The sequence below is a fragment of the Episyrphus balteatus genome, chromosome 4 (assembly GCF_945859705.1).
Source record: "Episyrphus balteatus chromosome 4, idEpiBalt1.1, whole genome shotgun sequence".
In the NCBI taxonomy this organism is placed as follows: domain Eukaryota; kingdom Metazoa; phylum Arthropoda; class Insecta; order Diptera; family Syrphidae; genus Episyrphus; species Episyrphus balteatus.
This window is the reverse complement of record NC_079137.1, coordinates 22,539,041-23,115,756: the sequence shown is the minus strand read 5'-3', so window position 1 is coordinate 23,115,756 and position 576,716 is coordinate 22,539,041. Positions and strand designations below refer to the sequence as shown.

At 30.5% G+C, this 576,716-nt stretch overlaps 2 protein-coding genes across 2 annotated transcripts; both read right to left on the bottom strand.

Moving 5' to 3' along the window:
• Window positions 1–165,726: 165,726 nt before the first annotated feature.
• LOC129919157 (1-phosphatidylinositol 4,5-bisphosphate phosphodiesterase) lies at window positions 165,727–526,094 on the bottom strand. The gene is made up of 17 exons (XM_056000005.1): window positions 525,567–526,094; window positions 514,097–514,146; window positions 513,354–513,447; window positions 434,597–434,611; window positions 434,218–434,364; window positions 425,234–425,313; window positions 399,395–399,631; window positions 399,161–399,327; window positions 342,339–342,549; window positions 342,190–342,283; window positions 257,636–257,800; window positions 257,206–257,566; window positions 256,085–257,147; window positions 255,827–256,030; window positions 234,741–234,897; window positions 219,822–219,911; window positions 165,727–166,047 (listed from the first exon to the last, which is right to left on the bottom strand). The coding sequence occupies exons 1-17, from the start codon at window positions 526,092–526,094 to the stop codon at window positions 165,979–165,981; spliced, it is 3,732 nt and encodes a 1,243-aa protein (XP_055855980.1). The 3' UTR covers window positions 165,727–165,978.
• LOC129917675 (uncharacterized) lies at window positions 489,477–498,539 on the bottom strand. The gene has a single exon (XM_055997719.1). The coding sequence runs from the start codon at window positions 497,558–497,560 to the stop codon at window positions 496,658–496,660; it is 903 nt and encodes a 300-aa protein (XP_055853694.1). The 5' UTR covers window positions 497,561–498,539; the 3' UTR covers window positions 489,477–496,657.
• Window positions 526,095–576,716: the final 50,622 nt, after the last annotated feature.

Below are 576,716 nucleotides of genomic sequence, written 5' to 3'. Positions count from 1 at the left end.
AGCTGCAGAACAAAAAAAAAGCTTTAATTTCAGATATTTTTAAAATTTTTTTTTGTATGACAACCTATAATAAATTGTATATCGTTGGAAAGCTTACATCTTCAGCTTTAATTAGATGCCCTAATCATATCTCTAAGTTGCTTAGAAAAAAGAATAAAACATTTTTAATCAATGAGCTGCAGAACAAAAAAAAGCTTTAATTTCAGATATTTTTTTAAATTTTTTTTTGTATGACAACCTATAATAAATTGTATATCGTTGGAAAGCTTACATCTTCAGCTTTAATTAGATGCCCTAATCATATCTCTAAGTTGCTTAGAAAAAAGAATAAAAATTTTTTAATCAATCAGCTGCAGAACAAAAAAAAAAGCTTTAATTTCAGATATTTTTTTTTTTTTTTTTTTTTTGTATGACAACCTATAATAAATTGTATATCGTTGGAAAGCTTACATCTTTAGCTTTAATTAGATGCCCTAATCATATCTCTAAGTTGCTTAGAAAAAAGAATAAAAATTTTTTAATCAATCAGCTGCAGAACAAAAAAAAAAGCTTTAATTTCAGATATTTTTTAAATTTTTTTTTTGTACGACAACCTATAATAAATTGTATATCGTTGGAAAGCTTACATCTTCAGCTTTAACTAGATGCCCTAATCATATCTCTCAGTTGCTTAGAAAAAAGAATAAAAAATTTCTAATCAATGAGCTGCAGAACAAAAAAAAAGCTTTAATTTCAGATATTTTTAAAATTTTTTTTTGTATGACAACCTATAATGAATTGTATATCGTTGGAAAGCTTACATCTTCAGCTTTAATTAGATGTACTAATCATATCTCTAAGTTGCTTAGAAAAAAGAATAAAACATTTTTAATCAATGAGCTGCAGAACAAAAAAAAAAGCTTTAATTTCAGATATTTTTTTCAATTTTTTTTTTGTATGACAACCTATAATAAATTGTATATCGCTGGAAAGCTTACATCTTCAGCTTTAATTAAATGCCCTTATCATATCTCTAATATGCTGGGAAAAAGAATAAAAAATTTTTAATCAATCAGCTGCAGAACAAAAAAAAAAGCTTTAATTTCAGATATTTTTTTCAATTTTTTTTTGTATGACAACCTATAATAAATTGTATATCGTTGGAAAGCTTACATCTTCACCTTTAAATAGATGCCCGAATCATATCTCTAAGTTGCTTAGAAAAAAGAATAAAATTTTTTTAATCAATCAGCTGCAGAACAAAAAAAAAGCTTTAATTTCAGATATTTTTTTAATTTTTTTTTGTATGACAACCTATAATAAATTGTATATCGTTGGAAAGCTTACATCTTCAGCTTTAACTAGATGCCCTAATCATATCTCTCAGTTGCTTAGAAAAAAGAATAAAAAATTTCTAATCAATGAGCTGCAGAACAAAAAAAAAGCTTTAATTTCAGATATTTTTAAAATTTTTTTTTGTATGACAACCTATAATAAATTGTACATCGTTGGAAAGCTTACATCTTCAGCTTTAACTAGATGCCCTAATCATATCTCTAAGTTGCTTAGAAAAAAGAATAAAACATTTTTAATCAATGAGCTGCAGAACAAAAAAAAAAGCTTTAATTTCAGATATTTTTTTCAATTTTTTTTTTGTATGACAACCTATAATAAATTGTATATCGCTGGAAAGCTTACATCTTCAGCTTTAATTAAATGCCCTTATCATATCTCTAATATGCTGGGAAAAAGAATAAAAAATTTTTAATCAATCAGCTGCAGAACAAAAAAAAAAGCTTTAATTTCAGATATTTTTTTCAATTTTTTTTTTGTATGACAACCTATAATAAATTGTATATCGTTGGAAAGCTTACATCTTCACCTTTAAATAGATGCCCGAATCATATCTCTAAGTTGCTTAGAAAAAAGAATAAAATTTTTTTAATCAATCAGCTGCAGAACAAAAAAAAAGCTTTAATTTCAGATATTTTTTTAATTTTTTTTTGTATGACAACCTATAATAAATTGTATATCGTTGGAAAGCTTACATCTTCAGCTTTATTTAGATGCCCTAATCATATCTCTAAGTTGCTTAGAAAAAAGAATAAACATTTTTTAATCAATCAGCTGCAGAACAAAAAAAAAAGCTTTAATTTCAGATATTTTTTTAATTTTTTTTTGTATGACAACCTATAATAAATTGTATATCGTTGGAAAGCTTACATCTTCAGCTTTAACTAGATGCCCTAATCATATCTCTAAGTTGCTTAGAAAAAAGAATAAAAATTTTTTAATCAATCAGCTGCAGAACAAAAAAAAAAAGCTTTAATTTCAGATATTTTTTTCAATTTTTTTTTGTATGACAACCTATAATAAATTGTATATCGTTGGAAAGCTTACATCTTCAGCTTTAATTAGATGCCCTAATCATATCTCTAAGTTGTTTAGCAAAAAGAATAAAAATTTGTAATCAATGAGCTGCAGAACAAAAAAAAGCTTTAATTTCAGATATTTTTTTAAATTTTTTTTTGTATGACAACCTATAATAAATTGTATATCGTTGGAAAGCTTACATCTTCAGCTTTAATTAGATGCCCTAATCATATCTCTAAGTTGCTTAGAAAAAAGAATAAAAATTTTTTAATCAATCAGCTGCAGAACAAAAAAAAAAAGCTTTAATTTCAGATATTTTTTTCAATTTTTTTTTGTATGACAACCTATAATAAATTGTATATCGTTGGAAAGCTTACATCTTCAGCTTTAATTAGATGCCCTAATCATATCTCTAAGTTGTTTAGCAAAAAGAATAAAAATTTTTAATCAATGAGCTGCAGAACAAAAAAAAGCTTTAATTTCAGATATTTTTTTAAATTTTTTTTTGTATGACAACCTATAATAAATTGTATATCGTTGGAAAGCTTACATCTTCAGCTTTAATTAGATGCCCTAATCATATCTCTAAGTTGCTTAGAAAAAAGAATAAAATTTTTTTAATCAATCAGCTGCAGAACAAAAAAAAAGCTTTAATTTCAGATATTGTTTACATTTTTTTTTGTATGACAACCTATAATAAATTGTATATCGTTGGAAAGCTTACATCTTCAGCTTTAATTAGATGCCCTAATCATATCTCTAAGTTGCTTAGAAAAAAGAATAAAACATTTTTAATCAATGAGCTGCAGAACAAAAAAAAGCTTTAATTTCAGATATTTTTTTAAATTTTTTTATGTATGACAACCTATAATAAATTGTATATCGTTGGAAAGCTTACATCTTCAGCTTTAATTAGATGCCCGAATCATATCTTTTAGCTGCTTAGAAAAAAGAATAAAATTTTTTTAATCAATGAGCTGCAGAACAAAAAAAAAGCTTTAATTTCAGATATTTTTTCAATTTTTTTTTTGTATGACAACCTATAATAAATTGTATATCGCTTTAAAGCTTACATCTTCAGCTTTAAATAGATGCCCTAATCATATCTCTAAGTTGCTTAGAAAAAAGAATAAAAAATTTTTAATCAATCAGCTGCAGAACAAAATAAAAGCTTTAATTTCAGATATTTTTTTCAATTTTTTTTTGTATGACAACCTATAATAAATTGTATATCATCGCTGGAAAGCTAACATATTCAGCTTTAATTAGATGCTTTAATCATATCTCTAAGTTGCTAAGAAAAAAGAATAAAAAAATTTTAATCAATGAGCTGCACAACAAAAAAAAAAGCTTTAATTTCAGATATTTTTTTTAATCTTTTTTTTTGTATGACAACCTATAATAAATTGTATATCGTTGGAAAGCTTACATCTTCAGCTTTAATTTAATGCCCTTATCACATCTCTAGGTTGCTTAGAAAAAAGAATGAAAAAATTTTAATCAATGAGCTGCAGAACAAAAAAAAGCTTTAATTTCAGATATTTTTTTCAATTTTTTTGGAAAGCTTACATCTTCAGCTTTAATTAGATTCCCTAATCATGTCTCTAAGTTGCTTTGAAAAAAGGATAAAAAATTTTTAATCAATCAGCTGCAGAAAAAAAAAAAGCTTTAATTTCAGATATTTTTTTAATTTTTTTTTGTTGTATGACAACCTATAATAAATTGTATATCATCGCTGGAAAGCCTACATCTTCAGCTTTAATTAGATGCTTTAATCATATCTCTAAGTTGCTTATTAAAAAGAATAAAAAAAATTTTAATCAATGAGCTGCAGAACAAAAAAAAAAGCTTTAATTTCAGATATTTTTTTAATTTTTTTTTGTACGACAACCTATAATAAATTGTATATCGTTGGAAAGCTTACATCTTCAGTTTTAATAAGATGTCCAAATCATACCTCTAAGTTGCTTAGAAAAAAGAATAAAAATTTTTTAATCAATCAGCTGCAGAACAAAAAAAGAACAAAAAAAAAGCTTTAATTTCAGATATTTTTTTAATTTTTTTTTTGTACGACAACCTATAATAAATTGTATATCGTTTGAAAGCTTACATCTCAAGCTTTAATAAGATGCCCTAATCATATCTCTTAGTTGCTAAGAAAAAAGAATTAAATTTTTTTAATCAATCAGCTGCAGAACAAAAAAAAAAGCTTTAATTTCAGATATTTTTTTAATTTTTTTTTTGTATGACAACCTATAATAAATTGTATATCGTTGGAAAACTTACATCTTCAGCTTTAATTAGATGTACTAATCATATCTCTAAGTTGCTTAGAAAAAAGAATAAAACATTTTTAATCAATGAGCTGCAGAACAAAAAAAAAAGCTTTAATTTCATATATTTTTTTCAATTTTTTTTTGTATGACAACCTATTATAAATTGTATATTGTTGGAAAGCCTACATCTTCAGCTTTAATTAAATGCCCTAATCATATCTCTAAGTTGCTTAGAAAAAAGAATAAAAATTTTTTAATCAATCAGCTGCAGAACAAAAAAAAAGCTTTAATTTCAAATATTTTTTTTCAATTTTTTTTGTATGACAACCTATAATAAATTGTATATCGCTGGAAAGCTTACATCTTCAGCTTTAATTAGATGCTTTAATCATATCTCTAAGTTGCTAAGAAAAAAGAATAAAAAATTTTTAATCAATGAGCTGCAGAACAAAAAAAAAGCTTTAATTTCAGATATTTTTTAAATTTTTTTTTGTATGACAACCTATAATAAATTGTATATCGTTGGAAAGCTCACATCTTCAGCTTTAATTAGATGACCTAATCATATCTCTAAGTTGCTTAAAAAAAAGCATAAAAAATTTTTAATTAATGAGCTGCAGAACAAAAAAAAAGCTTTAATTTCATATATTTTTTTTCAATTTTTTTTTGTATGACAACCTATAATAAATTGTATATAGTTTGAAAGCTTACATCTTCAGCTTTAATAAGATGCCCTAATCATTTCTCTTAGTTGCTTAGAAAAAAGAATAAAAATTTTTTAATCAATCAGCTGCAGAACAAAAAAAAAAAAAGCTTTAATTTCAGATATTTTTTTAATTTTTTTTTTGTATGACAACCTATAATAAATTGTATATCGTTGGAAAACTTACATCTTCAGCTTTAATTAGATGTACTAATCATATCTCTAAGTTGCTTAGAAAAAAGAATAAAACATTTTTAATCAATGAGCTGCAGAACAAAAAAAAAAGCTTTAATTTCATATATTTTTTTCAATTTTTTTTTTGTATGACAACCTATTATAAATTGTATATTGTTGGAAAGCCTACATCTTCAGCTTTAATTAAATGCCCTAATCATATCTCTAAGTTGCTTAGAAAAAAGAATAAAAATTTTTTAATCAATCAGCTGCAGAACAAAAAAAAAGCTTTAATTTCAAATATTTTTTTTCAATTTTTTTTGTATGACAACCTATAATAAATTGTATATCGCTGGAAAGCTTACATCTTCAGCTTTAATTAGATGCTTTAATCATATCTCTAAGTTGCTAAGAAAAAAGAATAAAAAATTTTTAATCATTGAGCTGCAGAACAAAAAAAAAGCTTTAATTTCAGATATTTTTTAAATTTTTTTTTGTATGACAACCTATAATAAATTGTATATCGTTGGAAAGCTCACATCTTCAGCTTTAATTAGATGACCTAATCATATCTCTAAGTTGCTTAAAAAAAAGAATAAAAAATTTTTAATTAATGAGCTGCAGAACAAAAAAAAAAGCTTTAATTTCATATATTTTTTTTCAATTTTTTTTTGTATGACAACCTATAATAAATTGTATATAGTTTGAAAGCTTACATCTTCAGCTTTAATTAGACGCCCTAATCATTTCTCTTAGTTGCTTAGAAAAAAGAATAAAAATTTTTTAATCAATCAGCTGCAGAACAAAAAAAAAAAAAGCTTTAATTTCAGATATTTTTTTAATTTTTTTTTTGTATGACAACCTATAATAAATTGTATATCGTTGGAAAACTTACATCTTCAGCTTTAATTAGATGTACTAATCATATCTCTAAGTTGCTTAGAAAAAAGAATAAAACATTTTTAATCAATGAGCTGCAGAACAAAAAAAAAAGCTTTAATTTCATATATTTTTTTCAATTTTTTTTTTGTATGACAACCTATTATAAATTGTATATTGTTGGAAAGCCTACATCTTCAGCTTTAATTAAATGCCCTAATCATATCTCTAAGTTGCTTAGAAAAAAGAATAAAAATTTTTTAATCAATCAGCTGCAGAACAAAAAAAAAGCTTTAATTTCAAATATTTTTTTTCAATTTTTTTTGTATGACAACCTATAATAAATTGTATATCGCTGGAAAGCTTACATCTTCAGCTTTAATTAGATGCTTTAATCATATCTCTAAGTTGCTAAGAAAAAAGAATACAAAATTTTTAATCATTGAGCTGCAGAACAAAAAAAAAGCTTTAATTTCAGATATTTTTTAAATTTTTTTTTGTATGACAACCTATAATAAATTGTATATCGTTGGAAAGCTCACATCTTCAGCTTTAATTAGATGACCTAATCATATCTCTAAGTTGCTTAAAAAAAAGAATAAAAAATTTTTAATTAATGAGCTGCAGAACAAAAAAAAAGCTTTAATTTCATATATTTTTTTTAAATTTTTTTTTGTATGACAACCTATAATAAATTGTATATAGTTTGAAAGCTTACATCTTCAGCTTTAATTAGATGCCCTAATCATTTCTCTTAGTTGCTTAGAAAAAAGAATAAAAATTTTTGAATCAATCAGCTGCAGAACAAAAAAAAAAAAAAGCTTTAATTTCAGATATTTTTTTAATTTTTTTTTGTATGACAACCTATAATAAATTGTATATCGTTGGAAAGCTTACATGTTCAGTTTTAATTAGATGCCCTAATCATATCTCTTAGTTGCTTAGAAAAAAGAATAAAAATTTTTTAATCAATCAGCTGCAGAACAAAAAAAAAAGCTTTAATTTCAGATATTTTTTTCAATTTTTTTTTTGTATGACAACCTATAATAAATTGTATATCATCGCTGGAAAGCCTACATCTTCAGCTTTAATTAGATGCTTTAATCATATCTCTAAGTTGCTCAGAAAAAAGAATACAAATTTTTTAATCAATGAGCTGCAGAACAAAAAAAAAAAGCTTTAATTTCAGATAATTTTTTAATTTTTTTTTGTACGACAACCTATAATAAATTGTATATCGTTGGAAAGCTTACATTTTCAGTTTTAATAAGATGTCCAAATCATATCTCTAAGTTGCTTAGAAAAAAGAATACAAAATTTTTAATTAATGAGCTGCAGAACAAAAAAAAAGCTTTAATTTCATATATTTATTTTCAATTTTTTTTTGTATGACAACCTATAATAAATTGTATATCGTTGGAAAGCTTACATCTTCAGTTTTAATAAGATGTCCAAATCATATCTCTAAGTTGCTTAGAAAAAAGAATAAAAATTTTTTAATCAATCAGCTGCAGAACAAAAAAAAAAAAGCTTTAATTTCAGATATTTTTTTAATTTTTTTTTTGTACGACAACCTATAATAAATTGTATATCGTTTGAAAGCTTACATATTAAGCTTTAATAAGATGCCCTAATCATATCTCTTAGTTGCTTAAAAAAAAAAAGCTTTAATTTCAGATATTTTTTTAATTTTTTTTTTGTATGACAACCTATTATAAATTGTATATCGCTGGAAAGCTTACATCTTCAGCTTTAATTAGATGCTTTAATCATATCTCTAAGTTGCTTAGAAAAAAGAATACAACATTTTTAATCAATGAGCTGCAGAACAAAAAAAAAAGCTTTAATTTCAGATATTTTTTAAATTTTTTTTTTTATGACAACCTATAATAAATTGTATATCGTTGGAAAGCTCACATCTTCAGCTTTAATTAGATGACCTAATCATATCTCTAAGTTGCTTAGAAAAAAGAATACAAAATTTTTAATTAATGAGCTGCAGAACAAAAAAAAAAGCTTTAATTTCATATATTTATTTTCAATTTTTTTTTGTATGACAACCTATAATAAATTGTATATCGTTGGAAAGCTTACATCTTCAGTTTTAATAAGATGTCCAAATCATATCTTTAAGTTGCTTAGAAAAAAGAATACAAATTTTTTAATCAATCAGCTGCAGAACAAAAAAAAAAGCTTTAATTTCAGATATTTTTTAAATTTTTTTTTGTGTGACAACCTATAATAAATTGTATATCGTTGGAAAGCTCACATCTTCAGCTTTAATTAGATGATCTAATCATATCTCTAAGTTGCTTAGAAAAAAGAATACAAAATTTTTAATTAATGAGCTGCAGAACAAAAAAAAAAAGCTTTAATTTCATATATTTATTTTCAATTTTTTTTTGTATGACAACCTATAATAAATTGTATATCGTTGGAAAGCTTACATCTTCAGCTTTAATTAAATGCTTTAATCATATCTCTCAGTTGCTTAGAAAAAAGGATAAAAATTTTTTAATCAATGAGCTGCAGAACAAAAAAAAAGCTTTAATTTCCGATATTTTTTTCAATTTTTTTTTGTATGACAACCTATAATAAATTGTATATCATCGCTGGAAAGCCTTAATCTTCAGCTTTAATTAGATGCCCTAATCATATCTCTAAGTTGCTTAGAAAAAAGAATACAAAATTTTTAATCAATGAGCTGCAGAACAAAAAAAAAAGCTTTAATTTCAGATATTTTTTAAATTTTTTTTGTATGACAACCTATAATAAATTGTATATCGTTGGAAAGCTCACATCTTCAGCTTTAATTAGATGACCTAATCATATCTCTAAGTTGCTTAGAAAAAAGAATACAAAATTTTTAATTAATGAGCTGCAGAACAAAAAAAAAAGCTTTAATTTCATATATTTATTTTCAATTTTTTTTTGTATGACAACCTATAATAAATTGTATATCGTTGGAAAGCTTACATCTTCAGTTTTAATAAGATGTCCAAATCATATCTCTAAGTTGCTTAGAAAAAAGAATAAAAATTTTTTAATCAATCAGCTGCAGAACAAAAAAAAAAAAAGCTTTAATTTCAGATATTTTTTTAATTTTTTTTTTGTACGACAACCTATAATAAATTGTATATCGTTTGAAAGCTTACATATTAAGCTTTAATAAGATGCCCTAATCATATCTCTTAGTTGCTTAAAAAAAAAAAGCTTTAATTTCAGATATTTTTTTAATTTTTTTTTTGTATGACAACCTATAATAAATTGTATATAAATTGCTTAGAAAAAAGAATACAAAATTTTTAATCAATGAGCTGCAGAACAAAAAAAAAAGCTTTAATTTCATATATTTTTTTTCAATTTTTTTTTGTATGACAACCTATAATAAATTGTATATCGTTGGAAAGCTTACATCTTCAGCTTTAATTAAATGTACTAATCATATCTCTAAGTTGCTTAGAAAAAAGAATAAAACATTTTTAATCAATGAGCTGCAGAACAAAAAAAAAAGCTTTAATTTCATATATTTTTTTCAATTTTTTTTTGTATGGCAACCTATAATAAATTGTATATCGTTGGAAAGCTCACATCTTCAGCTTTAATTAGATGACCTAATCATATCTCTAAGTTGCTTAGAAAAAAGAATACAAAATTTTTAATTAATGAGCTGCAGAACAAAAAAAAAGCTTTAATTTCATATATTTTTTTCAATTTTTTTTTTGTATGACAACCTATAATAAATTGTATATAGTTTGAAAGCTTACATCTTCAGCTTTAATTAGATGCTTTAATCATATCTCTAAGTTGCTTAGAAAAAAGAATACAAAATTTTTAATCAATGAGCTGCAGAACAAAAAAAAAAGCTTTAATTTCATATATTTTTTTTCAATTTTTTTTTGTATGACAACCTATAATAAATTGTATATCGTTGGAAAGCTTACATCTTCAGTTTTAATAAGATATCCAAATCATATCTCTAAGTTGCTTAGAAAAAAGAATAAAAATTTTTTAATCAATCAGCTGCAGAACAAAAAAAGAACAAAAAAAAAAGCTTTAATTTCATATATTTTTTTTCAATTTTTTTTTGTATGACAACCTATAATAAATTGTATATCGTTGGAAAGCTTACATCTTCAGTTTTAATAAGATATCCAAATCATATCTCTAAGTTGCTTAGAAAAAAGAATAAAAAATTTTTAATTAATGAGCTGCAGAACAAAAAAAAAAAGCTTTAATTTCATATATTTTTTTCAATTTTTTTTTTGTATGACAACCTATAATAAATTGTATATAGTTTGAAAGCTTATATCTTCAGCTTTAATTAGATGCCCTAATCATTTCTCTTAGTTGCTTAGAAAAAAGAATAAAAATTTTTTAATCAATTAGCTGCAGAACAAAAAAAAAAAAAGCTTTAATTTCAGATATTTTTTTAATTTTTTTTTTGTACGACAACCTATAATAAATTGTATATCGTTTGAAAGCTTACATATTAAGCTTTAATAAGATATCCTAATCATATCTCTTAGTTGCTTAGAAAAAAGAATAAAATTTTTTTAATCAATCAGCTGCAGAACAAAAAAAAAAGCTTTAATTTCAGATATTTTTTTAATTTTTTTTTTGTATGACAACCTATAATAAATTGTATATCGTTGGAAAGCTTACATCTTCAGCTTTAATTAGATGTACTAATCATATCTCTAAGTTGCTAAGAAAAAAGAATAAAAAATTTTTAATCAATGAGCTGCAGAACAAAAAAAAAAAGCTTTAATTTCAGATATTTTTTTCAATTTTTTTTTTGTATGACAACCTATTATAAATTGTATATTGTTGGAAAGCTTACATCTTCAGCTTTAATTAAATGCCCAAATCATATCTCTAAGTTGCTTAGAAAAAAGAATAAAAATTTTTTAATCAATCAGCTGCAGAACAAAAAAAAAGCTTTAGTTTCAAATATTTGTTTTCAATTTTTTTTGTATAACAACCTATAATAAATTGTATATCGCTGGAAAGCTTACATCTTCAGCTTTAATTAGATGCTTTAATCATATCTCTAAGTTGTTAGAAAAAAGAATAAAAAATTTTTAATCATTGAGCTGCAGAACAAAAAAAAAGCTTTAATTTCAGATATTTTTTAAATTTTTTTTTGTATGACAACCTATAATAAATTGTATATCGTTGGAAAGCTCACATCTTCAGCTTTAATTAGATGACCTTATCATATCTCTAAGTTGCTTAGAAAAAAGAATAAAAAATTTTTAATTAATGAGCTGCAGAACAAAAAAAAAAGCTTTAATTTCATATATTTTTTTCAATTTTTTTTTTGTATGACAACCTATAATAAATTGTATATAGTTTGAAAGCTTACATCTTCAGCTTTAATTAGATGCCCTAATCATTTCTCTTAGTTGCTTAGAAAAAAGAATAAAAATTTTTTAATCAATCAGCTGCAGAACAAAAAAAAAAGCTTTAATTTCAGATATTTTTTTAATTTTTTTTTTGTATGACAACCTATAATAAATTGTATATCATCGCTGGAAGGCCTACATCTTCAGCTTTAATTAGATGCTTTAATCATATCTCTAAGTTGCTCAGAAAAAAGAATAAAAAAATTTTAATCAATGAGCTGCAGAACAAAAAAAAAAGCTTTAATTTCAGATATTTTTTAAATTTTTTTTTGTATGACAACCTATAATAAATTGTATATCGTTAGAAAGCTCACATCTTCAGCTTTAATTAGATGACCTAATCATATTTCTAAGTTGCTTAGAAAAAAGAATAAAAAATTTTTAATCAATGAGCTGCAGAAAAAAAAAAGGTTTAATTTCAGATATTTTTTTCAATTTTTTTTTTTGTATGACAACCTATAATAAATTGTATATCGTTGGAAAGCTTACATCTTCAGCTTTAATTAGATGCTTTAATCATATCTCTAAGTTGTTAGAAAAAAGAATAAAAAATTTTTAATCAATGAGCTGCAGAAAAAAAAAGCTTTAATTTCAGATATTTTTTCAATTTTTTTTTTTATGACAACCTATAATAAATTGTATATCATCGCTGGAAAGCCTACATCTTCAGCTTTAATTAGATGCTTTAATCATATCTCTAAGTTGCTCAGAAAAAAGAATAAAAAAATTTTAATCAATGAGCTGCAGAACAAAAAAAAAAGCTTTAATTTCAGATATTTTTTTAATTTTTTTTTTGTACGACAACCTATAATAAATTGTATATTGCTTACATCTTCAGTTTGAATAAGATATCCAAATCATATCTCTAAGTTGCTTAGAAAAAAGAATAAAAATTTTTTAATCAATCAGCTGCAGAACAAAAAAGAAAAGCTTTAATTTCAGATATTTTTTTAATTTTTTTTTTGTATGACAACCTATAATAAATTGTATATCGTTGGAAAGCTTACATCTTCAGTTTTAATAAGTTGTCCAAATCATATCTCTAAGTTGCTTAGAAAAAAGAATAAAAATTTTTTAATCAATCAGCTGCAGAACAAAAAAAAAAAAGCTTTAATTTCAGATATTTTTTTAATTTTTTTTTTGTACGACAACCTATAATAAATTGTATATCGTTTGAAAGCTTACATATTAAGCTTTAATAAGATGCCCTAATCATATCTCTTAGTTGCTTAGAAAAAAGAATAAAATTTTTTTAATCAATCAGCTGCAGAACAAAAAAAAAAGCTTTAATTTCAGATATTTTTTAAATTTTTTTTTTGTATGACAACCTATAATAAATTGTATATCGTTGGAAAGCTTTCATCTTCAGCTTTAATTAGATGTACTAATCATATCTCTAAGTTGCTTAGAAAAAAGAATAAAAAATTTTTACTCAATGAGCTGCAGAACAAAAAAAAAAGCTTTAATTTCATATATTTTTTTCAATTTTTTTTTTGTATGACAACCTATAATAAATTGTATATCGTTTGAAAGCTTACATATTAAGCTTTAATAAGATGCCCAAATCATATCTCTAAGTTGCTTAGAAAAAAGAATAAAAATTTTTTAATCAATCAGCTGCAGAACAAAAAAAAAGCTTTAATTTCAAATATTTGTTTTCAATTTTTTTTGTATGACAACCTATAATTAATTGTATATCGCTGGAAAGCTTACATCTTCAGCTTTAATTAGATGCTTTAATCATATCTCTAAGTTGTTAGAAAAAAGAATAAAAAATTTTTAATCATTGAGCTGCAGAACAAAAAAAAAAGCTTTAATTTCAGATATTTTTTAAATTTTTTTTTGTATGACAACCTATAATAAATTGTATATCGTTGGAAAGCTCACATCTTCAGCTTTAATTAGATGACCTAATCATATCTCTAAGTTGCTTAGAAAAAAGAATAAAAAATTTTTAATTAATGAGCTGCAGAACAAAAAAAAAAGCTTTAATTTCATATATTTTTTTCAATTTTTTTTTTGTATGACAACCTATAATAAATTGTATATAGTTTGAAAGCTTACATCTTCAGCTTTAATTAGATGCTTTAATCATATCTCTAAGTTGCTTAGAAAAGAGAATACAAAATTTTTAATCAATGAGCTGCAGAACAAAAAAAAAAGCTTTAATTTCATATATTTTTTTTCAATTTTTTTTTGTATGACAACCTATAATAAATTGTATATCGTTGGAAAGCTTACATCTTCAGCTTTAATTAAATGTACTAATCATATCTCTAAGTTGCTTAGAAAAAAGAATAAAACATTTTTAATCAATGAGCTGCAGAACAAAAAAAAAAGCTTTAATTTCATATATTTTTTTCAATTTTTTTTTGCATGACAACCTATTATAAATTGTATATCGCTGGAAAGCTTACATGTTCAGCTTTAATTAGATGCTTTAATCATATCTCTTAGTTGCTTAGAAAAAAGAATACAAAATTTTTAATCAATGAGCTGCAGAACAAAAAAAAAGCTTTAATTTCAGATATTTTTTAAATTTTTTTTTGTATGACAACCTATAATAAATTGTATATCGTTGGAAAGCTCACATCTTCAGCTTTAATTAGATGACCTAATCATATCTCTAAGTTGCTTAGAAAAAAGAATACAAAATTTTTAATTAATGAGCTGCAGAACAAAAAAAAAAGCTTTAATTTCATATATTTATTTTCAATTTTTTTTTGTATGACAACCTATAATAAATTGTATATCGTTGGAAAGCGTACATCTTCAGTTTTAATTAGATGCCCTATTCATATCTCTTAGTTGCTTAGAAAAAAGAATAAAAATTTTTTAATCAATCAGCTGCAGAACAAAAAAAAAAGCTTTAATTTCAGATATTTTTTTATTTTTTTTTTTTTGTATGACAACCTATAATAAATTGTATATCGTTGGAAAGCTTACGTCTTCAGCTTTAAAAAGATGCCCGAATCATATCTCTAAGTTGCTTCGAAAAAAGAATAAAAATTTTTTAATCAATGAGCTGCAGAACAAAAAAAAAAGCTTTAATTTCAGATATTTTTTTAATTTTTTTTTGTATGACAACCTATAATAAATTGTATATCGCCGGAAAGCTTACATCTTCAGCTTTAATTAGATGCTTTAATCATATCTCTAAGTTGCTTAGAAAAAAGAATACAAAATTTTTACTCAATGAGCTGCAGAACAAAAAAAAAAGCTTTAATTTCAGATATTTTTTAAATTTTTTTTTGTATGACAACCTATAATAAATTGTATATCGTTAGAAAGCTCACATCTTCAGCTTTAATTAGATGACCTAATCATATTTCTAAGTTGCTTAGAAAAAAGAATAAAAAATTTTTAATCAATGAGCTGCAGAAAAAAAAAAAGGTTTAATTTCAGATATTTTTTTCAATTTTTTTTTTGTATGACAACCTATAATAAATTGTATATCGTTGGAAAGCTTACATCTTCAGTTTTAATTAGATGCCCTAATCATATCTCTTAGTTGTTTAGAAAAAAGAATAAAAATTTTTTAATCAATCAGCTGCAGAACAAAAAAAAAAGCTTTAATTTCAGATATTTTTTTAATTTTTTGTTTTTTATGACAACCTATAATAAATTGTATATCGCTGGAAAGCTTACATCTTCAGCTTTAATTAGATGCCCTTATAATATCTCTAAGTTACTTAGAAAAAAGAATAAAAAATTTTTAATCAATGAGCTGCAGAACAAAAAAAAAAGCTTTAATTTCAAATATTTTAAATTTTTTTTTTGTATGACAACCTATAATAAATTGTATATCGTTGGAAAGCTTACATCTTCAGCTTTAATTAAATGCCCTAATCATATCTCTTAGTTGCTTAGAAAAAAGAATAAAACATTTTTAATCAATGAGCTGCAGAACAAAAAAAAAAAGGTTTCATTTCATATATTGTTTTCAATTTTTTTTGTATGACAACCTATAATAAATTGTATATCGTTGGAAAGCTTACATCTTCAGCTTTAATTAAATGCCCTAATCATATCTCTAAGTGGCTTAGAAAAAAGAATAAAAATTTTTTAATCAATCAGCTGGAGAACAAAAAAAAAGCTTTAATTTCAGATATTTTTTAATTTTTTTTTTGTACGACAACCTATAATAAATTGTATAAAAAAAACCTTTAATTTCAGATATGTTTTTAATTTTTTGTTGTATGACAACCTATAATAAATTGTATATCGTTGGAAAGCTTACATCTTCAGCTTTAAATAGATGCCCGAATCATATCTCTAAGTTGCTTAGAAAAAAGAATAAAAATTTTTTAATCAATCAGCTGCAGAACAAAAAAAAAAGCTTTAATTTCAGATATTTTTTCAATTTTTTTTTGTATGACAACCTATAATAAATTGTATATCGTTGGAAAGCTTACATCTTCAGCTTTAATTGGATGCCCTAATCATATCTCTTAGTTGCTTTGAAAAAAGAATAAAAAATTTTTCATCAATGAGCTGCAGAACAAAAAAAACCTTTAATTTCAGATATTTTTTCAATTTTTTTTTGTATGACAACCTATAATAAATTGTATATCGTCGGAAAGCTTACATCTTCAGCTTTAATTAGATGCCCTTATCATATCTCTAAGTTGATTAGAAAAAAGAATAAAAAATTTTTAATCAATCAGCTGCAGAACAAAAAAAAGCTTTAATTTCAGATATTTTTTTCAATTTTTTTTTGTATGACAACCTATAATAAATTGTATATCGTTTTAAAGCTTAAATCTTCAGCTTTAATTGGATGCTCTAATCATATCTCTAAGTTGCTTAGAAAAAAGAATAAAAACTTTTTAATCAATGAGCTGCAGAACAAAAAAAAACTTTAATTTCAGTTATTTTTTTCAATTTTTTTTTTTGTGTGACAGCCTATAATAAATTGTATATCGTTGGAAAGCTTACATCTTCAGCTTTAATTAGATGCCCTAATCATATTTCTAAGTTGCTTAGAAAAAAGAATACAAATTTTTTAATCAATCAGCTGCAGAACAAAAAAAAAAGCTTTAATTTCAGATATTTTCTTCATTTTTTTTTTTTGTATGTCAACCTATTATAAATTGTATATCGTTGGAAAGCTTACATCTTCAGCTTTAATTAGGTGCCCTTATCATATCTCTAAGTTGCTTAGAAAAAACAATAAAACGTTTTTAATCAATGAGCTGCAGAACAAAAAAAAGCTTTAATTTCAGATATTTTTTTCAATTTTTTTTTGTATGACAACCTATAATAAATTGTATATCGTTTTAAAGCTTAAATCTTCAGCTTTAATTGGATGCTCTAATCATATCTCTAAGTTGCTTAGAAAAAAGAATAAAAACTTTTTAATCAATGAGCTGCAGAACAAAAAAAAACTTTAATTTCAGTTATTTTTTTCAATTTTTTTTTTTGTGTGACAGCCTATAATAAATTGTATATCGTTGGAAAGCTTACATCTTCAGCTTTAATTAGATGCCCTAATCATATTTCTAAGTTGCTTAGAAAAAAGAATACAAATTTTTTAATCAATCAGCTGCAGAACAAAAAAAAAGCTTTAATTTCAGATATTTTCTTCATTTTTTTTTTTTGTATGTCAACCTATTATAAATTGTATATCGTTGGAAAGCTTACATCTTCAGCTTTAATAAAATGCCCTAATCATATCTCTTAATTGCTTAGAAAAAAGAATAAAAATTTTTTAATCAATGAGCTGCAGAACAAAAAAATGCTTTAATTTCAGATATTTTTTTCAATTTTTTTTTGTATGACAACCTATAATAAATTGTATATCGTTTTAAAGCTTAAATCTTCAGCTTTAATTGGATGCTCTAATCATATCTCTAAGTTGCTTAGAAAAAAGAATAAAAACTTTTTAATCAATGAGCTGCAGAACAAAAAAAAACTTTAATTTCAGTTATTTTTTTCAATTTTTTTTTTTGTGTGACAGCCTATAATAAATTGTATATCGTTGGAAAGCTTACATCTTCAGCTTTAATTAGATGCCCTAATCATATTTCTAAGTTGCTTAGAAAAAAGAATACAAATTTTTTAATCAATCAGCTGCAGAACAAAAAAAAAAGCTTTAATTTCAGATATTTTCTTCATTTTTTTTTTTTGTATGTCAACCTATTATAAATTGTATATCGTTGGAAAGCTTACATCTTCAGCTTTAATTAGGTGCCCTTATCATATCTCTAAGTTGCTTAGAAAAAACAATAAAACGTTTTTAATCAATGAGCTGCAGAACAAAAAAAAGCTTTAATTTCAGATATTTTTTTCAATTTTTTTTTGTATGACAACCTATAATAAATTGTATATCGTTGGAAAGCTTACATCTTCAGCTTTAATTAGATGCCCAAATCATATCTCTAAGTTGCTTAGAAAAAAGAATAAAAAAATTTTAATCAATGAGCTGCAGAACAAAAAAAAGCTTTAATTTCAGATATATTTATCAATTTTTTTTTGTAAGACAACCTATAATAAATTGTATATCGTTGGAAAGCTTAAATCTTCAGCTTTAATTGGATGCCCTAATCATACCTCTAAGTTGCTTAGAAAAAAGAATAAAAAATTTTTAATCAATGAGCTGCAAAACAAAAAAAAAGCTTTAATTTCAGATATTGTTTACAATTTTTTTTTGTATGACAACCTATAATAAATTGTATATCGTTGGAAAGCTTACATCTTCAGCTTTAATTAGATGTACTAATCATATCTCTAAGTTGCATAGAAAAAAGAATACAAATTTTTTAATCAATCAGCTGCAGAACAAAAAAAAAAGCTTTAATTTCAGATATTTTCTTCATTTTTTTTTTTATGACAACCTATAATAAATTGTATATCGTTGGAAAGCTTACATCTTCAGCTTTAATTAAATGCCCTAATCATATCTCTAAGTTGCTTAGAAAAAAAAAATAAAAAATTTTGAATCAATCAGCTGCAGAACAAAAAAAAAAGCTTTAATTTCAGATATTTTTTAAATTTTTTTTTGTATGACAACCTATAATAAATTGTATATCGTTGGAAAGCTTACATCTTCAGCTTTAATAAGATGCCCTAATCATATCTCTACGTGGCTTAGTAAACAGAATAAAGATTATTTAATCAATGAGCTGCAGAACAAAAAAAAAGCTTTAATTTCAGATATTTTTTTAATTTTTTTTTGTATGACAACATATAATAAATTGTATATCGTTGGAAAGCTTACATCGTCAGCTTTAATTAGGTGCCCTAAATATATCTCTAAGTTGCTTAGAAAAAAGAATAAAACATTTTTAATCAATGAGCTGCAGAACAAAAAAAAAGCTTTAATTTCAGATATTTTTTTTCAATTTTTTTTTGTATGACATCCTATAATAAATTGTATATCTTTGGAAAGCTTACATCTTCAGCTTTAATAATAATATCTCTAAGTTGCTTAGAAAAAAGAATAAAAAAAATTTAATCAATGAGCTGCAGAACAAAAAAAAAAGCTTTAATTGCAGATATTTTTTTCAATTTTTTTTTGTTTGACAACCTTTAATAAATTGTATATCTTTGGAAAGCTTACATCTTCAGCTTAAATAATAATATCTCTAAGTTGCTTAGAAAAAAGAATAAAAAAATTTTAATCAATGAGCTGCAGGACAAAAAAAAAAGCTTTAATTGCAGATATTTGTTTCAATTTTTTTTTGTTTGACAACCTTTAATAAATTGTATATCGTTGGAAAGCTTACATCTTCAGCTTTAATTAGGTGCCCTAAATATATCTCTAAGTTGCTCAGAAAAAAGAATAAAACATTTTTAATCAATGAGCTGCAGAACAAAAAAAAAAAGCTTTAATTTCAGATATTTTTTTAATTTTTTTTTTTGTATGACAACCTATAATAAATTGTATATCGTTGGAAAGCTTACACCTTCAGCTTTAATAAGATGACCTAATCATATCTATAAGTTACTTAGAAAAAAGAATAAAAAATTTTTAATCAATGAGCTGCAGAACAAAAAAAAAAGCTTTAGTTTCACTTATTTTTTTCAATTTTTTTTTGTATGACAACCTATAATAAATTGTATATCGTTGGAAAGCTTACATCTTCAGCTTTAATTAAATGCCCTAATTATATCTCTAAGTTGCTTAGAAAAAAGAATAAATTTTTTTTAATCAATGAGCTGCAGAACAAAAAAAAGCTTTAATTTCAGATATTTTTTTAATTTTTTTTTGTATGACAACCTATAATAAATTGTATATCGTTGGAAAGCTGACATCTTCAGCTTTAATTATAAAGAATAAAATTTTTTAATCAATGAGCTGCAGAACAAAAAAAAGCTTTAATTTCAGATATTTTTTGAATTTTTTTTTTTTGTATGACAACCTATAATAAATTGTATATCGTTGGAAAGCTTACATCTTCAGCTTTAATTAAATGCCCTAATCATATCTCTAAGTTGCTTAGAAAAAAGAATAAAAATTTTTTAATCAATCAGCTGGAGAACAAAAAAAAGCTTTAATTTCAGATATTTTTTAATTTTTTTTTTTTGTACGACAACCTATAATAAATTGTATAAAAAAAACCTTTGATTTCAGATATGTTTTCAATTTTTTGTTTTATGACAACCTATAATAAATTGTATATCGTTGGAAAGCTTACATCTTCAGCTCTAATTAAATGCCCTAATCATATCTCTAAGTTGCTTAGAAAAAAAAAATAAAAAAATTTTAATCAATCAGCTGCAGAACAAAAAAAAAGCTTTAATTTCAGATATTTTTTTAATTTTTGTTTTGTACCACAACTTATAATAAATTGTATATCGTTGGAAAGCTTACATCTTCAGCTTTAAATAGATGCCCGAATCATATCTCTAAGTTGCTTAGAAAAAAGAATAAAAATTTTTTAATCAATCAGCTGCAGAACAAAAAAAAAAGCTTTAATTTCAGATATTTTCTTCATTTTTTTTTTTTGTATGTCAACCTATTATAAATTGTATATCGTTGGAAAGCTTAAATCTTCAGCTTTAATTAGGTGCCCTTATCATATCTCTAAGTTGCTTAGAAAAAACAATAAAACGTTTTTAAATAATGAGCTGCAGAACAAAAAAAAGCTTTAATTTCAGATATTTTTTTCAATTTTTTTTTGTATGACAACCTATAATAAATTGTATATCGTTGGAAAGCTTACATCTTCAGCTTTAATTAGATGCTCTAATCATATCCCTAAGTTGCTTAGAAAAAAGAATAAAAATTTTTTAATCAATCAGCTGCAGAACAAAAAAAAAAGCTTTAATTTCAGATATTTTTTCATTTTTTTTTAGTATGACAACCTATAATAAATTGTATATCGTTGGAAAGCTTACATCTTCAGCTTTAATAAAATGCCCTAATCATATCTCTTAATTGCTTAGAAAAAAGAATAAAAATTTTTTAATCAATGAGCTGCAGAACAAAAAAATGCTTCAATTTCAGATATTTTTTTCAATTTTTTTTTGTATGACAACCTATAATAAATTGTATATCGTTGGAAAGCTTAAATCTTCAGCTTTAATTGGATGCTCTAATCATATCTCTAAGTTGCTTAGAAAAAAGAATAAAAACTTTTTAATCAATGAGCTGCAGAACAAAAAAAAAACTTTAATTTCAGTTATTTTTTTCAATTTTTTTTTTTGTGGGACATTGTATAATAAATTGTATATCGTTGGAAAGCTTACATCTTCAGCTTTAATTAGATGCCCTAATCATATCTCTTAGTTGCTTAGAAAAAAGAATACAAATTTTTCAATCAATCAGCTGCAGAACAAAAAAAAAGCTTTAATTTCAGATATTTTCTTCATTTTTTTTTTTTGTATGACAACCTATAATAAATTGTATATCGTTGGAAAGCTTAAATCTTCAGCTTTAATTGGATGCTCTAATCATATCTCTAAGTTGCTTAGAAAAAAGAATAAAAACTTTTTAATCAATGAGCTGCAGAACAAAAAAAAGCTTTAATTTCAGATATTTTTTTAATTTTTTTTTGTATGACAACCTATAATAAATTGTATATCGTTGGAAAGCTTACATCTTCAACTTTAATTAGATGCCCAAATCATATCTCTAAGTTGCTTAGAAAAAAGAATAAAAAAATTTTAATCAATGAGCTGCAGAACAAAAAAAAAGCTTTAATTTCAGATATTTTTATCAATTTTTTTTTGTAAGACAACCTATAATAAATTGTATATCGTTGGAAAGCTTAAATCTTCAGCTTTAATTGGATGCCCTAATCATACCTCTAAGTTGCTTAGGAAAAAGAATAAAAAATTTTTAATCAATGAGCTGCAAAACAAAAAAAAAAGCTTTAATTTCAGATATTGTTTACAATTTTTTTTTGTATGACAACCTATAATAAATTGTATATCGTTGGAAAGCTTACATCTTCAGCTTTAATTAGATGTACGAATCATATCTCTAAGTTGCATAGAAAAAAGAATACAAATTTTTTAATCAATCAGCTGCAGAACAAAAAAAAAAGCTTTAATTTCAGATATTTTTTTAATTTTTTTTTTGTATGACAACCTATAATAAATTGTATATCGTTGGAAAGCTTACATCTTCAACTTTAATTAAATGCCCTAATCATATCTCTAAGTTGCTTAGAAAAAAAAATAAAAAATTTTGAATCAATCAGCTGCAGAACAAAAAAAAAGCTTTAATTTCAGATATTTTTAAAATTTTTTTTTTGTATGACAACCTATAATAAATTGTATATCGTTGGAAAGCTTACATCTTCAGCTTTAATAAGATGCCCTAATCATATCTCTACGTGGCTTAGAAAAAAGAATAAAGATTATTTAATCAATGAGCTGCAGAACAAAAAAAAGCTTTAATTTCAGATATTTTTTTAATTTTTTTTTGTATGACAACCTATAATAAATTGTATATCGTTGGAAAGCTTACATCTTCAGCTTTAATTAGGTGCCCTAAATATATCTCTAAGTTGCTTAGAAAAAAGAATAAAACATTTTTAATCAATGAGCTGCAGAACAAAAAAAAAAAGCTTTAATTTCAGATATTTTTTTAATTTTTTTTTTGTACGACAACCTATAATAAATTGTATATCGTTGGAAAGCTTACATCTTCAGTTTTAATTAGATGCCCTAATCATATCTCTTAGTTTCTTAGAAAAAAGAATAAAACATTTTTAATCAATCAGCTGCAGAACAAAAAAAAAAGCTTTAATTTCAGATATAATTGTAATTCAGATAATTGTATATCGCTGGAAAGCTTACATCTTCAGCTTTAATTAGATGCTTTAATCATATCTCTAAGTTGCTTAGAAGAAAGAATAAAAAAATTTTAATCAATGAGCTGCAGAACAAAAAAAAAAGCTTTAATTTCAGATATTTTTTTTACTTTTTTTTGTACGACAACCTATAATAAATTGTATATCGTTGGAAAGCTTACATCTTCAGTTTTAATTAGATGCCCTAATCATATCTCTTAGTTGTTTAGAAAAAAGAATAAAAATTTTTAATCAATCAGCTGCAGAACAAAAAAAAAGCTTTAATTTCAGATATTTTTTAATTTTTTTTTGTATGACAACCTATAATAAATTGTATATCGTTGAAAAGCTTACATCTTCAGCTTTAATTAGATGCCCTAATCATATCTCTAAGTTGCTTAAAAAAAAAAATAAAAAAATTTTAATCAATGAGCTGCAGAACAAAATAAAAGCTTTAATTTCAGATATTTTTTCAATTTTTTTTTGTATGACAACCTATAATAAATTGTATATCGTTGGAAAGCTTACATCTTCAGCTTTAATTGGGTGCCCTAAATATATCTCTAAGTTGCTTGGAAAAAAGAATAAAACATTTTTAATCAATGAGCTGCAGAACAAAAAAAAAAGCTTTAATTTCAGATATTTTTTTAATTTTTTTTTGTATGACAACCTATAATAAATTGTATATCGTTGGAAAGCTTACACCTTCAGCTTTAATAAGATGACCTAATCATATCTATAAGTTACTTAGAAAAAAGAATAAAAATTTTTAATCAATGAGCTGCAGAACAAAAAAAAAAGCTTTAGTTTCACTTATTTTTTTCAATTTTTTTTTTTGTATGACAACCTATAATAAATTGTATATCGTTGGAAAGCTTACATCTTCAGCTTTAATTAGATGCCCTAATCATATCTCTAAGTTGTTTAGAAAAAAGAATAAATTTATTTTAATCAATGAGCTGCAGAACAAAAAAAAGCTTTAATTTCAGATATTTTTTTAATTTTTTTTTTGTATGACAACCTATAATAAATTCTATATCGTTGGAAAGCTTACATCCTCAGCTTTAATAAGATGCCCTAATCATATCTGTAAGTTGCTTAGAAAAAAGAATAGAAATTTTTTAATCAATCAGCTGCAGAACAAAAAAAAAAGCTTTAATTTCAGATATTTTTTTCATTTTTTTTGTATGACAACCTATAATAAATTGTATATCGTTGGAAAGCTTACATCTTCAGCTTTAATTAGGTGCCCTTATCATATCTCTAAAATGCTTAGAAAAAACAATAAAACGTTTTTAATCAATGAGCTGCAGAACAAAAAAAAGCTTTAATTTCAGATATTTTTTTAATTTTTTTTTGTATGACAACCTATAATAAATTGTATATCGTTGAAAAGCTTACATCTTCAGCTTTAATTAGATGCCCTAATCATATCTCTAAGTTGCTTAAAAAAAAAATAAAAAAATTTTAATCAATGAGCTGCAGAACAAAATAAAAGCTTTAATTTCAGATATTTTTTCAATTTTTTTTTGTATGACAACCTATAATAAATTGTATATCGTTGGAAAGCTTACATCTTCAGCTTTAATTAGATGCCCTAATCATATCTCTAAGTTGGTTAGAAAAAAGAATACAAATTTTTTAATCAATCAGCTGCAGAACAAAAAAAAGCTTTAATTTCAGATATTTTCTTCATTTTTTTTTTGTATGACAACCTATAATAAATTGTATATCGTTGGAAAGCTTACATCTTCAGCTTTAATAAAAAGCCCTTATCATATCTCTAAGTTGCTTAGAAAAAAAAATAAAAAATTTTGAATCAATCAGCTGCAGAACAAAAAAAAAGCTTTAATTTCAGATATTTTTTTAATTTTTTTTTTGTATGACAACCTATAATAAATTGTATATCGTTGGAAAGCTTACATCTTCAGCTTTAATAAGATGCCCTAATCATATCTGTAAGTGGCTTAGAAAAAAGAATAAAAATTATTTAATCAATGAGCTGCAGAACAAAAAAAAAGCTTTAATTTCAGATATTTTTTTAATTTTTTTTTTTATGACAACCTATAATAAATTGTATATCGTTGGAAAGCTTACATCTTCAGCTTTAATTAGATGCCCTAATCATATCTCTTAGTTGTTTAGAAAAAAGAATAAAAATTTTGTAATCAATCAGCTGCAGAACAAAAAAAAAAGCTTTAATTTCAGATATTTTTTTAATTTTTTTTGTACGACAACCTATAATAAATTGTATATCGTTGGAAAGCTTACATCTTCAGTTTTAATTAGATGCCCTAATCATATCTCTTAGTTTCTTAGAAAAAAGAATAAAACATTTTTAATCAATCAGCTGCAGAACAAAAAAAAAAGCTTTAATTTCAGATATAATTGTAATTCAGATAATTGTATATCGCTGGAAAGCTTACATCTTCAGCTTTAATTAGATGCTTTAATCATATCTCTAAGTTGCTTAGAAAAAAGAATAAAAAAATTTTAATCAATGAGCTGCAGAACAAAAAAAAAAGCTTTAATTTCAGATATTTTTTTTACTTTTTTTTGTACGACAACCTATAATAAATTGTATATCGTTGGAAAGCTTACATCTTCAGTTTTAATTAGATGCCCTAATCATATCTCTTAGTTGTTTAGAAAAAAGAATAAAAATTTTTAATCAATCAGCTGCAGAACAAAAAAAAAGCTTTAATTTCAGATATTTTTTAATTTTTTTTTGTACGACAACCTATAATAAATTGTATATCGTTGGAAAGCTTACATCTTCAGTTTTAATAAGATGCCCTAATCATATCTCTTAGTTGCTTAGAAAAAAGAATAAAAATTTTTTAATCAATCAGCTGCAGAACAAAAAAAAAAGCTTTAATTTCAGATATTTTTTTCAATTTTTTTTTGTATGACAACCTATAATAAATTGTATATCGTTGGAAAGCTTACATCTTCAGCTTTAATAAGATGCCCTTATCATATCTCTAAGTTGCTTAGAAAAAAGAATACAAATTTTTTAATTAATCAGCTGCAGAACAAAAAAAAAGCTTTAATTTCAGATATTTTTTTCATTTTTTTTTGTATGACGACCTATAATAAATTGTATATCGTTGGAAAGCTTACATCCTCAGCTTTAATAAGATGAACTAATCATATCTGTAAGTTGCTTAGAAAAAAATTTTTTAATCAATCAGCTGCAGAACAAAAAACAAAGCTTTAATTTCAGATATTTTTTTTGTATGACAACCTATAATAAATTGTATATCGTTGGAAAGCTTACATCTTCAGTTTTAATTAGATGCCCTAATCATATCTCTTAGTTTCTTAGAAAAAAGAATAAAACATTTTTAATCAATCAGCTGCAGAACAAAAAAAAAAAGCTTTAATTTCAGATATAATTGTAATTCAGATAATTGTATATCGCTGGAAAGCTTACATCTTCAGCTTTAATTAGATGCCCTAATCATATCTCTTAGTTGTTTAGAAAAAAGAATAAAAATTTTTAATCAATCAGCTGCAGAACAAAAAAAAAAGCTTTAATTTCAGATATTTTTTTATTTTTTTTTGTACGACAACCTATAATAAATTGTATATCGTTGGAAAGCTTACATCTTCAGTTTTAATTAGATGCCCTAATCATATCTCTTAGTTGCTTAGAAAAAAAAATAAAAATTTTTTAATCAATCAGCTGCAGAACAAAAAAAAAAGCTTTAATTTCAGATATTTTTTTCAATTTTTTTTTGTATGACAACCTATAATAAATTGTATATCGTTGGAAAGCTTACATCTTCAGCTTTAATAAGATGCCCTAATCATATCTCTAAGTGGCTTAGAAAAAAGAATACAAATTTTTTAATCAATCAGCTGCAGAACAAAAAAAAAGCTTTAATTTCAGATATTTTTTTCATTTTTTTTGTATGACGACCTATAATAAATTGTATATCGTTGGAAAGCTTACATCTTCAGCTTTAATTAAATGAACTTATCATATCTCTAAGTTACTTAGAAAAAAAAAATAAAAAATTTTTAATCAATGAGCTGCAGAAAAAAAAAAAAAGCTTTTATTTCAGATATTTTCTTCATTTTTTTTTTTTTATGACAACCTATAATAAATTGTATATCGTTGGAAAGCTTACATCTTCAGTTTTAATTAGATGCCCTAATCATATCTCTTAGTTGTTTAGAAAAAAGAATAAAAATTTTTTAATCAATCAGCTGCAGAACAAAAAAAAAAGCTTTAATTTCAGATATTTTTTTAATTTTTTTTTGTACGACAACCTATAATAAATTGTATATCGTTGGAAAGCTTACATCTTCAGCTTTAATAAGATGCCCTAATCATATCTGTAAGTGGCTTAGAAAAAAGAATAAAAAAATTTTAATCAATGAGCTGCAGAACAAAAAAAAAAGCTTTAATTTCAGATATTTTTAAAATTTTTTTTTGTATGACAACCTATAATAAATTGTATATCGTTGGAAAGCTTACACCTTCAGCTTTAATTTGATGACCTTATCATATCTCTAAGTTACTTAGAAAAAAGAAAAAAAATTTTTAATCAATGAGCTGCAGAACAAAAAAAAAGCTTTAATTTCAGATATTTTTTTTCAATTTTTTTTTTGTATGACAACCTATAATAAATTGTATATCGCTGGAAAGCTTACATATTCAGCTTTAATTAGATGCCCTTATCATATCTCTAAGTCGCTTAGAAAAAAGAATACAAAATTTTTAATCAATGAGCTGCAGAACAAAAAAAAAGCTTTAATTTCATATATTTTTTTTCAATTTTTTTTTGTATGACATCCTATAATAAATTGTATATCTTTGGAAAGCTTACATTTTCAGCTTAAATAATAATATCTCTAAGTTGCTTAGAAAAAAGAATAAAAAAATTTTAATCAATGAGCTGCAGAACAAAAAAAAAAGCTTTAATTGCAGATATTTTTTTAATTTTTTTTTTTGTATGACAACCTATAATAAATTGTATATCGTTGGAAAGCTTACATCTTCAGCTTTAATTAGGTGCCCTAATCATATCTCTTAGTTGCTTAGAAAAAAGAATACAAATTTTTTAATCAATCAGCTACAGAACAAAAAAAAAGCTTTAATTTCAGATATTTTTTTATTGAAGTGAAAACTTCTTTAGTATCGTAGTGATTTGAAACAAGATGAAACGAAAACGCGACACGACTTCAACTTGTTATAACTTTTTTGTTTTAATAGATAGATGAATGAAATTTGTACTGTTGATAGGTAATTAAATAAATTATAATTGTAGAAAATTTTAATAAATTTCATATTCAAAATTCGGAGATAACGGTAAAAAGATGTTCTTTTCCAACACACGTTATATCTTTTGATCTAGTGCACATACAAATTTGATTTAACTTTAATACGCATGCTAATAACATAACCTTTTATTTGATATATCACACATAACGTTATGTGATCTACAAGTTACACAGTCTTATATTGAAAAAATTTTAAAAATACCTCAAAACACCTGTGGAGATCTGTTGGCGATGACCAGCTACCAGTGTAGGAAGTACCGTAATTTCAGTCTGGAAATTAGACATGGTTGACTTTAAAAAATTCAAACTTCTCTTGTAGACATCTTTGGAATAAGATTTATACATCATTATACAAGGTGAAACAATAAGCTTTCACATGGTATAGAATTTTGTATAGGTTGTCAAACAAAAAAATTGATTTAATAGCATGAGAACTTAAAAATAAATGTTTTTTTTTGCTTTTTGGATGAAATTTCATCGAGTTTAAAAAATTCTAGCTCTTTTTGTAGATGTCTCATAGACTTGATCGATATATATATTTTGAGCTAAGACAATAAGCTTTCAGATGATGTAAAAAATTTTATAGGTTTTTGGTAAAAAATGCATTTAATAGCGTGAGAAGATAAAAATACGTGTTTTTTCGCTTTTTTTTTTTGATGGAAATTGATCGAGTTCAAAAAATTCTAGCTCTTTTTGTAGATGTCTCATAGACCTGATCGATATATATATTTTGAGCTAAGACAACAAGCTTTCAGATGGTATAAAATTTAAATTAAATTAAAAATAGGTAGATTTTTTCTATTTTATTTTTTTTTAGCAAGAAAAATTATTTTTTAAGGTTTCACTTCTATCACGTGTTAATTGCACACATGATTTTTTTTTTTTTTTTTTCGTATGACAACCTATAATAAATTGTATATCGTTGGAAAGCTTACATCTTCAGCTTTAATTAAATGCCCTTATCATATCTCTAAGTTGCTTAGAAAAAAGAATAAAAAATTTTTAATCAATGAGCTGCAGAACAAAAAAAAAAGCTTTAATTTCAGATATTTTTAAAATTTTTTTTTGTATGACAAAATATAATAAATTGTACAACAAAAACATGTTATGTCAAAACATTGTATTATTACATTAAGATTTTTTATTACTCTTGTTATATTAATTGTAAAATGAAAACTAAATAAAATCTTTTCTAATCTAAATCTAATAAATTGTATATCGTTAGAAAGCTTACACCTTCAGCTTACACCTTTTTTTGTTTGACAACCTATAATAAATTGTATATCTTTGGAAAGCTTACATCTTCAGCTTTAATTAAATGCCCTAATCATATCTCTAAGTTGCTTAGAAAAAAGAATAAAAAATTTTTAATCAATGAGCTGCAGAACAAAAAAAAAAGCTTTAATTTCAGATATTTTTAAATTTTTTTTTTGTATGACAAAATATAATAAATTGTTTATCGTTAGGAAGCTTACACCTTCAGCTTACACCTTTTTTTTTTGACAACCTATAATAAATTGTATATCGTTGGAAAGCTAACATCTTCAGCTTTAATTAGATGCCCTTATCATATCTCTTAGTTGCTTAGAAAAAAGAATAAAAAATTTTTCATCAATGAGCTGCAGAACAAAAAAAAAAGCTTTAATTTCAGATATTTTTAAAATTTTTTTTTGTATGACAAAATATAATAAATTGTATATCGTTAGAAAGCTTACACCTTCAGCTTACACCTTTTTTTGTTTGACAACCTATAATAAATTGTATATCGTTGGAAAGCTTACGATAAAATTTTTAATCAATGAGCTGCAGAACAAAAATAATCATGTGTGCAATTCACACGTGGTAAAAGTGAAACCTTAAAAAATCATTTTTCTTGCAAAAAAAAAAAAATAGAAAAAATCTACCTATTTTTTTTCTATCACCTTCAAATCCATGTTTTTTATATGACAACCTATATACATTTTATATCATCTGAAAGCTTATTGTCTAAACTCAAAATATATATATCGATCAGGTCTATGAGACATCTACAAAAAGAGCTAGAATTTTTTAAACTCGATCAATTTCCATCAAAAAAAGCGAAAAAAAAGCGAAAAAAACACGTATTTTTGTCTTCTCACGCTATTAAATGCATTTTTTCCCTAACAACCTATAAAAAATTTTTTACCATCTGAAATCTTATTGTCCAAGCTCAAAATATATATATCGATCATGTCTATGAGACATCTACAAAAAGAGATAGAATTTTTTGAACTCGATCAATTTCCATCAAGAAAAGCAAAAAAAACACGTATTTTTATCTTCTCACGCTATTAAATCCATTTTCTTCCCTAACAACCTATAACAACCTACACCATCTGAAAGCTTATTGTCTTAGCTCAAAATATATATATCGATCAAGTCTATGAGCCATCTACAAAAAGAGCTAGAATTTTTTGAACTCGATCAAATTTCATCAAAAAAAGCAAAAAAAAACATTTATTTTTATGTTCTCATGCTATTAATTCAATTTTTTTGTTTAACAACCTATAAAAAATTTTATACCATGTGAAAGCTTATTGTTTCACCTTGTATAATGATATATAAATCTTATTTCAAAGATGTCTACAAGAGAAGTTAGAATTTTTTAAAGTCAACCATGTCGAATTTCCAGACTGAGATTACGGTACTTCCTACACTGGTAGCTGGTCATCGCCAACAGATCTCCACAGGTGTTTTGAGGTATTTTTAAATTTTTTTCAATTTAAGATTGTGTAACTTGTAGAGCACGTAACGTTATGTGTGATATATCAAATAAAAGGTTATGTTATCAGCATGCGTATTAAAGTTAAATCAAATTTGTATGTGCACTAGATCAAAAGATATAACGTGTGTTGGAAAAGAACATCTTTTTACCGTTATATCCGAATTTTGAATATGAAATTAATTGAAATTTTGTACATTTATAATTTATTTAATTACCTATCTACAGTACAAATTTCATTCATCTATCTATTAAAACAAAAAAGTTATAACAAGTTGAAGTCGTGTCGCGTTTTCGTTTCATCTTGTTTCAAATCACTACGATACTAAAGAAGTTTTCACTTCAAAAAATTGAAAAAATATCTGAAATTAAAGGTTTTTTTGAAGTGAAAACTTCTTTAGTATCGTAGTGATTTGAAACAAAATGAAACGAAAACGCGACACGACTTCAACTTGTTATAACTTTTTTGTTTTAATAGATAGATGAATGAAATTTGTACTGTAGATAGGTAATTAAATAATATATTATTGTACAAAATTTCAATTAATTTCATATTCAAAATTCGGAGATAACGGTAAAAAGATGTTCTTTTCGAACACACGTTATATCTTTTGATCTAGTGCACATACAAATTTGATTTAACTTTAATACGCATGCTGCTAACATAACCTTTTATTTGATATATCACACATAACGTTACGTGCTCTACAAGTTACACAATCTTAAATTGAAAAAAATTTTAAAATACCTCAAAACACCTGTGGAGATCTGTTGGCGATGACCAGCTATCAGTGTAGGAAGTACCGTAATCTCAGTCTGGAAATTCGACATGGTTGACTTTAAAAAATTCTAACTCCTCTTGTAGACATCTTTGAAATAAGATTTATATATCATTATACAAGGTGAAACAATAAGCTTTCACATGGTATAAAATTTTTTATAGGTTGTCAAACAAAAAAATTGATTTAAAGCATGAGAACATAAAAATAAATGTTTTTTTTTGCTTTTTAGATGAAATTTCATCGAGTTAAAAAAATTCTAGCTCTTTTTGTAGATGTCTCATACACCTGATCGATATATATATTTTGAGCTAAGACTATAAGCTTTCAGATGGTGTAAAAATTTGTATAGGTTGTTTGGGAAAAAATGGATTTAATAGCGTGAGAAGATAAAAATACGTGTTTTTTTTGCTTTTTTTGATGGAAATTGATCGAGTTCAAAAAATTCTAGCTCTTTTTGTAGATGTCTCATAGAACTGATCGATATATATATTTTGAGCTTAGACAATAAGCTTTCAGATGATATAAGATTTATATAGGTTGTCATATAAAAAACATGGATTTGATGATAGAATAAAAATAGGTAGATTTTTTCTATTTTTTTATTTTTGCAAGAAAAATGATTTTTTAAGGTTTCACTTCTACCACGTGTGAATTGCACACATGATTTTTTGAAGTGAAAACTTCTTTAGTATCGTAGTGATTTGAAACAAGATGAAACGAAAACGCGACACGACTTCAACTTGTTATAACTTTTTTGTTTTAATAGATAGATGAATGAAATTTGTACTGTAGATAGTTAATTAAATAAATTATAATTGTACAAAATTTCAATTAATTTCATATTCAAAATTCGGAGATAACGGTAAAAATATGTTCTTTTCCAACACACGTTATATCTTTTGATCTAGTGCACATACAAATTTGATTTAACTTTAATACGCATGCTGATAACATAACCTTTTATTTGATATATCACACATAACAGTACGTTATCTACAAGTTACACAATCTTAAATTGAAAAAAATTTAAAAATACCTCAAAACACCTGTGGAGATCTGTTGGCGATGACCAGCTACCAGTGTAGGAAGTACCGTAATCGCAGTCTGGAAATTCGACATGGTTGACTTTAAAAAATTCTAACTTCTCTTGTAGACATCTTTGAAATAAGATTTATACATCATTATACAAGGTGAAACAATAAGCTTGCACATGGTATAACATTTTTTATAGGTTGTCAAACAAAAAAATTGATTTAATAGCATGAGAAAATAAAAATAAATGTTTTTTTTTGCTTTTTTTGATGAAATTTCATCGAGTTCAAAAAATTCTAGCTCTTTTTGTAGATGTCTCATAGACCTAATCGATATATATATTTTGAGCTTAGACAATAAGCTTTCAGATGATATACAATTTATCTAGGTTGTCATATAAAAAACATGGATTTGAAGGTGATAAAATAAAAATAGGTAGATTTTTTCTATTTTTTTTTAGCAAGAAAAATGATTTTTTAAGGTTTCACTTCTATCACGTGTGAATTGCACACATGATTTTTTTTTTTTTTTTGTTCTGCAGCTCATTGATGAAAAATTTTTTATTCTTTTTTCTAAGCAACTAAGAGATATGATTAGGGCATCTAATTAAAGCTGAAGATGTAAGCTTTCCAACGATATACAATTTATTATAGGTTGTCATACAAAAAAAAAATTGAAAAAATATCTGAAATTAAAGCTTTTTTTTTTGTTTTGCAGCTCATTGATTAAAAATGTTTTATTCTTTTTTCTAAGCAACTTAGAGATATGATTAGGGCATCCAATTAAAGCTGAAGATTTAAGCTTTCCAACGATATACAATTTATTATAGGTTGTCATACAAAAAAAAATTGATAAAAATATCTGAAATTAAAGCTTTTTTTTTGTTCTGCATCTCATTGATTAAAATTTTTTTATTCTTTTTTCTAAGCAACTTAGAGATATGATTAGGGCATCTAATTAAAGCTGAAGATGTAAGCTTTCCGACGATATACAGTTTATTATAGGTTATCATACAAAAAAAAAAAAAATCATGTGTGCAATTCACACGTGGTAGAAGTGAAACCTTAAAAAATCATTTTTCTTGCAAAAAAAAAAAATAGAAAAAATCTACCTATTTTTATTCTATCACCTTCAAATCCATGTTTTTTATATGACAACCTATATAAATTTTATATCATCTGAAAGCTTATTGTCTAAGCTCAAAATATATATATCGATCAGGTCTATGAGACATCTACAAAAAGAGCTAGAATTTTTTGAACTCGATCAATTTCCATCAAAAAAAGCGAAAAAAAACAAGTATTTTTGTCTTCTCACGCTATCAAATGCATTTTTTCCCTATCAATTTATAAAAAAATTTATACCATCTAAAAGCTTATTGTCTTAGCTCAAAATATATATATCGATCAGATGTATGAGACATCTACAAAAAGAGCTTGAAATTTTTAAACTCGATGAAATTTCATCCAAAAAGCAAAAAAAACATTTATTTTTATGTTCTCATGCTATTAAATCAATTTTTTTGTTTGACAACCTATACAAAATTTTATACCATGTGAAAGCTTATTGTTTCACCTTGTATAATGATGTATAAATCTTATTTCAAAGATGTCTACAAGCGAAGTTAGAATTTTTTAAAGTCAACCATGTCGAATTTCCAGACTGAGATTACGGTACTTCCTACACTGGTAGCTGGTCATAGCCAACAGATCTCCACAGGTGTTTTGAGGTATTTTTAAATTTTTTTCAATTTAAGATTGTGTAACTTGTAGAGCACGTAACGTTATGTGTGATATATCAAATAAAAGGTTATGTTATCAGCATGCGTATTAAAGTTAAATCAAATTTGTATGTGCACTAGATCAAGAGATATAACGTGTGTTGGAAAAGAACATCTTTTTACCGTTATCTCCGAATTTTGAATATGAAAATAATTGAAATTTTGTACAATTATAATTTATTTAATTATCTATCTACAGTACAAATTTCATTCATCTATCTATTCAAACAAAAAAGTTATTACAAGTTGAAGTCGTGTCGCGTTTTCGTTTCATCTTGTTTCAAATCACTACGATACTAAAGAAGTTTTCACTTCAAAAATTGAAACAAATATCTGAAATTAAAGCTGTTTTTTTGAAGTGAAAACTTCTTTAGTATCGTAGTGATTTGAAACAAGATGAAACGAAAACGCGACACGACTTCAACTTGTTATAACTTTTTTGTTTTAATAGATAGATGAATTAGATTTGTATTGTAGATAGGTAATTAAATAAATTATAATTGTACAAAATTTCAATTAATTTCATATTCATAATTCGGAGATAACGGTAAAAAGATGTTCTTTTCCAACACAAGTTATATCTTTTGATCTAGTGCTCATAAAAATTTGATTTAACTTTAATACGCATGCTGATAACATAACCTTTTATTTGATATATCACACATAACGGTACGTGCTCTACAAGTTACACAATCTTAAATTGAAAAAATTGAAACATACCTCAAAACACCTGTGGAGATCTGTTGGTGATGACCAGCTACCAGTGTAGGAAGTACCGTAATCTCAGTCAATCATTATACAAGGTGAAACAATAAGCTTTCACATGGTATAAAATTTTTTATAGGTTGTCAAACAAAAAAATTGATTTAATAGCATGAGAACATAAAAATAAATGTTTTTTTTGCTTTTTGGATGAAATTTCATCGAGTTTAAAAAATTCTAGCTCTTTTTGTAGATGTCGCATACACCTGATCGATATATATATTTTATATATATATATATATCATTTTTCTTGCAAAAATAAAAAAATAGAAAAAATCTACCTATTTTTATTCTATCATCAAATCCATGTTTTTTATATGACAACCTATATAAATCTTATATCATCTGAAAGCTTATTGTCTAAGCTCAAAATATATATATCGATCAGTTCTATGAGACATCTACAAAAAGAGCTAGAATTTTTTGAACTCGATCAATTTCCATCAAAAAAAGCAAAAAAAACACGTATTTTTATCTTCTCACGCTATTAAATCCATTTTTTCCCAAACAACCTATACAAATTTTTACACCATCTGAAAGCTTATAGTCTTAGCTCAAAATATATATATCGATCAGGTGTATGAGACATCTACAAAAAGAGCTAGAATTTTTTTAACTCGATGAAATTTCATCTAAAAAGCAAAAAAAACATTTATTTTTATGTTCTCATGCTTTAAATCAATTTTTTTGTTTGACAACCTATAAAAAATTTTATACCATGTGAAAGCTTATTGTTTCACCTTGTATAATGATGTTCAAATCTTATTTCAAAGATGTCTACAAGAGGAGTTAGAATTTTTTAAAGTCAACCATGTCGAATTTCCAGACTGAGATTACGGTACTTCCTACACTGATAGCTGGTCATCGCCAACAGATCTCCACAGGTGTTTTGAGGTATTTTAAAATTTTTTTCAATTTAAGATTGTGTAACTTGTAGAGCACGTAACGTTATGTGTGATATATCAAATAAAAGGTTATGTTAGCAGCATGCGTATTAAAGTTAAATCAAATTTGTATGTGCACTAGATCAAAAGATATAACGTGTGTTCGAAAAGAACATCTTTTTACCGTTATCTCCGAATTTTGAATATGAAATTAATTGAAATTTTGTACAATAATATATTATTTAATTACCTATCTACAGTACAAATTTCATTCATCTATCTATTAAAACAAAAAAGTTATAACAAGTTGAAGTCGTGTCGCGTTTTCGTTTCATTTTGTTTCAAATCACTACGATACTAAAGAAGTTTTCACTTCAAAAAAACCTTTAATTTCAGATATTTTTTCAATTTTTTGAAGTGAAAACTTCTTTAGTATCGTAGTGATTTGAAACAAGATGAAACGAAAACGCGACACGACTTCAACTTGTTATAACTTTTTTGTTTTAATAGATAGATGAATGAAATTTGTACTGTAGATAGGTAATTAAATAAATTATAAATGTACAAAATTTCAATTAATTTCATATTCAAAATTCGGATATAACGGTAAAAAGATGTTCTTTTCCAACACACGTTATATCTTTTGATCTAGTGCACATACAAATTTGATTTAACTTTAATACGCATGCTGATAACATAACCTTTTATTTGATATATCACACATAACGTTACGTGCTCTACAAGTTACACAATCTTAAATTGAAAAAAATTTAAAAATACCTCAAAACACCTGTGGAGATCTGTTGGCGATGACCAGCTACCAGTGTAGGAAGTACCGTAATCTCAGTCTGGAAATTCGACATGGTTGACTTTAAAAAATTCTAACTTCTCTTGTAGACATCTTTGAAATAAGATTTATATATCATTATACAAGGTGAAACAATAAGCTTTCACATGGTATAAAATTTTTTATAGGTTGTTAAACAAAAAAATTGAATTAATAGCATGAGAACATAAAAATAAATGTTTTTTTTTTGCTTTTTTTGATGAAATTTGATCGAGTTCAAAAAATTCTAGCTCTTTTTGTAGATGGCTCATAGACTTGATCGATATATATATTTTGAGCTAAGACAATAAGCTTTCAGATGGTGTAGGTTGTTATAGGTTGTTAGGGAAGAAAATGGATTTAATAGCGTGAGAAGATAAAAATACGTGTTTTTTTTGCTTTTCTTGATGGAAATTGATCGAGTTCAAAAAATTCTATCTCTTTTTGTAGATGTCTCATAGACATGATCGATATATATATTTTGAGCTTGGACAATAAGATTTCAGATGGTAAAAAATTTTTTATAGGTTGTTAGGGAAAAAATGCATTTAATAGCGTGAGAAGACAAAAATACGTGTTTTTTTCGCTTTTTTTTCGCTTTTTTTGATGGAAATTGATCGAGTTTAAAAAATTCTAGCTCTTTTTGTAGATGTCTCATAGACCTGATCGATATATATATTTTGAGTTTAGACAATAAGCTTTCATGTGATATAAAATTTATATAGGTTGTCATATAAAAAACATGGATTTGAAGGTGATAGAATAAAAATAGGTAGATTTTTTCTATTTTTTTTTTTTTGCAAGAAAAATGATTTTTTAAGGTTTCACTTCTACCACGTGTGAATTGCACACATGATTTTTTTTTTTTTGTATGACAACCTATAATAAATTGTATATCGTTGGAAAGCTTACATCTTCAGCTTTAATTAGATGCCCTTATCATATCTCTAAGTTGATTAGAAAAAAGAATAAAAAATTTTTCATTGAGCTGCAGAACAAAAAAAAAAGCTTTAATTTCAGATATTTTTTTTAATTTTTTTTAATTTTTTTTTGTATGACAACCTATAATAAATTGTATATCGTTGGAAAGCTTACATCTTCAGCTTTAATTAGATGCCCTAATCATATCTCTTAGTTGCTTAGAAAAAAGAATAAAAAATTTTTCATCAATGAGCTGCAGAACAAAAAAAACCTTTAATTTCAGATATTTTTTTCAATTTTTTTTTGTATGACAACCTATAATAAATTGTATATCGTTGGAAAGCTTACATCTTCAGCTTTAATTAGATGCCCTAATCATATCTCTAAGTTGCTTAGAAAAATGAATAAAAAATTTTTCATCAATGATGTGCAGAAAAAAAAAGCTTAAATTTCAGATATTTTTTTCAATTTTTTTTGTATGACAACCTATTATAAATTTTATATCGTTGGAAAGCTTACATCTTCAGCTTTAATTAGATGCCCTAATCATATCTCTAAGTTGGTTAGAAAAAAGAATAAAAATTTTTTAATCAATCAGCTGCAGAACAAAAAAAAGCTTTAATTTCAGATATTTTCTTCATTTTTTTTTTGTATGACAACCTATAATAAATTGTATATCGTTGGAAAGCTTACATCTTCAGCTTTAATTAGATGCCCTTATCATATCTCTAAGTTGATTAGAAAAAAGAATAAAAAATTTTTCATTGAGCTGCAGAACAAAAAAAAAAGCTTTAATTTCAGATATTTTTTTTAATTTTTTTTGTATGACAACCTATAATAAATTGTATATCGTTGGAAAACTTACATCTTCAGCTTTAATTAGATGCCCTTATCATATCTCTAAGTTGATTAGAAAAAAGAATAAAAAATTTTTCATTGAGCTGCAGAACAAAAAAAAAAAGCTTTAATTTCAGATATTTTTTTAATTTTTTTCTGTACGACAACCTATAATAAATTGTATATCGTTGGAAAGCTTACATCTTCAGCTTTAATTAGATGCCCTAATCATATCTCTTAGTTGCTTAGAAAAAAGAATACAAATTTTTTAATCAATCAGCTGCAGAACAAAAAAAAAGCTTTAATTTCAGATATTTTTTTCATTTTTTTTTTGTATGACGACCTATAATAAATTGTATATCGTTAGAAAGCTTACATCCTCAGCTTTAATAAGATGCCCTAATCATATCTGTAAGTTGCTTAGAAAAAAGAATACAAATTTTTTAATCACTCAAGTAGCACACTGGTGTATAAATTGGTGTAAATTCATTAATTTTGGTGTAAAATTGAGAAATTTGAATAAAATGGTGTATATATCAAAAAAGATGGTATAAAAATTATACCATCATCTTTTCTGTGCAAAATTTCAACATTTCTTTTAAGATTCCGTGCAAAAAATACGCCGATATTCAATTGTTTTTAAAATACACCATTATTGGTGCATAAAATTATTCGATTCTCAAATGAACCGAAACGGTATATTTTGTACACTCTCTTCGATGTAGGAAGTACACCCTGTGGGCATAAAATTCACAAGACTACATAAGTGGGAGACGTCATATTTTTCCATGGCTGCCATTTAAATAATGAAGACAGCAATTAATTATTTTACTATAATAGTACTATATCGGCCTAATTATCCCGCATTCTTACTTTATTCGATTCGTTTATATTATAATAAGAGAACGCTTCTAAAAAAATGTAAAAACAACAAAAAAATTATTGTTTTTGAAAAACTGATTTTTAAAATCGAAAAAAAAAAATCATTAATTCATTGAAATTTTTGAGGCGTTCGATTTTTAGACGGGGTAGTATCTAAAATCAGTAGATGGAATTGGTTTCGTTCTTAAATTAGGCACTCAAATTCATATTTAATCATTAGTTAATTGTATTGTGATAGAGAATAATTTATTTTCATTTATTTCATAAGAAATAGTGTACATTTTAATTCATCAAACTATTTAAGGTTAAAAAATAAACTTTGGTTGAAATTATAAATCAGAATAATTTAAATGGTGTATTTTATCCATAGATTTATTGTGTATTTTTCTATTTCAAAGGAATAATTTTTCACCAAAAACCAGTTCATTTTTTATACCACTAGCTCTATTTATATACCAAAATCGGTTTAATTTTTTAACCAGCGGAGTTTATTATATACGAGAAAATGGTATATTTTTTATATTCAAAATGCATATCACGAAAGTGCAAAAAATACTCCAAATATTTTGGTGTATTTTAGACTTTTGTGCTACTTGAGCAATCAGCTGCAGAACAAAAAAAAAAAGCTTTAATTTCAGATATTTTTTTCATTTTTTTTTGTATGACAACCTATAATAAATTGTATATCGTTGGAAAGCTTACATCTTCAGCTTTAATTAGGTGCCCTTATCATATCTCTAAAATGCTTAGAAAAAACAATAAAACGTTTTTAATCAATGAGCTGCAGAACAAAATAAAAGCTTTAATTTCAGATATTTTTTTAATTTTTTTTTGTATGACAACCTATAATAAATTGTATATCGTTGAAAAGCTTACATCTTCAGCTTTAATTAGATGCCCTAATCATATCTCTAAGTTGCTTAAAAAAAATAATAAAAAAATTTTAATCAATGAGCTGCAGAACAAAAAAAAAGCTTTAATTTCAGATATTTTTTCAATTTTTTTTTGTATGACAACCTATAATAAATTGTATATCGTTGGAAAGCTTACATCTTCAGCTTTAATTAGATGCCCTAATCATATCTCTAAGTTGGTTAGAAAAAAGAATACAAATTTTTTAATCAATCAGCTGCAGAACAAAAAAAAGCTTTAATTTCAGATATTTTCTTCATTTTTTTTTTTTTTGTATGACAACCTATAATAAATTGTATATCGTTGGAAAGCTTACATCTTCAGCTTTAATTAGATGCCCTTATCATATCTCTAAGTTGCTTAGAAAAAAAAATATAAAATTTTGAATCAATCAGCTGCAGAACAAAAAAAAAGCTTTAATTTCAGATATTTTTTTAATTTTTTTTTTTATGACAACCTATAATAAATTGTATATCGTTGGAAAGCTTACATCTTCAGCTTTAATTAGATGCCCTAATCATATCTCTTAGTTGTTTAGAAAAAAGAATAAAAATTTTTTAATCAATCAGCTGCAGAACAAAAAAAAAAGCTTTAATTTCAGATATTTTTTTAATTTTTTTTTGTACGACAACCTATAATAAATTGTATATCGTTGGAAAGCTTACATCTTCAGTTTTAATTAGATGCCCTAATCATATCTCTTAGTTTCTTAGAAAAAAGAATAAAACATTTTTAATCAATCAGCTGCAGAACAAAAAAAAAAGCTTTAATTTCAGATATAATTGTAATTCAGATAATTGTATATCGCTGGAAAGCTTACATCTTCAGCTTTAATTAGATGCTTTAATCATATCTCTAAGTTGCTTAGAAGAAAGAATAAAAAAATTTTAATCAATGAGCTGCAGAACAAAAAAAAAAGCTTTAATTTCAGATATTTTTTTCAATTTTTTTTTGTATGACAACCTATAATAAATTGTATATCGTTGGAAAGCTTACATCTTCAGCTTTAATTAAATGAACTTATCATATCTCTTAAATACTTAGAAAAAAAAATAAAAAATTTTTAATCAATGAGCTGCAGAAAAAAAAAAAAAATTATGTGTGCAATTCACACGTGGTAGAAGTGAAACCTTAAAAAATCATTTTTCTTGCAAAAAAAAAATAGAAAAAATCTACCTATTTTTATTCTACCACCTTCAAATCCATGTTTTTTATATAACAACCTATATAAATTTTATATCATCTGAAAGCTTATTGTCTAAGCTCAAAATATATATATCGATCAGGTCTATGAGACATTTACAAAAAGAGCTAGAATTTTTTGAACTCGATCAATTTCCACCAAAAAGAGCAAAAAAAACACGTATTTTTATCTTCTCAAGCTATTTAATCCATTTTTCCCTAACAACCTATACAAATTTTTACACCATCTGAAAGCTTATTGTCTAAGCTCAAAATATATATATCGATCAGGTCTATGAGACATTTACAAAAAGAGCTAGAATTTTGTGAACTCGATGAAATTTCATCCAAAAAGCAAAAAAAAAAACATTTATTTTTATGTTCTCATGCTTTAAATCAATTTTTTTGTTTGACAACCTATACAAAATTTTATACCATGTGAAAGCTTATTGTTTCACCTTGTATAATGATGTATAAATCTTATTTCAAAGATGTCTACAAGAGAAGTTAGAATTTTTTAAAGTCAACCATGTCGAATTTCCAGACTGAGATTACGGTACTTCCTACACTGATAGCTGGTCATCGCCAACAGATCTCCACAGGTGTTTTGAAGCAAGTACCGTTATGTGTGATATATCAAATAAAAGGTTATGTTATCAGCATGCGTATTAAAGTTAAATCAAATTTGTATGTGCACTAGATCGAAAGATATAACGTGTGTTGGAAAAGAACATCTTTTTACCGTTATCTCCGAATTTTGAATATGAAATTAATTGAAATTTTGTACAATAATATATTATTTAATTACCTATCTACAGTACAAATTTCATTCATCTATCTATTAAAACAAAAAAGTTATAACAAGTTGAAGTCGTGTCGCGTTTTCGTTTCATTTTGTTTCAAATCAATACGATACTAAAGAAGTTTTCACTTCAAAAAAGCTTTTATTTCAGATATTTTCTTCATTTTTTTTTTTATGACAACCTATAATAAATTGTATATCGTTGGAAAGCTTACATCTTCAGTTTTAATTAGATGCCCTTATCATATCTCTTAGTTGCTTAGAAAAAAGAATAAAAATTTTTTAATCAATCAGCTGCAGAACAAAAAAAAAAGCTTTAATTTCAGATATTTTTTTCAATTTTTTTTTGTATGACAACCTATAATAAATTGTATATCGTTGGAAAGCTTACATCTTCAGCTTTAATAAGATGCCCTAATCATATCTTTAAGTTGCTTAGAAAAAAGAATACAAATTTTTTAATCAATCAGCTGCAGAACAAAAAAAAAGCTTTAATTTCAAATATTTTTTTCATTTTTTTTTTGTATGACGACCTATAATAAATTGTATATCGTTGGAAAGCTTACATCTTCAGCTTTAATTAAATGAACTTATCATATCTCTTAGTTACTTAGAAAAAAAAATAAAAAATTTTTAATCAATGAGCTGCAGAAAAAAAAAAAAGCTTTTATTTCAGATATTTTCTTCATTTTTTTTTTTTATGACAACCTATAATAAATTGTATATCGTTGGAAAGCTTACATCTTCAGTTTTAATTAGATGCCCTAATCATATCTCTTAGTTGTTTAGAAAAAAGAATAAAAATTTTTTAATCAATCAGCTGCAGAACAAAAAAAAAAGCTTTAATTTCAGATATTTTTTTAATTTTTTTTTGTACGACAACCTATAATAAATTGTATATCGTTGGAAAGCTTACATCTTCAGCTTTAATAAGATGCCCTAATCATATCTGTAAGTGGCTTAGAAAAAAGAATAAAAATTATTTAATCAATGAGTTGCAGAACAAAAAAAAAAGCTTTAATTTCAGATATTTTTTTAATTTTTTTTTTTTATGACAACCTATAATAAATTGTATATCGTTGGAAAGCTTACATCTTAAGCTTTAATTAAATGCCCTAATCATATCTCTTAGTTGCTTAGAAAAAAGAATAAAACATTTTTAATCAATGAGCTGCAGAACAAAAAAAAAAGCTTTAATTTCAGATATTTTTAAAATTTTTTTTTGTATGACAACCTATAATAAATTGTATATCGTTGGAAAGCTTACACCTTCAGCTTTAATTAGATGACCTTATCATATCTCTAAGTTACTTAGAAAAAAGAAAAAAAAATTTTTAATCAATGAGCTGCAGAACAAAAAAAAAGCTTTAATTTCAGATATTTTTTTTCAATTTTTTTTTTGTATGACAACCTATAATAAATTGTATATTGCTGGAAAGCTTACATATTCAGCTTTAATTAGATGCCCTTATCATATCTCTAAGTCGCTTAGAAAAAAGAATACAAAATTTTTAATCAATGAGCTGCAGAACAAAAAAAAAGCTTTAATTTCATATATTTTTTTTCAATTTTTTTTTGTATGACATCCTATAATAAATTGTATATCTTTGGAAAGCTTACATTTTCAGCTTTAATAATAATATCTCTAAGTTGCTTAGAAAAAAGAATAAAAAATTTTAATCAATGAGCTGCAGAACAAAAAAAAAAGCTTTAATTGCAGATATTTTTTTAATTTTTTTTTTGTATGACAACCTATAATAAATTGTATATCGTTGGAAAGCTTACATCTTCAGCTTTAATTAGGTGCCCTAATCATATCTCTTAGTTGCTTAGAAAAAAGAATACAAATTTTTTAATCAATCAGCTACAGAACAAAAAAAAAGCTTTAATTTCAGATATTTTTTTATTTTTTTTTTTCGTATGACAACCTATAATAAATTGTATATCGTTGGAAAGCTTACATCTTCAGCTTTAATTAAATGCCCTAATCATATCTCTAAGTTGCTTAGAAAAAAGAATAAAAAAATTTTAATCAATGAGATGCAGAACAAAAAAAAAAGCTTTAATTTCAGATATTTTTATCAATTTTTTTTGTATGACAACCTATAATAAATTGTATATCGTTGGAAAGCTTAAATCTTCAGCTTTAATTGGATGCCCTTATCATATCTCTAAGTTGCTTAGAAAAAAGAATAAAACATTTTTAATCAATGAGCTGCAAAACAAAAAAAAAAGCTTTAATTTCAGATATTTTTTTCAATTTTTTTTTGTATGACAACCTATAATAAATTGTATATCGTTGGAAAGCTTACATTTTCAGCTTTAATAATAATATCTCTAAGTTGCTTAGAAAAAAGAATAAAAAATTTTTAATCAATGAGCTGCAGAACAAAAAAAAAGCTTTAATTTCATATATTTTTTTTCAATTTTTTTTTGTATGACATCCTATAATAAATTGTATATCTTTGGAAAGCTTACATTTTCAGCTTTAATAATAATATCTCTAAGTTGCTTAGAAAAAAGAATAAAAAATTTTTAATCAATGAGCTGCAGAACAAAAAAAAAAGCTTTAATTTCAGATATTTTTAAAATTTTTTTTGTATGACAAAATATAATAAATTGTATATCGTTGGAAAGCTTACACCTTCAGCTTACACCTTTTTTTGTTTGACAACCTATAATAAATTGTATATCTTTGGAAAGCTTACATCTTCAGCTTAAATAATAATATCTCTAAGTTGCTTAGAAAAAAGAATAAAAAAATTTTAATCAATGAGCTGCAGAACAAAAAAAAAGCTTTAATTTCAGATATTTTTTCAATTTTTTTTTGTATGACAACCTATAATAAATTGTATATCTTTGGAAAGCTTACATCTTCAGCTTTAATTAGATGCCCTTATCATATCTCTTAGTTGCTTAGAAAAAAGAATTTTTCATCAATGAGCTGCAGAACAAAAAAAAGCTTTAATTTCAGGTATTTTTTCAATTTTTTTTTGTATGATAACCTATAATAAACTGTATATCGTCGGAAAGCTTACATCTTCAGCTTTAATTAGATGCCCTAATCATATCTCTAAGTTGCTTAGAAAAAAGAATAAAAAAATTTTAATCAATGAGATGCAGAACAAAAAAAAAAGCTTTAATTTCAGATATTTTTATCAATTTTTTGAAGTGAAAACTTCTTTAGTATCGTAGTGATTTGAAACAAGATGAAACGAAAACGCGACACGACTTCAACTTGTTATAACTTTTTTGTTTTAATAGATAGATGAATGAAATTTGTACTGTAGATAGATAATTAAATAAACTATAAATGTACAATATTTCAATTAATTTCATATTCAAAGTTCTGAGATAACGGTAAAAAGATGTTCTCTTTCTACATTACGTTATATCTTTTGATAAAGTGCACATAAAAACTAGATTTAACTTTAATACGCATGCTGATAACATAACCTTTTATTTGATATATAACACATAACGGTACGTGCTCTAAAAGTTACACAATCTTAAATTGAAAACATTGAAAAATACCTCAAAACACCTGTGGAGATCTGTTGCCTGTTCGACATGGTTGGCTTTAAGAAATTCTTACTTTTTTTGCAGGCATCGCATCGTAGGAATACGATTGAAGCGTCTTTAGAAGAGAAAAAAGATGGATTTTTTTGCTTTTTTGATGAAAACAGATTGGGTTCAAAAAATTCTAGCTCCTTTTGTAGATGTTGTATAGACAAGCCATATAAATATTTTGAACTGAAACATAAGCTTTCAGATGATTTAAAATTCATTATAAGTTGTTATAACAAAAATGGATTTAAAGGTGATAAAAGACAAAAAAGTTATGATTTTTTAAGGTTTCACTTCTACCACGTGTGAATTGCACACATGATTTTTTTTGTATGACAACCTATAATAAATTGTATATCGTTGGAAAGCTTAAATCTTCAGCTTTAATTGGATGCCCTAATCATATCTCTAAGTTGCTTAGAAAAAAGAATAAAACATTTTTAATCAATGAGCTGCAGAACAAAAAAAAAGCTTTAATTTCAGATATTTTTTAAATTTTTTTTTTGTATGACAACCTATAATAAATTGTATATCGTTGGAAAGCTTACATCTTCAGCTTTAATTAGATGCCCTTATCATATCTCTAAGTTGATTAGAAAAAAGAATAAAAAATTTTTCATTGAGCTGCAGAACAAAAAAAAAAGCTTTAATTTCAGATATTTTTTTTAATTTTTTTTTGTATGACAACCTATAATAAATTGTATATCGTTGGAAAGCTTACATCTTCAGCTTTAATTAGATGCCCTAATCATATCTCTAAGTTGCTTAGAAAAAAGAATAAAAAATTTTTCATCAATGATGTGCAGAAAAAAAAAGCTTAAATTTCAGATATTTTTTTCAATTTTTTTTGTATGACAACCTATAATAAATTGTATATCGTTGGAAAGCTAACATCTTCAGCTTTAATTAAATGCTTTAATCATATCTCTAAGTTGCTTAGAAAAAAGAATAAAAATTTTTAATCAATGAGCTGCAGAACAAAACAAAAAGCTTTAATTTCAGATTTTGTTTTCAATTTTTTTTTGTATGACAACCTATAATAAATTGTATATCGTTGGAAAGCTTACATCTTCAGCTTTATCATATCTCTAAGTTGCTTAGAAAAAAGAATATAAAATTTTTAATCAATGAGCTGCAGAACAAAAAAAACAGCTTTAATTTCAGATATTTGTTTCAATTTTTTTTTGTATGATAACCTATAATAAATTGTATATAGTTGGAAAGCTTAAATCTTCAGCTTTAATAATAATATCTCTTAGTTGCTTAGAAAAAAGAATAAAAAATTTGTAATCAATGAGCTGCAGAACAAAAAAAAAGCTTTAATTTCAGATATTTTTTCAATTTTTTTTGTATGACAACCTACAATAAATTGTATATCGTTGGAAAGCTTACATCTTCAGCTTTAATTAAATGCTTTAATCATATCTCTAAGTTGCTTAGAAAAAAGAATAAAAATTTTTAATCAATGAGCTGCAGAACAAAACAAAAAGCTTTAATTTCAGATTTTGTTTTCAATTTTTTTTTGTATGACAACCTATAATAAATTGTATATCGTTGGAAAGCTTACATCTTCAGCTTTATCATATCTCTTAGTTGCTTAGAAAAAAGAATATAAAATTTTTAATCAATGAGCTGCAGAACAAAAAAAACAGCTTTAATTTCAGATATTTGTTTCAATTTTTTTTTGTATGATAACCTATAATAAATTGTATATAGTTGGAAAGCTTAAATCTTCAGCTTTAATAATAATATCTCTTAGTTGCTTAGAAAAAAGAATAAAAAATTTGTAATCAATGAGCTGCAGAACAAAAAAAAAGCTTTAATTTCAGATATTTTTTCAATTTTTTTTGTATGACAACCTAAAATAAATTGTATATCGTTGGAAAGCTTACATCTTCAGCTTTAATTAGATGCCCTAATCATATCTCTAAGTTGCTTAGAAAAAAAAAATAAAAAAAATTTAATCAATGAGCTGCAGAACAAAAAAAAAAGCTTTTATTTCAGATATTTTCTTCATTTTTTTTTTGTATGACAACCTATAATAAATTGTATATCGTTGGAAAGCTTACATCTTCAGCTTTAATTAAATGCCCTAATCATATCTCTAAGTTGCTTAGAAAAAAAAAATAAAAATTTTTGAATCAATCAGCTGCAGAACAAAAAAAAGCTTTAATTTCAGATATTTTTTTAATTTTTTTTTTTTGTATGACAACCTATAATAAATTGTATATCGTTGAAAAGCTTACATCTTCAGCTTTAATAAGATGCCCTAATCATATCTCTAAGTGGCTTAGAAAAAAGAATAAAAAATTTTTATTCAATGAGCTGCAGAACAAAAAAAAAGCTTTAATTTCAGATATTTTTTAAATTTTTTTTTTGTATGACAACCTATAAAAAATTGTATATCGTTGGAAAGCTTACATCTTCAGCTTTAATTAAATGCCCTAATTATATCTCTAAGTTGCTTAGAAAAAAGAATAAAAAATTTTTATTCAATGAGCTGCAGAACAAAAAAAAAGCTTTAATTTCAGATATTTTTTAAATTTTTTTTTTGTATGACAACCTATAATAAATTGTATATCGTTGGAAAGCTTACACCTTCAGCTTTAATTAGATGCCCTAATCATATCTCTAAGTTACTTAGAAAAAAGAATAAAAAATTTTTAATCAATGAGCTGCAGAACAAAAAAAAAAGCTTTAATTTCAGATATTTTTTTCAATTTTTTTTGTATGACAACCTATAATAAATTGTATATCGCTGGAAACAAAAAAAAAAGCTTTAATTTCAGATATTTTTTTCAATTTTTTTTTTGTATGACAACCTATAATAAATTGTATATCTTTGGAAAGCTTACATCTTCAGCTTTAATAATAATATCTCTAAGTTGCTTAGAAAAAAGAATAAAAAATTTTTAATCAATGAGCTGCAGAACAACTTGGAATTTAACCGTCGTCAAGTGCAGTCGCATATTAACTTCTGCTCCGTATAATTAATTTGTATTTACCTCCTTCTGTTTCGCCCCTTAATAATTCAACTCATTCAAGTGCCCTTTAATTGTGTCTTCAATATTAATCATAATAATATCTGACCTACTTCAATTTATTTTTTCTTGCCATATAACCTACCACATTTGTGAATACCTATTGTGCTTATCTCCGCAGTTTCTGTTTGGATTAACCCAACTATATTCGCGAATATTGTGATAATCGACCCCATTTAACGTTTTCGATTACCCCTGCAGTTTTCTTGGCTTTTTAACTGACTTTTCGTTTGTCCCTGACCTACCCATCATAAATATGTCAGCAAAGTGCGGTAACATTAATTGCACTATTTCTTGCAATATAACTGACCTCATTCAATGCAATGGAATCTGCAACTTAAGCTTCCATCCGTTATGCATTGGTTTGAGCAGAACTACCAAATCTCATCTTCCGGAAATTTTGGAAAAGTTTTGTTATTATTGCGAGGATTGCAAATCTCTGTCGCCTGCCCACATCTTGCGGGCAATAAAGTGCAATAATGACCTTCTGCGGTCATTATCAGACTCTTTTTTGGAACTTAAGGCTGAAGTGCGTGGTTACAATAGTAAAGTCAATTCGACTATTGACAATACTTTGGATAACATCAACATTTCTTTGGAAAAGTTGGACAACAATTCCAACTCGAAATCACGTCGTGAGGTTGTTCCTGTCCCCTCTCAACTCAGAGCAGAACTCAATAAAATGTTTGACTTGCTTTCAACAATGGACACTAAAATTGAAACGCATCATCGGTCTAATAAATCTTTTAGTGATGATCTAGACATTTTAAAAAGATTTCTTGCCCAAGGTTCGGATGCAGTGAACTCATTATATAAAGAAATGGGTATACTTAATCACCGCACGGGTGATTTAGTAAATGCAATGGAATGCCTAAAAAATAAATCGGATGGATTTAAAGAGTCGATTGATGGCGTTATGGATGAGCTTCGTTTCCTCTACAACAAGTTCGATAACAATTCGGCCTCGCCAAATAACAAATCCATCCTTGATGAAATACTTGCCATCAACGTTGAACTCAATCCTGTTTTACCTGCACCTCAACCTATCATGCCTGGCACTTCAATCAGTGTCCCTGTTGTCTCTGCACCAACAACTTCGACAATATCACCACCTACAGCTTCTACTTCGGCTGACTCTCGTCATACTGCTCCTTTGAATACAGTTCAATCACACTCATCATCCTCATCATCTGCTCAGCTCCAGGCTTCCGACCATCATTCAACTGATCCTCCAACAGATCCCGTTTCATCAACTTCTGCCTCTTCTCCTAGCCTTTCTGCACCGTGCATGGTATCTAAAATGGAGAAGTACATGATTAAAGGGTTACCCAAATCCACTGACGTCAAATGGCTCTCCAAGTGGTTCTCCTCCCATTTTAAAATTCAAAATGCTCGTTTCAAGAAGATTTTTCAATCCGATAAATATAACACCTCAACTTTCTACGCATTCTTGCCTAAAAAATATGAGTGGATGTTTTTCTCCCCTGGATCCGACGTGACAGAACGAGATGGTGTCGAGTTTCGTCGAATTAAAAATACTGCTCCCGCCCAGAAGGCCCGCGTTTCTTTCAATCGTCCTCTTAGACCTGATCCGAACTGGCATCTTAAACTTTGAAGATATCCTGACTTTAACAATGTTCATCCTTTTCGTTCCCATAACACTTTTAATGCTACCCACAACTTTTCCCTTCCAAACACTACCTCTCAACCAAAGCCTTCAACAATTCCTAATAGACGTGTTTCTTTTGACCTTTCAGATTCTTCTACGAGTAGCTGTCCCAACCCTAAATACTCCGTAAACTCCTCGGTAAAGAACTACCCCAATTTTATTCGATCTCACGTTTTAAACCCAACATCCTCTTCTTCATACTCTACAACCTCCTCATCTTCTTATCCTGCACCCTCTTCTACTTTGAGTCCAACAGCTCATTCTTACTGTCCCCCAATCACTACAACGTCTGGACTTTCTCTCACCCATAACGTTTCACAACAGTACCCCAACTGCTCCGTCTCAAACTCCTCAAGCCTTAATAATCCTCATATATCTTCACCCCCTTTCTTAGATCCTCTTACCCCACCAGTAGCCAAGTTAACAAAACATTTTGTTGACCTTAACGATGATGGTCGTTACGTCCTCTCACGTCTTCGTGATCGTAGAATTTATGCTAACATTCGCCTTTACCTTGCTTACCTACATGACAAACATGACTCCGTTATTGTTGATGGGGTTACTAGAACAAACCTTATAGTTTCCATTCAACAAGAAGGTCTCCCTACCAACCCAGATTTGCTAAGATCAATTTACGTCCGATATCATGAAGAGTACAATCTCACTCCAGCTGATGTTGCAAATGATCTTGCGTCATTCGCCTCTCATGTTAATTCAAATCGGATTTCTCATTTACAAAGAAGTCGGACCAATTTTAATAATTTTTTTCGTCCCTAAACCTCCTCAATCCCAAAATAATCATCCAGAATGTTTGTCTTTATATTATCAAAATGTCAGAGGTCTTCGCACTAAAACCTCATCTGTCTATCTTAATTCTTCAACACTTCCCTATGATATTTTTGCACTCACTGAAACCAATCTTCTACCTAGCATTAACGATAATGAACTTTTCAACCCTGACTTTAATGCTTTTTGAGCTGATGGATCTTTGAGTAATGATCTATCCCTTGGTCGTGGAGTTCTGTTAGCAATTAATAATCGTTTCGACTCATCACTCCTTAAAACTTCTGATTCCCCTTCTTTTGAGTTTGTCTGCGTCAAATCAAAAATTGGCAAATTTAATGTCTACACAGTTTGCTGTTATATCCGGCCTTGCCAGCCTATTGAATCATACCAGCTTGCAGTCGATGCTCTTGACTCTATCTTCGATGTCACCGACTCGTCGGATGTTGTCTTAGTTTTAGGAGACTTCAATTTTCCAAATCTTCAATGGACTCCCTCTGATGATGAATCTTACTTTTTGACTTCAAATGCCACAACAGATAAGGAAATCCTATTCACCGATTGCGTTTCTGACGTAGGACTTTTTCAACTAAGTGGAATTAAAAACAATTTAGGGCGGCAACTCGACCTCGTCTTCTCATCAGATGTAGAGAACTGCATACTTTCTGCAAGCGATCACCTTCTTTCGACCCTAGATTCGTACCACCCTCCTCTATTTCTCACCTTTTCCTATAACTCCTCCCTTACTGTCATTCCATCTGAATTTCCAAATGTCTTAAATTTTCGCAAAGCAAACTTTTCGAAACTTAATGACTTACTACATGCTGCCAACTTTAGTAGTATCCTTGAAAGCCGCGATATTAATACTTCTCTCTCTCAATTCTATTCCATTGTCTTCAATTGTATAAGCCAATCGGTACCAACTGCCCCTCAAAAAAACATTTCCTCTAGTCCTCCGTGGTACAACAATGAACTCAAGTCACTCAGAAATAGAAGAAATAAACTCTGGCGCAAATATCTGCAATCTCGTTCTGGCTTTGACTTCTCGAATTTCCAGTGCTTGAACTTTTTGTTTTCTGAGTTATGTAACTCTCTCTATAATGATTACCTTTTAAAAATTCAATCCAACATACTATCCGATCCTAAAAGCTTCTTCCATTTCATTAACGCTAAAAAGAAATCGGATAGCTACCCTTCTACCCTTGCTTATTTGAACACATGCTCGGATGATCCCAAAATAATAACTAATCTATTTGCGCAATTCTTTAGCCAGTCTTTTTCTAATAATTCCTCACAACCGGACTTAGATTATTTTTCATATTTAGCCACTTGCACTCAAACGTCATTAACTTCCATTGTTATTCCCTCGTCCGTCGTTCTTGAAAAGATAAACAAACTCAAAGTTAAATATACTGGAGGTCCTGATGGTTTACCTTCAATAATTTTAAAAAATTGCTCTGCAAACCTACTACAACCCTTAACTGCTCTTTTTCAGCTCTCTATCTCAAAAGGGATCTTCCCTTCTCTTTGGAAATGTTCCTACATTATCCCGATCCATAAAAAAGGTCCCAAAAAAGAAATCTCTAACTACCGCCCCATAGCTAAACTATCATGCATACCCAAGCTTTTTGAAAGCATAGTCTATGACACAATGCTCTTCCATTGTAAGCAAATTTTCTCCCCTAATCAACACGGTTTTCTAACTGGTAGATCAACTACCACAAACTTAGTTGATTTCGTTTCCAGTTCAATTTGTGAAATGGAGGCTGGCAAAGAAATAGATGTAGTTGCAACTGACCTAAGCAAAGCCTTCGATAAAATCTCACATAACCTTATTCTCTTCAAACTAAAATCACTTGGTTTTCAACCCTCTTTTATTGCATGGATCGAATCATATTTAAATGGACGCCAGTATAATGTCCTTTTTAGAGGTTCAGAATCAATCCCAATCCTTGCAACATCTGGCGTTCCGCAAGGTAGCCATCTCGGCCCTCTGATTTTCATATTAACAATCAATGATGTCGATTGTGTCATAAAAGATTCTTCAATCTCAGTGTACGCTGACGATAAAAAAATATATAGAAGTATCTCCTCCCTTAATGATACCCTCCTTCTTCAACGTGACCTAGACCGATTTTCTACCTGGTGTCAGAAGAACTTCCTTGAGCTTAATGTGAGCAAATGTCAAGCAATAACGTATTCACGTAAACGCTCATCACTTCTCCCTCGTACCTACTTTATTAATAATGAGCCGGTCACACAAGTGGATTCTTTGCGAGATCTCGGAGTAATATGTGATAAGGAACTTAATTTCAGATCCCACATCACTAACTCGATAAATAGAGCAAACTCCGCACTTGGTTTTGTTAAACGTTGGTCCAAAGAATTCTCCGACCCCTATGTCACAAAAACCCTTTATCTAACATTTGTCAGACCTCTTCTCGAATATGCTAGCCAGGTATGGTCCCCATTTTATGCATCTTATTCACTTCGTATAGAAGCCGTCCAACGTAGATTTCTTCGATTTGCTCTGCGTGGTCTTGACTGGCCTGATAGATTTAACCTCCCACCTTATGTTGATCGTTTAAAACTCATAGATTTACAACCCCTTGATATACGCCGTAAAGTTGCTGACATTGTTTTCATCCATCAACTTTTAACTGGTAATATCGATTGCCCTGCTCTTTTGCAAAAAATCTCCCTCTATACTAACCCGAGAAATCTTAGATCTGTTTCTCTTTTTGTTCTTGACTATCACCGTACAAATTATGGATGTAACGAACCAATGAATCGCATGCTACGTACCACTAATAGCGTGGATAACTCTTTTGATTTCCACCACTCCAAACATTCTCTAAAAACCTCTCTCTACAATATTTTCTTAACCCCAGAACCTCCCTAATTTATCTTCCCTAAAATTAATTTAGTTCTTAAGTATTTTTATCATCTAGTTTTAAGTTTTTTTTTTGTAAACAATAGTTGTAAGTTTCTATGCTTGTATGCTTGTATTAAGCTAAATAAATAAATTAAATTAACAAAAAAAATGCTTTAATTTCAGATTTTTTTTTCAATTTTTTTTTTTTTGTATGACAACCTATAATAAATTGTATATCGTTGGAAAGCTTACATCTTCAGCTTTAATTAAATGCCCTTATTATATCTCTAAGTTGCTTAGCAAAAAGAATATAAAATTTTTAATCAATGAGCTGCAGAAAAAAAAACAGCTTTAATTTCAGATATTTGTTTCAATTTTTTTTTGTATGATAACCTATAATAAATTGTATATCGTCGGAAAGCTAACATCTTCAGCTTTAATTAGATGCCCTAATCATATCTCTAAGTTGCTTAGAAAAAAGAATAAAAAAATTTTAATCAATGAGCTGCAGAACAAAAAAAAAAACTTTAATTTCAGATATTTTTATCAATTTTTTTTTGTATGACAACCTATAATAAATTGTATATCGTTGGAAAGCTTAAATCTTCAGCTTTAATTGGATGCCCTTATCATATCTCTAAGTTGATTAGAAAAAAGAATAAAACATTTTTAATCAATGAGCTGCAAAACAAAAAAAAAAGCTTTAATTTCAGATATTTTTTCAATGTTTTTGAAGTGAAAACTTCTTTAGTATCGTAGTGATTTGAAACAAGATGAAACGAAAACGCGACACGACTTCAACTTGTTATAACTTTTTTGTTTTAATAGATAGATAAATGAAATTTGTACTGTAGATAGGTAATTAAATAAATTATAATTGTACAAAATTTCAATTAATTTCATATTCAAAATTCGGAGATAACGGTAAAAAGATGTTCTTTTCCAACACACGTTATATCTTTTGATCTAGTGCACATACAAATTTGATTTATTTTTAATACGCATGCTGATAACATAACCTTTTATTTGATATATCACACATAACGTTACGTGCTCTACAAGTTACACATTCTTAAATTGAAAAAAATTTAAAAATACCTCAAAACACCTGTGGAGATCTGTTGGCGATGACCAGCTACCAGTGTAGGAAGTACCGTAATCTCAGTCTGGAAATTCGACATGGTTGACTTTAAAAAATTCTAAATTCTCTTGTAGACATCTTTGAAATAAGATTTATGCATCATTATACAAGGTGGAACAATAAGCTTTCACATGGTATAAACATTTTTATAGGTTGTCAAACAAAAAAATTGATTTAATAGCATGAGAACATAAAAATAAATGTTGTTAGGGAAAAAAATGGATTTAATAGTGTGAGAAGATAAAAATACGTGTTTTTTCGCGTTTTTTGATGGAAATTGATCGAGTTCAAAAAATTCTAGCTCTTTTTGTAGATGTCTCATAGACTTGATCGATATATATATTTTGAGCTAAGACAATAAGCTTTCAGATGATATAAAATTTATCTAGGTTGTCATATAAAAAACATAGATTTGAAGGTGATAGAATAAAAATAGATAGATTTTTTCTATTTTTTTTTTTTTTTTTTGAAAGAAAAATGATTTTTTAAGGTTTCACTTCTACCACGTGTGAATTGCACACATGATTTTTTTTTGTATGACAACCTATAATAAATTGTATATCGTTGGAAAGCTTACATCTTCAGCTTTAATTAGATGCCCTTATCATATCTCTAAGTTGATTAGAAAAAAGAATAACAAATTTTTCATTGAGCTGCAGAACAAAAAAAAAAGCTTTAATTTCAAATATTTTTTTTAATTTTTTTTTGTATGACAACCTATAATAAATTGTATATCGTTGGAAAGCTTACATTTTCAGCTTTAATTTAATGCCCTAATCACATCTCTAGGTTGCTTAGAAAAAAGAATAAACAATTTTTCATCAATGAGCTGCAGAAAAAAAAAGCTTAAATTTCAGATATTTTTTTCAATTTTTTTTGTATGACAACCTATTATAAATTTTATATCGTTGGAAAGCTTACACCTTCAGCTTTAATTAGATGACCTAATCATATCTCTAAGTTACTTAGGAAAAAGAATAAAAAATTTTTAATCAATGAGCTGCAGAACAAAAAAAAAAGCTTTAATTTCAGATATTTTTTTCAATTTTTTTTGTATGACAACCTATAATAAATTGTATATCGCTGGAAACAAAAAAAAAAGCTTTAATTTCAGATATTTTTTTCAATTTTTTTTTTGTATGACAACCTATAATAAATTGTATATCTTTGGAAAGCTTACACCTTCAGCTTTAATTAGATGACCTAATCATATCTCTAAGTTACTTAGAAAAAAGAATAAAAAATTTTTAATCAATGAGCTGCAGAACAAAAAAAATGCTTTAATTTCAGATTTTTTTTTCAATTTTTTTTTGTATGACAACCTATAATAAATTGTATATCGTTGGAAAGCTTACATCTTCAGCTTTAATTAAATGCCCTTATTATATCTCTAAGTTGCTTAGAAAAAAGAATATAAAATTTTTAATCAATGAGCTGCAGAAAAAAAAAACAGCTTTAATTTCAGATATTTGTTTCAATTTTTTTTTGTATGATAACCTATATTAAATTGTATATCGTCGGAAAGCTTACATCTTCAGCTTTAATTAGATGCCCTAATCATATCTCTAAGTTGCTTAGAAAAAAGATTAAAAAAATTTTAATCAATGAGCTGCAGAACAAAAAAAAAGCTTTAATTTCAGATATTTTTATCAATTTTTTTTTGTATGACAACCTATAATAAATTGTATATCGTTGGAAAGCTTAAATCTTCAGCTTTAATTGGATGCCCTAATCATATCTCTAAGTTGCTTAGAAAAAAGAATAAAACATTTTTAATCAATGAGCTGCAAAACAAAAAAAAAAGCTTTAATTTCAGATATTTTTTCAATGTTTTTTTGTATGACAACCTATAATAAATTGTATATCGTTGGAAAGCTTAAATCTTCAGCTTTAATTGGATGCCCTAATCATATCTCTAAGTTGCTTAGAAAAAAGAATAAAACGTTTTTAATCAATGAGCTGCAAAACAAAAAAAAAAGCTTTAATTTCAGATATTTTTTCAATGTTTTTTTTTATGACAACCTATAATAAATTGTATATCGTTGGAAAGCTTACATCTTCAGCTTTAATTAGATGCCCTAATCATATCTCTAAGTTGATTAGAAAAAAGAATAACAAATTTTTCATTGAGCTGCAGAACAAAAAAAAAAGCTTTAATTTCAAATATTTTTTTTAATTTTTTTTTTGTATGACAACCTATAATAAATTGTATATCGTTGGAAAGCTTACATTTTCAGCTTTAATTTAATGCCCTTATCACATCTCTAGGTTGCTTAGAAAAAAGAATAAAAAATTTTTCATCAATGAGCTGCAGAAAAAAAAAGCTTAAATTTCAGATATTTTTTTAAATTTTTTTTGTATGACAACCTATTATAAATTTTATATCGTTGGAAAGCTAACATCTTCAGCTTTAATTAGATGCCCTAATCATATCTCTAAGTTGCTTAGAAAAAAGAATACAAAATTTTTAATCAATGAGCTGCAGAACAAAAAAAAAGCTTTAATTTCAGATATTTTTTTTAATTTTTTTTTGTATGACAACCTATAATAAATTGTATATCGTTGGAAAGCTTACATCTTCAGCTTTAACTTAATGCCCTTATCACATCTCTAGGTTGCTTCGAAAAAAGAATAAAGCATTTTTAATCAATGAGCTGCAGAACAAAAAAAATCACGTGTGCAATTCACAAGTGGTAGAAGTGAAACCTTAACAAATAATTTTTCTTGAAAAAAAAAAAAAAAATAGAAAAAGTCTACCTATTTTTATTCTATCACCTTCAAATCCATGTTTTTTATATAAAACCTATATAAATTTTATATCATCTGAAAGCTTATTGTCTAAGCTCCAAATATATATATCCATCAGGTATATGAGACATCTACGAAAGAGCTAGAATTTTTTGAACTAGATCAATTTTAATCAAAAAAAGCGAAAAAAACACGTATTTTTATCTTCTCACGCTATTAAATCCATTTTTTTCCCTAACAACCTATACAAATTTTTACACCATCTAAACGCTTATCGCCTTAGCTCAAAATATATATATGGATCAGGTGTATGAGACATCTACAAAAAGAGCTAGAATTTTTTAAACTCGATGAAATTTCATCCAAAAAGCAAAAAAACATTTATGTTTATGTTCTTATGCTATTAAATCAATTTTTTTGTTTGACAACCTATAAAAAATTTTATACCATGTGAAAGCTTATTGTTTCACCTTGTATAATAATGTATAAATCTTATTTCAAAGATCTCTACAAGAGGAGTTAGAATTTTTAAAAGTCAACCATGTCGAATTTCCAGACTGAGATTACGGTACTTCCTACACTGGTAGCTGGTCATCGCCAATAGATCTCCACACTCCACAGGTGTTTTGAGTTATTTTTAAATTTTTTTCAATTTAATATTGTGTAACTTGTAGAGCACATAACGTTATGTGTGATATATCAAATAAAAGGTTATGTTATCAGCATGCGTATTAAAGTTAAATCAAATTTGTATGTGCACTAGATCAAAAGATATAACGTGTGTTGGAAAAGAACATCTTTTTACCGTTATCTCCGAATTTTGAATGTGAAATTAATTGAAATTTTATACAATTATAATTTATTTAATTACCTATCTACAGTACAAATTAAATTCATCTATCTATTAAAACAAAAATGTTATAACAAGTTGAAGTCGTGTCGCGTTTTCGTTTCATCTTGTTTCAAATCACTACGATACTAAAGAAGTTTTCACTTCAAAAAAAAGCTTTAATTTCTGATATTTTTTTCAATTTTTTTTTTGTATGACAACCTATAATAAATTGTATATCGTTTTAAAGCTTACATCTTCAGCTTTAATTGGATGCAATAATCATATTTCTAAGCTGCTTAGAAAAAAGAATAAAACATTTTTAATCAATGAGCTGCAGAACAAAAAAAAAAGCTTTAATTTCAGATATTTTTCCATTTTTTTTTGTATGACAACCTATAATAAATTGTATATCTTTGGAAAGCTTACATCTTCAGTTTTAATAATAATATCTCTAAGTTGCTTAGAAAAAAGAATAAAAAATTTTAATCAATGAGCTGCAGAACAAAAAAAAAAGCTTAAATTTCAGATATTTTTTTCAATTTTTTTTGTATGACAACCTATTATAAATTGTATATCGTTGGAAAGCTTACATCTTCAGCTTTAATAAGATGCCCTTATCATATCTCTAAGTTGCTTAGAAAAAAGAATAAAAATTTTTTAATCAATGAGCTGCAGAACAAAAAAAAAGCTTTAATTTCAGATATTTTTTTCAATTTGTATATCGTTGGAAAGCTTACATCTTTAGCTTAAATTAGATGCCCTAATCATATCTCTAAGTTGCTTAGAAAAAAGAATAAAAAATTTTTAATCAATGAGCTGCAGAACAAAAAAAAATGGTTTAATTTCAGATTTTTTTTTAAATTCTTTTTGTATGACAACCTAGCTTTAATAAATTGTATATCGTTGGAAAGCTTACATCTTCAGATTTTATAAAATGCCCTAATCATATCTCTAAGTTGCTTAGAAAAAAGAATAAAAAATTTTTAATCAATGAGCTGAAGAACAAAAAAAAAGCTTTAATTTCAGATATTTTTTTCTATTTTGTTTGTATGACAACCTATAATAAATTGTATATCGTTGGAAAGCTTACATCTTAAGCTTTAATTAGATGCCCTTATCATATCTCTAAGTGGCTTAGAAAAAAGAATAAAATTTTTTTAATCAATGAGCTGCAGAACAAAAAAAAAAGCTTTAATTTCAGATATTTTTTTCAATTTTTTTTTGGTATGACAACCTATAATAAATTGTATATCTTTGGAAAGCTTACATCTTCAGCTTTAATAATAATATCTCTTAGTTGCTTAGAAGAAAGAGTAAAAAAAATTTAATCAATGAGCTGCAGAACAAAAAAAAAAGCTTTAATTTCAGATATTTTTTTTAATTTTTTTTTGTTTGACAACCTATAATAAATTATATAAATTTATAAATAAATAAAATTAGAAAAAAGAATAAAAATTTTTTAATCAATCAGCTGCAGAACAAAAAAAAAAGCTTTAATTTCAGATATTTTTTTAATTTTTTTTTTTGTATGACAACCTATAATAAATTGTATATCGCTGGAAAGCTTACATCTTCAGCTTTAATAATAATATCTCTTAGTTGCTTAGAAGAAAGAGTAAAAAAAATTTAATCAATGAGCTGCAGAACAAAAAAAAAAGCTTTAATTTCAGATATTTTTTTTAATTTTTTTTTGTTTGACAACCTATAATAAATTATATAAATTTATAAATAAATAAAATTAGAAAAAAAATAAAAATTTTTTAATCAATGAGCTGCAGAACAAAAAAAAAAGCTTTAATTTCAGATATTTTTTTCAATTTTTTTTTGTATGACAACCTATAATAAATTGTATATCGTTGGAAAGCTTACATCTTCAGCTTTAATTAGGTGCTTTAATCATATCTCTAAGTTGCTTAGAAAAAAGAATAAAAAATTTTTAATCAATAAGCTGCAGAACAAAAAAAAAAAGCTTTAATTTCAGATATTTTTTAAATTTTTTTTTGTATGACAACCTATAATAAATTGTATATCGTTGGAAAGCTTACACCTTCAGCTTTAATTAGATGACCTAATCATATCTCTAAGTTACTTAGAAAAAAGAATAACAAATTTTTAATCAATGAGCTGCAGAACAAAAACAAAAAGCTTTAATTTCAGATATTTTTTTAATTTCAGATATTTTTTTAATTTCAGATATTTTTTTAATTTTTTTTTGTACGACAACCTAGAATAAATTGTATATCGTTGGAAAGCTTACATCTTCAGTTTTAATTAGATGCCCTTATCATATCTCTTAGTTGTTTAGAAAAAATAATAATAAAAATTTTTTAATCAATCAGCTGCAGAACAAAAAAAAAAAGCTTTAATTTCAGATATTTTTTTAATTTTTTTTTTTGTATGACAACCTATAATAAATTGTATATCGCTGGAAAGCTTTCATCTTCAGCTTTAATAATAATGTCTGTAAGTTGCTTAGAAAAAAGAATAAAAAAATTTTAATCAATGAGCTGCAGAACAAAAAAAAAACGGCTTTAATTTCAGATATTTGTTTCAATTTTTTTTTGTATGATAACCTATAATAAATTGTATATCGTTGGAAAGCTTACATCTTCAGCTTTAGATGCCCTAATCATATCTCTAAGTTGCTTAGAAAAAAGAATAAACAAATTTTAATCAATGAGCTGCAGAACAAAAAAAAAGCTTTAATTTCAGATATTTTTTTCAATTTTTTTTTGTATGACAACCTATAATAAATTGTATATCGTTGGAAAGCTTACATCTTCAGCTTTAATTATTGGATGCCCTAACCATATCTCTAAGTTGCTTAGAAAAAAGAATAAAACATTTTTAATCAATGAGCTGCAGAAAAAAAAAGCTTTAATTTCAGATATTTTTTCAATTTTTTTTTGTATGACAACCTATAATAAATTGTATATCGTTGGAATGCTTACATCTTCAGCTTTAATTGGATGCTCTAATCATATCTTTAAGTTGATTAGAAAAAAGAATAAAAGATTTTTCATCAATGAGCTGCAGAACAAAAAAAAAGCTTTAATTTCAGATATTTAAAAAATTTTTTTTTTTGTATGACAACCTATAATAAATTGTATATCGTTGGAAAGCTTACATCTTCAGCTTTAATTAGATGCCCTTATCTTATCTCTAAGTTGATTAGAAAAAAGAATAAAAAATTTTTCATTGAGCTGCAGAACAAAAAAAAAAGCTTTAATTTCAGATATTTTTTTCAATTTTTTTTTGTATGACAACCTATAATAAATTGTATATCTTTGGAAAGCTTACATCTTCAGCTTTAATAATAATATCTCTAAGTTGCTTAGAAAAAAGAATAAAAAATTTTTAATCAATGAGCTGCAGAACAAAAAAAAAGCTTTAATTTCAGATATTTTTTTCATTTTTTTTTTTGTATGACAACCTATAATAAATTGTATATCGTTGGAAGGCTTACATCTGCAGCTTTAATTAAATGCCCTTATTATATCTCTAAGTTGCTTAGAAAAAAGAATATAAAATTTTTAATCAATGAGCTGCAGAACAAAAAAAACAGCTTTAATTTCAGATATTTGTTTCAATTTTTTTTTTTGTATGATAACACTGGTCAACAAAATTAAACTTTTTTTTTGTTACAGAAACCAAGGTATACTTTTCTATAGGATTTTGGTGTGCTGAGCTCAAATCCGAAGTCAAAAAAATTCTATCACATCACGTTTTTGAGATAATCCCGTTAAAATATCGAAAATGCCGCTTTTTTACCAGTTTTCGAGATTATTCCTTAGCTTTTGGTTATTTGTTCTAAATAAATTTGTAACAGTTTCTAATAGAACTAAATGTTGTCTTTCTAAATCCGTATAAATCTTTTAAAAATCTCTTATCTTCTTTGAGAAATCTGAAATTGAAATCAACGTGTTTGGTATATCTCATGTTTATTTACTTTTAATAGCGAATATCGAAAAGTTCTTTGCCAATCGCTTTAAAATTTTGACACAACGTTTTATTTAGAATCTTGCAAGTTTTTATATTTGCGAAGGTGGTGAATCGCAGTGAGATACATCAAAGCGTGACCGTGTCAGATACTTATACTAAATAATTACTAGTGAGAAAAATATAATTTTTTTTCTTGTTAAAAACAAGATAAGAACTTACTGGAATGTAAATGAAACGTTGTGTCAAAATTTGAAAGCGATTTGCAAAGAAAATTTCGAGATTTATTATTAAAAGCAAATAAATTTGAGATATACCAAACACGTTGATTTCAATTTTAGATTTCTCAAAGAAGATAAGAGATTTTTAAAAGATTTAAACGGATTTAGAAAGACAACATTTAGTTCTATTAGAAACCGTTATAAATTTATTTAAAACAAATAACCAAAAGCTAAGAAATAATCTCGAAAACTGGTAAAAAAGCAGCATTTTCGATTTTCTAACGGGATTATCTCAAAAACGTGATGTGGTAGAATTGTTCTGACTTCGGATTCGAGCTCAGCACCCAAAAAACCTATAGAAAAGTATATCTTGGTGTCTGTAACAAAAACCTTGTTGACCAGTGTAACCTATAATAAATTGTATATCTTTGGAAAGCTTACATCTTCAGCTTTAATTAGATGCCCTTATCATATCTCTAAGTTGCTTAGAAAAAAGAATAATCAAATATTAATCAATGAGCTGCAGAACAAAAAAAAAAGCTTTAATTTCAGATATTTTTTTAAATTCTTTTTGTATGACAACCTATAATAAATTGTATATCGTTGGAAAGCTTACATCTTCAGCTTTAATTATTGGATGCCCTAATCATATCTCTAAGTTGCTTAGAAAAAAGAATAAAACATTTTTAATCAATGAGCTGCAAAACAAAAAAAAAGCTTTAATTTCAGATATTTTTTCAATTTTTTTTTGTATGACAACCTATAATAAATTGTATATCGTTGGAAAGCTTACATCTTCAGCTTTATTTAAATGCCCTAATCATATCTCTAAGATGCTTAGAAAAAAGAATAAAAAAATTTTAATCAATCAGCTGCAGAACAAAAAAAAAAACTCATGTGTGTAATTCACACGTGGTAGAAGTGAAACCTTAAAAAAATCATTTTTCTTTAAAAAAAAAGACAAAATCTACCTTTTTTTTATTCTATCACCTTTAAATCCATGTTTTTTATATGACAACCTTTAATAAATTTTATATCATCTAAGATTATTTCACCTTTTACATGAACTATCAATCATATTTCTACTATGCCTACAAAAAAAGTAAGATTTTTTTAAATCCAACTATGTCGATATTTCAAACTGAGATAACGGTACTTCCTACACTGGTGGCTGGTCATCGGCAACAGATCTCTACAGGTTCTTTGAGGTATATTTCAATTTTTTCAATTTAAGATTGTGTAACTTGTGGAGCATGTACCGTTATGTGTGATATATCAAATAAAAGGTTATGTTATCAACGTGTATTGGAAAAGAACACCTTTTTACCGTTATCTCAGAATTTTGAATATTAAATTAATTGAAATTTTGTACAATTATAGTTTATTTAATTACCAATCTACAATACAAATTTCATTCATCTATCTATTAAAACAATCTAAAAAAGTTATAACAAGTTGAATGTTCGTGTCGCGTTTTCGTTTCATCTTGTTTCAAATCACCACGATACTAAAGAAGTTTTCACTTCAAAAAGCGAAAAAACACGTAATTTTATCTTCTCACGCTATTAAATGCATTTTTTCCCTAACAACCTATAAAAAATGTTATACCATCTGAAAGCTTATTGTAAGAGCTCAAAATATATATATCGATCAGGTCTATGAGACATCTATAAAAAGAGCTAGAATTTTTTAAACTCGATGAAATTTCATCCAAAAAGCAAAAAAAAAACATTTGTTTTTATGTTCTTATGCTATAAAATCAATTTTTTTGTTTGACAACCTATACAAAATTTTATACCATGTGAAAGCTTATTGTTTCACCTTGTATAATGATGTTCAAATCTTATTTCAAAGATGTCTACAAGAGAAGTTAGAATTTTTTTAAAGTCAACCATGTCGAATTTCTAGACTGAGATTACGGTACTTCCTACACTGGTAGCTGGTCATCGCCAACAGATCTTCACAGGTGTTTTGAGGTATTTTTAAATTTTTTTCAATTTAAGATTGTGTAACTTGTAGAGCACGTAACGTTATGTGTGATATATCAAATAAAAGGTTATGTTATCAGCATGCGTATTAAAGTTAAATCAAATTTGTATGTGCACTAGATCAAAAGATATAACGTGTGTTGGAAAAGAACATCTTTCTACCGTTATCTCCGAATTTTGAATATGAAATTAATTGAAATTTTGTACAATTATAATTTATTTAACTACCTATCTACAGTACAAATTTCATTTGTCTATCTATTAAAACAAAAAAGTTATAACAAGTTGAAGTCGTGTCGCGTTTTCGTTTCATCTTGTTTCAAATCACTACGATACTAAAGAAGTTTTCACTTCAAAAAAGCTTTAATTTCAGATATTTTTTTCAATTTTTTTTTTGTATGACAACCTATAATAAATTGTATATCGCTGGAAAGCTTACATCTTCAGATTTAATTAGATGCTTTAATTATATCTCTAAGTTGCTTAGAAAAAAGAATAAAAAATTTTTAATCAATCAGCTGCAGAACAAAAAAAAAATCATGTGTGCAATTCACACGTGCTAGAAGTGAAACCTTAAAAAATCATTAAAAAAAAAAAAAATTAAACCATTAAAAAGTTTACAAAATTTTCCTAAAGAATAAAGCCATACTAAAATTTTTACAATGCGCAAAAAGTATAAAAATAATTTATTGAAAACAATCATTTTCTTCAAAAAAAGCGAAAAAACACGTAATTTTATCTTCTCACGCTATTAAATGCATTTTTTCCCTAACAACCTCTAAAAAATGTTATACTATCTGAAAGCTTATTGCAAGAGCTCTATATATATATATCGATCAGGTGTATGAGACATCTACAAAAAGAGCTAGAATTTTTTAAACTCGATGAAATTTCATCCAAAAAGCAAAAAAAAAAACATTTATTTTTATGTTCTCATGCTATTAAGTCAATTTTTTTGTTTGACAACCTATAAAAAAATTGTATACCATGTGAAAGCTTATTGTTTCACCTTGTATAATGATGTATAAATCTTATTTCAAAGATGTCTACAAGAGAAGTTAAAATTTTTTAAAGTCAACCATGTCGAATTTCCAGACTGAGATTACGGTACTTCTTACACTGGTAGCTGGTCATCGCCAACAGATCTCCACAGGTGTTTTGGGGTATTTTCAAATTTTTTTCAATTTAAGATTGTGTAACTTGTAGAGCATTTAACGTTATGTGTGATATATCAAATAAAAGGTTATGTTATCAGCATGCGTATTAAAGTTAAATCAAATTTGTATGTGCTCTAGATCAAAAGATACAACGTGTGTTGGAAAAGAACATCTTTTTACCGTTTTCTCCGAATTTGAATATGAAATTAATTGAAATTTTGTACAATTATAATTTATTTAATTACCTATCTACAGTACAAATTTCATTCATCTATCTATTAAAACAAAAAAGTTATAACAAGTTGAAGTCGTGTCGCGTTTTCGTTTCATCTTGTTTCAAATCACTACGATACTAAAGAAGTTTTCACTTCAAAAAAAAATCATGTGTGCAATTCACACGTGGTAGAAGTGAAACCTTAAAAAATCATTTTTCTTGCAAAAAAAAAAAATAGAAAAAAAAAATCTACCTATTTTTATTCTATCACCTTCAAATCCATGTTTTTGAAGTGAGAACTTCTTTAGTATCGTAGTGATTTGAAACAAGATGAAACGAAAACGCGACACGACTTCAACTTGTTATAACTTTTTTGTTTTAATAGATAGATGAATGAAATTTGCACTGTAGATAGGTAATTAAATAAACTATAATTGTACAAAATTTCAATTAATTTCATATTTAAAATTCTGAGATAACGGTACAAAGATGTTCTTTTTCTGCACACGTTATATCTTTCGATCTAGTGCACACACAAATTTGATTTAACTTTAATACGCATGCTGATAACATAACCTTTTATTTGATATATCACACATAACGGTAAATGCTCTACAAGTTACACAATCTTAAATTGAAAAAAATTTAATAATACCTCAAAACACCTGTGGAGATCTGTTTCCGATGACCAGCCACCAGTGTAGGAAGTACCGTTATCTCAGCTTAGTTTGAAATATCGACATGGTTGGATTTAAAAAAATCTTATTTTTTTTGTAGGGATGGTAGAAATATGATTGATACGTCATATAAAAAGTGAAATAAGCTTTCAGATGATAGTTTATCATAGGTTGTCATTTAAAAAAATAGATTTAATGGGAGAAAAAAGATTGATTTTTGTACTTTTTTGATGAAAAAATTGATTGGGTTCAAAAAATTCTAGCTCTTTTTGTAGATGTTGTATAGACATGGTCGATATAAATATTTTGAGCTGAAACAATAAGCTTTTGGGAGATATAAAATGTATTATATTTGGGTGGATTTAAAGGTGATAGAATAAAAAAAGGTAGACTTTTTCGATTTTTTTTGCAAGAAAAATGATTTTTTAAGGTTTCACTTCTACCACGTGTGAATTGCACACATAATTTTTTTTATATGACAACCTATATAAATCTTATATCATCTGAAAGCTAAGCTCAAAATATATATATCGATCAGTTCTATGAGACATCTACAAAAAGAGCTAGAATTTTTTGAACTCGATCAATTTCCATCAAAAAAAGCAAAAAAACACGTATTTTTATCTTCTCACGCTATTAAATCCATTTTTTCCCTAACAACCTATACAAATTTTTACACCATTTAAAAGCTTATTGTCTTAGCTCAAAATATATATATCGATCAGGTGTATGAGACATCTACAAAAAGAGCTAGAATTTTTTAAACTCGATGAAATTTCATCTAAAAAGCAAAAAAAAACATTTATTTTTATGTTCTCATGCTTTAAATCAATTTTTTTGTTTGACAACCTATAAAAAATTTCATACCATGTGAAAGCTTATTGTTTCACCTTGTATAATGATGTATAAATCTTATTTCAAAGATGTCTACAAGAGAAGTTAGAATTTTTTAAAGTCAACCATGTCGAATTTCCAGACTGAGATTACGGTACTTCCTACACTGATAGCTGGTCATCGCCAACAGATCTCCACAGGTGTTTTGAGGTATTTTTAAATTTTTTTCAATTTAAGATTGTGTAACTTGTAGAGCACATAACGTTATGTGTGATAATATATCAAATAAAAGGTTATGTTAGCAGCATACGTATTAAAGTTAAATCAAATTTGTATGTGCACTAGATCAAAAGATATAACGTGTGTTGGAAAAGAACATCTTTTTACCGTTATCTCCGAATTTTGAATATGAAATTAATTGAAATTTTGTACAATAATATTATAATATAATTATTTAATAACCTATCTACAGTACAAATTTCATTCATCTATCTATTAAAACAAAAAAGTTATAACAAGTTGAAGTCGTGTCGCGTTTTCGTTTCATTTTGTTTCAAATCACTACGATACTAAAGAAGTTTTGACTTCAAAAAAGCTGTAGTTTCAGTTATTTTTTTAATTTTTTTTTTTTGTATGACAACCTATAATAAATTGTATATCGTTGGAAATTAAATGCTTTAATCATATCTCTAAGTTGCTTAGAACAAAGAATAAAAAACTTTTAATCAATGAGCTGCAGAACAAAAAAAAAAAGCTTTAATTTCAGATATTTTTTTAAATTTTTTTTGTATGACAACCTATAATAAATTGTATATCGTTGGAAAGCTTACATCTTCAGCTTTTATAAGATACCCTTATCATATCTCTAAGTTGCTTAGAAAAATGAATAAAAATTTTGTAATCAATCAGCTGCAGAACAAAAAAAAAAGCTTTAATTTCAGATATTTTTTTAATTTTTTTTTGTATGACAACCTATAATAAATTGTATATCGTTGGAAAGCTTACATCTTCAGCTTTAATTAGATGCCCTAATCATATCTCTAAGTTGCTTAGAAAAAAGAATAAAAAATTTTTAATCAATGAGCTGCAGAAAAAAGAATAAAAAATTTTTAATCAATGAGCTGCAGAACAAAAAAAAAAGCTTTAATTTCAGATATTTTTTAAATTTTTTTTGTATGACAACCTATAATAAATTGTATATCTTTGGAAAGCTTACATCTTCAGCTTTAATAATAATATCTTCTAAGTTGCTTAGAAAAAAGAATAAAAAAATTTTAATCAATGAGCTGCAGAACAAAAAAAAAAAGCTTTAATTTCAGATATTTTTTTCAATTTTTTTTTGTATGACAACCTATAATAAATTGTATATCTTTGGAAAGCTTACATCTTCAGCTTTAATAATAATATCTCTAAGTTGCTTAGAAAAAGGAATAGAAAATTTTTAATCAATGAGCTGCAGAACAAAAACAAAAAGCTTTAATTTCAGATATTTTTTTCAATTTTTTTTTTGTATGACAACCTATAATAAATTGTATATCGTTGGAAAGCTTACATCTGCAGCTTAAATTAAATGCCCTTATTATATCTCTAAGTTGCTTAGAAAAAAGAATATAAAATTTTTAATCAATGAGCTGCAGAACAAAAAAAAAAGCTTTAATTTCAGATATTTGTTTCAATTTTGAAGTGAAAACTTCTTTAGTATCGTAGTGATTTGAAACAAGATGAAACGAAAACGCGACACGACTTCAACTTGTTATAATTTTTTTGTTTTAATAGATAGATGAATGAAATTTGTACTGTAGATAGGTAATTAAATAAATTATAATTGTACAAAATTTCAATTAATTTCATATTCAAAATTCGGAGATAACTGTAAAAAGATGTTCTTTTCCAACACACGTTACATCTTTTGATCTAGTGCACATACAAATTTGATTTAACTTTAATACGCATGCTGATGTGATAACATAACCTTTTATTTGATATATCACACATAACGGTACGTGCTCTATAAGTTACACAATCTTAAATTGAAAAAATTGAAACATACCTCAAAACACCTGTGGAGATCTGTTGGCGATGACCAGCTACCAGTGTAGGAAGTACCGTAATCTCAGTCTGGAAATTCGACATGGTTGACTTTAAAAAATTCTAACTTCTCTTGTAGACATCTTTGAAATAAGATTTATGCATCATTATACAAGGTGAAACAATAAGCTTTCACATGGTATACATTTTTTTATAGGTTGTCAAACAAAAAAATTGAATTAATAGCATGAGAACATAAAAATAAATGTTTTTCTTGCTTTTTTTGATGAAATTTCATCGAGTTTAAAAAATCTAGCTCTTTTTGTAGATGTCTCATAGACTTGATCGATATATTTATTTTGAGCTAAGACAAACAGCTTTCAGATGGTGTAGGTTGTTAGGGAAGAAAATGGATTTAATAGCGTGAGAAGATAAAAATACGTGTTTTTTCGCATTTCTTGATGGAAATTGATCGAGTTTAAAAATTCTAGCTCTTTTTGTAGATGTCTCATAGATCTGATCGATATATATATTTTGAGCTTAGATAATAAGCTTTCAGATGATATAAAATTTATATAGGTTGTCATATAAAAAACATGGATTTGAAGGTGATAGAATAAAAATAGGTAGATTTTTTCTATTTTTTTTTTTTTTTTTTGCAAGAAAAATGATTTTTTAAGGTTTCACTTCTACCACGTGTGAATTGCACACATGATTTTTTTTTTGTATGATAACCTATAATAAATTGTATATCTTTGGAAAGCTTACATCTTCAGCTTTAATTAGATGCCCTAATCATATCTCTAAGTTGGTTAGAAAAAAGAATAAACAAATTTTAATCAATGAGCTGCAGAACAAAAAAAAAGCTTTAATTTCAGATATTTTTTCAATTTTTTTTTGTATGACAACCTATAATAAATTGTATATCGTTGGAAAGCTTACATCTTCAGCTTTAATTAGATGCTCTAATCATATCTCTAAGTTGCTTAGAAAAAAGAAAAAAAAATTTTTCATCAATGAGCTGCAGAACAAAAAAAAGCTTTAATTTCAGATATTTTTAAAATTTTTTTTTTTTGTATGACAACCTATAATAAATTGTATATCGTTGGAAAGCTTACATCTTCAGCTTTAATTAGATGCCCTTATCTTATCTCTAAGTTGATTAGAAAAAAGAATAAAAAATTTTTCATTGAGCTGCAGAACAAAAAAAAAAGCTTTAATTTCAGATATTTTTTTAAATTTTTTTTTGTATGACAACCTATAATAAATTGTATATCTTTGGAAAGCTTACATCTTCAGCTTTAATAATAATATCTCTAAGTTGCTTAGAAAAAAGAATAAAAAATTTTTAATCAATGAGCTGCAGAACAAAAAAAAAAGCTTTAATTTCAGATATTTTTTTCAATTTTTTTTTGTATGACAACCTATAATAAATTGTATATCGTTTAAAAGCTTACATCTGCAGCTTTAATTAAATGCCCTAATTATATCTCTATGTTGCTTAGAAAAAAGAATATAAAATTTTTAATCAATGAGCTGCAGAACAAAAAAAACAGCTTTAGTTTCAGATATTTGTTTCAATTTTTTTTTTATGATAACCTATAATAAATTGTATATCTTTGGAAAACTTACATCTTCAGCTTTAATAATAATATCTCTAAGTTGCTTAGAAAAAAGAATAACAAAATTTTAATCAATGAGCTGCAGAACAAAAAAAAAAAGCTTTAATTTCAGATATTTTTTTCAATTTTTTTTTTGTATGACAACCTATAATAAATTGTATATCTTTGGAAAGCTTACATTTTAAGCTTTAATAATAATATCTTTTAGTTGCTTAGAAAAAAGAATAAAAAATTTTTAATCAATGAGCTGCAGAACAAAAAAAAAGCTTTAATTTCAGATATTTTTTTCATTTTTTTTTTTGTATGACAACCTATAATAAATTGTATATCGTTGAAAGGCTTACATCTGCAGCTTTAATTAAATGCCCTAATTATATCTCTAAGTTGCTTAGAAAAAAGAATATAAAATTTTTAATCAATGAGCTGCAGAACAAAAAAAACAGCTTTAATTTCAGATATTTGTTTCAATTTTTTTTGTATGATAACCTATAATAAATTGTATATCTTTGGAAAGCTTACATCTTCAGCTTTAATTAGATGCCCTTATCATATCTCTAACTTGCTTAGAAAAAAGAATAAACAAATTTTAATCAATGAGCTGCAGAACAAAAAAAAAAGCTTTAATTTCAGATATTTTTTTCAATTTTTTTTTGTATGACAACCTATAATAAATTGTATATCGTTGGAAAGCTTACATCTTCAGCTTTAATTATTGAATGCCCTAATCATATCTCTAAGTTGCTTAGAAAAAAGAATAAAACATTTTTAATCAATGAGCTGCAGAACAAAAAAAAAAGCTTTAATTTCAGATATTTTTTCAATTTTTTTTTGTATGACAACCTATAATAAATTGTATATCGTTGGAAAGCTTACATCTTCAGCTTTATTTAGATGCCCTTATCATATCTCTAAGTTGCTTAGAAAAAAGAATAAAAAAATTTTAATCAATCAGCTGCAGAACAAAAAAAAAGCTTTAATTTCAGATATTTTTTTCAATTTTTTTTTTGTATGACAACCTATAATAAATTGTATATCGCTGGAAAGCTTACATCTTCAGATTTAATAAGATGCTTTAATTATATCTCTAAGTTGCTTAGAAAAAAGAATAAAAAATTTTTAATCAATGAGCTGCAGAACAAAAAAAAAAGCTTTAATTTCAGATATTTTTTTAAATTTTTTTTTGTATGACAACCTATAATAAATTGTATATCGTTGGAAAGCTTACATGTTCAGCTTTTATTAGATGCCCTTATCATATCTCTAAGTTGCTTAGAAAAATGAATAAAAAATGTTTAATCAATCAGCTGCAGAACAAAAAAAAAAAGCTTTAATTTCAGATATTTTTTTAATTTTTTTTTGTATGACAACCTATAATAAATTTTATATCGCTGGAAAGCTTACATCTTCAGCTTTAATTAGATGCCCTAATCATATCTCTAAGTTGCTTAGAAAAAAAGAATAAAAAATCAACCAGCTGCAGAAGAAAAATCAACCAGCTGCAGAACAAAAAAAAATAGCTTTAGTTTCAGTTATTTTTTTAATTTTTGAAGTGAAAACTTCTTTAGTATCGTAGTGATTTGAAACAAGATGAAACGAAAACGCGACACGACTTCAACTTGTTATAACTTTTTTGTTTTAATAGATAGATGAACGAAATTTGTACTGTAGATAGGTAATTAAATAAATTATAATTGTACAAAATTTCATATTTAAAATTCAGAGATAACGGTAAAAAGATGTTCTTTTCCAACACACGTTATATCTTTTGATCTAGTGCACATACAAATTTGATTTAACTTTAATACGCATGCTGATAACATAACTTTTTATTTGATATAACACACATTACGTTACGTGCTCTACAAGTTACACAATCTTAAATTGAAAAATAACTCAAAACACCTGTGGAGATCTGTTGCCGATGACCAGCCATCAGTGTAGGACCGTTATTTCAGTTTGAAATATCAACATGGTTGGATTTAAAAAAATCTTACTTTTTTTGTAGGCATTGTAGAAATATGATTGAAGCGTCATATAAAAGGGTAAATAATAAGCTTTCAGATAATATTAAATTTACTATAGGTTGTGATTAAAAAAAAATATATTTAATGGTGTTAGAAAAAAGATTGATGTTTTTGTTTTTTTTTTTTTGATGAAAAGTGATTTGGTTTGAAAAAAATAAGCTCTTTTTGTAGATGTTGTATAGACATGGATTATATAAATATTTTAAGCTGAAACAATAAGCTTTCAGATGATATAAAATATATATAGGTTGTCATATAAAAAACATGTATTTAAAGGAGATAGAATAAAAAATAGGTAGATTTTTTCTTTTTTTTTTTTGCAAGAAAAATGTTTTTAAAGGTTTCACTTCTACCACGTGTGAATTGCACACATGACTTTTTTTTTGTTTGACAGCTTATAAAAAATTTTATACCATGTAAAAGCTTATTGTTTCAAATTGTATAATGATGTATAAATCTTATTTCAAAGATGTCTACAAGAGAAGTTAGAATTTTTTAAAGTCAACCATGTCGAATGTCCAGACTGAGATTACGGTACTTCCAACACTGGTAGCTGGTCATCGCCAACAGATCTCCACAGGTGTTTTGAGGTATTTTTAAATTTAAGATTGTGTAACTTTTGCACGTAACGTTATGTGTGATATATCAAATAAAAGGTTATGTTATCAGCATGCGTATTAAAGTTAAATCAAATTTGTATGTGCACTAGATCAAAAGATATAACGTGTGTTGGAAAAGAACATCTTTTTACCGTTATCTCCGAATTTTGAGTATGAAATTATTTGAAATTTTGTACAATTATAATTTATTTAATTACCTATCTACAGTACAAATTTCATTCATCTATCTATTAAAACAAAAAAGTTATAACAAGTTGAAGTCGTGTCGCGTTTTCGTTTCATCTTGTTTCAAATCACTACGATACTAAAGAAGTTTTCACTTCAAAAAGCTTTAATTTCAGATATTTTTTCAATTTTTTTTTGTATGACAACCTATAATAAATTGTATATCGTTGGAAAGCTTACATCTTCAGCTTTAATTAGATGCTCTTATCATATCTCTAAGTTGCTTAGAAAAAAGAAAAAAAAATTTTTCATCAATGAGCTGCAGAACAAAAAAAAAGCTTTAATTTCAGATATTTTTTAAATTTTTTTTTTTTGTATGACAACCTATAATAAATTGTATATCGTTGGAAAGCTTACATCTTCAGCTTTAATTAGATGCCCTAATCATATCTCTTGGTTGCTTAGAAAAAAGAATAAAACATTTTCAATCAATGAGCTGCAAAACAAAAAAAAAAGCTTTAATTTCAGATATTTTTTTCAATTTTTTTTTGTATGACAACTTATAATAAATTGTATATCATTGGAAAGCTAACATCTTCAGCTTTAATAAAATGCACTAATCATATCTCTAAGTTGCTTAGAAAAAAGAATACAAAATGTTTCATCAATGAGCTGCAGAACAAAAAAAAAAAGCTTTAATTTCAGATATTTTTTTCAATTTTTTTTTTGTATGACAACCTATAATAAATTGTATATCGTTGGAAAGCTTACATCTTCAGCTTTAATTAGATGCCCTAATCATATCTCTAAGTTGCTTAGAAAAAAGAATACAAAAATTTTGAATCAATGAGCTGCAGAACAAAAAAAAGCTTTAATTTCAGATATTTTTTTCAATTTTTTTGGTATGACAACTTATAATAAATTGTATATCGCTGGAAAGCTTACATCTTCAGCTTTAATTAAATGTCCTAATCATATCTCTAAGTTGCTTATAAAAAAGAATACAAAATTTTTCATCAATGAGCTGCAGAACAAAAAAAAAGCTTTAATTTCAGATATTTTTTTCAATTTTTTTTTTGTATGACAACCTATAATAAATTGTACATCGTTGGAAAGCTTACATCTTCAGCTTTAATCAGATGCCTTAATCTGTTGTCTAAAAAAAGAATAAAACATTTTTAATCAATGAGCTGCAGAACAAAAAAAAAAGCTTTAATTTCAGATATTTTTTTCAATTTTTTTTTGTATGACAACCTATAATAAATTGTATATCGTTGGAAAGCTTACATCATCAGCTTTAATTAAATGCCCTAATCATATCTCTAAGTTGCTTAGAAAAAAGAATAAAACATTTTTAATCAATGAGCTGCAGAGCAAAAAAAAAGCTTTAATTTCAGATATTTTTTTTAATTTATTTTTGTATGACAACCTATAATAAATTGTATATCGTTGGAAAGCTTACATCTTCAGCTTTAATAAGATGTCATAATTATATCTCTAAGTTGCTTAGACAAAAGAATAAAAAATTTTTAATCAATGAGCTGCAGAACAAAAAAAAAGCTTTAATTTCAGATATTTTTTTCAATTTTTTTTGTATGAACACTTATAATAAATTTTATATCGTTGGAAAGCTTACATCTTCAACTTTAATTAGATGCCCTAATCATATCTCTAAGTTGCTTAGAAAAAAGAATAAAACATTTTTAATCAATGAGCTGCAGAGCAAAAAAAAAGCTTTAATTTCAGATATTTTTTTTAATTTATTTTTGTATGACAACCTATAATAAATTGTATATCGTTGGAAAGCTTACATCTTCAGCTTTAATAAGATGTCATAATTATATCTCTAAGTTGCTTAGACAAAAGAATAAAAAATTTTTAATCAATGAGCTGCAGAACAAAAAAAAAGCATTAATTTCAGATATTTTTTTTAATTTTTTTTTGTATGACCACCTATAATAAATTGTATATCGTTGGAAAGCTTACATCTTCAGCTTTAATTAGGTGCCCTAATCTGTTGTTTAAAAAAAGAATAAAACGTTTTTAATCAATGAGCTGCAGAACAAAAAAAAAGCATTAATTTCAGATATTTTTTTTAATTTTTTTTTGTATGACCACCTATAATAAATTGTATATCGTTGGAAAGCTTACATCATCAGCTTTAATTAAATGCCCTAATCATATCTCTAAGTTGCTTATAAAAAAGAATAAAAAATTTTTAATCAATGAGCTGCAGAACAAAAAAAAAAGCTTTAATTTCAGATATTTTTTTAATTTTTTTTTGTATGACAACCTATAATAAATTGTATATCGTTGGAAAGCTTACATCTTCAGCTTTAATTAGATGCCCTAATCTGTTGTTTAAAAAAAGAATAAAACGTTTTTAATCAATGAGCTGCAGAACAAAAAAAAAGCATTAATTTCAGATATTTTTTTTAATTTTTTTTTGTATGACCACCTATAATAAATTGTATATCGTTGGAAAGCTTACATCATCAGCTTTAATTAAATGCCCTAATCATATCTCTAAGTTGCTTATAAAAAAGAATAAAAAATTTTTAATCAATGAGCTGCAGAACAAAAAAAAAAGCTTTAATTTCAGATATTTTTTTCAATTTTTTTTGTATGAACACTTATAATAAATTGTATATCGTTGGAAAGCTTACATCTTCAGCTTTAATTTAATGCCCTTATCATATCTCTAAGTTGCTTAGAAAAAAGAATAAAATATTTTTAATCAATGAGCTGCAGAACAAAAAAAAAGCTTTAATTTCAGATATTTTTTTCAATTTTTTTTGTATGAACACTTATAATAAATTGTATATCGTTGGAAAGCTTACATCTTCAACTTTAATTAGATGCCCTAATCATATATCTAAGTTGCTTATAAAAAAGAATAAAAAATTTTTAATCAATGAGCTGCAGAACAAAAAAAAAGCATTAATTTCAGATATTTTTTTTAATTTTTTTTTGTATGACCACCTATAATAAATTGTATATCGTTGGAAAGCTTACATCTTCAGCTTTAATTTAATGTCCTTATCATATCTCTAAGTTGCTTAGAAAAAAGAATAAAAAATTTTTAATCAATGAGCTGCAGAACAAAAAAAAAAGCTTTAATTTCAGATATTTTTTTAATTTTTTTTTGTATGACAACCTATAATAAATTGTATATCGTTGGAAAGCTTACATCTTCAGCTTTAATTAGATGCCCTAATCTGTTGTTTAAAAAAAGAATAAAACGTTTTTAATCAATGAGCTGCAGAACAAAAAAAAAGCATTAATTTCAGATATTTTTTTTAATTTTTTTTTGTATGACCACCTATAATAAATTGTATATCGTTGGAAAGCTTACATCATCAGCTTTAATTAAATGCCCTAATCATATCTCTAAGTTGCTTATAAAAAAGAATAAAAAATTTTTAATCAATGAGCTGCAGAACAAAAAAAAAAGCTTTAATTTCAGATATTTTTTTCAATTTTTTTTGTATGAACACTTATAATAAATTGTATATCGTTGGAAAGCTTACATCTTCAGCTTTAATTTAATGCCCTTATCATATCTCTAAGTTGCTTAGAAAAAAGAATAAAATATTTTTAATCAATGAGCTGCAGAACAAAAAAAAAGCTTTAATTTCAGATATTTTTTTCAATTTTTTTTGTATGAACACTTATAATAAATTGTATATCGTTGGAAAGCTTACATCTTCAACTTTAATTAGATGCCCTAATCATATATCTAAGTTGCTTATAAAAAAGAATAAAAAAATTTTAATCAATGAGCTGCAGAACAAAAAAAAAGCATTAATTTCAGATATTTTTTTTAATTTTTTTTTGTATGACCACCTATAATAAATTGTATATCGTTGGAAAGCTTACATCTTCAGCTTTAATTAGATGCCCTAATCTTTTGTTTAAAAAAAGAATAAAACGTTTTTAATCAATGAGCTGCAGAACAAAAAAAAAAGCATTAATTTCAGATATTTTTTTAATTTATTTTTGTATGACAACCTATAATAAATTGTATATCGTTGGAAAGCTTACATCTTCAGCTTTAATAAGATGCCATAATTATATCTCTAAGTTGCTTAGAAAAAAGAATAAAAAATGTTTAATCAATGAGCTGCAGAACAAAAAAAAGCTTTAATTTCAGTTATTTTTTAAATTTTTTTTTGTATGACAACCTATAATAAATTGTATATCGTTGGAAAGCTTACATCTTCAGCTTTAATTTAATGTCCTTATCATATCTCTAAGTTGCTTAGAAAAAAGAATAAAAAATTTTTAATCAATGAGCTGCAGAACAAAAAAAAAGCTTTAATTTCAGATATTTTTTTCAATTTTTTTTGTATGAACACTTATAATAAATTGTATATCGTTGGAAAGCTTACATCTTCAACTTTAATTAGATGCCCTAATCATATCTCTAAGTTGCTTATAAAAAAGAATAAAAAATTTTTAATCAATGAGCTGCAGAACAAAAAAAAAGCATTAATTTCAGATATTTTTTTTTAATTTTTTTTTTATGACCACCTATAATAAATTGTATATCGTTGGAAAGCTTACATCTTCAGCTTTAATTAGATGCCCTAATCTTTTGTTTAAAAAAAGAATAAAACGTTTTTAATCAATGAGCTGCAGAACAAAAAAAAAAGCTTTAATTTCAGATATTTTTTTAATTTATTTTTGTATGACAACCTATAATAAATTGTATATCGTTGGAAAGCTTACATCTTCAGCTTTAATAAGATGCCATAATTATATCTCTAAGTTGCTTAGAAAAAAGAATAAAAAATGTTTAATCAATGAGCTGCAGAACAAAAAAAAGCTTTAATTTCAGTTATTTTTTAAATTTTTTTTTGTATGACAACCTATAATAAATTGTATATCGTTGGAAAGCTTACATCTTCAGCTTTAATTAGATGCCCTAATAATATCTCTAAGTTGCTTAGACAGAAGAATAAAAATTTTTTAATCAACCAGCTGCACTGCTTTAATTAGATGCACTAATCATATCTCTCAATTGCTTAGAAAAAAAAAATAAAATTGTTTAATCAATCAGCTGCAGAACAAAAAAAAAGCTTTAATTTCAGATATTTTTTTCAATTTTTTTTTTGTATGACAACCTATAATAAATTGTATATCGTTGGAAAGCTTACATCTTCAGCTTTAATAAGATGCCCTAATCATATCTCTAAGTTGCTTAGAAAAAATAATAAAAAATTTTTAATCAATCAGCTGCAGAACAAAAAAAAAACTTTAATTTTAGATATTTTTTTCAATTTTTTTTTTTGTATGACAACCTATAATAAATTGTATATCGTTGGAAAGCTTACATCTTCAGCTTTAATAAGATGCACTTATCATATCTCTCAGTTGCTTATAAAAAAGAATAAAAAAATTTGAATCAATGAGCTGCAGAACAAAAAAAAAAAGCTTTAATTTCAGATATTTTTTTCAATTTTTTTTTTTATGACAACCTATAATAAATTGTATATCGTTGGAATGCTTTCATCTTCAGCTTTAATAAGATGCACTTATCATATCTCTCAGTTGCTTAGAAAAAAAAATAAAAAATTTGTAATCAATGAGCTGCTGAACAAAAAAAAAAGCTTTAATTTCAGATATTTTTTAAATTTTTTTTTGTATGACAGCCTATAATAAATTGTATATCGTTGGAAAGCTTACATCTTCAGCTTTACTTAGATGCCCTAATCATATCTCTAAGTTTCTTAGAAAAAAGAATCAAAAATTTTTCATCAATGAGGTGCAGAACAAAAAAAAACTTTAATTTCAGATATTTTTTTCAATTTTTTTTTGTATGACAACCTATAATAAATTGTATATCGTTGGAAAGCTTACATCTTTAGCTTTAATAAGATGCACTTATCATATCTTTCAGTTGCTTAGAAAAAAAAATAAAAAATTTTAATCAATCAGCTGCAGAACAAAAAAAAAAAGCTTTAATTTCATTTATTTTTTTTTAATTTTTTTTTGTATGACCACCTATAATAAATTGTATATCGTTGGAAAGCTTACATCTTCAGCTTTAATTAGATGCCCTAATCTTTTGTTTAAAAAAAGAATAAAACGTTTTTAATCAATGAGCTGCAGAACAAAAAAAAAGCTTTAATTTCAGATATTTTTTTAATTTTTTTTTGTATGACAACCTATAATAAATTGTATATCGTTGGAAAGCTTACATCTTCAGCTTTAATTAGATGCCCTTATCTGTTGTTTAAAAAAAGAATAAAACGTTTTTAATCAATGAGCTGCAGAACAAAAAAAAATCATTAATTTCAGATATTTTTTTTAATTTTTTTTTGTATGACCACCTATAATAAATTGTATATCGTTGGAAAGCTTACATCATCAGCTTTAATTAAATGCCCTAATCATATCTCTAAGTTGCTTATAAAAAAGAATAAAAAATTTTTAATCAATGAGCTGCAGAACAAAAAAAAAGCTTTAATTTCAGATATTGTTTTCAATTTTTTTTTGTATGAACACTTATAATAAATTGTATATCGTTGGAAAGCTTACATCTGCAGCTTTAATTTAATGCCCTTATCATATCTCTAAGTTGCTTAGAAAAAAGAATACAAAATTTTTAATCAATGAGCTGCAGAACAAAAAAAAAGCTTTAATTTCAGATATTTTTTTCAATTTTTTTTGTATGAACACTTATAATAAATTGTATATCGTTGGAAAGCTTACATCTTCAACTTTAATTAGATGCCCTAATCATATCTCTAAGTTGCTTATAAAAAAGAATAAAAAATTTTTAATCAATGAGCTGCAGAACAAAAAAAAAGCATTAATTTCAGATATTTTTTTTAATTTTTTTTTGTATGACCACCTATAATAAATTGTATATCGTTGGAAAGCTTACATCTTCAGCTTTAATTAGATGCCCTAATCTTTTGTTTAAAAAAAGAATAAAACGTTTTTAATCAATGAGCTGCAGAACAAAAAAAAAAGCTTTAATTTCAGATATTTTTTTAATTTATTTTTGTATGACAACCTATAATAAATTGTATATCGTTGGAAAGCTTACATCTTCAGCTTTAATAAGATGCCATAATTATATCTCTAAGTTGCTTAGAAAAAAGAATAAAAAATGTTTAATCAATGAGCTGCAGAACAAAAAAAAGCTTTAATTTCAGTTATTTTTTAAATTTTTTTTTGTATGACAACCTATAATAAATTGTATATCGTTGGAAAGCTTACATCTTCAGCTTTAATTTAATGTCCTTATCATATCTCTAAGTTGCTTAGAAAAAAGAATAAAAAATTTTTAATCAATGAGCTGCAGAACAAAAAAAAAGCTTTAATTTCAGATATTTTTTTCAATTTTTTTTGTATGAACACTTATAATAAATTGTATATCGTTGGAAAGCTTACATCTTCAACTTTAATTAGATGCCCTAATCATATCTCTAAGTTGCTTATAAAAAAGAATAAAAAATTTTTAATCAATGAGCTGCAGAACAAAAAAAAAGCATTAATTTCAGATATTTTTTTTAAATTTTTTTTTTTATGACCACCTATAATAAATTGTATATCGTTGGAAAGCTTACATCTTCAGCTTTAATTAGATGCCCTAATCTTTTGTTTAAAAAAAGAATAAAACGTTTTTAATCAATAAGCTGCAGAACAAAAAAAAAAGCTTTAATTTCAGATATTTTTTTAATTTATTTTTGTATGACAACCTATAATAAATTCTATATCGTTGGAAAGCTTACATCTTCAGCTTTAATAAGATGCCATAATTATATCTCTAAGTTGCTTAGAAAAAAGAATAAAAAATGTTTAATCAATGAGCTGCAGAACAAAAAAAAGCTTTAATTTCAGTTATTTTTTAAATTTTTTTTTGTATGACAACCTATAATAAATTGTATATCGTTGGAAAGCTTACATCTTCAGCTTTAATTAGATGCCCTAATAATATCTCTAAGTTGCTTAGACAGAAGAATAAAAATTTTTTAATCAACCAGCTGCACTGCTTTAATTAGATGCACTAATCATATCTCTCAATTGCTTAGAAAAAAAAATAAAATTTTTTAATCAATCAGCTGCAGAACAAAAAAAAAGCTTTAATTTCAGATATTTTTTTCAATTTTTTTTTTTTGTATGACAACCTATAATAAATTGTATATCGTTGGAAAGCTTACATCTTCAGCTTTAATAAGATGCCCTAATCATATCTCTAAGTTGCTTAGAAAAAATAATAAAAAATTTTTAATCAATCAGCTGCAGAACAAAAAAAAGCTTTAATTTCAGTTATTTTTTAAATTTTTTTTTGTATGACAACCTATAATAAATTGTATATCGTTGGAAAGCTTACATCTTCAGCTTTAATTAGATGCCCTAATAATATCTCTAAGTTGCTTAGACAGAAGAATAAAAATTTTTTAATCAACCAGCTGCACTGCTTTAATTAGATGCACTAATCATATCTCTCAATTGCTTAGAAAAAAAAATAAAATTTTTTAATCAATCAGCTGCAGAACAAAAAAATAAAATCATGTGTGCAATTCACACGTGGTAGAAGTGAAACCTTAAAAATTATTTTTCTTGCATAAAATAAAAATCGAAAAAATTTACCTATTTTTTATTCCATCACCTTTAAATTCATATCTTTTATATGACAACCTAATAAATTAAAAAAAAAATAAATTTTAAATCATCTAAAAGCTTATTATTTCACCTTTTATTTGACTTTTCAATCATGTTTCTACCATGCCTACAAAATAGTAAGAATTTTTTAAAATCAACCATCTCGAAATTCAAAACTGAAATTACGGTACTTCCTACACTGGTAGCTGGTCATCGCCAACAGATCTCCACAGGTGTTTTGAGGTATTTTTCAATTTTTTTCAATTTAAGATTGTGTAACTTGTAGAGCACGTAACGTTATGTGTTATATATTAAATAAAAGGTTATGTTATCAGCATGCGTATTAAAGTTAAAACAAATTTGTATGTGCACTAGATCAAAAGATATAACGTGTGTTGGAAAAGAACATCTTTTTACCGTTATCTCCGAATTTTGAATATGAAATTAATTGAAATTTTGTACAATTATAATTTATTTAATTATCTATCTACAGTACAAATTTCATTCATCTATCTATTAAAACAAAAAAGTTATAACAAGTTGAAGTCGTGTCGCGTTTTCGTTTCATCTTGTTTCAAATCACTACGATACTAAAGAAGTTTTCACTTCAAAAAAAGCTTTAATTTCAGATATTTTTTTCAATTTTTTTTTTTGTATGACAACCTATAATAAATTGTATATCGTTGGAAAGCTTACATCTTCAGCTTTAATAAGATGCACTTATCATATCTCTCAGTTGCTTATAAAAAAGAATAAAAAATTTGTAATCAATGAGCTGCTGAACAAAAAAAAAAGCTTTAATTTCAAATATTTTTTAAATTTTTTTTTGTATGACAGCCTATAATAAATTGTATATCGTTGGAAAGCTTACATCTTCAGCTTTAATTAGATGCCCTAATCTTATCTCTATATTGCTTAGAAAAAAGAATCAAAAATTTTTCATCAATGAGGTGCAGAACAAAAAAAAACTTTAATTTCAGATATTTTTTTCAATTTTTTGAAGTGAAAACTTCTTTAGTATCGTAGTGATTTGAAACAAGATGAAACGAAAACGCGACACGACTTCAACTTGTTATAACTTTTTTGTTTTAATAGATAGATGAATGAAATTTGTACTGTAGATAGGTAATTAAATAAATTATAATTGTACAAAATTTCAATTAATTTCATATTCAAAATTCTCAGATAACGGTAAAAAGATGTTCTTTTGCAACACACGTTATATCTTTTGATCTAGTGCACATACAAATTTGATTTAACTTTAATACGCATGCTGATAACATAACCTTTTATTTGATTTATCACAAATAACGGTACGTGCTCTACAAGTTACACAATCTTTTTTTGCTTTTTTTGATGAAATTTCATCGAGTTTAAAAAATTCTAGCTCTTTTTGTAGATGTCTCATAGACTTGATCGATATATATATTTTGAGCTAAGACAATAAGCTTTCAGATGGTGTAGGTTGTTATAGGTTGTTAGGGAAGAAAATGGATTTAATAGCGTGAGAAGATAAAAATACGTTTTTTTCGCTTTTCTTGATGGAAATTGATCGAGTTCAAAAAATGCTATCTCTTTTTGTAGATATCTCATAGACCTGATCGATATATATATTTTGAGCTTAGACAATAAGCTTTCAGATGATATAAAATTTATATAGGTTGTCATATAAAAAACATGGATTTGAAGGTGATAGAATAAAAATAAGTAGATTTTTTCTATTTTTTTTTTTTTTTTTTCAAGAAAAATGATTTTTTAAGGTTTCACTTCTACCACGTGTGAATTGCACACATGATTTTTTTTTGTATGACAACCTATAATAAATTGTATATCGTTGGAAAGCTTACATCTTTAGCTTTAATAAGATGCACTAATCATATCTTTCAGTTGCTTAGAAAAAAAAATAAAAAATTTTAATCAATCAGCTGCAGAACAAAAAAAAAAGCTTTAATTTCATTTATTTTTTTTTTATTTTTTTTGTATGACAACTTATAATAAATTGTATATCGTTGGAAAGCTTACATCTTCAGCTTTAATAAGATGCCCTTATCACATCTCTCAGTTGCTTAGAAAAAAGAATAAAAATTTTTTCATCAATGAGCTGCAGAACAAAAAAAAAAAGCTTTAATTTCAGATATTTTTTTCAATTTTTTTTTGTATGACAACCTATAAAAAATTGTATATCATTGAAAAGCTTACATCTTTAGCTCTAATTAGATGCCCTAATCTGTTGCTTAAAAAAAGAATAAAACATTTTTAATCAATGAGCTGCAGAACAAAAAAAAAGCTTTAATTTCAGATATTTTTTTCAATTTTTTTTTGTATGACAACTTATAATAAATTGTATATCGTTGGAAAGCTTACATTTTCAGCTTTAAATAGATGCCCTAATCATATCTCTAAGTTGCTTATAAAATAGAATAAAAAATTTTTCATCAATGAGCTGCAGAACAAAAAAAAAAGCTTTAATTTCAGATATTTTTTTCAATTTTTTTTTATGACAATCTATAATAAATTGTATATCGTTGGAAAGCTTACATCTTCAGCTTTAATTAGAAGCCCTCATCATATCTGTAAGTTGCTTAGAAAAAACAATAAAAAATGTTTAATCAATCAGCTGCAGAACAAAAAAAAAGCTTTAATTTCAGATATTTTTTTCAATTATTTTTTGTATAACAACCAATAATAAATTGTATATCGTTGGAAAGCTTACATCTTCAGCTTTAATTAGATGCACCAATCATATCTCTCAGTTGCTTAGAAAAAAAATAAAAAATTTTTAATCAATCAGCTGCAGAACAAAAAAAAAGCTTTAATTTCAGATATTTTTTTCATTTTTTTTTTTGTATGACAACCAATAATAAATTGTATATCGTTGAAAAGCTTACATCTTCAGCTTAAATAAGATGCCCTTATCATATCTCTGAGTTGCTTAGAAAAAAGAATAAAACATTCTTAATTAATGAGCTGCAGAAAAAAAAAAAGCTTTAATTTCAGATATTTTTTTCAATTTTTTTTTGTATGACAACTTATAATAAATTGTATATCGTTGGAAAGCTTACATCTTCAGTTTTAATTAGATGCCCTAATCTGTTGCTTAAAAAAAGAATAAAACTTTTTTAATCAATGAGCTGCAGAACAAAAAAAAAGCTTTAATTTCAGATATTTTTTTCAATTTTTTTTTGTATGACAACCTATAATGAATTGTATATCGTTGGGAAGCTTACATCATCAGCTTTAATTAAATGCCCTAATCATATCTCTCAGTTGCTTAGAAAAAAGAATAAAACATTTTTAATCAATGAGCTGCAGAAAAAAAAAAACCTTTAATTTCAAATATTTTTTTCAATTTTTTTTTGTATGACAACTTATAATAAATTGTATATCGTTGGAAAGCTTACATCTTCAGCTTTAATTAGATGCCCTAATCATATCTCTAAGTTGCTTATAAAAAAGAATAAAAAATTTTTAATCAATGAGCTGCAGAACAAAAAAAAGCTTTAATTTCAGATATTTTTTTCAAATTTTTTTTTGGATGACAACCTATAATAAATTGTATATCGTTGGAAAGCTTACATCTTCAGCTTTAATAAGATGCCCTTATCACATCTCTCAGTTGCTTAGAAAAAAGAATAAAAAATTTTTCATCAATGAGCTGCAGAACAAAAAAAAAAGTTTTAATTTCAGATATTTTTTTCAATTTTTTTTTTGTATGACAACCTATACAAAATTGTATATCATTGAAAAGCTTACATCTTCAGCTTTAATTAGATTCCCTTATCTGTTGCTTAAAAAAAGAATAAAACATTTTTAATCAATGAGCTGCAGAACAAAAAAAAAGCTTTAATATCAGATATTTTTTTCAATTTTTTTTTGTTTGACAACCTATAATGAATTGTATATCGTTGGAAAGCTTACATCATCAGCTTTAATTAAATGTCCTTATCATATCTCTCAGTTGCTTAGAAAAAAGAATAAAACATTCTTAATTAATGAGCTGCAGAAAAAAAAAAAGCTTTAATTTCAGATATTTTTTTCAATTTTTTTTTGTATGACAACTTATAATAAATTGTATATCGTTGGAAAGCTTACATCTTCAGCTTTAATTAGATGCCCTAATCATATCTCTAAGTTGCTTAGAAAAAAGAATAAAATTTTTTTAATCAACCAGCTGCAGAACAAAAACAAAAGCTTTAATTTCAGATATTTTTTAAAATTTTTTTTTGTATGACAACCTATAATAAATTGTATATCGTTGGAAAGCTTACATCTTCAGCTTTAATAAGATGCCTCAATCATATCTCTCAGTTGCTTAGAAAAAAAAAAATAAAAAATTTTTAATCAATGAGCTGCAGAACAAAAAAAAAAGCTTTAATTTCAGTTTTTTTTTCATTTTTTTTTGTATGACAATCTATAATAAATTGTATATAGTTGGAAAGCTTACATCTTCAGCTTTAATTAGATGCCCTAATCATATCTCTAAGTTGCTTAGAAAAAACAATAAAAAATGTTTAATCAATCAGCTGCAGAACAAAAAAAAAGCTTTAATTTCAGATATTTTTTTCAATTATTTTTTGTATAACAACCAATAATAAATTGTATATCGTTGAAAAGCTTACATCTTCAGCTTAAATAAGATGCCCTTATCATATCTCTGAGTTGCTTAGAAAAAAAACAATAAAAAATGTTTAATCAATCAGCTGCAGAACAAAAAAAAAAGCTTTAATTTCAGATATTTTTTTCAATTTTTTTTTTGTATGACTACCTATAAAAAATTGTATATCATTGAAAAGCTTACATCTTCAGTTTTAATTAGATGCCCTAATCTGTTGCTTAAAAAAAGAATAAAACATTTTTAATCAATGAGCTGCAGAACAAAAAAAAAAGCTTTAATTTCAGATATTTTTTTCAATTTTTTTTTGTATGACAACCTATAATGAATTGTATATCGTTGGGAAGCTTACATCATCAGCTTTAATTAAATGCCCTAATCATATCTCTCAGTTGCTTAGAAAAAAGAATAAAACATTTTTAATCAATGAGCTGCAGAAAAAAAAAACCTTTAATTTCAAATATTTTTTTCAATTATTTTTTGTATAACAACCAATAATAAATTGTATATCGTTGGAAAGCTTACATCTTCAGCTTTAATTAGATACACCAATCATATCTCTCAGTTGCTTAGAAAAAAAATAAAAAATTTTTAATCAATCAGCTGCAGAACAAAAAAAAAGCTTTAATTTCAGATATTTTTTTCAATTATTTTTTGTATAACAACCAATAATAAATTGTATATCGTTGAAAAGCTTACATCTTCAGCTTAAATAAGATGCCCTTATCATATCTCTGAGTTGCTTAGAAAAAAAACAATAAAAAATGTTTAATCAATCAGCTGCAGAACAAAAAAAAAAGCTTTAATTTCAGATATTTTTTTCAATTTTTTTTTTGTATGACTACCTATAAAAAATTGTATATCATTGAAAAGCTTACATCTTCAGTTTTAATTAGATGCCCTAATCTGTTGCTTAAAAAAAGAATAAAACATTTTTAATCAATGAGCTGCAGAACAAAAAAAAAAGCTTTAATTTCAGATATTTTTTTCAATTTTTTTTTGTATGACAACCTATAATGAATTGTATATCGTTGGGAAGCTTACATCATCAGCTTTAATTAAATGCCCTAATCATATCTCTCAGTTGCTTAGAAAAAAGAATAAAACATTTTTAATCAATGAGCTGCAGAAAAAAAAAAACCTTTAATTTCAAATATTTTTTTCAATTTTTTTTTGTATGACAACTTATAATAAATTGTATATCGTTGGAAAGCTTACATCTTCAGCTTTAATTAGATGCCCTAATCATATCTCTAAGTTGCTTATAAAAAAGAATAAAAAATTTTTAATCAATGAGCTGCAGAACAAAAAAAAGCTTTAATTTCAGATATTTTTTTCAAATTTTTTTTTGGATGACAACCTATAATAAATTGTATATCGTTGGAAAGCTTACATCTTCAGCTTTAATAAGATGCCCTTATCACATCTCTCAGTTGCTTAGAAAAAAGAATAAAAAATTTTTCATCAATGAGCTGCAGAACAAAAAAAAAAGTTTTAATTTCAGATATTTTTTTCAAATTTTTTTTTGTATGACAACCTATACAAAATTGTATATCATTGAAAAGCTTACATCTTCAGCTTTAATTAGATGCCCTTATCTGTTGCTTAAAAAAAGAATAAAACATTTTTAATCAATGAGCTGCAGAACAAAAAAAAAGCTTTATTTTTTTCAATTTTTTTTTGTTTGACAACCTATAATGAATTGTATATCGTTGGAAAGCTTACATCATCAGCTTTAATTAAATGTCCTTATCATATCTCTCAGTTGCTTAGAAAAAAGAATAAAACATTCTTAATTAATGAGCTGCAGAAAAAAAAAAAAGCTTTAATTTCAGATATTTTTTTCAATTTTTTTTTGTATGACAACTTATAATAAATTGTATATCGTTGGAAAGCTTACATCTTCAGCTTTAATTAGATGCCCTAATCATATCTCTAAGTTGCTTAGAAAAAAGAATAAAATTTTTTTAATCAACCAGCTGCAGAACAAAAACAAAAGCTTTAATTTCAGATATTTTTTAAAATTTTTTTTGTATGACAACCTATAATAAATTGTATATCGTTGGAAAGCTTACATCTTCAGCTTTAATAAGATGCCCTAATCATATCTCTCAGTTGCTTAGAAAAAAAAAATTAAAAATTTTTAATCAATGAGCTGCAGAACAAAAAAAAAGCTTTAATTTCAGTTTTTTTTTCATTTTTTTTTGTATGACAATCTATAATAAATTGTATATAGTTGGAAAGCTTACATCTTCAGCTTTAATTAGATGCCCTAATCATATCTCTAAGTTGCTTAGAAAAAACAATAAAAAATGTTTAATCAATCAGCTGCAGAACAAAAAAAAAGCTTTAATTTCAGATATTTTTTTCAATTATTTTTTGTATAACAACCAATAATAAATTGTATATCGTTGGAAAGCTTACATCTTCAGCTGTAATAAGATGCACCAATCATATCTCTCAGTTGCTTAGAAAAAAAAAATAAAAAATTTTTAATCAATCAGCTGTAGAACAAAAAAAAAAAGCTTTAATTTCATTTATTTTTTTCCTTTTTTTTGTATGACAACTTATAATAAATTGTATATCGTTGGAAAGCTTACATCTTCAGCTTTAATTAGATGCCCTAATCATATCTCTAAGTTGCTTATAAAAAAGAATAAAAAATTTTTCATCAATGAGCTGCAGAACAAAAAAAAAAAAGCTTTAATTTCAGATATTTTTTCAATTTTTTTTTTTTGTATGACAATCTATAATAAATTGTATATCGTTGGAAAGCTTACATCTTCAGCTTTAATAAGATGCCCTTATCACATCTCTCAGTTGCTTAGAAAAAAGAATAAAAAATTTTTCATCAATGAGCTGCAGAACAAAAAAAAAAGTTTTAATTTCAGATATTTTTTTCAATTTTTTTTTGTATGACAACCTATAAGAAATTGTATATCATTGAAAAGCTTACATCTTCAGCTTTAATTACATGCCCTAATCTGTTGCTTAAAAAAAGAATAAAACATTTTTAATCAATGAGCTACAGAACAAAAAAAAACCTTTAATTTCAGATATTTTTTTCAATTTTTTTTTGTTTGACAACCTATAATGAATTGTATATCGTTGGAAAGCTTACATCATCAGCTTTAATTAAATGTCCTTATCATATCTCTCAGTTGCTTAGAAAAAAGAATAAAACATTTTTAATTAATGAGCTGCAGAAAAAACAAAAGCTTTAATTTCAGATATTTTTTTCAATTTTTTTTTGTATGACAACTTATAATAAATTGTGTATCGTTGGAAAGCTTACATCTTCAGCTTTAATTAGATGCCCTAATCATATCTCTAAGTTGCTTATAAAAAAGAATAAAAAAATTTTCATCAATGAGCTGCAGAACAAAAAAAAAAGCTTTAATTTCAGATATATTTTTCAATTTTTTTTTTGTATGACAATCTATAATAAATTGTATATCGTTGGAAAGCTTACATCTTCAGCTTTAATTAAATGCCCTAATCATATCTCTAAGTTGCTTAGAAAAAAACAATAAAAAATGTTTAATCAATCAGCTGCAGAACAAAAAAAAAGCTTTAATTTCAGATATTTTTTTCAATTATTTTTTGTATAACAACCAATAATAAATTGTATATCGTTGGAAAGCTTACATCTTCAGCTTTAATAAGATGCACCAATCATATCTCTCAGTTGCTTAGAAAAAAAAATAAAAAATTTTTAATCAATCAGCTGCAGAATAAAAAAAAAAGCTTTAATTTCAGATATTTTGTTCAATTATTTTTTGTATAACAACCAATAATAAATTGTATATCGTTGAAAAGCTTAATTCTTCAGCTTTAAAAAGATGCCCTTATCATATCTCTGAGTTGCTTAGAAAAAAAAATAAAAAATGTTTAATCAATCAGCTGCAGAACAAAAAAAAAAGCTTTAATTTCAGATATTTTTTTCAATTATTTTTTGTATAACAACCAATAATAAATTGTATATCGTTGGAAAGCTTACATCTTCAGCTGTAATAAGATGCACCAATCATATCTCTCAGTTGCTTAGAAAAAAAAAATAAAAAATTTTTAATCAATCAGCTGCAGAACAAAAAAAAAAGCTTTAATTTCATTTATTTTTTTTTCATTTTTTTTTGTATGACAACTTATAATAAATTGTATATCGTTGGAAAGCTTACATCTTCAGCTTTAATTAGATGCCCTAATCATATCTCTAAGTTGCTTATAAAAAAGAATAAAAAATTTTTCATCAATGAGCTGCAGAACAAAAAAAAAAAAGCTTTAATTTCAGATATTTTTTTCAATTTTTTTTTTGTATGACAATCCATAATAAATTGTATATCGTTGGAAAGCTTACATCTTCAGCTTTAATTAGATGCCCTAATCATATCTCTAAGTTGCTTAGAAAAAACAATAAAAAATGTTTAATCAATCAGCTGCAGAACAAAAAAAAAGCTTTAATTTCAGATATTTTTTTCAATTATTTTTTGTATAACAACCAATAATAAATTGTATATCGTTGGAAAGCTTACATCTTCAGCTTTAATAAGATGCACCAATCATATCTCTCAGTTGCTTAGAAAACAAAATAAAAAATTTTTAATCAATCAGCTGCAGAACAAAAAAAAAAGCTTTAATTTCAGATATTTTGTTCAATTATTTTTTGTATAACAACCAATAATAAATTGTATATCGTTGAAAAGCTTAATTCTTCAGCTTTAAAAAGATGCCCTTATCATATCTCTGAGTTGCTTAGAAAAAAAAATAAAAAATGTTTAATCAATCAGCTGCAGAACAAAAAAAAAAGCTTTAATTTCAGATATTTTTTTCAATTATTTTTTGTATAACAACCAATAACAAATTGTATATCGTTGAAAAGCTTAATTCTTCAGCTTTAAAAAGATGCCCTTATCATATCTCTGAGTTGCTTAGAAAAAAAAATAAAAAATGTTTAATCAATCAGCTGCAGAACAAAAAAAAAAGCTTTAATTTCAGTTTTTTTTCATTTTTTTTTTGTATGACAATCTATAATAAATTGTATATAGTTGGAAAGCTTACATCTTCAGCTTTAATTAGATGCCCTAATCATATCTCTAAGTTGCTTAGAAAAAACAATAAAAAATGTTTAATCAATCAGCTGCAGAACAAAAAAAAAGCTTTAATTTCAGATATTTTTTTCAATTATTTTTTGTATAACAACCAATAATAAATTGTATATCGTTGGAAAGCTTACATCTTCAGCTTTAATAAGATGCACCAATCATATCTCTCAGTTGCTTAGAAAAAAAAATAAAAAATTTTTAATCAATCAGCTGCAGAACAAAAAAAAAAGCTTTAATTTCAGATATTTTGTTCAATTATTTTTTGTATAACAACCAATAATAAATTGTATATCGTTGAAAAGCTTAATTCTTCAGCTTTAAAAAGATGCCCTTATCATATCTCTGAGTTGCTTAGAAAAAAAAATAAAAAATGTTTAATCAATCAGCTGCAGAACAAAAAAAAAAGCTTTAATTTCAGATATTTTTTTCAATTATTTTTTGTATAACAACCAATAATAAATTGTATATCGTTGGAAAGCTTACATCTTCAGCTGTAATAAGATGCACCAATCATATCTCTCAGTTGCTTAGAAAAAAAAATAAAAAATTTTTAATCAATCAGCTGCAGAACAAAAAAAAAAGCTTTAATTTCATTTATTTTTTTTCATTTTTTTTGTATGACAACTTATAATAAATTGTATATCGTTGGAAAGCTTACATCTTCAGCTTTAATTAGATGCCCTAATCATATCTCTAAGTTGCTTATAAAAAAGAATAAAAAATTTTTCATCAATGAGCTGCAGAACAAAAAAAAAAAAGCTTTAATTTCAGATATTTTTTTCAATTTTTTTTTTGTATGACAATCCATAATAAATTGTATATCGTTGGAAAGCTTACATCTTCAGCTTTAATTAGATGCCCTAATCATATCTCTAAGTTGCTTAGAAAAAACAATAAAAAATGTTTAATCAATCAGCTGCAGAACAAAAAAAAAGCTTTAATTTCAGATATTTTTTTCAATTATTTTTTGTATAACAACCAATAATAAATTGTATATCGTTGGAAAGCTTACATCTTCAGCTTTAATAAGATGAACCAATCATATCTCTCAGTTGCTTAGAAAAAAATAAAAAATTTTTAATCAATCAGCTGCAGAACAAAAAAAAAGCTTTAATTTCAGATATTTTTTTCAATTATTTTTTGTATTACAACCAATAATAAATTGTATATCGTTGAAAAGCTTACATCTTCAGCTTTAAAAAGATGCCCTTATCATATCTCTGAGTTGCTTAGAAAAAACAATAAAAAATGTTTAATCAATCAGCTGCAGAACAAAAAAAAAAGCTTTAATTTCAGATATTTTTTTCAATTTTTTTTTGTATGACAACCTATAAAAAATTGTATATCATTGAAAAGCTTACATCTTCAGCTTTAATTAGACGCCCTAATCTGTTGCTTAAAAAAAGAATAAAACATTTTTAATCAATGAGCTGCAGAACAAAAAAAAAGCTTTAATTTCAGATATTTTTTTCATTTTTTTTTTGTATGACAACCTATAATGAATTGTATATCGTTGGAAAGCTTACATCTTCAGCTTTAATTAGATGCCCTAATCATATCACTAAGTTGCTTAGAAAAAAAGAATAAAAATTTTTAATCAATCAGCTGCGGAACAAAAAAAAAAGCTTTAATTTCAGATATTTTTTAAATTTTTTTTGTGTCACAACCTATAATAAATTGTATATCGTTGGAAAGGTTACATCTTCAGCTTTAATTAAATGCCCTAATCATATCTCTAAGTTGCTTTGAAAAAAGAATAAAAAAATGCTTAATCAATGAGCTGCAGAACAAAAAAAAAAGCTTTAATTTCAGATATTTTTTAAAAATTTTTTTTTGTATGACAGCCTATAATAAATTGTATATCGTTGGAAAGCTTACATCTTCAGCTTTAATTAGATGCCCTAATCATATCTCTAAGTTGCTTAGAAAAAAGAATAAAAAAATATTTAATCAATGAGCTGCAGAAAAAAAAAGCTTTAATTTCAGATATTTTTTTCAATTTTTTTGTATGACAACTCATAATAAATTGTATATCGCTGGAAAGCTTACATCATCAGCTTTAATTAAATGCCCTTATCATATCTCTCAGTTGCTTAGAAAAAAGAATAAAACATTTTTAATCAATGAGCTGCAGAAAAAAAAAGCTTTAATTTCAGATATTTTTTTCAATTTTTTTTTGTATGACAACTTATAATAAATTGTATATCGTTGGAAAGCTTACATCTTCAGCTTTAATTAGATGCCCTTATCATATCTCTAAGTTGCTTATAAAAAAGAATAAAAAATTTTTCATCAATGAGCTGCAGAACAAAAAAAAAAGCTTTAATTTCAGATATTTTTTTCAATTTTTTTTTTGTATGACAATCTATAATAAATTGTATATCGTTGGAAAGCTTACATCTTCAGCTTTAATTAGATGCCCTAATCATATCTCTAAGTTGCTTAGAAAAAACAATAAAAAATGTTTAATCAATCAGCTGCAGAACAAAAAAAAAGCTTTAATTTCAGATATTTTTTTAAATTTTTTTTTGTATGACAACCTATATTAAATTGTATATCGTTGGAAAGCTTACATCTTCAGCTTTAATAAGATGCTCTTATCACATCTCTCCGTTGGTTTGAAAAAAGAATACAAAATTTTTCATAAATTGGCTGCAGAACAAAAAAAAAAGCTTTAATTTCAGATATTTTTATCATTTTTTTTTTGTATGACAACCTATAAAAAATTGTATATCATTGAAAAGCTTACATCTTCAGCTTTAATTAGATGCCCTTATCTGTTGCTTAAAAAAAGAATAAAACATTTTTAATCAATGAGCTGCAGAACAAAAAAAAAGCTTTAATTTCAGATATTTTTTTAAATTTTTTTTTGTATGACAACCTATAATGAACTGTATATCGTTGGAAAGCTTACATCATCAGCTTTAATTAAATGCCCTAATCATATCTCTCAGTTGCTTAGAAAAAAGAATAAAACATTTTTAATCAATGAGCTGCAGAAAAAAAAAAGCTTTAATTTCAGATATTTTTTCCAATTTTTTTTTGTATGACTATTTATAATAAATTGTATATCGTTGGAAAGCTTACATCTTCAGCTTTAATTAGATGCCCTAATCATATCTCTAAGTTGCTTATAAAAAAGAATAAAAAATTTTTCATCAATGAGCTGCAGAACAAAAAAAAGCTTTAATTTCAGATATTTTTTTCAATTATTTTTTGTATAACAACCAATAATAAATTGTATATCGTTGGAAAGCTTACATCTTCAGCTGTAATAAGATGCACCAATCATATCTCTAAGTTGCTTAGAAAAAAGAATAAAAAAATATTTAATCAATGAGCTGCAGAAAAAAAAAGCTTTAATTTCAGATATTTTTTTCAATTTTTTTGTATGACAACTCATAATAAATTGTATATCGCTGGAAAGCTTACATCTTCAGCTTTAATTAAATGCCCTAATCATATCTCTTAATTGCATAGAAAAAAGAATAAAAAATTTTTAATCAATGAGCTGCAGAACAAGAAAAAAAAAGCTTTAATTTCAGATATTTTTAAAATTTTTTTTTTTGTATGACAACCTATAATAAATTATATATCGTTGGAAAGCTTACATCTTCAGCTTTAATAAGATGCCTTTATCATATCTCCAAGTTGCTAAGAAAAAAGAATAAAAATTTTTAATCAATCAGCTGCAGAACAAAAAAAAAAAGCTTTAATTTCAGATATTTTTTTAAATTTTTTTTGTATGACAGCCTATAATAAATTGTATATCGTTGGAAAGCTTACATCTTCAGCTTTAATTAGATGCCCTAATCATATCTCTAAGTTGCTTATAAAAAAGAATAAAAAATTTTTCATCAATGAGCTGCAGAACAAAAGAAAAATCTTTAATTTCAGATATTTTTTTCAATTTTTTTTGTATGACAACCTATAATAAATTGTATATCGTTAGAAAGCTTACATCTTCAGCTTTAATTAGATGCCCTAATCATATCTCTCAGTTGCTTAGAAAAAAGAATAAAACATTTTTTAATCAATCAACTGCAGAACAAAAATAAAAGCTTTAATTTCGGATATTTTTTTAAATTTTTTTTGTATGACAACCTATAATAAATTGTATATCGTTGGAAAGCTTACATCTTCAGCTTTAACTAGATGCCCTAATCATATCACTACGTTGCTTAGAAAAAAGAATAAACATTTTTAATCAATCAGCTGCAGAACAAAAAAAAAGCTTTAATTTCAGATATTTTTTTCAATTTTTTCTTGTATGACAACCTATAATAAATTGTATATCGTTGGAAAGCTTACATCTTCAGCTTTAATTAGATGCCCTAATCATATCACTAAGTTGCTTAGAAAAAAAGAATAAAAATTTTTAATCAATCAGCTGCGGAACAAAAAAAAAGCTTTAATTTCAGATATTTTTTAAATTTTTTTGTGTCACAACCTATAATAAATTGTATATCGTTGGAAAGGTTACATCTTCAGCTTTAATTAAATGCCCTAATCATATCTCTAAGTTGCTTTGAAAAAAGAATAAAAAAATGCTTAATCAATGAGCTGCAGAACAAAAAAAAAAGCTTTAATTTCAGATATTTTTTAAAAATTTTTTTTTGTATGACAGCCTATAATAAATTGTATATCGTTGGAAAGCTTACATCTTCAGCTTTAATTAGATGCCCTAATCATATCTCTAAGTTGCTTATAAAAAAGAATAAAAAATTTTTAATCAATGAGCTGCAGAACAAAAAGAAAAGCTTTAATTTCAGATATTTTTTAAAATTTTTTTTTGTATGACAACCTATAATAAATTGTATATCGTTGGAAAGCTTACATCTTTAGCTTTAATTAGATGCCATAATTATATCTCTTAATTGCTTAGAAAAGAGATTAAAAAATTTTTAATCAATCAGCTGCAGAACAAAAAAAAGCTTTAATTTCAGATATTTTTAAAAAATTTTTTTTGTTTGCCATAATTATATCTCTAAGTTGCTTAGAAAAAAGAATAAAAAATTTTTCATCAATGAGCTGCAGAACAAAAAAAAAAGCTTTAATTTCAGATATTTTTTTCAATTTTTTTTTGTATGACAACCTATAATAAATTGTATATCGTTGGAAAGCTTACATCTTCAGCTTTAATTAGATGCGCTAATCATATCTCTCAGTTGCTTAGAAAAAAGAATAACAAATTTTCATCAATGAGCTGCAGAACAAAAAAAAGCTTTAATTTCAGATATTTTTTTCAATTTTTTTTTGTATGACAACTTATAATAAATTGTATATCGTTGGAAAGCTTACATCTTCAGCTTTAATTAGATGCCCTAATCATATCTCCAAGTTGCTTATAAAAAAGAATAAAAAATTTGTAATCAATCACTGCAGAACAAAAAAAAAGCTTTAATCTCAGATATTTTTTTAAATTTTTTTTTGTATGACAACCTATAATAAATTGTATATCGTTAGAAACTAACATCTTCAGCTTTAATTAGATGCCCTAATAATATCTCTAAGTTGCTTAGAAAAAAAGAATAAAACATTTTTAATCAATGAGCTGCAGAACAAAAAATAAGCTTTAATTTCAGATATTTTTTTCAATTTTTTTTTTTGTATGACAACTTATAATAAATTGTATATCGTTGGAAAGTTTACATCTACAGCTTTATATAGATGCCCTAATCATATCTCTCAATTGCATAGAAAAAAGAATAAAAAATTTTGAATCAATGAGCTGCAGAACAAGAAAAAAAAGCTTTAATTTCAGATATTTTTTAAAATTATTTTTTGTATAACAACCAATAATAAATTGTATATCGTTGGAAAGCTTACATCTTCAGCTTTAATAAGATGCACTAATCATATCTCTCAGTTGCTTATAAAAAAGAATACAAATTTTTCATCAATCAGCTGCAGAACAAAAAAAAAGCTTTAATTTCAGATATTTTTTTCAATTTTTTTTTGTATGACAACCTATAATAAATTGTATATCGTTTTCATTATTTTTGGTATGACAACCTATAATAAATTGTATATCGTTAGAAAGAGTTACATCTTCAGCTTTAATTAAATGCCCTTATCACATTTCTTAGAAAAAAGAATAAAAAATTTTTAATCAATCAGCTGCAGAACAAAAAAAAAAGCTTTAATTTCAGATATTTTTTTCAATTTTTTTTTGTATGACAACCTATAATAAATTGTATATCGTTTTCATTATTTTTGGTATGACAACCTATAATAAATTGTATATCGTTGGAAAGCTCAGGTTAGGTATATCTCTAAGTTGCTTAGAAAAAAGAATAAAAATTTTTAATCAATCAGCTGCAGAACAAAAAAAAAGCTTTAATTTCCGATATTTTTTTCAATTTTTTGTTGTATGACAACCTTCAGCTTTAATTAGATGCCCTAATCATATCTCTCAGTTGCTTAGAAAAAAGAATAAAAATTTTTTAATCAATGAGCTGCAGAACAAAAAAAAGCTTTAATTTCAGATATTTTTTTCATTTTTTTTTGTATGACACAGATAGTAAATTCTATATCGCTGGAAAGCTTACATCTTCAGCTTAAATAAGGTTCTTTTATCACACCTCTAAGTTGCTTAGAAAAAAGAATAAAAAAAAATTTAATCAATGAGCTGCAGAAAAAAAAAGCTTTAATTTCAGATATTTTTTTAAATTATTTTTTGTATAACAAATAATAATAAATTGTATATCGTTGGAAAGCTTACATCTTCAGCTTTAATAAGATGCCCTTATCATATCTCTAAGTTGCTTAGAAAAAAGAATAAAAAATTTTTAATCAATCAGCTGCAGAACAAAAAAAAAAAAATTTAATTTCAAATATTTTTAAATTTTTTTTTTGTATGACAACCTATAATAAATTGTATATCGTTGGAAAGCTTACATCTTCAGCTTTAATTAGATGCGCTAATCATATCTCTCAGTTGCTTAGAAAAAAGAATAACAAATTTTCATCAATGAGCTGCAGAACAAAAAAAAGCTTTAATTTCAGATATTTTTTTCATTTTTTTTTTGTATGACACAGATAGTAAATTCTATATCGCTGGAAAGCTTACATCTTCAGCTTTAATAAGATGCCATAATTATATCTCTTAATTGCTTAGAAAAGAGATTAAAAAATTTTTAATCAATCAGCTGCAGAACAAAAAAAAGCTTTAATTTCAGATATTTTTAAAAAAATTTTTTTGTATGACAGCCTATAATAAATTGTATATCGTTGGAAAGCTTACATCTTCAGCTTTAATAAGATGCCATAATCATATCATCTCTAAGTTGCTTAGAAAAAAAGAATACAAAATTTTTAATCAATGAGCTGCAGAACAAAAAATAAGCTATAATTTCAGATATTTTTTTCAATTTTTTTTTGTATGACAACTTATAATAAATTGTATATAGTTGGAAAGTTTACATCTACAGCTTTATATAGATGCCCTTATCATATCTCTAAGTTGCTTAGAAAAAAGAATACAAAATTTTTAATCAATGAGCTGCAGAACAAAAAAAAAAGCTTTAATTTCAGATATTTTTTAATTTTTTTTTTTGTATGACAACCTATAATAAATTGTATATCGTTGGAAAGCTTACATCTTCAGCTTTAATTAGATGCCGTAATCATTCTCTAAAATGCTTAGAAAAAAGAATAAATAATTTTTAATCAATGAGCTTCAGAACAAAAAAAAAGCTTTAATTTCAGATATTTTTTTCAATTTTTTTTTGTATGACAACCTATAATAAATTGTATATCGTTGGAAAGCTTACATCTTCAGCTTTAATTAGATGCCCTAATCATATCTCTAAGTTGCTTAGAAAAAAGAATAAAACATTTTTAATCAATGAGCTGCAGAACAAAAAAAAAGCTTTAATTTCAGATATTTTTTTCAATTTTTTTTTTTTGTATGACAACCTATAATAAATTGTATATCGTTGGAAAGCTTACATCTTCAGCTTTAATAAGATGCCCTTATCAAATCTCTCAGTTGCTTAGAAAAAAGAATAAAAAATTTTTAATCAATGAGCTGCAGAACAAAAAAAAAGCTTTAATTTCAGATATTTTTTTCAATTTTTTTTTGTATGAGAACCTATAATAAATTGTATATCGTTGGAAAGCTTACATCTTCAGCTTTAATTAGATGCCCTAATAATATCTCTAAGTTGCTTAGACAAAAGAATAAAAATTTTTTAATCAATGAACTGCAGAACAAAAATAAAAGCTTTAATTTCGGATATTTTTTTAAATTTTTTTTTGTATGACAACCTATAATAAATTGTATATCGTTGGAAAGCTTACATCTTCAGCTTTAATAAGATGCCCTAATCATATCACTAAGTTGCTCAGAAAAAAGAATAAAAATGTTTAATCAATCAACTGCAGAACAAAAATAAAAGCTTTAATTTCAGATATTTTTTTCAATTTTTTTTTGTATGACAACCTATAACAAATTGTACACCGTTGGAAAGCTTACATCTTCAGCTTTAATAAGATAACCTAATCATATCTCTAAGTTGCTTAGAAAAAAGAATAAAAATTTTTTAATCAATCAGCTGCAGAACAAAAAAAAAAGCTTTAACCATCTACTGCATACGAAGCCAAATATGGTTTTGACTGTTTGTATGCTCTTTTCTCTTCTCTGTCAAAAAAAAGTGGTCAAGATTCAATACGATCCTTTTCTTTGTGTTTCTGAGAACCCATAGAGATAGTTTTTTCGTGTGTCCGACGCAAAATAAAGGTGTATTTTATGATCACAGGTGAGTCGATCAGTCGTGTGCATTGAAATCGAAAGTGTAGAATATTTTCACACTTTAAGTGTTAATTAAAGCGTTTGTTTGGGAAGTAAAGTGGAATTAAAAATTAATTTTTGATCCAGTGTATAATTGTGTATGCTATTAACCAATTTTCATTGAACAAAAATTATTGGCCTGATTTTGGGAGGGTAAAAAGTACGGAAGCCATATTTGGTTTCGTATGCATTAAGGGGTTGTAAATCTACACAATTTGTTAAATTTTTTTGTTGAAAAATTTTGTTTCTTTACATTGTTATTTTGCTTAGAAGCTATGTTTTACTTCAGAAGGGGCTCCCTTCGCTTTTAGAGACATTTTTCTCATGTTAACCCCATTTCCAGCGACGTAACCACAAAAAATTTAGGGGGAGAGGGGCTCACCTATAATATTTTTCAATAATTTTATTACTTTTTAGTTTTTGTAAGATCTGGGAGTTGGTGAAAATGTTGCAGCAAGACTTACTTCGACAGTGGAAAGAATTTGAACCAGAAAAAATATTTATAACGGACAAAAACAAATTGTTTTCTCGGTTCCATGTCTTAAAATGAGCCAAATTTGAATAAACTCTTAACCTTTTGTAATGCAATGTATTTATTTTACTTTATTTTGTTTTTAAATGATAAATATTTATCTTTTGATATTTTAAATTGTATTCTTTACATAATCTGAATATATAAAATTAATAAGATTTCTTACCCCTTAATGCATACGAAGCCAAATTTGGCCTATAAACAATTTTTTTAAACAAATTAATTTAAACAATTTTTTTTAATGAAAACCGTTTTGAAACAACCCAAAGAACCCATGTAAAGCATTTTTTAATTTGTTCGTCCGCTAATATTAATTCATGCAGTAGAGGGTTAATTTCGGATATTTTTTAAAATTTTTTTTTGTATGACAACCTATAATAAATTGTATATCGTTGGAAAGCTTACATGTTCTGCTTTAATTAAATGCCATAATCATATCTCTCAGTTGCTTAGAAAAAAGAATACAAAATTTTTACTCAATGAGCTGCAGAAAAAAAAAAAAAAGCTTTAATTTCAGATATTTTTTTCAATTTTTTTTGTATGACAACCTATAATAAATTGTATATCGTTGGAAAGCTTACATCTTCAGCTTTAATTAGATGCCCTTATCATATCTCTCAGTTGCTTAGAAAAGAATAAAAAAATGAGCTGCAGAACAAAAAAAAAAGCTTTAATTTCAGATATTTTTTTCAATTTTTTTTTATGACAACCTATAATAAATTGTATATCGTTGGAAAGCTTACATGTTCAGCTTTAATTAGATGCCCTAATCATATCTCTAAAATGCTTAGAAAAAAGAATAAATAATTTTTCATCAATGAGCTGCAGAACAAAAAAAAAGCTTTAATTTCAGATATTTTTTTCAATTTTTTTTGTATGACAACCTATAATAAATTGTATATCGTTGGAAAGCTTACATCTTCAGCTTTAATTAAATGCCCTTATCATATCTCTAAGTTGCTTAGAAAAAAGAAAATCAAATTTTTTAATCAATCAGCTGCAGAACAAAAAAAAAAAGCTTTAATTTCGGATATTTTTTAAAATTTTTTTTTGTATGACAACCTATAATAAATTGTATATCGTTGGGAAGCTTACATCTTCAGCTTTAATTAGATGCCCTTATCATATCTCTCAGTTGCTTAGAAAAAAGAATACAAAATTTTTAATCAATCAGCTGCAGAACAAAAAAAAAGCTTTAATTTCAGATATTTTTCAATTTTTTTTTTGTATGACAACCTATAATAAATTGTATATCGTTGGAAAGCTTACATCTTCAGCTTTAATTAGATGCCCTAATCATATCTCTCAGTTGCTTAGAAAAGAATAAAAAAATTTTAATCAATGAGCTGCAGAACAAAAAAAAAAGCTTTAATTTCAGATATTTTTTTCAATTTTTTTTTGTATGACAACCTATAATAAATTGTATATCGTTGGGAAGCTTACATCTTCAGCTTTAATTAGATGCCCTTATCATATCTCTCAGTTGCTTAGAAAAAAGAATACAAAATTTTTAATCAATGAGCTGCAGAACAAAAAAAAAAGCTTTAATTTCAGATATTTTTTTCAATTTTTTTTTTTATGACAACCTATAATAAATTGTATATCGTTGGAAAGCTTACATGTTCAGCTTTAATTAGATGCCCTAATCATATCTCTAAAATGCTTAGAAAAAAGAATAAATAATTTTTCATCAATGAGCTGCAGAACAAAAAAAAAGCTTTAATTTCAGATATTTTTTTCAATTTTTTTTGTATGACAACCTATAATAAATTGTATATCGTTGGAAAGCTTACATCTTCAGCTTTAATTAGATGCCCTAATCATATCTCTCAGTTGCTTAGAAAAGAATAAAAAAATTTTAATCAATGAGCTGCAGAACAAAAAAAAAAGCTTTAATTTCAGATATTTTTTTCAATTTTTTTTTTTATGACAACCTATAATAAATTGTATATCGTTGGAAAGCTTACATGTTCAGCTTTAATTAGATGCCCTAATCATATCTCTAAAATGCTTAGAAAAAAGAATAAATAATTTTTCATCAATGAGCTGCAGAACAAAAAAAAGCTTTAATTTCAGATATTTTTTTCAATTTTTTTTGTATGACAACCTATAATAAATTGTATATCGTTGGAAAGCTTACATCTTCAGCTTTAATTAAATGCCCTTATCATATCTCTAAGTTGCTTAGAAAAAAGAATTCAAATTTTTTAATCAATCAGCTGCAGAACAAAAAAAAAAAGCTTTAATTTCGGATATTTTTTAAAATTTTTTTTTGTATGACAACCTATAATAAATTGTATATCGTTGGGAAGCTTTCATCTTCAGCTTTAATTAGATGCCCTTATCATATCTCTCAGTTGCTTAGAAAAAAGAATACAAAATTTTTAATCAATCAGCTGCAGAACAAAAAAAAAGCTTTAATTTCAGATATTTTTCAATTTTTTTTTTGTATGACAACCTATAATAAATTGTATATCGTTGGAAAGCTTCCATCTTCAGCTTTAATTAGATGCCCTAACCATATCTCCAAGTTGCTTAGAAAAAAGAATAGAAAATTTTTAATCAATCAGCTGCAGAACAAAAAAAAAAGCTTTAATTTCAGATATTTTAAAAAATTTTTTTTTTGTATGTCAGCCAATAATAAATTTTATATCGTTGGAAAGCTTACATCTTCAGCTTTAATTAGATGCCCTAATCATATCTCTAAGTTGCTTATAAAAAAGAATAAAAAATTTTTCATCAATGAGCTGCAGAACAAAAAAAAAAGCTTTAATTTCAGATATTTTTTTCAATTTTTTTTGTGTGACAACCTATAATAAATTGTATATCGTTGAAAAGCTTACATCTTCAGCTTTAATTAGATGTCCTAATCATATCTCTCAGTTGCTTAGAAAAAAGAATAAAAAATTTTTAATCAATGAGCTGCAGAACAAAAAAAAAGCTTTAATTTCAGATATTTTTTTCAATTTTTTTGTATGACAACCTATAATAAAATGTATATCGCTGAAAAGCTTACATGTTCAGCTTTAATTAGATGCCCTAATCATATTTCTCAGTTGCTTAGAAAAAAGAATAAAAAATGTTTTATCAATTAGCTGCAGAACAAAAAAAAAAAGCTTTAATTTCAGATATTTTTTTCATTTTTTTTTTTTATGACAACCTATAGTAAATTGTATATCGCTGGAAAGCTTACATCTTCAGCTTAAATAAGAGTCCCTAATCATATCTCTAAGTTACTTAGAAAAAAGAATAAAAAAAATTTTAATCAATGAGCTGCAGAACAAAAAAAAAAGCTTTAATTTCAGATATTTTTTTAAATTTTTTTTGTATGACAACCTATAATAAATTGTATATCGTTGGAAAGCTTACATCTTCAGCTTTAATAAGATGCCCTAATCATATCTCTCAGTTGCTTAGAAAAAAGAATAAAAAATTTTTAATCAATGAGCTGCAGAACAAAAAAAAAAGCTTTAATTTCGGATATTTTTTTCAATTTTTTTTTGTATGACAACCTATAATAAATTGTATATTACATCTTTAGCTTTAATTAGATGCCCTAATCATATCTCTCAATTGCATAGAAAAAATAATACAAAACTTTTAATCAATGAGCTGCAGAACAAAAAAAAAAGCTTTAATTTCAGATATTTTTTTCAATTTTTTTTTGTATGACAACCTATAATAAATTGTATATCATTGGAAAGCTTACATCTTCAGCTTTAATTAGATGCCCTAATCATATCTCTCAATAACTTAGAAAAAAGAATAAAAATTTTTAATCAATGAGCTGCAGAACAAAAAAAAAAGCTTTAATTTCGGATATTTTAAAAAATTTTTTTTTGTATGACAACCTATAATAAATTGTATATCGTTGGAAAGCTTACATCTTCAGCTTTAATTAGATGCCCTTATCATATCTCTCAGTTGCTTGGAAAAAAGAATACAAAATTTTTAATCAATCAGCTGCAGAACAAAAAAAAAGCTTTAATTTCAGATATTTTTCAATTTTTTTTTTGTATGACAACCTATAATAAATTTGACTGTTAACAGTCGAAATGTTTTATCCTGAACACCGTTGATTTTTATTAAATATGATTTAAAATCATGAAAATATAAAATATATATAAACCAGCATAAAAGTGTTCATATATGCGTTTCGCCCCGATGTAATGGTTGGGCTCATCAGAAGATGACCATTACACCTTGTCTTGACGCATATTTTCCCGAATAAATCGAGATTCCATATAATCCGAGCTGCATAGAGCAACTGCGAATTATATAGTTGCTACAAGTCTTCAAAGAAGATAAATTGTAGCTATTTTTATTGCCTTGCTATGGCATTGGAGAAATATTTGACTGTTAACAGTCGAAATGTTTTATCCTGAACACCGTTGATTTTTATTAAATATGATTTAAAATCATGAAAATATAAAATATATATAAACCAGCATAAAAGTGTTCATATATGCGTTTCGCCCCGATGTAATGGTTGGGCTCATCAGAAGATGACCATTACACCTTGTCTTGACGCATATTTTCCCGAATAAATCGAGATTCCATATAATCCGAGCTGCATAGAGCAACTGCGAATTATATAGTTGCTACAAGTCTTCAAAGAAGATAAATTGTAGCTATTTTTATTGCCTTGCTATGGCATTGGAGAAATATTTGACTGTTAACAGTCGAAATGTTTTATCCTGAACACCGTTGATTTTTATTAAATATGATTTAAAATCATGAAAATATAAAATATATATAAACCAGCATAAAAGTGTTCATATATGCGTTTCGCCCCGATGTAATGGTTGGGCTCATCAGAAGATGACCATTACACCTTGTCTTGACGCATATTTTCCCGAATAAATCGAGATTCCATATAATCCGAGCTGCATAGAGCAACTGCGAATTATATAGTTGCTACAAGTCTTCAAAGAAGATAAATTGTAGCTATTTTTATTGCCTTGCTATGGCATTGGAGAAATATTTGACTGTTAACAGTCGAAATGTTTTATCCTGAACACCGTTGATTTTTATTAAATTTATCTTCTTTGAAGACTTGTAGCAACTATATAATTCGCAGTTGCTCTATGCAGCTCGGATTATATGGAATCTCGATTTATTCGGGAAAATATGCGTCAAGACAAGGTGTAATGGTCATCTTCTGATGAGCCCAACCATTACATCGGGGCGAAACGCATATATGAACACTTTTATGCTGGTTTATATATATTTTATATTTTCATGATTTTAAATCATATTTAATAAAAATCAACGGTGTTCAGGATAAAACATTTCGACTGTTAACAGTCAAATATTTCTCCAATGCCATAGCAAGGCAATAAAAATAGCTACAATTTATCTTCTTTGAAGACTTGTAGCAACTATATAATTCGCAGTTGCTCTATGCAGCTCGGATTATATGGAATCTCGATTTATTCGGGAAAATATGCGTCAAGACAAGGTGTAATGGTCATCTTCTGATGAGCCCAACCATTACATCGGGGCGAAACGCATATATGAACACTTTTATGCTGGTTTATATATATTTTATATTTTCATGATTTTAAATCATATTTAATAAAAATCAACGGTGTTCAGGATAAAACATTTCGACTGTTAACAGTCAAATATTTCTCCAATGCCATAGCAAGGCAATAAAAATAGCTACAATTTATCTTCTTTGAAAACTTGTAGCAACTATATAATTCGCAGTTGCTCTATGCAGCTCGGATTATATGGAATCTCGATTTATTCGGGAAAATATGCGTCAAGACAAGGTGTAATGGTCATCTTCTGATGAGCCCAACCATTACATCGGGGCGAAACGCATATATGAACACTTTTATGCTGGTTTATATATATTTTATATTTTCATGATTTTAAATCATATTTAATAAAAATCAACGGTGTTCAGGATAAAACATTTCGACTGTTAACAGTCAAATATTTCTCCAATGCCATAGCAAGGCAATAAAAATAGCTACAATTTATCTTCTTTGAAGACTTGTAGCAACTATATAATTCGCAGTTGCTCTATGCAGCTCGGATTATATGGAATCTCGATTTATTCGGGAAAATATGCGTCAAGACAAGGTGTAATGGTCATCTTCTGATGAGCCCAACCATTACATCGGGGCGAAACGCATATATGAACACTTTTATGCTGGTTTATATATATTTTATATTTTCATGATTTTAAATCATATTTAATATAATAAATTGTATATCGTTGGAAAGCTTCCATCTTAAGCTTTAATTAGATGCCCTTACCATATCTCCAAGTTGCTTAGAAAAAAGAATAGAAAATTTTTAATCAATCAGCTGCAGAACAAAAAAAAAAGCTTTAATTTCAGATATTTAAAAAAATTTTTTTTTTTGTATGTCAGCCAATAATAAATTTTATATCGTTGGAAAGCTTACATCTTCAGCTTTAATTAGATGCCCTAATCATATCTCTAAGTTGCTTATAAAAAAGAATAAAAAATTTTTCATCAATGAGCTGCAGAACAAAAAAAAAAGCTTTAATTTCAGATATTTTTTTCAATTTTTTTTGTGTGACAACCTATAATAAATTGTATATCGTTGAAAAGCTTACATCTTCAGCTTTAATTAGATGTCCTAATCATATCTCTCAGTTGCTTGGAAAAAAGAATAAAAAATTTTTAATCAATGAGCTGCAGAACAAAAAAAAAGCTTTAATTTCAGATATTTTTTTCAATTTTTTTGTATGACAACTTATAATAAAATGTATATCGCTGAAAAGCTTACATGTTCAGCTTTAATTAGATGCCCTAATCATATTTCTCAGTTGCTTAGAAAAAAGAATAAAAAATGTTTTATCAATGAGCTGCAGAACAAAAAAAAAAAGCTTTAATTTCAGATATTTTTTTAATTTTTTTTTTTATGACAACCTATAGTAAATTGTATATCGCTGGAAAGCTTACATCTTCAGCTTAAATAAGAGTCCCTAATCATATCTCTAAGTTACTTAGAAAAAAGAATAAAAAAAATTTTAATCAATGAGCTGCAGAACAAAAAAAAAAGCTTTAATTTCAGATATTTTTTTAAATTTTTTTTGTATGACAACCTATAATAAATTGTATATCGTTGGAAAGCTTACATCTTCAGCTTTAATAAGATGCCCTAATCATATCTCTCAGTTGCTTAGAAAAAAGAATAAAAAATTTTTAATCAATGAGCTGCAGAACAAAAAAAAAAGCTTTAATTTCGGATATTTTTAAAATTTTTTTTTGTATGACAACCTATAATAAATTGTATATCGTTGGAAAGCTTACATCTTCAGCTTTAATTAGATGCCCTTATCATATCTCTCAGTTGCTTGAAAAAAAGAATACCAAATTTTTAATCAATCAGCTGCAGAACAAAAAAAAAGCTTTAATTTCAGATATTTTTCAATTTTTTTTTTTGTATGACAACCTATAATAAATTGTATATCGTTGGAAAGCTTCCATCTTCAGCTTTAATTAGATGCCCTTACCATATCTCCAAGTTGCTTAGAAAAAAGAATAGAAAATTTTTAATCAATGAGCTGCAGAACAAAAAAAAAAGCTTTAATTTCGGATATTTTTTTCAATTTTTTTTTTGTATGACAACCTATAATAAATTGTATATTACATCTTAGGCTTTAATTAGATGCCCTAATCATATCTCTCAATTGCATAGAAAAAATAATACAAAACTTTTAATCAATGAGCTGCAGAACAAAAAAAAAAGCTTTAATTTCAGATATTTTTTTCAATTTTTTTTTGTATGACAACCTATAATAAATTGTATATCATTGGAAAGCTTACATCTTCAGCTTTAATTAGATGCCCTAATCATATCTCTCAATTACTTAGAAAAAAGAATACAAATTTTTAATCAATGAGCTGCAGAACAAAAAAAAAAGCTTTAATTTCGGATATTTTTAAAATTTTTTTTTGTATGACAACCTATAATAAATTGTATATCGTTGGAAAGCTTACATCTTCAGCTTTAATTAGATGCCCTTATCATATCTCTCAGTTGCTTGAAAAAAAGAATACCAAATTTTTAATCAATCAGCTGCAGAACAAAAAAAAAGCTTTAATTTCAGATATTTTTCAATTTTTTTTTTTGTATGACAACCTATAATAAATTGTATATCGTTGGAAAGCTTCCATCTTCAGCTTTAATTAGATGCCCTTACCATATCTCCAAGTTGCTTAGAAAAAAGAATAGAAAATTTTTAATCAATCAGCTGCAGAACAAAAAAAAAAGCTTTAATTTCAGATATTTTTTAAAATTTTTTTTTTGTATGTCAGCCAATAATAAATTTTATATCGTTGGAAAGCTTACATCTTCAGCTTTAATTAGATGCCCTAATCATATCTCTAAGTTGCTTATAAAAAAGAATAAAAAATTTTTCATCAATGAGCTGCAGAACAAAAAAAAAAGCTTTAATTTCAGATATTTTTTTCAATTTTTTTTTGTGTGACAACCTATAATAAATTGTCTATCGTTGAAAAGCTTACATCTTCAGCTTTAATTAGATGTCCTAATCATATCTCTCAGTTGCTTAGAAAAAAGAATAAAAAATTTTTAATCAATGAGCTGCAGAACAAAAAAAAAGCTTTAATTTCAGATATTTTTTTCAATTTTTTTGTATGACAACTTATAATAAAATGTATATCGCTGAAAAGCTTACATGTTCAGCTTTAATTAGATGCCCTAATCATATTTCTCAGTTGCTTAGAAAAAAGAATAAAAAATGTTTTATCAATGAGCTGCAGAACAAAAAAAAAAAGCTTTAATTTCAGATATTTTTTTCATTTTTTTTTTTTATGACAACCTATAGTAAATTGTATATCGCTGGAAAGCTTACATCTTCAGCTTAAATAAGAGTCCCTTATCATATCTCTAAGTTACTAAGAAAAAAGAATACAAAACTTTTAATCAATGAGCTGCAGAACAAAAAAAAAAGCTTTAATTTCAGATATTTTTTTCAATTTTTTTTTGTATGACAACCTATAATAAATTGTATATCATTGGAAAGCTTACATCTTCAGCTTTAATTAGATGCCCTAATCATATCTCTCAATTACTTAGAAAAAAGAATAAAAATTTTTAATCAATGAGCTGCAGAACAAAAAAAAAAGCTTTAATTTCAGATATTTTTTTCAATTTTTTTTTTGTATGACAACCTATAATAAATTGTACATCGTTGGAAAGCTTACATCTTCAGCTTTAGTAAGATGCACTAATCATATCTCTCAGTTGTTTAGAAGAAAGAATAAAAATTTTTAATCAATCAGCTGGAGAACAAAAAAAAAGCTTTAATTTCAGATATTTTTTTAATTTTTTTTTTGTATGACAACCTATAATAAATTGTATATCGTTGGAAAGCTTACATCTTCAGCTTTAATTAGATGCCCTTATCATATCTCTAAGTTGCTTAGACAAAAGAATAAAAATTTTTTAATCAACCAGCTGCAGAACAAAAAAAAAGCTTTAATTTCAGATATTTAAAATTTTTTTTTTGTATGACAACCTATAATAAATTGTATATCGTTGGAAAGCTTACATTTTCAGCTTTAATTAGATGTCCTAATCATATCTCTAAAATGCTTAGAAAAAAGAATAAATAATTTTTCATCAATGAGCTGCAGAACAAAAAAAAGCTTTAATTTCAGATATTTTTTTCAATTTTTTTTGTATGACAACCTATAATAAATTGTATATCGTTGGAAAGCTTACATCTTCAGCTTTAATTAAATGCCCTTATCATATCTCTAAGTTGCTTAGAAAAAAGAATTCAAATTTTTTAATCAATCAGCTGCAGAACAAAAAAAAAAAGCTTTAATTTCGGATATTTTTTAAAATTTTTTTTTGTATGACAACCTATAATAAATTGTATATCGTTGGGAAGCTTACATCTTCAGCTTTAATTAGATGCCCTTATCATATCTCTCAGTTGCTTAGAAAAAAGAATACAAAATTTTTAATCAATCAGCTGCAGAACAAAAAAAAAGCTTTAATTTCAGATATTTTTCAATTTTTTTTTTTGTATGACAACCTATAATAAATTGTATATCGTTGGAAAGCTTCCATCTTCAGCTTTAATTAGATGCCCTAACCATATCTCCAAGTTGCTTAGAAAAAAGAATAGAAAATTTTTAATCAATCAGCTGCAGAACAAAAAAAAAAAGCTTTAATTTCAGATATTTTAAAAAATTTTTTTTTTGTATGTCAGCCAATAATAAATTTTATATCGTTGGAAAGCTTACATCTTCAGCTTTAATTAGATGCCCTAATCATATCTCTAAGTTGCTTATAAAAAAGAATAAAAAATTTTTCATCAATGAGCTGCAGAACAAAAAAAAAAAGCTTTAATTTCAGATATTTTTTTCAATTTTTTTTGTGTGACAACCTATAATAAATTGTATATCGTTGAAAAGCTTACATCTTCAGCTTTAATTAGATGTCCTAATCATATCTCTCAGTTGCTTGGAAAAAAGAATAAAAAATTTTTAATCAATGAGCTGCAGAACAAAAAAAAAGCTTTAATTTCAGATATTTTTTTCAATTTTTTTGTATGACAACCTATAATAAAATGTATATCGCTGAAAAGCTTACATGTTCAGCTTTAATTAGATGCCCTAATCATATTTCTCAGTTGCTTAGAAAAAAGAATAAAAAATGCTTTATCAATGAGCTGCAGAACAAAAAAAAAAAGCTTTAATTTCAGATATTTTTTTCATTTTTTTTTTTTTATGACAACCTATAGTAAATTGTATATCGCTGGAAAGCTTACATCTTCAGCTTAAATAAGAGTCCCTAATCATATCTCTAAGTTACTTAGAAAAAAGAATAAAAAAAATTTTAATCAATGAGCTGCAGAACAAAAAAAAAAGCTTTAATTTCAGATATTTTTTTAAATTTTTTTTGTATGACAACCTATAATAAATTGTATATCGTTGGAAAGCTTACATCTTCAGCTTTAATAAGATGCCCTAATCATATCTCTCAGTTGCTTAGAAAAAAGAATAAAAAATTTTTAATCAATGAGCTGCAGAACAAAAAAAAAAGCTTTAATTTCGGATATTTTAAAAAATTTTTTTTTGTATGACAACCTATAATAAATTGTATATCGTTGGAAAGCTTACATCTTCAGCTTTAATTAGATGCCCTTATCATATCTCTCAGTTGCTTGGAAAAAAGAATACAAAATTTTTAATCAATCAGCTGCAGAACAAAAAAAAAGCTTTAATTTCAGATATTTTTCAATTTTTTTTTTGTATGACAACCTATAATAAATTGTATATCGTTGGAAAGCTTCCATCTTAAGCTTTAATTAGATGCCCTTACCATATCTCCAAGTTGCTTAGAAAAAAGAATAGAAAATTTTTAATCAATCAGCTGCAGAACAAAAAAAAAAGCTTTAATTTCAGATATTTTAAAAAATTTTTTTTTTGTATGTCAGCCAATAATAAATTTTATATCGTTGGAAAGCTTACATCTTCAGCTTTAATTAGATGCCCTAATCATATCTCTAAGTTGCTTATAAAAAAGAATAAAAAAATTTTCATCAATGAGCTGCAGAACAAAAAAAAAAGCTTTAATTTCAGATATTTTTTTCAATTTTTTTTGTGTGACAACCTATAATAAATTGTATATCGTTGAAAAGCTTACATCTTCAGCTTTAATTAGATGTCCTAATCATATCTCTCAGTTGCTTGGAAAAAAGAATAAAAAATTTTTAATCAATGAGCTGCAGAACAAAAAAAAAGCTTTAATTTCAGATATTTTTTTCAATTTTTTTGTATGACAACTTATAATAAAATGTATATCGCTGAAAAGCTTACATGTTCAGCTTTAATTAGATGCCCTAATCATATTTCTCAGTTGCTTAGAAAAAAGAATAAAAAATGTTTTATCAATGAGCTGCAGAACAAAAAAAAAAAGCTTTAATTTCAGATATTTTTTTCATTTTTTTTTTATGACAACCTATAGTAAATTGTATATCGCTGGAAAGCTTACATCTTCAGCTTAAATAAGAGTCCCTAATCATATCTCTAAGTTACTTAGAAAAAAGAATAAAAAAAATTTTAATCAATGAGCTGCAGAACAAAAAAAAAAGCTTTAATTTCAGATATTTTTTTAAATTTTTTTTGTATGACAACCTATAATAAATTGTATATCGTTGGAAAGCTTACATCTTCAGCTTTAATAAGATGCCCTAATCATATCTCTCAGTTGCTTAGAAAAAAGAATAAAAAATTTTTAATCAATGAGCTGCAGAACAAAAAAAAAAAGCTTTAATTTCGGATATTTTTTTCAATTTTTTTTTTGTATGACAACCTATAATAAATTGTATATTACATCTTAAGCTTTAATTAGATGCCCTAATCATATCTCTCAATTGCATAGAAAAAATAATACAAAACTTTTAATCAATGAGCTGCAGAACAAAAAAAAAAGCTTTAATTTCAGATATTTTTTTCAATTTTTTTTTGTATGACAACCTATAATAAATTGTATATCATTGGAAAGCTTACATCTTCAGCTTTAATTAGATGCCCTAATCATATCTCTCAATTACTTAGAAAAAAGAATACAAATTTTTAATCAATGAGCTGCAGAACAAAAAAAAAAGCTTTAATTTCGGATATTTTAAAAATTTTTTTTTGTATGACAACCTATAATAAATTGTATATCGTTGGAAAGCTTACATCTTCAGCTTTAATTAGATGCCCTTATCATATCTCTCAGTTGCTTGGAAAAAAGAATACAAAATTTTTAATCAATCAGCTGCAGAACAAAAAAAAAGCTTTAATTTCAGATATTTTTCAATTTTTTTTTTGTATGACAACCTATAATAAATTGTATATCGTTGGAAAGCTTCCATCTTCAGCTTTAATTAGATGCCCTTACCATATCTCCAAGTTGCTTAGAAAAAAGAATAGAAAATTTTTAATCAATCAGCTGCAGAACAAAAAAAAAAGCTTTAATTTCAGATATTTTTTAAAATTTTTTTTTTGTATGTCAGCCAATAATAAATTTTATATCGTTGGAAAGCTTACATCTTCAGCTTTAATTAGATGCCCTAATCATATCTCTAAGTTGCTTATAAAAAAGAATAAAAAATTTTTCATCAATGAGCTGCAGAACAAAAAAAAAAGCTTTAATTTCAGATATTTTTTTCAATTTTTTTTTGTGTGACAACCTATAATAAATTGTCTATCGTTGAAAAGCTTACATCTTCAGCTTTAATTAGATGTCCTAATCATATCTCTCAGTTGCTTAGAAAAAAGAATAAAAAATTTTTAATCAATGAGCTGCAGAACAAAAAAAAAGCTTTAATTTCAGATATTTTTTTCAATTTTTTTGTATGACAACTTATAATAAAATGTATATCGCTGAAAAGCTTACATGTTCAGCTTTAATTAGATGCCCTAATCATATTTCTCAGTTGCTTAGAAAAAAGAATAAAAAATGTTTTATCAATGAGCTGCAGAACAAAAAAAAAAAGCTTTAATTTCAGATATTTTTTTCATTTTTTTTTTTATGACAACCTATAGTAAATTGTATATCGCTGGAAAGCTTACATCTTCAGCTTAAATAAGAGTCCCTTATCATATCTCTAAGTTACTAAGAAAAAAGAATACAAAACTTTTAATCAATGAGCTGCAGAACAAAAAAAAAAGCTTTAATTTCAGATATTTTTTTCAATTTTTTTTTGTATGACAACCTATAATAAATTGTATATCATTGGAAAGCTTACATCTTCAGCTTTAATTAGATGCCCTAATCATATCTCTCAATTACTTAGAAAAAAGAATAAAAATTTTTAATCAATGAGCTGCAGAACAAAAAAAAAAGCTTTAATTTCAGATATTTTTTTCAATTTTTTTTTTGTATGACAACCTATAATAAATTGTACATCGTTGGAAAGCTTACATCTTCAGCTTTAGTAAGATGCACTAATCATATCTCTCAGTTGTTTAGAAAAAAGAATAAAAATTTTTAATCAATCAGCTGGAGAACAAAAAAAAAGCTTTAATTTCAGATATTTTTTTAATTTTTTTTTTGTATGACAACCTATAATAAATTGTATATCGTTGGAAAGCTTACATCTTCAGCTTTAATAAGATGCCCTTATCATATCTCTAAGTTGCTTAGACAAAAGAATAAAAATTTTTTAATCAACCAGCTGCAGAACAAAAAAAAAGCTTTAATTTCAGATATTTAAAATTTTTTTTTTTGTATGACAACCTATAATAAATTGTATATCGTTGGAAAGCTTACATTTTCAGCTTTAATTAGATGTCCTAATCATATCTCTTAGTTGCTTAGAAAAAAGATAAAAAATTTTTAATCAATGAGCTGCAGAACAAAAAAAAAAGCTTTAATTTCAGATATTTTTTTAAATTTTTTTTGTATGACAACCTATAATAAATTGTATATCGTTGGAAAGCTTACATCTTCAGCTTTAATAAGATGCCCTAATCATATCTCTCAGTTGCTTAGAAAAAAGAATACAAAATTTTTCATCAATGAGCTGCAGAACAAAAAAAAAAATTAATTTCAGATATTTTTTTTCCATTTTTTTTGTATGAAAACCTATAATAAATTGTATATCGTTGGAAAGCTTACATCTTCAGCTTTAATAAGATGCCCTAATCATATCTCTAAGTTGCTTAGAAAAAAGAATACAAAATTTTTCAGCAATGAGCTGCAGAACAAAAAAAAAGCTTTAATTTCAGATATTTTTTTAATTTTTTTTTTGTATGACAACCTATAATAAATTGTATATCGTTGGAAAGCTTACATCTTCAGCTTTAATTAGATGCCCTTATCATATCTCTAAGTTGCTTAGACAAAAGAATAAAAATTTTTTAATCAACCAGCTGCAGAACAAAAAAAAGCTTTAATTTCAGATATTTTTTTCAATTTTTTGTATGACAACTTATAATAAATTGTATATCGCTGGAAAGCTTACATCTTCAGCTTTAATAAGATGCCCTAATCATATCTCTAAGTTGCTTAGAAAAAAGAATACAAAATTTTTCATCAATGAGCTGCAGAACAAAAAAAAGCTTTAATTTCAGATATTTTTTTCAATTTTTTTTGTATGACAACCCAGTGCCGGTTTAAGCACTACCGGCGCCCCTGGGCAAGATTGCAAGTGGCGCCTCTAAAAAAAATTCATCTAAAAACAATTTTTTTAAATCACGAAAAAAAGCAATAGCAGATTATGTCTTACCTCTCATATACTTGTTAATGCATTTATTAAAAATGTGCTGTGTATTAACTTAAAAAGGTTAACTTAAAAAAAAAAATTAATTATTCACGTCATTTAGGCTCAATTGACAAGACTACCTTTTTTGTTTAAACACATTTAAAGATATGGTACAGTTGGTTTTATTTGAACAATATTTTTTTAAAAACTTTTTCAACTAGGTACATTAATGTCGTTTTCAATTGGAATCACTCAATGATTCACTCATTCTGAAATCCAATAAAAAACTTTGAATCGCTTCCACCCAATTCTAAAATTTAATATCTGTATTGGTGAAAAATCAAATATTTTGTTTTTGTTTTTTCACTAGGAGAGTAAAAAACTTGCAGCACGCTTCTTAATGATTCCAGGCGCTTCCGGACGGCCAATCGAAAACAACATACCTTTATAAGTATAAGGTTTGTTCGTTGTGAGCTCTAGGGCACTCTGGGTCGCTCCGAATTCGTTGTCAAGCGTTTTTTGTAGCTCCTTTTTCAACCAGAGTTATTTCCTCTGTGTTCGATGTTCGCTGATGAAACTAAAGCTCTGAGGTGTTCGATGTAAAATGAAAACCCGAGAAACTCTGATTTTTTTCACAGTTAATTGAAATGCCTTAGAGTGCCCTGGAGGGGGGAACAACGAACAGAACTATTTTTACTTGCTCTATAGGGCAAGTATTGGTTTCGTGTCGAAAAAAAAATTCGAGGTTTTAATCAAAACTAACATTACGATGATGGAGAAGTCCGAAAAAGTGGTTTTCGTCATGACGTCCGTCGGTCTGTGCGTCGGTGCGTCGTCAAAAAAAGCTGTACATGAAGCTGCAGCCTAAACGGGTAGACGGATTTTCTTGAAATTTGGTACAGATGATTTTTTCGTAATTTCCAAGGTTGGTTTTTTTTTGATTTTTAATATCTCGCTTAGAACATATACCTCCCATACAAAGTGTTCGAGGTATTGCAATTTTCTCGAAAACGGCTCTAATGATTTTGATTAAATTTGACCCACGTAATACTGTACGTAAATCTAACAAAACTGCGTTTTTAGGTTTTCTCAAAAAATACGTATAGTGAAAATATGATATTAAATTTTTTTTTTAATCGCCGATTTCGGCTCTTCCCTTGCATCGTTAATGAGTTATTGCAATTTTCTCGAAAACGACTCTAACGATTTTGATTAAATTTAACAAACGTAATGTTGTACGTAAATCTAACATAATTGCGTTTTTATTTTTTCTCAAAAAATACGGATAACGGAAATATGGCTTAAGAAATTATAAAAAAAACTTACATATTTTTGCATTTCTTATGAAATTCCTTAAAAAATCAAATTATAACCAATTCAAAATATTTTTACAAAAAAGCTTTGACATAAAAGGTATGATAACATAAGAGCAAGTACGTGCGGCCCCAGTCGTGCATTTTATTTTATTCTCACACACAAACGTAGTTTTTATGAGAAATGGAGAAGCTGTCAATTTTTGGCATTTCTGGATTTTGGGTTTTCGGGATTTTGTGTTTTTGGGTTTTCGGAATTTAGGGTTTTCTGGATTTTGGGCTTTCTGGATTTTTAATTTCGGGATTCTGTAAGTCTCCCTTCTCTTTCCTTATTCATTATTATAGGGGCACCTTTGCAAAAATTAAATTGGTAGGAGGAATATTAGGATTGCTTTAGTCTTTCAAAAGAAATTGGGGCGCCTTGTTCTTCAAAGATGAACGAAGATTTTGGACACCATTGTCCTTCCGGAAGCCAAATAAATTAACCCAAAATTGGGGGGCGCCTTCATTCTTCAAAAAGTTAAGGACAAACAATACGAGCGCCGTTGAAAATGTAAAATAGAAAAAAATTGGGGCGCCTTTGTGAATGTTAAAAAAAAATAAAACATCGATTGGAAAGACTTCGTTATTTATATAACTTTTGTAAAAGTTCGGGGCGCCTGCGGCGCCCCTCAATTCTCGCGCCCCTGGGCGATGGCCCAGGCTGCCCCCCCCCTAAAACCGGCTCTGTGACAACCTATAATAAATTGTATATCGTTGGAAAGCTTACATCTTCAGCTTTAATAAGATGCCCTTATCATATCTCTAAGTTGCTTAGAAAAAAAAATACAAAATTTTTCAGCAATGAGCTGCAGAACAAAAAAAAAGCTTTAATTTCAGATATTTTTTTTCCATTTTTTTTGTATGAAAACCTATAATAAATTGTATATCATTGGAAAGCTTACATCTTCAGCTTTAATTATATGCCCTTATCATATCTCCAAGTTGCTTAGAAAAAAGAATAAAAAAATTTTCATCAATGAGCTGCAGAACAAAAAAAAAGCTTTAATTTCAGAAATTTTTTTCCATTTTTTTGTATGACAACCTATAATAAATTGTATATCGTTGGAAAGCTTACATCTTCAGCTTTAATAAGATGCCTTAATCATATCTCTAAGTTGCTTAGAAAAACGAATAAAAAATTTGTCAGCAATGAGCTGCAGAACAAAAAAAAAACTTTAATTTCAGATATTTTTTTTCCATTTTTTTTGTATGAAAACCTATAATAAATTGTATATCGTAGGAAAGCTTACATCTTCAGCTTTAATTCGATGTCCTTATCATATCTCTCACCTGCTTAGAAAAAAGAATAAAAAACTTTTCATCAATGAGCTGCAGAACAAAAAAAAAGCTTTAATTTCAGATATTTTTTTTCCATTTTTTTTTTGTATGAAATCCTATAATAAATTGTATTTCGTTGGAAAGTTTACATCTTCAGCTTTAATAAGATGCCCTTATCATATCTCTAAGTTGCTTAGAAAAAAGAATAAAAAAGTTTTCATCAATGAACTGCAGACCAAAAAAAGAAGCTTTAATTTCAGATATTTTTTTTACATTTTTTTTTTGTATGACAACCTATAAAAAATAATTGTATATCGTTGGAAAGCCTACATCTTCAGCTTAAATTGGATGCCCTAATCATATCTCTATGTTGCTTAGAAAAAAGAATAAAAAAATTTTCATCAATGAGCTGCAGAACAAAAAAAAAACTTTATTTTCAGATATTTTTTTTTCCGTTTTTTTTTTTTGTGTGACAACCTATAATAAATTTTATATCGTTGGAAAGCTAACATCGTCAGCTTCTATTAGATGGCCTTATCATATATCTACGTTGCTTCGAAAAAAGAATAAAAAATTTTTCATCAATGAGCTGCAGAACAAAAAAACAGCTTTAATTTCAGATATTTTTTTTTCATATTTTTTGTATCACAACCTATAATAAATTGTATATCGTTGGAAAGCTTACATCCTAAGCTTTAATTAGAAGCCCTAATCATATCTCTACGTTGCTTAGAAAAAAAAAATGAAATAATATCATCAATGAGCTGCAAAACAAAAAAAAAAGCTTTAATTTCAGATATTTTTTTTCCATTTTTTTTTGTATGACAACCTATAATATATAAGCTGCAGAACAAAAAAAAAGCTTTAATTTCAGATATTTGATTTTCTTTTTTTTTTTGTATGGCAACCTATAATAAATTGTATATCGTTGGAAAGCTTACATCGTCAGCTTCTATTAGATGGACTTATCATATATCTACGTTGCTTAGAAAAAAAATAAAACATTTTTTATCATGAAGCTGCAGAACAAAAAAAAAAGCTTTAATTTCAGATATTTTTTTTTCCATTTTTTTTTTTGTATGACAACTTATAATAAATAAGCAGCAGAACAAAAAAAAAGCTTTAATTTCAGATATTTTTTTTTTCTTTTTTTTTTTGTATGGCAACCTATAATAAATTGTATATCGTTGGAAAGCTCACATCTTCAGCTTTAATTGGATGCCCAAATTATATCTCTATGTTGCTTAGAAAAAAGAATAAAAAATTTTTCATCAATGAGCTGCAGAACAAAAAAAAAAGCTTTAATTTCAGATATATTTTTTTCCATTTTTTTGGTATGACAACCTATAATAAATTGTATATCGTTGGAAAGCTTACATCTTCAGCTTTAATTAGATGCCTAATCATATATCTTAGTTGCATAGAAAAAAGAATAAAAAACTTTTCATCAATGAGCGGCAGAACAAAAAAAAAAGCTTTAATTTCAGATATTTTTTTCCATTTTTTTTTTGTATGACATACTATAGTAAATTTTTTATCGTTTGTAAGCTTACATCTTCAGCTTTAATTGGATGCCCAAATTATATCTCTATGTTGCTTAGAAAAAAGAATAAAAAACTTTTTATCAATGAGCTGCAGAACAAAAAAAAAACTTTAATTTCAGATATTTGTTTCCATTTTTTTTTGTATGAAAACCTATAATAAATTTTATATCGTTTGTAAGCTTACATCTTCAGCTTAAATCAGATGAAATTATCATATCTCTAAGTTGCTTAGAAAAAAGAATAAATTTTTCATCAATGAGCTGCAGAACAAAAAAAAAAGCTTTAATTTCAGATATTTTTTTTCCAATTCTTTTTGTATGACAACCTATAATAAATTGTATATCGTTGGAAAGCTTACATCTTCAGCTTTAATTAGATGCCCTTATCATATCTCTACGTTGCTTAGAAATAAGAATAAAAAACTTTTCATCAATGAGCTGCAGAACAAAAAAAAAGCTTTAATTTCAGATATTTTTTTTCCATTTTTTTTTGTATGACAACCTATAATAAATTGTATATCGTTGGAAAGCTTACATCTTCAACTTTAATTAGATGCCCCTATCATATCTCTCAGTTGCTTAGAAAAAAGAGCAAAAAGTTTTCATCAATGAGCTGCAGAACAAAAAAAAAGCTTTAATTTCAGATATTTTTTTTCCATTTTTTTTTTTGTATGACAACCTATAATAAATTGTATATCGTTGGAAAGCTTACATCTTCAGCTTTAATTAGATGTCCTAATCATATCTCTATGTTGCTTAGAAAAAAGAATACAAAATATTTTCATCAATAAGCTGCAGAACAAAAAAAAAGCTTTAATTTCAGATATTTTTTTCCATTTTTTTTTGTATGACAACCTATAATAAATTGTATATCGTTGGAAAGCTTACATCTTCAGCTTTAAGTAAATGCCCTAATAATATCCCTATGTTGCTTAGAAAAAAGAATAAAAAATTTTTCAGCAATGAGCTGCAGAACAAAAAAAAAAGATTTCAATTCAGATATTTTTTTCCATTTTGTGATATGACAACCTATAATAAATTGTATATCGTTAGAAAGCTTACATCTTCAGCTTTAATTGGATGGCCTAATAATATCCCTATGTTGCTTAGAAAAAAGAATAAAACATTTTTCATCACTGAGCTGCAGAACAAAAAAAAAGCTTTCATTTCAGATATTTTGTTTCCATTTTTTTTATATGACAACCTATAATAAATTGTATATCTTTGAAAAGCTTACATCTTTAGCTTTAATTGGATGCCTTTATCATTTCTCTATGTTGCTCAGAAAAAAGAATAAAACATTTTTCATCAATGAGCTGCAGAACAAAAAAAAGCTTTAATTTCAGATATTATTTTTACATTTTTTTTGTATGACAACCTATAATAAAATGTATATCGTTGGAAAGCTTACATCTTCAGCTTAAATTAGATGTCTAATTATATCTCTATGATGATTAGAAAAAAGAATAAAAAATTTTTCATCAATGAGCTGCAGAGCAAAAAAAAGCTTTATTTTCAGATATTTTGTTCCATTTTTTTTGGATGACAACCTATAATAAATTGTATATTGTTGGAAAGCTTACATCTTCAGCTTCAATTGGATGCATTTATTATATCTCTATGTTGCTTAGAAAAAAGAATAAAAAATTTTTCATCAATGAGCTGCAGAAAAAAAAAAAAAAAAGCTTTCATTTCTGGTATTTTTATCCATTTTTTTGGTATGACAACCTATAATAAATTGTATATCGTTGGAAGGCTAACATCTTCAGCTTTCGTTGGATGCAATAATCATATCTCTATGTTGCTTAGAAAAAAGAATAAAAAATTTTTCATCAATGAGTTGCAGCACAAAAAAAAAACTTTCATTTCAGATATTTTTTTCCATTTTTTTATATGACAACCTATAATAAATTGTATATCGTTGGAGAGCTAACATCTTCAGCTTTAATTGGATGCCCTAATTATATTTCTATGATGCTTAGAAAAAAGAATAAAACAATTTTAATCAATGAGCTGCAGAACCAAAAAAAAAGCTTTAATTTCAGATATTTTTTTCCATTTTTTTATAGTAAATTGTATATCTTTGGAAAGCTTACATCTTCAGCTTTAATTGGATGCCCTAATCATATCTCTGAGTTGCTTAGAAAAAAGAATAAAATTTTTTCATCAATGAGCTGCAGAAGAAAAAAAAAGTTTTCATTTCAGATATTTTTTTTTCCAGTTTTTTATGTGACAACCTATAATAAATTGTATATCGTTGGAAAGCTTACATCTTCAGCTTTAATTAGATGCCCTAATAATATCCCTATGTTGCTCAGAAAAAAGAATAAAACATTTTTCATCACTGAGCTGCAAAACAAAAAAAAACTTTCATTTCAGATATTTTGTTTCCATTTTTTTTATATGACAACCTATAATAAATTGTATATCGTTGAAAAGCTAACATCTTTAGCTTTAATTGGATGCCTTTATGATTTCTCTATGTTGCTCAGAAAAAAGAATAAAACATTTTTCATCAATGAGCTGCAGAACAAAAAAAAAGCTTTAATTTCAGATATTTTTTTACATTTTTTTTGTATGGCAACCTATAATAAAATGTATATCGTTGGAAAGCTTACATCTTCAGCTTAAATTAGATGCCCTAATCATATCTCTAAGTTGCTTAGATAAACGAATAAAAAATGTTTCATCAATGAGCTGCAGAACAAAAAAAAAAAGCTTTCATTTCAGATATTATTTTTATATGACAACCTATAATAAATTGTATATTGTTGAAAAGCTTACATCTTCAGCTTTAATTGGATGCCTTTATCATATCTCTATGTTGCTCAGATAAAAGAATAAAACACTTTTCATCAAAGAGCTGCAGAACAAAAAAAAAGCTTTAATTTCAGATATTTTTTTTACATTTTTTTTTGTATGACAACCTATAATAAAATGTATATCGTTGGAAAGCTTACATCTTCAGCTGAAATTAGATGTCTAATTATATCTCTATGATGCTTAGAAAAAAGAATAAAAATTTTTCATCAATGAGCTGCAGAGCAAAAAAAAAGCTTTAATTTCAGATATTTTGTTCCATTTTTTTTTGGATGACAACCTATAATAAATTGTATATTGTTGGAAAGCTTACATCTTCAGCTTCAATTGGATGCATTTATTATATCTCTATGTTGCTAAGAAAAAAGAATAAAAAATTTTTCATCAATGAGCTGCAGAAAAAAAAAAGTTATAATTTCAGATATTTTTTTTCCATTTTTTTTTTGTATGACAACCTATAATAAATTGTATATTGTTGGAAACCTTACATCTTCAGCTTTAATTGGATGTCGTAATTATATCTCTAAGTTTCTTAGAAATAAGAATAACAAATTTTTCATCAATGAGCTGCAGAACAAAAAAAAAAGCTTTCATTTCTGGTATTTTTATCCATTTTTTTTGTATGACAACCTATAATAAATTGTATATCGTTGGAAGGCTAACATCTTCAGCTTTCGTTGGATGCAATAATCATATCTCTATGTTGCTTAGAAAAAAGAATAAAAAATTTTTCATCAATGAGCTGCAGAAGAAAAAAAAAGTTTTCATTTCAGATATTTTTTTTTTCCAGTTTTTTATGTGACAACCTATAATAAATTGTATATCGTTGGAAAGCTTACATCTTCAGCTTTAATTGGATGCCCTTATCTTATATCTATGTTTCTTGTAAAAAAAAAAATTTTCATCATCGAGCTGCAGAACAAGAAAAAAGTTTTCATTTCAGATATTTTTTTTTCCAGTTTTTTATGTGACAACCTATAATAAATTGTATATCGTTGGAAAGCCTATATCTTCAGCTTTAGTTGGATGCCTTTATCATATCTCTAAGTTGCTTATAAAAAAGAATAAAAAAATTTTCATCAATGAGCTGCAGAACAAAAAAAAGCTTTAATTTCAGATATTTTTTTCATTTTTTTTTGTATGACAACCTATAATAAATTGTATATCGTTGGAAGGCTAACATCTTCAGCTTTCGTTGGATGCAATAATCATATCTCTATGTTGCTTAGAAAAAAGAATAAAAAATTTTTCATCAATGAGCTGCAGAAGAAAAAAAAAGTTTTCATTTCAGATATTTTTTTTTCCAGTTTTTTATGTGACAACCTATAATAAATTGTATATCGTTGGAAGGCTAACATCTTCAGCTTTCGTTGGATGCAATAATCATATCTCTATGTTGCTTAGAAAAAAGAATAAAAAAATTTTCATCAATGAGCTGCAGAAGAAAAAAAAAGTTTTCATTTCAGATATTTTTTTTTCCAGTTTTTTATGTGACAACCTATAATAAATTGTATATCGTTGGAAAGCCTATATCTTCAGCTTTAGTTGGATGCCTTTATCATATCTCTAAGTTGCTTATAAAAAAGAATAAAAAATTTTTCATCAATGAGCTGCAGAACAAAAAAAAGCTTTAATTTCAGATATTTTTTTCAAATTTTTTTGTATGACAACCTATAATAAATTGTATATCGTTGGAAAACTTACATCTTCAGCTTTACTAAGATACCCATAATCATATCTCTATGTTGCTTAGAAAAAAGAAAAAAAAGGTTTCATCGATGAGCTGCAGAACAAAAGAAATGTTTTCATTTGAGATGTGTTTTTTTTTCCATTTTTTTACATATATGACAACCTATAATAAATTGTATATCCTTGGAAAGCTTACATCTTCAGCTTTAGTTATATGCACACTTCATATCTCTATGTTGCTTAAAAAAGAAAATCGTCGATGAGCTGCAGAACAAAAAAAAAGTTTTCATTTCAGTTTTTTTCCCATTTTCTTATATGACAACCTATAATTAATTGTGTATCGTTGGAAAGCCTACATCTTAAGCTTTAATTGGATGCCCTTATCATATCTCTATGTTGCTTAGAAAAAGGAAAAAAAAATTTTCATCGATGAGCTGCAGAGCAAAAAAAAAGTTTTCATTTCAGATATTTTTTCCATTTTCTTATATGACAACCTATAATAAATTGTATATCGTTGGAAAGCCTATATCTTCAGCTTTAGTTGGATGCCTTTATCATATCTCTATGTTGCTTAGAAAAAGAAAAATAAAAATTTCATCGATTAGCTGCAGAACAAAAAAAAAGTTTTCATTTCAAATATTTTTTTCCATTTTCTTATATGACAACCTATAATAAATTGTATGTCGCTGGAAAGCTTACATCTTTAGCTTAAGTGGGATGCCTTATTCATATCTCTATGCTGCTTAAAGAGAAAAAAAATTTTCATCGATTAGCTGCAGAACAAAAAAAAGTTTTCATTTCAATATTTTTTTCCATTTTTTTACATGACAACCTATAATAAATTGTATATCGTTGGAAAGCTTACATATTCAGCTTTAATTGGATGCCCTTATCATATCTCTATGTTACTTAGAAAAAAGAAGAAAATTTTCATCGATGAGCTGCAGAACAAAAAAAAGTTTTCATTTCAGATATTTTTTTCCATTTTGTTTATATGTCAATCTATAATAAATTGTATATCGTTGGAAAGCTTACATCTTCACCTCTTATTAAATGCCCTTATCAAATCTCTATTTTACTTAGAAAAAAGAAAAAAAAAACAATAAGGGGAGAGTGGGGCAGTTTTGAACACGGGGCACATTTGAACACTGCATATAAAATTTTAGTATATCAATCTTTTTTAGAAGTATTTCGATATTTGAACACGTCAACACGATATCCATAAATGTCATAGACTTTCCATCGTTATCTCGGCTGACTTTCAGATTTATAGGTGGAAGGTGATTTTTATAGTGGTTTTGCATTATTTCAGTTTTTTAGTTGTAAGAGTTTAAAAAAAAATTAGTACGTGATTTCAAAACGCAATACAGTTTTTGTTAATGGTTACTGAATTTTAAACTAATTGACGGTGAATTTTTGAATGAATATATTAATGTTAAATATTTATTCAACATTTTATGTCGTTGAAACAGTGGGGGCAGTTTTGAACAAGTATAGTGGGGCACTTTTGAATATGTTCAAAACCGCCCCGAGCAGTTTGTATCAATTTTAAGGACACTTGAATGTGTTTTATTTAATAAATCGTAATGTTGTTATAAAAAAAATAATGAAACTAGCATTTGTGGGCAAAATTAAAGAAAAAATGGGAATATGTACAACATAATTGAAGATTTAAAAAAATGCCTGAATTCTTCAAGTTCTCCTAGACTGTTCTCGATGAGAACTCGATTATATACCGCTTAAGCGTTATAGAAATTAAAGTCAAGCTACCTACACCAATTAATGCTCCTGGTACATGAAGAACATCCGCTTTGTTAACATTTGGATTTAATGTCTAGAAATATATCTATACATGTATATTGAAAATAAATCTATTTTACTCTGAGAAGCATAAATGGTATGAATACCATTTTTCTAAGATATATTTTAAATGAATTTTTCTTGGTTTTTGTTTTCTTTTGAACTTATAAATGTGATAAACTGATAACTATAGTTTAAATTTTAATGTTATTTTGTCTGACTTTTTATTATTTGTTGGTTAATTGAATATGATAGGTATAATAATCAATTTGGAGTTTTTGTATGTTCTTATTAAAAAACTAATAAAAAGTTAAGTATTATTTATTCATTACAAAGAAATTAATACTGATGTTCAAAACTGCCCCTTTCATGTTCAAAACTGCCCCATACATGGGGCACTTTTGAACATAAGATCTAATATTGGTTAAAAATTAAAATTAAATATAAATAATATGCTAAAATAACCAGATATAATTTAAAATCGAAGTTCAATATCACTGCTTCATATAAATAAACTTAACAGATCAATAAATCGAATAAATATCTTTCTAGCAGTTGCGAAAGCAAAAAGTGTTCAAAACTGCCCCACTCTCCCCTAATCGATGAGCTGCAGAAAAAAAAAATTTTCATTTCAGATATTTTTGTTTATTTTTTTCATTTTCTTATATATTTGTAAGTTTCAACCGTTTGGCTTGAAACTTTGACGATTATATGAAATTAAGTCCAATTATTCGGATTGAGACACAAGTTGATGTAGTAAAGGAACTAAATATTTAATAACAATTAAATAAAACAAATTAACAAAATTAAACATTATTAAATTACCTAAATCAACAATTATGTCGGCTTTGGGATCTATGACCCAACTTATTAAATAATTTAACAGCAATTGAAATATAATTTAAAATAACAAAATATCAATATTTGAAAAGTAAGTAAACAAGTATTAGATATGAATATCGTAAGTGTTTTAGCAAAGTATTGAAAAGGCAAAGTAATCATAATGGTGATTAAGTTTTTCTGATAGATGGCAACAAACTTACATCCCCCCTTCCCCGAGAGGATTCATCAGGATAAAAAGAGTAGGGAATAATCTTGCTTTTATGAAAAATGTTCAAGTCTTTCTTTTTACTGCCAAGATCTATCTCGTAAATCGAGTTAGATATCTTTCTCTTAATCTTGAAAGGACCTATTCGAACAGGATCTAATTTGTTTCTATTGAGTTTGTTACCATTTTGAATATAAACTAAGTCATTTTCTTCATATTCAATTTCTTTAGAATTCTTATCATAATACTTTTTGTTTATATTATGCGATCTGTTTGCATTTTGTATTGCTACAGATCTATTAAAATCTAAATTTTCCAACGTATTACTATTTAACTCCATTGGGATAATTGAGTCATCCTCACAACAAAAACATACTGTTAAAAAAAGAGCCAAGTTCTTCTATGTTGAAATTATGCTGGCACAAAAAGTACTGAGATGTAAAAGTGTACCAAGTTCTAAAGTTTGGGTTCAAATTCGTATCAATAAAATTTTGATTGCTCTCTTGACAATTTTTCTTTTAATTATCGATTTTTAAAGTTATTTCAAAAATTGCCAAGTAAACAATCAAAATTTTATTGATACGAATTTGAACCCAAACTTTAGAACTTGGTACATTTTTACATCTCAGTACTTTTTATGCCAGCATAATTTCAACATAGAAGAACTTGGCTCTTTTTTTAACAGTATGTTTTTGTTGTGATTTCACTACTTTTTGCAAGGTATGGCCGTAGAATTGAAAATCTCTAAATTTGATGAAAATTCAGTGAAAATGGGGGCGGTTGCCACGCCCCCTGGCTGAAATTCTCAAATTTTAAATTTTTTCCTTTGTGTAAACTACCATCTCTACCATTCTAACAAATTTCAAGATTCTACGATAATCAGAAGTGCTTTATAAAATTTTATGAAAATTCAGCGAAAATGGGCGGTTGATACGCCCCCTGGCTGAAATTCTCAAATTTTAAATTTTTTCCTTTGTATAAACTACCAGCTCTACCGTTCTACCAAATTTCAAGATTCTACGATAATCAGAAGTGCTCTATAATATTTCATGAAAATTCAGCGGAAATGGGCGGATGCCACGCCCCCTAAATTGAAAATCTCAAATTTTCGATTTTTTCCTTTGTATACACCACAAGTCCTATCACCGTGTAAAATTTCAAGTTTCTACGATATCGGGAAGTTCTCCATAATTTTGATGATCTGTCAGTGAGTCAGTGAGTCAGTGAATCAGTGAGTCAGTGAGTCAGTGAATCAGTGAGTCAGTTACGGTTTTTGCTATTTTTGAAGCCCTATATCTCAAAAACTACTCATCGTAGGAGGCTGAAATTTTGTGAGGTGTTTGGTTTTGACCAGCTCAACAAATGTAGCGAGTTTGAAATTCCTAGCATCTTTGGTGTGGAAGTTAGAGGTGGGTCGAAAATGGCCTGAGTTGTTTCCTGTAAATAAGGGTGTAGTGCCAAAGTTGCTAGAGAGCTTGGCTGGGCACTACCGTGCCCCTTGATTGGGAGAGAAACCCGTTGAAGTGTGAATGGTATTGTTATATTCGGAAATACACTGTTCAGCAATCACTGACCAGGACTTAATTTTATTTTCATATATTTTGCAACGAATTCTATTTACTAAAGTTTGGTTGGTTCGCTCATTCTGTCCATTAGAAAATGCACAGTCTACTGCTGTGAAAATCAATTTTATATCTTTATTCTTTAAATAGTTTTTGAACTCCAAAGAATTAATTCCAGGATATTGATCAGTAAAAATCGTCTTAATGTTGCCTTTTTTCTCAATTGTTTTTACCAGATTAATAAAATCTCTCGCTGTTTGTGTTTTCGACGTAGAAATAAATGCGTATCGAGTTAATTGATCTACCATCAAATGTAAATACTTTTTTGGTGATCTATTTCCCGTGAAACCTCCTATTGTGTATTGTATCTAGTGATACTATCTCTAATGGCATGGATGCTGGACCTAATTGTGACAACGGAGCTTTAAAATTACCGAATCTTGTTTTATTCTTAATACATGTTTCACAAGTCCTACAAATGATTTTTATGTGTTTGTGCATATTCTTGAAATAAAAGGTTGGTGAAATTGTTAGTATCATTTGCTTAACACCAATATAACCTTGCGAATCATGTATTTTTTTGAGTAATGAGATGCCGTAGTCCTCTGTTAACCATACTTTCTCTCTTTTATTTAAAGTTTTGTACATAATTTTATTTTTTATTTTACAATATTTATCACATGTTAATTGCTTTTGATTTTCCAATATATTTTGTACTGTTAAGTAATTCACGATTTTTATTTGTGAATTACAACTATCATTTTTTTCGGGTAGGACTGGATTTCTCGAAAGACAATCAGCTTCTGAATTGTTTTTACCCGGATTATATTGAACTTTGCAATCGAATTGTAAGATGAAATTTATGATGTGATTTAATTCTATGTCTTTGCAGTTCTTAATATTTAAATCTCGTAATGGTTCATGATCAGTAAATACTATGAATTTTTGGCCTATTAAATAATATTGCCAGTATAATATAGCTTCTTTTATTGCTTAACATTCAATATATATGGCTCTTTTAGTTTTTTTGAGATTCATTAAGTTTTCGTGAGAAATAAAACACCGGTTTAACAGTTTCGTCTTCTTGAGGTTGTTTCAAAATTGCACCAACACCTTCTAAGCTAGCATCCGTATTAGGGTGGGTCAAAAAAATCGAAAATTTTTTTTTTGATTTGGTACTCCGAAAAATCGATTGCTAGACCCCTCTAGAATATACACACCAAATATGAGCTCTTTATATTAATGGGAAGGTCCTCCGCTTTGCAATTTTCCATTTTTACATCAAGCTTCTACTAAAAAAAAATAATTTTTTTATTAATTGACTTTTTAGCAAATTTCTTTTCATATTCTTGTAGGAAATTGAACGCTCTACAAAAAAGGCCTTGTACACTTTTTTCGTTTATCTAACCGTTGAATAGATATTTGAGGTCCAAAAATCGAGAAAATCTTTAAAAATTCGTTTTTTGTTCTTAATTTTGTAACAAATTGAAAAATTATAATGATCAAACGCGCAAGACATATTCTTGTTGAAAATTGATTGCTCCACAAAAAAGATCTTATTAACTTTTTTCATTAATCTAACCATTCTTAAGATATTCGAGGTCAAAGTTAAAAAAAAATATAAAAACATTTTATATTTTTAAAAAATTTCTAATTCACTGAAACTTCATTATTTTCAAATTAGCAAGATATATTCTTGTAGGGGCTTAAACGTTCTACAAAAAATTCCTTGGAATGAAATTGATTGCTTTAACCGTTTAGAAGATATTCGTATCCAAATCGCAATGCATACGGGTCATAAGAAAACTATTGAAATCAGTGAGCATTGGTTTGGATACGAATATCTTCTAAACGGTTAAAGCAATCAATTTCATTCCAAGGAATTTTTTGTAGAACGTTTAAGCCCCTACAAGAATATATCTTGCTAATTTGAAAATAATGAAGTTTCAGTGAATTAGAAATTTTTTAAAAATATAAAATGTTTTTATATTTTTTTTTAACTTTGACCTCGAATATCTTTAGAATGGTTAGATTAATGAAAAAAGTTAATAAGACCTTTTGTGGAGCAATCAATTTTCAACAAGAATATGTCTTGCGCGTTTGATCATTATAATTTTTCAATTTGTTACAAAATTAAGAACAAAAAACGAATTTTTAAAGATTTTCTCGATTTTTGGACCTCAAATATCTATTCAACGGTTAGATAAACGAAAAAAGTGTACAAGGCCTTTTTTGTAGAGCGTTCAATTTCCTACAAGAATATGAAAAGAAATTTGCTAAAAAGTCAATTAATAAAAAAATTATTTTTTTTTAGTAGAAGCTTGATGTAAAAATGGAAAATTGCAAAGCGGAGGACCTTCCCATTAATATAAAGAGCTCATATTTGGTGTGTATATTCTAGAGGGGTCTAGCAATCGATTTTTCGGAGTACCAATTCAAAAAAAAGAATTTCGATTTTTTTGACCCACCCTAATCCGTATAGATGTATATTGGTTTATTTGGATCAAATATAGCTAAGACAGGCGTTGTACATAAATATTTTTTTTACTTTTTCAAAGCTGTATTTACATTCTTCTGACCATACAAATTTTACATTTTTTCGCAAGAGGTTATGTAAAGGTTCTAGAGTCATTGCAGATCTGGGAATGTATTTTAAATAAAAATTCACTTTACCCAGAAACTGTCTTATATTTTTTTTAGTTTTTGGTTCAGGGAAATCCCTTAAAGATACTAAATTATCATTAATAGGTTTAATACTATTATTTGATATTTGATGTCCTAAATAAGTAACTTCTTTTTATGCAAAACAACATTTGTTTGTATTTAACTTTAAACCTTGTTCTTGTAAAACCTGTAATGTTCTTTTAATGTGTTTTAAATGATAAGAATAGCTATTTGAAAAAATTAATATATCATCTATATAGTTTATAGCAAAAGAATCTAGGTTATTATTTCTTATTATATACTTGATAAAATTCTTTGGAATATAGCAGGAGCTGATTTTAAACCGAAAGGTAAACGTGCCCATTGCCAGTGACCATGGTGTGTCACAAAAGCCGTTTTGTATTTATCTTTAGCGCGCAGAGGTATAGACCAAAAGGCTGAATTAATATCTAGTTTGGAAAAGTAAACACACTTTCCAACACGAACAACAAGATCATCAATTCGAGGGAATGGTTGACCTTCGGGGACAACTATTTTATTAAGCTCACTATAGTCAATACACAACCGTGATTTTTTTGCCCTCTTCCTTCTTATATACTAAAGTAACAGGAGAGGCATATGGACTATATGACTCTTCAATAAGTCCTGCTTTCTTTTCTTTCTTTTTAGAAGATCATTCAAAACATTATCATTGTTTTCAAGCTCTGAAATTAAGCTATGATTGCATTTTAATTCTTCATTCTCGAGAATGGGACTCAAAGTTTGAGTAATTTCTAAATTTTCGTTTTGGCATAATCGAAACTCTTTAATGCAATTCAGCCCGATAATCAAATCTTCTTCAAACAAATCACTTTTCATAATTAAAAATGAAAATTGTTTTTGTATATTTAATATTTTCAAAGAGACAGTTACTTCACCATACACATCTGTGAGACCACTCACTGTTTTTATAGTTTGGATCCCGCTTAAATTGTTAATCAATTGTAATTTCTTAAAAAAATTGTAGTTAATTAATGACACATTTGCTCCAGAATCATAAAGTGCATTGGCAATTTCATTATTGATTAGAACATTAAGCTTTATAAGCGGGATCGTACTCATTTTTTTGATTCTGAGAACTTTATATAAGCTGGTCTTACTTTGTTTCTGCATACACTTTCTGAATGAAATCTATTCGTGTAGCCAACTTTCTCACAGATCTGACATGGTATAAAGCTTCGTTTTTGTCTATTTATCTGTGGCAATAAGGAAAAACAACATAAGTCAGTTTTTACAACTTTTCAGGAGAGCGTTTTGAAAGTTTGGCTTCCCATAAGAAGTCAATGCTAATGTCATTTTTCTTTTACCTGTAATTCATAAGCCGCTTAAGATAAAAATATGAAAAAAATATGGTAGATAGAATCGCTTATTGTGCATCAGATTTTGTGAAAATCTCAATTTCGACATAAGTTGACTTATGTTGTTATTCCTTGTTGCCACAGTTATATCAAATTCATATTTACTTACATGTGTATTATTGTTTGATATTGGATCAAGTTGTCGCAAGCTAGACATTAGATTTATGATCGTTACTATTTCTTTCTTATTTATACGTGATCTTACAAACTTTGGTAAAGCTAAAACAATAAAATTGATCTGAGAACTTATGCTTAGATCTGGATCGACATCAATAAGAAGATTTATCTTTTTTAAAGCAAAATCTAAGAATGGACCATTTAACCAATGAAAAGAATAAGCGTAATCAATTTCACTCCATGATTTCTCTCCAAATGTATTTAGAAAAGATGTCTCCCAATAATCCCAAGGTTTATTCATAGAACAATTTTTGTATAAGGATGAAAACCAGTCTAAAGCAGGTCCTTCCAAGTAAAGTTTTAAAGATTCTGGATATTGTTTTTCATTCAATTTCAATCTCTGACATTCGAGCAAAAACAAATTTAACCATGACTTTGCATTTTGATTTTTACTTGAAAATTTTTCTAGCATCATATTCCTTGAAATAGACCTGATGGGATTTTCAATAGTAGGTAAAGGGGTGTTCGTAGTGGGTTGGGGGGAGAAATAGATTGCCTCTAAATAATAAATCACCAAAGACTACATTACCTTCCTCATCAAAATATGACTTTTGTAATTCTTTTTTTAGTGTAATTGTAATATTTCTGATTTTTCCTCTTGTATTTAGGCTCTTCATTGCTCCCTTTATTATAGACAGTTTCGTCAACTCCGTGTGTTTTTGTATTGGTTGACTTTCAATTGGAAAAGAAAAAATTTCTTCTCGGCCCAAAATTTCAATAGTTTTGACCATTACTGTAGTTTTGTTTTCCCAAGCTTCGGAAGATAAACAGAATTTAACTTTAATATCTTCCATCTTAATTGTTGATTTGTAAGTTTCAACCGTTTGGCTTGAAACTTTGACGATTATATAAAATTAAGTCCAATTATTCGGATTGAGACACAAGTTGATGTAGTAAAGGAACTAAATATTTAATAACAATTAAATAAAACAAATTAACAAAATTAAACATTATTAAATTACAGATCAACAGAGTTCCATCGAAGAGAAAGAGATAGACCAATCAAAATCAAAGAACTACTTTGAAGAATGGCAAATTGAAATAGCGGCAAGAAAACAACTTGAAGTTCTAGTTCAAAGTCTTCAGCTGCAAGTGAAAAAACTCGAAGAGAAAGTTTCCTTACTTGACAAGAAAGATTCAGAGTCCACGCTTCAGTTAAGTCCAAAATATATTGAGCGTGAATATCAAACTGATGAAGAAGAGCTCTTGTTTGAAACGTTAACCAAACGGGAGTCCTGAGATTTGTTTAAGAAATCAGAATAACTCTAAAATCGAAAATAATAAAGAATTGTTTACAGAAACTAAAGAACCGAATAATGTGGTAGCTGCTGTTAAATCAAATTCTCACGCTAAAGGCAGCAAAAAAATTCCACCACCAATTATGATCTCAGGATTTCCAATTTTGAAGATCTTAAGAAAATAATAGAAAAATGTACTAAAAAAGCTTGCAAATACACATCGTACAACAAAGACAACTGGAAAGTCACAGTCGAAGAAGCCGAAGAGTATAGATCAGTCACTGAAGAACTGAGCAAACACCAAATTCAATGGCACTCATATGAGAACAAAGCTACAAGGCCAATAAAAGTAGTAGCCAGAGGTCTTCATTCCTCGTGCTCTCCCGAGGAAGTAGTGGAAGATCTTGTACAAAAAGGCTACCAAGCCCTTGATGCAGTCAATCTATTTAAGAATGAGACAATTAAAAACTCCTCTGGGGAATCGACAACAAGTAAGAGGTTACTACCTTTATTCATGCTAACTGTTGACAGTAAACAAAGTGTCGAGGAGATTTATAAAGTAAGATCAATCTTGGGCATAGCTGTTAAAATTGAACCACTCCGAAAATCTAAAGTTGTTCCGCAGTGCAAACGTTGCCAAGCTTTTGGTCATACCCAAAAATACTGCAACCGCGAGTTTGCTTGTGTAAAGTGCGAAAGAAAACATGCAACTAAAAATTGTCCGATGAGCAAAGATCAGAAAGCCAGTGTCAAATGTCAAACGAGTAGTACACGTGCTTATCTAGCTCCGGCAATTAAATTAATTAAATTTTGTTTTATTGACAATTTATACGAGTTTTTTTCTTTTTAAAGTTCTTAAAACGTTGTAATTAACTGTTTTTATATTAAAAAGTGTTAAAATAAAATAATAAACAATAATAATTTTCATCATGACAATCTCCAATGAAGATCTAGCCAAAATGATTGGAAAGTTGCAACTTTCAATGGACAGTCAAATGATTGGCATAAAACAAGAAATGCGGGACTTTAAATTGCAGATCAATAATAATCTCTCAACATTAAATAAAAAAGTAGATACCTTTTCGAATAAGTTTGATAATGAAATATCCAATCTTAAAAGTGAGGTTAAAAATAAACTTGCCATCAGTGATTACCAAAGTGACTTGCTTGGTCTTAATTATAAAATCAACAAGCTTGAAAATGAAATACGCAAGTGTGATTTGTTTTTGACGGGGATACCTGAAAGTCCCAATGAATCCCTACAAAATATTTTGCATAAAATCTGTGAATACACACAACATTCATTGGTTTCCTTCGATGTCTTTCGTTTAAAACAGAAGCCAGATGGCAAGCGCTAACGTGATCAACAGTCTGCCCCCGTTGTTGTCAAATTGCATTCTCAAGGAGAACGCATTAAATTTCTCAAATGCTTTTTTGCTGCTGCTTAGGTCACACTTGAGAAGATTGGTTTTTCTTCCAATCGTGCTATTGGAGAATTTGAATGTCTCTCTGGCAGTGCACTTGTTATTCGTAAAGCTGCTATGAAGTTAAAAGATGACAAAAAATTGTCATCAGTGCAATCTTTCAATGGAGTTGTGGCCGTCAAAATTAAACCAACCGACCAGTTTATAAAAATTAACCACTTGGATGACTTAAATCGATTGCTCGTTCCTGTTGTTGCTGCTGCTGCTTGTGCCTGATATGATTTTCCTTATTAAAAAAAAAAAAAGCTAAATATAACTTATCTTATTTTTGAATTAAATCCATTTATTTACATTTATTTATTTACATTAACTTTTTATTTAATTTGTTTTTAATTCTCTTAATATTTAAACAATTTTCTTTTAATATTTTCATTATTAATAATTTTTTCTTTAAACTGTATTTATTTTTTTTAAATGAATTCTAAATTAAATATTATTTTTTTCTAAAGGAAATGGATGGTGGTTTTGAAGGCTATTTATTTTCCTTATAAATTCTCATATGAGCGGTAAGAACATAAAGAATTCTATTGGCAGTTCAGCTACTATGGAGGACCTATCTAAGGCAACACTTAATGTCTTGGCATCACGATCGGCTGGATTAAAAATGTGCCATGTTAACGTATGTAGCATTTTAAGCAAAATTGATGAACTGAAAATTATTTTGGCATCGAAATCAGTAGACATAATATGTTTATCTGAAACATGGCTTAACCAAACTATAAATGATAATTTGATTTCAATTGAAGGCTATCGAATTTTTAGATTGGATGGTGTTGGTCGTGCTTGTGGTGTTGTAGTTTATGTTCGTGAATGTGTTCCTGCTAGAGTTTTGGATTTTCTTAATCTTGATGATATCCAATGTCTTCTTGTTGAAATTAATCTTCCATTTGAAAAAGTTCTAGTAAACTGTATCTATAGACATCCTAGTAGGTTTCCTTTCAATGAATTTCAGACTTTTTTGTCTAAGTATATTCCTTGCTACGAGAACATTATTTTATGTGGCGATTTGAATGTCGATATGTCTATTACTAGCAGTTCTTCAGTAAACCTACAAAATGTATTTGATTCGAATGGCATAAGTGTAGTAAGCTACTTGCCAACTCGCATAACATCTCATAGTGCCACATGTGTTGATCTATTTGTTGTCTCTGATTTGTCTAAAGTATTATTTTTTAATTAAATGGTTGGTGTCGCAGATCATGATCTTACTTTTCTTTCATATGATGTTAAAGTAAACTACGACGAAAATAATAATTTTTTTTTCTTTCGCGATTTTAAAAACATTAATGTTGATTAACTTCTTCATGAATGCTCGGGAATTGATATGATGCCTTTAAGATATTCTTCATCAGTGGATTTTAAAGTTGATTTTCTTAATAATATAATCAAGTATTTATATGATAAATATGTTCCCATTAAAAAGAAACGTTCAAATTCAATTTGCCCTTGGATGACAACATATATTCATAATCTTTTATGCGAACGTAATTTTTTGTATAGTGTTTTTAAGCATACTCGTTCCATTTGTGATTGGGAAAGATACAAAGCCTGTAGAAACCTTACAGTTAAAGCTATCAGAGATGCAAAAAAACGTACTTACTTTAATCTTTTCGATGTATCTAAAAACTCAACAAAAATAATTTGGAATAATTTAAGAAAGTTAGGTGCAACCAATACTTCAAATCATTTAACTAATGCTGATCTTGATTTTGCGAACAAACTGAATAATTTTTTTGCCTCACCAGGCCCAGGTCCTTCCTATTCAACTCAAGAATCACAAAGCTATGATGGTTGTTTTCATTTTAACACAGTTTCTCTATCAGACTGCACTATGGCTTTGTGCTCCATTAAGTCTAATGCGTTAGCCTTTGATGAAATCTCTCCTAAATTTATACGTTTGCTACTATCCGTTTTAATGCCATTTGTATGCAATATTTACAATGATTGTATTATGAGATCAAGTTTTCCAAGCGCTTGGAAATTTGCGAAAGTTGTGCCCATTCAAAAAAAGGGTTATGAACAGGATTTGTCAAATTATAGGCCGATAAGCATACTACCTTTCCTTTCGAAAGGTCTGAAAAGCTTTTGTTTGGCCAATTAATCAAGTACCTTGAGTCCTATAATTTACTTTCTCCTTTTCAATCTGGCTTTCGCAAAAAACATAGTTGCTTTACTACAATTTTAAAAGTATCAGACTATATACGAGTTGCAATTGATCAAGACAAGGTTACAATTTTAAATTTATTAGATTTTTCCAATGCCTTTGGCTCAGTCGATCATAGTTTACTCATTCAAAAACTAAGATATAAATTCGATTTTTCTTCAAGTTCTATCGCTTTGTTAAAAAGTTTTTTAGATGATCGCCAACAAGCCTTTTTCGGTTGGGTCTTGTTTTTCTAATCCTCTGTTTTTGGGCCGCGGAATCCCCCAAGGCTCATTATTAGGTCCTGTTCTATTCAGTATGTTCATAAATGACATTGTGGATGTAATAAAATTTCGCTCTTGTCATCTTTATGCAGATGATCTTCAAATCTATTTACCTTTTCATTTAGGACTACTGGAAGATGGAGTCTATAGTATTAATGAGGACTTAAGCAATATATACCAATGGACTTTGAAGAACAACTTAACTATTAATCCTATTAAATATCAGAGCATTATAATTTACAAGAAAAGTTTAAATGAGTCATATTTTCCAAAAATCTGTCTTAATGGGAATATTATTCCTTATAAGTCTACCGTGCTTAATCTAGGTTTCATTTTCAATAAAACTCTTACTTGGAACAGCCATGTAAATAAAGTCATTAGAGATATATACAATTGTCTCAGGCGCTTGTGGAGAGTTTCCTACTTCATACCGCAATGAAGTAGACTAATGTTAGTTAAAACCTTACTTGCACCTAATATCTCATATGGAGTTCCAATTTATGGTGGCATGGACTCAACTAGCAAGCAAAAATTAAATGTTGCCTTCAATGCATGTGTCCGTTTTGTATACTCATTGAGAAAGTATGACCACGTATCCCACCTGTCTAACTGTGTTTTTGGTATGCCTATGATGTCCTTTTTCGTTGTAGAGATTTGTAAGTACACTTTTAACTTGGTACATCTTAAAAAACCACTCTATTTATTCGAAAAGCTTGAATTCTCATCATCACTACGAAGGTCCTTTTTTGTTCTAGCTGCTAGAATTTGGAACGCCTTACCTGCTGATTTTAAAAATATAGAAAATTTGAATAATTTTATCCCTTCCATCACCAATCATCTACGAAACCCTGACATAGCTTTACATTTTCACTCTCTGTTTGTTAATTAATGTTGTAAGTATTATAGCAATAGCAATTTATTTTTTTCTTGAATTACGTTTGTTGCTTTTTTCTTTAATAATATAATATATATATATTTTATATATACCTACATTATTATAATTCTATTGTAAATTGTTAGGCCATAAAAAAGATGTTAGTCTTAAGGCTTTTTTATATAAATAAAATGAATTGAATTGAATTGAAAATGTGTGAACTGCTAGGGTAATCACCCGGCAAGCTATAGAGGCTGCCCAGTTGCAAAAAAATTCCAAGAGTTCAGAAGCAAAAATACATCTGCTAGAGACAAACCCACAAACACAGTAAATACCGATTTAACTGCTGAAAACAATACTAAGAATGAACCGCCTAAAAAAGTAAACCGCCTGTTCAAAGTAAAAGCGATGAAAATAAAGCCCATTCTCAGATTCTAAAAAATGTGCGGAAGAATGAAGAGACTTCCATAAAAGAAATGCTACACCTCATTCTTCAAAGAATTGAATATCAAACAGTTAAGCGAAAAAGTCGCTCTTAAAAAACAATAATGGACAGAACACTTAAAATCGCTACATGGAATGCAAACGGTCTTTTACAACACTTATCCGAATTCAAAATCTTTTTAGATCTAGAACATATAGATATTTGCCTGGTGTCCGAAACTCACTTCTCCAATGGGCAAAGTCTAGATAATGTAATAGAAAACTATTCATGTTACCACGCTCCACATCCAGCTGACAAGGCAAGAGGTGGATCGGCGATTCTTATAAAAGAAAGCTTAAAACATTATGAAGAAACCAAGCTTACTAATGAAAATATGCAAGTAACAACTATTAGTATTGGTATGAAAAAGAAAGAGTTTAAGATAGCAGCTATATACTGCCCACCAAGGCGCTCGCCGACAGAAGATGACTATACAGATCTATTAAATCTTCTTGGGCATAACTTTCTTGTTGGTGGAGACTTCAATGCGTAACACACCCATTGGGGTTCAAGACTTATATCAACAAAAGGCAAAAGACTTTTCCAAGCAGGCCGTAAATACAATTGCGAATTCTATTCCTCCAGGTCGCACGGTTAAAAATTCTGGAGTAATTTTTAATACTTTTTGGGTTACATATAGGTCTACACCAGAAATGTATTAGAATTTAATACAAGACAAATATTAAAATTTTTTAGTTAGTACAAAATGTATTAAAATGTAATATAGTTGTATTAAAAAATAATAGAGTTTATATTAGAATTTAATACCAAATGTATTAAATTTCAATTATTGCATATTAAAATTTAATCTTTTCATATTAATTTCTAATAAGAATTTTATTAAAAGATAATACAAAAATATTTCAATTCAATACCAAATGTATTTAAAGTTAATAATATGTATTCTCTTCCTAAATTCATTACTGAAAATAAATATTAATCATAAATAATATAATAATGGTGATATTATTGTCTCTATTTTATCTGTTTCACAAACTGTGGCATGTAAAATCTTATTGCCGATCAAAATTCATCTGCAATGTATGTATTTTGCTTCGAAAAAACACAAAGCGCTTTCAAATTAGTACAAATTTACAAATATTAATAAAATTTTTTTTTAAAAAAGCTACCTCAAACAATGGATTTTTCAATTTTTTTTTTCCAAACTGACATTGTCATGTTTTGAATATTTGGCGGCCAATGTCAGCTACCGTAAATCTTATTTCTTTTATTTACCGACAAAAAACGCACAAAAACCACGCACACCACTTATTTGTTAACAATTATTCACCATTTTCCGCGAAGAAACACGAGGAAATTTGTTATTTTTTAATTTATAATTTTTTCAAATGACATTTTATTCTATTTTTTAACAAAAACAAATTTCCTGTTTACTGCGATTGAAATATACAAATTAAAGGCCGACCTGACAGATTGGTGCCCATTTTTGACAAACAAATTTAGATAACGTTCGGAATATATTACCTTATTATGTGTACTGTGGCTGCTGACGTTTGATTAAAATTTAATATTCTCGTATTACAATTTAATACCTACTACCTACTTTTTATATTAGTTTTTAATAAATTTGTATTATATTTTAATACAATTATATTAAAATGTAAATACAAAAAAAATGTAATACAGCGGTATTAAAATTCAATACAAGATTAGAATTTAACCCACGGAGATTATTTTCCAAAAATTTTTGTATTACAAGTAGTGAACTTAATACTTAAATATTTAAATTTAATACAAAAAAGATTAAAAATAATTTTAATATTTTGGAAGTATTAAAATGTAATGTTTTTTGTATTGAAAATTGCTTTAATACAAGAGCTGTATTAAAAAATACTCCAGAATTTTTAACCGTGCGCCTACTTACTGGCCTTCCGATACTAACAAAATACCAGACCTTATTGACTTTTTCGTAGCTAAAGGAATCAAACGAAATCACATTAGTGTCGAAGGTAATTATGACTTGTCATCAGATCATACTCCAGTGATTCTATCACTAAGTGAATCGGAAGTAATAGAAAAAAGTAATCCAAAGCTTTTAAATAAGAAAACAAACTGGAGTGATTGTAGAGAAAGGCTTCAAAGTTTTATAAATTTAAGATCTCCCATGGATACAATCGAGCAAATTGACCATGAAGTGGAACAATTTATTGCTGATGTGCAACAGGCCGCTGAAGAAAGTACTCCAACATTTTCTAATAGAAGACAAAATGAAATAAAATATCCTTTAGAGATAAGAGAGTTGATAATAGAGAAAAGAAGAGGTCGAAGAAAATGGCAAAATACTAGATTTCCAGTTGATAAAACAACGTTTAACCGTATAAGCAAGATTCTTAAAAAACAAATTTATAAATTCAAAAATGATTCACTCAGTACATTCCTAAAGAATTTAACGACTGATGCTTCAACCGATTTTTCGCTATGGAAAGCAGCCAAGCGCCTGAAAAGACCGCAGTTACTAAACTCGCCCTTGAAATCTCAAGATGGGAAATGGATCGGTAACCCAAAAGAAAAGGCTAACCTTTTCGCGGAGCATCTTGCGAATGTTTTTAAGCCATACCCAACAAACACTTGAGTTATTTGGATAGAATTCAAAATAGAGCTTTTAAAATGATAGGTGATAGGTCCATTACTGGTACAATCCCACCTCTTGAGCACCGCCGGAATGTATCATGCCTGTCCTTATTTTATAGGCACTTTTTTAAAAAATGTTCTAATGAAATAGCTAGCTGCATTCCTCCCCTTAAACAATTCAACCGTGATACTCGTACTTCAAGGAATGCCCATCAGTTTACACTTGAGCCCAATTTCGGACGTACCGTCAAATACAGAGATTCTTTCTTTAGTCGGACTACGAGAATGTGGAATGCATTACCCGGCTCAGTTTTTCCCTCCCATTTTAGTGTCCAGAACTTTAAAACTAATGTGCATCGATTTCTCCTTATAAACCCCTCCCTCTTTTCCTAACGCTCGCACTGTGTTGATACATATTAAGGGTACCCAAAACCATTTTAGTGCGCGCAGATTATAAAAAAGATAGATGAAAGTGAAATACCAATTGTAAGATTAAAAGAAATAAAAAGTATGTGTTTACATCAACTATCAAATACAAAATCACCAGGTTACGATCTTATTACTGCTCAGGTTATGAAAGAAATGCCTTTGAAAGCCTTCATAAAACTCCAATATATAATAAATGCATGCCTTAAGCAACGGTATGTCCCACACCATTGGAAAATTGCTGAAGTTATTGTCATACCCAAGCAAGGTAAGCCACCTACAGAAGTGACGTCTTACAGACCAATATCGCTTATACCAATTATGGCAAAAGTTTTTGAAAAACTGCTTCTGAAGAGACTTAGCAAAATTATAGAAGAAAGAAGGTTAATCCCAAATCATCAGTTTGGCTTTAGAAATAAACATTCCACGATAGACCAAGTTCATAGAATAACGGATGTAATAGAAAAAGCATTAGAAGAAAAACAAGTATGTTGAGCTATTTTCTTAGATGTTGCTCAAGCCTTTGACAAGGTTTGGCATGAGGGACGTGAGTACAAACTGCAAAGGGATCTTCCCAGACAGTACTATGAAATATTAAAATCGTACATCTCAGACCGATTGTTTAGAGTAAGGTACGATCAAGAATATTCGGAATTGAAGAAAATAGAAGCCGGTGTACCACAAGGAAGTGTCCTAGGTCCTACCCTGTATTTACTATACACAAGGGATATCCCAGTTGGGAATCACACCATAATGGCTACTTTTGCAGATGATACCGCAATTTTGGTACCCGACAAATGTGTCTCTAGGGGAGCAGTAAAGCTGCAATATGCCGTCGACACAGTCAGAGATTGGACCGAAAAATGGCGTATCAAACTCAATGAAACAAAATCTTCACATATAAACTTTACAAATAAAAAGATAAACAATAGTTCAATATTCATTAATAATCATGCTGTACCTTACGCCAATACGGCCAAATACCTTGGAATGACTTTGGATGCAAAGCTAAAGTGGAAAGAGCACATCAAAAAGAAAAGAGAAGAACTAAACTTGAAATATAGAAAAAGGTACTGGTTACTTGGTAACAACTCTGATTTATCAACCCAAAACAAAATAATGCTGTATAATCAAGTACTAAAGCCTGTTTGGACCTATGGTATCCAATTATGGGGCTGTACAAAGAAAACAAATACCGAAGTCATCCAAAAATTCCAAAACAAAGTCCTTCGTGGAATAGTTAATGCACCTTGATACATAAGAAATAGCGATCTACATCGTGACTTACAAATAGAAACGGTTACAGAAGTTGTTAAAAAATACGCTGTATCGCATAATCAGAGACTGCAAAGTCATACCAATTCTGAAATGGTGTCCGTCTTGAATACCAGAAACCATGTTCGGAGATTAAGAAGAACCAAGCCTCGTAAGCTTATGGTCTAAGAAAACATGGGAAAGTATTAAAAGTTTAAACTTCCCCCAAAGTGATTTTACAAAGTTAAGAAAGAAAAATCTGATGTCGATCTTTCAAGATTGGTCCTGATAAAGAGGTGGTTTTAGTGGTTAAGAGTCCCACACTACTTGGTGTCGAATACTTCCAAGTGTCTTTTGAAGATTTCCTCCCGTCAAAAAAAAAAAAAAAAATTTTCTTATATGACAACCTATAATAAATTGTATATCGTTGGAAAGCTTACATCTTCAGCTTTAATTGGATGCCCTTATCATGTCTCTATGTTGCTTAGAAAAAAAAACAAAAAATGTTCATCAATGAGCTGCAGAACAAAAAAAAAGCTTTAATTTCAGATATTTTTTTCCATTTTTTTTTGTATGACAACCTATAATAAATTGTATATCGTTGGAAAGCTTACATCTTCAGCTTTAATTGGATGCCCTATCCATACCGCTATGTTGCTTAGAAAAAAGAAAACAAAATTTTTTCATCGATGAGCTGCAGAACAAAAAAAAGTTTTTATTTCAGATATTTTTTTATATGACAACCTACAATAAATTGTACGACGTAGGAAAGCTTACATCTTCAGCTTTAATTGGATGCCCTTATCATATCTCTATGTTGCTTAAAAAAGAAAAAAAAATGTTCATCGATGAGCTGCAGAACAAAAAAAATGTTTTCATTTCAGATATTTTTTTTTCGTTATTTCAATATGACAACCTATGCAAGAGTACTATAACTAAGGCGGTGAAAAATAATAACGGAATTTTGTAGAACAGTCAAATACAAGCATTTTTACTATGGGAGGAGGGTCTATCTCCCCCGTTTAGGGAGGGGCAATTTACTAAAATATGACGAAAAATAAAAAAAATTATTCAAAAACAACGGCAACACTTACAGTTATAAATGTTATCTTTTTCAAAAGCCAGAATTGCACACTTAATTCTTATTTTAAATCAAAATATTTAAATCAATGGTTTTCGATATAATCGATTTGAAAGTCAAAATTTTTGTAAAAAAAGTTTGAAAAAACACATTGAATACAATTTTTATCATGACTATGACATTAAATATGAATTTAATAGATGAAATAAGCTGCCTTAATTAATTTCTAATCAAATACTGAAAACCATATGCTTCTATGCCTTCTAGTTTTTGAGAAAATTAAAAATAAGAAAATTACCTTTTCAGATCAGATTTTCTTTTTTAGGCTATTTTCGCCAATATTAACAGCTTTTTAACTTTAAAGTATCATTTACAAAATAAAATTTTTTTATTAACAAGTTAATCTGTTAAAAAAGAACAAAATTTGTGGTCTCGAATATATTTAAAATTGTTTAAGTCTCTTCCTTATTGACCGCAAAAAGATTGAAGAAAAATAAAAACACAAACAAATTTTAATTAAGTAGGCCAATTGCCTTCCGAAATGCATTCGGTATTTGAAAAATAAACAATAAAGTGCAACTTAATTAAAATTTGTTTGTGTTTTTATTTTTCTTTAATCTTTTTGCGGTCAATAAGGAAGAGACTTAAACAATTTCAAATATAAAAAATTTAAAGTATCATGCCTGGCCCGCTTTGAGGGCTCTCAAGATTTAAACTCCCTTTTGTATCCTCTGTCCCACTCAGAAAACTTCGTTGCTTCGCTTAGGCCATTAAATTTGTCCCAAAAATCTCGCGATATTTTTAAAGAGAATACTTAAAAATAAATAAAATTGGTAGAAGTATGAAGTTCAAGGCGTATCAAAGTGAGATGCCTAAACGGCCCTGCTTGGGCACAATAGGAATTGGGGTGGGGTCAAGGTTGGGTATGTACAAAGTTTCTTTTGGATTAGAAGAAACTTTTAAATTTTGAAAGAAAACCAATTCTTAAAAATTAATAAAGACGCGGTATAAGTATGCCCCCCTGCTTGGGCACACTATAGGATTTGGGGTGGGGTCAAGGTTGGATATGTACAAAGTTTCTTTTGGATTCAAGAAACTTTTAATTTTTGAAAGAAAACCAATTCTTAAAAATTAATACAGACGCGGTATAAGTATCAAGTTCAAGGCCTTTCAAAGTGAGATGTAGGAGGGCATGCTGCCCTCCTACAAACCCCCCTGCTTGGGCACACTATAGGACTTGGGGTGGGGTCAAGGTTGGGTATGTACAAAGTTTCTTTTGAATTCGAAAAAACTTTTAAATCCTGAAAAAAATTTGCCTGCACCCAAACTCGCACCCACCCCAAATCCTATAATAGTGAGCCCAAGCAGGGGCGTTGCAAGGGGGAATACTGCTTGCAAGCATTATGTTTATGTAAACACGAAAAAAACTTTAAAAAAATACAAATTTGATAAACAGGAAGTTTTTTAATTTTCAATTTTCTCAAAAACTGAAGACATAGAAGCATATGGTTCTCAGAATTTGGTAAGAAATTAATTGAGGCAGTTTATTTCATCGATTAATTTCATATTTAAATTCATAGTCTTGGTAAAAATAGTATTAAATTTGTTATTTTAAACTTCTTTTAGTGGAGTAACTAAAACTCAAAAATTGGCAATATTAGGGAACCCGGCCGAACAGCTTAGATTTTGATGATCTTTTTTTTCAAACGTCGGTGATTAAAAATACTTTAAAGTCTATAGATTAAAAATTGCCGGTGTTGCCGTTTTGATTTTTTAAATTTAATTGAAGATTTTTGTGAACAAAAACAAATTTTTTTCAAAAATTTTTCTTAAATTTCATAAATTAACTGATGCCAAAAGATTGTCTAGGAAATTAAAGGAAAAAAAATATATGGGAGTGAGGGACAATCTTCCATAGTTCAAGCAATAGATGCAATTTTCTTATTAATTGACTTCAAACACAAAAAAAAAATATTTGAACACAACGGCAACACCTACAATATTCAAATATACATTTTTTAAAAGCTAGAAGCTTAGTCATATATGTAAAATTAAAATTAAGTTAATTGAATGAACGGCTTTTGAAAGAATGGTAATTGAACTCAGATTTTTGAAAAAAAAAAAATTATTGAAAAAATTTTAACATGTCGTTTTTTAAACTTGGTCGTAATATAAAATGCATTTATTTTCAAATTTTCTTGGACGCATTTATTATGATTTCAAATTATAAAAGGAAATGTCAATATGTATTACGGTTTATGAAAAAAATTAAAAAGTATTTTATTTTCGAAGAACTTTTTTTAATAAAAGTTTTGAAAAAAAATGTAACTTATTTTTTTTTTAAAGTTCAACATCTAAACATAAAATTATTTTTTATTCATTTAATAACCCTTACTGTTTAAAATTAAATAGCAAAAATTTAAAGTTCCTATTTACCACAGTCTTTGAGAAAATTAATTATGTCAATGCAAAAATTCAGTTTTAATAAAAAAAAAACCATTGAAATTGAAGTAATTTTTTTCAAAAGTGTGATATATTTTACCTTTTTTGCTTCGAAATTCAACTGATAATATTTATGGCCAAAAATTTTTTTTAAATAAATTCATATTTTATTAGAAAAAGTTTGGAAAAAAGTCATTTTAAATTTTTCTAATAACATTTTTTTTTAATTCTGAGTTTGAGGACCATTTTTTCAAAAAGTCTTGATCAAATTGAGTGGATTTAAATTCAAGAGATAAGAATGAGCTTCTGGCTTTTTAAAAATGTATCTTAAAATATTGTAGGTGTTGCCGTTGTTTTCAAAATATTTTTTTTGTGATTGAGGTCAGAATGTTAGAAAATTGCATTTATCGCTTGAACGATGGAAGATTGTCCCTTACTGCCTTTTATATATTTTCTTTAAATTACCTAGAGAATCTTTTGCTATCATTTGTTTTATGAAATTTAAGCAAAAAAAATGGTTTTGTTAAAAAAAATTTAATTTTAATTTTAAAAAATAATACGGCAACACCAGCAATTTTTAATCTATAGACTTTAAAGTATTTTTAATTACCTACGTTTGAAATAAAAAAATCGTCAAAATCAGAGCTGTTCGGCCGGGTTCCCTAATAATTTGCTTTAGTTACTCTACTATTTTCCCCAAATTTTTACTTTGAAGTTGATTATTTCGAGAACATTTAATTGAAATAATTTGATTTGAAAATTAGAACTAAGTGTGCAATTCTGGCTTTTGAAGAAGGTATCATTTATAACTGTAAGTGTTGCCGTTGTTTTTTAATAATTTTTTTATTTTTCGTCATATTTCAGAAAATTGCCCCTCCCGCCTAAACGGGGGGAGACAGACCCCCACTCTCATAGTAAAAAATGATTGTTTTGAACAAAATACCGTTATCAATTCTTGCCGCCTATAATAAATTGTAGATCGTTGGAAAGCTTACATCTTCAGCTTAATTGCATGCCCTAATCATATCTCTATGTTGCTTAGAAAAAAGAAAAAAAATTTTCATCGATGAGCTGCAGAACAAAAAAAAGTTTTTTTCAGATATTTTTTTTCCATTGTTTTATGTGACAACCTATAATAAATTGTATATCGTTGGAAAGCTTACATCTTCAGCTTTAATTGGATGCCCTTATCATTTCTCTATGTTGCTTAAAAAAAGAAAAAAAAAATATCCATCGGTTTTTTCGGTTTCTGATATGAAAAAAGTTTTTTGTTGTATCTTTTGAAAAAATAGTGCAATCAAGAAATAAAAAATTGGGCTATCCTGGGCTAACGTTGGGCAAACGAACCACAGTGCAAAATCAACAATTTTTTACATGACTAAAAAAAAGTTATTTTTTGTTATTTTTGAGGTGAAAACAAAATAATTCCGTTATAATTTTAAACTAAGGGTGGGCTAGCGAAAAAAAATCTTGGGCTATCCTGGGCTAACCTTGGGCAATCGAACCAGACAGATTTGAAAAAAAAACTTGCATTTGGGAGTGCCAGCTTCTCATAGCCTTGTAAGCGCTATTAATTTAACTCCACTAAATAAGCGCATTTCCACACTGTGGGGCGTGGTAACCGCCCATTTTTGCAGACTTTTCAACAAATACTATAGAGCACTTTTGATTATCGTAGAATTTTTAAGCTTGGTAGAATTGTAGTTTATAAAAAAATAAACAGTTTTAATTTAGAATTTAAGCCAGAAGGATTGGTACCATTTTTGCTGAATTTTCATCAAATATTATAGAGAACTTCTGATTATAGTAGAAACTTGAAACTTGGTAGAATGGTAGAGCTGGTAATTTTTATAGAGGAAAAAGTTTAAAATTTGAGAATATCAGACAGAGAGCGTGGCAACTACCCAGGCACGTAGCCAGGGTGGGGGGGCTGAAGCCCCCCCCCCCGAAATGATTTTCAAAATATACAAATTTTAATAATGTTCTTCGTCCTTTTTTATAAAAAGGACTTAAAAGCAATTTCTTTTAATAGGTGTGTTTTTTACTACGACTGGGTTAAATTTTACGAAAAACACAGTCGGGGCTAAGCAATTTACATTTTAAATACAACAAAAACTTAGCCCCTTGGCCTTAGTTAAGCCGAGGGGCTAAGCTGGCCTCAAATTAGCCCCTCGGTTGAGGAATCTTGTATTTAACAAGTGAATTGCTTAGCCCCGACTGCGTTTTTTGTCCAATTCAGCCCAGTCGTAATAAAGAATACATCTTATGTCTAAAACATATAAGTAGGTACTACTACTTTTACCTGTTATTACTACATTAAGGGGTAATAACACCTTGTAAACCACGAAATCGAGCGTCATTTTCATCAGCGTATAAAACAAAGAAGAAATATTATTTTCTTTTGGTGTTTGTTTAGTTTAATTAAGTATATTAATAGGTAACAGAATAGGCTAATATTAAATTTTTTAATGATGTGAAATTTTTTAAATGGCGGTGTAGTTCAGGATGATGGCAAAATCCTGTGCTTCCATCGGGCGACCAACTAACTCCTACAGTTTTGAACCTATCGGGCTGAAATTTTTTGTGAAGCCTAATAATACTATTCCCTAGTGAAGTACGTAGGATTTTTTTGAAATATTAAAATTTAACGATTTTATGGTCTTTTTTTAACGAATTTTGTTTTTTGGAATGAAATAATTTTTTTTCAAACTAATGCCATTTCTTTAAAAATTAATATTTTAAAAAAATCCTACGTACTTCACTAGGGAATAGTATTATTAGGCTTCACAAAAAATTAATATTTATAATATTTCTTCTTTGTTTTTGCATAAGAAGTACAGCTATCGAGTTCATTTTAGATTTATTTTGTTGAAAAATATCTGTTTTTAATATTTGGGAAGTATAAGCCTCGTACATATAATATCCAAGGTTCTGGAGCCACTCAAAAACAAAAATCACCAAAATTACCAGTTTTTTCAAAAATTATTTTTAATTCAAGGATAATTATTACGTAATTTTTTAATATATATTCAAAAATTACTATACTTAAGCTCTAAAATGTCGTTTCAAACAAAAAGATATCTTTAGTAGACGCAAAGCTATAATAACATAAAAATGACCTTCTGAAAAAGTTCGAATGCGGGTAGCGGGGAAACCACGCAACTTAAAATTAAATCATCATGGATTTGCTTCCTTACAGTCTAAGAGAACATCCCTACAAAGTTTGAGCAAAATCTAAAATGAGACGGCAATTCCGATTGACGCTTGCATACGGAATGACAGTTAACGGTCCATAAAAACTGTTGTAATCGAGAGCGGTGAATTTTTTTTTTTTGAACTTTCTTATTTGACCTTTTAGTAATGCAGCCCTATACTCACTTTACAAATGCATCGACTTTCCCTGGATTCTGGATTCTGGATTTGACTCCACTACCTATTTGGTTGAAAACTAAAATTGATGTCAGCTGGAGCTGCTGTAGGGCTTTTGGGAGAGAACAAATTTCAAAGTAGATAGAAATAAGAAAATCAACAAAACAGGTCCGTCAAGATAGCACCCACACCCCCAAATTTCCAAAATCTGAGTATGCAATAATTTGTTGCTAATTTGTTGCTAATTAGTTGCTCTAATCTCGAATTTGTTGCTCCACTCCTTCCCCCTCAAAATTGATGGAAAGGGTGTGGGTGCTATCTTGACGTCAAGATAGCACCCACACCCATTAAAAACCCAACATTTCAAAAAACTGAGTACGCAGTAATTTGTTGCTAATTTGTTGCTAATTAGTTGCTCCAATCTTGAATTTGTTGCTCCAAGATTTGACCATGAAATGCACTTCAACAGTTTTCTCAAAAAAGCAAAATTCCCCAAAATTTAACGCACAGCAACAAAAAAGGTATCAAATTAAAGGGCCTCTCAACACCTTTTCAAAAAGGTCTCATTCAACTTTTAAATCCATCTCCTTCATGTCCAAAATGCATTGTGGAACTTGTGGAACATATCAAAACGTCAAGATAGCACCCACACCAAGAAAAACCTAAAAATTTAAAAAAATAAGTATGCAATAATTTGTTGCTAATTTGTTGCTAATTAGTTGCTCTAATCTTGAATTTGTTGCTCCACCCCTTCCCCCTCAAAATTGATAGAAAGGGTGTGGGTGCTATCTTGACGTCAAGATAGCACCCACACCCCCTTATTTCCAAAATCTGAGTATGCAGGATTTTAGTAATAATTTGTTGCTAATTAGTTGCTCTAATCTAGAATTTGTTGCTCCATGATTTGACCATAAAATCGGCTGCAACAGATGCCTTTTTTTTGGAGACTTTTTATCTATAATTTTTTTCAAAAAACTAAAAATGCCAAATTAAAACATGATTTCATGCTCTGCAAAAAGTAACACACAAATTTTCCATCACTTTCCATTCCAGTATTATAGTCCAAAAACTAGTCAACTCTCGCCCCTAAAAACTATAAAAAACGGTGTGGGTGCTATCTTGACGTCAAGATAGCACCCATACCCCCCTATTTCCAAAATCTGAGTATGCAGGATTTTAGTGATAATTTGTTGCTAATTAGTTGCTCTAATATTGAATTTGTTGCTCCACAATTGGACCTTCAAATCGACTGCAACAGATGGAATATTTTGGAGACTTTTTATCCATACGCTTTTTCAAAAAACTAAAAACGCCAAATTGTAGACAGAATTTGTTGCTCTGCAAAAAGCTATTTTTAAATTTTCTATCACTACCCAATCCTCTCTTACAGAAGAAAAAATTTTGCGATGACGTCATCTATCAAGCTGGGTACGCCACAACGAAAATTTGAAAATTTAAGTACGCAGGAATTTGAAGATATTTTGTTGCTAATTTATTACCCTAATCTAGAATTTGTTGCTCCACGGTTTGACCTTTAAATCGGCTGCAACAGTTGCAATATATAGGTACATATATATAGCTTTATATAGGTATATTTTCAAAAATTAATGCTTTTTAAAAAGCTACATTTCTAATAGTCAAGTATTCTTGCCCTTTCATAAGCCCTTAAAACAAGTACCTACCTATAGGTACGGAAGACGTTAAGTAAAACTCAACAGCAAAAACAAAGTTTATAAAGGTACCTACTACTGCCCATTTAATTTCTCTATATTATATAAGCCGTGTTTCGGTGGTACTCAGTATTTTACTGAGTAAACATTTTCTGCTGTTAACAACAATACACGATTACTTTATTTTATTATTAACAATCCTTTATTGTTAAAGGGTTACAAATGTATAATTTTATAAAAAAAAATTCTCTGTAAACCAACAAACAAAAAACTTTTATTTTTCCTTAGTAATCATTTGTTTCTGTTTCCCGTGCTAAATTTTACTGAGCTAAGTACTGAGTTACCAATAAAACACGGCTAGAGACAGCTTTTCCGTTCCTATTTTACCATTAGGTACCTACCTCAATTTCAAAAATTAATTTGATTTAACGTATAAACATCTACCTACCTTTTTCAAAGATATCTTACAACAACAAACATCTATTATAAAAAAATGTCTCCCATGTCCTAGCCTAGAAGAAACCTAGACATCTCTTGAAAACGATGCCTACCCCCAACATATTTTTGTAATTCTTTTCATCTCTTTTTTATACTTTAAGTATATCACTCTAGTTTTGGAGAGATGCATTTTATTAACTACCACTAAAGCAACCGAAAAACACAACTCAATGCTATTCAACCAATCAGGTTGCGATGCGACTATTTTTTTATAAAAACAAACCAAATACATAAATGTGTTCATAGTTAATAGGAATAATCGAGTGTGTATGCGTTGATTTAAATTTTGACTCCGCCCCCCACAGTCTGCTTTGATGAAAATAATACAAACGCACACCTTGAAATGTTTTTTCTTCAGTCGGTTTCAGACCTCTATGAAGGTATGATGTACGGCCTCTCGCTCGATTTAAAAATTTTATGACTTAGGTACCTACATAATTTATTATAGACACACCAAGGTAAGGTAGGTATGTATGTTTGTAGGGCCTTCCAGTTTATCTGGATTTAAAAGTTTAAAATTTCGAAATAGGTTCGTTATGCAATTTTTTATTTTATGGTACCTATGTCGCTATGGGTCTTATGAAAAATGTTGCATATTTTTAGGGGAACATTTTAAATTCAAAACCACTGAAAACCCGAATTGAAAATTTCTTGAATTTGTTGCTTCACAATTTGAACATTAAATGCACTTCAACACTACAAAAAATCTAAGGTAATTGCCTAAAACGAAAAACTTTAAAATTTAAGAAAATTATGTAAGCAGGTATGCAGGAATTTGTTGATAATTAATTACTCCAACTGATGCATTAGGTATTTTAAAGACTTTTTATCTATACCTACCTAATTTTTTTCAAAAAAACTAAAAATGCCAAATTATAGACATGAATTGAATTGATAGTTAGCACCTTCCTTCTTATGCAATAACTTCATTCCCCTAAGAGTGAAGGCCTCAATCCCACATTACCGAACGTTTTCAAAATTGAAATTGAACTTAAAAATCTTTGGCACCGGGTACAAAGGTGTTAAGTCAGAAAAGGTAATTTTGAGGAAAATGAAATTGAAGTTTCAATTTTTGTTTGTAGGTAAATCTGAATATTATTATTTTGGAAAAGAATGATGCAGAAACATTATCTACAGGGTGTCCCAAAAGTAATGGATCAAACGAAATATGCTGATAGGTCAACTTTAGGACTCTCAGAATTTGGTAACTTGTTCATCCCAAATCCTTACGGTTTTCGATTTAATGCAGTTTTTGTGAAATTTCGAAAAATCCCGACTTTGCAACAGTATTTTGCTTCCTCCGCTCATAATTGATTTTTGTTTTTTACAATTTTTTCACTAAAACATTGCCTAATAATAAGAAATAGTTAATTTATCAAAATATTTTTTATTTCATATGCCATTTTTCTGCAAATTAATTAACAGTTTCATGTTTTATAAAAACTCAATTTCTTTCTTTTATTTCAGAGCAACACCCTGAAAATAATTTGTATGATGTGGCACTGGTTTATTATTTTGAAAACTTGCTGTGTTATTGCAGTTTTCAAAAATGTATAAAAGTTTCCAAAGTTGAAGATAGAACTGAAGATATTACAATTTAAAAGCAACAAAACAGGGCTTTTCAGAGCAAAATAACAAAGAAAAATAAACACATTTTCTCGACTGTTGTTTGTTTATTTCTTTTTGAACAAAAGCCTCGATTTTTGTTTGTTATTTTGCTCTGAAATCGTCTGTTTTTTTGCATTCAAATTAAAATATCTTTCGTTCTAATTTCAACTTTGGAAATTTTTATACATTTTTGCAATAACACAGCAAGTATTCAAAATAATAAACCAGTGCCACATCATACAAATTATTTTCAGGGTGTTGCTCTGAAATAAAAGAAAGAAATTGAGTTTTTATAAAACATGAAACTGTTAATTAATTTGCAGAAAAATGGCATATGAAATAAAAAATATTTTGATAAATTAACTATTTCTTATTATTAGGCAATGTTTTAGTGAAAAAATTGTAAAAAACAAAAATCAATTATGAGCGGAGGAAGCAAAATACTGTTGCAAAGTCGGGATTTTTCGAAATTTCACAAAAACTGCATTAAATCGAAAACCGTAAGGATTTGGGATGAACAAGTTACCAAATTCTGAGAGTCCTAAAGTTGACCTATCAGCATATTTCGTTTGATCCATTACTTTTGGGACACCCTGTAGATAATGTTTCTGCATCATTCTTTTCCAAAATAATAATATTCAGATTTACCTACAAACAAAAATTGAAACTTCAATTTCATTTTCCTCAAAATTACCTTTTCTGACTTAACACCTTTGTACCCGGTGCCAAAGATTTTTAAGTTCAATTTCAATTTTGAAAACGTTCGGTAATGTGGGATTGAGGCCTTCACTCTTAGGGGAATGAAGTTATTGCATAAGAAGGAAGGTGCTAACTATCAATTCAATTCATGTCTATAATTTGGCATTTTTAGTTTTTTTGAAAAAAATTAGGTAGGTATAGATAAAAAGTCTTTAAAATACCTAATGCATCAGTTGGAGTAATTAATTATCAACAAATTCCTGCATACCTGCTCACATAATTTTCTTAAATTTTAAAGTTTTTCGTTTTAGGCAATTACCTTAGATTTTTTGTAGTGTTGAAGTGCATTTAATGTTCAAATTGTGAAGCAACAAATTCAAGAAATTTTCAATTCGGGTTTTCAGTGGTTTTGAATTTAAAATGTTCCCCTAAAAATATGCAACATTTTTCATAAGACCCATAGCGACATAGGTACCATAAAATAAAAAATTGCATAACGAACCTATTTCGAAATTTTAAACTTTTAAATCCAGATAAACTGGAAGGCCCTACAAACATACATACCTACCTTACCTTGGTGTGTCTATAATAAATTATGTAGGTACCTAAGTCATAAAATTTTTAAATCGAGCGACAGGCCGTACATCATACCTTCATAGAGGTCTGAAACCGACTGAAGAAAAAACATTTCAAGGTGTGCGTTTGTATTATTTTCATCAAAGCAGACTGTGGGGGGCGGAGTCAAAATTTAAATCAACGCATACACACTCGATTATTCCTATTAACTATGAACACATTTATGTATTTGGTTTGTTTTTATAAAAAAATAGTCGCATCGCAACCTGATTGGTTGAATAGCATTGAGTTGTGTTTTTCGGTTGCTTTAGTGGTAGTTAATAAAATGCATCTCTCCAAAACTAGAGTGATATACTTAAAGTATAAAAAAGCGATGAAAAGAATTACAAAAAAATGTTGGGGGTAGGCATCGTTTTCAAGAGATGTCTAGGTTTCTTCTAGGCTAGGACATGGGAGACATTTTTTTATAATAGATGTTTGTTGTTGTAAGATATCTTTGAAAAAGGTAGGTAGATGTTTATACGTTAAATCAAATTAATTTTTGAAATTGAGGTAGGTACCTAATGGTAAAATAGGAACGGAAAAGCTGTCTCTAGCCGTGTTTTATTGGTAACTCAGTACTTAGCTCAGTAAAATTTAGCACGGGAAACAGAAACAAATGATTACTAAGGAAAAATAAAAGTTTTTTGTTTGTTGGTTTACAGAGAATTTTTTTTTTATAAAATTATACATTTGTAACCCTTTAACAATAAAGGATTGTTAATAATAAAATAAAGTAATCGTGTATTGTTGTTAACAGCAGAAAATGTTTACTCAGTAAAATACTGAGTACCACCGAAACACGGCTTATATAATATAGAGAAATTAAATGGGCAGTAGTAGGTACCTTTATAAACTTTGTTTTTGCTGTTGAGTTTTACTTAACGTCTTCCGTACCTATAGGTAGGTACTTGTTTTAAGGGCTTATGAAAGGGCAAGAATACTTGACTATTAGAAATGTAGCTTTTTAAAAAGCATTAATTTTTGAAAATATACCTATATAAAGCTATATATATGTACCTATATATTGCAACTGTTGCAGCCGATTTAAAGGTCAAACCGTGGAGCAACAAATTCTAGATTAGGGTAATAAATTAGCAACAAAATATCTTCAAATTCCTGCGTACTTAAATTTTCAAATTTTCGTTGTGGCGTACCCAGCTTGATAGATGACGTCATCGCAAAATTTTTTCTTCTGTAAGAGAGGATTGGGTAGTGATAGAAAATTTAAAAATAGCTTTTTGCAGAGAAACAAATTCTGTCTACAATTTGGCGTTTTTAGTTTTTTGAAAAAGCGTATGGATAAAAAGTCTCCAAAATATTCCATCTGTTGCAGTCGATTTGAAGGTCCAATTGTGGAGCAACAAATTCAATATTAGAGCAACTAATTAGCAACAAATTATCACTAAAATCCTGCATACTCAGATTTTGGAAATAGGGGGGTATGGGTGCTACCTTGACGTCAAGATAGCACCCACACCGTTTTTTATAGTTTTTAGGGGCGAGAGTTGACTAGTTTTTGGACTATAATACTGGAATGGAAAGTGATGGAAAATTTGTGTGTTACTTTTTGCAGAGCATGAAATCATGTTTTTAATTTGGCATTTTTAGTTTTTTGAAAAAAATTATAGATAAAAAGTCTCCAAAAAAATGCATCTGTTGCAGCCGATTTTATGGTCAAATCATGGAGCAACAAATTCTAGATTAGAGCAACTAATTAGCAACAAATTATTACTAAAATCCTGCATACTCAGATTTTGGAAATAAGGGGATGTGGGTGCTATCTTGACGTCAAGATAGCACCCACACCCTTTCTATCAATTTTGAGGGGGAAGGGGTGGAGCAACAAATTCAAGATTAGAGCAACTAATTAGCAACAAATTAGCAACAAATTAGCAACAAATTATTGCATACTTATTTTTTTAAATTTTTAGGTTTTTCTTGGTGTGGGTGCTATCTTGACGTTTTGATATGTTCCACAAGTTCCACAATGCATTTTGGACATGAAGGAGATGGATTTAAAAGTTGAATGAGACCTTTTTGAAAAGGTGTTAAGAGGCCCTTTAATTTGATACCTTTTTTGTTGCTGTGCGTTAAATTTTGGGGAATTTTGCTTTTTTGAGAAAACTGTTGAAGTGCATTTCATGGTCAAATCTTGGAGCAACAAATTCAAGATTGGAGCAACTAATTAGCAACAAATTACTGCGTACTCAGTTTTTTGAAATGTTGGGTTTTTAATGGGTGTGGGTGCTATCTTGACGTCAAGATAGCACCCACACCCTTTCCATCAATTTTGAGGGGGAAGGAGTGGAGCAACAAATTCGAGATTAGAGCAACTAATTAGCAACAAATTAGCAACAAATTATTGCATACTCAGATTTTGGAAATTTAGGGGTGTGGGTGCTATCTTGACGGACCTCAACAAAACTCGTATTTATTTTCAACTTTATGAGCCTATGAAATTTAGTCACGGTAATGATTTGAAATGGTATCCTATTTTAGAAATATAAGTCGATGAATCTGTAAAACTAGTATAGAGCTCCTCTCTTCACAGCTCTCGATTACAACAATTTTTAAAAAATACATAATATGAATGATATGTCATTCGGTATGAAATCGTTCAATCGGAATTGCCGTCTCATTTTAGATTTTGCTCAAACTTTGTAGGGATGTTCTCTAGGACTGTAAGGAAGCAAATCCATGACGATTTAATTTTAAGTTGAGTGGTTTCCCCGCTACCCGCATTTGAACTTTTAGTAAACGTCATTTTCATGTTACTATAGTTTTGCGACTATTGAAGATATCTTTTTGTTTGAAACGGCATTTTAAAGCTTGAAATTATAAATTTTTGAATTAATATTAAAAAATCATGTACCTACTAATTTTACCTGAATTTGAAATTTTGAAAAACTGGTAATTTTGGTTATTTTTCATGGCTTTTGACTCATTGACTGGCTCCAGAACCTTGGCTATTATAGATATGTAGGAGGCTTATACTTACCAAATTTTAAATATAGATATTTTTCAACAAAATAAATCTTAAACCAACTCGAAAGCTGTACTCCTTGTGCAGCAATTTCGAAAATTGTTTATGATTCAGGGTAATACGTAATTTTTTAATATTTATTCAAAAATAACTATTCTTAACCTTTAAAATGCCGTTTCAAACAAAAAGTTATCTTCAATAGACGCAAAACTATAATAATATGAAAATTACTTTTACCAAAATTTCTGGTTTATGAATGTTTTTTATGAATCCATCTTGCCACAATATGCACTTAAAGTATGCGTTTTCAAGTGCATTTTACGTACAGAAGGCAGTATTTATACCGTTTTGAACTTAACCTTTTCGTATTGTGGAAGAAAATTCAATCATATGGTATCGTTTTTTTTTCTGGAATCATCCTTATTCAAGGAAGTGCAGTGTTAGTGCACTTTATTTTGGACTTAGGTGACTAGACTCTGCAAGTATTTCACATCTAATACATCCGAATTTAAGAGCCATCCAAGATGGAAATTATTTTATGTTATCAACACATCCACATAATGGCTGTGGGTTCTTATCTTAGTCCATCATGTCTCATGTGTATTTTGCATTAAAACAAGAAAACAGCATGTCGATTTGTCGATGATGAATCTCATGGAACTAAAACCAAGACAATCGGATTTCCTGAAAATGAGTTTTGCTAAAAAATACACTATTCATAATTTGAAATTAAGAATCGTCATAGCAACTTTCTGGGATGGTTTATGAACAAAAAAATCATGTTGATTATCTACTGTTTTTATTACATTTAGCATGTAGTATGTAGGCAGTCTTTAAATTATAACAAAATTGTTCACAAAATTTTGCACCAAGCCCCCCCCCGAAACGAAATCCTGGCTACGTGCCTGCAACTACCCCATTTTCCCTAAATTTTCATAAAATTTTATTGAACACTTCTGACTATCATAGAATCTTTAAACTTGGTAGAATGGTAGACCTGGTAATTTATACAAAGAAAAAAAAAATAGGGTTGGGGTCAAAATTCTGTTTTTTCAAAATACTGCTTTTCAAAATTCAGCTGTTCATAATTCTGTTATGCAAAATTTTGAAAAAAAATTAAAAATTAAAAAAGGGTTTGGAAAAAGTTGAAAAGCGCGCGCTTTTTCCAAATCCTTTTTTAATTTTTTTCAGAATTTTGTCAAATCCTCATCTCGCAAAATATGCTGCTTATTTGAGATTATTTTTTTTTTTTTTTATAAATCAATTAATTTAAAAATATTGAGAAAAGGTCTTTAAAGCTAAATATCTGCGAAAAATGATTGGTACTTTAAAATTTTTTAATTAATCAAATAAAAATTAATGTTCAAAAAAATTTCTTGAAAAAATAATATTTGAGAAATTTAGCCAAGGAACGTGGTAACCGCCCATTTTTGCTGAATTTTCAACAAATGTTATAGAGCACTTCTGAATATCATAGAATCTTGAAACTTGGAAGAATGGTAGAGCTGGTAGTTTATGAAAAGAAAGAAACTTTTACATCAAAAATTATAGAGCACTTCTGATTATCGTAGAATCTTGAAACTAAGTAGATTGGTAGAGCTGGTAGTTAACAAAGAAAAAAAACTAAGATTTTAGAATTTTAGCCATTGGGCGTGGTAACCGCCCATTTTCGATGAATTTGTATCAAATATTATAGAGCACTTCTTATTATTATCGTAGAAACTTGAAACTTGGTAGAGCTGGTAGTTTCAAAGGCAAAAAATTTAATTTTTGAATTTTATCAAGGGGGCGCTGAATTTTCATCAAATATTATAGAGCACTGCTGCTTACACTGGTTAACAAGGGTTCTGTTGCCGAAACAAAAATATACTTTTCTGAAGGGTTTCGGTGTGCTGAATTCGAATCCAAAGTCAGAAAAAATTGATCAGCTCCCGTTTTTGAAATATTACAGTAAGAAAATGCAAAAAAACGTTTTTTTTGACTACTTCGGATCTTATTCTTTAATATAAGGAAAATTGTAAGAAGATATTTAGTAACGGTTTCTATAAAAACTATTTTCCTTCTTTCAAGAACTTTTTTAATCTTTCCGATATCTTTGTTATTGTCCGAGATATCTTAAAATGAAGAAAGTGGGTTTGGCTTCATATATCATAAAGGAGATAATAGACGTTATAAAATTTATGAAATATGCAAACAACTGAGGATATCTCGAAAGTAAAAAAGATATCGAAAAGATTTAAACAGATTTAAAAAGGTGGAAAATAGTTCTTTTAAAAACCGTTACTAAATATGCACAAACAATTTACCTTATATAAAAGAATAAGGCCCGAAGTACTGCATTTTCTAACGGTAATATTTCAAAAACGGAAGCTGATTAATTTTTTCTGACTACGGATTCGAGTTCAGCACACTGAAAACCTTTAGAAAAGTATTTTTTGTTCCGAAAACCTTCAGAAAAGTATTTTTTTGTTCCGACAACAAAAAAAAGTTTAATTTTGTTAACCAGTGTTATCATAGAATCTTGAAACTTGGTAGAATGGTAGAGCTGGTATTTTAACCAAAGTAAAAAAATTAAATTGGAGAATTTCAGACAGGGGTTACCACCCATTTTCGCTGAATGATCATCAAATATTATAGAGATTTTAGATTCTACAGCAATACCTTGCAAAAAGAAGTGGAATCAAATGCCAGCAAATTATGATGGCACAAAAAGTACTGAGATGTACAAGTGTACCAAGTTCTTAAGTTTGATTTCAAACTTATATCAATAAAATTTGGATTGTTTACTTTTATTCCTCTGTTTCAAAGTTAAACCTATGTACATATATGAAAAAAAAAAAACAATGTTTTCGACATTTAACCATAAAACTTTTTATTCATAAGTACCTACATGGGATTTTTGCGTAGGTACTTTTGACATTTTAGTTTAATGGATTTTTCGATTCTATATACATGCGAATTATTTCTCGGTTTGCACTTTTGTATGTCTTTTTGTCCGAACTATTTTCGTCATAATCCATCAAAAATAATAGTAAACTGAAAATTTTTATTTAAATTCTCTTTAATTTCCTGCAATATAATGCTTACACATACACATTAACAAATTTGTTTGTTTGTTTGTTTGTTTGTTTGTTTAACAACAACGCAGATAACATATTCGTGTGTTTTTTTTTTATAATCAGTAATTTTATACATACATTTTGTTTTTCATAGATAAATAATATGTTTCAAATTGATCTAATTTTCACATTAAGTCAAGTTTTATATTTAACTATTTTTATTTGTATATTTTATATCTAGAATATTTATATCACTTTTATTTTTATTTATAAGCTTTGTTTATTATTTTAGATGTTAAATAATTATATTCACGATTACACATATTTATTTTATTAACGTAACGGACTTACCGCGATTTTTTCTAATTCAAATTAATTGAATATTTATTCCCGACGTTTCGACAAGATTCTACTTGTCGTGGTCACGACAAGTGGAATCTTGTCGAAACGTCTTGAATAAATATTCAATTAATTTGAATTAGAAAAAATCGCGGTAAGTCCGTGGTCACGACAAGTGGAATCTTGTCGAAACGTCGGGAATAAATATTCAATTAATTTGAATTAGAAAAAATCGCGGTAAGTCCGTTACGTTAATAAAATAAATTTGTTTATTATTTTCTTTTTTTAATATTTTGATTAAAACGCAGATGAAAATCCATGAAAGGAATTAAAAAAGTTAGTTTAATTTGTAAGTCAGTAATAAAATTCCACTTTGCAGTAAATTCAAATATTAAATTAAGAAAGTGTAATATTATATTGTTTTATTTCAAAGCGCAAAATAATTCATAAATATTTGATTGCTTTACTTACAAGTTAATCGGTGTGTTTTCTTCTGTATACATTACATAATTTATTTAGACTATATTTTTTACTAAATAAATGTTTACTTGATACAAAAATATGTAATTAAATTAAATATGCTATGCATTTTCTGATAGTTTAATTTTTTAAATAACAAACTTCATTTTGACTTTATATATTTTTAGATTTTAGTACAATTAAATAAGGAGAAAATTCGAGCGTAAATCAAAAATATTATTGACAGTATTTTCTTTGCATTTTATTGCTTCTGGAAATCTAGATCTTAAGATTAAAACTGATGTTTGGTCGAGCAAAAAATATTGACGTTCAAATTTTGTACCTTTATGTGAGCTTTACACTTCCAAGAACCAGCACAAGAAGGTAGAGGGCGAAAAAGTTTCCTAAATTCAGGATTTTGTAGTTTTCTATCATAAGTTCTATGTTGGAAAGATCACAAAATTTTATAAAAAAAAGGCGCTTAATAATTCCGTACTTCCTGAAATAATTTTGTTTTCTGTTGGTCGGAGATAAAAGTGTGTACTCAACAAATATATATATTAAAATTTAAAAGGTTTTGTGTTTTTGGTAACAAAAATCGTGCAGAATCAGAAGTCAGTCCTTGTAAGTTTTGATTTTGCTGACCGTCTATCTTCTTTCGTAAATACTTAAATAATTCGTACCTTGAATTTTAAAGTTCAAGTGACCTCAACTCCAAAGCGTTTTGTTTATTATTTTTGTGATTTTTTCTTCGTTATTAATTCGTACCTTGAACATGAAATGTACATAATTTTCTTTATACATTTTTGACATGTGTTTATCCTCTATGAGGTTATATGGAGGGATCCTTAAATAAGAACTACTGAACATGAAATGTTAAAAATTTGAACGTTTTTTTCAAATACCTATGAATTGAAATAAATAAATTTAATAAAATTGAGACGGGAAATTCAGAATACATCAATTTCTGTTTTTATACCTCAGACTTACACAGACTTATAATAAATATGCAAATAAGATCCTGTTCATAATTTTTATTATGTGAAAATGTTATTTGAGTGTACTATTAAACGAATAAGAAAACAAATCGCAGTTCACATTGATGTATCACATTTATTTAATCAATTACTAGAATGATGTTGCCCAAATAACTGTTGTCACAGAAAGTAGGTATAGGTATACGATATCTTAAGTAATGGTTGGAAATATAAACATTAATACATTTAATTGTATCACTTTTCTTTACAGAAATTAAACTCATGTTTCAATTACAATTTTTATTTATTTTGTATTCTTGTTTAATTTATTAATTTTTATTAATAAATTTATTTATTTTTATTTTAATCTAAGCGAAAAATTCCGACTTTCCTTGAATTTTGTAAGCTTCTTCCTCCATTTTGTACATATCAAGCAGCTGCATCGATATTGATTTTCATTTTAATAATTTTTTCAAAAAAGGTTTTGGGAAAGTTTAAAAAAAGGGGAAATAAGGTTCATCTAACTAACAGTAATGGTTGTCTAAAATGATGTGAACTATCCACTGATCTCTTTAAAACACTGGATAGTGGATTCATATAAAAATGTTGACTCTAATTGAAGCTTTAATAAGCTTCATTTGTAACAAACAAACAAACAAACAAACAAACAAACAAACAAACAAACAAACAAACAAACAAACAAACAAACAAACAAACAAACAAACAAACAAACAAACAAACAAACAAACAAACAAACAAACAAACAAACAAACAAACAAACAAACAAACAAACAAACAAACAAACAAACAAACAAACAAACAAACAAACAAACAAACAAACAAACAAACAAACAAACAAACAAACAAACAAACAAACAAACAAACAAACAAACAAACAAACAAACAAACAAACAAACAAACAAACAAACAAACAAACAAACAAACAAACAAACAAACAAACAAACAAACAAACAAACAAACAAACAAACAAACAAACAAACAAACAAACAAACAAACAAACAAACAAACAAACAAACAAACAAACAAACAAACAAACAAACAAACAAACAAACAAACAAACAAACAAACAAACAAACAAACAAACAAACAAACAAACAAACAAACAAACAAACAAACAAACAAACAAACAAACAAACAAACAAACAAACAAACAAACAAACAAACAAACAAACAAACAAACAAACAAACAAACAAACAAACAAACAAACAAACAAACAAACAAACAAACAAACAAACAAACAAACAAACAAACAAACAAACAAACAAACAAACAAACAAACAAACAAACAAACAAACAAACAAACAAACAAACAAACAAACAAACAAACAAACAAACAAACAAACAAACAAACAAACAAACAAACAAACAAACAAACAAACAAACAAACAAACAAACAAACAAACAAACAAACAAACAAACAAACAAACAAACAACAAACAAACAAACAAACAAACAAACAAACAAACAAACAAACAAACAAACAAACAAACAAACAAACAAACAAACAAACAAACAAACAAACAAACAAACAAACAAACAAACAAACAAACAAACAAACAAACAAACAAACAAACAAACAAACAAACAAACAAACAAACAAACAAACAAACAAACAAACAAACAAACAAACAAACAAACAAACAAACAAACAAACAAACAAACAAACAAACAAACAAACAAACAAACAAACAAACAAACAAACAAACAAACAAACAAACAAACAAACAAACAAACAAACAAACAAACAAACAAACAAACAAACAAACAAACAAACAACAAACAAACAAACAAACAAACAAACAAACAAACAAACAAACAAACAAACAAACAAACAAACAAACAAACAAACAAACAAACAAACAAACAAACAAACAAACAAACAAACAAACAAACAAACAAACAAACAAACAAACAAACAAACAAACAAACAAACAAACAAACAAACAAACAAACAAACAAACAAACAAACAAACAAACAAACAAACAAACAAACAAACAAACAAACAAACAAACAAACAAACAAACAAACAAACAAACAAACAAACAAACAAACAAACAAACAAACAAACAAACAAACAAACAAACAAACAAACAAACAAACAAACAAACAAACAAACAAACAAACAAACAAACAAACAAACAAACAAACAAACAAACAAACAAACAAACAAACAAACAAACAAACAAACAAACAAACAAACAAACAAACAAACAAACAAACAAACAAACAAACAAACAAACAAACAAACAAACAAACAAACAAACAAACAAACAAACAAACAAACAAACAAACAAACAAACAAACAAACAAACAAACAAACAAACAAACAAACAAACAAACAAACAAACAAACAAACAAACAAACAAACAAACAAACAAACAAACAAACAAACAAACAAACAAACAAACAAACAAACAAACAAACAAACAAACAAACAAACAAACAAACAAACAAACAAACAAACAAACAAACAAACAAACAAACAAACAAACAAACAAACAAACAAACAAACAAACAAACAAACAAACAAACAAACAAACAAACAAACAAACAAACAAACAAACAAACAAACAAACAAACAAACAAACAAACAAACAAACAAACAAACAAACAAACAAACAAACAAACAAACAAACAAACAAACAAACAAACAAACAAACAAACAAACAAACAAACAAACAAACAAACAAACAAACAAACAAACAAACAAACAAACAAACAAACAAACAAACAAACAAACAAACAAACAAACAAACAAACAAACAAACAAACAAACAAACAAACAAACAAACAAACAAACAAACAAACAAACAAACAAACAAACAAACAAACAAACAAACAAACAAACAAACAAACAAACAAACAAACAAACAAACAAACAAACAAACAAACAAACAAACAAACAAACAAACAAACAAACAAACAAACAAACAAACAAACAAACAAACAAACAAACAAACAAACAAACAAACAAACAAACAAACAAACAAACAAACAAAAAAACAAACAAACAAACAAACAAACAAACAAACAAACAAACAAACAAACAAACAAACAAACAAACAAACAAACAAACAAACAAACAAACAAACAAACAAACAAACAAACAAACAAACAAACAAACAAACAAACAAACAAACAAACAAACAAACAAACAAACAAACAAACAAACAAACAAACAAACAAACAAACAAACAAACAAACAAACAAACAAACAAACAAACAAACAAACAAACAAACAAACAAACAAACAAACAAACAAACAAACAAACAAACAAACAAACAAACAAACAAACAAACAAACAAACAAACAAACAAACAAACAAACAAACAAACAAACAAACAAACAAACAAACAAACAAACAAACAAACAAACAAACAAACAAACAAACAAACAAACAAACAAACAAACAAACAAACAAACAAACAAACAAACAAACAAACAAACAAACAAACAAACAAACAAACAAACAAACAAACAAACAAACAAACAAACAAACAAACAAACAAACAAACAAACAAACAAACAAACAAACAAACAAACAAACAAACAAACAAACAAACAAACAAACAAACAAACAAACAAACAAACAAACAAACAAACAAACAAACAAACAAACAAACAAACAAACAAACAAACAAACAAACAAACAAACAAACAAACAAACAAACAAACAAACAAACAAACAAACAAACAAACAAACAAACAAACAAACAAACAAACAGACAGACAGACAGACAGACAGACAGACAGACAGACAGACAGACAGACAGACAGACAGACAGACAGACAGACAGACAGACAGACAGACAGACAGACAGACAGACAGACAGACAGACAGACAGACAGACAGACAGACAGACAGACAGACAGACAGACAGACAGACAGACAGACAGACAGACAGACAGACAGACAGACAGACAGACAGACAGACAGACAGACAGACAGACAGACAGACAGACAGACAGACAGACAGACAGACCGACAGACAGACAGACAGACAGACAGACAGACAGACAGACAGACAGACAGACAGACAGACAGACAGACAGACAGACAGACAGACAGACAGACAGACAGACAGACAGACAGACAGACAGACAGACAGACAGACAGACAGACAGACAGACAGACAGACAGACAGACAGACAGACAGACAGACAGACAGACAGACAGACAGACAGACAGACAGACAGACAGACAGACAGACAGACAGACAGACAGACAGACAGACAGACAGACAGACAGACAGACAGACAGACAGACAGACAGACAGACAGACAGACAGACAGACAGACAGACAGACAGACAGACAGACAGACAGACAGACAGACAGACAGACAGACAGACAGACAGACAGACAGACAGACAGACAGACAGACAGACAGACAGACAGACAGACAGACAGACAGACAGACAGACAGACAGACAGACAGACAGACAGACAGACAGACAGACAGACAGACAGACAGACAGACAGACAGACAGACAGACAGACAGACAGACAGACAGACAGACAGACAGACAGACAGACAGACAGACAGACAGACAGACAGACAGACAGACAGACAGACAGACAGACAGACAGACAGACAGACAGACAGACAGACAGACAGACAGACAGACAGACAGACAGACAGACAGACAGACAGACAGACAGACAGACAGACAGACAGACAGACAGACAGACAGACAGACAGACAGACAGACAGACAGACAGACAGACAGACAGACAGACAGACAGACAGACAGACAGACAGACAGACAGACAGACAGACAGACAGACAGACAGACAGACAGACAGACAGACAGACAGACAGACAGACAGACAGACAGACAGACAGACAGACAGACAGACAGACAGACAGACAGACAGACAGACAGACAGACAGACAGACAGACAGACAGACAGACAGACAGACAGACAGACAGACAGACAGACAGACAGACAGACAAACAAACAAACAAACAGACAAACAAACAAACAAACAAACAAACAAACAAACCCACTTCCAACTATCGTATCGAACTGAAACACATGTGTAGAGATCGATTTTTTTTTGTTGAGATTTTTTCCTGGAGATTTGGTCTATACCCAGGTTTGTCTTGGGGATTTTGGCTTTGGAGATTTTCTCTTTGGGATTATGGGTTTTGGTCATTCATCACCAACCCATTTTAGTCTACTTCCAACTATCGTATCGAACTGAAACTTTGAACATATGTGTAGTTCGAATGAAAACACAATATTTTGGTGGTCTGGACCCTGGGGAGGGGCATTATGCGATCGAAACACCCCAAATCAATTTTAGTCTACTTCCAATTATCGTATCGAACTGAAACTTTGTACATACATATACCTATGTAGCTCGGATGACAACACAATATTTTGGTGGTCTGGATCCTGAAAAGAGGAATTGGGGCGTCGAAAAACCCCAAATCAATTTTAGCCTACTTCCAATTATCGTATCGAACTAAAACTTTGTATATATATGAAGTTAAGATGATAATACAATATTTTAGTGGTTCGGACTCTGAGAAGGTGCATTTGGGGGTCGAAACACCCCAAATCAATTTTAGTTTACTTTCAATATTATCTTATCGAACTGAAACCTTGTACATATATGTAGTTCGGATGACAACACAATATTTTAGTAGTCCGGATCTTGGGGAGGGGCTTTAGGGTCTAATACAACCCAAGTCGAATCGATCCTTCTTTCAATCATGATAAGACTTAAAAGTAAAAAATAAAATATATAGTTTAAAAAACTAAAAATACGCATTTATCACGCACTTATTGATTTATTGGAAATAGTTGGATCAAAAAGCTTAGAGCGCTTTGTTCAAATTTTATAAAAGTATACCAACAAAAATGCACTCTACCCTTTTTGATTTAACTATTTGCAATACCTAATTCAATTAAATTATTTTATAGGCGTGACAAAAGCGTATTTTCGTTTGAGAAAAGTGAATACTGCGCGGAGTACCACATCTTTTGTGTTATTTGTCCATGTCTATGGCAAGATCAGTGACTCTGTCTCACTTTTTCTAGGACAGGAGTCAAGAAAACTGTTATAAATTGAATAACATTCACTATCCAGTGTATATTATAGAGATCAGTGTAACTATCGAATGAAAACTATCGACTATAATAATGCTTAGATTTTATTGAACTACAGACGACTTCGCTTAACTGGAAAACTAAAATTGCAGAAAATTTGTTTCACTTAAGCTGAGTTTTCAGCTAAACGAACTTCGTATAACTGAAACTAGTTTTACATAAGCGGAGTTACACAAAAAAAAAGCAAAAACAAATTTATTTAGGTATGTTCGACATGTATTATATATTTCAATTATTTTCAATTATTCATAAGACAATTTTTACATAATGTGTACCTACACGTGCATTTCCCCAGCCCGGACCTATCGCAAAATTAAAAAAAAAGTATGCAAAAGTTTTGTACAAGTTTTGTACAGTTTTGTACAACCAAAGCCGAGTTTTGTACAAGCTTACAACAAAAGTTATAGCCAATTGAAAGTACCGGGCTGTGGAAACGTTTCCCCAGCCCGGACATTTTTCAAAACTAAAAAAAATTTAAAAAAAAGTATGCAAAAGTTTTGTACAAGTTTTGTACAGTTTTGTACAACCAAAGCCGAGTTTTGTACAAGCTTCCAACGAAAGTTATAGCTTATTGAAAGTACCGGGCTGGGGAAACGTTTCCCCAGCCCGGAAATTTTTTAAATTCTATCAAAATTAAAAAAAAAAAATTCTTAAATTATCTACGAGTTTTGTACAGTTTTGTACAACAAAAACCGAGTTTTGTACAAGCTTAGCTTAATAATTAGAGTAGATTTTAGTTTACACTGGGTACATGCGTACCCAACCAGCTATATCCAAAACTAACAAAATTTAAATGCAAATTCCATCTAAGAGTAATGTACAGTTTTGTACAGATAAAATGGTACATCTAATTTAATTGCTGATGTTAATAAAAGTCGATACAAATTCATTCTTAAATAATAACAAAAATCTACATAGTATGTGTCCTTGAAACCTATTTAGAATATTACATACAGTTTTCCCAAAAGTATACTACTAATTCATAACTTATGAATAAATCTCCCTGAGGTATGCAACGCATTTTTTTTAATAAATCTCCCAAAATATGCAAACATTTCCAAGGCGGAAATAACTTCCAAATGTACATATATGCAAGTTATTTAAAATTTTAAAGTTTGAAGTATGTAGTAAGAAACAAGGAGCAGATAAATGAGTCAACTACCATTTTGGTTTTTTTTTTTCAAACAAATAACGTTAAGTGAATTAATAACGTACAAAAATAAGTGAAAGATTCAAACGTGAACATTTTAGGAAGGTTTTTCAGACTGGAAAACATACAAAAAGGATGCAGAAAATTAAGATTTTTGTTTTGAAAATAATTTGTATTTTTTTTTTTACAAAATAGAAAAAAAATATTTTACTTATTGTCCTTTTTCAAACATTTTAGTCAATACATCTTTTGCAAGTCCAAATAAAACTGTATGAACAAAACCGACAGCAAATTCAAATAATTTTTAAATTTAAAAAAAAACCAACTACATATATTTATACACTGAAGGAAAAAACAACTTAAAATCAACGAAAACCACGTTGATTCAACTGTTTTTCGGAATCAAAGTAGAACATCGTTAATTTAAAGGTGATGTTTACCGTTCTAAAACATGTTAAAATCAAAAATGTTTTAACTAGAGCCTACTATTGTAAGGTACACATGCTACACATGTATTTAAATTATTCGTGACGAAGCAGTAGTCCATTGAAATGTTATATTAACCTTCTATTTTGGGTAGGACAAGATTTTTTTGTTTTGATCTGTAGGGGAGGTTAATGTGAGTATACAATCCAGTTTTCGGGGTTGAAAGCCCCCCCATTTGGCCTCCATCTTGGAAAAAGGGATGTAAACTGTTTTTTTTTATCGATATCTTGCGAATCGTAAGTCCCACAAAAAAAGTGTCTGAAGCGATTTTGTAGATAATTTATTTTTCTACAATTGTGATTAAGGTACTTTTTTCTGTAAAATTGAAAATAAAAAAGTTATACTTGAAAATAGATGTACATTTTCAAGAAAAAATTCTTTGAAGGGCCATACCTAGCTTTTTTCTACAACTTTTATTGAAAAAATACTCATGACAGTTCATGATCATTTAATTTCCAACAATTTGCTGTGCTTATTTTGAAGATTTCGTTTATATAAAGCTGATGTAATTGTTTTACAAAAAAAGGTAACAATTTATTTTTGTGCTTTTATGTTTATTTAATTTTTTTTTTTTACTTCAATACAAGCTGATTCAGAAGGATAAGTAAGTTGGGCTAAAACAAGAAAAAAATCATAAAGTATAGGTGGTCCACTCCCTACCGTTTAGTCAGGAGGGCAATTTTCTAAAAACAAATTGTCTAACTTTTGAAAAAAATTTACTAAAAATCAACTGTACACCTATTTTAACGTGTTATATTTTTTTGTAAAGCCAAAATTCTTTTTTTTTAATACTATTTTTAAATAAACCTGTTTCATAGAATAGCTTTTGAAAAAATAATTTTCAAAATAAAAACTTTTACAAAAAATACGAAAAAAATATTTCGAATTTTTCAAAATTTGATATAATTAAGTATTAGTATAGTTTTCAAAATTCAATGCTGTTACCTATATGTTTTTAAACAAAAACAGAAAACCGGATGCAAAAAAGTCTTGTCGTTTTCGAGAAATTAAAAAGAAAACAAAACTACTTTTTTCTAAGAACCCCCATTATAGTTTGTTTTAGCCCAACTTACATATCCTTCTGAATCAGCTTGTATTGAAGTAAAATAAAATTAAATAAACATAAAAGCACAAAAATAAATTGTTACCTTTTTTTGTAAAACAATTACAGCAGCTTTATATAAACAAAATCTTCAAAATAAGCACAGCAAATTGTTGGAAATTAAATGATCTTTAAAAACTGTCATGAGTATTTTTTCAATAAAAGTTGTAGAAAAAAGCTAGGTATGGCCCTTCAAAGAATTTTTTCTTGAAAATGTACATCTATTTTCAAGTATAACTTTTTTATTTTCAATTTTACAGAAAAAAGTACCTTAATCACAATTGTAGAAAAATAAATTATCTACAAAATCGCTTCAGACACTTTTTTTGTGGGACTTACGATTCGCAAGATATCGATAAAAAAAAAACAGTTTACATCCCTTTTTCCAAGATGGAGGCCAAATGGGGGGGCTTTCAACCCCGAAAACTGGATTGTATACTCACATTAACCTCCCCTACAGATCAAAACAAAAAAATCTTGTCCTACCCAAAATGCAAGGTTAATATAACATTTCAATGGACTACTGCTTCGTCACGAATAATTTAAATACATGTGAAGCATGTGTACCTTACAATAGTAGGCTCTAGTTAAAACATTTTTGATTTTAACATGTTTTAGAACGGTAAACACCTTTAAATTAACGATGTTCTACTTTGATTCCGAAAAACAGTTGAATCAACGTGTTTTTCGTTGATTTTAAGTTGTTTTTTCCTTCAGTGTATAAATATATGTAGTTGGTTTTTTTTTAAATTTAAAAATTATTTGAATTTGCTGTCGGTTTTGTTCATACAGTTTTATTTGGACTTGCAAAAGATGTATTGACTAAAATGTTTGAAAAAGGACAATAAGTAAAATATTTTTTTTCTATTTTGTAAAAAAAAAAATACAAATTATTTTCAAAACAAAAATCTTAATTTTCTGCATCCTTTTTGTATGTTTTCCAGTCTGAAAAACCTTCCTAAAATGTTCACGTTTGAATCTTTCACTTATTTTTGTACGTTATTAATTCACTTAACGTTATTTGTTTGAAAAAAAAAACCAAAATGGTAGTTGACTCATTTATCTGCTCCTTGTTTCTTACTACATACTTCAAACTTTAAAATTTTAAATAACTTGCATATATGTACATTTGGAAGTTATTTCCGCCTTGGAAATGTTTCATATTTTGGGAGATTTATTAAAAAAAATGCGTTGCATACCTCAGGGAGATTTATTCATAAGTTATGAATTAGTAGTATACTTTTGGGAAAACTGTATGTAATATTCTAAATAGGTTTCAAGGACACATACTATGTAGATTTTTGTTATTATTTAAGAATGAATTTGTATCGACTTTTATTAACATCAGCAATTAAATTAGATGTACCATTTTATCTGTACAAAACTGTACATTACTCTTAGATTGAATTTGCATTTAAATTTTGTTAGTTTTGGATATAGCTGGTTGGGTACGCATGTACCCAGTGTAAACTAAAATCTACTCTAATTATTAAACTAAGCTTGTACAAAACTCGGTTTTTGTTGTACAAAACTGTACAAAACTCGTAGATAATTTTAGAATTTTTTTTTTTTAAATTTTGATAGAATTTAAAAAATGTCCGGGCTGGGGAAACGTTACCCCAGCCCGGTACTTTCAATAAGCTATAACTTTCGTTGGAAGCTTGTACAAAACTCGGCTTTGGTTGTACAAAACTGTACAAAACTTGTACAAAACTTTTGCATACTTTTTTTTAAATTTTTTTTAGTTTTGAAAAATGTCCGGGCTGGGGAAACGTTTCCACAGCCCGGTACTTTCAATTGGCTATAACTTTTGTTGTAAGCTTGTACAAAACTCGGCTTTGGTTGTACAAAACTGTACAAAACTTGTACAAAACTTTTGCATACTTTTTTTTTTAATTTTGCGATAGGTCCGGGCTGGGGAAATGCACGTTGTACCTACCTTACCTTACCTACCTTAACAACAAAAACAAATAAATAAATTAAAATTATTAAAGATCTTGAAAGTATCCCGACTCATGAAACTCAGTTATGTGGAGCTGAATAGGTGAAAATATTCATTTAAGTCAAGATTGTTTGTTTCAGATAAAAGATGTTTTCAGTTAACCGAAGTTCAATTATCCGAAGTACTTTGCATGGAAAGTATTGAAAAAAGCTCCGTATTAAATTCCTTGTTTCAGTTAACCAATTTTTTCAGTTAAGCGGAGTGCAGTAAAGCAAAGTTAATGTACCTACTCTTTTAATTATTACTTTAAGAAGGTACTTTTTGGGAGCTTATTTTTGTACGAACTATTTGTAGACCAGTGCCAATGATTTTTTGAAAAAAAAAAAAAAAAAACAAATTACAGGCAGACAATGGTTGGTGTGAAAATAAAAAAATAAATTAATTTAAAGGGGAAAATAAATTGGCCACAAAATAATTAGGGGAAAGCGGGTGGGCGAAAGAGTGGGGTGGGTGTCAAAAATCTTGTTTTCTTAATACTACATGCATTAAAGAATCATCTGAGAATTTTTGGAAAGCATTTTAATTTGATATTTCATATAAGGAGAGACGAACATAAAAAATATTTGTTTTGTCCAAAATGTGTGGTTTGGCCGCCATTTGATGAGTTTTTGTGATTTTCTCGGCTAATGTTTATCGTAGAATAGATTTTTAATAGATTTTTTTGTCTTTTTTTTTGTAGAAAAACGCAGTCTTTAATTTTAGTATTAAATAATTTTTTGTTTTGTAATGGAGGTATGTGAATTTTTGGAGTTGATCGTGTGTTCTACATTTTTTTCTGTTCTCATAATAACGTTAGTACAACTCTAAATTTCCTACAATTTGGTATATTAAATTTTCTTGTACGACCAAAACTGTTTTAGTTAAAACCCGACGAATTCAATATGTTGGTTGGCTACAATGATAATACTGGTCAACAAAATTAAACTTTTTTTTGGCACAAGAACCAAATATACTTTTCTGAAGGTTTTTGGGTACTGATTTCGAATCTGAAGTCAGAAAAATTTGATTGAATTCCATTTTCGAAATATTTCCGTTATTCAATTTTAAAGTTCAAGTGACCTGGGCGAAACGCTTTATAAATTTGGAGTTGAGGTCACTTGAACTTTAAAATTGAATTATGTATATTCATTCACTCCACTTAAAATTAAAATAATTTTAATAATTTTTTATTATTTTTGTTATTTTTTCAGAAAAATATATGTTGGTTACTGTGCCAAAAATATTGTTGACCAGTGAACTTAAACTTTAGATTAAATTAAGTTAGTCTTTGGCTTTAAAGCTTAAACTTAAGATATCTCAGGTAATAAAAGAGATATAGGAAAGATTGAACCAATTTTTTTTTAACAAAAAGGCAGTTTTTTAGACACCGATAGAAATTATTCTGAAATAAATTGGTACACATTTCAGCTCAGCTTCAAAAAAAATTAAAATTACACATTACAGCCGGTAACATCAAAAACAAAGGTTTTTTTTTGCATTTTATAACATTTCAATAAAATAAATCTGAAGTTAGGGACAAATTCTGAAATGATAATAATGAATGAGTTTAGTTGACTTCCAAATTTGTAGCGCTATAAATGCCATTCAATTCCTCAAACTTGGATGTTTTCGCCTCAAAAGTTTTTTTGATATTCAAAATTCCGCTAAAATAAGATTGAAGTTAGTGGACGCAAATGGGAAAATTATTATTTTTTGATGCCCAAAATTTTAACTAATTAAATGCTAATTTGTTGCGCAAAAATTGATTTTGTAGCTCCACCCATACATTTTTAAAAAAGCACTTTTTTCTTTTGCCTATTGTAGCTTTTGCAAGCAAGATTTTTGATCCAGACCCCAATTTTTTAGCTCAAACCGTTTTTACCGACTTCCAAAAAGGAGGAGGTATTCAATATTGAATCTCAACTTTTTTTTTACCTTTGCAACCGAACTTTGCCTGAGTGGTTGACCACTTATTGCTGCAGACTGCTTTATGTGCCTGCCTACTGGCAGTGTTGCCGTTGGAAAAAATCAAAAAGGGGCCAAAAAAAGGGTCCCGAGACAAAAAAAGGGGCCAATCATAAAATTTCGTGTAGTAAAAAAAAACTTATATAAACATCACCGAAGACATATCATAAACTTTTAATAATAAAATAAATTAATTAAAAAAAAAAAAAACAAACAAAACAGTTCTTGACAAAGTATGTATATTAGACTGGGCCAAAATAAAAATATTTTTTTTTTTGAAAGTTACTTCGAATCGCAATGCATACTTGTCATACGAAAACTATTGAAATCAGTGGGCATTGGTTTTGATACGAATATCTTCTTAACGGTTAAAGCAATTAATTTGCTGCCAGGGAACTTTTTATAGAACTTTTAAGTCCCTACAAGAAAACATCTTGCTAATTTGAAAATATTGAATTTTCAGTGAATTAGAAAATTTTTAAATTGAAAATTGATTTTTTAATTTTTTCTCGATTTAAATCGTGAATAACTTCTTTAGAACTCAATTTAGGGAAAATTACTACAAGACCTTTTTTGTAGAGAATTAAATTTCCTATAAGAATCTATCGTGGTTTTATTTTTCTATTCAGTTATTTGCTCATCACAAAATTCCAAAGTGAAACAGTCAAATTGAAAAAACACTTCGATTTAAAAAGCTTAATTACTCGAATACGGCTCGTCTGACGAAAATTTTCAATCAGATCTTTTTTGTAGGAAATTTAATTTTATATAAGCAAAAATGAACAAATTTTTTTTTTACTTTGATCGTCTAACAGTTCTGTTGTAAAACATCATATCATGTATAAAAATAAAAAACACCGATGATAGACCTCTTAAAATTTTTTTTAACGGCTCAAATTTTCACCAAATTTTTTTTTCATCATCCTGAACAAGATTTTCGAAGTAACTTTCAGAAAAAAAAATATTTTTTTTTTTTTTGGCCCAGTCTAATGTATATGCAAATACACTTTCGATATTTTGGAATCAGCATTAAAAAATACCTCGAAATCATGTATCATATGTGCATATAATACCATTTTCTTTTATTACTTATTTCGAAAATTTTAATTTCGCTGTTTGAGCCTTAAATCGCGACTTGCGGACATGAGATTTTTCTAGACTTTTGAGGTATGGTATAATATGTCAAAACGAAGGTATTGAGCAAAAAAAAATTTCTATTAGCATTCATTCCGAGGTTGAACCCTTATTTGACAGGATTATTAATGTACTACAGAATAAACAAAATCTTGGCAATCTTCATAATCAACTGCTCCAACTCAATAAGAAAATTGAAGATATTCATGCCTAAGACAGAAGATGCAGTGACTCGTTCCCGGGAATCTACTCGATCCGCAACTGAAACAAATTTAAGTCTGTGAAATCCCCGGGATGAACTGTATTATCGATCCACGAAAACACACTAAACCGCTAACCGACGTACATATGTCATTGTTGACACTTACATAGCCAAATGTCATTCTATCCCTTCCGGACCGGCGCACAGTGTGGGATTTCGCGAATTTAGCGGAACTTAATTCGAAAAATAACTTGTCTTGTTTGATGCCAAAACCGGTTTTTCTAATAGATTGTAGAAAGTGATAACAAAAGTGGGGATCATGAAAAACAAAAAAAAAAAAACAGCATAAAAAACAGCTTTGAAGTTGCAGTTGGCGATTTTTATTCTGTATATTTGGTGGAAAAGATTACTTTGCTCTTAATTTTTTCTCGTGCGTTTGGTGTGTGCTTATGCCTGATTTCCAATATTTCGAGACCACAAGACGAGAGCGAGACGTTTTTTCTAAACGTTTTTGATTTAAAAAAAATCGTTTTAAAATCGTATGGAAATTCACAATACTGCAATTTTTTATTCTATAAAGTAAACAAAAATAAAAAAAATAAACAATATTTTTTGAGAATCGAACTCCGGACTGTGAGATTACGAGGCACTCACCTTATCACCTAGGCTAAGCCGAATTAAAAATCATGAAAACTTTTATCCATATAAGCTGTCTAAAGTTGAGAAAAATCTCGTCTCGCTCTCGTCTCGCAATATTGTGAATGAGGCATTAATAAAAGTTTTGTTTTTTTTTTTATTTTCTTAATATCAAGGTATAATTATATAAGTAATTTTTCATTTCACAGGGTGTTTCACATTTTTGTTTTGGTGATTGAAGTTAAAAAAATGTGTTTTTTTTTCGGTTTTTGTACCTTTGTTAGAGCAAAACTTTAGTTATTCCGGGTTATTCCGCTATTAGACAATATTCAATGCAAAGCTTGATTTATTATCTATTAAGAATCACTTAAATTTGGAACCCCAATTATGTTATAATATATTTATTTTTTTGATTTTTCTAAGTGACTATTTAACAAAAAAAAGATGACCTACCGTCAAAATTGAATAATTTCTTAGGATTGGTTAGCTTTTTTTTATTTTTTTTTTTATAATGAGCGCGCACTAAAGAGATTAATCTATCCTTAATATGATGAACACAGTACGAGCATTAGGAAAATAGGGAGGGGTTTGAAAGGAGATACCGATGTACATTAGTTTTGAAGTCCTGAGTCTTGAAATGGGATGGAAAAACAAAGGCGGGTAATGCGTTCCACATTCGCCTAGTGCGGCTGAAGAAAGAATCACTGTATGTGACGATACGTCCGAAATTGGACTCGAGGGTAAACTCTGATGAGCATTCCTGGAAGCGCGAGTGCTACGGTTGAACTGTTTGAGGGGAGGTTTGCAACTAGCTATTTCTTCTGAGTATTGCTTATAAAAATAACGATAGAACAACGTGAGGCATGAGATGTTACGCCGGTGCTCGAGAGACGTAATTCTATCAGTTATTGATCTATCACCTATCATTTTTATAGCTCTATTTTGTATTCTATCCAAGAAACTCAGAAAAATTTCTTGCATCTTCGGAGGAAACTTAAACATTTCGCAGCGGATTTGGCGTTGTCAAATATGTGTTCATTCCACAGGAGGTGGTTTGTAATGCACATACCGAGAACTGAAAGCTAGTCGGTTTCCTCGATTCAAGTACCACTCATTTAAAGTGGCATGGGAGGAAGGTTTCGCTTTAATGAGAGTAAACAGCATTGTGTTTTTGAAGCATTAAATTCTACGCGATTTTTTAATCCCCATTGAACAATGCTATTAAGATCAGAACTTAATGAGCTAGTCATATTAAGCCGTTCAAGATCCACATCCGAGGAACATGGGCGAGAATCAGGAAACGAATATAAAAAACTGAGGGTACTATCATCACGCAAAACAGTTGAGTGGATTAGAAGTTTCAGACAGGAGATCATTTATAAAACTGAGAAAGAGAGTCGGAGACAAAACGGAGCCCTGGGGCACACCAGCATTTATTTTGTGGGTTTCAGACTTGAATCCATCCAAAACGACTTGTATTGAACGGTTCGAAATGTAATTTCTAATCCAACGAAGAAGAGATTCATCGACGCCAAAAGCACACATTTTCGAAAGAAGAGCTTGATGCCAAACTCTATCAAATGCCTTTGAAATATTAAGTGCAACAATCTTACTTTCTCCAAAACGATGTAAAGATTTGTTCCACTGCTCGGTGAGATAAACTATCAGATCACCAGTGGACCTGTTGCTATGAAAGCCGTACTGCCGGTCATTAAGAAGCTTCGGTTCCTCAAGATATTTCTTGAAAGTTAATCAACGTTTCCATGACCTTATAAAGAAGGGACGTAAGATCGATTGGTCGGTAGTTTGAGGGTGAGGAAGATTCGCCTTTTTTAGGGACAGGCAGTACAAATGTTGTTCTCCATCTACTCGGGAAGAGACCAGTAGAATAGGACAGATGAAAAAGCTTACGCAGTGGTTTTGCCAGCGTGGAAGAACACCTCTTCAGAACGATGGGGGGGATACTATCCGGGCCGGTGGATTTGTGTATGTCAAGATCTTTAAGAACTCTTGCTACTGTACGAGTGCGAAAGAAGATTTGTCCCATGAATCCGTTTACGTGCTCAAGTACTGGCGGAGTCTTGACACTATCAGGCAGTGTTGAGTTGGCAGCGAACTGCCTCGCAAGTAGGTTAGCTTTGTCGACAGAGCTAACAAATGGAGTGTCGTTGAAGACGAGCGTTGGAGCCGACGACGAGGTTGTGTTGCGAATATTTTTTACAAATGACCAAACATTTTTACTACATTATAGTATTTTTTGCCTTAATTCTTGATCATGCGTTGCTGACCGTTCTAGCTTGTTTGAACTTTTTTTGGTTTTCCTCAGTGGGATTGGCTTTATAACAGCGAAAGCTTACCTCTTTAACCCTAATAACCTCTTTGCAGCTTGAATCAAACCATGCATTCTCTTTCGGTTTGATTGTTTTAACCCTATTCGGGATAAAATTTCTCATTCCGGAGAGAATAAAATTTGTTATCATATCTGCACTGGAATCAAATTTACTATCGAAGAATCATAGCGACCAGTTTAAGTTTTTGAAGAATTCGTTGAGTCCCTCCCAGTTGGCTTTCTCGTATTGCCAGACAGTTCTTTTGGGTGCTTTTTCTTTAACTGGGTTTGTTTGACACGAGAAATTCGCAGATATGACACAATGGTCTGACATGCCTAGAGGCGATAATACACTAACTGTGTACTTATCAGGATCAGAGGTAAGAAACAAGTATAGAGTGTTTTCAGCTCGACCATTAACGTCCGATATTCGAGTCGGCTTGTCGACTAGCTGAGTTAGGTGGTTTAACTCAGCAAAGATCTCGGCATACCTTCCTTTGGGTGTTGTCTGGCCAGAAAAGCGAAGCCACGAAGAATTGTGTACATTGAAATCGCCCGTAACAACGATTTCAGTGTCAGGATAAAGGGAAACAATTCTTTGAATGGAGTCATGCAGAGCATCAAGTTCGTTAGAAGTCGAATTACTGTCCAGATTTGGGTTCCGATAAATAAAACATGTATGAATGATGCGCTTATTAACCGAGAATTTAAACCACATGAAATTAAAATTTGTGTTTAGACATGGACCGCATTGTGGCGACGGCGAGACCATGGTGGGAATTGTTCTTTAATAAAATTTGAAAGATTCAAAAAGTACAATTCGATACACTTTTTATTTCACTTTCTATACAATGCTCAAAGACGATTTTTCAACCCTGGCACGAATATATGCATTACACGGCGCGGCTGTTACATAGGGTTTTAGTTAAATTTAATTGGTTAAAAATTTCGGAATTAAATGGTGGGTGACTATTGTTTTTTGTTTTTTTTTTTTTTTTTTTTGTATTAATTATTATTTGTGTTGGTGATGTAAATTAAAACAAACAATTAACAGAGGCTGAGACACAACGAGTAAAACTTTAATTTCACGAGACGAGCTTTCAATGTGTTGCCGATGAGAGGCAGATCGGCACTCATGGCTATGTTATAAATTTAAGATTTTTTTTATTTCACAAGGTGTTTAAAAACAATAGGCTAGTGAATTTCATTTAAAAAAAGTTTTAACAGAAATACAGGGTGTTCAAATCCTAAATTTAGAGCAAGAGAAAAAAAGAACTAAGTAATTTGAAAAATTAAAAGAGAAAATTACCAGGGAATAAAAAAAGATTATATCGGATAAAAGGTGTTTCAGTAATAATAAAAAAAATTTAAATAATTTAAAATTTTTTAATTTTCATAACGTTTACGAAATTAAAACAGGGTTTTCATATTTGCATAAATAAAGTTAATAATCAAGTGTTTTTTATAATTCGTGGCTTAGACAATGTGCTGCTTTCTGAAGATAGAATAAATTTATTTATGGCAACTATAAGAACGCTTTGTTAAAGATTCAGTGAAATATGGGCTAAAATCGGTTAAAACTGTGGAAGCTTGAAGTTCACATACTTTTCCCTACTCATTGAGAATTTAAGACTACTGTAAATAGTCTAAGATGAAATAACTTTCTCATATTATGTTAGCAGAACATCATAAGATAAAACAAAAAAGAATTTGATGAGTCCTGCAAAAAAGGCAATAAACCATTTTTCCAGTTAACCTTTATGTAGTTTCAGAACTCCGTTTATCAAAAAATTGGCTAATTATGCATACAAAATTATTTCTATTTCATTTTCGAATGTAATAGCTATAAATAGTACCAACAAAAATGAATGAAAAGTTTTTTTTTTCTGTGCGAAATTAATTTTTTAAGAGGGTCTATCAAAGTGCCAAAAACGTGTACTTTTAGAGTTCTGTAAATCAAAAATATGTGTAAATATGTTATTAATCGTACTTCTACTCATTATTTTACTTATTTTTTAATAATATTATAAAAAAGAAATGGTAAAGTTTTTTTTTTGTGACCGTACAGTACTTTTTAAAATGAGTCCACGAAAGGGAAACAACTTGTATTTCAGAGCTCTGTTCATACAAAATTTGACAAGATATTTAAATAATTGTTTTAATAGTTCATTATTGATATATTTATAATAAATCTTGCAAAAAAAGAATTCTCAAAAAGTTAAATTTGTAAGAGATATTAATTTAATTCCGCTAAATGAGCGAATTCCCACACTGTGCGGCGGCTTCGGTTATACGAAATCTTGTGAAAGTTACTCTCATTGTCATTTGACAAAGAAACCTGCTATAGTAATAAATTCACTCCAAGAATCTGTTAATAATGCATCACAACAAGAACAATCTATTGATCTTGATGCTTCCAATGAATTTTCAATGTAATTTCTCAACAGTATCTACTAATACTACATCAACAACAACTACTTCTACAAATACTCCTCACCATGAGCAACCTGTCAACGTACATGCTCCTAAGGAATTTGTTACATCAAACGAATGTAATTCCTTAGCATATTGCTGCTGTAAATAACACCTCAACAACTACTCCTCCTTCGATAAATGATTGACCAGTATCCTACAAATATGATTACTTCTTCAGTCCACACTTTTCCTCTTACGGTTTCTACAACCGACAGAAACTTCGTATCATCGCTTGAGTCAGATTTAAAAATAGTTGAAGGACACAAAATTCTTTTTATTTCTAAACTTACTCCATCTACGAACGCTCTTGATGTGAAATTTCATATTAAATCTAAGATTGAAACACTGAATTCTATAGTCGTTGAAAAAATACTCCATCGCAATTATTCTAAATATTCATCGTTTAAAATAAAACTACCAGACTCAGGCTTCTACCTTCTAAGCTCAAGTTCATTTTGGCCTAAGGGAATAGATATGCATGAGTATCAAAATAGAAAGTCTAATTATAATTTTCACCATTTTCAAAATCGATTGACAATGCGCAACCGCAACCAGCTACAAAAACTACAAAAAAAAAACACTTTGATTCAACTATTTTTCAGAATGATTTTGCGTTGAAGAGGAAAATTTTAAAATCAAAGTAGAACATCGTTAGTTTAAAGTAGTTTGCCGTTATAAAACATCTTTAAATCAAAGTTTCAACTTTGAAAAAAAGCATCAATTTATTTAAAAAGAGACAAAATTGGCAGCCGCTGGGGATCGAACCTACAACTCTTATATCTCTAGGCGAATGCTTTACCAACGTGCTATCTCACTGTTGAAAATAAGAGTGATAAAATGCAACAAAAGCTGTAGCCCGAAAAAAATAAAAAACATTCTTACGTTGTTTAAATTTTATTTTAAGGATGTTTCATGTTTGTTGTTTCTACATTAAATTAACTTTGAAAATATTACATTTTACGTTGCGTTTTTTCAGTGTACTGATTTACTACCAGAATGTAAACGGTCTCCGGACAAAGACCAACAAGGTCTATAATAATGTAAATAATATTCCCCATTATGTTCTCATACTTACAGAAACCTGGCTGAATTCATCTATTGCTGACACAGAACTATTTCTTGATTCCAATTTTCAAATTTGTCGTCGTGATCGTCATTATGACCCCAATATAGTTACTGTTGGAGGAGGTTTATTAATCTTGTTTTGTAATCTTGTCGACGATTTTTTGGACACCAATCTCGAAATAATTTGTGTGAAAATATCAACTCCGTCTGGTCATTTAGATCTTAGAATCTATTAATGGCAAAATTGAACCTACAGATGAACTTTTTGTTATTGGCGACTGTAACTTGCCAAATCATGAATGGACTATACCATCTGAACATGAATCGTATCATGCCGTTAATGCGTCGAGCAACAATGAAGTTCTATTCATCTATGGAATGACCTCATTTGGACTCAATCAATTAAGCAATGTTAAAAACAAATTTGGTAAAATCTTGGACCTTGCATACTTTTCTGATCTGAATAATTCAGATGGAACTGCGTTACTTTCTGATATAAAACTCATTGAAGAAGATTGACGTCATCCTGCATTTCTATTTCATTATCTCATTGTAAGAATATGCACGAATTCAATAATAATAATAATAATAATTCAACTTTAAAAAATGTAATTTTCTGAACTCTATCGTTTGTTGGATAATATTAACTGGAATCTGGAATAGTTTATTTTTTGATGTCAGTTTTGATGAAATGGTCTTTGGTTTTTATAAAATTTTATTTGATTGTTTCTTAGAAACCATTTTATTACGCAAAATAAGACATTTTAATAACACCCCACCATGGTTTGATTGACACATTAAAACTCTCAAAAATAAAAGAAACAAGGCTTGGGTGAAGTTGAATCGATCCTGGAGTGTCGAGGCGCAAAATGACTATACTATACTAAGAGATGAATTTATTAACTACTCTAACTTTCTTTATTCGGACTTTATATCTAAAACTGAAGATGATCTTAAATCTAACCCTCGTAATTTCTGGAAATATATAAATTGTAAAAGAAAATCTGATGGTTACCCAACCAATATGTGGTATCAAAATTTAGAAAGTCACTGCCCAGAGGACACAGCAAATATGTTTGCCAAATATTTTCAACGTGCTTTTGAAGTATCTACTTGCGATACCAATAATACTCATGCTGTAGATGAGTTTTAACATCTCAATTCTACTGACTTTACTATTACTGGAGCAACTATTTTAGAGTATATTAAAAAATTAGATGATTGTTTAAGTCCTGGCCCTGATGGTTTTCCCGCTTTTATGTTAAGAAAATGTGCATTATGTACCTATGTCGTATCCGTTATTTTTACTTTTTAATCATTCTATAAATAGCTGTAAATTTCCCACCGTTTTGAAAAATTCATTCCTTATTCCTACTCATAAGAAAGGTAAACAAAATTTGGTTCTAAATTATAGGCCGATAGCTAAACTATCTGCTATACCCAAAATGTTTGAATCTATTGTTTGTGATGTTTTGTCTTAATTTTCCTATGTTTTATGTGACAACCAACATGGCTTTGTTAAAAAAAAGATCTACTATAACAAATTTGTTACAGTTTACTACATACTGAATTGACGCGTTTGAAAAAAAAAAACAACAAGTTGACTGTATTTTCACTGACTTCAGCAAAACAGATTTCTTTTATGGATATCTTCATACCTCAAAGATAGGATATATAGTGTTGTTTTTAAGAGTGAGCGTTTTACTGTTTACTCCAGTGTAGCTCTGGGTAGCCATCTTGGGCCGTTATTATTTGTACTATTTATTAATGATCTTCCGTCTGTCCTAGTAAAATTCTTTGTTTCTTATTTATGCTGATGATGTAAACAAAGAGACCTTCAACGTTTCTGGGAATGGTGCAATATTAATGGCTTACTTTTAAATATTGACAAGTGTAAAACAATGTGTTTTAAAATTTGATTGTCTATAGGTAACTATGCGATTAATTTATCCCCACAAACTTTTTTTTTTCTTTTTTTTGACAGGAGGAAATCTTCAAAAGACACGTGGCAGTATTCGACACCAAGTAGTGTGGGACTCTTAACCACTAAAACCACCACCAGGACCAATCTTGAAGGATCGAAATCAGATTTTTCTTTCTTAACTTTCTACAATCACTTTGGGGGGAGTTTAAACTTTTAATACTTTCCCATGTTTTTTTAGACCATAAGCTCATGAGGCTTGGTTCTTCTTAATCTCCGAACATTGTTTCTTATATTCAAGACGGACTCCATTTCAGAATTAGTATGACTTTGCAGTCTCTGGTTGTGCGATACAGCGTGTTTTTTAACAACTTCTGTTACCATTTCTATTTGTAAGTCACGATGTAGATCGGTGTTTCTTTTCTTATGTACCAAGGTGCATTAACTATTCCACGAAGGACTTTGTTTTGGAATTTTTGGATGATTTCGGTATTTGTTTTCTCTGTACAGCCCCAAAATTGAATTTCATAGGTCCAAACAGGCTTTAATACTTGATTATACAGCATTATTTTGCTTTGGATTGATAAATCAGAGTTGTTACCAAGTAACCAGTACATTTTTCTATATTTCAAGTTTAGTTCTTCTCTTTTCTTTTTGATGTGATCTTTCCACTTTAGCTTTGCATCCAAAGTCATTCTAAGGTGTTTGGCCGTATTGGCGTAAGGTACAGCTTGAGTATTAATGAATATTGGAATATTATTTATCTTTTTATTTGTAAAGTTTATGTGTGAAGATTTTGTTTCATTGAGTTTGATACGCCATTTTTCGGTCCAAGATCTCACTGTGTCGACGGTATTTTGTAGTTTTACTGCTGCCTTAGAGACACATTTCGGGTACCAAAATTGCGGTATCATCTGTAAAAGTAGCCATTATGGTGTGATTACCAACTGAAATATCCCTTGTGTATAGTAAATACAGGGTAGAACCAAGGACACTTTCTTGTGGTACACCGGCTTCTATTTGATTCAATTCCTAGTACTCTTGATCGTACCTTACTCTAAACAATCGGTCTGAGATGTACGATTTTAATATTTCAAAGTACTGCCTGGGAAGACCCTTTGCAGTTTGTACTCAAGTCCCTCATGCCAAACCTTGTCAAAAGCTTGAGCAACATCTAAAAAAATAACGGAACATACTTGTTTTTCTTCTAATGCTTTTTCTATTACATCCGTTATTCTATGAACTTGATCTATCGTGGAATGTTTATTTCTAAAGCCAAACTGATGGTTTGGGATTAACCTTCTTTCTTCTATGATTTTGATAAGTCTCTTCAGAAGCAGTTTTTCAAGAACGGAATAAACTACTACTTGTTTTTTGATAAAAATGATTATTAAAATATTCAAAGTATATGTATAAGATATCTATAATTAATTTTTACTCAACAATTTTTGTTTTTCATCTGTCAACCCATATTATTATAACTGTTGCAAACTTACTACCGAAAATACCTTAAAAGTTATGGTTGAGGAACCAAATTTTCCATCTTTCATCATTAAGAATCAAAACAATACAATGAACAATACATCTTGGAAATGGTGCAAATAGGGTAATTTTTTTTGTTTCTATCTTTGTTTGGATATTCTATAACTTATGGCAAAAATTAAAAAAAAAAACTCATGTTAGTCTATGTTCACCAAAAACAAATGTTTGAATTTTGCATTTTTTTGGACTTTGAAAGCTTACTTTGTAGTTTACGTGGAATAACTAAAGCAAATTATTAGGGAACCCGGCCGATCAGCTCTGATTTTGATGATTTTTTATTAAACGTCTTGTTTTTTAAATTAAAATTAATTTTTTTTTGAAACCATTTTTTGCTTAAATCTGTGGCAACAAGGAATAACAACATAAGTCAACTTATGTCGGACACCTTCGTTACGGCGTTGTAATGAAGATGTGAAAAATCGACATTGATATCGTGCCGGGCGTTAGAAGTTATAGAGGTCAAAAGGTCACGAAAATCAGTTTTTCGCATACATGGGTATATCCCGCGACCTGTTGCTCGCGAGAGCAAGTCGCTCTCGAAATATTGAGACTCTGACACCTTTTCAACCCAACTAACAATTTTTATTCCATAAGGTTAGGATCTTTAATTTCTCGCAGTTATTATCGCTACAGGTCTTGTATTTAGTTTGTGAATCGAAAATTAAAACTTTCGAGGCTAAACTTTCGTTAAACGCTTCCTAGAAACCTAGTCCAAGTGGAATTTAAAAATTTGTACAAGCATTAATGTAAACATAATTATGTTGGTGGAAATGACCTTTTAGTATATGATATTATGTTATGAAACGGGCTTCAGGTCAAATGAAACAAATGTATTATTGTCATGACGTTTCGTTCATGTCTATGAACATCATCAGGTGATGGCAAGGAATCTTTATTAACATTAATAAATAGGTTATAAATTTGTTTACATACATCAAACACAATAGTAAACTTACACTTGTTACATTTATATTGCACTTAAGTAAAAAAAAAACAAAAACAACAAAATCAATAATTAAAAATGAGCTGCATAGAGCAAGTCTCCACTTGACAAAGTAAAATTAACAAGTAACATGTCTAAGGAAATGCAAAATTAAAACAATTACAACAGATAGTTCATATATTAAAAGCTTTTTGTTCCCTTCCCCTCCAATAGGTGTTTGTATTGAGGGCTGACATCTTCCATATCAGTTCGACGGTTCATGGTGTTGTCGGCATTGATGATATGCAAAGTTTCGATGATCATTCTTTTGTTCTCTTGTTCTTCTCGTTGCAATACTTGTACATACACTCTCAAAGTTCGGAGAGTGATTATGTTGTATGCAATGTGATGCCAGTGCTGTCTTCTGCGGTGCGCTACTTTTTATATCGGACTTGTGTCCTGCCAGTCTATTTTTTAATTTTTGTTTTGTGGTTCCAATAAAAAATTTGGTTACATTCTTCGTCAGTGTTGCCGTTACAATTGATTTTGTAAATTAAATCCGAATGTTCCATTTTATCGATTTTTGTTTTTAAATTAGTATATAATTGTGCAGTTGAGTAGTTGGATTTCATTGCTATTTTATATTTCTCTTTATCAAAAAGCTGTGCTTTCTTAAACCTCTCTGTTATTTCTTTTATGTAGGTGAAGGATTTGTATATCTGTTTTTCTTTTTCTTCTTTTGGTGTGTGTTGTTTCTGGTTTTCGTGTTGGTTTATTAAAGTGTTTATAATTTTTTGCGGGAATGCGTTATTTTGTAATATGTTTCGAATTTTATTTTTGTTATTTTTATGGTATTCTAAATCACTTATTGAGAGAACTCTTTTTATGAGATTTTTGGCTGTGTTAAAAATAATTTGTTTTGGATGTTTAGAGTGGAAATTTATAATTCTTCCAGACGAGGTGGGTTTTTGAAACCAATCCATTTTTATATAACTTTTTTCCCTGATGACAACTGTATCGAGGTAAGGCAGTTTGTTGTTGTTTTCTCTCTCAACTGTAAACTGTAGTTTTCTATGAAAACTGTTGAGGCACGTTAGAGTTTCTTCTAGTTTTCCCACTTTTACGATGGCGAAAATGTCATCTACATATTTTGTTATTACCTTGGGCTTGGTTGTCAATTTTTCCAAGCAACTATCTAAAAGATCTTCGAGGATGATGTCTGCGATAATAGGTGAGGCTTGATTTCCCATCGGCATTCCATCTTTTTGTTGGTAGAAACGTACTAATTCTAGAAATTTACCTTTTTTAATATTAGTATGTTCTTTTATTATGTCCCATTTTGCGGCTATCAGTTCTAGTGCTGTTTTTAATGGAATGTTGGTAAATAATGAGATGACATCAAAAGACACTAAAATTTCATCGCTGTCGAGTTTTATTCCGCGTATTTTTGATTTAAACTGGTGGGAATCTTTAACATTGTATTTGGAGTCTGAAGTGAGATTCTTTAAAATGCTTATTAAATATTTTGCCAAGTTGTAGCATGGGACTTTTGTGGATGAGCATATTGGACGAAGAGGAAGGCCTTCCTTGTGAATTTTCGGGAGACCATAAAGGCGAGGGGCCACTGAATTGTATGTTGTCATCATATATTTTTCACGTTGGTCAATTATTCCGGTTTCAAAAAGGTATTTCACGAAGGTGTTATTCGTTTCTTGATTGTTACCGATGTCTTGCTTAAATATTTCTTCAATATGTGTAAATGTATTGTTCACAAAGTTTATCAACATTTATTATTATCTTTTCAAAAAATCAAACACAATTTTTGCTGCAAAATTTTAAATTTATTTATTTCCGCTAAACATAAAAACCTAACCTCTTTATCAAAAAGCATAACAATTATGGTCTCCCGAAAATTCACAAGGAAGGCCTTCCTCTTCGTCCAATATGCTCATCCACAAAAGTCCCATGCTACAACTTGGCAAAATATTTAATAAGCATTTTAAAGAATCTCACTTCAGACTCCAAATACAATGTTAAAGATTCCCACCAGTTTAAATCAAAAATACGCGGAATAAAACTCGACAGCGATGAAATTTTAGTGTCTTTCGATGTCATCTCATTATTTACCAACATTCCATTAAAAACAGCACTAGAACTGATAGCCGCAAAATGGGACATAATAAAAGAACATACTAATATTAAAAAAGGTAAATTTCTAGAATTAGTACGTTTCTACCAACAAAAAGATGGAATGCCGATGGGAAATCCCGCCTCACCTATTATCGCAGACATCATCCTCGAAGATCTTTTAGATAGTTGCTTGGAAAAATTGACAACCAAGCCCAAGGTAATAACAAAATATGTAGATGACATTTTCGCCATCGTAAAAGTGGGAAAACTAGAAGAAACTCTAACGTGCCTCAACAGTTTTCATAGAAAACTACAGTTTACAGTTGAGAGAGAAAACAACAACAAACTGCCTTACCTCGATACAGTTGTCATCAGGGAAAAAAGTTATATAAAAATGGATTGGTTTCAAAACCCACCTCGTCTGGAAGAATTATAAATTTCCACTCTAAACATCCAAAACAAATTATTTTTAACACAGCCAAAAATCTCATAAAAAGAGTTCTCTCAATAAGTGATTTAGAATACCATAAAAATAACAAAAATAAAATTCGAAACATATTAAAAAATAACGCATTCCCGCTAAAAATTATAAACACTTTAATAAACCAACACGAAAACCAGAAACAACACACACCAAAAGAAGAAAAAGAAAAACAGATATACAAATCCTTCACCTACATAAAAGAAATAACAGAGAGGTTTAAGAAAGCACAGCTTTTTGATAAAGAGAAATATAAAATAGCAATGAAATCCAACTACACAACTGCACAATTATATACTAATTTAAAAACAAAAATCGATAAAATGCAACATTCGGATTTTTTTACAAAATCAATTGTAACGGCAACACTGACGAAGAATGTAACCAGATTTATATTGGAACCACAAAACAAAAATTAAAAAATAGACTGGCAGGACACAAGTCCGATATAAAAAGTAGCTCACCGCAGAAGACAGCACTGGCATCACATTGCATACAACATAATCACTCTCCGAACTTTGAGAGTGTACAAGTATTGCAACGAGAAGAACACCAGAACAAAAGAATGATCATCGAAACTTTGCATATCATCAATGCCGACAACACCATGAACCGTCGAACTGATATGGAAGATGTCAGCCCTCAATACAAACACCTATTGGAGGGGAAGGGAACAAAAAGCTTTTAATATATGTACTATCTGTTGTAATTGTTTTAATTTTGCATTTCCTTAGACATGTTACTTGTTAATTTTACTTTGTCAAGTGGAGACTTGCTCATTTTTAATTATTGATTTTGTTTTTTTTTTTTTTTTTTTTTACTTAAGTGCAAATATAAATGTAACAAGTGTAAGTTTACTATTGTGTTTGATGTATGTAAACCAATTTGTAACCTATTTATTAATGTTAATAAAGATTCCTTGCCATCACCTGATGATGTTCATAGACATGAACGAAACGTCGTGACCTGTTTCATTTGACCTGAAGCCCGTTTCATAACATAATATTAATGTAAACATTTCGTTTAAATTTCAGTAAGGCTACATGAAATTCCATTGTAGAAGCACAAGAAATAAAAGCCATTAAATGACTTCCTTTAAATGGCTTTGCCAATGAAATTGTATTAGAACTGCTTACAAAATCCTTATGAATGCTATGTATTTTTTTTTAATCCAGTTCGAAAATTATCAGATTCAAAATCACTTAGGTAGGTATTTAAGTATGGTAGAACTACAAATTATACAATTGCCTTAAATGCATTTATTTTTGTAAATGTATATAACCGAAACTATCTCAATAATATGTAAGCCGTCAAACATAATTTAAAAAAAAAAACATTACGTTAAATTTCAAATTAACCGCAGTTAAACAGTTTTGCCTTTTCAAACAAATATTCGACAAAATAGATGTGTTATTGTTACAACATTTTAATATTTGATCGAAATAAATTGTTGAATTGTTGTTTTTGATTGAAAATAATATAAAATATGATTTATATCACTTTCAAATATAACGATTTATATTTTGTATCTCTGTATAAGAAAAAAAGAAATTCAATTTCAGGCGCATGCGCGAAAAGCTTTTAGTTTTATATTTTTGCCTTATATTTGTAGAAGCCCTTTATACTCCAATAAATGAAGCTAAAAAAAAGGGTCACCGGAAAATTTATCGAAAACAATTCATCGAATTACAATTCATCGAACACAATTGATCGAAAAAACAATTCACCGAACAACAATTCTTCGAATGATAATTCGTCGAATAACAATTCATCGAATAACAATTCATCGAATGGCAATTCATCGAATACAATTGATCGAAAAAACAATTCACCGAACAACAATTCCTCGAATGACAATTCGTCGAATAACAATTCATCGAATGACAAATTCATCGAATAAATTATTAAAAATCATAGATTTCCACCACAATGTCGTGCTATATCTTTTTGTAAAGCTAGTAACTTTTACTCTAATTTTGCTTTTAAATAAAACCGTTTTATTGAATCTTTTTTCCAATTTTTTTTTCAAACACAAAATTTTGAAAAAAAAAATAAAACAAAAATTTCAAACTAATTTTTTTCAAAATTTTATGAAATTATAATCTAATTTTGTTTTTAAAGATACATTTGAGGAAACAAAGAAAACCTGATGCAAAAATGTCTTGTCGTTTCCAAAAAATTAATTAAAAAAAAAAAAACAAAACAACTTTTTTCTAAGAAAACACTTAATTATTTGTTTTACATGGTTGATTTAGTGTTCATTTCCTTTTATTTTACGATGAGCAAATTATTTTATTTTCAGCAAATTCTTCGAATGAAAATTCTTCGAAAGACAATTCCTCGAATTGTCGAATCACAATTCATCGAATGACAAATTCATCGAATAAATTATTAAAAATCATTGTTTGCCACCACAATGGCGTGCCATACCATTTTGTAAAGCTAGTAACTTTCTCTTTTAATATGCATTTAAATAAAAATGTTTTAGGGAATTTAAAAAAAATTTCAAAATTTTTCTAAGTCCTAAATGTGAAAAATTTTTCTAAGTCCTGAAAAAAAATTTCTTAGTACAAAAATATGAAAAAAATTTCTATTTCATATTTCACGACTTAATAAAATTTTTCACATATTAGCACTTACAATAATTTTTTATATTTTGGACTTAGAAATATTTTCAAAAATTTTAGTTTGAAAAAAAAAAATTCTTAAAACATTTTTATTTAAATGCAAAATTAAAGTAAAAGTTACTCGATTTACACAAATATATGGCCATTGAATGAAAATTCTTCGAATAACAGTTCCTCGAATGACAATTGCTCGAATGACAATTCGTCGAAAGCAATTCATCGAATGACAAATTCATCGAATAAATTATTAAAAATCATAGGTTGCCACCACAATGACGTGCTATACCTTTTTGTAAAGCTAGTAACATTCTCCTTCAGTTTACACTTAAATAAAAATGCTTTAGGAAATTTTAAAAAAAATTCAAAATTTGAAAATTTTTCTAAGTCCTAAATGTGAAAATTTTTTCTAAGTCCAAGAATATGAATAATTATTCTAAGTCCAAGAAAAGTACGGGAAAGTAAGAATTTTGCTGGGAAAAAATTCCAAAATGTATTTGGACTCCAGAACTCGAAAGAGTATCAAGATAACAGCCGAAAACCCTCATTTTGCACACTCGGACCTAGAGTCATTTGGCCGCCATTTAGTTTTTTATAAAAGTTTTACTTTTTCACATAACTCACGTATTTTTGAACCTACATAAAAAAAGTGTATGGAAAACTTGAAGATAATTTAATTTCCTACAATACATGTTAAATAACTTTTTTCGATTATCCCTCCGGTTTAAGAGTTAGGGTGGTTTTTTTGAAACACGTCAAAAGGCGATTTTCTTATTTTTGTCATATCTTTTTTTTTTTGAGCTTTTTTTGGTGGCAATCTATGATTTTTAATAATTTATGAATTTTCCATTCGATGAATTGCTTTCGACGAATTGTCATTCGAGCAATTGTCATTCGAGGAACTGTTATTCGAAGAATTTTCATTCAATGGCCATATATTTTTGTAAAGCGAGCAACTTTTACTTTTATTTTGAATTTAAATAAAAATGTTTTAAGAATTTTCAACTAAAAATTTTGAAAATATTTCTAAGTCCAAAAATATAAAAAATTATTTTAAGTGCTAATATGTAAAAAATTTAATTAAGTCGTGAAATATGAAATAGAAATTTTTTTCATATTTTTGGACTAAGAAATTTTTTTTCGGGACTTAGAAAAATTTTTCATATTTCAGGACTTAGAAAAATTTTCACATTTAGGACTTAGAAAAATTTTAAAATTTTGAAATTTTTTTAAATTCCCTAAAACATTTTTATTTAAATGCAAACTAAAAGAGAAAGTTACTAGCTTTACAAAAAAGTATGGCACGTCATTGTGGTGGCAACCAATGATTTTTAGTAATTTATTCGATGAATTTGTCATTCGATGAATTGTGATTCTATAAATTGTTTTCGACGAATTGTCATTCGAGGAATTGTTTTTCGAAGAATTTTCATTCGAAGAATTTGCGGAAAATGCATCCAAACTCATCGTAAAATAAAAGAAAATGAACACTAAATCAACCACGTAAAACAAATAATTAAGTGTTTTCTTAGAAAAAAGTTGTTTTGCTTTTTTTTATTAATTTCTCGAAAACGACAAGACATTTTTGCATCGGGGTTTCTTTGCTTCCTTAAGAACGAATGTTAAAATTTATCTTTGAAAACAAAATTAGCTTTTAATTACATAAAATTTTGAAAAAAATTAGTTTGAAATTTTTGTTTTAGCTTTTTTTTCAAAATTTTGTGTTTGAAAAAAAAATGGAAAAAAGGTTAAATAAAACGGTTTTATTTAAATGCAAAATTAGAGTGAAAGTTACTAGCTTTACAAAAAGATATAGCACGTCATTGTGGTGGCAACCTATGATTTTTAATAATTTATTCGATGAATTCGTCATTCGATGAATTGTCATTCGATAAATTGTTATTCGATGAATTGTTATTCGACGAACTGTCATTCGAGGAATTGTTGTTCGGTGAATTGTTTTTTCGATCAATTGTGTTCGATGAATTGCCATTTGATGAATTGTTATTCGATGAATTGTTATTCGACGAATTGTCATTCGATGAATTGTTGTTCGGTGAATTGTTTTTTCGATCAATTGTGTTCGATGAATTGTAATTCGACGAATTGTTTTCTACGAATTTTCCGCAAATCAAAAAAAAGGTCCGGTAGTTCTAAATTTTTGATATGTTCTTAGGTATGGTTAGTGGATAGAAAAACCCAATTTCCACAACCACGCCCCCTCCGCCCCCTTCAGCATCACCGAAAAACCATAGAAATCTGGCTCTTTTTTCACTTTTATGCCCATAACTTTCTTCTGGTGCATTTTATTGAAAAAAAGTTGTTGGTAGACTTGTAGAAAACATAATTTCCTACAAAAATGTCCTTAGTAGTATTTTTATACAACCAAAAACAACGAAGTTATGAAGCTTCCAAAAACATGTACAATTTCGGATTTTGCAATATTTTCAGTTTCCTGTCACTTAACAGTGCTATAACTCTTTAACAATTGACTTTTACGCAAAAGTCTTCATAATCAATCTTATAGACAATTTAATTACCTAAAATAAATCAAATCAAATAACCGAGTTAGGGCTAAAATAGTAAAAAAGTATTTTTGATAGTTTTCGAAAATTTTTTAACTATCCATTAAATGAAGGATTTGTATCCCATAAAAAGTCGGGTGGTTCTTATTTTATATTTAATCAGGTTTTAATGGTAGATTGAAAAAAAAATTCATAGCCACGCCCCCTCCGCCCCCTTAACCATACTCCAAAAACCAATTCTGCATTTTTCAGTTTTATGAAGTTTCATACATGAGTTGATGAGTTGACAAGTACGATCGAAGGAGGTTCAGCCTTATTGCTATATACAATAGGGTGCTCCTTAGGAATACAAAATTGGGGACGCTCCCTAGAATGGTTCCAAATCAGGAAAAATAAGTCCTAATTTTTTCAAATTTGTATTCCTAACCCTTCCTGACCATATTTCATTAAGAAGTTTATATCAAAAATCCGCCATTTACCCAACACTGGACACAGAATATCGCCCCTGCTATAGTAACTTCTTATCAAAATAGGGGCAGGAAGGGTCAGAGATAAAAATTTGAAAAAAATAGGGTTTTTTTCTCGATTTGGAACCAATCTAGGGAACGTCGCACTCAATTTTCGACAAAGAGTAAAATAAGGACCACCCTAATATACAACTATCAATCGACAGTTGATACAAATTTAATTTTAATATCTTATTACTTAATTAAAAAAAGTTTTGAAAGCAGATAATGGTCCTAGTCGTTATACAGAAATCTAATTACAAAATTCCAGCTGACCAGTTTTCCTATAATTTGGTTTAAAAATCCCAAATTTCAGTATTTATCAAAAATCGATTGACAGTTGTAAATCACAATACGGGTGATTATAAAATTGATAATAGCACAGTCAAATCCTGTTTTCCTAAGAAGTATGGAGAAGGTTAAAAGGTTGAGAGTATTCAAAGCAGCACAGTTTTGGAAGTCATTCGGTCTAATACAGATGAGTACCCATCCTCTATTTTTTGAAACTGTAATACTGAAGAATAAGAGTGGCCCTTTGGATAAATGGAAAAGGAAATGTTTGGCCTTATCCCATGCTGTTATAGCTGCTGCTCGTCCCCGATCCTTCCTTTCCCCCCTTCCTAAGCTTCTCATTGATATGATTAAATCCCTTGGCTTTTCATCAAGTCTCCACGAGGCGCAGCTACTTGAAGTTTCTACTATCATGCAACCACAACCACCCCTGATTCAACTCGAACGTACGGATGCTTTCTTCCAGTTGCGCCAGAATTAGTATCTATACCATAGAGCTTCAAAGATTTTTGAGGAAGACATCGACTTACTTTACCTAGGGCCGATAACGTGTACCTTCGAAAACCTGGGAGGATCAATTTATCTGATGAATTCTCATTTTTCACATTCAATTCTATGGAGAACGTCTTACTCATTCATGCCATAAGTGAATGTGACACCACCTCAAACATCTTTGTTTTCGGAAAAAAACAAATTTTGCCAAATGTTTCAAAAACCCCTCTGCACTTGAAGCTGCAGAGAAGTTAAGGACCCAAATGCCAGAGTTCAGAAAGTATCGGAGGCGGAAGAACATATCTTGTTTATATTATATGGAGAGGACAGTGGTCAATCTCTAAGCTCTCTTCGATATTTCAAATTTATGAGCAGTTCAACAAAACTTAATTTGTGCAAACTACCGCCTACAACAGATGCAGCACACTTTCATTTCCTCCGGACTTATCACCAGATCATGGCGTGGATGGGTATTGAGAAAAATCATCTGGAATGGGGCTGGACGAGAGGATGCCACGTATTGCAGTCCATTAAAACTGTACAAGATCCTGCTCCCCAAAAATTGATGAAAGCTGTGTCATGCAAATACCTATGTGCCTAGATGCATGGGAGCTGGCAGATGCAGGAAAGAGGGACTTAAATGTTCACATTCTGTAAGTTTTGCTGTGGACAATCCTGTCAAAATCGTCCACATGAATTTTTTATGAAGACGACGACGAAGAAGATCAGATATCATCGATCAATTTGAAGAAAAATTCAACGAAGCCAAATTTTCTCATAATTCACCATCTTCAACTCCACCTATTACTCCTATATTTCCCCACCTGCTACCCCTGCCCCTCATACCCCAATTCTTTTACCTGGAATAGAAGTAAGAATAAGAAAGATTTTTGCGTTTGAAATTTTGTTTGCCATGCCAAAAATGAGGCTATAAAACACCATATATTTTCTAATTTTTGATTTTTTATCTATGTAAAATGATGGAAAATCTATTTTTTTGGATTATTCGTAAAAAAAGTTATTTGAAAAAAAAATTTGTCGAAAGACTATTTAAATCATTATTTTCATGGAAAAATTCATCGATTTTTCTTCAATTTTTCTAATATTTTTCGTATTACTTAAATTAAAATGCAGCACTCGGTGGCAACGATTAGATCTTGTATTTCAGGATAAAATATGGAATTTTTCAACAAATCGTTACCGTTAATGTTAAAAGTAAGTTGCACTTTTTACCGTGAGATAGTTAAAGTTTTTAACTTATTCTTTTTTATAATGAAAGTTGGATATTCAAGAGTATTTTTAGTGAGAGAATGAATCCTAAAGGTTTGAACCTTAAGAAAAAAAATATTCATATATATTCTATATCAGGTAAGATCGGAAGGGGGCAAAACACCCATGGGCTAAAAAAATAAATAAAAAATAGATGACCGTTAAAGGAGTCAAAACAGATAAGCGTGACAAACCCCCTTAAGTTAGAGATGGACTGTGACAAATATATTATGTGTTGTGTATGTAAGCTCATATAATGCAGTATGCAGATGGAAGTAATAGTAAATATGTTTTAATTTTAAAACAAATTGAAAGAATTTAAATTAAAATATTGATACCATGCCTGATTTTTTAATTAAATATCTACATCTACATATGTATAATATTCCAGAGTACTAACACATAAAAGGTGTCTACATAAAAATGTTGAGTTTTCGCATACATTTGTACCTTTATAGTTAAAAAATGTAAGAAAAATCGAAGTTTTTTTTCCATAAAATAATGATTTAAATAGTCATTCGACATATTTTTTTTTTAAATAACTTGTCTTACGTATAATACTTCAAAAAAATATATTTTCCATCATTTTACATTGATAAAAAATCAAAAATTAGAAAATATATGGTGTTTTATACCCTCATTTTAGGCATGTGCAAACAAAATTCCAAACGCAAAAATCTTTCTTATTTGACCTAATCCAGAAAAACTAAATACGCCATCGTGTTCAGCATACTCGAATTATCTTTAGTAGACATGAGAGCCCTCTGTCGGTTTTTTGAACTATCACAGTGGGCTTGTTTGGATAAGCGCGATTATGGTGACCATTTTTGGTTTTCTTATTCATTGTTATAAATAAATAAATGAAAAAGTGAATCTTTTTATATCGCTAATTGGTTTAAAATAGTGATATAAAGGAAAACAAGATTTTAATCTTCTCTACTTATTCGAGATAAAATGGACATTTTAGATTTTTAATCTAAGGTAAAAAAAAGCTAATTCTCTATTTGGCAATCAGTATAATATTATTAAGTTTTATTAAATAATTTTTTACAAGAAAACCAAAAGTAATTCCTTTGAAAAAAAACAACAACTGGTCACCATATTCCTTAAGATAGTGCAACTCATCAGGAAATTAAATCGAAGCCCTTAGGAAGCTCTTGTTTCACCTAGTTCAAATTTGAAACTCTTTTAGTATATATGTACGTAAGTAGCTCGATGGGTACGGTACCGGACTATCAATCAGGACGTACGAGGTTCAAATCCCGCAAAATGCGTCAAGTGAGTAAAGAAGTTTTTTCTCAATATAATTGTGTTTGGACATTTAATTTCAGAAGAAAACTTTGACTGGATGGGAAAACAAACAAAAAAATGAAAAAAATAAAAAAAATAAAATTAAAATATAAAAAATTAAAATGAAAAAAAAAAATATTTTTTTCTTTATTCTATTTGGAATATACCTCGTTTAGACTTTCACAAGCCAAGTGAAGTGACAAGTCTGCTCCGAGCTTCTAAATAAAATTAAAAGCCTGTAGCAGTAATACAGATTTTCAAATCTTGAATGTTGCTTGTTTCTATAAGGCATTAAACCCATGTTTTGAGTCTCTCCAATCAACTTGCATATGACTCTTCTAAAGCCTATCAAGCTTCTCGGGTGGGCCAAAAGGGCTTCTCTATGGTCGTATACAAGCAATATTTCTAAAATCGAAACAGCTTCGTTAGACCCTTGTGGAAGTAAAATTGTTAGTTGGGAATGCTGCAATTAAACTAAGCTGACCCCACAACTTTTTTCAGATTTTTTCCCATTGACTGAACTGCTTTACGAAGAATGATTTTAAGCATATTTGCTGCAGTTATGGAAAGTTTTTATAAGATGAAATTGAAATTGGTAGTAGACACTAGTAAAAAATTGTAAAGTGAACGTTATTCATCCACATTTTATGCATATCAAACATAGTACATAGTTTATACTTGTTAATTTTATATTGCTAGTATTTACTGTTTTTTATGCATATGCCATTATCGCAAAACAGACTAACCTAGAATATTTACGTCGGTCGCTCATGTTCCGTGTTTGGACAGTTTAAAAATTTAAAAACCTTTGTTCGTTGAGTCGTTCTGGTGGTTGAGCGCCATGTCAACCCCTCAATACCTTAAGGCTCCGCTCACACTTGTTAAATTTCATTACAAAATGACTCGGATCTGCAAAATTAGTTTTTGCGCAACAAATTAGCATTTAATTAACTAAAATTTTGGCATCAAAAAATAATAATTTTCCTTTTTTCGTCCGCTAACGTTTATCTTATTTTAGCGGAATTTTGATTATCAAAAAAAAAAACTGTTGAGGCTACAAAAACCAAGTTTGTGTAATTGAAAAGAAAAAGGTTGTTTGTTTTTAATCATTTCATATTTTGTGATGAGTTATTTGACCAAGTGATTACTTTTTTAAAGATGTTTGAAAAAATTCCAATTTTTGTTTCATCGGCTGTTTTGGTTGTAATGATGTTTTAATGAAACAAAAATTTCATTAGTGTCCCGACGACGTTTCGATGGTGATTGCCATCTTCTTCAGGGGATTTTTTATTTACAAAATATATAAATTTAACAATTAAAACATTGGAACAGATATGGTGAAACAAAGTGATTGAACATACAACATTTAACAATTATTTGAATTTAATAAAATGGGCACGTTCAGGAAATATTAGGGACTAGATATTTAGGGAACGTCATTTTCTGAACGGAAATCTGAGTAAATTGACTAAATTAGTTTGGATATAATGTTATTGTTAAATTTCGAAATTTAATTGAGATTGCATGAGGCAAACACCAAATTTCAATTGATACTCCAGTCAAAGCGTCGGAAAAAAGGGCCTCACCTTGCGATGAGAGGCACTGTCTGTTTTTATTTCATGGATCGATGGGGGTATATTTAAAAGGCTTAAACCCAATTTCTCACCACCTGATCATTCTTTTTAGCGGAGTTATTCACAAAAATGCATTTTTTGGGATATTTTACTTCTAAGCTAATATCTTTGCTCCAGATTATCGTAGACCAAAAACTAAACATACATTCTCTTCCTTATAATATTTTCTATCGTTATATGTAATTTCATTGTATTTGAGTGAGTAAATATAAAATGGCAGCCATTTAAAGTCAAATTTCTGTTGTTAAAAAACACATTTTTGTCATTATTTCGAAAAAAGCTTATATCGTGATTGACATTTTTCTAACCTATTTTGTAGCCCTGTTCATGTCCTGCATTTTACAGAAAAAATGAGCTCTTTATCACCAAAGATGGTCGAGCTATTGATAAATGAACGCATGCAAAACCGGTGCGAAAACACCCAAAAATATCGTTTTTTGGGAATAACTCGACTTCAGATTGTCCCACGGCAAAAAATAAAGCAATGAATTGTTCGTTACAACATTTTCTATCAATTTAGTGCACAATCTTTTTGTTGAAACAAATAAAAAATAAGTAATATTAAGTCAAAGTCGTTTTTTTGTTTAGCAAACTCTTGCCTTATTATTTTGCAAACGGTGCGAGTATTGGCTAAGAAAATAAAATATTATTGTAGTCCTTTAAATTATCTACAATTCAAAAAAAAATTTAGCTTTCTACGACCCACGGGAGCCGAGCTATTATAATTTTAAGAAAGCATTAATCCGTACGAAAATTCAAAAAAATTTCCCTTGTTTATGATTCGAATACTAGTTCTCAGTGAGAGGGGTTGTTTTCATTGTTTCTTGTTATAAGAGAATTTGTCTTATGTTTTTTCGTTGGTCATTTGGACCTTTTTTAAAAAATTAATTACTCGGCTCGTGTGGGTCGTAGAGAGTTAATTTTTTTTTTAAATTGTAGATAATTCAAAGGACTACAATAATATTTTATTTTCTTAGCCAATACTCGCACCGTTTGCAAAATAATAAGGCAAGAGTTTGCTAAACAAAAAAACGACTTTGACTTAATATTACTTATTTTTTATTTGTTTCAACAAAAAGATTGTGCACTAAATTGATAGAAAATGTTGTAACGAACAATTCATTGCTTTATTTTTTGCCGTGGGACAATCTGAAGTCGAGTTATTCCCAAAAAACGATATTTTTGGGTGTTTTCGCACCGGTTTTGCATGCGTTCATTTATCAATAGCTCGACCATCTTTGGTGATAAAGAGCTCATTTTTTCTGTAAAATGCAGGACATGAACAGGGCTACAAAATAGGTTAGAAAAATGTCAATCACGATATAAGCTTTTTTCGAAATAATGACAAAAATGTGTTTTTTAACAACAGAAATTTGACTTTAAATGGCTGCCATTTTATATTTACTCACTCAAATACAATGAAATTACATATAACGATAGAAAATATTATAAGGAAGAGAATGTATGTTTAGTTTTTGGTCTACGATAATCTGGAGCAAAGATATTAGCTTAGAAGTAAAATATCCCAAAAAATGCATTTTTGTGAATAACTCCGCTAAAAAGAATGATCAGGTGGTGAGAAATTGGGTTTAAGCCTTTTAAATATACCCCCATCGATCCATGAAATAAAAACAGACAGTGCCTCTCATCGCAAGGTCAAATGACGCTTTGACTGGAGTATGACTTTAATAAACAAATAATATTAATCATACCCGATAATGCACTCGTTTTTCCCACAAATAAATTTAATTCTGCTAACGAAATTCTGTAATTAACAATCAGCTGTCATCTTGACAAAAATAAACTTTCCTAAATTTTTAGCGAAAATTTTCTTGTCTAACTGTCCAGTTAGCTTTCAAATTGGAAGGATTTTTTTTGACAGTTGACCAATCAGAGACCGAGAAATTACCTAAATATTTAGTTCCTAACGTTTCTGAACCTGCCCAATTACTTTCTTAAAATGTCATAATATCAAATAATTACTATACAATTTAAATAAGAACAAAGAATTTTTGCTTTTTGAGAGCTTACTCCAATTTCCAAGGTGTGTTCGATATTTTATCGCTGAATGCGCACTAATAAAGTTCTGATACAAGAAATTGTTAACTAATACACTGCGTTACACTCAAAATATACGAGGGAGGAGATATATCACGTTTTGTAGAGCTAATTGCACTGATTACGAAACGTTGTTTAAAAACTCCGTAACAACCCCAAAATCTGGAGTTAGGGGCTAAAAACGGTTTTTTGGGCCATTGAAATGATAGACGCCCCTCCCATAGTAAAAATGATTGTATTGAACTCCTCTACAAAAAACTGTTGCCAAATCCTTTCGCCCAAATTATCGGATTACGTGCCAAAATAACATTTTTGTTCGGTGACTTAACGTTCGAATTTCTGTATACTCGCAATTAAATCCAAAAAAAGGGCTGTATCAAGAATACAAAAGTAAGGAGCACACTTTAATGGGGTTTTCGTTTGGTAAATTTCTATTTTGATCCATAAATTGATTTTTTTCGTTACGAAACGAATACGTTTTCAGATTGATTTTTTTTTGCTATAGTATTGGTGTGTATTTGTGTCTTTGAACCAGACAGCGATCGCAGTTGTCAAATATTGATTCGACCGTTGATTTTTTGTATCCGAAGATGAGCTGGACGAATAATTTAATTTACTTAAAATTACTTCCATTTGAATTCAAAACTATTTTAATTCTTTCTCGAAATCGAAATAAATTATTATCAAACCGAAACAAATTATTTTAAAACAGATGCCAATAATGATGCATAATGGTGTTAGTAAAAGAGGGGTAAATCTGCTGAAAAATCTAGATCTGGGAAATTGATCTAAGATAAAAAAATAAATCATTTTTTTTTGCCAAACGAAGACAAAAATTGTCAAAATCAGTTTTTTGACAGATCTAAATAAAAAATAAATTTATTTTTGTACAAAACGAAAACCCCATAAAATTGTTGTAACTAGGTGTTAAATAAAATCGAAATTAGACTAAAGTAAAAAATACATTTTATACAGATTTTACTTGGTGCAGGTTTTGCCAAGTATCATAAAATCTATGAGTTTTCTGGCAAACTTGTAAATAAATTTTTTGTTCATTATTGTTTTCTTCATAAGAATAACTTTATAAAACACTATCAGCCTCATTTATTAGATTTCATTAAACAGCTCTAAACGGCTGCATAGTTATACAATGCATAAAGTTTTATGTAGTCTTTATGCAACGTTACATAAATTTCTATTTATAAAACATTTTATTAGCCATTATAGTAATGCTAGGTTTGTGTCCAAACAAGTACTAAAAATGGAAATTAGTACCTACTTTTAATCTCCAAATTTCTTATTTTTTGTTTTAGCTGATTTCAAATTGTTCATTTGATTACAAATTTAATCCAAACATAAATTCTTCAATGAAAAAAAAAAGTATACAAATCATTGCTATGTTTTCTTTTTCTGAAAATTATGTGATGTTCAAATGACATTTAAACAAAACATATTCTTAATCAGGCTCTAAACAACCTTAAAAACGCGTTTAGCTTAAACAACCTCTATGAAACGTTGCATAAATTTTATATATAAATAAGAATTTTTTGTTTAAAGACATTATAAGAGTACATAACGCTATGCACTCTCTATGATGAGTTTATAAAATTCATAGAAGAAAATTTATATTTGAGCAATTAAAAAATATATTAACATTTTTTAAATGCAGACACAAAGAATAACATTTTATCTAAAAATCAAGACTAATGAAGTTTCAATAATAAGAACGGAGAAATTAACATTAACATGAGTAAAAGCATACCAAAGTAAGTGTTTTCTTAAATCATCGCCTTTAGAATCAGTTGCGTCAATCAATCCGTTGAAGTTGACGGATGGGACAGAAAGCTTTTTGACAGCTCACTTCAAATTCCAAGGTGTGTTCAATATTTTATCGCTGAATGTGCACTAATATAGTTCTGATGCAAAAAATTGTTAACTAATATCTACGTTCTTTTTTTAATAAAATAAAATGCGATACTAGATTTCATGTAGGTACTTGCTCTTCAGTTAAAAACAATTTTTAATAACAGATTATCAGTGTAGGTTAGGGTTGCCAGGCGTCCGGGTTTTCCCGGACATGTACTCTTTTTTGGCTGTGTGGGGGACGTCCGGGATAGTTTCTATCAATTGTCCGGGATTGTACTCTTTTCTAGCCTTTAAGTATCTCACTACTTGTATGCTACTCCTAATTCATTTAGCCCTAATTTTTCAATCGTCAGTTAGATCATCATAAGAATAAATGTCAATATAAAAAAAACTTTTATTCCTAGGAATAAGCTCTGAGGTTTATCTGACTATTGAAAAATTGGCCCTTATTATTCAAAAAACGAATCGAGTTCATTAAAAGCGAGGCGTTTTTATTTTGGTTTATTATCTGCTCAATTCTGTTTTGTATTCTGTTCCAATATAATCAAAACTCAAAAAATATAGAATATGCCAAAATTTTAAACGATTAAGGAAAATCTAAAGCCACTTGCGGTATAACTACAATGGCCACTTTTTGCAAAAAGTCAAAAAGTGAAAATTTTCAAACTCATTTTGTGACAGTTTTTCCAACCACAAAATTAAAAATAATGATGCAGAAAGCTTATTTTTTGGTAAAAAAAAAAAAAAACAATTTTGTTAGTTTTTTCCTAGAACAAACAGCGCTAAAAAGAAATAAAAATTTTTTACTTTTGTAAATTTCTGACTTTTTCACTTTTTAGGTTATTGTAGTTATGGCTTTAAGTAAGTTGCTAAGTCAAAAAGACCATTTCTTTACTTAGTAACTTACTAAAAATTTTATTTGCATTTAACTAAATCGTTTAAAATTTTGCGCAATTGGTTTTCAATGGAATTTTAAAAAAATTTTTAACTGGAATTGCATTGCAACTTTTGTAGTATTATAGCTCAAATGTTTATTATAATACTATACCGAGAAGGCGAAACTTTGTCTCAGAGTTTTTTTTTTTTTTTTTTTTTTTGTGAAAAAATAAGAAAAAAATGCTACGGGAACAAGGGTTAAAGATGTGATTTTTAGTTAAAAGGATTGTTCGGTTATTTTTTTTATAAAATTATGCATTTTTTTTGTCCTAGTTTTGTACTCTTTTTTTTGTCCTTATTTGTCCGGGAAAGTCCGGGATTTTGCATCTCGATTACTAGTTTCGTCCAAATATATCTGGCAACCCTAGTGTAGGTAAAACTTTGGCAGGGTCGGACTGGCCATATAACCGAGTTGGCGATTGCCACCCGGGCCCTCAGCTATCCCATATAAATATTGATAAGAACATGTACAAAACAAGTACAAATAAAAATTTCAAACATCAAACAGTCTTATGTCCAAGGAAAAGGGGCCCGTTTAACAAGTGCAGGCCATAAATCGGACTATTTGACTATTTTATATTTATAATTATAGGTATATGAATTGAAAAGTTTTGGGGCCCCAGGGGTGTATGTACCTTAGGGTGTCCGTTATTTCCCAAAGTGATGTTTTCGGGGGTGACACCCCCCAGATCGAAAGTTTAGGGCCTAAATAAGGGGAAATTAACAAAAAAAAATTTTTTGGAGGTCATTAACCCCTGCCTCTAAGGTCATACTTTCCCCATACAAATTTGTATGGGAAATTTTTAACTCATAAATAAAATTTTTTTCTCTCGAGTTAAATCATCTATTTTTAAAATGTTTGTTGATTCTGGTTGGAAAATAGTTCCTTTAAAAGATTACATTCAAAATTTCCCGTTAAAAATTTTTTTTATATTTTATTTCGGTTTTTGAAATTATTAACTGTTTTCGTTGTTTTTGCTTTCACCTATCAAATAATTTTAAATGCAGTTTTATTGGTTTTTAATTCTTTTCAAATATTGCATTCAAACATTTGTGTATAAATCAAAAATTTTAATTTTTTTTAATTTTTTTTGAAATTTTTGCCGTTTTTATACGTTTAAATTTATTTTTCTCGAACTACAAAAGATACGTTTACAATATTTTTATTGAATTTTGTTTAAAAATTATTCACCTAAAAAATGACATCAAAAAAGTTGCAAACAAGAAAGGGTAAAGTATTTAATAATATTTATTTAATATAAAAACGGCAAAAATTTCAAATAGAAATTAAAAAAAGGTAAAATTTTTGATTTATACACAAATTTTTGAATGCAATATTTGAAAAGAATTTAAAACCAATAAAACTGCTTTAAAATTATGTGATAAGTGAAAGCAAAAACTACGAAAACAGCTAATAATTTCAAAAACCGAAATAAAATATAAAAAAAATTTTTAACGGGAAATTTTGAATGTAATCTTTTAAAGGAACTATTTTCCAACCAGAATCAACAAACATTTTAAAAATAGTTGATTTAACTCGAGAGAAAAAAAAATTTATGTATGAGTTAAAAATTTCCCATACAAATTTGTATGGGGAAAGTATGACCTAGAGGCACGGGTTAATGACCTCCAAAAAATTTGTTTTTGCTAAATTCCCCTTATTTAGGCCCTAAACTTTCGATCTGACATCAAAATGACATCAAAAAAGTTGCAAACAAGAAAGGGTAAAGTATTTAATAATATTTATTTAATATAAAAACGGCAAAAATTTCAAATAGAAATTTAAAAAAAGTAAAATTTTTAATTTATACACAAATTTTTGAATGCAATATTTGAAAAGAATTAAAAACCAATAAAACTGCATTTAAAATTATATGATAGGTGAAAGCAAAAACTACGAAAACAGCTAATAATTTCAAAAACCGAAATAAAATATAAAAAAAAATTTTAACGGGAAATTTTGAATGTAATCTTTTAAACTATTTTCCAACCAGAATCAACAAACATTTTAAAAATAGTTGGTTTAACTCGAGAGAAAAAAAAAATTATGTATGAGTTAAAAATTTCCCATACAAATTTGTATGGGGAAAGTATGACCTAGAGGCACGGGTTAATGACCTCCAAAAAATTTGTTTTTGCTAAATTCCCCTTTTTAGGCCCTAAACTTTCGATCTGGGGGGTGTCACCCCCGAAAACATCACTTTGGGAAATAACGGACACCCTAATGTACCTATACCTACCCTTAGGATAGTCTGGGCAGTGTCGAAATAAAAAAAAACTATAAACTCAATACAATTCGTCGAAAATCCTGATAAAAAATTAATGCAGGATAATACTAATTAATTTTTTTGTTTATAAGTCATTGTCTATTTGCAGCTACAAGTTCAAAAATTTCAAAATCTTTATACAGATAGTTAAAAATCCCGCGTTTTAATAAATTTTTCAATTTAGTTTGTGAAGAGCTTTCAAATTTTCTTACAATTTTAAATTTTGTCGACTATCTGTTTTTTTTTTAATAGAAATTCTGAATAAGATTTATGTATCAAAAATAAAAAAAATAAACAGAGCTCAACGCATGCCTCTTGGGGCCCTGCTCTCAAACTCTATTTATTTATTTATTTTTAATATTAGAATCGCCAAAAGAAGCACCAAAAATCTTAAAAATTAAATGTTTGTAGTATTTAGTTTTTTTTTAGTTCTATGGATCAAGCAGCGGTGCGGGACCTTTTTATTATTTTGCCACCCGGGCCCCTTTGCCCCAGTTCGACCCTGAACTTTGGCATTATAAAATTGAACTTTACAACAGAATTTAGATATTTAATCATATTATCAAGGGGCACGGTAGTGCCCAGCCAAGTTCTCTAGCAACTTTGGCACTACACCCTTATTTACAGGAAACAACTCAGGCCATTTCCGACCCCCCTCTAACTTCTGACTGACTGACTGACTGACTGACTGACTGACTGACTGACTGACTGACGGACTGACTGACTGACTGACTGACTGACTGACTGACTGACTGACTGACTGACTGACTGACTGACTGACTGACTGACTGACTGACTGACTGACTGACTGACTGACTGACTGACTGACTGACTGACTGACTGACTGACTGACTGACTGACTGACTGACTGACTGACTGACTGACTGACTGACTGACTGACTGACTGACTGACTGACTGACTGACTGACTGACTGACTGACTGACTGACTGACTGACTGACTGACTGACTGACTGACTGACTGACTGACTGACTGACTGACTGACTGACTGACTGACTGACTGACTGACTGACTGACTGACTGACTGACTGACTGACTGACTGACTGACTGACTGACTGACTGACTGACTGACTGACTGACTGACTGACTGACTGACTGACTGACTGACTGACTGACTGACTGACTGACTGACTGACTGACTGACTGACTGACTGACTGACTGACTGACTGACTGACTGACTGACTGACTGACTGACTGACTGACTGACTGACTGACTGACTGACTGACTGACTGACTGACTGACTGACTGACTGACTGACTGACTGACTGACTGACTGACTGACTGACTGACTGACTGACTGACTGACTGACTGACTGACTGACTGACTGACTGACTGACTGACTGACTGACTGACTGACTGACTGACTGACTGACTGACTGACTGACTGACTGACTGACTGACTGACTGACTGACTGACTGACTGACTGACTGACTGACTGACTGACTGACTGACTGACTGACTGACTGACTGACTGACTGACTAACTGACTGACTGACTGACTGACTGACTGACTGACTGACTGACTGACTGACTGACTGACTGACTGACTGACTGACTGACTGACTGACTGACTGACTGACTGACTGACTGACTGACTGACTGACTGACTGACTGACTGACTGACTGACTGACTGACTGACTGACTGACTGACTGACTGACTGACTGACTGACTGACTGACTGACTGACTGACTGACTGACTGACTGACTGACTGACTGACTGACTGACTGACTGACTGACTGACTGACTGACTGACTGACTGACTGACTGACTGACTGACTGACTGACTGACTGACTGACTGACTGACTGACTGACTGACTGACTGACTGACTGACTGACTGACTGACTGACTGACTGACTGACTGACTGATTCACTCACTGACAGATCATCAAAATTATGGAGAACTTCCCGTTATCGTAGAAACTTGAAATTTTACACGGTGAGATTTTGAGATGGCATCCGCCCATTTCCGCTGAATTTTCATCAAATATTATAGAGCACTTCTGATTATCTAAGAATCTTGAAATTTGGTAGAATGGTAGAGTTGGTAGTTTATACAAAGGAAAAAATTTTAAATTTGAGAATTTCAGTCAGGGGGCGTGGCAACCGCCCATTTCCGCTAAATTTTCATCAAATATTATAGAGCACTTCTGATTATCTTAGAATCTTGAAATTTGGTAGAATGGTAGAGTTGGTAGTTTATACAAAGGAAAAAATTTTAAATTTGAGAATTTCAGTCAGGGGGCGTGGCAACCCCCCATTTCAGTCAGGGGGCGTGGCAACCCCCCATTTCCGCTAAATTTTCATCAAATATTATAGAGCACTTCTGATTATCTTAGAATCTTGAAATTTGGTAGAATGGTAGAGTTGGTAGTTTATACAAAGGAAAAAATTTTAAATTTGAGAATTTCAGCCAGGGGGCGTGGCAACCGCCCATTTCCGCTGAATTTTCATCAGATATTATAGAGCACTTCTGATTATCTTAGAATCTTGAAATTTGGTAGAATAGTAGAGTTGGTAGTTTATACAAAGGAAAAAATTTAAAATTTGAGAATTTCAGCCAGGGGGCGTGGCAACCGCCCATTTTCACTGAATTTTCATCAAATATAGAGATTTTCAATTCTACAGCCTTACCTTGCAAAAAGTAGTGAAATCACAACAAAAACATTACTGTTAAAAAAAGAGCCAAGTTCTTCTATGTTGAAATTATGCTGGCACAAAAAGTACTGAGATGTAAAAGTGTACCAAGTTCTAAAGTTTGGGTTCAAATTCGTATCAATAAAATTTTGATTGTTTACTTGGCAATTTTTGAAATAACTTTAAAAATCGGAAATTAAAAGAAAAATTGTCAAGAGAACAATCAAAATTTTATTGATACGAATTTGAACCCAAACTTTAGAACTTGGTACACTTTTACATCTCAGTACTTTTTGTGCCAGCATAATTTCAACATAGGAGAACTTGGCTCTTTTTTAACAGTTATGTTTTTGTTGTGATTAGATATATCATTAAATGTTACTTTTATTACAATTTCTTCACAAATAAACAATTAGAGTTCACAATTCATAAAATCGGAGAAGAAAAGAACACAGTTATTAGTTCTGAAATTCTCCGGTGTGCACTCAGAAACAGAAAATCGAACTGGTATATTGTTGACAACCAATGTCAAAGGATACGACGAATGAAAAAGTAGAAAGTTTGGCTACTTCTTCCGTCGAATCCTTCGGCCTCCGTCCAATCCGTCGCTTATGGGTCACTTCCCATAAGAACGTGTGTATTTTATCGAGCTGTCAGTTTAAAATTTTCAAAGCAAAGGACGCAACGGATTCTATGGGTTGGGCCCTTAAATCTGGTGCGTGCGTTACGTCAAAGTTTTCAACTGACAGCTCGATAAAATACACATGTTCTTATGGGAAGCAGTCCATAAGCGACGGGTCGCACTGAGGCCAACGGAAGCGAAGGAAGAACTAGTTCAACTTTTTACTTTTTAATTCGTCGAATCCTTTGCCATCAGTTGTAAAAAATAGATCAGTTCGATTTTCTGTTTCAGAGGGCACACCGGTGAATTTCAGAATCAAAAACTGTGTTTTTGCCTTCCACTATTTTATGCATTGTGAACTTTCATTGTTCATTTTTGAGGAAATTTTGAGGAACAATTCATAAAATTTAAGAATCAGTTTTCATACAAAAATTTGCTATGGAAAATATTTTTAAGAACGAATACACAGGCTTATGAATAAATTTCTAAACTTTTAACCCCAATTTGAAAGAATATATTCTTAAATTATAGAATATGTTCAGCCTTTTATGAATAAGATTAATTTTTCATTTGCATACATTATATTTTTAGTTGAAATAATTTTTAAAACTGACTTTTTGTCGCTTTTTTTTTTGAAGAAAAAGTTAAAAAATTTAGTTTTAAGATTATATTTGTGAGAAGTTCATATGTTTTGTGTTTTTAAGTATTTTTTCTTGAAACGTATGTATTTTTTCATTAATCGAAAAATAACGAATATTTTACCGTTATCCAGTATTCGAACTTAAGAACTTATTCTTAAGATCTAAGAATCTATTCATACTTTTTAAGTTCGAGATTCATATTTTTCCAAAGTTAATGAATAGATTCATTAAATTTTATGAAAGTATTCATACAATTTATAAAAAAAATCTTACGTTTTTGCTTTTGGGTGTTTAAGTATTTCTTCTCTAAATTGATGTACTCTTTCATTAATCTAGAAAATAATAACTGTAATAACTGAATTTATGCCTTCGAAGGATTTCTCTGACGATTTAATTTAAAATCTGATTTTCAAAGTGGAGAGTCACTGTCGGAACGAGTTATAAAAGTGTGTAAATAAAAGACAATATTTATTTTCCAATCATAATAAACTCTGTTAAACATTTTAAGACAAGTGAACCACAAGACATTTAAAAAGTAAAATTTTGTGTTACTCGTTGTCTTTTTTCTATAAGCTAAGATAAGTACCTAGGTATAAAAACACAAGTTTAAAATTTCTTTCTTTCGTATGTTTAATATATTTTATTTTTTTTTTTTGTTATGCATATCTACATATTTAAAAACTCAAAATTGAATTTAGATATTTTTGTTTAGTAGGCAGTAGGCACGTGAGTAGTCTTCAATTTTAGACCATGTTATTTTCCCAAAAAGCCGAAATATAATAGAACCGTCAATAACACCTACAATAAATTTTGCAACGTAAAAACCTTAAAACGATTCGCAACAGATTCAGTACATCCGAAATTGTCATTGCAAAATAAAGCAAAACATAGAATTTATTAAGTGTTGCATTTAATTTTATTCCTTAAAATATTTAAATTTTGTTATATTATTATCAACATTTCTCAAATTATTCTATATGATCCACCTAAATTTTTTATGTTTTGATTTTTCCCCAACATATTCAATTTTGTATTTTTTTTTTCAGCTCCAGAACTTCTGCCGATTAATAAGGTAAAAGATAATTCTACCTTCTGTTTTGACTTTTTAAACCAAATAGTACATAGTCATTTTTCTAATACAAACTTTTTTCTATCTTTCCAGATGATGCATCCATTAAAAAGTAAAAAAATTAAATTAAAATTAAATTTATAGTGAAAGTGATAAAACATTTTTATAACGTCAAACTTAACCGTTTCTTTTATTTTTAGGGACAGTTTCATTTGTTTGTTTTAGATTTTGGGTTGTGTTCTTTTGCTGTTTGTTTGTAATACAATTTTTTCAGGAAGGAATTAAAGGCTTGGAATGGTAATTTATTATATGCATCTATATAAAAATTAATGCATGAATTTTAATGAAAAGTGTATCACAACAAAAACATTACTGTTAAAAAAAGAGCCAAGTTCTTCTATGTTGAAATTATGCTGGCACAAAAAGTACTGAGATGTAAAAGTGTACCAAGTTCTAAAGTTTGGGTTCAAATTCGTATCAATAAAATTTTGATTGTTCTCTTGACAATTTTTCTTTTAATTACCGATTTTAAAAGTTATTTCAAAAATTGCCAAGTAAACAATCAAAATTTTATTGATACGAATTTGAACCCAAACTTTAGAGCTTTGTACACTTTTACATCTCAGTACTTTTTGTGCCAGCATAATTTCAACATAGATGAACTTGGCTCTTTTTTTTAACAGTAATGTTTTTGTTGTAATTTCACTATTTTTTGCAAGGTATGGCTGTAGAATTGAAAATCTCTATATTTGATGAAAATTCAGAGGAAATGGGCGGTTGCCACGCCCCCTGGCTGAAATTCTCAAATTTTAATTTTTTTCCTTTGTATAAACTACCAGCTCTACCATTCTACCAAATATCTAGATTCTACGATAATCAAAAGTGCTCTATAATATTTGATGAAAATTCAGCGGAAATGGGCGGATGCCACGCCCCCTCAAATTTTCGATTTTTTCCTTTGTTTACACCAGAAGTCCTATCACAATGTAAAATTTCAAGTTTCTACGATATCGGGAAGTTCTCCATAATTTTGATGATCTGTCAGTGAGTCAGTGAATCAGTGAGTCAGTGAGTCAGTTACGGTTTTTGCGATTTTTGAAGCCCTATATCTCAGAAACTACTCATGGTAGGAGGCTGAAATTTTGTGAGGTGTTTGGTTTTGACGAGCTCAACAAATGTAGCGAGTGGAAGTTAGAGGGTGGTCGAAAATGGCCTGAGTTGTTTGTTGTTTCCTGTAAATAAGGGTGTAGTGCCAAAGTTGCTAGAGAACTTGGCTGGGCACTACCGTGCCCCTTGATTATATTTTATGAAAACAATCATATAACTTTAACAAAAATTCATAGTTCTGATGATTTATTTTCAGAAAATTTAAGCAACATTTCATTTAAATTTTTACGCAATTTATGAAAAAATCATGAAATTTAAGTAATAATCTTGAAATGTGAGAAACTTTTCTCAAAATTTGTTCTCAAATTATCGAAAAAAGGTTTAAGAAATAATTCTTAAGTTGTATGAATTTTTCTTAAAATCTAAGAAACTTTTCAAAAACATTTTCAAAAATTGTCGAATTCGTTTATGAACAGAATTCATAAAATTTAAGAAATTATTCTTTATTTTTAAGAAAGAATCATTCCCTTATGAATTTGTTCATAAAAAGATTCTTACATTTAATGAATTTTCACCTTGGTTCATTTGCCATGAATTTTTACATTAATTAAATGTACAAATTCATTAATTGTATGTACCTTTTTGGTTCAGTGATGGGGATAAGACATTTTTTGTACTATGTCGTATGAAAAAAAATTAAATTGGCAGGACTTGTAATATAAAATAAATAATGCGTTCTGGTAAGATCGATAATGTCTGTATAAGCAAGTAAGTATGAGCAAGTTTGGTTGAAATCCCGAAAAGTTATAAGTTTTGTGATTTTTCATCAAATCGTCATGTTTCGTGTGAAAAGAGATTTGTACTTTTTTAAATACTTTTTCTTTTTTTGTAATAAAAGTTGAAGACCGATGAAAATATAGCACACGTTTGTGGTTTTTGAAAAAAAAATCCATATTTTAAGATAGAAACGGTTTTATTGTCGAAAGAAGTTGATAGGGCGGTCTTGCCCCCATGTGAGGGCAAGACCGTTTATTGTTAAATGTTATTTCAAAACGTATTATCTTTTGTTCAGTATTTTTGCGTTTATTTTTAATGATGAGATTTCCTACAAAAAATATTTAAATTAGTGAATAAACACTTTATTTTAATTAAAAGATGTTTCTTATTGGTTTTTAAGACGGTTAAACACTAAAGAGACGGTCTTGCCCCCACTTCCCCCATATCAATTAAATATCTGAATTCTGATATAGAGTTCAATTTTACAATCTCAAGTTCATACCTAAAACTGATAATCTGTTATTAAAAATTGTTTTTAACTGAAGAGCAAGTAGTACCTACCTTTATGATATCTAGACGCGCATTTTATTTTATTTAAAAAAAAAAGAACAGCGATAATAGTTAACAATTTCTTGCATCAGAACTTCCTTAGTGCACAGTCAAAGAGAAAATATAGAACATACCTTGCAATTTGAAGTGAGCTGTCAAAAAGCAATCCGTCATGCAGAGTGTGTTTTTTTATTTTTTCCGAATATTCCAAAAACGTGCAACACGCCTATTGTGTTTCTTTATTCCTCGGAATGATAAACTATTTTGTTGTTTCTTTATTCATTCCGGAATATCAGGCCTGGAATTTATGGAATATTCTCCCACGCATACGCTATTTGGACAAAAACAAAATTAAAATGCCCTCTGGAGCAATTCTTGCACATAAATACAAATTGTGGAAAAAAATAATTAATTAATACGAAAGTTTTTATTCTAATTATTTGTATTTCTTCATCTCAGGCCGTGTGTGAATTGCGTTAAGTTAACCCCGTGTAAAATTTTTGACACTATTGAGGTGAATAAAAAATTTTTAGCTGTTAAAAATGTAATGGGCTCTGGGACCTGGTTAAATTAGGTTAAATTTTGTTTGCAGTTGGTTTTGTTTTGTTTTTTTTTTTTTAAGGAGTTTCATGGCAGAAAAGAGGCAGAGAAAAGTATTAAAAAATAAGCCATACAGCTGAAAATTTTTTATTCACCTAAATAGCGTCAAAAGTTTTACACGGGGCTAACTATTTAACGCAATTCACACACGGCCTTATTCTTGAAAAATAGAAATTTAAGAAATAATAAAAGGTGATTTTATATGACGTGCTTGTGTTTTAACTAAAAAATGTAGTTGGACTTTTTATTGGCATTCTTTTTAGGTTATTTCTGTTTCTTTATTATAGCGTTTTGGGTATTCTGGATACACTATTTTGTCTCGCCGCGGTGATAGTTTTTTGCATTGGGTTTCTGTGTGAATTATTTAGTAGGTATAGTTTACAAGAAAATAATATTTGGGGTGCGTGTTTTTTTATTGCCAAGGATAAAAGAGTGGCGGAGGAGGAGGGGGTTCTAGGTTAATACGATATCGCATCTCTTTTTTTTAATTTTTGGTGTGTAAATAAAAAATATTAAGTACAAATGTTGAATTGTGTGAGTGAAAAAATTCTACCATGCATGTACATTAAAAGAAAATGGATTAAAATTTTCTATATGTTATTTGTTATTCACAATAAAAGTAGGAAAAGGAATAAATAAAAATTTGGAAACAAAATATTAGCCGCTAGTTCTGAAGGTTTACTACAAAAGTAAATCTAGCCTAAATAACAATCTCAATACTGGTAATTGTTGTTGAATTCTGTATGTTAGCATCAAGTACCTTTGTAACGTCTGTACTAAAGTCCTCGACTTGCTTGGTGTGGGCATTTTTTAGTTTCTCCTTTTCTCGATTCTGCTTGTTTCCAATTTGCTAACAAATAAAAGTGAATAAGACAAATAATTTATGAATTGTATGTTTAATTAAGACAAAAATAATTCTGTTTTATAAGGTATTTTATTATAAGTTAGAATTTAACTTTGCCGAAATAGCCCAGCCAATTTAGTGAAAAAAATAGTCATAGAATCACAATTTTTATAGAATACCTGTTCGGATACATATTGTGCATGGGAAGAGTCACTATCTTAAAAAAGAGATTGGTTCAGTTTACAACACGTTTTTCAGCAAAATAAAGTTTGTAGATTACAAAATAATAATTGATTCAACTTGAAGTTCACATCACCCCTAATGTTGTGGACTAACTGCTGGAACACAATGGTGTCGGAGCCGAAATCGGAGTCGTAACTGGAATAGCTGTCAAAGTATTCTATGTACGCAAATGCAAATGTACGAACACAACGCGACGCAACTGGAATCGGAGCTGCAGCCAGAGTCGGAAGAGTTGACCAACTTTTGACCCTCTACCGCATACCAACCCATATATGGTTTATCGATTTCATATCGATTTATTTCCGTTATATTGCACCAAATGTCAAAAAGAAAAAACTATAATAAAACTACGTCTATTTTTTTATAATAAATCGGTTTTTATTATCAGTAAGAGAGTCGTGATTCTGAAATAAACTCATTGTTTGAAGAGCATGTGTAAAGTGCAAATCAGTGAATAAAAGTGTGTACTTTTCCGGTGTTTTTTCATAATAAACAAGTAAGTTGCATCCAATTAAAAATAAGTTTCGTATGTATTTATTATACTTTTATATGTTTACGAAGTTTGTTTTTTGTTTTTATAATAAATGTTTGTCTTTTTTGGTAATTTTTTTCCTAAACACCATAAATGGGTTACCATGCGTTGGCGACATACATTACTGATTTTTGTACGATTTTTATTTTTTTTTTTGTAAAATGAATTCGAAGACTTTCTATAGAAAAAATAAGTGTGTAAATTAGACTGGGCCAAAAAAATAAAATATTTTTTTTTTTGAAAGTTACTTCGAAAATCTTGTTCAGGATGATGAAAAAAAAATTTGGTGAAAATTTGAGTCGTTAAAAAAAATTTTAAGAGGTCTATCATCGGTGTTTTTTATTTTTATACATGATATGATGTTTTACAACAGAACTGCTAGACGATCAAAGTAAAAAAAATTTCTGTTCATTTTTTCTTATATAAAATTAAATTTCCTACAAAAAAGATCTGATTGAAAATTTTCGTCAGACGAGCCGTATTCGAGTAATTAAGCTTTTTAAATCGAAGTGTTTTTTCAATTTGACTGTTTCACTTTGGAATTTTGTGATGAGCAAATAAGTGAATAGAAAAATAAAACCTCGACAGATTCTTATAGGAAATTTAATTTTCTACAAAAAAGGTCTTGTAGTAATTTTCCCTAAATTGAGTTTTGAAGAAGTTATTCACGATTTAAATCGAGAAAAAAATTAAAAAATCAATTTTCAATTTCAAAATTTTCTAATTCACTGAAAATTCAATATTTTCAAATTAGCAAGATGTTTTCTTGTAGGGAATTAAACGTTCTATAAAAAGTTCCTTGGCAGCAAATTAATTGCTTTAACCGTTAAGAAGATATTCGTATCAAAACCAATGCCCACTGATTTCAATAGTTTTCTTATGACAAGTATGCATTTGCGATTTGAATACGATTATCTTCTAAACGGTTAAAGCAATTAATTTGCTGACGAAAATTTTCAATCAGATCTTTTTTGTAGGAAATTTAATTTTATATAAGAAAAAATGAACAGAAATTTTTTTTACTTTGATCGTCTAGCAGTTCTGTTGTAAAACATCATATCATGTATAAAAATAAAAAACACCGATGATACCCTCTTAAAATTTTTTTTAACGGCTCAAATTTTCACCAAATTTTTTTTTCATCATCCTGAACAAGATTTTCGAAGTAACTTTCAAAAAAAAAAATATTTTATTTTTTTGGCCCAGTCTAGTGTAAATGCTATAACTCGTGATGGCTTTCGAAGTGATGATGATCTAGCTTCAGATTCTGGTTTTTTTTTAACATCAAACAAGCCATCTCCGAGCACTTATATGCAAATCTTAATAACCTACAATGTCACGAAAAAGAAGACGACCTTCAACTTTGGCAGGTGATCAAAGCAGAGATGGAACAAAACAAAGGGCAAAGGGTTATACAAGTCACGAAAGTCCATGCCCTTCTTATCCCGAAACTTCAATTCACTCACAACAACCTGAATGGCAAAAAAAAGTCAATATGTCAAATTTGCGGACTGAAGACGTACAATGTGTAGCAAATGGAATGTGTTCTTCTACTACAATGATAAAAGAAAGAGTTTGAATAAATTCCATGAATAAGAAAAGTCCATTGTAATAAAAACATACTTTACAAAACATACCTTGAATGCATAAAACCATATATGTATGGGTTACTAATTTTTTGCTGGAAATCACCTTGCTGCATACTAACCCATATAAGTGCCCATTATTATGAAAGTGATCACTTTTTGCATTGTTTGAAGAAAAACTAACATAATAATTTTCTTATAACGATTTCATTATATTTCTTTTATGAAATCACTAAAGAAGCAATAAAGAAGTTTATTTACGCGATTCGCTTTCAAATAAACTTTACCCCTTAAATAATAATTATTTTTAGGCTAGATTTGATGCCATTTTTGGGAGTGACTTAGTCCACTTTCATAATTAAGGGCACATATGGTTTATGTTTTCAAAAATTTATATATATATATATAAAAAAATAAAAATTTCTATGTAATACCTTTTTTCAACCCCTAATAAAGCTAAAAAATTGTAAAAAAAAATTTTTATATCACTTCGATCATAATTCATGCAGTAGAGGGTTAACTTTTATGTTTTCATTATATTTCAAAACAGTTTAAAAAAAACTATATTTTTTTGCTCACAGTATTTTTAATATAAATTGTTGAAAAAGTGTCTATTATAGCTTTTTTACTTTGAAAATTCCATTGATCACGCACACATACAAACCTAGTTCAAAAGAATGCCACTGCGTAAGTTGGCGCTGATGCAATCTTTCTTTCTGTCCTCTTCTATTTATTGAAAAAAAAAGTTGTTCTTGCGCTCTTATTTTCTCGTTACATTATGTTTTTTTTTGTGTTTACGTAATACTTTTTGACGTGATAACGTCTTATAAATCGATGAACCATGGCAGCCAACACGACAAAGTGACGCCATTTTCTCCCGTTCCACTCTCGCACCTTCGCAGTGCAGCAAAAATTTCAATTAAAAATTAAAAATAAACTATTAGAGATACAGAAATCTTCTATAGCTTATTTGAAAGATAATAACCTAAACCTGAATCCAAACGAATGATTTTTAAAAATTTCGTCATTTAATAGGGTAAACAGGGGTAAAACGGAAATATGCAATTTGGGCTAAAATCTAAACGCGAAGCTGTAGATGAGACTAGATGTAGCTGTAGATGAGACTAATTTAAGAATAACTGCATTTAAGAAACAACAACATTTAAGAAACAACAATAGATAGATTAATGAAATTTTAACCGTAGATAGATAATAACTAAGACTATATTTGTATTAATTTTATATTCACAATCCAGGGTTAACGAATTTTTAACATGTTATATCTTTTGATCTAAAGCAATAAAAAGGTAACAATCTAAATTTTTGAAAGTTGCTTCATAGTAGAGCTGTAGCAAATCGTATGTATTCGTTACTAAAATGCGGGTATTCACTTCAGTAACGAGTAACGAAACGTTACTTTCTAAACAGTATCGTTACTCGTATGTTTTGTTACTGGGTACTCAAGTAACGAAACATACGAAACGTACGAGATACGAAACATACGAGTAACGACGTAATTCCAGTTTCAATACTAAATCCGATGTAAGAGATACGAAATGAAGTGATACACTCAATTTGTCGCATTTCGCATCTCGTGTCGGTATCGTAACCATAGTCAGAATGCTAACTGCAGATAATTATCTGGAGTTTACTTTTGTCTCGATTAAAACAGTAGTGCCAAGGTTCAATAATCATTGTGTTATCGATAATTTATACAGAAATATCAAAAGAGACGTTTTTGTATTTTCTCTATTTGGCCGAAATATGTATATCCACGACGCAACCAATCTGTTTATGGCCTTGGTGTTAATGGTATTGATATTTAGCTTAAGAACGTACAAAAGTTTTTTGGTTTTTCAAAAAATTAGTTTATTTTCGGTGCAAAATTTTCAACACAAAAAAAAGCGGAGAAAACGAGGTTTGAAAATCACTCTCAATAGAAAAAATAAATGAAAAATTGTTCGACATGGTTGTATTGAAGTGTTAATATTTCGAGATCTGCGCGTTGCACTTTTGAAATAAAGGTCTCTAAAGAATTGTGATAAGATTACTGAAAGAATATAAACAAAAAATTAGCAAAGTTTTGTTTAAAAATTTGGAAAAAAATCAAAAAAGTTTCCACGTTTCATAAAAAAAAAAAAACGAAAAAAATTCAATATAGCTACCTTTAAACTCTTATTACATGAGAATGCTTCAACTAATTTTAATGTTTATGACCTTAAAATGTAGCTTAGATTATAGAAATTGTTTTTGGTTAAAAAAAAAAAAAATGTTTACACCCTTATACCAATGTACGAAACATACCTACTTAAAATACCAAACATACGAAACGTATCAAATACATGAAATATACGAAATGTACGAAACACACGAAGCATGCGAAAGTAACGAAACATGCGAAACACACGAAACATATGTACGAAATATGCGAAAAATGCGAAACATACGAGAGTAACGATATTATTGATGCGGGTACTAGTATCAAAAGTAACATATACATGCGGGTACTCATTTTGTCGTTACTTTTACAGCCCTACTTCATAGGGATATTGCTTGGACAAACAACATGATATAACGAAATGGTAACGGAGTTACGAATAACAGAGTTACGCGCGACAGAGTTACGTGCGACAGAGTTACGGCCGTCAAAGTTACGCGAAACCGAAGTTACGAAAAACTAGAGTAACGTATTCTAAAGTTATGTTAAGCTATGACATGTGATTTTTGGGTTGGCAACAATTGCGAGGAACGATATGGAAACATAAATAAGAGAATATCGATTCTCATTGGTTATTATAATAGATTTTAACGAAAATGGGTGTGGTTTAATCTTTTTATGCAAAAAACAACCCCATTCCTTGTTTATTTATTTGACACAGGATAAATTAAAAATCAAACAAAAACCCCACCTAATAAAAAGAATTCTAATATACCAATATATTTGCCATATGGGCAGGTCTTTTGTGTCATATTTATGTACCTACCCAACTATTAGAATTTTATGTTTTTGTTTTTTGTTGGTTCGTTAGAAGATTGTCACCCCAATTGCTATTGTCAACTATAGTTGATGTATATTAAAATTTCATAATTGAGTTTAAAAAGACAACGAATTTCAGTATTTATCATCAATTAGGTAATACCTGACAATTGCAATAAGGATGACAGGTAGATACCTATAGGAAAAAAAAATATAAAAAGGAAGTAAACTGAAAAATAAAACAAATTTAAGCAACAAAATGTTCCATATGAAGTGTTCTTTTTTGGTGGGAGGTGGAAGTGGGAGCAACACAATCACAGCATGAACTTATCTGTTGGACTACTCGACTACTTCTCCTTCTCCATCTTGTGTTATACTTTACATAACACTACAACCGTATTTTAATGACACATTTTTTTCGACTAATTGATGTGGAGGTGGGGAGTGTGTGTGGGAAAGATGTCATCTATCGTTGGCTTAGGTTTGTCCTAATTTAACAACAGAAACAGAGTTATATAATGGAAATAAAAATGCGCTTTTTATTTTACTTATTTAGGTGGGGAAATAAGAATGCATTTTTTTTTTCATTTAAGATGCCACTGTATAACACTATTATTATTCCACTGTAGTTAGGCTGTTTTGGTCTATATAAAGCAAATGCGAATAAAAACAAGTTCTATCCCATTATTTTCCCAACGTTTCGTAAGTATTTCTTACTTCATCAGGGGTAATTTATTCAATTTAATAATTCAAAACATAATACATAATTTGCTTCCCTTCCGCTCCTATTGCATATGTCCCGGAGACGGCAAAACTCAAATATGACAATTAACACTTATATCACAGCTGGGTATCAGGTACTTTAATTAAATTGCTACAGCATAGCTTTGTTTAATGCTATCGGTGTCTTCTTTTGTGTTCATCGTTCTCTTTATTTGTTGTTGGATTCAATTAAATTTTTATTAAAAGATGAACGTGAAACAAAAAAACGCGGACGCGTGACAACCTGACGCTGTCAATACATTAAAACGAATTTCATTCATTCGTTTTAATGTATTGACAGCGTCAGGTTGTCACGCGTCCGCGTTTTTTTGTTTCACGTTCATCTTTTAATAAAAATTTAATTGAATCCAACAACAAATAAAGAGAACGATGAACACAAAAGAAGACACCGATAGCATTAAACAAAGCTATGCTGTAGCAATTTAATTAAAGTACCTGATACCCAGCTGTGATATAAGTGTTAATTGTCATATTTGAGTTTTGCCGTCTCCGGGACATATGCAATAGGAGCGGAAGGGAAGCAAATTATGTATTATGTTTTGAATTATTAAATTGAATAAATTACCCCTGATGAAGTAAGAAATACTTACGAAACGTTGGGAAAATAATGGGATAGAACTTGTTTTTATTCGCATTTGCTTTATATAGACCAAAACAGCCTAACTACAGTGGAATATTTAATCCAAAAAATTGGTCAAATTTAACATATTATAACACTATTATTGTTATGAAAGAGATAACCTAACAAATTTTTGACAAATTTAAGTGTGAGTGAGGTCACATCAGCTGAATTAAAGTGTTCATTGTTGTCTTTGCCGGTAAGTTAGGCAATGTGTGTGAACCCGCCTAATATGGTTGATTTTTGAAATACACTCCCAATGGCAAAGAAAAAAGTAAGGTAACAGGGTTCGGAGAGCAAAAGAATTAAATTTGCACCAAATGTAAGATTCAAACGAGATTTTTTTTTTATTTTTCGGATCATAATATAATATGTGTTCACGAACAAATTAAATTTTTTAAAGAACAATTAAATTAAATTTGTTCGTAAGATCGTAATCGGTAAAATAAAAAGAAATATACATAAGTTGTTTTTCATTTGTTTGTATTTTTTTATTAAAAATGTATACAGGGTGATTCAGGAGTAATGTGCCAAAAAGCTAGAGCGTGTAGGTTAGGTCAAGCAAGAAAAAAATCGTATGGGAGGGGGGGGGTCTATTCCCCTTCGTTTAGCGGGGAGGGGCAATTTAAAAAAAAATTGACTTATTTTGGAAAAAAATTATTAAAAATCAACGGTTGTGCTTACAATAACGTGCTATACTTTTTTGTGAAGCCAATTTTATGGCACAGTTTTTGAAAAATTAATTTTTAAAATAAAAATTTTGAAAAAAAAATTGGAAAAAAAAAATTTCAAAGTAATTTTTTTCAAAATTTCATGTAATTAAGTACTAATTTAGTTTTTAAAATTCGATGCTCTTATTTATTTTAAAACAAAAACAGAAAACCAGATTGAAAAATATCTTGTGATTTTCGAGAAATTAACAAAAAACCAAAACTACTTTTTTCTAAAAAACCTCTTTATTTTTTATTTTACATGGCTGGACTTGTTGATAAATTAATTTATGAAACATTAACCATTCGTCAACTATTTTTTAAACATTCAGACTTAAGTAAGGGTACATTAAAGCGATACTGTATTGGATTAACCCTGAATTGATCAACTTTTTTCATTGATAAAACCTGAAAACTTACCTGAAAATTTTTGTTACTGTGTCTGGAATACTCGCCGCCCATGGATTCTTGTTTTAAGGGCTTTCAGGCAATAAAATCGCAATTTCTTCATGGAAATTGAATAACAAATAATAATGTTCATCCAAAAGATTAATCGAGAACATAAAATGGCAAATACGAAGGAAAAGAATTCAAATGTTATCTAGAAAAAAAAATGATTCTCTTGAAACCTTTAAAAATCAAAGAATATGATTTAAAAAGTCCTTTTTTTTATTTTGAACTGTTTGCGCAAGTACTATTTCATTGTTTTTCATTAAAATAAAATAATTATACTGCCTTAAGACCCTTACCCCACCTAATTAAAAGAATTCTAATATACCTATATATTTGCAATATGGGCAGGTCTTTTGTGTCATATTTATGCACCTACCCAACTATCAGAATTTTATGTTTTTTTTTTTTTTTTGGTTCGTTAGAAGATTGTCACCCCAATTGCTATTGTCAACTATAGTTGATGAATATTAAAATTTAATAATTGAGTTTAAAAAGACAACGAATTTCAGTATTTATCGTCAATTAATACCTGACAATTGCAATAAGGATGACAGGTAGATACCTATAGGAAAAAAAAATATAAAAAGGAAGTAACACAAACACCTTTTTCGATGGAGGTCAGAGGCCAACTAAAAAATAAAACAAATTTAAGCAATAAAATGTTCCATATAAAGTGTTCTTTTTTGGTGGGAGCGTGGGAGGTGGAAGTGGGAGCAACACAATCACAGTATGAACCTATCTGTTGGACTACTCGACTACTTCTCCCTCTCCACCTTGTGTTATACTTTACATAACACTACAACCTTATTTTAATCATTGTATATATATTTCCATAGTACTATCATGAAGTGAAGCGATCTTAGGAACTCTAGTGGTGACTTGAAAAAGCAGAATTTGTATGAAAAAAACACACTGAGCGCCACCTCAACAAAGTGGCGACATGAACTAATACTAAATTCGACTTCATGATAGTACTATAGAAATATATACCTATACAATGATTTTAATGACACATTTTTTTCGACTAGTTGATGTGGAGGTGGGGAGTGTGTGTGAGAAAGATGTCATCTATCGTTGGCTTAGGTTTGTCCCAATCTAACAACAGAAACAGAGTTATATAATGGAAATAAAAATGCGCTTTTTATTTTACTTATTTAGGTGGGGAAATAAGAATGCATTTTTTTTTTTTCATTTAAGCCAGAACTATAATTGGCGGATGGAGTCGGAAGCTACTGTCAATTGTTGTTGTTTTCCATAAGTTTTCATCCGACGAGTGCGCTCGCAACCGCACTCGTCGCGACGGATGAAAACTTATGGAAAACAACAACAATTGACAGTACCATCCGACTCCATCCGCCAATTATAGTTCTGGCTTTAAGATGCCACTGTATAACACTATTATTGTTATGAAAGAGATAACCTAACAAATTTTTGACAAATTTAAGTGTGAGTGAGGTCACATCAGCTGAATTAAAGTGTTCATTGTTGTCTTTGCCGGTAAGTTAGGCAATGTATGTGAACCCACCTAATATGGATGATTTTTGAAATTTGAATTTGTCATACATTCCCAATGGCAAAGAAAAAAGTAAGGTAACAGGGTTCGGAGAGCAAAAGAATTAAATTTGCACCAAATGTAAGATTCAAACGAGATTTTTTTTTTATTTTTCGGATCATAATATAATATGTGTTCACGAACAAATTAAATTTTTTAAAGAACAATTAAATTAAATTTGTTCGTAAGATCGTAATCGGTAAAATAAAAAAAATATACATAAGTTGTTTTTCATTTGTTTGTATTTTTTTATTAAAAATGTAGGTATTCAATTATTAGAAAACATACAAGTACCAAAGTTATGAGCGATATAGTAATGGGAGTCAAAGTTGTGAAAAACTGAAGTTATGAAAAACCGAAGTTATAAAATCAGAGCAATGAATTATAAATACCAAAGCTTTAAAATGTGGTTCATGAATTGGCAAATATTGAGAGGAACCATATACGAGGTGATTCAGGAGAAATGTACCAAAAAGCTAGAGCGTGTATATTAAAATTGTATGGGACGGAGGGTGTTTATTTCATCCGAGGGGGCAATTTTCTAAAAAAAAATCTAAATATTATACTTTTTCTGAAAGTTTTACGGGTGCTTAATTCAGATTTGAAACTTTATTAGCTGCCGTTTCTGAAATATTACTGTTAAAAAATGCATTATATATCAAAAACGGAGGCTGGTAGATTGTTTTGACTCCAGATTCGAGTTTACCACTCCAGATTCGAGTTTATCACCCTTTAAACCACTAGGAAAAAAAATATGGTTCTTGGTTATATAAAATGCACGACTGGTTCGCACGATCTTGTTGTAAGGGTTCAAGTTGCAAATATTTTTATATTGAAATTTGGGATATTTGATAGGTACATAAAAAGATGCATAAAGATACATTTTCGTTAGAGCTGTTTTTTAAAAAAACTAGTTTTTTATAAATGTTTTTTTGGAAAAAAAGTTATAAAATATAATTAGTATGCCATTAATCTAATCAGTATCTTAACCCAAAATTGGGGGGCGCCTTCATTCTTCAAAATGTTTAGGACAAAAAATAAGAGCACCTTTGAAAAAGTAAAATAGAAAAAAATTGGGGCGCCTTTGTGAAAGTAAATATAATTAAAACATCGATTGGAAAGATTTCGTTATTTATATAGACTTTTGTAAAAGTTCGGGGCGCCTTCGGTTCTCATGAAAACAGACCTATAAACAAACGGCAACCATCAAGTCCAACTAATATACGAATTGGTTCTTATAAAAATGTTGTTTATCAAGGTCAATTAAATCCGTCGACAAATCAACGGATGCGACGGTTTCTATGCCTTGGCCCCTTTATGTAGGTGAGACGTCGGAGGCGTTACCGGGAAAGTTTTTTTCTAAAGTGCCAATGTAAACAACAGGTGCCAATTTGGGCCATTTCGTGTCTCAAACATAAAAGTAAAAACAAGTCTGAAGACTAAAGACATAACTAAAGAGTATTATAAAGCGCAAAACTAGTAAATTTATTTAATTATAAAAAGAACTTAATGAATGGCCACACAAGACAGTATTCGATAATGGTATGTTTGCAAAAAAAATTCCAAACCTGTACATCAAAGTTGAGATGCGCAGTTTTTTTCATACACTAACCCTTAGGTAGCGCATACCTTTTCGGTGTGGCCAAGCCCTCAAAGTTTCAAAGAAGCATAATAAGTAAATAAAAGCATCAAGGAATTAGTTAATTAAAAATATAAGTCCATACATAGGGGGTGCGACATAAGGTCAAATTAACTAAATGTTGTAAATATAAAATATTTAATATACATTTTTCTAGAGTGGCATTTCAAGCCATTTGAGAACCACAGTACCATTTAATTAAAAAAAAAACACCAAAAGTACACGACCGTGCCAATTCGGCAACGCTACGGTCGGATGTGAATGATTTTTTATTTTTATTTTTTTTGACTGCTCCTTTCTTCTCTTACATCCGCGATCCATTTTTTTAAGAGTTGGGGAAACATTGACCGGCCACCACCACCACCATTGTTCTTTCTCAATAGGTGTGCATTGAATTTGTATAATGTAATGTATCTGATTTTATTTGTGAGTTATTGTCAAAATTTACATAATTATGAATTTGTTAAACAAGGAAAGACTATACAACGAGTTAAAAAAAATTGAGTTTCCCCTACCAAACAGAAACGATTGAAATAGAACATTTTCATCTTTGTTTTGTTTTTTTTAAGTGGTTCCCTGACCTCCGTTAAAGGAGGTTGTGGCGTCACATTTTGTCACATATTATTCTATTCAATATTACAAACAAAACAGAAATGAAAAAAACAAACGTCAGCAAATTGTGCCCCATTCAATAATTTCTTCTGAGGAGAAAAGAGGGCGGGAGTGTAATTTACTGGCTGAATAAAATGGTGTAGCTGTGGCTGTAGCTTGTAGCGCAAGTTGAAGAATTCTCAACTTTTTGCTCAGCTGCCGCCAACTTTTGTTGTTGTTTCCCTTAATATAGGGTTGCCAGATATATTTTGACGAAACTAGTAATCGAGATGCAAAATCCCGGACTTTCCCGGACAAATAAGGACAAAAAAAAGAGTACAAAACTAGGACAAAAAAATGCATAATTTTATAAAAAAAAATAACCGAACAATCCTTTTAACTTAAAAATCACATTTTTAACCCTTGTTCCTTGTATAATTTTTTTCTTATTTTTTCACAAAAAAAAAAAAAAACTCTGAGACAAAGTTTGGACTTCTCGGTATAGTATTATAATAAACATTTGAGCTATAATACTTCAAAAGTTCAATGCAATTCCAGTTAAAAAAAATTTTAAAATTCCATTGAAAGAAAACCAATTGCGCAAAATTTTCAACGATTTAGTTAAATGCCAATAAAATTTTTAGTAAGTTACTAAGTAAAGAAATGGTCTTTTTGACTTAGCAACTTACTTAGATAAGTGGCTTTAGATTTTCCTTAATCGTTTAAAATTTTGCCGTATTCTATATTTTTTAGTTTTGATTATATTGGAACAGAATACAAAACAGAATTGAGCAGATAATAAACCAAAATAAAAACGCCTCGCTTTTAATGAACTCGATTCGTTTTTTGAATAATAAGGGCCAATTTTTCAATAGTCAGATAAACCTCAGAACTTATTCCTAGGAATAAAAGTTTTTTTTTATATTGACATTTATTCTTATGATGATCTAACTGACGATTGAAAAATTAGGGCTAAATGAATTAAGAGTAGCATACAAGTAGTGAGATACTTAAAGGCTAGAAAAGAGTACAATCCCGGACAATTGATAGAAACTATCCCGGACGTCCCCCACACAGCCAAAAAAGAGTACATGTCCGGGAAAACCCGGACGCCTGGGAACCCTACCTTAATAAAATTTTGACAGTACAACAAGCTACAGCCACAGCTACACCATTTTATTCAGCCAGTTAGACCAAAGCTCAGTGAATGATCGCAACTTCAATGATATAAAAGACCACTGCACATCAGTTCACCACGTCTGTAAAAAAAGGGGTGGTTTGGTTATTATTTTAATATAAATAATAACAAAGTGGGTATTATATACGCTTTGAATAATTATATTAATTAATAGAAAAAAAATACGTAGGTGCAATCATTGACCTACTATATATGGACTGCTAGTCGTTTGACTTTTCCATACAAAAATTGAAAAAAAATGATTCCATATCTTTCTAGCTCTACTAGCGGTATAACCTTAGACGGCGAAAAAAGGAAACTTTTAGTGAATGACATCTGTCGTTAAAGGGTAGTGCTTTCTCTGTTTTTCTATATTTGTTCCTTTCGCACTTCGTCAAAAATGTTGCACTTATTCTCCGCTTTTTTTTAGGGCGCTAGTATCGCGAAGAAACAAGTGGAACCAACCTGAATATGCTTCTAGCAGTCCATATATATTAAGTCAATGGGTGCAATATTAGTTGGACAAATAAGAAGTTAATTTCAATTATGTCCCCCAAACTTACATAAGTATTCTTATGTTTTTTTTCTATTTCAACGTTTTTGCAATCTTCCCACAAAAACAAAACCATATATGTATATCTATTAGACTGGGCCAAAAAAATAAAATATTTTTTTTTTTTAAAGTTACTTCGAAAATCTTGTTCAGCATGATGAAAAAAAAATTTGGTGAAAATTTGAGCAGTTAAAAAAAATTTTAAGAGGTCTATCATCTGTGTTTTTTATTTTTATACATGATATGATGTGTTACAACAGAACTGCTAGACGATCAAAGTAAAAAAAATTTCTGTTCATTTTTTCTTATATAAAATTAAATTTCCTACAAAAAAGATCTGATTGAAAATTTTCGTCAGACAAGCCGTATTCGAGTAATTAAGCTTTTTAAATAGAAGTGTTTTTTCAATTTGACTGTTTAACTTTGGAATTTTGTGATGAGCAAATAAGTGAATAGAAAAATAAAACCACGACAGATTCTTATAGGAAATTTAATTCTCTACAAAAAAGGTCTTGTAGTAATTTTCCCTAAATTGAGTTCTGAAGAAGTTATTCACGATTTAAATCGAGAAAAAAATTAAAAAATCAATTTTTAAATCGTGAATAACTTCTTCAGAACTCAATTTAGGGAAAATTACTAATAGACCTTTTTTGTAGAGAATTAAATTTCCTATAAGAATCTGTCGTGGTTTTATTTTTCTATTCACTTATTTGCTCATCACAAAATTCCAAAGTGAAACAGTCAAATTGAAAAAACACTTCGATTTAAAAAGCTTAATTACTCGAATACGGCTCTGACGAAAATTTTCAATCAGATCTTTTTTGTATGAAATTTAATTTTATATAAGAAAAAATGAACAGAATTTTTTTTTACTTTGATCGTCTAGCAGTTCTGTTGTAACACATCATATTATGTATAAAAATAAAAAACACCGATGATAACCCTCTTAAAATTATTTTTAACGGCTCAAATTTTCACCAAATTTTTTTTTCATCATCCTGAACAAGATTTTCGAAGTAACTTTCAAAAAAAAAATGTTTTATTTTTTTGGCCCAGTCTAATATCTATACCTATCCAATCAAAATTTTACAAGATTAAATAACACCCATTTTCGCTTTACTCATTTACTTCTGACCAATGAGAAAAATGTTAATCTCTTGTTTGTATTTCCTTAATTCCATATCGTTCCTCGCAATTGTTGCCAACCCAAAAATCACATGTCATAGCTTAACATAACTTTAGAATTCGTAACTCTAGTTTTTCGTAACTTCGGTATCGCGTAACTTTGACGCTCGTAACTCTGTCGCCCGTAACTCTGGTATTCGTAACTTCGTCGGTTTCCCGTTTTCTACAGCTCCAACTAAAACGCAGCTTGTAACAAATTTGCGAAAACGATGTCTGTGAATTCTTTATAACTTACTTTTTTTTCTTCCATAAATCGTTTAATGTTGTTCTGTTTTTTCTCTCGTAGACGACGATCTTTTTCATTCTTCGTTTTCAAAGTTTTATCCATTTGCACCTCTTTTGCTGTCTCTACAGAAACTTTTGCCTGTTTTGCATTTAAATCCTTGACATCTCTGCAAAATAAAAATATGAAAATTTGATAATTTTTTTAAAATACTTCAAAATACAAATATGTACATAATAAAAAAGTTTCATAAAGGAAATTTGAAGCGAACATTTTGTGGTGGAAACAAAAAAAAAATTTTTTTGTAGCTAGTTAAATGCTAATTTGTTGCGCAAAAATTAATTTTGTAGCTCTATGCAGTAATTTTTTATTTCAACTTAAAGTTTCAGAAAAAAAAATCACTTCTTTAATTTTTTTCTTTTGCCATTGAATATATAATTTTTGCATATACATATAAGAACCTTGATTTTGTATAGCCTGATCATTCTAGACAAAATTTAACTATATATCAAAGTTAATTAAAGTACAAAATTTTTTGATGTAGTTTGGTTCCTTTGATGGAGTAGAATATGAAATCACAGTTTTACGCCAAAATTTCATATGGCGTATCCCGGAAAATGACCCCTGACCCCTAGGTAGTACAAAAATGTGATTTCAGTCGAATTTAATAAACTTTTAGTATGTTGTAAATCACGTGTTGCTCATAAAAACTCTCTTAGCGTGCAACCCCCTTTTAACAAGTATACCCATTCTTAAACCCCCTTCTTACCCCTTTTTTACCCTTTGAATGGGTAGATTCCGATAACTCAACGGTTAACGAGTTCTTTTATAGAGGGGTTCAATACAATATTTTTTTTTATGACAGGAGGGATCTATCTAATTAATTTTAGTCGGAAGGGCCAATTTTCTAAAAAAAAAATGAGCATTTAATGTTGTTTTTTAAAACATTTTTTTACCATATTTTGACTTTGAAATCAATTATTTCAAAACTAATTGATTAAAATAACTTGATTTAAGAATTAAAACTAGGTATACAATACTGGCTTTTGAAGAATATATGATTTATAAATGTATAAGTGTTGCCTTTCTTTTTAATATTTTTTTTTAATTGCCCTTTCCACCGAATAGGCGGAAGAAAAAAAATATTATAGCTCATTTTAAAACTATTATTTCTAAACAAAAACAAACGCAAAAATTCAAAATTGAACACACTTTATTGAAGAACGTCACATTTACAAAGTGAGTTATAAGATTTTACGATATTTCAACTAGAATAAGCACTAAAATTGAAAACAAAAATCAACTAAAATTAACAAAAATCACAACCGTAAGATAAAAATCAACCGTAATCTGCAAACCACAAAGCCCAAACAGTTTATTCGTAGGGACCAAAGAGACAAACGAAAGGCTGAAGAAACGTCAACATCCACTAATTCAACAGAGAAAAAAGGAAAAATTATGCCTGGCTCCGTCGATCAAATATCTATCACAGACTTCGAAAAATTCTTTGACCAAAAGCTTAGGACCTAGCCACGAAAGCGGATATAGTCGAACTTAGAGATTATCTGGCTGAGTTGATAGGAGTCGCGCTTCGTGACGATAGGCTATTAATTGATGGGGTTGTGGTGCGATGTTGTGATGAAACCCTTCAAGCAAGAAAACGGAGTTCAGAAAAGACACTCCGACCTCCGATGGAGAAAAGCGGGGTTGCACTCACACACTTGCAACTTTTTGTGTATGAACACAAAGTCGAAGGAGAAATCGTGGTGAAAAAACCAATACATATAAAATCGGCTCCGCGGTGATTATAATTTCCATACTAATTTGAGCCGCCTTCGGACCAGTTTCTGAGCCGAAGTCGGACTAAACTTCGCCTGAGGCGGAGCCGATTCGGACCGAGGTCGGACTTGTTTGCTTGAAGGGAACTGGTTTTATTTCAGATGAACAAGATGGTTTAAAGTTAATATCCGAAAGATTTAATTTGCCTGTAAACCAACGAGGTAATCAACGTCACAGCCGAGTAATGCCAAATGAAGGAAGAGTAGCGAAGTTGGATGCAGTTTGCAGCTTGCTGAGGGTGGTGTTGATTGGGCTTTTAAGCAATTTGTCTTTGTCTTTTTCCTTTCTATCATAACTGTTTATTAAAGAAGAACAAGAAAAAACCAACCAATCAAATCAAATCAATTCTGAGGAAAACAAACGCATACTGAGGAAAACATACGCCACTCTTTTCCTCAGAATTGAAATGTCAAGTTTTTTTTTTTTTTCTTCGACACTGACGTTTGGCTTAAAAGCCCAATGGAGGTGGCTCGGATAGGGTGATCCAAAATATTAAAACAAATTAGGAAATTGCCGTCTGTCAGTTTTTAAAAATATAAGCTTAAAAATTGTTAGTTATAATATTGCAGGATTACAAAATAAAATAAATTTTGATTTTATGAATTTTTTAAAAATGTATGATACTCGTATTATTGTATTAGTCGAAACACATGTAACATATGAACACCGTATATTGTATGAAGCGTATTTTAACTAATTTAAAGTAAAATGGATACCAGCACTAAAACAAAATTCTAAAGGAAAGGCGAGTGGAGGGGTTCTATTGGGATTTAAACGAACATTAAAAAATATCGAATGCACTCTAAAGAACATTGATGAACTAATTTTTATTGAACTCAAAATTTCTCATTGTAAATTAAACTTGTTTCCAATTTATATCAACTGCAGCCAGTGGGAATATCAGTTCAACAAACTTGTTGACAGCTTATTTAAAAACGACTTCAGAAATATTTTACTTATTGGGGATTTTAATGCTAGAACTGGTTCTAAAGCAAGCGAAATAAAAATGTGGGGGAAAGCAAATCAAGAGATTTAATTGTCAACGCAGAGGGAGGAAAAATTATTGATTAATGCAATTCCTTTGGTCTTGCCATTTGCAACGGTTGCTCGCCTGTCTCCAGGCGAGCAATGACGGTGATTTTACTTTCATAAGCCACCAAGGAAGTTCAACCATAGATTATGCGCTAGCTGGAGAAGATTGGTGCCACTTGATAGATGACTTCAAAGTGAAATCACAAATGTTCTCCGACCACTTCCCAATTGAAATACAAATCATCCAAACAAATGAATTCTCGTTCTCAAGTTCGTCGAAAAGCACATGCAGCAAATATTGCTAATAATGTCTCTGGTTGCAGAAATGCATCAGAATTCTGGAAGTTAGTAAGAGAAATAAACAGGAAGGACACCCAAAATTCAACAATTCCCATAGAGCTTCGAGATCTGAAAAAAACATTTCCAAGAAATGACCACAAACAATCAGGCTACCGCATTCCAGTTTGCCACCCCATTTTATCAAAATGAAGTGCTTGACTCTCAATTAACAGCTTCCAAAATCAAATTGGCATTACAAGCATCGAAAAACAACAAAGCTCCTGGTTCGGATGGTATTCCAATGGAATTCTTCAAGTTTAGCACCCCTGAGTTCATTGAACAACTTGCAGCTTCATTCAACTGTAACTTAGATTCAGGATCAGTTCCGGATTTCTTCAACAAGGCAATCCTAAAGCCCATTCATAAGAAGGGAGATGTGACCGATCCCGCAAATTACAGAGGAATTTCGCTTCTTAATGTATCAATGAAAATTCTTACTAAAGTACTTTATAATCGTTTATATAGCTGGGTTCAAAGCAACAACCTTTTAAGTGAAAATAAGGCAGGATTTCGAAAAGATTATTAAACGGTAGATCAAATCTATACCCTTACCAATATCGCGGAAACTTGTATGAATAAAAAACAAAAATTGTACACATTTTTCATTGATTTTAGGGCAGCCTTTGATACTATAGATTGAAGAGCTTTAATGCTTAAACTGTATAACAAAGGAATGTCTTTGAAATTTGGGGCAGTTATCGAAAGCCTGTATGCTCACACGACCTCAGCTATTTTCAATGGAAGCGAACTATCTCAAGACTTTGAAGTAGAAATCGGCCTAAGACAGGGTTGCAATCTCAGCCTCTTACTGTTCGCTCTCTATATCGATGACATCGAAGACATCTTTCGAACTGGAGGAATAAACTTAATCGACACTGTGAGAGTAACCCATCTTATGTTCGCGGATGATATTGTAGCACTTGCAGAGACACCACATTAACTGCAATTAATGATAAACAGGCTGGCTGACTATTGTGAGCGATGGAGGCTACAGATTATTCTTACCAAGTCAAAAGTTATGATCTTTCGACAAGCAGGGGGCAGAAATTGCAGAAACGAAAAATGGCAGTTAGCAGGTCAGGATATTGAGGTTATGAACGAATATAATTACCTAGGAATGATTATTACCAGAAATTTAAATATGAGAAAACATACTGCTTTAAAGCTAGCTAAATCGAAAAATGCCCTAAACGCAACCTGGAGGAGTGTTATAATACATTCGAATGTGGATCCGGCTGTGAAATATAGAGTGTTTCAAGCAACCTCACAAGCAATTATGTTTTACTCAGCCCAAATATGGCGCTATAAAGAGTATGATGAGGTCGAACAACTTTTGCGATACTTCTTGAAAAGGACCTTTAAGCTACCAAACACAACGCCAAACCACATACTTTTACTAGAAGCTGGACTTTCTCCCCTGCAAGTGGACTACCTACGTTCTAAAAACGTTTACGCTTGATGATAACAGATTACCTAAGATATTAAGTATGATGGTAATAAGGAAACAAAATTCATGGATGGCTGAAAGGAAACGCTTAGCGACTTACTGCAACCAATCACTTGTTCTTCAAGTAAACGATTTGGGCTCCTGGAAAGCGAAACTGTATGAACTCATAAACGCAGTCGAAACAAAGAAGAGAAATGAATTCGAAGTTAAATCCAGAGAGTCAAGTCACAGACTCATCTACTCAGAGCTCAACCACAACCTGTGCAACAATAATTACTTCATTCCCACATATCCAACAGCTTTGATAACAATAGTTTTCAAAAGAAGAGCAGAGATACTACCACTCAATTTCGTACCTAATAGAACCAATCTCCCAAACCTTTGTGGCCTATGCAACATGAGAGAGAAAGAGGACGTGCTGCACTTCTTAGGTAGATGCCCTATCTTGATTGAAATCAGAAGGGACGTATACGTCAAAAACTATTTTACAAACAACGAAATGCACAACATACTAAATGGCGAAGGATATAACGACCTTTATAAATACATCACTCGGGCCTTCCGTTATAGAAAAAGAATTTATTGATGAATTATTTTAGAATACGCTTTATTACATAAGTTATTATATGTATTTTATTATTTGAATTGAAAAAAAAAAAACTTAAGTTGTCTCTCTGGCAGACGACGTAAAGCCATGTTATAAAATGAATTGTTATACAAATTATGTATGAACAAGAAAATTTGATAAATAAAAGTCATTAATAATTGAAATTGATTTGAAAAAAAAAAATATCGTACTGAACCCCTCTATAAAAAAACGTTATCAATTCTTGGCACCTAAGTTGTTATCGAAAATTACCCATTCAATGGGTAAAAAAGGGGTAAGAAGGGGGTTTAAGAGGGTCAGTGGCGTACGTTGAGTCGCCGCCGGGGCCCCGGGGAAAGACTAAATTTTGGGGCCCCTTTGAAATTTGGGGGCCCCTTATGGCTGTATGGCTTATTTATTTTTAGGTTTATTTGAATGTTTTAATATGTTCGTAATGCACTTTGCTATACTTACTTAAAATTCCTATCATAAAAGTAGTAAATACTTGTACTAGGGGCCCCCAAAATTTAATATTTTGAGACCCATAAAATAAAATTTTTTTTGGCTTAGAATTGATAGTTCTTTGGGCCTCTGTTCTGAAGTAATAATATGTACCAGGTAAATTGTACCTACATGTAAATATTTGATTTTCCATCATCAAACATAATTTTTTTTACTGTGGGGTCCCTGAAAAATTAATTTTGGGGCCCCCGAAATTAAATATTTAAAGGCCCCTAAAATAAAAATTTTTGAAGCTTAGAATTGATAGTTTTTGGGGCCTCTGTTCTGAAGTAATAAATACATATTTGATTTTCCATCATCAGACATAATTTTTTTTTATTTTGGGGCCCCTGAAAAATTAATTTTGGGGCCCCTAAAATTAAATATTTAGAGGCCCCTAAAATAAATTTTTTTTTAGCTTTGAATTGATAGTTCTTGTTCTTGGGGCCTCTGTTCTGAATAGAGCTGTAGCAAATCGTATGTATTCGTTACTTAAATGCGGGTATTTGCTTTAGTAACGAGTAACGAAACGTTACTTTCTAAACAGTATCGTTACTCGCATGTTTCGTTACTGGGTACTGAAGTAACGAAACATACGAGATACGAAACATACGAGTAACGACCCCATTCCAATTTCAATACTAAATCATCCGATATATGAGATACGAAACGAAGTGATACACTCAGTTTGGCGCATTTAGCATCTCGTATCGATATCGTTACCGTAGTCGGAATGCTTACTCCAGATAATTATCTGGAGTTTACTTTTGTCTCGATAAAAACAGTAGTTCCAAGGTATAGTTGAGTTATCGATAATAATTTATACAGCAATATCAAAAGACCAGTTTTAGTATTTTCTCTATGTGGCCGAAATACATATACCCATGCCGCAACCAATGTGTTTATGACCTTTTTGTTAATGGTCTTGAAATGTAGCTTAAGAATGTAAAAAAGTGTTTTGGTTTTTGAAAAAATTTGTTAATTTTCAGAGCAAAATTTTCAATTGAAAAAAAAGCCGAGAAAACGAGGTTTGAAAATCACTGTCAATAGAAAAAAAAATTAAAAATTGTTCGACATGGTTGTATTGAAGTGTTAATATTCCGGGATTTGCGCGGTGTTCTTTTGAAATAAAGGTCTATAAAGAATTGTGACAAGATTACTGAACCGATATAAACAAAAAATTACCAAAGTTTTGTCGAAAAAATCGAAAAAATTAAAAAAAATTATCCACGTTTGATTAAAAAAAAAAAATCGAAAAAAATCAGTATAGCTACCTTCAAACTCTTATAACATGAGAACGCCGCAACTTAAATTAATGCTTATGGCTTTAAAATGTAGCTTAGATTATACAAATTGTTTTTGTTTTTTTTTTTCAAACAAAATTTTTTTTCACTCTTATACCAACGTACGAAAGATACTTAAAATACCAAACATACGAAACGTATCAAATACATGAAATATACGAAAAGTACGAAACGTACGAAGCATGCGAAAGTAACGAAAGTAACGAAACATACGAAACATGCGAATCATACGTAACATACGAAATATACGAAAAATACGAAGCATACGAAAGTAACGAGTAACGATATTATTGATGCGGGTACTAGTATCAAAAGTAACGTATACATGCGGGTACTCATTTTGTCGTTACTTTTACAGCCCTAGTCCTGAAGTAATATGTAGACATTTGATTTTCCATCATCAAACATAGTTTATTTCTTTTGGGGCCCCTAACAAATTGTTTTTAGGGCCTCAAAATTAAGTGCTTAGAGACCCCTTAAATATAATATAATTTTTTTGGAGCCAAGAATTAATAGGTATTGGGGCCTGTTCTGAAGTAATATTCGGAATGCCATTAATAACGTAATGTTTTTGTTTTGGGCCCTGATGTATTTTTGTTGGGGCCCCTGAATTGATATTTAATTTTCCATTTGATTGTTTTGAACCACTGAAGTAATAGCTTTTGAGGATCTTCAATAATAACACGGTGTAACACTCAAAATATACGCGGGCGGAGACCTATCAGGTTTTGTAGAGCTAAACGCACTGAATACGAAACGGTATTTGAAAATCCCCTAACACCCCCAAAATCTGGAGTTAAGGGCAAAAAAAGGTTTTTTGGACCTTCACCCATTGAAAAAATTCTATCTTCGACAATTTTTTACCCATTTTTGATTTTTTTTACAGTTTCTGATAGAAGATAAATATACCTTTTTAACAATGTATAAAACATGTAACTCGGTTAAACCACTTAGAATTTATAAGATGTCAAAGTTCAAAAATTCAATTTTTTTTTGTCAACTATATGTTTCTATGTCTTCTAGTTTTCGAGAAAATTGAAAAATAAAAACAAATAAAAACTAAAAATATTTTGAAAAAAGAAAAATCTGATAAAATAATTTTTCAATTTTCTCGAAAACTAGAAGACATAGAAACATATAGTTTTCACTGTTCGATAAGGAATCAATTGAGGCAGTTTTGTGTGTGAACATTTTTTTTATTAAAATTCACAGTCTGGACAAAAATAGTATTAAATGAGTTTTTAAAAAATTTGTTTCGCCTATTTTTAACTTTGAAATCGATTATTTCAAAAACTATTAGTTATGTTATATTGATTTAAAAATTAGAATCAAATTTACAATTTTTCCTTTCGGAAATGGTATCATTTATTACTGTAAATGTTGCCGTTGTTTTTTAATAATTTTTTTTTTATTTTGATAATTTTGTTTAGAAAACTGCCCCTCCCACCTAAACGGGGGGAGATAGACCCCCCTTCCAAAGAAAAAAATGTTTGCATTGAGCTCCTCTACAGAAACCCGCTATCAAATCCTGGCGCCCAGGTTATCCTACTACGTGCCGAAACAACATTTTTGTTCTATACCTAAAAGTTCAAATTTCGGTATCTGGGTTGAAATCGAAAATTTTTTTTCTAAGCCAATTTTGGAGTGATTTTCATAAAAAATACCTCGATTGATTGGGAAATAGATATAGTTTATGAATATATTTTTTAAATAGCATGTTGTTTTGAAAACATATACTTTAAATTGATGCCGAAGTTGGGCAAATGACGAAAAAAATGGAATTTTTGAGATTTGGCAGCTTATAAATTCTAAGTGGTTTAACCGAGTTACATGTTTTATACATTGTTGAAAAGGTATATTTATCTTCTATCAGAAACTGTAAAAAAATCGAAAATGGGTAAAAAATTGTCGAAGCTAGAATTTTTTCAATGGGTGAAGGTCCAAAAAACCGTTTTTTGCCCGTAACTTCAGATTTTGGGGGTGTTAGGGGATTTTCAAATACCGTTTCGTAATCAGTGCGACTAGCTCTACAAAACCTGATAGGTCTCCGCCCGCGTATATTTTGAAACCTCATTTTTGTAACACCGTGTAATTGTCATGCCATCAGAAAATTTGATGAATATTTTTGGGCTCCTTTGTAATAGATTTTGGGGCCCCCAATTTAATATTTGATTGCCTCTCAACTAACGGGGTTAATGAAAAATTATTTTTTGGGAGCCTTCATATAATATTTTTGGAGCCCCGAAGTCATATTTTTTGGGGCTCCTAAAGTAATATTTAGTAATCCATCAACAAATGTAATTTAATTTAAAAAACAATTTTTTTTAATTTAATTTTTTTTTTGACGCCCTGAATTAAAGGCTTTTGGGGCCCCTAACCTGAAGTTGTTTTTTGCTTTTTTGGGGCCCTTAATGTATTATTTGTGGTTGCAAAGATTTTTCAAGTAATATTTTTTGGGGCTCTAAGATAAAATTATAATTTTTCTTTTAAAAAAGCAGTTTATTTTTTGGGGCCCCTGGGGTAACCTTTTTATTAAATCAATATATATTGTGTGGCTACCAATGCATTATACATTACACGAAATGACATAATTTGTCTCCCTTGTATCCGAAGTGATTCGAATACATTTTGATTTACTTCGTAACTCAATTTATGCTAACAGTTTAATTCTCTGCATTGTCTCCAGTGGGAGCCCTGGGGTCGGTGGAGGGTCCTGGGGCGCCGCCCCGCTTGCCCCAAGGGAGTGTACGCCCCTGGTGTACACCGCACCACAGAAGGCACACCGATCATGACACCGACACAAAAAAAATCAAAAAGTTTTGATTTTGTGTGGACACAAGTGTGGTGTGTATGGGCCGCTTAAAAAAACACACCTAATGTTTGTCCGCGCAGGCGCTGTTTGGATGGGGTCACAGGAGTCACAAAACATACTGTCCAAAAAAAAATGGTCAAATGCACAAAATACAAGGTGTCCGCGTTTTCTTAAATCATCGCTAAAGGCTATCAAATTTGTAGATAGAGAGTTACCTACTATAGAACAATTTTTTTCTTGGAAAAAAATCATTCTCCAAAATGCCCTTATCTCAGTAACTCACTATCTGCAAATTTGATACCTTTTAGCGATGATTTAAGAAAACGCTTACTTTGGTATGTCCTTACTCATGTTTATGATAATTTCTCCGTTAATACTTATGATAGAAACTTCAGTAGAACAATTTTTTTTCTTAGAATATACACAAGAATCATCCCCCAAAATGCCCTTATCTCATTCCGGGTCACCCTGTGTCTGTATTAAAAGAAAACCACAAAGAAATGTATGAAGTGCGAAATTGTCAGTTTTTTAGAATCAATAAGACCATTACGTATACCAAATTTAATCAAAATCGTTAGAGCCGTTTTCGAGAAAATTGTAATACCTCGAAAACGTTATATGGATGATATGCGATATTAAAAAAAACAGAAAAAACGGACCTAGGGAATTACGTAAAAATCATCTGTACCAAGTTTCCATCCATCCGTTTAGGCCCTAGCCCGATGGACGCACAGGCGCACACACGCACACGCACAGACCGACGGACGGCATGGCGAAAACCACTTTTTTGATTCTCTCCATCATCGTAATGTTGGTTTTGATTGAGACCTCGAATTTTGTTTTTCTACACGAAACCAATATTTGCCCTATAGACCAAGTAAAAATCAACGGTGGAATCAATATTTTTAACAACTGCGATCGCTGCCTAGTTCACAGACACAAATACACATCAATACTATAGCAAATAAAAATCAATCTGAAAGCGTATTTGTTTCGCAACGAAAAAAATCAATTTATAGATTAAATAAATTTACCAACCGAAACCACCATAAAAACCAAGATTTAGAAGATAAATATACCTTTTTAACAATGTATAAAACATGTAACTCGGTTAAACCACTTAGAATTTATAAGATGTCAAAGTTCAAAAATTCAATTTTTTTTTGTCATTTGCCCAAATTCGTCATCAATTTAAACTATATGTTTCTATGTCTTCTAGTTTTCGAGAAAATTGAAAAATAAAAACAAATAAAAACTAAAAATATTTTGAAAAAAGAAAAATCTGATAAAATAATTTTTCAATTTTCTCGAAAACTAGAAGACATAGAAACATATAGTTTTCACTGTTCGATAAGGAATCAATTGAGGCAGTTTTGTGTGTGAACATTTTTTTTATTAAAATTCACAGTCTGGACAAAAATAGTATTAAATGAGTTTTTAAAAAATTTGTTTCGCCTATTTTTAACTTTGAAATCGATTATTTCAAAAACTATTAGTTATGTTATATTGATTTAAAAATTAGAATCAAATTTACAATTTTTCCTTTCGGAAATGGTATCATTTATTACTGTAAATGTTGCCGTTGTTTTTTAATAATTTTTTTTTTATTTTGATAATTTTGTTTAGAAAACTGCCCCTCCCACCTAAACGGGGGGAGATAGACCCCCCTTCCAAAGAAAAAAATGTTTGCATTGAGCTCCTCTACAGAAACCCGCTATCAAATCCTGGCGCCCAGGTTATCCTACTACGTGCCGAAACAACATTTTTGTTCTATACCTAAAAGTTCAAATTTCGGTATCTGGGTTGAAATCGAAAATTTTTTTTCTAAGCCAATTTTGGAGTGATTTTCATAAAAAATACCTCGATTGATTGGGAAATAGATATAGTTTATGAATATATTTTTTAAATAGCATGTTGTTTTGAAAACATATACTTTAAATTGATGCCGAAGTTGGGCAAATGACGAAAAAAATGGAATTTTTGAGATTTGGCAGCTTATAAATTCTAAGTGGTTTAACCGAGTTACATGTTTTATACATTGTTGAAAAGGTATATTTATCTTCTATCAGAAACTGTAAAAAAATCGAAAATGGGTAAAAAATTGTCGAAGCTAGAATTTTTTCAATGGGTGAAGGTCCAAAAAACCGTTTTTTGCCCGTAACTTCAGATTTTGGGGGTGTTAGGGGATTTTCAAATACCGTTTCGTAATCAGTGCGACTAGCTCTACAAAACCTGATAGGTCTCCGCCCGCGAATATTTTGAAACCTCATTTTTGTAACACCGTGTAATTGTCATGCCATCAGAAAATTTGATGAATATTTTTGGGCTCCTTTGTAATAGATTTTGGGGCCCCCAATTTAATATTTGATTGCCTCTCAACTAACGGGGTTAATGAAAAATTATTTTTTGGGAGCCTTCATATAATATTTTTGGAGCCCCGAAGTCATATTTTTTGGGGCTCCTAAAGTAATATTTAGTAATCCATCAACAAATGTAATTTAATTTAAAAAACAATTTTTTTTAATTTAATTTTTTTTTTGACGCCCTGAATTAAAGGCTTTTGGGGCCCCTAACCTGAAGTTGTTTTTTGCTTTTTTGGGGCCCTTAATGTATTATTTGTGGTTGCAAAGATTTTTCAAGTAATATTTTTTGGGGCTCTAAGATAAAATTATAATTTTTCTTTTAAAAAAGCAGTTTATTTTTTGGGGCCCCTGGGGTAACCTTTTTATTAAATCAATATATATTGTGTGGCTACCAATGCATTATACATTACACGAAATGACATAATTTGTCTCCCTTGTATCCGAAGTGATTCGAATACATTTTGATTTACTTCGTAACTCAATTTATGCTAACAGTTTAATTCTCTGCATTGTCTCCAGTGGGAGCCCTGGGGTCGGTGGAGGGTCCTGGGGCGCCGCCCCGCTTGCCCCAAGGGAGTGTACGCCCCTGGTGTACACCGCACCACAGAAGGCACACCGATCATGACACCGACACAAAAAAAATCAAAAAGTTTTGATTTTGTGTGGACACAAGTGTGGTGTGTATGGGCCGCTTAAAAAAACACACCTAATGTTTGTCCGCGCAGGCGCTGTTTGGATGGGGTCACAGGAGTCACAAAACATACTGTCCAAAAAAAAATGGTCAAATGCACAAAATACAAGGTGTCCGCGTTTTCTTAAATCATCGCTAAAGGCTATCAAATTTGTAGATAGAGAGTTACCTACTATAGAACAATTTTTTTCTTGGAAAAAAATCATTCTCCAAAATGCCCTTATCTCAGTAACTCACTATCTGCAAATTTGATACCTTTTAGCGATGATTTAAGAAAACGCTTACTTTGGTATGTCCTTACTCATGTTTATGATAATTTCTCCGTTAATACTTATGATAGAAACTTCAGTAGAACAATTTTTTTTCTTAGAATATACACAAGAATCATCCCCCAAAATGCCCTTATCTCATTCCGGGTCACCCTGTGTCTGTATTAAAAGAAAACCACAAAGAAATGTATGAAGTGCGAAATTGTCAGTTTTTTAGAATCAATAAGACCATTACGTATACCAAATTTAATCAAAATCGTTAGAGCCGTTTTCGAGAAAATTGTAATACCTCGAAAACGTTATATGGATGATATGCGATATTAAAAAAAACAGAAAAAACGGACCTAGGGAATTACGTAAAAATCATCTGTACCAAGTTTCCATCCATCCGTTTAGGCCCTAGCCCGATGGACGCACAGACGCACACACGCACAGACCGACGGACGGCATGGCGAAAACCACTTTTTTGATTCTCTCCATCATCGTAATGTTGGTTTTGATTAAGACCTCGAATTTTGTTTTTCTACACGAAACCAATATTTGCCCTATAGACCAAGTAAAAATCAACGGTGGAATCAATATTTTTAACAACTGCGATCGCTGCCTAGTTCACAGACACAAATACACATCAATACTATAGCAAATAAAAATCAATCTGAAAGCGTATTTGTTTCGCAACGAAAAAAATCAATTTATAGATTAAATAAATTTACCAACCGAAACCACCATAAAAACCAAGATTTGAAATAAATCGAATGTCCCGTTTTTTTTAATCCAAAAAAATCTGTTGAAGTTATCTAGATTGTCATTTTTAACAAAGTCAGAAGGTAAGAATCGTCCTACACTGAGAGCCGTTTGCTGAATCGAAACTTAAGCATTTATGTTCTAGATAAATTCTTATGTGACAGTTTACGCAGAATAAAAATTAGAGAATAAGAGCTTAAAAGCAGAAACACAATCACGCTTTGCCGTCGATTTTGACAACTGCCAAAAGTTCAACCATACGAAATCTGTGTAACCTCACACAATGACGCTTTTTCTACGTACGCTTTTTTTGACAAACGTAAGGAAACATAAGAAAGCGAGCAAAAGTTCAACCAGATTGAACTTTTGCTCGCTTTCTGACATTTATCAGACATAGTTACAGTCACCCACATAATTATTGCGCCAAATGTGAATAAAAAAAAAATTATTGCAATATTATGTGTGTTTTTTAATTTCTCTGTATAGTTTTTGCACAAAAAAACGACATCGAGATATTTTAAATCAAAACAATTTACGTATTAAAAACAAAAAAAAATTAATGATGTTTTAGACTGAGTTTTATTGTTAAAAACAATATATTTTGATTGGTTTTGTTTTTATAACTATAGGATTAACCCTCTACTGCATGAATTATGAACGAAATGATATAAAAATTTTTTTAACAACTTTTTAGCTTTATTAGGGGTTGAAAAAAGGTATTACATAAAATTTTTTATTTTTTTACATATATATAAATTTTTATAAACATAAACCATATATGGGTTAGTATGCAGCAAGTCAATTTCCAGCAAACAATTAATAACCCATATATGGTTTAGTATGCATTCAAGGTATGTTTTGTAAAATATGTTTTTATTACATTGGACTTTCCTTATTCATGGAATTTATTCAAACTCTTTCTTTTATCATTGTTGCAGAAGAACACCTTCCATTTTCTACATGTACACAATACGTTTCCAGTATCGAAATTTGATATATTGGTGTTTTTGTTTGCCATTCAGGGATATGGTCGATGTTTTCAGTTAGTACTGAATTCAACGGCTTTTGCCCTTGGGTGTTGTGAGTGAATTGGAGTTTCGGGATTAGATGGGGTTGCACTTCCGTGACTTGTATATAAATCCCTCAGCTTTGTTTTGTTCCATCTCTGCTTTGATCACATGCCAAAGCTGACATTTTAGGTGTTACAGATTTGCAAAAGTGCTCGGAGATGGCTTGTTTGATGTTAAAAAGGGCCAGAATCTGAAGCTAGATCGTCATCACTTCGAAAGCCATCACCAGTTTTAGCATTAACACACTCATTTTTTCCATAGAAAGTCTTCCAATTCATTTTACAAAAAAAAAAAAATTCGGACAAAAATCAGTAATGTAAGTCGCCAACGCATGATAACCCATATATGGTGTTTTGGAAAAAAAACGCAAAAAAAAGACAAAAATTATTAAAAAAAAACAAAAAACAAACTTCTTAAACATATAAAAGTATAATAAATTCATACGAAACTTATTTTTAATTGGATGCAACTTACTTATTTCTTATAAAAAAAACACTTGAAAAGTTCACACTTTTATTCACTGATTTGCACTTTAGACATGCTCTTGAAACAATGAGTTTATTTCAGAATCACGACTCTTTTGCTGATAATAAAAACCGGTTAATTATAAAAAAATAGACATAGTTTTATTAAAATTTTTTCTTTTTGGCATTTGGTGCAATATAACAAGAATAAATCGATATGAAATCGATAAACCATATATGGGTTAGTATGCGGTAGAGGGTTAAAGAATAAACAAATTTCTATGCATTTTTTAAACATATTAATATCCTTTTGCATTTTTCCACAATTAAATCAAGATAACGGCTTGGCCCAATAATTTTGTGAGTGACTGTGTTTTTTTTTATTTGACAGCAGATTTTATGTTGCAATCAGCTGTTCAAAGTCAAAGTGACAGAAGCGCGCTTTGAGGATTTCTCAACGTAACGCAACGAAGCGACGCCCTAAAGCGTGATTGTGTTTCAGCTTTTATGTTCAACTTAAATTATTTATGTTTCGTTTCAGCAAATGGCCCTGAGTGTTTTGAGTAGAACTTGACTGGTCTCCGTTAGAAAATAACGAAAAACGTCATTTTGGCTGTTTTCAAGGTTATGTTTTTATGTGGGGTAATTCCTTATGAAAAAATTTGTAACGGTGTCTATAAGAACTGATTTTATTCTTCCAAAAAAACGTTCTGATTTTTCCGATATCTCTTTTACTGGCCGAGATGTTTAAAATTTAAGGAGTGGTATTTGACTCAGAAACAGCACTGGCCAACCAAATTAAACTTTTTTTGACACAAGAACCAAAATATACTTTTTTAAAGGTTTTTGGGTTGCTGAACTCGATTCCGAAATCGAAAAAATTTTATTGGCCTCCATTCTTGAAAAATTACCGTTATAAAATGCAAAAAAAGGTTTTTTTTATAACGGTTATATTTCAAGAACGGAAGCCATAAACAAAAAATACCAAGACTGAAGACTGGAAACTTTCGTACGTCTTTCCCCCCAAAACCCTTTTGCGTACAGTGCTGTCTGTGAATATATGTAAAAGCCACCACGTTGGTAAATGACGTTAACACGCACACATTTATAGATTCACGACATTCACCACACATCGGACACGAACACAACGATAGGTTCACGACATTGACCACACCTCGCAGCTTGTAGGCAAACGTCAGTTGACCGCCGAGTTTCCAGTCTTGGTATTTTTTGTTTATGACGGAAGCTAATAGAATTTTTCTGATTGCGGTTTCGAGTTTGGCGACGGCACCGAGGGAAAAAATTCGCCCTCGCTTTCTCTGGAGAATCCGGAAAAAGGTCTTGATGTGGTCTTTTTCCTAATTGTTTATCACCATTTAAGGGTTTCGATGGTGGGGGTCTTTTCATCTTCAATCTTTGTTGCAAGATTGCAAAATTGCAGATTTTTTGTTTTATTGTAAAATTCAGAGAGAAATACTCATACAACTCACCAAAATTATACTTGATTAAGTGATGTGGTTATTAAAATAATTGAGGTGAAATATTTGTTTTTAATTTTAAACTGCAATTATAAGTTAAAAAAGCAAAAACTGAACTTTACACGGCAAACCAGAGTTGCCATTTGCCAATCAAAGTGTGAATAGTTCTCGGCAGAACATAGACCTAATATGAACTCATCGCACCGCGAAGAAATTTACTGTGCTTGAATGTAAAAATAACAAACTCATCCACTTGTCTAAAAGCAACCTTACAGCGGATCAGTAATCATATAATTTTCAGACCTCTATTCTCAACAGAACTGTATGGGAGGACCGTAGCATTCTGGACAATGACTCTTCAAACTTCTATACTGATGGTTCAAATTAAAAAAACAATGAAGGGTGTAGGAAGTGGTTTGTTCTCGCAAAAACTGAATCTCAGTCTTTTCTTCCGCCTACCAGACAAGTATAGCGTGTTTCAAGCTTAAACTTTGGCGATTAAAGAAGTTCAATCTTGGCTCGGAGAAAACGTTATACCCAATACGTCACTACAAATTTAATCACGGTCGTAGACCACCAAACATCTCTAAGGGAGATGTCAGAACAGTTCAAAATTCACATCATATGGTTGCCGGGACATAGAGAAATTCCGGGCAACTGTAGGGTGGACGAACTCACCAAACAAGGAACAAGTCATTTCTCTACAACCAGAAAGGAACTATATAGGTATATAATACCTATCGCTACATGTAAACCTATGCTTAAGATGGACACAGAGAAAGAAAAGTACTTGCCTGGCGTCTAAACAAATATGGACTTGTATGGACTTGAAGCGTTCAAAGAGTTTTTTTTGAATGTAAATCGACTGCACATTAGCTCCACCATAAATTTTCATACATCACACTATTTAATAGGAACCAACGCAAAACGAATGGGCGTGTTTTCTAACGATTTCTGCGGAGTTGCATGGATGGAGAAGAAGAGGAAACTGTTCAATAGGTCCGTTCCACACTCAGTTTGCAACTGCCGAATTTAGTAATATTTGGTTATTTTTGGTCAGAGTCTGTTCCCAACTTCAAAAATTGTGTAGAAGAGAGCGCTCACGAGAGAGTAAAAAATTTCCCCACCCTGACAAATTTAGCTCAAAGAATTTCTTCCGGCAGAAATATGAGTTCTGTCAAATGAAAAGTTGACGTATGTATGTCAAACGAATAAATAAAGAAGGAAACAAATCAAATTGTAGTGATTTTTAAATTGAGTCGCGTTTACGTGTTTTTTGCATTAAAAAAGTGTTAATGTTTATCGAATTAAGCATAAAATATGAAATTGTGTTGTATAATGGTGTTCAATTTGTTCAATTTGTTGTTTTCTTTTCTACTAAGAGAATTCTCTCCCAACTCTCATTAATTTGACAGACTGCCTAATTTAGTGCACAAAAAGTCTGGAACAGAAATAATATCTTCTGTGCACCTGTGGTCTGTTCTTTTATTAAACAATGTTAACTTTGGTTGTTGTGTCAAAAAAATCGTTGTTGTTGTTTTCGTTAGATTTTGTTAGAAAATTTCAACTTTTATTTAGAACGACTAATGTTACATTTTGTTGATCTGTCAAAACAAATTTTTTTAAGATCAATTTTATGAATAAATAAACAAGAAATAATTAATTTGGCACTGAAATAATTCTTTCAAATTGAGTTCTTAGCAAATTGAAAGAAAAATATGCATTAAATAATTTCAAATATGGAAACAAACAAAAAATTCTCTTCTCACATCATCCCCTCTCTTCTCCATTTATTTGTGTTTGACAGATTAACATTGAAACTCAAGTCCAGAAGCTGAGTTGGAAAAAGTAACAAAATGTAACTATTTGACACTTCAACATTGGATTTATTAACGATGTTGTGACGTCACGATGTAACACCCCGCCTCCACAGGAGATATTTTTCTCTAACTCAATGTCTAACATCTACAACATAACAGGCCGCCTCCACAGGAGATAATTTTTGTCATGTTGACGTGTCTTAACAAGAAATGTCTTGTGGAGGCTCGCCATTTCTTGTTATGATTCAATGTTAGACAACCGTGTCTTCGATTTTGTCTGAACACGATTGTCTAACATCGAATTTGACAGATGTGTTTTTTTTTTTCTTTTGGAACTGCAGTTTTTTCATTATTTTTTGTCCTCTCATGAAGAAGGTTGTCTCCATAGTAGCGGACGACAAAATACATTTGTTTGTTTTGCGAATTTTTGCATGTTTATGTTGTTGAATTGAATTAGATTTCATGAAATGGTATATACTTTTTGAATTTATTTATTTATTTTGAATTTATTTACAGGTATTATAATTGATTTTTATAAAAATAGATTATTTATTTTTTAGAAGGCAAATAAAAAACAAACCAAGCAATAGGTATATATACAACATTGTGGTAAATTTTTAATAGTATAATTATATTTTTGTGTTTGTATATTTGGTAATTTTTAGTTTCCCGCGATAAATTCAATTCTCTACAGATTTTTTAACAGACACACAGAAATTATGACTTGCAACAGAAGATGCACCAATTTCAATGTTAAGTTCCGCCGTTTTGCCCAATTTTTTACAAACCGGGGCCTTAACAAGTCTGTCAGTTGTATACGTGCTTGAAACACGTATAATGCATTACCTTACCTTACCAACGTTGAAAAAGAACGTTTGTCAAAATACTTTTTTCCCTCAAAATTTAGTACTTTTTATACAAAAAATGCAGCCACGAAGCATAATACCAACTATATGACTGACATTGACCATCATGATATTCACCATTATATACTTAATAAATAACCGTCAACTTCCTTATTTTATGTTTAACCGGTACAGATTAATCTCATCAGTTAGAAAAATGTTCATTTTGTCAAAATACTTTTTCCGACCATTGTATGTATGTATAAATTGAAAAAAATTAAAAAAAAGAAGTATTCATACAAAATTGACCATATAAAAATAAATTTTGTCCGCAAAAAATCATACATCATTCTCTGGCGAACGAGGCATATGAAATAAAATGTCCGAACATAATTTGCCCAGCCAAGAAAATAAAAATTGTTATGTTGTGGATGTTACACATTGAGTTAGAGAAAAATATCTCCTGTGGAGTCGGGGTGTAACAATTTTTTTTTTTCTTGGCTGGGCAAGTTTTGTTCGGACAATTTATTTCATATGCTTCGTTCGCCAGAGGATGATGTATGATTTTTTGCGGACAAAATTTATTTTATATGGTAAATTTTGTATGAATACTTTTTTTTTTTAATTTTTTTCAATTTATACATGTAACCATTGCTTGGTCTGTTTTTTATTTGCCTTCCAAAAAATTTATTTTTATAAAAATCAATTATAATACCTGTTAAATAAATTCAAAATATGTAAATAAATAAATTCGAAAAGCATATACCATTTCATTAAATTTAATTCATTTCAACATAAAACATGCAAAAATTCGCAAAACAAACAAATATATTTTGTCGTCCGCTACTACGGAGGCAACCTTCTTCATGAGAGGACAAAAAATAATGAAAAAACTGCAGTTCCAAAAGAAAAAAAAAAACACATCTGTCAAATTCGATGTTAGACAATCGTGTTCAGACAAAATCGAAGACACGGTTGTCTAACATTGAATCATAACAAGAAATGGCGAGCCTCCACAAGACATTTCTTGTTAAGACACGTCAACATGACAAAAATTATCTCCTGTGGAGGCGGCCTGTTACATTTTGTAACTTTTTTCTCACTTAGGAACGATGAAAGTTAAATATTGTTAACAATAGTTAACATCGTCGAATAAAAGAACGCACCACTGCTCTGAAGAAGAAAACACCATCTATGAGAAGTCTTCTATGAGGACACTAGTGATGTAGTGAAAATGGACATTATGGGCTATCCCTATTCATAAGAAGCTCTGAGTGGTTCGACTAGTGAGTTTTTAACTTGCTAGTCTTTTGTGGTATCATAATGGGCCCTTTAGGGTCTAAGTGCTTCGGGTCTTTGCCCAACAGCCACTTTTACCTAATCTAACCTTACATAACCTTACCTTAAGAAAGTTTTCAAATAAGTGAGTAAAGAGTTCGATCTTATCTTCTTGCATATGACCCATTATTCAAATTCTGTACATAGTTTACTTACTTTAAATGTCTTTCTTCGAGTTGTTTGACCTGTGTAGCTTGCACCGTTAGCATCAATGCTTTCATAGCTTCCTGAGAGTCTTGTACATGTATTCGTAACATGTCCCATTCTTCTTTCTTATGTTTGGCAATCATTTCAGTCCATTGGTTAGTTTGTTCAGTAATGGCATTCTTTATAGCGGAATCATTTCGGATTTCATCCTTACTGCAAAAAGAAACCAAGTTTGAAACTGAATAAAAAAAATTGATTAATGTTTACCTCTTGCCTTTTATTAATTTATCAATAGCAGCATTTTGAGTTTTCTGCATGGCCATGCGATCTTTAGTGTGTTTCTTTTTCAAAGTATCCAACTCCTTTATTTGTTTTTTGGCTACTTTTTGAAAACCTTTTTCGCTTCGTAAAGATTCTAATGTTACAGGTTCAAATACCAAAGGCGGTTCCTTCTTCTCCTCCTCTTTTTTGCCTTTCCCAGCATTTCGAGCAGCTCCAGCACTGGTCTCTTCGATCCCAAGTGATTTCATTTGCTCATTTTGTTTTTTAGCCGCTCCAGCAAAGCCGCCTGGGTCACACAACAGGGCCATGAAATCACCAAAACCATCAGGTACATAAATTTTCATTTCGATGTTACAGAACAACATAGGCAATGACATTGGGAAATTCGCTTCGGTTCTTAGCGAGATGTGTCGATAACCCACTTGCAAACCCTCCACTGGCAGAATACGCTGACCAATAAGTTTTCCACTTTCTTCATAAACACCGAATCGGAGTACAGCAAGATCGGGCAAGACCACTTTTCGGAAAAGGAATGGATCTTCATTATAAACTGGATTGAGACCGTTATTTGGCACTAAACGAGTTCGAAATTCTTTTTTAACGGTATCAGAAGGTAAACCGAACATATCGACCTCCACATAGGTCCCAACTTTCTTATCTGACAAAAATTGGCCTGCAATCACTTGCACTGAACATGACGCCGCTATCACACCGTCTACTGGAGCATCGGCAAATGGATCAAAGTCTTTGTCACTACGTCGCATGAAATCCGGTTTGAGTAAATAACCACAACCTCCGTTGTATTCAAATTTACCCTGGTTAAGCTGCATAGGCAGATCTGATGTTTGAAAATTAAGCGAAACCATTTGACAACCCGCATTCCAAAAGACTTGGGGCATGTAGTTCGAGGAATCAGCCCTTGTACCTTTTGGATAGATTCGGGACATCTGCCGTTTGTTATAATTGACAAAATCAATGGCTTGTTGCTTCAGGTAATTCATTCCAGCTGTCTCAGCAAAGGATGACATGTTATGAGCAATATTTTTTTCTGCAATAGACGTAACATTTTTAAAATATTTAGATTTATACGATTACTTTTTACATACCAATTGCTTTGTCAAACCCTTGAAACTTGATGGGTTGAGCGTAATTAATCATCGAAGATAGCCACGGATGCACGTTTGTTGTTGAGCCACTGTAATTAGCAGCTGCTTCGGCCCCTTCACCTGCTGGTGCACCGTCGGCACCTGGAGGAGCACCCTCAGCTGGGGGAGCTTCCGGTGGAGGTTCTACCGGTGGGGGTTTCGCAGCGCTAGCATCTTCGCTTGGCTCATCGCTTATTGTCAATTCACCTTTGAGCCACAGCTCAAGTTCAATTTTTTCAACCTCAGGCTTCATTCTTTTGTTTTTGATGAGTATCTTTTTAAGGAGAGCTGATGGCGGTGGAAGTGGTCTTCCAGGTTCCAACTACATAAACAAATCATTGAAACTTGCATACTTTATGTAAAGATTTAATTTTTAAAAAGTTTTTGTTACCGGATGGTCAGGCAAAGGTTCCTTTAGCAGATATTCACCGAATATTTCATCACAGTATTTGGCCAATTTGTATTGCTGGGCACGATTGCAATGATTTTCAAATGATAAAATTACAGGATAGTCAGACGCTACAAAAGCACAATCACGAATGGCATGAATGCAATCCTATAAAAGACAATCATATATTACAAGATAATTAACAGCTATACATACATATCTACAAAAGAATTCTAATGTCGTTTTCTTTCACTCTATTGACACTTGGCATCACGGCACCTGGTGGATAGCGACGAAAACCCGAAAGTTATATAGATTATTTTCCGATTTGCCGCTCAATGTAATTTCCATAAGAAAAAAATAAAAAAGACCTCGAAAAACATTTATTTTACGAATTAATTTTATATGAACGAGTATCAATTTTATGATTGTAAAATGATAATAATATGTGTTTATATCTAAATCAGGTTAAAAATTAGGGCTGATGATTCGACCCGGGTATTATGCTACCCGGGTACTCGGGTAATTTACTACCCGGCTAACCGGGTAGCCGGGTAGTAAATTACCCGAGTACCCGGGTACCCGTGTAAAATGGCTACTACCCGGGTAACCGGGTACCCGGGTAAGCGAAATTAGCCGGGTGCCCAGGTAACCGGCTAACCGAATATACAAATAAAAACAATTATATTACTATCTTTATCACTTTTTTAAAAGCATTTTACTAGTCGTGAAAAAATATTTGGTAAAAGTAGGAAGCAATTCCGATAAATTCAGTGACAAATTATACCCGGGTAATCGGGTAGTTGGGTACCCGGGTAGTTTCAGGTACCCGGGCATTACCCGATTTACTCGAGTACCCAGGTACTACCCGGGTAACCGATTACCCGGGTATCATCAGCTATATTTCAAAAATATATCAAAAAGTATAATAACACCTGTGTAATTTGTAGTTAAAAAGTGCAAGCGAATCGCCTGAAAACAACAAAAACTACTATAAAAAAATATAGAAATTATTAAATTATTCTTTTATTTGTTTTGCTTTTTCACAAATAATGGTAGGTAAGCATTTTTTTTTTATTTTCAACAATTTTGAAAGAAAATTAAACCAAAATAGTTTCTATATTTTTTGTAGTATTTGTTGTTGTTTTCCTGAGATTTACTTCCCTTTTTGGAGACAAATTAAATAGGAATTATTATTCATTTTGATATATTTTAAACCTGGGGTGAGATTCTGTATGGCGAAAACGAACAAACGTTTTCGTGTGTGCGAAAGGTTTGATTCACACAACTTGAAAAACGAAAGAATTTGTTCTGTATCTGTCGCAAATTTTCTTTCGTTTTTCAAAAACGAACGATCGTTTGCGTTTCGTTTTTTATAGAATGTACCCCCTGGATTTAGATATAAACACATATTATTATTATCATTTTACAATCATAAAATTGATACTCGTTCATATAAAATTAATTCGTAAAATACATAAATGTCTTTCGAGGTCTTTTTTGTTTTTTTCTTATGGAAACTACATTGAACTGCAAATCGAAAAAAAATCTATATCATTTTTAGGTTGTCGCTACAAGTGGTAGATGGCGTGGAAAGCTATTTCCCAAGTCACAATTAAGGAGTAGGTACTCTAAATTTTTACTCCATTTTCTGGAGTGAAAGAACATAATAGGTCTGTTTGGGTACTGCCTAAAACAGAAATATTTCTTTTTTTGACAAAAATAATGTAAAAAACCACACCATTCCAGAGTACCCAAACAGGAATTGGGCTAAAAATGTTGAAAAAAGTAGAAATATTTCTGTTTAAGGCAGTACCCAAACAGACCTTATGAGAGTAATTTTTTTGTTTGTAATTGTGTGTGTGACAAGGCAAAAATAGATAATTTCCTTGAAAAAATAGTGATAACAGGCCTAGGGAAATTTTTTTTTTTATTTTTTCCCTAAAAAAATTAATATTAATAACATATGAAGCATAATAACCGTTCGTTGATAAACTCTGCTTCTACACGAAGACGCAAGGCGCAGAAATTATCTTCGAATTTCCTTTTGATTTTCGTTTCGGTGCGTCGCATCGCGCGTTTCTACACATAGTATTTTTTTGAAGACGAAAATTTGACAGCTATTTTCTTTGGTTATATTTTGTTCTTGTTTTCATATGTATTTTAACTCCAAAAAAAGCACCAAAATATACAAAAAAACAACTCCAGTGGGGTCTATATGTGCAACGAAAACTTTGGAATAAATTAAAAAAGTTACTTTACACGCAAATAATACACAACCGACGAAGCAGACTCCGCGACCGACTAAATAAAATAAAGGTGAACAGCAAAAAAAAGAACCAGATCAAAGAGAAACGTCAAAAAAAGTCACAAAATTTTTTACCGGAGACTTACGGTAGAAAATCTTCCTTTTTTTTCGAACTTTAGTTCTCCCTTGCTCTTATGTGCGTCTCGCGCTTTGCGTCTTCGTGTAGAAGCGGACTTAGTTTTACTTTTGGTATATTTTTCATTATAATACTTCTGATCTGTTTTTTTCAGCCTAATTGACACACACGACACACCCTTCGTTTGATAATTGTAAAGTAAAAATATCCCATCATCGCAGAAAAAAATGGAATATTTTTTTTTATCTGGCATAGGATTTTTTTTTATTGATGAAGAACACTGGCTGAAAAACTCTTTTAAAGGCTTGGCCACACCGGAGGGTATGCGGTATAGCGGTAACGATATTTGTACTAAAAAAATTCCACACCTCCGGTGTGGCCAAGCCTTAAGGCTTGGCCACACTGGAGGGTATGCGATAGCGGTACGGGTAGCGGTGAGGGTACTTGTATGAAAAAAATTCCAAACTGACACATCAACGTTCAGGTGTGGAATTTTTTTAGTACAAATATCATTACCGCTATACCGCATACCTTCCGGTGTGGCCAAGCCTTTATTCGGTTTTCAATTTCATTTTGGGAAAAAGTGAAGAATTAACGAAAATAATGGAAAATATATATGGCGGAATATTATATAATAGGAAATATATTCATAATGGTTGTTTTTGTTAATAACAAAAGAATTTTAAAGAAACACTTTTCGCATTTTTCTCTTTTCAATAAAAATTTAAAAATGTCAAACTTCAAATTCATAAGTGTGTGTGCAAATCGGTGTAAATCTGACTAAAAATGTAGAGTAAATCCGGGGTACTCCGTAGTACTAAAATTACTCCGGAGTAATTTTTTGTTTACACTTTTGTGGCGTCAAAGAACACAAAACCTTCAAAAGTGCAAAAATAAGTACTAAAAGGGCACAGTACACATAATAAGGTAATATATTCCGAACGTTGTCAAAATTTGTTTGTCAAAAATGGGCACCAATCTGTCAGGTCGGCCTTCAATTTTTATATTTCAATCGCAGTAAACAGGAAATTTGTTTTTGTTTTAATTTATAAAATGTCATTTAAAAATATTATAAATTGAAAAATAACAAATTTTCTTCGTCTTTCATCGCGAAAAATGATAAATATTTTTTTAAAAATTAGTGGTGTGCGTGGTTTATCGGTTTTTGTGCCTTTTTCGTCGGTATTTTAAACAATTAAGAATTCGGTAGCTGACATTGGTCGCCAAAGTGTCATGTTTTGACAATCTGGCGACCAATGTCAGTTCGGAATATATTACCTTTTTATGTGTACTGTGCTAAAAGGGTACTCTCATTGGAGTGAAAGAAAACCACATAAATCTCGATCACTTATGTCGTTTTCTTTCACTCTATTAAGGAGTACTCTAAATTTTTACTCCTTTTTCTGGAGTGAAAGAACATAATGAGAGTAATTTTTTTTTTTGTAATTTTGTGTGTGACAAGGCAAAAATGGATAATTTCCTTGAAAAAATAGTGATAACAGGCCTAGGGAAAACATTTTATGAATAGAAAAAAAAAATTAATATTAATAACATATTATGAAGCATAATAACTTAGAAGTCGTCATACGAAAACAAGAACAAAATAAAACCAAAGAAAATAACTGTCAAATTTGCGTCTTCAAAAAAATAATACGTGTAGAAGAGCGTGATGCACAGAAACGAAAATCAAAAGGAAATTTGGAGATGATTTCTGCGCCTTGCGTCTTCGTGTAGAAGCAGACTTATCAACGAACGCTTATTATTAATAAGCGTTCTTTGATAAGTCTGCTTCTACACGAAGACGCAAGGCGCAGAACGCTTATTATTAATAAGCTTATTGATAAGTCTGCTTCTACACGAAGACGCAAGGCGCAGAAATCATCTCCAAATTTCCTTTTGATTTTCGTTTCTGTGCATCACGCGCTTACACGTATTATTTTTTTGAAGACGCAAATTTGACAGTTATTTTCTTTGGTTTTATTTTGTTCTTGTTTTCGTATGACGACTTCTACAGGAAGACGTAGACGCACGAGATGCACATAAGAACAAGAGAGGGAGAGAAAGATCGATTTCTCCTTTGCTCTTATGTGCATCTTGTGGCAACGAAAACTTTTGACTAAATTAAAAACGTTACTATACACGCAAATAATACACAACCGTCGAAGCAGATTCCGCAATCGACGAAATAAAATAAAGCAAAACAGCAAAAAAAAAAACAAGATCAAATGGAAACGTCAAAAAGAGTCACAAAATTTTTTACCGGAGACTAACGGTAGAAAATCTTCCTTCCCTTTTTTCGAACTTTATTTCTCCCTTGCTTTTATGTGCGTCTCGCGCTTTGCGTCTTCGTGTAGAAGCGGACTTAGTTTTACTTTTGGTATATTTTTCATTATGCTTCTGATCGGTTTTTTCAGTCTAATTGACCCACACCCTTAGTTTGATTTTATAATTGTAAAATAAAAATATCCCATCAACACAGAAAAAAAATGGGATCTTTTTGTTATATGACACAGGATTTTTTTTATTGATGAAGAACACTGGCTGAAAATTTTTTTATTCGGTTTTCAATTTCATTTTGGAAAAAAGTGAAGAATTAACGAAAAAATGGAAGAAATATATCTGGCGGAATCTAATACAGTAGAAAATATATTCATAATGGTTGTTTTTGTTAATAACAAATGAGTTTGAAAGAAAAACTTTTCGCATTTTTCAATTTTCAAACAAAATTTTAAAATGTCAAACTTCAAATTCATAAGTGTGTGTGCAAGTCCGTGTGCAAATCGGTGTAAATCTGACTAAAACTGTGGAGTTAATCCGGGGTACTCCGTAGTACTAAAATTACTCCGGAGTAATTTTTTTTTACACTTTTGTGGCGTCAAAGAACACAAAACCTTCAAAAGTGCAAAAATAAGTACTAAAAGGGTACTCTCATTGGAGTGACAGAAAACGACATTAAATTATGAGTAAATTATGTGCAAGTAATAGGAAAAAAAATGAAAGTTAACCTATTACTTCAATAATTTCTATAAGTACCTATATTGTTTTTATATAATTTTTATTAATCCGTTAATTAAACTGTGCACTGTGCTTGAAAATGCAACTTTCTTTTTATACATTTTGCTTTGGCTTTTTTTAAATTCAATTTTAAACTTACAAAATTTGACTTTTGAATGAATTTATAGGTCTGTTTGACCTGATCCCCACAGAAAATAATGGCGTTTTCGATTGGCTCTCCGGAAGCGTCCGGAATCATTCAAAAGCCTTCTGAAAGTGTTTTATTCGCACAAAACTGACAGACAGAACGCTTCTCAGAAGAGCAATTCTCTTCTCGATTTAAAATCAGAATCACTAGTACATGAACACTAAAATGTCAACAACAAAAATACTCAATCATTCTTTTTTTGTTGTAATTCAAAAATGTAAATAAAATTAAAATTAATAAAAAGATTAAAATGGGTAGGTACCTTAATGCAGTGGAATGATTTTTTTTTTTTAACATTTTCTTCTTCCGTCGTCTTCAGATTTATAATTTTTATCATTTTTTCGTTTGAAAAAAAAAAAAAAAAATAATATCAATATTTAAGATTTGAAATTTCACAAACACAAAATAAAAAAAACAGAATTGAGTGGAAGCAAAGATTATAGAATACTTAAAGTCTTCATATTAAAAAAAAAAATAATCTAAAAAAAGGAAAAAACGGGAATGCAAAAAATCCTTTAACAAGAGGGAAGATCTGGGTAGACGAACTGGCAAAAAGTAAGCAAAAAAATTCCACTACAGAAGTGCGTTCTTTTTCTAACAATAGTCAACTATCGTTGTTATGTCAAAAAATATTGTTGATGTGTCATTGTTAGAGATTGCTGGGTTTTTTACAAATCATTTAGGAACGATTTATTGTTAGATATTGTTAAACTGTCAAACACCAAAATATATTGTTTTGAAAATATTTTTATTTGCATAATTATAACAATAATAATGTTTTTTTAGTCAAAATAAATTCTCTTGCATCATAAAATTGCAAAACTCTGTTTTTATTTTCATTTTATTCCGCTTATTTCCAAAAGAAAAAAACCCTTAAGTTGGTTTTGTAAACAAAACATCCACTTTGACACATCAACAATCTCATGAGTGTTCAACTCATATCATGGAGGTGAGTTGGAAATAGTTACGATTTGTAACTATTTGACACTTCAAAACGAGTTTAGGAACGATGTTCATCTGTCAAATAGTTACAAATCGTAACTATTTTGTAATTTAGGAACGACAAAAGTTAACGATAGTTAACAATAGTTAACTATTGTTAGAAAAAGAACGCACCTCAGTGATCGTCATCGGCACGCGTTGCCGTAAGAAGCAAAACAAAATAAAAAAAAACAGAAGAAAGAAAACGAAAGAGATTCTATTTTTTTAAGGAATTCCCTCGCTCTCTCAACATTTTGCAGCTAGCAACATGTTGATCACATCCCAGCAAACGCAGAACTACAGAAAAAACCGGTGAAATATGTACGTAAAAGAAGTACTTCTTATCCACTGAAAAAAATAGGAGCTCGGGAAAAAACTCAGTTATATACTTTCTGTATATAAGAATACGTGAAGCAGCTATCTCTTTCTTGCACGCAAGATGAAATAAATTTCCCCTCCATTAAAGTACAGACAAATGCAGGGGCGGACTGGCCCACCGGGCATTCTGGATTTTTCCCGGTAGGCCCTCGGGCAAGAAAACATTTCTTAAAAGCACTTGAAATTCCATTTTTAAATTCACTCACGTCATGCTTCAAATCGGTTTCTGGCCTTTTTAGTCAGTATAAATCTATTGTGCCCCTTATGGATCTTTCGAGACCTATAGAATTATGTTTGTGAGCCCCCTATGTATGTTTCGAGGCCCACAGAATTATGTTTGCGGCATTTAAGTCAACGTAGGCCTCCTATGGATCTTAATGGGCCTACCGAATTCTGTTTGTGGGCCCCCTATGGATTTTCAAAGGGCCCCATATGGATATTTCGAGGCCCACAAAATCATGTTTATGGCGTTTAAGCCAATGAAGGCCTCCTATGGATCTTTAGGGGCCTACCGAATTCTGTTTGTGGGTCCCCTATGGATTTTCAGGGGGCACCATATGGATCTTTCGAGGCCCACAGAATTATCTTTGTGACCTTTAAGTCAATGAAGGCCACCTATGGATCTTAATGGGCCTACCGAATTCTGTTTGTGGGCCCCCTATGGATTTTCAAAGGGTCCCATATGGATATTTCGAGGCCCACAGAATCATGTTTATGGCGTTTAAGTCAATGAAGGCCTCCTATGGATCTTTAGGGGCCTACCGAATTCTGTTTGGGGGCCCTATATGAATCTTTCGAGGCAAAAAACAAAAAACAACAAAAACTTTATCTGTATAGATTTTTGAAAAATCCAGATAATTATCCAGATTTTACTCGATAAAAACAGTGGTGCCAAGGTACTTTATTTGTTGTGTTAAGCCTGAACTACATCAAAACACAAAGTCAAAAAAGTTCAAAAAAGTAAACACGATGTTTTTTCTTCTTCCCCCTAGTAGCTTGTTTGTATATCTCTCTTTCATTTTAAAAAAGTATTGGGTTCAAAAAGCTTGAACAAGACCAAGCTTTCGATTTTCACAAAGTTTTAAAAACAAATACACTGAAACAATATTTTATATCCTTTCCGTAAGGTAGCTCTTCGATCACATAGTTCCTGTCATTTTCTGAAAAAAAAAGCTCTTTTGACAAACGGGAAACCTACACTATCTCCAAAAAAAAATCTCAATCGGATAAAATCTACAGAAAATTTTTGACCCCATGGACAAAATCTCCATGGGGAAAGGCATCCAATGGACAAAATCTCCAATAAATCATTTTTTCTCCCATTTTCTCCAAATCCCCAAAAATCTCCAATTAGCAAAAACAAAAACGTAATAGAATGATAGAAAAACCCTGTAAGTCAAAGTAAAATCAGAACTTAACACGACATGTCGCCATGTCGCCTTGTCGCCATGTGGCCATGTCGCCTTGTCGCCATGTCGCCTTGTCGCCATGTCGCCATGTCACCATGTCGCCTTGTCGCCTTGTCGCCATGTCACCTTTTCGCCATGTCGCCTTGTCGCCATTTCGCCTTGTCGCCATGTCGCCTTGTCGCCATGTAGCCTTGTCTTGATTGCTTGATACACAACTTACGCATCTGTCGCCTTGTCGCCATGTTGCCATGTCGCCATGTCGCCCTGTCGCCCTGTCGCCCTGTCGCCTTGTCTCCATGTCGCCTTGTCGCCATGTCGCCTTGTCGCCATGTCGCCTTGTCGCCTTGTCGCCATGTCGCCTTGTCGCCATGTCGCCTTGTCGCCATTTCGCCTTGTCGCCATGTCGCCTTGTCGCCATGTCGCCTTGTCACCATGTCGCCATGTAGCCTTGTCGCCATGCCGCCTTGTCGCCATGTCGCCTTGTCGCCATGTAGCCATGTCGCCATGTCGACATGTCGCCTTGTCGCCATGTTACCTTGTCGCCTTGTCGCGCGCGCGATTTGATTGCTTGATACACAACTTACGCATCTGAAATTTTGGGATTTTCGCTCGGAGATTTTTTTTTTTGAGATTTTTTCCTGGAGATTTTGTCTATACCCAGGTCTGTCTTGGGGATTTTGGCTTTGGGGATTTTCTCTTTGGGATTATGGGTTTTGGTCATTCATCACCAACCCTTGACAAACAATTGAAATTTCAAATACATTCGATTATTTTTTGAAAGAATTGTAAAAAACAAAAATCTATTATGAGCGGAGGGAGCAAAATACAGTTGCAAAGTCGGGACTTTTCGAAATTTCGCAAAAACTGCATTAAATCGGAAACCGTAAGAATTTGATCCATTACTTTTGGGACACCCTGTGTATACAAAATACATATTTAACAAATTTTTAGCAAACACGAGTTGTGGTATAATTACGGTGACCATATTTCTGGGAGCATAACCCGGGACAAAAACATTATAAAATCGTAATAGAATGCATAGATAAAGTTGCTTAGAATATCAAAGCTTTTTATGTACCTGATAACTCACAAAAATATTTTTAATTTAATTTTATAAGAATTTTAATATCAATTTAAAAAATGATATAAAATTTAATTAATTTATCGAAGTACCTAAATTACTGAACCGGTCAGTAAAAGGTACTGTTAGTAACTGTTAAAAATATTATTTTTTTTTTTTTGTGAAAATCGTGAAGTGTTGTTTTTTAATGTCGTTTTCTATTGACGAATCTCAGAATGAGATTTGTGAATTTGACAGCTGAAAGGGGGGGTGAAGAGGGGAAATAGTGGACAAATTTCAGATTTCATGATCTATTTGCGTCCTGAGATAAAAAAAAATGACAAAAAAATGAATCTGAGATTCAAGAATCTGATTCTGGATTTTTATAAAGATTCACGCATACAAACACACGCACTTTCACACACACTCCTCTGTTTGACATTTGTCTTAACATTTGTTGTTGTTTTATTTTTTTTATACTCACAGATTTCGCACACAATTACAAAACTAGATTTCATATTCTATTTGCAGTGGAAAATCTGAGAATTTTACACAAAAATCTCAAAAGTCAATAGAAAACGACATAACATTATCATTTTATTTTAAAAGATTTTGAAATTGTGAAATCTTAAATTTTAATTTAACATGTAATTAAAAGTTTTGAAATTTTAAAAGCTTTAACATGACAAACAAAAGCACTGGATAAATTCACGAAAACTTTTAAAAACAAATGCTTTTATTTGAAAAAATAAATGATTTTTAGCATTTACATTTTCCAAACTTGGTCAATTAATTAAAAGTAGGTACAATTAATAAAAAGGACTATCAGCGACTAATTTCTATAAGTCGGTTAATGTGGTTGCAGTCCTCGTAAAATGCCACATGTTCCGAAAAAATAGATAAAACGTCCTTAACAATTATTCCTGACAGACCAACCCCTTATATTTTAGAAAAAGAAGGTGCAATAAAGACGAGATCGTTAATAAAACATCAAGCTCTTCAAATGTCTTTGTTAAAAAATATTTCTAATATTTTTTATTTATATTAAGAACATACATACATTTTGAAAAAAAGAGCTTGTTTCTAATTATTTTTCGACCACTGTATATAAAAAAACAATTTCTGATTTCTAATCTTCGAGTAAGTAAATAATTATGTAAGTATTTTGTGGCCCTTTTCCTAAAAGTCCCGGAAGGCTCTTTGACTCCCAGTCCGCCCCTGGACAAATGTACTTCAAAAGTGCATCAGCGAAGCACTTCTGGAAGTGGTTCTGATGTACATTTTCCAGTCCTTTTTAACTCCAGAAAAAACACTGAAACTTGTACTTTTAAAGTACTTATTTGGAGCACTTTCATGGGTTTATTATACTGCTAAAATCCATATTGATAAATTGATTTTTTAATTTTTTTCTCGATTTAAATCGTGAATAACTTATTCAGAACTCAATTTAGGGGAAAATTACTACAAGACCTTTTTTGTAGAGAATTAAATTTCCTATAAGAATCTGTCGTGGTTTTATTTTTCTATTCACTTATTTGCTCATCACAAAATTCCAAAGTGAAACAGTCAAATTGAAAAAACACTTCGATTTAAAAAGCTTAATTACTCGCATACGGCTCGTCTGACGAAAATTTTCAATCAGATCTTTTTTGTAGGAAATTTAATTTTATATAAGAAAAAATGAACAGAAATTTTTTTTTACTTTGATCGTCTAGCAGTTCTGTTGTAACACTTCATATCATGTATAAAAATAAAAAACACCGATGATAGACCTCTTAAAATTATTTTTAACGGCTCAAATTTTCACCAAATTTTTTTTTCATCATCCTGAACAAGATTTTCGAAGTAACTTTCAAAAAAAAAAATATTTTATTTTTTTGGCCCAGTCTAGTATACATACATTTGTAAATGTGCTTTTTGAATTACAAACACTAAAATTTTTTCGTTTTTCATTTCGAATCGAAAAGTTCCGAAGAGTTCCAAGAATAACTAAACAATAACGGTAGGTGATTCGTTGCTTTAGTTTGGCGTTAAACCTTAAGTATTGACCAATTAAGACCATCCTTTTTTAAAAATACACTGTGCTCTACAAGTAGGTACAACAACTCTTCATTGTTTTCCGCCAGTCCAGAATTATTTTAAAAGTTAAAATTAAAATCTTTATTATTTTTAATTCCAGTGGTAACTTTTGAATTAAAAGTCTTCCTAAACTCAGGCAAAGGAATCACAAAGTTTTGTAAAATAATTGCATTTGCAAATGAAAAATGAAAATACAATTTTATATAAATTTTGTTTTAAAATTGTATGCGAATTTTATTAAGTACTTTAATAGAGTGAAGGGGATACAGTTTTCTTACGAGAAATTAGAATTCAATGCTGTTTGCATATAACCCAACACCGACACATGTTAAGGATGATTTCTGATTATCTATCAAAATAGTAAAGAAAAAAAATATTTATGGCGTAACTAAAAATATTAAACAAAATTCTGCTAGTTTTAAGGGTAGATATTTTCGAATTCGTCAGTTTTCAGGTATTTATCAGCGGTTTACAATATAAAACTGATTTAGTTTTGTTTAGATATTAGATTAAGTGACCTAAGCTTGCTTTAATATTTAATTTACCTATAGACAAGGTTGCCAATATTCGTATCTATAAAATCGGTTTACCATTGATCAATTTAAAAAAATGTAAGAGAGTTAGCTAATCTATTACAAATTAGAAATTACTATTATATTCTGTAAGCAAACAAAATTCACCAAATTTGATCAGTCAAATGTATTGAACTGGAACATTGCAAGAAGATTTGGGAAATGATATTCTTCTTAAAAATTTTGCCGATGACGAATGTAATCAACAAAATTGACCTCCACACAGCAAGTCCACAGAAAGGTTATTTAATATATATTGCATTCACTTCATCATATACATAGGTTATCAAATAAAATCCAAACTGTTCATGCAAAAATCTGTGTAAGTAAAAGTTCATTTTTGGGAAAACTCCAATAACTTTGAAGTTTTTGTCGAAATCAATTATAAAATGGCTAAATGATAGCTTGTCAGAAAATGCGATTGAAGTTTGAATAGTGCATGAACATCGGTGAGTTTTTGAGCATCGTTCCGTTTGATTCTTTAGGAAATAGTTGCTCTTAATTTATGTTTTGAAACCAAATTAAGGAGAATACACAGTGTGTATGTGTACATTTATTTGCAGGTAAGCAACATTTTGCCCTTAGGAGATGATGTTTTTGTACCTAATCAATTCAATTTCTTTTTAAAAGCTTTGAATATAATAATAGTTCGGATTTTAAATCAATACAAAGCTCAACAACATACCGCTCAATTTGGGGCCTATCAAAGCCTTACTATCGAATGAATCAAAATAATCCGAATCTAGCTTACCGTTTGCTAAAAATATGAACATATCTGCAAAATATGGCAAAACATTTTGTTTGAATACCAAAAATTACTTAAAAGAATTTAGCATCACATAACAATTTCTTGTTTAAGTTTTGGGTTCTTGGGGGGGGGGGGGGGGTCATGACCCCGTGACCTTCTCCCCTTTCCTTGTATACGCCGTTGGAGGCTAACCCAGCGGGTCTTACAGAAGGATCAATTAATTAAAAAAGCGATATCAAGAACTGTTCCTTTATTTTTTTATCGTAATTTTAGAAAAAGTTCAGCTGCCTCATAAATGCTTCCTTCCAGTGAGTGAATGAATGAGTTTTTTTTATTTTTGCTCAATTTTCCATGGGACTTTTTATTTGAAACGACCTATACAAGTTTTCGTGTTTAATGAAAAAAAAAAAACTAGCCCCAACTTGTTCTACAACCTGTTTCATGAAGTATTTCAGCACAGAAAAGTTCAAGTTTTTCTGCTCCTACTTTTGGAGTAGAGCAAGTGAGTGAAAAGTGTCATATTATTGTCAGCTGGGGGTCAATTCCCGATCTGTGAAAATGCGAAGTGATAAGTTTTATCACGTTTTCATAATAAATTCGATTCTTGATTTGTGAAAGAAATAAAACAAATGTTTAAATCTTTTCACATGATAAATTTATTATTTATCACAACCCAATATTTATGTGAAAAATAATAAACAAATAAAAAACACAATTAAAAATTAAAGCTACATAATTCAAATTTGTTGATTATGAAAACATTTGTTCATATAAGCTATTTTTATTAAAAATGAAAGTTTTTTTTTATTTACCTAGTACTTTTTAGTACACATCTTATCACATTGATGCCTGATTTACAATATTGCGAGACGAGAGCGTTGCGTTTTTTCTGAACTTTTTCGATAAAAAAAATCGTTTTAAAATCGTATGGAAATTCACAAATCACAACACTGCGATTTTTTATTCTATAAAGTAAACAAAAGTAAATAAAAAAAAACATGTTTTTTGAGAATCGAACTCCTGACGGTGAGATTACGAGGCACTCACCTTATAACCTAGGCTAACTCGAATTTAGGAATTATGAACACTTTTATCCATACAAGCTTTTTAAAATATTTTAATATCAAAATTTCATTTTCGAAAAATCGTCGTCTCGTGCGTCTTTTTTCAAAATTACGGAATTTCAACGCAACGAGAATCGGAATATTGTGTATTGTTTCATACAATAGTCGGAAAAAGTATTTTGACAAAATGAACATTTTTCAAACTGATGAGAATAATCTGTAACGGTTAAACATAAAATATGGAAGTTGACGGTTATTTAATAAGTATATTATGGTGAATCTCATGATGGTCAATGTCAGTCATATTGTTGGTATTATGCTTCGAGGCTGCATTTTTTGTATAAAAAGTACTAATTTTTTAGCCCGAGTAAAAATAGAAATTGAATTTTTAAAGAAAAAAATCATGAGCGCCGCTGCACCACAGCCGTTTGCAGGAATTTTCGCCGCACCCACCGCCGCACCACGACTGCAGCACGTCCGCACTATTTCATTTTGTATGAAAAATTCGCCGCACCATGATACATAATTTCATAAAATTACATAAAATAAAAAAAAGCTACCGACGAGAAAGAAATTCGAACCCGAGCACTTTCAATTAGAAGTCCAACGCTTTAACCACTCGACCACCAAGTCATGTTTGCACGAACTGGCAACTGGCAAGCCAAAATAACATTGAAGACGACTTAAACATTTGTATAAGTACCAGAGTACAAAATGAAATAGTGCGGACGTGCTGCAGGCGTGGTGCGGCGGCGTTGGTACAGCGAATTTTTTTCATATTTTTCATTTTTGCAAAAAGAATCGGTGCGGACGTGCTGCAGCGGTGGTGCGGCGGTTTAGAAATTTATGATCATAGAGCGGACGTGCTGCAGCGTAGGTGCGCCGGTCAGAAAGTGCTGCGGACGTGGTGCAGCGGTGGTGCGGCGGAATTCCATTTTTACTCGGGTTTACTTTATTTAAATTTAAATTTTAAAAAATCGCAGTATTGTGAATTTACATACGATTTTAAAACGATTTTTTTTTAATCGAAAACGTTCAGAAAAAACGTCTCGTCGTCTCGCAATATTGTGAATGGGGCATAACGATTTTAAAAATTTCCAAATAATGAAAATATATGAAACAATACACAATATTCCGATTCTCGTTGCGTTGAAATTCCGAAAATTTGGAAAAAGGACGCACGAGACGACGATTTTTCGAAAATGAAATTTTAATATTAAAATATTTTAGACAGCTTATATGGATAAAAGTTTTCAAAATTTCTAAATTCGAGTTAGCCTAGGTGATAAGGTGAGTGCCTCGTAATCTCACCGTCCGGAGTTCGATTCTCAAAAAATATTGTTCATTTTTTTTAAATTTTTTTTTTACTTTATAGAATAAAAAATCGAAGTATTGTGAATTTCCATACGATTTAAAACGATTTTTTTTTAAATCGAAAACGTTCAGAAAAAACGCAACGCTCTTGTCTCGTCGTCTCGCAATATTGTAAATCAGGCATTAATTAATTATGACTATCATTTAAAGTCGACGCGTTTACATCGTGAATCTAGTTTTTCTGATCTCGGAATCGTATTAGACCATTGAATAATTATATATAGAAGTGACACCGGAAAAAACATCCGCTTTGTTTGAGGGGTGGCGCCACAATCGTTACAGGAGTGGCGCCACAATCGTTTTAGGATTGTGTATTCGATGGCCGAAAAATTCCTGTAAAGGACTTTTGGTTACTAAGTAACCACAACTACAATAATATTTATATTTGGTGTATTTGTATTAGTTTTGTTTTGTGTTAGAAGTGTGTTTGTTTATTTTTGTTTCTGTGATATTCAAATTGAATTTATTTTTAATTTTTGTAATATTTTGAATTGAATATTTATTTTTGAATTTTTGATGCTTATGTATAGTAGAGTAACTAAAGCAAATTATTAGGGAACCCGGCCGAACAGCTCTGATTTTGACGATTTTTTTTTCAAACGTAGGTAATTAAAAATACTTTAAAGTCTATAGATTAAAAATTGCCGATGTTGCCGTATTGTTTTTTAAAATTAAAATTAAATTTTTTTTTAACAAAACCATTTTTTTTGCTTAAATTTCATAAAACAAATGATAGCAAAACATTCTCTAGGTAATTTAAGGAAAAAAAGTAAAAAGGAGTAAGGGGCAATCTTCCATCGTTTAAGCGATAAATGCAATTTTCTCAAAATCTGACTTCAAACACAAAAAAAATATTTTGAAAACAACGGCAACACCTACAATATTTTAAAATACATTTTTAAAAAGCCAGAAGCAAATTCTTATCTCTTAAATTTAAATCCACTAAATTTAATGAAGAGTTTTTGAAAAAATGGTCCTCAAACTCGGAATTTAAAAAAAAATGTTTAAACAAAAAATTTAAATGACTTTTTTCCAAACTTTTTCTAATAAAATATGAATTTATTTTTAAAAAAATTTTGGCCATAAATATTATCAGTTGAATTCCGAAGAGGAAAAGGTAATATATATTACAGTTTAAAAAAAAATTAAAAATTACTTCAATTTCAATGGGTTTTTTTTGATAAAAACTGAATTTTTGCATTGAAATAATTGATTTTCTCAAAGACTTTGGTAAATATGAACTTAAAATTTTTGCTATTTAGCTGTCAACAGTAAGGGTTATTAAATTAATAAAAAATAATTTTATATTTAAAAGTTGAACTTTAAAAAAAAAATAAGTTAAATTTTTTTCCAAAACTTCTATTCAAAAAAGTTCTTCGAAAATGAAATACTTTTTAATTTTTTTCATAAACCGTAATACATATTGACACTTCCTTTTATAATTTCAAATCATAATAAATGTGGCCAAAAAAAATTGAAAAAAAAAAATGCATTTTATATTACGAAAAAGTTTTAAAAACCACATGTTAAAATTTTTTCAATAATTTTTTTTTTCAAAATCTGAGTTGAGTTACCATTCTTTCAAAAGCTCTTAATTCAATTAACTTAATTTTAATTTTACAAATATGACTAAGCTTCTAGCTTTTTAAAAATGTACATTTAAATATTGTAGGTGTTGCCGTTGTGTTCAAATATTTTTTTTTTGTGTTTGAAGTCAATTAATAAGAAAATTGCATCTATCGCTTGAACGATTAAAGATTGTCCCTCACTCCCATATATTTTTTTTCCTTGAATTTCCTAGACAATCTTTTGGCATCAATTAATTTATGAAATTTAAGAAACATTTTTGAAAAAAAAATTTTGTTGTTCACAAAAATCTTCAATTAAAGTTAAAAAATCAAAACGGCAACACCGGCAATTTTTAATCTATAGACTTTTAAGTATTTTTAATTACCGACGTTTCAAAAAAAAGATCATCAAAATCTAAGCTGTTCGGCCGGGATCCCTAATATTGCCAATTTTTGAGCTTTAGTTACTCCACTAGTATATTTCAAAGGATTTTGTTTTTTGTTTTTATTAACGACAAGAAGATTTTCTTCAGTCTTTATTTAATTTTGATTAGGGTGCTTTTTGTAATAACAGCTAGGCCAAAGTTGTAGTTCACCATATTTGAATGTTGTCCACATCCACATGCACTGTGGCATATACTTGCATAATGCAAGAGTAGGTAAGGATCAAGTTCATACAATATGGCCATATTACACATTATTTTAAAGTATTTTAATACATATTTCAAAGTATTTAAACAATACGAAACTACATCTTTATTTGCTAAAACTGATTTATGTATGCCAACAAGAACTTTGGATAGGTATACGTGGATATACGGCTTTGTTCAAATTTGCAGCTCTAAATGAAAATTTAAAGTTTTTATATAGGTAATGCTAAATTTTGAAAAAAAAAATCTTTTCGTACCATTTTTGGATACTTTTCTTTATTTTTAATTTAAAAAAAAATTTTTTATATAAAATTTAAACGATATTTATTAATGAAATGTTCAAATAGCCCAGTCATTTTAGTCATTTTTAAGCCCAATCTGCGGAAAAATTCCTACTGGGCTGAATTTTGGTATACAGCTTAATGACGGCTTTGTTATGAAGATGTGAAAAATCGACATTGATATCGTGTCCGCGTTAATAGTTATAGGGGTCAAAAGGTCACAAAAACTGGTTTTTCACGATTTTCAGCAAAACGGTAAGTCTTATCAAAAAATTTTCAATGCAAGAATTGTAGACCAGATTATTATATATAAAAAGTGTCATGACACTTTTTTTCCTAAGACCCACCGTTTTTTAGGTATAACGATTCAAAAAGTTGAAGTTTAGTTGTAATCGTCATAATCCTATTCCTGAAAAAAAAACTCCTAACTGAAAAGTTCCTGAAATTTCATTATTTTTTTAGCTTGAATTTCGTTCCTCAACTGTTAAGAATATGGGGAAACCAAAAAAAATGGAAATTTTCGCCATTTTTTCGATTGGGGCCCTTCTCCCGAAACCATTTCCCTGGGAATTTTTGTTTAGAATATGTCTGAAAATATACAGGGTGTGCAATAGAGAATGAACAACCCTAAAACGGCTTATAGCTACACTTATGATTGTTCTAAAAACAGATAGAAAAAAGTTCTATCGCAACCAGTTCATAAAATATGGACTTTTTTTCGTTCAGTGTATTTTAAATTTTATCATCTTATGTTTTCGTTCACTACAACCACGAATGAATGAATTTTATTTATTTCTTTTTTTTATAATTTTCTACAATAATTGGATGAGTACATAAACACTTTAAAAATTTCATAGCTATTGCACATTTTCGTAAAAAAAAATTTTGAAATCTGTTTTTTGATGCAAAATGTAAAAAAAGTATTTTATGAAAAATTTTAAACACCTGTGGTATAAAATAAATCTATAGAAACCTAGGTGGCCATCTTTCTTAAAAATATTCTCCTTATACCAGAATATTTTTAAGAAAGTTGGCCACCTAGGTTTCTATAGATTTATTTTATACCACAGCACAGGTGTTTAAAATTTTTCATAAAATACTTTTTTTACATTTTGCATCAAAAAACAGATTTCAAAATTTTTTTTACGAAAATGTGCAATAGCTTTGCAGTTTTTAAAGCGTTTATGTTCTCATACAATTATTGTAGAAAATTATAAAAAAAAGAAATAAATAAAATTCATTCATTCGTGGTTGTAGTGAACGAAAACATAAGATGATAAAATTTAAAATACACTGAACGAAAAAAAGTCCATATTTTATGAACTGGTTGCGATAGAACTTTTTTCTATCTGTTTATAGACCAATCATAAGTGTAGCTATAAGCCGTTTTAGGGTTGTTCATTCTCTATTGCACACCCTGTATATTTTCAGACATATTCTAAACAAAAATTCCCAGGGAAATGGTTTCGGGAGAAGGGCCCCAATCGGAAAAATGGAGAAAATTTCCATTTTTTTTTGGTTTCCACATATTCTTAACAGTTGAGGAACGAAATTCAAGCTAAAAAATAATGAAATTTCAGGAACTTTTCAGTTAGGAGTTTTTTTTTTCAGGAATAGGATTATGACGATTACAACTAAACTTCAACTTTTTGAATCGTTATACCTAAAAAACGGTGGGTCTTAGGAAAAAAAGTGTCATGACACTTTTTATATATAATAATCTGGTCTACAATTCTTGCATTGAAAATTTTTTGATAAGACTTACCGTTTTGCTGAAAATCGTGAAAAACCAGTTTTTGTGACCTTTTGACCCCTATAACTCTTAACGCGGACACGATATCAATGTCGATTTTTCACATCTTCATAACAAAGCGCGATGCGTACGGCTTGGAAAAATATTCAAGACAAAATTTGTCCCGAGAAAAAATTTATATGAGAAATAAAATTTTTCCCCATATGCGTACTAGGCTTTATAATTAAAATTGATACGTGATATAAAAACAAGTTTTAAACTGCATCATTTTGAGTTATAAAGTAGGAGTAGATTTTATATTAAATTCTTAAAAAACAAACAATGTAAAATATATTAAAATATTTAGAAAACTCATGTAATAGATTAAGTAAACAAAAATATGATATTGTAAAATAGCATTATATAGAGTCATTAGAAGTACGTCGGGCCCCTATTGTTGAGCCGACATGATTAATATAGTTATAAGTTTGTATATAAAACAAATTGAAAAATATAAAAACCTTAATCTAAAAAAAAAAATTTATAAAGTAGGTAAATAAAGTTAAAAACTAAATAATAAAGGGGAGCGTCATCGAGGCGGATGAAATTCAAAGATTTTGACATAACAAAATGTTAGATATATGTTTTCTAAAGTTTTATGATTTTTAAAATTTAAAACTACATTGTACCTATGTGTAGAATGTATCTACATGTACATACCTACATATTTTAAATTAAAAAAATCCACTTTTCTAGAATAATCAGTTGTAGAGCGCCCTCTGTATTAAGAAAGCAAAAGCTTTTGTTTAAAGTACATAATATAATAATATAGCATTACTCGCTTTATTATTTCATTAATAAAATAAATTAGAGTTAAGTTAAATGTTGCAACATTGCGTAAGAAAATATCAAACAAAAATTCCAAAACAAAAATGTATTCAAGTTTTCAAAACAAAATATTCTATTCTACAGGAAACAAGAAAAAAATATTTAGAAAAGAAGAATAAAAAAAAAACATTTCCAAAGAAGAATACAATTTTAAATTTTATTTCAAACGTGATTGCCACATTAGTCAAATTTAACTAAAATATCTAAGCAGATTATTATAAACCCGAAATACATACACTTAAATACAATCATCGAAATGTTTCGAGACCATGTTTGAAATTTAATGTTTCATTATTTTCTAAGAAGCAAAAATGCTTCTGACTTATTAAAGAGAGAAGATTCGAACAAATATTCCACAGAATTTACGTTTTGTTAATTTTGTTGTGTTAATTTTTACTTATGGACAATTATGGTTGTACGTTTTTAGTTTTTTTTACCGACTTAGTTTTTTTTTTTTTTATGTTTGTTACCTTATAACTTTGGACTGAGTAAACCAATTTTGATAATTCTTTTTGTATTGGAAAGCTGGTGGCTGCAGTCATAAAACCCAGTTTTGATGCATGGAAGTCGGTTTTGTTTTTTGATAAAAATGATTATTTCAATTTTTAATAAACAATTTCCATTCCTACTTATGCATCTTTCTATCTCCCTCTATCTACAAAGCTAAATGGTGACATTCCCCCCAAATTGAGTATTCAAATAATATTCCAATATTTAAATACCTAATATTCCAATATTTTGGTGACTCCTTCATTATCTTATTATTCTTATTCTCCCACTCCTGCCTAAATCATTCCAGGAATAGGTCCGCTCTCTTGAACCAGACGGCGCTTCAATCGATTGGATTCATGATAGTCGCAACGTCAACTTCAAAAATTGTTATGGAGGAACGCAAGCTTATCAGAAAGCTCGGAAAGGTTCCATGGCGAAGCAAATGGCCAAAAATTGGACAATTTTCTACATGCAGTAGAGATATTCAAGAAGTTCAAAAACATATCGGACGAAGACGCTCTGCTAGAGTTGCCATTGCTCTTCAAAGGTTTTGCCATCAGATAGTAGAATGGCATGAAAGACGAAGCAACATCTTGGAAACGAGCAATCGAGCTGATGAAGAAACAATTTGCACCCAATAAGAAACCACATCGTCACGTGAGTTCTTATTTGTCCTATAGACCATTTTTGCCGAAAATGAGTTATAGATGCCATCTTATATATTCGACCACTGTCTTTCGATTGTTGCAATCAGAATTGTCCCTTTAGTTTTCGATTGATTTTGTCCTATAGACCATTTTTTTTGATGAATTGTTATTGATAAATGATAATTATAATTATGCAAAATTTGTGCTTAAATGTCCTATATCCAATGAAGTTATATTTTTCACACAAAATGAGTTACGTCCCCATAATAGTTCCTCCTAGGAAGAGGCCAAATACTCAAATTTTGAAGTCATTGCATTGCTTAAAGCTAAGGTAACCATCTCTAATGAAAAAAAAAGGACATCATTTACACTGCTAATTTTTTTCAGTCTTTAAAAGAAATATACATCTTTTCTTGCTTAAAGCTAAGGTAACCATCTCTAATGAAAAAAAAAAGGACATCATCCATATCGTCCCATTTCTGCGTGAACCACGTATTTACACTGCTAATTTTGTTCAGTTTTTAAAAGAAATATACATTTTTCTTGAAATTAAAAGTATGAATTGAACAAAAGGAAATCAAGTTATGTTTAAGACATATTGATTGACTTGTCTCTAAACTAAAACCCTTGTAGGTATAATATTTTCGTTTACTTTTTTAAACTCAAATATTGAATGTATTGAGTTTCGATTTCAATTAAAATATTTGGTTTCCTATTTTTCTGTTGTTGTGTCGTATATCCAATACAAATTTCACTGGAGAAAAAAAAATTTAGCTTTTTTTTCATGTGTTTGTAACTGTATGGACATGGACCTATGACCATTTTCTACTTTTTTTCAAAACTCAATTAAATCAATATTGAAAACCCTAACATGCAGATTGCTTTATGTATGGTTGGGAAAATATCTAATCTTTAATCTGTCATTTTCTAACTTTTTTTGACACAAAACAGAGAAAACCCTTCAAGCAAACAAGTCCGACATCGCACTGTGGGCTAGAACGCTAAAAAAAGCTGGAATTAATTATAGAAATTCTCGAAATAATCTAAAGTTGTATTTAAAGCCATTAAGATGATGTCGAATGATATAATAATGATAATTTTATGGTACAACAGACACTAAAGATAAGACCAACAACAAAAATAAACGAAATATTATGTTAAATAAGATTTTCCAATTTACAACAGATATTATTGATATAAAAAACAAAAAAATGAGTTTTTTGAAGTTTGAACGCATCAAACTCGAAAATGGTGTCATTGAACGCTTACAAAAGTTGTTTTACTAAATAGGGAAGGTAAAATGTTAATGCAAATAAAAAAACCGTTATTTGAAAACATTCAACACCTTTTTTTTCATCGTAAGTGGTTTTTTTGAACATTTTTCTCACTATACTGTAACGATGAATTACTGAACTACTTTTAAGATAAAAGTCTGAACACACTACCTACTACTGCAAAGGTAGAAATGTGAACGGACCTTTAGTAATTAAGAAACTACCCTCTGAACACATCCCAAAATATCCCACTGAACACATCCCAAAATATCCCACTAGACTGGAAGTATGAAGCGCCTTTCCTGGAAAGGAAGTTTCGAGAAGCAAAGACGAGAACCTTCGAAGACATTCTCGAATCTCGAAATTCCGGTATAAAAGGGCAGCGTAGACACCGACCGGACTCAGTTTAATCTTGAAAGTGAAAGTATTTCGCGAATAAAATAAAAAGTGCGCGAGTTACAAAGGTACCCATTCCTATGGCACCACAGTTGGTACCTATTCAGATACCAATGCCTAAACAATAATCGAATAACCGTAGACTAAACAAAAGATAAGATAAACAGAACAACATCTCATCTCAATATAAACATAATTTAATCCAATATAATTTTCAAAGACAATATTCGGCACTAAGCTGTATACTAAAATTCAGCCCAGTAGGAATTTTTCCGCAGATAAAACCTAAAATTACTGGACTAAAATAAACTCAAAAGAATTTGATTTTATTTGAAAAAACCACAAAAAGGCCTATTTGGGTCACGAAATTTCCGTTTGTCTTTCTGTCTGTCTTCAGCTAAACGGATCTACCGATAAATATCAAACTTGATATGAAGCATTTTTTGGAGACTCTCCAGAGTGGTTTTTAGAACTAATTTTTTTTACCAAAAATAACGATACCTATCATTTACCAATTTCGGAAATGTTTAATTTTCTCCAAAACGGTACCAGTGATTTTGTTTAAAAAAAATTATGTAATAGTTTTTGGGCAATCATGGAAATTTTAAAAAATTATTATTATTGACCTACCGTAGAACCGTGCCAAACTACCAATTAAATTTCAACGAATTTTGTATACAAAAGCATTTATATATTTTAAATATAAAACAAAAAGAAAATTTGGAAAAATAATAGTTTTTGGATTAAAAAAAAACTGAACACTTTTTTTGCAAAATCAAATTTTCGAAAACGGGACATTAAATTTTTTGACATTTTAGTTTTGAATGTTGATTAGTAATTTCTACTAAATTGCACCAATTTTATTTTTGATTTTTTAAAAATTTATTTATAAGGTTCCAACGATTTTGAAATTTTTTTTTTTAAATCAGTAGAAGAAATCAAATCGAATAGGTACCTACTTGTTTTGGAGCTATCACGAGTTTTGATTTGTTCCTTTAACTTTTTGGGCTAGTGTACAAAAACAACTCAGGACGCTCGGATAAATGTTATGCAATGAAACTCAACTAATAAATTTAGCCGAGCGTTAGCCTTGTACCTGAATATTAAATTGTTTATTGGCAGGGTAAAATATGTATACTACAGTTATATATTTAAGTCAGATAAGTTTTTGGTGAATAAAACTTTTTATTCAGAATTCTTTGGCGCAAACGATAACTTCTATCTTCATCAAATGAATTTGTCATGAAGTAAAGTTATAAGGAGTAGGTTAGCATAATATTAAGTAAATGTATAAGCGTGGTCGAATTTCGGTATTCGGCCGAATCATTATTCGCAGCATCTCTAGTTGGTACAGTTAAAAAATTTCAATTTCCCCTCCTTGAAATAAAAATAGACAAAAAGTTTGAACCAAATCGACTTATTGGTTTGAGCTCTTACCTTTTAAAATATTACGTTGAGTTTTTCTTAACGCTTTTCTTTTTTTCTTTAAAGGCCATTTGCTGAAACGAACCTTAAATATTTTATTTTGAACATAAACTTTTATGCTCTACTTTTTCTTCGGCGTAAATTGTCACATAAGGATTTATATTGTAATTAAATGCTTAAGTTTCGATTCAGCAAAAAACGGCGCTTATTGTTACGCATTTCATAAAAATATTTTTCAAAAAAATATAATATAAAAAAATAGCAATCTCTGCGGGGATACGAACTCAGAGAGCAAAAGTAAAGAGCAATCACTTTGTCACCTACGCTATTAAAACTATTGAAATAAGGGTAACTTTCATGCCCTGTAAGCTATAACGTCCCTAGGATATACAACAATAATATTTATTTTGTTCAAATTCTCGTCGTTAATAAAAAAATTCTTGTTTTTAGTTTCGAGTTACTATGGATACATTTTTAAAATGTCAACTAACTTTTCAATATTTTTGTTTGATATTAGTGTAATTTTGTATGTATGAGTAAAATTGCCTTATTTTTTTTTTTTTTTTTCATTTATAGGATGTCGATACGATTTATTTTTGTTTGATATTTGTTTTATGTTTTATGTGTGAGCCTTGTATATAAAAACTATAGTACTATCATGAACGTGAATTTATTAGGTCCGCTTCCTTTAACTAGGGTGCGCTGCGATAGCTTTATTCCAGCTTAGAAAGGTAGAATGAAGGAATAAAATACGTGTGTAAGAGGGAGAAAAATACTTTTATCAATTTAATAGGATAAAGACAAAAAACCGAAATCATGTGTTTGAATTTCGACAGCCTGGAAATAGGGAAGGAAAAATGTAAACAAAAATATTTTTTGTTTACAACGCTTTGTTTATTTCTTGTTTCCTAGGTGATAGTGATTTGAGTATTTTTGAAACAAATAATTTATTTTTGCAAATTTGAATAGATTTTTGTTTTTGGACTTTTATTTGATATATTCTAAGGCAATGTTGCAACATTTAATTTATCTTATATTGCTTATTATTTATTATAGTTTTTACTTTATAATTTAAATTGATAATACATATAAAAAACAAGTTTTAAACTGCATCTAGAAAGTAAATAAACCTAAAAACTAAATAATAAAGGGGAGACAGATGAAATTCAAAGGAAGGTTGTTAGTTTTCGATATACCTAACAAAATGTTAAATGTTTTCTAAAATTGTATTATTTTTGTCAAGTTTTATATGTACCACAATATCTACCAACTTATTAATAAAAAGCTCAAACATTGAACAAAAATCTTAAAATAAAAAAAAAGTTCAAAACAACATAATTACAAATTTTTTATTATAAAAATTAACATTTCTAGAATCAATTGTAGAGTGCTCTGTAATTAAGAAAACAAAATCTTTTGTTAGAAACAAAGGTTATAATGATATAGCATAAATTGCTCTATTATTATATTAATAAAATAAATTAGAGTTAAGTTAAATGTTGCAACATTGCGTAAGAATAAATATCAAACGAAAATTCCAAAACAAAAATGTATTTATGTTTTCAAAACAAAATATTCTATTCGACAGCAATCACCTAGGAAACAAGAAAAAAAATATTTGAAAGAGAAGAATACAAAAAAAAAACACACATTTCGAAAGAAGAAAACAATTTTAAATTTTAATTCACACGTGATTGCCACATTCGTCAAATTTAACTAAAATATTTAAGTAGATTATTATCATTTTGCGAAATACATACATTTAAATACAGTCATCTATATATGTCACATTCACAGCAAGTATTGACGAAATGTTTCGAAATCACTTTTTAAATTTGATGTTTCATTATTTTGTACCTATGTGTTTAGTTTACAACGCAATTACTTGAGAAGATGCGAATGAATATTTTACACATTTAAGAACTTGTTTACTTTGTTTCTGAGGGTTATGTAATTTTCGTTTTCAAGAAAAATTGAAATCTGAATTAAATTAAAAAAATATTAAATCTCTCTCGATATCATGCTCCGATGGGAGAATTTTATAACTTTTTTATATTTTCCTTGTTTTTTTTCGAAATGTGTATTTAATTCCTCATTTTTTATTTTATTTCAAAACAAAAACAAAATAAGTTCTTAGAAATCTAAATTGTTTAATTACAAAAAAAATAATTTTAACTTATGGGTAACCGTGGTTGTACGTTTTTGTTTCTTTTTTATTATTTTTAATAAACAACTTCCATTTCTGCTTATACATCTTCCTATCTCTCTCTATCTGCAAAGCTAAATAGTGACATTCCCCCAAATTGAAAATTTAAATAATATTCCAATAATTAAATAATATTCCAATATTTTGGTGACTCCTTCATTATCTGATTGTTCTTAGTCCCCCACTCCTGCCTAAATCATTCCAGGAATAGGTCCGCTCTCTTGAACCAGACGGCGCTTCAGTCGATTGAATTCATGATAGTACTATAGTTTATATATACAAGGGTGTGAGCATGGGCGTAGCTAGAGATTTTATCTAGGGTGGGCCAGATGTTATCATCGACCTGAAGCCATAACCATGAGTGTGCAATTTTTTTGAAAGTTGTTTTTTTTTTGTTCTTTTTCTACCTTAATTAGAAAGTGTGCCCCCATACAAATTCTTCAAGTTATACCAAATAACTGGAAAACTGCTCTAACGATTTTGATTAAACTTTGCAGGCGTAAAACTGCATTTCTAGTTTTTCTCAAAAAGGTCTAATAACAAAAAAAATTATTTAACAAAACTTTGCCCTGAATGTCGGCTCTTCCCCAACATCGACAAAATTTCTTTGAAATTCATATAAAGGAAGCCCTTACAATCTGTAAACTAACATAAGTATTAGTTTACAGCAACTACGTGACACAGTCGTGCATTTTATTTACTTTGCTCCTTTAATTGGCAAATAATTCGCCACGCTCTGTTGTTTTTAATAACTTAAAATTAGCAAAAAGTTTATTTTTAATAATATATTAGATCGGTATTTTTAATAATATATTCGATCGGTAATGTAATCGGTAACTCATTTTTTTTTTTTTGAAAAATGTGTGTTTTTTGTTCAATGGTATCGTATTTTGTTAATATCTTTCAATATAAAAAGGAATCAACTCCAAATACGCAATATATTTTTGATAGTTACTGGTTTTTCTTTTTATATTGTTTAGTGTAATATGGTACTCCGTTTTTTAAAAGTTTGTTATATCGAAATGCAATTGGATGGAGTTACATCACTTTTATTTTGAGCGAAACAAAAGTTAAATTCAGTCACAATTTATGACAGCGATTGGCTTTAAAAACTGACCTTACCAAGGTGCTTTATTTTTTTGTTTAAGGTGCTCTTGAAACTTAAGCCAGAAGTGTAGGTACATATAAAAATAAAAATTTGTAATTAAAAGTTGTTGTATGCGGGTGACTATATGACTCTAAAGCCATATTTTAAATATTTAGCAGAGGATACATTTTTGACACTTGAATGTCTGGTGAATAAAACATTATCTTTAGCTCAATTTAGCTGTGTGAATTTGGATACATTTTTAACGTAGATAAATATTTTTTTTCTGCAAATCGAAAGAAATAATGATTTAAAAAAAAGTATAAATATTAACAATTTACAAACTTCCAACACGCGTTGTCATGTGAATTTTATTTTTGTGTTGCCATTAATGGGTAACTAACAATTTTTTTCATCATCAATTAAATGAAATATATTGAAAAATATAAATTTTTCCTAATATACACTCATAATTTTGTACTACAATTTTCTTTCTTTATTTTCAGTTTTTGATTAGTTATTGAAAAAAATACTCAAAAAATTCTGCAAAAAATTTTTTCTCTGAAAATAAAAATTAAACCGGCTCTTAGAGCAGGATAAATTTTTGACAACTGAAATTATCCTTTCACCTCAAAAGTGTCAAAAATATATTCTCGGCTTAGTATTTAACCCGATTCACACACGGTCTAAGGCCGTGTGTGAATTGCGTTAAATAGTTAACAACGTGTAAAATTTTTGACACTATTGAGGTTAATAAAAAAAATTTCAGCTGTATGGATTATTATTGTTTAGAATTTTGTCTGCCCTTTTCTGCCATGATACTCCTTTTTAATAAGAAAAAAAAAAAAAACAAAATAAAAGCATCTGCAAAAAAATTTAACTCAAATTTAACCAGGTGCCAGAGCCCAATAAATTTTTAACAGCTGTAAATTTTTTATTAACCTCAATAGTGTCAAAAATTTTACATGCTGTTAACTATTTCACACAATTCACACATTGAAAAAACTAATTATTGAATCCGACTTTTTAGACTGCTCATATAAACGGGTTATTTATACATATCGCTGACTAAGAAAAATATACATAAACACAAGGCTGGTTCAAAAAAATCGATTTTTTTTTTATTTTATACTCCGATAGATTGCCAGACATCTCTAGAATATACTCACCAAATATGAAATCTTTGTATTAACGGAAAGGTCCTTCGCTTCGCAATTTTCCATTTTTTATATTATCCTTCTACTAAAAAAAAATCATGTTTTTATAAATCGGCTTTTTAGCAGGTTTCTTTACATATTCTTGTAGGAAATTGAACGCTCTACAAAAAAGGCCTTTGACACCATTTTCGTTTATCTAACCGTTTAAAAGATATTTGACGTCCAAAGATCTTAATTTTGTAAAAAATTAAATTTAATTAAAAAATTAATTTTAATTAAAAAATTAATTAAATTATTAAACATACATACAGCCCTATAATTCTCAGCAAGCGATATTAAAAAAAAATGTTAGTGGGAGCTAAAACCAGACTAAAAGTTCCGTAGAACTGTCGGTTTTTCAAGGGTGGGCCATTGATTTTCTAGGGTGGGCCTGGCCCACCCAGGACCCCCCCTTCCTACGCGCATGGGTGTGAGTAATTAAATTTCCTTATTTTTTTTCTATTATAGGATGTCGACGTGTCGATACAATTTGTTTTTATTTGATATTTGTTTCCTTATGTTTGTATTAGTGAAATTTCCTTTTTTAAAAACAAATTTTTGAAAACATAATTTTCTGGGACAAGACCCATTCTCTCTGGGGATTTTTTAGTACATCTGATTGCCGAAAAAAAATAAAATTGTGTGGCGCTAGAAACTATCGGTGTCACTTCTATATATAATTATTCAATGATTAGACTTAAAACTAACATTTAGTGACCACTTTAATTATATTATAAAGAAAGCTAATAAAATACTTGGCTTTGTGAAAAGGTTTTCCCGTGATTTCCGTGATCCTTATGTAATTAATGACCCCCCCCCCCCCCCCCCCAAAACCTCAGATGAAAAACAGAAAATTATAAGGCAAAAAGGTGGCAACGAGCTTTTAAACCATAAGAAGGGTTATTTCTTTATTGTTATGACTATGCTTTAGGAAATGATTCATGGGCATATTAGCAAGAAGTCGTTTTTAGTTGTAAATATAATGAGGCCATGAAAAAAAAATTTTGTTTTCTTACACATTTTTTTAATGAAAACTTTTAAAACCTGAAAAATCATATAATTTTACATGACATAATAACTATTACATGATTTCATGCATCTCGATCCACGAACGCTCTATGATAACTACATAATCGCAATAACTTAATTTGATATTTTGGTTTAAGAAGATATACGCTTTTCTTTGTAGCAAACCTGTGTGGACGAAAATTTGTACAGTTTTTTTTCTTTTTAAAGCTAACTTTTGCTTTCAGAGATCACATTTCTTAAAATGCGTATTAAATATAATTATACTATTTTTACTCGGTACTTTTTTATAGAAAAAAATATTTATGGTTTGATGTTTCCGCAAAAAAATAATGATGCTGAAAACAGCGCTCTTGGAAATATCGATGTTATCGAAACTTCAAAGTTTTTTTTTTAAGTGAAGGGCACCAGGCGAGTTCTACTCAAAACACGAATGTGGAAGAAAAACATTTCTGAATTATTTTCGTACTTCTAGTACAGTGGAACCATAAATTAAGGTACCTTCCACGTAAGAATTTTGTAAAAATATAGGTAATTTTCTCCAAACCGGTCCCTGCGATTTTGATAAAAAGATTCAACTGCAATCGCAATGTAAAATGTAGTATGGTCAACGTTGATTCAATTTTGAAAAAAATAAATACATTTGAAAATGATGGCCTTCAACGAAAAATCATTCCGAAAAACAGTTAAATCGAAGTGGTTTCTGTTTATTTTAACTAGGTTCAAGATTCACACAGGGTAGAACGGTTACTAACTTCTACACAGAGAAAAAATAAGGCAGGGATGACTATGCTTCTGGTATATTTAACTTTATTTCTGGTATATTCAACTTTATTCTGATTAAATATACTAGAAGTAAAGTTATCCCTGGCGTTATGTTTTCTCCGTGTAGATTTGTTTAAAATGACAACCTCAATAATTTCAACAGATTTAAAAAAAAAACTTTGATTGTATTAATTAAAAATTAAATATAGAAAAATTAATTTATTGGATTAAGGGCCGGTTTGTTGACAATCGATTATCTTTAATCAAGGATTATTCCAGTTGATAATCGTAGAATTCGTTTGTTCACAAAAATTGTAATCAAGGAATCCATGATTAGAGCAGTTAATTTGAGATTTTCTTAATCATCCAATTTTGCTCGATTAGGACCATTTAACCAAGGATATACTGGAATTCAGTTTATTCATACTTGATTTTCGCACTGGCAAGATATAGATTATTTACATTGGTGAAAGGTTAAATAAATATTTTGTTTATCCCTCAATACAGTAAAAAAAAATATGCGTTGTTGTTGTTTTGAGCAAAAACTGCCCAAAATGTTATTGTGGCAACGGCAGTTCTTCATAATATAGGTAGTCGATTTTAATGAAAAGATTCCGCCAATGAGAAGCCAGGATAGCACCATATAAAAACGACAACATTCGTACAGAGTTATTTACCGGTTATTTTCTGGCACTTCTTAAAGCACATCATTGAATATATCTTAAAAGCAAAAAGCCAAAACAAAAGAAAATTACTGACCACAAAACTTTGATATATTTTAATGAAATCTATTATTTATTTTAAATTCAAATTAACACATCAACACAATGCACATGATATCGCTAAGCTTATTGAGGAGCGGGCTTTGCTCCTTTTGTGTTGGAAATCTGTAAAGAATATTTCTTTTCTCGTTCTTTTTGTTGGACTTGATTGCGTCTTTTTTTTTTATTTTCTTAAATGTTTTTTTCTTTTTTCTGTAAGCCAAAAAGATAAAGTTAATGTTTGTAAATAAGTATTTATTTTTACCTTCCTTACTTTTAGCGCTTTAAAATAATTCAAATTCACGAAATATCACAAACGTCAACTAAATGACAAAAAAAACTTAATTCTTGATTAAGTTTCGACAAACAAATTGACAGATAGATTGGAAATTGGAAAGATTTTTGGAAAAACTATGATTTGCTAATCAAGGTGAAAAAAATTTGAACAAACGCTCTTTGATTATCAGAGATTCTTAATTCTCAATTAAGGGGAATCCGTAATAAACAAATTGGAGATTTAACCCACTTTCAACAAACTGGCCCTAAGTAAAATATAATTTTTTCCTTATTACGTGACCCTTCTTTATTTAATGAATAGGGGTATTCACGATCCGATGCAACTGGTCTAGTATCATTGCAAAAGTGTAAAATCTTACAACACTACAACAACAAAATATATGGATTAAAATTTTACAATGGTCTTACACTTTTGCTATACCCTAACCCTATTGCAAAAAAATACAATGGAGTAAAATTATTTTTGACAGATGGCAGCGACGCGTCGCGTCGCCCATGATAAACAGTTTGTCTTTTTTATTCTGTTTATAATGGTTGTCGCTACACATGTCCCGTAATTTAGTTTCTTTTGATGTAAAATAATTAGTGAAAATTAATTAACCCGAACAAAACAAAGAATTTAATTATAAAAAATGGAAAAAAGAAGAAGCAAAGGTGGAGGAAAAAAAAACATTATTCATGCTTCAATATTTACTATAGATAAGAAGAGGGGCGTTCACGATCTATTGTAAAAAAATAAAATTTTACATTTTTACTAGGCCTGTTGCACCAGATCGTGAATACCCCTAATGTTATCTTCTTCGTTGGCTACAGGTCGTTGGTATTTTGATTTTACTTTTTCTTTTCTGTCGACCTTTCGATTGTGCTTACAATCTTCCTCAGGACTCTAAGAAAAAATGTTCTAAAAATTGCTTATAGGTATATTTAAATTTTATACTGATTGATTATAGTTTGTTTTCGCTGTTGTTTAAATCAGGGACGTAGCCAGGGGGGGGGGCTGAAGCCCCCCATGCACATTGCTTAGATCCGACTGCATTTTTTTTGTCCAGTTTAGCCCGATCGTAATAAAAACACACCTTATGTCTAAAACATACTAAGTAGGTACTACTACTACATATTACTCCATGTAAGTAGGCGGGGGCTCGCGCCAAATTTCAATTTGAAAAAAAATTTAATTTCAATGGTAGTATACAGGCAGTTTTTATCTTACATCAAAATTGTTCACCAGATTTTGATTTGTGAATGTCCGTTATTTATATCTGATCTATGACCGGCTATACGGTTTTTCAATCTTTGCATGGATGTACCTACATAAAATGATGGGCAATGGTTTGATCCACCACCTAAATATTTTATTTTATATACGATATTTATTATCATTTATTATCATTTTTGGAAAATTCTGTGTTGTATCTACCTATTTGTAACTAAATTTGGTTGAACCAATGGATTAAAATATTGGTTCAATAATGTTTTTATTATATTTATTGGAAAAGAATTTGAAAGCAGAGTATCACTGATTTTGTTGTTGTTATTGTTATGCTATTCTGACGAAAGGCAATATCACTGATATCCAATACTCTGGTAATAAAAGTAAAATCAAAATACGACCTGTAGCCAACGAAGAAGAGAACATTCACTAAGAAAAATATATACATATATTTTTTAAATATCAATTTTTCGAAAACGGGACACATTTTTCAAGTCTTAGTTTCAGGCCGTGTGTGAATTTGGTTAAATTTTTATCCGAGGATAAGTTTTTGACATTTGTATCTATGTCTGTTGAATAAAGAATTTATCTTGGGCTTTATTTAGCTGTGAGAATTGGGATACATTTTTGAATTGGCTAAATACTTTCTTAGTTGCAAAACAAAAGAATTAATGGTGAATAAAACATTTATAAATATTAACAATTTACAAACTTCTACCAAGCGTTGACCTGTGAATTTTATTTTTGCATTTACATTCACTTAAATTTTTTTTCATCATCAATAAAAGCTGTTTTATTTTTCTCGTGAACCAGATAAGATCATTGCAGAGGCGGATTTACAAATTTTCATGGTATAGGATTTTCAGTTTTTGCCGCCCTTGCCCCTTCATTTTTTTAAATTTATGCCTCGCTTAGAAAGTGCACCTCTCATACAAATTTTTCACGTTATAGCAAATTACTCGAAAACGGCTGTAACGATTTTGATTTAACTTTGAAGACGTAATACTCAAAGCAATCTCAAAAAAGTCAAATAACAAGAAAAAAATTTTTTTCATTTTATAAAACTTTACCCTAAATATCGGCTCTTCCCCAACATCAAAATTTTTTTAAATAATTAGTGCCTAAAAAAAATTCACTTTTTTTTTTTAATTTCATTTTCCTTGAAGAAAACGTACAAATAAGTAGAAAAACTATATTAAGTTATAAAATTAACATTATTCACTACAAGTTTGAAACCCAAATTTGGATCGAATTGTTTACAAATCACGGCAACATTGTGGTTTACATATCTTGGTAACGCAGTGGTATTTAAAGTTTTAAAGGTGATTTTTGGTAATAAACTATTAAGAATATTTAATTGAAATTAATTTTTCGTGATTTAACTTCATAGGAGACTTACATTGTTCCTATAGTTTCAAGTAGGAATATCAGAGAGCTTGATTATATGATTTTACTGATAAAACTGAAATTTGCAGTAATGTAACGCAGTTGTTTGGTTTTGACCACTTTGTGTTTAAACTGTCATAAAATATATAAATATCATTCCAAACATATCGGTGCAAATGTTATTTTATAATGGATTCAAGTATTACCATTCTGTGTCAACCAAAATATATGAAAATATATTGATAAAAATATCCATTTTTTTTTTTTCAAAATTCACTTTCCAAAGAGACAACTTTATAGGCACTAAATAGTATTTTGGCCCTTATATAAAGCCAGCTCTTAAAATCTTCAAGTAAACTAATGGGGATTTCGTTTGGTAAATTTATATTTTGATCTATAAATTGATTTTTTTCCTGAAACCGGCGAAGTGTTACGAATACCAGAGTTACGGGCGACAGAGTTACGGCCGTCAAACTTACGCGAAACCGAAGTTACGAAAAACTAGAGTTACGAATTCTAAAGTTATGTTAAGCTATGACATGTGATTTTTGGGTTGGCAACAATTGCCAGGAACGATATGGAATTATGGAAATACAAACAAGAGATTAACATTTTTCTCATTGGTCAGAACTAAATGAGTAAAGTGAAAATGGGTGTTATTTAATTTTGTAAAATTTTGATTGGATAGGTATAGATATACATATGTATATGGTTTTGTTTGTGAGAAGATCGCAAAAACGTTGAAATAGAAAAAAAGCATAAGTATACTTACATATGTAAGTTTATGGGACATAATTGAAATTGACTTCTTATTTGTCCAACTAATATTGCACCTACGTATTTTTTTTTTCTATTAATTAATATAATTATTCATAGCGTATTTTGTAATACCCACTTTGTTATTATTTATATTAAAATAATAACCAAACCACTCCTTTTTTTACAGACGTTATTTTGGTGTGTAGAACTGATGTGCAATGGTCTTTTATATCATTGAAGTTGCGATCATTCACTGAGCTTTGGTCTAACTGGCTGAATACAATAGTGTAGCTGTGGCTGTAGCTTATAGTACTGTCAAAATTTTACTAAGGGAAACAACAATAAAAGTTGGCGGCAGCTGAGCAAAAAGTTGAGAATTCTTCAACTTGCGCTACAAGCTACAGCCACAGCTACACCATTTTATTCAGCCAGTAAATTACACTCCCGCCCTCTTTTCTCCTCAAAAGAAATTACAGTAGATGACGGATATAAGAAAGTCTTATATAAGAAAAACACGCATATAAGACAGACATTTCAAAACACCATGCACATTCTCATAAAATTGTTTGTTAAATTTACCTCATATAAGAAAAACGTTTATAAGAAAAACACTGATATAAGAAACCTATTCTGATATAAAATCTCATTCACTACATAGAAATTTAAACGTCTATAAGAAAGTCTCCAGTATATAAACATGCAAATAATGCAAAGTGTAACTTCCACAAAATTTCTAAATCCAGCTTCATTGAGCTGCCAAAAAATTGACAGACTGAGGATGAGCAAGAAAGAAAAAAAAATGTCATCTAAAAAAAGAAATACATTTTCTATAAAAACGAAATAAATATGCTATGACTTATAATAGAAATTTTATTTCTTATATGCAATTTGTATTTACATAAGAAAATTTCTTTCTTATATATATTTTATTTATATAAGAAATTTTCTTTCTTCTATACACTTTTTTTCTATAAAAAAACACGGATATAAGAAAGGAATTCTCTGGTTTTTTGGACTTTCTTATATCCGTCATCTACTGTATTGAACAATTTGCTGACGTTTGTTTTTTTTTCATTTCTGTTTTGTTTGTAATATTGAATAGAATAATATGTGACAAAATGTGACGCCACAACCTCCTTAAACGGAGGTCAGGGAACCACTAAAAAAAAACAAAACAAACACTGAACCAAATTCTTACGTAAATACAACGAAAAAATTCGTTGAGCCAACGAAAATTTAATTAATTTTCAGCCGATGAAAAATTTAATTGGCTCAACGAATTGGCTTTCATACGTTAATGAAGAACTTCATCAATGAACGAAAACTGTAGTATTTTAATGAAATTTTTCATAAAAATTTTTGATCGAGAGTTAATGAATTTTTACATCACTTTTTTCATCGATTAACGTAAAATGTATTTTTTGATTAATTTAATTTGTATTAATTGTATTTTTTTATTGGACTTGTTAAATTATTAATTTAATATAGTCCAAACCAAAAATTGGCGTTTCGACCCGGTGGAGCTCACTTAAGTCAAGTGATGAGTCCGACTTATCGTGAGACACCTTGTCAATACGCAAATATTTTTTATATTCAGCTCAGCTTACATAGATTTTTAAACAAAAACCTAATGTGAACTATATAAAGCAAGATTCAATTTTTAATCATTAAAACAGAAATGCACCCAAGTCTACGTTTTTTTTTTGTAAGGCAACGATTTTTTTCGTTAACTGATGTATTTTTTCATAAGCCAATGTAATATTTCATTAGTATATGAAGAATTTTCATAAGCTTATGAAGATTTTCGTTAGTTAATGTTGAATTTCATAAGTTAATGAATTTTTTCGTTACTTAATTAAAACTTTAATAAAGTAAGGAAAAAATTCTTATTTTTATTCTTTAAAATCAGTATGAAATTTTTCGTTAATTGATGAATCTTTTCATTGAATTGGATTTTTTGGCACTAAAAAGGGAGAAAAAGTGTATGAAACGTTTTCATTAATTGATGAAGGTTTTCATATTACGAAAAATTACATATTTTCGTTGAGCCAACGAAAGTTTCGTTGGGCCAACGAAAATGTAGTGTATGAAACGATTTTCGTAATTTTACGAAATTTATTATTTTCAGTGAACCAAAGATGAAAATGTTCTATTTCAATCGTTTCTGTTTTGAAGGGGAAACTCCATTTTTTTGAATAGTCTTTCCTTGTTTAACAAATTCATAATTATGTAAATAATTTGACAATAACTGAGAAATAAAATCAGATACATAACATTATACAAACTCAATGCACACCTATTGAGAAAGAACAATGGTGGTGGCCGGTCAATGTTTCCCCAACTCTACAAAAAATGGATCGCGGATGTAAGAGAAGGAAGGAGCAGTCAAAAAAATAAAAATAAAAAATCATTCACATCCTACCGTAGCGTTGCCGAATTGGCACGGTCGTGTACTTTTGGTGTTTTTTTTTTTAATTAAATGGTACTGTGGTTCTCAAATGGCTTGAAATGCCACTCTAGAAAAATGTATATTAAATATTTTATATTTACAACATTTAGTTAATTTGACCTTATGTCGCACCCCCTATGTATGGACTTATATTTTTAATTAACTAATTCCTTGATGCTTTTATTTACTTATTATGCTTCTTTGAAACTTTGAGGGCTTGGCCACACCGAAAAGGTATGCGGTACCTATAATGGGTAGGTAAGTGTATGAAAAAAAAACTGCGCATCTCAACGTTGATGTACAGGTTTGGAATTTTTTTTGCAAACATACCATTATCGAATACTGTCTTGTGTGGCCATTCATTAAGTTCTTTTTATAATTAAATAAATTTACTAGTTTTGCGCTTAATATACTCTTTAGTTATGTCTTTAGTCTTCAGACTTGTTTTTACTTTTATGTTTGAGACACGAAATGGCCCAAATTTTCACCTGTTGTTAACATTGGCACTTTAGAAAAAAACTTTCCCGGTTACGCCTCCGACGTCTCACCTACATAAAGGGGCCAAGGCCCAAGGCATAGAAACCGTCGCATCCGTTGATTTGTCGACGGATTTTATTGACCTTGATAAACAACATTTTTATAAGAACCAATTCGTATATTAGTTGGACTTGATGGTTGCCGTTTGTTTATAGGTCTGTTTTCATGAGAACCAGGGCCGGTTTTAGGGAGGGGCAGTCTGGGCCGTAGCCCAGGGGCGGCGAAGGCGCCCCGAACTTTTACAAAAGTCTATATAAATAACGAAATCTTTCCAATCGATGTTTTAATTATATTTACTTTCACAAAATCGCCCCAATTTTTTTCTATTTTACTTTTTCAAAGGCGCTCTTATTTTTTGTCCTTAACATTTTGAAGAATGAAGGCGCCCCTCAATTTTGGGTTAAGATACTGATAAGATTAATGGCATACTAATTATATTTTATAACTTTTTTTCCAAAAAATTATTTATAAAAAACTAGTTTTTTTTTAAAACAGCTCTAACGATTTTGATATGTATTTTTTCTAAAAATGAATCTTTATGCATCTTTTTATGTACCTATCAAATATCCCAAATTTCAATATAAAAATATTTGCAACTTGAACCCTTAGAACAAGATCGTGCGAACCAGTCGTGCATTTTATATAACCAAGAACCAAAATATACTTTCCTAGTGGTTTTAAGGGTGATAAACTGGAGTGATAAACTCGAATCTGGAGTCAAAACAATCTACCAGCCTCCATTTTTGATATATAATGCATTTTTTAACAGTAATATTTCAGAAACGGCAGCTAATAAAGTTTCAAATTTGAATTAAGCACCCGTAAAACTTTCAGAAAAAGTATAATATTTAGATTTTTTTTTAGAAAATTGCCCCCTCGGATGAAATAAACACCCTCCGTCCCATTCAATTTTAATATACACGCTCTAGCTTTTTGGTACATTTCTCCTGAATCACCTCGTATATGGTTCCTCTCAATATTTGCCAATTCATGAACCACATTTAAAAGCTTTGGTATTCATAATTCATTGCTCTGATTTTATAACTTCGGTTTTTCATAACTTCAGTTTTTCACAACTTTGACTCCCATTACTATGTCGCTCATAACTTTGGTACTTGTATGTTTTCTAATAATTGAATACATTTTTAATAAAAAAATACAAACAAATGAAAAACAACTTATGTATATTTTTTTTATTTTACCGATTACGATCTTACGAACAAATTTAATTTAATTGTTCTTTAAAAAATTTAATTTATTCGTGAACACATATTATATTATGATCCGAAAAATAAAAAAAAATCTCGTTTGAATCTTACATTTGGTGCAAATTTAATTCTTTTGCTCTCCGAACCCTGTTACCTTACTTTTTTCTTTGACATTGGGAGTGTATGACAAATTCAAATTTCAAAAATCATCCATATTAGGTGGGTTCACATACATTGCCTAACTTACCGGCAAAGACAACAATGAACACTTTAATTCAGCTGATGTGACCTCACTCACACTTAAATTTGTCAAAAATTTGTTAGGTTATCCCTTTCATAACAATAATAGTGTTATACAGTGGCATCTTAAAGCGCTCGCAACCGCACTCGACGGATGAAAACTTATGGAAAACAACAACAATTGACAGTAGCTTCCGACTCCATCCGCCAATTATAGTTCTGGCTTAAATGAAAAAAAAAATGCATTCTTATTTCCCCACCTAAATAAGTAAAATAAAAAGCGCATTTTTATTTCCATTATATAACTCTGTTTCTGTTGTTAGATTGGGACAAACCTAAGCCAACGATAGATGACATCTTTCTCACACACACTCCCCACCTTCACATCAACTAGTCGAAAAAAATGTGTCATTAAAATCATTGTATTGTAACGATGAATTACCGAACTACTTTTAAGATAAAAGTCTGAACACACTACCTGCTACAGTAAAGGTAGAAATGTGAACGGACCTTTAGTAATTAAGAAACTACCCTCTGAACGCATCCAAAGAAATTCCCTCGACTGCTGAATATCCCAAAATATCCCACTGGACTGGAAGTATGAAGCGCCCCCTCTTGGAAAGGAAGCTTCGAGAAGCAAAGACGAGAACCTTCGAAGACATTCTCGAATTCCGAATTTCAGGTATAAAAAGGCAGCGTGGACACCGACCGGATACAGTTTAATATTGAATGTGAAAGAGTACAGTACAAAGTGAAATAAAGTGTTGGAAATTGTTAGTAGTAAATAAAGTGATTGAAAAGTGTGTTTGTTTGAGCGAATAATAAAAGTAAATTGATTTGAAATAAAGTGTGTTCTTATTTGAACGGAAAGATAAGTGGAAGTTAAAATAAACGAAATAAGTTTTATTGTGAACCCGGAATAAAACATTACATTGGTGTCAGAAAAGTGGAATAAAACTTATTTATTTGTGCGAATCAGATAATTTCGCGAATAAAATAAAAAGTGCGCGTGTGTTTTAACAATAAAAAAAAAAAAAAAAGTTTAAAACATTTTGAAATAAGTAAAAGTGCTCGCGTTTAAAAAAAAAAAAAAAAAAAGTTAAAATGGGTAAGACATTAAATCAGTAAAGTTTGACTGAGCTGAAGGCGGAATTAACTAAGCGAGGTCTTCCTACTGCTGGATCGAAAAATGACCTCATTATTCGTCTGCAGGATCATTTAACCCAGATAAACGAAAATTTGGACACATTTCAATTCGAAATTGAAATGACAGAAGAACAAGTAAGTAATACTTCCGATATGTCGTCCATGGTGGCTGTTCTCCTTGCCAAATTGGAAGAACAACGTAATGAACAGAAGGATGAACAGAAAAATCTTCTTGAAAAAATTGAGGCACAACGTACCGAGCAAAAGAACCTTCTAGATGAACAGAAAACCCTCATCGAAGGTAAGCTTGATACGATCGAGAACAAGTTTGTTGCTCTTGATGCTTCCATAAAAGACGTTGCAAAACAATCTCAAGAAAAAATTGAGAAAGTTGAAGAAAAACTCGAGCAAGTAGATGGAAAATTCGAGAAAGTGGATGAAAAATTTGAAAGAATAGAAGTTAAAATCCAAAGTTTTACCGAAGAACTTGACAAAGTTCGGAAAATTAAGATTCGAGAAAGTTCTGGTGAGTATCCAAAGAAGAAGGAGATGCATCCACCAACCTTTGATGGACAAAGTTCTTGGTCAATCTACAAGAAACAGTTTGAGGCAGCTGCCACAACCAATGGCTGGGATGACGAAGACAAATGCATAGCGCTGACTCTTGCTCTTAGAGGTCCTGCTGCTGAGTTATTACAAACTTTACCAACAGAGAAGAATGGTAACTTTAACGCTCTTGTTCGGGTAATTGAAAAACGCTTTGGAGATGGCCATATGCAAGAAGTCTTCCGCGTCCAACTGAATACAAGAGTCCAGAAAAGAGGAGAAACTCTGCAACAACTCCAAGCTGATATTGAAAGGTTGGCTCATCTGGCATATCCGAAAGCAGGAGACGATATTATCAGTCAGTTTGCGACAGAAGCCTTTATTCGTGCTGTATCTGATACAAATCTCCAGCGAGCGATTCGGACAGCCGGAAAACATTCCCTTCCTGAAGCATTAGCGTTCGCACTAACTATGGAAGCAGCAGAACAGGCTTCTCAAGGCGTTCATCGGGTAAGCGAAGTTGCAGTGGAGGAATGCTCTTGTCAAAAACTCGCAATCCAAAGAAACCAGCGAGACGGAGCTGCTCGATGCTGGAACTGTAACAAGACCGGACATCTCCAGCGGCAGTGCAGATTGCCACCAAGAAGAACTGCTTGCCAACACTGTGGAAACAGGAATATTGCCCAACAACAGGTAAGCGATACAACCAACACTCATCCTCAACTTGATTCCCATTCGGGAAACGAGTAAGAACCAACTTCGAGGGGCAGAAGCTGGTTTCTTGTATCGATGGCCCCAGAACCACAATTCAAGTCTCACAGACTAAACGAGACAACAAAAGTCTGACAGTAGAGGCAACCATAAATAACAACCAACACGTGGCTACAATTGACACCGGTGCCACTGCCTCTATTGTACGAAGAGACTTGGTGAAGATGACGTGGCTACATAACACCAACAGCTGCCGTCTGAAGACCGCCACAGGAGAAGCAGCAAGGGTGTACGGTGAAGTTCGTCTTACGATCCGTATGGCAGAACTAGAGTTTTCGCATGTGTTTTTGGTGGCAGATATATGTGACGAGTGCATCATTGGAATCGACTTTATGAAGGAGCATGGAATCATTTTGGATATCGGTAATCAAGTCCTGAAATACAGAAATGTGGAGATCCCAATGGTCTATGGCAACGAAAATTCAACAACAATTAGAACTGTCATCAAAGAAGATATGTGCTTGCCTCCTTCTTCAGAAGTTTTTGTGTGGACCAAGTTAAAGGGGAACTTTGGAAGCCATCGATACCTCATGGTCGAACCAGAAGTTGAGCAAAGTTCCGAAAACATCTTCATCGGGAAGACTCTTGTGGCACCAAAGAACAATATGGTACCTGTACGGATACTAACATCAAGCTTAAGAAAGGAGAAGTTGTTGGGCAATGTGAATCTGTGTCCGCAATAACTAAGATCAATGAGATGGACATACAGATGACTATGAACTCTGAGAAACTAAAGACTCAAATTCTCAAATCAGACAACTTGAGTCAACATCAGCTTAATGTTGCTGGAAGGCTTCTTCATGAATATGCTGATATCTTCTCTTCACCCAGCGGGCAGTACGGCCGAACACAACTGGTGCAGCACCGAATCGATACAGGAGACGCTAGGCCGATTCGTCAACCAGCAAGACGTCTCCCCTTGGCCAAACAAGGTGAAGTTGAAGAAATGATATCGACAATGAAGAAAGACGGGCTGATCGAAAATTCCAAAAGCCCTTGGGTATCACCGGTAGTTCTCGTCAAAAAGAAGGATGCAAGCACTCGATTTTGTGTCGACTACCGCAGACTGAATGATGTGACGAAGAAAGACAGCTACCCACTCCCAAGAATCAGCGATACTCTAGATGCAATGGAAGGAGCACAATGGTTTTCGACTTTGGACTTGAAGAGTGGCTACTGGCAGGTAGAAATCCATCCAGAAGATCGAGAAAAGACGGCTTTCTCCAAAGGAAATGGTCTGTGGCAGTTCAATGTCATGCCGTTTGGGCTATGTAATGCCCCAGCTACTTTTGAGCGCTTAATGGAGTGCGTTTTAAATGGATTAACCTGGAAATCTTGCCTAGTCTATTTGGATGATGTCATCGTTTACGGGAAAACATTTGATGACCATTGTGAAAACCTAAAGGCTGTATTCCAGAGGCTACGAGAAGCACATCTTAAGTTAAATCCGAAGAAATGTGCACTTTTCAAGACCGAGGTTAAATATTTGGGGCATATCATCTCATCCCAAGGAGTAATGACTGATCCAGAAAAAGTTGACACTGTGAAGAATTGGCCAACCCGTCAGGACAAGCATCAACTTCGGAGTTTCCTCGGTCTGGCAACGTACTATCGACGGTTCGTGAAGGATTTTGCGAGAATCGCCAAAAGCTTGCACCAGCTTACGAAGAAGGGTAAACCCTTTAAATGGTCAGGTGAGTGTGAGAAAAGCTTTCAGGAACTGAAGCTACGGTTATGTGAAGCTCCTGTGTTGGCCTATCCGACTCCAGGCAAACAATTCATCATTGACGCAGATGCAAGTAATGTTGGAGTTGGTGCTGTTTTATCGCAAGTTCATGACGGAGAAGAAAAGGTCGTTGCCTATTTCAGCAAGGTACTCTCGAAACAAGAAAGAAACTATTGCGTGACCAGAAGGGAACTTCTAGCTCTGGTATTGGCAACAAAGCACTTCCATAAGTACATCTATGGACAGAAGTTCCTTCTTCGCACAGATCATGGTGCACTAAATTGGCTTTTGAACTTCAAAAATCCAGAGGGTCAAGTAGCAAGATGGATCGAGATACTCCAGACGTATCAATGTCAGATTCAACATCGAAGAGGAAAGCTACATTCAAATGCAGACGCATTATCTCGGCGCCCGTGCAAGCAAGACTGCAAGCATTGCACACGGCTAGAGGAAAAGGAAGTTGTCGCTGTAAGAAGAACGAGAGCTGATCCCATTTGCGGCTGGAGTAATGAAGAACTCAGGATGGCCCAACAGGAAGATTCGGACATCGAACCCATCCTTGCATGGAAGGAACATGAAGAGAAACCAGAATGGGCCGACATCTCCGACCGAAGCCCCAATCTCAAAGCATATTGGGCACAATGGGACTCACTTCATGTGCAAGAAGGGTTACTCAGGCGTAAGTGGGAATCCGCAGATGGTAAATCTTATGTAATGCAACTAATCGTATCTCAGTCAAAGGTTAATGATGTTCTCCGAGAGATGCACGAGGGAACTTCTGAAGGCCATTTAGGCATCAACAAGACGCTGGAAAAGGTACGCCAGCAATTCTACTGGTTACGTATGAGAGAAGACGTTGAAAAGTGGTGCCGAAAATGTGATACTTGTGCCGCTAGCAAAGGACCAGCTAGAAAAATGCAAAGCAAGATGCATCAGTACAATGTGGGCACACCTTTTGAGAAGATTGCAATAGACGTGGCAGGTCCTTTTCCAGAAACCAACAAAGGAAACCGGTATATCCTCGTAGTGAGCAGGTTCGGAGTACCCATGGAACTTCATTCCGACCAAGGAAGGAACTTCGAATCTAAGATTTTTCAAGAGGTTTGCTCACTCCTTGGCATCAAGAAGACGCGAACAACAACGCTTCATCCACAATCTGATGGGATGGTTGAGCGATTTAACAGGACACTTAAAGAACACCTGTCAAAAGTAGTCAACGATAATCAACGAGACTGGGATCGACATATTCCATTATTCTTGATGGCTTATAGAAGTGCAACACATAGTTCCACTGGACATACACCATCGGAAGTCCTTTTTGGTTCTACAATACGGCTGCCAAGTGAGATAAAATTCGGATGTGTTCCAAATGAGCCACAGGAAATAGATGAGTATGTTGATAACCTGAAAGAAACACTGGCTGACATTCACCAACGGACAAGGACAAATATAAAAGCGTCTAGTGACAGGATGAAAACAAGATATGACGCGCGAGCGACAGCAACAGGGTTTCAAGAAGGAGAACTTGTGTGGTTTTACAATCCCCACCGACAAAAGGGACTATCACCGAAGCTACAACAAAACTGGGAAGGCCCTTACACAGTAATAACCAGAATCAACGACGTGGTTTACCGTATACAGAGAGGGGTAAGAGGCAAATTAAAGGTAGTTCATTGTGACCGTTTACATCGTTATAATGGTGAAAGAAGCAATGGAGTTGTTCGGGACGAACAATCCTAAGAGGGGGGCAATGTAACAATGAATTACCGAACTACTTTTAAGATAAAAGTCTGAACACACTACCTGCTACAGTAAAGGTAGAAATGTGAACGGACCTTTAGTAATTAAGAAACTACCCTCTGAACGCATCCAAAGAAATTCCCTCGACTGCTGAATATCCCAAAATATCCCACTGGACTGGAAGTATGAAGCGCCCCCTCTTGGAAAGGAAGCTTCGAGAAGCAAAGACGAGAACCTTCGAAGACATTCTCGAATTCCGAATTTCAGGTATAAAAGGGCAGCGTGGACACCGACCGGATACAGTTTAATCTTGAATGTGAAAGAGTACAGTACAAAGTGAAATAAAGTGTTGGAAATTGTTAGTAGTAAATAAAGTGATTGAAAAGTGTGTTTGTTTGAGCGAATAATAAAAGTAAATTGATTTGAAATAAAGTGTGTTCTTATTTGAACGGAAAGATAAGTGGAAGTTAAAATAAACGAAATAAGTTTTATTGTGAACCCGGAATAAAACATTACAGTATATATATTTCTATATACACAGAGAAAAATATGACCCGTTAAAAACTGACAGATTGCCATATTGTTTTACCGTCCATACATTTCATAAGGAAATCTTATTAAAATCAACGATTAATAAGGTTTTTTTAAGGAGATTTCTTATTATTTTTATAGAGAAAATCTTATTAAAATTTGACTGAAAAGTTGATTTTTTTTGCAACTTAGCACTAGAACAAAAATCGCGATCAATATTTTCATGGCAGGTTGGTTCAGGTGGTAAGGTGGGCGACTAATGATTTGAAGTCTCCAGTTCGATTCCCAGCCTGGTCATCTTTTTTTTAATTTTTTTTTTGTCAGATTTTAAAACAATAAGGAAAACCCGATTGTTTTAATAAGGTTTCCTTCTTGGATGAAAACCATAGAGAAATCTTATTGTTTTTGTTCTATTTTATGTTGTCTATTTTTCTCTGTGTATATATACAATGATTTAAATAAGGTTGTAGTGTTATGTAAAGTATAACACAAGGTGGAGAGGGAGAAGTAGTCGAGTAGTCCAACAGATAGGTTCATGCATGTGATTGTGTTGCTCCCACTTCCACCTCCCACGCTCCCACCAAAAAAGAACACTTTATATGGAACATTTTATTGCTTAAATTTGTTTTATTTTTTAGTTGGCCTCTGACCTCCATCGAAAAAGGTGGTTGTGTTACTTCCTTTTTATATTTTTTTATATACCTATAGGTATACCTATAGGTATCTACCTGTCATCCTTATTGCAATTGTCAGGTATTAATTGACGATTATTAAATTTTAATATTCATCAACTATAGTTGACAATAGCAATTGGGGTGACAATCTTCTAACGAACCAAAAAAAAAAAAAAAAAAAACATAAAATTCTGATAGTTGGGTAGGTGCATAAATATGACACAAAAGACCTGCCCATATTGCAAATATATAGGTATATTAGAATTCTTTTAATTAGGTGGGGTTTTTGTTTGATTTTTAACTTATCCTGTGTCAAATAAATAAACAAGGAATGGGGTTGTTTTTTGCATAAAAAGATTAAACCACACCCATTTTCGTTAAAATCTATTAAAATAACCAATGAGAATCGACCCAGCAAACGCAGAACTACAGAAAAAACCGGTGAAATATGTACGTAAAAGAAGTACTTCTTTTCCACTGAAAAAAGATAGGAGCTCGGGAAAAAACTCAGTTATATACTTTCTGTCATGCGCGTAGGAAGGAGGGGTCCTGGGTGGGCCAGGCCCACCCTAGAAAATCAATGACCCACCCTAGAAAAACCGACAGTTCTACGGAACCTTTAGTCTGGTATTAGCTCCCACTAACATTTTTTTTTTAATATCGCTTGCTGAGAATTATAGGGCTGCATGTATGTTTAATAATTTAATTAATTTTAAATTAAAATTAATTTTTAAATTAAATTTAATTTATTAAAAAATTAAGATTTTTGGACGTCAAAAATATCTTTTAAACGGTTATATAACGAAAATGGTGTCCAAGGCCTTTTTTGTAGAGCTTTCAATTTCATACAAGAATATGTAAAGAAACCTGCTAAAAAGCCGATTTATAAAATCATGATTTTTTTTAGTAGAAGGATAATATAAAAAATGGAAAATTGCGAAGCGAAGGACCTTTCCATTAATACAAAGATTTTATATTTGGTGAGTATATTCTAAAGATGTCTGGCAATCTATCGGAGTCTAAAATCAAAAAAAAAATTTGATTTTTTTGAACCAGCCTTGTGTTTATGTATATGTTTCTTAGTCAGCGATATGTATAAATACCCCGTTTATATGAGCAGTCTAAAAGGTCGGATTCAATAATTAGCTTTTTCAATTTAGGCCGTGAGTGAATTCCGTTAAATAATTAACAGCATGTAAAATTTTTGACACTATTGAGGTTAATAACAAAATTTTCAGCTGTTAAAAATTTATTGGGTTAAATTTGAGTTAAATTTTTTTTGCAGATGCATTTTTGTTTTTTTTTTTTTATTAAAAAGGAGTATCATGGCAGAAAAAAGGCAGACAAAATTCTAAACAATAATCCTTACAGCTGAAATTTTTTTTATTAACCTCAATAGTGTCAAAAGTTTTACACGGTGTTAACTATTTAACGCAATTCACACACGGCCTTAGACCGTGTGTGAAATACTAAGCCGATAATATATTTTTGACACTTTTGAGGTGAAAGGATAGTTTCAGTTGTCAAAAATTTATCTTGCTCTAGGAGCCGGTTAAATTTTTATTTTCAGAGAATAAATTTTTTGCAGAATTTTTTGTGTATTTTTTTCAAACTGAAAATAATGAAAGAAAATTGAAAAAGTAGTACAACATTATGAGTGTATATTAGGAAAAATTTATATTTTTCAATATATTTCTTTTATTGATGATGAAAAAAAATTTTAGTTACCCGTTAATGGCAACACAAAAATAAAATTCTAGTGTTGGAAGTTTGTAAATTGTTAATATTTATACTTTTTTTTAAATCATTATTTCTTTCGATTTGCAGAAAAAAAATATTTATGTACGTTAAAAATGTATCCAAATTCACACAGCTAAATTAAGCCAAAGATAATTTTTTATTCACCAGACATTCAAATGTCAAAAATGTATCCTCTGCTAAATATTTAACATACGGCCTTAGAGTCACATAGTCACCCGCATACAACAACTTTTATTTACAAATTTTTATTTTTATATGTACCTACACTTCTGGCTTAAGTTTCAAGAGCACCTTAAACAAAAAAATAAAGCAAATTAAATTGAAAACTTGGTAAGGTCAGTTTTTAAAGCCAATCGCTGTCATAAATTGCGACTGAATTCAACTTTTGTGTAGCTCAAAATAAAAGTGATGTAACTCCATCCAATTGCATTTCGATATATCAAGCTTTTAAAAAACGGAATACCATATTACCATTGAATAATTATATATAGAAGTGACACCGATATAGTTTCTAGCGCCACACAATTTTATTTTTTTCGGCAATCAGATGTACAAAAAAAATCCCCAGAGAGAATGGGTCTTGTCCTAGAAAATTATGTTTCCAAAAATTTGTTTTTAAAAAAGGAAATTTCACTAATACAAACATTAGAAAAAAAATATCAAATAAAAATATAACGTATCGACACGTCGACATCCTATAATAGAAAAAAAAAAATAAGGAAATTTTACTCACACATAAAACATAAAACAAATATCAAACAAAAATAAATCTTATCGACACATCGACATCCTATAAATGAAAAAAGAAAATATGGAAACTTTACTCATATACATACAAAATTACACAAATATCAAACAAAAATATTGAAAAGTTATTTGACATTATCAAGGGGCACGGTAGTGCCCAGCCAAGTTCTCTAGCAACTTTGGCACTACACCCTTATTTACAGGAAACAACTCAGGCCATTTTCGACCCCCCTCTAACTTCCACACCAAAGATGCTAGAATATTCAAACTCGCTACATTTATTGAGCTTGTCAAAACCAAACTCCTCACAAAATTTAAGCCTTTTACGATGAGTAGTTTCTGAGATATAGGGCTTCAAAAATCGCAAAAACCGTAACTGACTGACTCACTCACTCACTCACTCACTCACTCACTCACTCACTCACTCACTCACTCACTCACTCACTCACTCACTCACTCACTCACTCACTCACTCACTCACTCACTCACTCACTCACTCACTCACTCACTCACTCACTCACTCACTCACTCACTCACTCACTCACTCACTCACTCACTCACTCACTCACTCACTCACTCACTCACTCACTCACTCACTCACTCACTCACTCACTCACTCACTCACTCACTCACTCACTCACTCACTCACTCACTCACTCACTCACTCACTCACTCACTCACTCACTCACTCACTCACTCACTCACTCACTCACTCACTCACTCACTCACTCACTCACTCACTGACAGATCATCAAAATTATGGAGAACTTCCCGTTAACGTAGAAACTTGAAATTTTACACGGTGATAGGGCTTGTGGTGTACACAAAGGGAAAAATCGAAAATTTGAGATTTTCAATTCAGGGGGCGTGGCATCCGCCCATTTCCGCTGAATTATCATCAAATATTATAGAGCACTTCTGATTATCGTAGAATCTTGAAATTTGGTAGAATGGTAGAGCTGGTAGTTTGTACAAGGGAAAAAATTTAAAATTTGAGAATTTCAGCCAGGGGGCGTGGCATCCGCCCATTTCCGCTGAATTTTCATAAAATATTATAGAGCACTTCTGATTATCGTAGAATCTTGAAATTTGGTGGAATGGTAGAACTGGTAGTTTATACAAAGAAAAAATTTTAAAATTTGAGAATTTCAGCCAGGGGGCGTGGTAACCGCCCATTTCCGCTGAATTATCATTAAATATTATAGAGCACTTCTGATTATTGTAGAATCTTGAAATTTGGTAGAACGGTAGAGCTCGTAGTTTATAAAAAGGAAAAAATTTAAAATTTGAGAATTTCAGCCAGGGGGCGTGGCAACCGCCCATTTCCGCTGAATTTTCATCATATATAGAGATCTTCAATTCTACAGCCATACCTTGCAAAAAGTAGTGAAATCACAACAAAAACATTACTGTTAAAAAAGAGCCAAGTTCTCCTATGTTGAAATTATGCTGGCACAAAAAGTACTAAGATGTAAAAGTGTACCAAGTTCTAAAGTTTGGGTTCAAATTCGTATCAATAAAATTTTGATTGTTTCCTTGGCAATTTTTGAAATAACTTTAAAAATCGGTAATGAAAAGAAAAATTGTCAAGAGAACAATCAAAATTTTATTGATACGAATTTGAACCCAAACTTTAGAACTTGGTACACTTTTACATCTCAGTACTTTTTGTGCCAGCATAATTTCAACATAGGAGAACTTGGCTCTTTTTTTAACAGTAATGTTTTTGTTGTGATAAATGTATCCATAGTAACTGGAAACTAAAAACAAAAATTTTTTATTAAAAACGAGAATTTGAACAAAATTAAATAAATATTGTTGTATATCCTAGGCACGTTATAGCATTGAATAATTACAAATAGAAGTGACACCGCAAATTACTCATGCGACTATAAGAGTACCGGAAGATAGATGAACTACAGGTTTGCGCCTCAACTATCATGTATTTTCGAGTTGAGTCTTAACTAATAATTTTTTTTAAACCTTCATAAAAAAATTAATAATTATTATTATACATTTCAAAGAGCTTATATTGATATAAGTTTTCCTATTTTGAAAAGTCATATTAGTCTAGAGAACAAGGACGATGCCTTTTACTCCTACTGGCCTAGGTTCGAATACAGGTAAAATTTGAAATTGTTTTTTTTTTTGCGGAGATTTTTTTGACAAATTTAATTAATTTTTATTCTAGTAATAAAAAAAAAAAAAAAAACAATCTCAATTTCCCGTCAGATTCGAACCTAGGTAGGTAAACTTAACAGACATTCACCTTATCCTCTAGGCTATCTCCACTTTTTGAAAAAGGAAAATATTTATCTATATGTATAAGCTGTTTAGGATTTGATTTTGGGTTGCTGGATTTGCTTTTGGATTGTTGGCTTTGCTTTTGGATTGTTGGATTTGCTTTTTTAATTCAACGCACGATACTAGCGACGACAATTTTACAGCGGAAGTTTCCCTGGGTGTCCACTTCTATTTGTAATTATTCAATGATCTCCACTTTTTGAAATAGGAAAACTTTTATCTATATGTATAAGCTGTTTAGGATTTGATTTTGGGTTGCTGGATTTGCTTTTGGATTGTTGGCTTTGCTTTTGGATTGTTGGCTTTTCTTTTGGATTGTTGGATTTGCTTTTTTAATTCAACGCACGATACTAGCGACGACAATTTTACAGCGGAAGTTTCCCTGGGTGTCCACTTCTATTTATAATTATTCAATGATATTATTAGTAAGGCGGCTTAGCAACAAAATCGTGCACTTTGTGATAAAAGCATGAAATTAACATCGTTGGTAGTACTCAATATAAGAGTTATTTTGAGATATTGGGTCACCTTGTATTCCATCCGGAAGGGTAGATACAAGACTTTTTCTGTGTTGCACTCGATTTGTTGCATATCATAGTATAGGCAATGAAACCTTTTTGTTAATATGATACATGATTTCGAGGTATATAATATCTCAAAATAACTCTTATATTGAGTACTACCAACGATGTTAATTTCATGCTTTTATCACAAAGTGCACGATTGAACTGTTTTTTAATGCTAAGCCGCCTCACTATATGAAATGCGTTACAACTAGCGCCGTTTTTTGCTGAATCGAAACTTAAGCAAAAGTTTTTGTTCAAAATAAATTATTTAAGGTTCGTTTCAGCAAATGGCCCTTAATGAAAAAAGAAAAGCGTTAAGAAAAACTCAACGTAATATTGTAAATCAGGTAAGAGCTCAAACCAATAAGTCGATTTGGCTCAAACTTTTTGTAATTTTTGATTCCAAGGAGGGGAAATTGAGTTTTTTTAATGGTACCAACTATAGAGATGCTGCGAATAATGATTCGGCCGAATACCGAACATTTGACCACGCTTATACATTTACTTACTATTAGGCTAATCTACACCTGATAACTTTACTTCATGACAAATAAATTTGCGCCAAAGAATTCTGAATAAGAAGTTTTATTCACCAAAACTTATAATTAGTAAATTTTATTTTCTACGGGCCTTACCAATAATCCAATTTAAGGCTGACTTAAATATTTAACTGAATTATATATATTTCACCCTACCAATAAACAATTTAATACTCAGGTACAAGGCTAACGCTCGGCTAAATTTAATAGTTGAGTTTCATAACGAGTGCAGCTTTTAACCTGAGTTGTTTTTATACACTAGTCCAAAAAGTTAAATGAACAAAGCAGAATTCGTGATAGCTCCAACAAGTACCTATTCAATTTGATTTCTTATACTAAGATAGATTTGTAGAAAAAAAAATTTCAAAATCGTTGGAACCTTATACCTAAATAAATTTCGTAGAAATCGCATACAAAATTTGATTTTTCAAAAAAAGTGTTAAATTTTTTTTTTATCCAAAAACTATTATTTTTCCAAATTTTCTTACTTTTTTATATTTAAACTATATAAAAGCTTTTGTATAAAAAATTCTTTGAAATTGAATTGGCAGTTTGGCAGAAAATCAGATTTGAAATTTTTTTTTTAATTTTAAAAAATTTCCATGATTGCCCAAAAACTATTTTATAATGTTTTTAAACAAAATTACTGGTACCGTTTTCGAGAAGATTGGTAAAAAAATTAGTTCTAAAAACCCCTCTGGAGAGTCTCCAAAAAATGCTTCATACCAAGTTTGATGTTAATCGGTAGATCCGTTTAGCTATAGACAGACAGACTGACAGATTAACCAAAAAATCTACTATTAGTATCCTCCAATGGAACAGTGCTATAGTAATGCCATGTCTGATTGTTATCTCAACTTTTTTTTGTGAGAATGCATAGCTTGACTATATAGTATCATGACAAAATAAAAAGCACGTAAATGCTACATTCTTCTAGTTTTAGAATATTAGAACCAAATATTTTATTTCAAATGGTAAAATAGGAAAATCATTGGAACTATCCAAAACCACATTTTCATACATTTGCGATCAAAATAGTCCTTTTTACAGTTTTTTTTTTTTTTTTTTTAATAAACTTAAATTCTTGTGAGTTTATTTCAACATTTAAATAATTATTATCGTTTAAATTTTAGATAAAAAAAATTAAAAACAGAGAAAAGTATCCAAAAATGGTACGAAAATTTTCAAAATTTAACATTTTGTAAAAACTTTAAATTTTCATTTACAGCTGCAAATTTGAACAAATCTGTAAATCCAAAGTTCTTGTTCGCATACATAAATCATTTTAAGCAAATAATCGGGGTAGTTTCGTATTGTATTAAAATACTTTGAAATATGTATTAAAATACTTTAAAATAATGTGTAGTATGGCCATATTGTATGAACTTGATCCTTACCTACTCTTGCATTATGCGGTTTAAGAAAATAGTAAGTATATGCCACAGTGCATGTGGACAGCATTTAAATAATGTGAACTACAACTTTGGCCTAGATGTTATTACAAAAAGCACCCTAATCAAAATTAAATAAACTCTCTATAGTTGAAGAAAAATCTTCTTGTCCTTAATAAAAACAGAAAAACAAAATACTTTCAAATATACATAAGAATCAAACATTCAAAAATAAATGTTCAATTAAAAATATTACAAAAATTAAAAATAAATTCAATTTGAATATTACAGAAACAAAAATAAACAAACACACTTCTAACACAAAACAAAACTAATACAAATACACCAAATATAAATAATATAGTAGTTGTGGTTACTTAGTAACCAAAAGTCCTTTTCAGGAATTTTTCGGCCATCGAATACACAATCCTAAAACGATTGTGGCGCCACTCCTGTAACGATTGTAGCGCCACCCCTCAAACAAAGCGGATGTTTTTTCCGGTGTCACTTCTATATATAATTATTCAATGATATTACACTACACAATATAAAAAGAAAAACCAGTAACTTTTTATATTGAAAAATATTAACAAAATACGATACCATTGAGCAAAAAACACACATTTTTCAAAAAAATATTAGTTACACCACTATTATTTTGAAAAACACATTTACCGATCGAATATATTATTAAAAATAAACTTTTGGCAAATTTTAAGTTATTAAAAACAGCAGAGAGTGGCGAATTATTTGCCAATTAAAGGCGCAAAGTAAATAAAATGCTAGACTGTGTCACGTAGTTGCTGTAAACTAACACTTATGTTATAGTCGGAGAGGCGACCGTCGAGTTACTTAGCTCATAAGGTTAGAGGTTAAAATTGGTGTCAAATGAAAGATAAATTGATACTGAAAATAAAAAAATAGGGTTGCCACTTCTAAAATGGGAACTTCCATGTGGCAACCCTATTTGAAAGGAAAAATTGTCACATAACTAATACATTCATATCTTTGTTATTTGGCCAGATAAAAGTTTTTTTTTAAATGCCAAACGAAAGTCAAAATATTAAAAAAAAATAATAAAATAATATAAAGAACGTAACCCTACAAATGTGGCAACCCCATTCAAATGAATACAACACTGACAAAAATCTTCTTTGCAGAAAACAGTATAACTTTTTATGCACTAGAAAGCTAAACTATACGCCATATTTTAGATAATACTCCCTTCTATCTAAAAAATGTCGGGTGCCACCTCGCAAATGCAGACAAGTACTCGGCAACCCTACTCAAATGCTAAAAAACGCAAAAATCACTTGTTTTTTGGCCAAAGTGTATAATATTTGACCGAGTTAAAGGCTGTAAAATACATCATGTTTAGCTAAGACTCTCTTCTATCTAAAAAATGTCGGGTGCCACCCCGCAAATGTAGACAAGTACTCGGCAACCCTACTCAAATGCTAAAAAACCCAAAAATCACTTGTTTTTTGGCCAAAGTGTATAATATTTGACCGAGTTAAAGGCTGTAAAATACATCATGTTTAGCTAAGACTCTCTTCTATCTAAAAAATGTCGGGTGCCACCCCGCAAATGTAGACAAGTACTCGGCAACCCTACTCAAATGCTAAAAAACGCAAAAATCACTTGTTTTTTGGCCAAAGTGTATAATATTTGACCGAGTTAAAGGCTGTAAAATACATCATGTTTAGCTAAGACTCTCTTCTATCTAAAAAATGTCGGGTGCCACCCCGCAAATGTAGACAAGTACTCGGCAACCCTACTCAAATGCTAAAAAACCCAAAAATCACTTGTTTTTTGGCCAAAGTGTATAATATTGGCTAGAGTTAAAGGCTATAAAATACATCCTGTATAGCTTAGACTCTCTTCTATCTAAAAAATGTCGGGTGCCACCCCGCAAATGTAGACAAGTACTCGGCAACCCTACTCAAATGCTAAAAAACCCAAAAATCACTTGTTTTTTGGGCAAAGTGTATAATATTTGATCGAGTTAAAGGCTGTAAAATACATTATGTTTAGCTTAGACTCTCTTCTATCTAAAAAATGTCGGGTGCCATCCCGCAAATGTAGACAAGTACTCGGCAACCCTACTCAAATGCTAAAAAACCCAAAAATCACTTGTTTTTTGGGCAAAGTGTATAATATTTGATCGAGTTAAAGACTATAAAATACATCATGTTTAGCTAAGACTCCCTTCTATCTAAAAAATGTCGGGTGCCACCTCGCAAATGCAGACAAGTACTCGGCAACCCTACTCAAATGCTAAAAAACCCAAAAATCACTTGTTTTTTGGGCAAAGTGTATAATATTTGATCGAGTTAAAGGCTGTAAAATACATTATGTTTAGCTTAGACTCTCTTCTATCTAAAAAATGTCGGGTGCCACCCCACAAATGCAGACAAGTACTCGGCAACCCGAGTACTTGTCTGCATTTGCGGGGAGGCACCCGACATTTTTTAGATAGAAGAGAGTCTTAGCTAAACATGATGTATTTTACAGCCTTTAACTCGATCAAATATTATACACTTTGGCCAAAAAACAAGTGGTTTCTGCGTTTTTTAGCATTTGAGTAGGGTTGCCGAGTACTTGTCTACATTTGCGGGGTGGCACCCGACATTTTTTAGATAGAAGAGAGTCTAAGCTATACAGGATGTATTTTATAGCCTTTAACTCTATCCAATATTATACACTTTGGCCAAAAAACAAGTGATTTTTGGGTTTTTTAGCATTTGAGTAGGGTTGCCGAGTACTTGTATACATTTGCGGGGTGGCACCCGACATTTTTTAGATAGAAGAGAGTCTAAGCTAAACATGATGTATTTTACAGCCTTTAACTCGATCAAATATTATACACTTTGGCCAAAAAACAAGTGATTTTTGGGTTTTTTAGCATTTGAGTAGGGTTGCCGAGTACTTGTCTACATTTGCGGGATGGCACCCGACATTTTTTAGATAGAAGAGAGTCTAAGCTAAACATAATGTATTTTACAGCCTTTAACTCGATCAAATATTATACACTTTGGCCAAAAAACAAGTGATTTTTGCGTTTTTTAGCATTTGAGTAGGGTTGCCGAGTACTTGTCTGCATTTGCGAGGTGGCACCCGACATTTTTTAGATAGAAGAGAGTCTAAGCTATACAGGATGTATTTTATAGCCTTTAACTCGATCAAATATTATACACTTTGGCCAAAAAACAAGTGGTTTCTGCGTTTTTTAGCATTTGAGTAGGGTTGCCGAGTACTTGTCTACATTTGCGGGCTGGCACCCGACATTTTTTAGATAGAAGAGAGTCTAAGCTATACAGGATGTATTTTATAGCCTTTAACTCGATCAAATATTATACACTTTGCCCAAAAAACAAGTGATTTTTGGGTTTTTTAGCATTTGAGTAGGGTTGCCGAGTACTTGTCTACATTTGCGGGGTGGCACCCGACATTTTTTAGATAGAAGAGAGTCTAAGCTAAACATAATGTATTTTACAGCCTTTAACTCGATCAAATATTATACACTTTGGCCAAAAAACAAGTGATTTTTGCGTTTTTTAGCATTTGAGTAGGGTTGCCGAGTACTTGTCTGCATTTGCGAGGTGGCACCCGACATTTTTTAAATAGAAGGGAGTATTATCTAAAATATAGTGTTTAGTTTAGCTTTCTAGTGCATAAAAAGTTATACTGTTTTGTTCAAAGAAGATTTTTGTCAGTGTTGTTTTCATTTGGATGGGGTTGCCACATTTGTAGGGTCACGTCCTTTATATTATTTTATTATTTTTTTTTTATTATTTTGGCTTTCGTTTGGCTTTTCAAATTTTTTTTTATCTGGCCAAACAACAAAGATATGAATGTATTAGTTATGTGACAATTTTTCCTTTCAAATAGGGTTGCCACATGGAAGTTCCCATTTTAGAAGTGGCAACCCTATTTTTTTATTTTCAGTATCAATTTATCTTTCATTTGACACTAATTTTAACCTCTAACCTTATAAGCTAAGTAACTCGACGGTCGCCGCTTGGACTATTAGTTTACAGATTTAAATTTCAAAGAAATTTTGTTGATGTTGCTGAAGAGCCGACATTCAGGGCAAAGTTTTGTTAAGTAATTTTTTTTGTTATTAGACTTTTTTGAGAAAAACTAAAAATGCAGTTTTACGCCTGCAAAGTTTAATCAAAATCGTTAGAGCCGTTTTCAAGTTATTTGGTATAACTTGAAGAATTTGTGTGGGGGTACACTTTCTAATAGAAAAAGAACAAAAAAAAACAACTTTCAGAATTCTATAAAAATCATCTGTACCAAATTTGAAGAATATCAGTCCACTGGTTTATGGCTGTGGAAATGTGTACAGATGGACGTACAGACGCACGGACAGAATTCCTAGATCCACTTTTTCTTAATTCTCCACCATCGTAATGTTGGTTTTGATTAACACCTCAAATTTTTTCGACACGAAACCAATACTTGCCTTATATAGACCTAGTAAAAAAAATTGCACAATCATGGTTATGGCTTCAGGTCCATGATAACATCTGGCCCACCCTATATGAATTCTTTAGCTACGCCCATGCTTTCTGTATATAAGAATACGTGAAGCAGCTATCTCTTTCTTGCACGCAAGATGAAATAAATTTCCCCTCCATTAATAGTACAGACAAATGTACTTCAAAAGTGCATCAGCGAAGCACTTCTGGAAGTGGTTCTGATGTACATTTTCCAGTACTTTTTTACCTACAGAAAAAACACTGAAACTTGTACTTTTAAAGTACTTATTTGGAGCACTTTCATGGGTTTATTATACTGCTAAAATCCATATTTTAATTTCATCTGAAAATAAAAAAATCTTCAAAACAAACAAACAATTCTTTTAAACAACTATTATTTAATATTTTATTGGAAAAACACAAAATAGTTTTTTTTTTTTTGAAAACAAAATACATAAAAAAAAGATCCTTGGGCACGCGACTGTGGCCTGGCCAGTTGAGAAAAATGAAAAAGAAAAAAATACTCTGCAGTCTGCACTTTGTTGGTAGTTTTTGTATCTTGTTTTGGTTTTTTTTTTCTAAATGCTCAAGGCTGAAGCTGCTGTAAACTCAGTCAATGATGTCTGGAATTGATCTCCACTAAAAAACAGAAAAATCAACAACTTTATAATTTATCAATTTTATAATCAGCATACCTTTATTTTCCAAATCAATTGGTGGTTGTTTTTGTATCATTTTTGTATTACTTTTTTTTTCTAAATGCACAACGCTGAGGCTGTGCATTTTGATGGTGGAAATAAATTTTTATGGCGTGCCGAAGAATTTGTGTGGTAGATATTGTTTAGAGAAAATAGTTTTCACAAATAACACTCAACACTGAGAAGATTATATATTTTTTAAATTAAATTGTTTTTATTTTTATTCTTCAAATGGAGCAGCGAAAATTTTTTTTGATGTTGCTTTGGCTGTGGCTATCAAGGTTTTACTGGTTTCACTAGAAAATATAAAATGTAGGAAAAGTCAAATCAAACGCGAGCCGCCATTACAAAAGAGACAAAACTTTGTGCATTGCATACATCGCGCTCTTTTCCTCCCATTTATCAAAGAAGAGTTTATTTTTTCAGGAGAAACAAAACTTCTATTTTTGGAGGGGAGAGATTTTGGTAAATAAGGAAACACATACATCCTCAAAATAAGCTTTGTTGGGGTTGTATTTTCCCCTAAACTACAGAGGTTTGGTTTGCAGGGGATATTCTCTTATTTATGTTTACATAATTCCATATCGTTCCTCGCAATTGTTGCCAGCCCAAAAATCACATGTCATAGCTTAACATAACTTTCGAGTTCGTAACTCTAGTTTTTCGTAACTTCGGTTTCGCGTAACTTTGACGGCCGTAATTCTGTCACGCGTAACTTTGTTATTCGTAACTCCGTTACCATTTCAATTTTTTTCGTTTTGAAACGAATACGTTTTTAGATTGATTTTTATTTGCTATAGTATTGGTGTGTATTTATCTCTGTGAGCTAAGCAGCCATCGCAGTTGTCAAAAATATTGATTCCACAGTTGATTTTTTTTATTCGAAGATGAGCTGGACGAATAAATTAATTCACTTAAAATTGCTTCCATTTGAATTCAAAACAATTTTAATTCTGTATTGAAACCGAAACAAATTATTATCAACAAAAAAAAATTGTAAAACTGATGGATGTCAACAATGGTGCAGAGTGGTATTAGTAAAAGAGGGGTAAATCAACTGAAAAATCCAGATCTGGAAATTTCACTACACATAATATGGTTATATATTCCGAACGTTGTCAAAATTTGTTTGTCAAAAATAGGCACCAATCTGCCAGGTCGGCCTTTAATTTTTATATTTCAATCGCGGTAAACAGGAAATTTGTTTTGTTTTAATTTACTAAAAAATCTCATTTGAAAAAATTATAAATTGAAAAATAACAAATTTTCTTCGTGTTTCTTCGCGGAAAATAACACTGGTTTACAAAATTAAACTTTTTTTTTGTTGCCGGAACCAAAATACAGGGTGTCCCAAAAGTAATGGATCAAACGAAATATGCTTATAGGCCAACTTAAGGGCTCTCAGAATTTGGTAACTTGTTCATCCCAAATCCTTACGGTTTTCAATTTAATGCAATTTTTGTGGAATTTCGAAAAATCCCGACTTTGCAACATTATTTTGCTTCCTCCGCTCATAATTGGTTTTTGTTTTTTACAATTCTTTCACTAAAACATTGCCTAATAATGAGAAATAATTAATTAATCAAAATATTTTTTATTTCATACCCCATTTTGCTGCAAATTAATTAACAGTTCCATGTTTTATAAAAACTCAATTTCTTACTTTTATTTCAGAGCAATATCCCGAAAAAAAAATTGTATGGTGTGACACGGGTTTATTATTTTAAAAACTTCCCGTGTTATTGCAGTTTTCAAAAATGTATACAAATTTCCAAAGTTGAAATTAGAACGAAAGATATTACAATTTCAATGCAACAAAACAGGGCTTTTCAGAGAAAAATAACAAAGAAAAATAAACAAATTTTGTCGACTGTTGTTTGTTTATTTCTTTTTGAATAAAAGCCTCGATTTTTGTTTGTTTTTTGCTCTGAAAACCCCTGTTTTTTAGCACTCAAATTGTAATATCTTTCGTTCTAATTTAAATTTTATAAACTTTTATACATTTTTGAAAACTGCAATAACAAGGCAAGTTTTTTAAATAATAAACCAGTGACACACCTTACAATTTTTTTCGGGATGTTGCTCTGAAATAAAAGTAAGAAATTGAGTTTTTATAAAACATGGAACTGTTAATTAATTTGCAGCAAATGGGGTATGAAATAAAAAATATTTTGATTAATTAATTATTTCTCATTATTAGGCAATGTTTTAGTGAAAGAATTGTAAAAAACAAAAACCAATTATGAGCGGAGGAAGCAAAATACTGTTGCAAAGTCGGGATTTTTCGAAATTCCACAAAAATTGCATTAAATTGAAAACCGTAAGGATTTGGGATGAACAAGTTACCAAATTCTGAGAGCCCTTAAGTTGGCCTATAAGCATATTTCGTTTGATCCATTACTTTTGGGACACCCTGTATACTTTTTTGAAGGTTTTCGGTGTGCTGAACTCGAATCCGAAGTCAAAAAAAATTCTAGCAGCTTGCGTTTTTGAAATATTACCGTTAGAAAATGCAAAAAACGTTTTTTTTTTTACTACTTCGGACGTTTTTTTTTTCATGTAAGAACATTTTTTAAAATTAAAATTGTAACGGTTTCTAAAAGACCTGTTTTTCTTTCAAAATCTGTTTAAATCTTTCCGATATCTTTCGTATAGGTCGAGATATCTTAAGATGAAGTAAGTGTGTTTTGCTCAAAAATCATAGAGAAAATCTCAAAAACCCATTTTTTGCTGTTTTCGAAAATATTTTGGCATAATGTAATATTTTTCAATTAAAATTGTTACGGTTTATAAAATAACTTATTTTTTTCTTTCAAATTCAGTTTCAATCTTCTCAATATCTCTTTTCTTCTCCGAGATATCTTAATTTAAGTAAGTTTATTAGGTTTGGCATATCTTATCATAAAAAAATGATCTCTAAAAATTAATATATCTTTCTCCCTAGAACAAAAATATACTTTTCTAATGGACTTTAGTGTGCTGATTTTGAATCCGAACTAAAAAAATTTCGGTCAGCTCTGGTTTGTGAGATATGGTAGTTTTTATTGAGATCTTCTAAGAAAAAACTTGATTTTGTGATACTTTAATGCGAATATCTTAACATCCTCACGTTATAGAATTTTTCTGACTTCGGATTCTAACTCAACACATAAAAAACTATAAGAAAAGTATACTTTTGTTTCTAGTAGAAACAAATCTGAAGCTTTACAAGGCAGTTTATCGAATGGTTTATTACAAATAAGATATTTATAAATAGATGATAAATAGTATATAAAATTACAAAACACGTAAAAATTTTGTTTAATGTATTTTATTATGGTTTTCTTTACATATTTGACTTTTTAAATATAATGAGCGTTGATATTTTACATTTTCCTTAATTAAGGTGTTTTTGTTCCTGTAGGATTTACTAAAAAGTAAAGGATTTCGATATTTCTGCTAATTTCAATAAATCAGTATTTTAAAATATGAGAAAACATTAATGTAAAAGGACATATTTGGTGTCAATCGATAGGCCATATTACGAGGAATAAGTCCTCCAAATTTGAGCTCAATGCTACAAATAATTTTAATTTTGCACGAGTTCAAATAAATCTAAAAGGTTGATTTTTTAGAAACTACCTACCCACATTTTTCAAAAATCATTTTTACAAAAATGGTACCTGATAGAATTTTTCTGAAACCAGATTTAGATTCAGGAAAGTCTAATCTTTCATAATATCAAAAAAATATTTGAAGGAGAAAAAAAAGTTAAATTTTGCAGACCAGTGCTATTGTTGGTCTCTTATACGTCATTTTCCAAGGTCAGCATACCAGAGGAGAGCCTTAAAACAAAGTTTTTTGGAAAATAATGGTTAATTTATTTTTTTAAATAAAGTTTTTCTAAGTAAATACATGTTTTTTTCTGTTTTATATCTACTTTGCTGAAACTAAGAAACTAGAGCTGATGAAAGTCTTTTAATTACATTTTTGAAAAGGGTATTAAATGTAATCAGCAACAGCTGACTTCGGATTCGAGTTCAGCACACCGAAAACCTTCAGAAAAGTATATTTTGGTTCCGGCAACAGAACCCTTGTTAACCAGTGTAATCAATAATTGTTAAAAAATTAGTGGTGCGCGTGGTGTTTCGGTTTTTGTGCGTTTTTCGTCGGTTATTTCAATTAATTAAGAATTACGGTCTGACATTGGTCGCCAAATTGTCATGTTTTGACAATTTGGCGACCAATGTCAGGTGGGAATATATTACCTTTTTATGTGTACTGTGGAAAAAATCAGTTTTTTGACAGATCTAAATAAAAAAATAAATTGATTTTTGTACCAAACGAAAACCCCATAACAAAAGTGGTTTATTTCGTGCATTTTATTTCAATGAGTTTGAGTTCCGCAATTAAATGATGGTTTGCACGAAAATCAAGAGTCACTTCGGTTAAACCACAGCTGTGAACAGGTTTGTTCTTAACATTATGAAAATTTTGATTAAAATCACAATGTCGCGTCATTAAAATCACTGGTTTCCTTGATAAACGAAAACATAACGAATTACTTTGGAAAAATTACATAACATGCTGTAAGATTGTGTTTTTTTTTTTTTTTGCTAAAATCATCTTCAAAATCTTCGGTAGCCGGGAAAAAAATAAATCATTGAACGGGTCGTTTAAAGCACGGGTTGGCCACTAAAAACAAGGGTAGGGTTAGTTCGGTTAAATTAGTGATTTGGTTGCCCCCTTAAAATCACGAGATTCCTCTTTAAAAGTCACGGTTTCCACCCGAATCTTTGTTGTATTTTCGCCAGTAAAACACGGATAGCTTTGGTAAATCGCTGGTATTTTTGTACAACCATGGGTTCCCCAAGTAAAAGCACATCAACTTTTTCAAATATGTACAAGTACATATGATAGCTTCATTAGTCCTTCTTATTTTCACGTGAAAACTAATAAGGAACGTGATTATTAAAAAAACACGAAGGTTAAAATATGGTTTTTTGCGTGTAATTGTTCTATTTTCTTAGCGTATTTTTTTTTAAAGATTTTCATACAAAAAAAAAAACAATTTAAATCACAAAATTACATATATATAAACTAGCCAGCTCGTAGCTTCCAACCAGTATTTGGACTGGCATGTATGGGTTGTTAGTGGGAAAAGGGCAATACATTCACCCCTATTACGTAAGTCGTTTGTACTAAAACGACACAAAAAACGACTGGCTCTGAACGCCAAAATTAAGTCTTAAGTAAAACAATTATCGTGTCATAGGAAAGAGGGGCGAAGAGCGAAGGGGACTGCCAAATAAATTTCTGATTTAAGACAAATTGTAGCTCCCAGAGCAAGTCATTTTAGTATACAAACGACTTACGTATTAGGGGGGATTTTCTCATACAAAGTATGGGCAAAAGGCGCAGATGCCGATTACTAGTTGAGGGGCGGCGAACTTGCTGTTTTAGTCTAGAATATGGAATGTGCAATGACTAACGGGAGGAAAAAGTCATTGGAAAATTTTTTTACAGAATTATATCTGCAAGACATCAGAAAGTCGTCATGGAAAAATCTTTTTGACTTCTATGAGGTGAACAGATCGGTCCCCAAATTTGCCGTTCCTAAAGTCTGCCGCCCTAGGCTCCAGCCTACTCAGCCTTCTGGTAAATTCGCCTCTCATCATTGTATATATTTACGAAACACTAACAAAACAAAATCCTGATTTCATTGTAAGCTATCGTGCGGCTAAAATCGACTCGTGAAAAGTCGACATTACTTTCCCAATTTTTTCTTCTGCAAACAATTTATACTCTGAAGATAACAGTTTAACCGGCTCCCAGAGCAGGGTAAATCTTTGACAGCTGAAAATTTTTTTCTAAAAAATTTATTGTCAAAAATTTAGCTTAATTTAAGCTCCGAAACAAAATCCTCTCGAAAATACATTTGATATAAGAATTTGGATAGAATTTGGTATGTTAGCATTGAATAATTATATATAGAAGTGACACCAATAGTTTCTAGCGCCACACAATTTTATTTTTTTCGGCAACAAAATGTACTAAAAAATCCCCAGAGAGAATGGAGCCTGTCCTAGAAAATTATGTTTCCAAAATTTTGTTTTTAAAAAAGTAAATTTCACTAATACAAACATAAGGAAACAAATATCAAACAAAAATAAATCGTATCGACACGTCGGTCGACATCCTATAATAGAAAAAAAAAGGAAATTTCACTCACACATAAAACATGAAACAAATATCAAACAAAAATAAATCGTATCGACACATCGACATCTTATAAATGAAAAAAGAAAGTTAGGAAATTTTTATTTTACCTTTTTGTTTTGCTAAACGCAATTTTTATTTTTATATTATCGATATATTTCGAGGGCTTTTTTGCCTCATCATCAGGATCTAGTAATAAAAACATGCGTTTAATACTAAAATACATTAATAAATAAACAGTTTTACCTACCAAAAATACTAACAATAAATTAATGATTTAATTCGTATCTCTTTCCTTTTAAAAAATTATACAAATTAAATTTTAACAGACATTTGTTTTGAAACACAAAATTTTTTAAAACATTAAAAAAATTTTATAAAAGTATTTAAAGTACAAAAATATCTTAACAAATTTTGAATTTAACTGTTTCTTAAATTGGCATCGACTATTAAATTGTAGTATGTATTTGTGTAATCACGTTTATCAATTTTATAATTACAAGCAATTTGTTCATTTTTTATAATTTGGTTTACCTCATTATAAAAAATGAACAAAATAATCACAACATAAATCCTTATTTCACAGTTTAAGCCTGGTACGCAGCTCGAGCTAAATTTTAGCTCCCATACAAATTATCGAAAATTTTTATCTGAGCTAAAATGGATCCCATACAAATTATCGATAACTTGTATGGGAATTTTATCTCAGCTAAAATTTAGCGCGAGCAGCGTACCAGGCTTTACGCCGAAAAAAAAGTAGAGCATAAAAGTTTAAGTTCAAAATTAATTATTTAAGGTTCGTTTCAGCAAATCGCCCTTAAAGAAAAGCGTTAAGAAAAACCCAACGTAATATTGTAAATCAGGTAAGAGCTCAAACCAATAAGTCGATTTGGCTCAAACTTTTTGTTTATTTTTGATTCCAAGGAGGGGAAATTGAAATTTTTTAACGGTACCAACTAGTAGAGATACTGCGAATAACGATTCTAACCTACACCTGATAACTTTGCTTCATGACAAATACATTTGACGAAGATGGAACTTATCGTTTGCGCCAAAGAATTCTGAATAAGAACTTTTATTCACCAAAACTTATCATTAGTAAATTTTATTTTCTACGGGCCTTACCAATAATCAAATTTAAGGCTGACTTAAATATTGAACTGAATTATACATATTTCGCCCTACCAATAAACAATTTAATACTCAGGTACAAGGCTAACGCTCGGCTAAATTTAATAGTTGAGTTTCATAACCATAAAATTTAACCGAGCGTTAGCTTTAAGCCTGAGTTGTTTTTATACACTAGTTAAAGGAACAAAACAAAATTCGTGATAGCTCCAAAACAAGTACCTATTTGATTTCTATTATTTTTCCAAATTTTCTTTCTGTTTTATATTTAAAATATATAAATGCTTTTGTATAAAAAAAATCGTTGAAATTGAATTGGTAGTTTGGCACGGTAGGTTAATAATAATTTTTAAAAATTTCCATGATTGCCCAAAAACTATTATATAATTTTTTTAAACAAAATCACTGGTACCGTTTTCGAGAAAATTAAACATTTCCGAAATTGGTATATAACAAGTAAGTATCGTTATTTTTGGTAAAAAAAAATTAGTTCTAAAAACCCCTCTGGAGAGTCTCCAAAAAATGCTTCATATCAAGTTTGATGTTAATCGGTAGATTCGTTTAGCTGTAGACAGATAGACAAACGGAAATTCCGTGACCCACTTTTTTGCATTTTCTATTATAAGCCCTGTTCCTTTGGGAGGTGGCAAAGTACCTACTACTAGTAGTTTACTAGCGATTTTCAATGGAACGCACTTTCAACGAATTCAATACAAATCGTATCCACTCGGGAAGAAGAGCATGAGTAGATGATAGTACTAGATTAACCAAAAAATCCCATGTCTGATTGTTATCTCAACTTTTTTTTTACGAATGTATAGCTTGACTGTAGTATCATGACAAAATAAAAAGCATGTAAAAGCTACATTCTTCTAGTTTTAGGATATTAGAACCAAATATTTTATTTCAAATGGTGAAATAGAAAAATCATTGGAACTATCCAAAAAACCACATTTTCTTACATTTGCGATCAAAATAGGCCTTTTTACGGTTTTTTTTTTTCAAATAAACTCAAATTCTTTTGAGTTTATTTTAACATTTTGTTAATAAATATCGTTTGAATTTTAGATAAAAAAAAATTAAATTAATAATAAAGAAAAGTATCCAAAAATGGTACGAAAAGATTTTTTTTTTCAAAATTTAACATTTTATAAAAACTTTAAATTTTCATTTACAGCTGTAAATTTGAACAAAGCGGTATATCAAAAGTTTTTGTTCGCATAAATAAATCAGTTTAAGCAAATAAACGAGGTAGTTTCGTATTGTATTAAAATACTTTAAAATTATGTGAAATATGGCCATAAATAAACCAAAAATAATTACAAAGTATGTTGATGATATTTTTATGATTCTCAAATCTAGTCATGTTGATTCAACTCTAAATGCTTTAAATTCTTTTCATCCGAAAATTCAATTTACAGTAGAGTTTGAAAATAATGGTCAACTTCCATACTTAGATGTGCTGGTAATAAGAAAAAATAATCGATTAATTTTTGATTGGTATAAAAAACCTACATCTTCTGGTCGTCTCATTAATTACAATTCCAAACAGCCTAAGCATGTTATAACTAATACAGCAAAAAATTTTATTAATAGAGTATTGGATATCAGTGACATTGTCTTTCGTCAAAAAAACATTAAAATAATTACGGATACGTTACTCTCAAATTCCTTTCCTTTGAATATAATAATAACATTATTGAATCAATATTTCAACCCATTGATTCAGACAAATTTAGTAACAAATGTTAAACAAGTTTCTTATAGAAGCATTATATATATTCCCCATCTTTCAAATAGAATTTTAAATGCTCCTATTAGGAATAAAGAAAATATTCGTATTGCTTTTCAGTCGGCAAATATATTAAGAACTTCATTGTTTTCGAACTTGAAGGGTAAACTTTCTAAGATTGAGAAATCAAACATAGTCTATAAAATAAAATGTTTAGGAGATGGGACAAACCATTGTCCTTCAGTTTACGTAGGAACTTCTATGCAAAAACTAAAAAATCGTATAGCTGGTCATAGGTCCGATATAAATAGCGGACATTCACAAAAAACAGCTTTAGCTTTGCATTGTATTGATGAGGGGCATAGACCAGATTTTAATGACGTAGATATTTTACAGATAGAAAAACATTACAATAAAAGAATGTTAATAGAAATGTTGCATATATTAGATACAGACAATACTGTTAATAGAAGAACAGATTGTGAAGGGCTCAGCAATATTTATAGTCAGTTTATTCAAAGAAATATTTTAGGTTGAATTTATGTTCAACTTGATTCTGTAGGCTAGATTTGATAAGAAAGTTTGAATTTCTTATCAAATAATTAAAAATTTTTTATATTTTGAAATTTCGATGATTTGAAACGTCTTTTTCAAGACTTCGAATTTTTTGAATTTTAAAATATTTAAAAATAAAAACAAACCAAAACAAACAAGACCTTTAAAATTTTTAAGATTAAATTCTTAAAATTAGAAGATAGAATACTCTGTAAGTATAGATAATAGATTTTTAGCATTTATTATAATTTTTTTTTTTTTTTTATTTTTAAAAAATAATTAGCCCTGAAGAAGACTGTAAACACGGTCGAAACGTCGGAGACAAGATAAAGAAAATATATAACCCAGACCTTAAGCCCACTCAGAATTGAATTTGTAGAAAATAGTAAGTATATGCCACAGTGCATGTGGTCAACATTCAAATAATGTGAACTACAACTTTGGCCTATATGTTATTACAAAAAGAACCCTAATTAAGACAAAATTAACACTTGAACTCTATAACTGAAGAAAATCTTCTTTTTATTAATAAAAAAAAAAACAAAATCCTTTCAAATAAGCATAAGAATCAAACATTCAAAAATAAATATTTAATTCAAAATATTACAAAAATTCAAAATAAATTCAATTTGAATACATATTACAGAAACAAAAATAAGCAAATACACTACTAACACAACACAAAACTAATACAAATACACCAAATATAAATAATATTGTAGGTGTGGTTACTTAGTAACCAAAAGTCCTTTTCAGGAATTTTTCGGCCATCGAATACACAATCCTAAAACGATTGTGGCGCCACTCCTCAAACGATTGTGGCTCCATCCCTCAAAAAAAGCGGATGTTTTTTCCGGTGTCACTTCTATATACAGGGTGATTCAGGAGTAATGTGCCAAAATGCTAGAGCGTGTATGTTAGGTCGAGACAAGAAAAAAATTGTATGGGAGGGGGGGGGTCTATTCCCCCTCGTTTAGCGGGTAGGGGCAATTTAAAAAAAATTGACTTTTTTGGAAAAAAAATTATTAAAAATCAACGGTTATACCTACAATAACGTGCTATACCTTCTTGTAAAATAATGAAATAATACTTGCGCAAGCAGTTCAAAATAAAAAAAAGGACTTTTTAAATCATATTCTATGATTTTTAAAGGTTTCAACAGAATCATTTTTTCCTAAATAACATTTGAATTCTTTTCCTTCGTATTTGCCATTTCTTGTCATCGATTTATCTTTTGGGTGTACATTATTATTTGTTATTCAATTTCAATTAAGAAATTGCGATTTTTATTCCAAAAAGCCCTAAAGGCTAGAATCCATGGGCGGCGAGCACCCCAGACATAGCAAGAAAAATTCTCAGGTAAGTTTTCAGGTGTTATCAATGAAAATAGTTGATCAATTCAGGGTTAATCCAATACTGTAGGTATCACTTTATTGTGTCCTTATTAAAGTCTCAATGTTTAAAAAATAATTGACGAATGTTTAATGTTTCATAAATTAATTTATCAACAAGTTCAGCCACGTAAAAACAGAAAATAAAGAGGTTTTTTAGAAAAAAGTAGTTTTGGTTTTTTGTTAATTTCTCGAAAATGACAAGATATTTTTGAATCTGGTTTTCTATTTTTATTTAAAATTTAATAAGAGTATCGAATTTTAAAAACTTAATTGGTAATATAGAATTAGTAATGATGAAACGCAAACAAATGTTACTAGCAACTATGATATGAGCAACTATGATACGAGTATAACGATGTTACGAATTCAAATGCCCCGAATTCAAATGCGACGAATTGTATGGAGGCTTTTTTTTCGTGTTGTATTCGATCTGGCAACAATAAGAGGAACGTTGTGAAATAATGATAATAATGGAACATAAGAGATGTTAGCTGATTGGTCAAACATTAGTATATAAGCCAAACAGAAGGTGGGGTTGGTTGAAATTTTTTTGTAAGGTCTCAAAGAATTATGAAGTCGTTGTCGGTGCAAAGGAAAAATGAAAAAATGATAGAGAAGCAAAAGAAATAAAATTGGAGGGGTGATTGCCATTGCATGTACATATGCTTGAAAGTAAGAAAGCTGGAACATTATAAACGTAAAGGCAAAAACAATGTAAGTAGGTTTGAGCATCTTGCAGACCTTTTAGAACAAGTTTTGGTCTTGTAAGGAGTTTTGTTTTTTAGATTTTAATGAAGGGAGGTCTTTACTAGAGCCTGTCGTAGAAGTGTCCGTGCATCTGTTCAGTTAAGAGTCCATTTGTTAGCTACTGTTTTGAAGTTTGATGATTTTTATGTGACTACATTTTTTATGTTTTAGGTTTAGGTTTTAGGTTTAGACTCAAATAATTTTGTTAATATATAAATACCTACATATCGTCGTCGGTGGAAAGCAAAATTGTTCTTAATCCACTTTTTACCGTTAATGAGATAATGATGCAGTTTTACTAATTTGAGGGTGCTCTTTCCGAATTTGAAAAGCGTTTTTGTCTAAAAAAATTTCTTTAGCAGATAATATAATTTAATTGGACATAGCACAATAAAAAATCAGGTACATATGTAAGTAGCTTTCTGAAAGTTAGACCCGAGTATTCTTAATTGTTCTAGGTTCCATCATATTTTGTTCTAAGTCCACTTTTTATTTAAGGAAAGTGCGTAGATAGGTACTTGTATAGGAATTTTTCTATGTTCAATTTTGGTTTTTAGTAAGAAAAATAGAAGTAGGTTTGTAGGGTTTCTTCAAAAGGAAAAAACAAACTTTATAAAAAATATAGGTAACTTGAAATACCGACGAGCAAAAAAATATCACTTTCAATCAAATTGAAACTTAAAAATCGCTTTTTAGTGGGGTGGCTTAGCATTAAAAAAGACCTCCATTATGCACTACTTTGTGATAAAAGCGTGAAACTTATATCTTTGGTAGTACTTAATAGAAGAGTTATTTTGAGATATTGGACCAATTTGTATTCCATCCGGTATGGTAGATCCAAAAGTTTTTGTCTGTTGCACCCGCATTGTTGCATTTTATAGTAAAGCTCAGGGCCGTCTTTAACTATCCTGGTGCCCTTGGGCACACAAGAATTTTGGGGCCCTTTTGGAAAGTAAAATATGTACAATGGTTGGCTTAAAGGGAAGGGTTATGGTTAAAAAGGGGTGCCAATATATCGTTTCATATAAAGTAAAGGGGGTGCCAATAATACGTGCATCGAGACATCAATCGTTGCCACTGCCAATAATTGTACCCTGTATCCGTTATAAGTTTCAGTTTGAAGAATTGGAAAAAAGAGCTCAAACGGATTGATAGATTTGCTAAAAACTCGGTACAGACGATTTCTACGTAATTTTCAAGAGCCGTTTTTTTTATTTTTTGCCTTTTTATTTTAATGTCTCTTTTTCAACGGATATCTCCAATATAAAGTTTTCGAGATATTGCAATTTTCTCAAAAACGGATAACGATTTTGCTTTAAAAAAAAAATATGTTTTGCCGCAAATAAGGCCGCACTTTTGAAAGAAGAAAAATATTTTTTGGACCGTTATTAACGGTACCTACTTGCCATAGAACCGATTTCTTAATGAAAACGACACAACCGATTTTAATGAAAATTTTTACATAAAAAGGTTTATACTGATATTAAAACTAAGAAAACTTAAAAAAAAATTATTTTGGATTAAACAAAAAAATTAATTTTTTTTTTTTTTGAAAACAATTTTTTTTAAAGTTATTTAATGAATTTTATGTGTCAATCTTTAAATACGAGAGCAATTCGCAATTCAAATTAAAACCATTGTACCATGGCGTTTTCCATTGAACCAAAACATTGATGTACCGTCGACGAGCCGGCAATAGTTTTTTCTCAAACGTTTTCCAACGGAAAAAGTATTGATGTTTTTTGCCGACGAATTGATTCTTTTTCGTCTTTTAATACGAATCTACTCATATTTTTACACTGATTTTAACACGCACTACAAATTTGACAGTTTTGCAAACTTCAAACAAAATTATTATTTAAGGAAAAAGATAATGGAAAAGAATTCGTTGTTTTTATTAATAAATAATAAATAATCTTACCTACAGTGGAAAAAAAGGTATTTTTCTTAAATAAATTACAAAAATGAAACTGCCCCCACCAAATTGAAACGACTGAAAGTGAAATGCAAATTTGTGTTTTTTTTTAGTGGGTCTCTGACCTCCTAAGCAGAGGGTGGTGTAGTTTGTATTACTCTTCTTCTATATTTTTAGCAGATATATATAATATAGATGAAAGATATCTTCATTTATGTGGTCGTATTAGTCTAGGTGGTAAGGTGATTGCCTCCCACTCTCACTGTTTTGGGTTCGCATCCCAAAAGTTACATAAATGTTTTTTTTTAAATTTTTTTTTTTATTTTAAATTTCAAAAAATATTGCAATATAGCATATATGCCATATGAATTTAAAATGATTTTTTTTTTTTAAGAAAACCTTGAAAAATTTAAACGCGCAGTCCAATTTTTAAATGCTCAGAATGATCTTCAAAAATTTTTCAGCTTCCAACGTCTAGGTATTCAAAAGAATTTTTGGGTACACTCAGGTACTTATTTTTATTACTTCAAAAGAAATGATAATATTTGAAAGCTTTTAGCATTTTTATTTTTGAACTCATTTTTATGTGGAATTAGAAGATTTACACTTTTAGTCCACGGGCTCTTTGGTTATGCGAAAGGCATGAATGTGGTACTTATTGGAAGACCTCTTTTTGTTTTTTTGTTTGGACTTGGGGCACATGTGGGGTTCAGGTTGCTCATGGGGTTTAGGTTTTTCGCGTATGTTTTTTTTCTTTTTTTTTTGTTCGTTTGTTATATAAGTTGTAGGATAGTTTAATATCTTTTTTTCAGGGGCTTAAGAACACAACTGCACACACATTTACTGACGCTTATGGTCTTCGCATTGAGTTTTAACACTTTTTGCATGTGTTTAATGTCGTTTTTTTGCGAGATTTTATGTAGTATAATGCGAATAAACACGTTTTAAATCTTTAAGATTTTTACGAAGCGATTAGCATGTATAGTTTTACGTTTTACTTAGTTTTAAGCCGCATGCATAGTTTTACGTTTTACTTAGTTTTAAGCCGCATGTGTTTTAAGCTTAATTTTTAGTATTTAAGTTTTAACTATTTATTTCTTTTTGTTTTACTTATTTTATTGTTATTTGAAACTAGTTAACAATTTTACTTAAAAAAAATCAAATTTCACAAATTTGAAAAAAACGCGAAATATATATGTATTTATATATATATATTTTTTTAAAAGCAAACCGAATGAAGCCGTCCAATATTACCCGCACAAGATAGAAAACCAAAAGAGAACGATTCGCGGCAACCACGGCCTTTTATAGCCACACGGCAACCCTTTCCAATTTCGAAATGGTGCGGCCATTTTCGAATTCAGCAGAAATGGATTCCGGAAGGTTCCTTCCTAGCCTTAATTTTGACTAGAAATTTACAATTTTTATCTTAAAAATCTTTAAAAATTATTTCAAAAATAGGTGTGCAAAAACTATAATTTTCTAGTCAAAAACGGCTCAGAGAAACAACCCGGAAACACTTCCATGACACCGAATTGCATTGGTATGCGTGAGCTTGGATTTCATATTTTCGAAAATCAAAAATCAGCTGCGTATTTTTAGTACTTTGCCGCTTACAAGTTTCTCTTTAGTCAGCAAATCTTTTTGTACTAAAAAATAAGCCTACCACAGCGTCTACGATATCCACCATCATCCACATCCACACATTATTCTCTTATCTTGACACCATTTGAATCAAATTGAAACAAAGCTAGGTTCCAGTTTAAGCTAAGGCAAAAACCAAAGATAATAGAAGACTCTATTATTATCATTACCTAAACTACCTTATCGACTGTTGCTAAATTTGAATTTGAATTTGATTTGAAATTAACAAAAATAAAATGAGTTTGCCTATACAAGATGGGCGTTTCCTACAAGATCTCTATGAGCGCATTTGTTCTTTGTATGGACAAAAGTCTATACTTCGTGCAGAAAAAGTGCATTGGTGCATTTTATGTTCAAAGATAAATGTAACACATTGAAAATTACATACATCAAATGAAAGTTACTGATATTTCTTTGAATAGACAATAAACTCTATCTCGTGGAAGGTGCAGTGGTGCATTTTATGTTCAAAAATGTATTCAAGGTTATTTTAAATGTTTGTGTTTTTAGAACAAAAAAAGGTGGAGAAACGACTAAATCCATGTCGTATGGTTTGTGGTTTAAATTCATAATACCTACCAACATTTTTTGAGTAATATATGTAACTTGTAGTTTGAGTTGCATTTTTGAAAAATTAGTCACAACCTTCGTATATTTAAATTATTTTAAAACCAACAAGGTAGTTTCGCACACGACTTCAAAGTACAGAAGATCATATACTTACTCAAACATTTTTTGTTATTGCATTTCAATCTATAAAAAACTATAAATGCATTTTTTTTTTTAATTAAAGCAGTTGATGGATTAGTCCAACAGAACACCGTTATTATTATGTTTTTGAATCTAGTCAATAGAGCATCTAAACAAATGAGCCACGTCCCATACAAAAGTGTTCTAAAAAACGAAAAATGCATTGCGTCATGGGTGAAAACTGGTGATGGAATAGCCCAACTGAACTTCCAACACAGTTTTGTAATGTTTTTGAAACAATTTTATCGAACGTCTAGTCAAAATGTATACTTTTATGAATTTTATTACATACATTTTTGAAAATAAAATGCACCAATGCACTTTCCCTGCACGAGATACAGACTTGTGCCCATACAAAAAAATAATACACTCATCGAGACCTTTCATTTGATGTATGTCTCAATGTGTTACACCGATGGGCCAAAATGCCCACTCTCCTTTATATATGAGTGTAAAATTAAGTGACACTTAATTTTTTAAAAACTTTTTACCTTAAATCTTATGAAAAGTAGGTATGGACTTTGAAAATTTAACAATTATCAATTGATATTCAATTAAAAAATCCAGTTTACGGACGATGATTTTACGTGATAACGTCGTCAGAAAACAGATTGTGTTCTTTTTTTTTAAATGAGTCAATTGAAGTGTTTACTTATTTCAAACAATCATAATTTACAAGAAAAAGCTTAAAAAAAATACCTTTTTATTTTCTCAATCTATTAATTTTTTTATTTTAAAAGCTTAAAAAAAAATTATGCAACTTAAAACCCTTTTTCTTAAGAATAAAACCATTTTTAACTTTTTACAATGCGCAAAAAGTATAAAATATATCATTGAAAACAATCATTTACATCAAAAAAAAACAAAAAAACACCTATTAAATGCAATTTTTTCTGAAACAGTGTATAAACAAACTTATACTATCTGAAAGCCTATTGTTTGAGCTTAAAATATTCGTATCGATCATCCTTATATGACATCTACAAAAAGAGCTAGAATTTTTTGAACTCAATCAAATTTCATCAAAAAAAGCAAAAAAAAACATTTATTTTTATGTCCTCACGCTATTCTATCAATTTTTTTCGATGACAACCTATAACTAAACTAATTAATTATAATTTTTATGTAATTTCGTGGACTAAAAGTGTAAATCTTCTAATTCCACATAAAAATGAGTTCAAAAATAAAAATGCTAAAAGCTTTCAAATATTATCATTTCTTTTGAAGTAATAAAAATAAGTACGCATACACCTGAGTGTACCCAAAAATTCTTTTGAATACCTAGACGTTGGAAGCTGAAAAATTTTTGAAGATCATTCTGAGCATTTGAAAATTAGACTGCGCGTTTAAATTTTTCAAGGTTTTCTTAAAAAAAAAAAATCATTTTAAATTCATATAGCATATATGCTATATTGCAATATTTTTTGAAATTTAAAATAAAAAAAAAAATTAAAAATTAAAAAAAAAACATATGTAACTTTTGGGATGCGAACCCAAAACAGTGAGAGTGGGAGGCAATCACCTTACCACCTAGACTAATACGACCACATAAATGAAGATATCTTTCATCTATATTATATATATCTGCTAAAAATATAGAAGAAGAGTAATACAAACTACACCACCCTCTGCTTAGGAGGTCAGAGACCCACTAAAAAAAAACACAAATTTGCATTTCACTTTCAGTCGTTTCAATTTGGTGGGGGCAGTTTCATTTTTGTAATTTATTTAAGAAAAATACCTTTTTTTCCACTGTAGGTAAGATTATTTATTATTTATTAATAAAAACAACGAATTCTTTTCCATTATCTTTTTCCTTAAATAATAATTTTGTTTGAAGTTTGCAAAACTGTCAAATTTGTAGTGCGTGTTAAAATCAGTGTAAAAATATGAGTAGATTCGTATTAAAAGACGAAAAAGAATCAATTCGTCGGCAAAAAACATCAATACTTTTTCCGTTGGAAAACGTTTGAGAAAAAACTATTGCCGGCTCGTCGACGGTACATCAATGTTTTGGTTCAATGGAAAACGCCATGGTACAATGGTTTTAATTTGAATTGCGAATTGCTCTCGTATTTAAAGATTGACACATAAAATTCATTAAATAACTTTAAAAAAAATTGTTTTCAAAAAAAAAAAAAAATTAATTTTTTTGTTTAATCCAAAATAATTTTTTTTTAAGTTTTCTTAGTTTTAATATCAGTATAAACCTTTTTATGTAAAAATTTTCATTAAAATCGGTTGTGTCGTTTTCATTAAGAAATCGGTTCTATGGCAAGTAGGTACCGTTAATAACGGTCCAAAAAATATTTTTCTTCTTTCAAAAGTGCGGCCTTATTTGCGGCAAAACATATTTTTTTTTTAAAGCAAAATCGTTATCCGTTTTTGAGAAAATTGCAATATCTCGAAAACTTTATATTGGAGATATCCGTTGAAAAAGAGACATTAAAATAAAAAGGCAAAAAATAAAAAAAACGGCTCTTGAAAATTACGTAGAAATCGTCTGTACCGAGTTTTTAGCAAATCTATCAATCCGTTTGAGCTCTTTTTTCCAATTCTTCAAACTGAAACTTATAACGGATACAGGGTACAATTATTGGCAGTGGCAACGATTGATGTCTCGATGCACGTATTATTGGCACCCCCTTTACTTTATATGAAACGATATATTGGCACCCCTTTTTAACCATAACCCTTCCCTTTAAGCCAACCATTGTACATATTTTACTTTCCAAAAGGGCCCCAAAATTCTTGTGTGCCCAAGGGCACCAGGATAGTTAAAGACGGCCCTGAGCTTTACTATAAAATGCAACAATGCGGGTGCAACAGACAAAAACTTTTGGATCTACCATACCGGATGGAATACAAATTGGTCCAATATCTCAAAATAACTCTTCTATTAAGTACTACCAAAGATATAAGTTTCACGCTTTTATCACAAAGTAGTGCATAATGGAGGTCTTTTTTAATGCTAAGCCACCCCACTAAAAAGCGATTTTTAAGTTTCAATTTGATTGAAAGTGATATTTTTTTGCTCGTCGGTATTTCAAGTTACCTATATTTTTTATAAAGTTTGTTTTTTCCTTTTGAAGAAACCCTACAAACCTACTTCTATTTTTCTTACTAAAAACCAAAATTGAACATAGAAAAATTCCTATACAAGTACCTATCTACGCACTTTCCTTAAATAAAAAGTGGACTTAGAACAAAATATGATGGAACCTAGAACAATTAAGAATACTCGGGTCTAACTTTCAGAAAGCTACTTACATATGTACCTGATTTTTTATTGTGCTATGTCCAATTAAATTATATTATCTGCTAAAGAAATTTTTTTAGACAAAAACGCTTTTCAAATTCGGAAAGAGCACCCTCAAATTAGTAAAACTGCATCATTATCTCATTAACGGTAAAAAGTGGATTAAGAACAATTTTGCTTTCCACCGACGACGATATGTAGGTATTTATATATTAACAAAATTATTTGAGTCTAAACCTAAAACCTAAACCTAAAACATAAAAAATGTAGTCACATAAAAATCATCAAACTTCAAAACAGTAGCTAACAAATGGACTCTTAACTGAACAGATGCACGGACACTTCTACGACAGGCTCTAGTAAAGACCTCCCTTCATTAAAATCTAAAAAACAAAACTCCTTACAAGACCAAAACTTGTTCTAAAAGGTCTGCAAGATGCTCAAACCTACTTACATTGTTTTTGCCTTTACGTTTATAATGTTCCAGCTTTCTTACTTTCAAGCATATGTACATGCAATGGCAATCACCCCTCCAATTTTATTTCTTTTGCTTCTCTATCATTTTTTCATTTTTCCTTTGCACCGACAACGACTTCATAATTCTTTGAGACCTTACAAAAAAATTTCAACCAACCCCACCTTCTGTTTGGCTTATATACTAATGTTTGACCAATCAGCTAACATCTCTTATGTTCCATTATTATCATTATTTCACAACGTTCCTCTTATTGTTGCCAGATCGAATACAACACGAAAAAAAAGCCTCCATACAATTCGTCGCATTTGAATTCGGGGCATTTGAATTCGTAACATCGTTATACTCGTATCATAGTTGCTCATATCATAGTTGCTAGTAACATTTGTTGGCGTATCATAGCCGCTTTCCCCTTAATTACATAAAATTTTGAAAAAAAATAGTTTGAACATTTTTTTTGCAATTTTTTTTTTCAAAATTTTGATTTTAAAAATTAATTTTTCAAAAACTGTGCCATAAAATGGCTTTGTTTGATTTTTTTGTAGAAGACTAGGGTTTTGGCTTTACAAAAAGGTATAGCACGTTATTGTAGGTACAACCGTTGATTTTTAATAATTTTTTCCAAAATAAGTCAATTTTTTTTTAATTTTCCCTACCCTCTAAACGAGGGGGACTAGCCCCCCCCTCCCATACGATTTTTTTCTTGTCTCGAGCTAACATACACGCTCTAGCATTTTGGCACATTACTCCTGAATCACCCTGTATAATTATTCAATGATGTTAGCTAAAATTTAGCATATATTATGAGCACTTTTTTTTTTTTTTTTTTGGAAGTAAGTTTTTTTCAATCCTATTATTGAAAATTAAATAGTCATTATTGACTATTTAAGTAGTCACTATTTTAAAATAGTTAAAATTGACTATTTAGTAGGTAATTTGGAGAATACGAGTACTTCGATTGACTTTTAAAATAGTCCAAAATAACTATTTTTTTTAACTATTTTAACACAGTTCTCTTTTTATTTTCTTCCATCTACTTTTTAAACAAAAACACAGCTGACATTTTATTATTCTTTATTTTCTTAACCAAACAATTTTTAGATCTATTTAAAAATCTAATTAAAACATTAAATGACAATCACGTCTGTGGAGCACTGGATCGAAATAAAGTTTTTAACTTCATCTTGCTCATATTAAAGTCAATATCGTTTAAATTATAAAGTTTGCTCATTCAGTTAAGAGGCTCGTTTATACCATAGTTTGTTCTGTGAGAGTCAGTATGTAAGAGTTCAAATCTTCGTAGGTGAGATCCTCCCGGATATTTAAAGCCAAGGCAACCTAAGCGTCAATTTGGCCATTCATTAATTGATTAAAGAATATAATATCGTTATTTACACGCCATTGTTGCAAAGTTTGCATGTTAAAAAGTTGAATCCGCTGATCGTAAGGTGGTAAGTTGTAAGGATCTGTCCCTTCAGAGCAAAGCATATTATGAAATTATTTTGGATTGACTCTATACGATTCTTATGAACCTCATAAAATGGACTCCATACTTGGGAAGCGTACTCGAAGTGGGGTCGAACGTGTGAAAGTGTGACAAATGGATCGTCAAACTCCTTTGCCCAGCGTTTCACAAATCCAAGAATTGAGCTATTTTGTTTACTATGAGATTAATGTGTTCAGTGAATTCTTAATTTGAACTGAATTGGACAAACAAGTCCTTAAAACTAAATACTCGACAGAGCTTGTGTTGCGATTGCGATATACAATAATCGAAGGCATTCGGGACTCGTTTTTGAGAGAAAGGAATTGTTTGGCATTTGACTGGGTTGAGAGAGAGAGACCGTTTTTCACACTCTCTTGTCTCGTTCCAACTTTGCTCTCGTTCTTTCAGTGCAGATTTCAACCAAAATCTGTAAAAAATCAATCAGGCCCAAGGATGGCGCTAGTAAATTTTCGTTGCGTGAGAGTACTATGAAAATTCATATACAGTGCGTTGCGTTTTGCGTAAACACACAAAAAAAAATATAAATATAACGAGAGCGCAAAAGCAACTTTTTCTTAAATAAATAGAGGAGAACAGAAAGAAAAAGTACATCAGCGCCAGCTTACACAGTCAGTGGCATTCTTTTGCACCAGTTTGTATTTTCAAAGTAAAATAAGCTAAAATAGATACTTTTTCAACAATTTATATTAGAAATACTGTGAGCAAAAATATATATTTTTTTATGAAACTGATTTGAAATACAATTAAAAAAAAATAAAAATAAGTTGTGGATGCTTTGATTTTTCCTTCCTCAAAAAAGGATGAAAATATTGGTTTATTAATATCAAATTTGTAGTATGTAAAAATTTTTGGCAAATTGGCGTGATTCAAAACTTTATTTACTTCTCATTAAAAAAATACAGAAATATTTTTTTAAATATCACGCTTTGCGCCACGACTTAAATGCTAAAAAGTTTATTTTGGCACTTTTCCTTAAAATTAACCGTTCAAACTAACTTAAAATTAAATTGTAGTAATTTCATTGGTTGCTCCGAATTCCACTTTATTATTTTCTTTTTGTTTAATCTATCACTAGTTTAGTTTAGTTGGTTTCTATTAAATCATTTTTTGTATATACAATTTAACAAAAACATATGGACTTGGCTTTTGCCGTCTGCCAGATTGACAATTGAATCGTTTATTTTCAAAACATGATAAGTCCATTTTGAATTTTTTCTGTTGAACCCACAAAAACGATGATTTTATTTATTCTTATGATTTCAAATTTAATAAATAAATAATTTGTTGTGTAAGGATAATATTTGCATTTAATCAAACTTTTAAATACAAAATGTATTATGTCAGAAACTTTTTGGGATGAAATGGACTTATAATGTTTTGAAAATAAACGATTTAATTATAAAGATAAATTGAACTAATAAAAAGTAACAAAAAGTATTTAGTTTAAAATTTTTAAAAGTTTCCACTTATAATTCGTTGTCTATATGCAAAGGCGATTTTGGAAAATCGAAAAAGTTTCTTCATATCAACTTGGTTCAACACATTAAAGCATTATTCTTCCGTTAGAAACCTTTTCCCAAATACATGCAATCTTGTTTCCTGTAGTATCGGGCATTTTCGAATAAAGTGTAATCTATCACTAAATTTATTCTAAGAAGAGTGAGTAAAAAATATAAGATTATCTACAACAAGTTGACGAAACTTTTTTTCTAATAAAAAAAATCTGTTACATGTAGGGGAGAAGGGGGTACATTTGACATTTAGTTTTTAAAGGTCTGTATTTTCGAAAACTGTTAATGTTTTCCAACGTTTTGTTTTTTATTTGATTTATTGACTATTCAGGATTATACTAACATTAAATTTTTTTGTTTCACAACATTTCAACATTTAAAAAAATAATGTTTTCTAAACCCTACATCGTGTGCATTATATTTTAAAACTATCAGCGGACTTGCTCGTCTATTGTTTGATTAGAAAAAAAAATTAAAAATTTTGGTTTTAAACAATCTACTAAACAATATAACGAAAAATATAAATCAAAAAAATCATTTTCTAAAAAGAAGAAGAAAAACAGAAAACCATAAAATATTTCAAAAAATCCCTCCATTTAAATTTTAATCAAAATTAATCGATGTCGATTTATTTTTAAATAATTTATTTAATATATATTTCCCCAAAATCAACGTAAAATTCTGCTCACATTGCAAAAGTCAAAGGTGCCCCGAAGGAGCCTCATAACTGTTTTTCTTTTTTTTTCAATAACAAATACTATTTTTTTACAAAGCTGGTTTTAATTCACTAAACTTTAAGCATAGTGCTATCAAAATATTGATTCACAATTAAAAAAACTCTTTTATTAGGTTCAGAAATCGCTTACATACCGGTGGTCAAAAATTAGATCAGAAATACAGAAAACACGAAAACACGTGGTACTCCGCGAAAAGTTAATGAAAGACTGCGAAATTTCACAAAATTTCTTTAAATCAAACTAAGCTTCTTTCTTCATCCAAATTATTCTTTATTAAGGACACGATCATACCGAAAAACGCAAAGTCAAATGTGCCCCGGTGTCAAACGTACCCCCGCTTACCCTACAATAGGGTGTGTCACTTTTGTATGGAAAAATAAAAGTACCCTAATTTTCAAATGTAATAGTGGCCAAAAGTAGTATTAGGGTCTGAAATTTAATAATATGTAAAAAAAAATATAATATCGTTCGTTTTTGGCTCGCTCAAATCGGTTGAAGATGTTAGGAAAAAAACGATTTTATATGAAAAAATGATTTTTTTTCTTCGCATATTATTTCGCAGCTTCTTTATTAAGTGTTCAATTCCAACAAAAATAAGCTTAAAAGTTTTTTCTTGTAAGGATATATATTTAAAATATTTGACTTTGTATTCAAACGGCACAATACAAAAAAAAACATATATATAAAAAATCTCTAAAAATTCATATTTCTTCGATTTCCTCCTTTATTTTGAGCGAGCCAAAGATATTAATTAAAACTAAAATTGTAAACGCAGGATTTATTTTTGATAAGTAATGTAACTTTTAAAAGCTATTACATTTGAAAATTCCATACTTTAGCATTTTGACACACCCTAATGTACAATGTACATACATGATGAAAACACATTTGTTAATTATAAAACAAACAAAAATAAAAAAAAAGTTTATAAACAATTTCTGATTCAATCTGAATTTGCAAAACAAATCAGTTTTGAGTCAAGATTCGCAAATGAAATTTTTCAAGATTATCTTATAAACTGCAAAAGTTATACAACCATCTTCCATTGAAATGGTATGGAACCCAGCCTTAAACAGCTGGGGTCATATGCAAAAAAAACTAACTTAAACTCTTTGCTCACTTTTCAGAAAATTTTCTAGAGATCGATCTCAAGACAATGTTCTGAAAAGAGAGCGAGTTCGAGTTCATTTTTTAGAATATGACCCAATATTTTTAGTTCTATTGATCGAATTTGCAAGTTTGAGATCTTCAGGTAAGCAAAACTGACAGAATATCAGTTTCTGTATTTAAATGTTAAAATTTAGAATTTGGCCTACTCATATAAATTGGAAAACTTAAGCTGTTAAGTGTTCTTCAATTTCGGAACAGATGATTTTTATGGAATTCTGAAAGTGGGTTTTGTTTTTTTGTTACTCTCATTCTAAATTTTCGAGGTATTGCAATCTTTTTTTTCTCGAAAATGGCTTTAACAATTTTGATCGACTCAGAAGTTTTTTCACGCAAGTACGTGTGGGCTAGTCCTGTATTTTATTGATCGTTCAGTTAATCATGAATAGAAAACCGAATAATCTTATAACTAAACGAGCTTTGAAAACTATTTTGAGAAAATCAAAAAATACGGCTGTAAGTTTTAAAGGCTGAGCTTACTTTGTACATAATTTCAGTACACATGGCCATTCCATGAGTTATAATTGGTTCTTCATCTTCACCTTTCCCATTCCAACAGTCAAGCTCGACACATCTAGGAACAGATTAGGATTTAATTATAAATAAAATCAAGTGATTTTAGTAATTACCTGCAACCGGCTAACATTGTTTGTCGATACATTTCAACAGAACTTTTACCACCAAATTGTCGACCAGATAAATAAGTATTATGCGAAGAGTTAATATAATAGTGCGCTAACGGCTGATCCATATCCATATAAATCTCTAATCGATCTAGAAATACTGGAGCATTTTCATCTGACATGAGATATCGTTTCAGGCCATCCAATGAAAGTTGTACTGAAAAGAAAGTGAGATGGTATTATAGAGTTGTTTTTTTTTTAAGTGGTTTAAGTCCACTTTCAGAAAAAAATTGAGTTAAAGGTCAATTGTCAATTATGTTTTTAATCACAAATCCAAAACAGCATTATTTTATAAAACTTAATTTATAAAATACAATAAATATACATCAGTTCCTATAAAACATGATTTTTTCATGAAAATAAGTTCTTATTACATTATTTTTACTACTAACACTTAAAACATGGAATTAGTAAAAGATATGGACAAGGAGTTTTTTTTATTTTTATTATTAATGAAAAAGATATCAATCCATTTGATAGCGAAATTCCGTTAACTTTCTTTTAGAATATCAATAAATTTTACTGCATTTTAAAATTAAAAATCTCGAAACATGAAAAATTGGACTTTTACCACTTTCAAATACAACGGCTCATATTATAGCCGCTGATGCTAACCTGCAAAAAATAATTAGCCATATCTATCTATAAAGAAATAGGTATTAAAACTTTAAACGTATCTACCCAAAAGGCAAAAGGCAAAAAAATGATTAGGATTTTGCGCGAATCTTTGTGGAATCCACATTTTTGGGAATATTTTATTAAAATAAACGGTACATCTGTAGATGAAAAGTGCGAACAGTGAGACGGTGAAAACAGTGAGACAATCCATTTTTCTCTTTTCTGAAAGCAAGCACATTCACGCCAGTTTGGGTCAAAACGTTTATATCCCCTTCTGCGTATTTTAATTTTGTTCCGATTGAATTTAGTTTGTCCATTTTCCTACACCAGAAAATATCACACAAAATCAGTTGGAAGTATTTTTTGAAGTGTTATGAAAAGAGTGTATAACATAACAAAATCAGGTTAATGGACAGAACTTTTGGGGATAGTACGATAACTAAGGCGGTGAAAATTAGTAACGGATTCTTGTAGAGGAGTTAAGTACAAGCATTTTTTACTATAGGAGAGGGGATCTATCTCCCCTCGTTTATTTTTTTTTATCATTATTAGTTTTTTTTTTTAAATTGCCCCTCCCTCCTAAACAAGGGGAGATAGATCCCCTCCCCCCCTCCTATAGTAAATATGCTTGTATTTAACTGTTCTACAAAATGCCATTATTATTTTTCATCGCCTTAGTTATCGTACTCTTGCTGAACTTTTTTTTACATATATATGTTCTTTCATAAAAAAAAGTACTAAGAATTCCTTGTCGTTTTTTGTTATTTTATATTTTTCCAAGAAATGACAAAAAGCAAACAATGATACATTTTTAAAAATCAAACAGTGAGACATAGATTTAAAATAAATCTATGAATTGAAAATGATGTCAATATGATTTTGTGGTGTTTTTTCTTTCCTTTTTTTTCTGTTTTTTTTGTAACTTTTTTAAGAAATGGGTTAAAGTAAAATAAATTAGTTAATTATACAGGGTATCCCACATTCACCGCCCCTAACGAAAACCACGGATTCCTGAGATTATTTTAAGTCGAAAATTAAAAAAAAAATTATTTTTAAATAAAAAAATAATTCTAATGAATTAAAAACCTTTTCTGAGCTATTGTGGTTAAGAAAAGAATAAATAGATAAAGCTCAGAAAAAGTTTCAGTTCATTAAAATTAATTTTGTATTTAAAAATTATTTTTTTTTTTAAATTCACTCAGTTTGTTAATTTTTTAAATTACTTTCAGTAGGCTTTTTTTATAAAAAAAAAGTTATTTTTTTTTTTAAATAAACTGGGCTTTAATAATAAGTGAACAAAATTAATACTTATTTACGTGTTTTTTTGAATAAAATGATATCAAAGTGAAAAAAAAAAAAAAACAATTGAAAAAACAAAGAAAATTGGATTTGATGCAAAATTGCGGAGAAACGGTTGTTCGTAGAAAAAAAAGTTTTGGAACAAACATAAACTGGAATAAATTCTTGAATGGTTGTAAAAAAAAATCCTTCAAATCAGACGTAGTTTGGGAAAGATAAATTTTTAAAATAAAATAATAAAATTTTTAAAATTGACTTTTTCCCTTCTAAAATTGAAAAAATCTATTTTCAAAATCACATATTATTCTTTCAAATTGATGCCTGATTTACAATATTGCGAGACGACGAGACGAGAGCGTTGCGTTTTTTCTGAACGATTTCGATTTAAAAAAAAAATCGTTTTAAAATCGTATGGAAATTCACAACACTTCGATTTTTTATTCTATAAACGGCCAATTTTTCAATAGTCAGATAAACCTCAGATAGAGCTTATTCCTAAGAATAAAAGTTTTTTTTTTATATTGCCATTTATTCTTCTGATAGTCTAACTGACGATTGAAAAATCAGGGCAAAGTAAACAAAAATAAAAAAAAAATAAACGGTGAGATTACGAGGCACTCACCTTATCACCTAACTCGAATTTAGAAATTATGAAAACTTTTATCCATATAAACTGTCTAAAATATTTTAATATTAAAATTCATTTTCGAAAAATCGTCGTCTCGTGCGTCTTTTTTCAAAATTTTCGAAATTTCAACGCAACGAGAATCGGAATATTGTGAATTGTTTCATATATTTTCATTATTTGTCGTCTCGCAATATTGTGAATTGGGCATGATGCTAGAAGTTTATGAATTTATTCGTTCTTAAAAAAAAATTCATAAAAATATATTCCATACCTAATCATTTTTTTCAAAAAACAAACCCGACTTAAATGGATCAAAACAAGGTTTTATGCCACTTATTTTTTTTATTAAAATAAACAGGACTTTAATAAAAAGCACAAAAAATTAATGCTCATTAACTTGTTTTTTTGACTTAAATGATATGAAAGTGTATTATTATTTTATTTAAGTTTTTGTGTTCTGAAAGGTTCTGAAAGGGTACAACACTTAAATAATATGGGAAAACTACCTAATAAAAAAGTCGGATTTCTTAAGAAAAAAATTTTATCTCGATTATTTATGGAATATTCTCAACAATATTATACCATTTTGAAAAGAGAATTGAACACACCAACTTTTAAGGTAACTTGCCGAAACATCGTAGAGCATTTTTTACACTACGGTTCATTAATTTAGAGTCATGTAAAAATTTTTAGTACTTAGTTGGGCAAAAAAGTAATATTTGCTTAAAAACTGATGCAGTTGAGTTAAAATTTTTGAATGCATTTGGTAGCACGGTTATTCAAGGTTGCGTAGCAAAAGAAAAAAATAAGAAAACTTAAGATTTGTAGTCACGGCACATGAAAAACCGTCACAGGGTGACCATTTTTTCGACTTTTTTCAAATGCCCATAACTCACAAAATATATGGCTCCGATTTTTTTTATTATTTTTCTGATAATTGTCACCACCTACCCTATCTACCGTTTTCATTTCGACGTTAACTTTTGGGACACCCTGTATAATCAAAAAAAATTCAAAACTTAAAGTGTAGTCTAAAACTTGTTTCCGAATTCCAATAAAACTTCCAAGAAATTTGAGATTCAATCCAAAAAATCTACACTCAAATTGATGTTTGGATATAATAAAAAATCATTTCAAAAAGAATAAAAACTCTTATGGCTAAAACTGTCAAAACATCTCAAATTGTCCGAAGAATGACTCAGTAAAAAATTGCTGAGATGGAAAACATGAAAAACTGTAACAAATCAACATCATTAACTGAATTATTTTTTCACAATACTATAATAATTTCATATAATTTTATTTGCACATCACTATACTTTCCTTTTTATTTCAAACTAGTTTTTTTTTTTAATTTTCAGTTTTAAATTTTCTTTCCTTTAATTTCAAAATATTCAAATTTCAATACATTTTAATTTTCTATTCTTTAAATTCACATTTTGTTTAAACTAAAAATAGTAATAAATAAATGTAAAAAAATCCATATATTCATCCTACAACATCAGTAAACAATTTTTAAGTTTTGATAAACATTTAACTTTGATTCTTAAATACCTATACTGTGTACTGTGTCTGAGTTATCATTAGGGAAGAAATATTTTTTTGGAATTAGCGAACAGCTGAAGTTTTTACTTGCTCTATAGGGCAAGTATTGGTTTCGTGTCGAAAGAAAAATTGAGGTTCAAAATCAAAACCAACATTACGATGATGGAGAATTCCGAAAAAGTGGGTCTCGCAATTCCGTCCGTCCGTCTGTGCGTATGTGCGTCCATCTGTACACAATTCCACAGCCTAAACGGGTGGACGGATTTTCTTCAAATTTGGTACAGATGATTTTTATGGAATTCTAATTGTTGGTTTTTTTTGGTTTTTTATATCTCGTTTAGAACGCATACCTCCCATACAAAAAATACGATATTGCGAATTTCTCGAAAACGGCTCAAACGATTTTGATTAAACTTTGTATACGTAATATTTAAAGCAGTGGCAATAAAACTGAATTTTTATTTTTTTCTCAAAAAAGTCAAATAACAAAAATTTTTTTTTCATTTAACAAAATTTTGCCCTAAATGTCGGCTCTTCCCCAATATCAATTTTTTTTTCAATTTAGAGCCAGCTTTTAAAATCTACAAGTAGACTAACATAAAAGTGCTTTGAACTGCAAGAGCAAGTACGTGCGACCCCAGTCGTGCATTTTATTTTTATAAGAGGCTAGCTAGGAGTTCCTCCCGGCAACCAATTAAATAAAGAACAGGCCACTTGCTCAGTAAGAATAAGCCAGGAGTTCCTCCAGGCTGACCGTTGGTTGCCACCCAACCTCGTTCTCTCTTCACTGTTACAAGCTGGCGTACCAAGTACTAACTGCAGCCTACAGGGCAAGAACAACGACAACAATTAAAATGCCTAGAACCCTTGCATATTTAAACTATAGTACTACCACGAACGTGAATTTATTAGGTCCGCTTCCTTTAACTAGGGTGCGCTGCGGTAGCTTTATTCCAGCTTTGGAAAGTAGAATGAAGGAATAAAGTACGTGTGTAAGAGGGAGAAAAATACTTTCATCTTTTCAAAAGGATAAAGAGAAAAAACCGAAATCATATGTTTGAATTTCGACTGCCTGGAAATATTTTTTGTTTAAAACGCTTTGTTTATATCTTGTATCCTAGGTGATAGTAATTTGATTATTTTTGAATCAAATAATTTATTTTTGCGAATTTGAATAGACTTTTGTTTTGGGGCTTTTATTTGATATATTCTAAGGCAATGTTGCAACATTTAACTTATCTTGTATCGCTTATTGTGTGTTATTTATAGTTTTTATTTTAAGCCTAGTACGCAGATCGGGAAAAAACAAATTTTATCTCTACAATTTTAACCTCTACAAAACATTTTTTGATCCTGCGCAAAATTTTGAAGTTGGAGAAATTACCTAAGGTAAACTGCCCAATCATTGCACCTTAAGCGAATGTCGCACCAAATTTAGTTCGCAGTTTTTTCCGTAGAGCTTAAAACTATTATTAATATTTTTTTTGTAATTATCAATATCTCGTTTGGTAAGAATATACTTGGTAAAAAAAAGGCGGGAAGAGTGAATTTTTAAACAAAAAATAAAAATAGTAGCTGTAAATGGTTTTTAAAATCAAGGTGCCAATCACATAGGGAGTGGCAACAATAGGGCAGTTTACCCTAAGTAATTTCTATCAAGTTTTTTTTTTTCTTTCAAATTAAATTCATTTTTTTTTTGTTTTTGATTTGATTCCGAGTTGTATTTGCTTCGTCTTCACTTTATTAAAGAGTCCACCTTAATTTTGTTTGATTTTTTTTCCTTGTCACAATTTTTGCCGGCAGAATAATGCTTCGAACATTATTTGTCCGCGCAAAATTAAGTGGAGACTTTTTCTTTACAGGGGCTCCAAATATTTAAATTTTGCGCGTGAACTGCGATGCGTACGGCTTGGAAAAATATTCAAGACAAAATTTGTCCCGAGAAAAAATTTATATGAGAAATAAAATTTTTCCCCATATGCGTACTAGGCTTTATAATTAAAATTGATACGTGATATAAAAACAAGTTTTAAACTGCATCATTTTGAGTTATAAAGTAGGAGTAGATTTTATATTAAATTCTTAAAAAACAAACAATGTAAAATATATTAAAATATTTAGAAAACTCATGTAATAGATTAAGTAAACAAAAATATGATATTGTAAAATAGCATTATATAGAGTCATTAGAAGTACGTCGGGCCCCTATTGTTGAGCCGACATGATTAATATAGTTATAAGTTTGTATATAAAACAAATTGAAAAATATAAAAACCTTAATCTAAAAAAAAAAAATTTATAAAGTAGGTAAATAAAGTTAAAAACTAAATAATAAAGGGGAGCGTCATCGAGGCGGATGAAATTCAAAGATTTTGACATAACAAAATGTTAGATATATGTTTTCTAAAGTTTTATGATTTTTAAAATTTAAAACTACATTGTACCTATGTGTAGAATGTATCTACATGTACATACCTACATATTTTAAATTAAAAAAATCCACTTTTCTAGAATAATCAGTTGTAGAGCGCCCTCTGTATTAAGAAAGCAAAAGCTTTTGTTTAAAGTACATAATATAATAATATAGCATTACTCGCTTTATTATTTCATTAATAAAATAAATTAGAGTTAAGTTAAATGTTGCAACATTGCGTAAGAAAATATCAAACAAAAATTCCAAAACAAAAATGTATTCAAGTTTTCAAAACAAAATATTCTATTCTACAGGAAACAAGAAAAAAATATTTAGAAAAGAAGAATAAAAAAAAAACATTTCCAAAGAAGAATACAATTTTAAATTTTATTTCAAACGTGATTGCCACATTAGTCAAATTTAACTAAAATATCTAAGCAGATTATTATAAACCCGAAATACATACACTTAAATACAATCATCGAAATGTTTCGAGACCATGTTTGAAATTTAATGTTTCATTATTTTCTAAGAAGCAAAAATGCTTCTGACTTATTAAAGAGAGAAGATTCGAACAAATATTCCACAGAATTTACGTTTTGTTAATTTTGTTGTGTTAATTTTTACTTATGGACAATTATGGTTGTACGTTTTTAGTTTTTTTTACCGACTTAGTTTTTTTTTTTTTTATGTTTGTTACCTTATAACTTTGGACTGAGTAAACCAATTTTGATAATTCTTTTTGTATTGGAAAGCTGGTGGCTGCAGTCATAAAACCCAGTTTTGATGCATGGAAGTCGGTTTTGTTTTTTGATAAAAATGATTATTTCAATTTTTAATAAACAATTTCCATTCCTACTTATGCATCTTTCTATCTCCCTCTATCTACAAAGCTAAATGGTGACATTCCCCCCAAATTGAGAATTCAAATAATATTCCAATATTTAAATACCTAATATTCCAATATTTTGGTGACTCCTTCATTATCTTATTATTCTTATTCTCCCACTCCTGCCTAAATCATTCCAGGAATAGGTCCGCTCTCTTGAACCAGACGGCGCTTCAATCGATTGGATTCATGATAGTCGCAACGTCAACTTCAAAAATTGTTATGGAGGAACGCAAGCTTATCAGAAAGCTCGGAAAGGTTCCATGGCGAAGCAAATGGCCAAAAATTGGACAATTTTCTACATGCAGTAGAGATATTCAAGAAGTTCAAAAACATATCGGACGAAGACGCTCTGCTAGAGTTGCCATTGCTCTTCAAAGGTTTTGCCATCAGATAGTAGAATGGCATGAAAGACGAAGCAACATCTTGGAAACGAGCAATCGAGCTGATGAAGAAACAATTTGCACCCAATAAGAAACCACATCGTCACGTGAGTTCTTATTTGTCCTATAGACCATTTTTGCCGAAAATGAGTTATAGATGCCATCTTATATATTCGACCACTGTCTTTCGATTGTTGCAATCAGAATTGTCCCTTTAGTTTTCGATTGATTTTGTCCTATAGACCATTTTTTTTGATGAATTGTTATTGATAAATGATAATTATAATTATGCAAAATTTGTGCTTAAATGTCCTATATCCAATGAAGTTATATTTTTCACACAAAATGAGTTACGTCCCCATAATAGCTCCTCCTAGGAAGAGGCCAAATACTCAAATTTTGAAGTCATTGCATTGCTTAAAGCTAAGGTAACCATCTCTAATGAAAAAAAAGGACATCATTTACACTGCTAATTTTTTTCAGTCTTTAAAAGAAATATACATCTTTTCTTGCTTAAAGCTAAGGTAACCATCTCTAATGAAAAAAAAAAGGACATCATCCATATCGTCCCATTTCTGCGTGAACCACGTATTTACACTGCTAATTTTGTTCAGTTTTTAAAAGAAATATACATTTTTCTTGAAATTAAAAGTATGAATTGAACAAAAGGAAATCAAGTTATGTTTAAGACATATTGATTGACTTGTCTCTAAACTAAAACCCTTGTAGGTATAATATTTTCGTTTACTTTTTTAAACTCAAATATTGAATGTATTGAGTTTCGATTTCAATTAAAATATTTGGTTTCCTATTTTTCTGTTGTTGTGTCGTATATCCAATACAAATTTCACTGGAGAAAAAAAAATTTAGCTTTTTTTTCATGTGTTTGTAACTGTATGGACATGGACCTATGACCATTTTCTACTTTTTTTCAAAACTCAATTAAATCAATATTGAAAACCCTAACATGCAGATTGCTTTATGTATGGTTGGGAAAATATCTAATCTTTAATCTGTCATTTTCTAACTTTTTTTGACACAAAACAGAGAAAACCCTTCAAGCAAACAAGTCCGACATCGCACTGTGGGCTAGAACGCTTTTTTAGCTGGAATTAATTATAGAAATTCTCGAAATAATCTAAAGTTGTATTTAAAGCCATTAAGATGATGTCGAATGATATAATAATGATAATTTTATGGTACAACAGACACTAAAGATAAGACCAACAACAAAAATAAACGAAATATTATGTTAAATAAGATTTTCCAATTTACAACAGATATTATTGATATAAAAAACAAAAAAATGAGTTTTTTGAAGTTTGAACGCATCAAACTCGAAAATGGTGTCATTGAACGCTTACAAAAGTTGTTTTACTAAATAGGGAAGGTAAAATGTTAATGCAAATAAAAAAACCGTTATTTGAAAACATTCAACACCTTTTTTTTCATCGTAAGTGGTTTTTTTGAACATTTTTCTCACTATACTGTAACGATGAATTACTGAACTACTTTTAAGATAAAAGTCTGAACACACTACCTACTACTGCAAAGGTAGAAATGTGAACGGACCTTTAGTAATTAAGAAACTACCCTCTGAACACATCCCAAAATATCCCACTGAACACATCCCAAAATATCCCACTAGACTGGAAGTATGAAGCGCCTTTCCTGGAAAGGAAGTTTCGAGAAGCAAAGACGAGAACCTTCGAAGACATTCTCGAATCTCGAAATTCCGGTATAAAAGGGCAGCGTAGACACCGACCGGACTCAGTTTAATCTTGAAAGTGAAAGTATTTCGCGAATAAAATAAAAAGTGCGCGAGTTACAAAGGTACCCATTCCTATGGCACCACAGTTGGTACCTATTCAGATACCAATGCCTAAACAATAATCGAATAACCGTAGACTAAACAAAAGATAAGATAAACAGAACAACATCTCATCTCAATATAAACATAATTTAATCCAATATAATTTTCAAAGACAATATTCGGCACCGTAGGTTAAGTGATCAAATGTATCATAGTTTTAAGTCAGTTCTTAAGATACCGTCAATAAAGCAAGATCATCTCGATCCGATTATTAATAAAAATTGTGCGTTGCGTTTTCATTTTAATTCTCCACGTTAGGAGAAGTTTATATATTTTTTTAAGATCCACGAGGATCAGTTACTTAACTGGCGCAGTCGGTAGGATACCCAGTATCCGCTCGCTCGAATACAAATAATATCGGTTAAATCAAAATCCGATCTAATAAAAGTGAGAAAATTGTTCTGATCTTAAACTGAGTAAAATTGGGGTTGTGCGACCTTATTAATAAGGGAAAGTCATATTAACGCACTCTTAAAACACCTAACTGAGACTGGTAGGTTCGACCCAAAACTCTGATCAAATAATATAAATCAAATCACATAAATTCGACAAATTACATAATATAAACATAAAATGGAGCAACAAATTAGTCTTCTTTTAACCGCGACGGCGGAGCAGAAAGAACTCCTGCGGCAGCAGCAGTTATTGCAGCAACAACAACAACCAGACACACAAGAACATGACCAACAGCAACATGACCAACAACAGCAACAACAGCAACAAGACCAACAGCAACAACAGCAAGAACAACTACCTGATATCAAACCTGTTACAATTGTTTTACCAGAAATGGAAATAGTAAAAATTATTCAAAGAGTTAAACCGTTTAATGCAGAAGGGCCAAGAGACGTGGCATCCTTTATATATGACATAGATATTAACTTACAATATCTAACACCAGCCACAAAGGCTTTTACAATACAAAATGTAGTCAGAGGACTAATACAGGGAAGAGCTCAACAACCAATTCAAATGCTAGGACCATATGCAACATGGACATCAATGAGAGAAACACTTATCAAAAACTTCGGACCCCAAGAAAGTTATATCAACATATACACAAAAGCAGTAAGTTTAAGAAATAACAATCTAGAAATATATTATTTTAAGTTGTGTGAATTAATGGATAGAATTAATATTAAATATAATTTTGAATTGGTTAAATGTAATGAATTTTCACCCGAGAATGTTAAGGGTATGTTTTTTAGAATTTTCTGCTCTCAATTAAATACAAATCAGGAAAGTTTCGTACTTAGTCGAAACATAAATTGCATGCAAAAAGCATACGAACTATTAAACAATTATAGAAATTCGAATCCACAGTTTTTAGAAGGACACCCTTCTAGACCTAGAAATTATAATGATTCCAACCGAAACAATGGTGGAAATTTCAACAGTAGAAATCCAAATAATAACTTAAATAGATTTAATAATAATAATTTCTCAAATAACAGAAATTTAAACAGTGTTAACTTTAATAATAATTACTCAAACTTTAGAAATTCTAACAGTAGAAATTTTAATAATAATAATTATAATAATAATAATTATAATAATAATAATAACAATAATAATAATAATAATACAGGGAATTACAATAGGTTTAATAATAATTCAAATTATAACAATACTCATAACAATAATGGGTATAATAGAAATAATAGTTATAGAAACAGTAACAATTATAACAATAATAGTTCCAACCAAAATCAAAATACAAACTCGAGAAGCATAAATATTAATCAAAACAATGAACCAGAAAGCCGCGATGTAAATTTTCAGGTGGAGGCCTCAGAGGTCCTCTACCCATAGTAAATCTCACCATCCGTTTTCGACCATACCTGTACTTATTGATTCTGGTGCTTCAACCAGTAGCATAGACTCCAATTGTCTAAAATCATGTACAAGGTACAAATTAGAATATCCCCAGGATATTTTTGGTCTAACAGGTACAACAACAGTAACCGAACAGATCAAAACATCCTTCCCAAAAGAATTCAACGCACCTAAAAACAATAAAATGATGTGGAAAATTTTAAATTTTTCCGGAAAAAGTTTCAAGGCAATCATTGGACAGAATATTCTGTACCCTTTAAATGCCATCCTCAATCTAGGGGAAGGTTCGATTAAAATTTTTAAAGAAACACTCTTTTTTAACTATGCCTGTCCACAGGAAATCAATTGTTTCGAAGAACTTAAAGAAACAAATAATTTAGATTGCTTATACAAAGATTTAAACAAAGAAGAAAACGATTCCCTCAGAAAAGTTTTAAAACACAATAGTGACTTATTCTATAGAGAAGGCACTGATCTAAGTTGCACTTCAAACACAACACATAGTATAACCACTACGGACGATAGACCCATATTTATAAAAATTTATCGTTTCCCAAAAATACACGAAGAAGAGGTGGAAAGACAGGTTCAAGATATGCTGAAACAAGGCATCATACAAAAGTCAAATTCCCCTTACAATGCACCAATTTGGGTAGTACCCAAAAAGCAAGACAATTCGAGAGTTAACAAATGGCGAATAGTTGTAGACTATCGCAAATGAAATGAAAAGACTCATGAGAACAAGTTCCCTCTTCCCAACATCGAGTCAATTTTCGACAAACTCGGTAAAGCCCAATACTTTACCACACTAGACCTGGCTAAAGGTTTCCACCAAATTATGGTCGATAAAAAGGACCAACACAAAACCGCCTTTAGCACCCCCCAAGGACACTATGAATTTGTAAGAATGCCGTTCGGTTTGAAAAATGCCCCGGCAACGTTCCAAAGAATGATGAACGAAATTCTTGGAGAACATATTAATAAAATATGCGTCGTGTACCTTGACGACATTTTAATATTTGCAACTTCCTTACAAGAAATGGAAGTGAATATAAAACTTATTTTTAAAGAATTAAGAAAGAGCAACCTTAAAATACAAATTGACAAATGCAAATTCTTTTCCAAAAACACTGAATATTTAGGTCACATTTTGACGGATAAAGGTATAAAACCAAATCCAAATAAAATAACAGCCATAGAAAAATTACGTCCACCAAAAACCGTAAAACAAATTAAATCATTCTTGGGAATTACCGGTTATTATAGGAAATTCATCGAGAATTATTCCAAAATTGCAATTCCACTAACAGAATGTTTGAAAAAAGGAAGAAGGATCAATGAAAAAGATCCAGCTTTTCTTAAAGCCTTCGAAGAGTTAAAATCCTTGATTACGAGTCATCCGATATTAAGATATCCTGACTTCAAGAAAACATTTACTCTAACAACTGATGCCTCAGACAAAGCCATTGGTGCTGTACTGTCGCAAGATAATCACCCCATTTCTTTCGCATCTAGGACCCTCAATGAACATGAGATTAACTATGCAACAATTGAAAAGGAACTGTTATCTATAGTATGGGCAACTAAGTACTTCCGACCTTATCTGTATGGAGTGAGGTTCAACATAAAAACGGATCATAGACCATTAGTTTGGTTAAGTAATCTTAAAGATCCTGATTCACGAACAATAAGATGGAAAACAAGATTGAATGAATATAATCATAATATAGAATACGTTAAAGGTAAAGAAAATAAAGTGGCAGATTTTCTGTCGAGAATTAATGTTAACAAAAATGAAATAAATATTAACGAAATTAATAATGATGAAAGCAAAGAAAGTGAAATTATAGAAAACAAAGGTATAGTAAACAAATTTAAAACTCAAATAATTTTAGTTAAGAAAAAGATCTTCATTACAGATGAAGAAATAAATAACAGTGAAATGATTAAAATATTAAAAGAATACTTACCTGACAAAGGAGTATTAGGAATTTATTCAGAATTAGAAGATAACTTATTTGAATTATTTAAAAGTAAAATGTTTGCAGATTTTACAACGTCACATTATAAGTTAATAAAATGTGCCTTATTAGCAGAAGATTTACTTAACAAAACCCAATGCTTTGAAAAGATAAAACAAATTCATGAGGAGACTAACCATAGAGGTATCCATGAAAACTACACAGAACTAAAATTAAAATATTATTTCAATAAACTTCAAGAAGTAATAGCAGAATATATTAATGCGAAGTCTGTAACTTAGCAAAATATGATAGGAAACCCCCTAAACCAAAATTTAAACATACGGTAACACCAAACAATAAAAACGAGATAATTCATTTAGACATATTTCACATTGAAAAGAAATATTATTTTACAGTAATTGATAAATTTTCAAAACATTTATACGTCAAAGAAACTGCAGAAAAAGGCTCAACTACCTTAGTTGAAATGATAAAAGAATACATTCAAAATTTTGATAGACCCAAATTAATTGTGGCAGATAACGAATTCAATACAGCTAATGTAATAGAATTTATAGAACAAGAAAACCTATCAATTCATTTTAATTCTCCAAATAGCCATACAGGTAATGCTGACATGAGTAGATGTCATTCTTCTCTCCTTGAACACATAAGAATACTTAATATCACGGAACCGAATCTTGAAATCACAGAAAAGATTCTTAAAGCAGCTACGTATTATAACAATACAATACATTCAACCATAGGTAAGAAACCAATAGAAGTACAATTTGGAAATGTAGATATTAATGAAATTTTTAAATTATTAGAATCAAAGAAAAATCAATGGTTAGATTATCATAATAAAAACAGAGAAACAAATAAAGAATACCCCTACGATAAAGCTTATATTAAAAATTATGGTCAAGTAAGACATAAAGAAAAACCAAAGTTTAGAAAAGTAGATATTAAACCAGACGATGAAGGAAATATTAGACATAATAGAGGCAATAGAAAATTAAAAGTCCATCCTACACGGATTAAAAGACAGAAAAAGTATTTTAAAGGACCAAATAAAGATAAAATCCCAAAACCCACAAATCAACAAAACCAAAATCAATAAAATTCTTTTATTACAGATTTTCAATCAACTCAACAGAAAAACAATCTTTATAATTATAACATTGTTAACTATGAGTCAAATAACAAGCATAAATGCTGATATCCAAATAGAAAACATAGAAGATGAAGGAATCATCCTAATAAAAGATGGAGACATACCAATAATAAGCGATTATTATCGAATTTATCACAGAATTAATTTACAAGAATATTTAGACACTATATATAACTTAACTTTATATATACACCAAAACGCAGATATTATATCAGTTATAGGAAATGACCAATCCCTTTTTCATAAAATTTCGAAAATTCAAACCAATATAAACATGCTTTTAAGTATTAATGAACATTCTGTAAAGAATAATAAAACACTAGTAAATAACAGAGTCAGAAGAGGACTAATAAATCCAATAGGTTCAATTTTTAAATTACTTTACGGAGTAATGGACAACGATGATAGAGAAGAAATATTAGAACATTTAGATATCATAGATAAAAATGATAAAAAATTAGTAGATGCTTACAACCAACAAATTTCTATTAATGGAATTTTTCAAAACAATTTTAAAAATATCAGAGATAACATAGAAGAAGTAAAAACCCAATTTTTTAAATTAACAGAGAACGTTAGAGACGAAATAAATGAAATTAAAAACGAAATTACACTACTTAAACTCCATAATTATATTTCTGAATTAGATAATGAAATTGAAAAAATTATTGATAATGTAAATGCAGCAAAAGAAGGAATTATGTCTAGATCAATCCTGGATATAGATGAAATTGAAGAAAATTTTATAGGTTTAAATGAGCTAAAAGAAATCAAAATTAACATTTTTGGTAAGGAAAATTCAAATATTTTTATAATTATAATAAGTGTACCAATATTTTTAAATAAACAATTTCCAACTTACTACTTAAGATTAATACCTTTTTCAAATAATTCAATTATATCAAATATAGAAGAACAAAAAGTTCTAAAATACGAAGATAAAATCTATCCTATTAATAAATATCTTAAAAATTTAATTAAGCCAATAGAATGCTCTCCATGTAAATCAATTGAATATAAAACCAAGAATTATGTAGGTCCGTCAAGCTGGGTACGCCACAACCGAAAATCCAAAATCTGAGTATGCAGGAATTTGTTGCTAATTTGTTGCTAATTTGTTACCCCAATCCCGAATTTGTTGCTCCTGCCCTTACCCCTTAAATCTGTGGCGTGCCCAGCTTGACGTCAAGCTGGGTACGCCACAAATTAAAATTCAAAATTTCAAAAATGTAAGTATGCAGGAATTTGTTGCTAATTTGTTGCTAATTTGTTACCCTAATTTCGAATTTGTTGCTCCACGTTTTGCCCTTCAAATGCACATTAACAGATTATGCAAAAAAGCTAAATCGCCCAAAAATTATCGCACAGACAAAAAAGTGGTATCAATAGAAAGAGGTCCTTGAAACCTTTTCAAAAAGGTCCATATCAAGTTTTTATTCCAATCCCTTCATGTCCAAAATGCCTTGTGGAGCTTGAATGCATTTGTGGAACATATGTGGATGAAACGAAAAAACGCAAAAACACGTAATACTCAAAATTTCAAAAAAATAAGTATGCAGTAATTTGTTGCTAATTTGTTGCTAATTTGTTACCCCAATCCCGAATTTGTTGCTCCCCCCCTTACCCCTTAAATCTGTGGCGTACCCAGCTTGACGTCAAGCTGGGTACGCCACAACGCAAATTTGAAAATCTGAGTATGCAGGAATTTGTTGCTAATTTGTTGCTAATTTGTTACCCCAATCTTGAATTTGTTGCTCCACGATTTGACCTTCAAATCGACTGCAACAGATGCAATTTTGTGGAGACTTTTTATCTATACGCTTTTTCAAAAAACTAAAAACGCCAAATTATAAACAGAATTTGTTGCTCTGCAAAAAGCTATTTTTAAATTTTCTATCATTACCCAATCCCATCTTACAGGAGGAAAACTAATTTTTCGATGACGTCATCCAACAACGCAAAAAATCGTAATACTCAAAATTTCAAAAAAATAAGTATGCAGTAATTTGTTGCTAGTTTGTTGCTAATTTGTTACCCCAATCCCGAATTTGTTGCTCCCCCCCTTACCCCTTAAATCTGTGGCGTACCCAGCTTGACGTCAAGCTGGGTACGCCACAACGCAAATTTGAAAATCTAAGTATGCAGGAATTTGTTGCTAATTTGTTGCTAATTTGTTACCCCAATCTTGAATTTGTTGCTCCCCCCCTTACCCCTTAAATCTGTGGCGTACCCAGCTTGACGTCAAGCTGGGTACGCCACAACGCAAATTTGAAAATCTAAGTATGCAGGAATTTGTTGCTAATTTGTTGCTAATTTGTTACCCCAATCTTGAATTTGTTGCTCCACGATTTGACCTTCAAATCGACTGCAACAGATGCAATTTTATGGAGACTTTTTATCTATACGCTTTTTCAAAAAACTAAAAATGCCAAATTATAGACAGAATTTGTTGCTCTGCAAAAAGTTATTTTTAAATTTTCTATCACCACCCAATCCCATCTTACAGGAGATAAACTAATTTTTCGATGACGTCATCCATCAAGCTGGGTACGATAAAACACAAATTTTAAAATCTAAGTACGCAGGAGTCTTAAGCTATTTTGTTGCTAATTTGTTACCCTAATCTCGAATTTGTTGCTCCACGATTTGACCTTTAAATTGGCTGAAACAGATGCATGATTTTGAAACTTTATGATACAAAGTTAACAATGTTTAGATTTAATACTCTTTGCAGATTAATGCTCAAATCTTTAATTTGATGTAAAAACTACCTTAAAATACTGTTAAAAACTTCCAATAACAGAACATAACGCACTTAAACCAAATAGCTGCAGGTAATTCAATGCTCTTTAAAGGCTACTCCATTTCCAATATTTGGATATACATACATACCTACCCTTACCCTTTCATATTTAAAAAACTTTAAAGGCTGGACCTACCTTCAACCTACTTCCTTCAATAAAACGCAAAGTAAAATTCAACACTCCAACTTGATTTTTATGGATGCTCCTCAATTCTTAGTATTCCTATATTGCCAACAGCTTTTTTGTTCTATTTTTCCCAGAAGTTAGGTTCCTCAATTTCAAAAATAAATTGAATTTAACGTATTTTTGCATCTTCCTATTTTAAACATATTTACTATATAGGTAACTTCTTCAATATCCTAGAAAAACCCTTAGACATCTTTTGAAAATACCCCCAATTTTTTTCCATCTTTAAATTTATCTCTATAGCCCTAGTTTTGGAGAGATGCATTTCATTTACTACCACACTAACGACCTAAGATTTCAACTCAATTTATGTACCTACTATTCATCCAATCAGATTATTGCGATTTGCGACTTATTTTTATATTATAAAAACAAACCAAATACCTACATAAAAATGTGTACCTACATTATACTAAATACAAAAAAATCACACATTGATTTTCTATTTTCATAGAAATAATCGAGTGTGTTGACTTTAAATTTGACTCCGCCCCCAACGGTCTGCTTTGATGAAAATAATACATATACTATTACAATTAGTTAGTATCTATATCTACGCACTACGCCTTGAAATGTTTTTTCTTTAGTCGGCCTCAGACCTCTAGTAAGGTAAGTACCATGTACGTTCTTTAGAGGCAAAAATGTTATGAAATAGGAACTGGAACATACATTTATAATGTTATAAACACACATATGTAGGTAGGTAGTTTCGTAGGGTTTTCAGTTGAACTGAATTTAAAATTTTTAATTCTGGAAATATGTATGTGCAAGTTTTTTTTATGTTTTGGCACTGCTATTGATGTGATGAACAACGCTGCATATTTTTAGGGAAAAACTTTAAATTCTAATAAACTGAAGACCCGCTTATTGTAGGTATTCTAAATAAAATTAAAACTCTTAGGAAGGTTATAACGGTATTTAAGTGAAGATTGAAACGTCTATATTTTTAACTTAAAGTTTTTGCTTTATATTATGTAAAGAAATGAAGAAATATTTTTGTTCATATGTTAACATATGTGCAGAAGCAATTATTATTGCTTTTTGTTTAAGATAGATAGATTTTTTCTGACTTCGGATTCGAGATCGGCACACAAAAAACCATTAAAAAAATATACTTTGATTTCTATAAAAAAATCTTTTTGACTGGCGAATCGAACGGGCAGAAATAATCGAATGCCTTGTTCGAGTTCACTAGTCAAACAGTTTTTTTTTATAGAAATCAAAGTATATTTTTTTAATGTTTTTTGTGCGCTGAGCTCGAATCCGAAGTCAAAAAAAATCTATCCCTTCACATTTTTGACATATTACCATGCCAAAACATCACAAAAATAGTGTTTTGGACGTTCAAAATACAATATCTCAAAAGCTTTTCACGTAAGAGCTATTCTAATGCTAGATTCAAATTAAGAAGGTTAAAGGCCATTAGAAAAGTATAATCTGGTTTCTATGGAAAATTATTTCTCGCCAATATTACTGTCATTTACGGAAAAATCAATCTTAAAAATCGTTTTTCTGTTTTTTTTTCAACTTTCTCAATATTTTCTAAAACAAAAGTGTAGTTTTTCTTAATCTTAAAAAATAGTTTTTAATCTAAATAATTGCATTCCAAGCTTTTCAAAAATGAAAATTTTTTTCGGTACCTTTTTTGATTGAAAAATAGGCTATTTTTTCAAAATAAATTCGTTAAAAATCCAAAAATTAACTTTTTGCTCAAAAAACATATTAAATAGATAGAAAACATAACAAACTAGTTTTGCTAAAATTAAATCATTTTTGTAAAAGATAAAAATAAAAAATCCTATTTTTGCATTTTTTTCAATATTTATTTATATTATATTATATAAAAAAATGGCCTGAGTAAAAGTTGTAGATATCTATACTATCTACAACTATGCATTTAACTTTTTTCGATAGAAAGGTCTACTTTTGAGCATGAGGGTGGTGGGAAAATTCAGGATAAATGGTATATTAAAAGGGAAAAATAAATTGCTTACAAACAAATTGGGGGAAAGGGGGTGGGTGGGCGAAAAAGTGCGGTGGGTGTCAAAAATCTTGGTTTCTTACGATTTCTGTCAAAAGTAGATAGTATAGATATCTACAACTTTTACTCAGGCCATTTTTTTATATAATATAATATAAATAAATATTGAAAAAAATGCAAAAATAGGATTTTTTATTTTTATCTTTTACAAAAATGATTTAATTTTAGCAAAACTAGTTTGTTATGTTTTCTATCTATTTAATATGTTTTTTGAGCAAAAAGTTAATTTTTGGATTTTTAACGAATTTATTTTGAAAAAATAGCCTATTTTTCAATCAAAAAAGGTACCGAAAAAAATTTTCATTTTTGAAAAGCTTGGAATGCAATTATTTAGATTAAAAACTATTTTTTAAGATTAAGAAAAACTACACTTTTGTTTTAGAAAATATTGAGAAAGTTGAAAAAAAAACAGAAAAACGATTTTTAAGATTGATTTTTCCGTAAATGACAGTAATATTGGCGAGAAATAATTTTCCATAGAAACCAGATTATACTTTTCTAATGGCCTTTAACCTTCTTAATTTGAATCTAGCATTAGAATAGCTCTTACGTGAAAAGTTTTTGAGATATTGTATTTTGAACGTCCAAAACACTATTTTTGTGATGTTTTGGCATGGTAATATGTCAAAAATGTGAAGGGATAGATTTTTTTTGACTTCGGATTCGAGCTCAGCGCACAAAAAACATTAAAAAAATATACTTTGATTTCTATAAAAAAAAACTGTTTGACTAGTGAACTCGAACAAGGCATTCGATTATTTCTGCCCGTTCGATTCGCCAGTCAAAAAGATTTTTTTATAGAAATCAAAGTATATTTTTTTAATGGTTTTTTGTGTGCCGATCTCGAATCCGAAGTCAGAAAAAATCTATCTATCTTAAACAAAAAGCAATAATAATTGCTTCTGCACATATGTTAACATATGAACAAAAATATTTCTTCATTTCTTTACATAATATAAAGCAAAAACTTTAAGTTAAAAATATAGACGTTTCAATCTTCACTTAAATACCGTTATAACCTTCCTAAGAGTTTTAATTTTATTTAGAATACCTACAATAAGCGGGTCTTCAGTTTATTAGAATTTAAAGTTTTTCCCTAAAAATATGCAGCGTTGTTCATCACATCAATAGCAGTGCCAAAACATAAAAAAAACTTGCACATACATATTTCCAGAATTAAAAATTTTAAATTCAGTTCAACTGAAAACCCTACGAAACTACCTACCTACATATGTGTGTTTATAACATTATAAATGTATGTTCCAGTTCCTATTTCATAACATTTTTGCCTCTAAAGAACGTACATGGTACTTACCTTACTAGAGGTCTGAGGCCGACTAAAGAAAAAACATTTCAAGGCGTAGTGCGTAGATATAGATACCTACTAACTAATTGTAATAGTATATGTATTATTTTCATCAAAGCAGACCGTTGGGGGCGGAGTCAAATTTAAAGTCAACGCATACACACTCGATTATTTCTATGAAAATAGAAAATCAATGTGTGATTTTTTTGTATTTAGTATAATGTAGGTACACATTTTTATGTAGGTATTTGGTTTGTTTTTATAATATAAAAATAAGTCGCAAATCGCAATAATCTGATTGGATGAATAGTAGGTACATAAATTGAGTTGAAATCTTAGGTCGTTAGTGTGGTAGTAAATGAAATGCATCTCTCCAAAACTAGGGCTATAGAGATAAATTTAAAGATGGAAAAAAATTGGGGGTATTTTCAAAAGATGTCTAAGGGTTTTTCTAGGATATTGAAGAAGTTACCTATATAGTAAATATGTTTAAAATAGGAAGATGCAAAAATACGTTAAATTCAATTTATTTTTGAAATTGAGGAACCTAACTTCTGGGAAAAATAGAACAAAAAAGCTGTTGGCAATATAGGAATACTAAGAATTGAGGAGCATCCATAAAAATCAAGTTGGAGTGTTGAATTTTACTTTGCGTTTTATTGAAGGAAGTAGGTTGAAGGTAGGTCCAGCCTTTAAAGTTTTTTAAATATGAAAGGGTAAGGGTAGGTATGTATGTATATCCAAATATTGGAAATGGAGTAGCCTTTAAAGAGCATTGAATTACCTGCAGCTATTTGGTTTAAGTGCGTTATGTTCTGTTATTGGAAGTTTTTAACAGTATTTTAAGGTAGTTTTTACATCAAATTAAAGATTTGAGCATTAATCTGCAAAGAGTATTAAATCTAAACATTGTTAACTTTGTATCATAAAGTTTCAAAATCATGCATCTGTTTCAGCCAATTTAAAGGTCAAATCGTGGAGCAACAAATTCGAGATTAGGGTAACAAATTAGCAACAAAATAGCTTAAGACTCCTGCGTACTTAGATTTTAAAATTTGTGTTTTATCGTACCCAGCTTGATGGATGACGTCATCGAAAAATTAGTTTATCTCCTGTAAGATGGGATTGGGTGGTGATAGAAAATTTAAAAATAACTTTTTGCAGAGCAACAAATTCTGTCTATAATTTGGCATTTTTAGTTTTTTGAAAAAGCGTATAGATAAAAAGTCTCCATAAAATTGCATCTGTTGCAGTCGATTTGAAGGTCAAATCGTGGAGCAACAAATTCAAGATTGGGGTAACAAATTAGCAACAAATTAGCAACAAATTCCTGCATACTTAGATTTTCAAATTTGCGTTGTGGCGTTACCCAGCTTGACGTCAAGCTGGGTACGCCACAGATTTAAGGGGTAAGGGGGGGAGCAACAAATTCGGGATTGGGGTAACAAATTAGCAACAAATTAGCAACAAATTACTGCATACTTATTTTTTTGAAATTTTGAGTATTACGTGTTTTTGCGTTTTTTCGTTTCATCCACATATGTTCCACAAATGCATTCAAGCTCCACAAGGCATTTTGGACATGAAGGGATTGGAATAAAAACTTGATATGGACCTTTTTGAAAAGGTTTCAAGGACCTCTTTCTATTGATACCACTTTTTTGTCTGTGCGATAATTTTTGGGCGATTTAGCTTTTTTGCATAATCTGTTAATGTGCATTTGAAGGGCAAAACGTGGAGCAACAAATTCGAAATTAGGGTAACAAATTAGCAACAAATTAGCAACAAATTCCTGCATACTTACATTTTTGAAATTTTGAATTTTAATTTGTGGCGTACCCAGCTTGACGTCAAGCTGGGCACGCCACAGATTTAAGGGGTAAGGGCAGGAGCAACAAATTCGGGATTGGGGTAACAAATTAGCAACAAATTAGCAACAAATTCCTGCATACTCAGATTTTGGATTTTCGGTTGTGGCGTACCCAGCTTTTGAAAAAAATTGTAACGAAAAAATATACCATTTACATAAACATTTTATTATAAATTTTAACAAATGTACTATTTACCTAAATAATAAACAATATCATAACAAAATACAAATTTTTAATCATAAAATTGTAATACAACCAAACTTAAATATGAGCATTATAGACTCAGAAATTGTTATTAAAGACCTAATTATTCAAGATATAGAGCATCAAAATAAAATAAAACTTATAGAATATAAGAATAACCGTAATACGATTACATTTTCAACCATAATTGTTATATGTACTGTAATAGCTATTTGCTACTTTTTATTAAAATATTTATATAAAAATAAGAATATTAAAATTATAAATAAGATATGTGCCGAAGAAATAAAATCTGAACAAATAAATATACCACTTAATGAAATTAAAATCATGAAGCCTCAGGAGAGTCTTCAATCTAAGGCGGGGGGAGTTACAAAGGTACCCATTCCTATGGCACCACAGTTGGTACCTATTCAGATACCAATGCCTAAACAATAATCGAATAACCGTAGACTAAACAAAAGATAAGATAAACAGAACAACATCTCATCTCAATATAAACATAATTTAATCCAATATAATTTTCAAAGACAATATTCGGCACCGTAGGTTAAGTGATCAAATGTATCATAGTTTTAAGTCAGTTCTTAAGATACCGTCAATAAAGCAAGATCATCTCGATCCGATTATTAATAAAAATTGTGCGTTGCGTTTTCATTTTAATTCTCCACGTTAGGAGAAGTTTATATATTTTTTTAAGATCCACGAGGATCAGTTACTTAACTCGCGTGTGTTTTAACAATAAACAAAGTGTAAAACATTTTGAAATAAGTAAAAGTGCTCGCGTTTTGAAAAGTTAAAATGGGTAAAACACTAAATCAGTTAAGTTTGACTGAGCTGAAGGCGGAATTAACTAAGCGAGGTCTTCCTACTGCTGGATCGAAAAATGATCTCATTATTCGTCTACAGGATTATTTAACCCAGAAAACCGAAGATTTGGATACATTTCAATTCGAAGTTGAAATGATAGAAGAACGAGTAAGTACTAGTTCCGATATCTCATCCATGATGGCTGTTCTCCTTGCAAAATTTGAAGATCAGAAAGATCAAATGGAACAACAACGTAAAGAACAAAAGGATGAACAGAAGAATGTTCTCGAACAAATAGAAAAACAACAGAGTAGTGTTCTAGAAAAAATCGAGGCGCAACGAACAGAACAAAAGAGTGAACAACAGAATCTTCTCGAAAAATTGGAAACCCAAAAGAACCTTCTAGATGAACAGAAAAACCTCATCGAAGGTAAGCTTGATGCTATCGAGAACAAGTTCGTTGCTCTTGATGTTCCATCAAAGGTGTTGAAAAACAATCTCAAGAAAAGTTCGAGAAAGTTGAAGAAAAACTCGAGAAAGTAGAAATAAAATTCGATGACAAATTGAAAGGAATGGAAGTTAAAATGCAAAGTTTTACCGAAGAACTTGACATAGAAAAATTAAGGTGCGAGAAAGTTCAAGTGAGTATTTAAAGAAGAAAGAAATGCATCCACCAACCTTTGATGGACAAAGTTCTTGGTCGATCTACAAGAAACAGTTTGAGGCAGCTGCCACAACAAATGGCTGGGATGACGAAGACAAATGTATAGCGCTGACTCTTGCTCTTAGAGGTCCTGCTGCTGAGTTGTTACAAACTTTACCACCAGAAAAGAATGGTAACTTTAACGCTCTTGTCCAGGTCATTGAAAAACGCTTTGGAGATGGCCATATGCAGGAAGTCTTCCGCGTCCAACTCAATACAAGAGTCTAGAAAAGAGGAGAAACTCTGCAACAACTCCAAGCTGATATTGAAAGGTTAGCTCATCTTGCATATCCGACAGCAGGAGACGACATTATCAATCAGTTTGCGACAGAAGCCTTTGTTCGTGCTGTATCTGATATGAATCTTCAGCGAGCGATACGAACAGCTGGAAAACGTTCCCTTCCTGAAGCATTAGCGTTCGCACTAACTATGGAAGCAGCAGAACAGGCTTCTCAAGGCGTTCATCGGGTAAGTTAAGTTGCAGTGGAGGAATGCTCTTGTCAAAAACTCGCATCCCAAAGAAACAAGCGAGACGGAGCTGCTCGATGCTGGAACTGTAACAAGACAGGACATCTCCAGCGGCAGTGCAGATTGCCACCAAGAAGAACTGCTTGCGAACACTGTGGAAACAGGAATATTGCCCAACAACAGGTAAGCGATACAACCAACACTCATCCTCAACTTTATTCCCATTCAGGAAACGAGTAAGAACCAACTTCGAGGGGCGGAAGCTGGTTTCTGGTATCGATGGCCCCAGAACCACAATTCATGTCTCACAGACTAAACGAGACAACAAAAGTCTGACAGTGGAGGCGACCATAAACAACAAACAACACGTTGCTACAATTGACACCGGTGCCACCGCCTCTATTGTACGAAGAGACTTGGTGAATAACACCAACAGCTACCGTCTGAAGACCGCCACAGGAGAAGCAGCAAGAGTGTACGGAGAAGTTCGTCTTGAGGTCCGTATAGCAGAACTAAAGTTTTCACATGTGTTTTTGGTGGCAGATATATGTGACGAGTGCATCATTGGAATCGACTTTATGAAGGAGCATGGAATCATTTTGGATATCGGTAATCAAGTCCTGAAATACAGAAATGTGGAGATTCCAATGGTCTATGGCAGCGAAAACTCGACAACAATTAGAACTGTCATCAAAGAAGACATGTGCCTGCCTCCTTCTTCAGAAGTTTTTGTGTGGAATAAGTTAAAGGGGAACTTTGGAAGCCATCGATACCTCATGGTTGAACCAGAAGTTGAGCAAAGTTCCGAAAACATCATCATCGGGAAGACTCTTTACTTCCTGTATCCTGTACGGATACTTAACATCAAACCGTACCCAATCAAGCTTAAGAAAGGAGAAGTTGTTGGGCAATGTGAATCTGTGGCCGCAATAACTAAGATCAAAGAGGTGGATACACAGATGACTATGAACTCGGAGAAACTAAAGAAACAAATTCTCAAATCAGACAACTTGAGTCAACATCAGTTTAATTTTGCGTTAAGGCTTCTTCACGAATATGCTGATATCTTCTCTTCACCCAGCGGGCAGTACGGCCGAACACAACTGGTGCAGCATCGAATCGATACAGGAGATGCTAGGCTGATTCGTCAACCAGCAAGACATCTCCCCTTGGCCAAGCAAGGTGAAGTTCAAGAAATGATATCGACAATGAAGAAAGATGGGCTGATCGAAAATTCCAAAAGCCCTTGGGCATTACCGGTAGTTCTCGTCAAAAAGAAAGATGGAAGCACTCGGTTTTGTGTCGACTACCGCAGGCTGAATGATGTGACGAAGAAAGACAGCTACCCACTGCCAAGAATCAGCGATACTCTAGATGCAATGGAAGGAGCACAATGGTTTTCGACTTTGGACTTGAAGAGTGGCTACTGGCAGGTAGAAATCCATCCAGAAGATCGGGAAAAGACGGCTTTCTCCACAGGAAATGGTCTGTGGCAGTTTAATGTCATGCCGTTTGGGCTATGTAATGCCCCAGCTACTTTTGAGCGCTTGATGGAGTGCGTTTTGAATGGATTAACCTGGAAATCTTGCCTAGTCTATTTGGATGATGTCATCGTTTACGGAAAAACATTTGATGACCATTGTGAAAACCTAAAGGCTGTATTCCAGAGGCTACGAGAAGCACATCTTAAGTTGAATCCAAAGAAATGTGCACTTTTCAAGACCGAGGTTAAAATTTAACTTTATATTTAATATTTGGGGCATATCATCTCATCCCAAGGAGTGAAGACTGATCCTGAAAAAGTTGACACTGTGAAGAACTGGCCAACCCCTCAGGACAAGCATCAACTTCGGAGTTTCCTCGGTCTGGCAACGTACTATCGACGATTTGTGAAGGATTTTGCGAGAATCGCCAAAAGCTTGCACCAACTTACGAAGAAGGGTAAACCCTTTAAATGGTCAGGTGAGTGTGAGAAAAGCTTTCAGGAACTGAAGCTGCGGTTATGTGAAGCTCCTGTGCTGGCCTATCCGACTCCAGGCAAACAATTCATCATTGACGCAGATGCAAGTAATGTTGGAATTGGTGCTGTTTTATCGCAAGTTCATGACGGAGAAGAAAAGGTCGTTGCCCATTTTAGCAAGGTACTCTCGAAACAAGAAAGAAACTATTGCGTGACCAGAAGGGAACTTCTAGCTCTAGTATTGGCAACAAAGCAATTCCATAAGTACATCTATGGACAGAAGTTCCTTCTTCGCACAGATCATGGTGCACTAAATTGGCTTTTGAACTTCAACAATCCAGAGGGTCAAGTAGCAAGATGGATCGAGATACTTCAGAAGTATCAATGTCAGATTCAACATCGGAGAGGAAAGCTGCATTCAAATGCAGACGCATTATCTCGGCGCCCGTGCAAGCAAGACAGCAAGCATTGCACACGACTAGAAGAAAAGGAAGTTGTCTCTGTTAGACGAACGAGAGCTGATCGTATTTGCGGCTGGAGTAATGAAGAACTCAGGATGGCCCAACAGGAAGATTTGGACATCGAACCCATCCTAGCATCGAAGGAACATGAAGAGAAACCAGAATGGGCCGACATCTCCGACCGAAGCCCCACTCTGAAAGCATATTGGGCACAATGGGACTCGCTTCATGTGCAAGATGGGCTACTCAGGCGTAAGTGGGAATCCGCAGATGGTAAATTCTATGTAATGCAGCTAATCGTACCGCAGTCAAAGGTTCATGATGTTCTCCGAGAGATGCACGATGGAACTTCTAAAGGCCATTTAGGCATCAACAAGACACTGGAAAAGCTACGACAGCAATTCTACTGGTTACGTATGAGAGAAGACGTTGAAAAGTGGTGCCGAAAATGTGATACCTGTGCCGCTAGCAAAGGACCAGCTAGAAAAATCCAAAGCAAGATGCAGCAGTACAATGTGGGTGCACCTTTTTGAGAGAATTGCAATAGACTTAGCAGGTCCTTTTCCCGAAACCAACAACGGAAATCGATACATCCTTGTAGTGATGGACTACTACAGCAAATGGCCTGAGGCATTTGCCATTCCAAACCAGGAAACCAAAACAGTTGTGGATAAGATTGTCTTTCATTGGGTGAGCAGGTTCGGAGTACCCATGGAACTTCATTCCGACCAAGGAAGGAACTTCGAATCTAAGATCTTTCAAGAGGTTTGCTCACTCCTTGGCATCAAGAAGACGCGAACAACACCGCTTCTTCCACAATCTGATAGGATGGTTGAGCGATTTAACAGGACACTTAAGGAACACCTGTCAAAAGTAGTCAATGATAATCAACGAGACTGGGACCGACATATTCCATTATTTTTGATGGCTTATAGAAGTGCAACACATAGTTCTACTGGACATACACCATCGGAAGTCCTATTTGGCTCAGCAATACGCCTGCCAAGTGAGATAAAATTTGGAAGTGTTCCAAACGAGCCACATGAAATGGATGAGTACGTAGATAACCTGAAAGGAACACTGGCTGACATTCACCAACGGACAAGGACAAATATAAAAGCGTCTAGTGACAGGATGAAAACAAGATATGACGTACGAGCGACAGCAACAGGGTTTCAAGAAGGAGAACTTGTGTGGTTTTATAATCCCCACCGACAAAAGGGACTATCACCGAAGCTACAACAAAACTGGGAAGGCCCTTACACAGTAATAACCAGAATTAACGACGTGGTTTACCGTATACAAAGAGGGGTAAGAAGCAAACTAAAGGTAGTTCATTGTGACCGTTTACATCGTTATAATGGTGAAAGAAGCAATGGAGTTGTTCGGGACGAACAATCCTAAGAGGGGGGCAATGTAACGATGAATTACTGAACTACTTTTAAGATAAAAGTCTGAACACACTACCTACTACTGCAAAGGTAGAAATGTAAAAGGACCTTTAGTAATTAAGAAACTACCCTCTGAACACATCCCAAAATATCCCACTGAACACATCCCAAAATATCCCACTAGACTGGAAGTATGAAGCGCCCCTCCTGGAAAGGAAGTTTCGAGAAGCAAAGACGAGAACCTTCGAAGACATTCTTGAATCTCGAAATTCCGGTATAAAAGGGCAGTGTAGACACCGACCGGACTCAGTTTAATCTTGAAAGTGAAAGAGTACAGTACAAAGTGAAATAAAGTGTTGCGAATTGTTAGTATTAAATAAAGTGATTTAAAAGTGTGTTTGTTTGAGCGAATAATAAAAGTAAATTGAGTTGAAATAAAGTGTGTTCTTATTTGAACGGAAATATATGTGGAAATTAAATAAGTTTTATTGTGAACCCGGAATAAATCATTTCAGAGTTACAGCGAAAAAAGTTTGCTCTTGTAGGCATAGTTTTATAAAAAAGATAATGCCATATAGGCTAGCTACTTTTTTAAAATTATTTCTAGAGTGTGCCTACGCGTGCCTTTTTTTTAAAGCTTAGGAACATTCGTTTTATATGAAATCGATGCTAGTAACATACTTTAGCTTAAAATTTATAAACAAAAGTTCAATATAATTACAATTTAATAGCAAATACTATATTAGGATATATCACTAATTGATAAACTAGCAAAATTTTCACAATCGATCCGTTAAAACAAACTCAGTAAACGAATATCTGGATAGAGGAAAAAGTGGACTTTTTTGTTTTTTTTTTTTCGAAAACTTGACCTCAATTTTGAATGAACAATTATAGCTAGTCCATTTATCTATCGAATAAGACTAAAATGAGCAATATTTGAAGAAGTTGACTTTTTAATTAATTCCTGCTAAAATAGCGTTCTAGCCCACAGTGCATCGGTCCGAATCCGCTCCGCCTCAGGCAGAGCTGAGTTCGACTTCGGCTCAGAAACGGGTCCGAAGGCGGCTCAAATTAGTATGGAAATTATAATCACCGCGGAGCCGATTTTATATGTATTGGTTTTTTCACCACGATTTCTCCTTCGACTTTGTGTTCATACACAAAAAGTTGCAAGTGTGTGAGTGCAACCCCGTTTTTCTCGGTCGGAGGGCGGAGTGTCTTTTCTGAACTCCGTTTTAATGCTGAAGGGAAGTGTTTGGTGTGTCTTTTTGAGTGCAGTGCAGGGTTTTGGTCGGTGCGGTGATGGTGAACGAGGAATATAAGCGATAAGGGAGGATTAAAAGTACCTGAAGTAAGATGGAGGTGGTCTTTGAAGGTCCAGCATCGCGGTGTGTTGGGGATTTTTGACAGCAACAGGTATTAATATTTTCTTTTTTAATTAGTTTGGTTTGCAAAACAATCAAAATGTTTTTGTTGAAAGTAAATGGAAACAGTATTTCAAGAGCAAATAATTTAAGCAAAATCAAAAAAAACCAAATCATACCCTTCAAGCAAGAAAACGGAGTTCAGAAAAGACACTACGACCGAGAAAAACGGGGTTGCATTCACACAACTTTTTGTGTATGAACACAAAGTCGAAGGAGAAATCGTGGTGAAAAAACCAATACATATAAAATCGGCTCCGCGGTGAGTATAATTTCCATACTAATCCGCTCCGCCTCAGGCGGAGCTGAGTCCGACTTCGGATCAGAAACGGGTCCGAAGGCGGCTCAAATTAGTATGGATATTATAATCACCGCGAAGCCGATTGCATATGTATTGGTGTGGTGAAAATCTCCACTCCAAGAAAATGGAGCAGAAGTCGTACCCGAGTCGGAGCTGCGAAAACCTACCAGAAAAAGGAACAAAAAAAAAGAAATGACGCATTTGCGACCAAAAAAAGAAAAATATTTATTTTTTTTTTGTTGAATTTTTTTTATTTTGACAAACAAACTTTTATTTTAATCAGAATAAATACAATTATAAAACTTAAAATACAATAAGTCTTTTAATTCATTTGTTGTTGCTGCTGGTTGTTGGTGTTGTGCAGAATTCTTTCATTTCGCTAATGATGTCGTCTCACGCCAAAATATTTTTTTTTTATTTTTCGAACTTCCACTTCCCGGTTGCACATTGAAAATCGCGACTTGCAAACACAACATTTTTCATATTTCATTTTTCATAGTAAATTTTACATATTTTTATATTATTATTTAATATATTTTAAAAACAATTAACTATACAAGACACGACACGAGACACTTCACAAATGGAATAACAAAATGACGCTGTTTTTTTTTTGCCCTTGTCTTTCCTACGTTCTTTATTCCTTTTCACTCTTTTTCACCACGCTTCTAATTCGACTTTAGCCGTTTTTTATTATCACTTGATCCATATAAATCATTAATTAAAATGTATTACAACAACTACATGAGATCTTGCAAGATCACGATTCGTGATCCTGATGAAAAGCAAGATCACGATTCGTGATCCTGATGAAAAGCAAGATCTCATGTAGTTGTTGTAATACATTTTAATTAATGATATATATGGATCAAGTGATAATAAAAAAACGGCTTTTGTGTTCATACACAAAAAGTTGCAAATGTGTGAGTGCAACCCTGTTTTTCTAGGTCGGAGGTCGGAGTATCTTTTCTGAACTCCGTTTTCTTGCTTGAAGGGATCCCTTCAAGCAAACGAGTCCGACCTCGGTCCGAATCCGCCCCGCCTGAGTCCGACCTCGACTACGAAACGGGTGCCACGGCGACTCAAATTAGTATGGAAATTATAATCACCGCGGAGCCGATTTTATATGTATTGGTTTTTTCACCACGATGTTTCCTTCGAATTTGTGTTCATACACAAAAAGTTGCAAGTGTGTGAGTGCAACATATGTAAGCTGATTTAGCAGAAAAATAAACCACAGAAAGTTTATATTTTATAGGATAATTAAAGAAAAGTAAAGTCATATCCATTACAACAACACTGTAAAATAAGCAACGAGTGGATGAAGAATCTGTAGCGGACTCCAATGTCAAAACACTACTTTATCGCAACTAGCACAACAGCTCCTGTAAGTTGAAATCTCGCAGGTTCTACTTTTTATACAGCTTGTATTGAGCTTGCTTCAGAATTTTAATGCTTATAGAAATTCCGACTTGTTTAACAACTTATAATAAGTTGTTTAAATACTGTTAAAGAAACTTAAACGAAGAAAGCTTATTTTTCGTATAAGCCTGTTTAATGAATTTATAGAAGCTTTATAGAAATTACGAAGTTTTACATTTGATTTTTGGTTTTGATATTAAATAATCTAGCTCGGACATTTTTTGGTTTTGACATAAATGAACTTATTAAGTTTTTGATTTAATTAATGAATATACTAGGATGGCCGAGTGGGTGGAGTGGTGGACTACCACCAAGCATATACGAAGTTTGATTCCGTTTTCTTGCTTGAAGGGTTCTTGTTGATGCGCACTTTCCTGTGTCAAGTCGTAACTTAATTCTCTCTCTCTTCACAGCTGATTGTTGAGTGTGTTCTGTTCACAATCACAATCACCAAAGCACTCCTCCCCAAGTGACAGCGATTGATGTTTTTTTTTTATTATATTTATTTTGAAAATCTTACTTGTTTTGGTTTTTTCTTTGCTGGATATGTTTTTAAATTACCCAAAAGATTTGTTGACGAGGGCGATGGTCTAGCTGGAGTTAAACTGGAGGTTGTAGCTGTACTTGGAGCTGTTGATTGTGCTGTTGTCGATGTTGTTTTCCATTTTGGTCGTGTTGGAATATTCTTTGGAGTATTGCTGCACCTTGGTGTTACCTTTTCGATGTCTTCGGCGAAGTTGTAGTAGAATGCTGGCTTCAGACGCTCTGTAGATATTGTTTCTGGTGCTCCTTGAATGTTTACCTTGAAAACGCAGTCGGAGATAAGTTCTAGAACTTCGTATGGTCCCTTGTACGGCTGTTCGCATGGCTTTTGGACTGAATCAACTCGCACAAAAACGTGGGAACAAGTTTAGAGTGTCTTATGTGCAAATGGTCTTGTTCGACAATGATGAGCTGATGGATTTGACTTTATATGTCGCATATGTTCGCGGAATCTCTCCACGAAGATTTCAGGTTCGAGCGAGACTTCCTCTGGCAATCTGAGAGTTGTTCTGAAAACCAATTCTGCGGCAGTAGTCTTTATATTTTCCTTAAAGCTCGTCCGTAGGCCTAATAAAACAGTAGGAAGAACACACACCCAATCAGTAGCTTCTTGGCACTTTATAGACGACTTTAGTTACCTGTGCCAGCGCTCTATCATTCCGTTGGCAGCAGGATGGTAGGCAGTAGTCCTGATTCCTGTGCTTTCGATTAGTTTAGAGAGTGCTTCGAATAATGCCGATTCGAATTGTGGTCCTCTGTCGGTAGTTATTGTTTTAGGGGCCCCGAATCTACATACCCAATTATTGAAGAATGAGCTGACGATGGTTTCTGCTTTGATGTCTATGAGTGGTATTGCCTCTGGCCACCTCGTAAAGCAATCTATCATGGTTAATAGATATCGAAAATCGTTTACAAGTGGCATTATGACGATGTCGATATGAACATATTCGAATCTACTACTTGGCATGTCGATGTGTAGTGGTGCATTCTTGACGTGGCGACTTATTTTGCTACGCTGGCATTGTATACATGTTCTGGCCCATGTCTTTGGACATGTTTGGCCACACGTACTTGGTGCATATTTGTTGTTTGATAGCTCTTCCGCTGGGATGTGATAGTTAATGCACATTGTCGAAAACTTTTCTACGAAGTGTTGCTGGCACATATGAACGAATGTCGTTGCCACCAACATCGCAATAAACAGTGGTGTCGGTATCCTCTGTTCGCAGTCGTCGTAATTGAAGTGAATTCTTACCTGGTGTTTCAAGAAGAAGCTTTAGTTCGTCATCATCTCGTTGCATATTGGACAAGTCTGTGTTGCTTATTGTGACGGGCATGTTGATAGTTGCGAGAGTATGCATCGGCTACGATGTTCTCCTTTCCAGGGACGAATTCGATTCTAGTTGAGAAGCGACCTATTTCCTCGAGTTGCCGTGCGATGCGATCACATGCATGGTCGGATTTCTGGTCAAAAGTATATATCAACGGCTTGTGGTCGGTAAGAATTATTAGTTCGCGACCTTCGATGAGATGTTGAAAATGTTTTACGGCTCTGTAGAAGGCTAGGAGTTATCGATCATAGATTTTGTATTTCATTTCTTTGGTATTGAGTTTCCTTGAGGAGAAACCAAGCGGCTGCAGTTATTCATTGACACGTTGGTCGAGTTCTGCTCCAACTGCAACATCTGAGGCGTCACATCGTAAAACTAGAGGCACATCTGAACGTGGTTGATCTAGTTGTACTGCGTCCCTCAACTTGTCTTTGCATTCATCAAATGCTCGGTCTGATTCGGGGGTCCATTGGATGGGTCGCTTGTCGTTTTTCTTAGCTCTGATGCACATAGGGGTATTTAGTCAATTTAGGCGGACAGAACACGAAATTTTAAACTGATCCAAAACTAAAAATTCAACTTCCTACTAAAATTAGATAACTTACTTAGCATTGTGTTATAGTTTTAAAATTGATTACCACTTCAGGTGACTAACAGCAGCACTCTAGAGTTCAGAGTTTTCAACCCAAAAATAAGATAAATGTTATTATAGTTTAGCGACAGTGCTTAATTAAATACTTTTTTTTTTTAAAGTGGCTATAGAAAAAAGTTTGGTATGCAATATTGATAAAGAGATACGAAGCTTTCTACTAGATGCTGTATCTAAATGTTATATTACTTTAAAAATAAAATAGTGAATGTTGAATCTTAATATAAATTAAACGTAAAAATATTGTCTTTCTGTATTGGTAAGGAGAAAAGTTATACTATTTCACATTATTGCGTGATAAAATTTAATGTTTTCTAAAGGTTAAACTCGTATCAAATTGAATCTATAAAAAAAATTGCAACTAAGTGCAACTTCGACAGATTTGCCCCCTTTAAACGTTTTAGGTTTTAAAATGCTTACTTTGTTTCATGCATCCATAATTTAAGTTTTGTTTTAAGATTCAACTTCTTGAATTACAAAACCTGATCCCTCATAATTTTTCCTAAATTTTAAGACCTTTATCGATACCATTAGTAAAACTCCATTTTTAAGCGTTTTCACAAACCATTTGGGTCCATGCTTGAAACTTTTTGTTTGATAAAAAATAGGTTTTGGAAGAAAAATGTTTTCATTGAAATTAACAGTTAAAATACTTAATTCCAGTATTAATTACCTTGTCGTTGAAGAAAAACCGAAAAAAAAATTTTGTCCGTGTAAAACTGGCAAATACCCCTATGTGCGATGGTCAAATTGACGAGAGGGGTTTGAGTTTTTGATGCATCAGGAATACAGCCTCGATAAAAGTTCCACGAACCCAAGAACTTTCGTAGCTGATCCATAGTAGTTGGTTTTGGATAGTTTGTTAGTGCTTCGACACGGTCGGAAGGAGGTCTTATATCTGATTCATCCACCATGTAGCCTAAGTATCTCACCTCTGTAAATCCAAAGAAACACTTGGGTACTCTTGAAGTTGTTGATGAATTTCCTCATTACTTGATGAGGATATCGTCTGCAGAAACAGAATTCAAGTCCTCTGAGAGCTGAGTCCATGAAACGCTGCATTGCTTGGGCGGCATTACATAGGCCGAACGTTGAACTCAAAGAGGCCGAACGGTGTAATGACCGCAGTCTTTGGTCGATCTTCAGGAGCGAGTGGGATCTGATGGTCCAGTGTGGTGAAGATGGTGCAACCGTTAAGTTGATGACTGAAATCTGGGAGATGTGGTATTGGATACCGATCAGGTACGGTTATGTAATTGAGACGACGATAGTCACCACACGGCCTCCAACTTCCGGATTTCTTTTTTACCATCTGAAGTGAAGATGCCCACTCACTCTCAGATGGTTTTGGTCTTGAACTCATCCTTGCCTGCTTTGAGCTTCTCGCCGGCAAGTCGACGAACTCGTTCCGCAACTGGATGTCTTTTCGTGATGGTGTGATGTTGCACCAAGTGATCTTGGACGCAGTTCTGTTTATCGAGTGTGATTTCAATGAAATCTTTTAGAATGTTGGCAAAACGGTTGTTTTCATCAATGGTTCTAAGTGTTATTTGGTAGTTTTTGACGACACGACCTATTACGCTGAGATCAAATTTGTTGCCACTGATCATCTTTTGGCTTAAACGGATGGTTAGATCGAAATGACGAATAAAGTCAGCGCCAATTATGGGTTGCTTAACGTCAGCAATGGTTAAACCCAACGAAATTCCCTTCGAAGTCCAAGGTCAAGTACCATCGTTTTAGTACCGTAAAGTTGAGAAGAGGCTGGTGAGTCATTCTTTGAATATTTTTTTTGGCAACGGAAATGTCGGCTCCGGTGTCGATTAAGAATGGCACGCCGGTGGTTTTGTCTGTGATTTGTAGGCGGTGAAAATCTTTTTTGCCGTGAGTGACCGCCTGAACACCCGACGGCAGTTTTAGTTTTCCGTCCAATTGGGACAACCAGGTTTACATTTTCGAGCCTCGTTGCCAAACCTTTGGTGGAAAAAACGTAGTTTGGAATCTTCATTATTTGTGACTCGTGGTCTACTTTGTGCTCGTGAGCGTGATGACGATCTGTTGGCCGATCTTTTGGTGGATTTTAAAATCTGGATTTCTTTGCGCAAAAGTTCGATGGACTTTTTGAATTTGTCTAACGCCGTCATGTCTACCCGTGAAATAGATTGAATGTTTTCCGGTAAATTCATGGCTGTTGGTGCATTGGAGACGGTACATAAGTGATGTGTACCCGTCATGTCGAATATTTTGTCTGCGACTTCAACTAACTTGTCTTGGTCGTCTTGCCCGGTTGCTAGTAGAACTGTTGAGATATTTTCAGGCAGTCGATCGAAGAAGAGTGTTCGCATGATTGAAGTCAGAGCGACCGTCAGAGAGATGCCTCATGTGTGCTAAGATGGTTGATGGTTTTTTTCCACTCATGTCCACACATTCTTCGTAGTTGAGATTCTGCTGTGGGAGCGAAATGATTCACCAATCGTTCTTTGAGCACCATGAATTTATTGTTGCTTGGTGGATTACTAACTAAATCAATATCCTGCTCGACTTAAAAAGGTTGGTGGCATGTTGGCTTGAAGGTTTTGAGTTTGTGGTGCAAAAGTTTCGTGAGTAGCCATTTCTTGTGAAGTACCGGCACCAATCAGGGCAATGCTTCCTTTTCTTAGCTGCTCCATGGTTTCGTTTGCAACACGGAGTTCCTCGCGGAGCTTGTCGATTAGCGCCTTGGCAGTATCGTCTGCTGTTTCAGGCATTGTAGTGTAAGCATAATCTCGAATAAAAATAAATATATATATATAAAAAAAAGATAACACAATCAAATTTCTAATTTACAAAATTAACGAAAAATCTAATTTTAAACTGTTTTGATTTAATATTTACGTTAACAGAGTCAATTAAGTTATAATGTTTATTGAAAATATTAATCAACTGATTAATCGGACTGTTAGACCCATAGTTCTATCTGCTAAAACTGGGACGTATTGGCAATCTAGTTCTTAACCCGACACGGGCCGCGTTAAAGTTCAAACGACCCAAAACTGAGAAGGAGGAAATAGATCCATTCATTAATCCAACGATGAAGCAAAGCTGTAAAAACTCTCTATGAGCAGAAAGGGATGGGATATTCAAGAGAATTAGGTTCTGAGGTTCAATTAAATTTGACCGAGGAAGAAATCGAAGGTAAAACTTTATGAATTTCTTTTGGACACTTTCAATTCTATTTGTGTGAACATTATAATAAGGGGCCCATATAGCACAGCCATAATCTAATACAGATCTGGCAAACGAAAAAAATAGACATTTAATTACGAAGGGATCACGGAACTCACTTCCAAAACGTTTAATAAAACCGAGTGATCTGAGTGCTTAGCTTTTTTTTATTATTGAATCGTAGTGATCAGTAAATGATAACTGTGTGGATCAGAATCAAAACCCATTATATCCACTTTTCAAAAAAAATGACTTAGGTATGAGGTTTTGTTTCTAGTATTCAAATACATACGTTGCGCCCAAGTTTGAGTCTCTAACTACATTTTTTGGCGTAGAAATCAGACCACAAAGTTAGAGGTTAATTTCAAAACCCATTTTATCCACTTGAGTTTTTGTTTCAAAACCCATTATATCCAAACAATTTTATTCGCATCAAAATCCATTATATCCATTCAAAATATTATTTCTAAAATAAATTTGAAATTCAAAAACCATTTTATCCATGGGATGAGATTAGATGGGAATATCCGAAAATTTATACGGATTTTTGAAAAAAAAATTTCGGCATTTAGGTTTGAATTTATTTGTTCAAGAAAGTAGGCGTAGTTAAAAAAAAGGAAATAAAGTTTTCTCGTTTTTAATTGAGTTTTTTTGAATGCCATATTTTCTTATTTTGGCCTGAAATTCAGAGGTGATTTTCAAAATCCATTATATCCATATTTGTTTTGGGTATAGCTCTAAAACTAAAACCCTCAGATCACGATTTCTGGACTTGAATTGTAGGGAATCCTAATTGAATCAATCCGAAATCAAAAAAAGTGGATAAAATGGGTTTTGATTCTGATCCACACAACTGTGAATCTAGGATTATACCAATATCAGAAAATCTGGATTGGACGTGTAAACTAGAGGAGTTTAACATATAATCAAAAACAATGAAATCATGCTTGCGTGTGAAACGCAATGTCTTGCATTTATCAACATTTAAAAATAAACGATTGTTATTGCACCATTCCCAAAAACATAGTAGGTAATTTTGGAGAAGATTACAATTAGTCAATGAATTTATTTTTTGAAATATTTTTACATCGTACGCGTACATTAATGAAGAAGAGTTTTTAAAAAAGATGGAAGGTCATTTATAAATAAAACAAAAAATAGTGGTCCCAAATGACTGCCTTGAGGTAAACCGGAGTTAACGACAAACTTATTTAAGTGATTATGTCTGAATATTACACTATAATGTCTATCACTGAGGTAAGAAGACAACCAAAAAAAAAAAAAGTGTCATGAACCAGAAACCAGACCTATCTTTCTATATGTTTTTGGACCCGCTGAATCCGAATTTCAAGTCCGTTTGGCCCTGTCACCCTCCAGTTTTGAGTAATATGCAAAAAACTCAAAAAAAGGTAGTTTTTGGGGTCTTTTTTACACTTTTCTCAAAACTGGAGGGTGACCGGGCAAAACGGACTTGAAATTCGGATTCAGCGGTCCCAAAAACATATAGAAAGATAGGTCTGGTTTCTGGTTCATACAACTTTTTTTTTTGTGTGCTAGCACTGTCGCGACATGTCGCTGTCATACACCCGGCACACAAAAAAAAAAGTTTCATGTACCAGGAAGCAGACCTATCTTTCTATATGTTTTTGGGACCGCTGAATCCGATTTTCAAGTCCGTTTTGCCCGGTCACCCTTCAGTTTTGAGAAAAATGCAAAAAACTCCAAAAAAGTCATAAAAATTCAAACAAAATGCACTCACAGCTCAAAACTGGAGGGTGATGGGGCCAAACGGACTTCAAATTCGGATTCAGCGTGCCCAAAAACATATAGAAAGATAGGTCTGGTTTCTGGTTCATGTAACTTTTTTTTTTATGTGCCGGTGTAATCATTAAGTCCAATTCTTGACAGTTTATTTAGAAGAATACTATGATTAAGCTTGTCAAATGCCTTGCTAAAATCGGTAAAAATGCAATCAACTTGCAGATTTTTTTCAAAAGCCTCAAAACACAATGTTGTGAATTCTAACAAATTAGTGACAGTAGATTTCTTTTTAACAAACCCGTGCTGATTTTCACTAATGATAGAAGAACAATTAAAAGATATGACATCACAAACTAACAATTTAGGTATAACAGAGAGTTTGGCTATGGGGCGGTATTTAGTAACTAAGTGACTAAGACCTTTTTTATGAATAGGTTTAGAAAAGCATATTTCCATAGATCAGGAAATGTAGAGTACTTAATTAGTGACAGTAGATTTCTTTTTAACAAACCCGTGCTGATTTTCACTAATGATAGAAGAACAATTAAAAGATATGACATCACAAACTAACAATTTAGGTATAACAGAGAGTTTGGCTATGGGGCGGTATTTAGTAACTAAGTGACTAAGACCTTTTTTATGAATAGGTTTAGAAAAGCATATTTCCATAGATCAGGAAATGTAGAGTACTTAATTGAGTGGTTAAAAAGAATAAATAGTGGGTAAGATAAATGATTTGCACATTTTTTTTTAAATGAATGACATTAAACCGTCAGGGCCAGAACTTAGACTGTCGTCAAGTTTTAAAATTTGTTCACGAATTGTAGATTCAGTAATTGAAAAATTTATTAGTCCTAAGTGGGCATATTGTTGAGATGTCAGAGGGGATCGAGGGTCAGATGGGAGAGTTTCCTCAAAGGACTTCATAAAAAACTCCACAAACATGTTGGATATAACTTTAGGATCTTGGCTAGAAAACTCATCAAACTCCATACTTATTGGGTATGTATGGAGCATTTCTTTTAATATCAACAAAATTCCAGATTTTTTTAGGATTTATTTTAAAATCATTTCCAGTTTTGGTTAGGAATTCATTGTAACGATAGTTTGAATAGTTGTTAAATTCATTTTTAAAATCAATATAATTTAGTAGGTCGCTATCAGTTTTAGTTTGATTGAACCATATTTCTTTTGTTGTTCAAGGATTTCAAATGCCGATCGAACCATGGGGGATAGTTATCTTTAGTTTTAACATGACGTAAAGGGATGGTTTCTAAAAAGCAATCAAATATTATTTTATAAAACTTTAATAACTTATTATCTAGGTTTGAACCACTAAGCAAAGTATCCCAATCAATGAGACTTAATAGATTAAACAATTCATCAAAGTTACATTTTCTAAAATTGAATTCAACAATATTACAAGCATTCGAGAAGTTACAAACATTCAAGTTCAAAAATATCGATAAAGCAGGATGATGACGATCTTCGATGACAAGTTTTACATCACTATGTGTAACAGCAGCGTCCGTGTTTAAGGACTCGGTAGAGTATACAAGGTGCAGTATTTTATTGTTATTCTTTGGAACTCCATTAATTTGAATTAAACAAAGGGCAGCCATCGAATCTATGAGGGAGATTTCTTTGGACGACGACAGATTAATAGGCAAAAATTCGCCGCTATCATTAGAATTAATCCAGTTTAGATCACTTAGATTAAAATAGCCAACTATGATTATTTCATCGTTAGGGTCAAAATTTGTACACCGACTATATGATTGAGAAAGGAAATTCCCTAAGAAAAGATCCAAAGTAATTTTGGAACCTTGTTAACTCAAAGAAAAACTCAGATGGATATCTGGCAAACTTCATTCATGACGATATTACATTACATCAAACATTTGACATTTGCAATGATTTCGCCAATAACTTTCGTAATTCATTTGTTAATGAGACTGTTGATTTTGACGAAATCTATTTCAAAAATTTACATTCATATTGAGTAATTCCATGTGAAAAGAATATACGAAAAATACTTATGTCATGAAATCTGTTTGTGTTATTTTTTACTGGTTCCTTAGCTCAAAATATTAACTTCTGCATATAAATAATCCCCCAAAAAAATTAGTAAGTGAGTAGTATGAATTAATTCCTTAAGTCACTCAATTTTTGAGAGTAAAAAAAACCATGGTCTTAAATTACTTTTTCGCTTATTTCTTGCGACTTTATACATAATTGAATGAATGTTTTTTGCATTTGTAGGGTGATATTTAGACCTTTCCAAAACCGTTATTAAAAATGAAATTAGTCCATTTTAAGCTGATCTATTACCAAAAAGGTGAAAAACAGATTTTATTTTTTTTCTAAAAAACCCATTTTTTAATTTTTTTTTTTCAAAACTGTTTTTGAAGTAAAAAATTATGATCTTTTCAATAAAAATAGTTTCGTAGTGATTTTTTCACTTTTAAGCTGTTTTTTGCAATTTTTTATTTTGATGATTCAAATTTTTACATAAAACGATAATGAGGCTCGGCACGAGTACGATAACTTAGGCGACAAGAATTGATAACGGTATTTTGTAGGGGAGTTCAATACAATTATTTTTTACTATGGGAGGGGGGGTCTATCTCCCCTCGTTTAGGCGGGAGGGGCAATTTTCTAAAATATGACGTAAAATATTAAAAAAATTATTAAAAATCAACGGCAATATTTACAGTTAAAATTGATATCTTTCTGAAAAGCCAGAATTATACACTTAATTCTAGTTTTTAAATCAAATTATTTCAATTAATTTTTCTCGAAATAATCAACTTCAAATTTAAAGTTTGGGGGAAAAAGTTTTTAAAAAACACATTAAATACTATTTTTGCCAAGACTGTCATTTTAAATATGAAATCAATCAATGAAATAAACTGCCAATCAATTTCTTATCAAATACTGAAAACCAGATGCTTCTATGCCTTCTAGTTTTTGAGAAAATTGAAAATAAGAAAATTATCTTTTTATCAGATTTTCATTTTTTTGACTATTTTCGCAAATATTAACCGCTTTTTAAATTAAAAGTATCATGCCTTTCCCCCTTCGCGGGTTCTCAGGATTTTAACTTCCTTTTTGGGTCCTCTGTCCCGCTTCTCTTAGGCGATTTGAAATTGGTCCTTAGAATCTCGCGATTTTTTTTTATAAAAATGGTAAAGGTATGAAGTTCAAGGCATATCAAAGTGAGATGGGTAAGAGGGGGCATGCTGCCCCCCTGCAACCCCCCTGGTTGGGCACACTATTATAGGATTTGGGTGTATATATGTATATATGTAGTTTGGGTGTAGGCAAATTTTCTTCAGAATTTAAGGGGGGAAATCCCTCCAGACGACACCTTTTTCATTATTTTTTTATGAAAAACTGAAAGCACTTATTGAAATTTGGAAAAAGACAAGATATTACTGACATTATCAAGAACTGAAAAAAAATTTTTTGAAATGAAAAAATAACAAAATGGCGGCTCTGGAGCCTTTCAAAGTTGACGCCTCTAGTTTGCGCCGTGCAATGTACAGGTCCAGGAAATCATATTAAATCAAAAAGGAAATTTTTTCCGTTAGATGATATTAGTACGCATTGCATGAACCTAAATTTATTTTTTTTAAATGAAAAATAAAAATTATAAATAAAAAAAACGAAAAAAGACATGTTTTTTTTACAAAGAAGTAGTTAAAAAAAATATTTACTGTACAAATTTTAGTCAACTTTTAGGTTCATGTTGTGGCCATTTAAGGAGTAATTTGCTTCAAATTTCAAGTCGATAGCTTCATTAGTTTTTGAGTTACATTGCACGGCGCAAACTAGAGGCGTCAACTTTGAAAGGCTCCAGAGCCGCCATTTTGTTATTTTTTCATTTCAAAAAATTTTTTTTCAGTTCTTGATAATGTCAGTAATATCTTGTCTTTTTCCAAATTTCAATAAGTGCTTTCAGTTTTTCATAAAAAAATAATGAAAAAGGTGTCGTCTGGAGGGATTTCCCCCCTTAAATTCTGAAGAAAATTTGCCTACACCCAAACTACATATATACATATATACACCCAAATCCTATAATAGTGTGCCCAACCAGGGGGGTTGCAGGGGGGCAGCATGCCCCCTCTTACCCATCTCACTTTGATATGCCTTGAACTTCATACCTTTACCATTTTTATAAAAAAAAATCGCGAGATTCTAAGGACCAATTTCAAATCGCCTAAGAGAAGCGGGACAGAGGACCCAAAAAGGAAGTTAAAATCCTGAGAACCCGCGAAGGGGGAAAGGCATGATACTTTTAATTTAAAAAGCGGTTAATATTTGCGAAAATAGTCAAAAAAATGAAAATCTGATAAAAAGATAATTTTCTTATTTTCAATTTTCTCAAAAACTAGAAGGCATAGAAGCATCTGGTTTTCAGTATTTGATAAGAAATTGATTGGCAGTTTATTTCATTGATTGATTTCATATTTAAAATGACAGTCTTGGCAAAAATAGTATTTAATGTGTTTTTTAAAAACTTTTTCCCCCAAACTTTAAATTTGAAGTTGATTATTTCGAGAAAAATTAATTGAAATAATTTGATTTAAAAACTAGAATTAAGTGTATAATTCTGGCTTTTCAGAAAGATATCAATTTTAACTGTAAATATTGCCGTTGATTTTTAATAATTTTTTTAATATTTTACGTCATATTTTAGAAAATTGCCCCTCCCGCCTAAACGAGGGGAGATAGACCCCCCCTCCCATAGTAAAAAATAATTGTATTGAACTCCTCTACAAAATACCGTTATCAATTCTTGTCGCCTAAGTTATCGTACTCGTGCCGAGCCTCATTATCGTTTTATGTAAAAATTTGAATCATCAAAATAAAAAATTGCAAAAAACAGCTTAAAAGTGAAAAAATCACTACGAAACTATTTTTATTGAAAAGATCATAATTTTTTACTTCAAAAACAGTTTTGAAAAAAAAAATTAAAAAATGGGTTTTTTAGAAAAAAAATAAAATGTGTTTTTCACCTTTTTGGTAATAGATCAGCTTAAAATGGACTAATTTCATTTTTAATAACGGTTTTGGAAAGGTCTAAATATCACCCTACAAATGCAAAAAAACATTCATTCAATTATGTATAAAGTCGCAAGAAATAAGCGAAAAAGTAATTTAAGACTATGGTTTTTTTTACTCTCAAAAATTGAGTGACTTAAGGAATTAATTCATACTACTCACTTACTAATTTTTTTGGGGGATTATTTATATGCAGAAGTTAATATTTTGAGCTAAGGAACCAGTAAAAAATAACACAAACAGATTTCATGACATAAGTATTTTTCGTATATTCTTTTCACATGGAATTACTCTATTCCGAAACGAGTTATACGAACATCCCTGTACTGCAAAGTACTGTGTTAGACCTTCTTTCATCCTTAAATGATGATTGTTCTGCTGGCCCAGATGGTGTGCCACCAATAGTATTAAAAAACTGTAGAAACTCCCTAGTTCAGCCTCTAACATTTTTATTCAAACTTTCCATCAAGTCAGGAAAATTTCCCTCCATCTGGAAAAAGTCATTCCTCACTCCTGTTTTCAAGAAGGGTGATAAGACAGATATAAAGAATTATAAGCCTGTTTCGAAACTATCCTGCATTCCAAAGGTTTTTGAGCAAGTTGTTTGTGATAGTCTAGCATTTTATAGTAAAAATCTGATAAGTGAAAAGCAGCATGGCTTTGTAAGAAAAAGATCTACTACAACTAATCTTCTTAGCTTCTTAAATAAATGTTCAAATGCACAACTGTAATGAAGTACACTGACTTTTCAAAGGCATTTGATCAACTTAGTCATAAAATAATAATGTTCAAATTAAAAGCTTTTGGTTTTCCACGTATTTTTATTGCCTGGGTAGAATCATATCTTAACCAAAGATCCTATCAGGTCAAATTTAGAAACTGTCTTTCAGATCTTTTTATAGCCAACTTTGGCGTCCCTCAAGGAAGTCACCTAGGCCCATTTTTATTCATTTTAGCTATAAACGACGTAATCTCGTGCATAACTTCAAGTGATATTCTCATATTTTCTGATAATATGAAGATTTTTAAAGAAATTAAGTCTGACAATGACCGTATCCTTCTACAAAGCGATATTAACAGTTTTAATGTTTGGTGTGGTAAAAATGGCCTTTCACTTAACCCAGCTAAATGCCAAACAATTACATTCTCGAGAAAACGAGTCATTAATATTTTTGATTACTACATCTTGCAACATAAGCTATGTCGAGTATTTAGCTTCAAAGACTTGGGTGTCCAATTTAGTTCAAATTTAGGATTTACTGAACACATTAATTTTATAGTAAATAAAGCGAGCTCAATGCTTGGTTTTATTAAACGTTGGGCAAAGGAATTTGAAGATCCATTTGTTACTCTATCTTTGTACAACTGCTACGTTCGACCCCATCTTGAGTACGCTTCTCAAGTATGGAGTCCTTTTTATGAAGTTCATAAAAACCGAATCGAATCTATTCAACACAATTTTGTACGCTTCGCTCTAAAAGGTCTTCCTTGGACCGAACCTTTCAACTTGCCACCTTATGAACATCGCATTCAACTTCTTCAGATACAAACTTTAGCACAGAGACGTGTAAATAATAATTTAATCTTTCTTCATCAGCTTATTAATTCCCAAATTGACGCCCCTGATCTATAAGCTTGTATTGGTATAAATTATCCGGGTGGATCTCACCTCCTACGAAGATTTGAACCTTTACATATAGACTTTCATAGAACAAACTATGGTATTAATGAGCCTCTTAGTCGGGTTTAAAAACATTGTTTCGAACCAGTGCTCCACATTCGTGACTGTTAATCAATGTTTTAAATAAATAATACATGTTGGATTTTTTGTACTTATAATTTTATAACTTGTAAATTTGTTCGTAATTATTTTGTTTTATATTGTGCATGTGGGAGGTTGTATTTTTTGTCTACTAACCACTAACATGCACTTATGATGAGCCACTGATTGTAGTTGAATCGTTTATTTCAGAAACAGCATAAGTCCACTTTTTCCAAAAATTTCTCATTAATGTATAGTTATTCATCTTCTGAAAAAAAAATTAAGTATGTCAGACCCCCCAAAATACGAAAACTGAAAGAAAAGGGTTCAAAATATATGGAAAATTTTCACCCGGTGACAACATTTTTGACTGTTAAATACATGACTTTTTACCAGTTTTAAATTATTTTGGCAGCAATCTTGACACGCACCCCCTTTTGTTATATATCTATAAAAAGGTAAAGAATGACTCTATCTATATCTATTACATTCATTAAAATTGTAATCAGGATTCAAAAGTTATAGCCAGATTTCTGTTGGTGGCAGCATTTTTAACTCTTGAATAATATGATATTTTACCAGTTTTAAATTTTTTTGGCAAACATCATGATACGCAAGCCTTTAAGTTATACATCTATAAAAAGGTAAAGATTTACTCTATCTACTGCTATTTAATTTATTAAAATCGAAAGTAGGCTTCAAAAACTATAGCTAAATAAAAACAAAAGTTTTACCACAAAAATTTCGTTTATTTCAGAAACGACATAAGTCCACCGACTTTAAAGGCTTAAAAACCCGCAAAGACCTAAAAAAAAGTTTATATTTTAAAGGTTTCTAAATGCATCTTAGGCTAGATTATAACTCGGCATACTCTAAATTTGAAATGTTGTTGAATTTTAAGTAAAAAACTGTTTTTTGTTGCTCCTGAAAAGTTTATGCTCATGGACTTATGTCGTTTCTGAAATAAACGATTCAGTTAAAAGCTTGTTCTAAGCTTACTACATCAAAGAATCTGAAGTGAAAAAAAAAAACAAAAAAAAATGTTTTCAGTTATGCCATCCAGGCAGTCGTAAAGTCGATCATATACATCACTGTTGGAGCAAGGCGGAATGTAAGTAGCCACTATGTAGAGGAAACCATTAGGCATTTTTATCTTTATGCACAATATTTTAAGCAAGGATTGCCGGAAGTCATCGACATTAACGAATTTTGTACGGCTATAATAATTCCTCCGCCAACCACTGTTGAATCGAAGTTAGAATGACGATCACGTCGGTAAATTTGGTAGTTGCTATCAAAAAGTTCAGAATTAGCTATTGATGAACAAGAACATAGCCACCCCTCTGTTAAAACAATTACATCGTGAAGGAGGTTGGTTTAGTTCGTATAGACTTTATTGGTTTTGGTCCGTAAGCCGTTAACGTTTTGATAGTAAATTAATACATGCTGCTGGGTTTTAGCGTTGTCAGTTACTGAATACGCTAGTACATTGTTGATATCTGCAGAAAGAAACTACGCCAACACAGAACGTGATGCATTGGCAACAGTATTTCCAGTAAACAAATTTCAAGGTTATTTCGAAGGATCAACCATTTCACAACCTCTCAAACGGCAAATAAGACTTAATCCTCTAGCGGCCAGAAATTTACAACAACAATTGTCCAATGTTATGGGAGACTTCCGTCAAATCAAGAGGGGAACCAAAAATCGACAACTCTATTGTATGCAAATTCCAAACGAAAACCATCTCCTATGTACACTTTAGGCGCTAGAAAAGGCGTCACAGCAGCTAAATTTTTACCAAAAAGAAACGGACTCTATAATTATCGTTCAGAAAATCAGTGATACAACATATCAAATAGCACATCCAGACCACATAAACGTTCTATTAGGACCATACCACGTGTCAGCACGAAGCCCCAATATCTTATTAGAAGAAGAGGTCGTTCAAAGCGAATAGTAACCCCTACCATACTTCATTCTACTGGCAACTCGCCGAGGCGTACTCGTAGCGAGAGGGGGAGACTTTAACAAATCAACATTATTAACTAAATTATTGTTTCACAACACTATAATAATTTCATATAATTTTATTTGCACATCACTATACTTTGCTTTTTATTTCAAACTAGTTTTTTTTTTTTAATTTTCAAATTTAAATTTCATTCTTTCCTTTAATTTTAAAATATTCAAATTTCAATACATATTAATTTTCTATTCTTTAAATTCGCATTTTGTTTAAACTAAAAATAGTAATAAATAAATGTAAAAAATCCATCCTACAACATCAGTAAACAACCAGCCCTGCTATCGAGGTATCCGTTCGGAGAAATTTTTTTTCCTATTTGTTCGAAATCGGAGAATTTTCTATCGAGGTATACGTTCCGATTGATATATCGGAGAATCTTCAGATGAAACATGGCGCCTATCAACGCATTGCGATGAAGTGTGTTCAACAAAAATTACTTGACAGTTGTGCTTTGAATTTCATCGGAAATTCTCCGACATAAAATAGTTGCGGAATATTTTAAGAAAAGTGGAATTTCACAGAAAGAAATATAAAAATGGAAATATAATTTTGATTTTTTAGTGTAGATTAATAAAAAATAGTGATAAAGCCTCAGCAAGAGAGGTTGGTTGAGATCAGAGATATCCAAAGGAGATGGGAAACTTTCGTACGTTTTACCCCCCAAAACACATTTGTTTATTTCGTGTTGTTATAATCTCTTTTGTATTCGTGAATAAATGTGAAAAACACACATAGTGTAGCCACGGTGGTTTTACGCACACCTATTCAAAAATGTACGATTTTTCAAGCATAGCCAAAAGCGTCCGTTTTTTCACGCATACTTAGCCAAAAATGTCCGACGGAGCTTGTAGGCAAACCAGTATGACGTCAGAAGTTTCCCATCTCCTTCTGTGTATCTCTGGTTGAGATTAAGAAGACTTGAGCATCACAAGGATTTTTATTTTTGAATAAATCGCGCTGACACATGTGTCAAATGAATGCGATTTCATAGGTACTTTATTTTTTTGCTCAGAAGTCGATACCTTGAAAGATATGTAAGTTCCCATCGGAACGGGTTATCGTTTCAGAACTTTCTCCGAACGGATACCTCGATGAATTTTTAAGTTTTAATAAACATTTAACTTTGATTCTTAGATACCGTGTCCGAGTTATCATTGCGGAAGAAATTTTTTTTTGGAATTAGCTAACAGCTGAAGTTTTTTTCTATAAAAGGCTAACTAGGAGTTCCTCCCGGCAGCCAATTATAATAAAGACCAGGCCACTTGCTCAGTAAGAGTTAGCCAGGAGTTCCTCTAGGCAACATTACTGTTGCCACCCTACCTCGATCTCTCTTCACTGTTACACAACTGTTTTTTGCCGATAACTTGAAATTTTGACGGTATACACTGAGCCAAAAAACAACGTAAAATCAATCGAAAATTACTACATTTTTAGCCTAAAGTGGAAAATGATTGAATCAAAGTAACACAATTTTAGTCTAAGTTGTTTACACATTAAAAAAAATAAAAAAAAAGTAAAACTGGCATCCGCTGGGGATCGAACCTGCTATACCTGGGTTGACAAGCTTGTGCTTTACCACTGTGCCATCTCACTTAAAAATATTGATGTGACAAACTGTAGCTTAAGCATAGGACGATTTTTAGAAAATTAATGAATATATTTTTCACCATTGATTCAATGTAGAACGTATTAAAAATTACTATGCGTTTTTTCTCTGGGTGTATGAAAAACTTCAATTGCCATAATAATAATGTACATATATGTATGTACCTACTCAGTCATACCTACAACCAATAGTAATTAACAGGTTTTTTTTTATTTTGTAACGCAGTGTTATTCATACCAAAGATGGGCATCCGCCCATTTTCGCTGAATTTTCATCAAATATTATAGAGCACTTCTGATTATCGTAGAATCTTGAAATTTGGTAGAATGGTAGAGCTGGTAGTTTATACAAAAGAAACAAATTAAAATTTGAGAATTTCAGCCAGGGGCGCAAAGTGTGGGATTTCGTGAATTTAGCGGAATTTAATTTGAAAAATGACTTGTCTTGTTTGATGCCAAACCCGGTTTTTCTTAAAGCAAATAGATTGTAGAAAGTGAAAACAAAAGCATTGTTAGGTGGGTATCATGCAAACAAAAAAAAACCGCTTTGAAGTTGCAGTTGGCGATTTTTATTCTGTTTATTTGGTAGAAGAGATTACTTTGATCTTAATTTTTTCTCGTGCGTTTGGTGTGTGTTTTAATAAAAGTTTTACTTTTTTATATTCCCTAAATATCAAGGTATAATTATGTAAGTAATTTTTTATTTCACAGGGTGTTTCACATTTTTGTTTTGGTGATTGAAGTTAAAAAAATGTGCAAAACTTTACTTATTCCGCGTTATTCCGCTAAGAGACAATATTCAATGCAAAGCTTGCTTTATTATCTATCAAGATCCACTAAAATTTGGCACCCCAGTTATGTTATAATATATTTTTTTTCGATTTTTCTAAGTGACTATTCAACAAAAAAAAGATGACCTACCGTCAAAATTGAATAATTTCTTAGGATTTGGTTAGCTATGTTATAAATTTAAGAACTTTTTTATTTCACAGAATGTTTAAAAAACAATAGACTAGTGAATTTCATTTAAAAATATATAACAGAAATAGGTACAGGGTGTTCAAATTCAAAATTAAGAGTAAGAAAAAAAAAAAAGAAAGCAGTAATTTGAAAAATTAAAAAAGAAAACTACCAAGGAATAAAAAAAGATTATATCGGATAAAGGATGTGTTTCAGTAATAATAAAAAAATTTAAATAATTTAAAATTTTTTAATTTTTATACATAACGTTTATAGATATTAAAACAGGGTTTTCATATTTGCATACCAAAGTTAATAATCAAGTGCTTGATCATTTATAATTCGTGGCTTAGACAATGTGCTGCTTTCTGAAAATAGAATTTATTTATTTATGGCAACTATGTATATAAGAACGCTTTGTTAAAGATTCAGTGAAATATGGGCTAAATTCGGTCGAAACTGTAGAAGCTTGAAATTCACATACTTTTCCCGACTCATTGAGAATTTAAGACTACTGTAAATAGTCTAAGATGAAATAACTTTCTCATGTTATGATAGCAGACCATCATAAGATAAAACAAAAAAGAATATGATGCGTCCTGCAAAAAAGGCAAAAAACCCAATGTTTCCAGCTAACCTTTATGTAGTTTCAGAACTCCGTTTATCAAAAAATTGGCTAATTATTCATACAAAATTATTTCTATTTCATTTTCGAATGTAATTGCTATAAATAGTACCAACAAAAATGAATGAAAAGTTTTTTTTTTCTGTGCGAAATTAATTTTTTTAAGAGGGTCTATCAAAGTGCCAAAAACGTGTACTTTTAGATTTCTGTAAATCAAAAATATGTGTTAATATATTATTAATCGTACTTCTTCTCATTATTTTACTTATTTTTTAATAATATTATAAAAAAGAAATGGTACAGTTTTTTTTTTGTACTTTTAAAAATGAGTCCACCGAAAGGCAAAAAACTTGTACTTTCAGAGCTCTGTACAAAAAAATTGTAGAGATATTTAAATAATTGTTATTATATTTCATTATTGATATATTTATAATTAATCTTGCAAAAAAGGAATTCTCAAAAAGTTAAACTTGTAAGCGCTATTAATTTAACTAGCCGACCCTGCCCTCGAAATTCGAGCGCCAATTTCTTTATTTTTTTTTATTCGCAACAACTTTAAACTTTCATTATTTTGTATATTATTTGTTGTTGCGATTAACTACACTTTTTGAAGACAAAATACACAGGTATATATAATATACCTACTTTTTGATATTTTTTAAACCTGATTTAGATATTTTTGAACTACGTTTTAACTGCACTCAACTACGTAAAGAAAGTATCGAAAAAGAAAATGCAAAGTGTAATCGCCTTAATGCATTGTGTTTGCACCTTGCATTTTGCGATTCAATTCAACCTGTTTCATGTTCCATTCATTCAAATTCCATCATTCAATCATTCAACTTCCACCAACTTCACTCAAATTTGTCATTCACATCATTGTATACTTTGTAGGTCCTCATCTTAGCTTAGCTTGTAGAAGTTTAAATTTCCGGAAGGGAGAGGGCGTTTTTATTGCACTTCCAGTTTTGAATGATATTTGTGGTAAGGTTTCCATTAAAATTTTAATGAATGCGTTCAGATACTTATTAATGATTAAAGATAGGTTCACATTTATTAAAGGTGCGTTCACAACAACGTCGCACAACAACGTTTTTTTCATGTTAAAGCCATAACTACAATGACCTCAAAAGTGAAAAAGTGGGAAATTTACAAAATTAAATTTTTTTATTTCTTTCTAGCAATATTTGTTTTTGTAAAAATTTTTGGAAAAAACTACCAAAAATTTTTTTGGAAACCAAAAAATAAGCTTTTTGCATCATTATTTTTTATTTTGTCGTCGTAAAAACTGTCATAAAATGAGTTTGAAATCTATCACTTTTTGACTTTTCCCAAAAAGTTGCCGTTGTAGTTATACTTTTAAAGCCTTAAGTGAAAAGTGGGAAATTTACAAAAGTTAAAAAATTTATTTCTTTCAAGCTCCATTTGTTTTTGAAAAAAACTACAAAAATTGTTTTTCAAACCAAAAAATAAGCTTTCTGCATCAATATTTTTAATATTAATACAATGACCTAAAAAGTGAAAAGTGGGAAATTTACAAAAGTTAAAAAATTTATTTCTTTCAAGCTCCATTTGTTTTTGAAAAAAACTACAAAAATTGTTTTTCAAACCAAAAAATAAGCTTTCTGCATCAATATTTTTAATTTTTTTGGTCGAAAAACTATCAAAAAATGAGTTTGAAAATGTTGACTTATTGACTTTTTGCATAAAGTGGCTTTTAATTACATTGGCTCAAAAAGTGAAAAAGTATATATAATCGCATAAAAACAATCTGTTAAAGGTATAACCAAAATAGCCTAAAAAGCGAAAAAGTGGGAAATTTACAAAAAGTAAAAAGTTTTTATTTCTTTCTAGCGCTATTTTTTTTTTGGAAAAACTACAAAAATTGTTTTTTAAACCAAAAAATAAGCTTTCTGCTGGAGGGTATAAGGAATAAAAAAGACGTTTTTGTTAGTTTTCCCTGAACCTCATAAGAAAAACGCTTTGCCATGCGGCGATAAAATATTAGTGACTTTTATTCAAAAATGTAAACGTCTAAAAGTGAAAACTTGGTAAAATGGTAAAGGAACTGTCAAAGTCAGCTATTACATGAAGCCTCAAGAGGCTTGACTCTTTTTTCGAATTTTATTTTGATACACGGCCACACAAAAAAAAAATAAAAGTTCTGACCTGGCTCAAAAAATGTCAGATAAGAACTTTTTTTTTAGTTTAGACATTTTTTGAGGATATTTCAAAAACCTCACGTGATACGCCAAAATAGACTTCGGATTCGGTTTCAGCGACCCAAAAACAAAAACTATATGAAAAATTTAGTCGCAACCCCAGATAAAAACTTTTGTTTTTTTTGGTTTTGACTTTTTTTTGAGGATATCCCAGAAACCTGACGTGAAAGGGCGAAATTGACTTCGAATCTGGATTCAGTAATCCAAAAACTATATGATTAACATATTCGCACATCCAGATCAGAGAAAAAATTTTTTTGTTTTCGTGACATTTTATGAGGTTATCTCGAAAACCTGACGTGATGGAGCCAAACGAACTTCGGATTCGGTTTCAGCGACCCAAAAACTATATGAAAAATTTAGTCGCAATCCCAGGTCAGAACTTTTATATTTTATTGTGTGGCTGCCCTACTAACAATTTTGCTTCTATAATGCTTTAGAGAAGCAACAATTGCATCTGTAAAGCTTTATAGAACCAAAATTGTTTGTCGGGTGTGTATACATTCTGTGAGGCGCGTACTATTACACGATGCCTCTTGAGTCAAGGACACAAATTTGACATTTATCTTTTGAATTAAAATTTGTTGTTGTTGTATTGCACCAAGAAGCAAAAAGAAATGTGAAGGAATGTTGAAAAAAGAAAAAGTGGAAAAAGAAACGTCAAAAAAGAGTCTCGGAATCCACGACCCACGACTCTCCTGTCGAATAATTTTTTTTTTCATCTTTTTTCTCTTTTGCACTCATTATGTTTAAAAAGAGTCGCGCCTCTTGAGGCTTCATGTAATTGCTGACAAAGTCTTACGTTCTTTCAAGAGAGAAAAGGACGAAAATAGATTTCATTAGTATCACAAGTGTTTACAAAAGATTGGACCCGATTTTAATAGAATTCGATTTTAACAAAAAAAATTCATGGTAATCAAACAAACATCTTACTTCTAAACTTAGATAACTAAAACAATGAAAGTTAACCATAGTTTACATGCGATCTTAAAACAACGCACCAATGTGAACGCACCTTAATGATTTTTGATTTTCGCTGAATGCTTTCATTCATTCATTCATTCATTCAGTCATGAATGACATTTCATTCCAGTCCATTGGAAGTTTTCCAACAGATATTTTCAGTTGTTTTTGTTTTGCTTTGTTGTTTTTTTTTTGTTTTACTAAAATATCGAATTTTATTTTAATCAATTTACCTATTTCGGTTAATAAAAACTTTAAAAATTATGCATTCTGCACATCTAGGGAACATTTGCTATCGGTCGGTATATAATTTATGCCCTTTCGGTTTTTGTGGGCCGCGTAGTTTGTACCACAAAATTCGCGTTCGCCGTTTTATTATATGATGATGATTCCGCTAAATGAGCGAATTCCCACACTGTGGGGCGTGGCAACCACCCATTTCCGCTGAATTTTCATCAAATATTATAGAGCACTTCTGATTATCGTAGAATTTGGTAGAATGGTAGAGATGGTAGTTTATACAAAGGAAAAAATTTAAAATTTGAGAATTTCATTCAGGGGGTAACTGCGAACCCCACATGCGGAGCCGTAGTGTGAAGCAGTAGAGTGGGAGAGTTGTGACCCCATCCGAGATCATGACTATCGTCGCACATAGGAGTATTTTCAACAAAAACCTGGCCATAATTATTTTTCGTGGTTTTTGTTATTATTTCTGTTTAAAATGAGTATTCCTACATGAAAATACAATATAAACCTAGTTTTTGTTATTTTTATTTTTTTACCAAAAACTAAAAAAATTGATTAATGGCCTGTACTCCGCCTGTCGACATTATTTTTCTCAAATTTATTTCGTCATCCCTAATACGCAATTCTCAGTTTCTTTTCTCTCTTCCCCAAACTTAATTAAGATCACCCAAAATAAAATACACTAATAACATCAGTAAATTTAATTTAAAAATAAAACACGTTGCATAAAGTAAGGAGTATTTTCTATCAGAAAGTAAAAAACTAATTGACCGTCGATTCTCTAAAGGGCACCTAAGAGCACCCAATTTTTGTTGCATTGTGTTAAAGAATATATAAACTAACTCATAAGTTTCAATTCATTGCAGAATAACGGGGTATACTAAAACAAAATCATTAAAGTTCAAATAATAACTTACCAAAAATATCAAGTTTTTAGATACTACTTCTAAGCCCGAATTAAAATAGAAAAAACCATCTAACATTTTCAAAACTTTATTAATATCGTTAATAAATAACTGAAGAAGAATTCTCCATTTAATTTTTTTTAGATTTCTATCACAACACTTCGATATCGCATATAGAATAACACTTACCAAAATACTTCGCATTCAACTAAAAATGAGGTAGATGTAACAGTTCACTTTGAACTCATTTTTTTACAAGACACGATCGAAAAACAAAAAAATGAGTGCAGCATATTGACACATGTTTATTTTGCACCCACTTTGCCAAACTTTTTGGTGTCAATTTTGATTTTCACAAAATCAACTTATGACCAGGTTTTTACTGCAAATACTCCTATGTGCGTCGATAATGGAGAAGAAGAAGAAGGGGCGTGGCAACTGCCCATTTCCCCTGAATTTCATCAAATATTATAGAGTACTTCTGATTATCGTAGATTCTTAAAATTTGGTAGAATGGTGAAAACATTTAAAATTTGAGAATATTAGCCAGGGGGCGTGGCAACCGCCCATTATCACTGAATTTTCATCAAATATAGAGATTTTTAATTCTAAAGCCATACCTTGCAAAGAGTAGTGAAATCACAGCAAAAACATTACTGTTTATTTTATTAATACGAACTTTAACCCAAACTTTAGAACTTGGTACATTTTTACATCTCAGTACTTTTTGTGCCAGCATAATTCCAACATAGGAGAACTTGGCTCTTTTTTTAACAGTAATGTTTTTGTTGTAATAGGTACTTATTTCGGGCACTGTTTTTCTGTTTGGAAAAAATAGTTTTTTTTTAATCATTCACTTTCATTTTTTTCGCAAGGAAAGTGCATTTTGAAATTAAAATTAAGTTTTCTAACTTACAAGCTGCTTTTTTGGTTTCATCTAATTCGTACTCGTTGATAATTTCCGTCGCACGTTTTTCCTCATAGAGCGGATACAAAATTTCATTCATCCGAGGATCTCTTTGCTTTTCATTGAGAAACTGAACGAATTGTTCTATACCGATAACATCCGACTGACCTTTAGTTCTTAACATTGAAAAAGAAAAAGATAAGTCGTTATTCAATTATATACATATGGGTATCAAGAACTTACATATTTGCAAATAGTTCTTCAATATCATTTCTAGGGCATACTTTATGATACAGAGCATAAAACTTATCGAATGTGAATTGGTCTTTTGTCATTGTGGCACTTTTTTCACCAGGTAATCCAACATCTGAAATACATTGGTAGACTAGCTTTTCAGTTTTACCAGATGCAAATGTTTTTGCAATGACTTTCACCGGTATCCGACCTTTAACGTCGACTAAAAAGCACAATCGCATCCAACTGAAACGATAAATTTGTAATACAATACAATGCTGGACGAAGAAAAACCAAAATTTAAAAAATCTATTAAACATATGCAAGCATAATAAAATACATAGTATACATTGTTATTATTGTGACTTACCTCAAGTACGGCATGAACTTCTTTACAAGACTAATTTCCGATTTCATAAAAACATAATAAAATCCAATAAAATTTAAAATTAAAAACTATCTGTGTGATTTATGGCCGATTTCATAGAAGACTTTTAAATATTTAAAAGGCCATTTAGCCATAAAATGGACATTTTTGGTTTCACCAACTGCTTTTAAATTTAACAGGCTTTTAAACACCCTTTTAAACTAAACGCCTCATTAAATTTTAAAAGTGTCATGAAATGTCATCAGATGCAGTAAAGAAGTGAATGATGAAATTATAAGGTAAGAGACTCATGCAATGGTAAATTTCTTCAAAAGCTTTTCTCAGAACATTTGTTTTTAATTAATTTTTTTTCAGGTTTATGGGGTTGATTCTAAATGGTTGGGGAACATTTAGGGATGCAACATTGTTAAAAAAAAAATATCGATGTTAAAAAATCATCGGTTCTATCTATCAACAAAATGAAACATATTGTCTTAATACGATTTTCGTTTTTATTTATATTATAAATACCTACTATCAATTCTAAGCAAACGGATCTCATTATTTCTTACATTGGATTTAGGTACATTGTTTATTTATTTTTTAGAAAGTAATTGAGAAATTGAGTTCAGAAAAAGAAGTTTGGACAGTCTGGTCCCCAGAAGCCTGTTTCTATCCTGGGTGATGGTTGCCCCAACCTCCGAAAACAAACGTTCGCTTGGAACAGAAGTGGCTATCATATCTTCCCAAATCAAAATTGCGTCACTTTAAATTGGTGTAACAGGAGAGAGGTACATTTGTACGTTTCAATCATAGTTGCATTGATTGTCGTTGAAGACGATTTATTTTTTTATGTTCTTATGAGTTATTAGTTTGGAAATAAAAGATATTTTATTTCTTATGAAATTATATAATAGGTCTTTATTGATTTGATGATAAACAAGAATTGATTATTGAAAAATATGAAAATTGAAAACTAATAATTTAATGAAACGATCGAAATATTAATTTAAAGTAAAACGTAAACAAAGTATTAACAAGTAATAAAAGGTAAATGTAGTGGCTATCGCCACACTATTCCCCTACGGAATGAAAAAAAAAAAAAAAAAAATATCTGAAGCGGTTCGGTGGTCGTACATGCCTTCCGGATCGAATTGTTTTGAATTTTGAGTGAGGTAAAGATGTTGATATTGACGTTTTAGTAAAATCTTCTTGTAAGACGAAGGCTGGTTTTACTCTATCGATTGAAACTTTTATAATTTGATTATTGATTTTTAAAGAAACATTCTTTTCATCTCGTGATGTAACTTCATATGGCCCCTTGTATGGTTGTTGAAGGGATCTTCGAATGGGGCCAATTCTTAGAAAAACATAACTGCAGTTGTTCAACAGTTCTTTAAACACAAATGACCCAGGTTGAAAATGTCTTGAGGCTGGTATAGGTCGTAGGCGTGAAATGCATTTTCGAAGACGATCAAGAAAATGTGAAGGATCAATAACTTCATTTGGTGTCGGTTTTGCTCCTGGCAGTCGCAGTGGTTCACCATAAACCAATTCTGCTGACGTTGCCTTAATATCTTCTTTGAAAGCAGACCTTATTCCAAGCAAAACGAGTGGAAGTGCTGCAACCCAATTTCCATTAGAATGATTGCAGCTTTTAACTGCCGGTGAAAGCGTTCAATCATACCGTTCGCTTGAGGATGCACCGAAAAAAAAACCAATATCAATTTAACATTTTTTTAATATCAAATTAACATTTTTTTAATATCAGTCAAAAATGCTCTATAAAATGTATTTTATGATATTTAAAATGTTAAAACAACATTTTTATTATCAGGATGATATTTAAATGTCACATTTTGGAAATTTTTTTTGATATTTTATTATCATTTTTTCATATCAATTTCTCATTCCAAATTATTGAAAAATATTAAATACAAAATTCTTAATGTTTACTAATTTAAAGGCGCTTTGTGTTTTTTCGAAGTAAAATGTATAATTTACTGAGAAAATTTGATCGGCACTAAGATTTTACTTCACATACCTAGTTTGGGAGAAAATAACAAAACAATTATATCACCTTTAATAGAAAAAATAGTATCACCATTATTTTGTAAAGAATATTCCCTTTCAGTAATGTTTTGAAAAAAGAAAGAAAATTCTTAAAATATTAAAATAATAAAAATGAAAAGGAAAGAAATAGGTTTCATTATAATAAACTAAAACGTAAAATCTAGTCAACATTGATATTTTAATTGTCTACTTAAACTTAAAAAAATGTCAAAATGATATTTTAATTGTCATCAAAGTGAAATTTTCACTATCCCAAATGAAATTAAAAAATGTCAAAATGATACCTATGATAAAATATCAAAATTGATATTTTAATTGTTGGACGACTTTTGTCACTGAAAAATGTTAATTTGATAGCTGTTATTATCAAATTTTTTTTTCGGTGTGCCAAGCCAAGGTAGGCGGAGTTCGATACCAAACTGTTTTGCGACATCTTTAAAGGTATGTGAGGTAAACTGAGATCCTCTATCTACAGTTAGTTTTTCGGGGCATCCAAAACGAGATATCCAACAGGATAATAGTCCCATAGTGACAGACTCGGCTGTAATAGTTTGCAATGGACAAAAATTCAAAAATTCAATTTTTTTTTGTCATTTGCCCAACTTCGGCATCAATTTAAAGTATATGTTTTCAAAACAACATGCTATTTAAAAAATATATTCTAAGACTATATCTATGTCCCAATTGATCGATGTATTTTTTATGAAAATCACTTCAAAATTGGCTTAGAAAAAAAATTTTTTCGATTTCAACCCAGATACAGAAATTCGAACTTTTAGGTATAGAACAAAAATGTTGTTTCGGCACGTAGAAGGATAAGTTGGACGACAGGATTTGATGAAGGGTTTTTGCAGAGGAGCTCAATACAAACATTTTTTTCTTTAAGAGGGGGGTCTATCTCCCCCCGTTTAGGTGGGAGGGGCATTTTCTAAAAAAAAAACTATCAAAATAAAAAAAAATTATTAAAAAACAACGGCAACACTTACAGTTATAAATGATACCATTTCCAAAAGGCAAAATTGTGCATTTGATTCTTATTTTTAAATCAATATAATATAACCAATAGTTTTTGAAATAATCGATTTCAAAGTTAAAAATAGGGGAACAAAATTTTTTTAAACTCATTTTATACTATTTTTGTCCTGACTGCGAATTTTAGTAAAAAAAATTACTCACAAAGAAAACTGCCTCAATTGATTCCATATCGAACCGTGAAAACTATATGTTTCTATGTCTTCTAGTTTTTGGGAAAATTGAAAAATTATTTTATCAGATTTTTCTTTTTTCAAAATATTTTTTGTTTTTATTTGTTTTTATTTTTCAATTTTCTCAAAAACTAGAAGACATAGAAACATATAGTTTTCACTGTTCGATAAGGAATTAATTGAGGCAGTTTTCTGTCTAAGTAATTTATTTACTAAAATTCACAGTCTGGACAAAAATAGTATAAAATGAGTTTTCAAAAATTTTTTTTCCCCTATTTTTAACTTTGAAATCGATTATTTCAAAAACTATTGGTAATATTATATTGATTTAAAAATTAGAATCAAATGCACAATTTTTCCTTTTGGAAATGGTATCATTTATTACTGTAAGTGTTGCCGTTGTTTTTTAATAATTTTTTTTTATTTTGATAATTTTTTTTAGAAAAATGCCCCTCCCACCTAAACGGGGGGAGATAGACCCCCCTCTTAAAGAAAAAAAATGTTTGTATTGAGCTCCTCTACAAAAACCTTTCATCAAATCCTGGCGTCCAACTTATCCTTCTACGTGCCGAAACAACATTTTTGTTCTATACCTAAAAGTTCGAATTTCTGTATCTGGGTTGAAATCGAAACATTTTTTTTTCTAAGCCAATTTTGAAGTGATTTTCATAAAAAATACATCGATCAATTGGGAAATAGATATTGTTTTAGAATATATTTTTTAAATAGCATGTTGTTTTGAAAACATATACTTTAAATTGATGCCGAAGTTGGGCAAATGACAAAAAAAATTGAATTTTTGAACTTTGACATCTTATAAATTCTAAGTGGTTTAACCGAGTTACATGTTTTATACATTGTTAAAAAGGTATATTTTTCCTATCAGAAAAAAATCGAAAATGGGTAAAAAATAGTCGAAGCTAGAATTTTTTCAATGGGTGAAGGTCCAAAAAACCGTTTTTTGCCCGTAACTCCAGATTTTGGGGGTGTTAGGGGATTTTCAAATACAGTTTCGTATTCAGTGCGACTAGCTCTACAAAACCTGATAGGTCTCCGCCCGCGTATATTTTAAAACCTCATTTTTGTAACACCGTGTAATTAAAGAGTAATTATGGAAATATTAAATGTTTTTTGTTCAATTAAATGACAGTGGGAAAAGAGTCTGCCACATATAGATATTTGAAGATTTTGAAGTTCTTCATCTTTTTCTTGTGAAACTGCGAGGGCTTGATAATCGACAACGGAAGATATGGCTTCAATGCGGGAGAGAGCATCGGCAACAATATTATCTTCTCCTCCAATATGTTGAATGTCGGTAGAGTATTGAGCAATAAATGTAAGATGATTTTGTTGAGCAGGTGAAAGTTTTTCTCGTTTTTGTTTAAAAGCGTGAACCAAAGGTTTGTGGTCAGTATAAATTGTAAATACTTGACCTTCCAACATATGACGAAAATGTTGGACTGCTTCATATATTGCTAGAAGTTCTCGATGGTAAGTTGGCCAAGCGTTCTCTCTCTCAGATAATTTCTTTGAAAAGAATGACAAGGGGTGCCAACTGCCTTTTATCTTCTGCATTATACAGGCTCCAATCGAGTGGTTTGATGCATCAGTAAAAAGACCAAGTTCTGCTGCGTAGCTTGGATGGACAAGAAGAGTTGCGGAAGATAAAGCGGCTTTATAGCTCTTGAAGACTTCTTCTAACTCTAGTGTCCATGGAACTGGTTGAGATCCTTTGAGTTGAGGATTGCTAATGGCATTGTGAAGTGGAGCTTGAATTTCAGATGCTTTTGGATGAATCTTCGGTAGAAATCCACCATAGGTAGAAATCCACCATTCCAAGAAAACGACGAAGGCCTTTTGATGTTTTCGGTAGCGGGTAGTCTTCAATTGTCTTAACACGTTCTTTGGGAGGTTTGATTCCTTCAGAATTGACCGTGTATCCAAGGAACTTTACTTCTGAAGCAACAAAAACACACTTTGATGGATTTATGACCATACCATAATTTGATAGTCGTTCAAAAATTAGGCGCAAGTGGTTCATATGTTCTTCTGTGGTTTTGGAATAAACTAGAATATCGTCTACATATGTGAAGCAAAAGTCAAGTCCAAACAGAATTTCATCCATCAAACGTTGGAAGGTGTTTCCAGCATTCCTCAGTCCAAAAGTCATAAACATAAACTCGTAGGAACCAAATGGAGTAGCAATGGCTGTTTTGCATACGTTATCAGGGTTAATGGGAATTTGTTGATATGCCTTCAACAAATCAATAGTTGAAAACACCTTGCTTCCATTGATGTTGTAAGTGAAATCATGGATATGACGAGAAGAGTACTTATCTGGGATCGTTCGGGCATTCAATGCACGATAATCTCCACAGGGACGCCAACCATTATCGCCTTTAGGTGCCAGATGAAGTGGTGAACACCATGAGCTATCTGAAGGTCGAATGGTTCCAGCAAGTAACATATCAGCGAATACCTTCTTGGCAATCTTGAGTTTTTCTGGAGCCAATCGACGAGGGCGACACTGTATTGGAGGGCCTGGTGTTGTGCGGATATGATGCACAGTTTTGTGCTTAATAACTCTAGGTAAACCAGCAGGACGAGTAATTTCTTGAAGTTCAGTCAATAAAGCAGTGCATGGCGATGAAATTTGAATGGTTTTCACACTGTTGTGCTTAATTGTAGTTTGTAGTGGTTTTTCCAGTTGATTGAAGTCCAGTATATGTGTCGATTAAGCGTTTCGATTGACAGTCAGGTAGCAAATGATAGTGGGCAAGGAAGTCTGACCCTATTATAGGAATGCTTACGTCAGCTACAACGAATCTCCAAATGAAACTTCGTCGTAATCCCAAATTCAAATCGAGGTGCAGAAATCCATACGTTTTTATAACGATATCATTTGAAGCGCTTAGGTCATAATTAGTGGAAGGACGTCGTTTTGGTAAAAGCCGGGTTGGAAAGCAGGAAAGGTCAGATCCGGTATCGATGAGGAATTGATGTTTTGAATTCTGGTCGGTTACAAAGAGACGGCTTCCAGGAACATTGCAGTCATTCGCCGTCATTATAGAATGCTGTTTAAGTTTCCCTGAAAACTGCAAGGTTTATTACACTTACGTGCATTGTGCTGGTATCTGGAGTGATAACACATCCTTCTCTCTTAGCAGACTAAGAACTGCTTCTTGAATTTTGTCTTCCTCGAGCCTTAGAGCGATTTCGAAAAGTTCTATTCGAAGGTAGCTCGGCAACTTGTCTTGTGAGAGTGTCAATAGCTTCGAAAAGGGCTTGTGAATTTTGGTTCTGTTCATTATTTGATGTCGCATGAACAGCAAAAGGAATTGGTGGTGGAGAAACTTCAACGATTTTATCAGCAAGCTCAGAAAGCTGATCAGGAGAAAGATCTGATGTCGATGTAAGGATTGCTTGAACGTTCGATGGTAAACGTCTCAACCAAAGTTGTCGCAACAAATTGTCTTGCAGAACTGATGGACCAGCAAGAGAACGAAGGTGACGAAGAAATTGTGAAGGCTTTCGATCACCAAGTACTTCATCACTGATGAGTTGTCGGACACGTTGCTCTTCTGATGCTGATAAGCGTTCAATGAGCTTCTTTTTTAGAACAGTGAAGGGGTTTTGTTCTGGGATCGAGGTTATGATATCTTCTACTTCGGAAGCCACACGAGTATCCAGCTGTGAAACAACATAGTGAAATTTAGTGGTTTCGTTTGTTATGTCCGAGATAATGAACTGGGACTCAGCTTAAGAAAACCATAAGCTAGGCCGTTCTGCCCAAAACGGTGGAAGTTTCACTGCCACACGGTTGATTTTTGGTTGTGTTGGAGGACTTGCATTTTGTTGTTGATTCTGCAGAAGTCGAGTTCAGCTTCCTGTTCTGCATTCATTTTATATTTGAATTCTTGTTGAAGTTTGGTAGGTACTTATTCTAAGTCGGGGTCACCAATTTGGAAATAAAAGATATTTTATTTCTTATGAAATTATATAATAGGTATTTATTGATTTGATGATAAACAAGAATTGATTATTGAAAAATATGAAAATTGAAAACTAATAATTTAATGAAACGATCGAAATATTAATTTAAAGTAAAACGTAAACAAAGTATTAACAAGTAATAAAAGGTAAATGTAGTGGCTATCGCCACATTAGCTTGTGATATTTCCATATATACAAATCCGAATCATTTGCATCTCTCTCAGCAAAACTTTGAAGCTTTGAACACTAGACAAAAAATATTGAGTTTGAGAGTTCAAGTTCAGTTATTATGCAAAAAAAGAAAGACGAGTATCTACAAAATGAACGATATCGATGTTTTGCATGCTCACTGTACAAAGGGTGACCGTGTACGAAGGGTGACCACTTCCCCCTACATTATTATATACATTATTCAAGGTGAGAAATTAATCCTTCAAATAATGCAATTTTCTTAAGATATCGGTGTTCAAAACGTAAGTGAAAAAAAAGTTGATTTTCAAAAAGTAAATACCAAATATTTAAAAATGCAATGTAAGGTAGAAAATAATTTTAAATTAATTTAAAAGACAAACAAAATACCTTTCATTTGATACCAAAATCATTTCCCTACGAGTCTTATACCACACGATATAAGCAATTTTGTCAAAAAAAAGTGAAATTCTTTTTCAGAGTAAGCCCAATTTTAAACTCAAATATATCCAAAACCCCACTAACGAATTTGGAAATATTTAACCCACGTAATGTACTTACCTACCCTCACCTTTGATTTGGTACCAATTTCGTTAGTGAACACACTGGGCCCAAACTCCATAGAAAAATGTGCCATCTCCTTTAATGTCGATGTATCGGCTTAAGAAACATCGATGTATACATCGATGTTTACATCAATGTTTTTCATAAAAACATCGATGTTTTGAAAACATCGATGTATCGTTTGCATCAGGGGCGAACGCAGGGGGTGTTTTGGGGGTTGAAACCCCCCCCCCCCGAAATTTTTTGTTAAAAAAGAAAAACACTAATATGCTGCCGAAATTCCCAAACTTTAGGACTTATAAAGTAGACACATATTATGTAATAATATGGAATGTGGATTGATTGGTGGGTCCTGGATGAAAACAAATTGAAAACTGATGAATTCAAGCTATTTTTTGCTAACATTTTTTTGCTTTATATAAAATCTAAGTGGTTTTTTACAAAAAAAGAATGCGATCTTAGCTATTGCGTAAATGTATATGGGAAAAATTGAGATAGATACCTACATAGAAATATTTCAAAAACTTTCTGTGCCACAAGTCGTTGTCGAGATATTGAGATTATTACTCAAAAGAAACGCCTCTTCAATGCTTCATCCAAACTAAGCTCACGTCATAACTTTTTTCATATTTTTTCCCATCGACCGAACTACTTTACGATGATTTAGTTATGGATATTGCCAATAAGATGGCATTACAATTGGAAGTACAAATATTATCGCAAAACAAAGGAACTCTTCCGGTCCGGAAGAGTATTTTCGTAGGTCGGTCTATGTTCCGTTTTTGAACCATTTAGGTATACAGTTAAAAAATTGACAGAGCTTAGTTTGATCGTTGAGTCGTTCTTGTAGTGAGTCCCATGTCAACCACCCACCACCTTAAGGCCCCGCTCGCACTAGCTCCGAATTAAGTTGGCAACAGTCACTTCGCGATGTTCCTCAAAAAACATATTCAGCACTGTTGTGAGTTTCACGTCAACAAGATTCGACCCGGAAAATTTAAATTTCACTTTTCTTCTAGGTATTGTGAGTTGCAGGCGACAAGTTGTTCGCGTCCCGAATTTCGTATTTTCGTATTTTGAACTTTTTTTTAGTTAATATGGGAGGCTTACCTCCCCATTCGCCCATTCCGCAAAAATGAGTTTCTCTGTGAAAACGAAAAAAAAGTGTAAATTGCCTTGGGAACAAGGCATAAAAAAACTCACGCAAAAAAACTCACACTTGCAGAATTGGGCCCAGCTCACTTAAATTTTGGTTTGCACATTCAGAATCAGTAATGTTGGTACAAATCACCCAAATCAAGCTGTTTCAGTGGAAGTTCGAGTAAGATCGTCCATATTCTACATTGAGCAACACATCAACGAGTAGTCACTCGCAGAAAGAAATCTAGTGAACAGAGCGCCATTAAGGATGAGTGGACCACGTTAAAGTCCGGTTATCGTTTACATATCGGTGGATAACTTTCACATTTTTAAAGATGAATGAAATAACTTTTATTATTTAGAAATAAACAAGGCTAAATATCTTCATCGCCACAATTCAGAATTTGTGCTCTTGTAAATAAGAGAGAACAAATCATGAAAAAATTTTCGTGGTTCTAGAACGACGTGAAAGATATCTGTTTTTTCTTAGTTAGACTAAAATTTTTGTTTTTTTTTTATTTTTATTTTGGAATGAGATTTAATTAATATAAGGAGTAAAGCTGTTATGAAGCACAGTACACATAAAAAGGTAATATATTCCGAACTGACATTGGTCGCCAGATTGTCAAAACATGACACTTTGGCGACCAATGTCAGCTACCGAATTCTTGTTTAAAGTACCGACGAAAAACGCACAAAAAACCGATAAACAACGCACACCACTAATTTTTAAACAATTATTTACCATTTCCCGCGATGAAACACGAAGAAAATTTGTTATTTTTCAATTTATAATATTTTTAAATGACATTTTATAAATTAAAACAAAAACAAATTTCCTGTTTACTGCGATTGAAATATAAAAATTAAAGGCCGACCTGACAGATTGGTCCCCATTTTTGACAAACAAATTTTGACAACGTTCGGAATATATTACCTTATTATGTGTACTGTGGTTATGAAGAACTAAAAATTTGTTTTTCATAGAAAAAAATTAATCGAAACTGAAGCTATTTTTCCTTATCTTACAATGTTTGAACAGGTGTAACTTCTACAATTTATTAATAAAATTGATCGAAATAAAATTAAATAACAAATAAGTACCTCAACTCAAATACTAACACATTTGATTAGTTTAAAAAATTAAGTTTCTAGGGCTAAAGCAAAAAAAAAATAAAATGCACGACTTGGTCGCACGAACTTGCCCTTAGAGTTCAAGTTGCTTAAATTTTTAAGACTTTTTATATAGAAATTCTGGGAAATGTAGGCACTATCATAGCCGTAGCTAGGATTTCATTTCGGGAGGGGTTAGCTCAGACTTAACAACATTTTTTTAGGAATCACAATACTTGGTATTAACTATATGTAACTGCAGTCGATTCTTAATCCCGCAAAGCAAATGGTCACTAGAACTGTGTCGAAGCGAAAAACTTGCCAATATCCTTTTTAAGTATTCGTAGTTAAAAGTTTAAAATAGCTCTGCTTACCGCAAACGAATTAAAAAATCCCCGAATATTCAGCGGCATGTCTAGTTTGAATTGGTAAAAAGGGCGAATAAGTTGGTTGATATAAATTGCGAGCGTCAGCGAGCAAGAAAATTTTTTTGAAGAAACAAATTTAAGCCATTCTTTGGCTTTATACAAAAAATTATTTCGCACAATTTTATATACATATAAAACATTGAAAAATGGACAGAAAAATGATTGAGTTCTAAATTAAATTGGCAATACTTAAAAACAAAAATTTTTAATAATCCAAGTTGTTTGGCATGAGCTAATAAATAAGACTTCACTTTGAAATTTAACAATATAACTGAAATTGTTTAGTTTTATAATTTGAAACAAAAAAAATAACGAAATATTGTACATACAATTTTAAAGTTCAAGTGACCTCAACTCCAAATTTATAAAGCGTTTCGCTCACTTAAAATAAAAATAATTTTAATAATTTTTTATTAGGCGTGTTTTTTCTACAACTCAGTAGTTACTCATTTTTTTATTTTATTTGAAAAAACAATAAAAACAAATACTTACTTGTGTAATTTTTATTATTGTTTTGCGAATAAAATGAAAAATGAGTAGCTACTCAGTATAAGAAAAAACACTATTATTTTTGTTATTTTTCTTCGTTATTAAAAGTTGTACATTGGTACTACACTCTCTAAATAAATGGATACATTTATTTTCGCTTATATACTGGATTTAAGCTTAACATAGAACAAAAGTGGGTAACAAGCAACTGAAGATATCTCGGACAGTAGAAAAGATGTCGGAAAGATTTAAATAGATTTAACGGTAATATTTCAAAAACGAGATGTGATCGAATATGTCTGTCTTTGGATTCGAGTTCGGCACACCGAAACCCTTTGAAAAAGTATAGTTTAGTCTCGGCACCAAAAACCTTGCAAAAATACTTGTGGTATTTAAAGGGTTCTTTAAAGAGCATTTTAAGATGTTAACATGGTGCTTAAGGAAATGGGCAAAGAGGCAAAAACTTGTTTTTGAAAACCCTTTACCAAACGTTGTAATGGTCCAAAAAAATTTTGTTTTCCCTTATAAAAACTTCATCGACAGCTTCTTTAACGATACGAAATTGGTAGAGACTTAAAGGAGATTTTCAGATAGTTAATCAAATCACTAAAATACAAAAACAAAACATTTAGTGATGCACATATTAGACTTAGGTATATTTGTTTTTCTTTTGATTTTCTGAAAAAAAAATTTCAGGGGGGGGGGGTTAAACCCCCAAAATCCCCCCCCCCCTAAATACGGCTATGGGCACTATGTATATGTACATATATATTGTATATACCTAGGTGCAAAAAAAAACATAAAATTCGTTTTTTTTTTTTTTAATAAAACAAAATCTGAAATCAAATTGCCCTCCAAAACAAGTATGCAGTTTTGATTGATATATTTAAATGCATTTTTAGAAAAAAAATTTCAAAATCGTTAGAGCCATTTTTTAAAAAACTAATTTTTTATAATTAATATTTTGGAAAAAAGTTTTAAAATAAAATTGGTATGCCATTTTGTAGAAATCACTAATCAACATCAAAAAAATACAATGTCCCGTTTTCGAAAATTTTACTCTTCAAAAAAAAATTTTTTTTTGTAAGAATGCATAACTTGATATATATTAGACTGGGCCAAAAAAAAAAAATATTTTTTTTTTGAAAGTTACTTCGAAAATCTTGTTCAGGATGATGAAAAAAAAATTTGGTGAAAATTTGAGCCGTTAAAAAAAATTTTAAGAGGTCTATCATCGGTTTTTTTTATTTTTATACATGATATGATGTTTTACAACAGAACTGCTAGACGATCAAAGTAAAAAAAAATTCTGTTCATTTTTTCTTATATAAAATTAAATTTCCTACAAAAAAGATCTTATTGAAAATTTTCGTCAGACGAGCCGTATTCGAGTAATTAAGCTTTTTAAATCGAAGTGTTTTTTCAATTTGACTGTTTCACTTTGGAATTTTGTGATGAGCAAATAAGTGAATAGAAAAACAAAACCACGACAGATTCTTATAGGAAATTTAATTCTCTGCAAAAAAGGTCTTGTAGTAATTTTCCCTAAATTGAGTTCTAAAGAAGTTATTCACGATTTAAATCGAGAAAAAATTAAAAAATCAATTTTCAATTTCAAAATTTTCTAATTCACTGAAAATTCAATATTTTCAAATTAGCAAGATGTTTTCTTGTAGGGACTTAAACGTTCTATAAAAAGTTCCTTGGCAGCAAATTAATTGCTTTAACCGTTTAGAAGATATTCGTATTCAAATCGCAATGCATACTTGTCATAAGAAAACTATTGAAATCAGTGGGCATTGGTTTTGATACGAATATCTTCTTAACGGTTAAAGCAATTAATTTGCTGCCAGGGAACTTTTTATAGAACGTTTAAGTCCCTACAAGAAAACATCTTGCTAATTTGAAAATATTGAATTTTCAGTGAATTAAAAAATTTTGAAATTGAAAATTGATTTTTTAATTTTTTCTCGATTTAAATCGTGAATAACTTCTTTAGAACTCAATTTAGGGAAAATTACTACAAGACCTTTTTTGTAGAGAATTAAATTTCCTATAAGAATCTATCGTGGTTTTATTTTTCTATTCAGTTATTTGCTTATCACAAAATTCCAAAGTGAAACAGTCAAATTGAAAAAACACTTCGATTTAAAAAGCTTAATTTCTCGAATACGGCTCGTCTGACGAAAATTTTCAATAAGATCTTTTTTGTAGGAAATTTAATTTTATATAAGAAAAAATGAACAGAATTTTTTTTTACTTTGATCGTCTAGCAGTTCTGTTGTAAAACATCATATCATGTATAAAAATAAAAAACACCGTTGATAGACCTCTTAAAATTTTTTTTAACGGCTCAAATTTTCACCAAATTTTTTTTTCATCATCCTGAACAAGATTTTCGAAGTAACTTTCAAAAAAAAAATATTTTTTTTTTTTTGCCCAGTCTAATATATATAGTACCTATGTATATCGCAAGTAAAATTGTTAAAAAAGTAATTTTTTCTAAATTGTTTAAATTGTATAATTTTGATTTTTATTTTATTTTAAAGCTTAGTTTATTAACTATGGAGTATGGAGCTATATTTTGTTTGACATCGCTCCTAATTCCATATTTAGATTCATTGATATCTTCACTTGAACGAAGATTTGCAGATGAAAACTTACCAGCATATTTTCTATTTATTTTGTATCCAGTGGATATATTAAAGTTAAGCTTAAATGATTTTAAGTTAAAATCAAAAATGTTTCCGAGTTTTACCTCGGATTAAAAAAATTTTTTGGGGAGGCTGAACTGTGGCATAATCTTTGGAAAGATAAAAAATTATCTCCCGAAAATCTGCAGACGACTTTTTCCCGAAAGTCGACACCAAAGCTTAGTCTCCCATTTCGCCCTTTCCTTACCATGCCCATGCACCACAAGCTCGGTTGAAAGAACTTTTAGTACCTACGTTTAGGAGAGTCAAAACGTGGCTAAGATCAACCATGATCGAAAATCGTTTGAATGGTATAGTTGATAATTAGGCCTATTCGGCGAGATCTTTTATTCTGCTATTCTCTTGTGTATTTCCATACAAAAATCTAATCTGTCAAAAAATCTTTTATGATTTTCTTATTTGGTATTCGGCTTACCCAATCTGCTATTAAATCTTTTATAAGCCTTAATCAGCAAGCCTTAATCTGTTATGAAATCTTTTATGAATCATAAACGAATAAAAGACAGATTTTTGCTGCTTTTATCATTAAAGATTTCGATAAAAGCAGATGCTTTTTATTTTTTAGCTTTGTTTATAAATAATTGAGACGGAGCGGAGGTAAGTTTTTTATTCATAAAATACCATCAAGCAATTAAAAAAAATAAAGTTACTTCAGATACGACGAGTGACTAGGACAAATCTAATACGAAACTAAGAGCATCAACAAAATACCAAGATCACTTCACCCACTATTCCGTCTTCAATCAAGCAACTGCCATAAGGAACGGTCGTCCTCGTCTCGACACGTTGCAATCCTTTTTCATCTACAAGAACCACCACAAGAACCACCACCTCCTTTGAACAACTTTTTCACCTGATATTATGAAATTTAAAAAATACCATGTTTCAAATTACTACAAAAAGTAGGGAGTTACCATCGTATTTAAATAGCCCGATCAATCTAGACATTTTATCAAAGTTATCTAATTGAAGTACAAAATTTTTTGATGCAATTAGTTTCCTTTGATGGAGTAGAATGTGAAACCACAGTTTTACACCAAAATTTGATATGGCGTATCCCCGAAAATGACCCCTGGCCCTGACCCCTAGGTAGTACGGTGAAAGTGATTTCAGTCGAATTTAATAAATTCAAATTCAAATTTAAATTAAAATAAAACACATTAATGACGTCTAAGCGAGCCATGCAAGAAACATTCGATTTAAGGCTGAGTGGACCACGTAAAAATCGGGTTATCGTTTACATATCGGTGCATAACTTTCACATTTTTAAAGATAATTGAATGAAATAAATTTTATTATTTAGATAATAAACAAGGCTAACTATCTTCATCGCCACAATTTCCAAATTTGTGCACTTGTAATTAAGAGAGAACAAACATGATAAAATGTTCGTTGTTTTAGAACGCCCTGAAAGACATCGGTTTGTTTCTTAGTTAGACTAAAATTTTTATTTTTTTTATTTCTATTTTGGATTGAGATTAAATCAAACTACGGAGTAAAACTATTTTGAAAAACTAAAAATGTATTTTTCATAGAAAAAAATTAATCGAAACTGAAGCTATTTTTCCTTATGTTACAATGTTTGAACATGTGTAACTTCTGCAATTTATTAATAAAATTCATCAAAATAAAAAGAAATAAGTAACTCATCCCAAATACTATATATTTTGTTGGAAAATATTATTTTGTAACCCTCCAATCGCTTTTTAAGTAGTCAAAAAAAAACAATAAAAAGTACTAAGAAACCAGAACTTTTAAATTTTTTGTTATATTTTTGTTTTCATTATTTTTTCCATCAATGTCAAGTAAGAAAGCAAGAATTGCTATAATAGTTTTCTTACAATTAATTTTTAAAAAAGAGTCTACTTTCCATTTTTTGACGTGATAACGTCTTATAAATCGATGAACCATGGCAGCCACCACAAAAAAGTGACGCCATTTTCTAACGTTACACCCTCGCACTTTCGCAGTGCGGCAAAAAATTTCAATTAAAAATTAAAAATAAACTATTAGAGATACAAAAATCTTCTATAGCTTATTTGAAAGATAATAACCTAAAGCTAAATCCAACTGAAGGATTTTTAAAAATTCCGCCATTAAATAGGGTATACAGGGGTAAAACAGAAAGATGAAATTTGGGCTAAAATCTAAGCGCGAAGTTGTACAGAATTGATTTTTTTTGTCAAAGATAGATGAGATTAATTTAAGAATAACTGCATATAAGAAAAAATTCTAAAAAAATTTGAAACTAAGCTATAACGTTTTGTTTGAGCGTTATACACGTGTTGGGGCTATGACAAAATGATGATTTTCGGTAAAGGAAATTTTTTTGACAATTCTAAAGATGTCAGGTGAAAGATGAGAAAAAAAAAATGAGGCGTCTAATACGGATTTTTTTCCAACACTCTGCGTTTCGAAATATGATTTTTTGAAAAACTCCTTGTTTTTTAGGGGTATTTTTGGGTAATTTTTGATTTTTAGCTGAAACTTATAGGACATGTAGGTTTTGGCCTTATGCATACATGTGCAACAACTTGGAATCGTTTAGTGAGTTTTGACTAATTAACGGAAGAAACAAGTTTTAAAAAAACACGTTTTTTTTTACCGTTTTTAACCGATTTTCATCGTTTTTTATTTTTATATTTTTTTGTTTAATAGATACAGGAATAAAGTATATGGAGTAATGATAGACCATGACTACGACTATATGTGTGTTTCAATCATTTCAATCATCACAATTTTGAGATAATGGTAAAATAAAATTTTAGAATTCAACAGGTTATAACTTTTGACCAAGAGCAGATAGAAATTTTATTAAACTTTTATGAGCAATACAATTACCTTTCATTTGGTATATCACACAAAACGGTAGACTAACTACAAACTACACAATGTTAAATCAAGAAACTTGCGAAAAAACTCCAAACACCAGTGGAGATCTGTTGCCCCCCCGAACAGCCACCAGTTTGGGAAGTACCGTAATCTCAGTCTGGAAATTCGACATGGTTGACTTTAAAAAATTCTAACTTCTCTTGTAGGCATCTTTGAAATGAGATTGATACGTCATATGAAAGGCGAAATAATAAGCTTTCACATGGTTTATATTTTGTCAAACAAAAAAATTGATTCCATAGCCTGAGAACATAAAAATAAATGTTTTTTTTTGCTTTTTTTAATGAAATTTGATCGAGTTCAAAAAATTCTAGCACTCATAGACCTGATCGATATATATATATTTTGAGCTTAGACAATAAGCTTTCAGATGGTATAAAATTTTTTATAGGTTGTTAGGGAAAAAAATGGAATTAATGACGTGAGAAGATAAAAATTCATGTTTTCTTTGCTTTTTTTGATGAAAATGATTGTTTTCAATAAATTATTTTTATACTTTTTGCGCATTGTAATAATTTAAAAATGGTTTTATTCTTAAGAAGAAATACTTGGTTTTAAATTGCATAATTTTTTTTGTAAGCTTTTAAAATAAAAAAATTTATATAATGAGAAAATAAAAAAGGTATTTTTTTTAGCATTTTCTTGAAAAAAGTTTGAAAAAAGTAAACGCTTCAATTGACTCATTTTAAACAAAAACACACAACCTGTTTTCTGACGACGTTATCACGTTAAATCATCGTCCGTAAACCGGCTTTACAGACAACCTCTTTTTCCTCAGAAATGTATGGAATGCGTATGTATTGAGATTTGTAGTTCAAACAAATTCCGCTGGCGCTAGTTGTATCTCTCTCTTTATTATCTTCTATTTTGTTTCTACATGATCTCTCGCTCTATCGAGTGGTTGTTTGGTGGTATAGATGAACTTAGGTTTCTACATTCTACATATTGTTTGTACATAGGTTTTTCCATAAAAAAGGATTGGCGCCAGGCAAGCTCATCGCGCATGCAAAGTGTTGTTGTATTTTTCTTTCGCGAAAATGAGAGGATACAGGAAATGGATCTCTCACACGTTCGCAATGTATGGTATCTGGTGTTGCGTGGTAGGTATCAGAGCGGAGATCCAAATGAGTATGTTCGAACCTATTCGAACAATTTTAATTTTTTAAAATGATCGTTCGTGCTCGATCGTTTTCTCTCTATAGTCTATACTCGTAAATCATCTTACTCATAAACAAAAATACTCACAAACAAAACCATATAAATTGTTTGAACTCATGAGTATACTCGATCCTCAATACCCACGAACAAAATTACTCGTAAACAGATTGACTGTTCATAAACACTAGGCTTTACTCGAAATGATCGGAAGTGATCGAAGTGTTCGAACGTGATCGAAAATCATTAAAAGTTTGAACAATGAAAACAACCACTTCCAATTTCTAGGTCCTATAGGTACCTGTTGCATATTTTTTTTTTATTTAGGTTTTGAGGGTTGCTGCACTAACGTCTGTGGACTTTTGGAGAGGTCATTTTCTATGTATAAAAGTTTATTAAAACCAAATCCCAACGGTTTAGTTTTGAAAACTTCAGGAAGCATTTCACGATTCATGCTAACAAAACTAATGTACCAAGATATTATATAAATGATATATTTTTATTATATTTGCTGTGAAAACTTTCCATTAATAAAAGACTGAATTATTTTTTATTTTATTTAAATTTTTTTTTTTGTTTACTTTAGTATTGTACTCAGTATTTTTGAAGCATATTTTGGATTTATTAGGCATATTTTAGATTTTTGATGGCATATTTAGTAATTTTAAGCGCATATGTATTTCGTGTTTTTAGGGCATACAAATCCAGGTCCTAATCATAACTAATCGCAATAACTTAATTTGATATTTTGGTTTAAGAAGATATACGCTTTTCTTTGTAACAAATTTGTGTGGAGGAAATTTATTTCATCCTAAAAATACCTATGTATTTTTTAATTTGTACCTACATTTTTTTTCTTTTTAAAGCTAACTTTTGCTCTCAGAAATCACATTTCTTAAAATGCATATTAAGCATATTTATAATTATACTATGTTTACTCGGTACTTTTTTATAGAAAAAAATATTTATGGGTTGATGTTTCCGCAAAAAAATAATGATGCTGAAAACATCGCTCTTGAAAACATCGATGTAATCGAAACTTCAGTTTTTTGTTTTAAGTGAAGCGCACCAGGCGAGTTCTACCCAAAACACGAATGTGGAAGAAAAACATTTCTGAATTATTTTCGTACTTTTAGTATAGTTGAACCATAAATTAAGGTACCTTCCACATAAGAATTTTGTAAAAATATAGGTAGTTTTCTCCAAACCGATCCCTGCGATTTTGATAAAAACATTCAAGTGCAATCGCAATGTAAAATATAGTATGGTCAACGTTGATTCAATTTTGAAAAAACGAAAAATCATTCCGAAAAATAGTTTAATCAAAGTGGTTTCTGTTTATTTTAACTAGGTTCAACATTCACACAGTGTAGAACGGTTATTAACTTCTAAATTTGTTTAAAATGACAACCTCATTAACTTCAACAGATTTTTTTAAACAAAAGCTTTGATTGTACTTATTAAAAATTAAATATAGAAAAAATAATTTTTTGGATTAAGAAAAATATAAACATGTATTTTTTAAATATCAATTTTTCGAAAACGGGACATATATTTCAAGTCTTAGTTTTAGATCGTGTGTGAATTTGGTTAAATTTTTAGCCGAGGATAAGTTTTTGACATTTGTATCTATGTCTGTTGAATAAAGAATTTATCTTAGCTTTATTTAGTTGTGAGAATTGGGCTACATTTTTGAAGTGGCTAAATACTTTCTTAGTTGCAAAACAAAAGAATTAATGGTGTATGAAACATTTATAAATATTAACAATTTACAAACAAGCGTTGACCTGTGAATTTTATTTTTACGTTTACATTCACTTAAAATTTTTTTTCATCATCAATAAAAGCTGTGTTTTATTTTTCTCGTGATCCAGATCAGATCATTGTATTTATTTGCGAAATAATAACAAAACTAAATCCTGCTTTAATTGTAATAGTGTGGCTTAAATCGACTCGTGAAAAGTCGGCATTACTTTCCCAATTTTCTTTCTTTATTTTCAGTTTTTGATTATTTATTAAAAAAAATACATCAATTCTTCTGCAAACAATTTTTACTCTGAAGATAAAAGTTTAACCGGGTCCCAGAGCAAGGTAAATGTTTGACAGCTTCAGTTTTTGATTATTTATTAAAAAAATACATCAATCCTTCTGCAAACAATTTTTACCCTGAAGATAAAAGTTTAACCTGGTCCCAGAGCAAGGTAAATGTTTGAGAGCTGAAAACTTTTTTCTAAAAAAATGTATTGTCAAAAATTTAGCTTAATTTAAGCTCCGAAACAAAATCCTCTCGAAAATGCATTTGATATAAGATTTTGGATAGAATTTTTTATGTTAGCTAAAATTTAGCATATATTTTGAGCACTTGACCATTTTTTTAAAATTATTTTGGAAGTAAGTTTTTTTAATCCTGTGACCCGCCCCCCTCCAAACCAATTTTCTAGATCCGCGCCTGGCCTGAACAAGTTTAAGGTTGACTTAAAATGACGACAAATAAACGAGTGATTCCGATAAAGAAAGTATTTTGTCTATTTTTCAATTTCCTCAAAAAGTAGAAGGCATAGGAACATTATGATTTTCATGATTTGATAAGAAATCAATTAAGGAAGTTTACTTTGTCGATCAATTTCGTATTGAAGTCCACAGTCTTTGTCAAAAATTGCACTCAATGTGCTTTTTAAACTTTTTTTTCACAAGTTTTGACTTTGAAATCGGGTATTTCAAAAACAATTGATTAAAATAACTTCATTTTAAAATTAATATTAAGTTTATAGTTCTAGCTTTTGAAAAAAGTATCAATCAAAACTGTAAGTGTTGCCGTTGTTTTTTAATATATTTTTTTTTATTTTAATTATTTTTTTTTGAAAATTTCCCCTCCCGCCAAAACGGGGGGACATTGACCCCCCCTCCCATAGTAAACAATGATTGTATTTAACCCCTCTACAAAATCTCATTATCAGTTCTTAGTGATTAAGTTATTTTACTTTCCCCTCAAATGTTTCTGTGTTACTTGAGTAAAACTAAAAATGCGAAAAATAAGATAGATTAAAATGGCCATACTTCGGTTAATATTCAATTAAAAAATTTAGTGAGCACAGCATTTTGAAGGAAATTTAATCTTCTTTTTTTCTTTGGAGCAATGTTTATGTCGATCTCAACCCAAACAAATGTACAACTAAATAAGCAAAAAAAACTCAAAAAATCGATTTTTTTGATTTTTTTATGATTGTTTCGACTATTTTGGTATGGAAATTTTTTTTTTTTAATTTAAAAAAAAACATTATTAAAATAGGAAATTTAATTCTCTACAAAAAGTTTTATGTGCAATATATCAAAATTTTGCTTGGTTTACGAGGTAGGTATATTGAAAAAACCAAAAAGGGGGCTTTTGCACCCCTATCTTCAGTTTCCACCTTCTCATTTAATAGCACTCCGCGGTTTTATCTTCTTTTATAACCCATTGAACGATTCCTGCAATAAAAACCCGTGAACGTCTTAGTTCCTTATTACCCTGTTTTTTTCGACATAATCAATAGCCTAATTATATTTGGGTTTAAGTAATTTACAAAAAGTTACTTTATTACATCTTGGAGGTGTGGAAGAAGATAATTTCTTTTTATTTCTTTTTAAAAATTTGTTATTGTGAAATTCTACCAACAAAGGGGTATCGCTGGTACTTTTTTGAACTTGAAACATTTTTATGCAAAGTGCGGTATCGCTGTGAGAGCTTTTTGTTGTGAAAGACTTATGGGTTAAACATGATGCAGAGTGAGATGCAAACGTCCTATCTTACCTGTACTGACAATTTTTGTTCGACAGAGTATAGTAAAACCAATTGGGGTTGAGTTGAGATTGTATATAATTATCTCAACACATTTCAGTCTATGTTTACCACTTGTATATCGTTACTCTCGTGTGTGGGATTTCATCTTGCTACAAAACAATTACTGGCCATAGTTTTTATGTTTTTTCATATATTGTTTATAATTCAAATCTTCAAATTCAATTTGAAAAAACGTTGACAGTTTGATTAAAAAATAAAAATTCCCTTGGATATTTTTAACAGAGTTTTAAATGTTTCCATTAAAAGGCTTTAATTAAAGAAGAGTGAATTAAATAAATGATGACTTTACTTAAGGTGACCAACCGTCCCGGTTTACCCGGGACTGTCCCGTATTTCTACAGCTTGTCCCGGGTCTTTATTTAAGAGACCCGGGACGTATAAGTGTACCGTATTTTGTAATTTGTCCCTTGACTGTCCCGTATTTGCACATTCTCTGATTTTTTTTATTCAAAATTTTAAAAACTTTGTACGACAAACAGGAAAAACAGTGGTTGGAAATGAATACTTTTTCTAATTTTTCGCATAAAGTACCCCGCTGAACCAAAACAAACACATTTTTTGTCCAGGGCCGGATTAAGAGGGGGGAGGCAAACGGGCCAACAGCCCTGGGCCCCCACAAAATAGGGGCCTCCACAAAATCAAAAAAAAAAAACAAAGAACCTGCATCATTAACTGCATTCCTTTGGGAACATTTATCTACTGCTTAAGCCTACTTAAATGAATTGGAAAACTCACGTTTTGTAGCCCCCTTAAGTCAATATAAAGACGCAATTTAAGGCTGCGAGACTTTTGAATTCCTTATTAAAACGCATAAGTCTATAAAACTGCTTCCTCACATTTTGGTAATACCTCCATTCCACTCTTTGACTATCAAGATTGAAGCCAAAAAAATAAAAATCTGATAAAAAGGTACTTTTTCTTCTTTTCAATTTTGTCAAAAACTAGAACACATACAGACATGTGGTTTTCTTTGTTTGATGAGAAATTGATCAAGGCAGTTTTCTTTAACAGTCAATTTTGTATTAAAATGCACGGTCTTGACAAAAAAAAAAAGTATTATATGTATGTGTTTTTTCAACCTTTATTTTCATAAATTTTGATATCGATTATTTCTAAAACCATTAATTAAAAGAACATAATTTAAAGATTATAATTAAGCGTATGACTCCAGCTTTTGAAAAAGGTATCACTTATAACCAGAGATCAGAAATAACAGTCAACCTTTATTTTCAATTGGTTTCTCTCTGAGAGTTACCATTACCATATTGCTTGAAATACGTTTCGGTTAAGGTTTGAGATTTATTTTTAAAAATAAAAAATAAAGGTTAAAGGTTGAGATTTATTTTAAAAAATCAAAAATAAAGGTTATCGGTTGACATTTTTACAAAAAAATAAATGAAAAAGGTCAACCTTTAACCGTTTTCGGTTAAATCAAAAATGGTCAATTTAAAAGGTTAATGTCGAATATGTCAAGAATGTCTTTATATTCCAAAAATAAATATGAAAAGGATGTTTTTTCTAAGCTTATGTATTAAATAATGTATGAACTAAATAGACTCTCAAAGTTCTTTAGACCCAAGATTATATCTCTTTTCGTTTAAAGTAAAATCTAAAGACGAAAATGTGTTTTCCACTGCGATGTGAGTCGCTGGGACGACAAGCACAACCAATGCAATTTCGAATATTTCAGGAGACCGATGTTCTAATATCTAGGTCAAAGCGTTTAGCTTCCAGAAGCGTTTTCGCCCGCCCTACTTCAAACGGATATATCTCGGAATTTTGAAAAAAAAAAAATGAAAAAAAATTTTTCATGCCAAAAGGTAGCGGGGACTCTAACCTACATTTGGGTACCACTCCCGTCCCTGTAGGTGCACGCGTTCTCAAATCGGGAGAACTTAAAGGTAAAAAAAAAAGTTAGGCCCGATTCTGAAAAAACAGGCATGATGTGGCGGTTTAACACGGAAAATGATTTTTTAAAAATCTGACAATGTGCAAAGCGTAGGACCATGACACAAGCTATCATTTGGCACCACTCCCAAAAATTGCTCTCAAGCGGTTTAGCTTCCAGGAGCGATCAAAGATTCGGGGATTTTTCGAAAAAAAAAATTTACCCCAACTTTCAAACGCGATTTTCTCGTAATTTTGAAAAAAAAATCCAAAAACCCGATTATACCACTATCGGGTAGCTGAGAATATAAGCTTTCATATGGCACCACTCCCCTGTCTCTAGGAATTGATACATTTGCAGATGAAATTTTTTTTTTTTAATCTCACTGGTTGACCGAAACATAAAAAAATACAAAAAAAGGTTTCTCTCAGACTTTGACCGAAATTTTTCTTTTTTAAAAATAAAGGTTATTTTATGACCTTTATTGAAAATGGCGACAAATAAGAGTTATTAAGGAACCTTTCAAAAGGTTGAGATTTATTTCTGATCTCTGCTTATAACTGAATCGATGATTGTTAAAACAACATAAGTGATTTTTTTATTTTTTACTAATGTGTGACCAAAACTTCTATAATTTTAAATAGACTGCGGATTTGTATATTATAATACTTAATATTAAATCTAGAATGTCAATTGAAAAATAAGAAAATGTCTTTTAATTTGCTCATCCTTACATTAATTATTTCTTCGATTTACGGAAAAATAAAAGTGTATAAGTAGAGCAAACACACAACTTTATCAGGGTATTTTCACTTCATATTTTATACTTTCAACAATTTGTCCCTTTTTTTTAATTCTTTTAGTAAATCTTTTTGATTCAGATTTTATTCTAGAATTCCTATAGAAAATGTTCTCCGAAGAACTTTGAATTTTGGACTTTTTCCTCAAAATCCCCAGTGTGCGACGCATAGACCGACGAATGTCATGATGAAAACCCCTTTTTTGGACTTCTCCATCATGTAATGTTAAGTTTATTTAAAACCTCAATTTTTTTTGACACGAAACCAATGCTATAGAGCAAGTAATAATACTAAGAAACTCGGTTAACTTTTTATTTTAGTTCATTATTTGAAATTTAAAAATATGGTCACCGTAAGTATACCTGATATTTTTTTTTTTTTTTTGTTTGCTCTTTTGAGTTAAAACTCAAATAATGGATGATATTTACGACGTTTGTTATTGGTAGATAAACATTATAATATTCATTAAATGATTACAATTATTTTTTACTTCTTGCTTGGTAATTCATAATTAAGCATTGCAACAGAATCAAATTTCCATTTTCTACTAACCTAAATATGATTTATTTAAATATTAGATTAAGGAAATGATTAACTATATATTTTTTTTTTTATTTACCACTTACCTTCCGGATATTTCTTTTATTTAAAAACTATTTAAATCAGTTTGCAGGTACTCACTGTTTCATTAAATTAGTAGTTGGGCATACATTTGTTGCTTTGTTATTATGAGTGATATGGCGTAATCCATCCTGCCAACGCTACAATTTTGAAAACATTGAAATTAAAAAGAAATTCAAAAAGGTTAAAATTGCACATGCAAAAAAAAAATTCACAAAGTGTGTTAGTTTTTTATTAAAATGTGTGAATAAGCGAACAATAAACAAACAAATCCAGTTTACATTTATAGTTATTAATAGTGTGTTCTTAAAAGAAAGTAACGTTGCATGCAGAATCCCAAACATATATTTTGCAGCCTTGTTTAACCAAAACTTACTGTTTTTTTAGAACCATCATAGGACATATGTTATTCGCTTTCGAATTATGAGTGATTTTTCTCAGGCCACGAAGCCATATCTAAAATTGCAATGAGAAAGAATTTAAAATATAAATTCAAGATAATCGGCCCTAGCGAGGTACCAGTCAAAGCGGAAAATTCTCCGACTTCATCCGAATTTTGCTTCGATGTGTGCTTCCAACAGGTAAGAAATCGGAAAAATTTCCGCTCCGACGAATACCTCGCTGGACCGAATAATCATCAACTTTTAGCACCTCGAATCTAAGGCTATATTATGTAAGGCTTTATTATGCTCTAAATATACCTTTTCCTTATTTAAAAGGGAAAAAATATTTTACGCATCTTTTTTAACTCCATCATCAAATATTTCTTTTTATCTCTGAGTTTGTTGTTAGCCTTCTCGTGGCCCTACAAAATAAAAATTATTATTATTAATGTTATTATTTCCTCGGGGGTTTTGTAGTGTTTCCCCTTTAGGACGCGTCCACAGGTGTCGGATAGAAAAACGCTTGGCATTATCTTGAAATGCAGGGTATGTGGGAAATAAAATACCACACTCGGACCAACAAAAACTACTATGTGAAGGAACACAGAACAAGAAACCAAATATTTAAGGAGAAGATAGAGAGAACAATTTTACGGTGCAGGGAGTCGGATCCCCAGTACCGGCGTCTGTCGGGGGTGAGTACGCGGGCCCCGAGAAGTCGATATACAGCGACCGCACAAAAACAATGAGAACTGATTCGATTGGAGTGGAAAGCTTGGCTCCTACGGGTACTCCTATAGGTCCTAAACCACCTGAAGGGCCGAAGTCAGCAAGCGTGGGATTTTCCCGATTTCTCGAGCTGAAGGGGAAAAACCAGAAGAGGAAGCCAACACTGCTGCTCGGCCAACGAGAAAAATTAATGCTTCTGCCTCCAAACAAACGGACGAGGGAAATCCAAACGACGTTTTTCTTACGGATATGCAGAAATGCCTTAATACCCTTAAGAAAATGAAGATGGTGTACCTGAGACAAAAAAATATCAGGATAGATATTAAAGACGGCATAGCGTCATTGGAGGAGTCTCTTGACAAAATAAAACGGTCAAAAAGAGATAAAAACAAGACCGATGTTTGCTGCTTTTGCCAAGTTTGCCAAGAAGCCCCACAGCAGAGGGTGGAATCCGGTCAGAAGTTCCTAAAAACCCTTCAGAACCGGGAACCAACAAAAGACCACCGTTGAATCCACTCCAAAAGGATTCCGAAAAGAAAACGAGAAAGACTTCAAAAGCCGCGGAGACGGAGGACAGACAAGTAAACACACTGACCGAGGAAGTCATCCCCGGTGAAGAGACCTACGCCCAAGCAACTCTCAGAGGAAAGGTCACAGACGCTGCCAAGGGAACTTTACCTGATAAAACGAAAAGAATTAAGGTAACCCAACTACCAAAGCAAAGATTTCACTCGAGATTAAGGACCTTGACGAACTAACCACGGTAGAAGAGGTCCAGGAAGCAATCCGCAAAAATTCATCGACCTCATAACAGAGCTTAAAATAGGGATCACTTGTAAAAACAACAGATCTTTGAAGATGGCTATTATCAGGGTAAATGCTCAAGCCGCCCAAGAAATGCTGAAGGCCAGCACAATTAAAATTGGCTGGACACACACACACACATAACCGAAGTTCTACGCTGCTTCAAATGTTTCGGATATGGACACAAACAGTCGTCCTGTCTTTAATCCTCCAGGCGAATGTCCACAGAAGTCTAACGGCAGACATCCTTCTGACAAAACTTATCTCGGAACTTCGAGCTGACATTGTTATCGTAAGCGAACAATTCCGCGATAAGGACGGACAAAATTAGTTTTTAAATCTGCTTAACACTGCTGCCATTGGGATCACAGACACAACAAAATTCCAAATTGATAGAAAAGGGGCAGAAGGAGGCTTTGTCTAGGTCAAAACAGGAAAACTTACAATAGTAAGCATATATTTTAGCCCAAACGACAGGATCGAAGAATTTCGAAAAAATCTGGATTTAGAGGATTTCTTGAATGAGACTGGTGGAGATGTTCTAGTCGCAGGAGATTTCAACGCCAGAGGTCAAGAGTGGGGAGTGCCAACCACAGACTCTCGAGGAAGGCAAATACTCGAGATGGCCACGAGACGTGGACTATACGTAGCTAACGTAGGAAACACCCCCACCTTCAGGAGACCAGAACACAGAGGCACTATTCCAGATGTTACCTTTGCGACTGCGCCGCATTCGCAAAAATTAAGAACTGGAGAGTAATCGAGGACTATACAGGTAGCGACCACCAGTATATCGTAAGATAACCAACGAGTCCTAAACCTAAGTCACCAACCACGGGCTCCAAGGTAGAACTTAAATAGGCTTAACGCTGATGTTTTAAAGGGAGTTATCGAGGAAGGGGCAGAAGCTGTGCTGCAAGTAGAAGGACCTGCTGAAACCAAGGCTGAAGCCACGATGCAACTAATTCGGCTCGCCTTCGACTCCTCAATGCCACAACAGAAACAGAGATCCAGTGTACTGGTGGACAGAGAAGAAAGCTGCGTTACGCCTGAGATGTTTACAACTTCGACGCATAGTCACCAAAGGGAGGAGAAGACACGCTGAACCTATGGAGGATGCCATAGCGGAGTTCAGAATCAAGAGATCCGAGCTTAAGAGGGCCATCAATTTGAGCAAGAAAGAGAGATGGGAGGATCTCCGCCGTGATGTCAATAGCGACCCCTGGGGACTAGCCTACAAGATCGTTACGCGTAAACTACGAGCTCAGATGACCTAATCCTAACCTAACCTATTAAATTCCTCAGCTTTATTAAAGACTAGGGTGCTTTAATTTTTTATTCACTCCTCAAAATACTTAACATTTCATTCATTAGATTTTATTTTCAAACAAATTTGAGCCGGCTCACAGTGGTGCCATTCTTCGTTTTTGGCGTCAAAATTCATTTGCACGGCTATTTCTGGACGAAAAGTCATGAAATTTGGTACACTGAATGATAATAGTATGGAGAATACAAAAACGCTGCCATTTTTTTTTATTCAAAATGGCGGCTCCAAAATGGCGGAAAGAATGAACTTTAAAATAGAATTTTCATTTTCAAAACAGTATATAATCCAGAAATTGGGCTAAATTCATGTCTAAAAGGTGTTAGATTTAAGATTTAGGATTCATAGGTTCATATTCTTTACAAAAAAGTCAAAAAATTTGAAAACAAAGTCCAAAAAATGCCAATTTAATAAAACACAATTTAAGACCTCTAAATACGCTATTTCATGTATTTTTTTTGCACTTATCTCAATTTTGAGATCTCTTCTATTTATGTTTCATAAGAAAATTGAAAATATTCTGGTTATATGGTTGCCAACTATGTTTTTAAGTAAATATAAGAAAACATGATATAATGAAAAGTTACAATGTTCAATAAAACTGAGAATTTATTTTTTCCGTAAACCAAAATATACTTTTCTAATAGATTTTAACGTTCTAAATTCAAATCCGAAGTCGAAAAAAATCTATGACGTCAAATTTCGTAGATAAAAATTAATTTTGATCTGCTAATATCTCCAAAACGTGACATCATAGATATTTTTCGACTTCGGATTTGAATTTAGAACGTTAAAATCTATAGAAAAATATATTTTGGTTTACAGAAAAAATAAATTCTCAGTTTTATTGAACATTGTAACTTTTCATTATATCATGTTTTCTTATATTTACTTAAAAACATAGTTGGCAACCATATAACCGAAATATTTTCAATTTTCTTATGAAACATAAATAAAAGAGATCTCAAAATTGTGATAAGCGAAAAAAAATACATGAAATAGCGTATTTAGAGGTCTTAAAGTGTGTTTTACTAAATTGGCATTTTTTGGACTTTGTTTTCAATTTTTTTGATTTTTTGTAAAGAATATGAATCTATGAATCCTAAATCTTAAATCTAACACCTTTTTGACATGAATTTAGCCCAATTTCTAGCTTTTATACTGTTTTGAAAATGAAAATTCTATTTTAAAGCTCATTCTTTCCGCCATTTTGGAGCCGCCATTTTGAATAAAAAAAAGTTGGCAGCTTTTTTGTATTCTCCATACTATTATCATTCAGTGTACCAAATTTCATGACTTTTTGTCCAGGAATGCCCGTGCAAATGAATTTTGACGCCAAAAACGAAGAATGGCACCACTGTGCGGCTGCGCGGCGGCGGCAGCCCCAAAAAAAGACTAATACATTGTTACGACACATCGTGGTTGAAGAAGCCTGCCTTAATCTGCATAACCATAAATTCTCTATGATTTACACAAATACGTTAAATATCGAAAATAATGTCTATTTTTTATTCAATTAGAACTGGTCTTTTAGATTTTTCCTCAAAATAAGATTTATATCTACATTACAAAGTTTTTTTTTGGATAAATTAAAGACAAAGTTAATATTTTTTTAACAAAGTTTTTAAATACTTGCATTTTTTTCTACAGGAAAAATAGAGGATTTTTTGTATGAAAAAGGGGAAACAAAAACGTTTTGGTGTTAAAAAATGGGATTTTTATTTTGAAAACCTGGGAAACCTGGAAACCCTGGTGAGCGCGCAGACCCCGGGACGGCGATATACAGCGACTGCAAAAGAAATGAAAACGATAATGTAAACCCTTCCTTGGGTGTGGCACACTTGGCCACTTGTTGTGGAACTGCGAGCAGAAATCGTCCCCCAAGAGCTGGAAGAATTTCGGAGATTTAGCCGGTATGCCATTATAAGGTTTGATTCCTTGGTGAGTCCGGGGAGGTATGGATACCTCCTTAAGTAAAGAAAAAAAAAATAATGTCACTATGTTCCCCTCATAAAGCACGTGCTGGGCCCATTTACACCGAGTACGACGGCAAATTCGGTTGCAAGTCGTATCGGCACTTAATATTGTTTTGGTAAATAATGTATTATATTACTTTATGTTTGGTATCACGTATCAAGACTTTTTGATGAATTTAAGGTTGCTGAAGGAACTTCGATTGAATGCAGTCAACAGCTTTTTAAATGAAAAAGGACCTTGCTTGGCCCGCTTCGCGGGTTCTCAGGATTAACTCCGTTTTTAGATCCTCTGTCCCGAGCACGCAACTTCGTTGCTCCGCTGAGGGTTTATAAAGTCGTCAGGCAGGCGCCAATGTCAACATGAAAAATTTAATGAAAATATGAAGAAAATGTTATCAGTTTGAGTTTGCTTCACGAAATAAGTTATTTTGAAATAATTTTTTATCACAATTTAATATTTGAAGAAAAGTTGCAAATATGTGAATTTGTGTTGGATTTGAAAAAAAAAATTAGATTCATGTGAGAAACTTGTCCCACAAAATTATTTTGCTCTCTTTCAAAATGACATTGCGCCCTCAGAGATTTTTTCTTGGTTGGACGCGCCTATTGAGACATACATCAGATGAAAGATCTAAATGAGCGTATTATTTCTTTGTACGGACAAAAGACTATCTCGTGGTGCATTTTATGCTCAAAAATGAATTAACACATTGAGACATACATCAATTGAAAGGTACTGATGAGCGCATTATTTCTTTGAATGGACACAAAACTCTATCTCCTTGGAAGGTGCAGTGGTGCATTTTATGTTCAAGAATTATTGTACATGTTCGTGTTTTTAGAACAAAAAAAGATGGAGAAAAGATTAATCCATGCGGTATGGTTTGTAGTTTAAATTCATAATACCTACCAACAATTTATAATAAATCCATAAAAACCGATAAATGCATTTTTTTTTTGAAAATGAAAGCGGTTAATGGATTAGTCCAATAGAATGTTTTTTAATCAAATTAATCGAGCGTCTAGTCAAAATGTATACTTTTCTGAATTTTATTAGGTACATACATTTTTGAAAATAAAATGCATCACTGCACTTTCTCTGCACGAGATACAGACTTGTCGCCGTAAAAAAAAATAGTACACTCATCGAGACCTTTCATTTGATGTATTTCTCAATGTGTTACACCAATGGACCAAAATTCCCAGTCTCCTTTGATTGATTGATTTATTGATTGAAATAACTTGATTTAAAAATTAGAATTAAGTGTAAAATTCTGGATTTTGAAAAAGGTATTATTCATAACTGTAACCGTCGTTTTTAATTTTTTTTATTGTGAGTAATTTTTTATTTTTTTAGAAAATAGCCCCTCCCTCCTAAACGGGGGGAGATAGAAATAAAAAAAATACTTGTATTTGACTATATCTATGGACGGAGAGAGAAAAATACTGTTGCAAGAACTGCATTCAATCGAAAACCATAAGGATTTAGGATGAACATGAACAAGTTACCAAATTCGAAGAGCCCTTAAGTTGGTCTATCAGACTATTTCGTTTGAACCACTACTTTTGGGACACCATGTACTATTTACTACATGTAAATCAGATAACTTCATTAAGGAATCATAATAAGGATTCGGGATGAACATGAACAAGTTACTAAATTCTGAGAGCCCTTAAGTTGGTCTATCGGCATATTTCGTTGGAACCATTACTTTTGGGACACCCTGTATGTAATTATGTCATTTGGCAATTTTCAGAAAAATGCTGAAAATTGGTAGCATTGTTGATGGTTGATGCTTATGAACAAGAAATTTAAAAGGAATGCATCCTTTTAGATTTTTCCTCAAAATAAGATTTATATCTACATTACAAAGTTTTTTTTTGGATAAATTAAAGACAAAGTTAATATTTTTTTAACAAAGTTTTTAAATACTTGCATTTTTTTCTACAGGAAAAATAGAGGATTTTTTGTATGAAAAAGGGGAAACAAAAACGTTTTGGTGTTAAAAAATGGGATTTTTATTTTGAAAACCTGGGAAACCTGGAAACCCTGGTGAGCGCGCAGACCCCGGGACGGCGATATACAGCGACTGCAAAAGAAATGAAAACGATAATGTAAACCCTTCCTTGGGTGTGGCACACTTGGCCACTTGTTGTGGAACTGCGAGCAGAAATCGTCCCCCAAGAGCTGGAAGAATTTCGGAGATTTAGCCGGTATGCCATTATAAGGTTTGATTCCTTGGTGAGTCCGGGGAGGTATGGATACCTCCTTAAGTAAAGAAAAAAAAAAATAATGTCACTATGTTCCCCTCATAAAGCACGTGCTGGGTCCATTTACACCGAGTACGACGGCAAATTCGGTTGCAAGTCGTATCGGCACTTAATATTGTTTTGGTAAATAATGTATTATATTACTTTATGTTTGGTATCACGTATCAAGACTTTTTGATGAATTTAAGGTTGCTGAAGGAACTTCGATTGAATGCAGTCAACAGCTTTTTAAATGAAAAAGGACCTTGCTTGGCCCGCTTCGCGGGTTCTCAGGATTAACTCCGTTTTTAGATCCTCTGTCCCGAGCACGCAACTTCGTTGCTCCGCTGAGGGTTTATAAAGTCGTCAGGCAGGCGCCAATGTCAACATGAAAAATTTAATGAAAATATGAAGAAAATGTTATCAGTTTGAGTTTGCTTCACGAAATAAGTTATTTTGAAATAATTTTTTATCACAATTTAATATTTGAAGAAAAGTTGCAAATATGTGAATTTGTGTTGGATTTGAAAAAAAAAATTAGATTCATGTGAGAAACTTGTCCCACAAAATTATTTTGCTCTCTTTCAAAATGACATTGCGCCCTCAGAGATTTTTTCTTGGTTGGACGCGCCTATTGAGACATACATCAGATGAAAGATCTAAATGAGCGTATTATTTCTTTGTACGGACAAAAGACTATCTCGTGGTGCATTTTATGCTCAAAAATGAATTAACACATTGAGACATACATCAATTGAAAGGTACTGATGAGCGCATTATTTCTTTGAATGGACACAAAACTCTATCTCCTTGGAAGGTGCAGTGGTGCATTTTATGTTCAAGAATTATTGTACATGTTCGTGTTTTTAGAACAAAAAAAGATGGAGAAAAGATTAATCCATGCGGTATGGTTTGTAGTTTAAATTCATAATACCTACCAACAATTTATAATAAATCCATAAAAACCGATAAATGCATTTTTTTTTTGAAAATGAAAGCGGTTAATGGATTAGTCCAATAGAATGTTTTTTAATCAAATTAATCGAGCGTCTAGTCAAAATGTATACTTTTCTGAATTTTATTAGGTACATACATTTTTGAAAATAAAATGCATCACTGCACTTTCTCTGCACGAGATACAGACTTGTCGCCGTAAAAAAAAATAGTACACTCATCGAGACCTTTCATTTGATGTATTTCTCAATGTGTTACACCAATGGACCAAAATTCCCAGTCTCCTTTGATTGATTGATTTATTGATTGAAATAACTTGATTTAAAAATTAGAATTAAGTGTAAAATTCTGGATTTTGAAAAAGGTATTATTCATAACTGTAACCGTCGTTTTTAATTTTTTTTATTGTGAGTAATTTTTTATTTTTTTAGAAAATAGCCCCTCCCTCCTAAACGGGGGGAGATAGAAATAAAAAAAATACTTGTATTTGACTATATCTATGGACGGAGAGAGAAAAATACTGTTGCAAGAACTGCATTCAATCGAAAACCATAAGGATTTAGGATGAACATGAACAAGTTACCAAATTCGAAGAGCCCTTAAGTTGGTCTATCAGACTATTTCGTTTGAACCACTACTTTTGGGACACCATGTACTATTTACTACATGTAAATCAGATAACTTCATTGAGGAATCATAATAAGGATTCGGGATGAACATGAACAAGTTACTAAATTCTGAGAGCCCTTAAGTTGGTCTATCGGCATATTTCGTTGGAACCATTACTTTTGGGACACCCTGTATGTAATTATGTCATTTGGCAATTTTCAGAAAAATGCTGAAAATTGGTAGCATTGTTGATGGTTGATGCTTATGAACAAGAAATTTAAAAGGAATGCATCCTTCGCTTACATTAATTATAAATACGAAAAAAACTTACCTTCGCACATGCAGCGTCTGGGCAAATTATATGATGATACGTGATATTAATATAATCTGTGTTCGAACAAATTGTCAATGATCTTTCATCTAGCTTGTTCAAATCATTTCCGTGTTTTTTTATAACTTTGTCCAACAGCTTAGGATCCTGAAACAAATTGGAATATACCACATTTCATTGTAGATTGCTGTCGTTATTTAACACACATTTGTTATTTAAAACAAACGTTTTACTAATGTACTCACAAGCAAATAAAAAATTTTAAAAGCAAATTTTTAGATAAACATATGGGTATATATACTACACACTATACATATGTAAAGAAGCAAAGAATTTTATTTTTATTAAGTTTGACCAAATTAATTAAGTACCTATTTACCTTGCAAGCCAGAATCTGTAAATAGAAAAAAATTGTTTTATTCTTTAAATTGTTTTTTTTTTTTAACCTATCTTGTAACTTTAACATACATAAATATAATTGTCTTTCAGGCTGAAGTATAATTTTTTAAAAACTTTTTTAAGGAATTTCCTAGGCCGGTAAGGTGATTTTTTTCAAAAATGTTGGTAAGGATGAAATACATTGAAATTATTGGTCGTCTCCAGGAATATAAGTTTAAATTTTCAATAGACCATAAAATGGGGTTACTTCCACTTTTCAGAGTTGGTTTAGACAATAAATTATAAAAAAAAAATATAGGCGAATACCTAAATACTAGTATTTAGGTGGACTTAATTCTTTTGTATGTCTTATTGTTTTTAATATGATAACGCGTTACAAATCGATAAACTCTGGCTGCATCCACGAAAAACGTGACTCATTCTCCCGTTCTATCCATGTCTGTTACCAGTGGTATAGATTGCAATTTTTATCTTTGCTGTTTTTTCATTATTAACCCGAGTAAAAATAGCCGTTTGAAGGAAAATTTAGGCGCACCGACGCCGCACCACGTCCGCACCATTTCATTTTGAATAAAAAATTCGCCGCAACATGATATATAATTTTAGATTATTGAAAAAAAAAAAAACTACCGACGAGAAGGAGATTCGAAATCGAGTATCCAGAGCACTTTCAATGAGAAGTCCAACGCTTTAACCACTCGACCACCAAGTCATGTTTGTACGAACTGACAATTTAGAAATTTTAAAAATGGTGCGGACGTGGTGCAGCGGTGGTGCGACGGGTGCCGTCAATGACTGAAAATTAATTTGAAGATGATAAATTTGATGGAAATAAGATGCTGCAATCATCTGGCTGTGTCCAATTCAAATTTGGGAAGTTGAAATCGCCAAGAATCAAAAGTTCATCGTTTGGTTCCATTAAATTGTGAATAATTCGAATGAAATAGAATAAGAGAGACTATAACATGACAAAAGTCACGTAGGAGTAAAATAAATACAAAAATCGCTGGCCGAATATTCGGTATTCGGCCCATGAGTGTCGCCGAATATTCGGTATCCGTTTTTTGACCAAATCACTATTCGTGGCATCTCTACTAAAAATCGTCGTTTGTTCACCCTACGTTTAGGAGATATTCAAAACACATAATTGAAAGATACAAAATCACATAAAATCCCCAAAAATTACATTTGTTCAAATATTCAAGTTTCTGTCGTTTGTCCACCTCAAGTTCTATTCGCGTACATAAAATCTTGGATTGTAGACCCTACGTTTAGGAGATACCTATTTAAAAAACAAATTTTGTACTGAAAAATTTTAACACTAAATCTTATTCAAAATACTAAGCACTCTCATTACTAGATTAACTTAAACTATTTATATGAACCAAAAACACCCCAAAAATTATAGGAACAAACAAAAGTCGTGATTTTTTTTTGTGATTAGCAGTGAAAAATAATCGTATCATGATTATCATGTGAAAGATTAATTATTTTTCTTGTTCTACGATTTTGGTACTAAATATTTTACTTCAAATAGTGAAATAGAAAAATCATTTTTTGTTGGTGTTATTTTTTTCTTAAGGAAGTGGGAAATTTTTTTGATAAAATGAATATTATTTTTTGAAAAGCTATTCATTAAGCTTAAAGTTTCTATTTGTTTGACTCTTCTACATTTTTTTAAAATTCCACTATCAGTCATCAAACAAAAAACCATAATCTTGACTTTAAAAAAATGCAAGGATACATTTAAAATCTCAATTTACAAAAAATAAGCTTACATAAAAAAAAATGTTCTTACAGAAAAAATTTTAAATTCTCAAACCAATTTTTGGCTTTCATACCTTTTTTGGATACCTTCTTTTTGTTGAAAATTATTATTAATTTTTCTTTTAGAATTTTTTTTTAATGTAGACTTATAGGCTTCCAAAACGCTGTTTTCCGCAAAAAGTTTTCGAAAAGTGATCACACTTTAAGGGACTTTGAATTTTCAGCACAAAATTATTTTTTTGAATATCTCCTTAACGTAGGGTGGACAATTTTTGGTATACGAATAGAACTCGAGGTGGACAAACGACAGAAAAAAAAATATTATTTTTAGGGATTTTATGGGACTTTGAAGTTTTCAGTGCAATTTTTTTTTTTTTTAATATGTATCTCCTAAATGTAGGGTGGGCAGACGACGATTTTTGGTATACGAATAGAACTCGAGATGGACAAACGACAGAAACTTGAATTTTTGAAAAAAATAATTTTTGGGGATTTTACGGGACTCCGTAAAGACCTCGAGGTGGATAACCGACAGAAATTGAGTTTTTGAAAAAAAAGAAATTTTGGGGATTTTACGGGACCTTGAATTTTTCAGTAAAAATTGGTTTTGTGAATATCTCCTAAACGTAGGGTGGACAAACGAATTTTGGTATGCGAATAGAACAAGAGGTGGATAAACAACACAATTTTGAATTTTTGAAAAAATGTAATTTTTGGGGATTTTTAATTTTTCCGATATTTAGTGGACAACCGACAAAAATTTGAGTTATTGAAAAAAAGTAATCTTGGGGATTTTAAGGACTTTGAATTTTTCAGTAAAAATTGGTTTTTTTAATATCTCCTAAACGTAGGGTGGACAAACAAATTTTGGTATGCGAATAGAACTTGAAACGTCAGAATTTTGTATTTTTGAAAAAATTTAATTTGTGGTGATTTTATGGGACTTTGAATTTTTCAGTACAAAATTCGGTTTTTTATTTTTCTCCTAAACGTAGGGTGGACATGGACAAACGACGCACGATACGTAAAGAACTCGAGGTGGACAAACGACAGAAATTAGAATTTTTGAAAAAATATAATTTTTGGGCATTTAAGAGATTTTCAATGTTTAATTACAAAAGTTTTTTTATCTCCTAAACGTAGCACAGTGTAAGAATTCACTCATCTAGCGGAATTTAATTGAAAAAAATGAGTAGCAGAAATTGATGCGAAAACAGGTTTTACTTGCAGCCTAAACCTTCTAATAAGCGAATAAGAAGAAACCTGAAAGCATGTAAAATAAATATAATTAGTCTTGAAATTGCAGTTGGTGATATTTTCAGTATCAATTGGCTTGTGAATGTAGTTTTGGTATTTTTATTCTTGTGAGTGCTGTGTATGTTTTTATAAAAACTTTTGATTTGTGTTATTAAATACGATATCAGTGAATTATTTATTTTTTTATTTTTATTTATTATTTCTTTATTCTCCCACTCCATTACATTATACAAAATTCAATAAATTACAAAGTAAATAAAATATTACATATAATTATATCTATAAGATGAATGAATGGGAATAGTTTGAGGCATTTGTTAAATTAATTCAAAATAGAGCTTAATCCCACTTAATAAATTGATAGTTACGTTCCTATATGTTTTTTAGTGTTGGGTGAGTATAAAAAAGAAAATTACATTTCAAATTTGTTTTTAAATTAATTCAAAAGATACAAAAACAATATAATCAATCAAATTTACAATTAAATTAAACTACCCAACTAACAATTTTACTTCCACGAGGTTAGGATCTTTAATTTCTTGCAGCTATTATCTCTACAGGGCTTGTATTTAGTTTGTGAATCGAAAATTCAAACTTCCGAGGCTTAACTTTCGTTAACCGCTTCCTAGAAACCTAGTGCAAGTGGAATTTTAAAAATTTCTACAAGCATTAATGTAAACATTTCGTTTAAATTTCAATATGGCCACATGAAATTCCATTCTAGAAGCACAAGAAATAAAAGCCAATAACTGACTTCTTTTAAATGGCTTTGCAAAAGAAATTGTATTAGAACTACTTACAAAATCTTTATGAATGCTTTGTATTTTTTTTATCCAATTCGAAAATTATTAGACTCAAAAATGACTTAGGTAGGTATTTTTTAAGTATGGTAGAAGTACCTACAACTTATACAATTGAATTAAATGCATTTTTTATTATTATAGTTCTATATTACCAAAATTATGTCAATAGTATTAGTACAGGAAAGTTAGTAAAAAAACAGGCATATTGTGGAACGAAATATAGGACGGCTGAATTTTTCAAATCTGAAAGAGGGGTATTAGAAAAGCTTAAGTCCTGGTTTTCGGGACGCCACCCCCCTGGCGAAATCCGCCATTTTGGAAAACACGAATCGCTCTATATCTTCAAAACTATTTGTCCTAGAGAAATGGTTATCAGAAAAAAGTTCTTGGAAATTTAATTATCTTTCTCTTTGTAATACATTATTATTCTGAGCGGGCAATAGTTTTGAGGTTATGTTGTTTTAATTTATTTTTTTTCGGTTTTTTTAAGATTTAAACATTCCCGGTAATAGTAATATAATTTTTTTAAACAGTTAAAGTTATAGACCATCAAATTTCCAATTTTTTTTATTTATTATTTATTTTATTTTTGAAAGTCATGCGATGTATGAGTCGAAAGTTATTGATCATAAAACTATAGTCTAAGTACAGGAAAGTTAGTAAATAAAAAACGAAATTTTGTGAAACGAAATATAGGGAGGCTTATTTTTAAAAATCCGAAATAAAGTTTAGAAAAAAGCTTAAGTCCTGGTTCTCGCCACGCCAATCCCATGGTGAAATTCGCCATTTTGAAAAACGCGAATTGGTCTATATCTACTAAACTATTGGTTTGGCCGAATAAGTTACTTAACCAAAGTTGTAGGTAATATAAATATCTTTTCTTGTGCATTCACTGTTTTTCAACGAAGACAACACTTTTGAGGTTATGTTGTTTTATTTCTTCGGTTTTTTTAATTTTTCTCAGCATCTATGATAGAAACATAATTTTTTAGCATGAATAAAGTTGTAGAACATCAAATTTATATTAATTTGGTATAATTTTGAAGATTATATTTTTAAACCAAAGATACGGAATTTTAAGAGCAATCCCTTTCAATATTTTCAAAAAATATACTAATATGTTTTTGCATAAGATATGAAAAAAAGGCTAAATCTTTTATGTAACGTAAAAACAAGAAACAAATGATATGAGAGGGAGTTATTAAGGTGGGTAACGGTAAACTTAGAATATTGTGGTACACATATTTTGCTTTAAGTCAAAATCCAACTTTTATGATGCTAAACATTATGTTTCCATCATAGAGACTGAGAAAAATTAAAAACCGAAAAAATAAAAAATAAAACAACATAACCTCAAAAGTGTTGTCCTCGCTGAAAAACAGTGCATGTACAAGAAAAGATATTTATATTGCCTGCAACTTTGGTTGTGTAACTTATTCGGTCAAGTCAATAGTATAGCAGATATAGACCAATTCAAGTTTTCAAAATGGTGGATTTCGCCTGGTGGTTGGCGTCCCGAGAACCAGAACTTAAGCTTTTCTAATACCCTTCTTTCAGATTTGAAAAAATCAGCCTCCCTATATTTCGTTCCACAAAATGCCTGTTTTTTTACTAACTTTCCTGTACTTAGACTATAGTTTTATGATCAATAACTTTCGACTCATACATCGCATGACATTCAAAAATATATCAAATTATTGGAAATTTGATGGTCTATAACTTTAACTGTTTAAAAAATTATGTAACTAATACCGGGAATGTTTAAATCTTAAAAAAACCGAAAAAAAATAAATTAAAACAACATAACCTCAAAACTATTGCCCGCTCAGAATAATAATGTATTACAAAGAAAAAGATAATTAAATTTCCAAGAACTTTGGTCTAATAACCATTTCTCTAGGACAAATAGTTTTGAAGATATAGAGCGATTCGCGTTTTCCAAAATGGCGGATTTCGCCAGGGGGGTGGCGTCCCGAAAACCAGGACTTAAGCTTTTCTAATACCCCTCTTTCAGATTTGAAAAATTCAGCCGTCCTATATTTCGTTCCACGAAAAAGTCTATCTTTCCTGTACTATATATGAGTCGTGATATTCATAAAAAAAAAAAAACATTACGTTGAATTTCAAATAAACCGCATTAAACGGTTTTGCCTTTTTAAACAAATATTCCACAAAATAGATGTGTTACTGCATTCTAATATTTGAATTAAAAAATTGTTGAATCATTGTTTTTGATTGAAATTTGAAAATATCACAAAGTATGTTTTATATTTCTTTCAAATATAACGACTTACATAAATGTATGTTTTGTATCTCTGTATGAGAAAAAAAGAAGTTAAATTTCCGGCGCATGCGCGAAAAGCTTTTAGTTTTGTATGTTTGCCTTAGCGAAGTTAGGGGATATTTATTTATATTTGTAGAGGTCCTTTAAGTACAAGCAAAACATTGTAAAAAGCATTTAATTTTATAAGTTTGCCTAAGCGAACTAATTTTATTTCTAGAAGCCCTGTGAAAGTGAGTACAAGTAAAACTTGTAAGTAAACTGTCAGGCAAACTCATGAGAATAAGAAATATTTGGATAAGTGCAGTTATGGTGACCATTTTTGGTTTTTTTTTCATTGTTATAAAGAAATAAATGAAAAAGTAAATCTTTTCATATCGGTAATTGGTTTAAAATAGTGATATTAAAAATGGTTTACTGACCAATTTGGAGTTCATATTCAAGTAAGTAGAGAAGAAAGGAAAACAAGATTTTAATCTTCTCCACTTATTTAAATATAAAATAGTGATGGACATTTTAGATTTTTATCTAAGTTCAAAACAAAGTTAATTCTCTAATTTTTAAGAAAAAGCCAAAAGCCCAAAATTATTAAAGATTATTTTTCTGCTTCGGAAAAATTCGGGTTGACGGCATCCGGGTGAAACCTCTAAAGTCTAAAAAAAACGAATTTTTCAGATATTTTTTTCTGCTCCAGAAAAATTGTTCTTGAGTAAAAAGTTATTCTCTTTCATCTTCTAAATAATGATATGGTTTGACAATCAGAATTTAATATTATTAAGTCTTTATTGAATAATTTTTTTACAAGATAAAAAAAAAACAGAAAATAACCAAAAATAATAACTTTGAAAAAAAAAACACAAATGGTCACCATATTCTTTAAGATAGTGCAACTCATCAGGAAGTTAAGTCGAAGCCCTTAGGAAGCTCTGGTTTCAACTAGTCCAAATTTGAAACTCTTTCATTATATACCTGAGTAGCTCGATGGGTAAGGTACCGGACTATCAATCAGGATGTACAAGGTTCAAATCCAGCAAAATGCGTCAAGTAGTAAGAAGTTTTTTTCTCAATAAAATTGTGTTTGGAAATTTAATTTCAGAAGCAAAACTTGTGTGGATGGAAAACAAAGAAGAAAATGAAAAAATAAAATGTAATAGGTACACAAAAAAAAATAAAAATGAAAAAAAAAACATTTTTTTTTTCTTTATTCTATTTGGGATATACCTCGTTTATACTTTCACAATCCTTCGACAAGTCTGCTTAGAGCTTCTAAATAAAAATAAAAGCCTGCAACAATAATACACATTTTCAAATTTCAAATGTTGGTTGTTTCTATAAGGCATTAAAGACATGTTATGAGTCTCTCCAATCAACTTGCATATGACTCTTCTAAGGCCTATCAAGCTTCTCGGGTGGGCCAGATGGGCTTCTCTATGGTCGTATACAAGCAATATTTCTAAAATCGAAACAGCTTCGTTAGACCCTTGTAGAAGTAAAATTGTTAGTTGGGTATATAGCGCATCAAATTTTCAATTTCAGTGTGATCAATGCTCAAAAGCCTTCATTCAGAAAAATTAATAAAATTCTAACTATTCGAATATTTTCCGGGAAGGCATCAAACAATTTATGAGATACGATAGAAAAAACAGTGGATCCAATATTACTTCGAAGATTATATAAGTCAGATATGGGGCGTTGTAAGTAGCCACCTCTTATGAAAAAAATTTTTAGGACTTTAAAATAATATAAGTGTCTGATTGGTAGAACTTTCAGCCTTTTGAAAAGTTCCATAGTGTGTGCTAAACGAGATAATTTACAAATTTTTCTTATAACATATTTTTGTAAGATAGTCAATTGATGAATTTTATTAAAATATGCTCCGCCCCAGCAGCTAATCCCGTACTGCAAATTTTGAATGAAAAATGCCAAAATAGATATTTTACAAAACTTTTGAAGAGCAGCATTTCGAAAGACGGTAAAAACAGCGCAAAGTCGATAGAAGATACTGTTTCAAGCACATAATATGGTCACTCCAAGACAGACTTCGGTCAATTAAGACACCTAGATTAGATATTTATAGTTAGTTACTATATCAATTGTGAAACAATGTGCATTACAGTTAAAATCCTTATTGTATAATAAATAACATTCACAAGACAGCAAGCTTGCTCTGTGACAATTAGCCGCATGAAAAGTAATGTTGAACTCAGGGGATCCCGTTGTGTGAAAAGTGAAGCTCATAAGTTTTGTTTTTTGGCTAACTACCAACTTGTGTTTAGCAAACCAAAGCCGGAGTAAATGTACATCATTATTTATATTAGCAACTAATTCAAAAAGGTTAGTTGAAACATAAGCAAACGCTAGGTCATCCGCAAAAGCCTTGACCTTGCCAACAAAAGGAAGTTCAAAAACCGAGTTCACATAAATTAGGAACAAAATCGGTCCAAGCACAGATCCTTGTGGAACACTGAGACTCACGGTTTTGAAATTACTTAAACTGTTTCCAATTTTAACTTTTTGAACTCTGTTATTGAGGAACGAATAAAACCAAGGTAGAACGAAGCCACGAAAACCCACGCTATACAGTTTGTTCAATAGAATTTCATGATCAATCGTATCAAAGGCTTTGGTTATGTCCACGAATAGACCGGCACAACATTTTTTGTCATCAAGACCTTTGTAAATGTTTTCACAAAAATCGAGCAAAGCATCTTCAGTAGAACAGTTTTCTCTGAAACCAAATTGCTTTGTACTGAAATAATTTAGTTTAGTGAAATATTTCAAAATCCTGCTCTTCATAGCCTCTTCAAAATTTTTTGACAATTTAGACAATGAAGAGATCTGTCGATAATTGGTTTTATCTTTACGATTTCCTTTCTTGAAAACAGGAATGACATGAGCGTTTTTAAGTGACCCAGGAAAAGAGCTCTTCAAACACTTAAATTGAAGAGATATGCAAGAACATCAACCACATACAGACCAGAAAGTTGTTCGAATTTTTGAGAGAATTTATTATTTTCAAAACTTTAAGTCCTGTAATATTTGTATAAAAGAAACTATTAGACCGAGAGCCCACAGCAGATTTTGGGAGTTTTTGGATAACCGAAAATGAGTCATATGTATGTGTAGGTAATAGCGTCCTGATGAAGAATTCGAAAGTCTGGCAGGTTTATTTCACGGCATTCTATGGTTTATGGGGAGTTGAAAAATGCATTTTTTCCGATTTTTGTGTCGAGTATATAACCACTTTAATTCATATAGAGCCGATAGAGGGCGATACCTTGATTGCAAAAAGTTCGGTCCCAGACGTTTTATTCGCGGCATTACCCCCGCCAGACGTCCTTGAAGATTCGCGAAATGGCGATTTTCATACAAAAGTCAGAATATTATTTTTTGCAAGATATATAACCGTCTGGTGGTACCTATTAAAAAATCACAACGAACCCCTGATAGAAAATAAATTAGTGCCAGACGTTTTAACCACGGCATTACCCCCGCCAGACGTCCTTGAAAAGTCCCGAAATAACGACTTGTATGAAAATCGCCATTTCGCGACTCTTCAAGGACGTCTGGCGGGGGTAATGCCGTGGTTAAAACGTCTGGCTCTAATTTATTTTCTATCAAGGGTTAGTGGTGATTTTTTAATAGGTACCACCAGACGGTTATATATCTTGCAAAAAATAATATTCTGACTTTTGTATGAAAATCGCCATTTCGCGACTCTTCAAGGACGTCTGGCGGGGGTAATGCCGTGGTTAAAACGTCTGGCACTAATTTATTTTCTATCAGGGGTTCGTTGTGATTTTTTAATAGGTACCACCAGACGGTTATATATCTTGCAAAAAATAATATTCTGACTTTTGTATGAAAATCGCCATTTCGCGACTCTTAAAAGACGTCTGGCGGGGGTAATGCCGTTGTTAAAACGTCTGGCACTAATTTATTTTCTATCAGGGGTTCGTTGTGATTTTTTAATAGGTACCACCAGACGGTTATATATCTTGCAAAAAATAATATTCTGACTTTTGTATGAAAATCGCCATTTCGCGAATCTTCAAGGACGTCTGGCGGGGGTAATGCCGTGGTTAAAACGTCTGGCACTAATTTATTTTCTATCAGGGGTTCGTTGTGATTTTTGTATAGGTACCACCAGACCGTTATATATCTTGCAAAAAATAATATTCTGACTTTTGTATGAAAATCGCTATTTCAGGACTCTTAAGGACGTCTGGTGGGGGTAATGCCGTGGTTAAAACGTCTGGCACTAATTTATTTTCTATCAAGGGTTAGTGGTGATTTTTTAATAGGTACCACCAGACGGTTATATATCTTGCAAAAAATAATATTCTGACTTTTGTATGAAAATCGCCATTTCGCGACTCTTCAAGGACGTCTGGCGGGGGTAATGCCGTGGTTAAAACGTCTGGCACTAATTTATTTTCTATCAGGGGTTCGTTGTGATTTTTTAATAGGTACCACCAGACGGTTATATATCTTGCAAAAAATAATATTCTGACTTTTGTATGAAAATCGCCATTTCGCGACTCTTCAAGGACGTCTGGCGGGGGTAATGCCGCGAATAAAACGTCTGGGACCGAACTTTTTGCAATCAAGGTATCGCCCTCTATCGGCTCTATATGAATTAAAGTGGTTATATACTCGACACAAAAATCGGAAAAAATGCATTTTTCAACTCCCCATAAACCATAGAATGCCGTGAAATAAACCTGCCAGACTTTCGAATTCTTCATCAGGACGCTATTACCTACACATACATATGACTCATTTTCGGTTATACAAAAACTCCCAAAATCTGCTCTGGGCTCTTAGACTATATTTCTATTATAATTAAGCTCAGGAATAGTTACTGATTCTGAACAAATGTCACAAGACAACGAAAAATCACAAGGAAATGACATATGTGCAATAGATGTAAAATAGTTGTTAAAAATGTTTGCAACTGCAATCGGATCAATATCAATTGTATCATTACGGTATTTAAACTTGCGATCAATAATAATTGTATTAACAGCTTCCCATTCTTTTCTAAGGTTACCGTGTGAATTCTCAATTTTGTTAATAAAAAAGTTATCCTTGCATAACATAATGTCTTTTTTTATTTTTTTGCATATTTGAGTGTAGTTGCAGTCAAAAACTGTCTATTATGTACTTTAGTTGATGCTTTTGATCTCTCTGACGTCGAAATGCTATGTATTAAAATCAAAATGGAAATTGGTTACCTTTATATTATCTCTGTATATATACCACCCACGATCTACAAGCTGTATCTACGAGAACTGCGTAAATTTAATTAAAAACATTCATGACCAAATGGAACCAAATGAAGAGCTTCTAATCGTAGGCGATTTCAATCTTCCGAACCTGAACTGGATAAGATCAACAGATTTCAATAGCTTTTCGCCTATTAACCCAACTTGTACTAACGAGTTCTTAATCATTGATGGTCTAGCTTCTTGTGGTCTTATTCAATTTAATGGCGTTGCTAACCGCTTTAACAAATTACTAGACTTAATATTTTTCTCGGACACCATAAATGGTGACGTAGCTGTAACTCCAGCCGATGTTATACTATTAGAAGAAGACCGTCACCTTAAATATATTACTGAATATACACATATGCAATATTCCCATCAGTTTAATAATCTTGAATTCAATTTTAAAAAATGTAATTTTAACGAACTTATTAATTTGCTGTGTAATGTTGACTGGAATCAAATGCTCTCAAATCGTAATATTGATCATATGTGTTTTGAATTTTATAGTTTTTTTTTTTACTTGTTTTTACGAAACTACACCATTACGAAAGTCTTGCTATAATTCTAAAATTCCACCATGGTTTGACACTAATTTGAAAAACTTGAAAAATAAAAGAAATAAGGCTTGGCTAAAGTTTAGTAAAACCTGAGCGGATGTTGATCTCAGAATTTACTCCGAACTTAAATGTATGTTTGCTGACTACTTCAACACCCTTTATTTTATTCAGACTATATTTGTAAAATTGAAGAAGCGTTAAAACAGAGCCCAAAAAACTTTTGGAACTTCGTGAAAAGTAAAAGAAATTCTTGTCATATAACAACACATCAAGTCATGACTCAAAATTGATTTCGAACATGTTTGCTAGTTTCTTCAAAGATGCTTTTGATGTTCCTTCTTCTCAAACTACCTCTCCATTCTTTCCAGCCCAAAATTTTCCACACCTTAGCTCACTTAATTTTACCATATGTGAAGAATTAATTGTTCGAAATGTCTCAGAACTTGACGACTGTTTTAGCCCTGCCCCTGATGGTGTACCATCATGTGTGTTAAAAAAATGCGTATCGTATTTATCCTATCCCGTTTATGTTTTATTCTGAGGTGCTCAATCTTTCCAGTACTATGGAAAAATGCTTTTATAAGTCCAATTCACAAAAAAGGGTCAAAGAACGAAATCACGAATTACAGACCCATTGCCAAACTTTCTGTTATTCCTAAACTATTTGAGTCCATTATCTTTAGCATGTTATCCTTTAACTGCAAGTCAATTATTTGCGACAATCAACATGGCTTCGTCCAAAATAAGTCAACAATTACTAATCTGCTCCATTTTACTTCTTTTTGCCTTGATTCATTTGAAAACCGGAAGCAAATAGACTGTGTGTTCACAGACTTTAGTAAACCCTTCGACAAATTGTGTCACAAGACTTTAGTCCACAAACTAAAGGCCTTAGGATTTAATGGCAAATTTTTACTGTGGATTTCGTCATATTTAAAGAATAGAAGTTATACTGTTACTTTCAGAAATGAGCAATCGGACCAATTTCATGTCAGCTCTGGTGTTCCACAAGGTAGCTATTTAGGTCCCCTTTTATTTATTTTGTACATAAAATACATAACATCCATTATAAAAAACTCGTCTGTTTTAATTTACGCTGATGACATAAAAATTTTCAAAAATATAAACTCAATTAATGACTGCGTAATATGGGCTCCTTACTATTCTGTTCATATAAATAGACTCGAAGGTGTACAGAGGATGTTTTTGCGTTTTTGCCTTCGTTTTCTTCCATGTCCCAAAGATCCATACACCCACCCTATTCTCACAGACTCTTACTTATAAATCTCCCTTCACTTTTACAACATAAAAAATATATTCAGCTTTGTTTTATTGTCAAATTAATAAATGGTTCAATAATATGTCCATCAACTCTGTGTGGTCTAAATTTCAGCTATATTCAAACTAGCATAAGAAGACAATTGCCTTTATGTCCGATTTTCAGCAGAAAAAACTATGGTGTGAATAGCCCATTAAATCAATTGATTTCAGTCTTCAATAAATATTACTTTTTGATCTCATCTGTAGACGACAATGTCAAAAGCAAAACATTTAAAGAAAACTTTTTTAACATATCATAGTTATTATTTATATTTTAGTTAAAATTTCATTATTAAAATTGTATGTACATAAATAGTTTTAAGTTCTAACGTTAGGCAATTAACGGATTAAATAAATAATTAAAACACTCAAGCGGAGACCTATCAGGTTTGTAGAGCTAGTCGCACTGATTACGAAACGGTATTTGAAAATCCCCTAGCACCCCCAAAATCTGGAGTTACGGGCATCACCAATTGAAAAAATTCTAGCTTCGACAATTTTTTACCCAGTTTCTGATAGAAGATAAATATACCTTTTCAACAATGTATAAAACATGTAACTCGGTTAAACCACTTAGAATTTATAAGCTGTCAAAGTTCAAAAATTCCATTTTTTTCGTCATTTGCCCAACTTCGGCATCAATTTAAAGTATATGTTTTCAAAACAACATGCTATTTAAAAAATATATTCTAAAACTATATCTATTTCTCAATCAATCGAGGTATTTTTTATGAAAATCACTTCAAAATTGGCTTAGAAAAAAAAAATTTTTTCGATTTCAACCCAGATACAGAAATTCGAACTTTTAGGTATAGAACAAAAATGTTGTTTCGGCACGTAGTAGGATAACTTGGGCGCCAGGATTTGATAACGGGTTTTTGTAGAGGAGCTCAATACAAACATTTTTTTCTTTGGAAGGGGGGTCTATCTCTTCCCGTTTAGGTGGAAGGGGCATTTTTCTAAAAAAAAAATATCAAAATAAAAAAAAATTATTAAAAAACAACAGCAACAACTACAGTACCACATTTCTTGCTCTTTTTTTTGACACTCTTTAAATTTTTGGAAAATTTGGAATCTACCGGTCACTTTATTTTTTAGCCATTTTTAATAGTACCTATATAATATAATTTTCATAGATTTTTTAGACATTCAAAGCAAAGTCTTAGTATAATGGTAAAACAAATTAAAAAAAAAAAAATAAAAACATTAGGAAACATTAAAAAAATGTTTTTTTTTTCCCCAATATTTCTAAAATAGGATACCTTTAATACATAACAAAACATTTCAAATCATTACCGTGCCTAAATTCCATAGGCTCATAAAGTTGAAAACAAAATATCTACAAACGAAAATTCTCCGAGTTTCTTAAATAAAATGGTAAAACAAAAATTCAGGGCAAATAAAGCTTTGGTCTGCCAAAATGATACTAGTTTTGCTGATTTTCTTATTTCTATCTACTTCGATTTTTTTCTCTCCTAAACAGTGTTGCCAGGACCGGCTATTTATAGCCAAACCGGCTCCTTCAAGTTTTCTCCGGCTCCTTCAAATTCTGATTTCCGATTTATCAAAATTTGGCTCCTTAAGTTTTCAATTTGGCGATATTTGGCTCCTTCAAAATTAAAAACTTTTATAATAAAAGAACTTGATTATTATGATCACGCCTTAAAAGTCTTCGAAGTAGAACTAAATTTCTTCAAAGTAGAATCTGACGTCTTGCTGAAAAGCGCAATTGTGAATGTACCTACTTCCATTTTCATTCATATATGAGGCGTTCAGAATAAAGGGTCAAGTCCACTTCTCTTTAGGTTGGATGTTTTAAGGTCTTAAAAATTAAGGGTTTCGTTTTATGTCAAATAAAATAAAAGAAAGACATTTTGGAGATATAGAGCTATCGATCTGTGAAACATTTATTTCAAAAGTTCCTTTAGTTTCTGAGAAAAAGCTTCTCAAAGTTCAGAATAATTCACAAATTTCAAATGGACTTGACCCATATTATTCTGAGCGCCTTATACTTTGTTTCCACTTTTCCACAATGTATATTTGTTTTGTTATTTATTACTAAAATAAAAATTAAAGAATCTAATTTGAAGTCTGATAAATTTAATACAGAGTATTAATTCTTTTTTTATTTTTTGTTTATGTTATTATATATCTAAGTTAATTTGAAGTTGGAAAAAAAATTATGAAAAAAATAAAAGAAAAATGGTACAAAATACATTACTATGAGTTTTTTTGAACAATTTTCGAAATTGGCTATTTTTGGCTCCAAGACATCTAAAATTCGGCTCCATGTCTATAATATTCTCTGGCAACACTGCTCCTAAAAGCCCCGCAGCAGCTCCAGGTGACATCAATTTTAGTTTTCAACCAAATAGTATTATATAAATTTGGCACGACCCCTCGCCTACTTCCAGTGGCGACAAAATAAATAGCACATGTACGCTAAAATTTCTAAAATGAAAGTTGTTCGCACTTTTTTAACTTAAAAGAGCTGTTTTATTAATGAGGAAGTAAGAACACAGATATATTTGATTTATTAAAAAAGAAATTAAGTTCATTGAATTCTTTAACAAAAAATAACAACAAAATCATTAATACAGCTCAAGTTTTTTAGGACAAAATAAATAGCACACTTCCTAAAAACAAAAACAAATTAACAAAAATTTTAACACAGTTAAAAGAAAATAACTAGTATTTGGTTGGGTAACCCTTATTATTTATCACAGCATAAAACCAGCGGTTAATAGACGTAAAAAGACTCCGAAATCGTTCAAAAGGTACTGAGTACCAAAGTTTGTCCAAATTTGAGGTATCAGACCTATTAATCGCTTTTCCCACGTCACTCTACAAGTCCTCAATAGGATTCAGATCTGGGAACTGGCTTGGCAATTCCATAACACCGATTTTTTGGACGGATAGCAATTGTTTCACAGACTTAGTCTTATTAGTAGGAGATCCCGCCATAGGACGACCTACCCTCATCCATATACCAGTTAAGAGTTATATTTTCCGAAAGGTAGTGTCTAAGGAAATAAGTTGCACATGGGTTTCCTAGCGATATGCTGTCAAGGCATAGGGTTGTCAGGTCTTAAAGTTTATTTTTCCGTATTTTTGAATACGCGACACTGCTTATATGGCAAGCCAGAGGGTTATAAAAAAAAAATATTATGTCATAGGACAATGAACCTATTTCCCGTTGCATCAGAGAGGCTAATACTATATGCTCAAGAGTAGATTTTTTTATGATTTGTACAAGAGATACTTTTAAATCAATTGTGATATCTCTTATTTAATGTTATTTATATTTTTTACCTGTTTTACTTTGTTATTTATGTATGTATATTCAATTTTATTTTGTATAAATTCCTATGTTCCTTTTCTGTTTTGCTTGTTACAAAAAACTGTTATAATTGTTAAATAAAGTATAGCATTATTAATTTTTTTTATAACCCACCTACTAAAATATTTGTTAATATGTATATATTAGTCTGTAAGAGTTTATATCTCTGATTGATGAAAATAAATAAATAAATAAAAAAGACATTTCGTCGCCTGAGAATTGTTTTGTCGTATACGCCAATTTTAGAATTTTGGGAAATCGCAATTTAAGGTTTGAGCTTTTATAAAAAAAAAACTGGCCGATAGATTTTTTTCAATTTTTAATAGAATATTTTGTGCGATATCTTCTTCATATTTATGTTGTCAAAATTGTCACATCTATTTTAGTTTTCAAATTATCAAGGTTTTCATCCAAAATCAGTTTGTCGTAAACGCCACCAAAATCAACTTTTTTTCCACCCCGTACACGTACGACAAAGTAGGCGCACGTACAACATTCCAACACTAAAAAATAAATAATAAAATGTTCACAGTTCGTTTTTATTTATTAATTAAACATTTAGAAAATAGTTTCTTATTACATAGAAGTAGTATTGGTTTGACTTAGAGGCTCAATTATTAAAATAAATAGATTTAAAATAAAGAAAAACCAAAAAATATGACCATAAACATAAAAAAAATTTAAAAAATGTCTTAACAAAAAATAAAAGTCATCCTTTGGCTATGAAATTTGAAAGAAATAAAATAAAAATAAACCAAGTTTGGTTAAATTAATAAATTAATATATGGTCATAAATAAAAGTAAATTAAATAAATATCAAACTAAAGAATTTATTCTAATTTTTTGATTTGACGCTTCATAATATTCTTGGTCTGATTTAGGCATAAATATGAAAAGGCTTTTAATATCAATAATCTTATCCTTAGTTATCGAGTTAGATTTTTAGTAATTTGAAGACATTGGCTGAACAAATTTACAGGAGTTGCTATGGTAGACTTTTTATATGTTTTAAATATGTTTTAAATATGAGCTTTTATATTCCACTTTTCTACCGCTCGCTTTATAAAATAGTGTAAAAGTATCATCAATTTGCAAAACAATAACGTAAATTTAGCGAAGAACAATGGCGCCTTAAAAAAATAATTTTCGACCAGCAGGTGTTTTTTGCGAGCGGGTGCAGTAACAAAACTCACAGCAACCCTTTTTCGCCTCGTTCACGACAACGCGCGTGAACGAAGAGGCGCCACGGGCTCGGCGCCCACGACTACAGTCGACTTGTTGATCTTGTGTGTTCGATACAAGATCAATAAGTATACAGCAATAAAACAGCAACCTTTTTTTCACTTTACTTCGTTGAAGACAGCGCGCTCGAACGAAGTGACAAGATCAATAAGTGTACAACAATAAAACAATAAAACTGCGACCTTTTTTCACTTCGCTCAAGACAACGCGCTTGAACGAAGCGGCGCCCGCGACCGACAGTTGACTTCTTGATCTTGTGTTCGATAGAAGATCAACAAGTGTACATATTTATAAGCGGTACTTGCGACCGAGGATGAGGTCAAGTATCTAGCGGCAGGAACAAACGACAAGAACCATGACAAAATTAAATACAACATTTGAGATGTCTCTCAGATGCACTTTTTTCTTCCTTGCACCTCTAGGAATAGTGCAAAACCTCAAGTAGCGCAAAGCTTAATGCAGCCCTTAGTTTTTAAATTCGTTGTCCTTATAGCACATGAAGTCCTTATTTTTAATAAATACTTTTCTAGTAGGTTTATTATATTTGTTTATATTCTATTTGGGTCATATACCTACATACATGTAAAACAAAACAAGTTCGAAATTTTCTACCCTATCTGTTTTGTACGACGTACGACAAACCAATACTGAAGAAAAAAAAGCTGAAAAATACATAGAATTTTTGTCGTAAACGCCAAAAGTTGGCGCTTACGACAAACCAACGCTAATCCGATGCTTATTTTGTGGATATACGACAAAATGCACACTAATTATCTCAGTAACGGTAAACGATAGGACAAATCTGATAACGGAAATGAAAAGAGAACGTTCCAAAACCTATTACTACATATCCAGTTTAAAAAAGTGCATTTTGGCGTTTACGACAAAACAACTCTCGGGCGACGATTTAATTTGAAAATTTTAATTTTCAGGATTTTTTAAAATTTGAAGTTTGAGTAGGGTGAATTTAGAAAATGGACAAAAATCTATTTTCTAAACAAAACGTGATAGAAATAAAATTAAAATTGGAATCGATAGATATTATAAAAATATGAAAGCCACACATACAAATAAAAATTGTAAAAAATCTACAACTCGAGATATAGTCTTTTTTAAGTCATGACCAGGGATAGGATGTTGTGGAATTCGCCTTTTTTTCTTGCTTAATCGTACAATATTATAGATTAAAAACAAACACGTTTCACGTCCCCCTCGTGCCAAATATATGTATTTTATTTTGCCTTTTTTTACCTTTTCTTTCGTTATTGCCTTTTTTTGCCTTTTCTCTTGTTATTGCCTTTTTTGCCTTTTCCTATGTTTTTTATCTTTTTAGCGTCTTTAAAGTTCACACAAAACACTGACAAATAGGAAACTTACACAATATATTACAAACTCAATATACCTATATTAAGGATTCACTAATTACCCCACACTAACGAATTCGAGTGAAAAGATCTGCCTACAGTCCAGTCATTATATTTGGAAATGCAAAATGAACCGAGAAAGCTCCAACATTTTTAAATTTTAATCAATAAAATACGATTGGAGAAGTTCTCCAGATTTAGGACAAAATCAAGAGAGATTTAGAAGCCAGGAAAGGGGCAGTCGCAAAAGATGTTGTTGAGAAGTACAAATCAGATTTTTTGGCAAATAAGGGACTCGAGAGAGTTGAACAAATAAATTGAGAAATGAATGGGGACACAAATCTAGAGCTCCCGGCGAATGTTGCAGAGGGTGATGTCGAGTGCTTTTATTTAGCTCCACTCGTCTCTACAGATGTAGAGACATCTTTTAGCTCCTTTAAAGCACTCTTAAGAGAAAATCGCATGCGTTTGTGACCTAAAATTTAAAAAAAACTCATGGTTGTTAGAAATTACTACAGTTAGATTTTATATTTCATTCTTTCTCTCAATAAATGCCTTTTTATGCCTTTTTCGTAGTTTTATTTTTCCTTTTTATAAGTTTTTAGGTCCACAAGATCCTATCCCTGGTCATGACACTCCAATTCGATATTTGAGAAATAATTCACCAAAAATCAGAATGAAAGATTTTGTAAATAATTGTTATTTGATAAGTTAGAAAAAATAAAATAACTTGACACGTATCTGTCAAATTTTTAATTTAACTTACCGTTTTCGCGGAGGGGTTTTTTGAAAAGGTACTTATTTTCGTATTTCAATATACCTATTAAAGGAAAAAATCCCGTCATAGGACGACCTATCCACGTCTTTATACCAGTTGAAAGCTATATTTTCCTAAGGGTAGTGTCTAAAGAAACAGTTTGCACATGGGTTGCCTGGTGACATCCTGTCAAGGCATAGGGTTGCCACGGTTCATATTTTGAGTTTTTTTCGACAACGCCACCCTGCTTATATGGTAAGTGTTAGAGGATTAAAAAAAAATTATGTCAGAGAAAATTTGACATTTTAGAAGGGGAAACTGAGGTAAATTTAGAAAAAGGTCAAAAAACTATTTCCTTAACAAAAAGGTAATCGATAGATATTGTTAAATTATATAAGTCACTCATATAAATCAAAAATATAAAAAATCTGCTACTCGAGATATGAACGTTTAAAAGTCAAAACCATCACCAAAAATCAGCACGAAAGGTATTTGAAATAATGTTTATGTTATTAGAGAGCAAAAACAAAATACCTTGGCACGTATCTGCCAAATTTTTTATTTGACTTAGTTTTTGGCTCCTGTGTATTTTAGAAGAATTCAATTCTGTAAAAATCTGTAATTAAGAGCGTGCTTAGAATGTTCTGGTTCTGTTCAGAGCTTTTTTATGAATTAAAAAAGAAAAACGCCTACCCATAAACTCATCCATTTTACATACCCTCAAACTAAAAGAACAAAAAGATGGAATTTTCAATGAAATTGGAAAGGGAAAAAATATATTGGAAAGCTTGAAAGTCTTTTTTCATTTAATATTTTATCCTTGTTCAAATTAAAAACTGTACAATTAAAATTCGCGCGAATTTTTATTTTCACACCTCAAAATTGATTCTCCCGTGGTCAAAAATTTTTTCGGCTTCGCGTAGTAGATTCTCAAGTGAGAAAATTTTTTTCTGCTTCGCTTTCAATCAATTATCACAAGAGGGGTTGATATGTTTTTTATCATTAAGTTATCATTATTTGTCCGCTTTGTTTGTAAGATATTTCTTCAAATCACGCGAACTGAAAACTATGAGACTTGAAAGAAATCTTTTTAATAAATTCCCACGCCTCTTACCCCCCAAATACCGCACGCGCTGGGGTCCATTTTCACCGAGTACGAAGTCATTTGCGGATGATTATCGTATCGGCACTTTTAAGTGATTTTGAAGGTAAAAACAAATTCAAAAGAATTAAATAAGTAAAGTGAATAGTGATACGAATATCAAAGGAAGGTCAAAGATTGGGACTGCTTCTTCCTCTTTTCAGTAAATTATTGTTTTGCTATGTCTTACTTTTATTTGGAACAAAAAAAAAAATCAGAGTCGACTTAGACTACCTACTTATTAGCGAAACCGCTGTCTCCAAAATTGAAGGAAGGTGAAGTTAATTCCCAATTAAAAGTGTAATAAATTCTCTCTCGGTTCGGGAATTTATTCCACTTCAAAAAGTGGAACAGATTCCCACATGAAGTGGAATAAATTCCCATGTGGAGCAGATTCCCGTGGAATTATTTCCCTGCACCATTAATTAGTACCCTCCTCCACTCCAGTCACAAATAGATATTGCGTGGATGCGAGGTTTGGGTTTATGTTAAGTTTTTTTTTAAACCAAATATTCCAAAAAAAAGGACTTTTGTGGAGTGATTTCAAAATTTAGGTACTTCTCTAGAGATGTTAAACATCCATTTAAAAGATAAACAATAAATAAGGAGATGGACGCGTATGTCAAACAAATAAATAAAGAAGAAAACAAATCAAATTTTAGTGATATTGAAATTGAATCGCGTTTACGTGTTTTTTGCATTAAAAAAGTGTTAATGTTTATCGAATTAATTAGTTTGGATGCGAATATCTTCTAAACGGTTAAAGCAACCAATTTGAGGCCAGGCACTTTTTTGTAGAACATTTAAGCCCCTACAATAATCCATCTTACTTATTTAATAATAATGACTTTTCAGTGAATTCGAAAATTTTGAATAGTAAAAAAAGTTTTTATATTTTTGTTTAACTTTGACCTCGAATATCTTTCAAATGGTTAGATTAATAAAAAAAGTTATCAAGACCTTTTTTGTGGAGCAATCTGTTTTCTACAAGAATATGTCATGCGCGTTTGAATATTATAATTTTTCAATTCGTTACAAAATTAAGAACAAAAAACGAATTTTTAAAGATTTTCTTGATTTTTGGACCTCAAATATCTACTAAACGGTTAGATAATTCAAAAAAGTGTATTTAACCTTTTATGTAGAGCGTTTAATTTTGTACAAGAATATGTAAACAAATTGGCTAAAAATTCAATTTGTAAAAAAAATATTTTTTTTTGTAGAAGCTTGATGTAAAAATGGAAAATTGAAAAGAGGAGGACCTTCCCATTAATATGAAGAGCTCATATTTGGTGAGTATATTCTAGAGGTGTCTAGCAATTGAGTTTTTGAGGTACCAAATCAAAAAAACGAATTTCGATTTTTTTTACCCACCCTAATATATATTTTGCTTTTGAACTGTCGATTTAATCTTAGATTCAATTTATCAATTGACTTATTGAAAGTGAAAAATTAATCAAAATACTGCATTTAATAACTCGTAAAATAATTAAATGATAAAACAATAGGAGTTTTTTTTTTTTGTTCAGAGTGTACAAACCAATAAATCAATTAAAGATCGATAAAGTACACCTTTTGCATTATTACATTAATACTTTTCTCAACTTAATTTTTTTATTTTATAAAGTTAAAAACCGAAAAAAGATCACGAACAAAAAAAATCGAAAAGTAATATAAAAAAATAATAAGATTAATTTGTATTGATAATTCAAATCTTATTCCATATTGATTAGGTATTCTAAAATAATTTTGAAAAAAATAAAAACAAAAAGTGAAATAAATTTAAGTTTTTTTTATATTTTGTTAACGAATTTTTGGTATTAAGTATAGGAAGTTTTTTTGATTTTATTTGTTTTATAATAATTTATTTTACACACAATTATATACATTAGGCTGGTCGTTATTTTTAAAAGTTGAGCAATTTTTTGAGCACCCTATTTTTTTGTTCCTTTACATCTTAAAACATTATCCTATTTTTTTTTTTACGACCATGTTAACACGTGCCGCTTTGACCTTAAAGTTAACGCTATTGCGAGAGTACTTTCACATTATGAAATTTTCTATAAAATTTAATGTAAATGTTTTTTTTATTGTCCCTAAGCAAGTGTATATGTCATTTAAAGTGCAGTTTTTTCATTCTGGCTATAAAATATTGCAATAGATTTTGTTTAGTTGTAATAATATAGTTAAGTTAACTTAAGATGCCTTGTGAAAATTTATTTTTAGTCGGTTTAAATGAAAACCAAATTCTTGTCTCGAAATTGTCTTCAAAACGAGATGTATTAAGTTTTTTTTAGCAACGAATTGAAGATCAAAGTAAAAATAAATACATTACATAGCGCTGGTTTACTTGAATACTGTCATAAAGGGTTGGTAACGTTTTCCCCAAGTCATAATTCCCAAACTAAAATCCTTAAACCCAAAATCCCCAAACTGAAATCTCCAGCAGCAAAATCTCAAAAGAGAAAATCCCCATAGCAAAAACCCCCAAGCCAAAATCTCAAAAAAAATGTTCAGGTAGTGAATCATGCGATCAAATCGCGTGATTTAGTCGCATGATTCACTACTTCAACATATTTGTTTTGGACATAATAATTTGATAAAAAACACTGTCACAGTCAAAGTAAAATCGGAACTAAACACGACAATTTTAAAATCATAAAGGTTCATCTTTTAAAACGGAACAGAAAAAATAAATAATGTAAACAACCGTGACTTAAACCTTAGTTGTTTGACCTACCATTCATGTGCCTTAACAATAATTCTAAAATACTGGAAGGATACAGCAAGTTGAACTAAGCGTAATCTTTTGAGACAAGTTATCACAGCTTACAATTAAATATGTGTAAAAATAGGTCTTTCCAAAATGAAGATACCTACGCAAGTTGTGTATCAAGCAATCAAATCGCGCGCGCGAATTTTGGGATTTTCGCTCGGAGATTTTTTTTTTTTTTGAGATTTTTTCCTGGAGATTTTGTCTATACCCAGGTCTGTCTTGGGGATTTTGGCTTTGGGGATTTTCTCTTTGGGATTATGGGTTTTGACCATTCATCACCAATCCTCATAATTTGTTTTTCAAAAACACAATCGTTATCATGTCATAACGGTAAAACAATGTCATGTCCATACCGCAAGAGCAACGGCGCACATAGGAGTATTGTCATCAAAAACCTGGCCATAATTATTTTTCGTGGTTTTTGTTATTATTTCTGTTTAAAATGAGTATTCCTACAAGAAAATATAAACCTAGTTTTGTTATTTTTATTTTTTTTTACCAAAAACTAAAAAAATTGATTAATGGCCTGTACTCCGCCTGTCGACATTATTGTTCTCAAATTTTTTTCCTCATCCCTAATACGCAATTCTCAGTTTCTTTTCTCTCTTCCCCAACCTTAATTAAGATCACCCAAAATAAAATATACTAATAACATCAGTAAAGGAGACTGGGCACTTTTGTATGGGACGTGGCTCATTCATTGGTGTAACATATTGAGACACACATCAGATGAAAGATCTCAATGAGCGTATTATTTCTTTGTATGGACAAAAAACTCTATCTCGTGCAGGTAAAGTGCAGCGGTGCATTTTATGCTCAAAAGTAAATGTAACACATTGAGACTTACATCAAATGAAAGGGTACTGATGAGCGCATTATTTCTTTAAATGGACACAAAACTCTAGAAGGTGCAGTGGTGCATTTTATGTTGAAAAATGTATTCAAGGTTACTCTACATGTTTGTGTTGTTAGAACAAAAAAAGGTGGAGAAAAGACTAAATCCATGCCGTATGGTTTGTAGTATACTCCGTATATTTAAATTATTTTAAAACCAACAAGGTAGTTTCGCTCACGACTTCAATGCACAGATGATCATATACTTACTCAAACATTTTTTGTTATTGCATTTCATAAATCCATAAAAATCGATAAATGCATTTTTTTTTAAATTAAAGCAGTTAATAGATTAGTTCAACAGAACACCGTTATTATAATGTTTTTGAATCCAGTCAATCGAGCATCTAGTCAAAATGTTATGCTTTCCTGACTTTTATTAGATACTACACTTTCCCTGCACGAGATACAGATTTTTGCCCTTATAAATAAATAATACACTCATCGAGAACTTTCATTTAAAGTATGTCTCAATGTGTTACACAAATGAGCCACGTCCCATAAAAAGTGTTCTAAAAACCGAAAAATGCATTGCGTCATGGGTGAAAACTGGTGATGGAATAGCCCAATTGAACTTCCAACACAGTTATGTAATGTTTTTGAAACAATTTAGTCGAGCGCACACAGGCGGATTTCCCAAAATTCCCGGCCAAAACCTCAAAAATAAAGTCAGCCATGACAGTCCACGTGGTATATTTTTGTAATGCCATGGGTCTGCTACACCCAACGATGGTTTCCTTAATATTTTTAACTCATATCTTAATTGTTAAAAACTGTAACAAAGTTTACCTTTAAGAAAAAGAATTTATCGCGGTTTATACCTTTTTGTGCTTTTTAATTCTAAATACTAGGCCGGGAAAATGTTATTTTTATTTTAAATCATGGATTATGCACCTTAATTTTAATTTTGATTTTAAGTTTACTTTTTTGTATTATTTCAAGGTTAATCTTCTGAAAATGTGGTTATATACCGTAAAGGCTTAAGACGGATCCATATGTTAAAGATATTTTAAGAAAACATACAAAAAAAAATTCAAAATCAAACGAATATCGAAAAACATGAAGTATTTATTAGAGAATGTAAGTTTATACAAAGAAGTAATTCAATAATGTGTTAACTTTTGTTTTTTTTTTTAATTGAATAATATTGTTTTTTATGAATAAATTATGTTGTATTTACTACTTCCTCACTATTTGTACCTAGAAAATTGATTTATTAGTTTTGGCCACAAATTTAAAGAAATCCGCCTGTGTGGAGCGTCTAGTTAAAATGTATACTTTTTCTGAATTTTATTACATAAATTTTTGAACATAAAATGCATCACAGCACTTTCCCTGCACAAGATACAGACTTTTGCCCATATAAATAAATAGTAGGTACACTCATCGAGACCTTTCATTTGATGTACATATGTCTCAATATGTTACACCAATGGGCCAAAATGCCCAGTCTCCTTTAATTTAAAAATAAAAAACGTTGCATAAGTAAGGAGTATTTTCTATCAGAAAGTGAAAAACTAATTGAACCTTGATTCTCTAAAGAGCACCCAATTTTTGTTGCATTGTTTTAAAGAATATATAAATTAACTCAGAAGTTTCAATTCATCGCAGAATAAAGGGGTATACTGAAACAAAATCATTTAAGTTCAAATAATAACTTACCAAAAATATCAAGTTTTTAGATACTAGTTCTAAACCCGAACTAAAATAGAAAAAACCATCCAACATTTTCAAAACATTATTAATATCGTTAATAAATAACTGAAGAAGAATTCTCCATTTAATTTTTTTTAGATTTCTATCACAACACTTCGATATCTCATATAGAATAACACTTACCAAAATACTTCGCATTCAAATATAAATGAGGTAGATGTAAAAGTTAACTTTGAATTCATTTTTTAACAAGACACGATCGAAAAACAAAAAAATGAGTGCAGCACATTGATATATGTTTATTTTGCACCCACTTTGCCAAACTTTTTGATGTCAATTTTGATTTTCAGAAAATTGACTTATGACCAGGTTTTTACTGCACTATTGTGCGGAGTTAGTGGTAGAAACTGGACATTGGGGATTTGAAGATTTCGTGGAGATTTTGGCAAAAAATTGTTTCTTTGGAGATTTTGTCCATGGAGATTTTCGCTTGGAGATATTGGCAAGTTGGATTTATTTTTGGGAGATTTTGTCCCATGGTGATATTTTTTTGAGGGATTTCGTACGACTCCCGTCAAAAATAATGAGTTTTGAGTTATTAATGCAGGAGATATTTTGGAATAAAGTAATCTTTAATCCTGCAAAAAGTCATTTTTTTAACTTTAAAAATTGACGGAGAAGGAGCACTATTTTTGTTTTAGAAACTTATTTTTTACATATAAAAAAAGATTGATACTAAACTCGTTTTTTTTTTTCAAAAATCTTGTCCATTGCTCCCATATAAATTTTTTCTTCAAATAATTTTTATATTGTCATTGTTCTGAGAGTAAATAACGTTTGAGTAGAATTAATAGAAATATAAACATTATTTTTGGAAGGAAAATGACTTTAAACAGGGCAAAATGCTTAAAATTATTGAACGAACTTTGGAAAAAAAAATTGTTCGAAGTCGTTACAATAAATCCAAAAACTGAAGATTCCTATCGATTTATCAGGTCCAAAATAGGGGGAAACGGTAGATGGTGCAGACGTCTTAAATATTTTTTTGAAAAAAAAACTTGCACAGTGTAATTTTCATTCAACATTTTCGACCTGTGCGAAATTATCGTCAAAAATACCCAGGATTTAGTTGAAAGTCTCGAAACTCGTTACGAAGGCTAATTTAATGTCATTTATTAATGAAAGTATAATCCAAAAATGTATTTGTTTAAAATAATATTTGTTTTTCTAACACTATTTATGAAATTATCACTTCAAAAATAAAAAATTAGACATTGCTTGCATTCTTATTTACTAAGCTTTATAGAAGAGAATTCTTAAAACTTCAAACTCAAAGCGGCAACTGTCCGATTTTCTTGAAAATTTTTTTGTACACGTTTTAATTGCAAATCGGGTGCTCAGTAAAAAAAATAATTTTTTTTCTCCCATGCAAATAAAGACCACCCTAATATACATATTTTACTTTATTTATTTTTTGCAATAAATATTTCAAATTATACCTACTTCTTGTTAAAGAATCTCGAAAAAAAACTCAGACTTTTCTTTTCTTATTTGGGTTTTTTTTTTAAATGGTCGTTCTTCTATTTTTAAAGAAGATTCATCTAAAGCTTGAGAAGTGCCTTTTTGAAGCAATTTATTATTAAATTAAATTATTATTAGAATTGATAAAATTAATTATGATTAGTGGTTAGTTTGTTTTTTAAGTGGATGTTGCTTTGCTGGATGAGACGAAGATACTAATTTGAAGGCTTAGAGACAATCTAGCTTTCAGTTTTGCTTTTGGGATTAGGTACCATGCAAAACGAGGGCATGGTAACAAGGTTTAGTGTTTCATGGTATTTTTTTATTATGAGATACTGGGTTAATCCTCAGAGAGCCTTTTTATCTTAGCTCTCCTCATTTTTACTTGCGATATAGGTACTATATATCAAGTTATGCATTCGTACAAAAAAAAAAGTTGAGATAACATTTTTCCATGACATTACGATGGTAGACAATGCCAAAAAAGTGGGTCCCGGAAGTCCGTCTGTCTGTCTGTCAGTCTGTCAGTCTGTCAGTCTGTCAGTCTGTCAGTCTGTCAGTCTGTCAGTCTGTCAGTCTGTCAGTCTGTCAGTCTGTCAGTCTGTCAGTCTGTCAGTCTGTCAGTCTGTCAGTCTGTCAGTCTGTCAGTCTGTCAGTCTGTCAGTCTGTCAGTCTGTCAGTCTGTCAGTCTGTCAGTCTGTCAGTCTGTCTGTCAGTCTGTCTGTCTGTCTGTCTGTATAAGGAGCTACAGCCTAAACGGATGGACCGATTAATGTCAAACTTGGTAAGTAGCGTTATTTGGCGACTCTCCAGAGGGGTTTTTGGAATTAATTTTTTTGGACCAAAAATAACGGTACTTGTCATATACCGATTTCAGTAAAATTGAAATATCTCGAAAATGGCTCTAACGATTTTGTTTAAAAAATTCAAATGTTAGTTTTACGTTAAGGTCTATCTTTAAATGAAAAAAATTTTTTTTGAAAATCATTATTAACGGTACCTGCCATAGAACCGTTTTTTTTAAATCAAATTATCTCCGAAAGTGCTTATTCGATTTCAACGAAACTTTTTGTGAAGAACCATTTATATAATTTAAATACAAGCCAAAAACAAAATTTTGCAAAAAATAATTTTTGGATTTAAAAAAATTTTGAAAATTTTTTTTTGAAAAATTAAATTTTCGAAAACGGGACATTAAATTTTTTTGAAATTTTGTTATTAGATGTTGATTAGTAGTTTCTACAAAATGGCATACCAATTTTATTTTAAAATTTTTTTTCCAAAAAATTATTTTTTTAAAAAACGGCTCTAACGATTTTGAAAATTTTTTTTCTAAAAATGGATGTTAATATATCAATCAAAACTGCATACTTGTTTTGGAGGGCTATTTAATTTCAGATTTTATTTTATTTTTTTTTTTAAACGAATTTTATTTTTTTTCCAAATTTCTATATAAAAAGTCTTAAAAATATAAGCAACTTTAACTCTAAGAGCAAGTACGTGCGACTCCAGTCGTGCAATTTATTTTTTTTTTTGTTTAAGTTATCCCTTCTGTTGGGACAATCGAGCTTCACCATTTTAATTGTACTTAATGGAATAGACGGCATGAAAGTAGGTAACGAATGTCCAGTTTTCTAATATCAAGAACCTCCCCTCCGACGATTGCTTGGTTTTATACGTCTATCAAAATTTGATCGTTTTAGACGATTTTTCATTTTTCAGACTTCTTATAAAAAAAAGAATAGAAGGGTGGACAAACGAAAATTTTGAATGGACAAACATGGACAAACGAATTAGACAAGTTTGGTCAAAAACTATGAGGTCGCCAGAACTGGCTTCACGGAGCTGTTTCTACTTCATAGAATATCTCGCCAACCGTAAAAAAATTTTGATTGGAAAACTATATGAAGTAAACAATGAATGCGAATCATAAGCCGAATGCATAATATCTCAAGATTACACTGGTCGACAACGAAAATAGAGCTTGAACCAAAACCAAAAAAAAAAGGATTTTTGTGGGCTGAGTTCGAATCCGAAGTCAAAATTTCAGTGGGACATCACGTTTTTGAAATATTTAAGTATAAGCAGGTCAAAAACGCGTTTTTTGAGTACATTTGAAGTCGAATTACATCACCTTTAATGCAATCTTTTAATCTTAAAATGGCCTATTTCTCTCTTTCAAAATTGTTTTTTTTTTTTCTCAAAGATATTATTTATTTTAAAAGTAATTAATGGTTTTTTAAGCCAAATTTTAGTTTGTGTCTTCTTTGTGACTTAAAAAAGCAACATATTACGGAAAAATATATATTTTTGATTAAACATCAAAAAGAACTAAATTTTTTTTTTTTTTTTTTTTTTTTGACGGGAGGAAATCTTCAAAAGACACTTGGCAGTATTCGACACCAAGTAGTGTGGGACTCTTAACCACTAAAACCACCTCTTTATCAGGACCAATCTTGAGAGATCGACATCAGATTTTTCTTTCTTAACTTTGTAAAATCACTTTGGGGGAAGTTTAAACTTTTAATACTTTCCCATGTTTTTTTTTTAACCATAAGCTCATGAGGCTTGGTTCTTCTTAATCTCCGAACATGTTTTCTGGTATTCAAGACGGACACCATTTCAGAATTGGTATGACTTTGCAGTCTCTGATTATGGGATACAGCGTATTTTTTAACAACTTCTGAAACCGTTTCTATTTATAAGTCACGATGTAGATCGCTATTTCTTATGTACCAAGGTGCATTAACTATTCCACGAAGGACTTTGTTTTGGAATTTTTGGATGATTTTGGTATTTGTTTTCTTTGTACAGCCCCATAATTGGATACCATAGGTCCAAACAGGCTTTAGTACTTGATTATACAGCATTATTTTGTTTTGGGTTGATAAATCAGAGTTGTTACCAAGTAACCAGTACATTTTTCTATATTTCAAGTTTAGTTCTTCTCTTTCCTTTTTGATGTGCTCTTTCCACTTTAGCTTTGCATCCAAAGTCATTCCAAGGTATTTGGCCGTATTGGCGTAAGGTACAGCTTGATTATTAATGAATATTGGAATATTGTTTATCTTTTTATTTGTAAAGTTTATATGTGAAGATTTTGTTTCATTGAGTTTGATACGCAATTTTTCGGTCCAATCTCTGACTGTGTCGACGGCATTTTGCAGTTTTACTGCTGCCTTAGAGACACATTTGTCGGGTACCAAAATTGCGGTTTCATCTGCAAAAGTAGCCATTATAGTGTGATTCCCAACTGGGATATCCCTTGTGTATAGTAAATACAGGGTAGGACCTAGGACACTTCCTTGTGGTACACCGCGGTGCACCGGCTTCTATTTTCTTCAATTCCGAATATTCTTGATAGTACCTTGCTCTAAACAATCGGTCTGAGATGTACGATTTTAATAATTCATAGTACTGTCTGGGAAGATCCCTTTGCAGTTTGTACTCAAGTCCCTCATGCCAAACCTAGTCAAAGGCTTGAGCAACATCTAAGAAAATAGCTGAACATACTTGTTATTCTTCTATTGCTTTTTCTATTACATCCGTTATTCTATGAACTTGGTCTATCGTGGAATGTTTATTTCTAAAGCCAAACTGATGGTTTGGGATTAACCTTCTTTCTTCTATAATTTTGCTAAGTCTCTTCAGAAGCAGTTTTTCAAAAACTTTTGCCATAATTGGTATAAGCGATATTGGTCTGTAAGACGTCACTTCTGTAGGTGGATTACCTTGCTTGGGTATGACAATAACTTCAGCATACACAGCATACACATACTTTTTATTTCTTTTAATCTTACAATTGGTATTTCACTTTCATCTATCTTATCAACAAACTGTAAGCTATTTTCAGCCGCGTTTGTTGGGTATGGCTTAAAAACATTCGCAAGATGCTTAGCTTTTTCTTTTGGGTTACCAATCCATTTCCCATCTTGAGATTTCAAGGGAGAGTTTAGTAACTGCGGTCTTTTCAGGTGCTTGGCTGCTTTCCATAGCGAAAAATCGGTTGAAGCATCAGTTGTTAAATTCTTTAGAAATGTACTGAGTGAATCATTTTTGAATTTATAAATTTGTTTTTTAAGATTGTTGCTTATACGGTTAAACGTTGTTTTATCATCTGGAAATCTAGTATTTTGCCATTTTCTTCGAGCTCTTCTTTTCTCTATTATCAACTCTCTTATCTCTAAAGGATATTTTATTTCATTTTGTCTTCTATTAGAAAATGTTGGAGTACTTTCTTCAGCGGCCTGTTGCACATCAGCAATAAATTGTTCCACTTCATGGTCAATTTGCTCGATTGTATCCATGGGAGATCTTAAATTTATAAAACTTAAAAGCCTTTCTCTAAAATCACTCCAGTTTGTTTTCTTATTTACAAGCTTTGGATTACTTTTTTCTATTACTTCCGATTCACTTAGTGTTAGAATCACTGGAGCATGATCTGATGACAAGTCATAATTACCTGCGACACTAATGTGATTTCGTTTGATTCCTTTAGCTACGAAAAAGTCAATAAGGTCTGGTATTTTGTTAGTATCGGAAGGCCAGTAAGTAGGCGACCTGGAGGAATAGAATTCGCAATTGTATTTACTGCCTGCTTGGAAAAGTCTTTTGCCTTTTGTTGATATAAGTCTTGAACCCCAATGGGTGTGTTTCGCATTGAAGTCTCCACCAACAAGAAAGTTATGCCCAAGAAGATTTAATAGATCTGTATTGTCATCTTCTGTCGGGGAGCGCCTTGGTGGGCAGTATATAGCTGCTATCTTAAACTCTTTCTTTTTCATACCAATACTAATAGTTGTTACTTGCATATTTTCATTAGTAAGCTTGGTTTCTTCATAATGTTTTAAGCTTTCTTTTATAAGAATCGCCGATCCACCTCTTGCCTTTCAGCTGGATGTGGAGCGTGGTAACATGAATAGTTTTCTATTACATTATCTTGACTTTGCCCATTGGAGAAGTGAGTTTCGGACACCAGGCAAATATCTATATGTTCTATATCTAAAAAGATTTTTAATTCGGATAAGTGTTGTAAAAGACCGTTTGCATTCCATGTAGCGTTTTAAGTGTTCTGTCCATCATTGTTTTTTAAGAGCGACTTTTTCGCTTAACTGTTTGATATTCAAATCCTGTTTAACAATTCTCTGAAGAATGAGGTGTAGCATTTCTTTTATGGAAGTCTCATCATTCTTCCGCACATTTTTTAGAATCTGAGAATAGGCTTTATTTTCATCGCTTTTACTTTGAACAGCTTTTTTAGGCGGTTCATTCTTAGTATTGTTTTCAGCAGTTAAACCGGTATTTACTGTGTTTCTGGGTTTGTCTCTAGCAGATGTATTTTTGCTTCTGAACTCTTGGAATTTTTTGGCAACTGGGCAGCCTCTATAGCTTGGCAACGTTTGCGCTGCGGAACAACTTTAGATTTTCGGAGTGGTTCAATTTTAACAGCTATGCCCAAGATTGATCTTACTTTATAAATCTCCTCGACACTTTGTTTAGTGTCAAAAATTAGCATGAATAAAGGTAGTAACCTCTTACTTGTCGTCGATTCTCCAGAAGAGTTTTAATTGTCTCATTCTTAAATAGATTGACTGCATCAAGGGCTTGGTAGCCTTTTTGTACAAGATCTTCCACTACTTCCTCGGGAGAGCACGAGGAATGAAGACCTCTGGCTACTACTTTTATTGGCCTTGTAACTTTGTTCTTATATGAGTGCCATTGAATTTGGTGTTTGCTCAATTCTTCAGTGACAGATCTATACTCGTCGGCTTCTTCGACTGTGACTTTCCAGTTGTCTTTGTTGTACGATGTGTAGGTATTTGCAAGCTTTTTTAGTACATTTTTCTATTATTTTCTTAAGATCTCCAAAAATTGGAAATCCTGAGATCATAATTGGTGGTGGTGTAATTTTTTTGCTGCCTTTAGCGTGAGAATTTGATTTAACAACAGCTACCACATTATTCGGTTCTTTAGTTTCTATAAACAATTCTTTATTATTTTCGTTTTTAGAGTTTTTCTGATTTCTTAAACAAATCTCAGGACTCCCGTTTGGTTTACGTTTCTTTGTGATACGCTTATTTTTTTCTTTTTCTCAGTTTCAAACAAGAGCTCTTCTTCATCAGTTTGATATTCACGCTCAATATATTTTGGACTTAACTGAAAGCATGGACTCTGAATCTTTCTTGTCAAGTAAGGAAACTTTCTCTTCGAGTTTTTTCACTTGCAGCTGAAGACTTTGAACTAGAACTTCAAGTTGTTTTCTTGCTGCTATTTCAATTTGCCATTCTTCAAAGTAGTTCTTTGATTTTGATTGGTCTATCTCTTTGTCTTCGATGGAACTCTGTTGATCTGTAATGTCGATCTCTTCATTTTTCTCGGTCCCTTTTTCTCTGATGTGTTTAACATCGATAGAATTTTTTGGAGTTGTCGGTGATGTAACCCCTGAAGTAAAATTGTTTGGGGGAGTTCTTTGCATCTTTGAACTCCGTCTCTCAATATTTATAAGCAATAATTGGTCCTCCCCAGAATCCATAGGACCGACCTCTAAAGAGAGTGGATTTACCAGTTTAACTGGATTGCCACCTGGGGTATTTAATCTAGTCGTTTTGTTCATTGCCATAATTTTATTTAACTTTGTTTTCGTACCATAAATAGGTCAGTTACTTCTATCCATAGTTTATATTCAGCCGCCCCACAGGGTACAGACGCTGACCAGTGTGCCGCACAGTATGTGTCAAAAAAAAGAACTAAATTGAAAATAAGTTTTTGAGACTTCATAGCGAAAATAGTGATGAATATAGGTAAACAAAACTAGTTATATTTACACATTCTTCACTTAATTCACAACTTAAGTTTTCAAAACTAAGCTTTTTTCATCATTTTTTTAAGTTTTCCATTCGGGAATACTATGAAAAAGTACGTTTGAAAATGTTCCCTTTTGTCCTATTTCAGCATTTTTCGAGCCAATGTAGTTAAACCTTAATTCTGTACGAGATGGCGATGACGTCACAGCAAGCTGTCAAAAAACTACCTTGCTTCCTGTTTATCATGACTCATGAGTTGATACTTCTGTCAACGTTTTATAGGTAGTCCAGTGCATTTATGATGTCATATATGGGCGACCCAACAGTTTGTACCACCCCCAAATTTTTTTTGCTCATTCGATAGAGCATTGGGTGAATATCATTAATCTGATTTTTCGCACTCGCGAAATTCACCTTTCGGCCGCCATCTTTGATTTTTAGCCAAAAAAGTAAAGAAAAACCAAAAAAATGACAATTTTAAGATTTTGAGCACTTTTTATCAAAATTATGAAAAAACGTTCCGAAAAAAAATTGTTCACCATAAAATTCTCTACAACTCTGTTTTGTATCGCTATAATTAATAAAGTTATCAATGTTTTTTTGTTAAAAAATAAAAGTGAATTTTAAGGTGAACAATTTTTTTCGGAACGTTTTTTCATAATTTTGATAAAAAGTGCTCAAAACATAAAATTGTCACTTTTTTCGTTTTTTTTTACTTTTTTGGCTTGAAACATTTTTAATATTCAGAATATCGAAAAAGTGTTCTTAACATAAAAGACGAGAAATTTAACTGCCTACGTTTTTTGTATACACAACTTTTATGTAGGATAAATCACAACAAAAACATTACTGTTAAAAAAAGAGCCAAGTTCTCCTATGTTGAAATTATGCTGGCACAAAAAGTACTGAGATGTAAAAGTGTACCAAGTTCTAAAGTTTGGGTTCAAATTTGTATCAATAAAATTTTGATTGTTCTCTTGACAATTTTTCTTAATTATCGATTTTTAAAGTTATTTCAAAAATTGCCAAGTAAACAATCAAAATTTTATTGATACAAATTTGAACCCAAACTTTAGAACTTGGTACACTTTTACATCTCAGTACTTTTTGTGCCAGCATAATTTCAACATAGGAGAACTTGGCTCTTTTTTTAACAGTAATGTTTTTGTTGTGATTTCACTACTTTTTGCAAGGTATGGCTGTAGAATATAAAATCTCTATATTTGATGAAAATTCAGTGAAAATGGGTGGTTGCCACGCCCCCTGGCTGAAATTCTCAAACTTTAAATTTTTTCCTTTGTGTAAACTACCAGCTCCAACATTCTACCAAATTTCAAGATTCTACGACAATCAGAAGTGCTCTATAATATTTGATGAAAATTCAGCGGGAATGCCGGTTGCCACGCCCCCTGGCTGAAATTCTCAAATTTAAAATTTTTTCCTTTGTATAAACTACCAGCTCTACCATTCTACCAAATTTCAAGATTCTACGACAATCAGAAGTGCTCTATAATAATTTATGAAAATTCAGCGGAAATGGGAGGTTGCCACGCCCCCTGGCTGAAATTCTCAAATTTTAAATTTATTCCTTTGTAAAAACTACCAGCTCTACTATTCTACCAAATTTCAAGATTCTACGACAATCAGAAGTGCTTTTTTTTTTTTTTTTTTTTTTTTTTTTTTTTTCACTTCAGATTCTTTGATGTAGTCAGCTTAGAGCAAGCTGTATACTACTATCAGAGGGTTCATCATTAGTGCATGTGTTAGTAGTTAGTAGGACAAAAACAATCAAATACTATCCACATGCACAATATACAATTAATATTAGCAAAAAATGATATACTAACATAAATACAATTTAAAAATCTAACTAAAACATTAACTGACAATCACGTCTGTGGAGCACTGGTTCGAAATAAAGTTTTTAATTTCATCTTGCTCATATTAAAGTCAATATCGTTTAAATTATAAAGTTTGCTCATTCGGTTAAGAGGCTCGTTTATACCATAGTTTGTTCTATGAAAGTCAATATGTAAGAGTTCAAATCTTCGTAGGTGGTGAGATCCTCCCGGATAGTTAAAGCCAAGGCAACCTAATAAGTCAGGAGCGTCAATTTGGCCATTAATTAATTGATGAAAGAATATAATATCGTTATTAACACGTCTTTGTTGCAAAGTTTGCATGTTTAAAAGTTGAATCCGCTGATCGTAAGGTGGTAAGTTGTAAGGATCTGTCCAAGGTAGACCCTTCAGAGCAAAGCGTATGAAATTATGTTGGATTGATTCTATACGATTCTTATGAACCTCATAAAATGGACTCCATACTTGGGAAGCGTACTCGAGGTGGGGTCGAACGTAGCAGTTGTATAGAGAAAGTGTGACAAATGGATCGTCAAACTCCTTTGCCCAGCGTTTTACAAATCCAAGCATTGAGCTCGCTTTGTTTACTATGAGATTAATGTGTTCGGTGAATTCTAAGTTTGAACTGAATTGGACACCCAAGTCTTTAAAACTAAATACTCGACAGAGCTTGTGTTGCGATATACAATAATCGAAGGCATTCGGGACTCGTTTTCGAGAGAAAGTAATTGTTTGGCATTTGACTGGGTTGAGAGAGAGACCGTTTTTCCCACACCAAACACTAAAACTGTCAATGTCAGCTTGTAGAAGGATCCGGTCATGGTTGTTTTTTATTGTCTTAAAAATCTTCATATCATCGGCAAATATGAGAATTTCACTTGAATTTATGCATGAAGTTACATCATTTATAGCAAGTATAAAAAGAAATGGACCCAGATGGCTTCCCTGGGGTACACCTGAGCGAGCAATAAAGGGGTCAGAAAGACAGTTCCTGAATTTAACTTGATAGGATCTTTTCTCTAGGTATGATTCTATCCAGGCTATAAAAAAAGGCGGAAAACCAAAAGCTTTTAGCTTGAAAGAAATAATTTTATGATTTAATTGATCAAATGCTTTAGAAAAATCAGTGTATATGCAATCTACTTCACTTCCTTTTTCTAAAGCATTTGAACATTTATGTAAAAAGGTAAGAAGATTAGTTACAGTTGATTTTTTCCTCATAAAACCATGCTGTTGTTCACATACTAGATTCTTGCTGAAAAATGCAACACTCTCACAAACAACTTGTTCAAAAATCTTCGGAATACACGATAGTTTTGAAATAGGTCTGTAATTCTTTATATCTGTCTTATCACCCTTCTTGAAAATTGGAATTAGAAATGATGATTTCCAAATGATGGGAAATTTTCCAGATTTGATGGAAAGTTCAAACAAATACGTAAGGGGCTTAGATAACGAGTTTCTACAGTTTTTCCTTTGTATAAACTACCAGCTCTACCATTCTACCAAATTTCAAGATTCTACGACAATCAGAAGTGCTCTATAATAATTTATGAAAATTCAGCGGAAATGGGCGGTTGCCACGCCCCCTGGCTGAAATTCTCAAATTTTAAATTTTTTCCTTTGTATAAACTACCAGCTCTACCATTCTACCAAGTTTCAAGATTCTACGACTATCAGAAGTGCTCTATAATATTTGGTGAAAATTCAGCGGAAATGGGCGGATGCCACGCCCCCTGGCTGAAATTCTCAAATTTTAAATTTTTTCCTTTGTATAAACTACTAGCTCTACTATTCTACCAAATTTCAAGATTCTACGACAATCAGAAGTGCTCTATAATAATTTATGAAAATTCAGCGGAAATGGGCGGTTGCCACGCCCCCTGGCTGAAATTCTCAAATTTTAAATTTTTTCCTTTGTATAAACTACCAGCTCTACCATTCTACCAAGTTTCAAGATTCTACGACTATCAGAAGTGCTCTATAATATTTGGTGAAAATTCAGCGGAAATGGGCGGATGCCACGCCCCCTGAATTGAAAATCTCAAATTTTCGATTTTTTCCTTTGTATACACCACAAGTCCTATCACCGTGTAAAATTTCTAGTTTCTACGACATCGGGAAGTACTCCATAATTTTGATGATCTGTCAGTGAGTCAGTGAGTCAGTGAGTCAGTGAATCAGTGAGTCAGTGAGTCAGTGAGTCAGTTACGGTTTTTGCGATTTTTGAAGCCCTATATCTCAGTAACTACTCATCGTAGGAGGCTGAAATTTTGTGAGGTGTTTGGTTTCGACCAGCTCAACAAATGTAGTGAGTTTGAAATTTCTAGCATCTTTGGTGTAGAAGTTAGAGGGGGGTCGAAAATGGCCTGAGTTGTTTCCTGTAAATAAGGGTGTAGTGCCAAAGTTGCTAGAGAACTTGGCTGGGCACTACCGTGCCCCTTGATAAAAACGAGACGTTCAACAAAAACTAAAATCCAAGATGGCGGCCGAAAGGTGAATTTCGCGAGTGCGAAAAATCAGGGTAATGATATTAAGCCAATGTTCTATCGAATGAGCAAAAAAATTTGGGGGTGGTACAAACTGCTGGGTCAAATTATAAATGCACTAGACTATTAGAGAACTGAAATGCATTCGAAACTACATAGATACTCTTTTTTATTATTATTACGGGTTTTCCTTTAACTGGCTTTATCTTTGACAAACAACGTTCGATTCGTTTTTTTTTATAACAAATAGAGAATTTATTACAGTTTTAGTTTTTTCTACGGACAACCGTTTCCGAGCAATTTTGCATCAAACCCAATTTTTATTTGTTTTTAAGTTGTTTTTCACTTTGATATCATTTTCGCTTATTATTAAAGCCCAGTTTATTTTCTTCAAAAAATATCTAATCTTTTTCATTAATTTTTCATCAATAAACGAAAAATAAACAAACTGAGTGAATTAAAAAAAGGCTAGTTTTTATATACAAAATTAGTTCAAATGAGTTAATATTATTAATTAATTAAGCTATTTGTCCTTTAATTTACTATCTTCAGAACAAGTTTTGATTCATTTGAATTAATTTTGTATTTAAACATCAGTTTTTTTTTAGTTCCATCAGTTTGTTCATTTTTTGTTAATTACTGTCAGTATCCTTTTATATATAAAAAAGAAAATATTTTTTTTAAGCAAATAAATTGGGTTTTAAAATAAGCGATGACGTGATAACGTCTTATAAATCGATGAACCATGGTAGCCACCACAAAAAAGTGACGCCATTTTCTAACGTTACACTCTCGCACTTTCGCAGTGCGGCAAAAAATTCCAATTAAAAATTAAAAATAAACTATTAGAGATACAAAAATCTTCTATAGCTTATTTGAAAGATAATAACCTAAAGCTAAATCCAACTGAAGGATTTTTAAAAATTCCGCCTTTAAATAGGGTATACAGGGGTAAAACGGAAAGATGAAATTTGGGCTAAAATCTAAACGCGAAGTTGTACAGAATTGATTTTTTTTGTCAAAGATAGATGAGATTAATTTAAGAATAACTGCATATAAGAAAAAAATCTGAAAAAAATTGAAACTAAGCTATAACGTTTTGTTTGAGCGTTGTACACGTGTTGGGGCTATGACAAAATGATGATTTTCGGTAAAAGAAATTTTTTTTTGACAATTCTAAAGATGCCAGGTGAAAGATGAGAGAAAAAAAAATTAGGCGTCTAATACGGATTTTTTTCCAACACTCTGCGTTTCGAAATATGATTTTTTGAAAAACTCCTTGTTTTTTAGGGGTATTTTTGGGTAATTTTTGATTTTTAGCTGAAACTTATAGGACATGTAGGTTTTGGCCTTATGCATACATGTGCAAAAACTTGGAATCGTTTAGTGAGTTTTGACTAATTAACGGAAGAAACAAGTTTTAAAAAAACACGTTTTTTACCGTTTTTAACCGATTTTCATCGTTTTTTATATTTATATTTTTTTCTTTAATAGATACAGGAATAAAGTACATGGAGTAATGATAGACCATGACTACGACTATATGTGTGCGAAGTTTCAATCATTTTCGTAAACACAATTTTGAGATAATGGTAAAATAAAATTTTAGAATTCAACAGGTTATAACTTTTGTCCAAGAGCAGATAGAAATTTTATTAAACTTTTATGAGCATCCTGATACAATTACCTTTCATTTGGCATATCACACAAAACGGTAGACTAACTACAAGCTACACAATGTTAAATCAAGAAACTTGCGAAAAACCTCAAAACACCAGTGGAGATCTGTTGCCCCCCGAACAGCCACCAGTTTGGGAAGTACCGTAATCTCAGTCTGGAAATTCGACATGGTTGACTTTAAAAAATTCTAACTTCTCTTGTAGGCATCTTTGAAATGAGATTGATACGTCATATGAAAGGTGAAATAATAAGCTTTTTCAAACAATCATAATTTACAAGAAGAAAAAAAATACATTTTTTATTTTCTCATTATATTAATTTTTTTATTTTAAAAGCTTACAAAAAAAAATTATGCAAAATAAAAAACGATGAAAATCGGTTAAAAACGGTAAAAAAACGGGTTTTTTAAAACTTGTTTATTCCGTTAATTAGTCAAAACTCACTAAACGATTCCAAGTTTTTGCACATGTATGCATAAGGCCAAAACCTACATATCCTTTAAGTTTCAGCTAAAAATCAAAAATTACCCAAAAATACCCCTAAAAAAACAAGGAGTTTTTCAAAAAATCATATTTCGAAATAATCCAGTCAAATAAGGATTTAACCTCGGAATGAATGTTAGTAGAAATTTTTTTTGCTCAATATCTTCCTTTTGCCATTCTATAACATAACTCAAAAGTCTAGAAAAATCTCATGTCCGCTTGTCGCGATTTCAAGGTCAAATCGCGAAATGGAGATTTTCAAAATTGGCAAAAATAGGCTATGGTATTATATACACATATGATACATGCTTTCAAGGTATTTTTTAATGCTAATTCCAAAAAATCTAAAATCAAGGCAATCTGACGTCTCTGAAAAAAGTTATACCTGTTTTTCATCTTTCAACCCATATTATTATAACAGTTGCAAACTTACTACCGAATAACCCTTAAAAGTAATGGTAGCGGAATCATATTTTGCATGAGGGTTTTCATATCCATTATCATTAAGAATCAAAACAATGCAATGCAACAAAAACATTTATATCTATGACAAAATGGTATTTTTTGAGAAAAGGGGAAATTTTGGGATGTGCACTAAAAAACATCCTGGTACAATCTTGGAATTAGTGCTAATAGGCTAATTTTTTTGTTTCTATCTTTGTTTGGATATTCTATAACTTATGTCAAAAATCTAAAAAAAATCTCATGACTGCAAGTTCTTATTTTCCAGGTTAAACTAAGTTAGGTGCAGATTAAAAAAAAAATAATAAGAAAATTTTAGATTCTTATATGTATACCAACATAACCCATATCATTTCAATATATTTTTTAACGCTGATTCCAACAAAACCCACAAACAAATCAATATGACCATCCCTGAAAAGTAATGTACCTTATTCATGTTGATCTGACACAAATATCTGAAGAGTAGTTTTCCAATTTTTTCAAATCTGCACCTTATCTTCAAACCAAGAAAATTAGGACTTGCGGACATGAGATTTTTTTAGATTTTTGAGGGTAGTTAAAGAATATCCAAACAAAAATTAAAATGAAAAAATTAGCCTATTAGCACTTATTCCTAAGATGAACAAGAATCTTCTTTATTGCATATCCTAAAATTTGCCCCTCCATCGAAAAATACCATTATTTCGTAGGTATATACATTTTTTGTAATGGATTGTTTTGATTTTTAATAATGATGGATACTAAAATCTTCATGCAAAATTTGTTTCATCTACCATAACTTTTAAGGGTTTTTCGGCAGTAAGTTTGCAACTGTTATAATAATATGAGTTGACAGATGAAAAACAGGTATAACTTTTTCCAGAGACGTCAGATTGTCTTGATTTTAGATTTTTTGGAATTAGCATTAAAAAATACCTTGAAATCATGTATCATATGTGTATATAATACCATAGCCCATTTTTGCTAATTTTGAAAATCGCCATTTCGCGATTTGACCTTGAAATCGCGACAAGCGGACATGAGATTTTTCTAGACTTTTGAGATATGTTATAGAATGGTAAAAGGAAGATATTGAGCAAAAAAAATTTCTACTAACATTCATTCCGAGATTTACCCCTTTTTTCTCCTTATTTTACTGTATTAAAACGCAGAGTGTTGGAAAAAAATCCGTATTAGACGCCTAACTTTTTTTTCTCTCATATTTCACCTGGCATCGTTAGAATTGTCAAAAAAAATTTCCTTTACCGAAAATCATCATTTTGTCATAGCCCCAACACGTGTACAACGCTCAAACAAAACGTTATAGCTTAGTTTAAAATTTTTTCAGATTTTTTTCTTATATGCAGTTATTCTTAAATTAATCTTATCTATCATTGACAGAAAAAATCAATTCTGTACAACTTCGCGTTTAGATTTTAGCCCAAATTTCATCTTTCCGTTTTACCCCTGTATACCCTATTTTATGACGGAATTTTTAAAAATCATTCAGTTAAATTTATCTTTAGGTCCGTCAAGCTGGGTACGCCACAACCGAAAATCCAAAATCTGAGTATGCAGGAATTTGTTGCTAATTTGTTGCTAATTTGTTACCCCAATCTCGAATTTGTTGCTCCTGCTCTTACCCCTTAAATCTGTGGCGTACCCAGCTTGACGTCAAGCTGGGTACGCCACAACGCAAATTTGAAAATCTAAGTATGCAGGATTTTGGGGTTATTTTGTTGCTAATTTGTTACCCTAATCTTGAATTTGTTGCTCCACGATTTGACCTTCAAATCGACTGCAACAGATACAATTTTGTGGAGACTTTTTATCTATACGCTTTTTCAAAAAACTAAAAACGCCAAATTATAGAGAGAATTGGTTGCTCTGCAAAAAGTTATTTTTAAATTTTCTATCACCACCCAATCCCATCTTACAGGAGATAAACTAATTTTGCGATGAAGTCATCCATCAAGCTGGGTACGCCACAACGCAAATTTGAAAATCTAAGTACGCAAGAATCTTAAGCTATTTTGTTGCTAATTTGTTACCCTAATCTCGAATTTGTTGCTCTACGATTTGACCTTTAAATTGGCTGAAACAGATGCATGGTTTTGAAACTTAATGATACAAAGTTAACAATGCATAGATTTAATACTCTTTGCAGATTAATGCTCAAATCTTGAATTTGATGTAAAAACTACCTTAAAATACTGTTAAAAACTTCCAAAAACAGAATAAAACGCACTTAAACCAACCAGCTGAAGGTAATTAAATGCTCTTTAAAGGCTACGTCATTTCCAATATAGATATACATACATACCAGGGTTCGGACTTTACTTCGATCGAAGTAGATTTACTTCGATTTTGGGAAAAAAATAAAATCTACTTCACTACTTCTCTTTTTCAGGATCTACTTCTATTTCTTGATTGAAAAATATTTTTCAAATAATAAATTTAGAGAAAGGGATTTAACTTCAATTTTAAATCTGGTCGAGGCATTGAGAAATAAAGCTCAACTGAAATCTCAAAAGATGAATGGAGGTCAATTTTCTTCGAATTCAAGATATAAATTAAGTTTATCAAAGTAATTTTGACTGATTTTGAAGAATTCCTGATCAAAAATTTGTTAGATTATGCTGAATTAACCTTTTTATCCCAAAGCACCGTTACAACCACTAGATGATAAAAGTTTTTTTTGGAGAAGATCATAATAAAAAAAGTAAAGAAAAATAATTTAGTTGGAAAATAATTTTTTTAGAATAAATTTTTGTAAATAAATGTTCTGAAAGTTTAATTTTGAAATCTACTTCCGAAATTTTGGATCTACTTCACTTTTTTTTCAAATTTGCTTCGAAATTTTGAAACTGAAGTCCGAACCCTGATACATACCTACTCTTACTCTTTCATATTTAAAAACCTTTAAAGCATGGACCTACCTTCAACCTACTTCACTCCCTTCAATAAAACGCAAAGTAAATTTCAACACTCCAACTTGATTTTTATGGTTGCTCCTCAATTCTTAGTTTAATAAGTGTTAGGTACTGCTACCCATTTAATTCCTATATTGCCAACAGCTTTTTTGTTCTATTTTTCCCAGAAGTTAGGTTCCTCAATTTCAAAAAAAATTGAGTTTAACGTATTTTTGCATCTTCCTATTTTAAACATATTTACTATATAGGTAACTTCTTCAATATCCTAGAAAAACCCTTAGACATATTTTGAAAATACCCCCAATTTTTTTTCCCTCGCCTCATTTAAACTTTAAATTTATCTCTATAGCTCTAGTTTTGGAGAGATGCATTTCATTTACTACCACACTAACGACCTAAGACCTCAACTCAATTTATGTACCTACTATTCATGCAATCAGATTATTGCGATTTGCGACTTATTTTTATATTATAAAAACAAACCTAATACCTACATAAAAATGTATACCTACATTCAGCGTTGCCAAAATTATGCCTCACTTGAAAAAAAATTATGCCTTTACAAATAAATTATGCCTCAATTTAGATTTCTTAGTTTATGTTTAAAAAATTATATACAAAATGTGCAAATACACAAAACGAAAGGTTTAATTAATTAATTTATACCTTAAGGCAATTTATTTGTCAAGAAACAGCAACTTATTAAAGCAATCAAATGAATTTTTCAATTGAGCTAAGACATTGCTTTTCCTAATATAAAGAAATTAGCAACCAATTTTTCACCTTTTTATAGCAACATTTTTCGAAAAATTAAACACTCCCAAGAGTTAAATGGTAAAACAAATTCTGTAAATTAAATTTTGAACAACCTTTATTTTAAAAATATATACTATAGGTATTAATTTTTAGTGTTTTTATCAAAATATTTAAAAAAATTATAAGAAACTTTTATACTTTAAATCAAGAGTGGAATGAAAAAAAATTATGCAAAAAATTTGCCTCAATGCCTCAGCTAATAAAATTATGCCTAAAAGACATAATTATGCCTCAGTTGGCATTGCTACCTACATTATACCAAAGATCATATAACTACTAGTTATATGATCTTTGATTATACTAAATAAAAAAAATCACACATTGATTTTCTATTTTCATAGAAATAATCGAGTGTGTATGCGTTGACTTTAAATTTGACTCCGCCCCCAACGGTGTGCTTTGATGAAAATAATACATATCCTATTACAATTAGTTAGTATCTATATCTACGCCTTGAAATGTTTTTTCTTTAGTCGGCCTCAGACCTCTAGTGAGGTAAGTACCATGTACGTTCTTTAGAGGCAAAAATGTTATGAAATAGGAACCTACATTTATAATGTTATAAACACACATAGGTAGGTAGTTTCGTAGGGTTTTCAGTTGAACTGAATTTAAAATTTTTAATTCTGGAAATATGTATATGTGCAAGTCTTTTTTATGTATGTTTTGGGTCTGCTATTGATGTGATTAACAACGCTGCATATTTTTAGGGAAAAACTTTAAATTCTAATAAACTGAAGACCCGCTTATTGTAGGTATTCTAAATAAAATTAAAACTCTTAGGAAGGTAATTACGGCATTTAAGTGAAGGTTGAAACGTCTATCTTTTTAACATAAAGTTTTTGTTTTACATTATGTAAAAAATGAAGAAATATTTTTGTTTTTTTATGTTAAAATGTGCAGAAGCAATTATTATTGCTTTTTGTTTAAGATACATAGATTTTTTCTGACTTCGGATTCGAGATCAGCACATTAAAAACCATTACATAAAAATATACTTTGATTTCTATAAAAAAAAAAACTTTTTGACTGGCGAAATCGAACGGGCAGAAATAATCGAATGCCTTGTTCGATTTCACTTGTCAAAAAGTTTTTTTTTATAGAAATCAAAGTATATTTTTTTACTGTTTTTTTGTGTGCTGAGCTCGAATCCGAAGTCAAAACAAATCTATCACTTCACATTTTTGACATATTACCATGCCAAAACATCACAAAAATAGTGTTTTGGACGTTCAAAATTCAATATCTCAAAAACTTTTCACGTAAGAGCGAAATCGAACGGGCAGAAATAATCGAATGCCTTGTTCGAGTTCACTAGTCAAAAAGTTTTTTTTATAGAAATCAAAGTATATTTTTTTACTGTTTTTTTGTGTGCTGAGCTCGAATCCGAAGTCAAAAAAAATCTATCACTTCACATTTTTGACATATTACCATGCCAAAACATCACAAAAATAGTGTTTTGGACGTTCAAAATTCAATACCTCAAAAACTTTTCACGTAAGAGCTATTCTAATGCTAGATTCAAATTAAGAAGGTGGGTGGGTCAAATTATAAATGCCCTGGACTAGTAACCGTGTGAAATATTTTATAGTGTGACTAAGATCTCCATAAAGGTAATAGACCAGTGTTCAGAGGGCAAAAGTTGAAAAAATTATTAGGAGCATGAGGGAGAGGGTGGTGGGAAAATTTAGGTTAAATGGTATATATAAGGGGAAAAATAACACGGTGTTACAAAAATGAGGTTTCAAAATATACGCGGACGGAGCCCTATCAGGTTTTGTAGAGCTAGTCACACTGATAACGAAACGGTATTTGAAAATCCCCTAACACCCCCAAAATCTGGAGTTACGGGCAAAAAACGGTTTTTTGGACCTTCACCCATTGAAAAAATTCTAGCTTCGACAATTTTTTACCCATTTTCGATTTTTTTACAGTTTCTGACAGAAGATAAATATACCTTTTCAACAATGTATAAAACATGTAACTCGATTAAACCACTTAGAATTTATAAGCTGTCAAAGTTCAAAAATTCCATTTTTTTCGTCATTTGTCCAACTTCGGCATCAATTTAAAGTATATGTTTTCAAAACAACATACTATTTAAAAAATATATTCTAAAACTATATCTGTTTTTCAATCAATCGAGGTATTTTTTATGAAAATCACTTCAAAATTGGCTTAGAAAAAATTTTTTTCGATTTCAACCCAGATACAGAAATTCGAACTTTTAGGTATAGAACAAAAATGTTGTTTCGGCACGTAGTAGGATAACTTGGGCACCAGGATTTGATTACGGGTTTTTGTAGAGGAGCTCAATACAAACATGTTTTTCTTTGGGAGGGGGGTCTGTCTCCCCCCGTTTAGGTGGGAGGGGCATTTTTCTATAAAAAAATTATCAAAATAAAAAAAAATTATTAAAAAACAACGGCAACACTAACAGTAATAAATGATACCATTGAAAAAATTGTACATTTGATTCTAATTTTTAAATCAATATAATATAACCAATAGTTTTTGAAATAATCGAGTTCAAAGTTAAAAATAGGAGAAAAAAAATTTTTTTAAACTCATTTTATACTATTTTTGTCCAGACTGTGAACTTTAGTAAAAAAATTACTCACACAGAAAACTGCCTCAATTGATTTCTTATCGAACAGTGAAAACTATATGTTTCTATGCCTTTTAATTTTTAAAAAAATTGAAAAATTATTTTATCAGATTTTTCTTTTTTCAAAATATTTTTTGTTTTTATTTTTCAATTTTCTCATAAACTAGAAGACATAGAAACATATAGTTTTCACTGTTCGATAAGGAATCAATTGAGGCAGTTTTCTGTGTGAGAAATTTTTTTACTAAAATTCACAGTCTGGACAAAAATAGTATAAAATGAGTTTTAAAAATTTTTTTTTCGCCTATTTTTAACTTTGAAATCTATTATTTCAAAAACTATTGGTTATATTATATTGATTTAAAAATTAGAATCAAATGTACAATTTTTTCAATGGTATCATTTATTACTGTTAGTGTTGCCGTTGTTTTTTAATAATTTTTTTTTATTTTGATAATTTTTTTATAGAAAAATGCCCCTCCCACCTAAACGGGGGGAGATAGACCCCCCTCCCAAAGAAAAAATTTTTTGTATTGAGCTCCTCTACAAAAACCCGTAATCAAATCCTGGCTCCCAAGTTATCCTACTACGTGCCGAAACAACATTTTTGTTCTATACCTAAAAGTTCGAATTTCTGTATCTGGTTTGAAATCGAAACATTTTTTTTCTAAGCCAATTTTGAAGTGATTTTCATAAAAAAATACCTCGATTGATTGAGAAATAGATATAGTTTTAAAATATATTTTTTAAATAGCATGTTGTTTCGAAAACATATACTTTAAATTGATGTCGAAGTTGGGCAAATGACGAAAAAAATGGAATTTTTGAACTTTGACAGCTTATAAATTCTAAGTGGTTTAAACGAGTTACATGTTTTATACATTGTTGAAAAGGTATATTAATCTTCTGTCAGAAACTGTAAAAAAATCGAAAATGGGTAAAATATTGTCGAAGCTAGAATTTTTTCAATGGGTGAAGGTCCAAAAACCCGTTTTTTGCCCGTAACTCTAGATTTTGGGGGTGTTATGGGATTTTCAAATACCGTTTCGTAATCAGTGCGACTAGCTCTACAAAACCTGATAGGTCTCCGCCCGCGTATATTTTGAGTGTTACACCGTGTAATTTGCCCACAAACAAATTGTGGGAAAGGGGGTGTGTGGGCGATAAAGTGCGGTGGGTGTCAAAAATCGTGGTTTCTTACGATTTCTGTCAAAAGTAGACCTTCTATCGAACAAAGTTAAATGCAAAAGTTGTAGATAGTATAAATATCTACAACTTTTACTCAGGCCATTTTTTTATATAATATAATATAAATAAATATTGAAAAAAATGCAAAAATAGGATTTTTTTATTTTTATCTTTTACAAAAATGATTGGATTTTAGCAAAACTAGTTTGTTATGTTTTCTATCTATTTAATATGTTTTTTGAGCAAAAAGTAAATTTTTGGATTTTTAACGAATTTAATTTGAAAAAATAGCCTATTTTTCAATCAAAAAAGTTACCGAAAAAATTTTTCATTTTTGAAAAGCTTGGAATGCAATTATTTAGAATAAAAAACGTCCCTTATCTTGGCGGACACTTTGTGGCGGAATAAAACCAAATTAGTCTCATTAATTGTAGCTAATTAAATGCTAATTTGTTGCGCAAACCAAAAATTTGTAGCTCGTTTAGTTTTTGAGTTATTGAATTTTCCGCTAAAATAAGACTGAAGTTAGCGGACAAAATCTGAAATAATTAAAATAAATGAGTTAAGTTGGCCTCCGAATTTGTAGCTTTTTAAATGCTTTTCAATTCCATAAACTTGTATTTTGTAGCCTTAACAGTTTTTTTGATATTAAAAATTCCGCTAAAATAAGACTGAAGTTAGCGGACGAAAGTAGGAAATTTAATATTTTTTTGATGCCCAAAATTGTAGCTAATTAAATGCTAATTTGTTGCGCAAAAATTAATTTTGTAGCTCCACCCAGTCATTTTTTATTTAAACTTAAAGATTCAGAAGTGCACTTCCGGTTTGACGAGGCCAGTGGAGACTTTTTGAAAAAATCACTTTTTTAAATTTTTTTCTTTTGCCATTAATTGTAGCTTTTGAATACATTATTTTTGATACAAACCACAATTTTGTAGCTCAAACCGTTTTTGAAATATTCAAGATTTTGTTTTAAAAATACACCTCAAAAGTACCCTTTCAAAATCCAAAAAAATGCCAAATTCCAAAATTTTTTTTTCCAGTCTTTCTTAGTCTAGGTTACTTCAAATTTCTGGAAAAAAAAATTTTGGAATTTGGCATTTTTTTGGATTTTGAAAGGGTACTTTTGAGGTGTATTTTTAAAACAAAATCTTGAATATTTCAAAAACGGTTTGAGCTACAAAATTGTGGTTTGTATCAAAAATAATGTATTCAAAAGCTACAATTAATGGCAAAAGAAAAAATTTAAAAAAGTCTTTTTTTAAATTTCGTGCATTGGTACAGCGAACAGGAAGTGCACTTTTTAAACTTCAAATTTGAATTGAAAATGACTGGATGGAGCTACAAAATTAATTTTTGCGCAACAAATTTTGTTTTGCAAAGCTACAATTTCTAGAAAAGAAAAAAATTTGAAAATTCAACTTTTTTGAAAATTTTGACCGTTACATATGAAATTGAGTCTTATTTTAGCGGAATATTGAATAACAAAAAAACTAATCGAGCTACAAAATCGAGGTTTTTGGATTTCGTCTTAGTCTAGGTTACTTCAAATTTCTGGAAAAAAAAATTTTGGAATTTGGCATTTTTTTGGATTTTAAAAGGGTACTTTTGAGGTGTATTTTTAAAACAAAATCTTGAATATTTCAAAAACGGTTTGAGCTACAAAATTGTGGTTTGTATCAAAAATAATGTATTCAAAAGCTACAATTAATGGCAAAAGAAAAAAATTTAAAAAAGTGATTTTTTCAAAAAGTCTCCACTGGCCTCGTCAAACCGGAAGTGCACTTCTGAATCTTTAAGTTTAAATAAAAAATGACTGGGTGGAGCTACAAAATTAATTTTTGCGCAACAAATTAGCATTTAATTAGCTACAATTTTGGGCATCAAAAAAATATTAAATTTCCTACTTTCGTCCGCTAACTTCAGTCTTATTTTAGCGGAATTTTTAATATCAAAAAAACTGTTAAGGCTACAAAATCCAAGTTTATGGAATTGAAAAGCATTTAAAAAGCTACAAATTCGGAGGCCAACTTAACTCATTTATTTTAATTATTTCAGATTTTGTCCGCTAACTTCAGTCTTATTTTAGCGGAAAATTCAATAACTCAAAAACTAAACGAGCTACAAATTTTTGGTTTGCGCAACAAATTAGCATTTAATTAGCTACAATTAATGAGACTAATTTGGTTTTATTCCGCCACAAAGTGTCCGCCAAGATAAGGGACGTGAATAAAAACTATTTTTTAAGATTATGTGGAAAAACTACACTTTTGTTTTAGAAAATATTGAGAAAGTTGAAAAAACAAAAAAACGATTTTTAAGATGATTTTTCCGTAAATGACAGTAATATTGGCGAGAAATAATTTTCCATAGAAACCAAATTATACTTTTCTAATGGCATTTGACCTTCTTAATTTGAATCTAGCATTAGAATAGCTCTTACGTGAAAAGTTTTTGAGATATTGAATTTTGAACGTCCAAAACACTATGTTTGTGATGTTTTGGCATGGTAATATGTCAAAAATGTGAAGTGATAGATTTTTTTTTGACTTCGGATTCGAGCTCAGCACACAAAAAAACATTAAAAAAATATACTTTGATTTCTATAAAAAAAACTTTTTGACAAGTGAACTCGAACAAGGCATTCGATTATTTCTGCCCGTTCGATTTCGCCAGTCAAAAAGTTTTTTTTTTATAGAAATCAAAGTATATTTTTATTTAATGGTTTTTAATGTGCTGATCTCGAATCCGAAGTCGGAAAAAATCTATGTATCTTAAACAAAAAGCAATAATAATTGCTTCTGCACATTTTAACATAAAAACAAAAATATTTCTTCATTTCTTTACATAATGTAAAACAAAAACTTTATGTTAAAAAAATAGACGTTTTAACCTTCACTTAAATACCGTAATTACCTTCCTAAGAGTTTTAATTTTATTTAGAATACCTACAATAAGCGGGTCTTCAGTTTATTAGAATTTAAAGTTTTTCCCTAAAAATATGCAGCGTTGTTCATCACATCAATAGCAGACCCAAAACAAAAAAAGACTTGCACATATACATATTTCCAGAATTAAAAATTTTAAATTCAGTTCAACTGAAAACCCTACGAAACTACCTACATATGTGTGTTTATAACATTATAAATGTAGGTTCCTATTTCATAACATTTTTGCCTCTAAAGAACGTACATGGTACTTACCTTACTAGAGGTCTGAAGCCGACTAAAGAAAAACATTTCAAGGCGTAGATATAGATACTAACTAATTGTAATAGAAGCCGTGTTTTATTGGTAACTCAGTACTTAGCTCAGTACAATTTTACACGGGAAACAACAACAAAAGATTGCTAATAATACCCAAAAGTTTTTTATTTGTTGGTTTATAGAGAACATTTTTTTCTAAGCTTATGCATTTTTGACGCATCAACAATAAGGACTATTAATAAATAAATAAAAGTAATCAATTGGTGTTGTTTTCAACATTAAATGTTTACTCAGTAAAACACTGAGTACGTGTTTTATTGGTAACTCAGTACTTAGCTCAGTACAATTTTACACGGGAAACAACAACAAAAGATTGCTAAGGATAAACAAAAGTTTTTTATTTGTTGGTTTATAGAGAACATTTTTTTCTAAACTTATGCATTTTTGACGCATCAACAATAAGGACTATTAATAAATAAATAAAAGTAATCAATTGGTGTTGTTTTCAACATTAAATGTTTACTCAGTAAAATACTGAGTACCAATAAAACACGGCTAGTATATCGCTGGCTGAGAATTATAAGGGTGTATTTCATACAAAATACAAAAAATGAGTTTTATACACCAAAATTTTCGTAATTTCAACGGCTTTTAGATATAATTTAAAAAAAAAATAGAAAAAAATTAATGGCGACGGCACAGGTAAAAAAGACATACAACTTTCATGATTTCACATACATGTATTAATATAATAAGGTTCTATGTTATTCAAATTGCAACATAGAACCTTTTTACTGATTTTTTCAAACAAAAAAATACATTGATTTAAGTTACATAGAACTTTTTCACGCAAATTTTTCAAAATGAAATCTTATGGAAATGATCTTTTTTCTAACTAAAGTAAAAATAAAAGATCTTTTGATGTTTTTGCTGGTAGTGAACAACAGGGATGGAGTCGGCTAACTTGATAGTCAATAAATGACAGTCAAAAACGACGATTTTGCTCCATAATTCGTCGTTTTTGACTATCAACTATCGACTATCAAGTTAGCGGACGGGCTTTTGCTTAGCAGCAAAGAATTTTTGTATCTCATTCTGTACTCTTTAAACCAAAAAATTTGTACACTCCAACCTTAACTTTTGCAATAATTCATAACTTAGATATTCTTACATCATAATTAAATTAAAATAATGCTTTTTGTGTGCCAAGAATTGGAAGAGATTTTTTGAAAACTTTTTTTTTCATAATCGAGGTTGGGAATTTCATAGTTCGTATTAATAAACCAAAAGTTAAAGAAACACTTAGATTAATTAACTTTAAATAAAAGAAGTCACCTTAGTACCCAAAAAACAAAAAATTAACTAATTTTTAGTGGTATTTGGAAAATTGAGTATTTTTTTTTTTTTTTCAAAGGTCAAGATTTTACTTTTAACCGTTATTTATCTTTACAATTATATGAGTTTATTTCTATTAATATTTTCATCGAATAAAACTTTTTTTTTTTAACTTGAAGCTAATTTACTTACGTTATACATGGAGACAAATAAGCAACTTAGAATCAAGATGATACTCCTCTAAAATCCAATCCTCTTAAATTAATAAGATTTTTAAAACAAAATAAGTAAAATTTGTTTAAACATTTTTAAAATCAAAGTGAACTTCATTTTAATAAAAATTTTCTTCTTAAGAAAATTTAAGTGTAGATATCTGCTAAGGTTGAAATGATTTTTCATTAATTTTATGTACTTATTAAAATAAAAAGATTAAACAAACTTTAAATTTTTTTTGGCACAAATTTTGTACCGTAGATGATTGTTTTAAGACGACTATCTTTCTGGCAAAAAAGCATGCAAAAATCTGATTGATTTAATACAAATTCTAAATGTTTTTAGCATGTCTTTTTTCTGTGTGACTAATTCAACAAAAGTAGGAATTGTTGTTTTCTATAAATGCAACAACGTGATTTGTGGTATTTTGTTCTGTTATTTAAAATAGATTTTGACTGTTTTGTGCAAAACTTGAATAAAATTAAATTAAATCAAAGCCTATTTCACGATGAAGTCACTTTTTTCATATAAAATGCATTTATTTCATGTAAGCTCTTTATAACTATAAGGTTCTATGTTGAACATAGAACCTTTTTCAAATTTTTTTACAAATTTTTTCATAAAAAGGTTCTATGTCATTTTTTAAAAATGCTCATAGAATCCTTTTTTGTGGTGAAATTAATGTTTTTTTCATGGTTTTATGATTTTTTTATGGTCCTTTATAAGATTGCATCAATACTTTACTGCTATGTAACTATTTTATCCAAAAACCAGCCTTAAAAAGCTTTGAGATCGATTTTCTCAAAACTAAGGTGAGTTGACATACAACCCTATAATTCTCAGCCAGCGATATGTATTATTTTCATCAAAGCACACCGTTGGGGGCGGAGTCAAATTTAAAGTCAACGCATACACACTCGATTATTTCTATGAAAATAGAAAATCAATGTGTGATTTTTTTTATTTAGTATAATGTTATGTAGGTATACATTTTTATGTAGGTATTTGGTTTGTTTTTATAATATAAAAATAAGTCGCAAATCGCAATAATCTGATTGGATGAATAGTAGGTACATAAATTGAGTTGAGGTCGTTAGTGTGGTAGTAAATGAAATGCTTCTCTCCAAAACTAGACCTATAGAGATAAATTTAAAGTTTAAATGAGGCGAGGGAAAAAAATTGGGGGTATTTTCAAAATATGTCTAAGGGTTTTTCTAGGATATTGAAGAAGTTACCTATATAGTAAATATGTTTAAAATAGGAAGATGCAAAAATACGTTAAACTCAATTTTTTTTTAAATTGAGGAATCTAACTTCTGGGAAAAATAGAACAAAAAAGCTGTTGGCAATATAGGAATTAAATGGGTAGCAGTACCTAACACTTATTAAACTAAGAATTGAGGAGCATCCATAAAAATCAAGTTGGAGTGTTGAAATTTACTTTGCGTTTTATTGAAGGGAGTGAAGTAGGTTGAAGGTAGGTCCATGCTTTAAAGGTTTTTAAATATGAAAGAGTAAGAGTAGGTATGTATGTATATCTATATTGGAAATGACGTAGCCTTTAAAAAGCATTTAATTATCTGCAGCTAGTTGGTTTAAGTGCGTTTTATTCTGTTTTTGGAAGTTTTTAACAGTATTTTAAGGTAGTTTTTACATCAAATTCAAGATTTGAGCATTAATCTGCAAAGAGTATTAAATCTATGCATTGTTAACTTTGTATCATTAAGTTTCAAAATCATGCATCTGTTTCAGCCAATTTAAAGGTCAAATCGTAGAGCAACAAATTCGAGATTAGGGTAACAAATTAGCAACAAAATAGCTCCAAATTCCTGCATACTTAGATTTTCAAATTTGCGTTGTGGCGTACCCAGCTTGACGTCAAGCTGCGTACGCCACAAATTAAAATTCAAAATTTCAAAAATGTAAGCATGCAGGAATTTGTACGCCATAGATTTAAGGGGTAAGGGCAGGAGCAACAAATTCGAGATTGGGGTAACAAATTAGCAACAAATTCCTGCATACCTACTCAGATTTTGGATTTTCGGTTGTGGCGTACCCAGCTTGACGGACCTTTTAGCTTTAGGTTATTATCTTTCAAATAAGCTATAGAAGATTTTTGTATCTCTAATAGTTTATTTTTAATTTTGAATTGAAATTTTTTGCTGCACTGCGAAAGTGCGAGAGTGTAACGTTAGAAAATGGCGTCACTTTTTTTGTTGGGTGCCATGGTTCATCGATTTATAAGACGTTTCACGTCAAAAGTAAACGCTTCATTTTAAACAAAAGCACACAACCTGTTTTCCGACGACGTTATCACGTAAAATCATCGTCCGTAAACCGGCTTTACAGACAACCTCTTTTGTTTTTGTAAAAAATGATGTCAAAGTGAAAAAATGGGTTTGATGCAAAATTGCTCGGAAACGGTTGTCCGTTGAAAAAAAAGTCTTGCAACAAACTAAAACTGTAATAAATTCTTGATTGATTATAAAAAATCTAACAAATCAGACGTAGTTTGGCAAAGATAAAGTCAGTTAAAAGAAAAACCGATAAAACTGGAAAACGGGAAATAAAATTATTAAGTTTTTCGACTTAAAATTGCCTCAGGAATCCATGGTTTTCATTTGGGGTGGTGACTGTGGGACACTTTGTATTTGTAGCTTAGCATATCTACATTATACATACTTATTATAAACTTAAGGGCGTTAACTAGCATACAATCACAAGGATTTGATATTACAAATACTCCATTGTCCAGTCAAAGCGTTGGAATAGGGGCCTTACCATACAAATCTTAACCAAAAATTTGCACCGCTTGACCATTCTTATTAGTGGAGTTTTGCACAAATATGATGCATTTTTTAAGATTTTTCGAGTTTCTGCGAATACCTAAGATCCAGTATGTCGTACATCAAAAATTAAAGTAAGTAGGTACAATGGGTTTCTAACAATATTTTCTATCATTTTGGTACCGACAATAATGGTACAATACAATATTCACCCATAGGTATTAAAATCTTCAATACAAAAAGGTTGCCAGTTAAAATCAAATTCTAGTTCTTAGAAAAGACTTTTTATTACGAAAAAGGCTTATAGTACAGGTAAAATAGTAGATCTTCAACACAAAAAGGTGGCCAGTTAAAATCAAATTGTAGTTCTTAGAAAAGACTTTGTATTACGAAAAATATTACCTTAATTATGGAAATAATGTTTCAATGACCTTTTAGAAAAAATACTTTTCTATCAGACTAGCGATAACAGAGCGAATAAAATACTTTATTTAGCTTTTTGATATGAAAATTAAATCCTTCATCCCCATTATTCTCATATAATTTCTACATATAAGAAATACAGTCAAATTAGGCGAAAAGAAGTTATACTTCTTTTGCGGCGGCGTTTGCACAGTCGAGTGTATGGGGGACGTGGACAAAAATCAGAATATTAAAGATTTGTTATCCTTTAAATAAAAAACCATCGGAAATGATAAATTTCACAAAACAAATTATAAATGTTTAAATAATATCGATTAAGAGCTGCAAGCAAAATGTCTTAAAAAATTTGCAGATGTTTTAAATTCAACCCTAAGACAGTATTTTTTTTTTTTTTTTTTGATAGTTCTCCATTCCTACAAAATTAAAATAAAAATTATAATGATACATAGAGGAGAGTGGGGCACATTTGAACACTTTTTGCTTTCGCCACTGCTTGAACGAAATATGTTCGTTTTCTTGATCTGTAAAGTTTACTAACATTGAACAGTTACATTGAACTTCGATTTCAAAGAACATTTGGTTAGTTAAACAAATTATTTATATTGAATTTTGATGTTTTAAAAATATAGGCTCTTATGTTCAAAAGTGCCCCATGTATGGGGCAGTTTTGAACATGGAAGGGGCACTTTTGAACAACGGCGTATACAAGGGGGGGGGTCACGGGGTCATGACCCCCCCCAAGAACTCAGAACTTAAAAAAGAATTTTGTATGTGATACTGAAATCTCTTGAGTAAGATTACACCGGCACACAAAATAAAAAAAGTGTCATGTACCAGGAACCAGACCTATGTTTCTATATGTTTTTGGGCACGCTGAATCCGAATTTCAAGTCCGTTTGGCCCGGTCACCCTCCAGTTTTGAGCTGTGACTGCATTTTGTTTGGATTTTTATGACTTTTTTGGAGTTTTTTTCATTTTTCTCAAAACTGAAGGTTGTTCGGGCAAAACGGACTTGAAATTCGAATTCAGCGGGTCCAAAAACATGTAGAAAGATATGTCTGGTTCCTGGTACATGGAACTTTTTTTTGTGTGCCGGGGATGTAAGCGACATTTCGCGACAGTGAAAGCACACCAAAAAAAAAAGTTGTATGTACCAGGAACAAGACCCATCTTTCTATATGTTTTTGGACCTGCTGAATCCGAATTTCAAGTCCGTTTTGCCCGGTCACCCTCCAGTTTTGAGAAAAATGTAAAAAAGACCCCAAAAAAGGCAAAAAACTTCCTTTTTTTGAGTTTTTTGCATTTTACTCAAAACTGGAGGGTGACAGGGTCAAACGGACTTGAAATTCGGATTCAGCGTGCCCCAAAAAAATATATAGAAAGATAGGTCTGGTTCCTGGTACATGACACTTTTTTTATTTTGTGTGCCGGTGTTATTTTCAAAATGTTGAAATTTTAGAACATGAACGAAAATTAAAAGTAAAAAAAGTTTTTGGTATTCAAACAAACTATTTTACCATATTTTGGGGATGTGGATGTTCCAGTTCAATACATTCGTCTGATAAAATTTGGTGAATTTTGTTTGCTTACAGAATATAGCAGTATTTTGTAAATACTAAATTTGCTAGATCTGTTGCATTTTTTGAAACAACTATTGATTTGTTAATCATCAATGGCCAGCCAATTATAGAAGCAATGTAAGCAACATTATCTAAGGCAATTTAAATATTATTATTAAATATCACTTAGGGCTAATTTTTTGAATAGTTAGATAAACCTTAGTTAGAGCTTATTCCTAGGAATAAAAGTTTTTTTTTATAGTGACATTTATTCTTCTGATAGTCTATCTGACGATTGAAAAAGCAGGGCTTAATCTAATAAATACAACTGAATGTTTTTTATATTGTAAATCGCTGATTAATACCTGAAAACGGACGAATTCGAAAATATCGCCAAAATAATTTTTTTTGTCTTTACTATTTTAATAGAGGTATTTTAAATTCCCATTCAATTTTAAAACAAAATTTAAAAAAAATTATATTTTCAAATGCAATTTTTTTTACAAAACTTTGCGATTCGTTTGCCTGAGGTTAGGAAGACTTTTAATTCAAAAGTTAAAACTGTTATTAAGTAAAAACGATTTTTATTTTAACTTTCTGGGCTAGCGGAAAACAATGAACAGTTGTTTTAAGGCAAATTATTCAATCGAAGTACTCGTACAGTACATTTTATTTTTAGGAGAGGATAGCCTCAATTGGTCAAAGTTAAAGCCTAGTACGCTGCTGATAAGAAACGAAAATTCCCATACAAAAATGAAACAACGAAATGGTAAACCAAAAATTTCGTTCAACTTTTCGTTCTGTAGTACGCTGTTCGGCACAACGAAATTGAAAGTCTAAACTTCTTTTTCGCACACAAACAATTGCCGGGGACATTCATTGTGTGTGGAAAAATGACATTTTGATTTTTTGTGTTTGTTTTTGTTGTTCATTTTGTCATTGCATGTCTTTCTGCGATGCGTGTTTGCTTTTTTTCACTTATGTTTTGCAATTTTTGAGTATTTTTCGGTCCAGATTTCGCAAGCAATTCGTTGTCCTCGTGGAGACCGACGAAAAATTTCGTTTCACATCAGCAGCGTTCTAGGCTTTAAGGCTTAACGCTAAACTTAAATGAATCTCATACCGTTTTTGTTTGGTTATTTTTAGAACTACATTCGGAACTTTTCGATTCGAAATGCAAGACGCACAAATTTTAATGTTTAATAATTCAAAAAGCCCATTTTCAGGTTTATGCCTGCTATCAAAACTTTTGAAAAAAAAAAAAAAAAAAAAATTGGCATGACCCCCCCAAGAAGCAAACCTGTATACGCCCCTGCTTTTGAACAGCAGTAGGTATTAGTTTCGTTGTAATGAATAAATAATACCTAACTTTTTATTAGTTTTTTAATAAGAACATACAAAAACTCCAAATTGATTATTATATCATATTCAATTAACCAACAAATAATAAAAACTCAGAAAAAATAACATTAAATTAGCATCATAAACCCTATGCACTGCACACCCAAAGGATTTTTGCCGAACACCAAATGAGTGGGGACAGATTTTGGGCTCAAGCCGGGAGACTGATGAGCACCGATTTTTCTTTATATTAAAAACTTGATTTTTTTTATTTTTGTCCACTGGTCAACGCATTGTGCGTTGAAGCAAAAATTTACTTTTGACAAGAAATGTCAAAGGGATCTACTAGTAGCTCCATTTCAACCCAGTTCCGCCGCCGCCACCGGAAAGAATGTATAACGTAATAAATATATAAATTAAACTATTTTAAACTATTTTACTAAAAAAAATTATTTTTATTTTATTTTCTCATAATATTTCTTACGTCTACGAGTTACAATTTCTAACTAAACTAACTTAATGGATAATTCCTAAGCGAAACCTTCCTTCACTTTGTATTTTGCTGACTTTGTTGTTTTTACTTCACACAGTCCAGACTGCAACGTATGGCAGAAGTATGTTGCTGTTGGTCATTGCACTCGTGGCTTGTGCAATGCATTTGATATCCGGTGACCTCGAACCCATATAGAGGTAATGCTTGACCAACAAAAATATTTCAACAAATGTGGAGTTAACTCCTCCACCCTTAAATTCGAACGTCCTCGTTCGATGACCTTAGGTGGTTTGCAATGTCTTCAATTCCAATTACTATTGTTTTCGTTCTTTCAGCTGGTTTTGGTACTGATATGATTTCATATTGTGGATCTTCTCTTTTCCAGATCTTACATGATGTTGCTGTTGATCGTATTATTTTGAAAAAGGCGAACATCGTTGCTAAGGTTGCTAACGTTGATAATAACAACATGAAGATGGTTTTTCTTTGGCTTGCTATCTCTAATTTCTTGATGTATAGGGTGTTGTTTGCTTCTATTTCTCTTATCATTTCTAGTGATAAAAGTTCTTCGATATGTGGCTTATTGGCAGATGGTTGGAGTAATGCGGGCAGGGGGTTATGATCCGTCTTTTCAGATGCTGAGAACTTATACCGTCCAACTCGGATGGTTGCGTTACTAAAATGAATTATGTAAGTTCAATAGTGCTATCGAACTGATTAAGTAAGATGATTTCGGGTGTGATTTCTTCTATGGAAGGGACGCACTGTGGGCTAGAACGCTATTTTAGCTGGAATTAATTATAGAAATTCTCGAAATCGTCTAAAATTGCAATTAAAGGCATTAAAATGGTGTCGAATGATATAATAATGATAATTTTATGGCACAACCGATTCTAATGGTAAGAACAACACCAACAATAAGCGAGTTATTATGTAAAATGAGGTTTTCAAATTTTCAACACATATAAAATTGGTCTAAAAAACAAAAAATGGGTTCTTTGAAGTTTGAACGCATCAAATTCGAAAATGGTATCATTGAAGCGAACAAAAGTTGTTTTTACTTATTATGGAATATAAAATGTTAATGCAAATAAAAAAATCGTTATTTGAAAACATTCAACTCGTTTTCTTTTCATTGTAAGTGGTTTTTCTGAATATTTTGCTCCCTATAATTTCGGAGTTACAGCGAAAAAAGTTTGCTCTTGTAGAACATAGTTTTATATAAAACATAAAGCCATATAGGCTAGCTAGCTAGGAAAAAGTGGCCTTTTTTGTTTTTATTTTCGAAAAATTGCTTTCGACTGTGTTTTTTAGGTACCCAATGAATGTTTTGACCTCAACTTTGAATGAGAAATTATAACTAGTCCATTTATCTATCGAATGAGACCAAAATTATCAATTTTGGAAGAAGTTGCCATTTTTAATTAATTCCAGCTAAAATAGCGTTCTAGCCCACAGTGGGACGTGTTGATTGTTTACGTAGTTGCATGAAGGTTTTTCGCTTGATAGTAAATGGCTTATACAATTATCTTCACTTATATCTATAATAGAATTCTGTTTACAAATTGAAAGTTTATCATAAGTTTTACATTGATTTGTTATGCTGTACATAATTTTTTTACATTGTAATATTTCTTTATAATTTAATTTTATTATGTTTCTTTGCCTTTTAACTGGTTTAATTAATAATTTGTTACATGTTTCTGGGCTAGTAATATGTAGGCTTAAAATGTATAACAATAATGTATTATTTGAGACTATTTTTACATCGGCAAATTCAACTGCTTCTATTACATTGTTGTAAGGCATATTTTCTTCATTTATAATTTGTTCGATTGATTGTATTTCAGAATTAGATAAAATATAGGTGTTTATTACACCAGTTTTTGCCCATTGCATGGCGTACTCAATATTAATAATTTCTTCTCTTAACATATCTAATTTAAATTTCAAGTTTAAGAATAGTTCATGCTTAATATCTATGTCTGATTTTCTTATTATTTCGTTTGTTGCGTTACTTATTTCGCTTATTTTAACTAAAAGTAAATTATTAATTATTCTTTGTTGATTATTATTTGAAAGTACATTGTTTATTTTTTCATTTATTATTTGGAAATCATGTTTGTCAGGGGTTCCTGCGATCCATTTCCATGCTGAACCAATTAGTTCTATAGATCGCTTGTATCGAGGATTAGGGGAAAGGCGGTTGAGGTGAGTTTGTATTTGTTGTATTTCGTAGGATAAGAATGGGAACATAGGAATGTTAGAATTTGGAACGTTGGAAAATTCTTGTATTTTTTTCTGGATAGCACTCAGGCTTCTTCTATAAAGATCCATGTCTATGACATGTATCAGTTTGAAGTTCCCTGTTTGAACTTTCACATTTCCCGAGTTGATGGCTATGAGTTGGGAGTTCGTATAGTCAAGGATTTTGACGCTGGCATTTGTGGTACAGAGGTATACCAAAAACTTAAAGGGAAGGAGAGGAAATTAATTTTTAATTAAACTTTTGTGTATGGTTTTTCCTGATTTTGTAACGACAGTTGAGTTCTTATTTTCTTTTACTATTTCTTTTCTATACTTGGGAGATAGTTTATTTCCTAATCTCTTGTTGACTTTTACGTAAATAATTTCTCCAATGAAAAAGTCTCTAACAACGGTTTTCTTTTTGTTATGGTATTCTAAGTCGGAGTCTTGTTTTTCTTTAATTTTCTGTGTCGTTCTTTCTCTTTCTTTTTCAAGTTGTTCCGGATTATTTGCTAGATCTCTTGCGAAAAATATGTCAATGGGTTTTTTGCCTGTAGTCGAGTGGAATTATTATATTCAAATATTGATTTGTCAAGAAGTTCTGAAAATGTAAAGTGTGGGTTTTGAGATTTCAAGCATCGAATTACTTCGGAAAGTGTAGAGTGGAAACGTTCTATTTGTCCGTTTTCTGTACTCGTATATGGAGGTGTTTTAAAAACATTTATATTGAAAAAGTTTTCTACCATGAAAAGAACCGAATTCGAGTTTAAGGATTTTTCCATAAACAAAAAATACCAAGACTGGAAAATTTCGTACGTCTTTCCCCCCAAAACCCTTTTGTGGACAGTGCTGTCTGTGAATATATGTGAAAGCCACCACGTTGATAAATGACGTTAACACGCACACATTTATAGATTCACGACATTCACCACACATCGGACACGAACACAACGATAGGTTCACGACATTCACCACACCGCGTAGCTTGTAGGCAAACGTCAGTTGACCGCCGAGTTTCCAGTCTTGGTATTTTTTGTTTATGGATTTTTCGTTATCTACGACAATACTTTGTGGATAGTATTAATTCTCTTAGAGGTTGTTTTATGTCCTCAGCGGATCTTGATTTTAGGATTCTTACTAAAGCATATTTTGAAAACTTATCAATAGCTGTCAGGATAACTCGTTTGTTTGTAAAATAGATATCTATGTGTAATATTTGTCCAGGGTATGTAGGTATGGGGGTTGCTTGGATCATGGGTTTGGAAGGGTGTCTGTCGTATTTATGTTCTTTGCATGTTATACAGTTTTTTGTTATCTTTTCGACTTTACGACGCATTTGAGGAAAATAAAATTTGCTCAAGATCTGTAATTTATTTTCTTTACTATTTCTATGTGCACGGTTATGTTCTTTGATTATTTCAGATTCTTGTTGTTCTTCATCTACTAAGTCTGTGACAATTTTTCTAGCAAATCTAGTTCTATATTGTTTGAAATGAATAGGATAAATTTCTTGAATTTGGCCTAAGATTCTTTCACTTGTCTGTAAGCCATTGATGACAGATGGATTAAGGTAGCGTTTTAGGATTTCAATTATTTTTTCGTTAGAAAATTCTGGTTCTATTATTGTGTGTCGGTGGTATGTTGGAAATATAATTTCAAATTTGTAAGAAGCTTGAGTACCTTCTGATAGGATGATCTGATTTTTTAAGACATTTACAGGTTCATCTGCGAATTGAATGAGGTTCTGACTAGAACTCTCATCACTGTGTTGAGTAATAGTCAATGTGTTAACATTGCTGTCTACTGGTGGTCTAGATAGAGCGTCAGCTACAACGTTGGTTCTACCAGGTTTATATTTTATTTTATGTTTGTATTCTTCAAGTATGTTCTTCCAACGTTTAAGCTTTTGGTTGTTATTTTTATTGCTTAGAGCGTAAGTCAGTGGTTGATGGTCGGTGTAAATTGTAACAATTGCTGAACCGTAAAGGTAATTTCTAAGAGAATCAAGTGCCCATATGATGGCCAACATCTCTTTTTCGTTGGTTGCTAAATTTTCTTCGGATGGCGAAAGAACTCCAGAGATAAACGTTATAGGTCTACCTTCTTGTTCTAGTACTGCGCCTATAGCGTAGTTAGAAGCATCCGTTGTAAGATGGAACTCTTTTTTAAAGTCAGGAAATGTAAGGATTACATCTTCTGAGATAAGGGAATTTTTATTTTCTGGAACGCTTCAAGGGCTTCATTGTCGAGGTGTATAATTTTTTTGCTGGAAGCTTGTTTGGACACTCGTCCATCTTCCCCTCTTAAAAGGGCTGTCAGGTTGGTCAGGATAGACATTATTTGAAACCATGTTAATTTGGTCGGTACCTTGTTCAAAATCTGGATTGTTTACTGATTCAGGATAGGGATAAGAAGTTACTGGTGTTGTTGAAACAACACCTTTGGGCTTTAGGTGGATGTGCTTGTAAGGATGGGGATGAAATATTTTGTTCATTTAGTCTCTTACCGAATAATGGGTTGTGGGGTTTTGGTCTATTCATATAGTTTACTGCTCTTGAGCGCATGCTATGGTCGATCTCCATTGGCACTGGTCTTGGAAAAGGTTTTGGAGCGGTCGGTCTAGGCGGGACATATTGTTTTTGTGGTTGAAAAACGTTTTGTTGTGGGTATTGGTAACGTCGTTGAAATTGTTGGGGGTATTGAGGATATTGGGAATTTTGTGGATAATGGGACCGTTGTGGAGGGTATTGTGGAATATGTGCTAAATGTGGGAAAAATTGTTGTTGTTGTGTAGCAGGGGCTGGTCTGCGGGATGGTAATTCTGGGATTGGTTTTTTGTTAGGAATATTAGCATGTTGTGATCGAAAGTTTTGGTTTTCAAGCTTTTGACATAAATATAGCGCTTGTGGGAGATCTACAGGTTCTCTAATACCTAATAGTCTAGGTAGATCGCCTCTAAGACCTCTTATAAACGTATCAAGAGCTTTGTCTCGATAGGTTTCCGTTAGCAGATGCATTGCATCTGTGGAAATATTCATGCTTGATATCTTGTTAAGTATCAGTGATAAGTGTTGATATACCATCTGATAGTATTGCTCAACAGTATTATGACTCTGTGTAAGAGTAGTCATTTGGTACTCGAGTGTACCAAGATCTCGTTTGTCAGCATAGTGAGTAGTCAGACATTTGGAAATACATTCCCAGTTTAACGGTGTGTTGTATGATTCTAAAACTGCATCAGCATTACCAACAATTTTGTTTCTTATAGTATTAAGAATACCAAAGTATTTTGGTGAGCCTTTAAGATTATTGTAAATGTTGTAAATGTTGAGAATCCTCTCAACACTTTTTCTCCAAGAACTATATTCGCCAGGGTTTCCTGAGAATTCCCTTAGTGTTCGTACCACATCAGGTACTTTGTCGAGATCATTTAGATTCCCGGAAAATTGAGCATCAATAGTTTGCTCTATACCCTTGTAAAATTTGGCATGAGGATTTATAATTGTTTGAACTATGTCTTTGCACTGTTCCTTACACACTCTTGAAACTATATTTGTAACCAGATTTTCGAGCTCTGCTGTGGCAATAACTCTATTACTGTTATTTACGGTTGCACTTCCACTTGGAGGGGGCATATTAAGATTTGGAAATTGCAGCTGGATGCCGCTAAGGTCAGGGGGATTTGTATTATCGGTTGGATTTGGATTTTCAGTGTTAGGAAGGGGATACATGATTTGTTCAGCTTTAGAATGCTTTGATTTACCAATTTTGGTAGTAAAATTAATAAAGATTTTGGATTAAAAATTAAATTAAGTAATGGGAAAATTTCTTAAATTTAAACAATTTAGTTAAAAAAAAAAAAATTTAATTCACTTTTTGATTTGAAATTGAAATAATGCAATGAAAAAATTTCTTAAATTTATAAAATTTTCTTAAATTTCTTAATTGACTAATGAATTTTAATTCACTTCTTAAATTTAAGTTCTTACAGTACTATAACTCGGAACATCCCACGCTGGTGAAAGGTTGGGTTTCTCTTTTGCTTAGGCTACTCCGGCAACTCTTTCACACTCCCTCGTGTTCTCGTTTCTCGATCGATTGACTGCGTTCCTTTGTTTTGTTTGTTTTATTCGGCTATTCACTCGCGGCGAGCTTATTAAGGTCGACTTACTGCATTAGTTCGAAAAAACCGTGTTGGGCGCCAATTAAACTATTTTAAACTATTTTACTAAAAAAAATTATTTTTATTTTATTTTCTCATAATATTTCTTACGTCTACGAGTTACAATTTCTAACTAAACTAACTTAATGGATAATTCCTAAGCGAAACCTTCCTTCACTTTGTATTTTGCTGACTTTGTTGTTTTTACTTCACACAGTCCAGACTGCAACGTATGGCAGAAGTATGTTGCTGTTGGTCATTGCACTCGTGGCTTGTGCAATGCATTTGATATCCGGTGACCTCGAACCCATATAGAGGTAATGCTTGACCAACAAAAATATTTCAACAAATGTGGAGTTAACTTATATTAAAAAAAAAACTAAGAATACCTACGCTCTTAAAACTTTAAAATAATTTATATGGAAGGGGTGAGATCAAAAAACGTTGAGCGCTTTGTTCAAACTTTATAAAAGTGCACGCAACAAAAATGGGCTCTACGGTTTTTGATCTCACTCCTATAAGTCGATTAAATTATTTTATAGTTTTTAGTGTATGATAAAAGCGTTGAATCGGGCTTTTTTGGTGACTTCCTTCTATATCCAAATAAAAATCTTTATTTCATACTTTTTCCCTATATTTCGTCGTAATTTCTTGACTTCTTTAGGGGTATTTTATTAAATCTGTTAAATATTAAGCCGAATACCAAATATGAAAATCATAAAAGATTTTTTGACAGATTAGATTTTTGTATGGAAATTCATAAAAGAATAACAGAATAGCAGAATAAAAGATCTTGCCGAATAGGCCCAATTGTATTGTCTCGATCTTCTTGAGTATTCATTGTTTTTTTCTATATTTTGTTGTATACGTAGACTTTCAAGTGTGTATCTATTATTTGTTCTGTTTTCCTTGTCCATTATTGTTGTATTATGGAAGTCAGCAGAGTGACCAGTTTCTATCATATGTTGTGATAACCCAGTAGATTCCCTTTTATTCCGAATATCCGCTTTGTGTTCGATTAGTCTCGTCTCCAATGATCTCTTTGCTGTCCCAATGTAGATCAGATTGCGCGACTCTCTCTCCTTGCCACTGCACCCAATTTTATAAATTATGTCATGTTGTTGTTCTTTTTCTATTTAGGTTTTTGTGTTGGTGAATAATTGTTTTATTGTTGTGTTTGATTTGTGAGCGAATGTCACATTCTCTTTATTTATTATTTATTTAAGTTTCTCTTGTCCGTTAAGTTTGGAATATATGAAATACCATAGTTGCCAACGTCTGGATTTTGTTGAGAATTTTTGTTTTACTTTTTGAAAGTGATTACTGATTGAAAGTGGGTTCAATTTGACTTGGGTAATACAACCCTCCAAAGCCCCTCTCTTTCGCTTGTACCTGCAAGGCTTAAATTGGTTTGGGGTGTTTCAACCCCTAAGCCCATCCCCAGGGTTCGTAGTCATCAGAGCTACATACAGGGTGTCCCAAAAGTCAACGTCGAAACGAAAACGGTGGATAGGGTAGGTGGTGACTATTATTAGAAAAATAATAAACAAAATCGCAGCCATATATTTTGGATGTTATGGGCATTAGAGTGACAGCAACTCCCATAGAAAAAATTATTTGTCGAATTTTTTTCGGGGGAACCCCATAAAATGTTCCGCCTTTGCAGATTTTTAGATAGCCAAAATTTCAGCTCGATTGGATAACTCTAAATGGTGCCGACACTCGCTCAAAGTATCAAAAATCTCTGTTTTTTCACTGTTTTTCGAAGAAAATTAGCTCTAGCTCCCAAACAAATCGGGTTATTTTCACTTTTTATATATTAAATTAAAGGTAGTGTTGTTACACATAATTCAGATGCTAAATTTGTTTAGTTTTACTAAAAACGAAAAATATTGTCATCAATTTAAATTTTCAGTACTTACCTCAAAAAGAGCTGAATGCAAACTCGATTTAAAATTAAACTTTTTTTTTAACTGTTTTATTCTGCGGATTGGGATAGAATGGATTATGGATGTTTCTCTATCTCTGGGCCCTCGGGTAGCAAAGTATGAGGTATAGTCGTGGGGTGAAAGAGCTATTAACAATGAAACTTTCTATGTTATTGGATCGATGTAAGGCATCTCTGATAGAAATGCTTCTCGCATAATTATAGCTACAATAAAGCACCAATTGACTTTGTAGTTTCAAAATCAAACTTACATTCAACAAGAAAAAACTTTTGCTTGGTTTAATGCCCCAAGAGCTTATCTGGCTCCTAAACAAGATCTTGATCTTTTGCTAGGCAAGTATTACTCTGAGTCCATCTGAGGTTGGTTTTCTTTAAAGCGTCCTGCTTTAGCATAAGTTTACATGCAGCGATAGGTGTTCCTATATTGTTCCTTTCTGGTTGTAGAGGAGTGATTGTTCCTTGTTTGGCAAGTTCGTCTGCCCTGCAATTGCCTGGAATGTCACTATGTCCCGGCACCCATACGAGGTGAATGTTAAACTGTTCAGACATCTCCCTTAGAGATGTTTGCTAGTCAAGGACCGTGATTGAATTTGTAGTGACAGAGGCAAGAGATTTAATAACTGCTTGGCTGTCCGAAAAGATCCGAATATCCGTGTTGGATATTACGTTTTCTCTGAGCCAAGAGAGAACCTCCTTAATCGCCAGAATTTCTGCTTGGAACACGCTACATTGGTCTGGTAGGCGGAAGAAAAGATTGAGATTCAGTTTTTCCGAGAATATACCACTTCCTACACCTTCGTTGGTTTTTGAACCGTCAGTATAGAAGTGTAAAGAGTCATTGTTCAGAGTGCTAAGGTCCTCCCATTCAGTTCTGGAGGGAATAGAGTTCTGGAAATTATTATCGAACACCAATTGAGGTGTGGTATAGTCTAAACGATCCGGAATGAATCCGAAGTTGTTTAGAATATTAGTGTGGCCAATATGATTACTGGTCCACTGAAGCGTCGCTTTTAGACGAGTAGCTGAGCTTGCTGCTGCTTGTTTGCTGAAAATGTCTAGGGGTGTGAGATTTAGTAGTATGTCGAGGGCGTCCGAAGGGGTGGACCTTAGCGCATCGCTTATTCACATACTAGCTAACCTTTTTACTTTGATAAGCTTGTTTAAGTTTATCGCTTTGTCCAGTGCAGTCCACCAAACTACCATCCCGTATGTAAGTATTGGTCTTATGACCGATATGTATAGCCAGTGTGCAATGTTAGGAGAAAAGCCCCATTTGCCACCAATGGCTTTTTTGCATGAAAAGAGTGCCAAGATAGGCTTTCTTCACCCTTTCTTCAATATTGAGCTTCCAGGTCAGTTTTTTATCAAAAATGAGTCCTAGATATTTAGCTTGATCGGATAGAGTAAGTGTTACATCTTTAATTGTAGGGAGTTTGAAGTCTGGAATCTTGTATTTCCTCGTGAAGAGGACAAGTTCCGTTTTGTGGGGATAAATATCCAATCCACATCCTCTAGCCCAGTGAGTTAGCTTGTTTAAAGCTGTTTGTAGCAGTTCTGCAAGTATCTGTGGGTATTTTCCCGAAACGGCAATTGCCACATCGTCCGCGTAGGCTATAACCTTAAAACCTTTTCCTTCTAGGTCTAGCAGCAGTTCGTTCACTACCAAGTTCCATAGGAGAGGTGATAAGACCACTCCCTGAGGGTTCTCTCTGTTGGCTGCTCTACGCGTTTTGAACTTACCCATTTCTGAACTGATAATCCTGCTGCTGAGCATGATGTCTATCATGTTCTTAACCGGGTCTTCTATTTTGAGATTGTCTAGAGCATTCATGATTGCTGAGTTCCTGACATTATTGAACGCACCCTCTATGTCTAAAAAAGCGACAAGAGTGTACTCTTTGTAGTGTAGGGAATATTCAATGGTGCTGACCAAAGAATGGAGAGCTGTTTCCACCGATTACCCCTTAGTGTAGGCATGTTGTGCCTTAGAGACCAGACATGGTTCTATTTCTTGTCTTAGATGGATATCTATCATTTTTTCTAGAGTTTTAAGCAGAAAGGATGATAGACTAATAGGTCTTAAATCTTTTGGAGTGACATGAGAGCATTTACCCGGCTTTTGGTATAAAAACCACCTTAGCTTCTCTCCAAGCCTTTGGAATATACGAGAATCTTATACAGCTTATCATTATAATTTCCAGCTTTCGCAATATGATATCTGAGACGTGTTGTAGTTCGGCAGGTATGATACCATTTGGCTCAGACCTAAAAAAGGTCGCAAATAGCGACTAAAGTCGCTTAGCGGTAACGCTGCAGGGTATAATAGAATGTACAAACAAAAACATTTACAAAACTTTTAGCAGAGAAGCATTCATTTCAGTGTTGAATTCTTATTTGACAGGCCTAAATCTAAGGCTAATCACTCGGCTCTCGTTGGTATTAAAAAGCTAGATTTGTTTAGATAATTTAGTTTTTTTTATTTACATTTTTCCGTGTTTTTTTGGTACAGCTATCCGTATCTGCAGTTGGAGCTTCCATGTATTAAAAATACAACTATGTTTTTAAACCGAGCTTTAGGTCAATGAAAACAAATATATATATTTGCCATCAGGTGATGGCAAAGGAATCTTTAGTAAACATTGATAAATTGGTTACAAACATTAAAAAACAATAATAAACTTACACTTGTTACATTTATATTGCACTTATAGTAAAAACAAAACAAATTCAAAAATTATAAATGAGCTGCATAAGGCCAGTCTCCACTTAACAAAGTAAATTTTACAAGTAACATGCTTATAGAAATTATGAAATTAAAACAAGTACAATAGATCATACATATATTAAGTAGTGATGGGAACTATCGAATAAAAACTATCAAACTATCGATAGTTGTAAAATATTCATTCATTCGATAGTTTTAATTCATTCATTCATTCATTTAGTTACTATTTTCATTCGAATAGTTTTTTCATTCGATAGTTTAGTAACTATTTTCATTCGAATAGTTTTTTCATTCGATAGTTTAGTAACTATTTTCATTCGAATAGTTTTTTCATTCGATAGTTTAGTTACTATTTTTATACGATGGTTTTGTCATTAAAATAGTTTTTTTATTTGATAGTATTTTCTTTTGAACATTATTCTTATTCGATAGTTTTTTCATTAGAAAAGTTTTTCTATACGATAGTTTTCTCATTCGAATAGATTTTTTTTTTTGTACGATAGTTTTTTCATTCAAATAGTTTAGTTACTATTTTCATTCGAATAGTTTTTCATTCGATAGTTTTTTCATTTGAATAGTTAAGATACTATTTTCATTCAAATAGTTTTTTTTATACGATAGTTTTTTCATTCCAATAGTTTTTTTCATTCAAATAGTTTTCTTAAACGATAGTTTTTTCATTTGAATAGTTTTCTTAAACGATAGTTTTTTCATTCAAATAGTTTTCTTAAACGATAGTTTTTTCATTTGAATAGTTTTCTTAAACGATAGTTTTTTCATTTAAATAGTTTTCTTAAACGATAGTTTTTTTCATTTAAATAGTTTTCTTAAACGACAGTTTTTTCATTTGAATAGTTTTCTTAAACAATAGTTTTTTCATTTGAATAGTTTTCTTAAACGATAGTTTTTTCATTTGAATAGAGTTCTTAAACGATAGTTTTTTCATTCAAATAGTTTTCTTAAACGATAGTTTTTTCATTTGAATAGTTTTTTCATACGATAGTTTTTATTCGATAGTTTATTCGATAGTTTGTTCGATAGTTTTTATTTGATAGTTCTATTCGATAGTTTTTATTCGAATGAATATGAATGAATGAATGAACTATTCGATAGTTCAAATCATTCAGTTACTAACTTCGATAGTTCAAATCATTCGATAGTTCCCATCACTAATATTAAGTGCTTTTAGTTCTCTTCCCCTCTAATAGGTGCTTGTATTGTAGGCTGACATCTTCCATATCTGTTCGTCTGTTCATGGTATTGTCAGCATTGATAATGTGTAGTGTTTCTATTATCATTCTCTTATTCTGGTGCTCTTCTCGTTGCAGTACTTGCACACTTTCAAAGTTCGGAGAGTGATTATGTTGTGTGCAATGTGATGCTGATGTGATGATGTGATAATCATTACCATCAACATATTAAAAATACAACAACCAGCGTCGATAAAACTTAAACTTAAATCTGGCTGCGGATAAGAAATTAACATTTTTTCGAGTATCGATACTCGATCGGAGAAAATTTCGGATAATCGGATAACTCAAGAGTCTCGAAGGCTATGTTCGCAGAGTGCAACGCACTTTAAAACACAAAATTATTTCTACATTTCATTTATATACACATTTACCGTTGATTGAAACTTGACCTACTCTACTCTTTAAATGCTTTTTAGAGCCAATTTTTCAATCTTCTAATAAACAGTCAGTTAACTGTTCGACGAACAAAGTTATTAGGCTCATAAACAATCAGATAAAAACATTGAATTTTTCAATCAACAATAATTTATTCTACAGAATAACAAAAAAAAATTGTCAAATTGAAAAATATTTAAAATTAAACGTCATTTTTATTCATGATTGTTTTTATTTTCTTGTGTTCCACTGTACTTTTTCAAAAATTTTTCAAAACAGCTTTGACAACTGACACAATATTTTTGTTTGGATTATTCCTTAGAATAATTTTTATTTGTCTCTGAAAGAAGCAGATAGTTTTATTCTTAGGAATAAGCTATATCTGTTTGTTGAAAAATTGATTTTTTCTCTATCCTTAGGAATAAGTACTAACTGACTGTTTAACTGACTATTGAAAAATTGGCCCTTAGTGAAATAAAATCAAGGAATGAGTCGCACATAGTTGCTCTACGGTGTTTTATATTTTTCTTCTGTAATGTCATTTTCTATTTGCGAGATTTAAGGTATAACTACAACGGCAACTTTTTGCAAAAAGTGGGAAGTTTTTTTTTTCTTTCTAGCGCACATGAAGAAATAAGTTGTCTGCATCATTGCTTTTAATTTTGGGGTGCAAAAACTGTCACAAAATGAGTTTAAAAATTTTCACTTTTTTCAAATTTGTGAATCTGCCGCTAAAAGAGGTTTACCACCTCTGAGGAAAAAGTGGACAAACCTCAGTTTTCTTGATCTTTCTGAGACTTGAGATTCAGAAAAATGTGGATTCGAGATTCAAAAATCTGAATCTTAATTGTTATCAAGATTCCTTGCCTTTTAGTTTTTGAGAAAATTAAAAATAAGAAAATTACCTTTTCATCAGATTTTCATTTTCTTGGCTATTTTCACCAATATTAACAGCTTTTTAACTTAAAAGTATCATGCCTCAAGATTTAAATTATCATGCCTCAAGATTTAAACTCCCTTTTGTATCCTCTGTCCCACTCAGACAACTTCGTTGCTTCGCTTAGGCCATTAAATTGGTCCTAAGAATCTCGCGATATTAAAAAAAAAAAAATACTTAAAAATGGTAGAAGTATGAAGTTCAAGGCGTATCAAAGTGAGATGGCAACCCCCCTGCTTGGGCACACTATAGGATTTGGGGTGGGGTCAAGGTTGGGTATGTACAAAGTTTCATTTGGATTCCCCCCAAATCCAATCATAGTGAACTCAAGCAGCGGGGTTGCAAGGGGGCATACTCCTTGCAAGCATTATGTTTATGTAAACACGAAAAAAACTAAAAAATACAAATTTGATAAAAAGGAAGTTTTTTAATTTTCAATTTTCTCAAAAACTAGAAGACATAGAAGCATATGGTTTTCAGAATTCGATAAAAAATTAATTGAGGCAGTTTATTTCATCGATCAATTTCATATTTAAATTCATAGTCTTGGTAAAAATAGTATTAAATGTGTTTTCCCAAATTTTAACTTTGAAGTTGATTATTTCGAGAACTTTTAATTGAAATAATTTGATTTTAAAACAAGAATTAAGTGTGCAATTCTGGCTTTTGAAAAAGGTATCATTTATAACTGTAAGTGTTGCCGTTGTTTTTTTTAATTTTTTTTTAATTTTTCGTCATATTTTATAAATTTTACCCTCCCGCCGGAACGGGGGGAGATAGAACCCCCCATCCCCCCTCCCATATTAAAAAATGATTGTTTTGAACTCCTCTACAGATACCGTTATCAATTCTTGCCGCCTTAGTTATCGTACCCACCAAAGGTGGGTGTCTGGAGTGAGCTATTTAATCTCGAATTCCTTTCAATTTTTAGAATCGCCTCAAAAAAATCGAATTTTTGGTGTTAAAAAGGAACATGAAAACAAACCGAATTCTTTTTGCGATTGTGTGTGTGTCATTTGACAAAAGTTTTTACACGAACGTCAAGCTGAAATCAAAACAATTTCTGTAAAATAAAACCAAAGATTCCTTTGATCAATAATTTTGTTTATTTGCTTCGGTAATATAAATTTAATTGAATCCAAATCAATAGGAAATCGCAGATATTATTAAGATCTGAGTGAAGATGAAGTAAAAGGTTAATTATTTGGCCGTATGCTGTGGTTTTACAGAGAAAAAAATTTCCTGAAGACAATCACGAGAAGAAAAGTCACAGTAATTTGACTTTTTCACAAGAGCTATGCCAAGAAAAATTATATTTTGATCGCACATTGTTTTTTTTTTATTTATTTCATATTTTTCCGCAATAAAAACACGATATTCCATTATAATTTACTCTTTATTTGAAGTTGGTATTCTCAAATACACAAACAACACGAAGAAATCTTTCAGCTTGACGTTTGAGAAATGTCAAATGTTCCAAGTGTGTGTGCAAATCCGTGTAAATCTCTCAAAAAAGAGGGATTAAAATAAATTCGAATTCTGCTTCGTTTGAGGCGAATTTTTTTTCTATGGAACATGAATTTCATCAAAAATTCGCTTCGAGATCGCCGAAATTTCGATTTTTGCATTGAAAGGAATTCGACATAAGCTAATCAAGTGCATACACAAACCACTATCATGCTTAAATTCAAAGCACAAACCTGTATGTGAGGGCATCTAGTGGCGAGGGAAAGGTATTAAACACATTATACCTCTCACACGTATTCACAGATGATAGGAAAACAAGAGAAAAATAAGAGAGATGTATATCAATTATCTGAAACTAAATTTGCGGGAGTTTTAGGGAAGGGGGGTACGAGTCGGCTCTCTAGGTATTCCTTCCTCTATGGTTTGACATTTGCTGAACATTTGTTATTGCTTTATTTTAAAAAGTTAAGTCTATATGAACCCATTTCGTAAACAATTACAAAACAAGATTTGATCTATTATTTCCCAGGAAAAATCTGAGATTTTTACACAAAAATTTCAAAAGCAATAATTATAAAACGACATAAGTTACAATTAAAAACAATGATGCAGAAAGCTTATTTATTGTTGTCAAAAACAATTTTTGTAGGTGCCGGCATATAAGGGACTCGAGAGAGTTGAAGAAATAAATTGAGAAATGAATGGGGATACAAATCTAGAGCTCCCGGCGAATGTTGCAGTGGGTGATGTCGATTGCTTTTATTTGGCTCCACTCGTCTCTACAGATGTAGAGACATCTTTTAGCTCTTTTAAAGCACTCTTAAGAGAAAATCGCATGCGTTTGTTACCTAAAATTAAAAAAAACTCATGGTTGTTAGAAATTACTACAGTTAATTTTATATTTCATTCGTTCTCTCAATAAATGCCTTTTTATGCCTTTTTCGGATCTTTATTTTGTCTTTTTCTATGTTTTTAGGTCCATAAGATCCTATCCCTGGTTATTATACAAATTTTGATCCCTATTGCCAAAATAAAACAATAGTCTTCCACATTTCACATACGAATCTCAATTTCGATCTTTCGACCCTGCATATAAACGGGCCACCGTTTAGAAATTTCATTTGTTTTTTTTATTTCTAATGTTTCAAAAATAAATTAATTATGCGTTAAAACTACTCAAAAATAATCTTGAATAAAATTCGTTTTTGTTTTATTATCTGACAGCTAGACAGCTGCGGATGGGCAACGCAGTCGGGAAAGCCACAAAAGCCCTTATGATATGCCGAAGACTGGCAAATAAATCATGGGGGTGCAAACCAAATATCCTAAGGTGGATGTATACCATGATGGTGAGACCCATTATCACCTACGGTGCGGTTGTTTGGCACAAAAGAACCGAACTAGTTACAACTAAAAAGACATTAAACAAAGTTCAAAGATTGGCCTGCTTATGCATTACTGGCTCAATGAGAACTTGCCCTACAGCAGCAATGGAAGTCATCCTCCACTTAACACCACTCCATGAAGTAATAAGTAGTACTGCTAACGGAACAATCTTGAGATTTGCAAAAGAGGGAACTGGTACGGGCAAGAGTATTGGTCTCAAAGAAAGGGACTCAATATCGAACACCACAGTTAAAAACCTCCTTGACATCCCAAGAGATTGGATGATCAAGAAATACAATTTTGAGAAAAACTTTCAAACACAGTTTAGTAGCAAGGCAAAGTGGGTAAGTGAATCCACGAACTACACTTTCAATGCAAACGCCATCAAGTGGTACACTGATGGATCGAGAACAGCTGATGGAACTGGAGCAGGAATATTTGGGCCTAGAACCAAAATTTCCATTCCAATGGGACAGTTTCCTAGCATTTTTCAAGCGGAAATCAACGCTATAGATAAATGCGCAGAACGTAATCTCGAAAGAAAAAACAAAAACCAAAACATTGCCATCATGTCTGATAGCCAGGCCGCACTTAAAGCTATAAACTCATACGCCATCAACTCCAAACTCGTATGGGAATGTGTGAAGAAGCTGAACGAGCTTGGCAAGGCAAATAAAATAACACTGTACTGGGTTCCCGGACATGTTGGAGTACAAGGGAACGAAGTAGCAGACTCCTTAGCAAAAGCAGGTGCAACCGCACCTCTTATGGGCCCAGAACCATATTGCGGAATTGGAGACAGCACGATCAAACAAATGATAAAAACCGATGAGGAGGCCAAACGAACTAAAATTTGGAAAGAGACTCCTAAACTCAGACAGGCGAAATCACTACTTGGGAATTACAACCAAAAAAGATTTAAAACCTGCATTAACCTGAGTAGAAACAACCTGAGAATAATAACAGGGATCCTTACAGGCCACTGCAAGCTGAGAAAACACCTCAACAACATTGGCCTGGCAGACAGTGCCACCTGTAGATTCTGCAACAATAATGAAGAGACACCAGAACACATACTGGGCAACTGTGAAGCACTAATGCACAATCGACACAGATACCTGGGCCAGCACCAGGTAACAAGTAAAGATCTACCGTCGATAGAAATACTCCAGTTAATCAAATACCTAAAAAGTATCAAACTGGAGACTGTACTGTAAGTAGTTAATTGCAGCCAAATTTGGGGGCACAATAGACCTTTAAGGTCGCAGTGCAACTTTCCCCCACAACACATTCATTCATTCATTCATTCATGGGCAACGCTGATACGTTTTTTTGGGAAATCGAATTTGGCTGCAGATAGCGATGCCAAAGAACACGCCTATTCCTTACTTACTATTGAGAACTTAAAAATAGTTAGAGTTGGTGACATACTAGATCTTTTTCCAAAACTCAAAAAACTGAAAACATTGCATTTCTTATAGCTCCGCTACAGAAGTGGTCAGGTTGTCCAAATTTGATTTCAGCGGTTTGACTGAAGTAAAAGTTAAATACATGGCTTCATCAAAAGAAAAACTAAAACTTAAATTATTGCTAACGCAAAATATAAATATTATTAATCAAATCTTCTTACCTTTGGTGTGCCGCCAGCTCTTATATCACTCACTTGACACAGTTCTATAACATCGCCCTCCTGCAATAAAAGAAGATAGAAAATATAATGCAGACTATAGTTAACACAAATGCATAGGTAGGTACATTTTAAAATTTAATATATGAAAAAAATGCGATATTCAAAATAAAAAAAAAAAAAACAGATCGCGACAAGAGTAGGTACTTATGTGGAATTACACCTAATATACAGGGAGATTCAGGAGCAATGTGCCAAAAAGCTAGAGCGTGTAGGTTGGGCCGAAACAAGAAAAAAATCGTACAGGAGAGGGTCTATTCCCCTTCGTTTAGCGGGGAGGGGCAATTAAAAAAAATTGACTTAATTTGGCAAACAAATTTTAAAAAATAAACGGTTACACCCACAATAACGTGCTTGTTTCTTTTATTTATTAATGAAAAACAATAAAATCATAAGTGCGCAAGCAGTTCGTAATGAAAAACGAATTTTTAAGTCATATTCTTTGATTTTTAAAGGTTTTAAGAGAGTAATTTTTTCCTAGATAACATTTGAATTCTTTTCCTTAGTATTTGCATTTTCTTGTCATCGATTTATCATTTGGATGTACATTATTATTTGTTATTCATTAAACTATTGCGATTTTATTGAGTTTGAAGATAGAATCCATGGGCAAATGCCATTGACAAATGCCAAACGTCAAAACCTTATTACCCCATTTTGTAAGATGGCGGCTCTAATGATCATACCTTGTCTTTTTATACCATGTAAGCTGCCGTTCTGGTTTTCTTCTCATGTGCTGTAGTCAAGAAAGGGGTTGTTTTGTTTTTTTATATTTTTAGGTCAGTTCGTAAGGTCCGTCAAGCTGGGTACGCCACAACCGAAAATCCAAAATCTGAGTATGCAGGAATTTGTTGCTAATTTGTTGCTAATTTGTTACCAAAATCCCGAATTTGTTGCTCCCCCCTTACCCCTTAAATCTGTGGCGTGCCCAGCTTGACGTCAAGCTGGGTACGCCACAACGCAAATTTGAAAATCTAAGTATGCAGGAATTTGTTGCTAATTTGTTGCTAATTTGTTACCCCAATCTTGAATTTGTTGCTCCACGATTTGACCTTCAAATCGACTGCAACAGATGCAATTTTGTGGAGACTTTTTATCTATACAATTTTTCAAAAAACTAAAAACGCCAAATTTTTGACAGAATTTGTTGCTCTGCAAAAAGCTATTTTTAAATTTTCTATCATTACCTAATCCCATCTTACAGGAGGAAAAATAATTTTTCGATGACGTCATCCAACAACGCAAAAAATCGTAATACTCAAAATTTCAAAAAAATAAGTATGCAGTAATTTGTTGCTAGTTTGTTGCTAATTTGTTACCCCAATCCCGAATTTGTTGCTCCCCCCTTACCCCTTAAATCTGTGGCGTGCCCAGCTTGACGTCAAGCTGGGTACGCCACAACGCAAATTTGAAAATCTAAGTATGTAGGAATTTGTTGCTAATTTGTTGCTAATTTGTTACCCCAATCTTGAATTTGTTGCTCCACGATTTGACCTTCAAATCGACTGCAACAGATGCAATTTTGTGGAGACTTTTTATCTATACGCTTTTTCAAAAAACTAAAAATGCCAAATTATAGACAGAATTTGTTGCTCTGCAAAAAGTTATTTCTAAATTTTCTATCACCACCCAATCCCATCTTACAGGAGATAAACTAATTTTTCGATGACGTCATCCATCAAGCTGGGTACGATAAAACACAAATTTTAAAATCTAAGTACGCAGGAATCTTAAGCTATTTTGTTGCTAATTTGTTACCCTAATCTCGAATTTGTTGCTCCACGATTTGACCTTTAAATTGGCTGAAACAGATGCATGATTTTGAAACTTTATGATACAAAGTTAACAATGCATAGATTTAATACTCTTTGCAGATTAATGCTCAAATCTTTAATTTGATGTAAACTACCTTAAAATACTGTTAAAAACTTCCAAAAACAGAACATAACGCACTTAAACCAACTAGCTGCAGGTAATTCAATGCTCTTTAAAGGCTACGTCATTTACAATATTTGGATATACATACATACCTACCCTTACCCTTTCATATTTAAAAACCTTTAAAGGCTGGACCTACCTTCAACCTACTTCACTCCCTTCAATAAAATTCAACACTCCAACTTGATTTTTATGGATGCTCCTCAATTCTTAGTTTAATAAGTCTTAGGTACTGCTACCCATTCAATTCCTATATTGCCAACAGCTTTTTTGTTCTATTTTTCCCAGAAGTTAGGTTCCTCAATTTCAAAAAATTTTTTATATTTTTGTCAGTTCGTAAGGTCCGTCAAGCTGGGTACGAAACAACCGAAAATCCAAAATCTGAGTATGCAGGAATTTGTTGCTAATTTGTTGCTAATTTGTTACCAAAATCCCGAATTTGTTGCTCCCCCCTTACCCCTTAAATCTGTGGCGTGCCCAGCTTGACGTCAAGCTGGGTACGCCACAACGCAAATTTGAAAATCTAAGTATGCAGGAATTTGTTGCTAATTTGTTGCTAATTTGTTACCCCAATCTTGAATTTGTTGCTCCACGATTTGACCTTCAAATCGACTGCAACAGATGCAATTTTGTGGAGACTTTTTATCTATACAATTTTTCAAAAAACTAAAAACGCCAAATTTTTGACAGAATTTGTTGCTCTGCAAAAAGCTATTTTTAAATTTTCTATCATTACCTAATCCCATCTTACAGGAGGAAAAATAATTTTTCGATGACGTCATCCAACAACGCAAAAAATCGTAATACTCAAAATTTCAAAAAAATAAGTATGCAGTAATTTGTTGCTAGTTTGTTGCTAATTTGTTACCCCAATCCCGAATTTGTTGCTCCCCCCTTACCCCTTAAATCTGTGGCGTGCCCAGCTTGACGTCAAGCTGGGTACGCCACAACGCAAATTTGAAAATCTAAGTATGTAGGAATTTGTTGCTAATTTGTTGCTAATTTGTTGCTAATTTGTTACCCCAATCTTGAATTTGTTGCTCCACGATTTGACCTTCAAATCGACTGCAACAGATGCAATTTTGTGGAGACTTTTTATCTATACGCTTTTTCAAAAAACTAAAAATGCCAAATTATAGACAGAATTTGTTGCTCTGCAAAAAGTTATTTTTAAATTTTCTATCACCACCCAATCCCATCTTACAGGAGATAAACTAATTTTTCGATGACGTCATCCATCAAGCTGGGTACGATAAAACACAAATTTTAAAATCTAAGTACGCAGGAATCTTAAGCTATTTTGTTGCTAATTTGTTACCCTAATCTCGAATTTGTTGCTCCACGATTTGACCTTTAAATTGGCTGAAACAGATGCATGATTTTGAAACTTTATGATACAAAGTTAACAATGCATAGATTTAATACTCTTTGCAGATTAATGCTCAAATCTTTAATTTGATGTAAACTACCTTAAAATACTGTTAAAAACTTCCAAAAACAGAACATAACGCACTTAAACCAACTAGCTGCAGGTAATTCAATGCTCTTTAAAGGCTACGTCATTTACAATATTTGGATATACATACATACCTACCCTTACCCTTTCATATTTAAAAACCTTTAAAGGCTGGACCTACCTTCAACCTACTTCACTCCCTTCAATAAAATTCAACACTCCAACTTGATTTTTATGGATGCTCCTCAATTCTTAGTTTAATAAGTCTTAGGTACTGCTACCCATTCAATTCCTATATTGCCAACAGCTTTTTTGTTCTATTTTTCCCAGAAGTTAGGTTCCTCAATTTCAAAAATAAATTGAATTTAACGTATTTTTGCATCTTCCTATTTTAAACATATTTACTAAATAGGTAACTTCTTCAATATCCTAGAAAAACCCTTAGACATCTTTTGAAAATACCCCCAATTTTTTTCCATCTGTAAATTTATCGCTATAGCCCTAGTTTTGGAGAGAAGCATTTCATTTACTACCACACTAACGACCTAAGATCTCAACTCAATTTATGTACCTACTATTCATCCAATCAGATTATTGCGATTTGCGACTTATTTTTTTATTATAAAAACAAACCAAATACCTACATAAAAATGTGTACCTACATTATACTAAATACAAAAAAATCACACATTGATTTTCTATTTTCATAGAAATAATCGAGTGTGTATGCGTTGACTTTAAATTTGACTCCGCCCCAGCGTTGCCACAAAGTGCCCGATCGGGCCATTTGGCCCCCTATTTTATAATTTGGCCCTTTGCCCGGGCCAATCAGAAATGGCCCACGAATCCAAATTTTAGTAGATTTATCTTCATATCGTGCTTAGTAATAACACTGGTCAACAAAATTAAACTTTTTTTTTGTTACAGAAACCAAGGTATACTTTTCTATAGGATTTTGGTGTGCTAAGCTCGAATCCGAAGTCAAAAAAATTCTATCACATCACGTTTTTGAGATAGTCCCGTTAGAAAATCGAAAATTCCGCTTTTTACCAGTTTTCGAGATTATTTCTTAGCTTTTGGTTAGTTGTTTTAGATAAATTTGTAACGGTTTCTAGTAGAACTAAATCTTGTCTTTCTAAATCCGTTTAAATCTTTTAAAAATCTCTTTTCTTCTTTGAGAAATCTGAAGTTGAAATCAACGTGTTTGGTATATCTTATGTTTATTTACTTTTAATAGCGAATCTCGAAAAGTTCTTTGCCAATCGCTTTCAAATTTTGACACAACGTTTCGTTTACATTCCATTAAGTTCTTGTCTTGTTTTTAACAAGAAAAAAATTATATTTTTCTCACTAGTAATTATTTAGTATAACTTATCTGACACAGTCACGCTTTGATGTATCTCACCGCGATTCACCACTTTCGCAGATATAAAAACTTGCAAGATTCAAAATAGAACGTTGTGTCAAAATTTGAAAGCGATTGGCAAAGAACTTTTTGAGATTCGCTATTAAAAGTAAATAAACATAAGATATACCAAACACGTTGATTTCAACTTCAGATTTCTCAACGAAGAAAAGAAATTTTTAAAAGATTTAAACGGATTTAGAAAGACAAGATTTAGTTCTACTAGAAACCGTTACAAATTTATTTAAAACAAATAACCAAAAGCTAAGAAATAATCTCGAAAACTGGTAAAAAGCGGCATTTTCGATTTTCTAACGGGATTATCTCAAAAACGTGATGTGATAGAATTGTTCTGACTCCAGATTCGAGCTCAGCACCCAAAAAACCTATAGAAAAGTATGTCTTGATGTCTGTAACAAAAACCTTGTTGACCAGTGTAATTAGAAGGCTTTACAAAATTAAATATAATAGTCCAGTAATTTTAGGTTTTATCTGCGGAAAAATTCCTACTGGGCTGAATTTTGGTATACAGCTTAATGACGGCTTTGTTATGAAGATGTGAAAAATCGACATTGATATCGTGTCCGCGTTAAGAGTTATAGGGGTCAAAAGGTCACAAAAACTGGTTTTTCACGATTTTCAGCAAAACGGTAAGTCTTATCAAAAAATTTTCAATGCAAGAATTGTAGACCAGATTATTATATATAAAAAGTGTCATGACACTTTTTTTCCTAAGACCCACCGTTTCTTAGGTATAACGATTCAAAAAGTTGAAGTTTAGTTGTAATCGTCATAATCCTATTCCTGAAAAAAAAACTCCTAACTGAAAAGTTCCTGAAATTTCATTATTTTTTTAGCTTGAATTTCGTTCCTCAACTGTTAAGGATATGGGGAAACCAAAAAAAAATGGAAATTTTCGCCATTTTTCCGATTGGGGCCCTTCTCCCGAAACCATTTCCCTGGGAATTTTTGTTTAGAATATGTCTGAAAATATACAGGGTGTGCAATAGAGAATGGACAACCCTAAAACGGCTTATAGCTACACTTATGATTGTTCTAAAAACAGATAGAAAAAAGTTCTATCGCAACCAGTTCATAAAATATGGACTTTTTTTCGTTCAGTGTATTTTAAATTTTATCATCTTATGTTTTCGTTCACTACAACCACGAATGAATGAATTTTATTTATTTCTTTTTTTTTTATAATTTTCTACAATAATTGTATGAGTACATAAACACTTTAAAAATTTCATAGCTATTGCACATTTTCGTAAAAAAAATTTTGAAATCTGTTTTTTGATGCAAAATGTAAAAAAAGTATTTTATGAAAAATTTTAAACACCTGTGGTATAAAATAAATCTATAGAAACCTAGCTGGCCATCTTTCTTAAAAATATTCTGGTATAAGGAGAATATTTTTAAGAAAGATGGCTACCTAGGTTTCTATAGATTTATTTTATACCACAGGTGTTTAAAATTTTTCATAAAATACTTTTTTTACATTTTGCATCGAAAAACAGATTTCAAAATTTTTTTTACGAAAATGTGCAATAGCTATGAAATTTTTAAAGTGTTTATGTACTCATCCAATTATTGTAGAAAATTATAAAAAAAAGAAATAAATAAAATTCATTCATTCGTGGTTGTAGTGAACGAAAACATAAGATGATAAAATTTAAAATACACTGAACGAAAAAAAGTCCATATTTTATGAACTGGTTGCGATAGAACTTTTTTCTATCTGTTTTTAGAACAATCATAAGTGTAGCTATAAGCCGTTTTAGGGTTGTCCATTCTCTATTGCACACCCTGTATATTTTCAGACATATTCTAAACAAAAATTCCCAGGGAAATGGTTTCGGGAGAAGGGCCCCAATCGGAAAAATGGCGAAAATTTCCATTTTTTTTTGGTTTCCCCATATTCTTAACAGTTGAGGAACGAAATTCAAGCTAAAAAAAATAATGAAATTTCAGGAACTTTTCAGTTAGGAGTTTTTTTTCAGGAATAGGATTATGACGATTACAACTAAACTTCAACTTTTTGAATCGTTATACCTAAGAAACGGTGGGTCTTAGGAAAAAAAGTGTCATGACACTTTTTATATATAATAATCTGGTCTACAATTCTTGCATTGAAAATTTTTTGATAAGACTTACCGTTTTGCTGAAAATCGTGAAAAAACAGTTTTTGTGACCTTTTGACCCCTATAACTCTTAACGCGGACACGATATCAATGTCGATTTTTCACATCTTCATAACAAAGCCGTCATTAAGCTGTATACCAAAATTCAGCCCAGTAGGAATTTTTCCGCAGATTGGGCTTAAAAATGACTAAAATGACTGGGCTATTCATCTAATTTTGTTTTATCTTCAATACTTTACATGAATAAAAATTTAGAGTATGAATCTATACATGTTATAAAGGACCCCACAAATTTTGTATGGGAAGTGGCCCTCGGTGAAATTATCTGAAATTTTAGTATGTTGTTCTCTTTAAGCCCTTGAACAAAAGTCGATATGGGCAGAAAGTCGAAAAATGGACAGTTTTTAAACTAATGGGTTTTTTCCGATGACTATCTCAAACCTTTTAAAAGGGATAGTAACTACCTATATTGTGTTTTGCGCTATTTTTTAGGGTCGCTGAAACCGAATCCGAAGTCCATTTTTTCAAGATAACCTCAAAAAATGTTACAGCCTCAAAAACAATTTTTTTTTTATCTGGGAGTGCGACTATTTTTATTATATGTTTTTCGGGTCGCTGAAACCAGATTCAAAATCTTCTTTGCCCTATCACGTCAGGTTTTCGAGATAACATCAAAAAAGTATCGAACATTTTTTTTGAGGTTATCTGGAAAACCTGACGTGATAGGGCAAAAAAGTCTTCGAAAACTCCTTTGAAGTTTTGTGCAAAAAATATATCTATATGTAAGTGTTCCCCCTCTTTCTTCGGAATTGGAGCCTATCGAATTTGTTTTTATTACATAACTCGCAATTTCTCACATATTCTTTTAACTGTTTTTTAATTTGTGGCCATTAGTATGAACTGTAAATTTGTTTTATATTTTGTTTATGATTTCTATGAGCTCTATTATGTGTCGTGTTCGGTTATCATTGCTTGGTCGTCTTTATTTATTATGTTATTAGGAAATATTTTTGTGTATAAAAATCGATTGTTAAATGTTTCTTTTAACATTTTCTTTATTTCGTATAAGTCTTCTGGTGTGCAGTAGATCGCTACTACTCCTGGTTGAATGAATTCTTTCAAGATTGTTTTTAGATTGCCTATGTATCGTATTCTATATTCTATTATATGTCTACTCTTTATTTATTATGTTGTTAGGAAATATTTTTGTGTATAAAAATCGATTATTAAATGTTTCTTTTAACATTTTCTTTATTTCGTATAAGTCTTCTGGTGTGCAGTAGATCGCTACTACTCCTGGTTGAATGAATTCTTTCAAGATTGTTTTTAGATTGTCTAATGTATCGTATTCTATTATATGTCTAGTTCTTCCAAAGTAAATTTAAATTTTATTAATAAATCTTTAAGTTTTTGGCAAGCTTCTTGATCTAATCGTATTATTGTTTTTTTTAGACATATACTGGAATATTGTACCGTTTTCTCTGGCTTAATGTTTTGTTAATGGTTACGCAATTGATGCGTTATTTTGAATACATTTCCTGTAATATCCGGTCATTCCTAAAAAACTTCTTACCTGTCATAGTGTTGTTGGAAAGGGGAAACTTGAGATCGTTTCTATTTTCTTTGGATCTGTTTTAATGAACTTTTGTCCTATTATATACCCTAAAAATTCCACTTCTTCTTTGTGATTTCTCCAATGAAATCTTCATGTTAGCTTCTTTTAATGTTTCTGTTACTTAATTAAGATGTTCAGTGTGTTCATCTTTATTGTTTGAGTAAACGATTATGTCATCGATATATACATGACAAAATTTGCCTATGTATTTTCTCAAAATATCATCCATTGTACGTTGAATTATGCTTGGTGCATTTTTCAAGAGAAGGGCATTCGTAAAAATTCGTATTTTCCATTATTAACAGAAAATGCAGTTTTCTCTGTATCTTTTTCATGCTTACTCCATATAGGAGTTTCAACAATTGTGCGAATTTCCGCTTTAACATCTGTTCTAAATAAAGCATTCAGATTAATGGTTGAGTGTATTGACTCAATTTTTGTTTTATTTTGTTTCTCAAATAATCAATATCATTCTGGTTTGTTCCAGATTTTAAATCTCCCAAATTATTATTCTTTAATGAATATTCCGTATTACATTCTTCTTGAGGAATGTGAATTTGTTCACATTTACCACCATATTCTAAGATTCGTTTCTCAAAATTTATTTTCACTTCTGCATTTTTTAATAAATTGCAGCCTATTAATAAATCTGCTTCTAAGTTATTAATTTCATAAAATCTAACATAGCTGTCAAAGATAAGGGCTTTACAATAATGTGTTATTATAGTATAACCGTTTATTGCTTTTACTCTTTTATTTATAATTAATTTTTCTTAAAAATTTTAAATATTTGGACTACAGTAGCAACTTGTAGCTCCAGTATCAATTAATATTTTTAATTTTCTTCCGAGTGGACCATTTCTGTAAAGGATGGGTAGTCCTGATCTAAAAAAGCTTCTTCGTTTATATGCCGTAGTCAAGAAAGGGGTTGTTTTGTGTTCCCTTCAAGCAAGAAAACGGAGTTCTGTTTGATTTCTCACACATTTACTCACACATTTACAACATGTTGGTATGAACACAAATTCGAAGGAGAAATCGTGGTGAAAATACCAATTATACATATGCAATCGGCTCCGCGGTGATTATAACTTCCATACTAATTTGAGCCGCCGTGGGACCCGTTTCGTAGTCGAGGTCGGACTCACTTCGGAGCCGACTCGGAACGAGGTCGGACTCGTTTGCTTGAAGGGTTTTTATATTTTAATGTCAGTTCGTATTGTGAGGTAAGATAGGGGTTGCTTTTTTTTCTGTTTAGGTAGGTATATCAAGATCAAGTCGAAGTGAAACCTACAAGGAAAATTCTTGTTTCATCCCTTGTTCTGCAGCTGCAGCCGACCGGCTGCCGGGTCTGTGTGAAAGCATACTCATTTTTTGACAAAACCAGGTATCCGGGGCGGATAGCCGGTCACCGCACAGTGGTTCGCTTCTATGGAGGAAGTGCAAAAAACCTATAAAAACTGCACGGGTGGACCGATTTGATTTGGTATATAAATTAAATAAAACGATTTCTCATCGTGATTAACAAATTGTGTGTCGTACTTTAAAATTACTCATTTTTCCAAAGTTGTATTGATTAATATATTCATTCATTCTTTTTGTTTCCTTTTTCTTGTTTCTTGTGATGTGAATTTCTCTTTACTTTAAGGCTTAATTAAAACTGAAGAAGGCTTTGAGAAAGCAAATAATTAAAAAGTTTCATAAGGATTATAGCACCTTAAATTTATACTTACTACACTAGCCCAAAAAATTAATGAAACAACAAAAAATTGTGTTTTCTTAGTGATTTTCGATAGGTAGTATAAAAATCATGGTATCATGACAAAACAAAAAGCATGTGAAAGCTACATTCCTCTAGTTTTAGGATTTTAAAACTAAATATTTTATTTCTAATGGTAAAATAGCTAAATCTTTGGAATTATTCAAATACCAAAATTTTCAAAATTATTTTTGTTTCTTAACCCATTTCCGGCTAGCGTTGCGTTTTCGCAACGTCATGTTTGAAGACGTCTGGAACATAACTAAATAAAATAAACTAAAAAATGATTTGGAAAGATTGTTAAATTATCTAATCGACCTGTTTTTGGATTTGAATTTTTCGTGATTTTTTGGGGCTATCAAAATTTGAGTTTTTGTAAATTTTGAGGTAACATTTTTGAACTCTTGAAAAATATAGTCGAAATTATAATTTTTCTAAATAGTGTCAACTACAGATTTCTATTTCGATGAGTACCACACAAAAAACCTTTCTTAGTGAGCATAAAATATCTAAATATAATGTATAACTTATCACAATTTTTTTAATTTTATTCTCAACAACCTCTCATTACCAAGCGTATCTTTATTTGGTTAATTTCTTTATAAAAATACTCAAATAAAATTAACTGGACATCCGGGTCTGAACACCCCGAGGACAACCTAGTCAGCAGACTTTAAATTAAGTTTATCCATGTATAATATTTATTTATATTTTATAACTTAGTCATTGTATAAGGATAGGCCCCCTCTGTGCCAACAAAATTTTGTATCTATCAATGAATCTTAGACATAAGTTAATTTTAAGTCAATTGTAAATAACAAGTTCAATTAAAACAAAATTGAATTGAACTCAAATAAAATTGATTCATACTCCATGAAAAAAAAAAATATTTTTAAAATTTTGATACCCCTTTCGGCGAGCGTTGCGAAAGCGCAACGTGAATTTTCTGGAAAACCAAAAGCTTTTCCAAAAATTTTTTTTCAGATTACCTCAAATTAGACCAAAAACAGATAGTGTATAAAATTTCAAGTCAACTGGAACTGGTAGCCGCCGGAAATGAGTTAATAAAAGTGGGAAATTTTTTGCGAAAAAATGATTATTATTTTTAGAAAAGCTATTTATTTGGATTTAAGATTCTTTTTGTTTCAAACTTTTACGATTTTTTTTAGACTGCAATATCAGTCATCAAACCAAATTTTTGAATTTGAATTTCCTTTTTTTGAAAATTTTTGATTTTTCTTTATTTTTTGGCTTATCAGTGATGACTACATAGACCTCTTATAATGTAAAAAATTTAATTTTATCAAAAAAGCCGTTAAATTAGAAACGGTAATACCAGAAGCCGATTTCAAGTGCTGTTTGAGTGACACGCATTGCTACACTGAAGAAGCTCTTAAGGGAGAATGGGTCAAAATGGGTCATTTGTTTTAACACCATAAATAGTATACATCATAAGCTTTAAGTTGTTGTTGTTGTGGATCTTTTTCTTATAGGCCAACAAAGAGTAAAAACTACTCGATCTAGAGGTTTCTTTAAATAATATTTTGATTTGTCTGATTCAAAAGCAAATTCGACAAACGGTTAATGTACACTTAAGGACAAATATACCATTAACAACACTACATAATTTTTTTATTTAAAAAAATTACTATTCTTAAAAAAAAAAACACGTCAAAAGTTGCAAAAAAAAAAAAAACGAAATTTCGATAATTTTAAAGAATGTAGTTTGAGCTAAGTATACGGGACCCAGGCTATGCAAAAAATTAAAATGGATTGCATTCTGTATTTAAACATATTTTTAATCGAAAAACCAAATCAAATAAATTTAGAAAATTGTTTCACTTTTTTGGGTTTTTTCCATCTGGGAACCACTGTGTGACACTCGAGGCGAGTTGTGGCATCCAGAGCAATTCCTAGAGCATCCTGCAAACTTTGAGGACGTCCAATAGCGGCGAAATTCTGGACCTGTTCGTCACGTATTCCATCAACGAATTGGCTCAATACAATTTCCCCTACCACTTTTTCGGCACAACCTGGGAAGGCAGCTACGGAGAGACGTTGCAGCTGGACGGCAAACTCGGGTAGTGTTTCTTTTGGTTTTAGCACATGGTTTCGGAGGAGAGAAAAACTTGAATGAGTATCGAGACTAAAACGTTGTCGTAAGAGTTTGGTAAGTGCTTCAAAACTAATTGGTTTTCCGCTTGGAAGTGCACTTAGTACTGTCAGGGCTTCAACTCGCAGTTGCATTGCCAATGCGTATGCTTTTTCCTCCTCGTCCCAACCGTAGAAAGTAGCTGTTATGCAGAACTGCCGCTCATAGTCAACCCAAGAGTTTTGGCCATCAAAAGGTTGCAAGACACTAAAATGCATAAATTTTCCATGTGATGCAATGGTACCATTTCAAAATATATGTATATAAAGCAACACAGAAAAATTCTTGTATCTACCCTTCCAGATTGAATACAAGGTGGCCCAATATCTTAAAATAACTCTTTATATTGAGTACTACCACTGATGTAAATTTCATGCTTTTATCACAAAGTGCACGATTGAGCTGTTTTTTAATGCTAAGCCGCCCCACTATTAAGGATCTTGCTTGAGATAACATCTGCACATAATCTGCATATAAATTACACTGAAACCAAAAACCAATATAATTTTAACATTTTTTTAATATCAAATTAACATTTTCTAAATATCAGCAAAAAAAAGCTAGAAAAATGTATTTATGATAATTAAAATATCAAAACAATATTTTTATTATAAGGATGATATTTAAACATCAAATTTTTGAAATTTTTCTTGATATTTTATTATAAATTTTATTTATCATATAAATTATTTCATACAAATTATTGAAAAATATTAAATAAAAACTCTTAATTTGTATTTATTTAAAGGCGCTTTGTACTTTCTCGAAGTAAAATATATGATTTACTGAGAAAATTTGATCGGCAATAAGATTTTGCTTCACATAGTTTGGAAGAAAATAATAAAACAATTATATCACGTACCTATAATAGAGAAAATAATATCACCATTCAGTGGCGTATTGGGGGGGGGGGGGCTTAGGGAGCTCAAGCCCCCCCCAAGCCTCCAAAATCATGTTACTATTTAGCTGATTTCATCATAATCTACATGATTAACTGAAAATTCTTCGTAAATCGTAGAGATTTAGAGGCAGCTCAAATGATCGAGCCCTCTCCAAATTCTAAAATAGTTGTTTGTGTTTGTTTGAGTAAGTGCCTTAGTTGAGGTTTGAGATTTTCAGGATTTTAGTCCAATTCAGAATTCTTCAAATAATTTGTTTGGTATTTTGACGTCGAATTACATCACCGTTAAATTTTGCAAAGCTTTTTATGCAATCACGTCGTATTTTATTGTCTTGAGTATATTACTTTTTCTCCAAAATAATATTTTTCTCAAAAATATTGGAAATAAAACTTTTTTATATCTCAATATCTTAGTGGTCAACATAACTAATAGTTTATTTAAGCAAATTCCTGTTTGTGCTTCTAATTTGTATTAAAAAAGGAACATATTATTAAAAAGTAGGTACATATTTCGGATTAAACATAAAAAGAATTTCATTGAAAATTAGTTTTTGAGACTTTTACGTTCTGCATTTCACTTTTTGAGCATAGTGAAATTAGGTGTTCTACATTTTTTCGCTCATTTATATTTTCTGATCGAATTCAATTCTTTTTCAATGAATCTCCAATTTTTGGACAAAATATTATTAAAACTTATATGTTTATTGTTTTGTAATGTTTATTTTTTGTTGATTTAATACAAGATACATGAAATACATGAGGCATGAAATATCATAATTCATCACTTTTTTGGATAGATAGGTACACTGGGAATGGCGCACTGCATCTGTGTTTGCAGGCTCATTCGCTTTACATTTTGCCTAACTCATTATTCTTTTAAAATTTGCAATAATATCACTTAAGTTCTGCATTTATTTAATTTGTCTTGCAAAATGTATCTTCTTATTTTTTCTTTTAAATTCTGCTACTTTTTTCATTAAAATTGTCATCCATTGCAGCAGTAATTTCACTTAAGAAACAATATAAAAATGGATGATCCTTCAGTTTTGAAAGTTCGAAGCAATTTCGAAGTTTTTGAAATCGATCAAAATGTAGAACATTATAAATCATGTCACGTGAAATTGAAAGTGATTTTAATTCTTTTTTGGTCGAATTGCGGAACATGGGCGTTTAAATCGAAAATTGTGGTGAGTAGAAAAACTAGACGTGATAGGAATAAATCTGTAAACAGTTTTAATTCAGCACAAATGACAAAGTCCTCAATTCCAAAACGAAATAAAGTGTTTTTTTAAGGATGACTCAAAGCCTTGCTGTTTGTGTAAAATGTTTGGGATAGAAAAACTTGGAAAAATAGTGTACTTTGAATGTGAAAGGAGGAGACAGTAGTACGAAGTTGTCGGGAGCAGTAAAATGCTACTATACCACTTTCAGTACCGCAGCGCTTTTCTCTCGATCAAAGATGAATAAAAAAACAGACAAATTTGACGTAAAATTTATCAAAAATTTTTGAAAAAATTTTCAGCCCCCCCCCCAAATTTTTTTCTGGATACGCCACTGTCACCATTATTATATTTATACAGAATATTCACTTTCAGTAATGTTTTGTTTTGTTGTTTAAAAAAAAAAGAAAGAAAATAGTTAAACTATTAAAAAAGAAAGATCATTTTAAAGAAAAACGGAAGATAATAATGGTATTCACGTAACGAGATAGTTTTCTATTTTTCAGAAAAATAGAAAATTTCGCAAAAGGTTTAAATGAACACCCCAGCAGAAAATAATTGCGTTAACAAGGGAAACAAACAGCTGTTTGTTAAACGTCAAATTGAACTCATAAAATTCAAGCTAATTTTGCAAATACTATGCAACAATAAAAAAATGTAATTTGCTCAGATAAAATAATATTCTCTCTTCAATATTAACATATTTTATTGTGGTTATCTGAATAATAAGACATAAATCGCGTTCAAAAAGATATTCCAGATACGGGTATCCCAGATAGCCTATCCGATAGGTGATTGAAGACACCCAAAGTTTACCAGATTTTTTTTCTACGGTTTCTGCTTCAAATTTGTGAGATAAAATAATTATTCAATGATAAAATTCTATGTCAGCTATTACATGAAGCCTCAAGAGGCGCTATTTATTTATTTATTTATTTATTTATTTATTTAATGCGTTAAGGACTAACGTTAAATACTTATTATATATCTTAAAACTAGTACATTTTAAATTTACATTACATTCTCGTATTAAAAAAGATTTGTTTGCATTTAATACTTTTAAAATTATCATTAACCCTTAACTATAGTGGTGAAAATTTGTGGTGTTTTGAAATGATAAAATAAAATACAAAATTGAATTTTTTTATAAATTTTGTTTTTAAGCATCAAAAGATAACAATTTAAAAAAAAATAAAAAAATAAAAAAAAAAAAGAGAAAATTCATTTTCAACGGTTTTTATTAACTTTTTAAAAGTTGATGTGGGTCCCCTGGACCCACCACTATAGTTAAGGGTTAACAGAAGAGATCATAAAGTAGTATTTATTGAATACTGAAATCAACTGATTAAGAGGACTATATAATCCATAATTTACTCTACTGAAAGATGGAAATAAAGGTATTTCTCTTTTTATGTTAGCTTGGCTAAAACTCAAATGTAAACGATCCAAAGTTGATGGCGATGTTATAGAACCGTTTATTATTTTAATGATGTAACAAAGCTGTAAGTATTCTCTATGCTTTGAGAGTAGAGGGAGATTTAGTAGCATAACTCTTTGATCGTAGGGAGGTAGTGAGATTTCGGGGGACCATGGTAGAAACCGGAGAGAAAATCGCATAAATCTTCTCTGAATACCTTCTATTCTGTCAATATGTATAGAATAGTATGGTGACCATACAACACATCCAACATCCATATTCGAGTATAGGCCGAACAAATGACACATATAATAGTTTTAAAACGTATGGATCATGAAAATCACGAGAACAGTTTGACGAATCCTAGAATTCGATTAGCCTTTTTGATAATATAATCATAGTGATAAGTGAATGTTATTTTTGGGTCAAGTATAATCCCGAAGTCAGAAAAAACGGACGGTCTAGTTAATGGACAAGAGTCAAACATGTAATTATACAAGACTAAAATCTTTTTGCGTGTAAAACTCATTGTTTTACACTTGTCAACATTTAAAAATAAGCGGTTTGTAGGCGCGACTCTTTTTAAACATAATGAGTGCAAAAAAGAAAAAAGATGAAAGAAAACATTTTCCGAACGGAGAGTCGTGGGTGGTGAGTCCGGGACTCTTTTTTGACGTTTCTTTTTCCAATTTTTGCTTTTTTCAACATTCCCTCTCATTTCTTTTTTGCTTCTTGTTGCAATACAACAACAACAAATTTTAAATCAAAAGAGAAATGTCAAATTTGAGTCCTTGACTCAAGAGGCATCGTGTAATAGTACGCGCCTCACAGAATGATTTATCAAAAAAAAATTCGAAAAAAGAGTCAAGCCTCTTGAGGCTTCGTGTAATAGCTGACTATGATTGGCAGAATATTTTCCCATACAAATTTTGACAGCTAATTTCTACCAATAGAAAATTCTACGGTTTCAATGGGTTTTCGGCGTTTACCCCCAAATACTTAAATTAATAAAAAAGAAAAAGGATGAAATATCATTATAATAAACTGAAACTTAAAATTTAGTCAATATTAATATTTATATTATTGTCGAAGTGAAAATATTATTTTCAACCTAGAATTAAAACATAATTGGTATTGTTATTGTTGGATGACTTTTGTCATAAGTGATATTTTTACAAAATAAATTGTAAATTACTTGTTATTGCGTTTTCTAAGGCTTGAGAAAAATAACAAATACATTCCTCTAATTTTTGGAAGGACTCATTTTATATTTTAGGCCCGTTTTGCAACTAAAAAACAAATATATCTCCTTTTGAAAATTAAAACATTAATACGGTTCCCAGTTCAACCCTAGATGCACTAGAAAAGTTAGAAATATATAAGGCATGCAAAATAGAACAAGACAAAATAATGAATGATAAATTAACAATCAAAACCAACGCTTTATTCGACACCGCCATCAACTTCATCAACAAACACACAAGATAGAAAAGGACCAACAAACACATCAAATGACACAGCAAAAGTCGCAACAACAACAACAAAAATTAGCTTAAATTAACATTAAAAGCCCGATGATGGAATAACATCCGACACGCGTAGCTTCTTATTTTATTTTTTATTTATGCCTCATTCACAATATTGCGAGACGACGAGACGAGAGCGAGACGAGATTTTCCTTCACGATTTTAAAAATTTCCAAACAATGAAAATACCTACATGAAACAATACACAATATTCCGATTCTCGTTGCATTGAAATTCCAAAAATTTTGAAAAAGGTCGCACGAGACGACGATTTTTCGAAAATGAAATTTTAATATTAAAATATTTGAGACAGTTTATATGGATAAAAGTTTTCATAATTTCTAAATTCGAGTTAGCCGCGGTGATAAAATGAATGCCTCGTAACCTCACGGTCCGGAGTTCGATTCTCAAAAATACTGTTTATTTTTTTTATTTTTGTTTATATTTTTGTTTACTTTGTAGAATAAAAAATCGCAGTATTGTGAATTTCCATACGATTTTAAAACGATTTTTTTTTAAATCGAAAACGTTCAGAAAAAACGTCTCGCTCTCGTCTCGTCGTCTCGCAATATTGTAAATCAGGCATTATTGATTTAAATTTATTGTTGTAAAAAATTGGTACATTTCAAATAAAGAATCAAGTTTAATTTTAAATTTAACTCTTTAATTTCTTATAATTTAAATATTACAACATGGAGACAAAAACAATAACATACTATTCTCCCCTTACTCTGATAGAGATTCCAACTTTGGTAATTAATAACAAATCGCTTTGTTGGCTTGAATTCAAAATGCCAAAATTTCATTTCAGGTATTCAGATGCAGCTTCTTTCCATTTTAGCTTTCTTTGAGGCGAAGATTTTGGTATAGGTACCACACTACATTCATGCCAAAAACTATTATAGCCCCGTTTTAAAACTTAATGTCACATTTAATAGCATTACTAAATTTTTGTCGGTGTACTAGAGAGGGTTTTAAATTCTTTAACAAGTGAGATATTATACATCTCTTTATTTCCTAGGAACATAGTTCTTATGTAATTTAAAACTTTATGAACGAATGGAATTTCATCATCTTCAAAATCTAATAGCAATTGATATACGACGATTTTCTACATCTACATGCGTTGCGGTCCACGCCACCTGTCGGCCAGTGTGAAATTTCTGTATGTGATATAGGTTTTTTTTTCGATTTTTCGTTCAAAACATTCGTACATTAATTGTAAAATGATAATAATATGTAAACACATATTATTATCATTTTACAATTAATGTAATCAGGTTTAAAATATAACAAAAACTATAATTACTCCTGTGTAATTTGACTCCAAAGGTGTAAGCTAAAAGAAAGAAAACAACGGCAAATACTATAAAATTTAGTTTTTCAATTGTTGTTTCTATATCTACAAAAAAGTGGATAAAAAATTATAACACAAAACCTGTCTGGGGCAAACCTTATCACACACACAAAATTTCACAAAAAATATCCAGTCATTCGACCCCAAATACGGATTTTGAATTAAACTTGACAACAGCGCCACCTACCGGGTCCAATTATAACACAAAACCTGTCTCGGATAGACCTTATCGCATACACAAAATTTCACAAAAATCTGTTCAGTCATTCGACCCCAAATACGGAATTTGCATATAAATTGACAACAGCGCCACCTACCGGGTCCAATTATAACACAAAACCTGTCTCGGATGGACCTTATCGCACACACAAAATTTCACAAAAATCTGTTCAGTCATTCGACCCCAAATACGGAATTTGCATATAACTTGACAACAGCGCCACCTACTGGGTCCAATTATAAAACAAAACCTGTCTCGGATGGACCTTATCACCCCCACCAAATTTCAGAAAAATCTATCAAGTCGTTTAGAAGGAGTAGGGTCACAAACAAACGCACAGGAGAATTATATATATAAGATAACCGAATTCAGATCGACGAGGATGTTATTTCCAATCAGAACGTCAAAATATTCATGGAAAGAGTATTCAATAAAATTGACGAATCTATCCGACTCATTAAATTCTTTGCAAAGATGAATACTTTATTATTTATTCGTTTGAATATTGCTGTTAAGTACTTTGAGAGTATGTATTTTAGAAGGAATTTCCCACTTGGGGTGACACAAGTTTTTGTTAATTATACTGTAATCCGCCCCACATCCTTAATGGTTTAAGTTATTTTTAAAGAATAGAAAGGGAAATTGTTTCTTTGAGCATCATACAAATTTTGACGGTTGCCAGAACTATCATAATTATTTTGAATGTCTCCGTTCAGAGTAACGTCCATCCGTTTCTGGCTGTAAGACTGCCTATTCATATCTACTGGAATTTCCACTAGGGTAAGGTCGGTCTGATTTGACAGGGAGGAGGAATTGACATTAGTACTTTTCTTGAAAACTACTGATTTGGCTGCATTTTAAATGATGAGCAAATGAAGATAGTTACGATGGATGTGATTGGTAAAAAACTGATCGGTGTGTCTTTGAAGCTCTTTGAAGTGAATGTGTTTTATTTTTTTTAGCTGGTTAATGTAATTTTTTATGGGAAGTGATTCAAGTGTATTTTCTTTATTTTTAAGCTTTGGATACTTTAATTGCAGTATTATGGTGCAGCAGCATTTAACTCAAACTTATAGGTAGAAAAATAATCTTCTTTAGTGCTTCGTCAAGTCTTTTTTAAAGATTTGTTTCCAAATGTATAAAAAAGGATGTTTTGACACTTGTTTTAAGTCAACAAAAGTGTCTTAAAGTAAAACAACCATTTTCTCTTATTTTAGAATATTAAACATGTTTAACATTTTCAAAAGAAAACATCCTAACCTAACATGAAATAAATGTTGAAAATGTTATTAAAGAGATTCTAAACAGAAAAGAGTCTGTAAGCAGTGTTGAAATCCCAAGTTGAATGGTAAAAATAATGTTTCAACCAACGTTTTGAATTGATATAAAAATTGGCTATACAATTATTAGCTCTATGAAATTTAAGAAAATTGCATACCCAAATCGGTGGAATACGTAATAAAATGCTGCAAAAGCATGGATTGCGGATTTTATGAGACGAAAAAGTTCTCTTAGCTTACTGAAACCAAAAAAATACAAGTTTGTCACGTCTTTAAGGCTTTAAAAAAATATTTTTATGAAGTGTATTTATTTTTTAAGCTCTTTTTGCTGTTTAGTTTTAAAGCATTTCAAATTCAATATAAATGAAAAAGACTAAGAGAATATAGAAAGATTGAGTTCCTTATAAGTTAGAAAAATAATTTAATTAAATACTATTTACCGAAAAATAGTCAAGTTTGTATTTATTTAATAATGGAAAACTGTTGAGCTGTGATCATTTGTCAAATGCTCATCTCCCTGTCAAAACCTCTTTCTCTCAATGTCAATTCATCCTACCCCGAAGGAAGAATTGATAATTTGGAAAGGTTACAAAAAAGTCTATAACTCCGATACAAATATTTAAATATTGTAAATAATGTTTTTTTTTTCAACTTTTTACTGTTTAGATTGAATCTATTTCTTTTTAAATGTTTTCGAATAACTTTTTTTTTTAATTTTTAGAAATTCTTTTTGTTCATTTGATAGATACCTAAATTGAACCATAACCATAATTTTGGGATATGGTAGTTTCTTAGGACACTACTAATTTTTAAATAGGGGATATTGAGTTTGAATATTAAGTGGCTCAATCAGCCCAGTGGGGATGTACAAAAAATAAGCTGAAATGGGAAAAATTTCATCGTGAAATTTTTTTTTATAGGACGGTAGAGGAGGCCACTGGGAGCTTAAAATCAGTTTTTTGCGAAAATCGAGCTTGAGCCATAGTCGCTATCTTGGATTTAAAGAAAAACAAGTTTTATTGAACTACTCGGTCATTTTCGACCGAGTAACAAAATATTGTTGAGGCAAAACTTGTAGAAAATTGTATTTTCTAAAACTTTTCTCTATGACCCATATTTTTCAAATTAATTTTTAAAAACTATTCCCTTACTGAGTTTAAACGTTATACTCTCTTTGTAGACCAGTGCCGATCCGGTTTTCAGAAAGCAAAAGTTGAAAAAATTATAAGCAGCATAAGGGCACTCGCGTTAAATCGACTTTTTTTCTAAACAGTTTTAAACAAATGAATGTGAATAGATAAAATTCTATAAAAAAGAAAGATTTTTTAAAAAGAAATCTATAATTTCTGCAAAAAGTGGGTCAAAATAGTGAAGAAAAAAATGCTTTTATAGTATTTGAATTTATGTTTCCATAAAAATATTTTATGATTGAATATACTTAATTATTTTTAAAAACGCTTGAAAAAATCTTAATAAATTGTTTTTCACGAAAAAAGAGAGGCAGAATAATCAGTTTTTATTAAGAAATAGAACTTTAATACACGTTTTTGACAGGTGACATACTTGATTTATTCTCTCAATATCGTGCTTTAAAATAAAATTTTAGTAATGATTTTAATTATAATATTTTATAATAATAATTTTAACATAATTTTAAAAATATAATTTTAAAAATATCTGCAGATAATTTAAAAAAGTAACTCCTTTCTGTGTGATGCAAACTTGAAACATAAGTGTGTTTGTATTACCTTCGATGTTTTTCAAGTAAATAGGTAATGCTCAAAATTCCTTCGTGACCCTATTTGCGGCCTTTTGCGCTTGCTTGCTTTTTGCGTTGAACTTGTTTAATTGATGTTCCGATAGAAGAGCATTATTCATCAATGATAATGCCTCATTAATTGAAAATTCCAGTGGTTCAGTGGTTCCAGAAGATCAGATTTTGATCCTTCTTTCAAAGAAAATTCGATAAATCCTTTACGGTTTTATCGGAATATGCTTTTCCTATTTTGTGGGGAGCTTTTTCACTGGTTTTAACTATCTCCTAATAAATAGGCGCACTTAAGAGAATTTTAACCTTCCTTTTGTTATATTTTTCCCGTTTTTTTAATTTTTAAAAATTCTTTTCTACTTTTGTTTCACTATCTACCGTTTTTGTTTATTTAGTCACCACATAATATTGGTCAAGCAAGATGAAATTCATGTAGAAAGAGCGGTTCAATGTGTCTTCCACCTTTTTTGTCTTTTTTTCCCTTAACTTGGATCACAAAACTTTTATATATGTAGGGGACAAGACCGCCTATGGGGGCAAGACGGTTTTCGTACTATGTAAGGTTAAACTAAGTTAGGTGCAGACTTAAAAAAATTAGCAAGAAAAGTTTAAATTTGTGTATGTATACCAACATAAGCGACATGATTTAAAGGTATTTTTTAACACTTATTCCAAAAAAACTCACAATAAGTCAACCTGACCATCAATGAAAAGTAATGCACCTTATTCGTGTTGATCTGACACAAATATCTGAAGTGTTGTTTTTCAATTTTTTTAAATCTGCACCTTATCTTCAACCCAGTAAAATTAAGACTTGCTGACATGAGATTTTTTTCCATTTTTGACAAAAGTTATAGAATATCCAAACAAAGATAGAAACCAAAAAATTAGCATATTAGCACTAATTCCAAGATTGTACCAGGATGTTTTTTAATGCATATCCCAAAATTTCCCCTTTTTTTCAAAAAATACCAATTTTTCATAGATATGAATGTTTTTTTCATTGAATTTTTTTGATTCCTAATAATAATGGATATGAAAACCTTCATGCCAAATTTGGTTCCTCTACCATAACTTTTAAGGGTTTTTCGGTAGTAAGTTTGCAACTGTTATAATAATATGGGTTGACAGATTAAAAACTGATATAACTTTTTTCAGAGACGTCAGATTGTCTTGATTTTAGATTTTTTGGCATCAGCTTAAAAAATACCTTGAAGACATGTATCATATGTGTATATAATACCATTGTCTATTATTGCTAATTTTGAAAATCTCCTTTCGCGCTTTCACCTTGAAAATCGCGACTCGCGGACATTAGATTTTTCCAGACTTTTGAGGTATGTTATAGAATGCCAAAACGAAGATATTGATCAAAAAAAATTTCTATTAGCATTCATTCCGAGATTTACCCCTTTTTTCACCTTATTTTACTGTATTACTTCAGAAATTTCGGATGTAGTGGGCTTAGAGCAATCTACGATCTACAATCAGAGGCTCATCATAAGTGCATGTGTTAGTGGTTAGTAAATATAATTCAGTTTTTCTATCTACAAGAAAATAATGTGCGTTAGCTTAGCGGCGTGCGACGACGCACGTGACGATCCGAGAGCGTATGGTGGAAGCAAGCATACCTTGCTAGCTAGACAACTTATTTTGTGTGTTGTGGTTGAATTCAGCCAGGGAACCTGTGTTCCTGTGATAGCTACAACAAAGAATGTTATCGATTTTCACCAAATATGCAGTAAGATTGCCAAACAAATATACACCCATTTCATAGTAAATTGAATTACCTACAAATAGCTTTTCTATGATTTTGTGTTTAAATGAAACAAAATCGGTTATACCCCGAAAATCGAACCCACATAACTTATATTTCAAGATGGCGGTGATCTGACAAAGGCATGGAAAAGAAAATTCTTATCTGATATTTTTTTTAACCAGAAAATTATCACAAATACATTTCATAAAGTAGAAGCAAAGATAATAGAATTATTATCTTTGGTTTTCGTTTGAGGGGAATTTAACTTTGTAAAAGTAAAACACATAGGGTGGATGGGCCTATTTCCGAAGAGCTCCAGTAGCCGAACACTTTTCACTTAAATATGTAAAAATAAACTGTTTTGTTCCGTTAGAAGTAAAAACCCGGTTAAACTATAATACTCTGTCCAACAAAAGTTGTCAGTACAGGCCTTATGGGAAAGCTTTTTTCAAAACAGTGGGACCAAACAATTTCACAAAATTACAAACTAAAAAATATCCACCTGAAATACATAAGAAAACGACAGACGTGCATGGCATTTTTGTTTTAATTCCTTTATCAAGCGACGTACACCCTCCCATAACCTATCTGCCATACGATCGGGAAAGACTGAAACTCAATCAACAAGGGTGTGATGAATAAGATGGAGAAATAAAAATAATTAAAATAAAAACTTTTGTATTAATTAATTACACGGTGTAACACTCAAAATATACGCGGGCGGAGACCAATCAGGTTTTGTAGAGCTAGTCGCACTGAATACAAAACGGTATTTGAAAATCCCCTAACACCCCCAAAATCTAGAGTTACGGGCAAAAAACGGTTTTTTGGACCTTCACCCATTGAAAAAATTCAGATTATCAGATTTTTCTTTTTTCAAAATATTTTTTGTTTTTATTTTCCGATTTTCTCAAAAACTAGAAGACATAGAAACATATAGTTTTCACTGTTCTTTAAGGAATCAATTGAAACAATTTTCTGTGTGAGTAATTTTTTTACTAAAATTCACAGTTTGGACAAAAATAGAGGTCCGTCAAGCTGGGTACGCCACAACCGAAAATCCAAAATCTGAGTATGCAGGAATTTGTTGCTAATTTGTTACCCCAATCCCGAATTTGTTGCTCCTGCCCTTACCCCTTAAATCTGTGGCGTGCCCAGCTTGACGTTAAGCTGGGTACCTACGCCACAAATTAAAATTCAAAATTTCAAAAATGTAAGTATGCAGGAATTTGTTGCTAATTTGTTGCTAATTTGTTACCCTAATTTCGAATTTGTTGCTCCACGTTTTGCCCTTCAAATGCACATTAACAGATTATGCAAAAAAGCTAAATCGCCCAAAAATGATCGCACAGTCAAAAAAGTGGTATCAATAGAAAGAGGTCCTTGAAACCTTTTCAAAAAGGTCCATATCAAGTTTTTATTCCAATCCCTTCATGTCCAAAATGCCTTGTGGAGCTTGAATGCATTTGTGGAACATATGTGGATGAAACGAAAAAACGCAAAAACACGTAATACTCAAAATTTCAAAAAAATAAGTATGCAGTAATTTGTTGCTAATTTGTTGCTAATTTGTTACCCCAATCCCGAATTTGTTGCTCCCCCCCTTACCCCTTAAATCTGTGGCGTACCCAGCTTGACGTCAAGCTGGGTACGCCACAACGCAAATTTGAAAATCTAAGTATGCAGGAATTTGTTGCTAATTTGTTGCTAATTTGTTACCCCAATCTTGAATTTGTTGCTCCACGATTTGACCTTCAAATCGACTGCAACAGATGCAATTTTGTGGAGACTTTTTATCTATACAATTTTTCAAAAAACTAAAAACGCCAAATTTTTGACAGAATTTGTTGCTCTGCAAAAAGCTATTGTTAAATTTTCTATCATTAATTAATCCCATCTTACAGGAGGAAAAATAATTTTTCGATGACGTCATCCAACAACGCAAAAAATCGTAATACTCAAAATTTCAAAAAAATAAGTATGCAGGAATTTGTTGCTAATTTGTTGCTAATTTGTTACCCCAATCCCGAATTTGTTGCTCCCCCTTACCCCTTAAAGCTTGACGTCAAGCTGGGTACGCCACAACGCAAATTTGAAAATCTGAGTATGCAGGAATTTGTTGCTAATTTGTTGCTAATTTGTTACCCCAATCTTGAATTTGTTGCTCCACGATTTGACCTTCAAATCGACTGCAACAGATGCAATTTTGTGGAGACTTTTTATCTATACGCTTTTTCAAAAAACTAAAAATGCCAAATTATAGACAGAATTTGTTGCTCTGCAAAACCACCCAATCCCATCTTACAGGAGATAAACTAATTTTTCGATGACGTCATCCATCAAGCTGGGTACGATAAAACACAAATTTTAAAATCTAAGTACGCAGGAATCTTAAGCTATTTTGTTGCTAATTTGTTACCCTAATCTCGAATTTGTTGCTCCACGATTTGACCTTTAAATTGGCTGAAACAGATGCATGATTTTGAAACTTTATGATACAAAGTTAACAATGCATAGATTTAATACTCTTTGCAGATTAATGCTCAAATCTTTAATTTGATGTAAAAACTACCTTAAAATACTGTTAAAAACTTCCAAAAACAGAACATAACGCACTTAAACCAACTAGCTGCAGGTAATTCAATGCTCTTTAAAGGCTACGTCATTTCCAATATTTGGATATACATACATACCTATCATTACCCTTTCATATTTAAAACCTTTAAAGGCTGGACCTACCTTCAACCTACTTTACTCCCTTCAATAAAACGCAAAGTAAAATTCAACACTCCAACTTGATTTTTATGGATGCTCCTCAATTCTTAGTTTAATAAGTGTTAGGTACTGCTACCCATTCAATTCCTATATTGCCAACAGCTTTTTTGTTCTATTTTTCCCAGAAGTTAGGTTCCTCAATTTCAATATATAAAAATAAATTGAATTTAACGTATTTTTGCATCTTCCTATTTTAAACATATTTACTATATAGGTAACTTCTTCAATATCCTAGAAAAACCCTTAGACATCTTTTGAAAATACCCCCAATTTTTTTCCATCTTTAAATTTATCTCTATAGCCCTAGTTTTGGAGAGATGCATTTCATTTACTACCACACTAACGACCTAAGACCTCAACTCAATTTATGTACCTACTATTCATCCAATCAGATTATTGCGATTTGCGACTTATTTTTATATTATAAAAACAAACCAAATACCTACATAAAAATGTGTACCTACATTATACTAAATACAAAAAAATCACACATTGATTTTCTATTTTCATAGAAATAATCGAGTGTGTATGCGTTGACTTTAAATTTGACTCCGCCCACAACGGTCTGCTTTGATGAAAATAATACATATACTATTACAATTAGTTAGTATCTATATCTACGCACTACGCCTTGAAATGTTTTTTCTTTAGTCGGCCTCAGACCTCTAGTAAGGTAAGTACCATGTACGTTCTTTAGAGGCAAAAATGTTATGAAATAGGAACCTACATTTATAATGTTATAAACACACATAGGTAGGTAGTTTCGTAGGGTTTTCAGTTGAACTGAATTTAAAATTTTTAATTCTGGAAATATGTATGTGCAAGTTTTTTTTTATGTTTTGGGTCTGCTATTGATGTGATGAACAACGCTGCATATTTTTAGGGAAAAACTTTAAATTCTAATAAACTGAAGACCCGCTTATTGTAGGTATTCTAAATAAAATTAAAACTCTTAGGAAGGTTATAACGGTATTTAAGTGAAGGTTGAAACGTCTATTTTTTTAACTTAAAGTTTTTGCTTTATATTATGTAAAGAAATGAAGAAATATTTTTGTTCATATGTTAAAATATGCAGAAGCAATTATTATTGATTTTTTCTGACTTCGGATTCGAGATCAGCACACAAAAAACCATTAAAAAAATATACTTTGATTTCTATAAAAAAAAAACTTTTTGACTGGCGAAATCGAACGGGCAGAAATAATCGAATGCCTTGTTCGAGTTCACTAGTCAAACAGTTTTTTTTTATAGAAATCAAAGTATATTTGTTTAATGTTTTTTGTGCGCTGAGCTCGAATCCGAAGTCAAAAAAAAAATCTATCACTTCACATTTTTGACATATTACCATGCCAAAACATCACAAAAATAGTGTTTTGGACGTTCAAAATACAATATCTCAAAAACTTTTCACGTAAAAGCTATTCTAATGCTAGATTCAAAATAAGAAGGTTAAAGGCCATTAGAAAAGTATAATTTGGTTTCTATGGAAAATTTTTTCTCGCCAATATTACTGTCATTTACGGAAAAATCAATCTTAAAAATAGTTTTTTTTGTTTTTTTTTTTTTCAACTTTCTCAATATTTTCTAAAACAAAAGTGTAGGTTTTCTTAATCTTAAAAAATAGTTTTTAATCTAAATACATAATTGCATTCCAAGCTTTTCAAAAATGAAAATTTTTTTTCGTAACTTTTTTGATTGAAAAATAGGCTATTTTTTCAAATTAAATTCGTTAAAAATCCAAATATTAACTTTTTTCTCAAAAAACATATTAAATAGATATTCGATAGATTTCATGAAAAAGTGGACACGAATTTTGAACAAATTATGCAGTCTTTTTACTTTTTTTATTAGCAAATTACTATTTACAAACGGCAACTCTTTATGCAAGTTGCAAGAAAAGATTGTTTGTTGTATTCCCTTATGGATAGACATAAAATTCAGGGAGTTTAATAATCTTAAAGCATTTTTATAGCATAAGCTTGCCAACAACAGAAGAATTTCACATGAAAATGACGGGAAAACAAGCAAACTGAAAATATGATGAGTCTAATAGTGACGATGACAATATCCCCTCGTGAGTGCTAAAATAAGTTAACATTTAAGCAAGCTTCGTTACACACTATTAGATTAAAAAAAAACTTGAGTGAAAATGCATCTTTTCTTTACTTTTGGAACCACAAATCGCAGGTAACATGAGTTACCAAAATAATGTTACGTGAGTTACCTAAATATTTTAAAATTTTTCCTCAAAATATTGAAAAAATCTTTGGTTTTGTCACTCATATTAAAAGCTTGTAATTTTGTATGTATGGAATCTTCTTTGAAAACAAATTAAGATTCTTAATTTCAGATAAAAACTTCATACTGTCGGACTCTTAAAATTCGTGTCCGATTTTTGTAACGTGAGTTACCATCAAACTTTTATTTTTCCCAAGCAAATGTTAAAAATACAGACAATTTTTTTAGTTAATTATGAAAGTAATAGTTATGCTCCATTCATGGATAGTAATTTCTTATCAATTTACATTAAAATTGAAAAAAAAAAATTATTAATGTGTTGGAAATTTTTGTGAATTGAACGTGAGTTACCATGGAATTGCCCAAAAGATAAAAATAAAAAATCCTATTTTTGCATTTTTTTCAATATTTATTTATATTATATTATACAGGGTGTCCCAAAAGTAATGGATCAAACGAAATATGCTGAAAGGCCTACTTAAGGGCTCTCAGAATTTGGTAACATGTTCATCCCAAATCCTTACGGTTTTCGATTTAATGCAATTCTTGTGAAATTTCGAAAAATCCCTACTTGGCAACAGTATTGTTCTTCCTACGCCCATAATTGATTTTTGTTTTTAACAATTCTTTCACTAAAACATTGCCAAATATTTTTTTTTTCAATTTTAATGTAAATTGATAAGAAATTACTATCCATGAATGGAGCATAACTATTACTTTCATAGTTAACTAAAAAAATTGTCTGTATTTTTAACATTTGCTTGGGAAAAATAAAAGTTTGATGGTAACTCACGTTACAAAAATCGGACACGAATTTTAAGAGTCCGACAGTATGAAGTTTTTATCTGAAATTAAGAATCTTAATTTGTTTTCAAAGAAGATTCCATACATACAAAATTACAAGCTTTTAATATGAGTGACAAAACCAAAGATTTTTTCAATATTTTGAGGAAAAATTTTAAAATATTTAGGTAACTCACGTAACATTATTTTGGTAACTCATGTTACCTGCGATTTGTGGTTCCAAAAGTAAAGAAAAGATGCATTTTCACTCAAGTTTTTTTTTAATCTAATAGTGTGTAACGAAGCTTGCTTAAATGTTAACTTATTTTAGCACTCACGAGGGGATATTGTCATCGTCACTATTAGACTCATCATATTTTCAGTTTGCTTGTTTTCCCGTCATTTTCATGTGAAATTCTTCTGTTGTTGGCAAGCTTATGCTATAAAAATGCTTTAAGATTATTAAACTCCCTGAATTTTATGTCTATCCATAAGGGAATACAACAAACAATCTTTTCTTGCAACTTGCATAAAGAGTTGCCGTTTGTAAATAGTAATTTGCTAATAAAAAAAGTAAAAAGACTGCATAATTTGTTCAAAATTCGTGTCCACTTTTTCATGAAATCTATCGAATATCTATTTAATATGTTTTTTGAGAAAAAAGTTAATATTTGGATTTTTAACGAATTTAATTTGAAAAAATAGCCTATTTTTCAATCAAAAAAGTTACGAAAAAAAATTTTCATTTTTGAAAAGCTTGGAATGCAATTATGTATTTAGATTAAAAACTATTTTTTAAGATTAAGAAAACCTACACTTTTGTTTTAGAAAATATTGAGAAAGTTGAAAAAAAAAAAAACAAAAAAAACTATTTTTCCGTAAATGACAGTAATATTGGCGAGAAAAAATTTTCCATAGAAACCAAATTATACTTTTCTAATGGCCTTTAACCTTCTTATTTTGAATCTAGCATTAGAATAGCTCTTACGTGAAAAGTTTTTGAGATATTGTATTTTGAACGTCCAAAACACTATTTTTGTGATGTTTTGGCATGGTAATATGTCAAAAATGTGAAGTGATAGATTTTTTTTTTGACTTCGGATTCGAGCTCAGCGCACAAAAAACATTAAACAAATATACTTTGATTTCTATAAAAAAAAACTGTTTGACTAGTGAACTCGAACAATGCATTCGATTATTTCTGCCCGTTCGATTTCGCCAGTCAAAAAGTTTTTTTTTTATAGAAATCAAAGTATATTTTTTTAATGGTTTTTTGTGTGCTGATCTCGAATCCGAAGTCAGAAAAAATCAATAATAATTGCTTCTGCATATTTTAACATATGAACAAAAATATTTCTTCATTTCTTTACATAATATAAAGCAAAAACTTTAAGTTAAAAAAATAGACGTTTCAACCTTCACTTAAATACCGTTATAACCTTCCTAAGAGTTTTAATTTTATTTAGAATACCTACAATAAGCGGGTCTTCAGTTTATTAGAATTTAAAGTTTTTCCCTAAAAATATGCAGCGTTGTTCATCACATCAATAGCAGACCCAAAACATAAAAAAAACTTGCACATACATATTTCCAGAATTAAAAATTTTAAATTCAGTTCAACTGAAAACCCTACGAAACTACCTACCTATGTGTGTTTATAACATTATAAATGTAGGTTCCTATTTCATAACATTTTTGCCTCTAAAGAACGTACATGGTACTTACCTTACTAGAGGTCTGAGGCCGACTAAAGAAAAAACATTTCAAGGCGTAGTGCGTAGATATAGATACTAACTAATTGTAATAGTATATGTATTATTTTCATCAAAGCAGACCGTTGTGGGCGGAGTCAAATTTAAAGTCAACGCATACACACTCGATTATTTCTATGAAAATAGAAAATCAATGTGTGATTTTTTTGTATTTAGTATAATGTAGGTACACATTTTTATGTAGGTATTTGGTTTGTTTTTATAATATAAAAATAAGTCGCAAATCGCAATAATCTGATTGGATGAATAGTAGGTACATAAATTGAGTTGAGGTCTTAGGTCGTTAGTGTGGTAGTAAATGAAATGCATCTCTCCAAAACTAGGGCTATAGAGATAAATTTAAAGATGGAAAAAAATTGGGGGTATTTTCAAAAGATGTCTAAGGGTTTTTCTAGGATATTGAAGAAGTTACCTATATAGTAAATATGTTTAAAATAGGAAGATGCAAAAATACGTTAAATTCAATTTATTTTTATATATTGAAATTGAGGAACCTAACTTCTGGGAAAAATAGAACAAAAAAGCTGTTGGCAATATAGGAATTGAATGGGTAGCAGTACCTAACACTTATTAAACTAAGAATTGAGGAGCATCCATAAAAATCAAGTTGGAGTGTTGAATTTTACTTTGCGTTTTATTGAAGGGAGTAAAGTAGGTTGAAGGTAGGTCCAGCCTTTAAAGGTTTTAAATATGAAAGGGTAATGATAGGTATGTATGTATATCCAAATATTGGAAATGACGTAGCCTTTAAAGAGCATTGAATTACCTGCAGCTAGTTGGTTTAAGTGCGTTATGTTCTGTTTTTGGAAGTTTTTAACAGTATTTTAAGGTAGTTTTTACATCAAATTAAAGATTTGAGCATTAATCTGCAAAGAGTATTAAATCTATGCATTGTTAACTTTGTATCATAAAGTTTCAAAATCATGCATCTGTTTCAGCCAATTTAAAGGTCAAATCGTGGAGCAACAAATTCGAGATTAGGGTAACAAATTAGCAACAAAATAGCTTAAGATTCCTGCGTACTTAGATTTTAAAATTTGTGTTTTATCGTAGGTACCCAGCTTGATGGATGACGTCATCGAAAAATTAGTTTATCTCCTGTAAGATGGGATTGGGTGGTGATAGAAAATTTAAAAATAACTTTTTGCAGAGCAACAAATTCTGTCTATAATTTGGCATTTTTAGTTTTTTGAAAAAGCGTATAGATAAAAAGTCTCCACAAAATTGCATCTGTTGCAGTCGATTTGAAGGTCAAATCGTGGAGCAACAAATTCAAGATTGGGGTAACAAATTAGCAACAAATTAGCAACAAATTCCTGCATACTCAGATTTTCAAATTTGCGTTGTGGCGTACCCAGCTTGACGTCAAGCTGGGTACGCCACAGATTTAAGGGGTAAGGGGGGGAGCAACAAATTCGGGATTGGGGTAACAAATTAGCAACAAATTAGCAACAAATTACTGCATACTTATTTTTTTGAAATTTTGAGTATTACGATTTTTTGCGTTGTTGGATGACGTCATCGAAAAATTATTTTTCCTCCTGTAAGATGGGATTAATTAATGATAGAAAATTTAAAAATAGCTTTTTGCAGAGCAACAAATTCTGTCAAAAATTTGGCGTTTTTAGTTTTTTGAAAAATTGTATAGATAAAAAGTCTCCACAAAATTGCATCTGTTGCAGTCGATTTGAAGGTCAAATCGTGGAGCAACAAATTCAAGATTGGGGTAACAAATTAGCAACAAATTAGCAACAAATTCCAGCATACTTAGATTTTCAAATTTGCGTTGTGGCGTACCCAGCTTGACGTCAAGCTGGGTACGCCACAGATTTAAGGGGTAAGGGGGGGAGCAACAAATTCGGGATTGGGGTAACAAATTAGCAACAAATTAGCAACAAATTACTGCATACTTATTTTTTTGAAATTTTGAGTATTACGTGTTTTTGCGTTTTTTCGTTTCATCCACATATGTTCCACAAATGCATTCAAGCTCCACAAGGCATTTTGGACATGAAGGGATTGGAATAAAAACTTGATATGGACCTTTTTGAAAAGGTTTCAAGGACCTCTTTCTATTGATACCACTTTTTTGACTGTGCGATCATTTTTGGGCGATTTAGCTTTTTTGCATAATCTGTTAATGTGCATTTGAAGGGCAAAACGTGGAGCAACAAATTCGAAATTAGGGTAACAAATTAGCAACAAATTAGCAACAAATTCCTGCATACTTACATTTTTGAAATTTTGAATTTTAATTTGTGGCGTACCCAGCTTGACGTCAAGCTGGGCACGCCACAGATTTAAGGGGTAAGGGCAGGAGCAACAAATTCGGGATTGGGGTAACAAATTAGCAACAAATTAGCAACAAATTCCTGCATACTCAGATTTTGGATTTTCGGTTGTGGCGTACCCAGCTTGACGGACCTCAAAAATAGTATAAAATGAGTTTAAAAAAATTTTTTTTCACCTATTTTTAATTTTGAAATCGATTATAACAAAAACTATTGGTTATATTATCAAGGGACACGGTAGTGCCCAGCCAAGTTCTCTAGCAACTTTGGCACTACACCCTTATTTACAGGAAACAACTCAGGCCATTTTCGACCCCCCTCTAACTTCCACACCAAAGATGCTAGAAATTTCAAACTCACTACATTTGTTGAGCTCGTCAAAACCAAACACCTCACAAAATTTCAGCCTCCTACGATGAGTAGTTTCTGAGATATAGGGCTTCAAAAATCGCAAAAACCGTAACTGACTCACTGATTCACTGACTCACTGACTCAATGACAGATCATCAAAATTATGGAGAACTTCCCGATATCGTAGAAACTTGAAATTTTACACGGTGATAGGACTTGTGGTGTATACAAAGGAAAAAATTTCTAAAGTTTGGGTTCAAATTCGTATCAATAAAATTTTGATTGTTTACTTGGCAATTTTTGAAATAACTTTAAAAATCGATGGTTAAGAAAAATTGTCAAGAGAACAATCAAAATTTTATTGATACGAATTTGAACCCAAACTTTAGAACTTGGTACACTTTTACATCTCAGTACTTTTTGTGCCAGCATAATTTCAACATAGGATAACTTGGCTCTTTTTTTAACAGTAATGTTTTTGTTGTGATATTGATTTAAAAATTAGAAACAAATGTACAATTTTTCCTTTCGGAAATGATATCATTTATTACTGTAAGTGTTGCCGTTGTTTTTTAATATTTTTTTTTTATTTTGATAATTTTTTTTTAGAAGAACGCCCGTCCCAAAGAAACGATAAAAAAGTTTATCCGGATTATTCCGAGGAATAAAGAAACACAATAGGCAAGCTCCACGTTTTTGGAATATTCGGAAAAAATAAAGAAACACACTTGGTATAAAAAGAGAAGTTATGGTCATTAGAAAAAAGTCTGTTTCGAGAACTGTTCGAAAATAATAAAATAAAAAAAGATGGCTTCCTAAGTTTTTGACAGCTGCCCTATTGAGATTGTTGTTGTAAGAAAAAATTTTCTTGTAAATTGTTGTTGCTTTTGACTTTGCCAAATTAAACGTCAAAAACTTATTACTCCATTTAGTAAAATGGCGACTCTAATGATCATATCATAAATAACCACAATACATAAGAGTTACCATTGGTAAGCTTCCTTCATAAAATACTCCCTGTAAAAGAGCTTTCAGGATTAATGCTTTTTTTAAGCTTTTAAAACGAAAAAAAGGCATAAGTGTTGCCGTGACCCTATTTTTCGTTTGTTTGGAAAACAAATGTAAACATTTTAACATGTGCCGCAATGGACTTTCAGGGAAAATCATTTGGCGGGCGTGTCGCGATGTTTCTTGAATAAGTAAATTGCAAAATGTTTCTTGATTACATCTTTTGTGTGGAAAAAGATAAATCTAGTTTTCTTTCTTTTTAAAATTTATTATTGTGAAAGGGGTAACGCTTGTACCTTTTTCATCAAACTTGAAACATTTTTATGCATAATGCGGCATCGCTGTGTGAGCTTTTTATTGTGATAGACTTATGCGTTAAACATGATGCAGAGTGAGATGCAAACGTTATATCTTACCTGTACTGACAATTTTTGTTGGACAGAGTATACAATCTATATACTATATTCGATTACTCCTTGGGATATTTTGCTCAGAAATCTATATTTTTTTGTTCAAATAGCTTTCAAATTTTTCGGAAGGTTCAGATGCGTAAAATTAACGTATTATTTTTGAAAAAAAAAAAAAAAAATAGCGAAAGTGGTCGCATGAAATAGTGTTATTTGAATGAATATATAGTTGAAGCTAAATTTAAAAATTGTATGTAGGTATTAGTTTAGACAATAAGGCCTGGTACGCAGCTCGCGCTAAATTTTAGGTCCTATACAAATTATCGAAACATTTTAGCTGAGCTAAAATGAGTCCCATACAAATTATCGATAACTTGTATGGGAATTTTATCTTGGCTAAAATTTAGCGCGAGCAACGTACCAGGCTTAAGTAATCAATTTTTATTGATTTTTTTTTTAATTGTTTTTATTAATTCCTCTTTTAAACTGTTCGGTAATAGGAAGCCAATTTTTATGACTTTCCTTTTCCCGAACACTACCTACTGTTTGGAACTAGCCAACTGCTATAAATTTCCTTTGAATATATATATTTTTTTTTATATTTATACAAATTTATATTTATTTATAAATATTTAAACAAAATAAATAATTACACTGGTCAACAAAATTTAACTTTTTTTTTGCCACAAGAACCCAAATATACTTTTCTAGTAGTTTTTGGGGTGCTGAATCCGAATCTGAATTCAGAAAAATTTGATTGGCCTTCGTTTTTGAAATATTACCGTTAGAAAATGTCAAAAAACGTAATTTTGGCTGTTTTCGAGGTTCTGTTTTTATGTGGGGTAGTTCATTATAAACAAATTTGTAAAGGTTATTATAAGAACAGATATTCTTCTTTCAAAAACTGTTTAAATTTTCCCGATATCTCTTTTATTGCTCGAGATATCTTTAGTTTCATTTAATAAGTCAAAGAGAAACTAAATTTAATCTAAAGTTTAAGTCACTGGCCACAGAATTTTTGCCACAAGAACCAAAATATACTTTTCTGAAGGTTTTTGAGTTGCTGAACTCAAATCCGCAATCGGAAAAATTCTATTAGCCTCCGTTCTTGAAATATAACCGTTATAAAAAAACCCTTTTTTGCATTTTATAACGGTAATATTTTAAGAACGAAGGCTAATAAAATTTTTCTGATTGTGGATTCGAGTTCAGCAACCCAAAAACCTTCAGAAAAGTATATTTTGATTCTTGTGGCAAAAAAAAGTGTAATTTGGTTGGCCAGTGTTGTTTCTGATTCAAAGACCGCTACTTAAATTTTAAATATCTCGGGCAATAAAAGAGATATCGGAAAGATTTAAACATTTTTTGAATGAATAAAACTAGCTCTTATTGGCACCGTTACAAATTTATTCACAATTAATTACTCCACATAAAAACATAACCTCGAAAACAGCCAAAATTACGTTTTTTGACATTTTCTAACTGTAATATTTCAAAAACGAAGGCCAATCAAATTTTTCTGACTTCAGATTCGGATTCAGCACCCCAAAAACTACTAGGAAAGTATATTTTGGTTCTTGTGGCAAAAACCTTGTTGACCAGTGTTATTCATATTTCATATGAAAAATGCACCTAGGCATCTAGTGTTCGGGTTCTGGTGAAAACGAAATGCCTTCAGTTTTTATTTTTTTTAAATAAAATCTTTGTATTCATTGACATAATCTTATGTTTTTATAATAAAGTATTCTTACACCTTTCGTAAAAAAATATTTTAATTTTTTTTTCAATACCTAAATAATGTTTTACAGCGTTTTTACTTTTGAACTTCCGTTACCTGTTTGGGTTTTGGTGCATTTAACCTACAATTTTTAATGAATTCACCCAAGTAATGTAAATACGTTCAAATAACATTTCATTACATTACATATTAATCTAATCTGAAGATAAATCTACTGACTAGACACACTACAGCTTCGGAAACTTGGTCCATTTATACAACAGAGAAAGACAAAGAATAGAAAGAAAACAGAAACACGTATTATTATTATTATTATTGGCACAGTGGGGGATACATCGTTGACAATTGTCTCATGTTATCGCAAAGGTGGCTTCAGTTAAGCTGGCGATTTAGAAAAAACTTCTGAGCCGACCGTTGGGTTAGAACCCTCGATATCTGGCTCTGCAGTCATCTACCTATTTCTCTGTGCCATGGCCACCTGCTTTTTCTTAATAATATGCTATTGGTCTGTCAAATTAAAAAAAAATATTTCTTATATTTTCCAGATATCAACTTTAACATAGCTATTAAAATTGTATAGCTACCAAAACCGAAGATCTTCCAGAGGTGTCAGCTTTTTCTTGAAGCCAAAATATTAAGCAAATATAATCTTTTTCGCCGCTCCAACTTCTATTAAAATACTGCGTCGTTAATTTCATTACTTAATAACGTTATCTAAACGGAAAAAACATGACAAAAAAGTATGAATTTGATTGGATTATTCCAGTTCCTCCAGAACTGACCACTGGTTTGGTTTTCGATCGCTGGTTTGAAGACAAAGATACAACGGATTTTGAAAAAGATGCTTTATTCCGCGTTGATGAGTATGGATTTTTTCTATATTGGAAAAGTGAAACAAAGGTAATTTATTTATTTTATAATTGTAATGAAAATTACATATTTAACTACACGGTTAAAAATTCTGTCGTAGCTTTTAAGACAACCTTTGATATTAGGCTTTTTCAATACTAAAAAAAATAGCTTTTAATATTTCGATTTTATTACGCAGTTCTTAAATGAATTTTTTATTAATTTTTAGAATTTTTGTATTTAAAATTTTCGAATACAGAAAACATTAAAATTTAACTAATATGATTAAAATATTAGAAATTTGAATTAAAAACTAATTATTATTAGGAACCTTAATTATAACATTATCTTGGTAAGAATGTTATACTTGTTAAACTTTTTCCGACTCTAATTACACTGGTTAACAAGGGTTCTGTTGCCGAAACAAAAATATACTTTCCTGAAGGTTTTCGGTGTGCTGAAATCGAATCCGAAGTCAGAAAAAAATTGATAAGCTCCCGTTTTTGAAATATTACCATAAGAAAATGCAAAAAAACGTTTTTTTGAATACTTCGGACCTTATTCTTTAATATAAGGAAAATTGTTAGAAGATATTTAGTAACGGTTTCATAAGAACTATTTTCCTTCTTTCAACTTTTTAAATCTTTCCTATATCTTTGATATTGCCCGAGATATCTTAAAATGAAGTAAGTGGCTTTGGCTTCATATATAATAAAGCAGATAATGACGTTATAATTTCTATGGTAGATATAATATGCCAAACAACTGAAGATATATCGAGCAGTAAAAGAGATATCGGAAAGATTTAAACAGTTCTTGAAAGAAGGAAAACAGCTCTTATAGAAACCGTTACTAAATATGTTCTTACAATTTTCATTATATAAATAAATAAGGTCCGAAGTAGGATTTTTTAATGGTAATCACAACAAAAACATTACTGTTAAAAAAAGAGCCAAGTTCTCTTATATTGAAATTATGCTGGCACAAAAAGTACTGAGATGTAAAAGTGTACCAAGTTTTAAAGTTTGGGTTCAAATTCGTATCAATAAAATTTTGATTGTTCTCTTGACAATTTTTCTTAATTATCGATTTTTAAAGTTATTTCAAAAATTGCCAAGTAAACAATCAAAATTTTATTGATACGAATTTGAACCCAAACTTTAGAACTTGGTACACTTTTACATCTCAGTACTTTTTGTGCCAGCATAATTTCAATATAAGAGAACTTGGCTCTTTTTTTAACAGTATTGTTTTTGTTGTGATTTCACTACTTATTGCAAGGTATGGCTGTAGAATATAAAATCTCTATATTTGATGAAAATTCAGTGAAAATGGGTGGTTGCCACCCCCCTGCCTGAAATTCTCAAACTTTAAATTTTTTCCTTTGTGTAAACTACCAGCTCCACCATTCTACCAAATTTCAAGATTCTACGACAATCAGAAGTGCTCTATAACATTTGATGAAAATTCAGCGGGAATGCCGGTTGCCACGCCCCCTGGCTGAAATTCTCAAATTTAAAATTTTTTCCTTTGTATAAACTACCAGCTCTACCATTCTACCAAATTTCAAGATTCTACGACAATCAGAAGTGCTCTATAATAATTTATGAAAACTCAGCGGAAATGGGCGGTTGCCACGCCCCCTGGCTGAAATTCTCAAGTTTTAAATTGTTTCCTTTGTATGAACTACCAGCTCTACTATTCTACCAAATTTCAAGATTCTACGACAGTCAGAAGTGCTCTATAATAATTTATGAAAATTCAGCGGAAATGGGCGGTTGCCACGCCCCCTGGCTGAAATTCTCAAATTTTAAATTTATTCCTTTGTATAAACTACCAGCTCTACTATTCTATTAAATTTCAAGATTCTACGACAATCAGAAGTGCTCTATAATAATTTATGAAAATTCAGCGGAAATGGGAGGTTGCCACGCCCCCTGGCTGAAATTCTCAAATTTTAAATTTTTTCCTTTGTATAAACTACCAGCTCTACCATTCTACGAAATTTCAAGATTCTACGACAATCAGAAGTGCTCTATAATAATTTATGAAAATTCAGCGGAAATGGGCGGTTGCCACGCCCCCTGGCTGAAATTCTCAAGTTTTAAATTTTTTCCTTTGTATTAACTACCAGCTCTTCAAAGTGATTGCATACGCTGACGACGTCGCCATTGCCATATCAGGAAAACATCTCCATACTATAATAGAACTAATGCAAACTGCTCTAAATAAGCTACTAAAATGGGCAACAAACTGTGGATTGGGGGTAAATCCTCAAAAAACAGAACTTGTCCTCTTTACAAAGAAATATAAAATTCCACAACTAGACCCCCCCTCTATTAATGGTGTTCCACTTAATTTTGCCAGCGAAGCCAAATACCTGGGTCTTATTTTGGATAGCAAATTAAACTGGAAAACCAACATACAAGAAAGAATAAGAAAAGCCACAGTGGCACTCTTTTCTTGCAAAAAAGCTATAGGGAATAAATGGGGACTATCTCCTAAAATAACTCATTGGCTATACACTGCAGTCATCAGACCTATTCTCACTTACGGGGTAGCAGTTTGGTGGACTGCTCTGGAAAAAGTAACATATCGAGACAAGTTAAGCAAAGTCCAACGTTCAGCCTGCATGTGCATCAGCGGAGCTCTCCGTTCGACACCTTCCGCCGCTCTTGATATATTACTCAATCTTCCACCCATAGATATATTCAGCAAGCAGGTGGCCGCGAGCACTGCTATTCGACTCCAAGCCATCTCTCAATGGACCAATAACTCTATTGGCCACACAAAAATTCTGAACTCATTCGGATCAATCCACAGTCACTCCGACTACACCACCCCACAATTGGTTTTCGGCAATAATTATGAAGTCACCATCCCAAATAGATCAGAATGGGACAATGCCGAGTTTCTAAGAGATGATTCAATTCATTTCTATACAGATGGTTCTAAAACCAATGACGGAGTGGGTGGCGGGGTTTACTCCCATAGACTTAATGTTAGTCTCTCCTTCCGTCTCCCTAATCACTGCAGCGTGTTCCAAGCGGAAATAATGGCGATTAAAGAAGTACTGACTTGGCTCAAAGAAAACGTGATATCTACATCGGATATCCGCATCTTCTCTGATAGCCAGGCCGCCCTTAAATCGTTAGCTTCGGTTTCCACAAACTCCGTTACTGCCCGCGACTGTCGATCATCTCTCATGGAGATGTCAGAACAGTTTAACATTCACCTTTTCTGGGTGCCGGGTCACAGAGATATTCTGGGAAACTGTGAAGCAGACGAACTCGCCAGAAATGGAACTCTAATACCAATTTTACCCAATAAGGCAAATATTGGTATACCAATCGCAACGTGCAAACTCATGCTGAAGCAAGAAGCTATAGAGGCAACAAACATACGATGGTCAAACATTATAACTTGCCAAACGACCAAGCAGATCTGGCCTAGGCTAGATCCAAAACGTTCAAAAAATTTGTTGTCTCTAAGCAGATTGCATATCAGCTCTGTAATAGGTGTCTTAACAGGACACTGTCTCATAGGTAGACACGCCATAAGACTTGACGTAATCTCTAACGACTTCTGTAGAAGTTGCCTTGATGAGGAAGAAGAAGAAACAATCCAACATCTTCTCTGCTCATGTCCTGCCCTTTCCAGTAGACGTAAAAAATACCTGGAAAAATATTTCTTAGAAGATACCAGTGAGCTAATCAATACTGACATCTTCAACCTTCACCGCTTTATTAAAAGCTCCAACTGGTTTAATTAGTGAGGAATTTCCTCACAAAATCATGGTATCACAACGGACCAATAAATGGTCTAAGTGTGTCAGTTGTTTTCCTGACAGCCATTTCTACCTAACCTACCTAACCTAACTACCAGCTCTACTATTCTACCAAATTTCAAGATTCTAAGATAATCAGAAGTGCTCTATAATATATGATGAAAATTCAGCGGAAATGGGCGGATGCCACGCCCCCTGAATTGAAAATCTCAAATTTTCGATTTTTTCCTTTGTATACACCACAAGTCCTATCACCGTGTAAAATTTCAAGTTTCTACGATATCGGGAAGTTCTCCATAATTTTGATGATCTGTCAGTGAGTCAGTGACTCAGTGAGTCAGTGAGTCAGTGAATCAGTGAGTCAGTGAGTCAGTTACGGTTTTTGCGATTTTTGAAGCCCTATATCTCAGAAACTACTCATCGTAGGAGGCTGAAAATGGCCTGAGTTGTTTCCTGTAAATAAGGGTGTAGTGCCAAAGTTGCGAGAGAACTTGGCTGGGCACTACCGTGCCCCTTGATATTTCAAATACGGGAGCTGATTAATTTTTTCTGACTACGGATTCGAGTTCAGCACACCGAAAACCTTCAGAAAAGTATATTTTTGTTGGCTTTGTTTGTTATTAAAGTAAAAGAAAATTTCAAAACCACGAGCGAAAACTATAACGATGATGACGACGACGAGTATGATTACAATGAGCTGAATTTGTTAAGCGAATTCTATGCTGCCACCAAGGCTAAATCAGCAAGGGATGGGTTCAGCGAATATTATTATTTGATGATGATTATTTAATGAACGAATTAAATTAAAAAAAGGTAATAATACAATTTTTGAATTCCAACTTACTTTCACGCGTACGTCGCAAGTGACGGTGGAAAATTAGAAAAATAAAATAGTTAATTTATTTTCTGTAGTGGAAAATTGAAAGCTTTTTATTTACTTGGGAAAACTTGCAATCAAGTAGGGCTAAAACCCAAAATCTTTTCAACCAAATTGAACAATGATTTTTGGATTAGCAAAATGAACGTTAAGTGTACTTTTTAAATTTGACACTAACTGGGTCGCATGTCCCGCAATTTCGGGAATATAAAGTGGAAAAAAAAGCCAACGGATTTACAAGAAAAAGGTCATTTAAATTCACCAAGAAGAAAACGAAATCTAACGACTAAAATTTTACTTTGCCAAAATTAAATTCTTTAACACTTTCAAAATTTTCTTTGCTTATCTTTTCAAATTCCAACTCTTAATCTTTTCTCTGAGCTAGCCAGTTTCAAAGTGACCACAAGAAATTTTTCTTTCTGGACGATCCTTTTTCGCTCTCATACCCCCAGTGCTTTCGGCCAATCCGGAGCAGCGGATTCCAATCACGTCATTCAGCAACTCTCATTGGCTGCAGAGCGCCCATGTCGGAATCAAACGGTTTTACTTACTCGCACTCTCGTTCTTCCTTGGTTTTGCGTTATCACCATGGAATTCGCCGGCAGCTGGAATATTTTCCATTGGCGGGAATTCCATGAACGCATTCAGCCATTCATCCCCATTTTTCACAAGATAAAACGAAAGAAAATAATCAAAGTGAAAACAATCCAATTTCGGCTAACAAAATACATTTGTCCCCTCCAAAATTATTACTGAAAAAATCTTGGCAAAGAAAACACCCATCCCCAATTTTTTTTCCCTTTTGCACGAAATTTGGCAATCATTTTTTTTTTCCTTCTACTTCTGTTTTTCATAACTTCGGTTTTGCATTTTTTTGATGCGCATAACTCTGGTATTCATAACTCCTTTACTATTTCGTTTTAATTATGTGTTTTGAGAAGACCACCTGTTGATCAGATATGTTACTTTTCATGCTACATCTGTAGGCCGGGTTTTAAAGTATGTTTGGCTTCACCCCCTGTGGGCCTATTTTTGTAATTAAGGCACGACCACCAATCGGCATATTTTCATAATTAAGGCTCGACCACCTGTCGGCCAATTTTGTTACTTCGCACTCCCTCGGTACTATTAGAAATGACATTAAATTAAAAAGTCTTAACTGTCCATTTCAGTATCCCAAAGGATGGAAATATTTTATTTGGAAAATATTAATATGTTGATCTTGATTCGTCTTTTTTCCAATCGATAATAATTTTTAATTTTTATTTTCGGAACAGTTTGAATATCAGGTACTTATTTATTAGTTCTCAATAAGTGTTCCTTATGCTCTAAGTCTTAAGGAATTAACGACATACTAGTATAAATACTAAGCATTATTTGGCATCTTCTGCATTAATTATATTATTTAGGTGAACTAAGTTTACTGAACGCAGGAAATGGTTTCTCATCGCTCCAAAAACTGGGGATTTTAACAAAAAGTGCTCAATCGTGTCATCTTCGTGAGTATTATACTACGTTTCCACCTACCCTACCCTAAATACGATATTTAGCAAAGTAGATTAAGAATAAATTTCGAGATTTATTCTAAAAATTGTTTGGTGTGCGAAAAGTGATTTGTCGTTTCTGGATAAAGAATTTGTGTGGTAAATATGAGATTTTTCACGAAATTCATGAAATAAGAAACTACTAAATAGAGTAAAAAATGTCAAAACAGAAATCAGGTGATGAAGCTAAAGCTCAGAGGTGTTCGATGTAAAATGAAAACCCGAGAAACTCTGATTTTTTTGACAGGTAATTGATATGACTCAGAGTGCCCTTGAGGAGGGAACAACGAACAGACCTATTTTTTTTTATTTTCACACACAAATGGAGAAAGCTGTCAATTTTTGGCCTTTCTGGATTTTGGGTTTTCGGGATTTTGGGATTCTGGGTTTTCGGGATTTTCAGGATTTTGGGTTTTCGGGCTTTTGGGTTTTAGGGATTTAGGATTTTCTGGATTTTGGGCTCTCTCGAATTTGGATTTCGGGATTCTGTCCGTCTCCCTTGTGTTTCTTTATTTATTTTATTACAGTGTGGATATTCTCTATAAACTATTTTGTTTCGTCGGTCTATACTTTTCCATATCCGGAAAAAAATAAAGAAACACAAACACGCAAAGGAGTTTGACGATCCATTTGTCACGCTTTCTTTATACAACTGCTACGTTCGACCTCACCTCGAGTACGCTTCCCAAGTATGGAGTCTATTTTATGAGGTTCATAAGAATCGTATAGAGTCAATTCAACATAATTTCATACGCTTTGCTTTGAAGGGTCTACCTTGGACAACTTACAACTTACCACCTTACGATCAGCGCATTGAACTTTTAAACATGCAAACTTTGCAACAAAGGCGTGTAAATAACGATATTATATTCTTTCATCAATTAATTAATGACCAAATTGACGCTCCTGACTGATTAGGTTACCTTGGCTTTAACTATCCGGGAGGTTCTCACCACCTACGAAGATTTGAACTCTTACATATTGACTTTCATAGAACAAACTATGGTATAAACGAGGCTCTTAACCGAATGAGCAAACTTTATAATTTAAACGATATTGACTTTAATATGAGCAAAATGAAATTAAAACTTTATTTCGAACCAGCGCACAGTGTGGCCAATCACGAATCTAGCTGGACAAAATTAATAACTCGCGTTAAATCGACTTTTTTTCTAAACAGTTTTAAACAAATGAATGTGAATAGATAAAATTCTATAAAAAAGAAAGATTTTTTGAAAAGAAATCTATAATTTCTGCAAAAAGTGGGTCAAAATAGTGATGAAGAAAATGCATTTTAATAGTATTTTAACTTATGTTTCCATAAACATATTCTATGATTGGATATACTTAATTATTTAAAAAAACGCTTGAAAAATCTCAATAAATAAAAACTCTATTGCTATTTACGAAAAAAGAGAGGCAGAATTATTAGTATTTATTAAGAAATAGAACTTTTACACACGTTTTTGACAGGTGACATACATGATTTATTTTCTCAATATCATGCTTTACATTAAAATTTTAGCAATGATTTTAATTAAATATGTTTCACAATTATAAAAAATGGCATCACCTTTAAAAATATCTGCAGATAATTTAAAAAAGTAACTCCTTTTTGTGCAATGCAAACTTGAAACATAAGGGCCTATTAAAAACAGCTGTGTTTATATTACCTTCGATGTTTTTCAAGCTAATGATTCTCTAAATTTCTTCGTGACCCTATTTCTGGCCTTTAACACTTGCTTGCTTTTTGCATTGAACTTGTTTAAGATGTTCCGACAGAAAAGCATCATTCATAAATGATAATGCCTCATAAGTTGAAAATTCCAGTGGTTTAGTGGTTCCAGAGGATCAAAACTTAATCTTTTATACATTTTGATCCTTCACTCAAAGAAAATTTCGATAAATCCTTTACGGTTTTATTGGAATATGCTTTTTCAAATTTGCGGAGAGCGATTCTACTGATTTTAACTATTTCCTAATGGATAGGTGCACTTAGGAGACTTTTAACCTTCCGTTTGTTATATATTTCCCGTTTTTTAATTTTTAAAAATTCTTTTCTACTTTTGTTTCACTATCTACTGTTTTTGTTTATTTAGTTACCACATAATATTGGTCAAGTAAAATGAAATTAATGTTTAAAGAGCGGTCCAATGTGTCTTCCACCTTTTTTGTCTTTTTTTCGCTTAATTTGAAGCACAAAACTTTTATATATGTTTTTAATTTTTGTTTATCCTCAAAAATGTTCCAAAGATGATACCTGCTCATTAAAAGATAAAAAAAAACTGTCTTTTCGATCTTATTTGGCAGTTTTGAGACATTTTTCGAAAATTTGTTTTTTTTTTAAATCTTGACTTCATTTTGAAAAGTGAAAAAAGTTGTATGGCGGTCGAGAAAACGCGAGACATGTAACTAGCTAATCTTAATGACAACTCTCCACAAAACATTAATTAATTAATTTGAGACCGGAAAAATGCGGAAAAATTAACTTTACCTCTATTTGAAAAACAAAGATATTTTTTTTTTGCACTTCCTAGCCTTCTTACAGAATTTATTTTTTTTAAATAGTTGCAATGGTAATTAATAGATGAAAATTATAATACTTTACCTCCAAATGTAGATTAACAATAAAAAAAAACAATTGCAACAAAAAAAGTACCACAGCGTTTTTAATCGGCAACCAAACTCAAGCGAAAAATAGAATACATACTTTGTATTATCTCCATCCAACAGTTGACAAGAACCAACTTTCAAGCTTATCTTACGCTAATCCGAGATGAAAACAAAAAAAACAAAACATGAATTACAATTACCCATTGTATTGAGAAGCTCAACTCATGATTTTAAATAATGTGGCTAAACTTTTTTTTTTCTATTTTGTCCAGTCAGATTGGCGAATTACCACACTGTGCAGCGCTCCACAGACGTGATTGTCAGTTAATGTTTTGATTAGATTTTTTAATTGTATTTATGTTAGTATATCATTTTTAGCTAATATAAATTGTATATTGTGCATGTGGATAGTATTTAATTGTTTTTGTCCTACTAACTACTAACACATGCACTAATGATTAACCCTCTGATAGTAGTATACAGTTTGCTCTAAGCTGACTACATCAAAAAATCTGAAGTGAAAAAAAATAAATAAAAAAAAACACACCCCATCTCCATATTACCAGCTATGATTTAGTGCTTTATCAGGGTGATTCAGGAGTAATGTGCCAAAAAGCTAGAGCGTGTAGGTTAGGTCGAGACAAGAAAAAAATCGTATGGGGGGGGGGGGGGGGTCTATTCCCCCTCGTTTAGCGGGGAGGGGCAATTTAAAAAAAAGTTGACTTATTTTGGGAAAAAAATTATTAAAAATCAATGGTCATACTTAAAATAACGTGCTATACCTTTTTGTAAAGCTAAAACCTTAGCCTTTTAAACAAAGCCATTTTATGGCACAGTTTTTGAAAAATTCATTTTTAAAATCAACATTTAAAAAAAAAAATGGAAAAAAAAATGTCAATCTAATTTTTTTCAAAATTTTATGTAATTAAGTACTAATTTAGTTTTTAAAATTCGATGCTCTTGTTTATTTTTAAATAAGAACAGAAAACCAAATTCCAAAATATTTGGTAGTTTTCTAGAAATTAACAAAAAACCAAAACTACTTTTTTCTAAAAACCTCTTTATTTTCTGTTTTTACGTGGCTGTACTTTTTGATAAATTAATTTATGAACCATTAACCATTCGTCAATTATTTTTTAAACATTCAGACTTAAATAAGGATACAATAAAGTGACACAGTATTGCACAGAGAAAAATATGACCCGCTAAAAACTAACAGATTGCCATATTGTTTTACCGTCCATACATTTCATAAGGAAATCTTATTAAAATCAACGATTAATAAGGTTTTTTTAAGGAGATTTCTTATTATTTTTATAGAGAAAATCTTATTAAAATTTGACTGAAAAGTTGATTTTTTTTGCAACTTAGCACTAGAACAAAAATCGCGATCAATATTTTCATGGCAGGTTGGTTCAGGTGGTAAGGTGGGCGACTAATGATTTGAAGTCTCCAGTTCGATTCCCAGCCTGGTCATCGTTTTTTTTATTTTTTTGCAGATTTTAAAACAATAAGGAAAACCCGATTGTTTTAATAAGGTTTCCTTCTTGGATGAAAACCATAGAGAAATCTTATTGTTTTTGTTCTATTTTATGTGGTCTATTTTTCTCTGTGTAGGTGCAATTTCAACATTTGGAAATTCATCTTCAATTTTATTTGTTTTTAAAAAAATGAATAGTTTTAACATACCGTTTCGTGTCGACTAATTTTCAAGTATTCTCCGTTCACATCTTCAGTGTAAAATTTAGCAAAAGAATTGCAGTTTTCTTTTAAGTCTTCTGAATTTTGATTTTTTAATAAAAAAAAGTCAAAACGTTGGACAATCTTCGTATACGATCCTAATCGCTGTTTCAAATGAACGCTTAGAGTATAAACAATGGGAAGAAAAGTTTCAATTTTGAATCTTTCCTTCCCAGTCAGAATTACTGAGGATCCAGAGCCGTCAAAAGGTCTGGCGTGCGCTTCTACACCTCGTTCTTTCAGAAAGGTCCTTATATTCCTAATCCAGGTTTTTTTGTCTGGATGATGACTCAAAGTTATCAAAATTTTCTCTGAGCGCAATTATAAATAAATCGATTGCACTCAGCAAATTTATTGCAACATCCATGGTAATATTTTGTTTTTTGAAGTAAAGTACTTGTTTTATAAATTCTTTGCAATACAGAGTTCCAAAGTTCTGTAAGTATGGTAAATTCTAGCTTGAACATTTTTTTGCAAAGACTAAGTGCTTCCTCTCTGTCCTCTTGTGCCTGTCCTAAATTTGTTGACGATAGACGTCAAAGCTTCTTCAATTTCTTGATGACCTTCATATAAGATAATCAAAATGTGTGTGTTTATTTTTTTGTTTCTGTTGAAAGCAAACGGTATTGCCACTTAGTTATGTCTTTTACCTTCACTCTATTTTGGAGTACACTAAATGTTTACTCTTCTTTCTGGAGTGAAGGAACATAATTAGAGTAGGTATCTTTTTTTGTAATTGTGTGAGTGACAAGATAAAAAATGGCTTGAATAAGAAAATAATGATAAAAAAGAGTGTGTGTACACATGTACACGCGACTGAAGTTATACTTCTCATTGTAAATGAATTTCATTTGATATTTTTAATTTCTATTATGAAGTAATTAATCCACACTTAGTTTTTTTTACATTTTTATCAAGTGAACAATAAATTAATTCTTTCATCCTCCTTGCGTCCATGTAGTTTTTAATTTATTCTGTGAAATTTACTCATGTTGTGCGGTTCAGAACGTACAGTATATGGTTAACGAAAGTAAATGAATTGCGCATAAAATGTTTGATATGGTAATTTTATGAGAATTGTGTGTGCTTCAGCACTAGTAGTAGCAATATGGAACTTGCAGGGTTTCTACAAAGCTCAAAAGTTAGCTGAGCTCAGCTCACAGCTCAGCTCAAATTTTGAGCTAGCTCACTTTTGAGCTATGTTCCATAGCTCAGCTCATTTGAGCTGAGCTGAAAGTGAGCTGAGCTGATGGTTGAGCTGAGCTGTTGGGTGAGCTAAAGTAAAGTGAGCTGAGCTGAGCTGAGCTGAGCTGTGATGGGTGAGGGGATACATTGATTTTTATTTGGAAAGTATAATGAAATATGAAGATATTTTAAACTTTTATAAAACACTATAGCTTAAGATGTTTGGTTCTAGTTATTAATGGAATTATTTTAACACATGGATATTTTAATAAATAAGACAGATAATTTTTCGTGATCTTTTTTCTTGGTTTTTTTAATAGTAAATATATTTCTATTTTTTTAGTAAAATATTTCTTTTTTTATCATAAAAAAAAAATTCCGGTACAATCTGGTTTTTCGACTTTTTTCAAAATTTCGAGAAAATCGCGTTTGAAAGTTGGGGTAAATTTTTTTTTCGAAAAATCCCCGAATCTTTGAACGCTCCTGGAAGCTAAACCGCTTGAGAGCAATTTTTGGGAGTGATGCCAAATGATCGCTTGTGCACGGAGAAAACATAACGCCAGGGATAACTTTACTTCTAGTATATTTAATCAGAATAAAGTTGAATATACCAGAAATAAAGTTAAATATACCAGAAGCATAGTCATCCCTGCCTTATTTTTTCTCTGTGTGTCATGGGCCTACGCTTTGCACATTATCAGATTTTTAAAAAATCGCCTTCCATGTTAAACCGCCACATCATGCCTTTTTTTCAGAATCGTGCCTATTTTTTTTTTTACTTTTAAGTTCTCCCGGTTTGAGAACGCGTGGACCTACAAAGATGGGAGTTGTACCCAAATGTAGGTTAGAGTCCCCGCTACCTTTTGTCATCAAAATTTTATTTTAATTTTCTTCAAAATTCCGCAATATAGGCGTTGGAAGTTGGGGGCGCGAAAAAACTTCTGGAAGCTGAAAGCTTTCATCTAGCGACAGGGGAGTGGTACCATATGAAAGCTTATATTCTCAGCTACCCGATAGTGGTATAATCCGGTTTTTCGATATTTTTCAAAATTCCGAGAAAATCGCCTTTGAAAGTTGGGGTACAATTTTTTTTCGAAAAATCCACGAATCTTTGAACGCTCCTAGAAGCTAAACCGCTTGAGAGCAATTTTTGGGAGTGATGCCAAATGATAGCTTGTGTCATGGACCTACGCTTTGCACATTATCAGATTTTTAAAATATCGCCTTCCATGTTAAACCGCCACATCATGCCTATTTTATCAGAATCGTGCCTAATTTTTTTTTACTTTTAAGTTCTCCCGGTTTGAGAACGCGTGGACCTACAGGGATGGGAGTTGTACCAAAATGTAGGTTAGAGTCCCCGCTACCTTTTGGCATCAAAAAAATTGTTTTCATTTTCTTCAAAATTCCGCGATATAGGCGTTCGAACGCTTTGATCTAGAGACAGGCGAGTGGTGGCATATGAATGCTTATATTCTCAGCTACTCGATAGTGGTATAATCCGGTTTTTCGATTTTTTTCAAAATTCCGAGAAAATCGCCTTTGAAAGTTGGGGTTAAATTTTTTTTCGAAAAATTCCCGAATCTTTGAACGCTCCTAGAGGCTAAACCGATTGAGAGCAATTTTTGAAAATGATGCCAAATGATAGCTTGTGTCATGGGCCTACGCTTTGCACATTATCAGATTTTTAAAAAATCGCCTTCCATGTTAAACCGCCACATCATGCCTATTTTTTCAGAATCGTGCCTATTTTTTTTTTACTTTTAAGTTCTCCCGGTTTGAGAACGCGTGGACCTACAGGGATGAGAGTTGTACCCAAATGTAGGTTAGAGTCCCCGCTACCTTTTGGCATTTTTTTTTCATTTTCTTAAAAAATCCGAGATATAGGCGTTGGAAGTTGGGGGCGCTCACTTTCAGCTCAGCTCAGCTCACTTTCAGCTCAGCTCAAATGAGCTGAGCTATGGTACCTAGCGCAAAAGTGAGCTAGCTCAAATTTGAGCTTTTTGCAACCCTGGCAACTTGCCACATGGAAATTACCACGTGCAACTTGTCACATGCAACTTCCCACATGCAACTTGCCACACGCAACTTGCCACATGCAACTTACCACACGCAACTTGCCACATGCAGCTTGCCACATACAACTTGCCACATGCAACTTGCCACATGCAACTTGCCACATAAAACTTGCCACATGCAACTTGCCACATGAAACATGTAACTTGCAACGTGTTGTGTGTTTTATGTTTGCCGTACTGCGGCGTACTGCATTTTTAAATACTAAAGTACTGCCTACTCTAAAGGTGAAACGACAGCCCTACTACCCAGGGTGATCGCGTCATAATCCCTTTGACATTCTTGTCAAAAAGTAAATTTTCATACTCACCCTCCCATAAGAAGTATAACTTCAAAAAAAATTTGAATGAGCTGAATTAAAAATTTGGCAGTAGTTACAATATGTTTTTTTTTTTACTTTTAAGGGGGCTATTTAGTATTATTCATGCAAATGCATCATGGAATATTTTGATGACATTATGAAAAATATTAACGTCAATGAGCCTTATTAATAATCAAACGCTAATGCCACTATAAGTTAATAAAAGGTTAAAACAATTCTGAGCTTTTACAAAATGCTACCAATAAACAACTTAAGGTCCGTCAAGCTGGGTACGCCACAACCGAAAATCCAAAATCTGAGTATGCAGGAATTTGTTGCTAATTTGTTGCTAATTTGTTACCCCAATCCCGAATTTGTTGCTCCCCCTTACCCCTTAAAGCTTGACGTCAAGCTGGGTACGCCACAACGCAAATTTGAAAATCTAAGTATGCAGGAATTTGTTGCTAATTTGTTGCTAATTTGTTACCCCAATCTTGAATTTGTTGCTCCACGATTTGAACTTCAAATCGACTGCAACAGATGCAATTTTGTGGAGACTTTTTATCTATACGCTTTTTCAAAAAACTAAAAATGCCAAATTATAGACAGAATTTGTTGCTCTGCAAAAAGTTATTTTTAAATTTTCTATCACCACCCAATCCCATCTTACAGGAGATAAACTAATTTTTCGATGACGTCATCCATCAAGCTGGGTACGATAAAACACAAATTTTAAAATCTAAGTACGCAGGAATCTTAAGCTATTTTGTTGCTAATTTGTTACCCTAATCTCGAATTTGTTGCTCCACGATTTGACCTTTAAATTGGCTGAAACAGATGCATGATTTTGAAACTTTATGATACAAAGTTAACAATGCATAGATTTAATACTCTTTGCAGATTAATGCTCAAATCTTTAATTTGATGTAAACTACCTTAAAATACTGTTAAAAACTTCCAAAAACAGAACATAACGCACTTAAACCTACTAGCTGCAGGTAATTCAATGCTCTTTAAAGGCTACGTCATTTCCAATATTTGGATATACATACATACCTACCCTTACCCTTTCATATTTAAAAACCTTTAAAGGCTGGACTTACCTTCAACCTACTTCACTCCCTTCAATAAAATTCAACACTCCAACTTGATTTTTATGGATGCTCCTCAATTCTTAGTTTAATAAGTGTTAGGTACTGCTACCCATTCAATTCCTATATTGCCAACAGCTTTTTTGTTCTATTTTTCCCAGAAGTTAGGTTCCTCAATTTCAAAAATAAATTGAATTTAACGTATTTTTGCATCTTCCTATTTTAAACATATTTACTATATAGGTAACTTCTTCAATATCCTAGAAAAACCCTTAGACATCTTTTGAAAATACCCCCAATTTTTTTCCATCTTTAAATTATTTATCTCTATAGCCCTAGTTTTGGAGAGATGCATTTCATTTACTACCACACTAACGACGGTATTAAAATACCCCCAATTTTTTTCCATCTTTAAATTATTTATCTCTATAGCCCTAGTTTTGGAGAGATGCATTTCATTTACTACCACACTAACGACCTAAGATCTCAACTCAATTTATGTACCTACTATTCATCCAATCAGATTATTGCGATTTGCGACTTATTTTTATATCATAAAAACAAACCAAATACCTACATAAAAATGTGTACCTACACATTATACTAAATACAAAAAAATCACACAATGATTTTCTATTTTCATAGAAATAATCGAGTGTGTATGCGTTGACTTTAAATTTGACTCCGCCCCCAACGGTCTGCTTTGATGAAAATAATACATATACTATTACAATTAGTTAGTATCTATATCTACGCACTACGCCTTGAAATGTTTTTTCTTTAGTCGGCCTCAGACCTCTAGTAAGGTAAGTACCATGTACGTTCTTTAGAGGCAAAAATGTTATGAAATAGGAACCTAAATTTATAATGTTATAAACACACATATGTAGGTAGGTAGTTTCGTAGGGTTTTCAGTTGAACTGAATTTAAAATTTTTAATTCTGGAAATATGTATGTGCAAGTTTTTTTTATGTTTTGGGTCTGCTATTTATGTGATGAACAACGCTGCATATCTTTAGGGAGAAACTTTAAATTCTAATAAACTGAAGACCCGCTTATTGTAGGTATTCTAAATAAAATTAAAACTCTTAGGAAGGTTATAACGGTATTTAAGTGAAGGTTGAAACGTCTACTTTTTTAACTTAAAGTTTTTGCTTTATATTATGTAAAGAAATGAAGAAATATTTTTGTTCATATGTTAAAATGTGCAGAAGCAATTATTTGCTTTTTGTTTAAGATAGATAGATTTTTTCTGACTTCGGATTCGAGATCAGCACACAAAAAACCATTAAAAAAAAATACCTACTTTGATTGCTATAAAAAAAAATCTTTTTGACTGGCGAAATCGAACGGGCAGAAATAATCGAATGCCTTGTTCGAGTTCACTAGTCAAACAGTTTTTTTTTATGGAAATCAAAGTATATTTTTTTAATGTTTTTTTGTGCGCTGAGCTCGAATCCGAAGTCAAAAAAAATCTATCCCTTCACATTTTTGACATATTACCATGCCAAAACATCACAAAAATAGTGTTTTGGACGTTCAAAATACAATATCTCAAAAACTTTTCACAGAAAAACGATTTTTAGGATTGATTTTTCCGTAAATGACAGTAATATTGGCGAGAAATAATTTTCCATAGAAACCAAATTATACTTTTCTAATGGCCTTTAACCTTCTTAATTTGAATCTAGCATTAGAATAGCTCTTACGTGAAAAGTTTTTGAGATATTGTATTTTGAACGTCCAATCCAAAACACTATTTTTGTGATGTTTTGGCATGGTAATATGTCAAAAATGTAAAGGGATAGATTTTTTTTGACTTCGGATTCGAGCTCAGCGCACAAAAAAACATTAAAAAAATATACTTTGATTTCCATAAAAAAAAACTGTTTGACTAGTGAACTCGAACAAGGCATTCGATTATTTCTGCCCGTTCGATTTCGCCAGTCAAAAAGATTTTTTTTATAGAAATCAAAGTAGGTATTTTTTTTAATGGTTTTTTGTGTGCTGATCTCGAATCCGAAGTCAGAAAAAATCTATGTATCTTAAACAAAAAGCAATAATAATTGCTTCTGCACATTTTAACATATGAACAAAAATATTTCTTCATTTCTTTACATAACATAAAGCAAAAACTTTAAGTTAAAAAAATAGACGTTTCAACCTTCACTTAAATACCGTTATAACCTTCCTAAGAGTTTTAATTTTATTTAGAATACCTACAATAAGCGGGTCTTCAGTTTATTAGAATTTAAAGTTTTTCCCTAAAAATATGCAGCGTTGTTCATCACATCAATAGCAGACCCAAAACATAAAAAAAACTTGCACATACATATTTCCAGAATTAAAAATTTTAAATTCAGTTCAACTGAAAACCCTACGAAACTACCTACCTACATATGTGTGTTTATAACATTATAAATGTAGGTTCCTATTTCATAACATTTTTGCCTCTAAAGAACGTACATGGTACTTACCTTACTAGAGGTCTGAGGCCGACTAAAGAAAAAACATTTCAAGGCGTAGTGCGTAGATATAGATACTAACTAATTGTAATAGTATATGTATTATTTTCATCAAAGCAGACCGTTGGGGGCGGAGCAGCGTTGCCGCGAAGAAAAAAGCAGATAGGGCCATTTCGGAATTTTTTGAGGGCCATTTTACAAAAGTGTGGGCCAAAATATCTACAATTTATTTAAAATTGTGTTCATTTTTTTTTGTTTGTTTAATGCATTAATGAAATTTTCACTTTTAGTAAAAATCACTCATACGCCCTACGTTTTTATTTACTGGTTGTTAACATTTTTAAGTAATTTTTTAATTGAACTTAATGCATTTGGATTCACTAAGCCTAAAAATCACAATGGTTCCTTTCTAGAAGCTCTAATACTTTAAATATTTTAATTTTTCACATTTTGGGTGTATGAAATTTCATACTATTTTTTCAGTTTTTCTTATCACAAGCGTTCTTAAAGTTTTGCTGGAAAAAAATCATTTCATTGCATAAATAATAATTTTTAGCAAAAATAAATTGTTTTACTTTAAAAAATAATTTTGTCCAGGTTTGTGATCGAAATACTCCTATGCGTGAGAAAAATCAAATTACTAAAGGAGATAAATTAATACAGTATACAAATACATAAATATTTATTTGTAGTGGAAACATATTGTAGTTTCGATGCATAGTGATGATTTATAGCCCAGTCATTTTAGTCATTTTTAAGCCCAATCTGCGGAAAAATTCCTACTGGGCTGAATTTTGGTATACAGCTTAATGACGGCTTTGTTATGAAGATGTGAAAAATCGACATTGATATCGTGTCCGCGTTAAGAGTTATAGGGGTCAAAAGGTCACAAAAACTGGTTTTTCACGATTTTCAGCAAAACGGTAAGTCTTATCAAAAAATTTTCAATGCAAGAATTGTAGACCAGATTATTATATATAAAAAGTGTCATGACACTTTTTTTCCTAAGACCCACCGTTTCTTAGGTATAACGATTCAAAAAGTTGAAGTTTAGTTGTAATCGTCATAATCCTATTCCTGAAAAAAAAACTCCTAACTGAAAAGTTCCTGAAATTTCATTATTTTTTTAGCTTGAATTTCGTTCCTCAACTGTTAAGGATATGGGGAAACCAAAAAAAAAATGGAAATTTTCGCCATTTTTCCGATTGGGGCCCTTCTCCCGAAACCATTTCCCTGGGAATTTTTGTTTAGAATATGTCTGAAAATATACAGGGTGTGCAATAGAGAATGGACAACCCTAAAACGGCTTATAGCTACACTTATGATTGTTCTAAAAACAGATAGAAAAAAGTTCTATCGCAACCAGTTCATAAAATATGGACTTTTTTTCGTTCAGTGTATTTTAAATTTTATCATCTTATGTTTTCGTTCACTACAACCACGAATGAATGAATTTTATTTATTTCTTTTTTTTTTATAATTTTCTACAATAATTGTATGAGTACATAAACACTTTAAAAATTTCATAGCTATTGCACATTTTCGTAAAAAAAATTTTGAAATCTGTTTTTTGATGCAAAATGTAAAAAAAGTATTTTATGAAAAATTTTAAACACCTGTGGTATAAAATAAATCTATAGAAACCTAGCTGGCCATCTTTCTTAAAAATATTCTGGTATAAGGAGAATATTTTTATGGAAACATAAATTCAAATACTATAAAAGCATTTTTTTCTTCACTATTTTGACCCACTTTTTGCAGAAATTATAGATTTCTTTTTAAAAAATCTTTCTTTTTTATAGAATTTTATCTATTCACATTCATTTGTTTAAAACTGTTTAGAAAAAAAGTCGATTTAACGCGAGTGCCCTTATGCTGCTTATAATTTTTTCAACTTTTGCTTTCTGAAAACCGGATCGGCACTGGTCTACAAAGAGAGTATAACGTTTAAACTCAGTAAGGGAATAGTTTTTAAAAATTAATTTGAAAAATATGGGTCATAGAGAAAAGTTTTAGAAAATACAATTTTCTACAAGTTTTGCCTCAACAATATTTTGTTACTCGGTCGAAAATGACCGAGTAGTTCAATAAAACTTGTTTTTCTTTAAATCCAAGATAGCGACTATGGCTCAAGCTCGATTTTCGCAAAAAACTGATTTTAAGCTCCCAGTGGCCTCCTCTACCGTCCTATAAAAAAAAATTTCACGATGAAATTTTTCCCATTTCAGCTTATTTTTTGTACATCCCCACTGGGCTGATTGAGCCACTTAATATTCAAACTCAATATCCCCTATTTAAAAATTAGTAGTGTCCTAAGAAACTACCATATCCCAAAATTATGGTTATGGTTCAATTTAGGTATCTATCAAATGAACAAAAAGAATTTCTAAAAATTAAAAAAAAAAGTTATTCGAAAACATTTAAAAAGAAATAGATTCAATCTAAACAGTAAAAAGTTGAAAAAAAAAACATTATTTACAATATTTAAATATTTGTATCGGAGTTATAGACTTTTTTGTAACCTTTCCAAATTATCAATTCTTCCTTCGGGGTAGGATGAATTGACATTGAGAGAAAGAGGTTTTGACAGGGAGATGAGCATTTGACAAATGATCACAGCTCAACAGTTTTCCATTATTAAATAAATACAAACTTGACTATTTTTCGGTAAATAGTATTTAATTAAATTATTTTTCTAACTTATAAGGAACTCAATCTTTCTATATTCTCTTAGTCTTTTTCATTTATATTGAATTTGAAATGCTTTAAAACTAAACAGCAAAAAGAGCTTAAAAAATAAATACACTTCATAAAAATATTTTTTTAAAGCCTTAAAGACGTGACAAACTTGTATTTTTTTGGTTTCAGTAAGCTAAGAGAACTTTTTCGTCTCATAAAATCCGCAATCCATGCTTTTGCAGCATTTTATTACGTATTCCACCGATTTGGGTATGCAATTTTCTTAAATTTCATAGAGCTAATAATTGTATAGCCAATTTTTATATCAATTCAAAACGTTGGTTGAAACATTATTTTTACCATTCAACTTGGGATTTCAACACTGCTTACAGACTCTTTTCTGTTTAGAATCTCTTTAATAACATTTTCAACATTTATTTCATGTTAGGTTAGGATGTTTTCTTTTGAAAATGTTAAACATGTTTAATATTCTAAAATAAGAGAAAATGGTTGTTTTACTTTAAGACACTTTTGTTGACTTAAAACAAGTGTCAAAACATCCTTTTTTATACATTTGGAAACAAATCTTTAAAAAAGACTTGACGAAGCACTAAAGAAGATTATTTTTCTACCTATAAGTTTGAGTTAAATGCTGCTGCACCATAATACTGCAATTAAAGTATCCAAAGCTTAAAAATAAAGAAAATACACTTGAATCACTTCCCATAAAAAATTACATTAACCAGCTAAAAAAAATAAAACACATTCACTTCAAAGAGCTTCAAAGACACACCGATCAGTTTTTTACCAATCACATCCATCGTAACTATCTTCATTTGCTCATCATTTAAAATGCAGCCAAATCAGTAGTTTTCAAGAAAAGTACTAATGTCAATTCCTCCTCCCTGTCAAATCAGACCGACCTTACCCTAGTGGAAATTCCAGTAGATATGAATAGGCAGTCTTACAGCCAGAAACGGATGGACGTTACTCTGAACGGAGACATTCAAAATAATTATGATAGTTCTGGCAACCGTCAAAATTTGTATGATGCTCAAAGAAACAATTTCCCTTTCTATTCTTTAAAAATAACTTAAACCATTAAGGATGTGGGGCGGATTACAGTATAATTAACAAAAACTTGTGTCACCCCAAGTGGGAAATTCCTTCTAAAATACATACTCTCAAAGTACTTAACAGCAATATTCAAACGAATAAATAATAAAGTATTCATCTTTGCAAAGAATTTAATGAGTCGGATAGATTCGTCAATTTTATTGAATACTCTTTCCATGAATATTTTGACGTTCTGATTGGAAATAACATCCTCGTCGATCTGAATTCGGTTATCTTATATATATAATTCTCCTGTGCGTTTGTTTGTGACCCTACTCCTTCTAAACGACTTGATAGATTTTTCTGAAATTTGGTGGGGGTGATAAGGTCCATCCGAGACAGGTTTTGTTTTATAATTGGACCCAGTAGGTGGCGCTGTTGTCAAGTTATATGCAAATTCCGTATTTGGGGTCGAATGACTGAACAGATTTTTGTGAAATTTTGTGTGTGCGATAAGGTCCATCCGAGACAGGTTTTGTGTTATAATTGGACCCGGTAGGTGGCGCTGTTGTCAATTTATATGCAAATTCCGTATTTGGGGTCGAATGACTGAACAGATTTTTGTGAAATTTTGTGTATGCGATAAGGTCTATCCGAGACAGGTTTTGTGTTATAATTGGACCCGGTAGGTGGCGCTGTTGTCAAGTTTAATTCAAAATCCGTATTTGGGGTCGAATGACTGGATATTTTTTGTGAAATTTTGTGTGTGTGATAAGGTTTGCCCCAGACAGGTTTTGTGTTATAATTTTTTATCCACTTTTTTGTAGATATAGAAACAACAATTGAAAAACTAAATTTTATAGTATTTGCCGTTGTTTTCTTTCTTTTAGCTTACACCTTTGGAGTCAAATTACACAGGAGTAATTATAGTTTTTGTTATATTTTAAACCTGATTACATTAATTGTAAAATGATAATAATATGTGTTTACATATTATTATCATTTTACAATTAATGTACGAATGTTTTGAACGAAAAATCGAAAAAAAAACCTATATCACATACAGAAATTTCACACTGGCCGACAGGTGGCGTGGACCGCAACGCATGTAGATGTAGAAAATCGTCGTATATCAATTGCTATTAGATTTTGAAGATGATGAAATTCCATTCGTTCATAAAGTTTTAAATTACATAAGAACTATGTTCCTAGGAAATAAAGAGATGTATAATATCTCACTTGTTAAAGAATTTAAAACCCTCTCTAGTACACCGACAAAAATTTAGTAATGCTATTAAATGTGACATTAAGTTTTAAAACGGGGCTATAATAGTTTTTGGCATGAATGTAGTGTGGTACCTATACCAAAATCTTCGCCTCAAAGAAAGCTAAAATGGAAAGAAGCTGCATCTGAATACCTGAAATGAAATTTTGGCATTTTGAATTCAAGCCAACAAAGCGATTTGTTATTAATTACCAAAGTTGGAATCTCTATCAGAGTAAGGGGAGAATAGTATGTTATTGTTTTTGTCTCCATGTTGTAATATTTAAATTATAAGAAATTAAAGAGTTAAATTTAAAATTAAACTTGATTCTTTATTTGAAATGTACCAATTTTTTACAACAATAAATTTAAATCAATAATGCCTGATTTACAATATTGCGAGACGACGAGACGAGAGCGAGACGTTTTTTCTGAACGTTTTCGATTTAAAAAAAAATCGTTTTAAAATCGTATGGAAATTCACAATACTGCGATTTTTTATTCTACAAAGTAAACAAAAATATAAACAAAAATAAAAAAAATAAACAGTATTTTTGAGAATCGAACTCCGGACCGTGAGGTTACGAGGCATTCATTTTATCACCGCGGCTAACTCGAATTTAGAAATTATGAAAACTTTTATCCATATAAACTGTCTCAAATATTTTAATATTAAAATTTCATTTTCGAAAAATCGTCGTCTCGTGCGACCTTTTTCAAAATTTTTGGAATTTCAATGCAACGAGAATCGGAATATTGTGTATTGTTTCATGTAGGTATTTTCATTGTTTGGAAATTTTTAAAATCGTGAAGGAAAATCTCGTCTCGCTCTCGTCTCGTCGTCTCGCAATATTGTGAATGAGGCATAAATAAAAAATAAAATAAGAAGCTACGCGTGTCGGATGTTATTCCATCATCGGGCTTTTAATGTTAATTTAAGCTAATTTTTGTTGTTGTTGTTGCGACTTTTGCTGTGTCATTTGATGTGTTTGTTGGTCCTTTTCTATCTTGTGTGTTTGTTGATGAAGTTGATGGCGGTGTCGAATAAAGCGTTGGTTTTGATTGTTAATTTATCATTCATTATTTTGTCTTGTTCTATTTTGCATGCCTTATATATTTCTAACTTTTCTAGTGCATCTAGGGTTGAACTGGGAACCGTATTAATGTTTTAATTTTCAAAAGGAGATATATTTGTTTTTTAGTTGCAAAACGGGCCTAAAATATAAAATGAGTCCTTCCAAAAATTAGAGGAATGTATTTGTTATTTTTCTCAAGCCTTAGAAAACGCAATAACAAGTAATTTACAATTTATTTTGTAAAAATATCACTTATGACAAAAGTCATCCAACAATAACAATACCAATTATGTTTTAATTCTAGGTTGAAAATAATATTTTCACTTCGACAATAATATAAATATTAATATTGACTAAATTTTAAGTTTCAGTTTATTATAATGATATTTCATCCTTTTTCTTTTTTATTAATTTAAGTATTTGGGGGTAAACGCCGAAAACCCATTGAAACCGTAGAATTTTCTATTGGTAGAAATTAGCTGTCAAAATTTGTATGGGAAAATATTCTGCCAATCATAGTCAGCTATTACACGAAGCCTCAAGAGGCTTGACTCTTTTTTCGAATTTTTTTTTGATAAATCATTCTGTGAGGCGCGTACTATTACACGATGCCTCTTGAGTCAAGGACTCAAATTTGACATTTCTCTTTTGATTTAAAATTTGTTGTTGTTGTATTGCAACAAGAAGCAAAAAAGAAATGAGAGGGAATGTTGAAAAAAGCAAAAATTGGAAAAAGAAACGTCAAAAAAGAGTCCCGGACTCACCACCCACGACTCTCCGTTCGGAAAATGTTTTCTTTCATCTTTTTTCTTTTTTGCACTCATTATGTTTAAAAAGAGTCGCGCCTACAAACCGCTTATTTTTAAATGTTGACAAGTGTAAAACAATGAGTTTTACACGCAAAAAGATTTTAGTCTTGTATAATTACATGTTTGACTCTTGTCCATTAACTAGACCGTCCGTTTTTTCTGACTTCGGGATTATACTTGACCCAAAAATAACATTCACTTATCACTATGATTATATTATCAAAAAGGCTAATCGAATTCTAGGATTCGTCAAACTGTTCTCGTGATTTTCATGATCCATACGTTTTAAAACTATTATATGTGTCATTTGTTCGGCCTATACTCGAATATGGATGTTGGATGTGTTGTATGGTCACCATACTATTCTATACATATTGACAGAATAGAAGGTATTCAGAGAAGATTTATGCGATTTTCTCTCCGGTTTCTACCATGGTCCCCCGAAATCTCACTACCTCCCTACGATCAAAGAGTTATGCTACTAAATCTCCCTCTACTCTCAAAGCATAGAGAATACTTACAGCTTTGTTACATCATTAAAATAATAAACGGTTCTATAACATCGCCATCAACTTTGGATCGTTTACATTTGAGTTTTAGCCAAGCTAACATAAAAA

Bases quoted from the DNA above. Each gene is read 5' to 3' on its own strand.
- LOC129917675 (XM_055997719.1), bottom strand. From the start codon at position 497,560: ATGGATCTTTATAGAAGAAGCCTGAGTGCTATCCAGAAAAAAATACAA.
- LOC129919157 (XM_056000005.1), bottom strand. From the start codon at position 526,094: ATGCATTTTAGTGTCTTGCAACCTTTTGATGGCCAAAACTCTTGGGTT. The intron at 513,448-514,096 runs GTATGATCATTA...TGTTAACTATAG, and splicing joins ACATGGTATAAAAAGACAAG to TCTGCATTATATTTTCTATC. The intron at 257,148-257,205 runs GTATGTAAAAAG...CGTCTATTGCAG, and splicing joins AGGGTTTGACAAAGCAATTG to AAAAAAATATTGCTCATAAC.